This window comes from Caenorhabditis remanei, chromosome X, assembly GCF_010183535.1.
Source record: "Caenorhabditis remanei strain PX506 chromosome X, whole genome shotgun sequence".
Lineage (NCBI taxonomy): Eukaryota > Metazoa > Nematoda > Chromadorea > Rhabditida > Rhabditidae > Caenorhabditis > Caenorhabditis remanei.
In genome coordinates, this window is record NC_071333.1 from 16614770 (window position 1) to 17175037 (window position 560268).

Below are 560268 nucleotides of genomic sequence, written 5' to 3' on the forward strand. Positions count from 1 at the left end.
TACACTGCTGTTTTCGGTTTTTAACACTCTAGGCACACTTCTCTTTTTCGGTTTTTGTCGCTCTAGGTACACTGCTATTTTTCAATTCTTATTACTTTAGGTACACTGCTATTTTCGCTTTTTCTCATTTTAGGTAGTCTGCTATTTTCAGGTCTTCTCATTTTAGGTAGTGTACTATTTTTGGTTTTTCTCATTTTAGGTAGTCTGCTATTTTCGGTTTTTCTCATTTTAGGTAGTCTGCTATTTTCGGTTTTTTTCATTTTAGGTAGTCTGCTATTTTCGGTTTTTCTCATTTTAGGTAGTCTGCTATTTTCGGTTTTTCTCATTTTAGGTAGTGTACTATTTTTGGTTTTTTTTCAATTTAGGAAGTCTGTATTTTTGGTTTTTCTCATTTTAGGTAGTCTGCTATTTTCAGGTCTTCTCATTTTAGGTAGTCTGCTATTTTCGGTTTTTCTCATTTTAGGTAGTCTGCTATTTTCGGTTTTTCTCATTTTAGGTAGTCTGCTATTTTCGGTTTTTCTCATTTTAGGTAGTCTGCTATTTTCGGTTTTTCTCATTTTAGGTAGTGTACTATTTTTGGTTTTTCTCATTTTAGGTAGTGTACTATTTTTGGTTTTTTTTCAATTTAGGAAGTCTGTATTTTTGGTTTTTCTCATTTTAGGTAGTCTGCTATTTTCGGTTTTTCTCATTTCAGGTAGTCTGCTATTTTCGGTTTTTCTCATTTTAGGTAGTCTGCTATTTTCGGTTTTTCTTCGAAAAATCCATCCCTGTCCGATTGCGTTCACGCAAACTACAACGTCATCTGAATTTGCATTTTTGTCTGCGTCTCTGCAGTTGGACATGCAAGGATTTACGAAACCGCATATGGGCAGGGGTAGGGAAAATCGATTTTTCTTCCAATCTTACATGGGGAAAGGTTTTGTTTCCAAAAACCGAGAATAACAGACTACCTGAAATGAGAAAAACCAAAAATAGCAGACTACCCAAAATGAAAAAACCGAAAATAACAGACTACCTGAAATGAGAAAAACCGAAAATAGCAGACTACCTAAATTGAAAAAAACCGAAAATAGCCGACTACCTAAATTGAAAAAAACCGAAAATAGCAGACTACCTGAAATGAGAAAATCCGAAAATAGCAGACTACCTGAAATGAGAAAAACCGAAAATAGCAGACTACCTAAAATGAGAAAAACCGAAAATAGCAGACTACCTAAAATGAGAAAAACCGAAAATAGCAGACTACCTGAAATGAGAAAAACCGAAAATAGCAGACTACCTAAAATGAGAAAAACCAAAAATAGCAGACTACCTGAAATGAGAAAAACCGAAAATAGCAGACTACCTGAAATGAGAAAATCCGAAAATAGCAGACTACCTGAAATGAGAAAAACCAAAAATAGCAGACTACCTGAAATGAAAAAAACCGAAAATAGCAAACTACCTAAAATGCGCTAACCAAGAACGTTAAAAGAAGAAGTAATTCATGTGAAAAGTCGTATTTCGCAAAAATCATTTACTATTTCATAAAAACTCATATGATTCAAGAATACACGTATTTTCCTTGGGATAATCGGGATAGTTTAAATGACTAGACAGATATGAGACAAGAATAAGAGGAGTTTGACAAAGAATGAGATGATTGACTGGAAATAGAGATTATCTTCAAAAAACACGGAATGGCAAGATTGTGAGATCAAAAATAATTTGAAAATAAGTAAAAAAATAAGTAACTAAATAGAAATGTGATACACAAACTGAAAGTGAAAGAATGGGATTCTGGCAGTGTAAGTAATAGATATGTCGTTTAACGGCAAGCTTCATGGGCGGCGTTGTTGGGCGTACGAATGTCGAAAATGAGTGGCGGAAGATAGTTCTTGAGGAATTTTCTGAAAATGAGAAAATTTTGGTGAAGATATGCACGTTTTTTGTGGCTTTCCCTTCAGAGAAGACCGAACAAGGGACGTCTTTGGATACGGGGCTTTCAAAAAATCTCCACATTTGGTTATAGGAATTTTGACTACGGCAAGTCCATTTCTTCCATCAAAACCGGCTAAATGTCTCTGAAAGCCAAGTTCTCAAACTTTTCGAATGATGAAGCTTTTTCATATGGAATTACAGATCGGTATATAGTCATTTTTCCAACGTACAAGCACAGGTAAACCACCAGGAAACATATATGGACACGCGCGGTGGCGTATATGCGACCGAATTGGAATTCCATGTGATAAAAGCTTAACTACGTGAAATGTTTGAAAGTTCATAGCTCGACTCAAAGAGACATTTGGCCGGTTCTGACTGCCAAAATGGACTCCCTGCAGTTGAAAGTTCCTATAAATTTATAAATCATTTGTAATCCGCGTCTCCTAAGACGTTGCAGTATGAACTAGGGAGTTGTGTTTTTACTCACTTGCACACACGGCATCTCGCTGTGAACACATCTCGGAACTTTCCAAACAAGGAAACAAATTGCAGAAGTGAGGTAGATGTCCAGCGACTTGCGTGTTGTCCAAAACAGTTCAAAAGATGGATGTTCGCTTGTCGGGTGAGACGACGATAGACTTCGTAGCAAGATGGTGTGAATGGATTGAGCTGGAATAGAAAAATTGGCGTATTGAGATAATATTTATAGTTACTGGCTACTGTAGAAATGTGTCCTAACTGATTTGATATTAAGAATCTGAAGTTTATCTTTTTATCAAGATTCAAACTTTATTAAATAACTTTCTTCAAAAATTCGCATCGGGTTGGTTAATAGCTCAAATGGTAGGTGTAGGGACCTGTCATCAGACAAAATCAAAACAAATTTTGCAGAAAATCCACAGAGGCCCTTGGAAACTGCTGTCGACCTGGCCCAGACACTTTTGACCGGCTCGGTGGCCTCCATGGGTTTCCTACATTATTTTTTATTTTTTATTTTGTCTCATGACAGGTCCAACCTATCATTTGAGGATTACAAATATGCAACCAATGCATTTATGTTTTTCATAGTTGTCGGGTTTTATGTTCTCATACGCTAAAAGCTGATGTGCTCCGCTACTGTATATTCTTACCATTGGAACTCCATAGTTGTTAACCCAGTCCCAGCCCTCATTGGGTGCAACCATGTTGATGTATTCAACAATGCCATAACGCTCAATCACTAGGAACTTGATTGTGATTACAACATCGCTGTCGGTGATCACTTTTCCACCGCCACAACCGAAGAGGAACTGAAAAAAGTTTAGATTTTACTTATTTAAACAAACATATTACTGTTTTTTTGTGTTTCTTCAAATTACTGTTACTTGTATTACTATTTTACTTGTCTTCTCAACAAAATAGCAGCAACGCAACCGCGCCGCACCCAACAGCACACGCTTGTGTCGATTTACGGGGCGTTTGTCATTTGACAGGAATTACCTCAATAATAAGACTCGATGAAGTGCGGAACAGAGTTTTCGGATAAATTCCAAGTGACTTGATCACAATCTCCTTTTTCATGTTGTTATAGGCAGTCTCGAAAGCCATGTGACCGTTTACGGCATGAAAATGGAAACGTGGCTCTGGAAGAGGGAAGAGATCCGGATACCGGTTGTCCTTACGACCACCAGGAACGCGAAGCAGTTCCGATAAGAAAAAGAAGATTTGCTGAAATAATAAAGATTCATAGAATTTTAAAAAAGTCACAAGACAACTGACATAATTTCCTTCATTCCAGTTCCCCGAGTCAATCATCTTCTCAATCAGACCAAAAATGTCAGTGTGATACATTGTATGCTCTTGAGTGTACAAAAGGCGCATCACGTTGAGATTATCAGTTGGTGGAAGGACTTGCGGAAGTCGGCGAGCAATGTGATCGAGTTTACTGGAAAAAAAAACAACATTGAAATTTCTTGTAAAAACTAAACGCCGCAAAACATACTCATAGAGTAACATCACTTCTTGCATCATGACTCCGAAATCTTTGTAGAGTTGAGCAGCATGTTTGAATTCGTGGGTATCTTCATTGCCCAGATATAAATCTGTGATATGATCCTGTTTTATGCGCAGCTTCCGGACCAAGAAGAGACCTGAAACAAGAATTGACAATTTACTTGTATAAAAATCTAAGAAACTCACAATTATTGCATCTTTTGATAACTTCCTGAAAAATGGTTTCCATGGAAACCGGCGGTGTTATTCTCCCGGTTATGGCTGCGGTAGCTGTGGTACCAGTAGACGTCGTTGTAGTAGTTGTAGCAGTGCCCGTAGTTGCCGTACCAGTTGTCGTAGTTGCCGTCGTGTCAGTAGTCGTTGTACTTGTAGTATCGGTTGAAGTCGTTCCTGGATCTCCGGCCTGGCCGGCAGTTGGATTGGCACCTGGATCAGCCGCTGGATTTGCACCAGGTTCAGCACCGGGATCCGCGGCCGGGGCGTCGCCTGCAGGAGGAACATTTGATGCCGACGATGCTGCTCGAGGTTCATCCGTCGGCGCAGATCTTGGATTGACTGACGATGGGGCGGGTTGACTTGACACGGATGATGGTTCGCCTTGCTGACTCTGACTCCCAGGCGGTTGTTGGGGAACTGTGTAGGAGGCGCTACTTGGTGATACCATCGGTTGAGATGACGAAGTCGCCATTGTCGTGACGGGTTCCGTATTATGAGGGGCACCCGGAAAATGACCTGTAGATGACATCTGCAAACCCGGAAAGATTTTGATTTGGTTAGAAAAAGATAGAAGTGAAGTTGGGGAAAATAGTGGAATTAGTTAGATAGCGATGGTAAATGAATAAACATTATGACAGAAAATAAGAAAAATACCAAAATAAATTTACAGAATAAATAATTCATTTACTATTCTCTACACCAAAGAAACCGCGTTTTTCTCTGTATTTCTTAGTGAAAATATAAAACAAATCGGGGTGACAGGGCATATACTCACAACAATAGAGATGACATAGAAGGTAGCATTGCCTACACCTTTGGAAAAAAACAAAAGTCGTTTTAACATTGAAAAAGAACAACCCATTGACAATAGTTAGCAGTGGAAGGAAAGTTAGTCTAATAAATATAAACAAATTTTAAATAAACCCATCCCAGTAGTAGTTATGGTCCAGAGGAAATATTGAGAAATAAAGATGAAACGGGATAATAAGAAAAAGTGACACAATCACAAGGATGGAAAGGGAAAAGGGGATAAATCTAACAGGATTAATCATCAACAGGTCTAGGAGCAGACTGTTGTATTGTTGGGTTGGCTTGGCCACTGAACGGGTCGACAGAATCCGCATCGTCATCCACTGGCGCAGGCATGAATCCAAAACTTGCAGTTGGAGGAGCTTGTGGCATCATTCCAGCTAGAGCTTGGGAAGCGTTCGATGGAGAGTTGCCGAGACCAACTTTGGCGTAGCGAGATACTAAAATCAATAGTTTTATTTATACTATTTTTTTGCTAGATAACAGAGTTGCATAGAAGTAAACTCATAAGTCAGAACGAAGTGAGTTTTATTTTGATAATATAAAACGATCGCAAAAAGATGATGTATCGATCGTATTACTTTAGTTCGGGAATAAAAAATTGCAACATTTTCCTTATCTGGTATCGGTGGACTTGTAAAAGTCTTTGTTTCCGACTTCCGATGTCTGGGTTCAAAATTTACTTTCTTTTTCAGGTCTATTAATACCGGATAAAAAAATGGCAAGATTTTTTCTGTTCGTTCAAAATTTTTTTGATATTTCCTTTGGAATCCGAGATATAACGCTACGAACAGGCACCGCCATGTGTGCCTTTATTACACATTTTACGGTATACCATCAATACAGCTAATTTACTTTGAATTATGACCTCTATTTTCATACTGTCACAATGAAACTCAATTCAGTCCAAATTCCGAGCAACTCTGCTAGGAAATTTGCTTACCTCCTCTAGCAGCTCTCAATCCACCTCCAGTAGGCGGTGCTGGTGCGGAACTAGCGGTTGGCGGTGGTGGTGCCACTGGCTCTGGTTCAACTCCTGCTCCAATGTACTTCTTTTGTGACTCATCCCACACAATTGTTGGATTCTTGTCCTCTGGTAGATTCATTGGGTTCTGACCGGGCAACGCTTTCTGAACTTTTGTCTGGATAGTTTTTAACCATCCTTGACTCTGATTCTTGTTGTCGGAATTCAGCTGGTTTTGGACCTGGTTTTCATGTTGTTGTAGCGGTTGCTGCTGCTGCTGCTGGTCAGAGTACTGTTGATATTGCTGAGGTGGCGGTGGAGCCTGTGCGGCTAGTGGTGGTGATGCAGCCGGTTGCTCAGCAAGCTGCGGAGCAGAGGCTTGTGGTGATGAGGCCATCGTCAATGGTCCATCATTAAAGTCCGGTGGCGTCGTGAAACCATCATCCGGGTACTGGAACTGCTCTTGAGGAGTTGAGTGGTATGAGAAGGGTGACTCATATTGTTGAGCATGTTGTTCTTGATGAACAGAACCAGTTGGAGTAGCCGGTGCATGTCTAACATCCTCATGGAAGTGGTTTTGCTGATGTTGTTGTGCAATCTCTGGAGGAGTCTGGTGCTCAAAAGTTTGATGTTCAGAAGGAATCGGAGCAGTGAACGCTGAAGGAATTGGAGTTGGAGCAAGTTCCGGTGCAGTTGGTACAAGCGGTGTTGGTTGTAATCTGAAACTAACATACTAAATTTTGAAAATTTAGTGATAAAACTAACGGTTCCGCGTCATACACCGTCTCCGGATGTTGTTCATATCCATAACTCTGGAATCCATCCGTATTTTCTTGTTTTGTTGTGGCAATAGTTGTAGTTGTTGGAGATGCTCGCCCGTATCCAGCTTGCGCTATTGCTCTCAAACTTTCAATCCATTGTGTCTCTTCTGGATTGACATCTGCTCTGTGATGAAGAGAATCAGCCAAATCACACAATTCCAACAAATCATCCTGACAGAAAAGTGTAATGTGGACCCAGATAGCACGAGCGACTTCTGTGCAGTACCTAAAATGCATATTCACGGTTTTTTCTTCTAAATAGTTTCAAACACTTACCGATAGGCATCTGTGGTGAATCCATGATTAGCCAAAAGTTTTGCGTACTTGATACGCGCGGTTTGGTACTCCACAGACGTCGCCAACAGAGATTCTCGATCAGGCTTCAGTCGGAGAGCGTAGTCGAAAATCTCAGTCGCATGCAAATCAGTAAGCAAGAATCCATACTGACACTTTGGATTAGCCTCATTATCCGGAATATCCGAATTGACCAGCGAGATGTAGCGTCGATAGTCCTCCTCTCCTTCTCTGCAACATAAATAGTAATGAAGATATGTATTATTAAAAAATGAAACATACGGTGTTGGTACTGGTGTGAATGGATTCTCCTTCTCCCCACCGAGCACTCCACAAACAAGGAAACAGAAGTCAGCAGCACTGTGATAGTCTCTCTTTGCCAAAGCTCGTCCGAGTTGGTGAATAGTACTCAAGGCGGTGCCACGTTGGTCGAGGTTAGCCAGAATGATAGCAGCATGTGTTCTCCAGCTCAAATGATCGTCAAGAGGAGGGTTCGTCAAAACAGGAGGCACCTCTCCTTTAGCCACGGACACCAGCGTCGTGACCGGGTTGTTCATCGATCTGGTCTGCAAGAAGCGGCTCTCAATCTGCTCAATTTTCCGCTCGTCATTCGGGAAAAGACGTCGAGTCAAAACGAGGGCATCGGCAAACAATCCATTTCTCATTGCACTCTCCACTGCTTCGTCAATATGACCTCCAAGAAGGAATTGAGTAAATTGGTTGAGTGCAGGTGTAATGTTGGACATTTGTGGTGGTGCCTCAATATTGACGGGTTGACTTGCGACCTTGGCGAGTATCTCGGCAATGTCCGGACCAGTGATGTTCTGAAACATTGCAACTAGCTATTAAGAATAAGCAAGGTATAATAAACTCACTCCTTGCTGCTTAACCATTGTCTCCAAGAGCTGCCAGACCAACAGTGACTCCACAACATCATTCGCTTCTGGATTTTCCATTGCGACCGCTGACCGTTTAATATTCTCAATTTGCTTGGTAATGTACAATCGGACAGTGTGAGAAGCAGATTGATGTGGGATGAGTGGTCCCTTGAATGACATTGCTGCATCCTTGATTTGAAGAGTTGGAATGTCTCTCAATACTGATTTGATATCATCGAATACGACAGCAGATATAGATTGGTCAGGTTGGATGGAGATGATTTGTCCTCCGTGAGAGATATTGAGGAAGCTGTGTGGACATGAGAACTTGAGTGGTCCATTGTTGTAAACATCACAAGCGTTGAGTGACTCTGCGTATACACTGTTGTTCTCACTTTGTCTGAAACAAAAATACATATTAGTTTTATATCATTATGCACCTCTTCACGAACAATAACATGTGGTATTTTATATATTTTATGACAATTCTATTGAACATCACAAGTTATTGTTCGGGATAGTACCAAAACCCAATTCAACAGGAAGATACAAAATAGGCAAACCCCGCTAGACATTAGGAAAAACAATACTTTGGTTCCGATAGGATAGTCGTAACAAAAAAGCCCAATAGGTTGAAATAAACACAACAGATGTAATAAAGTAATAACCCAGTAAATTTGGAATAACCTTGTGAGCATAATACTTTTTGGTGGCTCGCCAGAAGAATGGTACGGTGGATAATTGATGTTAACACTGAATTGTTTTTTTGGTATAAATATGTAAATATATTTATTTTAACACTTTTGCGATACCCTTACTTACCCATCAATACTGTTCTCATCACTGAAAAGAGTGGCTTTCATGTTTTGGTAGGCTAGCTCCTTCTCTTTTCGTCTTGCTTCGTATTGTTCTTGCATTGTTCGACAAATCTGGAATTAATAAAAGTTTATACTTTTTAAATGCAAACAAAAAAAAGTTCTAACCTGGAACAAAGCAGCATCCTCCGATTGTCCATCACACTTATACCTGAAGAACTCTCGATTGAATCGATTGTGGAACGTCTCCACATTTGGGTAAGGTTGTTTGAACACCACTGTATAAAACATGAAAGCAGCCTTCTGGATAGAGTTAAGATTCGCAAAACCAGCGGGGATGCCAGTTTTCTCTTTAATGCGATACCAGAGATCCATGTTGACATGCACCACTCCACAATAGTAGAGAGTCTTTCCCTCGTCATCACCTCCCTGTGATGGATGGTAACTGTGTTCAGACGGTGCCTGTCGGTGATGCATGTTGTATCCTTGGATCTCATAGTCGCTTTCTCCTTCATCCTCATCACTTTCCGATATACTTGAAGCCTCTTGTGGTTCTTGCCCATAAACTGCTCCCGGATATTGTTCAGCTCCATATGGTCTCCTTGGGTCGTACTGTCCAGCCATTGCACTATGACGGCCATGACGGAACAGAGGGTTCTGCTGCTGAGCGTATCCTCGTTGGTCGTAAGGGTTTATCTGGCTGTGGTTCACTGATGCATATCCAGGAGCATGACGTGATGATGGTCGACCACTTGGATCCAAACGACTCACTCGACTCCTTCGCCCTCCATTTTGCTCCGAGTAGATGTTATCATTGAAGCTATGGCTATGATGAAGAGGGACAGACGCTCTTCCATCATTCCTTGCTCCAAGTGACTCTCGTCGAATAGCAGGATGTTGGCGAGATAACCCCGCAGCAGCAAGCAATGGGTTCGCCAGTTTGGACGATGGGCGGAAATCTGAGTGATTTTGGTTGGCTCTCATGAAATTGAGTCGATCCACAATCGCATGATACGTCTTTTTGTATTCCCGGTAGCTGGCCCTCGCTTCTCCTCTCACAAATTCTGGACGTCCGGAAGCCATCGTACTGTCAGAGTTGTTACCCGACTCCTCCTCCTTCTCAACGATGTGATTTTGCGGCTCGTGCTTGTTGAACATGTCTGGATAGTTTCGGCGTTCCGACTTCTCCGTGTTTTTCTTCGAGCGACTTTTCTCTGTACCAATTGTCCCTTGAGAAGACACTGATGAACGTCTGAAAAACAAATTATTGGGAAAAATGAATTTCCGCTTATAACGATAATGTCTTACTTCTCTGGTCTCATGTCTTTCGGTGTGCTTGTTGCAATCGCTTCCAAAGGACTACTAGAAGAGTTTATCACAACAGATGTGCTTTGATTCGGATGACCAGCTTCAGGTGTTTCTTGTCGGTCATCAGAAAGAGAAATCGACATATTGACTATTGTTGGAGTCGCTTGATTCTGAAATAGAATTTTTTGTTTCAAATTTCTCAGAGAGTTTTAAATCTCACCTCTGACACAGAAACTCTTGGTGTCTTTTCTTCAATATCAACTTCAATAGACACTGGATGCTCCACAATCTCTACCGGCTCTACCGAACTTCTCTCCGATGGCTCCGTATCCTGTGTGGCCCATGAACCTCCAAGAGATGACGACTCGCGTGACTCTTCTGGTTTTTCGGGGGCTACTTGAGACGCCTTTTGACGTTTGTTCTGGAAAATTTGGAAACTTTTTTAAAGAATAAGTCTTATAAAAACTGAGATAACTACAGGTTACTGAAACTACAAGCTGGATAGAGGACAGCGAAAAAAGCATGCCTTTTGTTAAGTTTACAGAAAACATACACTATTACAAACAATATCAATTTGGTTATTCTTACCTCATCCTCTACACGTTGAATCTCCATGTCAGCCTTCTCCCAGTCGTCTTCAGAAGACGTCGGTGTCACTTTAGGTTTGGCGTCTTCAATGACAATTGGTGCGGCGACAGTGAGATGTTCCTCCTAAAATAAATCAACATGCACGTGAAACAGTAATACGGGAAAGGCATGCAAAAAAGGAAATGGTTGGAAAACAAAAACGGACTATCCTAATGAAAATGAAAAAGCTTGAGGCAAGAACAAAGTTGAGAATTAACAGACTCAGACCAATTAAAACTCACTTTCTTTGGAACCACAGGTGTTGTAGTGGGAGGAGCCAACACCGGAGGCTTCGGGGTAGGAGCCGCCTGTTTTTGGGTGACCGGCGCCACCTGGACTGCAGGTGCCATCGGTTTTGTCTGTGGCTCTGGGGTCACTTCCTTCGATGCAGGCGCCGATCCGAGTTGTGTCACAGGTGGTGGTGGATAGTAGGCTGGTGCAGCTGTCTCTTCTGGCTTTGAGTTCACATATTGTTGGTACATCGGTTGAGATTGTTGCTGGGGTTGTTGTTGGTAGTACTGTTGATGTGATTCTACAGGTTGGAACGATGGTGCCAAAACAGGTGGAGCTGGAGTAAAGTTGGGAGCCTGTTGAGCCTGTGGTTGCACTTGTTGCACCTGTTGAGCCGGTGGCAAGAGTGGTGTATGTTCAATCACAGTTTGTTGTGCCTGAAGATTTATGTTTGGAAAATAACAGTCAGCTGAATAAAGAAACACTCACTTTTTTTGGTTTTTGCGGTTGGTGCTGAGTTTGTTGGGTTTGAGCTTGTTGGGATGGTGGCGGCTGATGTTGAGACTGTTGTTGTGCCATCCATTGTTGTTGTTGGTAATTCTGCTCGGCAGACTGCTGGTGTTGTGAGTTTACTGGAAAATTACAGTTCTTCAAACAAAGTCAAACATAAATTTTTTGACTTCCGAAAACACATGACAAAATTTTCAACTAGCAACGATCAAATTTGTGTTTCTAAGAAGTTACTTGCTGCACTTATTATTAATATGTAAAAATTAACTCTAGAAGTTGCAATTTGCTGTCTATAAACTGTTATATGCAAGAAACTTCAGTTTAATGTTCTTGTTTGAAAATAAAAAGGAGTTTCTTAAAATCGATAGTGGAAATATGTATCATATTTAATTAGCTACGTTTTGATCATACGTTTGCTTTAGAAATGTTAAATGTTATGCAACTCACCATTATACTGTTGCTGCTGTGCAGAATGGTTAGTATGGGGTTGTTGCGGTTGTGATGGTGCTGACTGATAATAATAATTGGTTTGTTGCTGATGTTGCGGTTGTTGTTGTTGGACCGAAGGATTCCACTGATGTTGTGGTGCCGGTGCTCCGCCGAGGTTTATAAAATCCCATTGTCCCTGTTGTTGTGCAGGTTGACCGGTGTCCTGTTGCTGGAGTCCCTTTTCCCAGTAGAAACTCATCGGACCCAACTGAAAATTCTCATCTTTTATTGTTTACTTTCCCATTATTTTTTGAAAATCAACGATTAAATACGCGGAAGTGTTAATAAATCGTGTTATTATCATTCAATTAACCATTTTACAAGCCAACGACACAGAAAAATCGATAAAAACACTCATAAACTAAACAATTCAAAAGTTTTAATTGAAAAATCAAGCAAAATGAGTGGAAAATCAATTATTTTCTCGTATTGAGGGCATCGCCGGTGACCCCGGCGGATGAACAACGTGTAGTGTCTCTTGTGTGAGAGCGGAGGCCTCCTCTCCCGGCGGGTCTCGCAACGACCACCCGTTAAATTGTGTGCGCCTTTAAAGAGTGCGTGCGGCGAGTGTCTGTGTGTGTCGATTTACACAGGGTGAATGTCTTCCGATTTATTTGTTTTCGACCGTTTTTATTCGGATTTTTATGTATTATGAAGAGAAAACGAGTGTGGGAAAAACAAAATATAGCACGAGAAACAATTATTAACCGTTTATTAGACCATTTTCTCTACAATATCCAACTAGTTGATTGATTTGAGAACATGTGACACTGGGATAATACAAACGAATCAGGAAACAATTATTTTTGGCGAAACTTTCAATGTCGGAAATACCAAATCCTTTGCTGACATTGACAGTCTCCGAGCATATCCTATGTAGTTCTGCAGGAGTATAAGAAGTTCCTGTGTCAGCATCGAAAATCGGCTGGAAACATAGAAAATGTTTATCTTTATGCTAGACTGACTCCTTTACCGCTAGATTTATCACATTCGTTGTTGTTTCCATGGTTTCCTCCTCTATTCTGTTTTCTTCTATCACTATCGGACGTGGTGTGGTAGTTATCAGCCCTGAAAACGTGACATTAGTATTTCGCAACATTTGGAAACGTCGAATAGACCAGAATTTCTAGATAATTCTTGCACTCACTCGTTTTGAACACACGGCGAAGATGCATTTTCTTCGGTTTTCGTTTTGGCTTTCGTTTTGTTTTCTTCTTTTTTGGAATGATAGGTTTGACGCTCTCCGGTATAATTGTGGCCTGGAATAATTAGTTTGGTAGGAGTTTTTTAGATAGTGATCGGAATTTTTGTTTTTTTTAATATGAATTTCGTCATGTGGATACTTTTTTATACAAATAGTCATAGTAAAAAGCACAAAAACTTTCCGTCGTTTTTTCGCTCACAAACCTTCTATTCTCTATTTTCTATTTTCCACTCACCGTGTTTTCAATATTAACAGTTCTGAATGCGCTAGCTGACCGTTCAAATTCTGGCGCGATATTTGAAATTTCTAACGTCCTGAACGCTGGAATATCTTCTTCTGCAATCTGAACCGGTGACACTTTCTCCGCTTCGTAATTGTACTTTTGATTGTAATCAGCGTCTACCTAAATTCTTCTGATATGTTTTTTGTAATAACTAAGTTGAAACTTACATATTGATATTGATAAGGTTTCAAGCCAATCGAAATTTTTAATAAACCCTGAAATTTTGACTTCATTTTAAGAAAACTAATAAGAAATATTTCCCTACCTGAGCCAGTTGATAATGAATCACTAATAACAGAACAGAAGCGTGTGATAGTTTGTTCGTCATGTCTTCATACTGATATGTTCCTTTCGGCTAGCTAAACAATCGGGAGTTTAGTAACAAATGAATTTGAGGAGAAAAGCGAAAACGTCTCAGAAATGGAAATGAGTGAAATCAAAAGCAAACGAAGACGGGGAACGATGCGCTGAGACACAAGTAATGGCCGATCCGAACAGATAGTCTTAAGGATATCCGACATTTTCATCTATGGCGCGAATGAGACAAAATGGGCCTTATCTCATCTGTAGGTCAACTTATTAGTGACGCGAGACAGAAGCGCGGCGCGCAATGATACATATACTTGATGATTCGATTATGGCTTTTTCGAGAGGGAGAAAAGTTGTAACTTTTCTATTGTTCCATGCATACTTAGGGAAATATCCGATTGTTTTTCACTTCCGATTCCTTCTCGATCTTATCTATTCATTCTTCTTTTTGAATCCTCGTTGAATCGCTTCCTCATTTGTTTTGCCCATTTACATAATAACACTTGATATGCTTTTTTATAGGAACAACAAAAGAATGGATTACGGAAGTATCCTTGAGGAGCGGACAAGTCCCGTTGTGTTGATGGTAAGAAAAGGGGAAGAAGATGATAGAAAAGTATCGGCTAACATGAGAGATTGAACACGGAAATGATCAAAAATCTAAATGAGTAACGGTATAAGACATAAGACTAGGAACCCGGGAAAGAAGGGGAATGGTGCTTTTTTATTGAAGTAGTGCAAGCCTATTTCAAATTAAAAAAAACGATAAATTCATACAAAATTTCAGAACGCTCGTGAGCAGTACATGCGTCAATGCGCCCGTGGAGACCCAAGTGCCGCATCGACATTTGCCTTTGCCCACGCCATGATTGGATCCAAAAACAAACTGGACGTCAAAGAAGGAATCGTGTGTCTCGAGAGTGAGTACAACAAATTAGACTCATTCACCTGTGAGAAGCGCCTATCCCCTTTTCTAAACTAGCCATCTCTCATTTGTGTGGTGAAGCGGCGGGGGGATGGAAAAAACGAAAGAAAAGCAAAGTGGCGAATTGGGGATGAATTCGAATGCTAATTTTCTTTTTATAAAAAGCGTAACGTAGAACTGGTGTGATCTCGAGAAAAAGAAAAGGAGGTGTTTTGCTTTGCCGTGTCTACCTGTTTTGGATGAATAGAAAGTGCAAGGAGAACAAGAATACATCAGGCAAAAATGTCTCCTGTGGTGATATATTTGACCCATTTAGAAAGTGACAGATGGTGTCATTCCATGGGATTAAAGAAAAAGAAAACTTCTGAGAGTACACGATAACAGAGCGGTTGACGCTAGCTGGAATATGATATGATTATTTTTGCATAATCATATCATAATTGCGATCAGATAGAAAGGAAAAAAACTAGTTTCTCGCCAACGCAATGGCTATCAAAATGTTTTGGTTGATAAGAAAACCAGATGACTAGGAAAACGAGATTTTCGATGACCATGTAACATGCCGAATGTAAAAAAAACGTTTGTTTCTTCTCCAGAGCTTCTCCGTGACGACGATGACAGAACCAGCAAACGACACTACGTGTACTACTTGGCTGTTGCTCATGCTCGACTGAAACACTATGATATCTCTTTGGGATATATCGATGTGCTGCTGGAAGCGGAGGAAGGTAACGACCAAGCAAAAAGATTGAAAGAGGATATCAAATCGGCGATGACTCATGGTAAGTCGTAACATCTGTAGTGACTGATGACTTGGTTGGGAAATTCCGAGCCGGGCCGGGTCGACTGAAAAATTTTCTTCAGCTAGCCGCCCCCAACAGTTAAAAAAAAGCAAAAATTGTTAATTTTGAATCCGGGTCAATCCGGGAAAGTTTTTTGTCAGTCCGGCCCGTCCCGGGATTTCCCAATCCTGCTGGAAATACTTTCAAGTCCATAAATGATTTTTTTCCAGACGGACTTATTGGAGCAGCGATCGTCGGCGGAGGAGCTCTCGCGTTGGCTGGCCTCGTCGCCATTTTTTCCTTGAGCAGAAAATAATTATAGATTTGAGAGAGCTAGTCTCATTCCATCTCCCTTTGCAATGTAAATTTCACTGTATCTCTGATGCAGATTCGGGTCTCAAAATTCTATTTTTATTATACTTCCCCAGATTCGATGCTTTGTAAAAAAATGAATTGATTTATTGACGTTTGATTTGGTCCCACAAAACACGGAATATACACAAGCTGAGAATCGATAACCGAATCTAGGTAGACACAATAGGAAAGAGTTCTAAAAGCAATAGTGAACAGATAGGTATGAGATTATTAATAAATAATATCACAAGAGGCGGAAGCAAGCTTTTGTCATGGGAATTAAACGAAAAATGGAAATAAATACAGTTTGGTCGTTTGATTATACAGACGCCTGCGTCTAGAAGGTTGACTCGTAGCTTTTCATCATCACCGGGAAGCTTGGACTACGATTGACACGTTGCTTTTTGGGTAGAGCGGTTAGTTTAGCGTGGATATCGGTTAACGAAGGTCTTTCATGCGGGGCAGTATGGAAGCAGGCCACCAGAAGCTCCTGGAATATAAAAATTAAGTTTTTTTTTCACAATCGTTGAATTTTCGCGAGATACCTTCAACTCTGGTGTGCACTTAACATTTGGAAGGACTGGACGGACTCCTTGACTTTTAGCGAACAATGTTTGGTGAGGTGTTTCATGACAAAATGCTAACATTCCTGTTAACATCTCAAACCAAACGCACCTGAAAATGATAATGATGTTTCCAGTTTATAAATGTGGTTTCATACCCAAAAGCATAAACATCGGAACTCTCTGTGAATGGGAAGTCCTCACATTCGTATTCATCATATTCCGTCTTTATAGCCATCGCCAACTCCGGTGCAAGATAATTGGTCCAGAACCTTGAGGTGTAATATCCTAGTTTTCTGAAAATTGGGAAAAAAAAGGTTATTCCATATTTTCACCCTTTTCTTGACTAACCCTCTCGGATACGCCAGCCGTTTCATGGAAAGAATGCCAAAGTCCGTGATGACCACCTTATTCTTGCTCTCAAGCAGAATATTTTTGCTTCGTAGATCCTTGTGAAGAATCTTCTTTGTGTGTAGATACGATACTGCCTGACAAATTTGCTGCGCAATTTTTCGCGTTGTCGCCATGTCCAACTTTTCTCTGACGACATGTAGAAGGGTGTAAAGAGACTGACTGCCACGGGATAGAGACATCACCATTCCGTATTTGCCGTCATTCATGAAGTAACCGAGAAACAGAGCGATGTTGTCATGACGAGTGTTCTGGAATATTTTTCTGTTTTGAGATAATAGACCTAAGAATGTACACGCCCCCTCCCCTAACAAGATCAGAACTTCTCTTCGTGATCTCTTCCAGACCACTGGATTATTTTTTAGAATTGTAGTGTTAAGGGTTCATAGCTACGAATTACTGTAATATCTCTTGTCTCCAATCCAAAATTCAGAAGACTGCTAGACACCATCACCATTGGTCCATGTTTACCTTATAGGCGGAAACTTCCAACTTGAACTCCTCGGCTCTCTTTGAGTGATCCGAAATATGATCCATGTTGTACACCTTGACAGCTACGTCACCATAATGGAAACCACGCAGCACTTTTCCAAACCGACCACGTCCAATTATTGGGGCTTGTTTATCGAACTCGATGGTTTCGAGTTGGATGGTGACCTCGTTCCAGCTCGCCTGAAAATATAATATTTCGATATGAAATCAGATAAACTTTTACTGCAATTTCTGTCTTAATGACCATCGTTCATTAGTACAGGCGAATGTTTTTGTTGCTGAATCAAGGGGAGCCGCCGTGTAGTTTTTTTTGCTGTGCTCCTTCCAAACAGCTTGTGGCACAAATGAGAAAAGCGAAAGGCTGGTGGCTTCGCGACGGAGGCGGGCGGCCCCGAGCGGTGAGCTCATAAATTTTGCGTGTTTTATGATGTGCCTTTCTATTCGGCCTGTCCGCGCTGCTTCTACATCTCCATTTCCATTCTCCACTTTTCTTATTCTTCGTTTTCTTCCATTTTTGGAAGTATCTCATTTACATTCTCGCGCTCGTTACCCTATTCTTAGGAACTTACCTCCTTAGTATTGCTAACTGATATCATTTTCAGAAACTGCTAGGGAATATTGAAATAAAAAATCAAAAGAGCTTGATGTGGGAACGCACAACACTCTCAATGAGTGAGACTAGTGTAAAAGAGCAGCGAGGGCACGAGAAAAAATTTTGTATTGTGGGCGGGCCCGGTGTGGTCTCAGGCGCGGGTCTCGGCGCCGTGGTATCAACGAGGGAGCAGCAATTTATCACATTGGTTTTGATAGGGATGATTTTCTAGGCGCCCCCTGTTCTTTTCTTACCTGAGCGTTTGGCCCTCTGATCGTACTCATATTCCACGCGTGACGCTCCCAAGTGAATCCGCCGTCCGCTCTCTTGTTAAACTTGTCAACCGCTTCCTGACTCGGCCCACCTTGATCTGCTTCCACGTCGTGATGACTCTCCACTGAATCCTCCTGATTCCCCACTATCGTACCTTCACTCTCAATATTGCCGCCCGACAAGCTAGCCAATTTATTATGATTCTCCGTCTCCTGTTGAATCTCGGTCGTTGACGGATGATCTCCCTCACTTATCACGAGGATAGGTAGTCTGTTGTGAACGGAGTAGTTCTCTGTGTCCGGGAAGAGAAACTTTCTTTCCGAGCGGTATGGGGCGGTGAGGGAGCTGACGTTTCCTGAAATTTCTATACTTTAGATACCGCTTTTTGATTTTTTGATAGTTCAGAGTTTGAGTTGTAATGCCAAACACAAATTTTAAGTTGTCTCTTGCACTAACATAAGTTTTTTTTGCACCTTTGACCATACATAATTATAATGTTAGTGCATACAACTCAATTTTTCTAACTACATGCTTCATTCTAACAAATTTTTCAATTTACTTATTCTAAATCTTACCGTTTATTCCTAGTGGCAGTGCAGGTGTCGATGGAGCCGAGCTGTTTGTAGAAGAAGAAGAATCAATTGCGGTGTCCGGAAATTGAAAGGCGGGCTCATTCATGGACCGAGAGGCCGGCACAGATTGAGGGTCTTTCCACATGCCCTGAAAAAAACGGATTACACCATCTGAGGAGTCAATTTCCCTTCTACTAACCCCATTATTTTCTTGGATAAGCTTGTCGAAAAGGAAACGCAAATGGTCGGGCGTCAAGCCGCACGAGTCGCCGACACGTCCTTTGCATTGGGTGTGCACTTTCCATCTGCAAATTTATTCTTTGTGGTGAGTATTTATTGATTTCAAAATTATCAAAAGTAAATTTTAAAAAAAGATTTTTGAATTCATTTTGAATCATAATTAAAATCACTTACTTGCAAGACCGGCACTTTTCCCATGCGTTGAGAATTCCAAAACCGAGAGGCCTCTGGCAGAAATGACAAACACCGTCTCCACTCCACCGGAGTTTAGTTGAGCGGTGCCATTTGTGTGGTATATTATGTATCGACCTAGATGCCGTTTTTGGTGATTTTGGTGCCGTGGCTGAAAAATGTTGTGTAATTAGTGAAAGGTTAGCATTTGCAACTTTTGGTTGGTGGAGAAATTTCGTTTTTAGAACCCATAAACTGAAATTTTAGCTGGCAGAAACAGAGTTTTAACATCTAGTCACTAAAGTTAACTATGTTTGACCCCGAATTAAACATGGCTTACATACTTATGAAGTCGAACGCCACAGACTTTCAAAATTGTAATTCTCAAAGTGAAATGCTATGTTTGATAACAATTTTTCGTTTCTGAACAATTTTATGTGTCAACAGTACTAATAATGGTAAAGCTAAAGTTTTTTGAGCACATTTCAAAATTCAGCTAATATTGATCGCTGAAATGAAATTTCTTGGGTCTGTCAACTGATTTTCACTTTTTATCCAGAACAATTTAATTCTGTGATACCATTCACAAGAACTCCAAAACTGTTCTCTGTTTTTTGTAAACTGCACTTTACGTCACATGAACTCTCGACTCAGTTTTTTCGTCTAGTTTCCAAAAACACTTAGCAAGTCAGAATTCCTAATTGTCCACTTGAGACATCGTCTTGTTTTGTTGAGTTTTACCAACACACTTACCAAAACCCATACTAGACGATTGGATCATTTTGACACCAGTCACTGATAGTGATGGAACGTTGAATTGGTGGCTTGGTGTGACTATCGCAGGTGTGGATGGTCCCGGTGGTGCGTCGTCAGTCGATGTACTGCTGTATAGGTCTGGAATGAGGAAATTTGATTTTTATGAACAATAGAGACTAGAAATTGTTTTTTCGTTTTTAAACTAATTAGTTTCAAATAGTCATGTCATGATTACCGGTTATTAACAGTTATTATTCCACCGTAGCAAGGTTTGGACGGTTAGAAGGGAACGAACCCAATCTGCCGCACTATTTGAATGAGCGTCAAATAGACTCAAAACTCAATTCCAAAACCCATCGTTTCAATTTAAAAAATTTTTTTGTTTGTATCTAACCTTGCCCTCAGTTAACTCTTTGAATTCTCACTAACCGTTCCAGTGATTCTGCAAGATCACAGTAGATTGCAACAATTTACGTTTGGTCTCCACATCAAGGCGACCACGATCCGCAAGCGATCGTAACTGAAATTCATTCATCATATGACTCCATTTCGAAAGTTATACAGAAAATAGATCTAGACAACAGGCGCTTCATAAAAAAGTAACAAAAACGTGAAAAACTGAGAAAGAAAAAATGACGACAGATAGATAGACACAATGTGCGTGAAAACAAGTCGTGGAAAAGTAACAGGTGTTGATGGAACACGAATGACGTTCCGGAGAAGACAAAACAATGCAATAGGCATGAAAAAGGCGAGTGAATGAGAAATGAATTGAATATTTCTCTATATTTCCTCGAAAACAGAAAGTTCTGTCTTCTTTTCATTTTGAGTAACATTTATTGCAAAAAAAAAGAAAAACTGATGAGAGAAAAATGATGAATGAGAGGATTCGAAAACTTCATAACTTGCATTTTTCATACACACTCGAAAATGAGGACATGAAAAGAAAGAAAAGAAGGAAAGTGTTTTCTCAAGGTCTCGTATTTCTATTTTACGTTCTTGGATATCTTCTAGTATGGCAGTTTCCAATTTAGCTGAAGCGACTGACTTCCTGAGCCCCGAATCTTTTTTAGTTCCACATCAGTATACAAATAATTGAACAGCTGTTGAGCACCACGATTGTAGCCACATTTGAATCAGTTTTGCAAATCAGCTGATGAATTATTCGATGTGTACATGAATAATGTATGTTAATCGTGTTTGGGTTGTATGGAGGTTTTCATTTGAAATTTATGGAAACAATTTCAAAACAAAAAAGCACGCATCATTATTTTGTGAATATAAATGTTAATATTTTAAACAATGAGAGATATACATTAAAAAATCTTATTGTCAGATGTTAAATATGGATAAAATCTAAAGAAAACTCTATAAAACGATGTAAAAAGAAGAAAAATAGTGAGGGAAACGCTCTACTTACGAAATGCATCGCTGATAATTACATTACGTTTCGGAAGATTATTTTTTATTTTTCTATTTCCCTTAGAGAATACAAATAAGAGCTACAAATGACCAAGAAATAAATTTCATGAACAAAACTAATTTGCTAATCCTTTTTTGTTCTCATTCTAAAAATTGCTGAAAAAACAAGTTGGAGCAAAAAAAAATTCAGGAAAAAGAGCCGCAGTTCTATGGCCTCTAGAGACAGAGAGAGAGAGAAGAGTCGTAAAGAAAAAAAGAGAAAGTGGAAAGTAGAAGGTGGAAAGATAGAAAAAAGAGAGACAGGAAAAAAGAGACAGGCAAGAAGAGGGAAAGAGCGTGAAAGCGCCCTCCCAAACACCCAAACCGATGGGAAACGTAGGGAAGATAGCAACAAAAAAAAAGAAGATGATAAAACTTGTGAACCCTAATCAGCAGGAGGAGGAAAAGTGTGAGGAGGAGATAGAGCAGTGTGTAAGTGTTTGTAAGTGTCTATTGGTGTAAAATCAGAAAAAATGTTGTGATGTGTAAGAAGAGCAAAAAATGAAGAAGAAGAAAGTGAAAATGAAAGAGAGCAAAGAAAAAGATAGAAAATCATCAAACCTCTTGATTTGTGATGCTGAACAAAGCGTTGAAATCAGTGATTGAGCAAATTTCCAAGTGCCGAATGTTCTGAGCGCTGAGGCCAACAAATGAGAACCAAATCGCATTGATCTCACGTTTCTCGCGATCAATCAAACCCACTTTTGTCATTTGATAGACGGCGGAGAAGATTTTGCGCTGCAATGAAAAAGCTATTGAAAAACAGATGTTTGGGATTTCGATTCGCGATATGAGTCCCCAAAAAATTGAGGATTGCACATGTGCTGAGATTCTTTTTTTTCTTTTTGAATATCTTGATTTTTTGATCAGAATTGAATTTCTCAAAACAAATCTCTCTAATTATTATTACATGACTAACATGAAATTTTTTAAATAAAATTAGATATAAACACAAACCTCAATATTTTTCGATTCCTCATCATAACTAGCAGTCAACAACCTGTTGATAGTGGTAAGCTTCAGGACATCTAAAAATTGCTATTCTGATTTGGAAATAATTTCAGATTACCAACCTTTCAGATCTTGGACAGCCTTGGCTTTTACATCCGGAGCTACTGTATTCACGGAACCATTACTGTAGGTGGTTCGTGTCACAGTTTTACTACGCATGTTTGCCAAAATTGGATTGAAGTTGAGTTGCAGTTGGCTTATTCCTGCTTCGAAGATGGTTTTTTTTCCTAGAATAATACTTTGAAAACTTTGAAAAAAGTGAACATGAATAAAAACGGTTTGAAAAATAATTTCAGGTACGGAAAGTACGAATGGTGTTTACATGAAGTTTGGTTTCGAAAAGAGTTTTTCTCTTCCGAGTTATCGACTAGTTCTTAGTGAACTGTCTTGCTCTATGTTTACCTTTGAGACCAAAGTATACTTAATTTATTAAATATCGTTCAGACATTTGCAAAATTAATATTCGGATTATTGTGTAATCAGGGATTAGATTATTCTGAACAACGAAGACTTCGATTTTCAGATTTCCTTCAAGTCTCTTAGTATACAGGTGTCCTCAGTGTTCTCAAGCCCATTAATTCTCTAATCTCAGTCCATTTGCGTGAAAAAGTATGTAGTAACCTTCTGAAGATGTCGAAATCGTCCGGAAAGTAAATTAAAAGCTTTTGGCGGCTTTTTGCCATCGAAATCGTGAAGGTTGCGTAAAGAACAATTATGGGACAGGTTATGTACATTACTCAATTTAGTGGCGACGAGAAGAAAAAGGAGATGGTATCCCCCAACAATTTCTTTTCCGGTGGTTATGTTATACTCATTACATCTCGTCCGACGATTTCTTTTTCAATCTTTTCTTTTCACTTTTTTTTCATTGAACTTTTTATAATACTGTATGTTTTGATGGGCAGAGACTCATTTTTATCAAAAGTTTAATCAGTAATACTAAGAGTTGCTACTGTGAGAATGGCTCTACTAGTTATATATTTTCTGCCAAGTTAAGCTTGAATGAAGTTTCAAAATGATCCAAATCCGGAATATACTACAGTAATATACATTTTCTGATATAACTTCTAAAATTTGAAAATGATATCCAGGTTCTCTATGATTTTTCTTGGGTAATAATAGAAAACTGTGCAAAATAGAAAAGAAAGAAGAAGAAAAGTGCGAAGAGTTGGCGAGACGAAGAGTGACAGAACGATCGCGTGCAAACAAACAAACTGTATGAGCGATGTGAGGCGAAAGAAAAAGAACGGTGTGGATTGACAGTAGGAATGGTAGGAAGCGACACAAGAATGTCGGGAAGACGGTGCAGAGATAGTGAGCGCGTGGAAGAGAGTCAGACTGTATGTATTAGATAGGGGTGCAACCATGGTCCACTATGAAAAGAGCGCAACAGGTGTCTAAATTGTTGCGTAACCAACTCAGGTTCAGGTCAAGATGAGAAGGGGGGGGGGACTAGGTTGATGGACGACCTATTGCTTTTTTAGTTCCTGGTGGCACTAAGTGAAGCTCATTTTCACCCATTAGTACACAGTGTAATCCTGACTTGCTTTTCAAAAGTTGACTTGGGTAAAGCATTCTTCATTTTCAAATAGTTGATAAAGTACCAACGATCATTTTAGCTTCTTAGGCAAACCAAATTTCAAAACCACAATGAAACAAAAAGCAGAATATGAAAAATCAGTGTCATTTTTTCCATTTGTCTCCAGTTTCAGAAATCCATGTCATTTTTGCCGGAAACGCGAAGGGGTGTCGCCGACACAAGTGTATTGTGTGCATGTATTTCACATGTGTACATGAAAGGAATATTTGAAAATGGAAAATAGATTGAAATGGAATGGGAATTCGACATTGAATCCCGGTATCATAATCCGTGTTATAGTGCAGTTGAACTTTTTTGCTGGAATCTTAGAATCAAGTTCTGAAGATCCACTTGCTAGAAAATGAGAAATAAGTTTCTATAAAAACTAAACCTTGGAATGTTGACCACCTGAGTTCAGAATGGGAAATTATCGTGAAAGCTGATACCATGACTAAATAATTCATTCACGTTCAGCTGTTTTTTGAGATTACGGTAGAAAGAAAAAAAAAATGAAAAATGGAAAATGTTTTCTTCCTGCGTACCAGCTAGCACCCACAGCACTGAAATGACTTGTCAGCTCAGATTTTGCGTGATATGGATTTAGTCTCTTATTCCAGAAATATCTGATATCATACATACTACCAAAGACATGTCAGTTACGAAAAAAACATTTGTCCAATGTAAGAAAAATAGAGATGCTTCAAATGGAGAATTCGTCCCTAAATGCGTCTCGAATTCAAAGAAGCCCTTCTAGTCCAGATTTAGATCAGAACATGTAATAATCTTAGTGAAACCATGGATTGTCAGGTGCATTTCATTCTCGACACTACCAAATCCCCCTCTTGTATGTTTTCGCTGTTCACTCACACATCCCAGCAAATTCCAAATTCGTTCATGACATCAAGAAGTGATCATCCTCTACGGATTCGGTTCACAAATTCTCAAATCTTTTCATGTTCTGACCCTAATAACACTTGTTGCGACCTCAGCGAGCCTACCTACAAAACTACTGAAAGCCGATTACACCGGATTTGTAAAATGTAAAAGTCAACATCTTGAAGGTCAACATCTTCAACCTCCCCGCCTCCCCCCTTCCCACCTATTCTCATTTCCTTAAGTCGAGGGCGAGACGTTTCTAAGCCCTTTTCCTTCTGTGACTACTGCTTACCGTCTGTCGTCGTAAACGCTCTCGGAGGGAAACGACAGTAGTGTCTTCTCCCCTTCTATGTCCTCCTTCTCTTTTTATTCTCGGGTGTGAGAGGTGGCTCGCCTAACCTATATTACTGTAATTATACCTCCCTCCCACCCTCTCCATTTTGCATTCCTCTCCTCTCTTTCTCTTGCTTCCTGTACACGTTCATTTCTTTCTTACCTTTCCTTTTTTATTTAGAAAGCAACTCAAAAGAAACAATAGGTGGAGAAGGCATAAGTCAAGAGCATGTTGTTCTTCTGGATATTACTATGGGTAAGTGATTGAGTAGGTGTCAGTGTATTGTGTTAAATGGCTAAGTACGACTGTTAAGATTCTCAATAATGCTTCAGAACTGTTCATTAAAAATAAGAAAAACGAGGTGGCTGTTAAGTATTGAAACTCGTGCTTATTCTTCTTTGACAAAAATCTAGGTGTTAATAAAAGAAATTGAAGCTCTTTGCTGAATAAGTACAACACCATCACCAGCTTTTGACAAAAAAGTTTGAAGCTTGACTCCGTGGTCGCACGCCAGATTTTTTCTGCCTAAAATTATTTGATCGTCCCACCATTGGTCTAAATCGCTCATGGATCGTTTTCTGAACATCATTCAGCTTTCAAATTAAATTTTTTGAAATCGATGACCTCTCTGATATCAGAAAATATTGTTTTAAAGCAGAAAATAGAAAACCATGATTATCAACTCAAAAGTAAGCAATAACCAGAAAAAAATTCATAAAACATGTATTAGACACGTCGAATTCAGTTTAGGAATGTGAAATTCTTTTTTGTGACATTTTTCTCAATGCTGGAGGTTACAATTGTAACCTTTGTGGGTCAGTGATCATGCATTTATCTGTTTTTTCATTATGTAACATTGGGAGCAAAATCTCAGCTGTCACCAAACAAAATTTCTAGTATCAGAAATTTGTGTTTCTGAAGATAAAAACCTACAAATGTGAAAACTACCAGCGGCGCCGAACTTTTTTCCTTGTCACATCTGGACGCCTGGCACGCGACCACGGAATCAAACTTTGAACTTTTTCATTTCAAAAGCTAGTCATAATGTTGTACTGATTTTTAAAATTTTCTTTTATGAACAACTAGATTTTTTTCGGAAAAATAGGAGACACGAGTCTCAATTCTTAAAATCCACTCTATATACATTGGTGTTCTCTAATTTTTCCTGATGCCCTGAACTTACATTAGAAATCACGCAGGATTTCATGTTTTTGATACGGAAAAATATGAAGATAAACCTTATTATCAGCTCTCTATACTTTTGAACGGTTTTAGCATCATTATCAATCTTCTTAAGGTCTTGATTCTTAAGTTTTAGTTACGATCAACAAAATATAGAGATCAGAGAACAGATTTCGGAATCTTAACTAGCAAAACCAAATATCGAAAGTGCTGTGATAGTTTTTAACACATTTTTACAATAAAATAAAACAACTTCAAATGTTTTAGTTATGTTGCTAACAAAAAAAGTAAACAACAAGAAAACAAACAGAATACCTAATGAGGCTGGTAACAAAATAGATGAGAAAAAGTGTCGCTAGCAAAAATTGAAATAAAAAGGAGAAAAAAGATGGATTATATTAGGAATTTATACTGAGAGAAGAACAATTGATAGAGATGAACAAAACCACATAAAGTGAGATGAAAAGCGTGTGGAGGATATACTGAAAACGAAAATGAAAGTTCTTTTATACATGAGCTTTTTTCTCTGTTTTCCTTAGATCCACAACCGCAGGGCATTAGAAAATGAGATGAAATAAATTAAATGAATGAAATATAAAGAAAAAAATAAAAATGTTTCATAATGAGATTTTACATTTTCAATTTACAGCTCATCGACCCGATTCGAGGAGAAGCTTTGATTACTGGTTGGTTATTTTTTATTCTCACAAGAAGTGAAAAAGGAGCTTATCATATTTTTCTATTATAGAGAAAAAAGTAACTTGTACTTCCTCCAACATCGAAGTCGCGCTCACGTTTGCCAAAAGTTTCTCTGGCGGAGTCTTGACAGAAAACCCAAGAAAATATGAACAATGCAGGTAAGTCTTGCATGAACAAATTGCGTGGCTAACACAGTGAGTAACTCTTTCAGTCAGGAAAATGCATTTTATTTCCAGGTGGAAAGGTAACGGATCTAATTCGCTGTCAATCAACATTCCATTGTTCAACTCCACAAAATGCGCGGTCGTGGCTAATGAGGTATGTGAAAAGTAATGAGAGGCAAAAAATGAGTGGAAAATGGAAAAAGCAAGTGTTTTAGTCGGTCCAAAAGGTCAGGTTTTGAAAGTCAAACAATTCTATTACTGGGTTAGAGAGACAGGAAATTGATAATTTCCGCGAAAATGTCCTGAAAACTGGGGAACGGAGTGTGTAGTTTAGAGCCCCAAATCACTAATACCGTATACATACTTAGCAAATACTTTTTGTTATCTTATAAAATCAGAAATACTATTTGTTATGGCAAAATCTTGTTTTCCCAAGTGGCCAGGTGTTTTTGAGAACTGTTCTCTGCTAGAATTAATATTTGTTGGACATTCACTGAAAACACTACCGTACTACTTAAGCAAAATAGTTCATGTCTTGATGGAGCCAAACAAGAAAATTGAAAGAGAAGTGGTATGGGTAGAAACCGCCACTAAATCTATGTATTCGTCAGAATTTTCAATAGTTTCTGCTAGAATGAAGAAGAAGAATTGGTTTTGGTTCGCTTTTCTCGGTTGAGGGGAAGAGGCAAAGGCAGGCTTTCCGATTTTTCGAGTTCTTTTTTTGGTAGAACCTCTCGGTTGCCACTTCCTCGTTTTCATTTCGAATGACGAGTTGGAACTAGGCCATTTGATGAATTGCTTGAAGAGAACAAAAAAGAAGGAGTATCATAGTCAGTTTGCAGAGTCTCAGATTCTAGGATCAAGGCAGGAGGCGGAGAAGAAGTCCTACATGAAATCGTAGTTTTGCCGCCCGCTGCACTCGAATGCTTTAGTATAGCGAGGAGATACAACATCTTGAAGATAAAAAAGTTAAAAAATAGAAACTGAAGAATAAAAGCAGTAAGAAAAAAAATGATGAGAAGTGGGGAAGATGGGCTGAAGGGTGACGAAGGAAAGGGAGCAGAAAAAAGAATGTGCATCATTCATATTGCAATATGTGTATGCATATGCCCCCCTTCTCTTTTTTTTCTTCGCTTGTAGTAATTAGGTTACCCCCATCTTTCTCATTAACAGGGGTGTAGGCCTTTAAAATAAGTGAACTCCAGGTTTTTTAAAATACCAAAATACCAAAGAGTAATTCCTTCACGTACTATCTCGAAAATTTCGTTTTAAACGAAACATATGGAATGGATAAACGCGGTGAATGTGATTTTTCAGTTTTTATTTTTTTCATCGCAATAGATATCTGGTCACGCATTTTCCGCCCGGATGGGATTTCAGCGTTAATAACCAACGTTGAACTATCAGACTGGAAGGAAATTGAATATTTCAGCAACTTTCCATATGACCTGGCAAAATTCAAAATTCTATAGAGCATCATTATGATCTCTAGTCATTTTGCAAACGAATTTTGGTTTTCAATACAAAAGTTTCCAGACAAGTGGCACCTACAGTATCAAGCTACTGGTTAGTCCTGTCGATGGGTTGATTGTGGATGGCTTCAGTGCGATTAACGTGAAATGTATCTATGCTACACAAGACATAACGTTGACATTACCACCTATATTTAATGGAACAAATGCGCTACAGGTGAGATTTAACTTATTTGTGAAAAAGTCATGAAAATGCTACAGATCACCGCAATGAACGACGACAACAGTGTGGTAACTGGAAGTGGAGGCTCACCTGCTCTCACAATGCAAATTCTGGAAGGACACGGGATCGGTGGCTCACCAGTGGTCAAAGCCGCTGTCGGCCAACGGATTACACTGGATATAGCGCTTCAGAACACAGGTGAGGAGCATCTCTCTTTTCCTCTCTCTCTTTTTTGGCTCTTCCGTGACGTTTTGGAATCTTTATCCCCGTGGTGTGCACCTCTCCGTTTTTCATGGTGTATTCACATGTTGGAAACCTATCATCTCTTTCGTTTTTGTTGAGAAAAAGAAAAAAAAAATAGAGAATAGGAATTAGATTATCTCAAAACTATAATTAGAAATGCTTGGTCACATTTAGAACTATTGCTTTTGAGTGGAGGACAGAAATATTCTAGCAAAACACTTATTAAGTTGGTATAAATAATGTTTAGCAGAGTCACGAACTTCAGTAATACCCATTATTATTCCAGCCATATACGACTTCTATGTCCATTCTTGTTACGCTCATGACGGAAGTAACTCGCCAGATGCGTCCATCAACATCATCGATTCAAATGGGTAATAAAACCGACACAAAACCCATTCAAAAGTTGCATTATATTTGAATTTTGAAGATGCGGAGTGCGCCTATCAAGGGCGATCGACGTGCCGGCAATGAGTGCGCAACCTACACCGAATGGCCCAAAACACGTCTATTTGCATATGTAAGCAAGAAAAAAAACACGAAGGAATAGAAAATCAGAAACAGAAAAAAGGAATAGAAAAAATAGAGGGACTTTACCCAAGCACATGTCAATTTTGTTTTAAGGTACGGATTTCAATTCACCTCCAACAATTTCGTGCATTTCGAATGTCAAGTCAAACCATGCATCAAGTCGTGTCATAGAGAGGTTCGCTTTTCTGGGAATTTTTTTCCTTTTTTGAAGAAAAAGGATACAGAGTCCAAAAAAGGACAAGAGGGTATCAATCAAGGAATGTTTAAAATGTCCCCAGAGTGATGCAGAACATTTGAGTCATTGACTCAAAAAAAGGAACAATAGACACAAAAGTTTTCTTCAACAAAACTTTTTTCAGAAATGATTGTTGTAGCTGAAAACTAAGAATTTGATTTTGACTTTAAAGAAATGTTGGGGTATCGTAAATGAAATGAAAATCTGACGCCTGAGCCTAGATAAAATCCGAAATCCGCCCTAAATCTATACGAAACGTCATTTCATTTTAATTTGGCAAGCTTTTTGCAGAAACTGATGCAATGCGTGGTAGCATTATTGAGATGGATATATGTATGCCTTATTGAATCCAGTCCTGCTAACATAAGAATAAGAAAAAAAATTGCAAGAAGAGTGAGAGTCCGTAGAAGTGTAAAAGTAATGTAAGACTGATTCAAAATTCATGTAGTTTATCATAGCGTGTCACTTTTCTTCTTTGTGAATAAAACCAAAAACTTACATTAAGAAAGCCAACCTTGACTGAATAACCTGAAAACTTCAGTGAAAAGTGAATTCCGTGCCAACAACGGTTGAAGACAGCTGAAAAAGAAGACAAACTGAAAAAGAGAATTCACCTGCGTTGACGCATTCACCATTATTACCCATAAACCCTTCCGGGAAATGAGGGGAACAACTTGACGGGGGTACTGTATATAATGGGTTAGGTTTATTTCTTGGAGGAAATTTATGGTCGAGCGAGTGGAACCGGAATATTTGCTGGAAAAGGAGAATAGTAATGTTGTGGTGTGTGTATGAGTGCAAATGACGTGGCGGAGAAGTTTGACTAATGTTTCATGAAACTTATTTTATTTTATCATGAAATATTGCAACATGGTTACTTGAAACCAGAATTGTTATTTTTTGCCCGGCCTGGTCGGCTTTAAGAAAAGGTATCTATTTTTTAACCAAACTTTTTGAATTTTACATCTAAAAATTCAATTTATTGATGCATAAGCTTTTATTGAATTTTGTAGTATAGTAAAATATCTGCCATTTTCGGAAAAGCATCCAAAACATTTAGTTTAAAAAATTTTCTAATTTCAAACCCCGGGTCGACGGCCTGGCCCGTGACAAGTTCTCTTGAAACATTTTGTTGCTTCTTTGTAGTCCAACTGATCCCCCTAACTCTATTTTTATTTCAGCAGTGCATTCGAGAACCGGACACCAAGATCCCAGTGATCCCAGCTCACCGTCGGCGTCGTCACGAAGATAACTCAACTGATGTCGCCACGCTCCGTCTCGAGACAGTGCTCGAGATCTCACCCCAATCAACTCTCTCAGCTGCTGCCCTTGGTCAGTCCGAACTTATGACACCATGTGTCGTTTAGTGAATTCTCGCACGAGACAGCGAAAAGATAGAGAAAGGTCCGATGGTGTCTCATCGAACACATGATAGGTGCAAGCGGACCTTTCAAAATAGAACTGAGACAAGAAAGATCACCGCTTTGATTTTTTAGTATCGTCCGAGGACTACACCCGACCTGCAAACTGCTATTCCCAACCGGCGCTCATTGCCACCTGCACTTTCGTTTTCCTGACAACTGCCCTTTTGGTTTCGATGGTTCACGTGGTTTATCGGAGATGGACAAAGTCCCGCAAAGCGAGTGGTATAAATGACAACGATAGTGTGGACACATCCAGCATTTCTTGATTTCTTGACTCTGCTTACTATTTTTTTAATACATTTAATTTTTTATATTACTTTCTCTAAATGATCTTCATTTTCGTTGTGTTCTTGATTCGAAGTACATGTGTTTGTGGTCATTTCACTTCACTCTCATTCCACTTATTATATTTCCTTCCTGCCGAACCCTATACAATAAATTGGTCAGTATTTTTAAATTTTTATTGTAACAAACAAAAAACTAATTCTTCTAAGAAAAACCAGATGGTAGATCAGTAGATCACATGGAATCTAGCTTTTGTATTCTATTTTTGACTTTCTCATCTCAACAAACCGATATTTTAGTTCAGAGCAGTCAGTTCAGTCAACATGTTGATCCTATTCATTCTTGTATTTTGTCGACTTCTCACAAATAGCGTCTTGTCTTCCTTATCCCCATATTCTTCCTCAGATCCCTTCATTTGTTTTGCGGAATAAATGTTGTTTTCAAGAAACAAACAAACAAACAACTTCAATTTTATTGACTATGATTCTACCTCCTATCTTCTATTCCTATTCCTGTTTCTGTTTCCGTAGGGGGGGCTCTTCACTACCAAATTGGGATTTGAAGACTCGGGGAGTTAGGTGAGATCCCTCCGTGGCTCATCTCTCATCTCTCTTCCTTATCCTGCACTATATCCATCAACTTTGACCCTCACCGAGTGTCTCGCGGCTGTTCGAGGCGCCGGCGGCTGGCCGCACGAGTCAAAACCAGCTGATCGGTGAGGGAGGGGACAAAAAAAAATCAAGAACTTTTTGTCTCGCTCATTTGTTCTCTAACCGTTCGCCCGGTTTCTTTTCACTAAGAATCTAAATCTCTTCAGGATGAGAGAGTGTCGTTTGACCACCAATTTTCTCCAATGGTTCGGCCCCTTTAGTCGCATGATCAATTGAGCTCTCTCCTTCAGTCACTCTTCAGTTTTCTCCTCAACCGTTTCACAGATTAGTGTCTTAGTCTAAACCTTTGGTATCTGGTGTCTGATATTAATGTCTTTTTTTTGTTACAGATATGATGGAAAGCCACGACGACTTCGATAGTCAGAGCCAACTTCAGGTATGTTTAGAGGGCATAGCAATCTAGATTAAATAAATTCACCAAGGAAACTTTTTTGGATTATCTTTTAATAGCATAATCTTTTTGTACTAGTCTTTCCATATGTACACAGTTTTGAACTCGAACTCCAATCGTTCACCTCTCTCCCTTCAAATTCCAAAACACAACCACTCAAACTTTATGACTCAACTCAACTAGATTTCAAAATGTTCCCCTTTTTTCCAACCAGTTGTTCTCAAAAATCACACAAAATGTTTTCAGAGAGCGCTCGCCGACAAAATCACAAATTATGCGCCGATCGAGGAAATCCGCTACGTCCTTATGCGTGGAGCACAGGTTTTTGTTTTGTTTATTTGTCTCGTTTTGTTTTTCTTTTCTCTGCGATCAACTAATCATTGGCGCCTCGGAGCCTAGAACGTACTATTCTTGTTTTTTTCCTTCTTGCCACCAGCACCACCTGGTGGTCAATAGAACAGCGGAATCAAAAACACATAACAAAACTAGTTTTAGAAGTACAAGTAGATTTAAAGAACAACGAAACCGTGGTGACGAGATTTGATCATACTCTGGTTTCAGGTTGATGGACAAGTCACCGCCGGGTTGACACCACTCCATTACGCTTGCTATATCAACTACCAGGCCGCAGCAAAACTTCTTTTGACCCTTGGAGCAAAGGTAAGTGATAATAACTACAACATATACACACAACATATATAGAAATGATAAACTTTCAATCGTCACTCCACTTCCAAATTTATCATTGACAAACAAAAAACCTGCAGTCATAAGTCAGATGGAGTGTTTAGAAAAAAAAAAGAAAACAGACTAGAAGTCACGGACAGGGCTAGTAATAGCAAGGGGGTGGAAGTGAGTAATTGAAAGGAGGCCACTATATAAATGTGAATTATAGGTGCAAGCTGTCGACAATATTGGTTGCTCTGCACTTCATCTTTGTGCCGAACACGGACATTACAGAATGATCAAGCTGCTTCTTCAGGTGAGTCACTATTGTTGAAATTTCTTTTTCTTGTTCATTGATATCTTTCATTATCTTTCATATTTTTCAGTACATGAAAGTCGTTGAACAGTACGAGACTCCAGAGTTTCGTGTTGGAGACAAATATCCACAACGAGAAAATATTGACGAGCCACTTCGACTTGCTATCAAGGTATGTAAGCCCAACCCTCTCTTGTCTCGAAAACTGTATTCGTATTCATTTTTTCTGATAAAATTTTTCTTTCTTTTGGTCGTTAGTCGAAGAATGTCAGTGATAACCGTGGTCAGTCTTTTTTCTGCAACTGGTACCTGTCACTAGTGTAATAAGAGAAATACAAAAATTGATAAGGATAGTAATATTCAGTCTTAACAACCCAACCACCTGATTGAAAATGTCTTCTTTTTTTGAACTAGCACAGGTATATTTGGTATTTGATCCCAACAGATCCCAACAAAATTGTCTTATCTGTCACTAAACTTATTTCCTGTTCTAGAATGGTCACTATGACTGCGCCCGTCTTCTCCTAACTAATGGAGCAAATCCAAATGCCATCTATTTTGACGGACCAGAAATCACTCAAGTGAGCCCATTGGACACCAACTTTTTGGAAATGCTTCTTGAGTTTGGTGCTGATCCAAACGTGTTTGATCGTAAGGGTATGACACCAATAATGAAGGCTTGTCGTATGAAGGATAAGGGAATCGAGGCGATTCGGATTTTGTTGAAGTATGGAGCAGATATCAACAAGTTGTCTCCAGAACGTCAAGATCATAGAAGTGCTCTTCACTTTGCACTTCTCTCTGGAAACCATGATTTGGTGAAATTTTTGATTGCAAATGGATGTAATGTGAATATGGATGAAAAGTATGAGAAACCATCTCCAATTGATATTGCTGTCTTGAAAGATGATCCAGTTCTTTTGAAAATTGTTCTGGACGCTGGAGCCAACCCAAATGCAGTCCATACTTACATTGGATCATGTCTTCATTTGGCATCTTGTTCGGGTAAGATACTTTGGTTTAAAAAACTCAATGAACTAAAATTTTTAGTTCTTCTCAACCAATACAAAATTGTTGAGCTTCTCTTGGAACACGGAGCTGACATGAACCTCCAGCACAAGTTCCCCGATGGTTCCCGCTTGAAAAGTCCATTTGTCGAGTACTTCCGCTCCAATGATAGCATCGACGCAAAAGTTGTGAAATTGTTCATCACCCACGGCGCCAAAGTTGTTATGAGAAACCCACTTCACGACTGTCGTGGACAACTCCGCAATGTTCTCAAACTAGCCGCTCTCCAAAACCAACCAGAAGTCTTGGAACTTCTGTTGGGACTTGGTGAGCAGTATGACAACAAGGCTATTGAAAGACTCCCCTTGCCATCGGAGCTGAAGACTCATATCAGTGAGAGAGCCAAGTGAGTGGTACTAATTTTTATATTAACCTAACATTAATTCTTCTAGAAATCCACACAGCCTCCAACATTTGTGCCGTCTTCAAATCCGGGACACCGTCCAGACGTCCGAATACAAGACCCTCCCAATCCCAGAGTTCTTGAAAGCCTATCTCTTGGGATTGATCCCATAGCCCAGACTTTCAAAAAATCTTTACGATTTTGAACTTGTATGTGTATATAATTCTGTAAATCTGTACATTTGTGTAGCATAATCCTTGTTATCTGTTTCTTCCCCCCCACACCCACCATCTTGTTGAAGTGTACAAAAATCCAAAGCATCATTGTTACCTCATTTTCTATTTGAAACCAAAACCATTTTTGAAAATTTCGAAAAACCTCCACCCGAAAATCCAAATTCTGTTCATTTCACTGTTAGCTACAAATTGCCCCACTTTCTGTCACATCACTTTAGAACAAACGGATAACGACATCTCACACTGATTTCAACAAACTGTTTCTGCTTTCTCGGTAATATTATTGTCATTTTTAATATAATTATAATATTTGGAAATTGTTAGTCATGTTTTTCACAAAACACCTATTCTTATTTGTATGTATATAATATTGGAATATTTATTTGGCAAAAATTACATTTTCACTACATAATATTTGGAAAAACTATAATACAATAAATTGTTATACCCAAACCTCTTTTCTCGTTTCAAAACTTTCGAAAAATCACGTACAAAGATTGAAGTACTAACAGACAATTGCGAAATAATAGTTTGTCAGTAGTCATCCATCGCGGATGGGGATCTTTATCCACTTGAAGAACGGAAAGCACGACCACGTCATATGTTGTGCTCCTTTAGTAAAAACATCACTGATTGAAGTCAACAATGACAGGTGATGAGTGATTTTTCTACTTTTCGTGTTGTTTTGGATGGTTTTTAATTTCCTAATCCTCTTACTGGTCTGGTATGAACCTAAATCTGGAAAATTACTTTATTTCTTTGAAAGTTGGACTGATGTATTTCAATTACAATGAGAGAACAGAAAAAAATGGATTTGAAAGAAGATAGGAAAGAACAACTGTTAAGTACCGCTCGAAGAAAGTGCACATAGAACAATCGTCGGATAAAGAAAAATGAAAGTGCATGGTGAAACAAAAGAGACAGAGAGAAGATACATATAGTACAAAGTTTTTTCAAGAAGACAAAAATATAAATGTTGGGGCAATACCTTATATTTTTACCCTACACAGCTAAGGTACGAGGTGATGATAATTGAAACTAGTTGTGGTCTTCGGTAGATTGCCATCAGTGCGTTAAATGCTGAAAGTGTGAGAATAAGGATTTCAAACTTGTAGTTTTTAGTCTCACGTTTAATTTTTCGAACGTGAAGATATCCGTTGTTGTAAAGTTCTTCTTGGGTCAATCTGGATGAGAGCAGCTTGTATAACTCCTGAAATTATTAATTAAGAAAAACGAAAAATTATTTTTTTTTAATCACCACAGCAGCTCTGAGATGGACGTGTCTTTCAAAAAGAACACCGAGCATTCGTCTGGCCTTTGCACTTCCGTAAATTTGGTTCCTCATGAAAACGTTGTTACAGAAAAACTTTGCAGTTGGAATGGTTTGTGGTTTGAAAGATTGAAGAAGGAACCCTTGAATCATTCGTGGATTACATCCTTGATAAACAATTCCTGTTGGCCTGTGTACATGTAGCTCCAGAATTTTTGAGTACTGTAACTATTTGATAGATCGAAGTGATTGTTTAAAGGCGTATTGTGGTCTGTTGTGATGTTTTTGTATTATAATATATGCATTTCGGCCAATTCGTTTTCATACTTCAAGAATTTTTTAATTTGGTGCACAACTCGCTAAAAGCGAGCGCCCGAAAGTTTTAAATTTTAACGGTATTTTCGATAATTTAATAATCATACCGACAAAAACCAGCTTCACCTAAGTAAAATTTCTGTAACTTTCTCACGAACCTTTTAGCAGATTGAGCACCGAACAAAAAAATTCTTGAAGTCTGAATATGAAATCACCGAAACCCATACATTATAATATGAACACATCACAACATACCACAACACGCCTTCAGTGAAACTCACAACTTTGAAAAAATATTGTTTCCTTTCCTTAACAATTACGTCTATAGGTTTGGCCCTTAAAAAATCCAAGACATAGAACATGAGATCTGGGAACTTTTCTGAGAGCTCCACTGTTTTGAGGCTGATGGGACAGAGACCAACATGAGTTGAAGGCGCAGATGATAATGGTGTGAGCTCGCGTTCTTTCTTGGTATACAAAAATCTGTTTTTTGGAATTCCTCGTATTCCTGGTGTCAAGTGAGAATGAAAATCAATGACCTCTTCTGTTGTCGAAGGTTTCTGAATAATTAGCTATTAAACTTGTCATTCAACAATGTCTTTCACTTTTTCAATTTTTTCGATTTTATTTTATACACTCACCTCTTTTCTTGGTTTCCTATGCTTTTTTCGTTGCCTAGGTGGCACAGGTACTGGAGCCCAAACTGAAATCTCAAAGTCTGCCACTAGAAAATTTTGAGGTTGGCAACCGGATTCGTTTCCATTTTCCTGATGAACCAGTTCATTTTCCGTTTTCCGACAATTTGATTCATTTGGAATATCATTTCCATTGCGACACTTTTGGTTTTCTTGTGGTGGGAAGGCTTGTAAAAACTCTACATGGTTTTTGTTAATAGTCATTGTCACTTATCTGAAACAAATTGGGATAGTCTGAGAAATGGAGTGCGGAAAAAAAACAAAGGTAAAAACAAAAAAGCGGTACAAACATTTCGTATTTGTATCAAAAAATGATGATTAGTAGAAAAACATTAAGAGCTATGAAATGAGGACGTATCTCAGCACGGAGTTCAAAAAAAATGAAGTCTTTAATTGGATTTCCATCAGTAGGCATGGATACACTCATAATTTCTGACTCATCTCTTTGATTTGTTTTTTTTTAATTTAAGTTCGTTTTTCTTTAGGAAAATATTAGTCCTCTTATAAGTACATCATAAACACATTTTATTTTTTATTTTTTAGATGTTTTAATTGACATATATGTATTAGTTCGGCACAATTTTACAACTGCGCTCCACCGAAATGCTTTTGAAAAATGTATTTTTTCTCCAAGTTTCTCAATTTTGCACACAATTTTTTTGCTAGCGGTAGAGCGCGGTTGTAAAATGCGTGCCGTGCTAGTAGTAACTAAAATATATTCAAATATATTCAAATACAATTTTACTCAAAAATAATTCAAACCTATAGTCAGAACCACAAAATAATAATAATGCATGAAACAGAGATTCTTCGTTGAAATTCCCAAGTGAACACTATTGCTTTCCCGTTGGTCACCATGGTGACACCGAACTTTATCATTTTGAGAGCATTACGAAAGGCTGTGGGAGAGGAAACTGGGTATTAAATCACTTTCAGTTTTTTTACTGTGTCAACCAAGTTTCTTTTCGATCTGGAAGAGAAAGCAATACCTACATCGTACGAATTTTTGAAAAAAGAGGGAATGTGAAACAGCGGGCGTACCCATTACAAAGACTTTGAGTTCAAAAAAAATTATAGAAACTAATGAAGTATGAATATAACTATTTTGATCATTTAGTGTCTAGGTTCCTTGTAGCCATCCCAATTTAGAAAACAAATTCATCAATTGAATGACTCCGAAAAAATAAGACCCAGAGCAAAAGGACAACTGAAGAAGAGTGGAAGAATAAAAAAGAACGTTTCAAGAGTGCGTGTAAGCGACGATGACAAACCAACGAAAGCTAATTTCTGTTAGTGTGCACCCTCGGCATTCGTTTTTTGACGGGTATCGGACAAATGAAGACAGAAATTTCGAGAATGACAGATCAGGAAAAAAAGGGTATAATCCAAGAAAGTGTGGAGCCTGGATGAAAATGAAAATGGAGAGAGCGGAAGAAGAGGCAATGACTAAATTTCTTAATTTTGCGGGAGATATATGAAGGGAACCCTTTCGGTATCCAGGGCAACATTTGGATTACGCTGAGAGATTTATTTCCAATTGTGGGTAGGAGAGCGGAAACAAAATATCTATCTATCTCTGAGAATTTTTGATGAAAGAACTGATAAACATCATAATTGTCAAAAATCGGGCCAAGCCGGGGCGAAATTTCTCTTGGCCCGGCCCGGTCGGCCGGATTCAAAAATGGGAACCCATTTTTACCAAATTTTATTTGAAATTTTTCGAAAAAAATAGAGTAAAAATGCTTAAATTATCATACATATTCACTTTTTTCAAACAATTTCAAAAAATTCCAAAAAAAAATTCAAAAACTCAAAATGTTTCAAAACGAGCCGAGCGGGCCGGGCCAAGATTTTTCCTGATTTCGGCCCGGCCCGGCCTGTGACAAGTCTGATGAACATAACATGAATGAAAAGAGAATAGGTTGTCTGAACTTTTTATTGTGACACGATGCTTTTCCGACAAACAGAATAATTATTATTCTCTGCAAAATTGTTCGAACTTGTATGATGTAGAGTAGACGCCTACACTCTAAGACTACCAATTTGGGATTTCTAAAAGTTCAGTCTTTGACATTTCCTATGCAAGGTTAGAAGAATGAAGAAAAATCTATGAAAAAAATGAGAAGAAAGAATGGAATTTGAAAAATAAGAGCTGATAATGGGAAGAATATGGTAAATGTAGTTTTTATCTTCTTTTCGATAGAATATTCAGAATATCGTAGGCAGCGCAGAACATTGTACTCTGAAAACGCGCGCTAGAAGCTTCTGTTACAATATTACAAAATGTTCGCTTCCAAGAAACTTCAGTTTAAATTTTAATAAAAAAAAGAGATACATTTGTAATAGAAGGGTAAAAAACGTTAAAGAAAAATTTGAGTCGATACGATTTCGTCAAAATGTTGTTATTCAAAATGACAAGACCTAAAATTCCACATTGAAGCTTTCAAGATTCACTACTCTCATTTTTAGTACAACCACTGAACAAAAATGTTGATTATACATAATACGAAGGAAACAGCGAATGAGTGCGAATGAAAGTAGACGGAAGTTCGAAGGAAAAAGAAGTGCATAACAAAGCTTCAGAAATGGGGAGAAGACGAGATAAAAGCTGGGTAAGATGAAGAAAAAGTGTTCGCTGGTTTGGTTTGACTGCATGGCAGTGCGGAGCATAAATTGGCTCGACGCACGTTTTCTTCTTTTGGGTTATGAGGATGGAGCTGAAAAAGTTTCAAATGTTAGAGAGCTTCAAGAATGTAATGTTGTTATTACTGTTTCAATTGACGTCTGGGTCTTTAAAAAAGTTTTAAAAAAACTTATTGTTGCTTCTCTTCTCCCTTTGGTTTTCTTTTCCCTGGTTATGTAAACTGTAAAGTGCACTCAACTTGATTGTTTTGGATTATAGCGGATCATGAAGATTTATCGAACTGCAGTAGAAATCATCCAAGTCTGATTTTTGGTTTTTTTTTCATATTCTATAGCTGTTAAAAAAAACAACCACATCTTTTTTGTTGCCAATTTCACAAGGGAAGTCTTGGGAGCGGCTTTCAAACTATCTACAAATTTGGTTAAAATTACTTTCGACTACGGGAAAGTCTATTTCTCCCACCAAAACCGGCAAAATATTTCAGCGAGCCGAGTTATGAACTATCAAACTTTTCATATGGTTATGCTTTTTCACACCGCAAATACGCCACCGAGCGGTTTCGTATTATATATGTTGCTCAGTGGTTCACCTGTACTCGTACGTTGGAAAGTGAGATTATTTTTGCGTGTTCTAATTTGTAGATATGGAATTCCATGTGAAAAAACATGACTATATGAAAAGTTTGAGAGCTCATAACTTGGTTCGCAGTGACATTTAGTCGGTTTTGATGACAGAAATGGTCTCCCCGTAGTCGAAAGTACCTATAATCAAATTTATAGATCGTTTGAAAACCGCGTCTCCAAAGATTTTCTTTGTCAGATCGGAGAACCTGTGGAACTTGAAAAGTACTTGGATCTGCAGAAAACTGTTACCATTCTGCAACAAACATAACAATTTATTGATGTGATAAATCGATGAAATATCAATATGTATGTCTTGCAAAGTTTTCACTTTGGAAACATTCCCTTCTGCCTCCTCCTTTCCTGGCAAAACAAACATCATGATAATTACAAGAATTACCTCTTCTCTCGACTCCCCATTTCCTTTACTTACACATCTTTCGTTCTCTATTAGCTTCTTTTCCTCTATTCCTATTCTTACATTTTTCTCTTACGTTTTTCGTCAATGCCATCACTTTCACCCACATGTTCTGTTGTGACATTACATATTACCGCGTGTGTCTTCTCGTCAAGATTCTTCGATGTAAAACCTATAAAGTTCCTTCTTTTTTCCTTCTCCTCTCATCTATTCTTTTGTTCTCGAAGGACACATCCATTCATTCCATCAATATGTGTATGTCTTCATCATTTTTTCTTTTCTTGTAGATACAAAATGTGGGAAAAAAGAATTGAAACATGGAAAGTCTAAAAAATGTATTCGATTTTCTTCAACATGTTCAAAAAACTTTCAAATCGAATGATGTGTTCCAAAATTCTTCTTTCATCTGCTCCGTTTGGTTCCATCATTTCTGAAGCATTGCTTTTGAATCTCTGAATCAAAGTTGATTTGATTTAGTGACTAGTCTGAAGCTGACAAAAAGTAGGAGAAGATGTGACGGCCGAAAACACTTGACAATTCCTATTTTCCGTGTTATCTACCGTTGATTTAGCGAATTTATCTGATGTATTTCTAAATCGCTAGATATAATCTGATAAGACCCGCCAGAAAAATTCGACTCACAATCTCTCCCCCACTGAATTTCAATCTGAAAAAAAAAACAAGGAAAAACATCTGGACATATCTTAGTAATCGAGTTTTCGAATTTCATCTAGATTCAAGATTTTAGTGTCTCCTGAAATTGTTCAAACATTTCTTAACGTATCTAATCATAAAGTCTGAAAAAGTTCATTCACACGTAAAAATTCTAGGTACTTCTGAGAAGAAGTCATCCGTGCATCACTAATAACGGTGACTTATTCATTTTTCCTTCTGTATTTTTTTGTTTTCATTTTCTTCTGATACAATAAGGTGTGTCTGTTATCAGTTTTTCGTCTGTTCCCTTTCTCTTCACCCGTTTTATTATTCATTACTCAAAACAGCCTCATTTCAGCACTTGTCTAACAATGCAGTGTCACCCAACCGAGTATGACATAGTCGAAGAGAAAATGAGGTATGTGAGAGGTGCATTTAGTTAAATAAAAGTGTGTCTATGTGATAAGAAATATGTAATTAAGAGGTCACAGTTTGATTTTTTTTAAATGTTGCATGAAACCCCGGTTCTATTCATTAATATTTCAACATTTGAGATGAAACTGAAAACTATGTAAGTGTTGGTTTTCAAATATTGAAAAGAAAATATATGTTTTGAATTTTGAACTTTTGTCATTTTCCGTTTGTGTTCTCTGCTTGGTCTCGTCGTGAGCTATTCCATATTTAATAGCGCTACTTTTTCGGACGCTTCCACGCACCATGTTCTTCTTTTTGCATATATAATAGTTTCTTTTGTTTTGAGAATTTATTTCCTATAATAATTACTGATAATAAAAACAACGATTTCTAAAATGTATTACATATGTTTATTGGAAAAGCTAGTGTTGATTTCGTTCCCACGAGGCATTCACCACATAAGCATTTCCTTTACACCCACATTCAGTTGTGTTTTTCATTTGGAGCAAAGCAACACGAGCTCTCATTTTCCTTTATTTTTTAGTTAGAATGTGAAATAATTGTTTATGTTATTTTAACTTCTGTTTTCTAAGTATCGCATGAAATGTGAGAATACACATTTGAAAAATTTATAATTAAATGGATATGAACTGAACTGCCACCATTATATAATTTGCATGGAATATGGCTTGTGAAAAATGTGTTATTGTTTAGTCCCTGTTTTCCGGAGATGGAAAAAATCAATCTCACACAGAAAAAAACATAGCGAGTGTTATAAAAAAATAGTGTTGCTCCGTGAGCAATAGAAAAGAAAAAAGAAGAGGAGAAAAAAAAAGAAAAACCGCAGCGTTTCACTTCTTTTCACTTCAAACGCCAATATCGCAACTACTAGTTATTCATCTCCTTTACTATTTCAATTCTTACTTCACCACACCACTCCATCCTTGCATTTCCTCGTTTTTCCTCCCTCTGTGCCGACGTCGTCAATTTCCACCAATTCTGCGTCTCCAACTGTCTCTCTCCATCACTTCTGTGTCGACGCGCACGTCCTGCTGCTGGCTATCCGCCGCAAAACCACCCTATCCGCAGCTGATTTCATTCTTCGTTTGCCCCATTTGTCCTCCCCCCCCTTATTCTCATCCTCCCACTTTTCTTCACACCCCTCATCACCTCTCATCCGACCCCCCAATTGCCCTTGGTGTTACCTGTACACACTTCTTTGGACAATATACTGGGAATGGAATCTATGTGAAATCCGACCCCCGAAAATGTGCACTTCTTCCTCGACGACTTCCCCATCACAGCCTAATGCACTTACGAGTATCAGGTATTGTTTTGTGCAACTTTTTTTGTTATCACTCCCCTCTTTGTTTGCTCGCCAAAGTCTCAACAATCATTAAGTTTTTTTTTTTCATTTTTTCAAAAATCCTCAGTTTTCCTTTCATTTTTAATACCAACACATCATTTTTTCTGTCTAAAGGCTTCTTTCATTCCAAACATTTCAGTTTGATTTTACTTTTCAAAAGCAATATATATTTATTAATATTCTTCAATATAAAAGAAAAAGGGGAACTGTATAGAAACGACATTTTCCATGAGTATTATATAAATATATTATTTTGTTTAGCTGTCTGCGTCATCAAACTCTCCCTCTATTCTCAATCTCTGTTTTCCGTTCAATAAATTGCCAGTCAACCAACAAACCAGCCCTCACACTCGGGTTTCCGGTTTTTTATTCACTTATTTTTTATTTACGCTGAGTTTCGAAACTTTTTGAAACAGTAGTTACTAGCCTTGACAGTTTAATTTTTTCTGAAAGCTTATTTACCCTGTCCCAAAGATCAAGATAAGCTCATCCAGTTTGCCAAAAAATGCTCCGTAAGGCTTCAAAACATGCTTGTTTCAAAAAACATCCCAATTTTGAATCATGTCTCACACTTGAGAATACCACTTTCGAGAAACTGGTTAGAGCGGTGGAGCAGAGTTGCATAGCTGATTCAAGATTTTCAGCATGACTCATGTTTGAAAACAAAACAAGGCACTTTTGTTCTGTTTTTCTGTTTCCGATTTCTCAACTAGATTTATTTCGAAATCTGAAAGAAACCGTACCTATTTTATTTGAACACGGGGTTTTTCGGTTTTTCTGATTTTTGTGCCGAGTAAACTACGTGATGGTCAATAAGACAACTTTTGAGAAGGAACTTTTAAAAGAATGCGTAGCACACAACTGTAGTTTATGTAGCATTTTCTCTTTTTCCAAATACCCCCTCAGAATCTCTCAATACTTTCTGTCCGTTGTGTTTGTGTACATTCGCGCAGCCAGCACAACAGCCGTAAGCAAAGACCATCAACTTTCCATCTCTTCATGTGCTCTTTTGTGCTCTCCGCCTTCTACTCCACATGTTCCTAGAGGCGGTGCTCTAGGACGTTGAGAAAATTTCATTCTGGACCTTCCCCCTGTCTGCAACTATCATCAAACTCAAAATTCTTGCTTTATCCAGCTTACTGTACTTTAAAATGACTATTCCAACAGACACTCAGAAATGTTGGAAACCTCATAATCTGTAAGAGTTTATATAAATAAAGCACAGATAGAAAACATCCTTGTTTTTTCTTCTCAAAAACAATTTCTTATTTTTCAGGTTACAACTAAGTCACCTAAAAGAAGGACGACTCTCGGAAACCACTACCGTCAAAATGTTATCCCTGTTGAAGGTAAATTTCAATAATTGGTAAGATGATATTCTCAATATCAACATAATTACAGGCCTTGGCCAACATCCACGTTCTCCTCGGCATCATCATGATAGTGCTCAGTGGGCTGGCGGATTATGCGAGCACACGGATAAACACAATTCGGTTGCATGGTCTCGAGGAGATTTGCTCATTCTACTTTGTTCTTGTGGGGTCAGTCGGTTCAAAAATTTGTTGTTCAATAATCCTTCATGAGGAAAAGAGGAAATCCTTGATTTCAAATTCGGGAAAGTTGTTTGAGGGAAAGAGAGATAGAAAAGTGCAAGAGAGACGCAGACATCTCCAGTCCGTGACTTAAACCGTGATTTGTGAAATACATACATTTGAAAATAAAAGAAAGCTTCAAATCATGGTTTTCTTCTCTGTTTGATGCAATTACGATGTGTCATAAAAATTTGTAAAAGTGAGACAGCAAACAAAAACTAAAAATATTTCTTCCAGGTTGGTCGGTATCTGTGGAAGTGCTTCGTACCGTCGGGGACTTGTCATCACGTACCTGGTGATGTGCATTCATTCCATTTTCATTTTCGTTCCGGCTATCATCACAGTCTCCAGTTTTGACATTCATTTCTATCAGGTACTTTTTTCAAATCATGCTTTTTTTGCTATGTACGCCTGAACAAATATTTTTCCGGTACGTGTAGCATATCTTTTCAGCATGAATGTTGGGGAGAGTGCGACTGGCATTTGCTTGCCACGTCACTTCCGACGAACAGCAGGTGTCAAATCATGTGCGGGGATCATGTCGATGACGCCATGCGCAGGTAAGCTAGTTTTTTGTCATTTGAAGGATCTGACTCATTAAAATGGAACAATCTTCTAAAAATCGGTTTTCAGGAGAATGACCCGTCTTGGAACAGATTATCGTCTTGACGCCGGCCTCATTGCTGCCGCAATTCTCGAATTTCTTCTTTCAATTGTCACTTGTGTGGTTGCTTCAAGGACACTCTTCTCTCCACTGAAGGTTACCAGTCAATATATTCATTTCTCATCCTTATAATGTTTTTAAGGAGTTGGGAGACCAGGGAACGCCTGCCGAATTGACTGTGGAGATGCAACCATTGAATCAATCTGAGGAGAACACCGATTCATTGCCAAATGGATCAACGAATTGAAAATAAGAGGATCAAAGATAGAAATTCAAGTTCAAAAACGCATAATATCCATTCTGTACGTAGTACTTCTAATTTCCCGGTAGAATGCTATCCAATTCATGTACGTAACTTCAATTATTCAGCATTTCATGAAAGAAGAAATAACAGATTCTCAAATTGTACGGTCTGAATATCTGAATAACAATTTAGTAGTAACTGTTATTCTTTTTAATCAAAACCCCCCGATTTACTGGTTCCCATTGTCTCAATCGTTTCAATTTTAATAATTTCTGCGTTGTAGTTAATAAATGCTGCCGTTCTTTTCATTCAAGATTAATTTTATTGATCCATAATCTCAAATCATCATAATAAATTTCTATATTCAAAAGTTATCCAGGGTACGCAGTAGCCAAGCAAGTTCCAGAACCATCTCCGCATGCTTGAGTGTAAGAAGTGACCATAATTGGGAAGTTGGTTACCTTGAAGTGACAGTTTCCTCCGTTTCCATGGGCAAGTGCACAAACAGTGAGAATGGAGAAGTCGAATGCTGCAAACAGATAGGGTACATTAGGCTACACATAGTTTGATCTTCTTGAGTAGTTTGTTTACTCTATTTTAACAAACCTGGTGAAGTTCCGGTAAAGAATCCTCCTGTTGGCTTGGTGGCTCCATTCCAATGATATTGGAAGGTTCCGATGAGGTTCTGAAATGAGAATTAGGTGATACTTTCAGTACTTTTGAGAAATGAGAAACTTACATCATCATGAGAATAATATCCATCGTAAACCATCTTATCTCCCTTCTGCTCTTTGTAATATCTGACCCAGTCGTGTTGTCCATCCACTTCACTACCCTTGATCTCTCCTGAGAATACGTGCTCCCATCCTATAATGAAAGTAGACTTTGTAGTCAAACAGTAGTTTTTAGTTTGCCAACACTTGTCAACATAAATTGTCACACTATTTTCTGAACTGTTGTTTGTTGTTTGAACATACCTGAGCTACCAAGTGGACCCTTGCATCGTGAGTATGTTCCGAACCACAGAGGCCACAAAACCTTAGTCTTGAAGTTGTCCAAAGAGCTTGTTTCCTTGTAATTAATAGATTGAAGGTAAGCAAATGCAGATGCAAACATTGGTGTAGCCGTGAAAGTGTTGAAAACTTGTTGAAGGTATTGCTTTCTGAATCCACCCATCGCGGGTTCAGCTTTGCAGACATCAGCAGTGAAAAGGTTGTTGTCATAGGTAGTAATAAGATCGGCGTATTGTCTCTTTGTGAACAAAGACTCATCGACAGTGGTGAACAAGCTGAAACTCCTTAGATAATAATAAACACTAATGGTTAGGCCTACTTGGCTTGCTTGGTTCCAGTCTTTCCACTAATTTTTTCTCCCCAGTTCATGGTGACTTGAGCGGCACTTGGTCTGTCTTGGTCCTCACTCCACATCTTATCAACGAGGGTTTGAAGGGCAGCATCAGTGGTTCCTCCGTTATGTTTGGTGGTGGCAGATCCAGCGTGCTTGGTAGTAGCCTTGGTGCTCTCTCCGAATGACACAACGACCTTGTCAAGCTGAAATGAGGATAATTAACAATTTCATAGAAATAGTCTCATTAAGAAATTCACTTACAACAGTGACTCCATTAACTGACAGTGTGGCGGCTTGAATATCAATATTTTCTCCTTGAATAACAACAGTTGGTTGAGTGTTGGTCAATGCCGCAACAGTGTAAGCAGCGAATTCAAAAGTTGGAGAGCTGTTAAGAAGGAATGAGGTTTCAACGTCTTCATCAGCGCCGGCAACGAATTGAAGATCGATGGCAATGCCCTGAAAAAGTAAATTGCAAAAGTAAATTGAATCAATGGTGTAATCCATGTGCCTCTCTATGTTATCAGTGACTTCCAACACCTCTTCTGTTATCAATTATCACGTTTCAATACCAATAAAGTGTTAGTTTTTACGTGGTGCTCATATTGTTGCGATTTCTATGCAGTCTCTGACCATCGAAGACCCCGAGGATTCGGAAACTGAGGCCTCAGTTTCTGATAAAATTCGCAGAAGATCTACTATCAATTTAGGAAACCAACGACAACGGTGATAATTTCACGATTTCAATTTATTGAAATTAATTATATAATTTGCTTTTAGGAATGTCCGCCGAATCCGGTTGAAAGTATATAATTTCCTTGAAAAACCATTGAACGCGGCGTCAGCACCATATCATTTTTGTAAGCAAATTTTTACGTCACTAACTCAGAAATCAATGTTTTTTCAGTAATATTTGGATTAGTGATTGCTAACATTATCCTCGGAGCTGCAACCAATGAAAATGACGGTCTTGTTTCAAGAATACACTTTTTCCTCGAAATATTCATGATTGTGTTTTTCATTTTCGAATTCGTTGTGAGATTATGGTCCGTTAGAGCAGATGCAAAGTACCGGACTAAATATGGCAAGTTTCTAGAATCACTGAGTTTTCTCCAATCACTAAAACTAATTCATTTTCACAGGTCGTATATACTATTTATTCCACACCGTAACTCTTATCGATATTCTCATCATCCCCGCCACCATTCTTCTCCTAGTTTTCAAGGGACATGACGTCGACGGTTCCACTCTGGATACATTGCGTTTTATCCAGGTTAGTCTTTCTCAGAAAACCACACTTTTCGAAGGCAATATCACACTCTTAGATTTTACGACTTTTCCATGTGGACCGCCAAATGGCTACATGGAAATTGCTCAGGAAAATGATTATACTTGGAAAGTAAGTCCAACACCCCTTTCCCAAGCTTGTTTCTACGAACACGTTTAGATGGCAGCTCATGGCAACGTATTATATAACTCTTGTTGTTGGATTGAGCCTAGCCACTATCGTCTATTCCACTGAAGCAATGGCTCAAGGAATTGAGGACAACGGCTATAGTCTGAAGGTTCCTGAGGGAGTTAGTAAGTTGATTATTTATCAGGATACTGTAATCTATGAACATGGTTCCAGACGCCACATTCCCTTCAATGGCTCACTCCTGGTGGTTCACTGCAGTTACTGTCCTTACCGTTGGCTATGGAGATATCTCACCAGTTGGTGCTCTCACCAAATTTTTGGTCTGCGTCTTGGGATTCATTGCGTTCTGCACATTTCAAGCAGCTAATACTCAGATCTCTGTTGGTATGCTATTTTTTTGCTGATGTTCTTATTCTATGTAGTAAGACAATCTGATCTTGTTGACGTAGTTTTCTTTCCAGATATAGTTTTTATTTGGAAAAATATAATAAGCTACTTTCCAGGTCTGACGCTTATGATGGAGGAAGAGAACAAGAACCAACAAACGAATCGGTTGAGAAATCTAGCTGCCTCTACTATCCAATGTTGGTGGAGGTATCATCTCGCCACTAACTGGAAACCGCCACGTCGTTATGCTTACTTCGTTCATGTTTGCTACAAACTATATGTTACCGAAGAACGAATTAACCAAAACCGAGTGCTCGCGAACAAGTTGAGAGAAAAGTTGGAGAAGTTAGTCTTGAAAATACTGAGAAACTCTTTCACGTGTTATAATTTATAGACGGCGCCCTATCAAGAAAAAATCCATCACGCATCAGAACTCCGTCACGGCTGAATTATTGAAGTTCGGGTTGAAGGGGATGGCAAGACCGATGTTGGAGAAACAGGACAGTTTTGATAAAGTTGAACGAAAACACTCTCTGAGGAGAACTGTGAGACAATTTTCCTGGTGAAATAGTTGAAATCAATTTTTAAAATTTTTATAGCGAAGTGAAGATCGTCGTTCCAGTCTTCCAGATGCCCTTGCCGTTGTTGACCCAGCCATAGTAGGTTGTTCCCAAGTGTCACCAATGAGCAGAATTATTTCAGCGTAAACGAGTTTTGTTTGCCGAGGCACGTAACAGTTCAGTGGAGACCTCCATGTCCTCTTCTTGTGACGTTTCCGAATTAGAGACGCAATTTGAAATCAAGAACTTTCTCGAGCAGAATGTAGACGAGCTCAGCTCCAAAGGTATGCGTGAGGGGCGGCGCTTGCACGCTTCCAAAGCTGAGCCGAGGCAGGTGCTTTCTCTTATTTTTCTCATTTCCAGAAGTCGATATCAGTTTGCTTATCAAATATCGCCCACTTCTCCGTTTCTACTACTTTGTGATGTTCCGTTTTGTTATGAGCAAGTTTCATGTGAGCTTTTTATTATATTTTTTGTATACCAGCGTTTATTTCTTTCACTTCGGTTAAATGTCAAAACTCTATTTCAGAACCAAAGAATCGCTGGACAACTCCTGATGATTGAAGCGGAAATCGCCGAGCGCGAGAATCAGCGCAATCAAAAGATGAAGGAGTTGGAGGCTTCTATCCTAGAGCTCACCGGAAAACCAACGGTCTCACCGTTTGATGACTCCGGAGAGAAGCTTTCAATCATCCAACGCATGGAGTTCTGCGAGCGAAGAATGGAAGAGTTGGAACGTAAGACCGATGCAATCAACGAAATCACTATCAAGTGTTTGAACTTGATGTTAATCGAGTGAGTTTCTTATTCCAATGAAGTGAGAAAGTTATAACTATTCACTCTACAGGCAGGAAATCATCAAAGCAAAAAAAGACGAGTCAACTCTCCCACCAAAGCCACCAAGCGCTGCCAACAAGCGTCCGAAGTCCGCGGGTCCAAGACGGCAAGTCACCATCGTCGATCAGTACGACACATTGGATGATTGCGAAACGACCAGTTTGGACAGAGTCTAACTACTCCACGTCATCATTATCACCACGTGCTTATACTTGCTCTCTTGTCACTGATTTCTTATCTTCTTTTTTCTAATCTAGGAGGCTACACCTAATTTTTTGTTCTACTACCCGACTATCCTGTTTCTATTTTTATGGTTTTCTCTCTTTCTTCTGTCCTTTTGTGTGCCTGACAAAGCACATTTCTCTTTCTCTATTTTCTTCTCTCTCTGTCCTAAAATCAACTTCTATTTCTCAATGTCAGTAAAAGCGAGACAGGAATCAAACTGAAATAAAGCACTTACGTTAAGCTTGGTGAACCAGCCGTGGTAGTCAAAAGTCTTGGAGTTCTCTTGGATGTAGAACCCGAACCAGTTGGCAAAACGATTCATAACAGTTCCAGAAGCCTCTCCGACAAAAACTGACTTAAATCCGTTGCTTCCAAGAACACTGTTTCTAGCATATGGCGTAAACCACAAGTTTTTCAGTTGGGTACGGAAAGCAGTCGCGTCATTTGTAGAAACTCCTTGAGCTTGGAGGAATGTCCATGCGGCTTTGACGGCATCCGAGTTTATGTAGTTTGTAAGGAAACTGTCAACTGCATCAAGATAGCCGCTGTTGCTAGTTGGGATTGGTTGGTCACAATCGAATTGGAAGAATGGCTAAAAAAAATACTAGGTTACAGAAATATTTTAGGTGAGGTGCTTACCAATAAATCAGCAATCACAATGTATGTAGCAGATCCATAGACAGATGCATCAACAGATGTGAATAGTGGGTCCTTGGCATTGTCATGATCTGGATTCTTCTTGGAAGCCATGTTTTGGTAGCTCAATGTAACCATGGAGTCAGTTCGGACATCAGTTGCTGCCAAGTTGGTAAGGAAGGTATTTACAGCGGCGAGATCTACATTTTGGACAGGCTTGGCTGGAAAGACACGGATTTATCACATCAATTAACTTGATTAGGACTTACTGTATACAAGTGCGACAGCTGCCAAGATGAGGGCACAATTCCTGAGGATCATCATTTGGAATTGTTGGTTTTACTCCCTGAAATGAATAAAATATGTTAAAGTTAACGGAAAAAAATTTCATGCAAAAATTGGAAATTGTGAAGATTGAATGAAATCAAAAACGAATTTCTTATCTCAAACTCCGTCTTGCTTTTATCTTGTTCTGGCTCGACCCAGTTCTTCGTCTTCTTCAGTACCTGCTTGATGACGACAAAGGGGCGGCTACTGGTGATGTTAACGCACATGTCCTGGACAAAACGTGACTATTTCCGAAGTGCTGATAATGGAGGCAATTCAGCAGCGCGGCGCTCTTTTTTTTCGTCTCAAAGTACAACCGTTTTCCATGAAATTGAATTTAGAAAACTGAAAATTGGAGGTCGTGTTAATGATCTGCAAACAGTGGCGAGACAAGCACAGTTGCCATATTAGTGACGATACTTTGTGCATTTATCATTGCGGAGCAACGGTACCAATTCTCCTGGGCGTTCTGTTTATGGTGTTTTGCTCCTTTAAGTTTTTTCAGGTCGATTTGTATGTACAGAATAAAAAATAGTTAACAACATACATCAAATGCTCTTGCGTGTGTTACTATTCGAAGAATGTTTGAACTAGGGTTTGTTATCGGCAGAACAGTTTTACGATGTGATAACAATCTACGGAAATGCAACACTTCTAGAACATACTTTAGTTATAATGGCCGATTATCATTATTTGTGAAGAAAAAAATGGATAGAAGTGGAGAATATTTGTTGTCAGGTTACTGTAATCTTTAGAATTCCTTCAATTAATTATAATGTATGATTTCCTCTGAACATTTTTACAGTAACCAAAAAACTGTATTATAACGGCATGCTGTTATATTTTTCAACTGCCTCCCACAAAATTTTTTATGGTTTCAGATACTAAAGGTAGAAGGAAACTTTTTAGACGTTCTATTTGTTGAACTAGAAGTTCCTAATCACTCGGCTTCTAATAAGAACCAAGAAAAATCACTGGGATCATCATATTCATGAATTTTGAGAATAGATACCGTTATAATACTTGTGCCGTTTTGTTACGAGTGCCATTATAATACAGTTTTTACGGCATTGTTACAAATAAAAACATGTTTTGTGTCATTGAAGTATGAACACAACTGTTTCACGTAAGCAGAGTTCAGCGTCCGAATCAAACTGGCAAGATCATCGACCGTCTGTTTTACTGATAACCCAAACTACCTCCGTTTTTATTTCCGGTTTCATTGAGTTGAATATCAGGAAGGCGTTGTGAAATGGATCCAAACTGAAATTGGCAGTGCATGCACAAAAAAATTCATTCAACTCATTGCAGCGATTGGTTGGATTTTGATTTTGAATGGTTAGAGTGAACATTCACAGGAGTAATCGAAAATTGTATAGCATTTTAGTAATTCCCGCACAGATTGTAAAAATTGTGACAGTTGATACAAAACATGTGCAACGTTCTTTTTTAATCATTATTATCATAGTTTAAACCTTCACAAGTTTTCTCCCAGATGTTGCTCATAAGTGTGACTAATAGTTCATGTGAAGCGAGAAGTGTAAAAAAGAAGATCTGAAGCCAGTGCAGATGTTTTATGACTCTTTAGAGCGTCATGTGTAACACAGATTGAGTCTCATCTAACGTTTCATTGTGGGTACTCATATTTCGAAATTTCGTCTTAACTTTTCAATTTCCTCAACTTTCAGTTGATGCTTTTTTTTGTTTTTGTGTTATTTAGCTTTCTTTTGCTACTTCTAGTTTTGTGTGAAAGACTTTTTAAATTTTTAGTATTAAAATAGATCTATACCTATAATCCTTACGTCTGTCGACACTAAATGATAAGAAATTTCTGACGTCTTGAGCTTTATTGAACATTTGATACCAATCACTGATAGTGCGTAGATAGTACATTGTGCAATTCCATACTTCATGACCTGTAAAATACCAACTCCCCTCAAATAGATCAAACCGGAAACCTGAACATGTAGGTAGATAAAGGAAGTCAAATTGCCCACAAAAAGTTTCCTTGTCACATGAGGTGGAAAGGAATTAAACTGTTTTGTCAAACTCGTTTTTATTTTCTATTCCGCGGAAGACAATTTTCAATGAGACGTGACTTTTGATTTGCCAACCGATTTACCTACCTGAATTGAGTTGCGGTGAAGAATTTGGAAGAAAAGTAAAGAGAAGGAAATGGGAGATGGCATTAGATGGGTTTGGCGATAAGGATGATGATAAATGATGATATTTCAATCATCGATTCAAATGAGTATTTGCACTGGTGAATGATTCCATGTTTTAAAAAGAAAAAAGATATCGAAAAGGAAATAAAAGAAAGTGGAGCCACATATGGTATGGAAAACGTTTCGAATAGTTTTTAGTATTTGTATTTGGTTTAAACTTCGATAACTCAAGAAATGGAACGGTGCGGAGAAAATTTTTGTAATTTTTGGAGTTATAAATTCAAATCGATTTATATTTGGTTAGAAGACGTTTTATTAATTCATATCTATGCGACACGTGTTGCATACAATTCAGAACATAGTCATGATCAAATTATATTTTTTTTATTTCGACAATAAATTACAATAACTTAAATATCCCAAAAACTAGAATCCAATTTCAATGCAACAGGCCCATTGATGACAATATGAAATTCGTTAGGAACTGAAACAAAGTATGGAGATTTTAACGTGTCCTATAGTAATACATGTAATAGAATTCAATGTCACCATCTCTGCTTAGAACTTAGTCATGTCATTTTTTGCAACTGTCCCTAGATTAAATGCAATAAATCATTTCCAATACACAGAAGAGAACTCTTGAAAACGCAATTGGAGTGGTATTTCTTCAGTTGAAAAAACCTAAAATTCCTTCAGCGAGGTTTCTGAAAATTATAACCCAATAATATGCAGTATCTTCTCAAAACAGTAGTTACAGCTCTACTGGTCTACTCTACTGGTCTAAAATTTTATGAATGACGTTCTACCTAGAAACATGTCAAAAATTAACGTTTTCTGTATTTCCGTGCGGATTGAGAAGTTGCCCGCAATTTTTGAAAATAGTCGAACTTCCTATTTACGCTGAAGTTTTGGTCGATAGTTGAAAGCATAGTCGAAAGTTCTACTTTTCTGCAAAAAAATTGTATAATTTTCGAAAACAATAAAAGTTTGAAATTTTTGTACTGAGACCCGGCGCGGCCCGTTGCAAGTCTTTCTGATAGAATGCCTTCCATTAAAACATTTTGAATGCAATACATTTCTCAATAGAGAATATTTCATCGATCGTTGCAAACCCTATATAACTGGTAAAAGTAACCTTTTTTTTCCTTTTCTCACCAACATCTTACATGTTTCGAAATGTTTTTTCTTCCTTATAGTACCAGTAACTTGAAATTTTCAACTAATTCGCTATACCCATTCCACATTTAGTGAAAAGTAAACACTATACATTTCAAACCAAACTCCGAGTTCATGAACTGCCCTAAATTGCTGGCAAATAGAAATTTTTCTTAATATCCTGAGTCATTTCCTGTGGGCACGCAACCTGCCATTATAAGTATTATCATAACCCCGCAACAGTGTCAGTTAGAATGAAACTCACCAGGCATATGTAGTCAGTGACATTTCTACTACTCCCTATTTTTTCCATTTTTCACATGACATGTGTTGTTTACCCTGGCCAGCTGAGACAAAAAAAAAGAAATACTAAGATTGTTTCATTTTGCGTTGTTTCATACCGTACTTTTGTTTCTAAATGTAGCAAAAGCGTCATATTCAGAACATACAAGGTTTGTATGTGTCGTGACTAATGTTCAAGGTGGAATTGGACATTGTCGGCCGGTATACAAAGGAGTTTTTGTTCAAATTTTTGTTGTCTAATGGCTAAATATCTGTTGATTCACCTGCAATTACGCTCTCTCGATTTTTCTCCAATTTTCGTCTGATTGAAAGTTTAAGTTTCAACATTTGTCACTTTTGATAACCTCCCCCACGTCTCTACATCTTCATTCTCACTTTTCATTCTATCTTTCATCTTTTTTCATCGTTTTTGTTTTCAGATATAAAATTCTGATAAACATATTTCAGATGCCAATCATCACCACAACTACCCGTACCACGCGCACCTATCACACCACCTCCAATGGATCTCCAGCGTAAGTGTCAACAATTGCGAAACAGTGTAGAGAAAAGGGTCTTGACGACCAACATGTTTCGACGGATGACAAGGGCGAGCGCTTATTTTGAAAAACCAGTTGAAATTCATGGGTGGGGTAGAGTAGACGTGAGTATGAAGAGAAAAGAGACGGGTGCCGTTTTCTTTTTTGATGGGAGAGAAGAGAAAGGGCCATCTGCGCTTAGGGTCACATGTGATGCAATAAAACCTCAAACATCATAGTGGTTAGTATCTGTGAGTCAGCACCACACCAAGATTTGAAAATGAATGCAATGAGGGAAATGAAACGAACGACACGAACTGACCCTATGGTACTTGTAGGTACTTGGATGGACATGAATTTACATGGGTACTTGAAAAAGTTAAAGTAAACATTGTTTTATTTTCTGTGTTTTTTAAGAAGTGTCACGTCATCTGTTTTTTGTTAGTATTGTTATATTTGAAAATCCAAAAGATTCGTTCTGACCACTAACAGTCTACCAGATTTCAATTTCAAATTTGTCACTTCATTTCTATATCCATTTTTCTGAGTTGTAAGCCAGACATGATGAATATCTCGTCACCAACAGGACGAGGATCTGAAAGAATGAGATTTCACATTATCTTGAGTTAGTTTATTCGAAAGAGAAGATAGCGAACAATAAAGAACAACAGAGCAAAAAACATAGCAATAAAAAACAAACAGTGATCATTGGTTGCTTAGAGAAAAAGCGGTCTTTTGTACAAATAAACAATATTCCTGACAATTTGAACTCTAAAAATCGGCTTGTTTGCGTAGAAATGCATGGTATATAATGAAGACTGAACTAGTAGTGATTTGAAAGACAAGGAATGCTCTCTTGGAATTGGGTACGTCAAAGTACCCAAAATTTTTTCAAATTTTGGAATAAAAACTGCCAGTTTTCTTTTCTAGCTACTTCAATAATCCCGAATTTGTTAGGCTGGGATGTACAAGTACTCTTTTTTTTTGATTTTCGATTTATGAAATTTTGTAGTGAGAAATTGGTTTTAAAAAAGTTCTGACCTGTTTCATATCCATAAGGACTTCCAGAAATATTTCACATTAAGCATTCGTAGACTTCTCACATTAATTTCAAACAATCCATACCATCCGCATTCCACATGCGATTCACCGAACACGGATTACTTTTTTCTGCAAATGCAACATCTGTTTCAAACTATTTCCAAATAACTGGTTGTCACGGATGAATGTTCTGTTTTTAATACTTTCCATCTTTTCAATCCTTTCAATATGACACAATATTTATTGCCCCCACCCCGTATTGAAATCTACCGTATATTTTTCATACCAAACAACAATTGATGCCAATGGATGAATACACCTCGAATTCGCATGATTTTTTGGGAATAGTTAGGCTCAATCATCTCAAAAGTACATTTTATGAATGTCGCTTTTCCGAGTGCTGCTCCTATTGGCCCAGCAATTATCTTCTAGACGGGGCACCCTAAAAACCCTTCTCAAAAACCACATACGCTTTTGGATGTTTTTTTTTCCTCCCAGTATTTTGTCGTTTCTCTTCAAAACATGGATTTTATTGTCCTTTTCTTTCCCTTTTCGCAGTCGAAATGAGGGGTCATTAAGTCGTCACGTTGATTCTGGAAAACGAGGAAAACCTTGAACATTTCTCATTGTAATGTTGTTTTTCTTCCATTTCAAAAACGAGGAGAATCGGAATCAAACTGAGTGGGGCCATGTGTTTCTGTTTCCGTTGCTCTCACCCGGGTTTTCTGTCGATTTGCTCCTCGAAATCTGATTCTCTTCGTCTCCCACCCCATTTTCTCTGATTTCGAACCTCAGAATTTATTGCTCTTTCTTCCATCTGATCGTTTATTTTGTTCCATCCGATCCCTTCAAATTTACGGATTGCGAAAGTGTTGAGAGTGTGACTCACAACAGGATAGAGAGAGAGGGAGACTTTGAAAAAACAAGTAAAGAGGCGGGATCCCGAGCGCCTCGGTGCGACAACAACAACAACACATCACAACGGCCCGAAGGTCGTTATATTTGGGAGGGAGGAGGGAGTGGGCGGGAAGTCAAGCCTCCCGGCCAAAAAGACTCAAAAACCGCAGCCGTTTCATTTCAGAAACAGTCGGGTCTTCCAAACCGGCGGTCTTCCTTTACTCCTCTCTTTTTCTTTCAGAGTAGTAAACTCTTAGCTGGTCTAGCTCCTTATCGTTTAGTGTCTAGTCTCCCTACAAGTATTCTCTAATAGTTTTAACTATTCTTGTACTACAGGTCTACACTTTTCTAGTAAGCGCCTTCGCATACCCAGTCACTGGTCTAGATCACATCCAATTCCCATTCCGGCTCATTTGATCTTTTTGTTTTCTTCTTTCTTCCGATAGCGCATCGAAAAAAGAAACGAAAAAAGAATAAGACCTCAAAGACCACAGTAATTTGGTTATTGTGAGACATCTAAGCTCTCTGACCCTTTGCCGACCAGTCGCATTCTCTTAATAGTATGCATATCTAAACAACAACAACATGAGGAGGAAGAAGACGACAATTTCAAAATAACACGCCAATCATCCGCCTCCCAGGCCCCGGCATGACTTGGGGCGGGGTGAGGGCACCGAAGACCAATTGTTTACTACGTCCTTTTTCTCAATATCTTGGGAGGATATCTTTATCTCGGGTCGTGTGGCCCCCCATGACTTGTCATTTCATTTTGTTGGCATCTGGCATAGGACATTTATTTTCTTCTCTTCTTGCCTGACTCTTGATCTTCTTACTCAACTAAACAAGAACTTCTTTCAGAATGGGCGAGATTTCATTGAACACGCGCTACCTTTCAACCAACCGTGGAGTCATCAAGATCCTCCAGATCATTGTCGGGTTCATCATCTGCTCCCTTCTCTGTTCCCAATGGTGAGTTGAAACTTCAGATGACAGGAACCTTCTATGAAACGATATATTCTTATTCCAGGTACGGAGGACGCTCTTGCTTCGGAGAAGGACGTCTTGGATTCTCGTCCGGACTTAACTTCGTCTGCGTTGTTGTCAACATCGTGCTCTTTGTCTTGAACTTCCTCAACATCAGAGCCTGGGGATTGGTAAGTTAACACTACCACCTATCGGAGCTAGACTCCGAACTTTCAATATTTCAGGAGAGAATCTACACCGTCATCTGCACCGTTCTCTTCCTCATCGCCTCAATCCTCATCGTCTGGTTCCTCATCGAAGTCAACTCTTCCCGTGGATGGCTCATCGCCAGTGCGGCTCTCATCATCGTTCAATTCTTCTTGTTCTTGTGGGATCTCAAGATTCTCCAAGGAGAATCCCCGAACTAGATCACTCACCATTTCCTGCCACCGGATTATGCTTTTCTACTGTATCTACCCCTTGAACATTCACATATTTTAATCATTCGCATTCATCTTGCATAATTGCCGAATTCAATATTCAACATTTCCCCTTTCTCGAACTTTTTGTCCATATTCAATGTCTATGACAGTATCATTTGTAATTTTTTGTAATGTTCGTTCGACCAAATAAATTCTGTAAAAAATGTACTCCAAGGTTCCAATGATCGGGGAAGGACAGAAGGAAAAAATAAATAACAAAAACAGTATTGTAGAATAGATTGTGTAAAAGACCAACAATCATCACCTATTCTGTTTTTCCATTCCGCCATTGCAGAAGTCACGTGGATTGCGAGTAGACAAACAACCCGTCTTTTCTCTTCTCTACTGACAACTGCCGACGTTGAAATAGTGGACGAAAAGAAGAGAGGTCATATATTGATTTCCTTCAGCCGCAAGAATTGTCTCGTGTTGTGAAAACGGCCTCGTGTTAGCCTCTCCGTTTCCGACACACTATCTCGCTGGTCCTCTTCACTTTCTTTTCCTCTCTTTCAAACTTGCCACTTACACGGACGGCAAGGAAAAACGTATTATTTTGTTTCACGCTATACATTTCGGATCATAAAATGGAAGGCCCATCAGGATGGAACGTAATGCCCGTCGAGGTTCTCGAAGATATTTTCAAGCATCTTCCAGCCAAAAATAAAGGACGTTGCTCACAAGTAAGTTATTATTTACTCAAATCGCTTTAAATATTGCTGCCTGGAAAAAAATGGTAATCAGAGATTCGCATTCCAATTTTATTTCTTAGGTGTGCCGCCAATGGAACGAAGGATTCAAATCCGATTTCTCTTGGCGTACATTCACCTTCAAAGACGGCGTTTTCGTTCGCCGCAAGTTCACCCAACACTCCGGTTGGCAATATCACATTGATCATTGGCGATTGAAGTAAGCGAGCGATCTCTGATGTTTTTTTCTTTGCGGTATTTCAGAAAGCTACTGTAAACAGTAACATGCGAGTGTTTTGTTGTTTCTTTCTCAAATGATATTTGCTGTTTGATGCTTAGACAGAAGTGTCAAATGAAGAAAATATAATAGTATTTCACATGTAGACAATGATATCAGAAAAATAGTTATTAAGGGACCGGAAATAGGAATTGTAGTGAAACAAAAACATTTCCAGAAATCTCATAACCAACAAGACCAAGGCTTGGAGAGTATTGAACGTGGAGCCAGTCAACAACATCTTCAACCTCTATGAATTCTTCAGAGTGTTGGCCAACTACTCCGAGCACTATGAGAAGTAGGGCACATCACAAAACTATACATTCATAGTTGTGATTTCAGATTCAGCGCAACGGAGAGACCAATCGGAAAAATCCACACGTTCAACTTCAAGTGGCACCTCCACGTTGACCAAAATGAGACTGGTGGTTTGATTGAGGATAAAGATGTCGGTACCGGCGGTCAAATTCTCGGAAGTCTCAACAACGTCCTGAAATACCTCCATGGACTCAAGTCGCTGAATTTGGTTGATCTTCAGCTCACTCATCAAGAAGCGGATGAATTCTTGGCGACTGTTAGTTACGATATTCTTAGATGTGGTCTAGCACTGCTAGACTCTAGCAGAGAGTAGTGTGATCCCAGGAACTCGGAGCATTGGCTGTGAAACATGTAGTGCAGTTCCATCACCTCCCGGGAATCACAACTCTACTAGGCTTCCGTAACAACATTAACTGGACAACTAGAAATCTTGCGTTTTATACTAGACTGTTTAAAAAAAAACTTCTCAACTTCAAATCTATGCCAAGCTTCTCTGGGATCACACTCTCCGGGATTTTCTTGTCATTCAGTGTTTTTATTTCATTTTTCATTATGCTGTTTTTCCAGCTATTGGAAAAGTTCCATGAGAAGTTGACCTACTTGAGTCTGCTAAACGTTACACTCTTTCCAAAGCCAATCCTTCAAGTTGGATGTTTTCTAAAGCTCCGTAAGCTGTTGGTGTCGCCGCAGATGTTGTGCACCGACACGCTTTCAGCGATCGCTTGCCTCGAGCATCTGGAGAATCTCTCCATTGTTCAGGTAACTCGCAACCATTTCTTGTCACCTCCCCCCTTGACCTGTACAACTGGCTACTGATTCCTTTGTGTTTCAGGATGAAAAGAGTAGCCAGTCGACGGATATAAGCCGGAATGCGTGGAACATGTTTGTCAAGCAGAACATGGATCGAACACGTGTCTGGCTTATCCTACGAGGTTGGCGGTTTTGCAACAAAAATATATTATTTGCGGGATCAAGGGGCTTGCAAATCAACTGTCTTGCTTGTTGTTTGGTATTTGGAAGTTTGAGCGTTTTCTATAGTTAATCTCAGTATTTTGGTCTTTGTTTGAAAGACAAAAAACAGACAGCATGAAAAAAACGAATTCAGGTTGTTTAGATTCGAATCTGTAGTAAAATTACTAATAAAAATAATTAGAACAATTGTCAATAATCCTGTTTTGAAGGAAAACCGAAAACATCGCTGATTATCCAGCCAGGTGCCCCAGTATACGGTATCAGAATGGAAAATAGTGCCGGACAGCTTACAATGGAGCTTGCTGAGCAGGTAGATTACAAAAACGGAATCCCAGAAATGTTTAATTAAATTTTCTTATCAGATTGCTAACTACTACTCCGGATCATTGCACCACTTCATACAGAGCGGTCTTGAGAGAATGAAACGAGGAAAGAAAATGGAGGAGAGAGTGGATTCAGCGCTTATTGAGATTGTCAGCAGGTAACGGATACTGCGGGGTGTCGAGGATGATCTCAAATACATTCAAAAAATTCTGGTCCCTCTAAGAAAACGTTTTGAAATGGAAGCATAACTTATCTTCTGTAGACAGACACCGTGGGTGGATCAGTTAAATTGAGCAACTAGGGGGATGACATGTTGATCCGTTCTTCGAAAACTTTTTGTTTATGGTTTTTATATTTGGCTTGTCTGATTTCACTCCTGAAGCAAATATCATGCAAATATCCAAAATCCGTGACTGACTCGCATATCAATTTATAAACAATCCGACTTATTCCTTACGCGTAGACATGTTACGTCTTCAATGGATTGAGAGTGAAACATGAAGATATAACGTTTGTCCTGAACGATCGCTCAATGATTTTTTATTCCAGATGTCCACTCCTAGAGAGAGTCGCCTGCCGTGAAAGACTGTCGTATGGTACTGCAGTCATACTGTCAGTGTATGCAGAAAGGAACGGATTCAAGGTGTATCTACGAAAAAACGCCTTGTTGAAAAGAGTGAGAGCTAAGAAGTGAATTACTTTTCTATAATCGTCTTTATTTTAGATTTGCTGGTGTCGCTTCGACATGGAGACTCATGGAATCCTGTTCAACTGGCTGAGAGAAATGTGCCGCACCGAGGAGCTTGTCACCGAGAGTTTGCAGTACAGTACCAACCAACCAATGGTGGTTTATGACGACAGATCGTATAAAGCTCTCAACTTGTGAATGCAGTTGTAATTATCAAATTATCAAGTATAAACGTCACAAATAGTTGTATATTCTTGAAAATTACTGTCATAGCTTTTCCCCTGAAATCCATGTATTTAAAACGTTCCAGTAACCAATGCATTCTTTGACTTCCTCTTTTATTTGTGCCTTTTCTTCTATTTCTTTCTGCCAAATGTAGATTTTTTAAAAACAACGTTTGGATATGTATATAAAGTAGTGTAGAAAACTACTTGAGGATTTTTTTGTTGTAAATATTCTTGATTTAAATTCCCTTTGGATTGTAATACAAAAATATAAAAGTGTTGTAAAAAACTTACTTAGTTTCAAAGATCTTGATTTCAGGCTTTTTCTGTGACGGCAGAAAAGCATCCTTTCAACTGAATTTCACCTGTTTAAACCTTTCTTTATGGAGTGCATTGGCACCAAGGAGCAATCAGAATCAATTATGCTGATATTGTGGGCATAGGTTGTGAGTTTATTATGTGACGACACTCTATAGGTTCCGGTGTTCATATTACTAAAATAGTGAGACAGGTGATTAAGATGTGAGCCACCGTGTGTTTAGATATAGTAATGTCTAAAAAGAATACAAAACAATATTATTTACACCCAACTAGTCTAATCAGGCACAAAAAAAGATAACTTAAAAATTTGAGGAACTAAATATTGAGTCACTGGTAATATATGATTCAGTTCCTTCATCAACTACAAACTTTCGCTACGTTTATTTTAGTAAGAGAGGGGATCTTAGAGATTGAGTAAGATCCTCTTGAGATAATAAGATTTGAGGGAAATTTATTATTGTGAGTATCTAGTTTGACTAGAGTGAAGAAAAATGGAAGAAAGTTGATTTTTTTTGGTCACCCGTCAAGATTTTTTATGACAGGTTCCCTGAATGGATGAGTTCAACTATGCTGTGCTTGACGATCTCAAAAGTGCTTTCCATACAAGATTATTGGTTTTAAGAGACCTACGTGCTTCTTCAATAAGACCCAAATCCACAAAAACGTAATAGTTTCTATGATGTACTTCCTCATAAAGAGCATTTCCCAAAACTTGCTTGCTCTATGCTCGTCCAACGGTATCAATAAGTGAATACGGCGCAAATCAGATCCTGGTTGTATTTTCGATCTCTCAGAGTCCAGTTATAATGAAATTGCAAAACAACTTGCTGCAACGCCTACTCTTTTTTAATCTGGTATTATGGAATTTAACCTGAATACTATGAATAATGTTATTTTTGTTGGTTATAGAAGACGGGTATTGAATTTGCGTATTCAGGGAATTATTGAACTTCAACACATCAGAGGATCAATTTCTGCAAAATTAACAATGCGGATGATTATTATTGTTGTCGTTAAGACATCCCCACAATTCAAAATCATTCGTAAATCATCAAACAATAGTAGTTCTGTTGGTTTTTGCTCTTCTTCAACAATTGGCTCTTCGAGTAGACTAATTGCTCTTGCATCCAAAAACAATGGAAAATTGTGGAAAAAAGAACGAAAAACTATTGGAAATGAAGAAAGAAAGTGACATAATTGTGAAAAACAGCTATACAACTTCCGATAGTTGAAAAGAGTCAGTGGGTGAATTGCTTTATAGAAACAAAGTGGGGAACGGAAGAAGAAAAAAATCGAAAACAAATAGTCAAAAAGGTTCCTGGCATTCTTAGTTTCCCACGGTACTACGTTTCATGTATTTTTCATTTTGAAATCATTATTACATCTTTCAAAATATGTTCAAAATACCCTACATCAAATTTAGGAAGTTTGACCTATTGAATATTTTACTGCTTTCCACGGATGAGTGAATTCATTTTATTTGATGTGCAAAGTGGACCTTTCAGACGTTATTTTCTAGAATTCCGCAAAAGTTGAAGTTCCTTATTGACTCAACTCATTTGCCCCTGCAGATTCACTTTTATCACATTTTTCCAACTTGACACTTTTTGGTTTCTTTTTTTTCCAATTTTAAATCTTTTGTGATTTGATTCTGGAATCTTCTTTAAGAAAATGATTCACTGAGCATTCGATGTCATACCGATAGATCACAAAAAAGTCACTAGCAAAAATCCTCCTCTCAGGCTTGTCTTTGGAAATCCAGATCAGCCGAAGCCTCGCCCCCTTCTGCCAGGATGTCTATATAGGGCGGTGCTTTCCCCCAGACCCTTCATTCTTTTTCGGCCCGCGACTCTCGCCGCTCCACGTGTTCAGTCTCCTTCGAGCTGAGTGCACGCCCATTTCTTGAGCTCTACCCCTTTTGCAATTAGTGGTTGTCACTTTCATTGCAAACGCTTCATACAGTTCAGAATGTCGTTCCAATTGTTGCTCGTTTTGGCGATATTCGTCGTTCCGGCTACTTCCAATATTCTCATGCCTCATAGTTTCTTCGCAACAAGGTCTGAGGCCATGTTGGAGAACCCAGCCAACTACCAGAACCTGGAAGAAAACATTGATAACGTCAATGAGATGACATCATCTAGATTCAGTTCTGGACCCAATGGAAATGTCGTGAACAACAATGGAAACAACAATCACTTGCAAACGTAAGTTATATCTTTCCATGAATAATTAATGTTGGGTTCAGTTCTTGAGTTTTCAATAACATGTTTCCCTAAATGATGATATTTCCAGTGAACACGCCCGCAACTGCTTTTTCACCCCCGTCCAATGCATGTTGCCGATGACCGACTCCCACAAAGATGTCCAGTCATTGCACGGTGTCTATTCCCCAACCGCCAACCACGTCCGCCGAAGCGTCGATACCATGCTAACATCTCCATGGGGCTACACGGATCTTATCAAACGCGGAGGCGACAACCGGTTCTATCAATGGCTCAGCAGATTCTAACTTGAAAATTGTTATTGAATCACCGGACCAGTCTTCAATAAACCTGTTATCGAGCTTACTGTTCCTGTTACGAATGAGTTGTGAGCACCAATAAACAGTTGAACTTGTTATTTGTTGTTTTCCCGAAAACTTAATATACTGTTGGCACGCAAACGTCCCTTTCTTTTCTACAATCAAAAAATGTATAGCTTTCTGGAATCATTCTGGAAACACTTCGTATCTTCCCCGAAATGCAAAACATATTACGTCCCCCAGATTGTGGGAATGTATACCAAGTATTTCGAAAATAGCTCAATCCCCCTACGCTTTTCTCGAAATTTTTCGAGGGATTTGGGGGATTAATCCAAAAATTTCGAGAAAAGCGTAGGGGGATTGAGCTATTTTCGAAATACTTGGTATACATTCCCACAATCTGGGGGACGTAATATGTTTTGCATTTCGGGGAAGATACGAAGTGTTTCCAGAATGATTCCAGAAAGCTATACATTTTTTGATTGTAGAAAAGAAAGGGACGTTTGCGTGCCAACAGTATATTAAGTTTTCGGGAAAACAACAAATAACAAGTTCAACTGTTTATTGGTGGTTGACTCAGAAACAAAAAAGTTCGAGTAGCCTCCGGCGAGATGAAAATAGAACTAGTGAATGAAACTGTGGTCATGAATTCAAAACAACCATTCCGAAATAACAAAACTGCTCAAAATGCACCGAGTACTTCCTTTTTTTACGTCCTTCAAACCGAAAAGAGCTGGGTGATTCAGAACTGGACACATGCCTTCATTTTGTATTCTTCAACTACCAACTACGCATACCAAGAAGTGGATGTTAGAAATAATTGAATTTTGTTATCGAGAAATTTCTTCAGTTGAAGTGCTGGTGGTGCCACATTTTGAACTTATGGTAGATCTCTTCATTCCCCATGGTTCAAAATACAAGAGGTTTCTAAAAATGCTTCGGACAAGACTGCGTCATCTAGCAGCCTTCAGATTCAAATAACTCCTTGTATGATGTCACGTCAATTTCAGCAAAATACGAGGATGACCCAAGAAAAAGCGATTTTCAAAGATTATTGAGAACTTGGTGGTCTCCACGAGAATAAGCCGTCTGAACTTCGGATCAAGCTAGGAAACTATTACATCACCATGTTCAGTAGAAGTTTGGTAGTTGTAGTTTTTTCAGAGGCAGTGAATGGCACAGCTTATGTCACTGCATAGGACACTGTTGAGAAATTTTTAAAATTTTCACTGGTAATGAATTTCTGACAACTAGGATCACAGATCTTATCTCAATTTAAATTTGCAGTCCGAAATTGTAATACTGTCCTTGGCGTTCCACTAAAAAGACACTACCCATTCAAAATGACGTTGATAATTAACTATGTCTGTTTCCACGGATAAAATTTGTTTGGCTCAGATTTTCGAACGGGGTTTCCAGTTTTTAAAAAATTTATATATCCGCGTTTTAGTAAATTCTGTTTCAACAAATCCAGCCAAATCCATTTCACATACTTTCCCGTAAAGTTATTTTTTTCATCCATGCTTGTAGTACTCAGCTTTTTCTCACTGATTTTTTTTGCTTATTTACAGATTATACCACATTACTACAATTTTCATGTGTTGTTGTCTAAGCCCCGCTTGTAAGCCAGCTGGATGGGATAAAAACTAAAAAGTTAGAAATGACGACTATTATTTTTTGTTTTCTCGAAAAGAAAACAATATCCTTGCAAATAATGTCTGTGTTTTTGATTTTCATCTGTATTTTCATAGAAAAGCATTGTGAAAAGTCGGCGTGTGCGTAAGGAACAGATGATCGGACTGTCTGGAAATTATTGTTGTGATTTCCGGAACTATTTTTTTGCTATTCCATTCAAAAATTGAAAAACCCTGATTTTCAAAGCCAAAACCAAATTCTATCCAAAATTAGCGTGGGCTACCCAATTTTTTGTTTTCCTTCCCTGTTGTAAATACAAATTTCACAGTTGTGGAGCAATTAGTAACACGTGTTGTTTATTGTAGACAACAAATCATAATCCCAAATTTCTGGCCAAGTACAAATGCATTATTCTGTCTGTGAGACCTCTTATTCATCGGTTCAATTGAAAACTAGTCATTTCAAAGTCACGTCATTTTCAACGATGACTATTAAATTATAGAAAAAGTCGAAACCTCACGAAGAACACATTTATAACGAAGCAGAATTCAGTTTAATTTGTTATTGATGAGATGGTAGCTGCAACTGGGCAAAAAGAAGCAGTAAACGAAAAAAGACTTCCAGCGAAATAAGGCGATTGTATTAAATTCTTTGAATGTAGAATACTTTGTGTTCTTGCAAACCTATACTTTCATGGGATAATACTCGCGGGCGTTTCCCACGAATATGAGATGTAAAAAAACTTTTTTCGGAATCAGAATCGGAATAACATGTACTCAGAATACGTGACTTCTCTGGGAACAAGGAAGTGGGATGGGAGCAAAAATCTGGAAAAGCGGGGGATATGATTGGAGAGTGTCAATGAACAGATCTATATTTTAGTTGATTATTCATTTGTCATCGTTGCTGTTAGATAAACCTTCTCAACATATAAAAAGCACGAATAGCATTCTCTACTTATCCACGATCAGGCTGAGAGCATGGGGTGTCTATGTATCACCAGACTGCATCAAACTTCTTGACATCCTTTCCATATGACAATCATTATCGGAATCTGCATGCTGACCAACGACTGACATGTGTAGGAGGTGATTACTGGGTTACGGTAGTTTCAGGTGAACATCGTTCTACTCAACTTTGTCGGAATAGTTGAACAAATTTGTAAAAATCAAATTTATCAAATTTCGGCGCCGCTCGAAAAGTCCGGACCGAACCGAGCTGAGAACTTGCTTGGCCAAGAAAATTTCCCGGTTTTTTGCCAACTTTTTTTGAATTTTTTAAATTTTTACATAACAAAATAACATTTCTTGCTGCATAAATAGATTTCGATTGACTTCTGAAGTATAGTCAAAGGTTAAGTTAAGTTGAAAATTTTTTTGAATTTAAAACCCCGGCCGGACATTCCGAATTTGTCCCGGCCCGTGACAAGTTTGGGAAAAACAACTAACATGTAAGCTAAACAACTTTTCATTGAATTAAGTGGTAGTGACCCGCACGGATTTTAGTGAAGATTTAGTGAAGCTGTAAAAAACGAATACCTGAAAACAAAACTTTTGTTTTTACAAACATAATCTTGTTTCTTGTTTGAAAACTTTTCCTTTAGATATTCATCCTGTAATAAAAAACAAGACAAGAAACATCAATAAAAACTTTTATTCAGATTCATAAATTTTACATATATACAAGAATAACAACCGTTTTAGTTATTTATAAACACCAGTAAATCATAATACAAGTAATCAAAATTAACGTCCTACTTCCTGGAGCCGAAAAAAGCAGGCTTGCTATTCGTGATTAGAAGTTTTGAGTAGATTTCATTGAGAGAGCGGTCTTCGAACACACGCAACATTGGTTGTAGTTTTGAACTTCTGGGGAAATTGCCAAGAAGACATTGGGCTGGTGAGAAAAAACAATTCCGTTCAAAGTTGTAGTCACTGAAAATGAAAATTCATTAGTATTTGATTTTCAAAAAAATCGAATGAAACTTACTGTCTGATTGGATGATGAACTCTGTGAGGATGCGGCAACCGTGCAGCTGAAGACAAGAAAATGATACTGAGCAACACAATTAATTGATTCATCATGAATATATTATTTTTATGTTCAATACACTCACACTTCCACTCTTTTATATGGGGGACCTGAATGGGGAGGAGCAAGAATATTCTCATTCAGAAATCTCTTCCCCATTGTGGTAATTTGTTTTCTGATGAGTCTTATCTGGAGATGATCCACGCCTTTCCGAATTTTCAAATTTTGCTTCTGATCAAATAATTTAACGATTTCACTGTCTGGTACAAAGATGAATGGTTGCAGATTTCGCATTTCGCCAAGTAAAAAAATTTGAAATCACATGGTGAAAAAGAACTAATCAATTAAAGAGCGAATACTATAAAAATGGTAAGTCCGTATCTGAACAGGAAAAGGGGATTTTAACATTACTTGATAAGTTTACGGATACTTTATTTTAGCCCTCAAGGGATATAGGGATTAGTCAAAATTTGTATCCGTTGGGATAACTGGGATTCTGAAAAAAAGTAGAATGTAGCGGTTCTGGGAAAAATGAGACACGAAGGATGAGTATCTTATTTTAGTACAAAAATATATGAAATGGGGCATTGAACATTTTAGGACTCTTGAAGGAAAACATTTCAACATTACCACCTACAGTAATCAAATTATTGCAACTAATAGTTTAACATAAATACATAACTAGGATTTTGGTATGCTCTGAAGCTCTCTACTTGTTTACCAACAGTTACCACTGGCCAGATGTTTTCGAAAAGTTATTTTTATTTGTGATTTCTGATGATAGTGAAAGTTGGATAAATAAATATTACCGACTGCCACGGAACATCTTACATTCAGCCGGACTTTCAAAATCATATCAACCAAACACCGCATTCAATGATGTTTATGTTTGTTTTCAAACCCGGGAAGCATGGCACAGACGTCTCAAGATTATTCAGTTGACAAGGAACGACTGCTTGCAAAAGAATTGAACCTTGAAAACAAACTCCAAAAGATGTTCCAAAATCACATCACACAAAATGAAAGTTCACTTGATCCAACTGATTCATTCTATTTTCAATCCGTTTAAACTCTGAAAATCTACTTCCAATATATCAAAAATAATCCTGTTGTGAAGTGCATCATTTTAATGATTGGAAATAGAGAACTGATGATGTTATCTTAGATGGCAACAAAAATGATTTTACTGTACCGGAGGCAAATGTTCAATCATCAACCCCCTCGTATTAGCAAAAGAAGTGAATCGTCATATGTTTGATAGCAATAAGAATAAATTCGAAAAGCGTGGTTTATCCCGGATAAAACGGAAAAGTAAATTCAGCATTGGGAAATCACAAAGTTTCTGAATGAACACTTTTGCTCCGCCTTCCAGAAAGGCATATATATAAAAGACCACATTGGACTTCTTGAACTATATATCAAAATGAATTTTCTGATCACTATCTTCATGTTGGTTACACTATCATCTGCTACACTGCTCATACACCCTCACCGGACTCATCCTATAACACAGTAAGTTACAATTTTTGAATTTTCACAAAATGACCAACCATTTCCTTTCAGTGACTACAAATTCGAACGCAACTGTTTCTTCTCTCCTGCTCAGTGTCTCCTCGGAAATTTTCCACAAAGTTCGAAATTGCAACCAATGTTGCGTGTGTTTGAAGACAAATCGTTGAGCAAAATATACTCCAGACTGCTGTTATCCAACAACAAGCCTTCTTTTTTTGGATACAAGAAATAGTAATAATTGTTTCGTTTTTATTGATCGGGTTTTGGTATTAATGCGAGGTCTTGTTTATTTCTACCACGTTTATCAAATTTCATTTCAAATAAAACTTTTGTAAATGTTAATCTTTGCGTTTGACAAAATGATAAGAGAATTTTTAAAAAACTGGGCCCATTGAGAAAATTTTGGTTGGTAGAGGAATAAAACCACCAAAGCTTAAAATGACACGATTAGAACAAGAATTAATTCCACAAGACGTTAACAGTAATATTCGCAATTACTGTTTTGTCCGGCTGACTTATTCCAGTATTCCAGTAATTTTGAAAGATCAGTATTCAGAATCAAGTTCTTTGGAACGTGAAATGCTCACCAGGATAGGGGAAAACTTCCACTGGAAACATTTATGTGGCTCTTACTAGAATTCGTCACCAACCAAGAATCAAACAACTGATTAAATCTCTAATAATAGTTTAGAGTAAGTGTCAAACATCAAGCTTACAGTAAGCCAGGGTATTTTAAATGTCTTGCGTATTGCTGAAAGTCACATAGCATGACTGGAAAATGGGGTCTAACATCACTGCTCATTCACCGCCTACCGCTTCTATTATTAGCCTAGTGTGAAAGAGGATTCCCCCGATTGACAGACATTAAAGTATGTCTCCTCGAATTGCAGATATTTCAGACAGATTATGGAAAATGAACTGTTGGTCTTGATAGTCTGAGAAATCAGATTATTATTTTTCACGAATGACGTCCCAAAAAGGTGAGTGCCGGACTACACGCTGTCACTTGCAGACGTTCTTAGTAATAACTTTACAGAGAGACTGGACCTTATTGGAACTGACACTAATAATAACTTTTCAGACTAAAATGGGTCTGGATACTTTTGAAATGCTTATTAACTGAAATAAGACACTAAAACCTAATAAAAACGCAAAATTTCTCCAAGCAGGCACACATGAGTTTGAAACCAAACCTGCAGACGCAATTTGTTTATAATTGGCTGGTATTACTGTATTCTAGAGGAGCACAAGGCCAACATAATGAATAAACTATTTTTTTTTATGTTGCATGACTCCTGAGCTTGATCCTGATCTTCAAAGGTATCCAAATAAATAGGCAGAAAATGCTAACTGCTTATTTGAGAATTCCTTTAATTATATGTTTTCCGTTTTGTTAGACAAGAAATTTTTCGAGATAGATACTGGATCCAGTCGATTTCTCTGAAATATAAAATCTGACTAACGTTGGCATTGTTTCATTAATTGAGACACATAGAAATGGGCACAAAGAGATCGAATAAATAAACACAGAGATCAAGAAAAACGGAAAAGAGATCGATATTAGTGATCATTCAAAATCTACAATTTATAGCATGAATCTCTTGTGGAACTTGTTGAATTGATGCTGTTGCACTGGCAGGAGGCACTGCACCGGTGACAAGTAGCAGTTGCGGAGTGGCCATGGCGATTGTGGTCTTTTCTCGAGAACTTGATTACCGCGAAGTGCCTGAGCGAACAGCGGTGTGTTGAACGAGTCCTTCTGCATGTTGCGATAGGTCTCAAAGTTCACTCCGGTGCGCGCCTGGATCGGCGACACCTCGAATTGTGGCTTGAAGCCAGAGCTACCGTAGCCGAGCTGTAACGTCTTGATGAGTTTTGTTCTATGGTTTACAGTTGGGACTATTAAAGTTTGGTTAGGTATTTCTAAGAAGTACTATGGGAAAATATAAAAATCACCTGCTCAAATTCAGCGAGATGACCGTTAGCAGCGATGAGAAGTCCGGAGACGACAACAAAGAAAACCAAGGTTGAGTTCATTTTTCGCTCTGAAATAATGAAATAATTACTTTGAAATGACACTGTAGAAGAACAACGAGCACGGAAGAGACCAAATAAAAAAAAAGCAGAATCCACAATGAATTAAAGGTGGTAGCGGTTAAAAACAGGTTATATATAAGAACAAACCCTGATTTTCTGAAAATCGAAAAAACAGGGTGATAATAAGCTCGTAATAACACGCTGTACCACTAATTTCTGTTATCTATCACAAAATTCAACGGAACTAGACCGCTGTCTGTAGTCCTGGTTGATCATTGTCTAGATGTCAAAACATTCAGACAGAAGAATATAGAAATCTAGGAATTGGAAAGCATATAGAAGAAATAACATTGGAATATCAGAAAATGTGTGGAAGATTGGATGGCTGATGAAGATGATGAAACGACGACCAACGGCGTCTCATTTTTTATGAAGCCTATGTATTCGTGGGTTGTTATGTTGTTTTTATGTGTCAATGGTGGTATAAGCTTTCAGATTACACACATTAAATATAAATCTTCCAAAAAATTTGAAATTAATCGTTTTCCAATTCTACAGTACCAAAAATATAGGTTTCCTGAGGAATATTAAACCTTTAAACAAAAAAAATTCATCATGCATGAAAATTCGCACAAGGATTAATAAGTAAGCTCAGATTTTTAAACTTTCTCAGAATCAATGTCATGAATAAGTGTATACCCTAAATCTCCAAAACAGAGCACATTTTGTTTTTGTAATATCTGCATATCATCAAAATATGGTGTATGAAAAAAAATATATAACCATGCGACTTCATCATCTGGCTACTGTTTTAAGATTCTTTTAAGAAAACCCAACCAAACATTGTGATGAATGAAATGAACTTGTTCAATCATCCACCTTTATAATTGGTTAACGTCTATGATATGTGACGTCAGTTAGGGTTTGTTCCCTATGGAACAGGTCGTCAACAAGTTTGTCACCTCACGTTACTACAATGACGCTGCTCCGTGAGTCAGATGGCACCACGGGGAGTTGTGGATATGTCTAGCCATAATAGAGAATTCATTCCCAATTCGAGTGTCCAGCCTGCTTAGGACATTGGCAGTAACCAGAAACAATTATATAGAATTTATCAATTCCCCGTTTGTTGCTGAACGAGGAAGTCAAAAAGGGGGAATAAATATGAAACGTATTGCTAGTAGCAAGAAAGGTCCGAGTTTAGAAATGTATGAGTTTTTAGGTTTTAGACTGACCACCAGCTCCTAGAGTAAAAATTTGAAAGAATGAGATTCTTGGCGGGCGCCTAGAGAAATCTCGAGAAATTTTAGTTGCTTAGCACTGACGTGTCTTAGTGGAAAACGTACATCGGAAAGTGGATCACTTGTAAAAATTTACGGTCGTGTACATGTACATATGTCATTTTATTACGATTCACGGCAAAGAGGCTCTTGTCTCAAGATTCGAATGACAAATTCGAAACATAAAGTGAAGAATAAGAATACTAAAAATAAAATAAAAATCACCGAATTTTTAGTAGCGGACGGGAAACTGAGACTGACGAGTGCTGGAAACCGAAAGTGAGGATAGATCACAATACCCGATGCTTATATCAGCAAGAACAGCATATGACTTGATTAACTAACCAAGCAGAAACATCATCAGCACCAAATAGTGACGCCCACAAATCCAACTGGATAGGTGTACTAATGAGCAAGCAGACCTTATTTCTGAGTCGTGCGTCGAAAGTTTGCCTGATTGGTTTTTGGGAGATGAACCATGCAAATTTTCTCATAATTTGAATGATGATATATGTGAAAATGGTTCAAAGTCTGAATAGACACAATCTCCTATAACAGTGTGACAAACAAACCTAGAAAACATTTCCTAGCATGACATCAAGTTTGAAAAACAGAAGTGTCGTAGAACACTGTCTACAACACTTGATGCTATTTGCAATTCATTGTCATTCAATATTTGAACCGAAATACGCATGCAACTTTTTTTTTGAGATATGTATCAAGATCAAACAGAATATCAATACATATTATATTTGTGCGATGCCTCCACCCTCTACTCGTGGCGGAAAAAAATAAGAAAAAAAAACTGATGAAAATGTTGTTAATGAGAAGAAGAACGATATCTTTCATACTATGATATGAACCCGTCTGGTACATGACGGGAGATCAAATCTAAAACTTACTCGTGGAATTTTGGAATTTCGTTGATCATCGCAACGAATAGTGCATCAGACTGGACTAGTGAGTGGGTGATGGTTATTTTGGTTTTATTTTGGTTGGTTGCTGACTGCACTGATACACAGGGAACATTGAACAGTTGGAAGGATTCTGGTCAAAAACTCAAAAAATCATGACGTTACTTGAGAAGAAAAGCCGTTCTCTTTTCAATTTTCAATTTTCGGTTCGAACTGGAAAACAAAGAATGTTTGTTCAGGTTTGGAACGCTGAGAAGAAGCGCTAATGAAAAAGTAACAATAGTGGTCCGGGGGAGACCCGGAAGAACACACGCTTGTTTTGACTTTTCTTTTTTATGGATATGATATTCTAGCTCAAGTGGAAATCACGTTTGTAGTTTCTAGAGCAATTATTTTTTACCTCTGTGACTTTTTATGACATTTCATATCATAAACTCCCAAAAACTCAGAACCTATAAAAATTAAGCGTGTGCCGTAAACGCCGTAAACGGCAATTCCAATTACCCCGTTTTCAGATTGCGAATAGGAAAAAGAAAAAAATTATGAAGTTTTAATGTGATAAAAAAGATCAGAAAACCAACATGAAGATAAACAGAAAATAACACCTGAACTCAATGTCAGTTCTAACGAAGCATGTCCATAAGTAAACAAAAACAGTAGGTATTCTGAATGAAAATTTTAGAAATGTGGGCGAAGGAACTTAAACACTCCTGTTTTTACATTTAAGATGTGAAGTGTGGTAGAAATTTATAGAAGACATATTCCGTTTGTATCCGACTAATTGAAAAATACTACTCTCCGTTCATTTCCAAGTTGTTTATAACACTCGATTCATTGCAATAATAATTAAATAATAATTGGCAACATTCATTCTTATCAAGTACAATCCCTCAAATTTGACAACATTTTGGAGACTATCATTGATAAAATGTTTCCGCTGAAAGATTTCCTAGATTACTATCACTTCTTATCAAACATACTCCAAGCTTTTTTGCAGTTGTACTTTTTGAATGACAGCTAAAAAAATTCGAATGTGTTCTTTGATACAATGAAAGGAAATTGTGATATGCGATCATTAGGGTATACCAGAAGATCAGCAACAAAATTTCACAAAAATTGTCTTTCAAAGTTCATTTTTTAACAATTTCTAGAAACTTCTGATCAATTGTTATCAAGCGAAGAAATTTGACTCCGCAAATCGTAAAACGATGCAACAATGTCTATGTCTTCTCTAAGGTCTCTTGACAGCGTGGTCTTTTCATTAGTATAAATAGGACTTCATATCAACACTCCTTCCCCATTCACAGTACACATGAAAAGGAAACACTTTCTTCATGACGGAAGCTTTGAATGGGGTAGGTATAATGAAATGTTTTAGTTAACAACGTGGAATATATTTTGATATTTTTGTGGTCAATGTGAAGTTTGTACAATTTGATTATTTCTCAAGTTGAACTTGGCTATGTCCTCAAGTTATAATGGATTCAACTGTTGTAAAAATAACAAAAAGCCGAAAGCGTCATGAAAAAAAGCTTTCGAAGCAAATATTGACTTTTCGATATTAGTTCACACGGTATAGTCACCACGTGGCAATACATTTGCTACTGTTTGCCACTGTTTGCCACACGACGCTTTTGAAATCATTCGTCCTTCCTATCTATTTAGTATATGGTTTGGAAAAGTTAGCTTTATAAACTATACATTTTCAGAATGACTACCACTAAAGCTAACCTCACCCAATTCGAGCAGGAACTTGTGGACAAAGCAGTGGGAGCAATGGAGAAGGCTTACTGGTAAATGAAACAAACCTCCGATTTCAGTAAAAACTATTTTTGTTTCAAGCAAGTACAGCGGCTTCAAAGTGGGAGCTGCGTTGGTGTGTGAAGACGGAGAAATAATTATTGGAGGTGGGTGAAGTAGAAGGAGCTCGAGTTTTGAGCTTTTGTAATCGTCTGGCTCATTAGTAGTAAAATTCAGAAAATTCAAAGTGCAACACACCATAAAGCTATCCGATTACGCACTATACACATTTTTAATCAATCTTATGATTTTCTTTCAGCGAACCATGAGAATGCGTCATATGGAGCAACGATTTGTGCAGAGCGAAGTGCAATGGTAACAGCCCTGACAAAGGGACACAGAAAATTCAAACTTCTGGCTGTTGGTGAGAAATACTGATATGAAATAGAAAAAGAAGAAAGTTACTGAACAAATTTCAGCCACGGAACTCGAGGCACCATGTTCACCATGTGGAATTTGCAGACAGTATTTGATTGAATACGGGGACTACAAGGTTAGTAAGAAATAAAACAGGGAATAGTAAGGGTACACAGCTTCATGACGTTTTCTAGAAATCCAAATGAGACAATTAAACAATTTAGATGATAGACTTCTATGAAATTCTTGGAAAAGCGTAAAGTGAAAATGAAAAGCATAATGAGTGTTTTCCTGCAAAAGTCTACTCAATTTCACTTTTCGTTCCGTTTATTTCCACGTGACTTGTTTTCAAAACCACCCACGACCATTTGGTGTCAAATGACAAATTTCTGGGTTTTTACCAATATTCTTTTCAGGTCATTCTTGGATCCTCGACTAGCGATCAAATAATCGAGACGACTACTTATGGACTCTTGCCTTATGCATTCACGCCAAAGTCTTTGGATGACCACGAAAAGGAGACGGAAGAGAGAAATCATCAAGAAGGAGAGAAGAAACACTAAAATCTGAATTTTGAATGGAATTTATGTTGAATATGTTACGTGAATGGTATTGGCGAGCCTGCTACAGCGGCGGGAGTCTACCTCACGGTAGGTCCGCTAGCTGTGATGTAAGAAATCATTAAACTCTTCATCAGTTTGGTTCATTTGTACAAAGTGGGTTTGTGCAGATGGGTCGAGTTCAGGGAACCCCAGGGTCTATGTGTTCATCACTACTATGCTGGTCAGTAGCTGCTTTGATGGTTTCGGACCCTGGGTATTTACCATCCCCCTCCCTTATATGAACAATGATTATTATCAGATCAGGATTCCTCCAACTATGTCATAGTCGTCGGGTGTTGGCACACCACTGACTATGACGGAGTTTCCCGCCAGGAGCCTCACGGCCTTCAACTTTCCCTTTCAGGTTTGCACCCTCCAGATCCAGTCGGCATCCAACCGGTCCGCGCGTGTGTTCTTCAGGCCAGAGCTCTATTTCAGATCTAGAGACAGAGACCATCCGAAACACAATGCCAGATCAGATTGCGGTGGTTGGGCATCCATACTTCCGGGTCGCTACCCAACTCCTCCCTACCGCCCAAACGGAGAGCACCGGAATGATACTCTCCCCCAATGAGGAGCCGGTTTAGCTGTTAGCTAATGCCGACTTTGATTTTTATGTTGGGGGCTTATCTGACGGTATTCACCGTGATACGCCTTGTCCAACGCTTCTTTGGAAGCCCTGATTCTGATTGCTTTTGCCGGATTGCCGGGAATCAGTTTGTTTTTTGGATCCTCGCCAAGTTTTGCCTTTTTTGGACTTTGATCTTCTCTTTTTCTCTTCCTCGGATTTCTTCTCACGCTCTCTTGTTTTAAAAGGCTGGAATCGATCTGAGACTTGAACATTTTCCATAGGTTCATCTCCGAATCTGATCTCCTGCTGGTCTTTTCTGCAGTATAGATCACTCACAATTCTGTAGCTATCTCCGAAGATATGCCTCCAGTAGATTTGTTTAGAAGACTCTAGAGCAATCATGGAGATGTCTGGGATCAGGTTTCTGATTTGCCCATCAGAGAGACCCAGCATTCTCAGAGAGTTTGAGGTGTCTGGCCAGTAGGTCCCAAGACTTCCAATCACTAGTGGAAGGATTACTGCTCTCTTTCCCAGTCTTGCGAAGTAATCAATAAAGTGACTGTACTTCTGCATCTTCCAATCCCACGCGGCTTCGATTGCTACAACACCATTCTCGTATGGTACCGTAACATCCGCCAGTAGGACTTCCGGACCATCTTTCTGTATCATGATGATATCTGGACGCTCTCTGGTTGGTCCGGGCTCCGTATCCACCATGATGTCATAGTGGTTGTTGTCTTTTCCGCCTCGTATCACCTCCTGCAGTATTCTGTTTAAGACACGATCATGCCTCTGGGTGATTCCAGATGAAAGGCTGTATGTGCAATGCTGGAGGATGTGAGCCTGAGACTCACATTCATAGCCGCACCATCTGCAATTTTTCGGCAGGTCTTTATTGTAGCTGTTGCCGTTGCAGATCAGCTGGCTCAGCCGTGCTGGGTGTACGAACTTTTGGCAAGAAATGCTGCAGTTCTTTCCATCATTGACAAATTTGTTTGATTGTGGGTGGTGTTGAAGCACCTGCACAACCTTGCTTTTGACCTTCTTGTTTTCCAAGAAGTTCTTGAGCATCGCCGATTTCACCAGATCTTTCAGCTTTGTTACCAGTTTCATACTGTCAGCTTTCGAGAATACTTTGATCTGTGAGTTTTCTGATGCTTGCACTTCTAAAGCAATTTCGCCATTTTCCGGAATGAATTGCATTGATTTCAGCGGGGCTCCAAGGTTGACACTGAGCGTTCGAATAGCTTCGTTCATTCGCGAGAAGAGGCTGTAACCTCCTTTCGTGATTGCTTTCTTGGTGTTCAGGTACTCGCACTGCTCTTGGAGCGTGGCTTTTTGGGTTTTCAGTCCCATCACCTTTGCCGTGATTCTACTCAACGCCTTTTTGTGGATGGACGAGATGTATTCGTCGTCTGACCACAGTTTGAACAGTGTGGACGCCAGGAACGATATGAGACACGTGAATCGGGGAGACAAAACTCCGAGTCCTCCATTCTTTACTGGAATTTGGACATATTCGAGTGGTGATCCTTTAATTGGGATGTTGTGATACATCTTCACACTTTTCATGACTGTGTTCTCAAACTCCTTTAACTCCGTCAGCTTTGGAGTGGCGTTTCTGTACATATGTTGCAGTCTCGGCAAGATGAATGCCTTCAGCACATCAAGTTTCTGGTTCGGCGCCAGGTCTGTGTCATGGACCATTTGGAGTTCCGCGGCAATCTGAGTCAGGGATTCTGATTCCGAGGCTCTACCACCGTTTCCGGTTTGGACTCCGAGATACTTGTAAGTATCCCCATCCGACATAGTCCGAATGGGCATTCCATGAATCTTGATTCTTGCATACTGATCAACACTTCCTTTTTTGATCGTCAGTGAAGCACACTTCTTTGGCTTAAATATCAGGGCAACACTACGACAGTCCTTGTCCAGCTGATTGAGCACATTTTGCATCTCATCCTGGTTGTTGGTAAGGATAGCAAGATCGTCAGCAAATGCAAGGCAACGTACGTCGTTTCCAACGCAGTTGTAACCTGTCTTCCTCGTCTGATGCCTTCGGATTATGCCTTCAAGACAGATGTTGAAGAGAGTTGGCGAGATGGGATCACCTTGCTTAACTCCAGCTTCAATCATGATGTTCTGAGTTTTCTGCTCCGCTGTCTTGACTCTCATTGACGATCCATTATACATGTCACTGATTATATTGATGACTGATTCAGGATACCCGAATGCGGCTAGTGATCTTCTGATCAACTCGTGGGGCACGCTTCCAAAAGCGTTCGTCAGGTCTAACCATGAACACGACAGGTTTCGGTTGAGAACTGTGGCTGTGTCTATGCACATCCGCAGAATTCCGATTGACTCATTGCATCCATCGATCGCCTGGAAGCCTCTTTGGCAATCACTGATGACTCCTTTCACTGAGGAGATTCTCCTGTTCCAGACTGAGGAGTAGAGTTTGTATACAGTAGCCATTAGAGAGATGGGTCTCCAATTCTCTGGCTTCTTTCTTTCCTCTTCAGTACAGTCTTTTGGTAGCAGAACAGTTTCTGCTTCTTTCCAGTGGCTCGGAATCTTCCCGTGCTGTCGACATTCATCGAACAAGAACGCCAAACGTTCACCTTCCGGATCGAACCATTTCAGATCACTGTACTTCACTCCATCAGTTCCGGGAGAGGTGTCTTTGATCTTTGCAAGAATCGCTTTCACTTCTCCTGACGAGATCGGACCTTCAATGCTTGGATCAACATTCGCCTTTTTGATTCCACTGCACACAGTATTTAATGCTTCTTCTGTTACTGGTTGTGCTTTCAGGGTTTGCCTGAAGTGGTTTTCCACGACGTTAATATCAATTTCACATCGTGCGGAGTGTTTCCCAATTATCACATTGAAGGTCTTTGCTCGGTTCTTTGCATACTGGAATCTGAGCGGCTCGTTAGATTCTTTTACAAATCGATCTTTTGGTTTCACCGCTTCTGTCCTTCTGCTTGTCTGCGTCGCCATCTCACCTTCATTCAGCAATGGTGGTGGGCATCTTGCAGTTATCTTATCTACCAGATACTTGTTTCCACTGTTTGCCTTGAAGATGGCGGCAGTGAGTGAGTCGGCAATCCAGGTCAGTGTCTGGATGTTGGAACCTTGCTCTTGGTACGATTTCATCTGTTTATCAAACCAAGTTCTCACTTGCTCAATGAGCTTTGCCGGTTCTCCTTTTGGCTGAGCTTTCTTTGTTGGCTCCCCTTTCGGCGGCTGAGCTTTCTTTGTCTCCTGTTTCTTTTTGCCATACTTTCCCTTCTTCTTTGACGTTTGCTTTTTCGTCACTTCTGGGCTAGCAATTTTCATTGCTGGCAGGCTTGGAGTCACTTTCGGTTCCGTATTGGGCTCTTTCGTTGGTGGGCTGTCACACGTCACCTCCATCTCCTCAGTTTCGCCCACAAGTGGGTGAAACTTCCCAGGTGAGACGACTTTGATCTCTGGACCAGTGAATTGTCTCTTGGCTTCTGGAGAGATGTTTGGCGATCGTTCAGTTACCACTCCCCTCTTTCTAGCCTTTTGTACCACTTTCCAGCCTTCATCTTGTTCTGGCTCGCGACTCTTCGGTGTCTCTTGTTGCTGTGGAACGGGATCCACTTCCATGTTTCCTACATCCATCATCGGTGTAGCTGGACGAGAGCACGTCGGACAGACGGCACACTGGCTGCTTCGACTTGTGGGTCGACTTTGGGCGAAACTTTTTCCCGGAGAGTTATAATATTTGATTTTTTCAGCAAATATCTCGTAGTTGGGTTTCAGTTCTTCAAGGAGATTTCTTCGGAAGTTTTTCACGTCTTCCTCTACTTCCTCCATTTCCCATTCGGTATCTTGGATGAAGGCTTCCGCCATTTTCATCACAAATACCCCACAGTTGTAGCTGTCTCTTTGTCTTGGCTGTTCATCCTGTTCCTTTGGGATAATCAGTCCAAGTTCGTTCACCAACTCTTCAATATAACTACTCATTCGCGATCCAGTCGGATCATAGAATGCAGCAATTCCATTCGAGATGGTCAAGAGCGTCCAGTGTTCGTCTGCACAGATCGGAAACACGACTCTTTTCTTTCCGTCTTCCAGATTCCTCTGAATAAGTGGGACTAGGTCCACTCTCGCGGGAAACTGGTAATTGAGTGGATCAATTATGTTCACAGAGTCACAGTTTTCCACTCTCATCTTCAAGAACGCCATCATGATATCTGTATCAATGTATGCATCCTTTCCCGTTTCATTTATCAAGCTCCACACGTTGATTCCTGGTTTTGGACGAGCCGCTTTGGGTTCTTCATCCTCACTCAACGTGATGATTTCCTGGATTTCTTGACAAACAGAGGAAGCTGAGGACTGGCTCGATCTCATTGAGCTTTTCGATGGTGAGTTGTTCCCTTTCGGATCGATAGTGAGCGCCTGATTTGCTTTTTCAGGGCTTTCCACATTTGGACTATCATTTGATTGGGAATGTTCCTGTTCGTCCTTATTGGACTTGGTCAGGAATTTCAACAACGCACCATTTTCAGTCTTCTTCTCCTCAACAACATTAGCTTTCGGTTTCCTTATGTCAACAAATGGGGCAGCATCGTTGAGCTCGTTAGCTATTTGCTGTCTTGTGGTGAGAGGTTCCACTTTCTGAACAACATCAGATTCATCATACTTGTAGTTGTGCACTTTTTGCAGGTGGGTCACAATCCACTTCGAGCCGCATTTTTTTTCCGGTTCGTACTCGTTGCACATACTACACTTGTAGATAAACTTGGCCTCAAGTTGGTGCTTCTCTTTCACGTGATCTTTCATGTGTTTGTGATGGGGGGCCCCTCTTAAGCGTTTTTGGGTGCACTCCCGACACAGCGGGCACAAGATGTTATTCTTGTTTGGAAGGTCGATCGCGAATGTGATCTTACCTTCTTCTCTGTGCGTAATCTCCAGCTCATCAGTCAGAGTATACACATTGCTGATTCGAGCCCCTCCTCTCGATGGTTTTGGAGGCGACCTTTTAGTCGTCTGTGGATTACTTCTCAGTTTTAGCAGGTTATATTTATACCCGCATACTGTCACCGTTTTGTCATCGGCCGGGTTAGTACTGGCTGCCTGAGCATATGTTCTGGCTACAGGTTTCCACGTCATTTCACATTGACTATTTGACATAGTATTTCTAGAATTATCACCGGTTTTGTTAGTCAGGTTCTCATTCACAGGTTTAGAATATTCATTTGTCATGATGTTGTTAATCAAATATTTTGTCTTTCTTTTTGACAGTTTGTTCTGATTTATTTTTCACAGTAATTTGATGTGTCAATGCGAAACTTTCGCCCAAGTATCAGGTCACCCGAGGTTGTTCGATGAGTTCTCCTTTGAGAGTTATTGATTCAGTGGGAGTTTCCTCCGCCACAAAAATCAATACCCTTTTCCACCAAATCCTTCTCTCCCGCGTGAACTAAATCAAATTTTGCCAGAAAATAAATTTTCCGACAAAAATCGATAATTTGAAAATCGCGGAAAATTTCGCGCGAAATTTGGTTCACTTTCTCGAAGATTCTCCGCTCGAATCTTCTGGAAAATTTCGAGAAAATGCGCGAAGAATTCGAAAATTCTCGCGCACTCCTCGCAAATTCCAGGAGGTCAAACAGAAAATCTGTCGAGGGGGGGGGAGGGGGGATTGGGGGCGGGGCTATCAAGAAATACAGTAGCCTCAGCTGACTGTTTTCAACTCTCACGAGAGATCTCACGAACTGGTCCTAGACAGCCGAAGTGTTTCTAGACCTTCCTCTTTCCACTCAGGAACTGGTCCTAGACAGCCGAAGTGTTTCTAGACCTCCTCTCTTCACACCTTTTTCTCTTTACTCTGGAAGTCCGCCAACAACTGTCCACTTCGTGGTCCAGAGTGACTATTCCTATATACGAAACAAAAGAAATTCGATAGGTCTCTGTCAGTTTGTGATTACACAAAAAGGATTCGAAATTTCTTCTTGTTTCGCAAGAGAAAACGTAATGACCTTTATTACACTCACTCAGAGTGTGTATCGTAGTTAATACGATAAAAGTCGGGTTTACCTCAAACTTGGGTAATTAAACCCCTACTAACTACAGTTATACCGGAATAAAGTTATAATAGAAGATGCTCATACTATAAAGCACCTGAACAAATCTCAAAAATAGGAATACTTTACTGGTATTAGTTTTGTTGGTAGATATTGGTCCGATATTTCGTCAACCACGTAGAAATATAATGAAACGTATATCATAAGCTTTGGTAAGTTACCTAAGGTATATTATGACTGTGTTAAAGTCTTAAAAAAACAATTTAAAATTTAAAAATGGTTTTTTCAGAAAATATAGCCTGCAAATCAAGACCATATAAAAGTACAAAGAATTGGAATTAGATAACAAGCTTAACAGTAGAATTACAAAAATCCTTCAGGGGAATGGGGAACAGCTTGACGAACCGTTTTTTCTGAACAAAATTATATTTTCTGTTCAACACAAAGCTGCGAGATTTTTAAAAACTAAACCTTTCTGGAAAAACCTAGTCGCGACTAATATGTATTCTAAGCCATAATATTTGTGTAAACATTTAACCTAAGAAAATTCTCGACCAACACACCATTTCCGCCGGAACTGTTAAATTTGCATTATTTTTCTATTTTTTCTCAGTGGTTTCTGGTGCCGTATGATTCAATCTCCGGATTCACCTTCTTCTTTTCACAAGGCATTTTCATATTTGAATATGCTGCCTGCACTTCAGTGCAAATTGACATTCAAGTAGATAGAAAACTTATAGAGAAGAAGGAACTTTTCGCATTTTTTATATCAAAAGTTATTTTTTTCGAATAGTCTATGCTATAAACTCCTGCACACTCGCGGATCAGTTCACAAGTTTCATCGTTTACACTTGTCGTTCCCAACGTGAAGGACAATTGAGAGAGGATACATGACGGGTCCATGTGACACATGATGATGATGATGGAACATTCCAGTGTTTCTGTTCTCTTTTCGACGTAGCGTTTGTACACAAAACGATTTGGTGTTTTGTTTTAATCGTTAGTTTAATTGCTGATAGATTTCCGATAGCTTCATCACACCACAATATTTTATTTAGAAAATCCGAAAAATTACTTCTCTGAAGCTCATACTCCATTTTTCAATTTTAAAAATGTTGAACAAAAATAATTTCGCAAATTTTTTTCTGATGGCCGTGAAAGTTTTGTGAGTTGTTTTTCTGAGCCCTTTCGCTTCTCTATTTTTTTCTTAGACGCCCAATAAAAGTATCATATTTCACGTGTGTTTGCCGTCAAATCGAAGTGTGTCTACGTCTGTTTTTTTTTCTTTTTTTCTTTCTTTTTATCCAGCGATAGGGAAACTTTAAATTTTTGATTGCTCTTGTGTGGTTTCTATGATTTTTTGTTAATCATTTTGAAGGTTCGCATGGTTTTTTATATCCCGGATATGTATATATTAAGTATTATTATACGTGTAGAACAGCAACCGATGCCAATATATCTGTGAAAAGCTTCACATGAAATCTCAGATCATCCATTCTCACATTTACTTTGAATATATATCTGTTTGTATCTACACTGATCCTTTTTCAAAAGAAAAGGGAATTCTAAGACCAACCATAATCCAGTCTATCCAACAAGGAACAATCTTTCCATCATCTAAGACGCAGATGTCTCAAGAAGCACCAAAAATGTGGGCAAAGAAAAACGACAGATGGGAACTGGGGCGGCACTAGAGAGAGAGTGAGATGACAGAAAAGTGTGCTCGCGCTTCTTGTGTATCACTTCTCTCTGAGTCATAGTCCCTCGGTTCCTGCTGAGCAAATGTGCTCCAATGATTGTGTGTGCGTTGTGGGTCCCTCAATGTTACTATTCAGGCAGAAGCAATTGAGGTCCTCACGCGCGAAACGCATTAGTTATATTTTATGTTATTCTCTTTGTCCTTCTTGTCTTTTTTTTAAATAACAAGTCTTGTTTTCAATGTTATATTTAATTCTGAAAATAATTCTGAAACTAGGTGTTATTCTGACTTTTTTGATTAATTTTCTGCTAATCAAATAATCAGCGATCCGATGAATTGCTCAAGAAATCCCAAGAAGAGGTTTTTCCAGTAAGATACAGTCTCTGGTCCTTAGCTAACCTTCAAACCTTTAAATAATCTACAATTTTGAGTTTTTAAAGCTAAATTGATATATTTGAACTTTGTTAAATGAAATTCTCAGAAAGTAAGCTACATTTGAAATATTCTTTAATTATTCATCGTATATTTTGGTCGAATGCAAAGCGTATCTTTAAAAATTCAATTATTTCAAAATCTGAAGTAAGAACTATGCAAATCGTGGTGAAAATTTAAAATACTTTTTTTACATATAATACTAATAACTTTTTAGACTCAATTTTTATATGGATGAGTGTGGAGGCGGGCCATAATTGCGGTCGGAGACAGACCCGCTCCGGATAAAATCTTCCCTAACTGGTTATAAATGTGCGAATAAACGGCTAAAAGTGTGAGGATGAGCGATGCGACAACAGAACACAAGTTAAGACAGTGACCCATTTATTTACGAAAGATTTAGATAATTTACAGATAGATATATTTAGAAAGCGTCCTTCAGGAAGTGCCGCGGGTCGAATAGTAGACGATAGAGCGGTCACAACCGCGGATCGCTTAAATTGGCCTAAAGGGCCCAAAAGAAGAGAGTTTTGGGTATTTCCTTAAGTCAGTACGCGCTTAATTGGCTAGAAATAGTCCTGGAAAATTATAAGGATCTATTTCGCCGTGGAAATCTCTCACTCTCACGCATTCTAACAAAAGATAGAAGTACGTGTCTCTCTCGTTGAACGAGATTGAATTGAGATGCGCGGTCGACCGCTACGCGGACACGCGTCGCGGCCGCCGGTAACGAGATAGTGTTGATGCGGAGGAGAGTTGGATTCAGTCGCTGAGCGACAGAGCGTGTTTACTGACAAATTGGAATTAAGGGCGGTAATTTGAATTATAATTATTTGAATATTCCTGATAACAGGTGATTAAAAAGAGATAAATAAAGTGAATTAGTGAACAGATTGGAACAATAATGAAATAAGAGATTAGTAAGGCGATGATGAGCCTAGTTTTGCGGGGAAAACCACGTGGGGCTCATCATTCAGCCTTTCAGTTGTCGACAAATTTGTCTTTAGTGAAATAGTTGACAACATTCCCGGGGGGAGGGTGCCAGCGGTCTCCTGACTGTCAGCGTGATGAACGTAATTGATGGGAAGCTCTTTGGCTTTTCGAGAAAGATAGGTTCTAACTCTGCCCGCTGGCAACTCCGAAAAATCATCATCCGCGGCTTCAGTCGGTAAGACTCTTTGTGGATCTTGAAAAGTATCCGCGGTTCCCAATCTCCTTTCAATGATATCAAAATCGTCATCTGTGTCACCTGACACTACATTATTCTCCAGATGATCGGTGTTTAGGTTCAGTGGTATGTTTATATTAATAGATTCATTTATTTTATGATCGGGGTTTGTCTTGTTTTCACATTCAGCAATGTTTGGCAAGTCTTTAGACGGGAATAGCTCTGGGGCGTATTTCATGTTTGGATCGAACAGAACCGCGGGTGCTGGTAACTCTCTTGGACTGAAGTCCTGCGTATCTTCTGTCTCTTCCTCTGTCGCAATATTAGGGCGGTTCAGTGGATTTAATTCAAGAGGAATCAACTGAGAGACTGCACGAGAGTATAATTTGCCTCTGCACTTTACAATCGCGGATCGAATCTGTCCGTCGCGTTTTGATCTTTCGACATGAACGATTAGTCCCAATGGCCATTTGTGCCTTTTTAGAAGTTTGGTAACAATAATCACCAATTGTCCAACCGCGGGTCGTAATAACGAAGAGCGTTTTTTGTTGTGCATGTTCTCTCTGAGATGGAGTAGGTATCCATTGGACCACGTCTCCCAAAGTCTGTCAGTGGCTGCTTCCATTTTGTCGATATGAGCTCGTACAGTAGCCTCTGTGCTCCGTGGGAGCGCATCGGACTTCTCTGAGTCTGCTGGAATTTCAGTCATGACGCCTGGGGCTATAAAGTCCATGGGTCGGAGAGCAATCATGTCACGTGGACTTCTTGAGTGTGGAATTAGTGGTCTATTGTTGACCATAGCTTGTGCACCTGATACAATGTATTGGAGATCGTAAAAGTCATAAGTTCGTATTCCGCACTCTTTTATTAGCTGGTGTTTGACAAGTTTCACTATTCTTTCGTAGATTCCCCCTTGCCATGGGGCAAGGGGTGTGATGTACTTGAAATCGATAACTTCAGAGGCTAGGAATGATACAAGTGAATGACTGTATACTGAATCTTCGATGTCTTTATTGATCATGGAACCGCCTAATTTGAATGTGGAAGCATTGTCTGAGAAAATGACTTTGGGTACACCAACTTCTCTGAAAATCATTTTCAGGGTGAGGATGTATCGTTGTGATGTTCCATCTGGAACAACTCTCAGTACTGCTCCACGTGTTATCAAGCAGGTGTAGACCAAGACATATGCCTTTTTATTGGTTTGACCATCGTCACCGCGGTACATGATTGGACCAAGGTAGTCTAAGCCGACTTTCGAGAATGGTTTGGACGGAGTGGTCCGGCATAGTGGGAGATCTTTGGTGTATGGATAATCGAATGGAAAGTTGTTAACTTTCTGGCATTTGACACAACCGCGGATCACGTTCTTTATAATGCCTCCCAATTTTGGGATCCAATATCTCGTTTTGATGGCTGAAGTTGTATAGACTTCTGGCATGTGGCCATTGATTTCATGTGTTTCGCGAGCGATGAGTTTCGCCAATGGATGCCGCGGGTGGATGAGAATTGGCTCACTGGCTTCCTGTGGAAGTACTGGAGATGTAATTCTTCTGTGTACCCGACGAACTCCATAAGTATCAGTGAAGTGCTCGATATCGGGCGGGAATGAGTAGTCTAGATAATCACAGTCTTTGTAGTGCTCGGTGATGATGAGCAGTCTAGCAACTTTCGCTTGATGTAGCGGACAGTCGGAATTTAAGAACTGAGTCATTATTGGACTTTCCCAAGACTTGTTTTTGATAACGCTGAATGTTTTTAGTATTAGTACAACAGTTTTTGTCAATTTTTGAAGAGAGTTTGTTGCTGTATATGGGATGAAAGATCCGGGTCTCGTCGTTTGGCTGTTTAGAATCATGACGGTGTCGTCTGTCTTCTGTTCAACCGCGGATCGCTGGACATTCTCGGTTGGTTTGGCTACTTTTTTCTCCATGAGTGGTCTCCTTTTCTTTTTGGTGTCCGGATCGATGATCTCGGAGTACACCAGTTCTCGGAACTCAGCTGGACAGGTAACTTTTCCTGCAATCATACATGGCCATGTTGATGGATCAGCTTTCAGGAAGCTTGGGCCTTCGAACCACATTTTACTGTTCTGTACTTCTCTGGTACTCATACCGCGGGTTGCGTAGTCAGCTGGGTTTTGCTTGGTGGGACAATGATGGATGGTAGTGGGAATTCCACACTCTTCCATCTTTTTCATATTGTCATTGATCGTCGTTTTCCGATTAGCCACCCATTGCCGGGGGTTATTTTCAGAAAGAACCCAGTAAATACTGCAGGAAGAGTCGGTGAACAGTTTGATAGAATTGATAGTGATTCTTAGCTCTGCAACGATGGCACACGCGAGATTTGAGGCTAGTTGGATTGCAAGTAGCTCGAGTTTTGGAATGGTCCAGCTCTCGTGTTTAGACGGGCGGATTTTGTTCTTACTGGTAAGCAGAGTTACAACCGGTGTTTCACCTTTCACGACAAAGCACGCATAGCAACATGCCGCATACATGTCCTGGGACGCATCGCTAAACATTAGCAAATGGACTTCAGAATAATTGTAATTTGGCGTGAGCTGTCTCGGGACTGTGAGTTCTCTGTCAATGAAGATGTTCCGCAGGGCTCTCCAATCTGGAAGTAGCTCCTTTGGGATGCGATCTTTCCAGTTGACACTCTTGCCATTTTCCCATATTCTTTGCATGAGCCTTTTGAATGGGACCATGATAGGTGACACAAGTCCAAGGGGATCAAAAGTCTCAGCAAGTTTGGAAGCAACATCTCTTTTTGTGGGATGGTCAATATCCAACGCAGCAATCTTTACTGTGAGAGTGTCTTCTGTAGAATTCCATTTGTAGCCTAACAGCTTGATAGTGGTGGCTTGCGCTTTTTCTGATTCTGGAAGTGCTTCCATGGTATCTGGATCATTTACGATGTATTCCCGCAGGTTCATATCCATTCTTTTGAAAATGAATTTTGTACCTTTGATCTTCGTAGCAATCTCAGATCTGTCGTTTGTACAGAATAAAGCATTGTCGACGTACAAGTTGTCTTTGATCTCCTCATTTAATTCATGGGGATTGATGTCTAGATTGTAGGTAATGTACGCCGCAAGCAAGAATGGGCTGCTGGACATTCCAAATGGGATTCGGCGGAATCTGTACACTTCGATATTTTCCGCGGATACTGGAGCTGAGATGTCTTTGAGCCATAGGAACATTGTGACATTTCTGAATTCAGGTTGCAGGCGCACCTGATGAAATGCTTTCTCGATGTCAGCAACAATGATGAACCGCGGGCATCTCATCCTTATCAGGATTCCGAAAATTGGGGTAATCATGTTGGTTCCGGCGTGGAGACAGTCGTTTAGCGAGAGTTCGCCTCTAGCATGACTAGATGCGTCGAGAACGATTCTCAGCTTTGTTGTGAGTGAGTCTTCTTTCACTACTCCTCGGTGGGGAATAGTGTATTTGGGACCCTCAGCTTTCAGCATTTCCGCGGTTACTTTCTCAATGAAGCCGGCGGATTCTTGACCAGTAATGATAGTATCATATTTTGAGAGTAGTTCTACGCCTTTTTTCAGAGTTACGACCAGGCTGACTAGTCTCTTGAAGCACACGTTGTAATTATCAGCTAGACGTGACTCGTTGCCATTGTATGGAAGGGCAACTTCTGGTTTGCCTTCTTCGTTGAATTTGACAGTATTGAAAAACTCCTGTAGGAGATCCAGTGTGGATTTTTTGAAGTTGTCAAGAACAGAAGGATTTTCAATGCCCAGGTTTTCCAACCTGTACATTTCGGCAATTTGGAGAGTCAGTTTTGTCATAGCATCTTCTGGTTCACAGCTACTCAACAGAGTGTTGGCTACATTCATGGCGATTTGGTATTGATCTGACAATGGCGGATCTACTGCTTTGTTCCATAGGGCTAGCTTTGGTATCGGATGAACGATGTTTCCGATTATAGTTCTTTCCAATGCTCTGCCAGATGGGAGTATATACTTGCAATAGTTGGGTTGTGCAGTGATGTACGACAGTATGTCGTTGCCAATGATCATGTGAATGTTGTGAACATTATAATCGCCACTATTGATAGCTGAACTCATGTCAATGTTCTGTCTTTGTAAGAACCTTGCATCTTCAAGAGATAGTATTGGTGCTCGATACTGAGTTTTTGGTAGCGTGGGTGATCCTACAATCATAATTGATAGATCGTGTTTGGATTCTTGTAACATAATTTGTAATGCGTAAATATTTGAGTTTGCGAATGTGGTGGATCCGAATCCTTGGACTGACAGTCTAGTTCGTTTCAAGACCGGTAGCTGGTAATTTTTAGCTGTTGATTCCAGAATGAGTGACAACGACGCGCCTGAGTCGATTAGACAGAGGAGAGGCTGTTCGTCTGGTGTTTCCAGGTAAAGGAAAGTGAGACGTGTTGTATCATTCGGAGCAAATGCCGAGTTGACATGATGGTCTGATCTTTTGAGAAACTGAGTGAATAGCTGTAAGGCCAATTTTTCTGGATCACCTTTTTCGGCGTAATTAGTTTTAACAAGATTTTTGAAATAGGATATTGTTTTGGGATTTGTAACGGATTGAACCGCGGATCGAGGGAAGCTACCTTCTGCAACCGCGGATTGAGAACTATGTTTTTGAGAGACAATATTAGTAGAACAAGGAACGGAAATAATAGAGCATGTGTTAGTGCTAGATGCTGTTGGCAAGTCAGCGTTTGACACAGAGTTCGGTACTTTTGACTCTGTGTCTGCCGAAATGCCTTTACTGCGATTTGTTGGTGTGTGGGGCACGAAAAAACGTGGCCACTTTTGGAGCGTCCTTTGGGTAGTTCTTCATGTCTCTATAGAACTCTTTCTTTGGGCAGCCACCGAGGTGGTGTAATCCGCTGCAATATCCACAACGGAAGGTGGTAGTGCAAGCTGTGATGTCATGTTTTCGAGTACAGATTGGGCACAACCCTTTCGCTTTGCACGTGTCTCTGAATGCTTTGCTTGAGAGGGTGCAGCGGATCTCGTGGTGATCTCCGCGGCAGACGTTGCATTTGGCTTCTTCCTTTTCGTGGAAGGGGAATGTGCGGTAAATGACTCTGGGATTGACACCTTTTTCTCCTGGAGCGTAAATACCCTCCAATTTAGCTTTTGTATTCGGGTCAGTGTATTCCGATTCGACTGCTTTTGGATCGTATGCCAGCTTGCGTGATCTACTTGAGTTATTTCCTTTGTGCTGAGCCGCGGATTTTTGTCTGCTCGGTGTAGCATTTGCAAAGTTGACCGTAGCGTATGATCCCGTCAGCTCATTTGCTGGGGGACTGCGTTGACTGACATACGTCTGTTCCATTGCCATCGTTTCAATATCTCGACTGATTCTGTCGAGAATTAGATCGTGGGTTAGAACTTCGCCCATCTTGACAGTGTATTTGGCTAGGCTTTTTTGCATGCTCTCTGGGAGCTTGCACGCAATCGCCCACATAGTCATGTGGTCATCCGCGGGTACTCCTCTGTCCTTTAGCTGTTGTAGGACGTTGGTAAGAGAGGCCGCGTCTAGCCGCATGGCTTCTGGGTCTGTTTGATGGAATGGTAAGCTTTGCAATTTTCTGAGCAGATTGTGTTTATTATTCACTTTTCCATAGACTTTATTCAGTGCTGTGAATGTCATCATGATGGCAACTGAGGGGTCTCTGGCGTGTGAAACGCATTTTGAAGCTGGACCGGTTATGTGGTTCATCAGCACTGCGTGTTTTGCTTCCGGGTTCAGATCCGTGTCCTCAAGGACGAATTTTGTGAACAATGTTTGGAAATGATCCAAGTCATTCGATCCATCGAACTTTTGCAGAAGTTTTAGTCTGACTTCCAGCTTCAGACCTCTGTTACGAGGTATCGGCGTCGGGCTGCGTGATCGGATTCGGTGGGTCGGCGCGTTACGAGGTGGTGTCGGTTGGATTGATTCGTCTTCCGAGTCTGAAGGATCACCACGTTCATATCTGCGCGCATAACTTGACTCCGAACGGGCTGGACTTCTGGCCCGAGATCTTCTGCTAGTTGTTCTGGATCTTAAAGACTCAGCTCTTTCATGTATTTGTGCACCGAGTCTCTGTTCCATATCTTGGACCATGTGGGTTGTTTGCTGTAGAATGTTTCTCTCTGTTGCTCTTTGGTTTTGGGCAATGTTTGAGAGGACATTCATTAGGTCGTTTAGAACAGGATTGCGGGTGCTGTGTAGTGATTCCGCGGTTCTCGGCTCAATGTTCTGTTGATAGATCTGATGTGCTGTGCGCAGGATCGGAGTCTCCTGTACATAATCCTCTTGAGGAACAATAATTGCAGCTGGATTGCTTTGGCTTTGAGCTGGGGACGGTACAACTCTGTTGTCAGTCACCGGTTCGAAAGACTCTACCACCGGATCAGCAATTGTTCTGACGGTTGGCGGCTCGAACGGTGGCAGCGGCGAGCTGGTGGTAATGACACCCGCGGATTCCTGGTTAGCATTCTCTTGTGCTTGTCTTGCCTCAACGTGTTGATTGAGCCGCGACATCCAGTTTTCCTCTTTTGCTTGAGCCTTCGCTAGTTCAGCTGCAAGAGATTCTCGGTATTGGAGATCTTGCATGTTGGCAGCATATCTTCTCTTTTCTTCTTCATATTGAGCACGAATGTGCTGAGCGTTCTCCTCTTTCAACCGGCGGTTTTCAGCTAATAGTCTTTGCTGAATTTCTCGTGTACGATCTGGAAACGCACTGTCGGAGTACATCATGGATAGTTCACGGTCTTGAGACGAGGTGATAGGATGTGAGCTGGAAGCGGACTCGTCTCTAGAGTCGAGAGAGTGAGGCAGCTCATCACCCAGATGGATTGTCTCTATGCTGTGATTTGCCTCGTAGATGTAGTTTTCCATTTCAGTAATCGCTTCACAAGATTGTGGATCTTGGGGCTGGTTAGGTGGTTGGAGGCTACTCATTGGTGTTCCAAAAGCCGTTAGGATTTGCTCCATTTCAGCGATTTGAGCGGTGAGTTGCTTATGTAACCCGTCTGCTCCGCTTGCTCGGAGTGCGTCCGTGACGTCGCGGAGAAGAGTTTCTCTTTCCGGTAGTTTTATGATCGCGGGCTTTTGGAACTGATCATAGATGAATGCGTCGAAACCCTCAATTCTCGCCACCACTGTCTTCATGTTGAGGACAAGGGCTGTGGCTGCTTGAATGGTCTCTTGGTTGATGTCATCAGGGTATTTGTTGGTAGGATCTCTGAGGAATTGAATCGCGGCTTCTGCATCTGTCTTCAGAGCTTTGGCTTTGGTCACAGTTCTCGTGATCGCTGATTTGGTCGGACCTACAATCGAAGTCATTACGGACTTCGGTTGCGATTTCGACCGGATTTTGCCGCGGATTTGCTCTCTTTCAACTGGAAGAGAGCGTTCTTTGCGACTCAAGGGAGATCTAGAAGTACGGCGGCTAAGACGGCTTAGCATCCTTGGAGATTTGTCAGAGACAAGGGAGTTCAGATAACTGTAAGAAGAAATAATGTTAACGAGAATGAGGGGTGTTAGCCTCGGTGGTGGAGCGACTTGAGATGATGGAAGTCGCGAGTTTTAACTTGACTTTTATATCATGAGTAGCTCTTAGATGGGCCTCCGCGGGTCCGTCTTCGGTCATGTTCCGTTCCTTCCCCACTTCGGCTTACAGGACTGCTTGCACCAAGTCGTGTGCCCACGACCCCACACTAATGGTGTGCCTGTGTGTGTGTCACAGTCTTGATTTCTTTGAGCACTCATGGTATGCGTGCTTTTCTTTGCCCGTAGACTCGCAGGACCTGACCTACACCTAATCGTGTGCCCACGACTTCACACTAGTGGTGTGCTGTGGGTGAAAGTCAGGGTCCATACGGCAGGCATCCCTAGCCGTTGGTCTATGTGATCGGGTTCAGAGGGTAGATGGATTTGTGCATCTGGGTTCAGCCGATAGATGAATTTGTGCATCTGTGGCTTTTCGACCAATAATTTGTGATTGGTCTGGGTTAGTTTTGTTGATTTTATACTCCTCAGTACCTTTTCCACGGGGGAAGAAGGGTGTTAGCTTCTTCCTGAGTTACATCTAATCATGTGTCCATGATTTCGAAACTGGAAATTTGTGTCACTCGTTCGCACAGAATGTAACTCAAACTGAATAGAGCAGTAATTTGTGACTGTTCCGGACCATTGCCCGCTAGATACGATCGCGGGGACGTGGTCGACAAGGACTTATAAGGGGAGCCCTATTTCTTGTCCCCTTTTCATGTCAACCACGCAGAGGTGGGTGACACTAGCGATGCTAGCTTGTCAGCATTGGTCTTTTGCGGTTAGAAACAGCAACTCATCAGCAGTGAGTCTGCGTCAGGTAGTTATGCGTTTTTCACGAGGTCTTTTCTTTTTAAGAAATCTTTATTTTGTTTTGTATGTATAGAGCATTAAGACGAACACAGTTTATATGAATTCAAATTTATTTTGAAATCAAAATTACACGAGTAGGTCAAGTAGGATATGTATGGTTATTTCCGCGGATACACTTGCAAAATTGGTTCTCTGGTGAACTTCATTTCTGCGTTCCCTTTCGTTCGACCACGGACCCATTGACGCGTAGGTCTCTGGGTTGAACATGTTATCAATATTGATTGTCGACGAACTGGCAGCTTGTGTACTCGAGCTCTGGAATAACTCATTTTTACGGTTTTTAGTTCTTATCAAGTTCTTACTGCCGACTCTGACGTAGCTGGAGCGATTTGTGAGCTGGGACACGGTTGGGACCCCGGATCCTCTGTCAGTGGACGAGGAGGTGGTCTTCTCATGTAGTTGGTTGAGGCTCTGTTCTTCGCTGCGCTGGCTTTCGCTTGATTCGTTGTTCCCGCGGGTACATACGGTGGCACTGAAGGTGGTGCTCTGAGTCCTGGCGGGTCTGCACGAAGAATCGGTGTCTCGACTAGTGGTTGTCCTCTGCGGATCGCTTGATTCGCATTTGGTACATCCGCGGGTCGATTATTAGCCGGGCGAGCTCGAGGCTCTGCTGGCAACACTGGATTCTGGCGTTGATGTCTGACGCCGGTCTGGTTCTCATGTGGAGCCGCGGGTAGTTCGAACTGAAAGAACGTATTGTTTTTCATATACGGTCAATTATTGATTGATTTTAGTATTTATCGGTTTTACTCATCGTTCTGGCGTGGGACTCTGTCTTGGTGGGCCGCGGATTTCTGGACGTCTGGCGCCTTCTTTGTTTTGTGACACGTGCGCCAATCGTCGATTGTGCTCGTTTTGTGCCATCTTAACAAAAGTGAAGGTTTATTATGAAACAGAGATCTCTGACGGTACTACTCTCGGAACGATGGGTTCGTGAGTGAGACTTACTAGCCGGATGGTTGAGTTTATGGTTTGGAAGGTTGCTCGTATAATTTTCGAGACTGATTCCAGTTTGTTTGTTTTAGATTTCTTATATACTGTGTAAATTTGGGGCAGTATGTTAGCGTGTCAAAAAGATACAATCGCTTTGCTCTCCGTTACACGTATATATTTATGAGTGTGAATTTTTGCATAACTATCTCTACCGCGGATTCGTCGCTGACGTTTTGCTATCAATCGGTATGGATTTGATACCAGAAAGCAATAAAAACGCCAACCTGTCGGCATTCTAGGCCGTATTATATCTCGCTATGGTGCGATATTTGGTGATCTTGTTCAAATTTCGGGGTACCAGCCCTAGATTTGTTTTGCAATTATTGCTACCAACTCGTTGTCTTCACGCTCTTTGCGTATCAGGTTAATTACTCCTAATACAGACAACTTTCTACTTCTTCAATCTGTAACTGCCACTTAAAGACTTCTTGTCTTTCGTCAGAGTCACGTGCATTGATTGTGAGTACAACTTGCTGGGTCTTTTGAGAGTTGGTGGCTCCCTGAGATACCATAGTGTCCTGGATACTATTCGGCTTCGTCTGACGACAGTGCCATAGTTTAGAGAATCTATGTATCAATTTCCATACTTCAACTATAGACTAGCTATAGCCTAACGTTTAGAATATAAATCAACTTGTTTTTGTCTCGGAGCCTCTGGAAATTGTCGTTCCTTCGCCATTTGTTGCGAAGTCGCGACGGTTATTCCATGTTTGATGCTCTTTAACTGTGAAAAATCAAAAGAGGGTTGTGTCTCGAAACTTCTGGCCATTATCACTTCTTCGCTATTTGTTGCGAAGTCGTGACGATGATTTTATGCCATTTTTTGAAGCTTCTCGACGTTTTTGTTTTATGATCCTACAGGAACAGTGATTTCCGCGGATCTCGTTGTTTGAAAATCTTCCAGAAACTGTGGTTTCTGTCTGATTTTGATGTATTTTTTATGTAGATGATGTTGTTTTCTACATAGTTTTGTTTGAGACGTTTGCTCGTACTCTGTCGATATGTCGTTGACATTATCGATTTTTCATGTGAGCGGTGTCTCTTTTGTTCCCGAGCATCAGAGGTTATGACTCTTCTGCTTCTGGGTTTTCTTGTAGAGCTTCCGGAGATTCCAAAATGGATTCTCTCTTGAGAGTCTCTGTGATGTATTTTCGTCGCGAATTGAATCGCTTTGACGATAGTTTTGTGCCGCGGATTTGCAGCATTTCAGCTATTATTTGCTGAATTATTGATTTATATCGTTGGTAGGCTATTCGGTCTAATTTATGACTCTGAATTAACTCTTAATGTACCAACGTTGTTTGAGGAGAGGTCAAACGTCATTCTCTCTCTCTCTAATTGTGAGCGATGATGTATCATCTGCTCTTTTTTCCGCGGATTTGCGGTTTTTAGATGCGCAAGATTGCGACTTTGTTTGAAAATTTTTATAAGGGTTTATCATCCCTGAAGTACCTCTGAGAGCTCTGTGGCTGCTCGGGTTACTTGTATGTGGTTTGTAGTCTCCGTGGCTAATTCTGGTGGTATTCAAAAGAACATCTCACTCTGCTACCCATCATCATCTCACGTCTTCCAACGTTCCGAGAGGTCTGAAATCAGATATGATAGAGTATTAAGACTCCGGAATAAGAAAAAATTGCAAGATAACACAGCAAATGATAATAGGTATTGATCTTTATGTATTCGGGCTATGCCCTCCGTGGATCAAATGCTATTAAAATTAGTCCCGTGAGGGGTACAGAGGTTAACAGTCTCCATGTGGAGATAACAAGAGGTAACAACAAAGGAAATAATGGTGGGAAGACAAAAACAAAATGTATTGATTAGTCGAGTGAGGGTGTGGATGCCGTCAAGTTGATCGTATAATACTAATGAACGTATTGACTTTGCTTGGCAGATGATGTCGCCCGTTTCGACTGTAAATCAATAATTTTTATCTTCTCTCAGGTTTTGTTTAATACCTTGAGCTTCTGTTTCTTCTGCGGCTTGCTAGCATCCGCGGATTCCTCTTCAGCCTTGTAGCCGCAGAATGCGGGGTGGTGACGAGCGAGACGGCTGTCTTCCACCTTGTTGACGCATCTGTGGCAGCTCGTGTGTTCGTTCGGGCATGCATCGTGGGTGCCGCGCTCTGAATCGGTGTTCTTGGCGAGACATCTCAGACAGATATTGAGCTTTTCAGCTCTTCTTGTCCTATCGATGGAGCCTACGAATGACTTGCACTTCTCCGTCGGATGTGTTGGCTTTTTGCAGAGGGCACAACCGCGCTGTAAATACAGAGGTTGACCTTTTGGTTCTTTGAATGTTTTATTATGACTCACTTTATTCTTGGGAGCTGCTTGTGGCATGTCCAGTCTTCCTGAAGCAACCTGATCGAGTTGCAGAACCGGCGGTTCGTTTTTACGTAGCACCGTTTCCTCCATTTGAGTTACCGCGGATTCCACATGTTGGATTGCTCGGCGATTCTCTTGGATATCGTGGGTGATGTCTTGGAGTCCCTTCAGCCATGCTTCTTGCAGGTTCGACTTCTGGTCCTTGGCGATTTGAGTCACCAGACGTTGAAGTGCCGCGGTTGCCGAGTTATTTGCTCGGATGAGGTCACTGTTCGTGCGGAGCAAGGCAAAGAGGTTGGCTGAGATTTGGTTGGAGTTCTTGATCCAATCTGGAGGGATACTCTGTGGAGCACCGTTCGCCGCGATTGACAACTCCATGTTTCCAATGGACTGATGCATGCCGCGGATTTCTGGAAGAATAGGCATGGGTATTCTTTGTTGTTTTACTGTTATTACCTTCGATGAGCAGTTCGTCTACCGTGATCCGTGGTTCCAAGGTGTAGTCCTCCGACTTGACGCTGTGTCTGTCTTCGGGATCTTCTGTCTCATCCGCGGATTCGTCCATCTTTCCTCTCTTCGGAGGGATTTCCGACGATTGATGGATCGTTGATCTGCTTCGAGATCTTCTCTTGTTCTGCGGTTCCAACGGGCCGCTGTAAGCTAGGTCCTCCGGAATAGGAGGAGTGTGTGGACCACTTTGAACCGCGGTGACCGTCTCTTCTCCATCTAAATCTAGCTGGAGTACCTTTTCCGGTGATTCCGACTGTAGTGAAGTCATCTGTAATAATCTGATTACCGAATGGTTGTGACTAGCACAGTTTCAGATATAATAATGACCGAAATACACGGATATTGGCTTATCGAAAGTGGATATTTAAGACCATTTCTTACTGATAAGAACTATAACAGAAGAACAACGGTGATTAACAGGTAACAACGGTTACATTTGGGGTGAACAGTAGAGGATGGGGTTTAACAGTAAAGAATTATGAAGTTTTCCGCGGATTGCGTACTAACTCTATTTCTTGAGTGATCCGCGGTCCGCGATTCCTTCCTCGTTCGTCGGCTCTGATGGTTTTGCCGCGAGTTTTTGCGCCAACACCTCTATTTTGAGCTCCAGTATCTCCAATTTGTCAGAGATGTTGAGGAACTCTTCGTGGATGTTTGTGCGGAAGTGGCGGTTCGACGGTCTTTTCCCTTGCTTCTCTTTCTGATCCGCGGATCTCACTAGCGCTTCGGTCAATCGATTGGTTGCGAGCTCGAGGCTGACGATCGATGGCTCCCATCTGTCGACTGAGTTCAGAAGTTGACGGAGTAGCTGAGGAATTTCGTCTTCCTCTGGATTCGTCTCGAAGGACCACTTGGCTTTTGAGCATCCGCGGGCCGACTCCTTCTGCCCGTCTCCTTCATCCGATGACTCGGATAGGATGGGATATCCACATATCTCGGGACGATGTTTGGCCGCGGGAATCATTCGCGGATTGTTGCCTTTGAGTTGGCGTTGGCAGAACTCGACGAGATCGGATGGTCTCGCTTCGCGGTTTGCTCCTGGAATAGAATACCTTTATTTTAGTTGCCTTTTATATGCTATTGTTCTAACCTTCGGCTCTTGGAGCTTCTCCCTGATCCGCGGATCCGCTGAGGGCTGCTGCCAATCGAGCACTTGACATGTCGAGGCCGAGGACTAGTTGGTCCCAGCGTTCCGAGCTCATTTGGAGTTGACGGATTATCTGTTCCGTTTGAGCCAAGGCTGAAAGTAACTGGTGTGTATGGGTATCTCATTGCTTTTTCTTACTTGGCAAGCTGGCGAAGAGTTCCTCGGGGTTCTGAGCTCCGCGGGTCGATTGACTCGTTTCTCCCTCATCGGAAGACGAGTTGGTGACTCGGGCTGATCGATTTTTCTTCATCCGCGGGTCTTCGAGCTGGAAATAGCAATATGTAGTAACGATATGGTTATTTTCTTGAGAATTTTTCCCATTTTAGTTGAGATTAGCATATTTATTGATTTTTTCAGTGTAAGTGTGCTCTACCAGTGTTGAATTTTCGAGATTTTTGACTTTTCCGCTGAAAAAGTGGGATAGATGGCCTATACTAGGGAGTACTGGCATATATCTCACTACATCTTTTGGATTTTGTCTTAAATCGATGAATTTTATCGATTTTTGGCTCGAAAAGCTCTTTTATGAGCAATTTTTACTGAAAATCATGTATTTTGGCTGGAAAACTACTGATTTTTCGCTGAAAAACTCATATATCCGCTTTTTCAGCTCCTGTGAGTATGATTCATAAAGAATTAGCACACTTGGAGTGTTATTATCCGTATTTCTGATAATTTTCAGACGAATTTAACGGATTTTCAGAGTTTTTGGCGAATTTTCTCGAAATTTCTCGAATTTTTCGTATAGTTTTGCGATATTTTCATGAAAAAATACTTACTGGATTGGTCGAAGTAGAACGTTCCGCGGGTCTCTTGCTTTTGTAGCTGTCAGACGACTGGATAGAGGCGTTTTCCAGTATATCGGTACGACTTGGTTTCGAGGACTTGTCCATTCTTGCTGAAATTAATTCAGAATAATATTAAATCGATATTATTTCAATGAAATATCACGAAAAGTTTACGACATGACGGAACTACACACAGAAATTTTAGGCCGAGCGCGAAAATACTTAATTTCGATTGCGCGTAGGCTCATGTGTCTCATGGTCCGCAATGACACGCGCATTGCGTACAATGACGCGCGCACTGCGTACCGTAGTCCGAACGAAAAATTAATTCGTTGTCGATTTACGGGGACTCAAGAATGAGTGATTTTGAGCATTCCCGAGGGGAAATTGCTCGTCCGCGGAAGGGAACTTGAATTATTCCAGACTGGGACTAATATTCTGAACTCTGACATGGAAATTCTTAGTATTCCCGGGGGGAATACGTATTTTCAGCGAATTTTTCATATCGGAACACTGTCACAGGCGCCACCTGATCGATTTATCGAGTTTTCAGCTCAATTTCAACCATTTTTCGCAGAATTCCACGGGGAAAACACGAGTTGAATGGAATTATTTACGAAATTATGCTGGCGACGGCTTCTGGAGATTGCATATTGCCTTCGTCACTGCTGTTCGCTTGTTTTTCAGCTCTTCGGCCATGATTCTTTCTCTGTGACATTAGTGTCCTCGAGATTTGAAGAAATTCCAGCCGCGGATGAAGTACGAGACAGCAAATAAACGGATTATAACGAATATAAGAGAGAATGACGAGAAATTTTCGCAATTTTAATAGATTTTTTCAGTTTTTGATGGATCAGAGTATTCTGAAGCTACTATCGCTACTCACTAGCCTGACATTTACCGAAAGGGAGGCCGACTCGGTTCTTTTTACAGTTAGCGCCGCTCTCATATCGATCATTGCTCATAGACGTAAAATAGTCTAAATTGAGCGATTCCCGGCCTGTTTCTTGGAGTTTTGCATCACAATGGACACAAAATACGACTACTCCGAAACAGCTCTGAGAAAAATATAAGAAAATCGATAAATTAAAGAGAGCGGCGGGTCACTGGCCAATCATTACAAGAATGAACGGTCGTTATGCACCATGTGGAGGCGGGCCATAATTGCGGTCGGAGACAGACCCGCTCCGGATAAAATCTTCCCTAACTGGTTATAAATGTGCGAATAAACGGCTAAAAGTGTGAGGATGAGCGATGCGACAACAGAACACAAGTTAAGACAGTGACCCATTTATTTACGAAAGATTTAGATAATTTACAGATAGATATATTTAGAAAGCGTCCTTCAGGAAGTGCCGCGGGTCGAATAGTAGACGATAGAGCGGTCACAACCGCGGATCGCTTAAATTGGCCTAAAGGGCCCAAAAGAAGAGAGTTTTGGGTATTTCCTTAAGTCAGTACGCGCTTAATTGGCTAGAAATAGTCCTGGAAAATTATAAGGATCTATTTCGCCGTGGAAATCTCTCACTCTCACGCATTCTAACAAAAGATAGAAGTACGTGTCTCTCTCGTTGAACGAGATTGAATTGAGATGCGCGGTCGACCGCTACGCGGACACGCGTCGCGGCCGCCGGTAACGAGATAGTGTTGATGCGGAGGAGAGTTGGATTCAGTCGCTGAGCGACAGAGCGTGTTTACTGACAAATTGGAATTAAGGGCGGTAATTTGAATTATAATTATTTGAATATTCCTGATAACAGGTGATTAAAAAGAGATAAATAAAGTGAATTAGTGAACAGATTGGAACAATAATGAAATAAGAGATTAGTAAGGCGATGATGAGCCTAGTTTTGCGGGGAAAACCACGTGGGGCTCATCATTCAGCCTTTCAGTTGTCGACAAATTTGTCTTTAGTGAAATAGTTGACAACAATGAGAACGAAATGTAGAATTTGCAACATGGAACAAAACAGTTTTCTGAACCTTTTAATTTCCTGACCGTATTCACTGACTATCTAAACGGTGCTATTAATATCACTCTAAATCCAATATGGCCCATTTATTCAAATCACTCCGATATTGAAGATAAGTCTCCGATCTATAATCAGAACGTGTTACTGGATAATACATGTGTTTTTTTGATATTTATCAAGTTAGAAGTGATTGACCACCAATCCAAACCACATGACAACGATTTTCCTCAACACCACCGCATAATCCATTTCTTTTCGTTTTTGTCTCCTTCCCTCCATATTCTTTTTTATTTCCCTCCATCTTAGTCTCAATCCATGTTTGATATCCATCGCGCTGCTTATAAATTGGTTGCCACTTGCGGAAAAGCGTTTGATTTTCATTTCGATCTGAATTTTATTGTATGCGACCCGCCACAGCTTTCTTTTTTGTCAGAAAGCAATTTTCAATTTTCTTAGAATTTCTTATTCGCCGTTTATTCTGATGTTGTTTTTTTCCTCTCTCCTCCTGCAAAAGTTTGGATAAGGTGGAAAATGGCAGACTTGACAAAATATTCCGAAATTCACGTAGTTTTTTGGATTCTCATGAACTTTCGCAGTTTTCAATAATCCTAGAAGATTTGCTTTTTCCAGGAAGTGAAGAAAGCCTAGATTTGAAAACCAGGAAAAAAATAAGTGAGCTGTAATCTTGAAGGAGTTTACACCTTACATATATTAGTTTAAACACTTCTATTTTTCTTCTTACCCTGATTACCACCCAGCCGTATATTCAATTAAACAAAATAAATTTTCAGGGTATGAGCTCAAGCAAATGCGGTCTCGATCCACTGGTAGAAGAGGAACCGAGCAGTGAGTTATCCCTTGTATTCATATTTTATTTGACTTAAAATACAAACAAAAAAAAAAGACATAAAACCAGAAAAAAAGGAAGATGAAAGAGAAAAGTGTCAATTCCAGCCGAATCGCAGCCAATTCACCACACGGCTACCTCTCCGGTCCAGCATCGTCGCAAAATATCAGAGGAGGTGTCGGCGACGCGACCGTGTCAAATCAGAGCCACGCCTTCAAAATCAACGGAAAGTTCGAGTGTTGCCAATGTGGGTTCGATTGTCGCGAATCATCGTCCGTCGCGGAAGTGTGGCTCACGTCTCAGTTTGACAAGTCTGCTCAGTTTTACGGGACATTCAACGTTCACGCGTGACAGGTTAGTTAGTATACACCAACATTATTTATTCTATGTTTTTTTCGGAGAAATAGTGTTTTTTTTTCTTGCTGAACTTTGTAAAAGTTGACTTAGATATCAGTTAGTGGTCATTGGTTTTTCAAAAGTTTACTTAATCGTTTCAAAAAGATTTTTTGGCCGAAAAAGTTTGGTTTTTTCTAATAATCCGACTTATATTAGCAAATGTTTGTCAGTGAAGGACATATGAGTTGTGCCAAAAAAATGAAATGGAGTACACAGACCCAAGTGCTCAGATTGTATGCTGATATACTCTAACACCTTATACAAAAATTTGTGGTTCAAATTACAAAAAAAATTGTTATTTTTCTAGTACTCTCTGATTATACGGATCTGAAAAGCAATAACATTATGCATGAAATGTATCCGGAACCACATAACCGTCTTGTAGTGGAAATCGAAGTTTTTTTTGAATTTGACTCATCTTAAAGTCAGATTCTGGGTAGTGATATGTTTACAATTTGTTTTCCATTAATTTTCAAATTTTTCTGAGAGTACCTTAGTCCATATATAAAAATGATGTTTTCAAAACCACAATTCTCAACCTTTTCAAAACACCTAATTGTTAGGTACCTAGTTTTGAATATTTAAAAAAATGACGAGTCCTAGAATTACATTTTACGATTTTTGCACGATTTTCGCTCCACCTCCTCGGAAGTGTAGTTTTTTTCCGTTTCAACAGTTGTCCACTAGCCAACTAAAAATGGCTTCATATTTTTTCTTTCATCTTTGATATATCAAATTTTTGAATAATAAGTCAATAATCATCCATGCTATTAGTACTAGCCAACTATTATAACAGGCATCCGCGTAAAAATTCGTTCGTGCCTGAATTAACTTAACTTTAGTAACTTATTTTAAAAATAACCGCTTGGCTAGCAACTACCACCTTATTTAGGCAGTTGAGCTATGAAAACCGTACATATAGACAGATTAGCTTTTATACCCTAATAACAATAACAATAAATATTTGGGATTTTTTTATGTACTGTAAACCAGTCTGTTATAAGCAGTCATTTCAATCACTAGCTAGCCAGATACTGATCCGTGATTTCGCTGGGAATATCACAATTTGATATGTAACAAGATCGGGAGTGAAATTGACCAATTTGTCCTCTTTCCCTCACAAATAACTACAACAGCGACAGTGTCGCCTTCTTCTTTTTGCCTGTGCTAAATATGCGAGGTCAGGCAGCCGTGTCCTAGCGGGTCGCATCTGGTGGCCAAACGAACCACCTCCGCCCGTCCGACGGTCTTACTCTTTACTCTCCCCTTAGTCCCCCCTCCAGTCCTACCACTATTATATTCGTTCCTCTCCCGTCCCGTTGATGCAAATCCGAACAGCGAGAAAGAGGAAAGAGAAACCACTCGGGTTTTTGTTGCTATGCCTGCGGTCTCTCTTATTGGTGTTCCCTCAAATAGGTTTCTTCCGATAACTAAGAACTTCCTCTATCTGTTTTAACATTTCTATTTGATTGATAGGTGAACGATAGGTTGAATTTCTTACTCGCCGATTTTTTTTTCTTCGATTTCTTGTTGAACCAGTTCAATTCGAGGAAATATGAAAGTATTGCCATTGCTAACTTTCCGTTACCCTATTATAGTTATCTCTTTTTTTCCATTTATTAACTATCTCTCTTGTATAAATCCTACAACTTATTCATTTTCACGTATCAGTGGTTAATACCCTTCGATAAATTAAAATTTTGTTTCAGAAGTTTAAATTTAAATAAAAATTTGTTTTCCGGGCCAACAAAGGTAAAAATGATTAACATTGTTTAGGTTACTCACCTGAATCATTCTTTTTTTTTCCAAAATAGACTCTATTGGCTTACTAGGAATGTTTCGAAACATCTCTTGGTCTGTCACAAGTTTCCTTTCCTAATTGACAAAAGTACTCCAAAAAATCAATAGGAAACAGTCGGGTAATGCATTGCAATCAAGTTCGCTTGCCACTGTTTGCGGACAATTGGCAGAAGTACGATAGTTCTGTGATTCCCTATTCGTAGCCGTAGCAATTAGCTATCGGACATATCTCTGTCATATCTTCACTAGAACATATGATGGAAACAGTTTCCGTTAGCGTCTTATGATACGATATAACATTTTTTCATTTCCTAAGTGTTAACAACATCACAAACCAATGTCTTACCAACTTATCCGTTTTTCTATCTCTCAAATGTTTCATTTTCCACACAAAAAAGCGTCGAGAAGTGTAAAACCTGTCTCGTAGTGAAAGTGAACCATGTTTGAATATCTTTTCTTGCTTAATATTGTCCGTTTTTTCTTCTCTTATCCATCGTCTCGTCTCGTGTCGTCATTATCATTCTTATCACCAACACCAAATTCGTCGATCTATCACTTTCTCAATTTTTTTTTGCAGTGCCTTTCTTTCGTTTTCGAGACCGCCTTTCTTATCCAATTTTCATTTTCTCCGGTCCTTTTTCTGACCGTTGTAACGACATGGTGCACTTTTTACTACTTCTCTACCACTACCACTCAGCTGATTGTTATTGGCACCAATTCCGACACTACTTTCTTTATTACTAGTTTCGACGTCGTCACCAACATTTGGGCCTTTTCATTTCATTTTTGAGAAGTTTTCCTTTTCTTCTCTTCATCTTATTTGAGGTCACTCCACTTTTTGATCAAATTAGAAGACTTCGGTGTACAGGGGCAAAGGTCTAGTTTTCTTAATTAGTTAGAATAATCAGATTAAGTCACAAATTAGATTTGTCAGAAAAAATTAGTTTGAAGCTTTTAAATGTTTGTTCTTTTAAAATTTAATTCAGATAACTTAAATTTATGAGAATTTGCTAATTTGTCCAAACAGGATAACGCCGACGTCACTTTCATTTGAAGATAAAAAGTGTCATTCTTCTTCAATATTGGTCCTCTTGCACAATTTCTATTTAATAAAAACTGCGCCCACACATCTGCGGTTCTTTTTCCCATTTTTTCCCAGTTAGCTTTCCAAACAAATTGGGATGGATTCGTTTGTTTTCGGTTTATCAGGAAAACAAATTATTATTTCCTTGATTCCCGGGACTTATTATTTGTCAGATAGGCTTGCTCTCACACCAGTGGATCAATATTTTGAGATTTTGAAATTAAAAAAAATTCTATGGGAAAGTTTAAACAAAAATAAAAGAAGGGGAAGAGAGGAATGGTTTCAAAACTGGTTTTTTATTTTAACATTGAAATTCATCGAAACGACAGTGTAATAGAGAGTGTCAAATATAAAATTATCAGACCTTTGATCTGAATATTTTTAGTCATGAGAGATCAGTGACTGTATACCCCTACGCTATGACCTACGCTAGGAAATATTACTTCTGAATGTTTGATGATATTTTCACCCCCAAAATAGTAAATTATACAATTGAAACTTCCGGAAAGTCTCTGCACCCCAAAAAAGGACATTTCGTTTGCAATAAAATACTATATCATTTTAAGACTTCTTAAGAACTACTTCACATCCAGGAAGCTTATGAAAGCTCATTCCGCCACCAGGACAACATCGTTTTTTCGACATATGTTCTCGCTATTATGTGGGGGTTAGACTAAGAGTGAACACCCTTGGCGAACAAATGTTACACTGCTCTTCCTCTCTTTTTTCTTCTCTTCCTCTTTTATTTTTTCATTCCTCAAGAGTTAGTGTGGTCGTGGTTCTGTGTTTATTTTAAAGCCTCTTTCCTCTCTTTTTTTTCACTTTTCAATGTTTTTATACTTTACTCAACCACAAATCCTAGTATTCTTAGTTTTTGGAAGGCACATGCTTGGTTTGACCTTTTCTCGTTACACGCGTTGTCAGTTTTAGCCAAAAAAAGTTCTCACATTCAGTTTTGCAGGGAACGAGTTGAGTCATGAAGTAAGCTCCATGAATAGATAGTTAGGCTAGAATAGAGCTGTGAGCCTTTAGCTTTTCCCTATTCAGGAACCTTTCTTTGTGCAATTTGTGAACTCCACAATTTCTTTTTCGAGACTTCCTTCCGTCAGCACTTTTCATGCACCATGCCCCATGCTCCCGTTATTATCTCTATTAGGAGCCGTGCCCTGGGCTCCTTTTTTTTGACCCTCTCACTATTTTTGAAGTTTTTTTCCTTTCCTTCTTGTCCTCTACGTCATTTTTCTTCGCCGCCACCACGGCAGCCGTCTTTTGTTGGTGGCAACCAGAACTAAAACTGCAGGACCCCCCCCCCTATTCACAGTGAATGATGAATATTTTGCATTTCGCTCATGAATTTTTAATTCCACTTTTTCCTAGCTACCGCCCCTTTTTTTCCTTTTTTATATTTCATGTGTTTCACCTGTCACCTAGAAATCTAAGGAAACTTTAGCTCTAATTTTTTTTGTCTCACTGGTTTTTTTATTTAAAAAGAGTTTTACCAAAAAGTACGTCAAAAAATATTCAATTTTTTTAAATAACCTTTTTAGCTAGACTCTACTTGCGGAATTTTCAGTTTTACTTTTTCTAAAATTGTTCATTAAACTTTTCAACCGCTCTTTTCTCCCTAAAAAGAAAAGTCCAAAATAAACTTAGGGACCTCCGCACTTTATGAATGAAGTTCATCTTCCTCTCCTCCCTTCCCTTTTTTATCCATATATGTGGAAAGTATATTTATCCACGAAAAAAAGAAATCGAATCTCACCTTTTCCAAAACCATCAACACAAGTTGGACAGTATGGCACTATGAGTCCTCTCACTATTTTTTTGCTGTCATTTCCGACCCTTTTCGTCTTTCTTTTTTGTCCTCTCCCCGGGGCAAACTGAGAGAAAAGAGTAGAGACATTCACATACACACCACACACTATTTGTTCTTTGGCGGTTTGTTCCTTCCTATTTGCAACCATCTCTTCCTCACTTAGTTCGTCCTTCTTACTCTTTCCTGCCAAACATTTGCAATAAGTAATATCGGGACGAAAAACTGAGTCCTGTGAACTCTTTTGCCTCTTTTCTCCCGGTTTTTTAGGACGTGTCTGTCTGAGACTGAGTCATGCAAACATACATAAAAAGAGAGCGAGTTGTTAGTGTGTCTAAAACGGTCTGTGGCAATATGCAAAGGAAAGAAACAGATAAGAATAACTAGGCAACTGGTTACTGTTCCATTCCATTGACACTCCCAAACTGTTTGCGTTTAGGTGCTCAGAAACGCATACCGTCTTGAGTTCTTTGGGAGTCTGATGGGTTTGGTTTAGAAATAATGGTTACTTTAGTGAAAATTGTGCGTCTTTTTAATTTTTTCCTAAATTTCAGCATTTTTCAGACTATTTCAATTTTGAAACTGTATATGACCCATGTATAACTTTTTCTCACAACATTTATCAAAATGAGGTCAACTTGACTAGCTACTGTAAATTTTGTTAATTTGACTGTGAGAAATTTTTAAAATCACTAATGTAATAGATTTTTGGAAAAAGTTTCGATGACAGTATCTCTTGCAAATAAGCTTGAGTTCAAAACTACTAGAATTATAGTTGCTAGACTAATAAACTAATTGTGAAATTCCTAAAAAAAGGTTATCAAAAAAGTTCTGGCTGACGGAAATTATACCCTTTTTCAAATGCTCCACTGATAGGAACTTTTGTCGCACTTACAAGCCACTTGGCTTATCATATAGGAAATTGTGAGGTTGGACTTTTGAACGTCCAAAAGTATTCAAAAAAAAACTGTGACTCTGATATGCCAAAATCATAAATTGGTTTTTTCAGATTTGTGGAAAGTTAAGAATTTTTATGATTGTCGAAAAAAACTTCCTTATGACATGCCCAACAATCCCATAAATTTAAAATTCGACATCGTTTCTCAAACAGTGTTCTTTTCCTTACTCACCTGTTTTTTTCAATGTCTATGTTTTGATTACTGCTGTCAAACAACGTATGTCTGTCTTTTCCTTCTTTTTTCCTATTTTTGTGTGTTAACTCCCTGTATGTTTTTTTCGATCTCTCCCACCTTGCAAACAAAACAAATCGACCCATCTCCCTTCTTTTTAATTGATATTCCTCAGTTTTTGAAATATGCAAGTACCTACCTGGTCTTTGATGGCTTTGAAACATAATTGAAATTTCTGTTTCTGTTTCACCTGACTTTCGTTTCGATAAGTACTGATAAGAGAGGTAGTAGTCACATAGAAGTGGCAATAATATATACTTTTCTCGTTTCTTGTCACCTTTTTTTCTTCTTTTTCTGAAAGGAAATTACTATTTCTATTTTCAATCAGTTACTAGATATAAGTACGGATTTTTTTTATTGTTTGCCTTCTAGAAATACACTGATCAAACTTTGAGGGTAGGCAGGGGCGCACGTGTTGATTGTTGGTTTAGTCTCCATTTTTGATCAAAAGGAGAACAACTTTTTCTGGGTAATTTGACGCGACAAAGTCAACTTTTGTCTCTTTTTCTTTTCTCTGTTGAGTACTGAAAACGTCTATAAGATTTGCGTAAGCATCAGGTTTCTGATATGGTTACGCAGAGATTCTTACTTGTTCTTTTTTTTTCAAATAATTGTTAGCGCTTTTCAATTTTAGATGACACGATTTATAATTTGAAATTTCAAAACAATTTTCTAATTTGTTCAAATAAGTATGAATGACTCATTATTATCCAGAACCTTCTCTGTTTCAAAATGAGAATCAGATTCAAGTTTAAATATCCACTTAACCAATAACCACTGTTCTGTTACAAAATTATTCATTCTCTCATCCCAACGCTCCACAACGTTTCACTAATTCATATTTTTGCAGATCTCGCTCGGGTTGGTCGTACAGCGACGAAAACGCTGGTCACGTCGCCATGACAAGCGTTTCCAGCAACGACGTCCGCAGTAACGTCTCCGGGTCTATATCGTCAAAGCGGTGAGTCATTTTTTGTAAACATATGGCTGTTTATGTTGGAAATCAAAAATGTCGATTTAGCAAGAAAAAAAACGTTTACGGTATTAATTTTCAATGATTTTGGTAAATTGATACAGAGAGGTTTTTGTTTCGAAAATAAACAGATAGTGGTATGTTGAGTGCTTCTAAACGTTTGGTCAACTGATGACTTTCATAATAATTATAGATTTCCCAACCTTTTTTTTTTCAATTTTTCAATTCATATTGAAATTCTGATAAGCAATGTATTACCAATATCAAACATTGTGACTGCTACTGCAGTGTTTCTTATAATTTCTAATTCCATAACAAAATGCTTTTGTTATACTGTAAATTTGTAACAAAAGACTGGAAAAAGAATTCGTCAAAAGAAAAAGAAAAAAGAGAAAAACCATTTTCTTCTCTCTTCTCCCATTTGCATGACATTATGTATGACACGGATAGTGTTCAATCCGATTTGATGGATGGTTTCCATTTTGTTTCATTCTATTTTTGTTCCGCCTCCCGTAACAAAATCAAAAGCTTATTTTGCCGAAAAATTACAAATTTTCTACATCCAATTTTCCAATTTTTTTCTCCTTTTCCATTTTTCGTGCAATTGTTTACTGGAACACATCTAACCCGTGATAGCTTGACTGATAAAACGTATTGATTAGTAGACGACTTGCCGGTCAACTATTTTTTATCGATAATGACAATATTGCAGTTATCGTGGTAGTGACACAGGATCCGGAATGGACAGTGAAGGCGGTGAAACGTGTGCTGAAATGCTGCTCTGCTCAAAAAATCAGGATGACGAGGAGCAGGTGGACGAAAAACAGCTGTCGCAATCGTTGCCAGAAACACCAAAAACGGAGTCAGAAGGAGGAGTGAAGAAGGTAAGCATGTTGTGTTGTATAGGTTGATAAACAAACAATTTCTAAGTTTGATGGGTCATACCGTTTGAATGTTAGTTGATTGTTGGATATCATTAACATATGTATACTAATACACCAAAGATGTAACCCATCCAAATGCTCATCGTCTTGTCAACCGGACCGAAACGGATAGACACGGGGCGTAACTCGCTAAAAACTCATTATTATGAGCTGAAAAGTAATCCAAAATGTAGATCTCAGCGAATTCTATTTCTGTGACCTATTACGTTCCAAATGGCAAATCGTTAATAGGCCGCGGGCCGACGTGGAAAGGGTTTTTTTGCCATTTTTGCGTTTTTGGCACTTTTTCCCGGCCCACGGCGTATTAACGACTAGCCATCCCGTTTCGCACCGGTTGACAAAAATGCAAAACGGAAGTTTATTGCGAAACATTTTTTCTTATAAGTGTTATTGCCTTAATAATACACTATTATCCTACTAACACCAGCACTTTCCAATTGTTCCATATTAGACTAGTTGAGTGAGTTGCAAACAATTATCGCTGTTATCTTATCAGACGTTCTGACCCTATTCCGACTTGAAATGTTTTATGACCATGACTTTTGGCATTTTGTGACTCTCTCGGAGCAAACATAACTGGTCATGAGTCTTGAAATAGGGGCCAATATTGTTTGTGCAACATCGTCTCGGAAAATAAATGAAATACATAAGAATTTGTTTCAGGGAAAAGGAAAAATGAAAGAGTGCCCCTTATGCGCTACAAAAATGCCAAGCAGCTCGTTCCCCAAGTTGCGAGGATGTCAGCATCGAAGTTGTAGGACGTGTTTGAGACATGTAAGAAATGAAGAAATGAACGGAATCTGGAAAATATTGATAAAACATATTTTCAGTATGTTGAGTTATCGATCACTGAGAATCGGGTTGAGGTACCATGCCCCGAGTGTTCATCATTCCTTCATCCTAATGATATCAAGTGAGTTTGACTTTAGTAGAACAGAAATTAATGGCTGATATTTACAGAATGCTCGTTGGCGACATCCCAAGTCTTATGGACAAGTACGAATCGTTTAGTCTCCGGCGTTACTTAATGACAGAAGCAGATGCACGATGGTGTCCGGCGCCAGATTGCGGGTGAGAGAATTATGGAGTGTTGAAAGAATCGACTTTTTTGAATCTAGTTAACACCCTATATGCTAATTTGTAAGATTCAAATCTTCAGATTCGTTTTCATCGCCACAAAGTGTGCCGCTTGTCCACAACTGAAATGTCAACGTCCGGAATGTGGAACATTGTTTTGCTACCATTGTAAACGGGAATGGCATTCAAACCAAACGTGTGATGAAGCTCGTCGGCCTGAGAAACGAAAAAGTAGAGGATTGGCGTTTGAAGAAATCATGAGAAATGGATTCCATCCCAGCGCTGACTCAACTCTCAAACGTGAGTTACAATTGGCTCGATTCAATTTTTTTTCAAATGGTTTTTTTTTCAATCAGCCCAGTATTTTTTGTCAATTTTTTTTTAGCTGGCGATGTAAAAGCCTGCCCACGCTGCAAGACATACATTGTGAAGATGGATGATGGATCGTGTAACCATATGGTGTGCACGATGTGCAATGCAGAGTTTTGTTGGCTTTGCCTTAAAGAGATTTCCGATCTCCACTACTTGAGCCCTACGGGATGCACGTTTTGGGGAAAGAAGCCGTGGACGAGAAAGAAGAAGTTGCTTTGGCAACTCGGTGAGTTACTTTTGTGTCTTCGGGGAAAAGTGACAATTAGGAAATACGTCGGCGGATATGTTACGAAAGCAAGTGGGTAGTTGTATCTGTCACAAAAATAGAATCTGGACAGGAAAACAAGGTATATCATAATTATGAAGATACCCATACAGAAAACAACTATCTTTGACGTAGACGTTGTCTAACCCCCTACAATTGAATGAAAAAAGAAGATCTCATGACGATCACCAAAACTTGCAAACCCATTTCCAAATGTCAAATTTACTATAGTCATTCTCACCAGTATGACGCACGAAGTATACTATCATTAAGACCCTAGTACGGTCACATTCAAATTTTAGTTCGAATTCGTCACAACCAACTTTTTTTACCCCTTGTACTGCAATAAAACTCAAAATGAGCTACAAATTGCCGCCCACTGACTTGTAGAAAGAATTAAATAAATCTTTCTTGAAATTTGACGATAAAATGGAATATCAAGAAAATTGAGTTTAATTGGGTGGGCTCAGTTCAAAATCGGGTTTCATGGAATTTTGCGAGTATTTAATATTTTAAAATATGGGGAACATGGAATTTCTTCAGAGTTTAAAGCAATCAAACTTCAGGAACTCTTATCGGTGCTCCAGTTGGAATTGCTTTAATTGCCGGTTTATCAATTCCTGGAATTGTATTTGGTGTCCCAGTGTTTGTTGGAAGAAAAGTGCATCAACGATTTAAGTACAAGGGAAAAGCGCAACGACGTCTTCTTACTGCAACATGTGTTGTCGGATCTCTAGTTGTTAGTCCGGTGATGGCAGTTATGGCTGTTGGTAAGTAATGAAATGCAAACTTTTCAAATTTATGAACATGTTTCTAGGTGTCGGAGTCCCAATCATGTTGGCGTATGTATACGGAGTGGTTCCCCTTTCACTTTGTAGAAATGGTGGATGTGGGCTATCGTCTTCCGATTCTTCACTTGCTCTAGCCGATATCGACGAAGAGCAATTGTACGGAACACCAGGAGGTGTGTAATTTATGTGTTTGGAAAAGAAGTCGCCCTCTTATTCGGGGCGCTCTGCGGTGTACCCTCGATTAAGAAAAAGCGCAAGATGACTAAATAAGACGTTCGATGTAGTAAGATGGACGAGAAAATTGTTCTTTTTGTGCATCTTACGCCACAATCATTCAATCTACCCGCAAAACCGCTAGCCAATTTCTTTTCAGCTAACGCTCCTGTCGATGTATCCCAATTCATGACGGATTCATCTAAGAGGGAGGAGATCGTGTCCATAGATCCATCAATTCTGAGCGCGGTTTCGATGCCCCATGAGTTACGGACACGACATTATGTGAATCTTGATTTGAGAGGACGACGGACAAGTTTGGAATCGGGTATGATGAATGGGAATTATTGAACCTAGGAATCAAAGAGCAATGCACAGGAGCACATTGGGTTTTGAAAATTTGCAAACATTTTGGATATTCTTTTACCCAAAATCCCATAAATCTACACAAAAAAAAAAGTGGGATATTCTAACATGTCAGAAGCACTCCATCACAAGGCGGCAAGATAAAAATTCAATTACCTTTTTTGCTCGTAACCATAATGAAAACATCACTGTAGATTAATGTGCACGTCCATTCGAGGCTCCCATTATTCATTTTGGAAGAAGACAGCGCTAAGAAAATATCTGTCAGCTGCTTGGGAGACCTACAGTATCCCTTTTATGTGCATCACATGTTTTTCAGGTGAAAGAGTCAACTACGAAGAGGCAAGCGTAAAAGCAATGGCCGGGTCACATCACTACGACGATAAGGTACGGTTTCTACAAAAACATGTTTTTAGAAATTGTTGTCTAATGCTGGGATGAGAAGTGAAGAAGTGTAATTCAGAACACAGTTAGCTATTGTAATTTCAGCAGGAACATCCGGTCTAATGATCAAAAAGAAAAAAACGAAACATTTAAGGCCGAAATCATTTTCTAAATTGCTCAGAAACTACTAATTATATAGAGCAATTAGTGCTAGCCTTAATCCTAATCAGCCAAACTGTTGGTATGGGTTGCTCACTTCCTACTTCTGTATTTTCTTGTTTCATATGTAGTGTGATATCGAAGCTTGACGTGTATTTTATCAATTCCCTTTAGTATGACCCATGGACTTGAACATTGATAACTAGATAACTAAAAACTCACAGCTATATATGGGTATAATAATTAGACATCCGATTGACGAATTCTGTTTTTCACTCCTACAAATGTCATTTGTCGAATGATAATTATGATAAATTTTCGGAGAAAAGTCTTCTGACTTGTTTTACTCATCAACTCCCCTGGTGGGTTGTCTATACGAATGTGTATTTTTGGCTCAAGCCAAAGCTCTAGACGGTGACAATTATGATAATAATTTCTGATTTCAGAGTGTACATACGTTGTGCTCAGGACACGAGGTAACATCATTGAATGATGAACAGTCGAGCACCAAAGCTCTAGCCGGATCGGTTATGGATACGAAGAGTATGAGTGAGAGTATGTACAGACACATGATACTGACGAGATACGCAGAGAAACAACAACAACAAGAGAACGAAGATGGTAGGTTGGGCCAGATTTATCCTTTTGGACTAAAAGAATTTGACTGAAAGGACGATTTCGGAATTGAAAAGATAAGACCATCTTAATGCTAACAAAAAAGTGCACATATTTTGCCAATATTGGAAAAAACGAGATAAAAATACTCTGACCGAGAAGGATCATATCGAAGAACTTGAAAATGAAATTTACCTGAAATTATAACAAAACATTTTGTGGCCAGGCTGGGAACACTATCGATATTTCCCTAGTAGAAAACACACATTTTTGTTGAGTCCAACCATCTAACCAACTCTATCAAATTAGCTGTAATTCTTCATCTCTGAATATTTTTCGCAATTTTTTCGAATTTGCTAGATTTTGAGGAAATTGAACCTAATTTGAGGAGCAATACGCATCTAATATTCTTTTCGAGCAGGCTATTTTTCAATCACTAGTTTGCTCAACTATTCGATGCGTCGTTTTGTCTCCAGAATCTGGAATCCAGAAACCCTTTCGTTCCAAAAATCTCTTATATTTCAGAAGAGCAAGGCGGAAGTGAAGATCAACCGTCGACGTCATCTGCTGCACCACCTGTAAAGGGGCCAAAGCCTTCCACTTCTTCCATTCATCGTGGGTGTTTGATTGGTATGTTTTTTCCTATACAAAATGTTTAAATTTCAAATTTATTCAAAAACTAGGTTTCTCTCCTCTCAAGTTTGGTACAGGGCATCTCCACAGTTTTTGTCTGTCTTCCTGCGCTTCTCAATTCGATCTTATGTGGGTGGAGTCTTCGGTGAGGGCCATTGGCTCCACGGCTCGTTTTGAATTGGGCGGAGTCAACGGCCGAAAGTATCGTGGCACTTCCCTTCCCTCCCATCCTCATTCTACACCGGCTGCCTTCGTCTGAGCAGGCTCTTTTGGCTTTCAGCTCCTCTTTACACTTTCTTCTTAGATTTTTCTGTACATTTCTTCCTATTTTGAATCTCATTTATTTGTAGTCGGTCAGACTATATAGGATTCTGACTAAGAATGAGTACAGATAAGCAAAGTATACATATCTAGTCAAACATCATCTTTCTATCTCATCTCTTATATTCTCACACATTATCTATTTCTTGTCGTTTTCTTTGGTTGGTACTGGGATGAGAATGCATAGAATCAGGGTCTCTTATCTGGGGTATCCGCATCGTCATCATAAATCAGGAACTCCATCTTTCATCATTGTCTTGTCGTTGTTCTTCTCGGATTCTCAATCTACCAACTTATTGTTCTCTGATCTCTGGATTCTTTTGCCCTCCCTATTGTTCATCAAATGGAACCATTTTTCGGGTTGTCATGACACTAATTAGCCACCATCACGAGGAGTCTGCTCCGTCGTGTAGCTCCTCCAACAAATAATGTGATTTTCTCCGTTTTGAATAATAACTCCGCTCCAGATAGTATCCTCACGAGATCTGTCTTGCCATGGTTACGATTCTCGGAATAATTGGGTGTCTCGGTGACGTCTTTGGTGGTGTGGCTCTATTCTCCAGACGATGACATGGAATCCGGACTGGCTTCTGTTTCTCTGAGTTCTGGAAGGATTGGAATGATGTAACTACGGTTCAGCCAAAGCATTTTTTCACCGAATCTCGGACCAAATCAGTCACACGTGTCAATTATGTAATCTGTCGTTTTCTGTCCAAGTGATCAACAACTGTTCTCCCTGTGGACGACACCCGCGGTTATCCAAATTGGCGGTTTTACTCATTATATTTCTTCCAAGTTCTTTGATGACTTGGATTTTTATCATCGCTGTGACCAAAATGCGAAACTTCATCGGAACTCCACAAAGAACTTCCAAAGAAAACTATTTGTAGAAATTCGAAACTCACTGAACGACGGTACAAATTTAAGAAGCCACCTGAAAACGGTGCAGACGAAAAAATTGAGAAATCTGTTTGCATCAACCAGAAGAAATAAATAGTTACGGTACTGCTACTAGCCCAACAATGATCAGACTGGTTTTAGAGCTCAATCTGCGATGATAGCTTTTATGAAGCGAGGTTTTCTGATTGTGGGTAACAAATCAGAAACTTTATTAAGTTGTGCTGCTCAAGTCGTTTGACCTGTATCTGACGACTTTGTTGGAATTTTCGATTTTGAAAAGAAACAAAGATGTCAATGGCTTTCTCTTTCTGAGAGCAGATGGATCACTCAGAAAAATTGGAAACTAGAACAGTATCCTCTTGAAGAAAGTTATCTTACGAAATACCGTCGATTACTCCAAAACTCTTAAAATTTAGCGGCTTTCCTTCTCAGATTACTGTTTATTTTAGAAACTTCTTTCAGAAAAACGAAATTTCGAAAAAAGAAACATTTCATTCCGGTTACGGATTCCGTATTCCGGGGAAATCAAAAAAATTGCATTCCGTACAACTACGAAAACTACTACAAGTAGTCATGGCAGTTCCAAGATGGGAATATTAAAATCGTTGCTCTTTTCCAAATACAAGTGAAGCATTTCGGGAGAACAACTATTTTAATTCTGAGATTCTCACTATTCCCTAATTTCCACGTATCAAAAAAAACTATCTGACGTCAGATATCAATCCCAGGAAAACTCATCCTAGTTGACCTTTCTGGACGCACACTAAGGCACACACACGTTTTTCTTGTGTCCGACCGGTTATAACAAACCTAATCAAAGTTCCACCGTCCTTTTCTTGGCGAATGTTTTTTAATGGGCGATCCTTATGGTTTTGTTCCGTCATTCTTTTTGTGGGTGGGACATTTTCATTAAATCTCATCAAAAACCTTTTGATGACTTTTTGTCTGAGACCTTTCTTAGGAAGAAACTTCCTACTTTTCATCTACCGCAGTCGCGCGACCAAACTTGAGATCAGGGGAGAAATCGAAACCAAAAAACTAAGAAAGAGTAAAAATTATATAAACAACCACCAGTTCATAACCGAACTAATTTAAAGAACGCGATGACGAAGGACTTCTTTTCACCGAAGAAGGTGCCGCCTTGCTGATCAACTCATCGCCTGCTATGCGTAGCTCGGGTAGTGTGAACATTGATCCAATCGATCTGTTCAAAATCCGAAGTTGGCTTGATAATATGAAACAAATGGTTGCAACAGACGCGCCTCAAGAAAAACCATATGAGTAAGTTGGAGAGATTGGAAAAATCTCCCGTTTTTGGAACGGAACTCAGAAAAGGCGTTTTGGTAAAGCTCTTCATTTGAAAATCGCTGTCATGTAAGCTGTGAAATCTACCCAATAAAAACTGGCGTGATGCTAACAGAAATCTAGTTTTGAAATTGCTAGTTCTACTTTCTCATGCCATTATACCCTAAAATATGGAGAGTGTGAGAATCTGTGGCTCGGTAAATAATGCCTTGATTTTTAATAGTTTTTGGCCAATTTTCACAACAGAAAGAAACTTTTGACGTTGAAATCAAGTTAAGATCCGTTTGTTCAAAAGACCAAAAGGGGATAGGCATTTTGATCAGAACTTCCAAATTGTTGTATTTTTTTAAACCAAAATTCACAAGATCTTTTGAAACAGCTACATATTTCACATCACTGAGTTATAGAGTTATAAATATATCTCAAATCGTTCACCTTTCAAAATGAAGAGGTGCGATCCTAATAAGACAGGAATAATCCTCTTGAATATAGATCTGACAAACGGTTCAAAAATAATATTGGCTAGCAAAGGGTCGTCAAATTTTTGAAGAATTGCTATTCAATATAATTTTCTAGGACGGTTTTTTGTGCTCTTTTAGTCATACTTACAAACCATGGAAAAATATAACAAAATGTGGATCACAGTGAGTTCTATGTCCGTGACCTACTATGGGCCGGATGGTTTTTCGTTATTGTGCCACAGGCCGGGCTAGAAGGGATTTTTTTGGCATTTTTTTCCGACCCGCCGCACATTAACAAGTAGTCATCCAGCCCGTAGAAGGTCACGGACATATAACTCGCCGAGATCTACATGTTAGTATATTTTCCAGCTCATAGTATTGAGTTTGACGCGAGTTAAGCGCCGGCCCGGTTTACAAGTATGCTTTAAATTCTATTTTCTGCGAAATTCTTTGTTTTTAAATTTAAATTGTTCAAAGTCCACTCTGAAAAATTAGAAATCATCCCTAGTTTTTGAAGCAAGTTTTTTATATATTCTACACTTTCTGAAAAATTATAAGTTACTCTTGACAGCGGTGATCAAAAGATCTGAGCTTTTCCAAAAACTCACACTCGACTTGAAAAATTAAAACATATTTCCATGTCACCAAACTTATAGACCATCCTCTCGTCCGGGTAGCAAACTCCGCCGTTCCGGTAGTGGAAAAAGTGTTCACACCATTGCCACAATCCCCCTCGGAGTTCCTGGCCAGAACCTCTCCAATTTGTCAATCCCTGAGATTGTTCAAATTGTGAACAGTGCGCCATCCGAATCGGACGCCACCATCACAGCTACAAGAAATAATACGGAAAATCTTCGAGGCGTTGTTGAAAACACTATAGATGACAATGTCTCTACAAGTTCTTCATCTGGAAGTCAGAAGAAAAAGAAAAGGCGCTTCGGAATCTTCAGTAACTGGTTCAACAAAAACAAATAATTATCGCAAGGTCCATCCTAAAATTCTCACTGTCATTTACTTCCGTCCCTGTTGTTTCATACCCTCAACTAGTCATTTTCATTTTCCCCATACATGCAATTTCCTTCTCCACATTTTTCTTCCATTCCACTTCTTCCATTGTCCAAAGAAAATAATTCCAATTGGTATTACCCGTACAGTCCCCCTCCCCCATTCATCCCATTACTAGCCACGACGTGTTCTTATGTTGTGATTGCCAAAAAGTGTTTCAAAGTCAATCTCGTCTCTCTTTACTGTCCATTTTTGTTTATCTATGTCAATTCATCTGTGAAACTAGTTCCGAAATTCAGCCAGAATCTAAGTCACCAATTTTTCATTGTTCCTGCACACTGCATCCTACTGTATCATTTTTCTTGTATAATGTATTCTTCTTGATATAAAATTTTAAATGTTTTGTTTTCTTTCTACAGGTGTTTCCTGTTTTTACGTAGGAAATGATTGCGAAGCTCAAGAAAGCGATCTCGGACAAGATCACTCGTGTGATCCGTCATTTGTTCGAGTGCGACTTGTCGCAACCTTGCGGTAAGTATTTACGTATCAAACATAGATACTGAAAAGTATAAAAACAGATATCGCCTCTTTTGATGATATTTTTTTGTTGTTTCAATTATACCGCAGAAAGTTTGATTTACCAAAAAAAAATAGCACGCTTGGTGGGTTGGGTTAGAATAGTTTTTCTAACCAATTCGTAATATTTTTAGCAAAACAGAACAAAAAAACAGATTTCTATGAGAAGTAGTTTCTGAAACTTGCTTGAAAACAGTTATGTGATCTGCAAGCACCTCACTGAACAAATTTCGATATTTTTGTGACTGTGTTCCTCCGATTTTCAAAACCTGCTGACTGTAGAAGTAATTTTTTTTTACAATTCTGCATATGAATATTATGACCAATCTTTGTGACGCTTTTTCCTCTAATCTACAATTCTGGCTAATCATATTCAGTTCGTAGGTGTTTTTAGCATTTTTAGCTTTCAGGAAGGTTAATCAGCTAATAAATCGCCGATCAGATACTTTCTATGTAACAGTATTATAGAATTCTTGGCTAAAACAAAAGAAGGTTTCAGAAATTTAGTGAAATTGAAATTGTAAGGGTAACAGAACAAAAGGGTTTAAAATCCATTATCTGAAAATGCCACGTTACAGAATGTCAAGTCCGTCCGGACGACTACTATGTCTCTGCCGACCCGGAGGCGAAGGCGGTCTATCGCCTTCATGACGATCCGGGAGTCATCCCACATTCCGTACTCATTTCGTGGATCGGCAAGGAGACAGCATATATCGAGTGGCGTGATGACGGAGAGAAGCTGTAAGCTGAATATCTGTTTTTCTCTATACGAATTTAATTTTAGCGACTGGAAACGAGCATTGTTCGATCTCCACGACATCTTCTTCGATTGCACCGAGTGGTTCCTTTACCAACGGTAAGTCATAGTCCATTCATTTAGTTGAAGATGTTCAGATTTGATTTAAAGGAAGAAAATGCTTGTCAAGATAAACTAATCAAGCTACATATTTCTCACAAATCTGAAACACGTAAATATTTCCATTTATTCTAGCTCGATCCATGCGTCCACCGTCATCTACCACCGCCGCCTTCGTGCTTCGTACGATCGCCCGATCAGCGCTGCATCACGCACCGTTATCCTTCGTCTCCGCAAAATCGCGGAGTTCGGGCGTCGTCTGTTTACCAGACGTGAGCGCCAACCACTCCAAGAGGCCATCATTCAGGAGTAACAACCACGAACACGTCTATCCCGGCTACCGAATCGACTACTCTTCTCGCTAATCGCCTCCCCTTCTCCCATGATCACCCTTCTTTACAGAAAAGTCCAAGAGATTGTAACACCTTTCTTTAGTCTACCCAAAATAACGTTACTGTATTTTTCCAACTCTATCGCCCACTTCATACCACAGAAATTACTTTCAAACCAAATAATAATGGATTGCTCCAATTAGTAAGCTCAAACGAATAGCACCAAACGTAACTTCGATTCTTTTCAGCTGAAAAGTACCATCCGTTTTTTCTCCAACTTTTCCTATCACCGTCCCTTTCTCCTGTTGTTTCTTTCCTGTCCAATTCATATTTTTTCTCCGATCACGGTCTTGCATTTATCCTCCTTCTTCCGAGGTATTTTGCCCCTTCCTAGCATTTTATCCTTTCCGAGTACTTTGTAAGCACCTCAGTTTTAAATTCCGTCAGATCAAATAGAAATTCTCATGCACATTGGTAACAGTCAGGCAGATAAGAGCAAAATTCAATGCAAGAGACGATGCACTTGTTTCTTGCAGATTTAGCCTCTCAGCTCTGTCTTCTGGATCCACGTCGCTCTTTTTCTTGGCGATTTGTCACTTTTCTACTATTGGTGTTCTTTCAAACAAAATTCGGTTCCTCTTTCTTCTTCCCTAACCTGTCCCTTCAAAACTTTCCTGAAAAGTCACTGCACCCTTTTGATCTCGTGTAGAACCATTTCTTCTTTTCCTTCTTTTCCCACCTGTTCTGTCTTATTGAGTCTGTCCTATTTATATTTTTCTGCTATCAATATTTTGACCACCACATCATTTTTTCACTCAAAAAAAGAAAAATTTTGGAAACCACACCTCCTTCGAAGGTTCTCAAACGTGTTTTCCAAAATTTTTCCAAGCGATCATCATTCTCATTTATTTTTCCCCCCGAAGCGCCCTTCTCAGAAAAAGCCCCACTCTTCCGTGTACAATCCAGTTTTCTTTCTAATCGGCTTATGACAAGATAAGAACTGTCGAGATACTTATTCTATAAGGAGAAAAAATCAAAATAAGATTTGTGGAGCTTTTGACAAAAGAAAACATGGCTGACCAATGCAAAAGTTCGAAACAAATTTTTAATGATTTTCACTCTATGAATTATCAAGACACTGTTCTATCTCTCAGAGCCTTTAGTAGAAACTGTCACGTATATATTTTGAATGTCTTGCATAAATATTTGAAAAAAAATCGCATTTTCATTGTCAGGTTCTTTCATCTCTGGCCACAGTATAATACATTTATTCACAAAGGTAAGTATTAGTAGGAGACGTGAGAAGAAAAAGAGATACAATGTACAATCGTGGGTAAGCATACAATTAGATTTCTGTGACTTCGTGGTCAGAGTTGATTTCTTCCTCCACAGCTAAATGGTTCACAATGGTCAGTGACTTTTTCTGACGGGGCTCTCGGTTTCCAGTCACCAGAATACTTCTGAGATTCGAGTCTGCGTGGGCGTACGGGCTCGAGCCTAAAATACCAGTCAAGTAATAATCTAGTGAAGCGAAAATTATTAGTTTCTTACTCGGATCAACGACCCAGTTTTTGGCCTCTTCTGGGATGGAGTCCATGCTCAGATACTCTTTATTAGCGACACCAAAACCACCGGAGCTCACCATAACGCTGAAAATCAAATCAAACCGGTGATACCTTCCATTTCAATCTAATTAGTCAAATCAAACCTGCTGCTTCTTCGGCTAATCACGAATCTTGCAATGGTTGGGAATCTCAACAACATATTCTGCATGCACTCGCAATGGAGGAAGAAAGCTCTAGTGTATTCTGTGCTCGCAATGCAGAAGACATAAAAATTGAGACAGTGGTTGAGTACTTCTAGAGTGTTTGAGCAATGACGGTAAACCTGCAAAAGTGGGTATTAGCTTTCAATTGTATTGATATTGAGTCTCAGACCTGGAACTTAAAATTATGCTCCATTGCTTCGTTTTGTAAAATCATCACGATGATTTGTGGAACATTTCCAAGTAAGAAAATGACGCAGATTACAATCATCAGCACAGTCAATCGGTTTTCGGTGAAACTTCTGACTAAATATGACTCCTCACGTCTGCAAATGGTTCGATAGATTAATACTTATCTTCAAACGAACCTAAGAACAGGCAAGACACTTGATTCAGAGTCGGCGACCAGTCCATTAGGGGAGCTATTTTGAGGAGGAGACCGCCGAACAAGTTTTCTCCTCCGATCCTAATAAAAAATAATAAAGTTATAAGTTATATCATGAACTTAACACAAACCTTGGTTTGCTTCAGTTTTCTTGTTATGATGAGATTGAAAATAGTCATAAGAAGTACTATTATGAATCTCAAACATTCTCTAGCTAGTTTATAATAGCTGTATATCGACCAATTAGGTTCCCTGAAAAACAAAAACTTTTATATTTGATAACTGTGACTTCTCAACTCACCCACAAAGAAGACTGATATTGTTAACCATGACGTACTCCCCATCTTCATTCTGTTTGAGCGTCCTTTGAAGCACCATCGGCAAATGAATGAGGAATGAAAGCCCTAACATCAGCGCAATTTTCTTGCGAGCTTGGGTCTTCGGGTTTGATGAAGACTTGTGATGTGGTCTAGTTATTAGGAGGAGACGTTCAATTGTCAAAAAGAAAGCACAGTAGAGTCCAGCGATAAGGAAAGTGTTGATAACTGGTGCCTCGATGTAAGTGGTATAAAACATGATGGGAGTGTTATGATCGAAGCGGATCAGTCCGAAATGTGTCAGTATCATAGTCAAAGCAATCTAAATTATTATTCAAGAAAAGTTGAATAGGGTTTGGAGTATCTTACCAAATCGAAATAAGCCAGTGCTCGGATATACATGAATGGTACAGTTTGCAAAGACGGATTTTGTAAAGTACGGATATTGAGAATATTTCCAACCACTCCAAGCACGCAGCATGTTACCTGTAGTTCCAATATCAATGGTGGGAAAATTTTAGTTTTAACACACCTGTATCAATATAAACCATTCTTTGACGTTTTTCAGTTCTTCTGCCAATATGATAGTTTCATTTACACTGACTTCTTTGCAAAACGCTTCCATGTTGAGAACTATTTGGAGCTGTAAATCAAAATTATAAGCAATCAAAAGCGATGTACCAAATAGCGGGAGACAATTTCATGATTCTTATTAGGATTTTACAAAAAATTGGAGAATGGCGTCATGATAGAGTTGAGCGAAGGAGGGCAAATATTTGAAATGTAAATTTTTTTGCTTTTCTTCTCTCCTCTAACCGAAAATGTGTCGGTCGAATTTCAAATTTGCCCTGCCGTCACAACACAGCTCAAATAGGCAAATACGCAATTGTTTGCCCTTCTTCAGAATATCACCAGAGGGCGAATTGAGGGAAAATGAATTATGAAGCTTCAGATTTTTAGTTTTGAAATCATGAGTTTCGGACTTCTAAGAAACTCTGAACCAATATAAGCCTCTCAGCCACCAAAAGCGGCGGGTTTAAAATAAGGGTAAGCTCTTTTGTGCCAGCAATGAGTGAAAAAATGAAATATGATAACTACCCCCCCATTTCTAGATGACTTACTGCTCTCAGAACGTGCATTCTTTTAGTACCTCCACCACTCGAATGGTATAGTCTCAAGTATCAAATAATAGCCAGACTTATATAGATATGCAACATTCACCAAAACCAGATATGAATAAAACCGTTCATGCAGAAGATAAATGAACTCTCGTGATAGGGCAAGACACCAAACAAAACTTATTTTAATGAGCTTGTCATATGATATTGGATATGCAACCTATAGTTTTATATAATATGAGAAATTTGAGTTCAGTTCTGAAAACAGAAGATAACAGGGTTAATATACGGAGCAGAAAAAGAAAAGCATGAAAAGAAAAAGATAACTTTTAGAATTTAACAAATAAAGACAATAAAGAATGTCATCCCAGCATGCCCGTTCAAAGTTACAAGTCAAAATCACAAAACTTCCGGACCACTTATATTGATGAATCACTTCGAAATGTGAACAAAATACCAACCGGAGAGAGTTTTGTGGAGAAGAAGTGCCATGACATTCTGTTTCGAAAGGAATCAAAACCATCTGGTGGCCGAGACACGACTTCGAGATGTAAACTTTTTTCTCGTCAAATGTCTCAGGCCGTACGGAATGGAATGAGAATCGCGTGGGTGGTGTCGAAGAATCTTCTCCGGAAATTGAATGTGTGGGTCGTGTGATGTCAAAACCACATTGATAGAAACCGAAACGGGGCGGGGTTTTAGTTTCGGACGAAACTTTGTTTACTGTTTTGGAGACGCACGCACACGGAGGTGGAATTAATGAGGTTTGATGGGAAGCGGAAACAAAATTTGATGAAAATTTGATGAAAATTTGATGAAAATTTCCGAAAACTAAAACTGAAACCGAAGCCGATTCGGATGACGGACCTAACCCTAAAACAGCATAATGAAGGAATGGAAGACGTCATCACGAGTACTTGTCATGCTTCTTCTCCTTCTTCGACGTCTCATCCTTCGATTTCGTTGTATTCTTTGTTGACATTGGTGAACGCACACCAACAGCCCACGACGTTTCTTCACATACTCTCGGTTTCTCTTTATTGGCAATCAAGAATTCGAATATTTCAATGATGGTGGCGAAGAATATGGGAGAGGAAACAAAAGAGAGTCGCGTGATGATTGTTGTCAGCCCAAAATACTCATTCCGTAATGAAACCAAGACAGATGTGAGGGTGGTACAAAGTACAACATGCACTCATAAATTCTAGTTTTCGCTTACCAGTGACTTCGGTTCTGGGAGAAACGGTTCCGATGAATTATCCGTCATATTTAGGAAATACAGAATGCTCCTCTCAGCTGATGAGAGAAACAATGAAAAAGAAGAGTCCAAAAAATGGTCGATTTTCTCAATTTCAGCTAATCTCACTTAGTTTCCTAGCGTATTGTTCCTCGACACTTCCTAATTATTGCCTATTTCGGGAAAAAACAGTGACTTTACAAGCAATTCTAAAATTCAATGCATACTGTAGCTAAACATGCAAATCACACACACACATAAAGAAACAACACTGACTAGACAACATTAACCAGCTGAAAAGTTTTCTTGTTATAATTCAATATATGGTAACAAATTCAATTAATATATCTAGTGTTCTAAACACAACGAAACATATGGAAAGTCACGAGCTATAAGGTGTGCGCCAGGTGCTTTTTGATAAAGACACGGTCTAATGAAAACACAAAAAAAAACGTATTATTTTTATGACATAGGACAAGATTTTTGAATGATCACGTAATCTGCTTCAGAACATTTAAGCGTACCTTCATTGAAATATTTAGCGAAAAAACAGAAACGGCGGAGAACGTTTTTTTGAAGAATATTCACTGGATTAGCAGAAGCGCTGCTCACCATGCCATATAATTTTTTTGTGTCCCAAAATTATAAACATTCCCTCTGTTTTCTGTTTTTTGTTTTAAATAAACTCACCCATGGGTGTATCCACTCCGAGATCTTTATACATGTACTGAACATAAACAAATTGCGGTTAACGGTCACCTGAAATACTACAACTTTGTAAAACAGAAAGCGTCAGACTAGAAACGCAAGATTAGCTATTCGAAACAATGAAGGTCACTAAAAAGGAGTGTGTTGCGTAAAATTTGTCGCAAGCTAACTATTAAATTTCACATCAGCATAGCATAGCGTTGCACCAAAACATTTCGCCCAATGCATTACCAGATTGGTACCAGAAACAACGTGAAAAAACGTCATTGGAGTTATTGGGTTAATGAGTCTTGAGACTCGTTGTAAATTGTGATGGGGACGCTTCATCGTCTTCTAATTTAATGATATGCACGAGCTCGGATTTCCAGTGTGGAGGATTGTGGAAGCGACCGACTACGCATCTATTGGAGAAACATGCATTTGAAATTAAGTGGGGCTTCTATAAGAGTGTACTTTCAGTGCGAAAGAGAGAGAGCCTCGCACTTTCTAATTCTGAAAAAATTCTTCTTCTTCTTGAAAGAGCTGAAATAATCTGAAAAATATTCTCATCACACCGTCACCTTTATTCAAAATAGATTCCTACAATCAAAACAGCTCGAAAACATTCACAGAAACAACAATACTAAAGGAAACGGGTGGAAAACTATAATTAGCAATAAGTGCATATAAAACAAAGCAAGGTGAGGCATCGGTTGAATCGGAGGCTAAGTAAGCAAGAGATTCTTCACATAGTGATGAATGACATAAGCTGGGTAAAACTGGGGAAGTAGTTCAACGGATGTAAAAGCTGAATAATACTGAGGGAAATGCACATAGGGATAAGTAAACGCGGATGTACCAGGATATCCCAGATACTGGGATATGAAAAACAGGGCAGGGAAGGGTTAGCTACTTAACAAAATGATAAACAGCAAATTAGAAAGAATTCTATTGAAATTATGGATGATTTGGGTATTGGTATATAAAAAGGGTGGGAAACATTGAACAGAAAAAAATTTGGCTAATATATCTGATATATTGATATACTATCAGAACTTCTGGTACAGAAGTAATTATAATTGTTAAAATTAGAGAAAATTAATTGGGGAAATTAGTTCTAATCATACTCTTCAGTCGCCTCCTGAGATTGATCGATATTGAGCAATATGCTCTCCATGAGCTCCAAAATGACTCTGTGGTTACTCTCATCTTCCGCCGCTTGTTGCTCGACAGTGGCCAATTGTGGATTGCTTAACAAATCATTCACGACACCTTGAACAAATCTCTCCTCGTCTACATCGTAAGGTTGTGGAGATGCCATGGAAGCGGCACCGAGCTCTGGCAACTCGGGAGATTGTAGTCTTCTTTGTTGATTTGTACGATTGATTGTACGACAGTCGGTCACCGAGTGAGAATCGACCACCAGTCTACTCTGCGACTGCATCAATTTTTTCATGACGTGATCCTTCTTCTCTTCAATCACTTGGTCGCGGTACATTTCGTACATTCGGAGATCGATACGCGAAATATCTCGTCCCACTGAAAACATTGAATTCCATTAAAATTTTAGTTATGTAACAACTTACGCATTCCATCATAGACCATTTGCTCGGGGAAGAGTTCCAACATGATAATCTCCATTGAACGCAAATATTCATCAGCGGCCTCCTGGAGGTCTGCATCTGGGATGACACGAGAGAACCTTTTGTCTTGGAGTCGAAGACCCATTGCCATGTTGGCTGCATACTTGAAGAATTGATCTACAGTCATGTCACGAATGTGTTGGGGCATTCTTGGAAGAATGTCACCCCGATTATCCGGAATTAAGAGAGCCGCGAGGACGTTTTGGACGTAGAGCGGGCGTTGAAGGAAGGGGAAACGAATGTAGACTTCGAAGCGAGTGTTGAAGACGACATTAGGGACAACAGAGCTTGGGCAAATGTAGGAGCGAATGATAAGAAGATAGTCATTTATCATTATTCTAATCCTCTCAGCTTCTTCGTCATTTTCTTGATTCTCCTTTGGCTCCTCTTGCTCTTCGGGCTCTCTTTCAATGCTTTGCTCAATCTTGATTGCCTCGATATAGTCCTCTGGCATCTTATTAAGCTCTTCTTCCGGAATAGTCTCAAGCGGTGGCATCTTTTCCGGATCATCCCATTTAATTATTGGGTGACGAGGATCCGAGACGGACAACGTGGTGGAAGAGATCTCCGGCTCATCGACATCAGCGATAGTGTCCAATGTGAACACATCGTCCTCTTCTTGATTGGAGTTTGGACGATACAAGTGAGAATCTTGAGGGATGTGAAGTGGAGAAAGTGGCGATAGTGGATTGTAGTGGCCAGATGATGTTGAAGGAAGAGTTGATTCAGTCTGCAAATGGGTTAGGTTATATTCTGATGATGTGAAAACATGGTAAATGTGAAAATATGGTAAATGTGAAAGACATCACTAACCAATCCATTCCGGCGGTGGGGATTTGCTTTGCGGATGCGAAGCGGTTGCAACGGGAAACGGAAGTTGTTATTCGATGAGCTTGGCCCCGCACCATAACTGTCGGATGTCGATGGTCCCTCGTCATAGCGGTTAGAAGGGCCCGCTCCATAGCTGTCAGATGGTCCAGATCTATAGTAGCTGCTTGATGATCCGGCGCCATAGCTGGTTGACGGCCCTTCTCCATAGTCTCTAGATGATCCTCCTCCATAACTGTTTGACGGACCGGAGCTCGTGGAAGGTCCTTCCCCATAGTCTCTAGACGATCCGGCACCGTAGCTGGTGGATGGACCCTCTCCGTAATCTCTGGATGAACCTTCCCCATAACGGTTTGACGGTCCTTCTCCATAGTCTCTTGATGATCCTTCTCCGAAACGGGTTGACGGTCCCTCTCCGTAATCTCTGGATGATCCTGCTCCGTTACTGCTAGAAGGTCCCTCACCGTACATATTTGAAGAGCCTTCACCAGAATTTCTTGATCTCTGATTGTTTCTGGAGAGCTGAAAACGTAATCGATGAGGATAGATGCTTCTGGATTGTATTAGTCTACCTCGTATTCTCTTTTTGACTCTTCCACAGCTCTTTGGAAGTCTAATTCCTCGTCTCGACAACTTTGAGCTTGTGAAAAGTCGAGTCGCCGACGAGAAGTTGGCCCATGCTCCAAATCATTGTCATTTTCATTGAGACGACGACGCTTTTTCTGAAAATTTAAGATATATTTGAGATTTCGATAACAGTAGGTTTACCCATGCCTCGTTGACAAGCGGTCCCATTTGTAGTGGTGCTTGGGTCCCAGAGCTACGACTTCCAGAGCTATTGTTGTTGTGTTCAGTTGGGAGCTCTCCAAAAAGTCTTGTCACATTTGGAACTCGAGCCAATGGCTCTCTCCTGTTGCTCAGATTTCCAGATCTGGTACCCGATAGTTCTTCAAGTGGAATCTGGATCGGGTTACTGACAACACGATACGAATCAGTTCTGGCACTCAATGGAGACGTCTCCGGTCCTTTTGGAGAACCCGGTGGAACTGGCGGTATTGGTTTGTGTAAAGGGAACGGGTGTCCGTTGAGAACCTCGCGATATCCGCTAATGTAATCCGAATCTTCGAATCCTTCAATACTGTATGGTGTTGGAACGAATTCTTCACTACGCTCGTCGATGCATTGATTGAAGAGGCGGTAACACTCGTCGTAGCCCTTTGTGTTGCGGGCGCGATTTTCTCCACCTGAACTTGTTCTCATTTTTTTAGAGGCTATCCGTCATAGAGCTCTTACCATCATCCATCATCAAAAACTTCTCATCGAGCGCTTGGATAGTTTGAGAAGATGTATCGCTAGAGGACCTTTGATTAGACCAGTTGGATCTGCGAGCGTGTTGAGCAAGTCGATCCTCCTCCTCTTGAAGTTTCAACGCAAAACGATAGTCAGCGTCTAATTCATCATATTGTGGAGATGGTGGTGGTGATGCAGATAGCGGTGGTGATGCAGTTGGAGTGTGCGGACCAACTCTGAACGGTATTCCTCCGACTGAAAATATGAAAATGTGATTTTCATCTCCATGTTTTAAAATTTTTAAACTCACTCTTGTGCGGTCTCTTCTTTTTCCGAGGAATAACGTTGCCATTCTCTGCCTCCTCCATTTGCTGATCCGGCATTGCAGCTCCTTCAATGGGATATTCTGATGGTTCTTCTTCAATAAAAGGTTCACTGACATTCTCTGGATTGTACTGAAGATTATCGTCGTCGTCGTCAATTTCCTCTTCATGGTAGTTAACCTCCGGGCCGTCATAGAATAAGTCAGCGCCGGCCGCACCTTCGATGATTGGAGACATTGGAACATAGTAATGTATTGGTGAGGAACCCTCAACAGCTTCAGCTTCTTCTCTCTGCTCAACCATATCACCGTTATCTTCGTCATTAACGTTTTCATCGACTTCATCTTGTTCAATTGGAGCATTTTCAAGATTCTCAGCTCCAACCTCTCCAGTTTCCGATGTTTCATCCTTCACCACTCCATTTTCCATCGGCATTTCTTCAACTGGCGATCCGACTGGAGATGAAGAGCCATTATTATCGATTTTCTCTCCGGATGCTTCCGTTTCGGCAATCATCGACTTGCCACTCTCTATCATCTTTCCGTTAACGTCTCCGCCAGAATCTCCTTCAGAAAGTTGCATTGGCGGCGAAAGGGGATTTCCGTTTTCCTCTGGCTCATCGACAACTTTAGCGGCGTTTTCATTCAACGAGTTCGCAACCACTTTCTTCAAGATCTCGCTGTCGGCTACTACCACGTGCTCATTCGCGTCGGTTGTTCCACCCTCCGGATTGTCCATTCTGGCGATAGATGATATCGGTGAGATCTTTGATAATTTTACCCTGAAATATGAAATTTTAATAGAATGTTTCGTAGATTCTATAAAGAAGCAATAAAAAGTAGTTAAAATCATTAGGCGCCAGCAAAAAGTCAGCACCTTTTCGAAATACAGTTTACCTAAAAAATTTTCTCCCGATTTTCTTGGATTTCGGCGATGAAAACAGTTTTTCAATAGGAAACTTTGATTGAAAATTAATTTTTTTTTATTTTTTAACTTTTTCCATTGAAATTCATGGGGGAAATCAGAAAATTCAAGAGAAACAAAGGAAAAACAACCAATTTGGGACGATGAGCGGCCGACAGAAATTATGTTAAAATCGTCGTGGCCGTTAAACATGAGGCGGCAGGAATAGCGGAGTGTCGTTGCATACACGTTTGAAAGAAAAGGAAAAGAAAGGGAGAGACGACGGGAAGGACGAAGACACATGAATAAGAAGAGAAGTGTAGAGGAGAGAGATGGGAAATTAATGAATATGTTGTATTTTGGAGAAAAAGAAGAAAAAAGAAAAAAAGAGATACGAAACCACACACACTAGTTGAGAAACGATTGATTGGGCGACATAGCAAAATCGTTTTTATAACAATTTACCTGTTACAGTGAAGTTATCGACAACAAAATTACCAAACTATAATATAAACCTGCTGAAAAAGACAGAAAAACCATTTTTACTGTATTTTTCTGCTTCAGAATGGCTGCCAGCTTATATTTATATCTAAAAAATTGATATTTCACAAAAAACTGCTTATTTTCCACAAAACAAAAAAAAAGACAAAAAACTAGGCTATCGTGAGAATCGAGACTGGATTTTGAGTATGTCTGTCTGCTGAATGATATTTTAAAAGACCAATATATCTTTTTTCGAATTCCATGCGTCGATAGAAAAAGGGTGCTTGACCTTTTTTCGCCGTGCGTTATCAACGTCGATAATCTTGATAAGGGATTCTTCATTCAATTTACAAGAGAGACACCTGGGTGGAATGACATTCGGAGTGTATTTCTCTTTTTCGCTAAGAAAACTGATGCAATGAGGCGATTAAAATGGAATAAAGCGGCAGTAGACAGTGTTCGACAGGATATACTTAAATTTCACGGAGAGAAAAAAGGGAAAAAGATTTCGGTATGTGGGAGAGATTCAAACGTGGCTTTTTTCCAACTCAATATGCTGTTTGAAAATCTAAGTTTTTATCAGACTTGTCGAAAATCGAGCCGCCCCGGAATCAAAAGTGAACACTCTTTTTTTATTAATTTTTTTAAACTTTTGAAAATTCAAAGTAAAAGTGCTCCAATTATCATACATATTAGCCTTTCGATTAAATTTTGAATTTTTCGTCGAAAACTATACTTTTTTCAAAAAATATCAAAAAACATCAAAATTGTTTCAAAAAAAGTTTCGAAACCGGCCGAACGAGCCGTGCTGGAAATCTTTTTGACTTCAACCCGGCCCGGCCCGTGACTAGTCTGGTTTTTATAAATACACTACTAGTACGTTTTGCATTTCCAAAATGCAGGAGAGGGTTGCTTAGTTATGTATCAGGGACTGGTGATATGTATGTAAGTGAAAAGGAGGATTAGCTGAGGATTGCACTTTTTCGTTCTCCTTTTCCCCATATATACTAATAAAAGGAATGAGAATGAAGTAGCTGTCGTATTATGAATGAAACCACCCGCATCTTTAGAATACACCCAATTAGGGATATGACACAAGGAAAGAAAGACGAGAGAAGCTAGTCATTATAGGAAATGGAACACCACTCCCAATACCACCTGCGTTCCCGCCTGAGCTAAATTTAGTGAGGATCGATATAATTCATCTGTCAGGTTGAGCAAGAAAGGAAATTGAAGAAGTGGTTTCGATTCTTTGATTAAAAAGGAGAGGAAACGCCCGAAAACAACGGCGAAGCGTGTGTAAGAAAGGATATGAAGTACAAAACCGAAGCAGTTGGTTTTCTGAGTGGGGGGATTGGAAGAAAGGCGGTAAATGTGGAGGGATGCGTTATTTTTGAGAAAGTGATAGAGCGACAGAAGAGTAGTTTCTTGGGAGTTTGACTTTGATAATGATAAATGGGTATTGATAACGAGGAAACGTACATATTATCAGTTTTCTGATATGCAATTAGAAAACTTCAATCAATAAGAGTGGTCACAATTGGTCAATCAAGCGGGAAGAAAAAAGCAAAAAATGAAATTGTCCCTGCGCCGGGAAATTGTATAGTCCCAGAATTGTCAATTTTTCCTGTCAACAGTTGAAAATAACAATTTTTGAAACTGGAGCGCGCTGTTACTAGAAATATTAAATATAAAGTCAATTTTTGTAGGTTTTGTTTTGTTTAGAACTGGATTTGGAACACCTTGGAACACCACACCCAATACCAATTTTTCAGTTCAAGCATTTTACAGCTATGTATGCATTTCTAACCGTCAAAAAGCGTCAAGGCGCGCCATAACGTCAAAACTCATGTAAATGGATGTGTGAGCTCTAGAAACGCGTCAGAAGCGCGCCAGGTAGTCATAATTGACAGAATGTATGCAACATTACGATAATTTGAAAATTCAGTAGCAACGATGAAAATGTGTCTAACTGCAAGAAACTGCTCATTTCCTGCAGCGTTCCAATAAGATTCTGGAAATATTATTGAGTCTGTATTGTGATTAGTCATATGTTTGCAGCAAAATATCTCATAAAAGCAATAACGGAAAAAAAACATTATTTGATGATGTTACGTTTTTTCCACTACAGCTTGAAACCGTTAATTTAAAAGTTGATAATCCTGTCTCTACTGTAATTGAATGATTCATTCTAAAAAACTTTCCAAAAATAACCCGACTTCCAAAAAAACAAAAAGAACATGCGACATGACGCACTTCTAGAGTGCACATGAGTACTGTGCTAATTGAATAACTCGCATTCCATACAGAATTAAATTCCTCTTTGTTCCATTTCTTCCCCATTTTCACACTTGTTATCCCCTGATCCTCTTCGGCAGCTTTTTCTATTGGTTTCCATTCTCCACAAAAAATACAAAGTCATTTTGCCATCACTTTCTTGCCCCGCATTTCGTCCCACCACAGGCACACATTCGTTTTGCACACTCTCACATAGACACACACACAGAGGAGCGCGCACATTTTGTGAAGCTGAGGCCCCCCTCTTCGAGCGGCGGTCAGGAGCGGTGTGCTCACGCGCCCGACGTGTGCACTCGGCTCGTTTCGCCCCGGAGCATCCGAGCCGTTGCCACTAGCCTCGGCCGTCCCCGCAGTCTTCGGAGCTCATTCGGCTCCTCGGGTGGCCAATACATCGATCGGCAACTCATTGCCACAAGGAGGAGCACGCGCGACCGGCAGAGCAGACCATGGAAGCAGCTTCTCGCCCCCAGTTCGCTGTGTTTTTTTTTGTCTGCCCGCCGGCTCCTTCTCTCCCCCATTTTCGGTGGGTGAGTCAACGAGAAGGCGGCGGCAGAGGAGGAGTAAGATAGGAGCCGAAGAGCCAAGAGCAAAGAAGATGGAGAAGGAAGAAGCTCCCCCGTCTGGTTCTACCGCCTTGTTTCTTCTGAAGAAAGAGAGACAAGTGTGCCCCGCCTCGAATCCGAATAATCATACGTTTAGGATGCTGGGGTTCTACGCACACTGTGGGCCCACTCGAAAGTTGTGCGAGGAGCACAGCGCCAAACACCTCCGGAGGGGGGCTCTTCCTCTTCCCGCCTACTCTACTACAAAAAACACATTGCACGACGAGACCCTCATTTTTCTCCATTCTTCGCCGTTTCTTCAGCTGCTTCCAGCAATCACGTGCTGGAAAAAATTGGGAGCTATGATGACAGTTCTAGCATTCAACACAGGCATTGTTATGTTATCAGTTGTTTTCTTCAGTTCTCTTCAGTTACCTTTCAATCAACTCCTTTGGTTCTCTTCACTATCGGTTATGGAATTATCTGTTCTGTCTCTTTCTTCTGGTTTACACTTTTCTACTCCATCACAATATTTTTTACTGCCAAACTTTCAGATTGAATGGATATTGTCCCAGATCTACCAGATGAAGAAAACGACGTCTCCCGACTCAATATAGGATTACGGTACTACTTGATTCGGAAGGTGATCAGAGTGGTAGTACCAAGACCGGATATCAATGCTGGCTACGATGCCAGAATGATAGAATTTGTTGCATATGTCAAGTACTTGGAGAAGAAGTCGTTTGAGAGAGCGCAAACAAGGGATGACTACTACGCACTTTTGGCGAGAATCATATTTAGAATGCAGAAGCAGCTGGCGACACGGCCAAAGGGACCAGCAGATGATCGTGAGTTGGAGGGTTTTTGAAAAAAAGAGAGATGGCTACAGTACTGGCTATAAAGAATGCGACAAATGCAGTTTTTAGCTGAAATTGGTCAACTTTAATTCACAAGTTCATTTTTATAATTGATGATTTTTTGTAGGTCTCAATCTTAAGAAGTTACAAGAAAGTCAATGTAAAAAACTCATATTTTAGCACTGAAGAAGGGCCGCAATTGCGGGAAATTACTTTGACGATTAATAACTTTTTAGGATGTGTCCAAACAAAAAAAAGTTGTTTACTATGAAAATTTAGCACTACTTGTGATCGTTACACTCTATAAACCATCGATATTGTGATTCGATCAGGGAGACCGTCTCACACTCACAAACTTGACTATTTTAAACTAAGAACTGAAAGAGTTGCAATCTTTATACCCTCTACTGTAGTTCCCACCAGTAGAAATACTGTATTTCAGCATATGGAGACATTCCTCTACCACATGAACTTGCCGACTTCATGGGACTATCTCAGGAAGAACTGGAAGAATTCGATGAGGAGCAGAACCCTCAAGGGCCTAACGCCAACGATGAAGCAGATTCCAAAGAAACGATAACTGGTCGTGTTCGACAAAGTGTTATTGATAGACTTGGTACGATGCTGTTCCCACCTCCGGATCCATTTGCATACTTTGATGGGCGTATGGATACGATAACTGAGAAGTTAGAAGAGATCGAAGAAGAAGCTTACAAACAGTGTGAGGATCGGGATGACTACTTCAACATTGCGTCTCTCAGAGCATACCGTCTTCAGAAGGAATATAAAAGGAGTGGAGAATCTTATGTAGACCGTGAGTTGGTGGAGAAGAAATTTTTAGCTCTGTAAATATGATTTAATTTCAGGTCTTGTAAGGTATCCGGTCATTTTCTTCCAAACCGAAACAGTCGACACCGGTGGCGATCTTCTTCCAGATCTCTAAACGTTAAAAAAAAAATATTCAATTGTACATACACCGTTTATAGTTCCTCTCGTAGTTTCTTGCTTAATTACGTTTTACTAGTTTTTTGCACTCTCTCTGCCTCCCAAACACCATTTCCTCCTCACCACTTCCATGTCTCCATTCCCCCTCCGATGATCCGTATCCCAGATGTAAACCAATTCATGTGAAACCAAAATTTTCAGTCAAAACTCTGAAATCACTCTGAATAAATGTTGATGATTATGAGAATCTGATTTCAGGTACGAAAGTTTCCACTGTAACTGAAATCCGTTCTTGAAAACATTACCACAGTATTCTCAGATATTGTCATAACCCTAAGTAAAATATCAGAAGCGCTTAATTACATATTTAACAGTTGACAGAGAAAATCATGCAAACCATACTCGTCAAGTCCCGGGTACTTGGCGCCAGATTTCAAAAATCAAATTTTTTCGATTTTTTTGAAAATGTGTGAATTTTTCTGGCGAAAAAGTAAATTTTCATAATATCATTCAGAATTAGTGAATAATCATCAAATATAATCACTTTTTTAAGAAAAATTGAAAAACTCTCAAAAAAAGTTGATTGGTTCATTTTTTGAAGCCGGACCTTCGGGCTTTTCCGTGTCGTACTTTGACAAGTATGGTCGTAACCGTAATTAATATATAAGAAGAACTTAATTCCATACATAATTTTATATTCTGAATTAAAAATAGGTGAATTTTGAAACGACAGTTTTCAATGGATTACCAGGTCAGACGGATTTCCGTTTTTAACCCAAAGCAGTTATTTCTATAGCTCATCAGCCAGTTAAAATTTAAAAAGGGGGAAGTTGCCCTTTCAACTGACTCATCCCATCGTTGTACCCTAGTTTCTCTTTTTCCTGCGTTTTATTTTGTAGGCTAGAAAAAGAACGCTTGGTTTTATGAAACGCAGATACTCTGTTCAATCGACAATTCTTCTTGGCGCCCTACTCTCATTCTTCTCTCCTAGGCTCCTGTGTGGTTAGGCGGCCGTTGAATTCTTATTTTTTCTGAATTCTAATATGTATATATATTTTTATTACTGATATTTTCATAGGAAGGGTATTATGAAGTACCTCGGTAAGTTTTGAGAAATCTTACATTCGTATTTTGCAAATTATATTTTTTCAGCCATATAAACCAATCAGTGTGAAGAGGTGGCATTATGGGGATGACGGGTTTGTAAATATGATAAGTGAGTTAATGGTTATCAAATTTTTTTGCAATTCCAATTATTTCAGGATCTCTTCAATTTGACAATCAGTGGTGTTTCTGAGTTGTTGGTGGTTTGGTTGTCGAGTATCTGACGGGTTTCTTATAAGTGAGTTTATTCATCTCTGCCAGCTTTTAGTAATCCCACTGATTTCAGAATCTCCAACTGTACCGAGGATGGAACGATCGGGTTTTCAATGAACGGGATTTCAACGGGGTTTAAATATGGTCAGTTGTTGACTTCCAAATTATTTTAAAACTTTTTGTGTATTTTAGGATCTCACTATCGGTGCGAGGATGCTGGAACAGGACCGGTGTACGACGGGTTTCCAATTTGTATGTTTCTTTGTGAATTACAAACGTGTTTTCCAATATTTCTATCATTTCAGGATCTCCCCAACTTCCCTACAAACCGGAATTCAATAAAAATGGAGTTTGACTTGAAAATAAAAGTTTTGGTATTTTAATAAAAGTGGAGTTTGAGTTCCAATATGAGATTTTGTAAATAAAAATGTTTTTTTCCTAAAACATGTCTTATTTGTTTTACGAAATCAAGAAGTTGAGGTAAAAGAATACTCGTCGAAGATTGGAGATTGAAGCTGGTCGGTTGACAATATTTATAACATAGAAGTGCAGGCAGCAGGGAAAAAACCGTAAAGAACCAAGTAAACTACAGCAACAGATAAATGAAAATTGAACAAAAAAGACGATTTTCAAGAAAAAATTGTACCACATAAACTAAAATAACTTATTTTGGTCAGACATGTTTCAGAACAACTTCTGAACAAGAACGACTACATATACGTTAGATCTGTATTGATATTGCTAGTCAGAACATTTTTTATTCACTAATTCTTAGATGTTTCGAAAAATCAATTTCTAATGAAATTTATAAAAGTGAAACTAATTTTTCCTAGAATTTTCAAAACGTATGTCAAAATCAATGAAATCTCAGTCTTGCACTATTTTTCACGCAACTTGAGGTTCAAATGATGTTCTTATCAGCTACTATTCCCTATCAAGTAGAACAACACACTCCTCCCCGTTTCCCTTCTGGAAAACGTATCCTCCTTCTCATGTCTGTGTTTTCTCCGACCGAATTCTGAAAAATGCCTCCTCATTGTCTGGATCTTGTTTTTTTCTTTGCCAACGTCAAAACACCATTTGCCTTCGTCTCCATCGTTCTTACTTTCCCATGTGACTGCTTACCCAAACAATGTGTCAGCAGTTCTTCGTCGCAATGGTTGGACAACGGAGGAGGCCAGTGAGTGTGAGGTCACAAAAAATTGGCAGAGTGCCAAGACAGCGAGGCAAACAGTCTGTTATATCACACCATACGCGCATAAGAATGGGTAATTAGGATCGTCTGTTAATCTTTGTAATCCATCAAGGCAGCTGACAACGATGAGAACGACGAAGGCTGCGAAGGAAGAGAGGGCTCTGGATAAGAAAGAAAAAACACAGTTATTTGAATATTACAATGATTTATTACTGGAAGCACTTGGAGGAAAAAACTGGAAAAGAAACAAAGAGGCAAAAGAATGACACGTAATAAAGAGCTCTCCTTTTCAAAAAAAGGAGAGTATGAACACATAACAGAGGGTTGGGTTAAAATGCAGTCAGGATCAATAGTGGGTTACAATAAAATGGAGAACGCTTAAAAAAACATGAGATCATTATTTAGTTGGGATGGTTGGTGCTGCTTTAGACGGCAACAGTAGCTGGGGCTACGGCAACCTTCTTAACTGCTTTCTTGGCCACTGGCTTGGAGATCTTCTTTGGTGACTTCACCTTCTTGACTTTGTCTCCAGTCTTCTTGGCGACGGACTTCTTAACGGCCTTCTTCTCTCCAGTAGCAGCCTTCTTGACAGCAGTCTTCTTGGCGGCAGTGGGCTTCTTGACAGCAGCGGCTTTCTTGGCAACCTTCTTCTCTCCAGTAGCAGCCTTCTTCACTCCGGTAGCAGCCTTCTTCTCACCAGTGGCGGCCTTCTTGGTGGTTGGCTTCTTAGCGACCTTCTTCTCTCCGGTAGCTGGCTTCTTAGCGACCTTCTTCTCTCCGGTAGCTGTTTTCTTAGCGACAGTCTTCTTGACGACAGTCTTCTTGGCAGCGGTCTTCTCTCCAACACGGAAACGTCCAGTGGCTCCAGTTCCAACGGTTTGAACGAGGGCCTTGCTGGCGACTCCCTTCTTGAGACTGTCACAGAGACGAGTATTGATCTGAAAGGAGGGATAATAAGTTATTGATATTCTAACTAAAATACTAACTGATACTAACTAAAGCTATTATACTAGATAAGCTAATTAGTTTTAATAACATACCTTAATGATGTTGTCTCCGAGATTGAAGTTTTGGGAGATGTACTTCAAGATAGCAATTTTGGAAGCTCCTTTGCGCTCCTTGATTTCAGTAATAGCAGCGACGACCATGTTGATGTATGGTGGATGGGTAGATGGAGCTCTGGCCTTAGCGACCTTAGTTGGCTTGTCAGCCTTTGGGGTCTTTGGGGCTTTTTTGGCTTTTGGGGACTTGGCTGGAACAGCAGCTGGGGTAGCTTCAACAGCGAGGGATGCGACGGCGGTGTCGGACATGATGATGATGATTTACACTTGGAAAGTGATGGTGGATGGTGTGTCGCCACCTTCTATATGAAGGACGCTCAACCCCCCTGTCGGGACACACTCTCCGCCCGCCGACTTCCCCCGAATACTGCACGCCTTGGTTGTAGGGTGGGTGGGACTTAGAGAGCTGTAACTTGCTGGAAATGTAATAAGAGAAATGCTTATTGAGATCACAGACGGTACACTATTTTGTCTACAACATATCCAAAACTTGAAAGATTTGGAATAAAAATGAGGAGTTTAGAGTTGTTCAAAGACAAACTAAAAAATTTATTTGAGATGAGCTCACTGGAAAGCTGATAACACTCCGAGTTATCAATGTATCCCAAACGAAAACACATATTCTTATAGATAAATATTTTCTCTACACGCTCATATATACTTCAAACAGTTCATATTCAGTTTTCATATCTAAAAAATCGGTTGAAAGTAGAAATTTACTTTAGTACTGACTTTGCTTCCGAATTCCAGAAAGATTCAAGCTGCATGGTATACCGAAAGTTACATATTCTTGAAGCCCAAATATTTTTCTATTCAAAAAACAAAACTTTGTGAAATTTGGTGCATTCTCCGAGGAGCTGCACCACTTTGTAATAGCGCGGTGGTGTCGTGCATTGAAGGTTGTTTTCGCTTTTTTGCGCTTGTCGACTAGTACTCCCACTAAGAATGATCGGAAATCAGTAGACATTTTTGATAGGGAACTTTTCTGATACAAGGGTTAATTTCTAAGGATATGATCCGAAGATTCTATGTATTAACAACTTCATAGCTGTTCCATGTTGTCATGCACGCGGTGACCGTTGTGGTAAGTATATGTACTCAAATGTTCCAAGTGTTTTTATTAAAATGATAAAATGTTTGATCTTAACTCATTTTGTTTCAGAATCTAGAGTTCGATACGTTGTTTTTGATAAAGTTATGCTAATTAGACGTTTGAATCTATAGTTTGGACCATATGTATGCATAAATTAGATCACACTAGCGTTGAAAAATGAATCATGACATTAATGTGAGGTTTACGTGTATTATACGGTAGAATTATCATTCCTACACTCATTGATGATAGTACCTGCTTATAGTTTTGATAATTTGGCATTGTTAGAACAAGTTGTACAGGAACTTCTCCACGCATAATTCCTTCTAGCCGAAAAAGTAGTGTAGCAAATCAATCGGTTACAAATTATATTGCTCAAGATATTCGGCCAATTTTTGAGACAGAATCCGATACATTTCTGATTTTTCGGTACTTTCTCACGTTTTCTTCACAGAACTGATAGTGTTTTTCTTTTATTCTCTAGCCGTGCTCAATTTCATTGCATATCACTTTGAATATCAATATTCTTCTTATTTCTATGAAAAGTAGCTTGCTCTTCTACCTTACGAAATGTGCATCCAAAGTGGTCTTCTAATTTCTACTATCCATTCGTGACCTATGTGTGTTTTTGTTTTTCTGGCAACGTGCCAAGTGCTGTCTGCACACCCTCTTTCTCCTTCTGCGTCTTACTTGATGAATGGATTACATTCTGATGAATAGAAAAGGGATCATGGAATTGAAATATGTTAATTGAAAACGAGGGCAAAGAGTGTCTGGGAAAAGTAAATTGATGGTGTACACTGGAATAGACATTTTCGGCTTCTATATATGAAAATTAAATTTTTTTGAAGTAATGTAGTATTGCTATAAATCTTCTCCCTTTCAGAATCTAAAAGTTCAAATGCTTATCTGTGTGTCAGATTTATATTCCTGCAATATGAAAATAATGCCTGCATTCTCAAGAAGGTACCAGGTCTTTTCCATTTACCTCTCTTTCTCTCTCATACGTACGTTTTGAGTTGGCAAGTGGGGTGTTCTAATGAGTCGTAAATCGAGAATAAATGAAGAGGGAAAACAGATAAAAAATTAATTGTGGGAAACCAGATAAAAAATTAATATTAATTTAGTGCTAACATTCATGTGTGTTATTGTCTTCGATTAACACAGAATGATCCCCGTGTTGGAAAACGTCTCTTGTTGAACTTTGTTTTGCAACACGAGTTTTGAGATGACCTTTTGAAATTCAAACTATTAAATTACCACTTTTCAAACGTGGTATACTTAATTTCTATTATACAAAGCGAAAAAAAAGCGGGCGCGGTTTCTTGGCAATGTGCCAAGTGTCGTCCGCTATCTGAATGACTCTCAACATACAGTGGCGGCCATAATCTTATTCCGCTTGTGTTTCTCGGTCATAACTTTTTTCAAATTGGTCGGATTGACCTGAAACTTTGGAAAAACATTAATTGTAGAGTATTTGTTGTATTTAATTAACATTCTTGGTGAAAAATTATGTTTCATAAATTTTAAATAAAATTTTCGGAAATCACGAAAATTCGAGAAATCGCTTATTTTTATTTCCATGACCGGTGTATCAACAACAGATTGTTTAATTAGTGTTTATAATAGTTTTCTGATAAAAAAAGTCTTGATGTTTTTTTTTTGACCACTGGACCAATACTCTTGACTTGTTACCTATATCTTTCCAGCTGTCAAAGTTTGGTAGTTATAATATATGGGGTTTTGAACTTCAAACTTCTCTAAAACTTGTATTTTTTGTAGAGAACTGTATCGAACTCTGTCAAACTATTGAGAAATGTGGAAAATTTTTTATATAACATTCTTATCTTGATAGGTCCCCTAAATTACACTACTGGCTATAATGAATGCGATACCTGCAGTTATTAGTTGAAAGTGGCCAACTTTGTGAGTGTGAGACGGCCTTCCTGATAATCTCACAATATTGATTGTTAATGGACTATACAGATCACAAATAGAGCTTTATTTTTGTAGTTGACAGTTTTTTTGTACGAACACATCCTAAGAAGTTACAGGCAATTAATTTAAAAATCTCAAAATTCTTTCCTTTCAACACTGAAAAAGGGCAATAATTGTTTCTTATCCGAAGATTCCAATTTATAGGTTTCCAAAGTTTTGAAATAGGATATATATTCAAAGTTAAACTTCTTGGAGCAGCGATAATTGGTAGGAATTGAGAAAAGTTGCTTTGCCAGGAACGGAATATTGAATGGTCACGTAGATTAGTTGTAATTAATACGCTCGGCTAATACCTTCGTTCCAGAATGACTAGTCCTATGTTATACTTGTCGATTCGGACGGTACATCCGGGCCTCCCTTTGAACATCTTCAAGAGTCGCATCTGATTGGCGGATACTCCGTTTGGGGAGTGATTTCCACAACCGGTGTTGAAAGTAAAACTCCCCACTCCCATCGTGTTATAAACGACTTCAGCATACATTGCTAACCCTTCTTCACTCATAAAATGCGGGTCGAAGTATTTCCAAGATTTGGGATATAAATTTTGATTCCAGTTGACGATTTTGTTATCGATGTCTTCTTTCAGCTGTTGTCTTTTGAAGTGATCCACTTCCTTATTTTTTCTTTCGTGCATCTTTTTGATTGTTTCATGAAACTTCTTCTTTTCCTCCTTGTGTTTCAAATTAAAGACAATCATTGGCCTCGATTTGAAATCCATTCTTAAAAAAGTATTATTTTTCTGAATAAAAATGAATCACAGGAAAAAGTAGAAGTACAACGAAAAAAGGGAAAAGTGTTCTCAGAGGATTACGGTAGTGGTTGAGTAACAGAAATTAGCCTTTGAACTCTTGTTTCAAGACGTTTCTGAAAAAGGGTGGGAGAGAGCGCAACTAAAAAATGAGTTCCAGAGTCACTAGAAACTCCTACCAAATCTAATAACTACATACGATGGACCTGTGGAAAAATATTACATTTTTCCTTTTTCAGTTGATAATTTTAGTACCATATGTAACTGTTTTTGGAACATGAAGAGTTATCAGTTTTAACTGTGCTCTATTCGAGTACTAATTTTTGTAGTTGACAACTTTTTTGTGACCATAACTTGCTAGGGAGTGTTCATACAAAAATTTGTCAACTACAAAAATGAAGCTACACCTTTGTTCCGTATGATCCAAAAAAGTAATTTTATAGAACAGTTAGTTCTTGTATGACACGCACCTTTGTGCCTGATTTAAGAGAAAAAAAGAATAAAAATTAACTGAGAATTTTCAGTTAGAACTTTTTGTAGATAGTGATTCAGGTCAAAACGGTTTACAAAATAAAAAACCAAGAGTCGAAACCGATGATGAATTAATAAGAGAGTTTCTGAAATTTCGAGCCGAAACAAAACAGACCAGTTTTAGAATGGGCAAGAGGAAGGAAAAAACTGAAAAAAACTGAAGAAAAACTGAAGAAAAACTGAAGAAAAACTGAAAAAAACTGGAAAAAAGTTGTGAATAAACTGTTCGCAGCACGGTTTAAATAGTGTATAATCCAATTTTAACAATTGCATTCTTCAAATTCAACAATTTGCAAAAGATATCGCGAAAATCTCAATTTTCAGATATCGCGAAAATCTCAATTCAATATTTCTGATATTTGTTTTAAATTGCATTAGTCATAGACCGTCTACAGCAATATCTTTCCAAATACAATTTGATGTATCTGAAATTATTTGTTTAATTGGTTTCTCTGCACTCTCTCTTCTTTCTTGGGTCTCTAGAAGTTTGCCCGATACGTGAGCTTCTTGGTGTTTTTTAATGTTTTTCGATGTTTTTGTTTTTGTTTTTTGGTATGTGTGTGTTTAGATATGTAATATTTTTCCTGAATTCATTTCATGAATTTTCATGAATTCATTTCATAAATTTAATAATTTTTTTTTCAGTACACCTTTTTATAAAAATTAACGTGAGCACTGTTTTTCGAAAAAAGAGGGGTGGAACGAATTGGACACCTTTATTTTATTACTTTTTTCGTTAATTTTTTCTTCACTTTTTAGGTTTCCCAAAATTTGTAAAACCCCTTTCGAACCTTCTTTTTTCCTTTCGCGTTTCTTTTGTACTGTTAATCTTATGATTCTCGGTTTTTGGTGCTGTTCGTAAGTGAAAATATGTTTTTTTCCCAAAATGAAAAGTTTGCGGTCAAGTTATGTTTTTTTTCTGATTACCAAGACAAAAAATGACAGTTTGGAACGAAAGAAAGTCTTATCGTTAAGAGACACTTCTGTGTACATAGTATGTTTCTCAACTGATAAGAATTCATTAGCTTTTAAAGTATTGCGAAATTTTTGGCTCTTTGGTAGAACGAAGCAGTCAATTTGTACGGTTCAGCATTTCAGTTAAAATTGGTGTCAAACCGTTTCGGCGCATAACTTTTCGCTCGTTTTCTCTAAATATGTAATATTTATTATTAACCAGCCTGGCTGCCGCGCCTTCGGCGCTTCATCCGGCTGGCCTCTTCTTATTTTCCTGTTCACCCCCTCACAAAAGCGTTCACGTGGCCGAGTGGTTAACGAGCACGCCTGTCGCTGAAAGGGCGAGGGTTCGACTTTTGCCCAGGGCGCGCTCTCCCCTTTATTTCTCAAAAATCTTGCGGACATCCTGAAAAACAGGCAGACAAATCCACAAACAGAGCCCACACGCGTTTCATATATAAGAATGAATAAGAAACAAACGAGACAATTTTTTCAGATCAAGAATGTGTTGTTGAAAAACCGTATACTTCAACACTGAACCAATCCCCACACTAAGTGTTTCTCAGAAATCCTGATTGTCATTTTTGAACGTTTAACTTCAAAACATGCTCCTCTGAGAATAAATCTTCCCAGTTGTCTTATATATGAACTCGGTCCCTTGTATTTTTCCTTAAACAAGTTTCCGCAACATCGAGTTGTTGCATTTTCTACGTCATCGCCCGCCGGTCAAAGCTCGCACCACCCTGTTAGGACACACACGGACTGCTCAACCGAGTCGAATAGGCCAAAGAGTATGACATGACAGGAAATAGCCCACGTTTCCGTATATAAACCAAACTTTATTAGATAGGAAGCACTACTCGCTCTCTTCAAGAAGGAAGTAGTGAGTAGAGAAGTTTGAAGAATAGATGATCAAAAAACAGCAGTTTCTAGATATGTTTAGAATCTATAATAGTAAAATTCTAAATTCTAATAATAACCAGATTCATATATAAACAATAAGTATTGTACATATAACCTATTCTCTGTAAGAGTCGAACATGGTCACAGTAGGTAGGGGCGTACGGCCTGTATTGATGTTACAGATTAAAAATTGCATGTGCATATACATTAGGCCATTAGTGACCCATACCATAGTTTTTGGGCCCGGGCTCTGAGTTACGGTAGTACGGTAGGTGCTCAAAGGTCAAAAAATTTATTTTTTTGTTTTTCATTTTTAAAAGCTGATTTTTTTCCAACAAAATATGCATAATTAGTATATACTTTTCCCAAATTATCAGACTTGAACAACTTTTTTTCACCGAGTTCACACCAAAATACCCAAAATTTTGAGACATTTTGACAGAAAATCGAAATTTTCGATCCTTATTCAAAAAAACCCCACGACAAAATTTTTGTTTTTCAAATAAGAATTCCAAATTCTTTGATTTAAAAATATATTCGTTCAAAACAACCTCTGAGCAGAAACCCAAAAGTGCGTCTGACTGAATGACAAAAAATTTTTTAGACGAAAATCAAAAATACTTTATTGATATCGTAAGATCGTGTTATACTGAACATTTTTTATACTAACACATTTTTACCAAACTGAGTCCATCTATGAGAAAATCATGTTCAAGATGAAAACAACGCAAAATTCCATTTTACACCACTCATCTAAAATATAAATTTTTTCAAGCTTTTTTTAAATTTTAAAATTTGTTTTAATTAAGTGTTTGTAACAATGTGTTAAACACGATAAAGATGAGTTTTACATGAGTTCCTGTCTCACTGTAACATGTGATGAAATTTCCACGTATCCCTATACGTTCGAGTTTTCTACTGAAACAACATATTGACGAAATCAAGCAAACAAACTTATTTTATTGCTGGTTACAGAACATAAATCAAAAAATAAGAAAATTAAGGAAAATAACTTTCCTTTTGATGCGCAGTGCGAAACGAGAAATTTTGCGTTGGTTTCATCTTGAACATGATTTTCTCATAGATGGACTTAGTTTGGTAAAAAAGTGTCAGTACAAAAAATGTTCAGTATAACACGATCTTAAGATATCAATAAATAATTTTTGATTTTCGTCTAAAAAATTTTTTTGTCATTCAGTCAGACGCACTTTTGGGTTTCTGCTCAGAGGTTGTTTTGAACGAATATATTTTTAAATCAAAGAATTTGGAATTCTTATTTGAAAAACAAAAGTTTTGTCGTGGGGTTTTTTTGAATAAGGATCGAAAATTTCGATTTTCTGTCAAAATGTCTCAAAATTTTGGGTTTTTTGGTGTGAACTCGGTGAAAAAAAGTTGTTCAAGTCTGATAATTTGGGAAAAGTATATACTAATTGTGCATATTTTGTTGGATAAAAATTAGCTTTTAAAAATGAAAAACAAAAAAATAAATTTTTTGACCTTTGAGCACCTACCGTACTACCGTAGCCCGGAGCCGGGGCCCAAAAATTATGGTATGAGTCACTGATGGCCTGGTATACATTTTGATACAAAAATAAATCCCTAGTACCCACGTTGCTCGAGTCTTACAGAGAATAGGTTATATCTACTTAATTTCTAGCAATATATTTCAGCATAACTGCAATTCAATTTCTAATATTTTCAATGGTGGTCACTGATGTTTCTCTCGAGGAAAATGTTGCCTTTGTCCTCCAAAGTGCGCCGACATCTATAACGTACATGCCTCCCGTCTCAACAGCCGCCATAGCTCAGTCGGTTAGAGCGTGGGTCTAATAAGCCCAAGGTCGCAGGTTCGACCCCTGCTGGCGGCAAATGTTTTGGTTTTTTTGAGGTGACGTCATCGAGATTCTCGATGACGTTCGAGAATTAGTACACTTTTGAGACGGAAATTATCTTTTGAAACGGAAATAATTGAACACCAGGAATTGGTATTTAGGTCGAATATTATGCTGAAGAATGATTTTAAAGAGTAATTAGTCGAATTTTGGTAGTTTTCAAAAGTTTCTGATGCGATTTGAAGTTCGAACAAAAGAAAATGAAGGTGTGAAATGATTGTAACATGATGAATCATTACTCATCTTACCTTTGAGTTACCAGATTCCTCAATCTTTCAGTGGATTTTGTTTCCCAAAAAAACAAAAAGGTTCTAGCAGCGAGTGGTTTCGATCCACCGACCTCTGGGTTATGGGCCCAGCACGCTTCCACTGCGCCACGCTGCTGACGTTGTGTGTATAACCGAAACGTGTACACATACGAGGCGACACACAGTTGGAGGTCGCAGAGAAAACCGCTAGCCAGGAGAATGTGCCTCTCTTTGTTTGGCCGTCCGAGTGCTGTCCTTCTTGGATGGCAATGTTTGGGCGTGTATTTCCAAAGAATTAATTTTGTTCTTAAATGAAGTTTCAAATGTTTGTATATAATAGAGGTTATTTTGACTGTTATCTAATCAAACTCATTCAACAAAACTTTGTGTTTTGTGCCGAAATAGTGTTGTTGCCAATTAGAGAATCTAACGAAGAGGTGGCTCTTCGAGAAAACTAAGATATCATGTTTTGATATCCTCCTTGAGATGAGCAGCCTAATTAGTGGCACCAACGCAAAATTGGAGACTTGAGAGAGAAACTTGAGACAAACTTGAGCACGCCAACGCATTTCCTTTCAGCATCTATTTTTTTCTAGTTCTTCTTTCTTGCCTGACTTTTCTTCTTACTGATTTTAACTTCTGATTTTACGTATTTCAGAAGAATATCCGCCATGAATAGCGCAACAAGCGAAGAGGACCGGAGAATTATTGCGAGAGGACTCCAAGACATCGAGAAGTTCAAAAAGATGTTAGCCTCATTCAAGGAAATTCATGAAGTTGGAACTCCGGAGTATGAAAAGATCAATCAGCAGAAAAGGAACTACACGTCCCTGCAAAATGGACCAAAAGTTCCTTCAATAGAAATTCATAACGATGATGGAGAACAAATGGATTACAACTCGCAAGAAGAACCCGAGACCAAACGTTTCAAGACGAATTCTGGCGGATCAACTTCTAATTAAGTGAGTACTAATGAGAGTGTTACCAATGAGGTGTGTTACCAATTATGCGTTTCAGAATGATATGTAATCGGATACTCGCACTTACAACTCAGAATGTGGTCAAATTGTGGTCGAATGTGGTCAAGTTGTGGTCAATTAGCAACTCAGCCAAAATATATTTTAAAATAGTCCCTGTTAACGCTATTAATATATTTATCTCTTCAATCTAATCATAATTGAATTGATGAATAATACCTCCCATCTGAGATCCTCGCTTCTTTTTTGTGGTTTTTTTCAGTAATTTGTTTTTTCACCATATTTTATGCTTTGATTCAGTTGTTGACCAGGAAAAAGTGGAATAAATGAATATAATAGAAACTAGATGTGATTTTTGGAAACATGATAAGATTGTCTGCATATATTTTTTGGGGTGTCCGAATTTCTTTTCTCAACATTTCCAATTCTGAACAGAATGACGATTCAACTCTCATTAATTCTCATTGAGAAGGAAAAAGAGAGAAAACGCCAGATTAGCCTTCTGGTATATACTCCTTTTCTTCGAAGGAAACCAGAGAGATGCGCCGGTTGCGGAATTGGGACACATCCCCCGTTTCGCATAAACATAGTAAACGGATTGTTGTTAGTTGCGCGTGGCCGGATGGTCTAGTGGTATGATTCTCGCTTAGGGTGCGAGAGGTCCCGGGATCGATCCCCGGTCCGGCCCACTTCCTTTTGCTGAAAATCACAGATCTCTATTTTTAGCTATTTGTAAATTTATTAATCATGACAAATGAGAAATGAGTCATAAAATATGTTTTCAGATGAAACATGAACATTATAACATTATGAAAACTCATTCATTCCTCTTCTTCTTGCTTGCCTATTCTGCAATACACAGAAAAAACCTAAATGGTATGTCAGGTACGTCGTCGAGAAATAGGAAACTTCAGGGTTTGTGTTCTAGGACATTGAATCATTAAGTGTGTCTCTAGGAGGTTCCATGAAGTGGATTAACTATTTGAATATAGCCCGTTTCACATCTAAGGAAGACGGTGGTGAAGAGATTAATCTTTTCATTAGCTCTAAAATGAATCAGAACATTGTGGTGTTACAAAGCCCGGAAAAGGTAAGAAGCTTGGATTTTAAATGGTAGATTTTTGAAAACCATTCTTAGAACTCAATTCGCGCTTGGTTTTACTTTGCCAAGGACGATGTACCCATTGCAAGCCAACATCATGTATTCGTGTCATCGGATAACAACGAAATAGAGAAAAACTATTTTCTAAAGGCTGTGCAGTGGTTGAAAGAGTTAGTTGCAACATATGGGCTAGAAGACATCGAGCTGCATGTCTATATGGTTAGATTTTGAGATCTGCTTTCATTATATTTGGAAATTACAGACAGAACCTCCAGGCCATTTTGAAATTAATCACAGTTTTTTGAAAATAACAGAAGTGAACCTGTATTCTGATAATGTGGATGTATTCCGCTGGCTTCTTCCCCAGTTACCACAGAGTTTACGTTACTTGTCGCTGAACCCCCTAACAATGTCTTGCAACCAAATTGTGATACCTTCTGATATATTGTCATCCCCTCAGGTTTTTTTCATCGTATGACTTTTGTAATCAATACGTCGTTGTTTCAGGTTACCAACTGCGAGAACTTGTTTTTTGCATGTCCAGTTAACTTTTCGAATTCTCAATTCTCAAGTTTGAACGCAGAGAGACTTTGTTTCGAAACAACAGATCTTGACGAAAGAAGTGTAAACAACTTTTTGAAAGTAATTTTACTCGAATTTTTCTTTTCACACAAACGTTTTCAGAAGTGGAGCAGTGGGTTGATTGGATATCCGTTTTCCGAGTTTACTATAAAATTGGGACGGCCTCCAAACTTCTGGCACGTTTGCCAAGGGTTGAAGACACAGTCCTGGGGGAATATCTTTGAAAAACTTGAGTAAGTTTTGAGAACTATCTGACAGAATCAAGTTTTTCAAACTTTTTTTCTCAGAAAAGAAGATCTAGAACAATTCATCTTCTGCTACGGCGATGGAATTTGCTATCAAGTCCTGTCGCAACATCTTCTCTATTCAAGTCTAACGGTTTTTCTATCGAGTGACAGCATTTCAGTTTTTCACACAGGGAAAGAGAAAGATAAAAAGCAGTTATATAGTTTTTTCGATTTCCCTATGAGTGCGTATTTTCTGAACAAAGCGAAGAACGTTCAAAGTTGAAGTGAACAGAATTGATTATTGCTTACATAATGTTTGCTTGATGTTGTTTTTCAGATTTTTGGGAAAACTGAGATACCGTAAATACTGTATTATAACGGCACCTGTAATAGAACGGCACCTGTATTATAACGGCACCCCATCTATACTCAGAACTCAATAATATGATTATACCAGTGTTTTTTACTGGTTCTGATTAGAAGCACCGTGTTTGGTCACTTCTAGATCTGCAAATAGAACGCCCAAAAAAGTTTTTTTCGTTTAATTTTAATGAGTTTCTGAAATCACAAAATTTTTCTCGGAGGCAGTTGAAAAATATAACGGCATGCCGTTATAATACAGTATTTACGGTATATGTGTATGCTGATGCTTCCAATGTTCCCTTTATAAAATTATATATGCTTGAAAAATGAAACTTGATCCGATTCACATCCCCCATTAAATATCTTGTTGATCTTTTCGAAACTTTCTACAAGAAACCAAACTATCGAAAGCGAGACGAGGAAGATCTCGTCGTTGATAAGGAAACCGAAGTTTCTTTGCGGCTTGGCGAAAGTAGGTCTGCAGGAAAGTGAAATCCGATAGGAGAGAAAAAGAGAGTGTCTCCTCTCCTCAATCTGACCCATTTTTTCGAAGGCTATCCTATCCACTCCGGAAAAAAGTGACACAGTTTTAATTTGTGGAATCGGACATTGTACCGGCTATCGAGACAGATTGGTGTAGTGATTGGGAAGATGAGGATTCGAAGAAAATTTTGAGATTGGTAGTCCGTCGTCAGTTATCATGAGTTGTCATATACCGGTGTTCCAAGGCATGATTCTTAGTACAACCTGAGCTCAACAGGAATCGACATAAACTAGTTGCGAAAAACTAATTTATAGGGTCAAAACTTTCCTGTTTCAAATATGAATGAGTATCTTTAATCCTGCTAACACAGGGTTGCAAGGCGTAAGGTCCGCTACAAAAAGTTTTAAATTTACCTTCCGAGTCGCGTTGCGTGCGCGTCGCGTTTGTCATTAAAAGCTAATAATTTACACATCACAATTTGATTTTTGCTGCTGCTCTCATGTTTCTACCGTTTTTGGGCCAGTTACTTCAGAAACCAATGTTTTTTATCCAGAATTTTTTAATGCATAATCATATATTGTTTTCCAAGACATTTGCAACACTTCATTTTTGTATTGTTACTTCACATGATAAGTCTTTTCTCAACGTTTGAAACACTTTCCAGCTTTCATCGCTGCAATGAAGTTTAGGAAAAAATCTGAAATGTTGTGTGCAGCCATTATGTGTCTGTGTCTCCGTGTGTTGGTATGCTTTCCAGATTGCCGGGCATCTTCATGATGAAACAGAGCATTCAATTTTTTTGCGGATTAACAGAGTTGTGTCGTGTGAAAGGATGGATTTAATGATATGTGGAGTATTCCAGAAAAACTTATTGAAACAATGATTAGCATAGTTTTTGTTTTACCAAGGCTATCAAAAAGACCGTTGGGCAATTATATATTGCCAGACATGAAAAATTAATTTTCACTTTTCCCGGCGGCATTGTATAATGGAAGGCTAGAATATTAGTCGATGTGCGAAAATTCAGCACATTTGGACTATCCGCATCCTCGGCAGCCATGAAGCCCGCTGGCTACGGCCGACCGCGCGCGGCCGCGCAACATCGTTGCGTTTTACTGAAACAGAGTCGTGCTCAGAAATCTTACTTAACATGTTTTATGCATGTCTGCTTAGAACAGCATGAGTATCTGAAATTGCATTTCCTTTCAAACTTACTAACCACTCTATATGGTATTCAAAAAAGAACCGTAATTCACTGGTTCCTAAGGATACTCGACTGCTACGTTTACTTCGAAAGCAGTCAGAGCATTCTCAGGGACCACCAAAGACGGTAACTGGGGAATACAGAAAGAAGTGGAAGAATGAAGACTGAATAACTGACTTAACAGATTTTTTGCCACTATTTATGGATTAGTCGGTAGAGGAGAGACGCTGGTCAGATCGGACAGTCAGCGGTGGGCGGAGTCTGAACACTCTTTTTTGTTCTAGAAATCGCGACGCAAGCTGGTACGACCTTCATGCGAAATAGAGAAATAGCGTTGCGACGGAGAGCGCGTTCGAAAAAATTTGAACGACAGGTGCAAGAGACACGCCATCGAACACGAATAGATGGAGAAAAGAGGGAAAAAGTGCAAACCTTGAGAGATTTTTTCGAATAAGACAAAGACAGAAGTGATCATTTGAATTCTTTGGTAAACGTCAATGAGAGGAGAAAGGAAAAGAGAAGAAATAGGACTGGGTCAAGGGAAACGATAAATTGGGGCTGAGAGTCCAGAAAATTTATCTACTGTGGTGGCACGACACACGCATGAAAAAATATGTACGGTGAAGAAGAAGAGGTTGTCAATCTTTTCCAAATTCAAAAAACTAGTCAGGAACTAAGGGGCTACAAAGAAAACTAAAGTTCGACTAAAACGGGTTTTTTTCGAATAGACGTTTGTTTCTTAACGGTTAACATTAACATCCAAGTTGATGAGTATGGTCTGTCACAGACAATTGATTTTGGTAATTGATACTGAAATACGGAATATCGGTTGGAATCTTTTCCAGCAACGTCAATCGAATTTCCGAAATAGTAGTTTTAGCAGTGAAACCACATCGCTATACAATTGTGAATAGTATAAACGGGGCTATTGTTTTTGCCACCATAGTTATGACTAATGAAAAGTTCTTGTATAACTTTACTAAGTGCATACGGTGACTCGACATGGTCAATTGTGTATTGAAATAGTTTTAGGAGAGATGACGAAATTGAACACAAAAAATTCAATTCTTGGGGAACAAAGTTTTAAAAAAGTCTTGTGATCGCATTTTAAATAGATTATTGGGTGTATAAACTAAAAATGGAAGACATGACAGAGATATTTTACAAGTGTAGCGTTAGGTAAAACGGCTACTCAAAAAGTGACAACTCTTGTCCTTCATATCTGAAAAAAGACGCCTAAAAGCAAGAAAAGTCTTATAAAACTGTGCAAAAATTGCCATCAGCAGTACTTGAACCTATGAGGGCTGAATGTATGTATTTCAAACAACGTCTGTCTTCCTGGCCATTCGGATATGGAATATGCTTGCCGCCACAGTAGTGAGATGTGATTCATGTGGCACACAGTTTTTATTGTATCCTCCAAACGAAAGTTTGTACCATATTCTGAATTTGACCAGATATTTTGTTCTAGGTTCGGTTTGCCTTTGCTTCCCCGAGTCATAGTGTCTAGTGTGCTCCACACACAATTTCGCAATCCCTGAATGCTTCACTCATAGAACTGATAGTGAGACCACACAAGGCAAGAAAAATTAAAAATGGCGAGTAAACACGAGTACTGATGACTGACAAATGAAATTCTGATAGAAATTCCTGCTGGCCATCAACAAAAATGATTTGCAGTCTGCAGGTTTCAAAGATACGCGGGCAGATCCCAATTGATTTCTAGTCAATTTCGTCAGTACTCGGTCATAACTGCATGCTGAGATTTTAAGAGACTTGCAACGAGCCGGGCTTGGCCAAAAATTCCGCTTTGGAAGTTCAGTGCTGAAAAAACGTTTTCGAAAATTTTCCGATTCTTTTGGAAAAAATTGCTTAAGACTGTTTAAATGGTTCTTGAGGGATGAACCTGAAAAAAAAAGAAAAACTTTCAGAATTTTTTTTGTAAAAAATTGTAGTCTCTTGGATTATCGTATAGAAATATAGATTTTTTACGAATATGTCAAAAATTTTCTAATCTGTGTTGCTATATTAATTTAATGAACATGTTTTAATTTAAAAAATTGAAAATTAAGAGAAAAAATTGTTTTATTATTTGCCACTACATCATTTGTTCTTCTGTTTGTCTATTTCCCCACTGCCAATGCACCTCTTATCAACAAAAAGAAGATCCTGTCTTCCATCGTCCTCGGTAGTATAGTGGTGAGTATCCGCGTCTGTCACATGCGAGACCCGGGTTCAATTCCCGGCCGGGGAGAACATTTTTTGTTTTTTTTTCTAGAACTTTTGTATCAAAAATCTTTGCACCCCTTCTAGAAATTTTTTCTTTTTTTTGAATCTGATAATCAGTGAAAAAAAGAGTCGAAAGTCAATCAGGCAAACATTTGAAATTTTCAAATCCAATTTCCGGGGTATTCAACTGAAACTGATAACAAGTGAGAAAAAATGAATCAAAAGTCGATCCCGTAAACATCGAAAAGCTTTAGATGCAATTTCCGGCACATTTCATTGAAACTGATAACAAGTGAGAGAAAATGAATCAAAAGTCAATCCGACAAACATCGAAACGCTTCAGATCCAATTTCCGGCACGTGAACTTTTCAAGTTTTTGGGATTTCGAATGTAATCGAATCATCTACAGTATGATGTCCAATCAAATTTGCAGGAAAATCGAATTTCCGATCTCTGCGTTGACGTTTTCCAGAGTATTCGCAACATTTTTGCCGAACCCTCTCCAAAAATATCGCACATCAAGAAAATCTTATCCATGAAAGCAATCAACAAGATTTTCCACCGTCATAGAAGATTTGCAGTGACATTCATCTGATTCCACATGACAATTGTTATCCAGTCATTACCATTGTGTTCAAGATAATACCATTGTGTATATTATATTCAAGAAATATAAAAGATATCACATGCCTCCGTGTTAATAAGGTTAATGCAACGCTTAATACCATTTTTTTTCTCCGCCCTTGGTCTTCAATCTACAGTAGGAAAAAAGCCGGGAGCAGTTCATAGCTCAGCGCTAATCTTCATAGAAAAACGCTTCAAAACGTCCAGACAGGAGTGTGAAACTGAATATGTACACCTGACATCATCGAAATTCGAACACAATGATATTTGAGAATATGGGAATTAGGATTGAGTCAAAAGCTGGACTTTGAGCGCAACATGTACCCATGATAAATTCAAGAAATTGAAACAATTAAAAAAATATAGTTCTCAATACTATCTCGATATCTTTTATGTGCCCTTCACCCCTTCATCAATTTTCACACAATTTCAAAAAGATTTTCAGGATGACGCACGATTATTTATCGAAAATGCACACCCATTGTTTACTGATATCATCTAATTTAAAAGCTGTAAACTTTTGTTTCAGAATGAAAACCTAATTAAAAACGTTGGCGCAAACGACTTTCCCATTTCAAATCTTTTCAATGAAAATTAATTAAATTCTATATTGGTAACTTTTGACTTTAGGTCTCGATATCTTGAAACCAAAACCAGAAACATTTTACGACACTGATTTCCATTTCCAGTAAACAATGAAAGGAAGGCCTACAAACAATTGAATGTATGCAAATGTTTAAAAATAGAACTACAGTATCCCTTGCCTAGAAATCCTGAATCCCCGTTCTCTGACGACTCAAAAGTGAACAATTTTTAGTAGTTCTTCAATTCGCAACATTCAAAGAAACACTCAAAGTACCTCATATGGTCTTATATGGTGTGACGCCTTATACTATTTAAAGTTACATAAACTTTCCTTATCAATATAATCGCCTAGGTGCAACTCAGCAGTTTCAGTTGAAACTTTGTACACGGAACATGCTACTCTGTAAAATATATTTAGTAAACAACATGAAACCAGCACTCATCGCTTATCAGAGAAACGTTAACAATGTCTTATCAGGTAATGACAAATAAAAACGAATATTCAGATTTTTGAGTTCTATATATATTATCAGGTAATGACAAATAAAAACGAATATTCAGATTTTTGAGTTCTATATATATTATCAGGTAATGACAAATAAAAACGAATCTTCAGATTTTTAAGTTCTATGAGATCCTAAATTTTATTTTACATTTGCCGTTGGCTGACCGCTCACTCAAAGTTTGACCTGGGGACGAGGTGTGAATCTCATTGCGACTACCGTGCTTTTATAACTTTTTATGGGTAAAGTACAGGAGACAGACGCCTTAAACCATATCCCCGGTCCGAAATTTGAGCGAGCGGTAAGCCACCGGCGAATGGGTAATAAGTTAAGATCATAAGCAGATGATTCTTACCAGCCAGTCGAAAATGACCTGTTTACAGTATACTTCAATTTCTGAAGACCGTCAAATTTTCTAGAAAACTCGTACGGCCGCATTCGGATACAATTCAGACTTTTCTATTATTTCTTCGTCTGGTTTTCATATCAAAATATCTTAAAAATGCTCCACATTTTTCATTTCCCACTACACTATTCCTGAAATTCTTTCTAGTTTTAAGCCTAGCCAGTATTTACAAATCCGTTGCGTAATGCTGACGTCTTCAGAACGAAGTACATTTCGTGTTCTAAAAACGTGAATATCACGGTTTTTCGTATGAAATTGTTCAGCGGAGCGTTCATTCGTTAAAATTATCAGTTCACCCAAGTGAGCAATTTTGTACGTGTGAGCTCTGACGGTTGATCATACGCTTTGGTTCATGATGACATCTTCTGGTTCCAATGGTATCAACTTGGGATACTGTATTAGCCCCGATTTTTGAAACTGGTTATAATAGTATCCTTTCTACATTCAACCTTTCAAAACAATTACACCATTGAGAGAAACTGACCTACGTCCATTCAATTTCCTGTATTTGGCATTTACGCAACTTTATCTGAAAATCAAAAACAACGGAAATTGAGAATTTCCTGAGCAACCCATGACAACATGAAATGTCCAAAGTATTCGAAAGTCTTTGGTTTTGAAACGTCACTAGTGTGTTCTAGAGAGCAAGTCGAATTAAAGTATTCAAAGGATTCACTCTATTTTAGATTTAGTTTATCTGCCCACATTATCCATTCTGATGTGGATGTGTTAGGATTTAAAATAGAGCTACTTAAGAGATTTCAGAGTGTAAGAAAACTTCTTGAACGTGTTCTCAATCAGAACTAAGAGGTTTAGAATAGATAAATTCTCTACGTTCTGATTCCAGATGAAATTTAATGTATTTGAGTGGGGATTGTTATTATTCAAACTGAAATATCTAATACTGACAGATCAACATGTGAATAAGACGGATCGAAGCAAAAATAGCAATCTGGAAGACTTATTTGAGATATATGAAGTTTGGTACACTTCCGTGTTAAGAATGTGAAGAACAATATTTGTACTTGCTGAGTAATGTGTTTCCGTTTGGAAAAAAAGTCCGGGAGTATTGGATATCAGAAAAAGTTAATAATGTTTGAGATTTGTTTTCCCGACCTTTAGTTGTTTTCACTGTAGGTATGGTTTCTTTTGGGTTTTCCATCTAATCTATGACAAGTTCGGATTACTGTAGCTGCTCATTATCATACTTGTCAAATGAGGGGCCTGGCCCCGGGCCCGGCGCGGTCCTGCCCGGCCCTTGACTCTTTGGAGACGCGACTTTCAAAGATCTATAAATTTGGTCATAGGTACTTTCGTCTACGGAGAGTCCGTTTCTGCTTTCAAAACCCGCTAAATGTCTCTGTGAGCTAAGATAAGCGCTCTCAAACTTTCCAAATGGTTAAGCTTTTTCACGTGGAATTCCAAATTTGCACCACTCGTACGACACGTGAGAACACCTTTACGTACACCATTTGCCGATTTGGAATTCTATGAGAAAAAACCTTATCATAACTCGGCTCACAAAGACAGTAATCCGGTTTTGACTGCAGAAATGGATTTCACGTAGTCGAAAGTACCTATGACCTAATTTATAAATCATTCGAAATCCGGGTCTCCAAAGATTTCCTTTGTTAGTGGCTTGCGGGTGTGTCACAAATTTCGGAAATATGATGATAATGAGCAGCTACCGTTATCCAAATTTGTGGTTCAGAAATCATGTTGTCAACCTGAAAGATACGTGATCTTCATCATTGTTTCACTGTTCCACATCACTGATATTCGAAATTCGCATATTATAGTTTTACTCATCTTCGATACATTTATTTTTGGACTCCTCAAGAAGCACCAAATATCAGTCTCCGCCCTATCCCTTGATTAGGCTAATCTGGAGAATCTTCAATCTCTCCTGAAAAACCATAATCTCTATAATCCCTTCATTCTATTCCTTCGCTCCTCCCATCTCTTCGCGCCTTGGCTCCAAGCCCCGCCTCTTCCATCTATAAAGGGGGAGGGCATTCAGTTGTTCAGTTGCCGAGTTCTCGTGAACTTCATTTCCTTTTTTTGCTCTCTCCCTCCCCTCCTCCTTTTTTTGACTTTTACCCGCCCTTCAAACTTTTCTTCTTCTTGTATTCAAAAAACAATTCCAGATGTTCAAACTTGCGATTCTATCGGTCGCCATTGTGTCCGTCGCAGCCCACCTCCCGGCTCTGAACACCGTTCAGGATGCCCGTCTCCAGGCCAATAGCTTGTTGAGATGCTGGGAGCCAATGGACGAGAAGAACCCATCGGCCGGATACGCCTTGAGTGAGCCGCTCTACACACTGTGCTCATACATGCCAGATCCAAAGGAGTACGAGAAGTTCTACGTGAACGGTGTCGACGAGTCTTCCGACGACTACACCAACATCTACAAAATGTTCACTGATGTCGCTGAGCGTCACGCAGTTCTCAACGTCTGCCTTCAAGAGGTAATATAATAAGAACAAGATCACAACTTTAGAAACAATACTGTAATTTCAGGGATTCCAATTCCACGCCGAAACCCACCCATCTCAAATCAGCTTGAGATGTCTCTGCAAGCGTGACGGATGCAATGTGCCAAAGCACCTTCTGACCTTCCTCGACTACAACAAGAAGATCATCCCCCAACATTAATTGTGCTCTCGCTCCCAAACTACCCTGTTGAAAAAGAATGGCTTGAGGCTTACCACGTACACTTTGATTCCAAATAATCTTTAACTTTGATCACTTTTACTTTGATGTTGTCAGAACCCCTCCCCTCCCGAGTACAACTGTCATTTTTCTTGTTTTCTATTATCTTTCTCTATCTTTCTTCGTAATTGGAAACAGTGAAATAAAGTTGACTCCTTGTTGAACAAAAAGTGTTTTTGTATGTGTTTGCTCTCAAACTTTCAGGAGGCTCGCGCCTTTGGCCCAAAAAGGCAACATAATTAGTTTAACTTCGAAGAACAACTAATTAGCGCCTAAGGAACTTGACGTCATGGGCGTCTAATGAGAAGCGTGCTAAAGAAATGACTTGGGGATGTGCAGAGCATTGTTCTTGTTCTTTGAGAACTTCGGGAAAATTTGATTATTTCTTGCGGGGTGCACACGAGAACTACAAAACAAAACAAAATAGAAAAAAAGAAAGTGGGCCGGACCGGGGATCGATCCCGGGACCTCTCGCACCCTAAGCGAGAATCATACCACTAGACCATCCGGCCACAAAAACAAATGATACCAGTGCCTTATATGTGAGAGGTAAACAACAAACAACCTGCAATACAAACAACATCATATCAGTTTCGATTACAGAGAGAACTGAAAGGATTATTAAAAATTTCATTTTTTGTCACCTGAACCAATTTGAAATGAATTGTTCAGATTTCGTATGGAAAAACACAGAAAACTAGAAAAGTGGCAATCATGCAATTAAAACCGTCATTTTTCATTATAATAAATTAGTACAACGTACTGATAACTACTGGAGCTGAGCCTAGATGATTGTGTCAATTAAACTCAATCATCAATGTTTCCAATCAACTTCTGGTCTTCAGAATATTGAGATTTTTTAATTTTTGAACATTGTATACTATAAATGTGTTATGTTGCTCCTTGTGAAGTTAGAACTTGACTTTCTTCTTCAATTCTGCTCCAAAGCTTTCTTCTTCAATTCTGTTCCAAATTTGCTCAATCTTTAATTGGCATCTTTCTTATTAGGTTTCGAACTTACTTGATGTCTAAATGTAAACTCTATTTCTTTTTCTTCCTACACAAGAAACTTTAATTTCTTCCTGTGGTCTAATCAATCATTTTATCCTTATCAATTCTACAATTCCTATACCTTTTCCTCGTTCCTTTTTGTTTCTTCTTCCTAGAAAATGGACAAAAGCACAGACAATAGCTCTCTCGATCTCGTGCACTCTTTTATCAAAACTCTCGGACTCTCCTTTTTTCGTTTATGCATAAACCTAGAGTATGTCTGATCCCTCTTTTTTCTGTCCTATTTTAATTATTATAGTCATTTTTCGTGTGATTTTTGAAACGTTTTTTATACCTACTGATTTGTCTTGAAATTGCCGATCAGCCTGTTAAGTTCTAGGAAATTTTAACGGTTCAAATCCTTTTTTCAAGTCGTTTAGTGATTCTTCCGCTAATTTCTTTTTCACCTCCTTGCCCTTCCTTTTTTTCGCTAGAGATGAGCGCAGACAGTGAAACAGTTTCTGCGTCTCGTCGGTCACTACACTTTTTTCTACCGTATTGCGGAGAAAGAGTGTGAACACTAGTACAAGAAAACCACACATCACGTATCATAACAGTTTTTTTTGTAGAGTGCTACATTTAAGTCCTTCCCAGAATGTTGGGTTTTTTGCTTCTTATCCCAATTTTCTCAGATATTTTAGGCTTTCGATGCTTGCAAAAAATCCAATAGTTGTATTTCAGAAAACTGGTAACTCGTTATGGACGCTGGGCCTAGAATTGAAGAAGTCTGTGCGGTGTGCCAGGATCAAAAGCTGCACCCAGTGACCATCAATTGCGGCCATGTTTTTTGCTACAAATGCATCAAATCCCTGATTCACACTGAACAGGACAGGGGAATCGTGCACCCCAAGTGCCCGACTTGTCGTCGTGATGTTAATGTGGATGTTCTTTGGGAGAAGCAGCAATACAACCTCAAGGCTCGTTTGCCAGATGGCTTCGGCCAAAACATAATAAGTGAGTTTTACTCCAAACACAGAGAAAATATCGAATAATAGAAGTTTTTACCTGTTACATGAGTCTGCATGAAACATTTTCACAAGAAGCGATGAAGTTACTAATGGGTTTTGTTTCAGATGGGCAAGTCATCATTCCCGGACCCCAGAATGTGGTGAACATCCCAGCCATCCGAAGTGAGTCATCAAGTTAGCTGTATATAATCTACAGTCTATCCTTTCTGAAGCGTCAACATGAGTTTTCTCAATTTCAGGAGCTCAGGCGGCTTATGTGGAAGTTCCCGATGAAATACTTGCTGCTGCCAACCGTACGTTTAGTTAAAAACTTTCCCTGAATTGAAAAAAAAATGTTTTTTTACAGAAGCATTAAGGGCCAACAACAACGCAACCATCTTCTGGCTCTACGCCGGTAGTAGAGGTGGATGGTGGCGGTACGACGAAAGAGATGAAAGGGAGATAGAGGTGGCTTTCCAAGAAAGAAGGGCTCGTTTGAATTTGGATTTTTGTGGGAAGACGTACGTTATCTCCCTCTCTACTATGATGCAATATGAGAGGGAGAATTCAAGGAAAGCGAGGATGATCAAAAGAGTGAACAAAACTGAATTTGATCAAATGGACGTGAAAGGAATCGCCGGACTCTTGAACCCGAAAGTCTGGACAGTCGAATAAGAAAACCCAGAAAACAGAAGTACGATGTTTCGAATAGGTAATCTGTTGTAAGAATTCTTGGATTCTCAGCACTTGAGTTACCAAGATTCTATCTTACTTCAGATATGTCTATTCAGATGCCTCTTGCTTTTCTTCTTCTGTTTTCTATCCACTCCACCTCTTCTTTATCTAACTATTCACTTAATCCCAACATCCCTTCTCATAAATTGTATCGTTGTGAGCAAACAAGAAGAAGGAGTATAAACTGATCTAACTCTCAAGCAAAACACAGAAACATGTGTACTAAGAATGAAATTCTAATCAATATGAGATTAATCCATGAAATATACACCTTCTGCTTGTTCTCTATTGCTGTCCGTCCCACTCACTTCTATATTTATCACTCAGAAATACAGAAATACCGCTGCCGTTGTTGTACTAGCGTCTAACCTCCATCTGTTCTTACACTCTTACACCCTCACAATTAGTTATCCACTGCCCATAAGTATCAATTGTACCTCCTCAAACAAGCTTTCACGTTCCCTTTATCTCTTTTCCTCTCCTCTTCGTTCGGGATAGCAACCAATATCTTGTCACAAAGCGTAAGCTCGTCGTTCGGGATTTCCTTACTACCAATTTTTGTGTAGTTCCAAACCAAAGCTCTCATTTCCCTCAACGTGTAATTTGTTTTGATCAAAGGTCAAATTCTGTCCCCCGTTTCTTTGACTGGTATCCTGTGAACACATTTTGTTTTGAACTCGCTCAGGCCGGCTTGATCCTTTCGTTGCCCTTAGCATAGTTGAGTTTTAAACAGATTTTCGAGATATTAGAAAATTGAAAAATTCGAATGCTCCCTTAGTTGTTTACCAATCGATAGGATGCAGAGAATTTAAATAATTTTCTTTTTCGAAAAGACTTAAAATTCAACTTCATGTGATGACGGTAGGAATCGAACAGGTTGCTTACTGTTTTTTCTACATTTAATCAGTCCCCCCTCCCTAATCTTTATTTCTTATAGAATTCTCCTCTCTCCTCTCCTAACACAAAATAGCCTTATCTTTGAACACTACATATTCATCTCTGTGTCTTCATTCTTATTCTGTGCTCGTATATATCACGATGCTTTGACTGTAATGTGTGTTATTGTGTTTTCTGATATGATTGCTATTCTGTTCTTGATATCATAAAGCTTTGGGTTCTAAATACAGATTTTCTTGTAAAACGAAAGAATGAGTCATGAAACTCTATACTTTCATTATGTGTGTGCAATCTTTGGTGAATGAGAAAATCGTTCGTTTTTGTTTCTTCTGTGCAGTGGATGGCCGAAAACACAGACCCACATTCTCTCCATTTCGTGTACTCTTTCAGTGACACTCTCGGACTCTCTCCTTTCTGCTTGTGCCTAAGCTTCGAAAATGTCTGAGCCCTCTTTTTTCTGGCCTATTTCAATTATTTTTACCATTTATCGTCTGATTTTTATCAAATGTTTGATGTCTACTGATTTGTCCTGAAATTGTTGATCAGCCTGTAAATTTTAAGGAAAATTTAACGGTTCAATCCTGTTTTTCAAGTCATTATTGCTTCATCCGCTAACTTCTTTTTCCTCTCCTTGCTCTTCCTTTTTTTCGCTAGAGATGAGCGCAGACAGCGAAACAAATTCTGCGTCTCGTTGGTCACTACACTATCACCTATTGTGTTGTGACGCCAGGGTGTGAACATTAGTTCAGAACGCCACATTTGACGAACAATCACGTACCAGCGAACTGTTTCTCTGTCGGGTGCCACATTTCATTCACTCTTCTAAATTTCTGCGTTTTTCGCGTTTTACCGCATTTTTTCAAATATTTTCGGTTTTGAATGCTCGCAAAAAATCCAGTATTTCAGGAAACTGGACACAAGTCGACTGGTTGCGAAGCCTTGAATTAGAGAAGTCTGCGTTTTGGATCAACAGGATCAAAAGCTTCACCCAGTGACCATCAATTGCAGCCACGTTTTTTGGGATAGCAACAGCTATTATGTCACAAAGCGTGAGCTTATTGCTCGGAATTTTCCTACTACGAAACTTTGAGTAGTTCTAAACCAAAGCTCTCCTATCCGCCTAACGTGTAATTTCACTTTTTGTCAATCAACTTGAAATCTTGCTAATTTTGTGCAAGATTCTCTTGAAATGCAAAAGAATGAGTAATGAAACTCTATATTTATATTAAGTGTGTGCGATCTTTGGTATATGCGAAAATCGGATATGGCTCTATTCAATCTCTAAAAATAGCAGGATTAGAAAGACTGGAGGTCAAGCGGACCTCTTCGCGGAACTAAATTGATGCAGGAAAGCAGTGGATTGGAATGACACATGCAGAAAAGAAGAATAATGAGAAGGCCAGAGATTAGTTGAGCTACTAGGTGTGGAGGTTATCTAAAATTCTAGGAAAAAAGGGACCCTGCTGAAAAAGAAACAATTACTGAGGGAGCTTTTTTAGGCATCAGTATTCAAAGTATGAGAAAACTATTTTTTATTTATTTATTATTTAAAATACGTACGTGAGAGTACGTGGAAACTTTTGCAGACGAAATTAGGTGAATGGGGACGCAAACCAAGTCTTGGTTCAAAGAAGTGCGTTTAATTTCAGCTCAAAAAAGACAACTGTGGATAGCACACTCCGTCGAGCCTCAGCTAATAAGTTTTGTAGAATTAAGCAGGTTTTAATTTCAAAAACAGACCAAAAAATATTTCCTTGAAGAAAATCATGAGGCTGAACATAGTTCGTACCCGTTCTCACTGATGCTTGTTTTGATGTCTTTCCAAAAAAGTAGAGTTCGAGAAGACGAGTTGGGACGTTCCGGATGATCATAAAACCATTCTTACAACGGCTCGGCCCGGCTAGAAAATTGAACTAAATTTCGGAACGCAAATTTTAAATTTTTTAAATTTTGTTCCAAAACCGTCGAATTTTTACTATACTTCTGCATTCAGTCAAAAGCTAGTTATGCATCAAAAATTTTAATTTTTAATGAAAAAAATCGAAAAAATTCAAAAATATTGGTGCACAAATAGGTATCTTTTTTGAAGTCAGGCCTTCGGGCCGAGCCGAAAAATTGCAAGTGTGCATAAAACAGTTATAAATGAACCAATATTTTCGTAATTTCGGAAATCGCGTCCCCAGCTATATCTTCGAGCTCTGTGAAAGTTAGAATACTCTCCGATGAAAATTGACTGTTTTCCAAAATGATCGGAAAAAAGTGGAGCGCCCCGTTTCGAGCGCTACAAAAAATATCACATTTTCCAGTGGTAGTTCAACTTTGTCGAGCCGGAAATCCACAGCTCGATATAAGTATAAGGTTATAAAGGAACTGTCTATCTCGTTAATCGTCATTTCGTTTTGAAGAGTCATTCGGTCAGCTCAACGGCTGGCATGCAACATATCTCGGACAAATTTTTGTCGTTATACATTAGGAGGGACCACACTTCTCGTAAACAAATAAATCCCACATGACCTGGTCCTCCATCCTTCTTTCTAGTCGTTCCTCAGGGAACAGGAGTGTTTCTAATGTGCCTTCTCACACAGTTACGGCATGAAATTGACCAACCTGATGATTGAGTGAGTAACTCCCGAAGCATAGTAAGAAAGTGTTTAGTAGGACTGTTAAAAATCAAAATCTCTAGAAAATCACTAAAAATTGCAACATATAAACATCCTGTACATCGGCATTAAACTCTTCTCGTAAACAAATCTGCAATAAAAATGTGGTCTTCCTTTTTTAGCCTCTGCGACCGTCCTCCACTCAGATTTTCTTACATTTTCTTCAGAAGTTCAGTTGGAGAAAATCAGATGAAATATGGTATCTGAGCTTTTTATAGCAGACTTCCGGCAGAGTAGTGACCAACCCTGGTAGTGAGCAACTGGAAAGCTTCAAAATGTTGTGTATCCCTAAAAGTTATGATGTTCAGATTAATACGTTTTACGATTTCATACGGTAGAAACTGTTTCCAGGCACTTGCGACCATAAACTCGATACCCAATGATTTGTCTATGATATCTATTATCACATGTGGCCTAGGTCTTCGATAAAAATCCATAAGGATTGTTTAGGTAGCAATTACAATAGTTCTCCAGCAAACCCCCTGTACGTCATTGCTGTTATACACTAGATACGTCCACTCTCCCCATAAACATCGTACTCAACACTCCGGCCCTTCTTCTCGCATCGTTTTCTTCAGCGGGTGGGGAGAATCCATACCTGCGTAAGCAATACCGTATCCAATACTCAGGCTATTCTACTCACTTCCCACTCGGTTTTCTCACAAAAACCTAATGACACCAAAACGGTTTTTTGCTTGCTCATTCATAAATGCTATATTTCGCAAGATAGTCTGCGACTGTTTTCTGACAATCAATCAAACAACAAATGCTCGCTTCATCGTGATTGTGAATTACGTGATTGTATATTAATATTTACTATTTTTTGATAAAAATTGATAAGGAATGTTCAGATGGCAGCGGAAATAGACCTTTTACAAACGCCTTGCAATAATTTTACATGAGACATGTCCTCTCTACCAGTAAATGTTGTACTCAACAATCCCTCACATCAGTTTATTTCGCATTCTCAAACGGGAGAATCGACTCCTGCGTAAACAACAGCGTAATTTCTCACCCTGTTCTTTCGGTGCAAGGAAGGCATTCGCCTGCGCATCTTATTGCATTCCTCTCTATTTTCTTGCTAACTGTGTGCGATTTTCTTGTAAAAAATAAGAAAACAGTAGACTGTGACTGGACAAACGGGTCATTTTGGGACATAACTAGATGACAAAACAATACACAGTAGTTCATCCGCCAGTGCAATACACAGTAGTTCATCCGCCAATAATTCCTTCTCCCTCCGAGAACGCCGTCTCCGTCCGTCGTCCTATATTGATTTTTTCAAATATTCCCTACTGTGCTAAAATATTATTGTCTGAGCCATTGTGCATTGTATATATATATATATATATATATATCGACGGGTTACTTGATTACATTGTGAAATGTTACCAAATGATGTTCCTGAGTCGGATCCTGAAGGGGAATTGTCATCACCACTGGCTAAAAAGACGCGAGGAGGACAAAAAAGAAAGTTCGGTGCGGGAACCGCAAAGTCTAACCAATCAATTCCCGCTAGGCTCAAGTCTCTTGAATCTACAGTCATCACGCTGAAACTGCTCATTGAAGACCAACGAAAGACCATCGCCGATCAAGCAAAAATCATTGAGGAGATCAGAGGTGTGACAAAACTCACTGGAATTGACTGTACGGACGAGTTTCCGCCGCTCACCAATTCGCTCACACGGAAAGCCTCTCCTAAGTCATGTGCACTGTACAATGAAGTTGCCAAGAGAAATCCGAAAGTCGTGGAAGTATCGAACCGTCTGGATCTAGTCACTGATATCATTGCATTTAACAAGAAAAGCTGTACTGCAGTCATCGAGAACTTGCCGGATAGCAAGGAGGAAAGTCAAACAGTTCAAGATAAGTCTTTTATTTCCAAATTTGCTTTAGATTGTGCTCTCCCCATTCCCATTGAAATTTTTCGTGTTAAGTGCAAAAACGAGTCCAGTGTCTCTAGACCCACCAAGGTCCGCTTCGGTAGCCAAGTGGAAAGAGACGATTTCTTAAAAGGGTTTTACGGAAGTTGGGTGAACTATTCAGGTCGAAAAGTGGGTCCCCGTCCAGTTAGAGCGCGGCGCGATATGACCAGGGAAGAACTTAACGTCCTATTCGCCATTCGGAAGGAAGTCTACGATGCCAACGCAAAAGCTGGACTTATCAAGTTCGTCGTTCACGATTTAAAAATCGTGGAACTCAAGACCCCGCGTCCTCTTCCTCAAGCCAAGCCTTTGCCCCCAGCCTCTTCAACTACTTCTCCAGCAGCTACGGCTTCCCATGCTTAGGGACGCGGCCGCCACTCATCGTTATCTTTCCCTGAATCTCAATCACTTGATCCCTCATATCACCCAACCTCATCACACTCATTCTCTTGTCCAGCTTCATACTGTCAGGCGGCCTCTATCTCTCCTGCACACTTCTCGTCACCGTCTAATTCTCACTCTCCCTGCCCGCAATCTCTCATTTATTCTTCATCGCATTCTTCTCACAATACTGCCAAGACCCATATCCCTATCCCTAGTAAATCATCCAGACTCTCCTGTGTCCTTTCAAACATCCGATCCATCGCCACCATTGAAAGAATAGCTTTTCTTCAAAACCTTATGGAAAATAAGGGTATTCACCTAGCATTTCTCACAGAAACCTTCCTATCCCCTGCCATCCCCGAATCCATTTGCAACTCTATCAATTTTTCGTGCCTCCGGTCTGATCGGTCTTCGTCTCATCCAAAAACCAGAGGCGGCGGATGTGCTCTTCTCTATCGTAGTTTCGTAAAATTGGTTAAAATAGATCTTGACGAGAAGAATTATATCACCCATTTCTGTGACATCCTTGTTGTTGACCACACAGAATCCAACGTCCGTTTCATCCTAGTGTACCGTCCGCCAGATACCTCAAATATTCAGACACACAACCTAGTCGATCAACTTAACACGCTCATGGTTTGCCCTAAGAAGTCTTATGTATTGCTAGGAGACTTCAATCTCCCGGGAATCCAATGGGCGCACCACTCTCGTATCGACAATACAGGTCTAACAGATATGACTGAATCACACAATATGGTTCAGTTAGTTAAATCAGCAACTAGAATCTCTCAACGTGGCACGGAAAACATCTTAGATCTTATTTTCTCGAGTAATCCCAAAGCTTGCTTCAATATTAAAGTTGGCGAGCCCTTGTTGATGTCGGACCACAACTCCGTTCTCTTCTCAACCAATCTCACCAAAGAAGCAAGTTCCCGTCGCAAAGTCAAACAATTGCTGAACTACCGTAAATGCGACGTTGATTCACTGAATTCCTATCTCGCTAGTTTCAATTGGGCAAAGCAGTTTTCCTTTTTTGCAACTCTCGATTCAAAGCTCTCCCACTTCTTAAATATCTTCAATGAGAGTATAGATATGTTTACCCCTCTTATGAAAATAAACTCTAGATCTGCGGTACTAAGTCGGCAGTATACCTACAAACTCTTAAAGCGTCGGAATAAAACCTTAAATCCCACCAAGCTCAAATCAAAGGTCAAATTACGTTTGAAGAACATACGAAAAAGGATAAGAAAATCTGAAAACGAAATAATTGGATCAGCTAATCCTAGAAGACTCTTTGGCTTCTTTAAAAGAAGGCTCACGTCTTCTTCCTCCATTACAAAGCTTCTTGTTAACGGTAGCCTGATCACCAAGCCTTCGGATATTGCTGACCAATTCATCAAAACGTTTGCAGAGAGTTTCACAATTCCGTCCTCACCGCATCCTGCCCTCCCTCATCCAAAGCCTAAAAACATATTTGTGGACGTCTCCCCCCTTAGTGTGTTCCTTGCCATTTCTAAATTACAGCCCAAAATAGGATACTCAACTGATAGGATCAACTTTTATATTATTAAGAAATGCGCAAATTCAATCTCCGTCCCACTTTCGCTTATTTTCACCGAATCACTGTCTGCCAGGAGGTTTCCCGATTGCTGGAAAACTGCAACGGTCATTCCGCTGCACAAGAAGGGCAGCATTCTAGATCCTTCTAACTTCAGACCCATCTCTCTTACACATCCTCTAGCCAGATTATTTGAGAGATTAATCCTGAAACCAATTAAATCAGAACTCGCTGCTCAGCTGTCCAAAAAACAATACGGATTCCTATCCAACAGATCATGCCCACTGGCCCTCATCGATGCTACTTCCCAGTACCACTTAACCCTATCGAAACCTAAAGCATACATGGACGTAATTCTAATCGATTTCCGCAAGGCCTTTGATTCGGTTCCTCACGATTTGCTTCTGTTCAAATTGATGAACTTTGGACTCGACTCGGCTCTTTGCGAGTGGTTCAAATCGTTTCTGTCCAACCGTGAATCCAAAATCAAAATCGATGACTACGTATCAGAGAATAGTTTTAATAACGTCTCAGGTGTTTTGCAGGGTACTGTTACGGGTCCATTTCTGTTCTTGGTATATATCAATGACCTGATCCAGTCCCTTCCTTCAGATGTTTATTCCATTGCCTTTGCTGACGATCTCAAGATCTACAGTGAAAACCCCGCCAGTCTCCAAAAAACGCTCAACGTTATTTCTGACTGGTGCGATAAGTGGAAATTGCAACTAGCTGAAAACAAAACTGTAGTCTTGCATCTTGGTGTATGCAATCCACACACAGACTACTTTATTGGTAACGCTAAACTAGCGTCTGCCAATATTGCCAGAGATCTGGGTCTTCTTGTCGATTGTGGTTTGAAATTTGATGCCCACATTGCAAAAATAGTCAATAATGCCAAATTCAAATGTAGAAGAATCTTGAATAGCTTCCGATCAAACAATCCGAAGTTCTACTTCAAGCTGTTCAATTCATACATCCGTCCTACACTCGAGTACGCTTGCGAACTATTCCACCCTTCAAACTCTCTCAATACAATCCAACTAGAATCTCCCCTCCGTTTCTTTTCTCGTAAAGTCTTCCACAGATGTAATATATCTTTCCAACCTACCTCTTCTAATTCTCACCTCTCCCCTTATGAGCGGCGCTTAACAATCTCTTCCCAAATGTCCATGTACCATAGACGCATCATTTTAATTCTAAAAACCTACTTTAAAATTGTAACCCACCAGTGCCATTTCCCAAATCTTGCCTTATATGTAAAACCCGCGCTTTCCCCCCGGTTCCCTTATAGAATAGTACTTTGCGGTACAAAAAACAATTCATTCCTCCACAAACACTTTTCGACCTGGGATAAAATCGTACCCTTCTTCCCCAAAACCGTAGCTGAACAAACTTTCGCGTCTCGACTCCGCCAACTGCCATTACAAACAATCTTTCCTAAAATTTGATCACTGGACTCTTTGCGGGTCCTATAGGTCATCTTACATATTTATTCACCCCTTTCCTGTTGCATATCATATTATTTTTAACTTTTGCCCGGTTCTTTTTTGATTTCATCTCGCACAACAGAAATTGAATAAATTATTATTATTAGTGTTCAATTGGTTGATTTTTTATTCATTCTTTTAGTCAGTTCTTCAGTCACTTTCCAGATTTCCAATAAGCTGCTTTTGTTTTTTGACTGAGATATGAACCCGACGGAGCTCTCTTTCCCCTTTTATCGTGAAATATTCAACGAGAAGCAACAGCAGACCTTCTAGAAACCATCTGCATGGTTCCATCATAATACATTAGAAAACAGTAAACAAATCTGTATTCGCTGTCCCGACTCTCTTGCTCTCTTCTCAGTCATCACTCTCTAAATCGATGCATTTGCATCTACATCTTACTCAGATTGCTTTCATTCACATCCTTTCTTTTCGGAACAAGTGATGAAACCGACAGGGGTCTTGAAAGCTACGAAAAGATTTCACGGCATTTCAATTCTTTTGATAACATTGAGATACCAGAACATCAAAAAACAGGCTTTCCAGAAACGATATTCTGTCTTCATAGATTGGTTTCTTCCGTAATCGAATCCGTATCCTCCTGTGGTCCGACTATCATTATCTGTTTCCGCATTCCGTGTTTCTTTATCTGGCCACATTATCCAACATTCTGATACGAGCAACTCTCATAACCCCCGTTCTGTTTCAATCAATCTAACATTGCCTTCTTCCTCTCTCCCCGTCTTTATGCATAAACTATCTTATCCATCTCCTAATGCCCACCATTGTGAGTGATACATAGCAACACTCAAACGAACACACTCACAAACACTCACAAACACCTCCAGCGGCATTTTTCTTCTCCTCCAGATGGCTCTCTTCTTCCTTTCAACACAACTTCTCGCCCTTTCAAGTCTTTTACTCTTCCACTCTCCACTCGCAACACTTTTTTGGAGCTTTTCTTCTTCTTCTTCCTCTTTTCAGATGTTCTTCTTTTCGGGAAGTCAACATTGTGAGTGATACATAACAACATTCAAACGAACACACTCACACACTCACAAACACCTCCGGTGGTAGATAGATGGCTCTTTTCTTTTCTTCTTCTCCATTTGGCTTCTTTCTTCTCCACATCAAATTTCGCCATTTCGATTCTTGTACTCTTCCACTCTTCTCCCTCAACACTCTTTTTGGGAGCTCTTCTTCTTCTTCTTCTTCTTCTTCTTCTTCTTCCTCTTCTCAGATGTTCTTCTTGTCGAGAGGCCTCTTGTTGTCCATTCGCACTTGATTTGTTTTGCACCCTCTCTCTCCCTCTCGTGTGTCTCTTTTTCTCTTTTCCTCTTCAGGCGTAATACTTCCCTCGTATTATGACGCTCCCCTTTTTGTCTTCTCCCCATGTTTCTGCGTCTCCTTTTTTTTTGGGCCTTCCTCTCGCTTTCTTTTACGCATAGATTCGAAGCAGACGGTTAGAGAATATCTGCGTCTCTCAACTCTCATTTCTTTTTGATATGTAGATGATGTGTATTATTGAGATACGTATGCCAATTACCTACTTATTTTTGTTTTTTACCTCTTGACACTTTTGAATTATCTTCCAATCTTTATTTTACTGTGTTAAACGTTTAAAACGCGCTTGAAGAAGTATACCAATTTTCATTATTTTTGTTTCAGAGCCATCTCAAACATGGCATCGACATCTGATGCCAGACCACCGAGCAATGCCACACCACTTGATGAGGAATGCGCAATCTGCTTTGGGGAGATAATCCTCAGATGCACGCTTGCTTGCAAACATCAGTTTTGCTTTGACTGCTCCAAGACATGGTTGCTTCAAGCTGGAAATTGTCCAGTGTGCCGCGGTGAGGCTGATGTGAATATTCTCAATGAGCCACAGCAGCTCAACTTGAAAATGGGTCTCCCAAAAGGCAGAAAAAGAGCTCACGGTAAGATTGAATGTCCTAGGAGAATCATTGTACCTTCTTTTGCTTTCAGACGCTCAATCTGGGGAGGAAGATGACATGGAAGATGTCAAGCCAAATGTGGAGGAGCTCAAGGGTTCGTAAATACCAAATTAATCCGGTTTCAATCTCATTTCTACCTTTTTACAGCTGCAATGGCCAAAAAAAAGTTTGTGTCTACCACCAATGCTAAAATTTTCTGGCTCTACGAGACAAAGACTGGGGGAGCATGGTGGAGATTCAGTCTCCTTAATGAGGAACCAATGGAGGAAGCATTCAAAGCGAATCTTGGCACACTCGACATGGAAATTCTTGGAAGAATGTACACCATCAACTTCACTGAAATGACTCAACGTCAAAAGCAGTATCCGGATATCGTCAGAAACATCAAGAGAGTCGACGAAGAGGAATACGACCAATTGAAAATCATTGGAATCGGGGGCTGCGTGCAAAAGGATGATAAAGTAAATCCATGGAATGTCGACTAAGTCGTAGGAGATGGACGAAATGAGCAATCAACTGGAAATCTTCCACATTTCGAACATTCTTCTCAAAATTCTCACGTTTTCCAGTTACTGCTTCCTCGTTTTTCCTATGCTTGTCTATTCTCCATCACTTTTCTATGAATACCCCCCAGCATCCCACCAATATCACCCTCTCACTGGCTAAATTTTTATTATCCTTCCAATTCTATATTGTATTTCTTTAATATCGAAATTTTGTTACTGTAATCCTTCTTATATCTTGTATTTCAAAAAAATACCCTATATCATGATTTCAGAGGCGTAGTATCTAAATTTGTATTTCATGTATGCAGTGTATAGATTGTTAACCTCCCTCCTTCCTATTATTCCTGCATTTAATTATTTGGAGTAGGCTCGTTACTCTCCACCTAACGCTCCAAGCGTATACTTGTATACTTGTATACTTCCCCCCTGTCTTCCCAATCTGTTGTACCATCTCGAGTTCTCTCCCTCATCTTTTGCGATGTGTCTTACAGTTTTAACTTCTCGATGGAATATTTTCTTCCTTGTGATGACATTCCAAGCATCTTCTTACCGAGTCCACCGACTCCCATTCCTGATCTGTGTGTTTTCTTACAGCGCCCACAATTCATGACTCTTACCTGTATGGTTACCATTTCCCGACGTGGAATCACTCACATGATCACTTGCCTTCCCCATTTCATATTTCCATTTAACAATCATTTACTCCTCTATCTAATCAACCCTCTCTATTGCATCAATGCCCCCAGAATCAAAATTTTGCTTTATCGAATTTATGCTTTGTGATTCATTCAATTGGGACTGATAAATTCATTGAGAGAGAAACAAATCAATATGCCGAAATCATGAAGGATGTTGGAAGATGTTGGGAAATGAAAAAAGTTGGAAGAAATATTTTGGTGGAGCACAGAATCATCTCACTCTGGTGATTTCTAGTGACCAACGGGAAAAAAAGCCTAACCTTGAGAAGCGAGAGCCGATTTCAACGTAGCAACGATCGATAATGATAGAGACTGTACTCTTGTTTAGCTGAAAATCATCTGACATTGCTTTTGAAGCTTGAGGAATTGGAAACAATCGCCGATGATGAATCGATAAAGAGGGGAAGAATTTTTCATTGGAATCTTTGGAAAAATTCCGTTCAGAAATGTGTAAAAATCAGTGTTAATTGTGATATAAACTTTGGAATGCGTAAGAAAAAGTTTCACCGTTTTTGCAGTTTTTTTTTTTAATTCTTACATGTTTTGCAAGAGGTATGTTATGTTTGCATGCGAAACTCCTGAAAATAAGTACATTGAAGCTAAAAGACATTCCCATTTGTTTCAGATTGGTTTTCAGCACTGACTTTTACCTAGGACGACTGGATAATTTGAATTTCTGTATTTAAAAAAAAACATACTTGTGAAGGCCCGGATATTTGGCGCCGAAATTCAAAATTCAATTTTTTTTTTGATTTTTTTGAATTCTCTCCGTGAAAAGTCAAATTTTCGACTATGATTCAGAATAAGAAGAAATTTTGAATAACCACTAATAATGTTCACATTTTCAATGAAAAATTGGAAACATGTCAAAAAAAATTTTGAAAAAATTGGTTGTTTTTTTTGAAGCCGAGGATTTGGGCCGGGCTGGGTCTTCGAATTTATTACTTGCGCCGTCTCTTCAGGCCTTTATAAGCTTGTTCCGGATAGTCCGTGCCTTGACACGTATAGAAAATAGTTCTTTTTAGGCAACATGTATGCCTTTTATTCAAGGTTCTAAAAAAAATTTTTTTTTGAACTAGTAAAGTTTGAGAAAAAAGTTCAATTTCATTATTCAGAAACATCAAAATAACGGATGAGAGTTTCTCACAAAAGAAATAATAGAGAAAAAAAGTATAAAACATGACCCAAACAAAAAAATATCGCAAACCGCTCTCAAAAACTAATATTTTTGCTGGCTGATATTTCTAAAATGCTCGAATTGACACCAACTTGTCATTTGCCAATCGAAGATGCCTTTGAAGAAAAAGAAGATGTAGAGATTAGATAAGTCAATTAGTATAATGCTTGAATGAACGTTACTAATTCAATTTCTCTGTCAGGAATAACACCGAGTTATGAAGTTTTCGAATAAAAGTTGTTCCATGGAGTTCAGTTACATATTATGGTCTTGGCCTGATATACGCCAACTCGGACATCGTGATATTTCTCCTCGAAAATGACTTTATTCGACACAACTGGGAAAAGGTTATGTCGGCGTCGAGCAATTATTTTTGTTTTTCTAGAAAAAAGTGATTCATAATCATTGACAACCGATGAAAAAAAGCTTAAAAATAGAGAAAAAATCTATAAATTTCAAAGTTTCCTCCAAAATCTTACTCTACCACTCGTTTCCAGCTGTGTCGATTGACGTCATTCTTGTGGCGAAATATCACGATGGCCATTTTGACGTATTTTAGGGCTAAACAGTTTTTCTTCTGATTGTTATGATAACAGACACCGTATCATACAAATTCAGACTTGAAAAAAGCTAAATAATAAAAACAAAAAAGATTCGCAGTCTGCAGGATTCGAACCTACGCGGGCAGAGCCCAATTGATTTCGAGTCAATCTCCTTAACCACTCGGACAAGACTGCATGGTTGGAGAGTGTACGAAATTGTCAACAAGAAGTAGTGCGGCGGAGGGGGAGGGGGAAAAAGAAAGGAGTGGCGGAGGAGGGAAGTTTGATCCGCATGTGTACGCCTAGTAGAATGGAGAGAAGAGAAGCAGTCTTGTCCGAGTGGTTAAGGAGATTGACTAGAAATCAATTGGGCTCTGCCCGCGTAGGTTCGAATCCTGCAGACTGCGATGACCTTTTTTGTTTTTATTGAAGTTCAGAAATTTCAGAATTGAGAACAGACATTGGAATTGAACCCTACATTTTGCTTTTGTGAGTACATGACTCATCAATACTCAGCAAGACAATTTTTGTTCAAAACCAGCAGTTGAAATGAAAAGGAAAATAAGTACGTGGAAATAGAATCGTAAAACAAATGAATACTAAAACAATTTGTGATTCCAGAAGGGAAGAGTGTGTTTCAAATGTCATGTTCAAAATTTCTTCTTGTTGAGCTGATTGATAGATGAAACTATGTGAAAACTATCATTCATTTTAACGATAATATGAAGCAGAGACAGATGTGCAGTTATGTCCGAGTGGTTAAGGAGATTGACTAGAAATCAATTGGGCTCTGCCCGCGTAGGTTCGAATCCTGCTGACTGCGAATATTTTTGCTTTGGTGAGAAATAGTGTAGATTATCTGGTATGCGTGTATAGGAATGTAAGTTTGATTTTCAATTCCGAGAACCATTAACTCAGAATTATCAAACTTGGTAAAAGTGAACTACTATTGATTTGTTCAACTATTGGTATTGTTTTTGTTGAAATAAATCTGTTCATTGTTTTATATTGAAAAAACAACAAAATCTCATGTACACTTTCAAAAATTGAGTTATGAAAGTTTTGCGACAATTATCCGGGCGTTGACAAGTATGATGCTCAAGATAATATAAGAACTTCCATAGGTAATCATTAATAAAACATTTAACGTGGTTCCAAGAACAGTCTGAACCAGATACATCCATCAATGTACAGTACTGGCCATAAAGAATGCGACACTTGCAGTTTTTAGTTGAAAATGGTCAACTTTTTGATTGTGACACGGCCTTCCTGATAGTCTCACAATATTGATTGTTTATGGACTCTACAGATCACAAGTAGAGCTTCATTTTTGCAATTGACAACTTGTTTGTACGGACACTCCCTAGAGTTATGGAGTCAGCTAAATAATGTTTCCTTTTAGCACTGAAAAACGGCAACAATTGCAAGAAATTTTTTTGAAGGTTGATAACTTCTTAAGATGTGCTCGTACAATAAAACTGTCAACTACAAAAATGAAGCTCTATTTGTGATATGTATCGACCATGAGCAATCAATCTTGTGAGACTAACAGGAAGGCCGTGTCACTGTCACAAAGTTGACAATTTTCCACTGAAAATTGCGCTTGCTTTATGGCCAGTACTGTAGATACTTCATTATTGTTCTTTTCAAATATTTTTCAGACACCGGTTGAAGTTCTCCCATTCTCAAATTCTGATAAACAAACAGAAAAGACTTCTGCCTCCTCGATTTCATTGTTTATCACTCACTGAAAACTCCGCTGCTCTATAATCATCACATTCCTTCCAAAAAACAGAGTATTATTTGCCATTATTCTTCGAGACATATACTCACTCATATATTCACTTTTCTTCTTTTTGAGATTGCCAGAAAAATGTACATTATATAAAAAAGGAGATCAGACTGAAATTTGTACTAGTGTCTGCCCGTTTAGTCAAAACGCACACGATGTCTCCCCTATTTTTTCTAGACATATTGTTTTGAAGAGCAGAACCGATTGATTTCCACTGGAGTTTATTAAAACTAATTACCTTGAAAAACATTACTCGTCACCTGACAACTTCTGGTTTTGTTCAATTATTCATGAAACTAATGCACTCATTTTCTTTTCAGCTCTTTTTCAGCAGATTTACATCCATTTTCACTTTCGGCGTTGAAAAAATCCATTCATACATTCTAGAAGTTTTTCGTTTTTCCTATGCTCATTTTTCCCTTTTCCCTTTTTTATTCTTCCAACGTGCATATTCCTCGCGCCCTCTTCACAGATTATTTTCTAGTAATCCCATTGAGAGCGCCCAGGGTGTCAGTGTTGAAGGAATATGTATCTCTTTGTTTTCATTTTCTTCTTATATCGTAGGCGCCCCTATCTTCTCTGCCAAGTGCGAAAAGAGGTTGACATGGTAACAAGCGCTGTGTTCTCCCCACGTAAGCATACACATCGTTGCACATTATAGGCAACGTGAAAAAAAAGACAAGAGGAGGAGTGATAGCTTTTTTTTGAAGGATTGTGTTTTGAAATGGAAAAAAACGTCACGGATTATCGGAGAATGTTTCTCAGGTCTTCCTTTCTCTGAAATTCTTTAACTAGAAGTGCATGTCTGAGAAGGTTTTTTGTTTCACATAACAGCTTTTAGTTTCTCTTTCTCACGACTCGTATGTAAAGAAAATCACACATGTAATTACACTTTTTGGCTAACATTACTCCCGTTACTTCATTTTTTTCTCTTTTGCTATCAAAATATCGTTTCAGCACTTATCTATGAGCTGATATCGAGTCATCATGGCAAATGTGATCCAGGGAAGTGAGGTAAGTATTTTATTATTATTTTCTTCAATAAGAGAAGACTTGCACATTTCAGCAGCAGGCACCTGAAGTCCAAGTTCAAATTGATGAGAATCCTGCTATTCAACATGTTGAAGAACACTTGCAAGGTGAAAAGAGAAAAAACCTGAAATATTGCTAAACATAATTTAGGGCAAGAGAAACAAGAGGATGAGCTGGGAGTGGCAAACATCCAAATTGAAGTACTCGTACAAGATTCGCAAAATGTTGACAATAACCAAGGTATTATATAAAAACTCTCATTTTTGTTATATTATTCACCTTTTTAGTGCAAGATAGACTTGAGCAGCGTGCTCCTAGAGGTGGAACACCACCGCATTTCGATATTGAACTACCGCTGGAATATGTGGTAAGTTTTGAATAAACTGTTACATTTACTTATAATATCAATTTCAGAATGGAATAATTCGTCCTATCCCGATAAGGCCACGCAATCATTATGCCGAAGCGCATGGGGAAATCAACTTTGGGGTCTTCCAGAATGCTCAAGATCTGCCGGCATCACCGCCACCAACACCGAAACCGCCGGACTATGTGGTAAGTTTTGAATAAATTGTTGCATATACTTATAATATCGATTTCATAATGGAATAATTCGTCCTATCCCGATTAGGCCACGCAATCATTATGCCGAAGCGCATGGGGAAATCAACTTCGAAACCTTGCAACATGTTCAAAATCTACCAGTATCACCGCCACCAGCACTGAACGGAGTTGGATCAATGTTTGTCGTTCCGCTGTTTCAATCTCATCCAGTTGGACAGTCATCCAATAATGTAACCTATAATTTCATTTTCCCCCGCGAAGTGATCGCACCGATGCCAATGCCCATGCCTTTCCCAGAACAAATTGAAGAACGTCCGTTTGAGGCAGGCCATCCAAATTGGTATGTAGGAATGGGAATTCCTGGTTGGGATGATATTCTTTTATACTCTCCACCACCCCCAGACCCATTCTAATTCTCCGCTCTCTTTCTCTTAATACGTTCATCATCATATTCTTATACCGCAGTTACCTAATTGACCTTCATCATCATCGGATGAGGGTGACATTTTTTGCCGCTGTCGTCAGACTTCCAGTGGAGCCCTAATCCTCCCGCATTTTTTTGCATAGCCGCATATTTATTTGTTTTCTCACCTCCCCCACCGTCACTGTCATACTGTATATTGTTTCTGTTGTAGTGGAAACCAATATAAGAAAATTATCTTATCCCAATTTGTCTCTAGGGAATCTTAATTTCCCACAATGTATTTTCAAACATAGATGCATCTGACAATAAAATATACACCGTTGTTGAGCACAACTGATGTCCTTGCTAATTTCTATTTCTGTTCAAATTGTTTATACCAAACCGTAATATAAAGCAAATGAGGCTGTAAAGTTTTTGTGGGGCTTTAATTACCTTATTCTAATCCACTCGATCTTAAACCCCGAAGAGGCCATGAGTTCAAAATATTATATTGCGCGTTCAGAAAGAGTAATAAAAAGTAGTGAGCTACCGAGACCATATGACTTCATTCTCAATTACTGTTGCATCAATTTATTGCTAGCACTCTCATCCTCAATCCATCCTGTTCTTCTCACGCAACATTACCTCGGTTCCGTGTCCAGGTGTCCATGACGTAACTGGCGAAATGATGTTTGACCCCATGGAGTGAATACTGTGACACACAGAAGAAGAAGAAGACCGTCCGCCAAATGCTCCGCCTCTCTTTGCCTCTCTAATCTGTGTATTTAGATACATCGTCATCTCTTCTGTGTCCTTCTTTCTTTTTCGTCTTTCATTTGTATCTTCTTAACGACAATATTGTTCTTTCTCACCTTGGATAAACATTTACCAATTAATAGTAACAATTTTTTTTTTGGCATTCAGATTAACTTCCAAGTGTAACGCATGGCTGATATGGATTGGTACAACAAAAAGCAGTGGAGAGGTTGTTTAACGGAAAAAGAAGATTCCGCGTTAGTCTGTAGAAAAATCACATGCGCTACATGAATTTGAAAAAAATAGCAGTAGAGATAGAAAACGCTTTCGAGATGCTGACTTGGAAGGTTCCTGATTTTGGCTGTTTTCTTTGAAAAATAATCAATTTTGAATGTTTTTTGGCTTCACGTCTTGTTTCATAATGCCAATTTTGTAAGTATTGTAGAGCAAACTAAGATCTTTATTTTGTAGTAGACAACTAATTCGTACGTGTTCTGTCAAAAAAGTTACAGTCCATCAATTCATACTGCGCCAAAATCTCACTAGCCTTAACTAAATTTTTTGCGATTCAAGGAAGAAAATGATTTTGCCGGTCTGTAACTTTTCAGAGATGGGTTGCACAAAACAGTTGTCTACTACAAAGTTGAAGCTGTAGATTTCATCTATATTCATGGTGACTGAAGTGAATAGAGCGTTCTGATTCGAACTTTTGTCCTGAAATGCATAATACAATGTTTTTAGTTACTGAATTCAGATTTTGAAAGCATTCAGACCTTGCCATGATGTATCAACATATATCGATTGTTCAGTTAAACTCGTTCAAATGTGTCTGTGATACCTAAGTAATCCGCAAATTTTTTACAGATGAAGCAATGAGAGAAACAAGTCTTGGAACCTTGGACTTTTTCAAGCAACCCGATAATGCAACTGATGGTGAAAAGAAACAGTAAGTAGTTTCTCTAGTCACAAATTTCTGTTCAATATCTTTTTTTTGCAGAAAACGTGCAAGGAAAAAACAGCTTAAAGAATGTAATAAGGATATCAAACAATTCAACGCTACTAAAAATCTAAAAGCTCCACTGGCGTATATGCGAGATGCGAAATCGAAAAAGTATAAAAAAGTTGAACAAAAATTAAACGTCATCGATTCTATTCACGATGATTTGATTAAAAAGAAGACGGAGAAAATTTTCCAAAAACTAACGAATGGCAAAAACACCGGCCACCGTTCATTGAAGTGGGATTCAGGCATCCAAAAGTTCAAGGAACAACCAACAGAAACGGAAATAAGTGAGCAAGTTGCTTTGATAAAACGTAAACACACCATGAGGCTGATTGAAGAAGGGAGAAGAGGAAATGGTTGGTTTTTTTCAAAATTCATTAAAAGTTTCAATGTTTTTTGACTAATCTTTCTCGACAAAAAAGCATCTATTCAAATAGTTCAAAGCCGTTTATAAAATACAAATAGTTTTTATTTTATTTTAGATAATGCTAGCCAGCTCCTTCGGAAACGTCCGTTGAACATTTCAATTTTCAAACTTAGCCAGTTCCATCGATTCACGGATTCGAAGTACCTCATTTCCAAACACCATGATGAGTATTTGAAAATGAAGAACGGGGAGAAAGTGTTCATCACAGGGCAAAAACGACCGCTGAGTACGGCCAAAAGTTAGTTGTAAAAGGGACTTCGATCAGTGAAGGATTAATTCTTCAGTTTTTTGGAATCGGAAAATGTTATTTTTATTCACACGATATAATTGATTGTTTGAAGGTCCAACCATTGTAACAACTGCAAAACGACAGAAAACCGGTGAACAATGTGAGCAAGCCGATCGTACTACTCGATATGTTGGTGTGCTCTCGTCCAACGATGAAAACAACTGTGTTAGTAAGGATAACTTACTTTCAACTGAATTCAACTGGCAGCACATGGTTAATAATGATCAAATCTTGGATTCAAGTGCAGAAGTCTCCGAGAACACTATTTTTATCAATGACACTATCGATGAGTTTGAAAATCATGGAGAGTTCAACCTACTGGAGTTTATTGACAGCTCTTATGAAAATGAGGATTCAACTTCAGCACAAGTCGGTAATCATGTACGTGACGCCAAGCCTTCTAAGGAAATCTATCAGCAGGAATTGGAGTTTCTCGAAAACCAATTCAAGTTCTAATTGAATCTATTTTTAGACTTTTTCGGCAGTTACATGCATGCTTTCCAACTACTCTGACTAACTAAAAAACTATGAAGTAGGAACTTTATAACTTTTTTAGATGTTGTTTTTATGATCATTTCAGTAAATTATAGGTAAATACATTTATTTTGTTTTTTTAATTGAGTAATACTTCCACCACGTCATTTTTCGATTTCCCGTAATTCCTTATAGATGTCATTACAATGACCCATGTTGGTTAATTTACTGAATATTGAATTATGATCTTTCCAAATAATTGTTTTTTGGGTTGTAAATTTGTTTTGTACGTTTTTCAGTTTTAAATGGATGTTTTTCTCGTTTTTGTTGTATATGTGTATTAAGCGTTTTATGTTATCAATGTTATATTATGATTTATAAAAACTCATTAAAAATTTCATTATGTAGTTTTTGTCTTAAAGTAAATTAAATCAAATGTTTCATCTTTGGCAGCATTCACAGGCTTTCAAGAAAACAATCTATCCTTTCCTGTGTAAATATCAGTAAAAACAACAGGAAAGTGTCATGAATATAGTCAGGCTGGCAGCGGATCATAAGATAAGAGCTATGTAATCAAAACACGGATGGCAGAGCAAGCCCTGCCAAAACATGGACGAAAACGAGAAAGAAAACCGTCTGACACGGAGGATTTGCCTGATGCGCGCACTTTTTTGTGAGAGAAGGGTTAGATAGCCATTGAATAGAAACAGGCCTGAATTTGCACAACACTCCCTCGCGCAAATTCCGTTCTTTTGCTGCTCAGCGAGACGCTTTTTGTTCGTCGAACGGTAGTCGCCTGTGCCTGTCCTCACCCGGTGGTCAAAAGTTGTCGCGGAGGCTATTCAATGCGCTTTTTATGAGATCTTCTTATTTTTCATGTATCTCTCGTATCAGAAAAGAAGGGACAGGCGTTTTTATGCAGTTTTATCAAGTTCTAGTTGTTGTTTGTTACTTTTCAATTAATATTGAAGCTGTTTTGGACAGAAATTGCACACACTTCACCGCTGAGGGCAAAGTGAGTTATTTTGAATTTAACTTCTAATTCCTTATAATTTTTATCTACAGTATGCCACAAATGCAGTGAACTGTGATAACATCTACAGTGATGACGCTTGCACTATGATATATGGTAGTAGTGTTGTTGTAGGAACAACTGTTGAAAGACCACTTCTATGTTTCATGGTAACTTCTCAAATCATGGTACTTACTAAATTTCAATTTTAGCTGAACGGAGAACGGAGTGAAGAAATGAAACGAATTTCTACTAGTACTTGCCCCAAGACGTGTGGATATTGCTGCCAAACTGAACCATTTGATTGCAATAATTCTCCATGTAAGAATAATAAAAACACAAACACAAAAAAAACCGTTTTTTTAGTCCCTCGAATAAACTGCGCTCTTGTGACTAGTAGAATGTGTAAGGATCCTCAATGGCGTGAAGTACTCACGGAAGACTGTCCAAATGTTTGCGGTTTCTGTTTGGAAGGTGCGTATTTTTTGTTGTTCTGCCTAGTACTTAGGAACTCGGAAAAAATGTGTATGAAAATAAAAAAAAATATAATTTTTAGGTGGATGTTTTGACAAGGCTGTGGATTGTACAACCGATATTTCTATTTGTATGAATGTGGGAATGCAGGACTTTGTTAAGGTATCTATTTCATTCACTGAGTAACTTTTGTTGTTGGTTTTTGTTTTTTCTTTCGAAATAATTGAACCAACCATTTTTAATTATCTAATAATTATGACCACCCGATAATCGGGGGATTAAAAGAGTAAAGTTCTAAAGATTAAACTGATGTCATTAAGAAAAATGAATCATCAAATGTTTAAAAAATCACTACATGTGTTTTAAGTTGCTGACCACTTAACCTTCTAAATATGCGAATATGTACACGCCTTAAAAGCAAAAATAAGTAACTTGCAGGAGTATTGTCGCAAAACCTGCGGATTCTGTCGACCGACCGCCACAACAACACCCGACCCAGATTTTCGCGGCACCAGTCCCAATTGTGTGGATCATAATACAAAGTATGACCGTTCCGTTCCTTTCTCCGCAAATCTCTAAATTATCCGTTTTCAGTTGTGCCAGTTGGTCGTACCGGGGATATTGTACCAGTCCGTTCTACAGTTATGAGACCAAATTTGCGAACTGTGCGGCGACGTGTTCACTATGCTGACATATACGCATATCTAATTTATTTATTTATTTTATTCTAAATTTGTGATCTCATATATATCGAACAAGTGGAAAAAAACGTAATGGCACCACCATGTCAGCATTTTGCATTTTACATTGTTTGCATAAATAATTAGTTCTGGCTGGTTTTGAAAGGGCAAAAAAAGATAAATCTTCTGCTTGGGGAAAACAGAGTCAGTCGTTGTTGTAATTACATGGGAAGAATAAGAAATGGAGGGGGAGGAAGACGAGATCGAGATAATTGTTCTCCAGACTCTTGTGCCCTTTTCTAGCTTGAATTAATGCGAATAGACAAAGAAGTGCATAGGCTAGGTGTTGTGTCAGAGAATTATTTATGATTCTTTCTTCCTCTTTTTCAGTGGTTTGCCGTTTTAACCAACTTTTTATGTTTTCACATCATTACATTATTCCAACTTTTGACCCCAAAACTCATGTTTTATTTTGGCAGAATTGTTTTATAGTTTAGTCAGTAGGATTCGGAAAGATACAATTGTGATGTTTAGCTATTTTTTAAAACTTTTGGCCCTGCCCGACCCGTTCCGGCTCATTTTTTGAAATGGTAAATTTTTCCGCATGAAAAATTGAAAAGTGAAAAAATCATGCATGTTTTTCAAAAAGCACTGTAAAACAGGCTTGACGGGCCCGGCCCAAGCCGAAGCTTTCCGAGACGACCCCCGTCATTTGACAAGTACTGTTTTTTTCTATAAGGCACACTACAAATTCACAAAAGAAAAAGATCATTCCACATCACTTTTCCCCCCAGTCATGTTTATTTCACAAAAACGCGGTGTCCAATAGAATAATCCCCAACTCAAACACAACATTTTCTCTTATCATTCTTACTACCTTCCCCTCCCCCTATTCTTAAATTTTCATTCTACCCTATTTTCCCTTTTTCTTATCAACTGAAATGCTATTACTTCAGTGCCACTCATCATCTTTTTGTTTTTCATCCCATTGTGGCGTTTAAATTTTATTTAAAATATGAAAATGAGAACGGAAATGGAATTGAAAATAAATGAGTAAAATGCCACCATGATGAATGGAGAAATATCTCCCCGTGGAAAATGGGAAGATTATACAATATTTAAAAATTAAAATTTTTGCAGCTTCAAGAACCCATTTATATTATTCAGTGCTCTCAACTCGTCCTATTCTCACTTTTTTAGTTTTTTAAATTAAATAGTATTACTGTAGTTTCACAACCACAGAATCTTATTATATGAATTCAAAGATTCACCGAATTCCATTCCGCCCTTCTTATCCTTTTCTGAGAGCCTCCCCCTTGTATAATCCACACAACCTTTTATTCTTCTCGCCTCCTCCCTCACACATTCTCACTCTTCCTCCTCATCCCAAAACTTTTCCATTATTGCTCTGAAAACAAGAGGGTCCACTTTTCCATGTCTCTAGTGCGCTTAGTTTTGTAGGTGCTTGTAAAAATTTATTGTTTCAAGAGCTTCTGACTTTTCGTATCTAGATTCGAAAAATGCACGTTTTTCTTATTTTTATATCCAAGTTTGTCATTTTTTGAACTCCTTTCTTGAATTCCTCAAATATCTTAAAGCTCGCTTAGCTGGTATCTATGTATACATAAAAAACAACAATAAAAAACCAAAAGTCACCATAAATCGTGACCCGTTTTTATGATTCCAATTCTAGGATTTCTTGAAGTGCCATGCAAAAACGCAACAATTTCTGTGAAATTGGTCCTTGGAGAATTTCAAAACTACTATTGCGACTCGACTTGTCAAGTGATTAATTCACGTGTTCTACTCTCCCTTACAAACATTTCTGGACCCCTTTCTCGTTTTTCTTTTCCTTATTCTACATGTCCTTGAGAACACGACGAACAAGTTATCCCAGATGTCGGATCCCATGGGAACAACGCTTATTTGCAAAAAAGATGCACATTATCTACTTTTTGCCCCCCCCCCCTCAAATGTTTGGAGTTTCACTATTTATCCTTATTCTACTGTTCCTTTTCCCTCTTTGACATTACTCTGTCATTTTTCGTTTTGTGTCCTCTTTTTGGTTTTTTTCCCTTTCTCTTTGTTTTTGTTTCTGGTCCGAAGTCTGTTCTTCCTCTCTTTTTGAAAAGCCGTGGGACCAAGACTGAGACAAAATAAAATTAAAGACAAGGAAGGAAAAAAGACGATTTGGAAGGTAGCGAATGGAGAAAAGGGGAATGGAAGTGTGTGGCATCCATTTCTAATTCACTTCAGTTTTTGGGAAGTCTTGAACCTCCTTCCCAAACACTTTGTTTCAAACATGACATTATACTTTTTATTTTTTCATTGCGTGGGGTAGAAACCAAGACACAGTTAGTATGATTCAAAGGTAAAAATGTATATAATAATTTTTTGAAAAGGGACCGGAACAAATAGTGACTCCAGACGGAACCTAACCAAGACGGAAGTTATGAAATACTTTCCATTCTTTATTTTTCAGAAATCTTGGATTATATGAACATCGTTCAGGTTTTCTTTATTGAAAAACATATTTCATTTTGTAGAAAGCTTCCGATACCATTTCACCATTTTTACTACCAGTACGACCATAAACGTTTTCTTTTCTTGCCGTTTTTCATAGCAGGTGCATAAGGTAACCCGGTCGTAAAACGTTCTTTTCGTAGATATAGAGCATAAATTTTGAATGACCCACTAAAGCTCATTTCATCGCCTCCAACCCGTTTACTCCACTTTTTCCAAGTCCCATTCTCGTTTCCGTTCTTTGTTTTGCCCTGTTTTTCAATGTTTACATTATAACTTCTCTCACTTCTTCGCAACACTTTTCCACTCCTGATCAAATACGTCTGTATATGCATTTTTATGTATGAATGTATGGAAGGACGGCTTATCAGTGATTGTTTTGCTTTTTGCTTTTCTGCTTTCTATTTTTCACTTCGACATATTGTAATTGAGGTGATTCATAGATGTGGTAAAATATCAGTTGGCAGATAGCAATGGCGGTGAAGAGCAAAAGGAAGGCATTTCACCTCAACGTTCTCATAATTCAAGCTGAATGTGAGCACCGAAAAAAAAACGGCTGAGATATGTATGCTTGGTGAGCCGGAGAATCCTGCCACTAGAATCCTGCAAAGACTCTCAGCTAACACACACGTCTGCACACGTTTCCTCGTTTCGAACGCCTTTTCGTTTATTTTTTTTCGTGCCCTCCGCTATCCACCTCTTTCTTATTCTTTTCTTTTTTCCATTTTGCTTTTTTTAGACAGTAGGTGATTCTTTTAGTTTTTCTGGTTTATGTCTGAAAAGACGCGTTGCTGTCCACTCCTTTTTAGTGACGTCCTATGAAATTTGAAATCGTTTTCAGAATTCATTGAACTATGCTCTCAAAAGCCCAAGAACCAGATTTCGAGAGGATCCTTGTTGTCCCACTTTGAAACTGGCGCCAAGTTTTTTATTATGAAATCATTGAACTTTATAAAACTTACCAACCCTTACATTAGTCTCACTCTCTTCTTGTTTTATTTTTTCTTCATTTTTCAAAAAAAAAACTTTTTCCAGACAACATCAAAACTGCACGTGAACAACTAACCCATTACTTTTATTTCATGCAATTATCATCTGATTGATGATCAGTCATATCAATGCTTCACTGGCAAGTTTTCGGATTCATCGCCTTCCTGGTTGGCGAGGTGTTCTCCAGATGCACCGGTGCTCACTGCGATAAATTTTCTTGCGTGTCAGGTATGTTTTTGAAAAACCAACACCGAAACAATAAAGGAGTACACGTTTTTGTGGTCATTGGTTCGAAATCACGGAAGTTTGAAGAACATGACGTAATTTTGAGTATTAGGTCCAGTTCAATGCATTAAGAATTTCCGTTCAAAAAGTTTTTCAAATCTAATTCCAAATGTTTAGATTTCTATGTGCACCGCCCACTGGAAGCTTTTCAACGACCTGGTCTAACGTTCAATTCTCTATGCTCCTGCGAACAGGACTGGAATTCAATGTTCTGTAATCAAACAGTAACTGATGTACGAGAAAATGTTGTTCCTCTCCCAACAGTTTGTGTTTGTCGAAAGTTTAATGACCATGGAGCCAAATGTGAGCAGTTTATGACGAGATGCTATCCAAGGAAAAACAATGAGTGGGTGAAATATTATTTTATGAAACAAAAAACCACAAATTTGAAATTTTTTTCAGATGCTCATGTTGTTTCAACCAACCAAGCCAATGGTGTAACCAAGTCAAATGTAAAAATCGCGAACCCGATTTCTCGTGAGAATTTCAATTTCTCTACCCTACTAAAATGTCAAATTGTTGCAGGAGCGCGAATACGACGTGCGTGTGTCATCACAACCCGGCGGATTATCCATATGACATATGCAAAAATTTGTTCCCAAGGGATAGTAATTTTGCGAATCGTCAAGCGATACTAGAGAATCGGGAGAGGTCACAAGGCACAGTTGAGGTGGGTGAAAAAAATAAACTCAAAATTTTAGAAATTTTAAAAGAACGAAATTTTATTTCAGTACGTAGAACTTCTCGGCAAAAAAGTGTCCACGTCGGTTGTCAGCTACATAATTGTGGGGTTATTGCTGTCAGTTTCAGTTCTGACTCTTGTAATGCTTGTCCTTGGTGGAAAACGGCTTCGACAAAAACGAGCAGAACGGCAACGCCAGATTCGGTTAGCCAGAGAAACGTTGATTCTCCAGAGGGCAGATGACGATAGATACTTACCGTCTGCTTGATTTTTATTAAAAGGAAAATCTTTAGAGGTCGCGGCTTTCAAATGATCTATAACTTTTGGTTATAGGTACTTTCGACTACATGGAGTCCATTTCTGCCATCAAAACCGGCTAAATATCCCTGCGAGCCAAATAATGAGCTCTCAAAGTTTTTAAATATTTTAGATTTTTTACATGGAGTTCCGAATCGGCAAATAGTATACGCAAAGATGTTCTCATTTTTCCAACGTACGGTCATAGTTGAACCACTAGGGAAAACAAATGAAACCGCGCGGTGTGTATGCTGTCGATTTGGAATTCTATGTGAAAAAGCTCAAGCATATGAAAAGTTCGAGAGCTCATAACTTGGCTCGCTGATACGTTTACTTGTTTTGATGGCAGAAATGGAGTCACCGTAGTCGAAAGTACCCATTACCAAATTTATAGATAGTTTGAACTCTGAGTCTCCAATGGCTTTTCTTGTAAGACCTAAACATTATGCCGTGTAGATTTATATTACTATCGTGCTCCCTGATTAACTTATGTTGTATGTATTATAATTCTATCAAACCTTGCTCATTTCACTTTTTTCCGCCTACTTCAATTTGGACCACTCTTAGATCTCTTCTTCACGTCGAATTTTATTTATTCCTACCCTATTCTAAATTATTCATGATTTCATCAAACATTAGATGACCCACGGGTACCTTTTTATTTCCCAGTTCCACGAATGTCAGTTTAAATGAAATTAATCAATGAACTTCTGAAAACCAAACAAACGAAAAGTTCCCATTTTATATTTTATTGCCAAAGATGGAAAAACACTAGAGTACATAAATAGCTCATGAAAACATAGGAAATGCTCATAAAAAACGATGACTTGAAAGCACATTTTCAACATTTAATGTGATCAGAGGAGTGTAGATGTACAGGAGAGTTAAAAAAACCAAACGTCGGCGGTCCCAGACTATATACAAAAATGTTTTTCTAGAAACTGATGACTGATCAATCTCTAGAAAAAGCATAGAATACCAAGAGCCCAGATGACTGACTATTCACTGAAAAATTGAAGTTGAATAACTAAATAAAGTTTTAACTTTTCAGTGAATAGAATAGGAAGGATTATAATAAGTTGAGGAGTACATACGGAGTAAAAATGGAAAATGGGAGGAGATGAATGATTTGGCGTATTAGGTCTTCCAGAGAGACACGACGTTCTTCATGGTGGAGCAGGCGGACGCGACAGTACTCTTCGCTTTCTCGTAGGTATCATTGATGGCGGTCATGATACCTGAAATAGTAATTATACATTCTGTAGATAAAAGAAGGTACTGTAACTGACATATGTAGTAGTGATGTATAACTTTATACACAAATGATGACTAGCAAAAAAAAATTCTGATCATACTCACCGTCATCCTCTTCCGCGTTAAGAGTCTCAAGAGCAACCTGTTCTGGCGTCTTGCGGTTTCCAGCAATACGACCAGCGATCTCTTGCTCACGAGCCTCCTCTTTCTTCTTCAAGTTGTACTGAAATCACACAATCATTTCACAGTCTAAATTTAATTAGCCTACCTTGTTACGGATTTGTTGGCGCATGCGCTCACGATCAGCCTCCATTCTCCGATGCTTGTCTTTGCGACGTTTCTCTTGCTCTTGACGAGCAGCGATAACCTTAAGGAAATCCATTTATGACGATAGAGAAATGTTAGAAGAATTTGAGAATTATATGTGGAAGTCAAATGTAATTTTTGGATGTTTATTGGGAAAAAAAGGGTACATTGTTGAAATTCTCATAAATTTTGCATAAACTGTCATATCAACTAACCTAAACAAATTCTAGCTACCAAAAAATTAATTTGGAAGACGTGTTGCCAGGAAAAGGAAACTAGATGTATTTCATCGCATCACGAATGACACTCAAATAGAACTCGAGACAAGACAACCAATTGTGCTGGTGGCCCTGTTTCTTTTTTTTTTCAAAAAATATCTTATTCATATCCAGTCAAGCCACAAAGACGAAAAGGGTCACGAACAAAAAAGTTTAGTGGTGTGGGCAGAAGGACTTTCTGTTGCTCTAACTGCCAAAGTTTTGAGCGTTTTTGAGTGGGTGTAATTTGAAGCGAAACGACACCGGTTGTGTGGGGGTCAAACCACAATTGTTTATGGAAGGAATGAATTCTCGGAGGGGGCGGAAATACTACCTGTTTAGTTTAGTCAATTCATCATGTTGTAAAGGTTTTCTGTTTTTGAGAAAAGAATATATACTAGAAAGATGTTAATTTCACCTTACATTAGAAAAACACATTTGAAGTAAATGTATCTCGTGTATAGCAACGTCTAAATCTGAAAATCCAGACAACTCAAAGCATTTTTTGATATTCGTTTTGACATGTCGGACAACACAGAATCTTCTTATAATCCGAGAAAGAAAAATGTGATTTATCTGACAGAAATTTTTCTGATGTGAGACTTGAAATAGATTTAACTTCTGATGTAAATCTCACGAGCGAAAAAAAATTCCAACGTAAAGATACACTAAAAATAGGAACAGAACCAAAAAAAGAAGCTGGAACAGGAAACGAAGAAGACCACATGATCTCACCCAGCTGACACGTATATTACCACATTTGTGCTTCTAACCAAATTATGTTTTCATTAGTTCTCACGAACTTTCTTCTTTCTCTCTTTCATCTTTTTTCTTAGTTAGTTCTTATATTTCAGAATTATTCATAGTTAGGGGCTATTCTTCCAATTTCAAAAAACTGCAGTCAGATTTTTCAAGAAAAAAGCACATCACGTTTTTTGGAGGCTTTTCGGGGAAGAGTTATGCAGATCAACCAACAATTTTTCATAACTCACATCAGGATCTTCCATCTCAGGCTCCACCGGCTCCCCAGTCAAACGATCGAAACCTGAAAAAATGATAGTGAGATAGAGAAAAGTGATGATAATCATATCATGTTATCAGTAAAAACTGAAATTATTTTATGTTAGTTTTTCTTTCAAAGAACACATGGTTGATTCGATTAAACGTTTTGATATTTGGTTTTCAAAGTAAGATAGTTGTCCTTTAAAGTCCGAGGATTTTAAACGTGTTAGTCAGCGAGATCCTAGTTATCTGACAAGTACACGACGGACCGGGTCGAAATTTTTCTTTAAATTTTACCATACGTAATTCCGATTCACTCGACTCGGTCCAAGGGGCTATTTTGCAGATTTTTCTTTCAGATTTTGTATCGTCGGGGCCAAAATCACCTATGATCATATTTATAGAAAAAGTTAAAACTTGTGAGATAACTTATCTTCATCAAAATGATCAAAAATGCTAGACTATGCTCAAAAAGAAAAAAAGAAAAAGATGCTGTTTGGTTCTCTCGTCCAATCTTTATAAAATGCCTGGATTTTCCTCTTTTTTTTAAAGTATATTCGGTTTTATCATAATACCTTAAGTTCAATTCGTCACACTTACCTAATCCAAGTTCATTAAACATATCCGAAACTAATTGTTATTTCAAAAGAGCAATGAATATAAAGTGATCGATCTTTTTCTATCAAAAACGTCAAGAATCAAATTCCAACAAAAACATACTAGAGAGTCTGCAACTTGGATGATTCGCATTAGATATTCATGCAACTTTGTCTACTTGTTTTTCGTTTTCATACTCTTATGATGCGAACCTTTTACAATACCAGATAACTGATTAGAACTGAAAGCAGATGCCAACTGAGACGCGGCAGAGGCCATTAATACTAAAAAAGAAGACGGAGGAACCCCGGGAACTATATGAATAAAGTAAGATTATCCGTGATAATCTTAAAGGATTCATGAGGGGTGTAGTCCTCGTAGTATTAGAAAAAAAGTGACTTCAATGTTAAAGTAGTCTCGCTTTGATTGATCACATTCACAAAAAACAAAATATAAAAAGATTTTCAAAATTATTTCAGAAAAATTAAAAACTCACTGTTTTCCGTGCTAAGCGTTTTCGAAATAAGCCAAAGCTTGGTAGTCATTGTAAACCGGAGAATATGGAGATTAAAAAATGGAGATTCCACTCCGACAACAAAAACAACAATAAATCAGTTGACGTGGTTTCCTCCTTTTTTCAATTTCAACAATTTCAACGTCTCAGGATCACGTTTATTTGTTAATTTGACCTCCGTTTTGTTTTGTTTGAATTGGATTGGACTGAGATGAGTGGGCACCCCGGGTCTACATGAAGGGCTCTCAGAATAAATGGACAAAGCAAAACAAGAAAAAAGAAAATGGGGGAATGACTTTTCTTTGGTGTCTTTGAAGGTTGATAAGTTTGATGTCCCGTTTTATGAATACGCATGCACCTACACCTTTGTTATCTTAAATAGTTTTATGGGTTTCTGAAGAATTCAGGTGATAGAGGGCAAATTTTTCGCAATAGAAGTGTTTACAAAAAAATTGAGTGTGATCTACTTGACAACTCACTTGGCACATCAATTTGGCTCATTCCAGGTAAATCAGGAAAAAACTTTGAAAATGAGGAAGGCGGTGAATTTTTCGAGTGATTTTATATATGCAGTTTTATGTAGTTAGGAAAAATAAATAAGTTCCCACGTTTTTAATGTCCTACAGTATCCCCAAATGTCATAGAACTATACGCTTTCAGTTTTGGGTGTGGGAAAATGACCTCTGCCTCACCTTCTTCAGATTCTACCGGCTTGGCACCAAGCGACAACGCTTTCGGTCTACTCAGCTTGAAAACACGACGCTTCATTATCTCCTCCGAAATATTATCTTCAGTCATTTTTCAGTGGATTAGGCTAGACCAGGAAGAGAAATATGAAAAGTGAATGAAATATTTTGTCTATTTTGTCTATTCAACGTGGTCTAAAAATGGAGGTCGCTATGGAAGGCACGAGACTGTGAAGACTTAATGGGTAGCAACCGGTGAAAATTTCGATATTCTACATAACAACATGGAAAAGAGAAGAATAGCTAAACACATGATGAATTCGAAGTCCAGACTAGAAAAAAATGTATATGTGTCCACAGGCCTTGTACAGGGTGGTCCATAATTACCGTTTTTGAATTGCGCAAGAAATAGATTGAAACTTACTAAGGAATGTCATGGAGTTAGTTTGTAGTAACAGGACGTGACCTATATCATTGGAAGGTGAGAAAACGATGATTCCAAATATATATTCAGTTATTGCCCCCCCCCCCTGGTATTCGAGAAAAACAAGGTTGTAGTTTAAAAAAATAGAAAATTATCATTTTTAACACTTGCAAATTGGAACAAAAAACTGTTTAAAAAAAATTTCGCGTCTCAGAATGGTAATCATTTGTGATTTTTCCAAACTTTGATTTGGTTTTTCTCGAATACCAGACCTCGAAGGCAAAATCTGAATATGTATTTGAAAGCAGCGTTTTTTCAGCTTTCCAATGATGTAGGTCACGTTTCATGATTTCAGACTGACTGCCTTCCCTAGTTAGAACTATTATTATTTCTACTATTTTTTTTGTAAACTCACGCCTCTCCGGTTGCGGGCAGAATTTTGGTGGCGGAATCTTCTTCTTTGAGCCAAACATGAGACGAGCCACTGTTTTCTTTCGGATACAGACAACCTGGAAACATAAATTTTTGAGATATCAAGTCTATTCTTAGAAAATAATTCGAAGTGAGTAGAGTTTTTATGGCAAAACCCATGAAATGGATTTAATCGGTACACTTAAAAGGAGATATTTCTACAGAACTCCGAATTGCTGGTACATAAAAAGTTTGAGGAATTTAATTTTATGCTTAAACTAAAAATTGTGTTCGAAATAATATCTTTTTCTTTTTGACAATAAAAACTGAAAAGTCGAGAAAACAGTGAAAATATTGAAAGCGGTTTGATACTTTCATGATAATAAAAGGCACGGATATAAAACGGAATCATCCTCGTTTTCTTTGTTTTTTGTAACATGAATTCACAATATATCTGTTTCTTATGGAAAAATAAAGAAAAAGCAAAAATTTAATAACTCTTGAGAACTGTGAGAAAATTAAATCTAGCGACGTCATTTCCCTAACGCTTAGCAAACAATAGACTCACAAAGTACCAAAAAATTTTGAAGAAGTTTCAAGGATCATATTAACCATTTATAGATAGCTTACCATTTCGTCAAACACGACAGAAGAAGATTCGTATGTAGAATTCGGGAAAAGTATAGTGGAATGCAATGTCAGACATGGCTGCTCTTGAAATGGTAACCAAGCGAAGGCACTTTACAAGTGACATACGCCTAGCAACATGTAGTGGAAACTTTCACATGTAGAAATTGTGCTAGACATTCTAAAATGTGTAACAGAAAGGAAAAAATGACAGAATGGAAAAAAGTTCTGAAATGAATGTGTTTGCGCAGATATTTGCAGACTTGCAAAATATCGGCCCTGCCCGACCGATAAAGACATTTGCCGGCTTGTACCGACCTGGTCGGCCTGAACTCAAATTAAAAATAATCAGAAATCGTATGTACACGTTTATCTATATTTAAAAGTATAGTCAAAAATTCGAATTTTCGCCAAAAAATCAAATGTTCAAATTTTTGTACTGTGATCAGGGCCGAATTCTCAAATCTGCCCGGCCGGGCCCATCCCGTTTAAAATCTGGATATCTGAAATGAGCTGAAAATGATCGAAATGACTGAATTCCGTTTTTACGAAATAACACATATAGTATGCACTACTCACACCGAAAGAATTTGTTCAATGTGTTTCCCTACATATTTTTTAAAACTTTTTGTTTTTTATAGTCATCCTGGGGAATATATGACTTTTTCATTATTATATATCCTTTTTGTCCAGGATTATTTGCTCTTTTCCCTCCACGCTTCCTTATTTCAGATGAGTGCACCAAGATTTGAAATGAGCCACAAGTGGTTTGAAAAGAAAGAAAGAGTGTCAAATTCTTCTAATGGATAACAAACAGTTAGTTGATGATGGGTGTGAAAATCCCTCCTTTTTCTCCACTCGCGATGACACTTCTCAAATATCAGAATCTTTTCCGGAAAACTTCAATTTGAATATACTAAATCCTGAATCCTTATTTTCCTGACTATGCAATCTACCCAAATTTCTTCTACTACTCCGCTGGTACCAAGTGAGGTTATTCTTCCTCCACAGCCACCTCAGAACATCCCGCCAGAGTTCAAAAATACACTGTCATCGCGGATCAATCTCTTCGAAGGCTTCGATCAGTCATTCTCTGAACTTCCTAATCCGTATCAACCGGTTATTCCTCTGATGGGTGCAAGTTCATACTACGGTATTTTTTCGTAATACAAAAGTTTCCAAATATATTTATATTCGGCAGGTTCCACCGGTCATAGTAATCATCGGTCTTATGAACACAGTCATGGACAGACAGGCAACAATGAAACAATCCATTTGAGATCACAACAACAGAAACGGAAACCAAGAGTACTATTCACACAGCATCAGGTTTTTTTTTCGTTTGATCATCACACATGCCCATAAATATTCATCAGTGTCCTTGAATTTTCTCATTTTCTCATTTTCTTAAGGTAAACGAATTGGAAGAACGATTCAAAAAGCAACGCTATGTCACGGCTAGTGAACGCGAAGAATTGGCTCAATGTCTTGGTCTGACGGCCACACAAGTATGCATGAATAGCGAATTCCAACTTAACATAATTTTTCGATTCTAGGTGAAAATATGGTTTCAAAATCGGCGATACAAATGTAAAAGATTGGCTCAAGACCGCACTTTACAATTGACTCAAATTCCGTTCAACCCCGTAAGTGTTTCATTCGTGACTAAAATTTATTTAATACTTCATGAGGTTTTGTAGATCATGTCTGATGAAGTGTAAAAAGCACATATATATATAAATATAATTTGACCACACACAGCTGATAAGAATATTTTAATTTCAGATGTTTGCCTCTGCGTTTCCGTTTGGTATCAACAGTTTTGGAAGTGTCCCTTCAACTACAGGATCATAACTCTACTCTAAGAAATTTGATATGTTTATACTTATTCACATCCAGAAAATCAATTTGTATACAAAACCGTCTATCAGTAGAATATGAATCCAATAAAAATTGCATTACTTCCTCTTCCTCTTGTACAAATTTTCTTGAAAGTTTTTCAAATTTTCATACAACCGGATGGTAAGGTTATTCGACTTGTGACTGTCTACCGGCCGTCGGATGCTAGTGTTTGCACCTGTCCAACTTCTTCTTGAAACACTTTTTTGACTTTAGAATGCGTTGAAGTACACTTGAACTTCTAGAACGTTTTTGTTCCGTTGATGGCGAATTAGCAGCGTTAACAAGGGCAACGAGGGAGAAAGTAAACTGAATATGGGGGTTGACCGTCATTAAATCTAACTTTGTTTTTTTTTGGTTGAAATTCGAAATAACGTGACTTGATTAACTGTTCTCTCCTCAAATCAGAAAACCGATTTGTAATGGAGGATTAACTTTAAATTTTCGAGTAGGTCAAAAGTTACTAGAGCGTTACATGTCAAGAGGAACAGTTGTTTGTAAGAGTGATTGCATATTTCCAAAAGTTCATATGTTCAAAGTTTTGTTAGAGATTGAAATTTATTGAATTCACTGTAGTTTCTAATATTCGAAAAAAGAAAATCGAAAGGTTGCTTCGTTTTCTATCTCTATATTTTTGCAATAATTGAAAACAATATTAAATTTTCGAATCATGAACTGTTCTTTCTTTCTTACATAGTTTTCTCTCACAACTTTTATTATTTTTCAATGTTTTATTATATTCGTCTTCAAAAAACAGACATATTGGTTTTTTGTATGTACATATAGCATACAAAAATTGGTCACTCTAACACAACTTGGTTTACGATTATTACCCATTCCCAAATCTATGTTTGTTTTTTTTGTCAACCGTCATGAAAAAAGGCGGGAACACAACAATAAAATCGTTATTCACAAAAGTAGAGACGGTTAAAAAGGCGTGCGTTTATTTTGGTCCTTATCGTCTGGCAAATGTTAACAAGCATTTAATGTCCTATAATCTAGGAAAAAGGCGGAATTATGGGAGTTGTTCTTTTTACATCCTTACTGTCATCACGTTTCCCAACCCACTTCTTATCTATTACATTTTCGGGAAAGTCTCCTCAGCCCCACCCAGATGACATATAGGTATAATGACTACGATTTTTTTTATCTGCTTTGTTTCATACTTGCTCCACCCAATTGTGTTTTTCTTGTATATCACATCATTCGTTTCTACATTTTTGATAACTTTTTTTTCAGAATTCCAAAATGCAAAATCTCCCATTTGGAGCGTTCGTAGTCTCCGGATGTGTGATAGTATACGTAATATTTTTGGGATTCGCCAGTTATTCACCAACTTTTGTTCCTGAAAATACTTATGGTGTCTACCAAGCAATCGTTGGTAAACTTCCAAAGATGTACCAGCAATCTGAGACTAAAGAAAACATTTCTGGTGATACTGATACTAGTACCGAGTTAGAACCGTGGGATAGGTGTGTACTCCCAAAATACGACGTTTGGGACGATCAAATTATACCGGTATGTGTTTTGTTGTTATTTATTGTTCACTGTTGTTGTTTTCCAGTATGTCAACCCGGATAGGAACCCAATTAAAGACTGTGACACATCTTTCAAACCATTCACGGTACTGAAAAATTCTTCTTGGAGCATAGTGAACAAAAACAAGAACCTTGAATGCAAAGCTAGGTAAGTGTATAAGTTGTATGTCATTCAACTGATTTGATTATTGTCAGATGTCATTCACGTAAAAGTGATAGAGCTAACAAAATTGGAAACTGGAGTTTCACACCTGGCCCTGTTGATTGTGAATTCCTGGAAGCTGTCTGTTCGGAAGACAAAAAAGAAGTTTACGGGTACCTGCATTCTCAAATCATCCCAAAGTGAGAAATTAGTCGTTGAACGTTTTTCATTAAATGTTCAAAGTTTTATGATGACGTTAAAAGGGATTAATAGTTTAGGCCGCCGATCGAAAAACCAAATATTAACACGACTGGTTTGATGCAATTTGACGTTTTTGTAATCCTGCTGGATTCATTATCGTATTCACAAGGGAAAAGGTAAGACACAGTGAAAGGTCATGACATTTCAAAGGGCAATGAGTTATAGACACACTTGAAGTATATAAGCATTGCAGATCACTTCCAAGAACACTATCATATTTCACTAATCACATGGATGGTGTCATATTTCCTTATATGAACAAAATCGGGGAGAATAGCAGACCTAACGGTGTTCCAATTTGGTTTGGTAAGAAATATCCGTTTTCGTATGACCTGAAATTCTGGGTTTAAGGAAAGTCATTGGAAAAAGTAGACCGAAGCTTATTTGATGAAAAATTGATACCACCTGATTGGTCGCACAAATACTTTTGTAACACTTTCAAGGACAATGAAACATCGCTTTTCAGTGAGTTCCATGATTATGGATACCGAGTTAGTTAGATTTTTCGTTTTTATATACTAAATTATAGCTATTTTAGACACTTTTGGCGGAAGATTGGGCGGAAGGCACAATGAATTGGCCTAATTGTGTTGGTTTTGATAAACCACCGATCGACCATTTTATGAGGTTGTAAAAGTGAAAAATTAACAAAAGACCAAATAATTGATAGATTACAGACCATTTCAAAATGCGTATGAAAGAAGAAATCAAGGAGCAGCTATTACACAAAAACACTTGAAAGGAGGGAAGTTGTGTAGGCAAACACATAATACGTTATTGGATTACATGGGCCAATTTACTGATGCCTACCCAGGTATTATATTGATAATATCTAAATCAATTCAATTTTTTCTTTATCAGACCAAAAGAAATTCGGATGGATGTGGGCAATTGACTTGGGTCATAACTCTGAAAATGGGTTCACACATGCAGACAAAGATTTTCATAATTATTTGATCAAGCATAGAAAACAGGTAATTCATTTTTTCTTCTTTTTTTTGTTGGTTTCTCATTGAATTGCATCCTTCCAGCTCGAAAACTCCTTCGTATTTATACTCGGTGACCATGGATTACGGTTCGGTGATGTCAGAAACACTTTTATTGGAGCACTCGATGTGAATAACCCGTTTACTGGAGTGTCGATCCCTAGAATCTTGAGAAGGACAACAGATATTTTGAGTATCATGTCAGAGAACGCGAAGAATATTCAGAGTCACTTTGATACGAGAGCAACCATTTTGGATATTATGAAGGTATGTGTCGTTTTATAAATATTGTGTAATACAGTACCGCTCAAAAGGTTGTCAAATTTGGCTGTTTTTAGTGGAAAATTACCAAATCTAAAAGTATTGTTCAGTGTCACCTAATTGTTCGACGATTTTTATTTTGTATGGGTTGGACAGAGCCGAAATAGCGCACATTTTTTGTAATTGACCATTTTCTGTAATACACTGTCTTGAAAGTTACAGGTTGTCAAAGTGAAAGCTACAAAATTTCGGTAATACTGAAAATAGTCGATTTCAGGTAGAAATAACTTTGATGGCCTGTAACTTTCATGGTAATGTTTCTACAAAAAATGGTCAACGACAAAAGTTATGTGCTATTTTTTCTCTGGTCAATCCATGCAAAAAAAATTTGTCAGACAATCAGGTGGCACCGAAATACACTGTCAAAGTTGGTCATTTTCCACTAAAAACGGTCAAAGTTGATAACCTTCAGAGCGGTACAGTAGACTTACTTCGGTTTCACTATACGTTTGTTACGCTCTTTGCTGAATATTCACCGTCATTATCTTTTGTTTAAATTGTATAGTAAGCTCTGAAGCGTCATCATTCTCATGTCGAATTGACACATTCTGATTGGAATGTTCAAAGGTTGATGAGTACCTAAAAATCTATTAAAAGATATGTTTTACAAATTTCTTCCTTTTCTTATCAGAAACAAATGGTATAAAAATTTATTGTAATGCAATTTTGAACATTTTCAGTATCAATCTGCTCGGAGTTTTGCTGAAACTGAACCTTATCAAATTCCTGGAGAAAAAGGACATTCTTACATCCGCAAACAACCGAGCACGCCAAGAAACTGTCGAACTATGCCAGTTCCATTGGAGTACTGTATTTGTCAGTTCAACAAAACTAAGATTGCAACGTGAGTTTTTCATAAAGCACGCTATTGTTTCCTGTTGTTTACTAGACAACACAACTTTATCTTATCAGAAACACCGCAAACGCCGAAGCGATAGGCAAGGCGTTAGCACTTGCGGTTAACGCTCAAATAGAAGATGGAAACTTTGCTGATAAATGTATCAAAATGGAATGGGAAAAGGTGTGTGAAAATAGGATTAAAATGCAACAATTTAATTTATGATTCCTTTTTTTTTCAGACAATATCATTATTAGAGTACGAGCACAAATTCCGCGGAGCCACTTTGTATAGGGTAACTGCAGAAATGAAAGAACCAAGCAAAGCACAATTCAGGGTAAGAGAATACAAGTCAAACTTTGAATGTGATAAGAACTCTATATTCTGCCAATTCATCGTACTCTATTTTTAGGCCAGCGTGAAAATTGTTGACGGGAATATCAAAGTATTAGGAATGGTAGAGAGGAGCAACAAGTACGGTAAAACAGCTGACTGCATTAAATCAGAGCATCATCGACCGTATTGTTATTGTAAAAATCAGAAGTATTAGGACAAACAATCAATATTTGTAAAGAAAATGACATTTCCAAGACAACAAGCCCACTGGTACAACTTTACTGAAAACATTTCAAAATTTTTCAAAATTGCTTATATTTGTTTTAAAATCCATGAATACAGGTTTATGTTTAAATAAAGATATGTTACAGCCGGCTTATACTGTTACAGTAATTGAATATAAAAACCTTTTGAAATGGATATTTGAATATGCCCAACAAAAGTTTCACAAAAAATTGATAGTTTCAGTTTTCTGATTCAAATTCTGATGAACTTTTTGTTTTCCAATCAAGGTTATACTAGTTTCTTCCACCGGAAATTAAAAAGTTCCCTTTAATATTAGAAAATAACACAGAAGACCAATAATACTCACACAGAGCGTCAGTTCATAACATGACAGTAAGTTTTCTACTTTGGGTCAATGTCTCTCACATTATCGCATTAGTTGGATTCTATTCATCCATGATTGCTGGATGCACTCTGATATTTCTTAATCTTTTTTTGTATCAACAGTTTTTGGTGCTTACAAATACCTCATTGTGATTTTCACAAGTCTTGGAATCATTTTTGCTTCATTAGAAGTGATTTTCTATCCGGTAAGGGAAAAAACATTACTTAGCTTAAGATAAGATGTTCCAGAATATGCACTCGTATAATTCAGCCACAATATATTTCACATTGAACAAACCGTTCAATTTAAGTAAAGAAATACTGACAATTTCCTTAGATTTGTGTTTTTCTCGATCATTTTTAATTTAATTTCTTCAAACGTTTACAGTTGTTTACACAGGATTCTATTCAGCTACAATCTGTCTTATTGCTATACAATTTCTCTACAGATACTGGGCGGTTTTCGAGTGAGAAAAGATCACCTCAAAAATATGATTAATTAATGTTAATTGCAGTGTGCATAAACTCCGATTCTTTCAAGGGTGCTATGTATTATTATGGGTTCTCTATGTTTTGTGTTTTGGAGCACTGTGGCCTGTCGGCGCTTATAACTTTGTGAGAACAGACAGCATCGCTAAAGATTATTTCCGACAAGAGATGTTATTGAGGTATAATGCAAACATGGAAACTTTACCTTCGCTTGCCATGGTAGCATTCAATCCAGTCAATGGGAAAATCAGATGGGGGAATTTGATGACGATTGTAAACATGTCATTTATAATGAGTATACAGTATGGAATAATGATATATTGCGGATGGTCGATGTATTCGAAAATGGAACTGAAACTTCAAAGTTTTTCAGTCTCCACTAAAATTCATCATAGGCAACTATTCAAAACACTGCTACTTTAGGTAATTCAATTACCGTAATTTACAAATCATCAAATATTTCAAATCGAATTTCAGATTGCAACACCAACAATATTTTTATTTGTGCCACTCTCGTTTATAATCTACCTCCCATTTTTTAACATGGAATTGAGTATAACTACTGGTGTTCTTCTGTCCGGGTTCAGCTTATATCCAGCGGTTGATTCCATTGTGGTGATGTACATAGTAGCTGAATACAGGCAACGACTGAAAAGTAGGAACTTATAAATGTTATAGTGGTAATAATCATACATTAGTTTTCACAGAAGTTTTTGTTGCGTTTTTCAAAAGAACTGGTTTATCTGGAGCAAATCGAGTGAACTATGAGACGACGACAACCAGGACTTCGTGATATACTATTAAAATTACTGGACAACAATGTTGACAGTTTCCTGGTACCGCATCAAGACCATTTTTTTATCCCATGAATTAATCGATTTTTTCCATCCCATGAAAAACGGATGAAAGTGAAGATTTTTTCCGTATCGCAACACGTTCAAGCTGGAAATTGATGCACGGTTTTGTTTCAAGTTTCCCTTTTCAAACACGTTTATTTAATGTACTGTCCGAATATGTTTTCTTCAAAAATTATCAGTAAAATAAATAGGATGAAATTCTAAGCCGAGACCAGTAATGCGAATGTTTTCTTGTAAAAAGAGGAATTTCGAGAAATCTTCTGCATTCATTAGACCTCTATTTGTCGAAGTAGCAGATCGATTTAGTGGAAGATCTCCAACTGTTTCCGGGGCAGCAGCAGGTGTATGAAGATATTCTTGTTGTAAACGATATAGATTTGGGAATTTCTCTCTGCTGGTTGATCGCTCCCAGTAGTCGGCCGGATTCGCTTCCGAGTCACTGGCTTCATTAAACCATATCTGAACCTCCTGGAAATAGGTTTATTTCAAATCATGAGAAAAATGAGAGTATTTACTAACCGCACGAATTATTTCATGTTGAGTACGCTTTGTTCCCTGTGGAGTTTCAGATCTTTTTTCTCTCATAAAACGGTGGAATGGATTATCTCGTAAGCGTCTCACACTGTCATTTGGCTGTGTTTCTTCTTGCAGTTTACCTTCCGCAGCGGACTTCATCAGTTTGTCAATTAGATGTTCTTTCCATTTTTCTTCAGCAAAATCACCCTGAAACAATGGAAATATAAATATTAGTGTTGATCAAGTACATACCTTGAAACGGACATCAAGGAGCATTCCCATTTGCAAAAATTCATTCTCATTATACACCTCCAACTCTTCAACCAAAATTTTAGTAAACACTGTGCAAAAATCTCTGAGCTTGTTGATGTTTTCAAATTCTCGAATAAGTACTTTGCACAAAGGTATGATTGCAGAACTAGTCATGCCGATTCTGCCATATTCAACAAAACGTGTTGCATCTTCTATCGGTTTTAAAACATCGAGAACATCTTGAGCTGTTGTCCAATCCTCTCGAGTGAATTTAGGCCAGTCTTCATATGTCGTCGTCGTTAGTGAGTCAACTTCTTGTTGAACCATCAGTATACCTTTGAATAAATCGTGACATTCATTCCAGCGGTGTCTCTGTATATTCATAAAAATTTATAACAAATACTTGCACCATATGAAACTCACCACGTAATTTTTAAAATAAGACATTGATAATTCAATGTTTCGATATTCTCTTTCGGCTTTTACAGATTTGTTGAAAATGCTTCTAAATTTCAGTAGTTTGTCCAAAGTTGACTGGAATGATTTCTCTGCTCCACTTTTCACAGCGAACTCCAATTTACGTGCAATACAATTAAAACTAGGTTTTCCGAATAGTCTTGCAGCACATTCTACATTCAAACTTCCGTCTTTCACGATAAAATCGATTTTTCTCTTGATTTTGTATTCCTTCACAAGTTCCTCAAGTTTTTCGTAAAGATACTCTCCAGTGTCATTTTTAGGCTTGATTTCCACAACACCGATCACACGAATCAATACGCCAGACTGCATTTTTAAACGAGCAATAATTCCCACGTATTGATAGTCATTGGAGGGGTCAATCCATCGGTCAAAACTAAGTGAAATAGAAGAGGCTTCCTCGAGTTCACCCACAATCTTCATCTTATACTCTTCATACAACGTTGGCAATTCATATTTTTTGAACTCATTCTCGTTCTTGTATTCGAGTTTGGGGAGAGCCACAGAGCAAAAATTTCTCCAAACTGGATTATCAACAAAACTAATCGGTAGTCCTGCCCCTGCGATCAACTGCATTATTGAGCGATAAATCTCAGTGTTTTTCGCGTAGTCTGGAGTATCGGCTTGAACATCATGTGGATTCCAAACGGGTTCTACAACTTGAATCAATTCTCTGGGCTTTTTCTCGACTGGTTGATAATTATCCGGCTCTGGCTCTCTTCCATTTATCTGCAATAGCAATTTATAAAATGTGAAACTGGAGTCCAAATCGTACTTCATGCCAAACGTTTACATGATGCTTCTTAAAGTGGTAATTATAGATAGTAGTGCAAGAATCCTTTTGTCGATTGAATACATGCTGGCATATGGCGCAGATGTTAGTTCCGTTGGGAAAATAGATGAGGTATTTTGTATATTTTCCCATTTTTCGATATGATGTTTTTCTGGGGACCGGAGATCTTTGTACTCTGAAAAATAAATACTTAACAGTCGTGGTTAGGTGAATTTCAAAAAACGATTGGAAAAACAACACGAAAAAGACGAATAAAGACAGAGAAAATCGATTTTCTGTCAAAGGCTAATGAAACAATTAGCAGGTGATAACTATGACAATTTTTCGGAAATTCATAAAGAACTGCCTCATAAAATTGTTTTACGAAAAAAAAATTGTCCATTCGTTATTAGATAGGGGCTTTTTATGTAATGTGTTATGGTGTTATGAAAAATGGTGTTATGCGAGAGAAAAACAACGACACTCCAGTCATGTCCCACTACGCCCGTTGTTTAGCGGCGTCTTGATTTTTTGAATCCTTTTTTCTGCAAATCCTAGGCTACATTCTGCAACTCTATATATCAAAATATGTTGAGAAAAAAATTAGCAATCTTTTGAGTCTACATTTACGTTTGAAAGATATCAGAATCTCGAGAATTTTGCGAGACAAAAAACGAGTGTGATTCCTAGGCCACGGCCTTGTGTCGATTTACGGCACCCGCATTCTTTATTGTGAACAAGCTAAATGGCTCGATTTTCTTGTGGTTTTCAGTTAAAAGTGATTGAAAAGGAGAAAGAAAAATAACACATCATGAAAAAAATAAAATTTTCAGATTATTCAGATGTTTCATTAAAAATGTTGTCAGCGAAATGAGAAAGTTGGGAAAAAAAAAGGAATCCGGATTTCTCCAGATAAACATATAAGTAAATCAAGAGACTGGACAGGTGTAGAGAAGTAATTTTAAAATACATTCAGGTGAATCCAGTAAATCAGAAAATTCTAATTGAACGAAATGGATGTCATGGAATTTTTCACGGTGACAATATGTCTGAATTGATCTGGTCCATGTGATATTAAATAACCTATGCTAAAGATGTCTGTACGTTAAGAAATGGCTTTGGACCACTGGTGCATAGCAATATTGAGTTCCAGCAATGCGGGGTTGTCTAAAGAAAGTCAATGCGCCCAGGAAATCATATTGCAGTACAAAACGAATTCCAGATTTATTCCGAAAATGCATTTTATCCATTAAAAAAATTACAATAGTATTTTTCTGGAACTCATGCAACAGCTAAACAGCTCGTACACACATATCAATAATTCTTGACTACTCTATGAGCTTTGACAATGTTCTGATTCAGTGAGATTTTGCCAGAACATTCCTCCACTGCCGGAAGCTCAACCAAAAACTACTTGTGGAGCAGCGTCAAGAGAAAACTGCGTGAAACCCTGACAATAGTATTGACGCTTCGAGAACAGTGAGTTGTTGAGGAATTTTTTTGAAAACGTGAATCATTTCAGGAGAATTACCCACGACATGATTTAAACGAGTGTTCAATAGATATCTGAGCAACTGAGAAGTTTTTAACAAAGTTTCGTGGTCGGCATTATTCTTTCAAATTGACATATTATTATTATGTTGAACTGTGGTGTGAACTTTCTGAAATGGACTCAATAAATCTAGAAACTTCTAAAATTTAAATCTTCTGGACGCTCAGATACTGCCTTAACAACAAAAACATGATGACATCAATGCAGATCGCGGCTGCGGAATATTGGAGGCTGCTTGTGAAGATGTTCCCAACTAATCAGCAACTTCCACGATGTTTAGACTCGCGTTTGATAAAATAAAACTGATTATTCTACTTTTCATAGTAACTGAACTAAAAATGAATTTTTATTCAAAAGTAACTGTTGACCAGAAAATAAATAAATTCTGACTATTTTTTTGCTAGTTTTTTATTGAAACCATGACATTGCTGATTAAGCAGCTGCGATTTGAAACAATGCGTTTGGAAGATAATGATTCCAATTAGTTGCATTTATATAATCATTGACAAACTGTTGAAAAAGCGTTTTTCACAATCACTCAACGTTGCGTCGGAGTCAGATGATGATGACGAATCTGGAGGACGTAATTTTCGATGGAGAATCCTACTGAGGTAAAGCAAAATTATACTGAAACTCAAGCTTGATCCATTTGCAGCTTTTGCAGTGTCACTTTGTACAATTTGCACCTGAAATAGGTTTCACAAAAGTTTTATGTCTCGAGCAAGCATCTGAATTGAGAAATTTTGTCTGAGATAAATAACTTAAAGTACGAAAAACGAGTTTTTCAAATTTCTCAGTTCTTCTTATCTCACAATTTATATTTGGAACATTGAAAATCGCTAGTATCTTTCTGATATCTTAGCTGTACACCACTGTAATATCATAACTCTTCGAATTCATTGTAGTCCGCTAAATTTAGAGCATGTTACATGTCGTCCCTTACATAGAAATATTTTGGCGACTACAGTCTACCGATCTTTGAAGTACGCCCACTCCATGAAGACAGTGATCCAATGATTTATTCCATATTTTTTAAAAGATGGAATAATTTCATAGACCCCTTAATTATCATATATGCTGAGCAAACATTTTGTTCGAGAAGCGCAAAATGTTCACAAGATCAAAACTGTAATATGCAAACAATCGAAAAATGAGGCCTAGTATTTTAGGTATTGACCGAAAGGTGGAAAATGGGACTAAATGTCTGTTTTTGTGTTTCTAACTGTTTGCAGTGCATACTTAAATGTGTAGAGTAGAACTGTTATCAAGATGACACCAGTGCATAATTTATGGCTTGGTTTAGTTCTTAGTTTTAGTTTCAGACAGATTAAGGGTCTGCAGAGAACTTTTTTGTAGAAAAAAGAACAACAGAACTCAATTTTACTTACTGTATTCTTCATGAAAATTTCAATTCCAGTAAATTGAAATAAGTAGAACAGCTAAAGACTGAAAACATTAATTAGCTCGCACGTTAGAATCACAACACCTGCCTATCAGTAAAACCTTATTTTTCAACGTTCACATACGCATAGCTTGTTTACTGAACTTTTCTCTTCTTATCAATTGAACAATAGTGTTTAGTGCTTCAAAATGGTTTCCGCCTCAGTTCCTTATTGAATTCAATTATGCTTATTTTAACTTTCTTAACGGCTTTAATTTTTGAAATTCATTTTCTAACGTTTACATTCGCATAGCTTTACTGATTTTCTGAACTTTTCTTGTCTTATCAAAAGAACAAAAGTGCTTTGGGCTTAAATATGATTTCGGCCTTATTTCATAAAGTTACGCCTATTTCAACTTTCTTAGCGGCTACAATTTTTCAAATACGAATATCATAGTTCTTTTTCTTTTCCACATTGTTGAGTATTTTCACTAATAATTGTTTTCAGTTTGCCGAATCTACCATGTTAGCTCGAATCAAAACAGGTCCATGGAGAGGAATTGTAGTCATAGGATGCTTTGTGACATACATGATGATTCTATGCTTTACAATTATGGCTCCAGGACTATCACCTCAAGATTATTTTGGAGTGTATCAACCGGTTTTTGGTAACATTCCTGATAATGTCGACCTCAGTTATTGGGATCAATGTGATCTACCGAATTTCGATGTGTACGACGATGAAATTATTACTGTGAGTTATTATAATCAGTCAAAAAATCAAAAAGAAATGATTTTAGATGATTGATCCAAATGCAAACCCTTCTTGGAACTGTAACAAAAATTTCAAACAGCTTACATATCTCAAAGGTGGAGCGTGGGGATTAGTTAATAAGCAACCAAACGTCACATGCAGAGCAAGGTTGGGTAGTCTTGTTTTATAAAAATAAATTTGTTTTCCAGGTGCCATTGGAGAAAATCAGACTATCAAAACATTATTGGAAACTGGAGTGAATCTCCTGGTCGTATGAATTGTGAAGTTGTAGAAGCCACGTGTGAACGGAATAAAACAAATTTTTATGGATATTTACACACTCAAATTCTACCCACGTATCTTTTTTTCGAATGTTTTTTAATTAAAACTCCAATAGCTTTCAGCCCGCCAAGACCTCCAAAAGTTGAAACTAAAAACTTGACACAATATGATGTTACAGTAATTCTCCTGGATTCCTTGTCCTATACTCAAGCTAGACGGTAACTTTATTCGATCAGTGCTTGAATTACCACCCGGTAATGTTTCAGGTCTCTACCACGCACAATATCATACATGTCGAATCACATGGATGCCGTCATATTTCCGTTTATCAACAAAGTTGGTGATAACAGCCGACCGAACGGAATGGCTCTGTGGTTTGGTTTGTGAAACAACTCTTAAAATTAAAAACATTTGTTTCTTAGGTAAGCTAATGGAAAAACTGGACCGGTCAATTTTTGAAGAGAAGACAGTGATGGGGGATTGGACAAATGAGTACATGTGTAATGTCTTCAAAGATAACGAAACGTCTATGTTTCAAGAATTCCAGAATTATGGATACAAGGTTAACTGATTCATAACCTATTCTGTTATTATTTAAAGTTTCAGACGTTTCTAGCAGAAGATTGGGCAAAAGGTACATTGAACTACCCAAACTGCAAAGGTTTTGATAAGCCTCCAATCGATCATTTCATGAGGTATTTGATAACACAAAGTTCGAAAGATTATCACTTTTCTGCAGACCGTTTCAAATTGCACTTGAAGGACGAAATACTGCGTTATGGGTTACAAAACAACATCTGAGTGCAAAAACAATGTGCCGGGAACACCATCACACGCTGTTGGAGTACTTGGGACAATTTTATGACGCTTACCCGGATCAAAAAAAGTTTAGCTGGCTTTGGCCGTCAGTGCTGGGGCATGACACAGAAAATGGGTTTTCTCATTCGGATAATGACTTTTATAATTTTTTGGTCCAGCATAGAAAACAGGTTAGTTTTTTTTTTACTTGTTTAGGTTTCAACTGAAACAATTTCAGCTGGAAAACTCATTCGTTTTATTCATGGGTGATCATGGACTCCGATTCGGAAGTTTTAGAAAGACAAGTGTTGGATCACTTGATGTGAATAACCCATTCCTAGCAATGTCTGTTCCAAAAGCATTGAGAAATACTACTAAACTTCTAGATTTTATGAAAGCGAATGCAATGAATTTGCAAACTCACTTTGACACAAGAGCAACTATTCTGGATATTTTAAAAGTATAGAATGATTTGAACTTACATATTCTAATATTTGATATTCCAGTACCAATCAGCCAGCAACTTCACTGACACAGAGGTTCACCAAATCCCTGGTGAGAAGGGAAACTCATTCTTCAGGAAACAACCAGACACACCCCGGAGCTGTAAAACTTTGCCGATTCCTTTACAATATTGTATTTGTCAATTTTCAAAAGTTAATGCTCTGACGTAAGTTGCTATTCGCTCGTGTAGTTTTATCACTATTTGTTTAGGAATTCGACAGTTGCAATTTCAATTGGAGAAAAAATTAGTGCTGATATAAATGAGCAGATAACAGAAGGTAACTTTACCGAAAAATGCATAAAGATGGAATTTGGAAAGGTAGGTCATCTACATATTTCAACAACTAACATGATGTTGCTGTTCCAGGTTGTCTCATTATTAGAGTACACTGAGAAAAACAACGAGTCGACTATATACACAGTGGAGATAGAAATGAGACCACCTAGCAATGCGAGGTACAAGGTAAGTGTCTCTGATATCACGAAACCAAGAATTCACAAAAGTTATTCAGACAAACGTCAAAATTCTAAGAACCGGTGAAATAAAAATTCTCGGAATGATAGAACGGAGTGACAGATATGGCAAAACAGCTGACTGCATCAAATCGGAACACCATCGGCCGTATTGTTACTGTAAAAATAATATAGTTCAGAAAAGAACTACAAAGAAAGCATAAATATTCATGTTATAGGTTTTTTTGAAAAATGGTTTTAGCGGGTTTTCATGGTCTATTTATTTATTTACTATATTTAATAACCTATATTTAATATTCTATTTAATAACTTGTTTCACTTTTTGTTGCAATGAAATGTTTTTTCTTATTGTAATTGCTCATTGACTTCTTGCCATCGGCCACACTGAACTAATGATGTTTCCATGTTGTTGTTTGTTCACCCATCGCTATATTGACGAATTTCTATTGTGATATTAAAGATTCTCCTCTTTTTAACATTTTATCTTCAAAAACCACTCTCTATCACGTTTTTCAGCTATGAAAATGTACAAAACAAGCAATATCCACAACATCTTGTGATGGATGTGTTCACATGGCCTAGAAAACCGCAAGGCGACGGCCGCGCACTTTTCTCTCCTTCTCCCGGTCCACGAGGTGGCGTGACATCGGTTTGCACTCTTCTCTTGCGCTTAACTTTTGTTTTCTCCCGCATTCTTTTTCACTTTGTCCGCGTTTCTTTTGACCCTTCCATTGATACCCGCTAATTTTCTTATAATTTTCAGGAATTTCTCTTCAAATCAATCTTCAAATGACTTCCAAATGGCTCGCTACATCATTCCGTCTGTGACCATATCGTAAAGGGATTTTTTGGTATAAATTCAAAATTTAACAATTGCAGAGCAATATATGGAGTGTACAAATCATATTGGCCGGACAAAAACGACAAAAAAAAGATTCTATCTGTGGAAGACGCTGTCAAGTTACTCAATGTCAATGCAAACACATCGGAGGCCCTCCGCTACATACAACACACAGAGAGTACGTACACGGACCGTCTAACCACCGATTATTGATTTTCGTGTGTTCTTGCAGGCAAAGAATTTTTGAAAACTTTGAATCCAGCAGCAGTCGCACTTCTAGCAAGATCTGGGTCAGAATTATGCATGAAAATTCCTATAAAATCGTGTGTGGACCAGAAGTTAGACGTTTCGGAAGCACTAAGCAAGGTAGTTTTTATTTTTAGCAAGGTTTTCTCGATTAGTAATGAATGCAAATTTTAGTTCAATCTTGGAGACAAGTGGAATAGCAGTATAGAATGGATAAACCGAGTTGCGTGTCCAGAAGAGGATCTTTCATGCTCAGATGAATGGCTTGTAAGGTTACCCAGTCAAATTGAACGGTTACGGAGGATGCTGCAGTTACTATTTTTGACAACAGAAGTGAGATTTTCTAAGAAATATTTTTAACGAAAAGATTGAACTACAAAAAGAACACAATTGCCCGCAGTAAAAACCGGTTTCTTCAGTTTTTGTACATATGGTTTCTAGAATGATTCAACTTCAAAAAAGAAATTATGACTATAGAAAAATGAAGCCGAATATTTTTCAAAAAATTCAACTTTTTCAGAAAACCTTCGACGTGTCTGCAATCGATGTGGATGTGATCCCTTTTCTGTTCAATGTCTATGCAGAATTCTATCGTTCCAACGTTGACATCGCCGTCCTTGCCATGAAAATCCTCTCGAATATTGTCGGCGCCGATGAAAAGTACGCAAAGTCAATGCTCGATTCGGAGTGGCTACCACTGATAAGCACGATGGTGATGAATGGGAAAAGTTTGATGGAACGACTGTTATCACATAAAGTGAGTGTTTTTTGATTTGGTGTTGTTATCAGAAAACCTTTGACTAGTCACGTCGACATAAAATATACAAAATATACTTTCAGGTATGCCAGAATGCGTTGAGCTCCTTGAAATCTATTGACTATCGATTACCATCAGATGTTTATGAGATGCATCTACCAGATGAAGAACCAGAGGTTTGTTTTCTAGAAATTGAGTTTTTTCGATTCAAAAAGTAACTTCTGACGTCATTTCCCTCTAATTATGAGTCAAGGGGACACGGACGCTCATCCATCAAAAACAGAGATATTACACTGTTAGTCTGCAGCCAAGTCACGTGCAAGTACATAGTGCTTGTGATGTTTGCCGAGCAAAAGTTGATCTTAGCTTTGTGATGTTGGTGACAACGTGAGCAAGCAGGCATGGCATATATTGATTCAGAAAAATATTGAAATGAAAAGACTACTTTTATTTCCAGTTCGACATCGTGCTGATTCATGGACTACGTGGAAGTGTTGCTTATACTTGGCGTCAGAAGGATTCAGATGAGAATCTGCTCTCAACGTGTTGGCCAAAGGACTGGCTTCCTCTGGATATCAAAAGACCCTTTCGAATAATTGGCCTGGAATATCCTTCATATATTTTCCATTTCACAGGAACTCAGCAGAGTTTGCAGGTAGTCGCTTCAAACTTATCGTAAATTTTTAATCTTTCTGTGTTTCAGAGTAGATCAGAACGTTTCAAAGAGCAACTTGAAATCGCTGGAATTGGAAAGCGACCCGTTTTGTTTATCTGTCACTCAATGGGTGGTCTGCTGGCTAAAAAACTTCTTGTCGACTCACCGAATCTTTTGAAAAATACAATTGGAGTACTGTTCATTGCAACTCCACACAAAGGAAGTCCTGTTGCAAACTGGGGATATTCAGTGTTTCAACCAACTGAAGATGTTGTGATGCTCAGTGAGAGTAATGCAACAAATAAGAAAGTAAAACATGAAAACGCGGGACTTGTCAATGAATTATTATGTTTCAGCTGAACGATGACTTCTCTGCAGTAAGTAAGGATATTCCAGTGATAGTGAGTATGGTGGAGACATTGGAGTCAAATATTATCGGTGAGTGTTTAGATAATAGATGCTAGAAATATGTAGATGCGAGATGCGTTTCTGGAGGTGTGCGGTCAGCGATACATTTTGGAGACAGTATTCTCACAGTACTCTAGAAATTTTGGTTTGATAAAAGAAATGGAAACCAATAAGCATAGCATGCTCTATCTAATGAAGGTTATGGAGTCAGTTTGGTGTTATGGGGCGTGACCAGTTTCGTTGGAAAGCTGAAAAACGCTGATGCCAAGTATATATTCAGTTTTTGTTCTCGAGACCTGGTATTCTAAAAAATCGAAGCTTTGTAACGATATAGATCACGTGCCACATCTCCAAACTCCATGACCTTTCCTAGTTAGACCTGACTTGCTTAAACATTTTGAGTGCGTTGAACTGTTCAGTGTTGATCATAAAATTTTGAGTAACTGACTGATGAAAATTCAACTTTAAAATCCAAAAAACCTGTCCTCCTCTCAAAACTCCTCATTTTCCAGCTAACGCCAAAAGCATCGTGGTGCCCAACAAGTCAGCTGTGTTCGAACAAGGCGCTGTTTATCATATCGCTGATGTCCACCTGAATTTGTGCAAACCAACACGTGACAGTGCTTCATACGGCGTCATCATCAATTTCCTGTTAGATTGTTTCCGAGAACACGACAAACATCCAAAAGCATAACTTGTAGATTTTATTTTCTAAAAATTGTACATACTGTGAAACCTTTCCGCTGTATATTACTTTATAAGTTGTGAACATTCGTTTTTTCTCACTTCTCCTCCTATCAAAGAGCCAACAAACTGAGTTTATTTTCTTACGGTTTTCCCTCCTTTTTCGATTCTATGTGTTCCATTAACCTATCATGTTTTAGGCAAGAATTTCTTCTTCATCTGATTTTTCTCCCCTGTTTCTTCCCTGCTATGTCATGTTTCCGCATAAATACCTGGTTTTACCCCTTTTCTCGCGTTTTAAGAAGGATTCCGCCGAACAAACAAACAAACAAACATTATTGAACCATATCATTCACAAAAATGAATGAATGCATCTTCTCTCCTATCTTTTCAATTTGAACCTTTACTTTTGTCCCTCCGAACAAAAAAAAAGAAAAAAAAATCGAATTCTTGTGATGTGACAGAAAACGAAAAAATAGAAGAGCGAGAAACAACGACATAAAACGGTTTAGATATGCGCGGCAATGGCAGTTGAAACACGTTTCAAACCGAAAGCTGAACATAGTCCAATAATGATTTGTAAAATAAATGCCACCCCCCACGAGACAGAAGTTAGTAGAGAAAATGTGTACAAAAATTTACCCCCTTGTCTTGTCTGCCCTTTCTTTTATGCCGTGTTGGATGAACAAAACGGAGGGCTATGAATTGGAAACAGAGGAAAGGAAACCGAATCAGAAATAGGCAAAAAGAGGCATAAACCGAAAAACGACCTCCCGATTTTTTCTTGCCCAATTTACTCCTTTCCTTCCGCATTGAGTACTACATTTGTACTACAAGAAGACAAAACGCTTCGTTTTTTTTGAATGACCGTCATCAAGTTCTTGTTCATTCTTTGTCTTCCATGTTGGTAGTCCTCCAAGAGGTAAACGAAGAAATCAAATATCAAGCAGTCTACCTCTGGTTTTTGAGAGGTTTTTTGGAATATCTGGAAAACGCTAATTAGTAATGTATTAATAGAGAGAAAAATCGTTAGTCCTAATGTAGAATGGCTGTTTGACGGTTTTCAAGAATTTTGAATAGAAAATGAGTAATAGAAAGTTAGAAACATATCTAGTAGCTAGCATGTTCTGTTTTTGGCTTTTCCAAATAACCCAACCACCGATTTTTCTACCCAAAACCTAATTTACTCGTCCCTTCTCGCTTATTTTTTTCCGAAGCCACTATAACTTGACCGATTTTTTTTCGCATAATCAATGCAGATGTTAACTGAGACTAGACGATGTTACCCTCGCTTCCCCTCACCCCACAAAACAAGCAAGAAAAGGCGGATATATCGGCGCGCTTGATCTTTTTCAATGTCAAACACATTTTTTGGCGTAAAAGAAGGGTGGTGACACTGACTGCCCCCCGGGTCCCCTCTCATCACACCCGCTTTTTTCACTTTTCTAGGTGCAGGTGACGACGAGAATAAATTTGTTTGAATGTTGTCGAATAGATAGATGTGTTTTGTGTCAATTTCAACGGATTAAGTAGAGATCGTGATACTTTCCTATTTTTTTACCCTGTTTTCAGGTTAGATGGTCTTTTTTCATCTAGCACAATTATATGTACATTGAAAGCTAATTCCATTTTTCTTCCTACGCACTTTTTCCCTAATCACTGATGACTATGCTAATTTTTATACATTTGTTTTTTCCATCAATGCATTCTATATCATTATCAATAAGTATACATGTATCATTTCGAAGAATATACATTTTCCTTTTGTTTTATTGTTCTGCTTGAGAACGAGGCGTCAACCCATCATGTCATCTTGAAAACCGTCCTGAAATTGAAAAACCGTCTATTGTCCACGCTCTCCCTTTTACGCCTTTATGAAAACTGTTCTCTTTCGGCATTTTTAGTTATTTTCATATTTTCAGTCTGCGGACGGGTGGAAATGAAAAAAAGAAATTTATGACTTGACACTTTGTTCGAAAGAGTTCCTTTCACCATTACGCCCAATGATATTGCATTGAAAAATGTATTGTCATATATTTCTTTCCATCATTTTTTCAAAAAAACTTTTCTCTGGGATGTGTTGTTGAACCTGAAACCGGCCAACCAGTTGTTCTGTCGATTTTCTCTTTTACCCCCTTTCACCGAAACTCAATTATTTGTGTTCTTTTTTGTTCGAACGGACATAGAAACAGAGACACAAAAAATTGACTGAAGAAACACGGGCACTTCAATTCGGTTTTTTTTCTCATTTATAAGTTTCTGGAACCTGACAGATTGATCGGTTGGGGCGAAAAAATGCCATGAATTTTTGAGAAAGTTTTCTTTGTCTTTATTGCTTTTTTCATATATTTTTTCAAAACCACGTCTCATTCTTTCTGAACTAAAAGATTTTTGAGTCAGCTAGCTAGTATCCTTCCGTTTCACTTTCTCCGTTCAATGATCCTACTACAAACGTACTCCTACCACTTTTTCCCCAACTTTGGTTTATACCATGAACCACTACCATGAAAGCGGTAATATCCATTCACCAGACTTGCCAATCGTTGCCCGCAACCACATTTGACAAGCCTCATTAGGTTCCTTCTCATATCTTAACATTCTTCCGTCTTCCTATTCGTTTTCAATTCTGTTCACTTTTAAGATGAAAAAATAAAGGAAAAAATGATAGGAAGAAGCTTATTGAAGCTTACAAAAGTATCTTTTGAGGATCAGGCGTGAAATTGTGGTGATTTGCGTTCTTCTTCTTCTCCTCCACTTCTTCTTCCGACGGTGATCACCGCATCTACATTCAACCGCCTAGAATCCTATCATGAGGATATTTTCTATACTATACTGATGATGTGTGAAAGTAGGAGGTGCTAGTGGAGTAGATTCAGAATCATCTTCAGATATGCGGAAGCTGTTGCATGGCTTTCGATGTAACAAAATTTTATTTCGGTTTAGGTCATGACTTTAGATCTTCATATCTTCTTCTTCTTATCTTATCTTCTCTTATCTGTAGATTGAGAAGTCAATTAACTTTTGTTAACGAACAGCTTGATTTTGTTAGATTAGCATCATTTTTTATTTGAACTTTACATTTAGAAGTTGATTTCACTAACTCGCTGCCGAAAGTTATTGAGTTACTATCTATAATAATTTCTGGATTTTAAAACTAGGAAATATCAAACACTTAAACTTTTTACAACGTTTTTACAACTAAATTCTATAGATGAGAAATCAAAATTCCTTTGTTAGTAGTCATGGTTCTTTTTTTCGTGTCACTCACTGATTTTATTTCTTCTGGAACCAAAATTTAAATCTGTCTTCTGGTGTTTGGTTTGATGGATGCCATTCCATTCTATGGTCAGGAACCACTTTACATTTCGGTTCGGTGATTCATCGATGTTAACCTCTTCTTTGGTTTTTCAAACAACTTCTATCAGAATTTCTTTGAATTCTTCTTCTTGGTAACCACATGATTGTATATCTAGGACGACGCCTATCACTTTTCTGACAATACACTAAGCACGTGTTCAATGTTTTTCGAAATTTCATTTTCATTTTCACTCCTCATTTTTCAAATTTTCCTTTTGTCATTTTTTCTCAACTGACCTCAACACAGCGATCCATTGGATGCGCGTGGCAGGGGAAAGTCACAAGTAAAGGGTAATTCAACAGTCAGACAAGAAAAAAACTTGATTTCGGTGTGCCCGCTCTCTTGTTTTTTAACTGTATCTAGCGGGGGCCGATGGGACGGTATTTTTGAGAAAACGAGAGGACACAAGACAGTCAAACAGAAAGTGATCCGAAATAAACAAAAATAGTGGGTGGGCCCTTCTAAATTGACTACTCTCATTCTGTCATTGTACACTTCTAAGTGACTGCCTGTTGTCTTCTGAAAACGCAACCGCAACACAACGAAAATCAACAAAAATGTATTACGACGAGCGCCATCAATACAACGGTGAACGCTACTATCCGAGGCAGGATCCGTTTGATTCTCCACCGAGAATTACCCATATTCATACTACTGTTCACCCATATGGTGGACCCACCAGAGGTATTGTCGTCTTAGGTTGTTTGCACTCTATTTAATTACTATTTAATTGACGTCCGATTTTTAGTATTTACAGTTATTAATATACTTGATCTTATTCTGTGTTTTCAGATATGGACATCGCTAAGACCTTTGACCATGAGCCTTTCAGGCACACGGACCCAAAGTACAAATGCCTATGCAATAAGATGCATGTGAAGGTAACATAACATGAAATACGAATTTTCCGAAACATGATTTTTCAGCAAGGATGCAAATGTATACTAGCATTTTTGATCATTGTAGCTATCATCGCTGCTCTTCTCTTGATCCTCAACTGGAAGTAAGCCATTCAACGTTTGACATTCAATCTCACAACTATATTATAGCATCGGAACCTGGACCACCCTTATCATCCACGCTATCCTCCTTCTCGGTATTATTGCTTGTGCATTCGCTTTGGTTCTTGCCATGAAAACTGAAAAAGAGAAACTATTGCTGCCAGTCGCTGGAATTGCTGTAAGTTGATCAAGTCTTATCAGAAGTGAAGTTAATTATCACCTAATATGATACAACCCGTCTTCTCTGGGCTACCCGCTGTGGTTGGTGACAGAAGGGAATGTTGGGGTTGTGTAAAAGGTGTGGTTGGTTCTCGAGACAATATTGTGATCATATGATAGACAAAAGGGAATGTAGGAATTGTTGTTTCAAATGAAAGGGAATGTTTTATTAGTTTTTTCCAGATTCTCGGAGCCATCATCTCAATTGTCTTCCTGGTCTTCACCATCTGGTCCCTTATCGATCCAAGTGGAGCTACTGGACAACTCGTGAACAACTTTGTTGTCAGCCAGAATGCTTCGCATACAGATGATCAAGGACTACACGAGAACCGTGAAGGTACTTGTGAAATTGTTTGTAAATATGTTTACACTATGGTTTTTTTTTCAGAAATCGAGACGATATCCGCCATCACTCTTGTTATTGCTTTGGCCGCACTGGCTGCCAGTCTATGGGTGGCATTTGTTGTTTACAAATACTACATGTACCTGAAGGACATGAAATTTGCGAGAGTTCCAAAAAATCAGGTGAATCATTGAATGGACTGAACATCTTGATCATTGGTCGACATTAAATTTAATTGCATCGGAATTTCGTGTTTTTTTCAGGTTCACATTGAAATCACCGACTTGAAGAAGGGAATCAACCAATAAACGATTACTGTACTTTTGTATTTTTTGTAATTTTCTCGACTTCTTTATGATACATAAATCAGAAAACATTTGAAAAGAAAATCCATGAAAAATTAGAAAATCATCTATCCTCTCTTTTATGCTTCTATTGTTTTATTTTGGAATCATCATGTCAATGCATTTTCTTTCTTTTTCTTTCCCCGTATATTTAATTCCAAAAATTGCCATTTGTTATACTTCTTTTGAAAAAATGAAAATTGTATATATCACATTATGTCAATTTATTATACAAGCTTTGAAAAATTAGACAGATTATCAGCTATGACAATTATTATATTAGAGCACCAATTGATTTTTACTCAACTTTGCGTTTCCAGGTTCACAAGTCATCATTCGTTATATCGGTGAACGCCTGGTTCCTCTGTGGAATGCCATCCTGAAAAATGAAAACTAGTTAGTCACTTATTTCGTAATAGTTAATTTGTTCCACTCACCGAAATGGTAGTTAACATCCGGTTGTAGTTATGGTAGTGTTCCATCACTCCCAAGGGATCCGCTTCTTCGACGGCGTTTTTCAAAACGATGATTGGTTTTTTAGGGTCCCTCTGAAAGATTTGAACAATGCAAAGTTTTTAGAAGAAGTTGTTACCAAAAAATAATCGCTTACCGGTAACTTATCACTTTTCTCCACGTAGTTCCCTTTAGATTGTTTCTCTTTCATAACCTGTTGTTCGATCGACATATTGTTATGTTCATATAAAATCTCTGATCCAATTGATTGTAGAAGAAGTGACATCAGAATACTCTGAAACATGAAAAAATCTGATTTGAATCCCTGGATGAGGTTTACCTGATTAGTGTCAAGAGTAATCCACTCGAATGTGTCTTTTGCCATGAGATACTCAAATTGGAAGGAGATCTTGTCCATAATCTGGGTTATCCTCCACACTCGAATTCTGGTTGCTCGGAACAAACTTGCTTTAGGGGCACCCTGTAATATCATGAAATTAAAACAAAAATATAAAAATAGAAAATACCGTTCCATCATTAGTTGTCAGAACTATTTGACGTCGTCCAAATTTGATTTCACAAGGTGTTCCAGGTGTTGGATAATCACAAGTGCAAGCTGACAGATGCTCATAGGAGTATGTTGGCAATAAGTGACATGTTCGTAAAAACTGAAACATAATAATTTATTAATTGGATTTTCCACGTTATGGCTAAATACCATTATTTTGTCTTTTCTCTGCATACAAGACTTCATTTTATACTCCAAATCTTCCTTGATAGGATCCATATGTCCGTTTTTAAAATCTTGGATAGCTTGTCGATAGATCATATCAACGAATACTCCGTCATCCAAAATCGATTCTTCAATCCGGGTATCCCAAATCAACTTTCTGAAATTAAAAATTTAGGTTCAATGTTTCGTGCTCTCTTTTTGCCAAAAAGTTTTTGGGCATACCTTATGCATAGAAAATTGTAATGCCCGTTTTCGTTGTATTTTTGATTAGCAGTACTCAATGAAACGAATGGCGCTTCGAAGTTGCGGAGGAATCGGGTTACTGTAATTAAATTAATTTTTTTTCTGAAAAAAACTAATTCGAACTTACGTAGTGGGTTAAAGTTATCTGGTGTGACTGAATAGCACGCAGCAGATGGGTCACGTCCTTTAGCCATGAATAATCCAAAGTGATAGATGAACTCGTCTTTGTTATTAAAACCAAGTTTTTCAGCAAGTATCTAAAATTTGGATGCTCTAAACCTGATACTATTAAGCGTGAACCTCACCCTCATGATTTCCAGAGTGCTATCCGACACTAAACATTTTATTGTGGTTTTCTCACCATTTCCTAGGTAGACATCTAATGACACATACTGGCTTGTAGCTCGGAACGAGTCCTGTAAAATAATTACGTTAGTTGATAAATAAGAAAAAAGAAGAAACTTACAATTTGAAATCCCAGCAACTTCTTTTCAATCAGGTAGTGTCTAGCGATTTCCGGGTATTGCACCACTGAAATTTTTTTCTTTATTTCAAAGTTGGAATCGTCTCTCTCAACGTTGAGAACTCACTAGCTTGGAAATACTTCGAAATCTTTTGCCTCCGTTCGTCAATTGCTTTTGGGTCAAGCTTAAATAATTTCTTGGCTGGAAACTCTGGTCCCTTGTATCTCTGTGAGAATTTTTGTTTAATGAGCTCCGCAAATTCATAGAGATGACTAAACCGGACGGATCCATGATACCACCCATTTATATGAATGTTGTAGGCCTGGAACCATGACTTGATATGAAATTTTTCGAGAATTAAAACATACTGTATATTTAGTGACACCATCTGAACGCTCCACTAGCTGTCTCGTATCCGGAACATCAATATGGATCATATCTGAGTATGTTGACTTATCCGTCGGATTGAACGCGTTTAATACTCGATGATCCTTGTGTTGTTCCTGAAAAAAAAAACATATATATTTTCTCACATAAAAAGATTTGTCCCTCTTCTAAAAAAATAGATATATACCCGTTCAAAAATCAATAACTAGGATGACGTCGAGTGATGAGTAGAGTAAGAAGAAAAGTGAGATGTTGGAAGACAGAATAATCATGGAATCAGAAGAAAAGAAAAACAAGAACCTGTTTTTCTCTACACACCGAGATAATACAATTTGCTAATATAAAAATGCAAATACGCTCCACGGTGAAGCTTTTCACTTGGAAAAATGAACGCATAGAAATTGAAGAAAACCTAATTCGTCTAGTTGTCACTTTCACTTTTTGTTATGTTTATGTTTCTATGTTTCCTATCATAAAATAACTTTAATCGGTTTTTCTTCACCATCTGATTAGAGTTTACTTGCTCGTGATGCATGATTTGGAAGAAAACAATAAAAAACTTCTGACTTGGAGATTAAGCATACATTTCAATCGGCTTATTCTCTACAAAAGTATTATCTTATATCATATCTTTGAATCTGATGAACAACAAACACACAGGAAAATCAGATGTTTTAAGAAAATCGACTAACAAGGAAATGAAAATAAAACCTAAGATAAATTCACAGATGTTGACCACTGGCCAAAGCAAATAATCGATGAACTGTCTCGAAAATATCGTAAATACCCAAGAGACATAGAGTGTCGGTATTGAGGAGATTGACGGGAAAAGGTGGAAGTTGGGGGAGAAAAGGAGTGCGCACAAGAGATGGAGGCAAGTGACCGGAATGGACGAGATCGTCTTTTAGTTTATGGTTTTTTCTTCTTGACAAAAATCTTATCTGTGATTGACCGATAATGCGTTTTTGCTTTGAGAGATAGAAGAACTGCTTTGGTTACTAGTTTTTATTTGGTTTGTTGACTGTAAGGTTACCAAAATATCAAAGAACTTTCGAAATTGCAAAATCGTGCAGATTTCAAAAAACCTGAGAAATCTTCTCGATAAAAATGTTACATCTTTGTTATTCGAATATATCGGAACTGGCAGGGCCAGATGTTTTTACATGTTCTATGACGCGGCTAAAAGCAATTTCTTAATATTTGTTTTGACTCAAAGCATGTCTTGTTTGAAAGGAAAAAATCAGAGAAAGTCAGAAAACATACAGAATTATTCAACTTCTTTGTCTAGACTTCTAGATTCAGTCTAGCGTATCACTTCGACAAATTACTCAAAACAGAAAATAGCACATCTTCAGCTACATTACACTACATAGTTTGTTGAAATAAGACACGCTTCTTCTTTTCTTTTTCGACTACTAACAAATTTGGAAAAAAAAACTTCACATGAATGATTCATTTGGAACAAGAAAAAAGAGACAATAGACTTCACAAGCAGAAGACACTTCTAATGGTTGTATCGAGACACATGCCGCCTTTTTATGTGTTTTCTTCTGTCTTTGGAACAAAAAAACTCTCTCGAAGAAAAATGTGGAGCAAGTACATAATCTCTTTTTCTTCAAAATCTCGAGAGGTCACTTAGTTTTGTGTTTTTTTGTCTATACAAAGCGTTTTCTACTTCTAAGTGCAATTTCCGAAAAGAAAGGAAATCTTGGGATTCAAAACTCATGTATATAGAAAAAAACAAAAAAGAATTGCATCGACCGGGAATCGAACCCGGGCCGCCCGCGTGGCAGGCGAGCATTCTACCACTGAACCACCGATGCTTGGGAGTAATGCCCCCCTGTTCCGATAGAGAAGAGAGGAAAATGGCGGCCGCCGCGAAAGAAATCAACACATATTACGCAGATATACTACGCAGATGTTCGAATTGAATGGAAAGAAAATAAAGATGAAACTTTTTTTCTTTTTCTGGGTGCGGGGGATAAAGATAAAAATATAAAACATTTTTCTTCCGCGTTTATTAATGATTATAGAAGAATGTTTATAAAAAATGAAGGGATAGATGATTTTTCATTTTGAAACAAAAATCAAAGTTTACTTTTCTATCAGAAACGTTGCCAAGGTGTTGTAATAGTCCATTCTCGTCAATACTAATGATTTGAATGATAGGAATCGACAGTTTTCATCGAAATTGGTTTTCCTTTTTGTCAAGAAAACAGAAAATGAAGGAAATGATACACTTATAAATAATGGGTTCCCCGTACACTGTGAACGATTGGTTTCTTTAAACTTACTGCTTCGTACTGATGGTCAATGATTGATGCGTTCCTCATCGACTGCTCAATTTCCAAATCTTCTTCCATCGAAGAAGTCGACGGCTTTTCTCCATAATTCCTGGCCATCGCGGAGCTTGAAACCATACCAGAACTCCTAATCTGAGAAACAAATACGGGCTTACTCCTTAATTTCATCGAAAACGGTTCAGAAATCGAGGTTAAGGTAACAGTGGTCCGTTTAGTAGAATCAATAATTGGGATAGAGTAGTAGAAGGCAAAAAAGAGAGAGAGAGATAGAGAGATGAAGACATGAGAAGGAAGGGACTCTCGGGAAAGGGGTACACACACTCCAAGACCGCAACACACACCGCTAAGACTTGGAATCTTGTCCGGCGGGAAACATATGTGAGATTGATGGACATGTTTTAATATGGCAGACTAATGTAGAGAATTTCCCCCTTTTCTAAAGTGTGGAACTATTTTTTATGGTTTTTTGGTGTCTTAAAAACTGATTGGTACAAAACAGAATTTTTTTAAACACCGCATATTCCATTTTGAAAATATGCTATTCTTCCCTTAAGATTTCGAAAAAAGTGAAATTTGAAAAGTGAAACTGTTTCACATCGTTAATGATGAAAATAATCAATTTATACAAAGCCACTTCAAAAAGACCAATTTTTCAATTCGAAAAATCTAGTATACGTCCAAAAAACCACAAAATAAGAATGTTTTTCAATTTCTAAGATGAAATTATAGATTAAAGTTGAAATATGTAATTATCAAGTTTTTTCAAAACAAACTTTAAGTTAGAATTCTATAAGTTTCCACAAAAAATACCGGTAATAACTAAAATTCGGTAACAAAACGACGCTGAACACCGGTCGGCGTTTCCGATGATTCCCGCAACGTTTTCCGATGACGATACATCTGTATTTTCATTTTCACACTTGCTTTCTTGTCAATCATCATGTCGAAACCGGTTGAATTTGAATAATCGGATCGGTCGGACTCTCTTTGATTCGTAGACTCGTGTTCAACACAGCATTGACTCAGAAACAAAGAGAACAAAAACAGAAACAAGTATTCATATAGAAAAGTCATTTACGAAGCTTTTCAACAAACAATTTCTAAAATGTTTGAAAATGTTTTGAGAATTTAATGGATAGAAAAGTAAAATTGTGACCAAAAGTACATTCTCACAGAACATGCACTAGTAAATCACTATGGCTGAATATGAATAGTGCAACTTGGTTGACAAAAAAATTAACAGATTTTATATTTAAGCTGATGATAAAAAACTCAAAACTCGAAAAACAAAATCAGAAAACAACTTATTAGTACTGCTCGTTGTCGAAACTTTTGTGGAAAATCCACTCGATTCCGACTCTCATGAACTGATATTATCTACAAAGGGTCATCGTACAAATAAGGCAAAAGAAGCCAAGGTCGCACGTGTGATCGGAAAAGACAATCGAAATGACAAGTCATTGGAAAGTGAACTTGGAGGAGATAGATCATATGGGGGCCCTACCCGTGAAGGAACAGAAAAGTTCAACCGGCTACCATTCTGCGCGATTGTATCGCAATTTGGCAGAAAGAAAATAGGCAACATAGTAAAAACTAACAGAAATAGAGAAAGAGAGCGATTGAGAAGGTGGTTGGAAAACAATGACTGGTAGACCTTCCTTTGTATGCCCGACTGCCTTTCTGCCTAGGACTGTCTCATAGTGTGTGCATTATATAATACTGTTGATTGACTCGTTTGTGAAATGAAAATAATGATAATGCTTGCATTTCGACTTTCTTTGTTTCATTTTCCATTTTCTTTTTTACTATTTGTCAATATTATAAATAACATAACCTGGTAGCTTTAGTAGATCACTACTGCATGTTGTTTGATTAATCAAACAAATAACTGATAAGAAAACGTAAACACCGATGCTCTTCTAATAATTTTGAATTTTTTGAAAATTTTTTGGTATTTTTTGTCCTTTTCCCTTAAATCACGATCTATGAAATTTCAAAATTAGTTTTACTTTTCTAACCCCTCCGCAATAACGAAATTTGAATAGATAATTCCTAATTTTCCATCTTTCTGATATGCTTTTTCGTATCTGATCATTCAACTTTATGTTTTCACAAATTAGTTACGCTAGAGTGCATCTGAATAATATACTAAAATCTACATCACCCAAACTTTCATCCATCAACGTTTAATAATTGATATTTTGATGTTTTGTACTGCGTTGATGATACATCGAAGATTTTGTTAATTGCAATAATTACACAATTTCTGTTCATCTCTTATTGTTAGCCTTTCGTTTTTTTTTTTTGAAACTTTAACATTCTCTGTGCTAACTATTTTTAGAAATGTTTTTCGCTAAAATAACTTTTATTTTTAGAGGATTCCATTCCATTTCCTGTGGTTTTTACTCTTCTATAAATAACTTTTCTCGATTTTTCCTAGTTTGATCTTTCGACTATCTCAAAAATTTTCATTTTCTTCATTTTCTCAGAACGATGCCATTTTGATTTTTTATCGTTCAATCTCTTCTTTTTGAGATATATTTATGACTTTTCACCGGAATACGAAATTGGCTACAACATGTGATCTCATAAATCTGGAATATGATTCTAGTACCAGTTTTACGACTTTCGGGAAGGAAATCTGAACCTTGTCATGAGTGTGGTCAGGAGATCAACCTATAAACTGAGAACTGTATTCAAGTCCGCGGAGTTTCTTTTTTAACGAAAAACAAGAGATTTAATTAACATAGGGATTTATTCAGATTTTCAGATGAGTTAAAAAAACCAGGAATGATTGATTTTGACGAGATTTAGGATGAGATGAAACGAGATGAGATCAGTTTGGATTTGCAAAGGCTGGTTTAGATCATACGATGATACTTTCCAATCTCCTCGTTGGTGCGGATGGTTGGGAGATCGCTGTAACAAAAATCATTATATATTTTTGATTTTCCTGTTCCCTCATTCCCCTTTCATTTCGATTAAACTCACATGTCAACAGGTGGATCGACTGCGGATCCGTTGAGCAGGGTATGCCCCTGAGCCTCTCTCTCGCGAGCCGAGTCGGAGATACGGTTCTCCTCCTCTTGTCTGGTGAGAAGCCATCCGGTGATGAGGATCAACGCAATGACGCAGAAGAGCCAGATGGCGGAGAAGGTGATGACTCCGGCGGTGGAGGAGAAGAACGCGTTGATCTGGTTGATTTGGTCCATGTTGAATGGTGGAGAGGAGGAGACGATTGGGGCAGCCATGGCTATTTAGTTGGAAAAGCACTGAAAAAATATTATAGGGGATGTTGAAGGAAGAATCAAATAAGAAATAAAGAGAATCTAATAAAAAATTGCAAAGGCTTTCTTTGGTCCTCTAGAGTGAAGTTTCATTTCGTTTCCTCATGAAAAGCCCATAATTCTTATTCCATAGGGCACATGTTCCTATGGAAACTGAGAGAATGATTTTGAAGTCTCCGCCCAATTAGCTCGCTGCATCCACCTCCCTCCAGGAAAAGAACTGAAAAAAAAACCTTCTTCGAGGAAAGAATAAAGTTGGAGATGCGGATTATGGGAAAATGGAGTCCTAAATGCTAAAGGATAATTGGTTTCGGTTACGACTTTTCTCTCCGCCATCAAAGGAATTTGCACAGATTTTATGGCTGGTTATTGAGAGTTCTTTATTTGTGTTGATTTTAGAAAAAAATCCACCAAAACACAAGAAAAAAGGAGGAAATGATAAAAATGACTTGGAGAACAATCAGACAATTTCGTAGAACGGAAAGAATCCAGCTCTGGGTTCAGGAGCAAAAATATGTACGAAATACATTTCTCCGATTATCTAACCTACGATCAAACAATATTTCAAAATTTTATGCAAGATTGTATCTTGATACGTTTCGTATAACTTGTGCTTTGATCCCTGGCAAAATTTATTTTTTCTCAAGATTGAACTGACCGGTTTTTAATATTTTACGTATTTCTGATAATAAGTGTCTGACAGTTATTGTCGGGTGAAATGAAGGGAAATGACAATCATGAAAATGCTCAAATTGTGGTGAAGATGGAGTACACGGAGTTTGAAGGAGTAGTATGCACGTTTCAGGTTGCACTGGGGAAATATTTCTGAAAAATAAACGGAACACTCATCAAAACGGTCTTGAAATGTCAAAATTCTTTAGTTAGATATATTTTTTGTTATGATCACCACCGCCATGTCGGTATCATCAGGTTATGGTGTTTTCCGAGAAGTAAGACTTCTCTTATTAACCGGCATACCAGCTTCTTTTTCTGTCTTTCATTTTTCATTCGTTTGTTAGACACTGTCACTGAAATGAAGACTGCCGATTTCATATGGGCTATTTTTCTTTACTATTTCAACGATTATAGACTCCAAACAGCGAGCGAAGACTTCCCATTATCTAGACAGTATATTCTTAATTTCCACTCGCTTCCTTGGTTTTTATGAGGCATCTCTTTTTCGCGGAGGTGATAATGCTGATAACCTGTCAAAACTCTATTCACGTGAACTTGACACAGTTTTGAGACTGGTCCATATCGGGAGGTTTTTTTTTGAAAAAACGAACGAAAAAAGACTGCAATTAAAAACGGGAACTACTGATAATGCAGGGTTTTAATGGCCAGTAGTTTTAATTTTTAAAGAAACGGTGAATTAATGGGAAATGATAATGAAAATTGATAAGGAGTAAGTTTATTCAGGGTGATTACAAGAAGAACATTCTTTCTTAAAAAATTCATTCTATTTTTTCAGATCGATTTAGGAGGTACAACATGAAATACTTTTTCAAACAGAGAAAGCATTTTTCCTGACTTAAAATCTCAACTCTGTGCTCTCTGTTTAGTAGTTCAAAGTTCATCTCGTACCGTACCACCTCAAAAGGTACAAAAGTCTAAGTTCAAGTACGACCAACCCTAAAAAAACTCGTAAGCAGACAAATGTCTTCTTATCAATGTACCATAAAGTCGTAACCGAGTCCAAATTCCAAAAACCCTAGATTTCCCCCTCTAAACACGTACGCATTCCGTGATTCTCAAATTGCCCATTTTTCACACCTTCAATGATAGTCGCTTATCATAGTGTTTGTCATAACAGGCATGCCAATATCACCATCTTTGATCTGACCGCCTCGCCGGGACTCGAACCATGTGTAAGTATCGGTTGAGAAAAAAAAAGGGTTAGAGAAGCGGAAAGGAGGCGTGGAAACTCGTAAAATCCGCGCTATAAGTTTATCAGTACGATCATATTAATATGGTGGTGAACGAATGGAAATGAACATTTTTCGAGAACCATCGAAATTCTTTTCTGATTTAATTCCTTTCATTGTGTAAACTTTACTTATATTTCAGAATCAGAGATGGTGAACGAACGACGGGATTACATCAGTGTCGTGGTCCTTTTTGTTGTTAATCTCATCAACAATATTGATAGATACACAATCGCAGGTAGAGAAAATTTAAGTGTAGATGTAATTCAAAACAATTGATTCAGGAGTGTTGCCTGATGTTCAAACATATTATAACATTGGTGACTCAATGGGCGGTATGATACAGACCGTATTTTTGATCTCGTTTATGATTGGATCCCCAATTTGTGGATATCTTGGTGACAGGTAAGTTTTGGAAGAGACATAGAATACCAACTTTTCTCGTTTTAGGTTCAACCGGAAATATGTGATGCTAGTGGGAATGGTGATCTGGCTCATTTGTGTTTGTGTTTCAACAATGATCCCAGGACATGTAAGTTAAAAGGAAATGTTGGAAATGATCATCTGAAATAAAAGGGATTATTTTCATGAAACTCAGTTTTTTCTGCTATAGTTTTACTGATTTGAAACTGCCAGGTCATTATTTTCCAGCTGCATCTGTTTCCTAATTAGTAATTATCCATTTTCACGAAAAATCCAAATTTTATTGGAAAATTTTTAAATTCAAAAACAACATTTCAGTTATTCTTTGATGAAACCGTTCAGTATCATGACCCTGAAACGTTACGTCGTGAAACATTTCCAAAAGTGGGAAGCTCTCAATGTTTGATCTTTTGAACAATTTTTATTGAGCTATTCCATGTCTTGATAAAGTTTTAGACGCTTTTAAAAATTTCCATGCCCTGTTCCCACACGTAGATCTCCAACAGATTACTTAGAATATTTGCTATCATTCTACCTAAAATCTGTCATGGCAAAATATTCAAAATGCTTAATCAGCGGCAGACCAAAATGTTCTAATTCCGATCTTCTTGGTCACGTCAACACAAACTTCCTTATTGGCGCTCTCTGCTCTCTTACCTGTAGTATTTCGCTGATAAAGAGGCTCCCCAATTTTCACACCTTTTTCTAACTTTATTGTCACCGGGGGTGTTTGATAAAAAATAGAATCAAAGGCTTGCCGACAGAAAGAGTTGAAGCTAGAAATAAAAAATAAGTGTACCTATGTTCAAAGAACATCGAGGACAAAATTCTTCTTTCAGCTTTTCCCGGTATTTCTTGTATTCCGATCTTTGGTTGGAATTGGGGAGGCAAGTTATGTGAACATCTGCCCGACGATGATTAGTGACATGTTCACTTCGGATAAACGGACTCGAGTGTACATGCTTTTTTACTTGGCTGTACCGGTTGGAAGGTTGGTCGAAAATTAATTGAACCAATTACCTGAACAATTTCCTGATTTTCCAGTGGTCTTGGTTACATCATCAGTTCTAACGTTGCCGAAGCCACCGGATCATGGCAATGGGGAGTACGAGTCACCGGAGCAGCAGGTGTCATTGCTCTTCTTGCTCTGATTTTTTTGGTTTATGAGCCGGAACGTGGTGCAGCAGATAAGCTAGAAGGAAAAACGGCTGTTAGGCAGACAACATCTTACTTGAAAGATTTGAAAATTTTGTTGAGATGGTTTGTAGAGAAACAGTATGAAAACTATAAATTGACAACTCAATAATTTCAGCCCAACATATGTTGTCACCACTGTGGCCTATACGGCCCTAATTTTTGTGAGTGGAACTCTAACATGGTGGATGCCAACTATTATCGAGTATTCTGCAGCTTGGACTAGAGGATATACAAGTATTAAAAAGCTCCCGGACGATTTTAAAACTCAGTGAGTAGCCCTAAAATCATAAAACTCAAGAAGCTAAACATTTCAAATTTCATCCAGAACTAACATCATATTCGGTCTTCTTACAACCGCTTGCGGTATTGTTGGAGTTTTAATCGGAAACTTGATTGCACAATGTTTCTTATATGGTTGGCTTGGTGCATGGAGTAAGACCAAACGTGCTCATTCGATTGGTGCTGGTTGTGGAGCTCTTCTTGCAACACCGTGTCTATTTGTGTTGTTCACTTGTGGTCATAGTAGTGAAATACTGACATGGGTGTTGGTTGGACTTTCTATTACTGGACTTTGTTTCAACTGGAGTTTGAATGTAGAAGTTTTTAATGTAGGTTTCAAAAAAACTTGGTTTATAATACTTATGGAAAATTTATGTTTCAGCAAGTTGTTGCACCTGAAAGAAGGAGTACTGCATTTTCATATGTGACAATGATCTCTCACATGTTTGGAGATGCATCTGGACCATATATTATTGGAGCGGTGAGTAAGCAGACAATCTATCTCTAATTCATTTGAACTTCAGATTTCCGATGATATCAAATCTAGCCATGTGGATTCTCCGGAATGGGATTATAAGTCTTTGGCTTATGCTTCCATGGTGGCTCCTTGTATGATGACCCTTTCTACGATACTTTATTTCACAGCTGCACTGCTTTTCCAACGAGATGCAGATAAGTTGGAGAGGGAAATGAGTGCGTTTTTGACACCTTTTCTGACTGATCTATTTCATAATCGTCTTCAACACTTCCGATAGTGCACTTTTCTTAATACTGTATTTTGTTTCAGAAAGCAAGGAAAATGATGATAAAGAAACGGTGTATTCAATCGACATCTGGGGTGAAGATACTCTCAACCAGACGTCGAAATTCTGATAACTCAAAATCTTCTAAAATATTACGATCTTTATTTTTTGTTTCTTCCTCTTATACTATACTTCCTGTCCCTCGTTCAAGTGTCATTCTGTTGTTTTTCGTTTAAATCTGCAACTTTGATGCATTCATCGCCGTATTTTCTTGTCTACTACACTTTTTCTGTATTCTTCAATTCATTCCGGTCATTTTGTCGGTTGCAATTAAACGATTATGTTTTGAAAATCTTCTAGGCACACATAGTGACACAAAAGTCAGGAGATTTCATCATTCTTCCATTTGTGTCCTCCACAAAGTTCGTTTTCATTCCTCTTTTTTTCTGATTTTTTTCTAGATTTGTTCCATTTTTTTTTCAAAATTTGTAGTTGTCATCTTGTCAATTTTTAAAAAAGAAAAGAGATATATACTGAAAAGCTGAACACTTAAATGAAGGCTGCCAAAGTCTCAAAAGTTTTAGAAAGCTTGAGTTCAAAATTATAGATATGTAAGAATGTTTTATGTATCAGCCTCTATTTTTCCAGGACAAGAATATTTCGAGTTTTCTTCTTTTCTTTTCTTTGAAAAGAAAACAGATGAAAAAATGGTAGCTGTGAAAAAATCTTTTTTTTTCATGAAAACTCTTGAAACACAGCACCGGCCAGAATTATATCCCGTGTTTTTTTTCAGTAAAAAAGGCCAGACTTTGAGAGTGATCATGGTAAAATTAGCTTTCCCTCATCATAACTTTTCAGGGATCGAATAGTGCGATTTTTGAGCGGTACATTTAAATTTGATGTAACTCTCTAGGAAGTGCCCGTACAGAAAAGTTGCCAACTGCAAAAACGAAGCTCTGTTTTTAATCTGTTCGATCCAAATTTTATTTGTAAGTAAAACTGCTTTACTATGACACACTCTCAAAATTGGAAATGTTCAACTAAAAAAAGCAAAATATGCGACAATTTGGGCTGGTACTGTAACTCGTGCCTCATTTCATAATAAATTTAGTCTTCTAAGTTTTCATCCAGAATGTTCTCCTGTAAACACCACCCTGTTTTTGTCATTTTTCAATTTAAACACTACTTACAATTAATCCGTAACCATCCTTTTTCACTTCTCTTTTTAAGGTCACATTTTAATCATAAACCTTCCCCCTCTGTGAAACCTCAAAAGAAATGAAAAATTGAAGGTTTCGCCTTTCCTCGTCATGCACCATCCCAAGGAAACGCTTCTTATCGATTCAACTAATCCTCCTTACTCCCACCTCATCAAGTACCGTTATGATAACCCAACACGTGAACAGTCTCCGCCGACCTCACTTTTTGCCGACAAGAAAAGAGTGATGAAAATCCTGGGTGGATTTTCAATTATTCTGGTTTTGGTTTTCTTGGTTGCCGGAAGTCATGGACAGGTGGGCAATTAAAAACATATGGTAAGAAAAATAAAACTTTGATTTTCAGTCTCGAGTATCGATAAGAGATTCGCTGGAAAATGAAAAAGTAAGTATTTCAGTTTTTTGCTTGATGTTTGAAAAGGAAACTGTAAATATTTTTTGTTTTCAGGATTATGCAACAGTAATTTCTCAGTCATCAACACCATTGGTAAGTTAACTCAATTTTTTTTAATATGAAAAGTTTTTTTGTTTTCAGACCTCCACGACGCTCAAAACCGTAAGTTGTTATTGACTAACTTTGAATCGAAAAAAAATTTGCTCGTTTTCTTCGAAACATGTTTTTCAAAATTTTCGGATTTTTGAAAAAGTAAAAACTGGTATATAGTTCAAATTATTTTATCAAAACACATAACCTTTGAACGCTACAATGTGAACTACATATCAATCGAATTAAAATTTTACTTAATCAGCAAAAGTGATGGAAATTGATGAAACTAAACATGTTTCATAACGGGTTTTGATTTAATGCAGTCAAGTCGGAGTCTTTCTTTGAGCTTGTTCAATTTTGTTATTGCAGGTTGGTAAAGGATGCGTGTTGAATGCTGCTGCATCCCCAGCAAATCGAAGGAAATTCAGTGGTAACATATCTGACGCTTGTTTAGGTATTGTTTTCTTTTCCATTATCATTACAATAGATAAAGTTAGAATTGTCATCAATGACATCATTTCCAGAAAACTTTCTGCATACTGAACTGCAATCATCTTTCGTTTCTCTAGTCATTTTCACTTTGTTGAAAAAGAGAAAAAGGAAAAAAGTCAATGATGACATTTTGTTTGGCGCGAAAATCTTACGATAATCCGATCAGGTGTGCAGTGCACTGCGTCGTCGAGAATTGTTCTTTTTGCCTCCTTTACTGATGTTAGATTCACTTACTGAAAACATTAATTTCCAGCAGGAGTAAAATCTAACGAATGTAAAACATGGAGGATGACAAATGCTATAATTCTGAAAAATAAGACAACTATGGAAGACAACTGCAGAAGCATTCAGAGATTCATAGACGGGGTGAGTGTATTTCCATTCTTGTTTGGAATATGTCATTGAGAGATTTCAGACCACATCTTCATGCAGTGCGAAAAGTCTCATACAGTATTTATATCCTGGCGGAGATTCTTTAAACGAATGCAATTTCATTTATCCCGTATGTCTAAAAAAACAGAAACCTCTAGTGTAACCAAACTGCTTCAGTTCAATTCGGTCGCATTAAAACGAGCCATCTCATACTTCAATCACTCTAAAACGTTAGTCCGCTTTAGTGATCAGGATAATCCGGGTGATGGAATGTTTAAACTTTTGGATCAAGTGGTAAGTAACACAAAAATGAAGTTAATTTATGGTTTGATTTCAGAGTAAATGCGTTAGTAAGAACCCTATAAAAAATGATGGCGCTATTCTGAATATTTTCACTGATTTAACTTATGGCGACCTCTGTGAAAGTAATCTTTTTATGACGTCATTCTTTGATCTACTGCTCAATTTTGTCGATTCACAGTATATTGTCAAGTTCTATTTTGTTGATCAGTATTTACAAGATCAGAAAAGTGAGTTGCCTCAAAAATGTAATAATTTGTTTTTTTCCGTTTCTAAACTATTTTTTCCAGATCACCTCGAAAATATATTAAGTGGGTGCAATTATATGAATCCAAGATCCTTCTGTGAAATTGTCGATAGAAGCAAAGAAGATGATCTTGATGAATTTGAGATATGCCTGGCGGACAACGCGTCAGATGATAAACCAAGTCAATTTGATTGGCGTAAGTTTGACCAATGTCAAAAATGTAATGTATTTCCTAAATTACAGAACTTCTCTTAATTATTGGAATCCCATGTGTCAGTCTGACAATTTGTTGTATTGCATTCTTCGTATGCTGCCTAAAATGTGCAAAACTAAAAATGGCTATGATGAGGATGAACGTTTTCTCAAACGATAATCACAACCCGCAAACCTTTGAACTTAGAAAGAAATGGCTTGGTAAACGGAAACAGTTTAAAGATATGGAGATGGGTAGTTGCAAAGATTTGTGGGTTTAAAATTTGGCGGTTCTCATTATTATAGGTCAAACTTTTAGGGACAAGCCAGCAGCATGGTCTCATTTTGCGTCCGCCAACAACTATATGGATATACAAGCACTTGCGGATGCCAATAAGTAAGTTTTTCTTCCAAGTTTATCAATTAATCAAAGTTATTTACAGAAAAGATATCTGGGAGATCGACACCAAAAACTTGCTGGTCCAAGAAGACCACCTACTTGGAAACGGTGCATTTGCAAACGTATTCAAGGGAATTGTGAAAGGAAAAATTCCTCTTCTTGTAGTCAATAATAGTCTGAATATGACAGTGGAGTCTGAAAACAACGGCCATTATGAAGCAGCTGTGAAAAAACTTCCAGCTCACGCAGATGAACAAAACCATCTGGATTTCTTCCATGAAATTGATTTTATGAAACGCCTTGGACACCATCCTCATGTTATTAGTATGCTCGGTTGTGTTTCAAATCCATATGAGCCTTTGATTATTGTGGAGTACTGCTCACGAGGAGATTTGCTGAAGTTTTTGAGAAGGCATAAGGAATATGTGCTCATGGTATGTCTGACTGCATTTGAATTCCAGATTTATTTATTTATTATGTTACAGAACAAAACTGATGACTGTCCAGTGGAAGCTGACATGTGTCTTCGCATCAAAGATTTGGTGTCTATCGCTTGGCAAGTGGCTGATGGAATGTCATATTTGGCGTCTAAAAACTTTATTCATCGAGACCTGGCAGCTCGTAACATTCTGCTCACAAAAAGTCTCACTGCCAAGGTATTCCACTTTTTCCAATAACTTTTTCACTATTCGGATGTTTCCAGATCAGTGACTTTGGACTATGCAGGTACATGGATTCAGCATTATACACTGCTAAAGGAGGGCGTCTTCCAATTAAATGGATGTCTGTTGAAGCATTGAAACTGTACGAATTCTCTGCAAAAAGTGACGTCTGGTCGTTCGGAGTATTACTTTTTGAGATTTTCTCAATGGGTGATGTACCGTATCCAACGGTACAACAGGTTGATATGCTGGAACATTTGCTAGCGGGAGGAAGATTGCCACAACCAATAAAGTGTCCAAATGAGATGTAAGATTTAAGGATGTCTTGATAAGTCATACTAATATTTTTTTGCAGATTCAACATTATGAGAAAATGCTGGGCTGAGAAACCAGAGGACCGGCCAGAATTCAATGAGATCCGCGGAGAGGTTACTGTAATGTTAAACTTGGATGACGAAAGTTATGGGTACCTGAGTGTGCAGTCAGAAGATGGAGGGCTCCCCAAATATACATCTCTTACGATGCAAGATTCGAAGGTACAGTTCGTAGATGAGGAAGATGAACTTTTTGAAACAGAAGAATGATAGAATCTATTTTTGAACTTTTTATGTCACAAATTTCCGGAATAGAATAAACGTGTCGATTTTCAACACTTTTGATGTAAACCAAAAGTATATAAAAAGCAAGAACAATGTAGTATAAGTTTTTTAATGTAACATAAAATATACGATGTTACGAAATAGTAATTCTGATTAGAGGTTAACATCGAGTGTAGAAAATTGAAAAATATTATATGAATAGTTTACAGGAAACAGTTCCATGCTCCAGTGCAGGTGGCTCCCAGGAATTGGATGAGGATGGTGACTATGATAGTGGATCAGATACACATTCTCAAAGTACATGTGCTCAATTGGACCGAGCTCTTGGTGAGCGATACGGTGAAGAGCAGGGACAAGAAATTAAACAAATTATTTGTGAAATTACTTCGAAATCTATAAAAAAGCCACGTCAGTCGTCGACTGGAACCAGAAATAGTAGTACGCATCGTTCATAATCATTTTTACTATTTTTCGTATTTTTTCCCTTCCCCAACCATCAATCTTACTGTAGTTCTACCGATCTCTTCCACCTTTCCCGTACACATTGTCACCCACCTTTGCATTGTTTTTATTCTTATTTTTACATATGTCACTCTATCGTACACAACAAGCTTACATACATTCCAACATGATGCGTCATTTTCCAACAACCCTGGGTTCTGGTCCAAATATGTTTCTTTTTTCTCTATTGAATAAAATAGTTGTGCAGTATACATATGATTCAGATGATTCATCCTATTGTACAAAACATGCAGACCGGAACAAAAAGCCGGAAATTCATTTTTGAGACATTCAAACATGTATTTGATACTTCTTTTTTTACTGCTGGTTTCTTATGGAGCCACGGAAACTACTAGGGTCCGAGCATCCGTCCATTGTGGGTTTCTCAAAAAAGAAGGTCTACCAATTGTTTCATTGATGGAGGAGGATTTCTCAAGTGGTAATGAATAGTTTATCTTTAGTGCAACAATATAATATATTCCAGTTCCAATTCTCAATTGGTTTGATTCTGACGACCTTTTGGATGAGACCACAGTGGATTATGGAGAGCACTTCACATTGGACGGCAGCGAGGTAGAGATGTTCAGTACGGAACCATATCTTCGTATACGACACAAATGCTTTGTAAGTGCCATCTTGAGACTATAGAACTCCCTTAGCTCACTTGGGCGCTGAGTGCCTGAGAAATTGAAAACAGATGGGTTCTGGTCCCTTAATGAATTTAATTGCAGACAATGGAAAGAGAGGACTTTGTAGATTTGGCAAATTTCGTTGAAGACCCCATGGGAATTATTCATGTCGGACATATTGTTTTAACTCATCAAGGATACAAAATTAATCCCATGCAACTTCAAGCTTAATAACTTTATATATGGCCCCTGGTATATGTTGCATTATGTTATGTTGTACATGATGTACTTTCTTATCTTGAATTTTCTTATCTAAAATGTATCTTCCATTGTCTCCAGCAAAACTTTGATGTGCACAATTAATATGAATCATACAACATAGAAAATTTGCTGAGTTTTTCTTCTAAGTTAAGCCAATGAGCATTACAAACATAATGATCGACAAGTGCTCATTCTCAAATATTTGTTACTTCACGGTCCGTTGCTCATAAGCCAAACTGATTGCATAGAAAGTTCGCCTCCTTGAACCGGAGGTCATTCTTATGTCGGTAATTCGTGAGTCACCTGACACGAGTCGCCGGAGGAAAAGAAGAGAGAAAAAGAAGAAAGATGGCAGTGTCCGATAATTTACAATGTATGTTTGTATGGAATCTGTGTGACCGGCGTACCGTCAACCCCGATGCCGCCTGATTTGTATCTATGCGCTATCGAAAGTCTCGATCAGTTTTCCTCTTCTTCCACACCGTTTTCATCGTTTGTTGATGTCTGAGGTATGACGTGGAACTGCAAAGATAACAGAGAGCGTTAGACATAGCAACCCTAAAAAGGGACAATTTCCTTAAGGACGTTTTGCAGGAACAGGATTTTGATTCACAGTCGGAAATGATGAAAAAACTTGGGATGAATGATTTGATCTGTCAGACAAGCTAGCTAACTATCTACCTATCTCTTTTTTTCAGATTACCCAACCTGATCAAAACACACTGAACCTTTCTGATATGTGATATATCAATCTCTCACCACAAAAGTTTTGGGCCAAACCACTCGAACTTTGATCAATTATCTATCCCTTCCAAACCGTTTTATGTACTCAGAGCTCCCTTAGTGTTCACTTTGTTATTTTTTCAATTAGCGGCTTCTATCTCTTTCTCTCTCTTAGTACTCGGCTCATCTGGTGTAGTGTTCCATTCATCCGAACCATTTCTATAGAAGCATGATGTGCATTTCCTTCATCCATCTGCTCCATTCTGCTATACGAGTCGCTTAGCCGGTCGGATATGCTTGGAACTAAGAGGACAAACGAGTAAGGAAGGAGGAGCCCTTCTGCTTACTGCCAAATCGACTCCACCATTTGTGAATTGAAAATGCATGCGGGAAAAGGAAAACGAAAAGGAAAACGAAAACGGGTTTTGGGACGAGAGTGGATTGCAAGTATATGTATATGCAAATGCGTTTTAGTTACTCACTTGTCTGAGCGGCTCGGAATTCATTACGGCTACTACAAACCTACCAATATCGCTTCAGACTGATTCTGGATTAGCGGAGTGTGTACGCCTTTCTATCATTCCCTGAAATAGATGTGGGCAGACGACCTTTTAAAAGGGTTTTAAAAATCCTAAAGGTTCTGTCTGATGCCATTTTGATGGTTTTGTAAATCTGGAAACCTTTTGGAAAGGTTCAGTTGTACTTATATGAAAGTACGAAGGTATTGCTATTTGGAAGGTATTTCGTAAGCCAAAAATAATTTCATCACAAGGGAACATTTTGCACTATCCGATGATTCATTGAAATGTTGTGGTGGTGTTCTCGACGCAATTCCATTACTCTTGCTTTGAGATTTTTAGGTATTCGGATGTTAGGATTTTCAGTTTTTCAGTTTTCAGATTTCCATCTTTACCCTCCTCCTGCTTCCCGCCATTCTATCTATTTTCATCTGAACAAATAAAATCGTTTTGTTTCAACTCATTCTCCAACACAACCCGAAACTCTTTATACATACCGGCAACACTTTTAATCGTGCTGCTTTCCATCGACACCCGCCTAACCGTCGCCGCCTGTTCTGTTTGCTTTTCCCTTGTGTCGCACTTTTCTTTTGGCCTATCGAAAAGAAAAGTGTGTGTGTGTCCCCTTCCCCCCGGTGTCTACTGCTCTTCTTCTCGTTTTCTCGGGTTTTTCCACCAACTAGTCCCCCTTCCCGTCCGTCGTTGTCCCCGCCGGTCCGTAGTACCCGTGGCTCATTGGAAGGGTGATGGTGGTGTGGTCGATGTTAGCTGTAAACACACGGAGGCTGTCCGTCCCTTCCTCTCCTTCTCTCCGCTTCGTTCGTTTGCAGTGTCTTTTCCCCGTTCGCGCTGCTTCTTGTCACCCCGCGTGTCCTGTCGAACGTCGCCTCGCCTTTTTTTCTGCCGCTCTCCACTCTTGGCGTACTATTTCCTTTCGTCTGTCGCCCTGTGAGTGTCAAAAAAGTTTGGCAAGTTGCCAAGTGTGCCCTCTTGGGAGGAATCAAAGAAGCCATGGTGGTAACAGTCGGTTCTCAGCGGAAGCATTACGGGTACCGTCAGGTTTGCTGTGAGGTACACCCGGAATGGATTCGCCAAGAACAGAAACTGAATTCCGTTCCAACTCACCTCAGATCATGATAAGAAGTACCAAACTGGTGTCAGGGGCTCAGCAGAAACAAATACGGGTATAGTTACTCTGTGAAGTATACCCCAAGTGTTTCTGCCGAGTCCCATGCGACGTTCCGAGTCTGGACTCTTTCACAATCATAGCACACGGAAGGAATGCTTTCAGCGGCGAACCCTGGCTTGGATTATGAAAATTACGGGTACAGACATGTACTCAGAACGCTGTTCACGTGATTTCATATCCCAGTCAGGGCTCGTCTCGCACTTCAACTTCCTGAGGAATAATTAGGAATATTTGGGTGAGGGATGATATGAAGGAGGGGGGAAGAGGGCAGTTGAAAAGGAACGGGGGGTCGAGGCGGGAGGGGAGGAAGCGGAGAAGACGACCGCTCGCTGGTGCGCTTGCGAGACCGAATGAGCAGCCACGCGCCCCGAGTGAAGAGAGACACACCACGACGGACGTTTCGTCGTCTCGCGCCCTCCGCCACTCACCGTTGACACTAACCGGGGCATCGATCTCTGCGTCACGTGAAGCGGCCCCGTCGTACTTTTCGGGGGCGGGGTTTCGCCCCGGGGCCCCCCGTTCGCCTTCTACACTCACTATGTTGAAAGCGCACGCCCATCCGACACTCACCGCACATTTGTGAGTAACCGGGGAGAGAGTATTGTGAAAGTGGAGAAGTCGAGGAAAAGTTGAGGAATAGTACTTGACGCGCCGGGGAACGGAGGGAAACTGAAGAATGCGTATGGATATGTGACAGTAACTTATTGGGAGTGACATGTCTGGGAGATGATATGATAAATGGAGAAGATAATTGGTGTTGATTGCTGATGGCACTAATTGATTGCAGCAGAAGAACTATCACAAGTCAGTATCACAAGTCAAGTCAGAAGGATCACAAGATTGGATTCAATGTTTGTGTTGTGATTGGACATTTTGGAGGCTTAATGATGAAACAGTCTAAGGGTTTCAGGATAAGTATTGGCTGAAAATGTGCCAAATTCTTACTGAATCCACAAATTATTTAGGTTCACAAACAGAATATGAGGTAAACCTGCTGCAGTGAAAGCATACTGTTTTTATACATCGGGATTTGCATGAAACTCAGACCCGCACCGGAAATTATCAAGCTTTGAGAGTTCCGCAATATCTCAGTGAGCCTGATTTCCGTATCTCTCAGTGTTTCATGTATTTTCTAAGTTTAAGTAAGCAAAAAGATAAAATTCTCACTTTTCCTCCTAACAGGATACATTGGAAAAATGAAACTTCCCTAATGAGGGAATTTGAGATTTTTTGCCAGAATGACCCTAAGATCTGATCTTCATTCTAATTCTTGATCTTCTGAAATGACCACTGAACTACAAAACATCTGAAGCTGGCTAAACAATTCAGTGTCATCGTTTTTTCAAACATATGGGAATGATTTTCACAGAAAAAGAGACACGTGCTGTACTTCATCATAAGAACCAGATGGTGTTACTATCCGAAATGTGTAATTGGTAATGTTATCAAAAGATCAAGACGAGAGCATATCTGGGTTCTTGAGAATTGGAGTTACAGTATTGGTCAAAAAGGTATAGACTTTGGCCGATTCCATTTGAAATTGTCCAAGTTTGAGAGTGTGTCATGGTAATTCTGATAGTAGAATTTCAATGTATGCGTCGAGCTTCATTTTCGTAGTTGACAACTTTTTGTATTGGCACTTCTTAGCAAGTTACATATCGACAAAGTGATTTCTCCCTCGAATCGGTCAAATTCAGTGGAAAATAATGCGATTTTAGGCTGTCGTCATGAAATGATCAAAACTGTTTAAGAGGCACTATCTGTAAGAGAGAATGTTTGTGTTGGGCCTTGGCACAGTTGCAAAAGCCCGTTGGAAAAGTTTTAATATGTACGATTCATTAGAAACCTACTGGGTGTGACATTCATACTTACCATGACACACTCTCAAAGTTTTACAATTTCAACGGCCAAAGTTCATTTTCTTTTTTCTGTCTGATATCTACTTTGGTGCCTCTACTAGTGTGACGGTTTCAGGAGAAAAAGCAAGCCTGAGAATCAACAAAAATTTATGGATTTTCAATTATTCCATTCAAAATTCAGCGGAATTCCAGAAACTTCTAAAAAGATTTGATTGTTCTTTTGCCGTATAAAAGTGTTTATAGTTTAGACAAAATATGCTCCTCATGTTGGCTTAATCTCAACATTTCCACAACATGAAGCTTTCTTTCATCACTTGCCGAAAGCTACCGTAGCTCGTTTGCATTTTCATATTTCGTATCCCATTCATTAATCTAATCCACCGCCCATTTCATATCTTCATACCGGTGTTCCGACCTGGCACCGCCGCCATCTGTCTTAGTGCTTGCAATCTCCAATTATCCAAGAGCGCCTGGATTACATATAATTGGAGTCCGTTTTGTGCTCGGATATTACGAATATGCCAAGCAGGTGTTCCGCATCTCATCCACCTAAAAGCATAAGGTCGTTGGGTTTGAAGACTTAATGGGTCTTTCGTTGTATTTCTCCCGTTCAAATAGATCATTCGACGAACATAGAGAGGGAGACGGAGGAAGTGAACACATTCCATATTTTCTATCTTTTATCTTTCGTCTCAGACGGAACAGAACAGACAGAGAACGGTCACATTTCTCTTTTCCCTTTCCGTTGACCGTATTTGACCTTATCTGACAAAAGTTTAGTCGTCTTTGGAAAAGGGTATGAGAAACGATAGACTTGATATCGCGAGGTGTCTTGTGCCGACTAACCGAAATGAACTTTCTGATTCAAATAACATTATAATTGGTGTGAGATTTGGTTATTTGGTTTCCAAAGGTTTATTCATGAAATCATAGTTAAAATTCAATTTCAAACAACATTTCAAACTCACGAATTCCTGTGATATTGTAGTAAACAATTTTGAATCCTAAAGGTTTTCACATCATTGTGTCATTTGGCATGACGTTAGTCATATTGAAAACTCTGGATATATTTCGCATAAAACATTCCGTCACACTTCAATCTAATCCGTCTAAAAAAATTTCAGCACACGTTCAAGCACGTGGTGGTATTAGTGTTGGTGAAAGGGGGTCGCACATTTACGAAAACATGTTTACTACTAACCCAAAAACACACGTTGAATGGAAAAATAACGTGGAAAAGGAGTGAAAAATAGGAATGAAGAGAGGAAAAGACAACAAAAATCGTATTGAGAGTTACCGGAGAAAAACAAAGAAGGGGCAAGGAAAACAAGGTGTTGGAAGATGGCAAGGGGGGCGAAGACAGACTGTAAACAATTAGAATCTAGACGAAGGTGTAATAACTGTTATTGCTTCAATGAAATTTGTTTATCATAACATCTTGGAAGGAAATGCCGAAAACAAAAACTTTGCTATACGATTGCTGGTGTGGAATTTGGAAATCAAGAATTATCATGATCGTTGAAAAAATTCCGGGGCTACTTTACCACAGAAAAGCTTATGTAAGGGATATTTGGAAAAACCGTTTGATTAAGACAGTGCAATGTAGGACAAAAAATGTCATCTATTAAAGAATTTGTATTTGTATACAGTGATTCAGTACAGCATCAGAAATTGCTTAAAAAATTGTAGGTGTATAGATAAGGAGTCCTCCGCTATACGATAACTTCTTGTAGTTTTAAGCTGTAAAAATGTATTTGTATACAGAGAATTAGTACAGCATCAAAAATTGTTCTAAAAAATCTAGATGTACAGAGATAAAGAGTCCTCAGCTATACGACTACTTTTTGTAGTTTTAAGCTGAAAAAATGTAGTTGTACATCAAACTGAAGCAAGCTATGGTATGTATAAATTTTCAACAGAAGAAGTGTACAAATCAGTGTTACAATCTATTTAATAACCACAGATTGCCGATCGATGAAGTTTTCGAAACGATTTTCGTCTTTTTTTTTCTTTATTGCTCCGTCAATAGGTTTCCCTTAACTTAAAAAGTATCTCCTGTGTCCCTGCACTTAAAAAAAGTATCTCTATTTGATTAAAGAATCAACTTTAAGAGTTTAGTGTCAAGAGACAGTATTATACATCTGCTGTTTTTTTTCTTCAAATCTCAAATGTTTGAAATTTTTCGGTCCTATGGTTCAGGTTAGCAAATAAATTCAAAAATACTAAAGGGACCATCCCAAAAACTTAATTCAAACCAAAACTGATTACAAAAATCTTCTCTAATTGTTAAATCCGGTATTGATGTAGTAATGGTTTCTGAAAACATTTATTAACGTTTCTTTAGGCGATATTTCTGTTTCCAACTGTTATTGTCTTGTTCAGGTAGGTCTTATTCTGGTATACAGCAATAAATATGAATCCCAAACATACAAACCATTTTTGAACATCAGAAAACACATTATCCGTAGTACTAAACTTTTCTGCGGTTTATGGATTACAGATCTACCAATCCAGCTTTGCAAACTAGGAATCGGGTTTCGCAAGAATCATTTGCAGTATACGTAAAAAATTGATGAGTTGTGTCTTTTGTATCTATTTTTTTTTCTTCTTTTGTCCCAATAAATATAAATGTTGTGATTTCAAAACGTGAAAAAACTGCGGAAACTGTTCTGAGCTTTCTGACTTTTAATTTTTCATACGTACAACTATCACTATAGTTAGTCGTTGTCCAAAAATGCTTCCGTGGCGAAACATCAAAAGATTATCCGGCACGCTATACTTTTTGACGCAAACATCTGAAACCACTAGTTTTTCTATTTAGGATTTTCAAAAGAAGACATAAAACAAGCGAGTTACTAAAAATGAAAATTTTGTCGATATGTAACTTGCTAAGGAGTGCCCGTACGAAAAAATTGTCAACTACAAAAATGGAGTTCTACTCTTGGTATGTTCAATCCATAAAACGTTATTTTGTAGGACAGTTAGTTTTACTATGACACACTCTCAAAATTAGGAATTTTCAACTGAAAAAGGCAAAATATGATATCTTTTCGGTCGGTACTGTGTTTATAGATTTTTGCACATAAATTGGAAAAATTGCTTCACTATTCAAAGACGTTCGATACGTTTATACCGTTCGTCAGTTGATCCATATATTTATAACAGTTTAGATAAAATATTCCCAGTTCTCTATAAAAGTTTATCCGGATTGCTGAGATATTTGAAGAAAAAAGTCCAATCCGATTTCACTTTCACGTGTTTTGCTTCTTGATGCCTTTTCCTCCAATCCCTGAAACTCATTATTTATTTGGAATCCACACTTTTCAAACATCATCCCTTTTCGAAATGAAGCCCTAACGAAACTAATAAGGGCGGTATGTAGCGCAAACTGAGAATTAAAAGTTTATTCCATTTCATGTCTTCTTCCATTCATTTTATGCTCTTTTTTGCTTTTGTGTTGTGCACATCCAACAAAAACGCTTCTCTACAAAAAACTTCTGTTTGTGACGCACTTTGGCAATGAATAATGTGTGGCGATCTCATTGAACATGTTCAACAGAAGCGATCATGCAACTGGCGAATGTTCTTTTTTTGCTTGTTTCTCTTTTCCAACCACTGTTTTTATTGAAAATTGAGCGTTTACTTGATTTAAGTCATGGTGTCAGCCATAGTAGAGTTTTAGACCAAGTGTAGTTGTTTTTTTAGGACTACAACTCTATTTTCTAAAAAACGACGACCTCCCAACACATCTCTTCCCCCGATTGTCAAGGGTCTTCTTTCAATGCTTTTTCGAAAAAAAAATGTGAAAAGAGCTCAGAACACTTTATCTTTGTCGGCATGTTCTTTTTTATTTGGAGAGACTAGTGCAACTCGAAAATGTACGTTTTTAGAATAGCAAAAAAAGAAGGATTGGTGGGTGCTAACTTTTGTTCCGGTTGTGTGTGGACTATGTTGCATGTTCTAACATTTTGAAAGTTGAGAAATTTGATTCTTTCCAGTAAGTTGGCATTCAGAACCAGCCGAATGCACTCATCCTAAAGTACATACATGATTCATCTCCAAATTTGGCCAATTTATTATAAGCTAGTTGTGGTCTCCGGTGAAAACAAAATCATTCTCCACTTTTTTGTTTGCAGATACAAAACAACGAAACTTTCTTTCAAAATATGCGTATTGTGAATCATGTGGAAAATTTTTGTTCCTTTTCATTTTTCCATTACCAGAAAACTTTAAGAATGCTTTTTGTCAATTTTTCTTTCCCTGGTGCTTTCATTTTTCTCCCACAGAACCTTAAATAAAGAATCAACTTTTCAATCAACCGTCATCTTGATTTTTTTCTCAAATTTTAATTTAAATTTAAAAAGAAAAAAAAAGATGGATAGGGCTAAGATACCGCTAAGATTTATGGGTCTCCATCTATTTCTCCATTCCTTTCGGGATTTTCTTTTTTCAATTTTAATTGGACACAACCTTCCTATCTGCATATTCATAGTATTTCTGACATTTCCAGATTTTGAGGAAGATTTTGGGGGCGGACACTTTAATTTCGTTTCTCTGCTGCACCATTTATCCATAAATTTGAATTCAAACCGAGTATTTTTCAATCTTCCCTTTTCACATTTTCTTGTCGAAACTGACGTATCTCTCTCAACCCACGGATTTCTAACACTATAAATACTGGGTTCATCTGAATCTTTATATTTTAAAGTCCCGTTCAAGAATGGCCATGAATCTCCAGGACCGTTATGACAACGAACTCAAGAGATGCTACTGTGTAAGTTCATTGAGACCACTTTTTTATTATTATTAGTAAATGTTTAAAATAGGAAACATGGTTGTCTGCGTGTTTAAGATAATCTGAAATCTGTCCTTTAATTCTTATGAAGCCAAAAATAAATTTGTTTGGCTTCCCTACGTCAATTTTTATTGGTTATTTTGCATCACGGATTAAAACAGTTATTTTCATCATCAAGTATTTACAGTATCTCAAAAAATGGAAAACTTAAATTTAAATTGGCTAAACAGAACAAAAAAATCACACTATTTTTGTAGGGACACTATTTGAAATGTATCAGGTTGTCAAAGTGAAAAGCTTCAACATTTCGCTAATATGCACTGACATTAGTCGATTTCAGGAAGAAACGGCTTTCACTACCTGTAACTTACATGGTAGTGTCCCAGCAGAAATTGATGAATTTTAAAAGTTATGTAATATTTTTGCGCTCTCCAACCAATACAAAATAATGTTTGTCGGGCAATCGGGCGGCACCGAAATGCATTGTGAAGGTTGGTCATTTTCCACTGAAAACAGTAAAACTTGATAACCTATTGAGCTGTACCAGTTACATTTCAGACTCGTCGCGACTGCAACTTCAGTTGCGAAGTCGCATCGCTTTGTGACAGTATTTCGGATGGTATTCTCAAGAAATCCTTCATAAAAGAAGTCGAGATTGCCTTCGTCGAGCAAGACACTATCTCGGGCGTCTTGCGTGGTGCTCATGGGGACTGGTGCGAAATGTTCAAGGATAATGTGAGTTTGAGCTTTTCATTTATAGGAATTCCCAATGTTTTACAATTTTTAGGCTAACGAAATGGACACTCATATGTGTTTCATCAAGAACAGTGTCTTCCGTGCTGCAGTAGTCATGCAGTTTATCTACAACTGCACCATGGGAGTCTACAAGAGCTGCAGAAGTATAATTCCTTTGGTTTCTTTTTAAAACCAAGCAACAGTTTTGTAGATCGCATGCTCCATCAATTTCTCATCGATCCACTTGGGCGTATCATTCCGGAAAACGGTGACTTTGTTCACCGCATCATTACTAATCCGAGATTCAACTTTGCAAGGCTGTTCCGCTCGTCTATCCGTATCTTGAACCACGAAATCAAACGTATCGAGTTCACCAGGGATTGTGTCCATGAATTCGTGCAGGTATGTTAATATCTAGGGTTTGCTTCCCTACAATGTTATAATTTTAGTTCTTGGACCTCCAACTACCACAAGTTGAGCTGACTAACCAAAATTTGATTCACAAGGTCACATCGGAAGGAAGAAAAGATCTTGAGAAGTGAGTCATCACATAATTCCTAAGAAATTTTGTATATGTCAGAACTCTCAAACAACACACCTTTTTGTGGAAAACCTACAAAGTTTGGCATGTCAAAAACCGCAACTTCCTTCTAACCACGGAGAGAATGATGGCTTGCAACTTGTGCAAGTTGATCCGCATGGTAACTTTAATAAGAAAAATAAAGCGTTCTAATCACCTTTTAATTAAGCGCGACATGCACGTATTGGCTCTCAACCACTGGAATGACTTCTCGGCGATTCCAGATCCACTCCACCCACGCAACTTTGAAAACTTGTTCAGTAAGCTTTGAGCCATCCTTTATCAGATATTATCATAAAACTCTTCTCCAGTGCTTATATAAGTTTTAATTCTCTTGCTTTAAAGTTCTTGTACTTTTCAATTGTTCAGTATATACTTCTTGTGTTTTCTGCTTTCGCACCAGTTTATAATATGCTTTTTTAAACTGTGAAGCCATCACAATCTTTCTGAACAGTACCAATGTTTTTTGATTCCGCATTCTCTAATCGTTTATACAAATACGTTGCTTGAATCATTTTTTTAACCCTAATGTTTTTTGTTTCCATTAACGTCTTGCTTTTCCCCTACCGTTTGATTGCTTCTGCTTCTTTAATAAATAAATACACTATATATTATGAAAAAATATTTTATAACATAAAAAATACCTAAAAAAGACTTAAAACTAAAACTTAACCCAAGTTCAAAAAATCCTGGAGATACTCTTCAGACTCTCAATTTTGGTGAGTTTTGGTATTCGTATGATACGTAGTTACCATCGTTAAACAGTAAAACTTTTTCATTTAAGAAACTGAAGCCCATTATAAAGTACTTGACAATGCTGTGCTATTCGCGCTAGTCTCTTTTCAACAGCATTTTGAAAAATCACCACAAGTTGAAGTTTTTTTTTATTTCAGACAGGCGACAGCTACGTCTCATTTCAGAAACATAACACGTTTTTACAAAAAAACGTTTAGAAAATATCAGTTCATGATTTTGACTCAAAATAAAGTTGATCCCACAGTCTTCTGCTGAAGAAAGATGTTGATAAATTTCACAGAAAAATATCCAGATGTTTCGAAGTTTTCTATACGGTCACTAGACACATTTTTGTTGAATGGTTGTTTAATCTTCTTCCATAAAATTTTGAAGGTTTCTTTGACGGATCTTAGTTATTTTAGAAGCTCCATAACATGTTCCCACCACAATGACTCTGTTGAAGTTTAATACTGTGAAGTCAGGAATCTGATATTGATAAACACTCTCACTTACTCCCAAGAATTCTTTTTTAGTCTCGAAAATTACGAAGCTATGAGGTTGAAGTTTTATAGATTGCGATTTGCTTTCGATTACTTGAAGTTAGTATCCAAACAGTGTTAAAATATTTGAGTGAAGAAAACAAAAGTTTTATTGCCTTGCGGCTTTTTCTTTTTTGTCTATTCTGAATCACCATGCCTAGGCTCACAGGCCCACTTATGCATCGCCTTCACCTGACCGTCTCTCGCAGACCAGCCAGGAACGCCCCCGAATACGGGAGAAAACAACGGCCGGTTATAAGGACACCTCTCGGCTAGCAGCCAACATCTCACGGGTTCCGCCATCCGCTATGTTAATACGTGAGAAAAGAGGGGGAGAGACTGTGCACTGTGAGGAGACGCAGCGTAACGTCTCGCAGTTTTTAGGATTTCCTTCATTTTTTGCGTTTTTTTTCTTAAAAGTGTGTTAACATTCAGAAATTTTTATTGGAAAATGATAGGTTTACATTTCTGATTGATCATGTCACAACTTTCAGCAAAAAAATTGTAAATATATTTAACGCCCAAAACACTTTTTTTTTCTGAATCCACACTATAAAATAAGATTTGTTTTCCAATTGTTTCAGACCTCGATTATATTCACAAAAGTTGTGGTTTTGTTTCATTTATTTATTTTTGCACAGTTGCTGACGAATTGAAGCATCATACAAAGATATTCAATAGTACTGTTTGCAATCTGATCAACTTATTTTTAACAGTTTAGATGAGATTCTAAATCAGTGAACCTTGATTAAGCTCAATGAAAATTACTTTAAATTAATTATTGAACCTAAAAGTCATAATTAACCATGTGTGAGTATTTTTCATAACTCCAGTGTCTTGTTCAAAAGTAATTTGTTATTACATACTTTTTTTAAATGAAACTATAAACAATTCTCTCAACTTCAAGCGAACTTGATCCCTTTAATTTTTTGTTTCCCACCATTCGATGATTTCTTCTTTTCCAATGAAAAAACAAATTTGAGAAAAATAAATTTATTTCATTTCATTCCGATAGTTTCAGATAGAACAAAATGAATACCGACATAGAAAAAGTTTGAAGGACACGTAAAGATGGTATAACGGTTGTATGTGGTGAAGGAGGGGGAAATCAAATTACTACACATTCTGAAGTTCAGAATTTTAAAAACTCGAAAAGATAGGAAGAGAAAAGAAAACAAAGCGCTCCCGTGCGAATCTGTTAGGAAAAAAAATGAGTAGAATAAGAATTTTTGGAAGGAATAGGAAAAGGGGAATGAACTATTTCGGGTATGAAATACTTTGGTACCTATCATTCCAAAAACAAAACATTTGACCCCGGCTAAAACGTATTTTGGTTCAAATTCAAAGAATTCGAATATCAATACACAATGGAATCACAATTTTTGATGGTTAACAAAGAAAACTGGGCTGGATGGTATAGAAAATGACAGTTTGTGATTGACCATAAAAAAATAGGAAAAATAAGAAAAAAGCAACTAAAAAAAAACCAAATTCGAGTATTCGTTTTCTGATGGGATTGATGGACACGTAAAATTTGCGGATGGGAAGGAGATTGGAAGCGGAAGCGTTTACTACAGTAAAAATAAGGAAAAAGCGGGTAGGCATAGAATGTATGGATCTATAAGTGTACATTTTCACAATTCGATATCAATTCTAGCATCATCAGCATGTCTGAGCGTACGCCTTGCATGAGAGCACTGCCGGTGATGGGTATCCTCCCCAGCTACCACTTTTCGATGATGGTACACGTATTGAGCGATCACTGTCGTTTGGATGATCCGGGTCGTCCAGCGATAGAGTTTGTGAGATTATTGGAAGAATTGGGCGAACCTGTAACGTATGATGTCTTCGGACGTTTTCACATTTTCTTTCTTCTTTTTTTTTTTACAAATTCTAGACTACAGGAAGACGAGGTAATAGACGATAATTAGGTATAATTAGAAAGAAGGTAGGGTGTGGCTAGGAAATTAGTGCGATCTTTGAACAGATGTTCTGTTTCATGAATACTGTACATTACTTTTGTCACTTTTGCGATACAACCATTTACTAGACACAAAACCAAAACAAACCTCTATCACACATTCATCAACTTGCTCCTGATCTTTAGGATCCAGCAAATTGAAAATCCTTCCCATCTCCGCAATATGGGCGAACACCATGGCACACTGGGGACTCAGTTGCAGGGCGCCGAGGACATCCCAATGTTTCAGATACATGTGACCCATACAATGGAATAAATGACGGAGCATTTTCTTGACCGCTGGTTCGAAGCTGTCGTTGAACTTGTTTCCTGGAGAAAATTCAAATTTTCGTTAATCAATAAAATTTTAAAAAACTTACCATATTTGGTGGGGAATATCTCTTCCTGTCGACTCATTGTCTCACATTGTGTTATAACACAGTCGATATACTGCATTGCTGGATACACTTGACGTTTTCCTCGTTCATCCTGATAGATCGCTTTGCTTGTACCGGGATAGCTCATGTGAGGACACGATTGTTGGGTGCACACCTCCGTCAATGTTCCGCACAATGCGTTGACATGCTCGAATAGTCCTAATACGTTGTGAGCGATCCATTCGCGCTTTTCGATTCCAACTGGTTGACTCGTGAACTTTGTGATAGTCTGCAATTCAAATGTCATTTGATTGCATTTTGGTGAGAACGCAATGTTTTTAGACAAAAATATTTGTAAACTTAAAAATGTAAAATTGGATTTTTTTAAAGACAGCATCGAAATTTTATCAGGGTAATTAAAAACAATGTTTGAATCATTTAAAACGATAGTTTTTGAAGGTTGATGTATAAAACCCCATAGGTCCGCAATTGTGCGTCAGTTATGATGCATTTGCACAGAAATGTACTTGAGGGGATTATTTGGAAAAAAGGTTAACAAAAACATCAAAATAAAGCTTTTTCAGCAAAAATCCCAAATTTAATGAATTAAAATTTTCAATTCCAGTTCCCACTACGTTTCTTTTGTTCAATTTTTGTGTTTTTCCACGACTGTTCGTGTTTCAATCGTGTTTTCAGTGTTTCAGACCAGTCAGAAAATTCTCCAATTCAACTCACATTTCCATCAATCGAATCACATACACACATCAAATCCGACGACTTCGCCTGTGGTCGGATTGCCAATGACGCTGATGCGACACGTTTGGACATTCGATCTGCAGCGTTTGCCACGGCCGTTCCGCCAGTTCCAGTTGTTGCGGTTCTCTCCTTACTTCGACGCGAACGGCTGAAAATTGATGGATTATTGATGTGAATTCAGGTCGGTTGATGTGTAATTATCCCCCTCTCTGTGTGTAATCCCTTTTTTGACCCCAAATCAGTACTCGTCATTTTCTGTAGATAGTTGTTGGTGCAACTGCTGTAATTTGTCGTCAATTTGAACACCACTGCTCTTCCGTCGCATAAAACTGCAACTACTGAACAACTGACGAAAATTGCCAAACACCGAACGCACTGATCGATCAGTAGCCGTCGTTAAGTCTGGCTCTTCTACCAGCTCCGACATTGGGCAAGACACTTTTCAAAAGGTCCCACGCACCCTTAGACACTCATTGGTTATATGGTCGGTTATTTGAAATACTGGAAATTGATGAATGAAATTTACTTTTCAACGGAAAAGACAAAAAAAGGGGATGGTAAATTGAATTTTCAAAGTGAGTGGGAGGAGGGATGTGTCAGAAACGTGAAGAAAAGATGGAAGTGAAGAAACGACGAAGTTGAGAAGAATAAGAAGACGTCTTAGAAAAAAGGAGAAGAAGAAGAAGGCAAAGTATGAGTAGGCGTGTCGGAACAGAATCACCTGCGGAAAACGAATTTCCGTTTTGGTCAGAATGAGAGTGGTGCGGAGCGCCGCAAAAAAAAAACAACTGAATGATTCTAACTTCTTCCACACTGCAAATTTTTGGCTCAAAGTGATGTGAGTGGCGAACTATTAGGCACTTGGTGGGCTCCTAGCAGCGTCGGAAATTGGTTTCGAAGTGCGCAAAGTGTGCTATTGAGAATGTCCAAAAAGGAGAGAGCACAAAAGTTATTTTGGAAAAAAATCAGGAATGCGGTGGGGTGTCCCAGAGTTAGTTCCATTTGAAGTTGTTGTCACTCCTAATAAGAAAGACCATAACAATATATTCTCTAGAAAAAGACAAACTGGAAAGTCCAATCCATTACTAAACCGCTTTAGTAAGAATACCACCTCAATAAGCACACAAACTCTCGTCATCACAAGCAAAATCAAAAGCGAGAAAGGAGAAAAAAAAAACTTTTTTCGAAGCGAATACACCTATCTGTTGACACACAGCCATCACATAACAACTCTCCTCCCATATAAACATTTCGCCACACTTGGGCCGTGGTGCTCCGCGTCATAAATGGAGAATGAACAGGAAAGTAAGTGATAATGATAGGTATTCAGTGGAAAAGTGCAATGGAAAGAAGAGGAGAATGACAAAAGGAAAATGAAAAGAAGAAGGAGAAGCAAAACGGAGGAAAAAAAAAACAAATCGGGGGGCCCGTCCGATGGATTTGTGTGTGTTTGGTGGGCTTTGTATGTGGTTGGGTGCCGCGGCGACCGGGCGTCCTTTTCTATGGACAGAATAGAAGAAAAACTGAGAATAAGCGTTCTTGAAACTTTTATGGTAAACATTTCGAAAAGTTTTGCAAGTTTCAAAACTTATGGTTTCGGGCAAGTCGTAAATTTTGGAAGGATACTGTAGGTTATTCTGGTTTTTCTGGTTGTTTGGCTTTTTTGGTTTTGCCTGTAAGTTTGACCGGAAAAATTTGTTAAGACATTTCTCAATGCCTGAAATTAACTTAAAGTCAGAAAAACAATAACCCTACTCAAATATATGACCCAAACAAGAAAGACGGCCGGTCATTTCGAAAATTTCTCAAAATGCTTGCAAAGTTCAGTCTTGCAAAGTGGAGGTTTCTTTTTCTTGCCCCCTCCGAAACAAACAGCGCAAACGTCAGCCCTCTGATCCCGCTCTCAAACAAATATAATCAATCGATAATCGGATTTAAGACAAAAGGAACCGAAAATGTTTCTCTTTTCACCTCACGGAAGGAATGATGATGAAAACAGAAAAGTAGGAAAAGAATAATACACTACCACTCTTCTTTTCTTCAGAGACTTCGGAGACAGGAGGACTAGGAAGAGAGAAATGAGGAAAACGGGGCGAGAAGATTGTCTCCTCTTCAAACAGGTGAGAGTGAAACTTGTCAATGCATACAATAGACAAATATGCACATGGTAGACCTATTTTGTCCGGTAGTTTTGACGTTTCAACTATTTTTTTCCTTCTTTTCACTTATGTCAACCATCCCTTCAAAACATTTCTGGTTGGTAAGTTCTCTGTTATTAGGTTTGACGGTGGAAACCGCCAAACTTAGATATACAGAACTTTTTTTTCGATTTTGACCTGTGCTTCAGGCCAAATCAATATCAATGAACACAACGTTTCTGTGTAAAAGAATAAAAGGCCGGAGAAGGAGCTGATATTGGATATCTTGTTCAAGATTTTTGTCTGCTTCTCAGCTCCCGGGCGGATAAAAAACATATGGAGACGGATATCGACAGAAAAATAGAGGAGCAGCAGGAAGAGAGATGGGCAGCCGTGTGAGTTTTTGATTGATCAACACCGCTGATTTTTGAAAGTTGTCCTCTTCTCTAATTTTTGCAGTTTTCTTTTGCTTAGCTCTTTTTTCTTCTATTTTGATTTACTATGGTGTTGTTGTACTAAACTAAGGCAATTTTGCAAACAATTTTTTTTCAAAGAAGGTTTTTTTACTCTTTTCTCAAAATAAATTAACTTATTTTTTTGAACTAAAACACTTACCATATTCGAACTATTCGGTAGATCCCTTCTTGAATCCCAGAAAATTGGCATAAAATCATTGCGACGGGGTCCGGTGCGACCGGGTGAGGGAAAGAAGGAGGAATGCCGCGCGGAGAACGCCAAAACACACCTTATTAGGTAGCAGAGTGCGGGGGAGCGCGTTTTCTTATATCCACCAGACCCTCCGCCACGTCACCCTTCACCACACGGTAAGACAAAATTGGTGGGAAGGGAAAATCTAATGACGTGTCATTCCCCCTATGTTGATGTTATCTTAAGTAGCCTTAAATGGAAAAATATTCTGATTCTGATTTTGATTCCACTAAGAAATGCTGAAACTTTTTGCTATAAATGTCCACATGATAGGAAATGTTGAAAAATATTGATCGAAAAGTGGAGAGTTTGTAAATGGAAAACGTTGCCAAAAAGTGAAAAAATGCCCTCTTCCCAAGCCAATAAAATACTATTTTGCAAGGATGATAATGGGCTAAATTTTATGTGCTGGTGTCGATGCATATTCAATTAGGAATCGATTTATGTGATCAGAGTTCAGTTTTCGTTTTCAGAGTTGATCGATACCATAACCAGAGACTGATAGGTTGGTAGATCACTATTAATAAATTTAGATTGAGACATTGTTAGTTAAGCTGGACCCTCTTGCCTTGCAAATCAGGATTTTGAAATTTCACAAAAAGTGGCACCTAACAAGGGAAGTATTTAGTGACACGGCTTTCAAACTATCTATAAATTCGGTCATAGGTACTTTTGACTACGAGGAATCCATTTCTACACTCGAAACCGGCGAAATGTCTCTGCGAGCCGAGGTATGAGCCTCAGACTTCCCTTGTGAGTAAACCGCTATGTATATAAGAGTAAAAATGAACAGGTGAAACTGGATAAGGTGACTCAATGAGATGGAGGCAACATTACAATACTGCCAGGTAGTACACTCGGAGCCAACCTGTGCCGCTCCCCAAGTCTCAAATGAAACAGTTCGGAATGTCCACCTTCTCCCAACCTCCATCGGCGCTCTTCAATTGCGCTTTCTTTTTTTCTCATCCCCTCTACAAATTTCAATCTATCTACAGCACTTCGATCGTTCCGGCAGCCGTGTAACGTCCAATTTTGGGTGTGCCGTTTTTGGCCCCGTCTCCCGTCCCGTCCCCATCGACAGATAATGTGCCATGTTTACATAGATGGGACATAGACAAGTTGATGATAAGCAAAGAAACGATGAATGAAAGACATAATGACTGTCTTAAGATATTAGTCATCGTCGCAACTATTATGGGAACAGAGGAGAGAAAAAAGAACTAAGAATATTGAATTTATAAAGCAGTGTAGCCACATCCCTTAACATAATGAGACTAAAAGTAATTTAATAATGACGAAGAAGGGGAAAATATGTGAAAAGAGAAATCTTCTCCAAAAATTCCGAGAGGATGCGGGTCCCAAATTTTCTCACACCTACGTTTAAAGATAAGACTCAAATTTCAAAAAAAAAATCACTTTTTCAAAAAAACAGAAAACCAGTTCACATTTTCAAGAAAGCAAAGACTACATTTCTATTCCTTTCATTCAAACCTTTTTGAAACCAACCCACGTGACAATATGAATTTCAAAACTGATGTTGGTGTCTAGATGTCTATCAGCTAAAGTTTATTATTCAAAAATGACATAGGGCGTACTGAAAGTCTAAGGAAATTTAAAAAACCATCGCCATGAAGAACAGAAGGAACAGAAGGAAGTAGAAATGATTTCATGAATACTGCTATCAATCAATTTGGTCGTTAACCTCTTTTCCCCTTCCATTTTTATCACTGCACTTTTCACCGCATTCGTTTACAAAATGAATTGATTAAATCATGAAGACCAAATTATGTGAACGAAATGAACTGAGATGGCGGAAAAGTAACTGTTGTTTGGTGGTATGTAGCAGGAAATGGGGGTCGGGAAGGGAGAGGGGTTAAAATCAGGTTTTCTACAAATGAGATAGTTATGACATTGAATGGAAGGTAAAGTTGAGAGCGGAGGGAAACAAAATTGAAAACAAGCGAGAGTGTTTCAAAAATATTGGAAAGGAAACTCATTGAAAATCGGAGAATTTTTCATTTCTGGGTTATTTTTCAATTTATTTGGAGTTATGAGAAATGGATAGACTAGAGATTGACTAGGGAAATTCAATTCTGTTTTTTGTCCAGACAAATATTTGAGTTATGTGCAATTGGTAACCCAATTTCAGTGGTTAATGTGAATGCACAATTTTCTGCTCGATTTCTGATAATGTGGCAGAAATAAATGTTTTATACCACGTTTTTCCATTTTTCTGGATTCCACATGTAGTTATCAACAAACATACGTTGCAAAGCTCAAAATATTAGAAATAAGTAGTTTTGCCGGACAGCATCCTGGCGCATCGTCTAGATCCACCGAAGCTCGTCGTGCCAAGTGAGACGATTGCTGTCGTCGTTCTCCTATCACCACTGACATTTTACTTTCTGAACGGTATTCAATTTTTAAAAGATTTTATCTTAGTAATTGAGAAACGATACAAGTTGAGAAGAAAATAATAGAAAAGAGATGAAAGAAGCTTGGTGCAATGTTTCATTTGTCAAAAAATAGGAAAAACTAGGAATCCGAGAGAGAAATGAAAAGAAAAAAAAAGATGGGAAGAAAAAAGCAATGAGTGACCATAGACCGGTTGATTGTGTGATTCAGTCAGGAGAATGGATTGCGGTCAGTGGAGGAAAAGTGCAAAACATATTTATTTGCATTCAGGCAGATCAACCCGCGTTGGCCTCATTATTTGCATGGTTTTTGAGATGGAGTTGATTTTTTATTTTATTTCAAAATAAGTGAGGCTTATTTGAGGTCAAAATGATTCGATGAAAGAGAAAGAGAGCATAAAATGATTCTTCAGCGTTCAGTAGATGCGTTGCTTCGCGCTAAGTATTATGTTTCTTGCATTGTTCGCGCAGACCAGCCGGGTGTATTGGGCTCGGAACCACAGGTATGCAATTGAAAGAAAAAGAACGAAAAGAGGGCCTACCTCCCCTTATTTGCTCAAGCCTCTCCAAACTATCCACTGCTACCGCTTTCTATCTTTCCCCGTCACTCACAACTAACTACAACAATTTTATTTGGTTTAAGGACACAAAATATTATGTTACCCCCACTATGTGTTATCGACACTTGTTCTTGGCGGAGTTTGTAGGTTCTGTAGGTTCTATTAGTTACTATTGGCTTGAAATACGGTTTTAGGCAGGCTTGCAAAATTTCGTCCCGGTGAAGAAGTTTGCCGGCACGGAGTCAAAAATGTGCACAATTTTAACAACATTTTTTAAAAAATTTTGAAATTTTTATCAAAAGAGTTTTATTGATAATTGAAAACATAGTAGAATATTCTTTTTTTTGGCAAAAAAAATCAACAAAAAATTCAAAAAATTCAAAACTTCCAGTTTTGGTACTGAGAACCGGCTCGTTCCGAGTCTGGTTTTATAAATTGAAAAAATCTAGTGAGTCACTTAAAAAACCTTTCCGAAAAACTGAAATACATTCAATTCTAATATTTCAAGTATCCGCTAGCTCCAAAAACAACGGAACAAGGTTTATGCTTCTCTATTTTTGTTTTTCTTATTCAGCATACTCACCAAAAAACATCGTGTTATGAAAACAACTAAATATGACGGATCTTATTAACCTAGCACTCTAACTGAACAGTTTTTTGATAACGTAACAACTTTGAGCACGGTTTTGAAACTGTGAAACTTTTTGAAGCTGTGACTTGTGAGCGTTGTGAATGAAAATATTCATATTTACAAGTTTCAGGAAGAAACCACGGAAAAAATATGCGATAAGTTAGTGCATTGTCTCAAAACTAGCGAATGACATCAAAACTGATAAAGACGACCCTACCCATCGTATATTTAGTCCTTTTGATTCCGGTAAATAAAGAAGAATGAGAAGAGTAAGAACAGGAAAACCGTGTGGTTGTATCAGGTGTGTGTCTAGTGTGAACAACACATGAAAAAGAAAAAAGTTAGAAAACTTCAATATTTGCTCTACGATTTCCTTACCTCCCACAGTTCGTATTCTTCTACACTTTTTTTGTGAAATAAACTACAAGTTTGCTCAATATTTTGTCATCTCATCACACTGTAGGCACACACAAAAATGCACATACTTACTGGGAGAATAGAGGGTGTCTAACAAAAGATCAGTCGGTACTGTTGAGGTTTGGATTTTGCGAACTTTGAAGTTTTGTTAGTCTGGCTCGGAATGTTGCGAGAAAAAGTGTACACGTAGTTTGTAGCAAACTTGTCACGGGCTGGGCCGGGCCGAATTCGGAATTGTTCTCGGGCCGGCTCTTGGTTTAAAAAGCAGAAACTGAAATTTTTAGAATCTTATACCGAAAATGTCTATATTTTTACTTTACCTTAGAATTTAATCAAGAAGTAGTTATGCATCAAGAAATTGAATTTTTAATGTAAAATTTCAAAAAACTTCAAAAAAAGTGGTAAGCGCCGGACCTGGCCGACGGGATGAGCCGGGTCGGGTCAAAATTTGACAAGCTTGGTTCGTAGTTCAAACCGTTTAAGTGACTTAATAGCGAAAAATTATTTCCAGGACAAGAAACTTGAGATCGAAACATCAATTTTCTTCAGCTTATCTAAAAACTGTTACGAATGATAAGCTTAACCTCATATGGAAGAAATTATAATCAAACGTCATCATATACGTGAAAAAAGTGAAGACGACGGAACTGATAAAATGAAAAAATTGTGGAAAGTGCCAAACTCGAACAATCAGAAATCATGTGAACCTGGAGTATCGTCAATGCTGATTATTTTGATTTTAATATAAAAATCTTAAATGAAAAAATAAGTAAAAAAAAAATCGGCAAGATTTTGTACCTAGTACGTTATTTTATAAGAAAGTTGATCGTTCTCAGACATCAGTTGTTGTTGTTGTTCCGGCACACACAAAAACACAATATACCTCTCAAAAGAAAACTAGCTGTTGGTTCTTTGAGTACATGACAACGTAACCAGATCCAAACGACAGATATCAAAGGAATGTGAATAAAAGTGAGAAGTAAGGGAGTGCGACTACTAACAAGCCATCCAAATTACCGAATAGGGGAGTGGGGATGAATAAGAACGATATGAATGAATAAACACTTTTTTGTTTGTTGCAAACAAGTTCTTCTTCTTTTACTATCCACACCAACATGTGGTGTTACTGACAATTTGCATAAATCTATTGGTGCGGCGAGGTGAAGGAAGAATAAGAAACAAATTCAAATTTCTTTTCTCACTTTGTTGCAGAAAGAATCGGTGAGAAGAAAATTTGAATAGAAGAATCACGTTGGCGCCATCTGTCTGAGGTACCGAGCGGTGTGGAATGAGAAGGTCGCCCCTCCTGCCTTTGAACAAAAAAACAAGATAAATAAGTGTGGCGGACCCAGTTGGAGATGAGATGGGCACGTTAGACAACAACTAAACTTCTCAGAAGACAGCAAGAAAAAAAAACTAAAAAACTATTTTGCGTGAAAAACAATAGGATCCCATACAAGACACGCGGTGGGAAAAAAGGGAATAAAAAGATGATGAGGATGATGAGGATACGCATAGTTATTGGAGAAGGATGAGAAACTGAGATAAGAGGAAAAGGCGCTTCTTTTTCTCCAAGAAATCGCCTTCGGCTAGTTTTTGCTTCCGCGTATCTCAGGAGACTGGCCGCGTCTTGGACGCTACTAGCGGTACAGGCCAAACCTATTCATCACCACTTTTTAATGGGCTATCGCAGTTTCGTGACGTAACGACAATGGGTACCTTTGGGGAAAAGGTGGCCTGGACGAAACGCCAGAAAAAATGAAAACTTTGTTTGAAAACTTGAAAAAAAGAGTCTTTAGTTAAGTTTTAGTAAAAAACAACTATTTGGTCTACAGTTCCACTACTAGTTAGTTGCTCAAAGATCCCAGGAGCACCACGTTTTGTTTTTCAAAAATATTTGTGGTATTGCCATAGACAAATAAAGTAAAACTGCCCAAAAAATTGTTCAAGATAAAATAATGCCTAAAATAAACCAAATAAGACAATAGATGAGTAAGGATTCATTTTCATTGATAACCGCCCATTTCATCACTGGCCAGCTTGAATCAAATGATGTGTTCTGTACTTAATGTCACATTTAGCCTCCAGATCACGTCATATTTTTTAGAACTTTTGAGTAGCCGACCCGACATCTACCAACACGTGCTCAAAAAGTTCATCTTAGTGTACACAGCTCATCCGCCAACGTATCTTATCCCATCACATTGAGTGGTGTTTCAAAATCTTCGAAATTTTCAAAACTTTCAAAATCAACTAGATATACGAAACACAAAGGTACACATTTTGAAGAATTTTTATGTTTACCAGCATTATTTGGCACTTTTCAAACCGACCACACAAGAGAAAATAGTTTGTAAGACTGTGAGAAAGAATTCCAGCGAACAATTCAAGGTTGAAAACTGAAAACTTTGAAGAAAGAAAGAATACTAATAAAATGAACCATTCAATTCAAATAAAATCTATTCTATGTATTGAAATAAGGAAAAATGGATGAGTCAACGGGAAGATACGAACGAATGTTTCATGGAATAGATGCATGACAACCGGAAATTGCAATTTATAGTTTTCGGAAAAATTGAGGAGAGGGGGCGAAATTGTGGAGAAATTAAAAGAGAGATATAGTGGACCGATGTTCCAATTGAGAAGTCCGGTTGGATAGCTGTGTCATAAATTTTATGTTTCAGAACAAATTGAGATTAATTATTCGAATAAGTTTTCAGTTCAAAATTTCTCTACCACTACGACTACTACGTACGTACTTCTCTATTTCTCGTTCTCTCTTTATTTTGATTATGATCATAAACGGTTTCGTTATCAGTTAATGCACGTTCAGTCATCTCCTCTTTTTCTTTTTATGTTATCTTATCACTTTCATCCGGAAGGTAACGGAAACCACTAGGAGATGTACACTTGTGAGAGACCAGAAAGTAATGAGAACCGGAAGAACTTTTAAAGAAAGAAAAAAGTTCTTATTGAAAAACAAAATGAATAATATAATACAACTGGTAATCTTGGTCAAGTAGTAGAAGAAAAGTCTTGAGAATGAAAATGAGAGAAAGAGAGACGGGATTCAGGTCAACTACTAACAATCCTAATTGTGCGACCCACTAGTTAATTTTCGGAAGAAATTGAAGGGGGTATTGTGGTGAAGATGGCCAAACAAAAGAACTCCCGGGGTATTATAAGAGTCTTATTTGGAAAAGTCGAAAAATAGTATTTTTTAAATACTAACACAAAAAAAGAGAAAGCGGATGATCCCACAAAACGAGGTTGGACCAATTCTGGTCCTTCAGTGAAGTGACCGAATTTCGGAGCACTCTAGAAAATTTAATGGATGAAAAAAGCGAAAAAAAATTCTAAATGAGATTGATGACTGAATTTTCAGAATGTTAGTGTTAGGAATGTCTAACCATAGGAAAATATTGGTTACAATTGTTACCTCAAACATTCCAACCAACAAACATAACATCACTTTTGAATTAAATGCAAGACAAAGGAAAACTCAAAGAAAGTGAATTGAATAAGTCGAATTCCATTGGAAAACAAAAAGTTACACTAAACGTAAGACCCACAGCTGAGAAAAAATGGGGCAGTCACATCTGCATGTGACAAACGTTGCGCCAAGTGCTCTTTTCTTCCTCTCTGCTCGTTTGAATTGTCATTTTGAAACAATGTGATTCCGAAAAGTTTTACGACAACCCAGTAGTCTAGTAGTCAATCAAAAAACAAGGATTTCTTGTTGCTACACAAGAGATTTTTACACTTTGGGAAAGAAATCTATATCGAAAATGCAACAATTAAATCCGTTATCCGCCGCGTAGTCTGGGTCATGACCAGTGACACATAACTAGTTTTTTATTAAAACAAAAAGAAAAACGAAAAATGACATGTCGGTGGTCAAAAAGCAACAATTAGCTAACGGTTGTCGGATATGTGACGTTGCGAAGATGCCAATCATTTTTCAAAGCGTTTTTGACTCATTCATGCGTGTTCTAAACTGAATTAAGCAGTCACACTCATCGACATACCGTATCTATATGATTTTCGATGTTTTAGAACACAATGATGAGGGAGGAATTCACACATTTTCTAAATAATCTATTGGTGTTGGTTGGTCTAAACAATTTTGATAACGAACAACAACAATAATAATAAAACGGGCGGAAGGAATACGAGATGAGGGAACAGGGTGGCCGCAACCTACAATAGAAATGCGTGACGAAGCGAATATAATAAAACGACGATTAAATTCGGTTAGAACTACGATTCGGACACATTCAACCTCCTCCTTTTACTTTTAGCGGGTAGATATTATCTAACTTTGATTTTAATCGCGGTCAAATATTTGAAACGGTTATTAGATCAGTTTTTGTATATAACCGGGAAAACATTAACAGGAAGGGAATTCCAGCAAGATAATAAACGGTTGGGAGCACTCAATTAGGAGTTGTTAGACAAAACAAAATTGACATTATTTTTATTATCACTCACTTTCTCAGAACACGAAAAACGAGAACGTAACTATATCTTGATAACTGACTAGAGGCTTATCGTAACTATTTATTGGTGGCAATCTCCCATTATTTTTCGATATTGCCCACTAATACCGGCATGATTCAAAAACCTGACCCAATAAAAGAAACGGTTGCAATCAAAAAGGCAATATAATAAACATAGTAATAAAAACGTAAGCGGTGAGCTTGTTTCATCCCTACCGCAACATTAAACACAACCTCCTCCTCCACCCGTCGAGAAGCAGTCGGCAAAGTGCCTTCATTATTGAAGAGGGGGGGTCACCTTCAAGATACAACGGACCACTGGTCATTACACCTAGAGAATGTCGGCAGTGTTCTACCTGAGAGAGACACAGAAAGTGGACGACGCGTGTTCGGATCAAGACAAAGCGACTTGTAGAGGTAGACGGATTGCGCAATGTGTTCTATCCGATCTATCCAACAAATCCGGATTTCTTATCGTTTCTGTTTAGATAGGAATCTTGAGGATGGCTTTGAGATTCTTTTTGTTTTAAAGAACACATCGGAAAATTGCTTTGTGTGAAATGAGAGTTTCAAAAATCACCTTTCTTGTCCTTTTCTCATTGCTGCTTGCTCGAAGCCTTGTTCTTGTTCCCATTCGTATTTATTTTCACATAAGATAAATTAATCCCTCATTCAATTCTCCCATTTGGTGTCACCAACAATATTAATGAGTGTTTGTACAGCGATCATGATACCTTGAAACCCATGGCCAAACCACCTGCTCTCCCTGATTTCCCTCCCAAGACACAAAAGAAAATGAAAAGAGAGCGTACCCGATGAACCAGCCGACCGTATCGCGGAAATAATCCGGCAGCCTATTCAGGATTCCCTTTTGGTGATTATGTGGATGAGAGGGCGTTTGAGCAGAAGCGGTTGATGTTGATACTCGACCAGGCTCCGATGCGGATTGTTGATGGTGTGGTCCGGATGGTGTTATTGGATCTGAACCTGAAAACATCATACTTGTCAAGGCACAGCATTGGAAAATTTTAAAAAGCCCGTCCAGCCCAAAGGTCCGGCTTCAAAAAAAGAACCAATTAAATAAAAACATTTTTTGAAATTTTTACAATTTTTCATCGAAAATGTAAACAATTTTGATGATTTTTCAAAATTTCTTAAATTTCTGAATAATTGCCAAAAACTTGACCTTTTTGCAAAAAAAATTTAAAAATTGAGTTTTGAAATTTGGCGCCAAATAGCCGGGGCTTTCGGGCTCAGGTTTCGACAAGTATGGAAAAGGTGAAGAATTTTCCAGAAGAAAAAAACAATATTTCGCAACTCACTGGAAAAATCTTCCGCGCTAATGTTGGTAGCTTTCTCGGTCGGATGTCCCATGTCATACAATCATTCTGGAATAAAATGTGGATTGTTCATAAAAAAAAGAAAATTGGCCTTCATAAAAAAGATATAAACGGAAATTGGCAGGAAATTATAAGTAAACGGCGAGCAAGAGGAAATTGAAAGGAGGAGAAGAGGTAAGAGTGTAACCTTCCCGACTATTTATTAAATAGTGTGAAAATGTGTTTTGATTGAAGTTTATCACGAGAGAGTTGAAATTTGAGAATTCGAGAGAAATATATCAAATTACTGGTTATTTTTGATACCAGATAACATAATTGTTTATGTTAGTTCATGGATGTGATACACTGGAAATATAAACGAAATTTTGCAAAAACTATTTTTGTTATTTCAAACAGATTAAATTCATAAGTAGGACTGCGAACTCGGTGCGCTATAATAATATTCAAATTATGCAAATCTGGTTATGAGGGTTATGAGAACCGGGTGGGAAATCATCGAAATCCCCACTCGAGAATTCATGATGGAGAAAAGCAGCAAATTCGAGATGCGCTGCTCCGCTCAATTAGAAAAAAGGAAAACTAAGGCTCAAAAACTTGAACATTGGTTCTAGGGCTGTTGGAATTGACTAATAAGGGACAGAAGGCAACGAGGACAATAGGAAGATGACAAGGAGGATTGACGACCAAATGGCATGCTCTTCTATTCCTTTTTTCGTTGTCTAATTCTGGTTGGGAACACTAATTATGTCGGAGGAGATTGGATTATAACAATTAGGGTAATGATTGGAGAGAAGTGGTGGAGACAAGGCGGCTCAAAAGATAGGTCTACAGTAATCAGTGAAATAGCTGTAAAACACGTATGAAGGTTGATGAAGGTTGCAAAATGCTCAATAGCTCAAAGCTGTGAAAAAGGATTCTATCCCATCTTATCGCTGATGCCAAGTTTCAAAAATCTCAAAAATTGGGGGGAAGAGACCATCGATTTCGAAAATGAAAAATGAAAAGAGTTAGACACAATGAGAACTCGAGATACAATGGGACCACGAAAGTTTGGTGAAGAGAGTGTTAGACAAAGTAATAGTCTAGCGTGAGAGACAGATTCTGCGGGAATGCGAAAATGGACGGAGGAGAAGACACCCCCTCCGCCACTGCTGCACATGGTGAGGAGGAAGAAGACGCGGCGACGGCAACACGACCACGACCAAACGAAGAAGTGGAGCATGCGGAGACAGAAAAGGAAGAAAAGTGTGGAAAGAGGGACTTGAGACTCTTTTGCTCCGCTCTCTCTCTCTTTTCTACCAACCATGGCAGTTGATGAATTCTAAATATGAAGAATGTGTGATGACAGGGAAAGAAAAATTGAAAAATTGAATGAATATGATTGAGAAGAAAATTAGTTAGACAATATGTAGGCGAGATGTCATGAAAGAAGAAAATATATTTTTTATTTTTGTCCAAAATGTCAAGAAGTCGCTATACATTTCATAGACTAGGGAAAAATAATTGCCTAGTAAAACCAAAACGGCTTCTACCAGACAGTAGTTACTCAATGACCGCATGTCGGTAGTGTCATTGACTTCCATTCCCCAAATACACACGAAGGCACATACACTCACTCACACAAGCACAAAACCCAAGTTTCGCCAATATTGACACGTTTCTTCTTCGTTTTATGTTTTTTTGTGCTCTAGTTTTCTCGTAGTTAGTACTTCTCACTGTAAAAGATAAAAAGACTAGTTAGGTCTAGAATGGAGCACATGATGGAATAGAAATGCATTTAGGAGATGTGATGGTCACGAGTTTTTGAAAAAGAGAAATTGAAAGATATAAGGGAAAGGAAAAGAAGAACAATGTTCCGGAGGAAAGCATAATATATGCAAATTCAGCATTTTATGGATGTTTAGTGTTGTTGACAACCCGAAAACGTATGTATTCGTCAACGTTTTGTTTCCACGTTCTAAATAGCAGAAAATTTCTGGAAAACGTTGGACCGAGCAGCTAAATTCAACAAAAAAAACGTACACTAGCGATGATGATGTATTATCGTCAAGGGAGACCAGAGATTTTTCTGCCTGTCTTCACACTAATGATGGATGGGTCTTGAGTGGCGTTGTGACGATGTGTGAAATAGGAGATGGAGGATTAGAGGATGAACAGGAAAAAAACGAACGAGAACGGAAAGCATATACGGTTGGGCATGAGGCAAGAGGCATCGTGAACAAACAGTAATGAACAGTAGGTTCAAGGTAATTTGGGTGATTTATTTATTGAAAGCGGTAAGATGGTTATTATGAAATAGAAATAATGAGAGTAAAATAGACTGGATGGAGTAAAACGTTGAGAAGATTTCAAATATCCTTAAAAAAGTTTAAAATTTTCATTTTTATTGGTGAGCCGAGTGGTCCAAGGCAAAGGTATCTGCACAAAGAGCGCACGTTTGATTTCGACCTGGCTGCTTTTTTTCTCTATACTCAAAAATTTGCGGACATTAAGACAAATGGACAGACTCCCTACGCGTTTTATAAATTAGAATGTTAAGGTTACTATAGATATGCAAATCGTCATTGACGTCTTTGTTATTTATTGAGGGATCATTATGGAAAAATCAATGCTGACAGTCTTGGACATAGTTGAAGTTCATAATATTTTATTTTCAATTTTTAAAATTTAGGGTCTAGTAAGGTTACTGTAGTTATGCAAAACTAAGATTTTTGTTTTTATCGAAAACAACCTAAATTTCAATTCAGTTCAAGTTAGTATTAATGAAGTAAAATGTTTCAACAAAATGAAAATACGTTTATAGCCATCTTCAAAGTTTGCGTAAATTGTTCTGCATGTATTATTCATAGTATTACCTACCGTCCTCAGCAATTCTTACAGAAAATATCTTATATATCAATACTAGTGAGGTCCGACTTAATTTTTCGAAAAACTAGACTCGAAAAAGACAATTTTCTGGCACACGAGCTTCAATTATGTCAAATTCAAAATATTGAGAGCACATAAATAATCGAGTTTACACAACACAACACAGTCACATAATGAAAAAATTCCACGACCAAACAATTTTCCTCTTCATTATTTCCACATTTTACCCCCATCAACCTGATGAAAGCCTCTGAACCAAGAAAACATCATTATTCGGACTTTGCGTGACCTAAACATTTTTCATTCTATGGTTTTTTGGCTTGAGGGCACATTCCTCTTCCTCTGACTAGGATTGAAAAGGCAAAGAAAGATTCTTTTGTCCCATTTCGCTCAATCACGCAAATTGCTCTTGAGAGATGGAAAAAAACTAAGATTTTTTTCTTTGAGAGGAAAAAAATGGGAGAGAATATAAAACGAACGTAATTCCGAAGTTTAATGGGAGTATTCCGAACAAAACCTAACCATTGCATTCAAACTGAATCGTAAATCAAGTCAGAAGAGAGAAAAACAAGAAAAAGAGGAAGTGAAAGTTGTAGAAGACACAATGCCCTTTGATTTCTGCCGAGAAATTATCTGAACACTCATAAACGGTGGGAAACGGGTGAATTGCAACAGAAGAATAGAGCAACAGTTGGTAAGGTCAGAAACAACTGCTGTCTAAGAAAAAAAGATCGGACAAGGACGTCTTCAGAATGAATTATGCTGTGATTTTTGTCCATTTCACAATTTGTGGTTGGTGGAGGAAAAGAAATGGCAGCCCATTAGGTAACAGTCTCTTTTCGATGATCATTGCCACTATTTTTCGGCGAAAATTAGATTAGTAATCGTAGAAGTTGAATACAACAAAACAACAACAGCATACATTCTGCAACAAAAATATTGTTGGAAAATTTATTTTTCCACATTTATTATATTGGTTAATTGGTGTTTGAAATCCTGTTGAAATCTCTACGGAAATTCTTGCAAGCACCATTTTCGACTTTTTTTCTCCAGTTGATCAAATAACACTTTGTTTTCCTAGCACTCCCTGTCGAAATTTCTCGTGCCTTTTGCAGCTATACTAACAAATAAAGTGGAGTCTATGATTATCTATCATTTAGATATAGTGATTTCACGCTGATTTTCCAAGTCGGGAGTGCTCGGTTGAAAACAACTTGATAAAAAACAAAGATTCTGTAAAATCAAATGGTTTGTCGAGGAAATAAATTTGAGAGAAATTTTACCGATTAGAAGTTTGTAGGAGTTGCAATTCGATTTAACATCGTTTCAACTATTTCACCTTGTAAACGTATCAGGTAACTTGAAAATGAAAAATAAATTCCTTTTTATTTTTGTCCCATTTGATATTGGCGAGCCTGCTACAGCGGCGGGAGTCTACCTCACGGTAGGTCCTCTAGCTGTCATGTAAGAAACCATTAAACTCTTCATCAGTTTGGTTCATTGGTACAAAGTGGGTTTGTGCAGATGGGTCGAGTTCAGGGAACCCCAGGGTCTATGTGTTCATCAGTAATATGTTGGTCAGTAGCTGTTTTGATGGTTTCGGACTCTGGGTATTTACCATCCCCTTCTCTTATATGAACAATGATTATTATCAGATCAGGATTCCTCCAACTATGTCATAGTCGTCGGGTGTAGGCTCACCACTGACTATGACGGAGTTTTCCACCAAGAGCCTCACGGCCTTCAACTTTCCCTTTCAGGTTTGCACCCTCCAGATCAAGTCGGCATCCAACCGGCCCGCGCGTGTGTTCTTCAGGCCAGAGCTCTATTTCAGATCTAGAGACAGAGACCATCCGAAACACATTGCCAGATCAGAATGCGGTGGTTGGGCATCCATACTTCCGGGTCGCTACCCAATCCTCCCTACACAAAACTTGGCAAATTTTGCCCCGGCCTGGTCGACCCGGATTCAAGAAGATGAAGAAAAGGTTCTGAATTTAAACACTTTTAAATCAAAACATTACAATTCTTGATGCATAACACGCTTGTGATTTAATTCTGAAGTATTGTCAAAAATTCCACATTTACGGAACTTGAAAAAATTTAATTTCGAATATCAGTTCAAAAAATGTTTAAACTTTGAACCAGAGCCTGCCAGAGAAAAAAATCCGATTTTGATCCGGCCCGTGACAAGCTTGATTCCCGATAGTTCTTCCATTGGCTTGAAATTGCCTGATTCCACTTTTATATTACTAAGAATGTTAGGAAACCTCGGTTAGAATGACAAATGTATAATTCGTATTACACCTCCCGGCATTTTCCAAATAAACCTTTTCCACCAATTTTTTTAATTGCGCCCTTCCAATAAAAGTTCTCATAGCTTTTCCTTTTCCAAGTGCGAATCTCATGATGGGAAAAAAAGTGATTTCATAATTTTTCAAATCAACCTGATTACTGCGTGGGAACACCGGCTATCCAGTTCAAAGTGATTGGACACAATATCCAAGCGTTTGATCTGAAAAAATGAATCAACTGAATTTGAGAACCAAATGTCATAAGTTGATTTGATTTGTGAAATTATCGCAGAACTAATCCAATTTTGTCATATCCCTGGTTGTGGAGGAGTTGTCATGTTGTCATGGTTGTCTGACAAACACAAACATGACATTTTGTCTGATATCATTTTTAGGTTTGTAAAACATCACCTAATTTTATGCTCCAACTGTTTAGGCTATTTTCAGAGCCAACTAATGTTTCTAGTTTGAAACTTTCCCACCTAAAAGATTTTTCTAGAATCTGGAATCCAAAAATAACAAATGTATCCCATCTTTTGGTGTGACTTCTAACAAAATTGTAATAATCTCACTTGTTATTGACTTGACACCCTGATACAAAGTTTTACATGTAGTATCTATTCATAGATATCCCTATTGTCCAAAACACAATTGATCATCTGATTGAAGTTATTCAGTTTCTAGAATATCTATTGTTGTCTTGTCCATAGAACGATTGGTGATGACATAAATGATTAATTTGAGCATGTGGAACTGTGCGTCATGCTGAATTCGTCCATAAAAATAATTCAATTTTTTCCTCTCCCGTCAAGCGGCGACATACATTTTTTTCTATTTTCCGCCTTAAGCATTCACAGACTTAATCTCATCAAGACGTGAAGACCCGTATCCGTGTACTCGTTTGATCCGTGGGAGAAATGAATGCTAATCTTCCCTTTTTTTCCTTCTGATTACTTCTGAACACAACACAAATGTCAATATTAAGCAGCGCTCGGACACAATGGGAAAATCTGCTCGGGATTAGTACGTTACTGATATTCTCATTAGGAATCCGCGCATGTCATCTAGTATGAGAGATCCAGATACGTGGTTTGTGGCCGGGCAACCTGATCCGTGGGAATTTTTTGTTATCTGCGTGGGAATTTACTCTGAAAGGTCTTGTTAACAGAATTTATTTGCTGGCTTGCTTGCTACCACTTGAAAATGAAAATGAAAATGAAAATGACAAATGAGAAACTTGGATGATTGGGAGTAGAATTGGGAGAAAAGAGAGAGAGAGAGAGACCAATAAATAATCAAGGTAGTCTTAGTAAAAGGAATACTGGAGTATTTGGGAAAAACACAGCATGAACTTCAGAATATTCAGAATAGGTATCAAGACGAGAGCAACAGTTATTTGTCATTAGAAGTAATTATCAAACAATTCGTATCGGTTGTTCGAACGCTTTCCCAATGATTGACCGGCCAAACTATCGAAATATCTCTTCTCCTCGGAAATGGCATCTGGTCTGAAGGATCTCTTGCCAATGGAATCGAGGAATGGGTTAACAGCTCGTTTGCCCATGGAATCCAAGAATGGATTTATGGCTCTTTTGGCTCTCTGAAATATGATATTATACCAAAACAAATATTCAAACACTTTATGGTAAACTTACGAATGAAACATGTGGAGCAGAGTAGACATAAACAACGGCGAGAACAAGAAGGACCAAGCAGGCGACGGTTTTGCTCATCTTTGATTGATGTCGTAGCAAAGTTACCACTGTAAAGAAAACGAAGAATGTAAGGAAAAATGAGTGAATGCGCGATTTATATAAAAAGGTATTGAGAGAGATATAAGAGAAAGAACAGAAAAAGTCTTAAGATTTTTGACTCCGCCCCTCGGAGTGCCAAGAGATATGGGATAACGTCTAATCCGGCAACTCTGTGCTGGTTTTATACTGAAGGAGGCCCTAGGACAAGTGCACCGCCCATCAGAGGTAATCTGAAATGGGGGCGGAGAAATGGACTAGATGGAAAGGGCAGAAGAACATGAAAAACGTGAAAAGAAGACATTGAGCTGGGGGATTGGATTAGTGTGAAGTGAAATAGAATCAGATGGAGACCTGTTAGGAAAAAAATGAGAAATGAATAGAAATCCTATTTGAAAAGTATTTCAGATGGATATATAAGACACATTATATTGATGATTTGATCAAAAATTGAAAATGTTTCCGGTGGAATGTATTAAAAAACTAATTTACTGGTTTAGGTGGTCAAGTGATTTTCTGAAAATGAGTTATTGAAGATCAAACTAAACAATTGTAGGCATGACTGACTTTTGAAGGTTGCAAGTTTGATGTGTCAAGTGCTATAATTTGTTTATAGAAAGGAAATGGAGACATTATAAGATTTACGTAGAATATTTGGAGGAGTGGTTCGTAAATTGTTTTTATTTTTTCCAAATATGCAATGATACTGTGCTCATTGCAAAACTTTGGTCTGCTTGAATCCCGAAGATCATATGAATATTTGAATCACGCGTATCTCTCTCATTTCTGAATAATAAATCTTTTGGAATTTCTCACGGGAGGTGCGCGAAAAAACATTCAAGATTTCTTTCCCACAGGTCCAGACTATGTGTAAACTTACAGCGTCCTTTACACTTCCTTTTTGATTGTCACAAAGATCCAGAGTTTTCCGTTTCGTAATGTCAGATTACTTAGTACATACACGTTTTGTAGTTATACGGCGAGTATCTTGTAGTAGTACTATAGCTACAACTGGTTTTACTATTTTGAAATTTGAGTTTTGAATTTTGGTGCTCAAACTGGAATAACAGAGATCTTTTGAAAATTAAAATTGAAAAACTGCAATTAGATGAAAAGTCAGTCTGCTCGATATTTACTTCTGACTTACCTTGAGACAACCATTATGACTAACTATCATTATCTCTCCCGAACTTATTCTCACGATCACAATAAGTCCACCCTGTCTCACTTTTAATAATCACATGGCAAATCAATCCCCATTTTATCAATACACCCCCACAGATTCCCGAAGACTTTTAATCCCCTCTGAACAACACTCTGAAAAGGAAAGAAGAAATAAATATCTAAAGAAACGTCCTGAAATGGAAGCAAATTTGGAAAGAAAAACTTCTTGAAGAGATCACAAATGAGAAGTGCAAGTTATGGATACATAGGTGAAACTCTTTTTCCATGATCAGAATATCTAATGTTGGTGGAAATTCTAGACGAAACAAAGGGGTGTTTGTGGAGAACATTCTGAATCAACACCACCAATTGGGGAGAGAAATAGGGAATAATTCAGTGTGAAACGTCTTTTTTTTGGGTGGAGAAGAGGATTCGTTTACATTTATTGTTTACATTCGCTTTTCGAAATTTGAAGAACATGAGTTGCAAAATTCTAACACACACAAAAAGTTGAAAAGAACTTTGGTCCGGGATGGAAAAGTTGAAAAAAAAAGTTCATAAAATTTTCATTGCGAAAATTTCAGATATGCACATTCATACTAGGTAAGAGGTCAAGAAAAAATGTAATGAAAAAAACACACCCAGTCAGTTTTTTAAGTTTTTTTAAAGATGGATCCAGAACAGCCGATGTCTACTTCCTGCAACAGAAAACGAAAGACGTACATTTGTACCTTATGGGGTCACCATGCTCATTAGCAAGGCTAATGGATCTTTTTTCGGTGTTTAACTGGAATTTCCGGGATGGCACGTCTGAATGAACATTTTGCTGGAGAAAAAAAGTTATGAAACTTTCTTTTGAAAAATATTGAACATTTTGAATTTGAAAAGTTTGAATGTTACTATTCACGGAGTTATTTTAAAAAATAAGACCGGTATTCGACACCATGCACCGTTGAGCTGCCGATTTAAAACAAACGACATGACCAGACAACCGGGATGTTCTGAAATTATTCTGAAATTTTTTAAACCCGTACCAAAAACGGACCCGCCCCTTTATTCTGTAATTACCTATAACATTTCCTAATAACTCCATGCTAATTTCCCATTGACCAACATCAGTGCTGTCAATAATACAGCTTTGGTGGTCAAAACAGAAAACATGGTCCTGGAATATTACGAATATGATAATTTTGTCATATGAATTTTGATGACGTTCGATATCGCCACTCAGTCTGTTTCCTTCTAAACAAGTGAGGGTGTAATCCGGGAAAAACATGTACGCATTTAACCCGATCAATGGCCATTTCAACACTTTGACATCTTTGCCCCCCTGACGTCAAGGATTATCATTTCTTATCTTTGTCAACATCTTTTTGGGACATTCTCAATCACGTAATCGACATATCTTGTTAACAAAAAGACTTTATTTGCATAAAGACTTTCAAAGGTGACGGCAGACTGCTCTTCTTGTTTGGCGCTTCCGAGAAAAGCCGCCAAAAAAAGAAGACGTGCCTCTGGGCAACATGGCATAGAAACATAAAGTTCTATGCATTATTTCAAAAGAGAGAGAGAGAGGATGAAAGATATAATAGAGATTATAATAAGATTAAGAGCAAACACTTCTAGAATATTAAGAGTAGGAAAGGTTAGTAGAAAATAGAATAGACATTTTGATGATTATTACGCAAATCCCAGTGCTAATCCTAAAGAGATTCCCAGAAAACATTTCTTTCAGCTCCCGCTTAACGACGAGCTCCACCTTTTGCCCAAGGCTTCCAGCCACTTGGAGCTTCTCCTCCGCCACCACCGCCACGGACAGCCTGAAAAATGATATCAGAGGGTTTTCAGGTTTTCCATAGTTTCAAAGTACAGTACCCCTCCAAGTCGTCCTCTTGCAGCTCTCATTCCAACATCGTCCCCTGGAGCACGTCCTCCATTGTCTTCTTGAGCTGGCGAAGCGCCCCCAAGATTGGCAAACGGATTACTGGAGCCTCCATTACTAGAAGACGGTGATTTGGCTGGAGCAGGTGGATTTCCCGCCGGAGTCGGAGATGGCATTTCGTTAAGACGTCTGAAAACTTTTTAGATGGCAGCTTGTTACCATAGTGATAGAACAACAATTAATCACATACTGATTTTTCAAGGTTGGGCGGTTTTCCGGTGCAGAATTCGGCGAGAGACCAGATCCATTGTTGTTGCCATTGTTTCCTGATCTGAAAAAAAGAAAAAAAGAATTTGCCACAATCTCCGTCAGAATTCAGAATACCTTCCTCCGGACGCCTTTGGCTCACGAGGTGGTGACGGAATACGGGCGCCGGTCTCTTCTTCAGACTCATCAGCAATTGGAGAGAATCTGCAAAAAATTAAAGAATTAAGAAACCGGCAAATGTCAGAATTGTTAAGCCTAAGCTCACGTCATTCTTTTCGGAGCAGCATCGTTTGGTTTCGCATTTGCCGGAATTGGTGGTGATCTTTAAGTGTTCGTTATTAGTACAAGGGTTTCTTTTTAGATATTTTTTAATCCAACCTTAATCCAGAAGGATCGAATTCGCCATTATCGGAAGACATGTTCGGCTTCTGTTGTTGTGGTGGAAGGGCAATGGAACTTTGGCCTGGCAACGGAATGTCATCATGGGATTTTGGCTCTGGCATCATTGGCTTTGGATTACGAGCGAAATTGAGAGGAACTATTGGAACGGGGTCTACAACGTCACCAAGTGGGGCAACTGAACGGGCTCCTGGGCTATCAGGAATGTCGATCGGGATCTCAGCAGCAATGTCCTCTTCAATACTGTTCATTGGGTCAGCGGTGGCAGGGATGAACATCTTCTTCGGTTTCTTCACAGCTTTCTTACGCTTCATCAATGGTGCTGTAGTAGGAACAGGCATGAATGTTGGCAGCTCGTTATCAAGAATATCAGTCATGGTTGCTACATCCTTGGTATGCGGTCTTTCAGGCATAACATGGATGATTTCCTTGGTGTGGAATCCGTAGACCGACTCGTGCTTCTCCGGTACGGTGATGTAAACTAAATATTCTCTTTTTATGCAATATCTCGTTTTAAATATCTACCTGGCTCCGGCTGTATAGCCGGTGGCGGGAGAACGACAGTTTCCGACTTTTCAACATCGTAGTCAACCTTCTGTGGCAACAAAACAGGAACCGGTGCGACGACAGTATTTCGATTGCTTAGAATTGGATCCCGAGGAATAAAAAAAATTATGTTTAGTTTAATTGCACAATTTTCCGTACTTGCAATCCGCGCCGACAGTTTTTGATTTAATAAACTCGTATCGGGTTAGTTAATAGTTCAAATGGTAGATAATTGATAAAACTTTTCTAAGTTTGGTTTGATTTTCTCTGATGACAGTTCCGAATACGTATCATTTGAGATATTAACCAACCCGATATACGATTTTTTTGAAGAAAGCTATTTAATAAAAACCCTCGCCCCGGATCTGCCTGGATTACAAGCTTGCAATTTTCTTATAATTTTCCCATCACCATAACTTACACTTTCTCTTTTCTCGCTGGTGTACAGAACATACAGGCATGCATACAACAATGGCAGATACAACAACACAAGAACAGAAGTAGTCCGATAGCCAGCAACGCCAACATGGCTCTCCAATCCACACACATTCCGAAAATCTTCCATTGATGTTTCAGACATCCCGTTTGTTGGGGACAGGAGCCAGCTGGAGCCGCAGTGGTGGTCGTTGTAGTTACATCACTACCAGTACATTTGCAAGTTGTAGAAGTCGAAGCCGATGTTGTCACCGATCCTCCGTTTCCATTTCCACTCCCTGCATCAGTCACGGTCGAAGTCAATTGTCCAACTTTTGTGGTAGAAAGAGATGCAATTCCACCTGCAGTGGACGATGACGAAGATAACTGCGTGGTTGGTGACGTTGATGAGAGGTTAGAGGTTGTAGAAGACATTGCAGTAGTTGTGGACAACAGAGTGGTCGTGGAAGAGCAGTTGGCCATTATGCTACAGTAGTCCTGTTTTTCCAATGCTGCAAATAAATTTTTGTTCTAGATATCGGAACAAGCTATTCTGTTCCTACGTCGGTCACAAAGAACATTCGATTCAATTCCACACTCGTCGAATACAATTCCGTTGGTTGACGGTTTGATGTAAGTACATGTTGCAGTTAGGTTTGATTGCTAAAATATGCATAGTTGTCAAGGTCAAGGCCCGGCTTCAAAAGATTCACAAATTTTCAGGAATTTCGGTGATTTTTCATCAAAATGTGAACATTTCTGATGATTTTTCATAATTTATTCTAATTCTGAAAGACAGTCGAACATTAGACTTTTCATTCAAACATTTTCAAAAAATTCGAAAAAATTTGATATTTCGAGTTTAGCGCCAAGTACCCGGGGATTGACGTGTATGAAAATATTCAAGATAATTTGTTTAACCAATTTCTCCTTACATTTGTAAAAATTCTTGTTGTATTGGAAATCACTTCCCAAAACCCATTGTTCTGGCACAAAGCTCCAGCAATCGAGACACCATCATTACTAGCCACAATTCCTGTCAGCACCGGCAAGCTTGATTCCTTCTGTGCATAACTGACAATCGTTCCATAGTTATCATCCATTGGGTGTCCAAGATGTCCTCCAACAGCAACACACGAATCATCACCCGCACTCCATGAACGTCCTTCCCTTGGTAAAACTAGCCAACAATGCTCCTGATCACTTCCATCGAGAGTTATTCCATCGCAGGGGCAGGTTGCCCCGACCACTGTAAATTTGATTTTTGATTTGATGAACAGCTGTTCTCCTATTGAAGAAAAACGGATTTTAGATGCAGTATAAAATCAAAGTATCCGGATACAAGATTGTCTAGACTATTTTTTTCTTTTGCAAAATTTCGATTAGGTTCTGTGGTCACATTTTTCCACCGGTTTCTGGAAACTCGGTTGGCAGCTTGCAATCAGCAAAAGTTTGAAGTGGCGCTAGATTAAATTGGTGTAAATTGGAAATGCTATGTTCTCCTCATATATTTCATAAAACTCGTACCTTATTCTACGACTGATATTTTTAAGACTAGATAATTTTATATTGATATCTGTTTTTTTTGCATATGCGATGTTCTTTTATTGCACTACAATTTATTTTTCTCACGCCCTCTTATCTCAATCAAAAATGCAAAAGCGCAACTTTAAAGATTAAAAAGAAAACCGGTTTTCGATTTTCACTACAAACTGACTCACACTTGATAACAGACTCAATCTCACAATTAAAAAATTTAAAAGAAATTAAATTTCGAATTTCGAGACTGTGTGAGAACTTCGATTCACACGGACGAAAAATCTTCACACACTTTTAGAAAACTTTTATTTCCGACTCGTTTCTTTATTATTCTTTTATCAAAACAGCTGACAGACCAAATCACAAATGAATTATTTCGAATTGGTCCGGTTTTCATTAAAGTTTTTTTTGGGAAAATTGAATTGGATTCAACCCAACCACCTTCACCCTCGCCACACCTGACTTTTTTTGCTCATTCTTTTTTCTTTCTCTCTCACTATGAATCTCGGGCGCATTTTTTGATTAAATACTACTGAGTGAGACGAAAACCGATTTCTCATTTTCAGGAGGCGGATTTCTGCTTCTCACTTCGTTTTCTATACATACGTTCCTTATTTTGAAATTATCCTTCCCCATTCTTTGAGATTTCGAAATATCTATCTTATCCCTGTATATCATTTCCATATTATATTCAAAACTAACACCAATTCTAAGCAGTGTCCAATACCTCGTGTCATATCTTATTCCTTCAAGTTATCACGATATCTTTTCTCTAATACTCTCCTAAACGCACACTATTTTCGATTGTCATACCCCATTATTCAGAAATTTTAGTTTTAATCACATTTCATATTATTTCTGAATTTTTCTGATCTATGTACCCGGAACTCCAAAAAGATTACGGTAGTCAGTTACAGGTGAAATTGGAAGATTTTCTTTTTATCACTACGCCTAATCACAATAAAGGATTATTTTCGATTCTTACTTTCAAATTTAGAACCACGAAAGTTAAAAAGAAGTGCCAGAATATTTAGTCTGGGAAAACTTCTGAGAAATGTATCCACTAGACGTTCCTCCATATTCTCACGGTGCACATTTCTATTTGTTTCTATGCTGTTGCTTTTTTCATGTTTCTAACCGAAAAAAAGACTGCGCTGGATAGACTTCTAAAACGCCACACGGCGCATCTCCATAGACACAAAGCAACGTCGCGTTAGTCACTTTTTGCGGCTACCGTAGCCCATCTTTTGATCTATGTAGTGTTCGAAAGCACTGAAAATTACAGAACAAAACTAGAAATCACTTTCCGGTGACCCACGTCATTAGTCAGACAAATTGTGTGCGTCCGCTTGGCAAAATCAAATTCTATTTTCTTGACGCTTTCTGAGCGCAGGCCCCGTAGGTATGTGTTCGGCTTGATAAGCAGATTTAGGCAGGTGTCTATTGGAAGAAGGGAATGAGTTTTTGGGGGGAGCTAAGACGACGTTGTATTGATTTCAGGAGGTTTTTCTTCAGGAATTACGAATTCTAACTCACAATTTTCGAGAAATTCTGAAATTTTCGATGGGGTGACTTTCTGGTTTGATAAAATAGCTCAATGGTGATGCGACAAAAGTAGATACTAAGAAACTCTATATTTCTCTGTTCAGAATATTCGGAACTGCATGATATCAAGTTTTTTTTTATTTCAAAACTTGCTTCTAATTTTTCAAACCGAAAAATGTAGTTCTACCAAGTAAACTACCCTTATGGTCTTTGATTCTCATTCGATTCCACTTGAACCTAAATTTTGTATCTCTCCAAACTTTATCAAAACATAACTCTCATACATAATGTACGCCACAACCATTTGGGACTCCGCCCATTTTTATCAGAGTTTCTCGTCTCGTTTTCACTCAAGTCTCCACATTTCAATTAACCGAAGTGTGCACAACACCTACCTGGATTTATTTACTGCTTTTATTCTCTCCAACTGCCAATATATTTTCCAAGTATTTTCAAAGAAAAGAAGGAAGTCTTGTACAATAAGGTCACGTGAGTCAGCGGATACGAAAAGTAAGATTAGTGCTTATGATAAACAAGATCTGAGAATCTGAATCTTGTGATTGGATACATTTTTTGATGGAAGGGAGATGTTCTATGACTTTACGGAAATCTCACGACTGATAGTCAGAGTATCTGACTGGGATGTAGCGATTCTGAGCCGTTTTTGAGTCAGAAGTCCTTCCATCCACCTATTATTTATCCGTCGTACCGCTTCAATCAGTGAGTTGTACTGTTTTGAGTTGCTATCTCACTTTTCCATTAGAATTTCTCTATCGCCGCATTTCATTTTAGTGCACCTGTTTTTATCTTACTCACACTCGCTTAGTCTTAACACCTTAACACATCTATTTCCATAAAACTGACCTTGAAAAACAGCCAAAAACAGGCAGAGCATCGAAATTCGCATCCTGTAGGCTAAATGTCAGTGTCGAATGAGGGAATTTGTGTGCCGGAGCGCGCGCGGTAGCTTAGTGTCACTTGGCGACGGTTGACGATTTTATGAGAATACATCCACGGGATCCTCCGGCACATGCATTGGAATATAGGCAAAAATACGAAAAAAAAACACATTCAAAACGTAGCGAAAAATTGCTATGGAGATCTTCTCTCCCGCTCGGCTACACAACGTTTCCTAACGAAGGAATGGATCGATCGTGGTGTAGGACACGTGTTATAACATAGAGTACTGTTTAATGAAATATGAAGAACGGCTTGACAGTGAGCACCGATGAGAGAGTAAACATTAAAAAAAGAAGGATTCACTCTAATTGCAGACTTGCAACGTTAAAAATTCGAATAATCTATCTTGAAAAATTTTACTCAGTGACTTTTAAGAGTTGCTTTTCAAGTATTCATAACTTATATGACCTGTTTTAGTAGTGATAACAAAATCTGAAGGCAGAAAATTAATAATGTGTACAACTCGAAAGAATTGAGTCTTTTGTCTCTCAATTTTGAACGCAATTTTTTTTTAGTTTTGGTAGAGCGTGGTTGTAAGACGCGTGTTGTGTTAATAATATTGTAACCATGAAAATTTGATTTCTGTTATCATAGTTATGTCTCGACTAACGATCCTCTTCTCGGTTCACAGGTTCCAAACAAGAGTTGATTTTTTGTCCCAACGTTTCAATGTTTCTGTTGGGAAACATTGAAACTTTTATTTGAGCTTACCAATCAAAACACGAATTGTCTGTGTCATGGAAAAAATTTGTTTATCGATCAGGACAGTGACAAGTCAGACTTTGTTTTGTCGTCATCTTGTTGCATAACCTGGCTTGTCTTTTAGAAGGTAAAGCTAATAATGTTTGAACTTTTTTTGGGCTAGCAGTGTCAATACCGCTAGAAGGTGGTTAGCAATCTTCCCCTAACGCACCCTGTCATTTGAAAGAAAATTTGAACCTGGATTTACTGAACAAGTTTGACATTTATTTGCTCATACTTTTGACAGTACCTTATAAACCTTTTAAACCTAGACAAACCCTTTTATTGTTTCTTTTTTACAGCCATCATAAAAAATTTAGATGTTGTGTTTTCATTTTGAAAACGCATCCGTAGTCAACACGACTATGATATATCTAATCTCCCAATATTTCGAAAACAAAAATTTGTCTGTAGCTGTAATCCCGTGAAATCGATCAGAACCTTCCTCCAATTTTTTATAGTTCCCTCATTTCTTTTTGTTCTCTCTCTGCTCTCTTCTCTCATTTGTAATTTATTGTTAATCTCCTTGTTTTCTCGGTTCTCCTGTTTTTGCTATATGTTAACAGTTAGAAAACCCAACCACTCGCCACTCTTTTCAGGTGTCTTGCCTCTCAATGCTCATTTAAAATGGGTGCCGGAGCAACTGGTTTACGGGGAGCTCGTCTCTCACCAGAGGTTATAATTGAAGACAAAATAACCTGATAAAACAAAAATAAAACGTTTTCAGGAGCGCGCAAATAGCTCTAAATCGCGGGCTATCGATCGAGCGTTGTCAAAGGATCACACCGATGACTTAAACCGCTTCAAAATATTGCTTCTGGGAACATCGGAGAGTGGAAAGAGTACTATTTTCAGACAAATGAGGTGAATCAATAAATCAAAAATGATTTTAAATCAGTTTTTGAAAATTGTATTTTTAGGGTTCTCCATTTGGATGGTTATGCTAAAGAGGATGCACTCGAATATCTGTCAATCATTCATTCGAATTGCATGGAAGCTCTGACCCAATTGGTTAATGCATGTAGTGATTTCGGAATACATCATGATATTACTGTCCAGGTATGATAACTATGACAACTAACAATTCAGAGTGTTCAAAACTTCTATGTCTTCAGGAAGACGTCAATCGCTTCGAAGACTTCAAAAGAAAGCTCCGTGATCCAGAAGGACTGGTTATCCCAGTAGTCATTGGGCGGTGCATGGACCGTGTTTGGCAAAGCTCAAGCCTCCAGATGTGCTATGAAACTCGTCGTTTCCGATTTGCTCTTCTGGACAGCGCTAAATAGTGAGATTATAGGTTATCAGGGACGAAACAGAAAGAAAAACTCAATTTCAGTTTCATGGACAACATTGTCCGCCTTACTGAAGACAACTATGTCCCAACTATTCAAGATATTGTTCACTGCCGTATTTCCACAACGGGAATCAACGAAATTGTCTTCAATCACAAGAAAATGGATTTCAAGTATGTGTTATAGCTATTAATAATGTACTTGCATTATGAAATTGGCAAAATTTCAGAATGGTGGACGTGGGAGGACAACGTAGTGAGCGCCGCAAGTGGATTCACTGTTTTGACAACGTCGACATGATTCTGTTTATTGTCTCAATGAGTGACTACGATCAGTTGGACCCGGAAGACCACAAATTCGTGAGTGCACATGACTTCGGTCAAAATTTCGTAATTTTTTTCTAGAACCGTATGAAACAAAGCTATGAAATCTTTAAAACTATCGTTCATTCCGATTTATTCCGTCATGCGTCTATCGTTCTTTTCCTCAACAAGTATGATGTATTTGTGGAGAAACTAAAAACCTCACCACTGCGAAGAAGTTTTAAAAACTATGAAGGTATACATTTTTTTGCTTCATTAAAACAATAATGCAATTATCAGGCGACAACTCCGAGGAGAGTGCTCGTGACTTCATCAAAAAGCTATTCCGCCGATGTATTACGGATCGTCACAAGTTTTTTGTTTTCGAAACAACCGCTACGGACACTGGCAACATTGACTTGGTAAAATTTAATATACGAATTTCCAAAATTTTGAACTTTTAATTTTTCAGGTGTTTGGATCGGCGGTTGCACACATCGTCAACGAAAACCTTCGTTCTGCCGGATTGCACGAGTGATCAATTTCTACCGATATTCGTTTCTTTGAAACCAGAATAACCTTTTTTCATGTTTGAGTAAAAACTCAGTTTTTTATTTGTGTATTTTCCGTTTAGATGGTCATTTTTTGTCTGTGAAGCTGATATTCTCCTACTTTTTTTATACTTCTGAATTCATGCAATGTATGAGTTCGTTTCTCTTCTAGTCACATCCTTGTTAGAATTTTTCCGGTATTTTTGATTGGTGAACATCACAATTATTTTGTCCCGCTTTTCCAAACATCCGTTAACTCCAACATCCGTTAACTCAACGTTTGTACTAAATAAATTGACACTTTCTCACTTCAAAAAACCCGGATGCAACTTGATTTATTATACATCTTGCGGGTTGAGCCAGAAGGGAAGATGCAATGGAAAAAATAGAGCTGGCGCAAAATTTCCGACGGGATGTTGAGGTGAAATTTAAAAGAAAGGTTGAATAGTACCAAAGCAGGAACTTTCAGAAAAGTATAATCATGTCTAGGTTTAAAATGTCCCAATTTACGGGAATTTCGGGTTATTGTAGTTTACGTGGTGGGACCCGGCTAGTAGCGAATATAAACATGATTATATTTTTTTGGAAGCTCTTGACGAGCTGAATTTGAACATTTTGTTTTTGGCAAAATTCGATTACATTTAAGAATTTCCAATTTTTGCCCGTCCTAGCCCGGTTTACTGCAGAAGCATTTTTGAAAAGTTTAGGATTAAAATCTAATAAGTCTTATAATGTTTTCCATACAAATTCCCCAAGATTCCAGATTTTCAATAGCGGCGGTCGAAGATATACAAATAAGCTACCGTACCTTTCATAATTAAATCTAGAAGGGTTTTATTTAATCTAGAAGGGCTCACTCATCCGCGATACAGGCTATACGATTTTTATTATTTCGTATTGTTAAACCAATTTAGTAAATCCTCTGGATATCCGCATATAAAGATTGCACATCTTCTATAGTGTTCTCTTTCCGCCGTTGTTATACCCATGTTATTGCGGATTTATGACCCGACCAATATATCGCTCAACTCGTATTTTTGGTTCGATTCCAGCCAGCAATTTTTATCTTTGAAGTATTCAAAGAATTCTATGACATCATGCTCCCAGCGCGCTCTTTATTTTTCTTCCCTTGAGGTCTTGGAGCCGAACGAAGAAAACGAAGAGTTCCGTACCCAACAATTTCATTTTGCACAGGGCTCACTGACGAAATAATTGGGCTTGCTTAGCTCGTCTTGTTCCGGAAAAAAGGACCGCTGAGGAAAAATAGGGAAAATACTTTCTTCTCCGGCGTCTTCCTCTCAAATTTTCATTTCACTCTTTTGTAAAGTGAAATTGCACGTTCTAGAGCTTTCGAGCATCCGCAAATCCGGATTCGACGTGCGGTAGAATCCTGATTTATTGTCGTAAAGTGTACGAAGTGTCAGTTTTTGAAAACTAATGGCGGTGAGTCGGTTTGATTGACAAAGCGGATACTGTAATAGGAAGCTTCACACCCACTTCCGTTTTGTTTTTCACTTTTTTATTTTACCTCCAACGAACGCTTCAGCTTTTCAAAGTGTGCAGTGTCTTCCGATTGTCAGAGTTTCGAAAGAATCAGGTTAGTTTGTGTTTTTCTGAATTGAATGTTTTCTAATACTACTGCATTGAAGTTTATATACAGGATATAATGAGACTATTCAATAGGAGATAGTGATTTCCACAAATTGCACGACAGTTTACAGATTACTATAATAAGATTAGTTTTATCAAATAAACTCTAGCACAGAGTTAGAAAGATGAAATAAAACTACCGTAAAAATTGTATTACACTCCTGTAACAGAACGGCTTGTTTCATAACGGATGTTTCTCCGTTTAGCTTTAATGAGTTTCTGAAACGACAGAATTCCTAGAAAAAATATAACGGCGTTTTTTATATAACAGTTTTTACGGTAGTTAGAAAAAAGAAGGAATACTTAATTCTAAATGTTTCATTGAAAATTACGGTGCCGATAATAGCAGTTAATAGCGAAATGATTGCTCTCATAAAGTTTCATTACTTAAATACCAGCAAGCGTCTGACTAACAAACAGGTTAATATACTTAGACTAGAATATTAATACTTTTGAAAATTTTTAATTTTTTGATGTTGTGTAGCTGTTGTTTTGTTGGTTTGTCATTTCTATAACAGAAGTGCAGTCTAAGTCAATTTTTACCGCATCTGGGGTTTTCGTACCAGATTTGGATTACCCGTTCAAACTTCATCGAATCTCTTTGAAAAATATCACCACTTAGTTTCAATCAATGTAAATTATGTATTTCTGCATTTTTAATATTCTGATGACCAGTTTTTCTCAAAATTCAAAATTCAGGTTTCAATTTTTCCATTCTCACTTCTGTTTCTATACCAATAGGTTAGTTATATGCAGCTACCTCAAACTTTTCCATTATATTTTTCATATTGATTTCTGTAATGAAACTCGTTCCCTCCAGTGGAATTCATGGTATTACCAAACTTTCTATTCAATGCTCTCCACTTGACCTTTCTCTGATCTACTCATGGAATTCTGGAATTCCTCAATTTATTCATATTCGTTCTATTCAATTCAGAGATCCCGAGAAATTGTGTTCTTCTCACTAAAAATTGGGTCCGGAAGAGTGGATAGGACGAAAAAGAGCGCTCGACGCAGTGAAGCGTTACAGAACTTTTCAAGTTGATGGAATGTTTCAATATGAGTGAACGAGGTGGTCCCAAAACTCTTCTCCTCATTCGTCCTTCTTCAACTCTTCTTCTTTTTTCACTGTGAGTCTCAAAAAGAATGTGAAAAGAGAGGCACACACACAAACTACCGCCTTTGACTGAGTGACAAGTCAAGAGTAGCCATCTCAGTAGTAGTGCTTTCCCCACCCATCCATCCACCGGACTCCTCCCTGTCCAGACGTTTTGTTTCCTCCCACTTTCGGCTCATTTTTGTCCTCCGTCTGTTGTTGGTAGCCGGTTGGTGAAAAAATGCATCCTCGGAATGCCTATTCCATGTAGACATTCCGAGCAGCCATTTATCAGAGGCCGTTAAAATGTGTTTCAATGCATACTCAAATAATGCTCTTTTTCGTTCCCCCCTCCCGTTTCGGACGGACTCGGTCACTTTTTGTTCCGCTTTTTGGTGGCAGCTAGTCCCGAAAACTTTTGAAGTCATTTCACTTCTCTATTCTTATTTCAATTTCAAATATTCCAAGTCCTACCCCAATTCTATTCAACTACAGTGGAATTTAGAAATCCTCCGGAATCCATGAATAATTCGGAATTCTTTTTCATGTTAAAGAAGGTGGGAGGACAAATATAGTACATTGTGAATTTCAAATTTTTTCTCCTACTCCTTTCTTTGCTGCTCCCGAATAGGAATTCCCGAATAGGAATTTGCCGATTCATCACTCCAACATCCATCTCCATCTCGCTCCGCTCCCCCCCCCCCGCCGCTCTTCCCTTCGTTTTTTCCAGTTTTTCGAGAATTCCCACATTTTTCGTCTGTTGAATCTTGATAATCTGACGTACTATGTCACAAAAGATCACATTTCAACTTCGAGCACACACAGGGGTGTCCCATGTCGTTTCTCATCTACCCTCTCTTCTTTCCACTTCGATTCCAAAGCTCAGAAGGAAGAAGGAAGAAGGACAAGTCAACTTTTTTTGCTTCTGTGTTCTGTGTATTAGGGAGATTACAGGGAAATAAATGGGTTTTTGATACTTTTGAGAATAGGATGAAATATTGTGAGAAAATACACATAGACTGGTCACATTTTGACCACTATTATCTTTTGGCTAATGTTAGTTTGGATGGTGTATCGTTTCTATTGTACTCACAGCATTTCTTTTCAATTAACTTGAAATCATCTATGTACAATTCTTCCTGTACATTGATTTTTCAGTATCCAATCAATGTTTAAAAACGAATAAACAGATAAATTGAACTTCTGTGCACTGATAAAGTAGTTAACTAATGTAGTTAAATCTCTAAAAATGAATTAAAAGTATTTTTGCCTTGCGGCTTTTTCTTTTTTTTGTCCAATGAATTGATGCATCGATGCCTAAGCTCACCTGGCCCACTTATGCATCGCCTTCACCTGACCGTCTCTCTAGCCAGGAAGGCCCCCAAATACGGGGGAAAACGACGGCCTTTATAAAGACACCCTTTGGCCAGCAGCCGACATCTCCCGGGTTCCGCCATCCACTATGCTAATACGTGGGAAAAGGGGGAGAGACTGTGCACAGTGAAGAGACGCAGCGTAATGTTTTGTAGTTCCGTGGATTACCTTCATCTTTTGCTTGTTTGTTTTAAGTGTATTAAGATCTAAACTATATTTATTGGAAAGTGAAAAGTTGAAAGTTCTGAAAAGCTAAGAAGAAGCTAGAACGGACATCTCTCTTAAAGTTTGAAAAACCATCACCATGTAGCATTTCTTTCAAACTTTTTTCGTTTTCCTTCCACAAAGTAGCTCGGCTCTATGTAGTCTTTGCCGCAAGAGAGCATCTCGTCAATTCGCCCCTTGGGGACACTTTTCGATAACTGAATCCTCTTCTTGTCTATTGTGGAGGACCGCGCAACACAACAAAACTGCGGGAAAAGTTGAAAGAATGTAAAGGAGATGCTTACAAAAAAACTGAATTAAAATATTTTTTGACTAATAAATTATACTGTCTATTTGCGAAAAAACCACAAAGTATTTTTCTCTGGAGTTTTGAGCTTTGGTTTAAACAGTTAAACGGCGAATGTTCCCAGTTCCGAGCAAAAAAAACCAGTCAAGCATAAGAATTTCGGTCAAGGAAAAAATGTTCTTTTTTGGAAAAAAACTTTAGAATTTTTGAAAACTCGAAAACTAGACGATGTGTTTGGGATTTTGTAACGTAAAATGTGAATATAAAATTTTCCGGCGTCAATTTCTCCATACTTCCTACTTTGGAACCGGTAACTGTTTTGTGATAACCTGACCCGGTCCAAATGCCCAGCTTCAAAAAATGAACAAATCATTCAATTTTTCATCGAAAGTGTTAACATTTCTGATGATTTTTCAGAATGTCTCCTAATTCTGAATGATAGTCGAAAACTTGACTTCTTAGCGAAAACAATTCGAACATTTTCAAAAATTTCAAAAAAAAATTTGAAATTTGAACTTTAGCGCCAAGTGCCCGGACATAAAGCCAGTGCCGGGCTTTTGGGTCGTGCGTTATGCCCAGATCTTGACAAGTATGATTATATCCGAACTGAATTACTATCAAAGACACATTTTCGAATTTTCGAAATCAGTACTATATGAAATGAATGTCAATTCACTAATTTTTAAATATCCTTTGTTTAATCACTCCAACTATTCTTTCTTCCATAACGAAAATGACTTTAGAACTTTACCGCTTTCTCTCATTCACCACAATGAAATCACATCAAAGCGGGACCCTTTTCCGTTGAATACGTCCTACCAATCAGTCACCGCAACTGCCTTCGTTCAAAATGCAAATTTTGTGGTGCGTCTGAGCCGGGCAAGACTGAGCTGCCACAGGGTCCTCACATCCCTTATTTTGCTTCTCAAGCGCTGTCGGAAGGCTTTCTGTCCTTATTTTGAACTCCTTTCGGCACCAGTCCATTCCGGCTTGTTGCACTTTTTTGCGGGGGTATGGACTCCCGGAAAAGGGAATTCCATTGTGGCTTTTTTGGCGGTTTCCTAACACTTTTCTTTTCAAATTTTGAATATCCTTATTTTGAATCTTGAGGGTGGGTAGTGACTAAGGATATCCCAAAAAGAGAACATTTGGTCATATTTTTTCTGCGAGCGGGTAACTTTTGACCTTAGGCAGTGAGCACTTCAAAAAATCAAGTGCTTACGTAATATTCTATTTTTTGTCTACATTTTTAGTCTACATCCCGACCACTTCCACTTACAAATTCCAAATTTTTTATTCCATGTTCTACGTAGTTATGCAAGTTTTATTTCAGTTTTTATTTCCATCTGTTTCTCTCTTCATTTCCATGTATAAAGTTTCTTTGAATATGTAGGGGACCATAACAATAAAAAAGAAGAAAGAAAGAGTCCCTCTTTTGTTTTTGAGGATATCACGGCTTTTTTCTCTTTATTTTCAAAATTGCGAGAAGGCCTTTGTGTGTATGTGTGAGAAGAGAGAAGAAAACGGAATAAAAAAACGCAGAGGAGCGTGAGCAAAGTGGTTAGTAAAGTGGTTATTTATCTCTCCGAGACTTTTTTTCGCGGTTTCTCCAAATACGGGGAGAACCTTCTTTTCCACACCCGTTTATTCATTTTATGACCGCTTTCAACTTTATTACGAAATTGCTTGCGGTAAGAAAGACGACTTGCTCCCTGAATCCCTGAACCGACCCGAGACTTGGAGCAGGGCACCACGAGGAAATCTCATAAATCACTGCTTTTATTGGAATAACTAACCTACTCCAGGACCTTCACTTTATTTCTTCTTCTACTCCTTCTTCATCATCTTCTTCACACCCTTTATCCAATCCACTTAACACTTTGGATGGGAGGGAAGAGAAGTTCCGCCAAACTGAGTGACGGCTCAGATAACGCGACAGCAGCAGGTGTTTCCTCTTCTCGTTTTTTATTTTGAGTTTAACTAACTAGTTCAGTAGTTTAGAGTAAAAAGAAGAGATAGAAAACAGAAGATCTAATGAAAACCACAGATTGATGAGTTATTGTGAAAACCTTAGCTCTTAATCTATTTGTTGATCTTCTTGTTTTTATCAGATAGTAGTTGTTGGAGAATTTTAAAAACTTACACATCGAGTCTAAGATTTTCACAAATCTGATTTGTTTCGTTACCTTTTTACCATCGTTTTTGAAAATTAGACAATATTAGATAATAATTAAGTACGAAATCATTAAATCCCGAAATATTCCAAAGCGCTAACAGACAGTGAATGAAACAGTACTACCTGATTATCTCAGAAATCATTAAATAACCTGAATTTTTTGAAAGTGATAATAGTCAATGGCCTGATTATCTTAATAAAAAATCATTTATCCAGAAAAAAGTTAATACCAAAATTTGCCATCAATTTATCATGAATGTTTTTGGGGTCAGTGTTTTTCAATTCAATTTCCTTTGGGAATCGGGTAATCATTAAATTATTTATGTTTCATGTCATAGACAATTTCAAGCTACTGTTTTTTACAGTATCTATTTTTACATAACTCTATTTAACCGACTTTATCTATCCAGACCAAATAGAGAAAGTCAGGGTTATCAACAAAAAGTCACTGTGATAACAGAAAGCTTGAATGATATTGATAACACCAGTATTATATCTTAAAATCTTTGGAAAATCTGGTTGAAAGCCGTTCTAACACGATCTCTCACAACTCAGAACGCCGTGAAACTGCATTTCACTCAATTTTCTCGAAAAATAATCCTGGTTCACAGTAAGTTATAATAATTTTTGAAATTCTCCATATATTCAGCTATCTGCAAAAACTGCTTGACGAGTTTTTACAGTACCCACATTTCTATAGAAATCCTCTTTTACAAAGCGCTCACTTTTATTTAGACCTGCACCAAAGTGCTTCGTACACACATACATCATATAGCATTCAAGGCATTCCTGATCGAGTTAAGTTATGTTACGCCAATCCGATTTTGTTCGACCTTTTTCCATATTCTATGTGCATATGCACATTGCGCACTCCATTAACGTCCGGCTCAGAAAACGAACGCTTTTTGTTCTACTCGTCCTTCTTCATTCTCTCCCACACCGTTTATTCTTTTAAGGAGAATGGAAGACGAGCAGTTCAAAACTTCCATTACCTTTTTCCCTTCCTTTTCCCATCCTTCACCCCATTTTCTAACTGATTTTCCTTTCTTATTTCTTTCCCTCCCTTTTTTTCTATTTCTAGTTTTTTTGCCTTCTCTTCCTTACCCCTTTTTCTACTTTTCTATACGATGAATCAAGTTTCTGCAAAGTAGTAAAGAGCCGAAGAAGAGAAGTTCAACGAAGTTTAGGCCCCTCATTTCAAATCAAGTTACGTGGTGGGAGCCGTCTTTTGTTGTGCTTTACTGCTGTGTTGAACCTTTTTTCTTTCTTTCTTGCTTCAGCATTTTTCTACAACAATCGTTTTGGACTTTCTTGATTCTTGAGCACTATTGAAAAAGGACATTTTTATTGCAGGGTCACACGTCTGGATTACGGTAGGAGGTGAGACACCGGGGGTTCGAATCAAAAAGCGACGGCTAGTTGAGGTTTAGCAGTGTACTGTACGTTTTTTAAAAATTTTCAGTTAAAAAAATATGAGAATTCAGTTTATATTTTCTGAAATTACACATATTCAACATTTCCATCAATGTTAGTAATCTGAAATGACTATTTTGGATGTGAAATTTTAATTTTTAAATTTTACTCTTTTTGAAGAAGATAGTGGCTCAAATTGTTCTGTTCTTACCAGGGAAGGTTTCCGAGTGACCGTGGAGTTATAGGACGCGGTCTAGGTCATTGAAAAGGTCAGGAAACGCTGATTCCAAATAAATATTCAGTTTTTGCCCTTGAGGCCTGGTATTCGAGAGTAACGAGGTCAAAGTTTGGACCACTGACAAGTCATTACCCTACCAACGTGTGGAAAATATGGAAAATGTGGAAAATATATTTGGAATCGACGTTTTCTGAACTTTCCAATGATATCGCCATGCCCTATAACTCACCGGTCACTCGAAGGCTTTCCCTAGTTAGCTTATCCCAGTTTCCTCAAACGACCGTACTATAATTTCCACATAAAACCGCATAACCTCCACTGCCGTCGCTTCATTCCTTCGAAAACAATTCTGCTGGAAATAAATCTGGAAGTATATCAAAATCCAAGCTCAAATAAGAAAAACGAACGGCTGCGGTTTCTTGGAGCAGTGTCTGGAGGAAGCGGAGGAAGACGGGAGGGAGCACAGGGGGCACGTTGTTGTTTATCCGGCATCTGGCGCATTCCGCACATTGTGCGCGATTATTTTCTCATTTTATAAACTACTCCTACGTCTTCGTCGTCTTCTCCCACATGCAGGCACTGCTTCCTTGAGACACCACAACACCACCAACTGATTTATAACATGTCTAGGTTTCAGTCTTACATCGTTTTTCCCACCATCCTGAAATTTTAATTTTTTTTGTTTAGCAGGTGGTTCTCAGTGCTTAGCGCACGTTTTTAAAATCAATGTTCAAAAAATTATTGGACTCTGAACCATGGCACAATACTAAATATCTGTTTCTTGTCTAATGCTGAATTTAAAAAATTGAAAAAATTGAATTAAAATGTTTTTAATCCGAGACCGTTTCGAAATTAAAATTCCTATATAACCCATAAATCTCCCACAATTTTTCAATTTCACTGTATCCTATCCCCATCCCCCCGAAATCCCAGAAAATGCCATCCTCACTCATCCCATCATATTGTTAGGTGGTACGGGGGGCTCCTCACTACTCTCCCAAATTAACGTATGCCCAGAGGGGTCTTCAAAGAGGGCGTGACGGGAGGAGAAAATATGCCCTTTTGGCCCCTTTTCCTTTTCTGTATCCGTTGATCTATTCGCCTCATAAATCTTTTTTCCTATTTATTTTTTTTAGCCGGAGAGCCGATGCATTGCGTTAGACTTAATTTAGAGTCAATGCGCTGAGATAGTATTCTATTTTCTCTTTCCTCCGTTTCTTTTAGGATGAGAACCAGAATTATTTTTTTCATCTCCTTCTTTCTTTGAGAATTCATTAATTTTTCATTCTTTTGAGATCTTCTTCCTTGGTGACAGTAGTTTTTTTGTTTTTGCGGTCCACCGAGGTTTAGCTTATGTTAGCCAGACACTCAACTAGTCGGAATGATATACAGAAAAATATTTAGACTTTTTTTCCGAATTAGCTCTATTTTTATTTGCTGCTCTCCACACATATATTTTTCTGAATTCTTTTTGTTTTATGACGATCCTGCCTAAAAATTTTTAATCTAAAATCCCTCCCATGAATTTCCTTCCCCGTTTTTTCTTCCTCCTGGCGCGCTTTGTTTTTATACAATTTTTCATTCATTCATTTTTTAGTTTTTTTTTCACCAGCTCGAAACTCATTAGTTATTCTATTATTCTTTTCTTCGCATTTTTTTCTCCGCGTTAAGTTTTGCATGGATTCTCGTGCATAAAACTTCAAAGCTTCAACGAACTACTGTGAAGTTCGCCTGTTTCGACGATTTGTGTGTTTTGATGTCAGTTGCGGTAGAGAGGGACCCCCAGAAGTTTATATAAATCTTCTTGCCACTACCACCACCCTCACTGCTTTTTCCTTCTCCTCCGGAATCTATTAGTTGTTAGACTCATAAAACACATGACGTGAATGAAATGGAAATGAGAAGAAATGAAAAATGGAAAATTTTTGAAATCGGAGAAAGTTGATGGCTAGAAGATGCGAAGAGTGAAAGAGGCGCAGAGTGTGGCACACTTGCTTTTTCGAATGAAATTCAACCGATTTTTCATCTTTCATAGTGACAGAACCTCCCTCACTTCGTCCCCTATCGTTTTCCGATCGCACGCCGTGCAGCAGGTGAGCAGCCTCTGTGTCCTCTCATCAGTGTAATATCCGTGAGAATTTTGCTTCAGAAGGTTTCTGGTTTCGTGCCAAGACAGTGTCGGCGTTATTGCTGTTGGGGCCTGCATCGAATATTTTTCGCTCAAGTCCGGACAGACTTTAGTTTTTCTTTATCCTGGCGTTTTTTTGAAAGGCTCGAGGCTTAGGCCCGGATAATTGGCACCGAAATTCAAAATTCAAAATTGTTTGAGTTTTCTTCTCGAAAAAGTCAAATTCTCCGCTGTGATTCAGAATTAGAAGAACTTTTGAAAAATCAAAGAAAATAAAGAAATTCTTGGAAAAAAATTGGTCCTGTTTTTGAAGCCGGGCCTTTCCGGGGCTTGTCGAGTCGTGCCCTGACAACTTTCGATATAATTTTAAGTTTTAAAGTTCCAAGAATGTGGTCTCCTTGAAAATCTAACATTTACAGGTTTTGTACTTTCCCTGCTCACTTTCTTTGCTTGACGATCATTTTCCCATAATTTCTTCCCAACTCCAAAAAAAATCCAAAAATGGGTAACGTACTCCCCAAAACCTACCAGTAGCAACAACTCACCAATCAAAAGATACTCAAGAGCCTAGGATAATGATACTTCCTGTTTTGGCACACATAACAAGCAGAGAAGGAGTCTCCACTCCGCTTACTCACCCAAGAGCAATGTCTCAGAACTTTCCCGTCCCGTCTTGTCTCGTATTACACCCTTCCTCCTTCTTCTTTTTTATTCATTTTCTCATTTTCCTTACAATTTGAGATGTGTAGTAGTAATTGGATTACGTTTTCGGTCAAGAGTCATTCTGTACTTTAACAGTTCTAGATTTTCTAGTCAGCTCCCTTTTCCCTTTTTCCTTCCAATTTGGAAAGCTTGAAATATTAAAAAAACAGAAAACCGGGATGCCGAAAAAAAAATGTAAAAAAAAAATGAAGGATGCGCAAAAAGTGTATGACAAGTGTGGCACGTCACTTTTGAGAAGAAAAAATGTTGAACAATTTTATTTTTTTTTGTCTTTTTTTTCTGCTCCTCCTTTACTTTTTTCTCCTTGAAGTCCTTTCACTGAAGTCCTTTGAAAACTCAAGACGACACGCATATTGGCTGTGGAATGATCTTCATTCCCAAAGGAGATATGCAACCTACATTGCATTTCTATAGGGCCAACAAGGGGGGACCCCCATAGCATGATGAATTGTTTTTCAAGGACCCGCAGTTGAGCCAATTGAGCAACTTCGAGAGCTCTCTTCCTACCGAATCAAAAATGTTTCTGATTTTCCGAACTTTTAGAGTAGCGGGTCCTAACAATTGCAATATTAACAATAGGTTTTCTGCAAAAAAATAAACGAGTCAACATTGACTATCTGCACATACAAAACCTATGAAAACCGACACCTCTTTTTTTATTCCTAGTTCTTCTCCACTTTTTTCTCCACTCTCCAAGGTGCCAAGTTATAAAAAGTACACACATCCACAAACATCCTTCATATCCCTCTCATCTGACGTAATTCTTTGTTATCTTGTTGCTGTGTTTTCTAATCTTTCACCGCCGGGCGTCGGGGGGCCGCCAATATCGGATCTGATGAGAATTGGCGCTTCGGTGGCTCCATCCGTTAAGAACAATAGGCGGAAGCAAAAAAAGAGGGAAAGGAGGGAGAGGGGGTCCCACTAATATTTTGATAGACACTCGTCAAAATGTTCGCTTTTTTAGCAGTTTCGATTTTTTTCCAAGTTTTCTTCAAAGTTTTGAATTGAAAACTCACACCAAGACTATTAATTTTGCTAAAACCATCAAAACCTTATGACCGTTTTCCATTTCACTAAGTGCTCTCAACTCCCAACAACTTTATTAGTTATAACACTAGTACAAGTGAAAAAGCTGACGCCATTCCGTTTGTGCTTCTGAACACAACAAAGCACATCTTAAAACGAGACCCGCCCTCCACTAAAACACCTATCAAAACCGCTGAAGTCAGTCCGATTCCCAGCTTCACTGCTTCTACTTATCTCTTACATACATACCACCACTTGAATCTTCCAGTTGATTCTAGTCATCACTGAATGTGAGCTAGCTAATTATTCAGCGGTCACACGATTTATTTTTCTTGGTAGAAGATAGCTGGAAACTCAGAAACTTTAGCTCTATTTTTTTTAGATAGGTTACCTGAAAAATTTTATTTTTTTTTCATGAAAGAGACATAATTTTTGAGAACTCCGAAATTGTCTTGACTGTTGGGGGAGATGGGGGAGACGTTTAGTTGGATACGAAATTAATTTAAAATTCAACGAAATTGAATAAAATATCAGAGAGGGACTCCCTCTCCATTTCTCTAATTTTTCAGCGGCTACCACTATTTTTCTGAAATTAAAACTTTATAATAGAGGTTTTTCTAGGAAAAAGATGCACTGGATTTAGAACATTTGTTATAGAGTTGGTTTTGTGATCAGATGTAGTTTGTGATCAGATGTCTTATAGCTTCTGAAAGCTACAAATTTTTGGATTTTGTAGGCAAAACGTATAGTTTTGATTTTGGTGGTCTACGAATCGCAATTTTCGTTACGGAGCTTAACGGATGACTCTATTAACGGAAGCGAAATATGAAAATTTTCGAAATTTCTGAGAAAAACGAAAAGCGTCGACTGGAATAATGGAAAACTGTCAAGATAACCATTTTTCTTGATTGAAAAACTGCTTTTCTTCATCCTCAACTCCCGCTACATCGATTTTGGCTCTTGAAGTCGTCCTCGTAGTCGCCGTCGACGGCGCCATCGTGGCATGGCCCGTCTCCTTTTTTTTTTCTTCAACGGCAAAGGAAAGCGGGGAGAAAAACTCGCAATAGCGCAGTGAGAAAAAAGAAAAAAAGCACAAGAAATCGAGAAACGAAGAGATAGGAAGAGAGAGTATGCAAAATTCCGCAACACGACACTTTAGAATCCTCCACGTCCAACCAGGTCCATTGGTCCCCCCCCCTCCTACTTTCAATCTAAACCAAAAACTTTTGTGTGTGTATGTGTGTGTGCTCCTTTATTCACTTCAAAAACTTTTTTCCGTCTTTTTTATTTCTTTTTTGTGGGTATGTGCGTTTGTTGCTTTAATATAATGTGTAACTTCCTCTTCCATTGTTAATGGTCCCCTCCAAGTTTTTTCCCAATTTTTATGCATTTTTCGGACCCTGAAAAGTTTTAACAAAAATTGAGTTAACATAAAGGCTTAGACCTTTCAAATTTTTCCGAATATTTTTATAGCAAACTTGATTAGACAAAAAACTAAATTCACATCTTGACAACAAAAAAACCATAAAAGTTTTTCAAAACCGTAACAATATGTAAGCATTAATATTTCTTGTCTATAGTGACCATCTTGGCCAAGCTAATATGAATACCAATAGATATGTAAAATAAGATTACTTCTATTTTTCTTCTGAAGGTAAATTGTTTTGGTGTGGTGGTCAAGGTTCAGACAAGAAAATTCTCTTTTTTCTCAAGGTTTTACTTTTTTCTAATTTTCTTAGGCACAACGATCTCTGACTGAGTGTAGAATGACTTAAGTTTCGTCTTGAACTTTTGCGAATTCCTGATGGTTTGTTTGCTTTTTCCAGTGTAGCCAGTTTTTAGTCAGAGAATATATAATTGGAAGCAAATCTAAAATTCTGAAGAAAAAAAGAAAAATCTGAAAAAACTTGTGAAAAATCGAAAAAGAAGAAAAAGATATTCATTCTTTATCTTTTTTCTTCCATTTCAATACACACCACTAACTATTCGGTCTTGTTTTATTCTTCATCTCATTCGGTTTTTTTGTCATTCTTCATTTCCATCCAGATGCTTTTGTGCAAAAGGACCATCACGTCATTCATGGACAACCACAAGAGAAAAGAAAAGGAAAAAAGAAAAACGGGGGAGAAGACAGAAGGAGAAGCAGTCCTGGGGATGCGAAATTCAGATGGAAAATGAGAGAAAAGGAAGGAAAAATAGTGTGCCAATGTGATGCTTCTTCTTTTTTCTTTTCTTACTCTGTGCGGTTTTTCGGGTATATATGTGAGTGTGTCTGTGTCTTCTATTTCTTTTTCTTTTTCCTCTTCTCTTTTCCACCCCACGTCCATGAAGCTCTAGGTTGCCCATCAAATTTCGTGGAAGAAAAGAAGTAGGAGGGGAGAAGAGGATGAGATAGAGAAAGAAATGTGAAGTAAGACAGAGCTCTTTTCGTATGCATTTTCGTGAAGCTTGCTATTTTTTGGAGACACTACTATTATTAGGTTCCATCTTTTTTCTAAATTCTATTTTTAGGTCATCTTCATGAATTTCATCTTGGGAATTCTTTTTCATTTTCTTAATTAACGTTTCTTTTTTCATTCATTCATTTTTTCGAAAAAAAACTTGGTTCAAAATACAAATTAAGTGCACTCCACCTGAACTTTTGCACTGCCCTCTTTTCTTAATTTGAACGTGAGATATTCTGTGAATAGCGTCCTAATTAGATTCTGGGATAGATGAAAAAAGAGGAAGAATCTTTTAGACATTTTCTCAGAAATTATTTTCTCATTTTCTTTTATTATTATCATTTTTCGAACACTTCCCCCTGATTTAGATTTAAATTCTAGTATTTTTCAACTCAACAGTCTTATTTTTTCCTTTCTGCAAATTCGAACCAATTTTTCACCCCATGTCCATCTGATGCACCATTGCATCCCTATCATTTTTTTACACACATCCCGACATTTTTTTTCTCGTCTAATGCATAATTAGAACGATCCGGTGGCTGCCATCTACAGACGCCGTGTTCCATTCGTTTCCATTTTTTTTTTCCATTTTCTCCTCCCCCCGTCTATTTTCCACCGCATCTTCGTACCCCCGGCTTATGTCCTAACAAGACATGTTTTCAGTATTTCTAGAACATCATCTAATCTCATATATTTTCCTGTTTTAGCCATCCATTCTCATTGTTTTTCTCTTCAGTATCCTCTTGAAATTATACGAACCCGAATGGATAATATTGTATTTTTTGCAGATCGGAAAAAGGCGCTACGAGCGCCGTTACGACATGACTTAGGATGAGTATGCTATTGTATTATTTCGCGAGTGCTGTCAAGTCAATACAGTTTCATGTGGACGATGACATCATTGACAAGCTCAATTACTACTACACGACAGCCATCATCACAGGTAACTTTTTGTTTGAAATGAAATGTCGAAGAAAAACTGAAAAAGATGAAAGGATACCGAAAGAAACAAATAAATCTTCATGAATTAGTACCCATTAACCACGGGCTCCGTTTTATTTTGTTACATTTTGATCGGCATTTGAAGATGTTTCTAATCTGCCATGTGTTTCTGTTTTTGATTCTAGTGAATTGTCATGATTTTCATTATTGTCTTACAAGACACTCGAAAGAAACATATGTGATGTATGTAACAAAAAACTGAAAATAAGAAAAATAAAAAGATTAATCATAATCAAAACTTCATTTCCAGTATTCGCCATCCTTGTCTCTGCCAAACAGTATGTCGGTGAGTAGTTTTGATATTTTCACAATTTCACACACAATGATTCTGAATACTATCTCATTTGATATTCTGCTACAAAAACCAATTTCTCGAGGCAATATTTCTAAGTTTCCCCAAAAACAGAGATTACAGGCTTCCCGATCCAATGCTGGGTACCTGCGACATTCACCGAGCCAATGGAACAGTATACAGAAAACTATTGCTGGGTACAGAACACCTACTTTCTCCCTCTACACGACTACATTCCACATAATTATGCAGAACGTGAAAATCGACAAATCGGGTATAATTTCTACTTGTTTTGTTCAGTTTTTTCATGTTTGAAATTGCAGGTATTATCAATGGGTTCCGTTTGTGTTAGCCCTCGAGGCTCTTCTTTTCTATGTGCCGACTATTGTGTGGAGGCTGCTCAGCTGGCAATCAGGTACATTTTAAATTATTTACAAGAAAGTTTCAAGTGGTCTACCCAAAAAGTTTAGATGATGAAACACGTGGGATAGAAAAACGTTGTGCGCGTCATTTTGTGAGAAGGCACATTATGTATTCAGTAGACAAAACTGACTGGTAAAACTCTGAAATGAAAAAAAATTAGCAGGGGATCATTTCGAATTTTAATTTTAATTTTAATACACCTTGTTTTGTTCTTTTCAATTTCATTCATTATTCTTGCTGGACTGTTCCGCAGAACATATTTTCTCATTTCATTTCGGTCAGAGCCGTCTATCCAGAAAATTACGAAATTCCGTTCTTACATAACAAAATGTTCGGAACAACGCAAAACACATGGCATCACAAAAAATATGTGACGTGAGGTTCGGAGCACCAGCCTACTACCAAAGACCAAGAAAAGAAAATTGTTGTTTTCAGGAGAGAGGGAGAAAAAAAATACTAGGGTTGGTTAAGAAAAAAGGAAAGCGTCAAGAACGGCGTGAAGAACAACAAAAATATCGCGGAAAGGGAATGCGCGGGACCCTCTCCCCCCGTCGTCTTCTTCCTTTCTCGCTGATATTTTTCGCCTCAAGCGCTCAACCATTTCAATTGCTTCGAAGCTTCTTTCTTTTTCACCTCGAGGGAGTATACATAAATTTTCTCCGTTTTTCAAGGAGCTCTCCTGCCTGTTGTTGTTGTTGTTTAAGACGGCGGAGAGAAAATTTGTGAGTGAGAACTCAGAAATAAAGATGGAAAATGGAAAAATTTGGAAATTGAGAAGAGAATGAATTTGAAATGTTAGGGGGGAAAGTCACAAAAAGACGAAAACCTAAATTTATAATTTCAGGAATCCATGTACAGTCCCTGGTCCAGATGGCTTGTGATTCCAGATTGCTGGATTTGGAATCCAGAAACCGGGCGTTGCAAACCATTGCAACAAATGTCGAAGAAGCGCTTCATGTGAAACATCAAGTGGTAAGCAATAATAACGATAACCAAAAATAAACGATTATTTTCCTGTAGATGTCTGGAAACCGTCTGAAACTGCTGAACCTTATCATCTGTACCCGATCCTCTGGCGCTGCGGTCACCTTCTTGTACATCTCCGTAAAAATCCTGTACACAGTGAACATTGTTGGCCAAATCTTCCTGCTGAACACATTCCTTGGCAACCGTAGTAAATGGTACGGCCTGCAAGTGCTCAACGACTTGATGAACGGAAGAGAATGGGAGGAATCTGGTCATTTCCCACGTGTCACGTTGTGCGATTTCGAAGTGAAAGTGCTTGGAAACGTACACCGCCATACGGTTCAATGTGTGCTCATGATCAACATGTTCAACGAGAAAATCTTTTTGTTCCTTTGGTTCTGGTACTTCCTTTTGGCAGGAGCCACTCTCTGCTCACTCTTCTACTGGATCTACATTTCCGTTGTTCCAAGCAGGTTGGTACATTACATTATTTGTGGCTATTATGTCATACAAGAGAGACAAATGGAATGGAAACCCATTTGTTACAATTAGCTTTTCAAATAATAAGAACTAAAGACTACTTCACATTGAACGGCTAATGTAATGTGTTTGTTATCTTTGCAGGCAGCTCAACTTTGTTGGAAAATATCTTACCGGAATCGAGGGATACAAAATGGTCGACTCGCAGTCATTGAGACGATTTGTGTTCCATTTCTTGCGACAGGTATGTCAAAACACTTTATTTTGAAATAATTTGCACTTAGAAACAATTTCCTTTCAAAACTTCCGCCATAACAAAAGTTCCAATACACTTTTATGCTATTTTCTTCATTTTGGGTTCCTAAATAATTACTTTCAGGACGGAGTGTTCCTTCTCAGAATGGTGGCCACACACGCCGGCGAACTTCCTTGTTATGAACTGGCGAAAACACTGTGGAACAACTACTGTGACAATAAGGAGGGAAAAATGCACGATGTGTGACATTCGCTCGAATAACTGTCCAAATGTCAACTCTGATCATGAAATCTCACTTGCTGAATGATAGAATTGTCACCAATGGTACACTTGCCCCGTTTCGTCACTTTTTATGTATTTTCTGACCCGGGAAAACACGTCACAAAGTACACGACGGGCTTGTTCACCCTGTTTTACGGAAACTATTCACTTATCTATTTTCCCTCACCTTACTTCTCTTGAAAACCAAAAATTAAACTATTTGGAGGGTTTCAGAAGAGTGCCAAATATATACTCAAAAGTTTTATAATTTTTCCAAATACATAATTATATATTTTTTCTAATTTTTTCCATTGAAAAAGTTGCTCAAAACTTCTATCGATCCCTTGTCATTTTTCCCCCCGAGCTTTATCCTTTCCCGTTTACAGTTTGTATTTCTATTTTTTTTTTGTCTTTGTCATTCTTCCACAATACACAAAACTATCAAAATTTTAATGACGCGGTTGTCTCTATGGAATTTTTATATTTTAATAATAACAATAATTGCATTACAATCAACTCCCGAATGTCTTTTGTATCTTTTACTCACTATTCCTCAAAACTCACCCCCACTTCTCCTTTCCTCTGTGGTTTCTTTCAAAATGGCATCATGTCTTTTCAATTCAGAAAAACATTTGAAAATCTTGTATTATAGTTTTTATAACATTCTCATCTTTTTCGGTCTATTGTAATTGAACTTCTACTGTCCTTCATTCATTCTTGTGTTTCCTCTCATCCACCTGCCAACGTCTTGTTTTCTGGGGCTGTCAGAAAACAGAACTCTCACCAAATTTGCCATATTTTATTGTGGATTTGCATTATTAATATTATTTGAAGATGAATAAGATAACGAATTTTTAATCAGCATCGCAAGTTAAATATTCTTAAAGAAATCATTCAACGTTTCTATTCCACCTTCGAGTTGGTGGTCCTCGGATACTGTAGGGATCCAAAAATCAAAGTATTCAGAAAACATCACAAGGTGGCAAAAAAGAAAATAAAGGACCCATTGAATCATTCATGTCCGTTTCCAAAGTAACATTTCTCAAACACCAACTGTCCTACGCAATTCTCATTCATTCACTCCGCCAGCGGTTCTCTTCCTCTTTTGCACGATGTCCAATAACACAAACAATAATTCTACCAATAATAACTCTACTGATACTAATTCTACTATTACAACTACCACAGCAGAACCAGCTAATACCACTGCAGAATATTTGCTCCAGAGATGCTATGAATCAGTTTTATCGAATGGTCAAAGTGATATTGTGAAAGTGAATTGGGATGTTCAAACGGTTTAAAAGTTTAAAATATACCTTTCAGTATTTGATGTATTTTTGTGGCGGATGGATAATAGCTTGGTGTATAATCACAATGTTGGTGAACATCTGTCATAAGTGAGTTAGTTTTTAGGGTTATTCAGGTCTTGTGAAAGTCTATTTTAATACAGTTTTTTGCATTTCTCGACATGGGTATGTTCAAAAACTGTCACAAAATTGAGAGAAATGTATGAAAATGAAGAAAAAATAAGTTTGAAAAACACTATTTTCACAGTTTGTATATATCAAAATACATTGTAATTTTTTAAGCAACTTTTTGTTCTAACCACCTAGTATTTCAGAAACAGTGGCCACCAAAGATATGTACATTTTTACGAAGAACTATCTATCATCCTCTTGGCAATATGCATGTGTATTCTTAACTTTGTGTTCAATCATAAATCAGTAAGACTTCACATTTTTCTTAACTCATCAATTTTTGCGATTTAGAAAGTCTGCAAGTTTGTTGCTATCTTCAATCACTTTTTTATGTGTTTGACTGCAGCGATTTTTTTCGCGGAAGCACTTTTCGCATCATCGTGAGTTTAAAAAATTGATATACATATAAATGAACGTTATCGCTTAAATGGTTATCAACATTGGCTGTTTTCAGTGGAAAATGTCTAAGTTTGATGATGTATTTCGGTGTGACCTGATTGTCCGATAAACTCAGTTTTGCATGGGCTGAACAGAGCAAAAATAGCACAATAACTTTGTAATTGACCATTCTCTTGTAGGGACGCTATCTTGAAATTTACAAGTTGTCAAAGTGAAAAACTCCGAAAATCCGCTAATATGCACTGAATTTAGTCGGTTCCAGAAAGAAATGGCTTTGACTACAAAAAATGGTCAACTACAAAAATTATGGGATATATAGGCTCTTTCCTTCCCATACAAAAAAACTTATTGGAGAATTATGTAACACCGAAAAACTCGGTCAAATTTGGTCATTTAACACTGAAAACAGCCAGAGTTGATAATCTTTTGAGCGATGCTGTATGTATTATATATATATCCGTCCCCATATTATTCAGAATGGTTCATGGAAAATCAGACAAAAATGGAAGTGTGCCTTGGATTCTCTACTACCTCTTCCCAATTGTGTTGGCTGTTGCTCCTACACTCGCCACATTTTTCACTCAGGAAAAATACTACGGAACAGCGTATCTACAGTAAGACTTATTATTATTATAATGAAAATCCTAACACCCGTTTTTTTCCAGCTGCTTCGCTGATTCTACCGTCGACATGTTTTGGGGATTTGTGATCCCAGTGTGGGTACTTTTAACAATAGCTGGACTGAAAGCTCAACTTGCTTGCATTGCCTGTGACAGACAGTTACCATCTCAAGACGTTGCTCAATGCTACTGGGCTAGACGATCCGTGAAATCTCTTGTGCTCATTTCGCAATATCTATTCAGCATTTGGCTCATGATATTGTTTGCAGCTGAGCATCAGGTACTATTGGTGGTTTTGGACCTCACATCGTCAGTATTTCAGAAAATATACGTCTTCATTTTGGTAACGCTCATGGTCATTTTGTTTGGACCAGCACTTTTTGTATGTCATACATATTGTCATTTGAATGTAAGCTTGCATGTATTTAGATCACTTCTTTTACATTTACAACTTCAGACATGCCAAAAATGGGCTGGAAATGGGTGTTTTGCAAGTCTTTATGCGATGTGCCCTCCGAAACCTGTGCCGACCGAGAAAGATGAAGATGATGAAGACAAACCGGAAGCAATACCAGAAAAAACTCCACTTGACGATCCAATGTCCGAGAAAAATGAAGCTCCTGAATCAGATAAACCAACGAACAATGACCGCCCACCAGGACTTTATAGTCTAACCAAAGCTCCTGGACCAAACGAACTAGTAAGATCAAAACTAAAATCAGTCGTAAAGAACCATTTCAGGGTCCCAACAAACACACGGAGTCACAAAAGTTCTACTCTTGGCTAACAGATACAAATGGATCTGGAAAAAGTGGTGATATATTGTTCCGACCATCTGTGGCATGAGATAATTTGTCTTTGTTAATGTGAAACTGCGAGATTTTTTTATTGCATTACAAAATGAAATAACATAATAAGAAAATAGAGTTTATAAAATAAATTACATAGAAACGGGGTGAGTGGAAGTCCATCAGCAGTTTTATTCTGAACCAGTGCAGCTCCGTTTTTGTAAAAATTGGAAATGAGTATTCGACCAATGCATGCTGCTCGAAATGTACAAAGAATCAAATGTCACCTTTTGAATTATTGAAATCGCAGTAAATTCCTTCAAAACACATGGAGAGAACGTCCGTAAGTAGCTAACAGAAGATAATTGAAGAACTGAAAGAAATGAACCATAAAAAGTGAAATCCACAGGCATTTCACTACAACTTGCACGTCAGATTTGATACTACACCAAAATTTCATTGTTTCAAGCGACTGGAAAATTGATAAATAACATGCTCTAACGGTCTAAGCGGATCAGCAATACTTCACATCGAAACTCAATAGAATTGAAAAAAAAACTTTATTACATTTACAAAAATAAAGCGAAATCAGAGAAAAAATCATAGACAGTCAAGAAAAAAGGCTCAAAATACATTTATTGGTCGTCTTGCTCGGTAGACTCGTCACTCTCATCATCATCAAACACAGAGCGGTATGGACGTGGAGCTGGATCAACTGGATGTCCGTCAGCAGTTTTAGCTTGAGCAAATCCAACACGATTCTGGTCGAAATCGAAGACGGTGTAGTATCTGAAAGTTCGAATATTGGTATTTTATTTAAATTATGCAAGTTTACCTTCCAATGAAGACATCTCCAAGAATCCAAAGCTCCCCAACACGTTCTGGAAGGTCGATTCCCATGAATCCAGACAAGCAGATGGTCTTTCCTCCTTGAGCAATCTTAAGCACGTAGTCCTCTCCCTTGAGACTGAATTCCTGTCCTCCGATAACAAATGAAACTGGTGGGAGGGTTGGAATCTTGTCGCAACTGATCATGTACTCTCCCTTGATAAGTGGCTCGGCTCCAATGAAGTTTTGAATAGCCTCGATTTGAGCTTTTGGTCCAGCAATGAGAGAAGTACCGGTGTCAGCGATAGCTTGACAACCGTTGGAGCATCCGAGCACTCCGGATCCAACAACTTTGTCCATCTTGAATTGCCAGTAACCCTTTCTGGTGACGGGAGTGTAGGTGATTGGCTCGACATATCTTCTTGGGTCAATTCCTCCGAAAGTGATTTCTCCTCCAAGATCAGAATCTGGGTTACGGTTGAGCCAGAAGGAGAAGACGTTGGATGGGACCTTCTTTTGTTCGAAGAGAGTGTTGAAGACTGGTTGGACTCCTGAAAAATCATAAATTTTCGTTTTTTTGTCTTTTCGTCATGTCGTCATGTGTAGTCCCAATAAACTTACCAAGAACTGCAATTTCTGGATAAGCCATTCCAAGGATTCCGTCAAACTTGGCAGCGACAAAAGTGATTCCTGGTTCGCTAGTAGCCTCAGCGAATGGCTGTTCCTCAGCACAGACTCCAGCCACACAGACACTATCCTTGGAAATGAATCCTTTCATGGATCCGGTTCCATATTGAATAGCCATCTTTCTTCCATCCTCTTTGTAGGTTGATGATGACTTGGAGTCGTAACGGTGATGGAGCACTGAAATTGAATTTTTGTGCGTTGGCTTCAATTATAAAACTGTCAAAAACAAGCATGTGTCAGTTAGTATCAGTTTGATTATCAACAATTTGATCATGTCGTAATCAGTGATGAAATACTTAAATACTTACTGCATGCAATATCGTAGAACGGGCATTTCTTGGATGGAACCCACAAGTTGGATGATCCGGTGTCAAAGATCACGGTGAAGTTTTGTCCTGGAGTTCCGATAGAGATTGTTCCGAAATATTGGGCCTGAAAAATAATTTTTGATTTTAAACAGCACAATCTTTGAGCTCTTACATCCATATAATTTCTCAATAGCTCATCAATTTCTCCAAGTGGCTTCACACTAGCATACTTGTCAAAGTGGTGATTTCCATGAGCCTTAAGGAACTTCTTTTGATATCCATGACGATGTTTGGCAAACGTCTCAAAGGTCCCGGCTTGTAGGAGAGTCTCGCGAAGAGTCGGCTGCTTCTTCAGTGAGACGCTGCAAAAAGGGAAGAACTGAACAACTGACGGGCCAGGAAAAGATGAAAAGAGCGATGGGGGCCCACAGGGTCACTTGTTTTTGCGCTTGTTGTTCGGATTTTTCTAGTGACTCCACGAAAAATGAGATGGGATAAGCAGGTGGGTCGTGTGACCGATGGACCCAGAAAGTGGCATGATGTGCGCTCAGGTTGTGTTTCTTGCACATTAAGAAGACAAAAAGCATGCCTAAAATCTATAAATAGCAGACTTACGAAATCTCGGCCCGGCCCGGGTCGGCCCGGGTCGGCATGTCGGCCCGGACTCAAACAAGCATAAAATTTTTTCACAAAACTTATCGAACATTTTTGACATTTTTTTCAAAAAAATCAAAAATTCTATGTACGCTTGAGTGTTTATCTATAGTTAAAAACATAGTCGAAAATTTAACTTTTTTGCAAAATAATGAGAAAAATTTTGAAAATACGAAATTTCAAATGTTTGCATTGAGACCCGGAGCCGACCGGGCTGATAAATAGGGCCGATGGTAAAAAGGATTTTTCCCAATTTAAGGTTGGGAACAGCTTTCCAATAGGTGATATGTCATTTTGAACACCACCTGGATAACATAACCGGAAAAGGATCCCCCCATCGTTTTTCCACTACTCACGTTCTCAACTTCTGTTGTTTCTTATGAATGTGAAGTCCTTGTACCAGGAGAAGAGCTCCAAGGAGCAGGAGAATACAGCGGTTCATCTTGTCGATGAAACTGACTGAATGCCTATCGGACCGATCCCAATCGTGCCTCTCTTTCTATCTCTCCTTCCATGACTCCTCCCCCTTTCGTTTTTGCCGACACAACACAGCAGCTGCAAGGTCAACTGTCGTCCAGATGTCATGCATAATTATCGTACTGAACTCAACATTCAAAAATGGCCTGACCATTGAGGGGTCGAAGTATTGTTTGTTGTCTTGTCCGTTGGTGGTGACTAGTCTGAATGATAAGGAAGTTGAAATTGTGAAATGTCGTGTTTATAGACAGTTGGATGTTTGAAAATTAAGGGAGATAACGCGATGAAGATAGATATTATCTGCGTGGTCAAGGCTACTCGTCAACGGCAATTGCGTCCTTTTGCTAGTTATTTGGGTAGTCAAGAACTTGTCAATCAAGTTGGGGGTAATTTGCGTAATTTGCGTAATTTACGTAACCACCGACTAAATTATATTTCAAATTTTTATCGGAGAACTGAAACAAACGTCAATGACCAAATGACGCGACGACTATAACTTTAATTATTGTTGTTGAAAGGAAACAACACACAAAAAGTTCCCAATTTTCAATCAAAGAACCAAACATCGGTGCTGATAACTTTTAGGATTGCTGTGGTCTTCGAAACAAATTGGATATTAAAAAAAGACAGCAGGTTACATGATCTCAATCGGTCACACATATTATCTTCAAAATATCCAGACCTGCAAAATATTGGCCCGGAGTCAAAAAATGTTTCGAAATTTTTGTCAAAAATAGTCAAAAATTCTATGTGCGCTTGAGTTTTTATCGATATTTATAAACATAATTGAAAATTCGACTTTATTCGCAAAAAAATCGAAAAAATTCAGAAAAATTCAAATTTTTGTGCTATTACCCGGGCCGACGCGGTCCGCCTGTTGCAAGGTTGAAAATATCTCTAATTTTTTTTCGCTTTTTCAAACTACGGCAAACTTTAAAAAACTTAGCGCGAAATCTGAGTTGAGGGGACATTTTACTTTCCGCTATCCAATTCTGAGAGATATTACGACTATACATTTCCGAAATCGGTATTCACTTTTTTAGACAGAATTAGACAGATATCAAAAGGCCAATACAAGTTTATTATGAAAAGGTTGAATGATGTATGTATCAGCATAAATTATTATCATACTTGTCGCTAGGCTCCTTGTGCGCTGACCACAAATTTCGCAATAGTTTGTAAAAAAAATAAGTTATTTCTGTTTTTTTTTTTAATTGAAAAAGTATATTTCGCTCAAAAAATCAATGATTAGCTCAACGAAAAGCCCCCAGCGACATGTATGACTATTATCACTTGAGTATTGATTAATATTTCTCGACAGTGAATGTCATTGTCGATGTGCCTTCTCCGCCATTCGCCAGAAGCTCCTCCATCTGCTCCTCATCTGATTTGATTCCATAAATCTTCCGAATCTCTTCTACATTTTTGCCACGAATCAACTCGGCCGCGACTGCACATCCCATATTCATCAACTCATCAATTCCAAGAGCGTGTGAGGCGTTGAGAAGTGCGAACAGCTCTCCTGACTCCATCTTGAAGAATTTTTTGTCCCATTTTGAGAAATGCTTGTATTTAATCTTGCGGGTTTTCGGGGCATCACATTGGTGGTGGTTAAGCCAATCGACACATTGTTTTACGAGTACGTGATGGAATGGAACAAGAATGGGATCCATTGTTTCACAATTTTCTTCCGTGATTCCTGCTTCCGCTAATTTGTCAACAATGAACTTTGAAGCTCGTAATGCAACTTTGCTAATGATAAATTCGTGACCATCTTCTGAGATCAACTTGAAACGTTTTGTTGTGGTCATCTTGTCTGAAATTATTATTTTTTGTTTTCAGAAGTTTATAAATCTGAAAAGTTGATAAAGAAGGTATCAGACGGGCTCAAACCGGATTTATCGCAAAAAAGCTTGATAGAATGAAAATTATCAAATTGACTTTATTGTTTAAAAAAAGATTATTAAAAGAATCACTTATTACGGAATGGGAGAAGAAATAGAAATCAATTCAAAAAAGTGAATGGTTCGGAAGAATGGGATTGGAATTAATGAGCACTGGTTCTAATTTACAAATCTACACGAATTTTTTTGGATAAATGCCTACTTTGGGAGAATGAAATGACTATTCGCAAGAAAATGTGACTAGTGATGTATGTAAGATATTATATCTCAAACACGTGTGCTCTCCTCTCCGATAGATAATCTATTCTAGAAAGAGAAGCGGTGTGTTTTTTTCAATAACAGATTATTACGTGTTATATATATGTGAGAAAAAGGATAATCTCAGTGGCATCACTCTTTTCGAAAAGAATGAAAAAAAGATTATTGAATTTTAGATTTGGATAGATTTTTTTTTTAGGGGCTTCAACAAAATGGCACGATGACATGAGATAATACTTCAGCACCTATGCAGCAGCGGCAGATCTTTCTTGTGGAACATCATTGAACAATCCGCCCATAATCTCCAATGGATTCTGTTGAACAACATGGCAGCACATGGAGAAGAGTCCTGGGACGTCGAAGTGTCTTGCAGCACGGAGAAGGTCGAACAGCAACGTGTGGCGGATCATGAAGAAGTTGGTGTCCCAGTCAGGCAATTCAGCTGGTAGCGGTTGTGATTCATCGAATGGCGCATCGAATTTGTGATGGTCACACCACTCGATGAGTTTTCTCAAAACGGTAGCAGGGAGCTCCAAAACGATTGGTGGCAGTTGATCGGAAGGGATACGGTCCAATCCAACTGTTGTGAAGAGTTCCTCCAAACGGCCAATCATTGCAACGGTACGGCGGTCCACCAGAAATATTTGTGGTTCAGAAGACCGAAGTTTGTAGAGCGCCACTGGTTGTTCGACTTGCATCTTAAAAAAAAAGAAAATTGTGAAGACAAGAAAATAATCGAAAAAGAGAATTAAAAGTAAAAGTCACGAGGGGAGAACAGATACGAACTGTGAAGAACGAGACAAGCGGAATGATACAAAAAAGTGGACTGATACTGATAAGTGTCCCGAATCAACCTTCTTTTTTTTGTACAACAGGCAGGACCTGATAAATGAAGATAGATTCGAAACAATTACATCAGTAAAGTTAAAGGAAATGATTAAAAGTTTTCGAAAATGCGGCGACGGTGCGAGAATCAATAATGTGCACGCGCATACACGTTTGCTTTCGACGCCTTCAACAAGAGAGGTTCCTAGGCCACCGACCACGGCCGCGGCGGAGAGGGAAGAAACATGTGGTCACGAGGTTTTCGCCGCTAGTTCGATGGGGAACAATCGATTTACTCAAACGTTTTTGGTGGAGAAAACGGTTTCTTGGAAGTATCAAAAAAGGAGAAGTCATTGGTTTTTTGGATTTTAAGTGCCTAGAAGAAAAGGTTTGAGTAATTACATGGTAACCAATTAAAAGAGATCATTATTCAATTTAAATTGGTTTCTATTTGTCGGAAAACCAGTTTTCAGCTATTCGTCGGTAACAATAGTCATTCTCTGTCAGAAATCGAACCTTCAAGACTACCTTCAATAAATAAGTGAACCGCGACGCAGCCGCCTCGCCTCCCACAGCTACATGCTGTTTCGCCGTTTGCTCTGGCGGAAAAGAGAAGAAGACGTTCGTAGGAAAAAGTGGCTGGCTTGCTGCACGAAGGCATTGAAAAAAGAGACGTTTATGAATCCGGCAGGTGTCGACCGTCTGGTAGTATTCTTTAGAACGACTGTTTCGTTGACACAGATTGATTTATTGAGATGAAACTTGATAAAACATGTGACTAAATGGAATGAAGAAGTGATGAAAAGTAAAAAGAAAATCGATTAATTTTTGGAGAAAAATATGAAATTGAAAATTTGGTACATATGTGGCTGAAAAAGGAAATGATTGGCAATTGTAAATGGAAAAAAAGACTATTACCTGTGAAAATGAATGGAAAGATGTATACATTTGGCTGTAAAAAGGTTCAAAAATTAAAATTTGAACGTTAGATTTACAATGGGTGCATTAGAAAAGAAAAAAAATACAAGTAAGATTTTTGTAGGTTTGTAGGGAAAAGGGATCGATCGTTTAGTATTTTACATAGTTCAAGTTCCGGAGGCACAGAAACGTGGTCAGCATTATTTTGAGCATTCTATCAGGCGGCTGGAATCGCTGGAATCATGTCAGCATCCTCCTCGTCGTCTTCTCTCAACTCGTCATCCACATTGAATACATCTTCTGGTTCACCAACGCGCAGCATCACTTTGACTTCATTCATACTTCTTCCAAGGGTGATTGACACCGCTCTGCAGGCGATGTCGAGGAGTCCTCGGATTTCCAAACGGTACGCCGCTTCAATCAGAAGGAACACAATTCCATTGTTGTCGTTGAGGAATTGCGCGTCCCAGACAGGAATGAGCCGGTAGTCTTGGTCGGCGTCGTCGTGACGATGATGATGGCACCATTCAATGATTTTCTCGAGGATAAAACTAGAGACAGTGGTTTGAAGGGGTTGTGCGGAATCCTTCATGAATGGGTAGACGACTGAGAAGCTCTTGGATTTTTGGATGAGCCAGTCTTGAATGACGAAGATTTGTCCATCAGAGGATCGAATCTTGAAGATTGGCTTCCGCTGGCCGACCACCATTGGTTACTGTGCCTATAACAATACATTTGAGAATAAAATGGTGTTAAGGAACAAATGAAGAATGTGAATATGAATATGGTAAGATAGATTTGGGGGATAGGAAAAACGAAAAACGATCTGTGAAGGAAACATTAGAGGCCAAATTTGAGAAGATGCGTCTAATTGGGTGAGGTTGGAGGGAAGTGACAATTATGCTGCCCCACAGACCATGCGCAAAAATCGATAAAAGCCACGTTATCGTCGTCTTTCTGCGCAACGCACTATGTATGCATAATTAGTCCACCTTTCCTCTATCTTCTACCTCTCGCCCATTCCGCTTTCTCTCCTATTCAATGTTGCCTGACCTTTATAAGACCAACCCAATTGTTTGCGTACTGTTAGAAGGGGATGAGGCAAGAAAACGTCTACGGGTTAGTGGGTCGCGTTGGATTATCAATCCGGAACGACGCGCATGGTGGAAGAAATGTTTGCACCTATACCTAATAGTAATATTAAAAAAAATTAATAGGTATTGTTGAATTAAATAAAAAGAAAAACTGTGTAGAATGGGAGTTGGTGAACAAAAACTGAACAAACATTACACTTATTAATAGGGAAAACTGTTGAACAGAAGTTTGAACAGAAGTTTGAACAACTGTTACTTTCGAATCCTTCTAGCACAGAATTTGTGTTCTCGAGGATGGTCATTCTCGACAATCTCGACAAAAAATAGGCAAACTCATAACGCATGCCTTTATTGTGCAAATACAATTGTGACCCAACCTAAAAGATATAACAAAGCAGAAGGTAGAAGAGGAAGATAATAATCCTATTGTCTCTCCTCTCTAGTACGCAGCAGCTGCCCAATCAAAGGTTTTATGCGTTTTTTGTGGGGAAAGACCCTCGATATATCTTCAAACATCAGACAGAAGAGTGTTCTTATATCGTTTCGAGTACGTGATGAAAAGAAGGGACATATGTTCAGAATTACGTCACTGTGTTGAGTATTCAGGTATAAAAGCAAAGAAAATAAAGTAAAAGGATATGAAAACAGTACTAAATGACTTTTCTAAAACAAAAACAAAACCAGTATAAAAATTCAATTATGAAATAATCTAAACGGTTTTTCACATCACGAACTTCCCACATCGTTTCAAGGTCAATGGATAGGACTTGTCGATCTCTTTGACATATCGTTCGTAAGCTCTGTAAATCACATACATCAGGTTCATCTGGTTCATTTTTGTATTCACTAGTAACACAATTACCACTCACCTCTTTCGGCCGTATTTTTTTGAATGAGAGATCACAGATTTTGAGTACATCGTGTCATCTAGTTTGATGCCTTCGTGTACATCAAAAACATGCGAAAGTAGATTGAATGTATAGTTTGCACGGCATAAACTGTATATCTGTAGAAAAGTATAAATAGTAGCTGTATGCAAAGTGAAGGAAACGAACCAGAGACTGCATCACCTTAATTCTCGCAGGAAAGTAGTCAGCGTTGTATAAATCATTCCGGTGTAGAATAACTTGTACCTCCCATAAGCTACTTCTGAAAAAAGGAAAAATTGTCTGAAACGAGATTTTGAAAAATAAACCAATCAAAATACTAACGTATAAGGAATTTCCCATGCCACTATTTTATCCGTGGACTCAGAAACATTGAACCAATGGGAAATGTTTGTGATTTTGTGTCCTTTGAAGAAGAATTTGTGATGAAATTGAAATACTCTGGAAATAAAACTATTTATCTGTTTGGGTGAAGAATACTAACTTTTTGTTTTTGATGGCAGCTTGTAATTGCTTGTGGTCAGTAGGAATAGTGGTTTCGTTGGTTTCGAAACGTCTGAAATTGGTATGCACTTCAGAAGTCGTGACGCTTTGATATCTTTGTGTATAGTAAAAAAACAAATATGCTCAATATACGATACCGGCCAAAAATATATCATATATTGTCATTTTCAGTTGCAAACGTCCATCTTTGTGTCATAGAAAAACTAACAGTTTTACTATGACAACCTCTCATAGTTGAACATGTGCAACTAAAAAAGGCAATATATAATATGTTTTTGGCCGGTACTATAGACACGCAAAAATGGCCATCTAATCTTTAAACTTGGACAAAATTTAACCGATTGATTAAAATGTTATATCAACTCTTTTAAACGCAAATTTAGAAGATTGAGACGTTAATTCTCGTGCGACCACATTTTCAGAAGCCGTAGTCCATCTTTCCCCAATTTTTCGGTACCCGGGTTCTCCTACACTTTTTTGTTACCTAATTGGTCCAATAAGGCACGAAACAACAGTATGTAACTCAAAACGCTGACGGCGTTGACAAGCTGTGAACACGAATTTTTTAAATTTACGTTTCGCAAAGAATTTCAAAAATTCATAACATACCTGACAACCAACAATTTTTTATTTTTTCCATCAATCATTTTATTTGCAATTGGCTTGACTTTTTTGGCAAAATTTTTACTCATCACCATATCTACATCCGCAATGAAATGTATATCAGATTTAGCTCCATGCCTCGCAACATTCCTCATCAGATTACTGGGATACAACTGAAACGAGCCAGCTACTTCTCTTCTGTACTTCTCCCCTGAAATAGATATGTTTCAGTTTTTGCATGCAATCAAACTAATTACACATACGGTTTACTAGAAATTCCTTGCATTCTCTATTTTTGGATGCAATTTTTATCAGTGGACAGTTGTCCTGGAAAGCAGAGAGGCGGAAGGCAAAATGTATCGTCACCTGGAATGAGAAGATTAATTAGATGATCAGTGAGCTACTAACTCTTATCATTGACGTCTTTTGAAAATCAAAATTAGAATTGACTTTTAAAGCATAAACTCAACAAAAACGATGAAATGACCAAAGTGTGTTTTGGCAATTAAAAAATTTATATGAGTGTATTGCTGTGGCCAGAACAAATCATAAACGCGGTTCCAAATATCCAAATCGAACATATCCTTTATTTTCTACTATTGAAAATATCTATTAGCAGATTCTCAACTTTCAAATACATTTTGTTGCAGATACAGTATCCCCAATTTTTACTATGTATTAATTTTTCGTTTAACCAAAACGTATCGTAGTGAAACGAATTTCGACAATTTTTACGATCAACAAAATTTTGCAAAGTGAATTTTGAGAAAAGTAAGTTGTCTTTTTAATATGGTAATGTCTACCTCGCTAGAAAATACTTTTACGACAAAAATTGCCAATCACAAAAATAAAGATCTCGACTGAATCTACAAACCCAACTGAGAACTGAGTTCATAAGACGATTACTGAAAACATGACACGTGCTAAAAATTTTTAATTAAAACAGAGTGTTGCAATCTTTGTTACTAGTGCTCAAATTAAAGTAGGCTATTATTGGAATTACCAGTGATTTGCAATTTTTGAATGCTATTTATGGTGAAAAGTACAGTAATACTAAATGTTCACACTTTCCGCCGTTGCTATAGTTTAGTGAATTTTCTACGTCACTCAGCTCATTTTCCCAACTCCCTACTATACAGGCGAACCGATTTTTTAAAAACCTACGGAGAATGCAGATTTTGTGTCAAACAAATATAGAAAAGAAGATTTTTATGGTCAATAAAATTTTGTAACCATTAAAGTGAAATTCGAAAAAAGTACATCACTTGACAGTTTTTATAGATATCAGTCACAAACCTTCTTTCTAAATTCTTCGTCACACCGATGCACTTCAGAGATGTACTCCAATGCTTGTCTTGAATGGAAATCAACAAATAATCCCAAAGATATAGGACCATCCCAATTCGATGGTTTTTTCTCTATCATTTTCATCATTTCTGGAGTTCCATGTATAGCCAGAGTGATTGGTTCGAGACCATCTTCTCGAAACCTGGAATTATAAATCTAATGAACATATGATTAGAAAGTGAACTAACGAATCTGTAGCAACCAAAAAGTTGTATGCAACACAATACTCATCATTATGTATTTCAGACTTTATGAGTCCCTCATTATTCGTTTCCTGGCTTTCTCGAAACTTCCGTGACCAACTGGAACCAGTCTAAATTTGAACATTGTCAAAAGGTTTTCAAATTTTATGAAACTTACTTGAGTAAAACAAAAAATGTACAAAAATAACCCGAAAATAACGAAATAGTGCCACAATTGAGAACGAGGTCGTACCATCTGCGAGACGCTTGATATGACTTTGAAAATACAAGCGGTCTTCTTGCTAAATGTGAGCTGTAATTCAAAATGTCTAAATTTGGATCAAATGATGATCATTGAGGTCATTTTGTTGCTCGGCGGGAATATTTGAACAGAATATTGATAAGTGTCTAAATGATAAGAAGCAGCATGCATAGCAATAAAAATACAAACATGGAGTAGTAATGACACACCCAGAATAGCAAAGCAAAACACAAAATGTTCTAGATATAGTTATGAAAATGGATGGGGTGAATATACGTTGATTTGAAACAACTATTGACAATTTTGTACTATATAACTATTGCTGCTCCAAAAAATAAATGATATACAACAGAACCAGGAAAAAAAAATTCTAATAAAAGTGAATGTTTATAAAATATGGTTATCACTTTTCGTTTTTCTGATCTTTGAAAAGCAAAGCAAACAGAAAATGCAGCATTTCCTTCAACAAGGAAATATATTTTCAGTGAGAAGGATGTCGTTCGGGAACCATATCGAAGACAAAAACAAAACCTTTCCCTTTCAAAATTGAGTTTTTTCGACTACTTTCATAACAGGTCGAATATCTTTAAAATAAAACAAACTTTGATAAGAATTATTTCAGGTTTTAACTTTTAACACTCTCAGGTTTAACAATAATGCACACCATCTTAGAAAAGACTTTTTAAAAGGCAAAAACTTGGTTTCGTTTCTGATGTTTGACAATTAGCACAGGGTTACGTGTTGAATATTCAATTGGTTAGCAACGTGTGACGTTACATCGTTTTTAAAACATATCTCAGAACTATGTGAAGGAAAAAGGAACTTGTAGATTTTTATTTGTTTTTTTCAGTTGATGGGGCAAAAGGAACGAAGGGCGTTGTATTACATTTCATGGAAATGGGAATCGGGACGAAGAACATGAAATTATCAGCAATGAATCATCGGAAAAGATATAAGAAATAATAATCGAAATTTGAAAATTATTTTGAAAAATGCTTATCGAGCAATAGTGATATGAAAAATGATTTAGTACAGTAACGATTTTTTGGCGATTCTTCCTCTAGAATATTTATATCGTAGGTAATGTTTAAATTTTATGGGAAAAGGAATTGGGACAAAAAATTGAAATTAAATGATCAGGACTGAATAATCAAAAATGACCATAAAATCAAATTTGGGATTTGACAATGATTAAAAATACAAATAATAGTGATATGAAAAACGATTCAGTAAAATTAAATCAAAATCGAGAGTCTTGATTGTTTTGGTTTACTTTATGTTTACAACTCGACGTTTCCTCGATAAATTTGTAACACACTAACACGTTGCATTGGTGTTTCAAAATTCCACCGATTCTCATAAGTTACGTTGTGGTATGCTGGCATTGGAAGTGTCTTTGTGCATTCTATGGAACATTGACATTTTGCTAATCCTCCAATCGGAATGACCATATGATGTGGTTTAGGAATTGGTGGGAACACATCGATATGGCTGGAAGGTTCCTCGATATGTTTGAACTGAAAATTAAGATTGCAAGATAAATGCGCTCAGAACTACACTAACCGTTCTAGCACGTGACCGTTTTGACCATGGAATCCGTTGGAATGTTAAAGCATACTGTTCTTTTATATTGCGGAGTAGTGCAACACTTTGGTCAGTATCTGGAAGCGATTGAAGCAGGGTTTGAACTATTGTAGAAACTGGTTGATGTGCAGTTGGAGCTAATGTAGGTTTTGGTGTGGTCACTGTTGGAGGTACGACTTGAGTTGTTTTATTTTTATCATCTTTCTTATGAACATTAAGCGGAACAATGGTTTTGAGCCCTGGAAAAACTAATTTTGTCAGATATTTTCCGATCGTTTTCTTTCTCCTTCTGCTTATAACCAAAACATCTTGAAACTGCAATGGTCATATTTTGAAAAAAAAATTATGTTTCCTTAGCTATTTATCCGATGTTCTCACCTTTCATAGTTCAAGTAGTTATCTCAGCTTATCTCAGCATTAGAATTCTGAGAATATTTAAGTCGAAAAGTCATAAAACGTGGGTTTTCGAAAATGTGAATTAGACAAATTAGCACTGGTAGGTTGTATTATAAACGACGAATTATATTACGTGAGCTCTTGTGATTTCGCGTGTGCTAGACGGAGAGTAAGCCTATAATTATCATCCTCCGTATAACGCATAGCATTTTGTTTTCCACCCGTTGCGTTGACAACGTCCCATTGGGATGTTGAGTATTTTGAATTTTATGAAGTGGTAAGAATCTCTTTTAAAACTTTTAAAATGTCATGTGCTAGAATGAAAACGGTTTAAAATCATCTTTTTTGGGTCTTGGCTCCTGGTTTAGTGGCCCGCCTCAAGCTTTCTGGACGACCTACATTACCGGTCAATATGTTATGGACTATAGCCGTTTTTCGGTTGAAAATGTCTGATATCGAAAGTGTGCCATGAAAATACTGACAAATAGAATATGCTGTAATTGTTCTGAAGAATTATATCTTACGGTATAAAATTGATTTGAAGTGTCATCTGTTTACTGAAATCCCAAACCTCTATTTTAGAAACGTTGAAATTATAGTTCTAGTTATCGGTTTAGTCAGAGTTATAGGCTATCGTTATACAGTACTGATCAAAAGTTATGAACTTTGGTCGTTTTCAGTTGTAATTGTCCAACTTTGAGAGTGCGTCATGGTAATACTGATTGTCCCATCAATCCGATTTTAAATGAACCATACAGATCAAAAGTAGATCTTCATTTTTGTAGTTGACAACTTTTTTTGTACGAGCACTCCCTAGAGCTGTCATTTTCAGAGGACAGCTCAAAAATTTTACTATTTTTCACTGAAATTGGTCGATTCGAGGTAGAAATTGCTTTGTCGATACGTAGTCGAGCGCCGGTACAATAAAGGTGTCTACTACAAAATTGAAGCACCACTTTTGATCTGTATGATTCATTGAAAACCTAATGGGTGTGACCGTCAGAAATACCATGACACACTCTCAAAGTTGGACATTTTCAACCGAAAACGGCCAAATTCCATTATTTTCGACCGGTACTGTATCACATAACCTATAACTAAACCTCTAACTTTCACGTTTCTTCGCAGTAATTACAGTAGTTATTTTTATTGTTTCTTGGTAACCATTCTTTTCTGTTTGCCAAGAAATAAATAGAAGTTTGGGAATTCACAAAGACGACACTTCGAATCAATTTTAAACCCCAACAACGAGGTCTTTGGAATTATTACAGCTCACCATCTAGGTAGATCCGGCTGATGGTTTTTTAGAATAACTTTTTTCCAAAACAATTGATTATTATCTTAAACCAGCCAGAAATGTACCCGCATGTGGTCTAAAGCGCCGATCGGTTTTCAAAGCGCGCCAGTTCGGTTTTGCTCAGTTTCTCTTCTCTTCCCGTTACCGTTGCGGACATCGCGTCAGACAAACAGCCAACGTCCAATTGTCTTTTTTATATAAGAATGAGAATAGGTATTCAAGTTGCCGTCAGCTTAACCCGGGACATCCGTGGATGTTCTGCAATTTTTGTTCAAATGTTTTCTGATGAAAGTTGCTTATAACAGATATCCCAAATACCTATAATATGAGCTATCCCATTTGATATCATTGTTTTTTGAAGGAACCTTCTCAATAATAACCATCGGAGCGCATTGACCCGGATTGCAAGTTTGTAGCTCATAGGAACAATTATCTTCTCAAATTTCCCTCACCAGAGTTCCCCTTCTGCATCAACATCTTCTTTGACTTCTCATTTTTCCCCGCATCCCTTTCTTTCATTCACTTGCCTTGATTCTGGCATTTTTATTCATGATGTTGTGGTGTTGTTGAATGTGAACAATATATAATAATTAATTAGCTCTATTTTGTTATTGGAGATTCCGCTCAAAAAAAAAAATATATATATATTCCTTTCAATGTATCTCGCTCCCACAAATTCCTCCTCGTGTCATTTTTCATCTCTTTCTTAATCACAATATATCTGCCTAATGCACTTTTGTGTCACGAGAAGTCTTTTACGTCAATACTCACAGATTTTTGCTCTCGGTTCTCATTTCGTTTCCTATTTCATGTCCAGTTGGCAAATTACTCTTTCCATGGGTTATACTTCGACATTTACCAATCAATTCTCTTTCCCATTTTTCTGTTTTATGAGTCGATTGGAGCGAATTGATGACGACCGCTCCCCCTCCCCCAATTTTCTTCTCTTCATTCATTCTTCCTTTTCTTTCCTTCTCGCATCTTTTTCTTTTTGCCCGGCTCAGATTTTCTGTCCTCTCTGGCATTATTGGACTTCTTCGCGACACGATTCCTATTTCTGCTTGGACATCAGAAAAGTTAGAGTTGATATGAAATTTTAATACAAACTTTTAGAAAGTCATAACATTCTCTCTTTTCATTCTCTTGATTGTTCGGTATTTGAATTGGCAAACGTCTCTTCTATGTTGTCGAGAGGCTCAGAATCAAAAGTTCTGTTTTTGTCGATTTACAGTTAGTTGATGTGTTTTTTTCGACTCTTCCACAATTATAAAATATTCCACCGATTCTCATAGGTTATGTTGCGATATTCTGGCTGTGGAAGTGTCTTTGTGCATTCTATAGAACATTCGCACTTTGCTAATCCTCCAGTTGGAATGACAATATCATCTGGTTTAGAAACTCATAGGAACACATTGAAATACCGGGAAAGTTCCTCGCAGTGTTCAAAGTAAAAATAAGGATTTCAAGATAAAAGCGTTAAGAACTATAATAACCGTTTAAGTACGTAATAGTTTTGACGGTGGAACCCATTGGAATGTATACGCCTGTTGCTCTTCTACATTTAGGAGCAGTGGTACAGTTTGAGCAGTTTCTGATAGCGGTTGAATCACAGTTGTAGATATATTTTTGCGAATGAATATTTAGTAAAATCATGGTTCTGAGTTCTGCAAATGCTAATCGCATTACATATTCTTGGATAGTCTTCATTCTCCTCCTGCTTGTAACCAAAACATATTAAAACTGCAATAGTTCTATTATGATCTTAGAATTTCTCTCAATGTTCTCACCTTCCAACATAAGAATCCTGTTTGTAATAATGTTGCAAGTTATAAAGTCATTAAACGTAGGAAGTTTGAAAGTCTGAAGTGAAGCCGAGAAATTAGACAAATTAGTATTGGTGTGATGTGTTATATGAGACGATTTATACTCCTAGGGCTCGTCGTATTCTCGTGGTTTCGCGTGGGCTTGACGGAGAGTAAGCCTATAATTATTATCCTTCGCAAAACGCATAGAATTTTGTTTTCAACCCGTTGCGTTGACAACGTCCCACTGGGATGTTGAGTATGTTGAATGTTTCCTATGGAGTGGTAAGCATCTCTAGAACTTTTTAAACGACATGTGCTCGAATGAAGAGCAATTTTCAAACAGTCTTTACAACCATTTGAGCTGTCTAGACACTCAACATCTAGCGATCGTTCACTTTTACTTAAATATGACATAACTAGCTTGAATTGGGCGTTCATCACATTCAAAGTTTATTTTGGTAAAGTCTCGAAAAGCGAAGATCTGTTTAACAGGTGCTTGTATTTTTTGCGACAAATGACATCATTGCAAATTACCAGTAGCCTGTACATGTGTTCCATATACGTTTAATGGTAGGCGGAGCTTAGACACAATCCACTATAACAGCCTCAATAGAACCCTCTTCTCATTCCTTACTAGTTGTTACAATATTTTATTTATTTCAAGTTTTGATCTAAATAATTATGTTGCTCCAAATGGAAAATAATCCATAAAAAGTGAAAAGATATTTCAAACGAACTGAATAAAATCTAGCTAAAATAATAGATATTCGGAGCTGTCACCAAGGAAAGTTTGAACAAAATCACGCTAAAACTGCCGTCGGCCCAACCCGAGACCTTTGCAAATTTTCTGTATCACTTGATTATGTTTTCTAATGGACCTATTCTCGACCTATTCACAAGGTAGCAAAAAAAGCAAAAAACTATTTTCTACTACTAGCAAAAAAAAGTTTTTGCTTTTTTTGCTACCTTGTGAATAGGTCCATAATAAAAGTTCCACACAGTACCGGCCAAAAAGATTTCATATTTTGTTTTTCAGTGGAAAATGCCCAACTTGAAGAGTGCGTCATGGGGAAACTAATTGTTGCACAAAATAACTTTTTATAGGATCGTTCAGATCAAAAGTGTATCTTCATTTTTGTAGTTGACTTCGTTTTTGTAAGGACGCTCCCTAAATAGATATTGTCAGTTTTAGATGAAAGCTCAAAAATTGCACTATTTTTCACTGAAATTGATCGATTCGAGAGAGAAATTGCTTTTTCGATAATTAACTCACTAGTCGAGTGCCGGTATAATAAAGTTGTCTACTACAAAATTGAAGCACCACTATTGATCTGTATAATTTGATCTGTGTGAACTTTACTGAGTGTGAAGGTCAGAATTGCCACGACACACTCTCAAAGTTGGTCAATTAGAACTGAAAACGGCCAAAGTCTATAACTTTCGACCGGTACTGCTCTATAACAGATAACTTCAACTAGACCTGTAACTAGACCTTTTACTATAACATTTCTGCATATTAATAACAAAAATTGTCTTTATTGTTTTTTGGTAACCATTCTTTTTTTCCAGTTTTTCACAACAACAGACGGACCGGAAGTATGTATCTCATAAAGGATGTGTGTGACTCATAAAAACAATTTGCAGTTTCTCAAATTTTCTCCGCCAGAGTTCCCCATGAACTTTTATTGCACGTCATCTTTGACTTCTCATTTTTCCCCGCATTCTTTTCTGGAAAATTTGAATGTTAGTGTGAGGTTGTAGACCTAAAAAAACCACACGCCCCCACATTCCACTCAAAATTTTCATATTCCTTCAAATGCACCTCGCTCCCACAAATCCCTCCTTCATCTTCTGCCATTTTTCCTTTCTCTCATGATCAAAATATATCTGTCTAATGCACTTTTGTGTCACGAGAAGTCTTTTACGTCAATACTCACACATTTTCACTCTTGGTTCTCATCTTATTTCTTATTTCATACCCATTTGACAAATTACTCTTTTCATGGCTCATACTTTGACATTTACCAATTCTCTTTTCCATTTTTTTGTTTTATGAGTCAATTGGAGCGAATTGGTGACGACCCGCCCACTTTTCTTCTATTTCTCCATTCTCCTTTTTCTTCCCTTTTCGCATCTTCTCTTTTTTGCCCGGTCCCTCTTCCTCTGTCCTCTCCGAGCACATTGGGCTACTTCGCGACCCCGTGCCTCTTTCTGCTTGAGCACCAACAACAGAAAAGTCAGAGTTGATCTCAAATTTTAATATAAACTTTTAGAAAGTCATAACATTCTCCCTTTCCATTCACTTTGTCGTTTGTTATTTGTGATGGCAAACGTCTCTTCCATGTGGTCGAGAGAGGGCACCGGGTTCTGCCGGCCACGGGGAGCGGTGCCGCTTTTGCAGTCTGTGTCTCTCGCTTCTAGTAACATTGGAAATCTAGGGGGCGCTTGAATGGTCTCTTCCATTTTTTTTCCGTTTTCAATCGAGAGGAAACCGTTCTTATCGTTGTCTTCGAATAGGCTCCTTGAAAGTTGATACGCCTCTTCTCAGTCAGAAGAAACATAAGGCAGCTGTGTCTAGTCAACCTCGATTAGCTACATGCATTCCCACTCCCCCCACTCTTGCCCAATACATCATAGCAGAAATCAATAGGGGGCGCTCTTCCCATCGAACATTTGTTCTGTTTCCTTGTCTCTGAACTCGTGATCTTTCCTTTTTTCGTGTCAATAATTTCTATATTACAGAACCCACGGAAATGAGTAATCCTCGAGCGTCGTCTAAGAAAATTGAGGTCGTCAAAGGTGACGACGCGATTAAGGGAGTAGTTTCGAAAGATGAGACTCACATCCAAGAGCTCGTTGCCAAGGGCGACGACAACAAGGATGCGTCCAAAGGAGTCGAGGAACAAAACCATGACCCTGACTTCAAGACACTTGATGAGTTCCTCAAGGACAAAATCAAAGAGGCAGTAGCGGTGTCAATTGACTTGAGAACGACAAGCCCGGCAGACCTTGCCAAAATGTCTGATCAGCAACGAGAAATTTTCTTTTCAAAAAAGATCTCTACGATTTTCGAAGTAACCACTGCTCACATCCACACATTTTGTAATACAGTTGCCAACGAAGGAATCGAGCATTTCGAGAAGGAAAGGGAAATCGAAAACAAGGAAAGCTACTCGTATTCCGAGTTATACACTCTTCAATACGTCGCCAGAAATAAGGCGCACACTTCGGCCAAAGCATTTGTTGGAGCGCTGATGGCTGAAAGACTGAAGCAAGCGGGTCCATCTGTTGACTTGGCGGGACCTACCCACACCGTTGTTCGCTTTTACGTAAGTTGAAATAGTCGAGATAAGACTAATCTTGTATTTTTTGTTTGCAGGCTTTGGCAAGACTCGAAGATCACTTCGATGCTCTCTGCAAGAAGGAAGACGAGGAGTACAAAAGCAAGAACGTCGATCCAAACGGAAGTCCGTTCGACGAAACGGAGGAGCAGAAACTGGAAAAAAAGGAAAAAGAGAAGAAGGGAGACCGGAGAAGGGTTTCGTATATGGTCAAAGTGTGGAATTCTCTGAAGGTTGAGAATGAACAAATGTTCCGTGAGATAAAGGCTGCTCAAAGGAGGAAAGCACAGTCGGAAGCGGATCGGGGATTTCTGGAGGCAAATATTGTTCTACTCAAAATTCGAGAACGAGCGCAGATGGAAAATGCGAGAAACCGTGAAATGAGTGCGAGACTGCAACAAGCGGTTAACGAGATGGTGAGTTAAATTCATGATGTTTTTCAGTATTTTATCTTAATTCATTTCAGAACGCAGCAAACCAAATCACTCATCAAGTCATCTATCCGCCACTTCCACCACCGGACGCTCTTCTCTATCCAATGGGTTCCACGACAAGATGCGTCTGCAAGCCAGGTTGTCAAGTCCAGTTACAAGAGCCGTCATATCACATTTTGACTCCGGATGACTTGGCATATTGGGGAATCACCGAGGAGAGGCAACAACAGCTCAAACGAGGAGCCCCACGTTCACCACCTAGAAAATAATTGAAGAAATTTATCGAGTGATGTGTAATCTTATCCACGAAATCTTATCCAGTCCAGTTTTTATCCAATCAGCCGTGTGCCCCCCTTCCCAAAACTTAACTTTGACCCTATATCTCCTGTATTTCGTTCCCTTTTATCACTGTGAGTTTATTGAGATCTCGCTGAAACACTTCTTCGCCATGTTGTGATGAATAACCCCGTCTCCACTAACTCAAATTCTCGCATATTTTTTCGCATATTCTCACCATGTTCACCGTTTCTATCTTCACAGTAATCACCACTTCACACCAGATAAAAAAGTTGTTGGAAATGTTTTTTCATTGATTAGTCTAAACATTGATGTATTGAAACTTTTTTAGCCCAGATTTTCAAGCATTTAGCTTGTTTTGTGCAGGAAGCGTGAAATAAAGTGCATCAAATTCACACGACTTCTAAGTTAGAAGAGGCGTACCGCTCGTACGTCTGAAACAGTCCACTACATCTTTTGCACAGTTTAGAGCAATTGATCTACTGTTGATTATATTTAACAAAATTATCACCGAGGGCCAAACGCCATGCGCCTTACTCTCAAGGTGAACAGTGCCGTGTGGTGTGCACACCCTTTCCTCGATTCGCCTCATTTTTCTCTGTCTGCGTGTCTTTTCTCTCGCCTTCCTTGTTTTTTCCAGAGTTCTTGTTGTTGTTTGATCCTTGAATTGGCAGAGTTAACTTATTTTTTGCAGTTATTTCTCTGAAAACGGGCCTTTGAAAGATTTTTGTCTCGCTTACCGATTCGTTGTAAAAATCTCCCCCTTCTTCCATTTATTATCATCATTCGCTTTTTTCAGGGTTTATTATCACAAAATCACCGATGCCAAAACAACTTCAAACTCAGAAACAAGAGGACGTCCCTAAGAAGGAGGAGAAGACAGCCAAGGAGGACGAGCAAACGATGATCGTCGACAATGATGCGTGGGTTAAAGACCTGAAAGCATTATTCAACACCGAGAAAGTTCTGACTGCAACTCAACAGAAAAGCTATCTTTTTGGCCCAATGCGCTTAAAAGGACAACTTATTTCGGAACGAATTAGTCTCGCAGTTTTCATCCGCACCAAGATTTTTGGAACAGGAGTGGAATCGTTCAAAGAGCATCGAGACTTCACGTTGGAGAACTCCTCATGCACAAACAGACATCTACCTTCTCGGAAAATAGCTTAAGAAGAGGCTCAAAGTTTGATTCTAAAACTCATCAACAGTGCCGTAAACACGTCACGATCATTCTTCGACAAGGGAGTTGTCAGTCTATTGGAGTCTAGTCTTAGCCAGAATGTAAGTTGAATTTTTGAAAATTAGGTTCATAGAATAATCTTGCAGCTTGCCGCCGAGTTCGAGCAGTTTTACAAAAACTTCTGCAAGCAAGAAGATAATGTAAAAATTGACGGTGGAGAAAATGTTGTGAAAATGGAGATTGCTTCTGGAGAAGACGGCATTTCGGGTGAATCAGCATCCAAAGCAAAGGCAGAAGATGAGACAGAGAAGGCTTCAGTAATGAGTGAGGAGCTGAAGCTGAAACTTGAACAGATGGTGAGTTTAACCAACTAGCTAATATTCGAAATTGATAAAATCAACTTATTTCAGTATGCGTCGCTTCCACCGCAGCACGAACTTGTCTATCCGCCTCCACCACCACCAGGATCACTCCGTATCCCAATCGGTAAATTTGCAAAGTGTCAGTGCAAAGAAGGTTGCGAATTCGAGTTGGCGGAGCCGGCCTACGGATTCCCAGCAGTGAAGAACTTATTGAGTTCTGGATGATTCTTACTGGAGACAATAAGGAGAATGGCAAAAAAATCTGTCTGGAGAAAAGGACGTTAAGCGACGTACCGAACACTTTGCGACATGTTTCTTCTTCTTAACCGATCCTTCCTTTTTCAATGTTCTCTCATTTGTTTCCTGGTCAAAATGTTTTTTTGTAACATATTAAGCTAACTCGCATTCATCTTTAATCCATATCTGCTTTCCATCCAAATTATTGTATTTTGAACCCATTTTATTCCTAGATCTCGTGCTTCCCAGATGCCTTCAACACTTTTTCCGCGTGGTTTACTTGATCTTAAGCGTTTTGATGTGCTGAGTCTCGCCGTTGTTGTTCTCAAAACTTTTTTTATCTGAAATTTTTTGCTACTTTTAAGTTTCTTAAAATAAAAATCGAATTTTACCCTTTCACCCTGGTATTGTGAATAAAATCATTTTGGTAAATTTTACTCGTTTATTTCTAATTTTGAGAATATCTTATAGGACATTTTGGAAAGCACAATAGGAGAAGTTAACATCAAATCTCACTCATCATTTAATTGGACATTGTCGTTCGGAGAAAGTCCTCCCATTTTTCTGTTCAATGTGTGGGAATCTGTTTTCAACGCTGTTTAGGTGTAGGCTCCTTGAAACTTGATACGCCTCTTCTCAATGAGCAAAAACAGAAAAGAGTGGTGTTTATTTAACCCTGATTAGCTAAATCGGCCATGCGTGCCCGCTCCCTAACTCGTGCCGTCAAAAATTTGTTCTTTTTTTGTCTCCGGAACAGTTAGCGCAGCAAGAAAACATGATAATAATTTCGATAACTTCTGAGTTGCAACGGGAAAGGTCGGCCGGGCCAAAATTAGAATTGAACGATGAGTTGTGGTTGAAGTTTCCGTGTCGTCTTTCTCAAACGTAGGAGTCAATTTCGGAATCCCCTTAACTGTTCTTCACGTCCTTGCAATTTTGCTGTGATTTAATGTTTTACCTGCTCTCCACCTGTCTCTTACTGTCATCTTAGCGACTCAGATGCCGTGAGGAACATGTGCCGAGCAGGGAATGGAAACTACCATGGTAATGCGTATGCTGATAAAATTATTCAGGTATACAGTACGCTGGTGGTTCGGAAGCATTATTGTGACGAAGTGGTTAGGTGGACCGGGTTTTAGAGTCCCGTAACCGCCTCAAACCCTGAGCTGTTGTAGCCATTTTTATTAGAGTGCAATGGCCGATGAATGATCGGAGTTGGCGATCGGGTTGACTGGTACTTGGCTTGTCCGCGAGCCTTCTCTTCTCACGCATGGCCAGAAAATCACCCCTTATACGGAAGGAAGAGATACTCCAAGGTAGGAAGCGAAGTGATCGTGTTGGCATTTGTTGTATCGTTGACTTGATGCTGATTGTCCGACGACGAGTTGGTGTTGTGGGAGACGACGGAAGAAGTCGCCCATCCATTGAGTCCGTTTTGAGGAACGACTGAAAAGCGGGCGCCGCTTTCCAAGTTGGTGCGGTGGTTTTTCCACTCATGGGAAAGTTCCAGAAGGTTGCGGCAAGATATTTGTTTCACACCAGATAAAAAAATTGGCGGAAACGTTTTTTACTGATTAAACTAAACTTTGATGTATTGAAGCTATTTTGTTCCAAATTTTCAAACATTTCGTTTGTTTTGTGCAGGAAGCGTGAAATGAAGTGCACCAAATTTACATGATTTTGGAGTTTGGTGAAGCGCACTGCTCGTACCTCTGATTTCAGGTCCCCTACACAAATGTTCTCAACAGCGCGAAAATTATAACAAACATATCTGCCAAGTTTAATAATTTATTCAAATGGCTCTCGTGTACATTTTTGATGGAATAACTTACTCATGTTACCCTCCAACTTTTACAAAAAGTTTGGTATACATGCTCTCTCGAATATTAATGTTATCTGCTTAAACCTATAATGAATTCAATTTTTTCTAAGCAAGAACAGCTCGTCCCGCCCCATGCAGCCACGTCAATTCTCATTTTAGCGCTGTATTCAGTTTTCGAACCCACCCTATTTTAAGAGAGAACATCTGGAATTTGTGACTTTTTCATTTCATACAGAAGCAAACCATTATTGTTTTTGTTTTCATAGGCAGTTTTCGTTTGGCCCACTGCACGCGAACGTGTTGCGCAAGTGCGCTCTGCCTCGCTTCGATGAACCGTTTGCCGTGCTATTTGAACCTCTGCGTATGGTCCTCTTCATTGATTGTTTTGCGAACCGAGGGCCCAACGGCACCCGTCCTCCTCTCACAGTGTACAGTGCAATGGGGAGTGCACACCCTTCATTCTTTTCGCCTCATGTTCTCTGTCTGCGTCTCTTTTCTCTCGTTTTCCTTGTTTTTCATGAGTTTTGGTTTTATCGTTAGTTTGGTAGTTTTTACTTATTTTTTGCAGTCATTTCTCCGAAAACGTTTTATTCATCTGGCTTTCCAATTGAAACGCTTGAAATTTGGTATCCGCTCTCTGATTAATCTGTAAATCATTCGTAATTTAAATGAAAGTAAGACTTTCAAAAGATTTGTGTCATGATTACCGATTCGTGAAAAACCTCCTCCCACTCTTATTTATTACCATTATTTGTTTTTTTCAGGGTTTACTAGCACAAAATCACCGATGCCAAAACAACTTCAACCTCAGAAACAAGAGAACGTCACTAAGAAGGAAGAGAAAACCGCCAAGAAGGACATGAACGTCCCCAAGAAATGCTGTCCAGCGGTTCCCCAGCATACGATGACCGTCGATGATTCGTGGATTGAAAACCTCAGAGCAGTGTTCAACACCGAAAAGGTTGTCACAACAACTGAACAGAAAGGTTTCCTTTTTGGGCCAAATCCTCATTTGGAAGGCATTAGTCTTGCTGTCTTCATGCGCACCAAGATCTTTGACACAGCAGTTGAATCATACATAACACAACGAGATGCTATGCTCAAGAACTCCTCATGCCCACGGAAAATTCAGTTTTCCCGGAAGATGGCATGTGAGGAGGCGAAAAAGTTTATTCAAAGAATGATTAACAGCGCCGTTAACACTTCCCGATCTTTCTTCAAGAAGGAAATTGTCAGTCTCCTGGAGACTCGTATTGGTCAGAATGTAAGTTGAATGTTTGAAATTTAATTAGATTCATATAGCAATCTTGCAGCTTGCCACCGAGTTCGAGGAGTATTTCATCAACTTGTGCAAGCAAGAAGATCGTGCCAGATACGGAGGAGTGGCGAATGTAAAAGAAGAGGTTCCCTCTGGAAAAAACGACATCTCGGATGGATCAGAATCCGAACCCAGCTCAGATGAGGAGGCGGAGAATGCGCCAAAAATGAGCGAAGAATTGAGGCTTAAAATTCAAAAAATGGTGAGTTAAGCCTAGTGTCAAATATTTAAAATTGTTAAAATCAACTTATTTCAGTATGCCTCCCTTCCTCCTCAACACGAGCTGGTATATCCGCCACTACTACCTCCTGGAACACTCCGTATTCCAATCGGTGGTTTTGCCAAGTGCCAATGTAAAGAAGGCTGCGAATTTGAGTTGCCGGAACCAGCCTACCGCATTCTGAGCAGAGAAGAACTTGCTGAGTTCTGGCTGATTATATCTGGAAAAGATACGGAGAATATCAAAAGTGCGAAATCTTTCGGGAGAAAAGGTCGCTGAGGAACGTATCAAACACTTTACGACATGTTTTTTTCTTCCTAACCAATCTTCCCTTTCTCGATGTTCTCTCATTTGTTTCCTGGCCAAAATTTTATTTTTTGTTACGTATGAAGCATATTCTCATTTATCTTTCATCCATATCTGCTTTCCATCCAAATTTTTGTATTTTGAACCCATGTTATTCCAAGATCTCGTGCTTTCCAGATGCCTTAAATACTTTTCCGCGTGTTTTACTTGCTATTAAGCGTTTTGATGTGCTGAGTCTCGCCGTTGTTGCCCTTAAAACTTTTTTGATCTGAAAATCTTTGCAACTTTAAAATAATCAAGTTTTGCCCATTTACCTTGGTATTGTGAATAAAATGATTTAGTTAAATATCACTCGTTTACTTCAAATTTTCAGACCATCTCAGAAGGAATAGGACATTCCAGACAGAACAATAAGAAAAGATTACATCAAATCTCACTCACCTTTTAATTGCGCATTGTAGAACGTTGACATTTTCCGTTCAGAGAAAGTCCTCCCCTTTTTCTGTGCCGCACTCACAAAAAAAGACACCCCGCCGCACACTCTATCCTCACACTCCCTCACTCCAGCAAATACTGCGAGTATCGATTGAAAGCGTCGCGAGTAGTGAAGAATGTCAAGGAGAAATCCGGTCAGAAATGCTCGTTCCACTTCAAGATATTCGGATTTGAACGAACCAAAATCGGAATTTGGACAAGTAGTGAGTTTTTTGAATTTTAATTGCTTTTTTGAATTTAAAACCTTTTTATTTCAGCCCGACTGCAATTTGTTCGTCGTCGAGAGAATTCTGAACAAAAGAACCACTCGTAATGGACCTGAGTTCCTTATTAAGTGGAAGGTTTGTTGAGAGAAACACTTGTTATTTTATTTCTATTATTCTTTTCAGGGGTTCCCGGAGACTGACAGCAGTTGGGAGCCTAGGAAGAACCTTCAATGTGACCGGATTATTGAAGAGTACGAGCGAATGGCTGCGAGGGTTACTGGCCGTCGCCCTCAGTCACCCACCTATGAAAGACCTTATGAGACACGGAGAGGATATGGCTTCATTCGTGGTGACACATCTCAACCATCGACTTCTGCCGCTTCTGCACCTTCTAAACAACCACATGTTGATTGGGTCGGCAAGTCGGTGGTTCATATTCTTGGAATGACGAAGGCTCCTGGAACCATGCACTTCCTGTGCAAAATGAACGACGGCTCGGTCACTCTTGTCCCAGATCATATTGTTCATGAACGGTGAGTAATTTTGTTTGGATAAGGTTATTACATGAAAATAGGTTACTGCTCACCAAAGCTGTGCGGAAAAAAGACGGTAGTAAGACGTTTGTTTCGACAGCATGAAGCTGACTGCGATAAGACAAAGTAAATTAGTTGTATTGAAGGTAAAACTTCCCATCGTGCATAAAAAATCGAACATTTTACTTATTTGGAACCAGTACACCTAAAAAGCAGCTGAATTTCGTAGCTGAAAGTCGGAAGTTGGAAGTGGAAACTTTTTCAGGTCCACTGGTACCAAAAGAGTAAAATGTTGGAATTATTATTTTTGAAGGGTAGTTATTCCTTCAATACAACTAATTTATTTTTTTCCTACTGCTGTCAGGTACACATTTTCTAATATACTTTACTTCTCACTTCCCTATTTACTGTTCTGCTGTTCAGATTGTTGGGGTTGAGCATCTGTAAATTTTCTAGCTGAAATTCATTCAAAGGAAACAAAGCATACTTTTCGTTACAGATTCCCTAACCAGTCGATCAAATTCTACGAATCAAGACTTGTTATCAGTAGTAAAACTTTTGCACCAATCAAATGATTGTACTGCCAGTCAGCAAATGCTACATCAACGTCATAAAATTCAAGTCACCAGTACAAAACACCACCATGAAGCTTTACATCTTTTCTCTATGTATTTTTTTAATTGTCAGTCTCTAACCTATGTTGTGATATTTATTAATTTTTTTAATAACAGCAAATTTTTCAAAACTTTAAATTCATTCTCAAAGAAAATCTTATGCAACAACGTTGCGGCAATTCTCTTATGTCGCGTACAAGCAACTGACCACCGCTTTCAAAACATTTCCTCTTCACATCACGTGGAAGCATGAGATACTAGTGACAGTTTGATAAATTGATACCCAAACGTCACTGATGACCACGTTGCCTCTCTTACAATGTTCATTGCCGACGCAACATTTTTTTTATGCGAAAAGAAGGATTTTTTGATCTCCTTTCTGTTTTTTCGTATTATATCGTTCTGTGTTATAATGCTGGATATTAGAAGAAAAAAGTCTGTTCAAACACTTTATTAAAGTACTCAATTCACTTAAACCACTGAATTCCAAGTGTCACTGTCATCGCTAGAAGAATGCTAACAGAAGTCGCATTGTCCGGTTTCTTGACCACTGGCAGAAATGAAACTTGATTGCCTGAAACATTTTGAACTATCAAATTTTGTTATCACCCTCGTTATAAGTTGCAAATGCGCGATGAAAGATGAAATAAACTCACTACACTGACACAAAATGCCGGTTGGTGTGAAGTTTGCGGGGTTAATGCGAACCAAGTTGAATCCCTAGAATTTTGGCAGTAAGAGGAAAAGTGAAACTTAATTTCATTTTTTCTAGTTAAAACTCACAACAAAAGCTCCTTGTACAACATCACATGGTTCAGTAGCATCCCCCATGCCAGCAGTTGTAGTTTTATTTTCCAACCGGGACCACCAATTCCATTTCGACGAACAACCCTCTCTTTCTAAACTAAGCAACATACTGTGATCTTGCTAAAAACAATTTTCTCGTTCTATTATGTTCAAAAGAACCGTTGTTACCATTCGAATTCCGTATTGAATATAGTAACCTAGCAGATCCACGTCGGAGATTACGGCCAGTTGACACGAAGTAGCTGAATTCAAAAAATCGTTTATCGTAACGCGAGATCTGGTGCTGATCTATTGGTCACATACGATTTTTAGGTGAGAATAGAATCTATTATTTTCTTGTAAGTAGACTCACGATGTATTTTACTGAACAGAAGTTCACATCTTTCTGGAATTGTGTAGTTCCCGGTTTCATCTTGGACCCCGGCGTATATTGAACACTGCTCGGCTGCGAAATATGTATGAACACCTTCCGTTTCGCTGAACTTCTTGCATACCTGGAATTGAACATTTGATTTTTGCCAGATTGGTTGCCTAGAAGTTTTTTATTTGATTTTGACTGATGTTTAGTTGTAATGTTTCAGAATTGAATAAGTAATACTGATCTTGATAATATCCGAATAAAAATACACTCTCAAAACTTTTTTCCTTCCAGTAGGCAGGTTTAATGAAAGATTTTTGATTTTAATTTCTTTATCGAGTTGATAAGTTTTAAAGATTCCAACTTACCTCACATAAAGTGTTATTTTCACCACAAGTAAAACCATGACAAAGGTCAATACATAGGAATAAAAGTTGAACAGACAAAAAGCTTGACAGCCGCATTTCAGTCTTCAAACTTTCGAATGTCAAATGGAAATGAAATCTTAGTCGAACTTTCGAAGCGAATATATAATTTACTTTCAGTGTTACTCGGGCAACCAAACTTTTTTGCCCATTTCTAGAGAAACTCAATTATTTCTCTCATGCTCTTAAAAGTTGGGGCGTGTAACCTCATGTGCATAGTAAATCTCACGGCTCTTTTTAGTTTGGTTGCAGTGCTCCTGAATCATAGTCGTGGGCGGATCCGGATATCTGCATCCGGCGGAAATGAATGATGGAAAAGTCTAATAGCAAAAGTTTGTAGGGCGAAAAAAGAGAATTTGAAAACGGGGGTATTTCAGGATATTGGAAATCAGATAACTTGTCAAAATTCACCCCGGGTTCAAGAAAATGAAAATGAACCTATTTTTGACAAAATTTTTTGAACTAAAAAAAACTAACATTTAAAAAAATTAAATTTCTAAATGAATTACTAGCTTTCGATTGAATTCGGAAAAATAGTCAGAATTTTGACTTTCGGAAAAAAATTTCAAAAAATTTCAAAAAAATTTCGAAAGTTCCTCAAAAAATTTCGAAAGTTCCTCAAAAATTTTGTTCACTTTTTTTTGACCCGGCATGGCCCTGCCCGCGGTAAGTTTGGAAATGACATGTTATTTTTGGATAAACATGTTTTATGGACTGAAACGCTGAGTTTACTGTAAGTAGCAAAACTTTCGGCCAATTGGGAAAAATGACTGCGAGTTTAAGCAATTGAGAAACTGTAGAGCTGAAATAGTAAGCAACCAATTTTTAAACTAAAATGTCCCATTAACCATTCAAATATAGTTGCATAAACACTCTTTTTTACTTTTGCTCAATTTTAGTACTTTTTGTTTTCAGTGGTCACAGTTTTGAAACCTCAGTATGTGAAAGTGCAGACATCGAACCCACTTTGCACCGCCTTACTAAAATTTACGTTGTGCTGTGAGTTGTGTTTTTCTGACTCGATTTTCAACAAGATTTAAAAAAAAACAGGAAATTTGTCTTCAACTGACAGGAATCGACAAAACTTCTGGCATCCATCCAACTTTCTCGACCACTGCAATTTACATCCGTAAACAACACGTGTCTGTCAAAGAGAAACAAAGTTCCAGTGTCCTCAATTTTATCTTCAACTACAACATTCTTCAGTGTTGACTTTTCATTCCCCTCCATTTCTCTTTTTCTCTCAGGACGTTTCATTCAAAGAATAGGCAGGCACGCTGGTTTTGTTGTAGTATTGCGTTTGTTTACAAAATCGCAAAAATGCGAATTGCGATAAAAGAGTGATGAGAAGGAATCAAATGAAACGAGGGTGAGGGAGGAGCGGTACGCAACATTGTAGGTATGGTGGTTAGTAAAAAAGATGATATTTTTTCATTTTTTTTCAAATATTTGTTCTATGTTGTTTTAGTAACAGTTTTCGGTCACTCTCGGAATAATGTCAGAGAACGATGGGAGAGGAGGAGAAGGACTGAAATGGAAAAGAGAAACAAGAATAGGATAAGCCCAAGATGTTTGGTGTCTTTTTTTGTAGGAACATATGGAGTTTCAAGTGTAGTCTTCACTTTTTTCCCCACTTTTTGGGAGGAAACACATTGACAGTTATGTTCCTTCAAGCCGGGAACTTCATGGTCTTAAAGTTCCATTTTTGCGTTTATGTTTTGAAAAATATAGTGTTTTTAATATGGAATTTTTTTAGGAGGAAAAAAAAGAGTTATGTTCCGTCAAGTCGGAAACTTTATGATCTTGAAGTTCTATTTTTTGAGTTTATGTTTTTGGAAAAAAAAACATTTTGCTATTATTCTACTAACTATATTTTCCAAGTTTATATAACATTTGCATCCAAAATTTCGAAGATGCGACTTTTTTTAACGCTTTGAAACTCAAAGCGTTTTCTCATGCGAAATAAAAATTTGTGTACACTCGTTGTCGCAATTCGACCTTCTCTCTCATTACACAGATTGCGTAGGACACATTTTAGAACGTTCGGGATCTAGTCGAGAGATACGAAGACCCTGCGGAGAACATGGTCATCTCCTCTCGACTAATACCAAATAAGAGGTCCGCTGGTCCTTTTCATCGCATCGTCTCCTTCTTCTCTTTCATTAACCTATTATCTTTTTTCCCCTTTTCTTGCCCTTCTTCTTCTTTTTCATCTTATTCTTTCTTTTCTGCCTACTCTTCAGTCTGGTTTGCGTGTCCTGTCAATAGCACGTGCAGTCTATTTTCTCTCTTTTCTATTCAGCCTACTGCACCGTTTTTAGTCTCGCGCCCTCTTGCTCTTCCTTACTATTTTTTTATACCCGAGGGGCACCTTTTGGTCGACCACCAACTGCTGTGGCGAGGGATTTGTTTCCCTGTGGGAATTCGGTTTACGTGATTTTCAATTAGAGGGTGTAATAAGAGCAGGATGATAATGAGAGAGTATGAAAATAAGATAATTGAATAATAGAGTAATACTGGATTATAATAATTTGAGGTTTCCCCCATCTGTCGTCCTTCTTGTTTATTGGGTTCAATTTGTGTTTGCTCTTTTTCTGACTACAATATTCCGATCCTTTGTACTTTGTTAGTCTGGTTTTTCTTTTGAATTTTGAGTTTCATGATCAAAACAAAACATCTTATTTTCAGTAAGGCCAATTGATGTTCACAGCGGAAGTCAACCCTTCTCATATTGAAATATTAAGCCATACAGGTATGTTTTACAGTGTCTTGATCCTTTTTGTACGGTTCTGTTTAATCCTATATAAAAAATGAAAAAAAAGTTGATTTCCAAATAACATATGACAGTTTTCAGAACAATGCGTCGTCTGTGGTGATGCCGCCGACGGATTCCATTACGGTGTTCGGTCATGTCGAGGCTGCAATGCGTTTTTTCGGAGAGCGGTCACTTTCAACATGTCCTTCACGTGTCGGAGGGGTGGACGGTGTCCTGTTGATAAAAGTGAGCGCTTTATACAAATATTGATATGTAAAATTGAAAAACAAATGAGAACGGAGTACAGTGCTACAAAAAATTCTACGGACTCAAATTTCACTAATTTTGAATGAAAGTTACCTTAAATATTGTGAAAAAAGGGAAACACTTTTAAAAAATTGCAAGTCATGATAAAAATAGTTGTGAATTGAATTTTATCACGTTTGGCAATTGGTGGCATTAAAAAAGTATTTGTATTTTCCTTGAAAACTACGTTTTGCATCATTCAACTTTTTTTTCCATATCAATCGCATATCTATGAAGAAAAATCTCTCACTTTTTTATTTTCCAAACAAAAATTATAAGAGAAACCTTCCAGATGCTCGGTGTGCCTGTCGTGCTTGTCGGTTAGCCAAGTGTTACGCAGTGGGAATGGATAAGAAGGCAGTGCAACCAAAACGAGAAGTGACCACTTCAATGAGTGGGTCGTTCGATACAAATGATACAGATTATGACCTCCGGTTAGGTGGAACTAGGGTAAGTGCCTCTAATTGAAGACATGATTCGAAAAAATTAGTATTTAGACGTCGCCGAATTATGAGCTTAGCGATATGACATCTCCTGGATCTGCGTTCACTCCTCTCAACATAAATCTGGCAGTGAGTTCATTGGACATTCAAGTAAAACCTGCATAAACTGCATATTTCCCCCCACTTATTTCAAAATACTACCCAGGGTTTGAGCTTGATATAGTATACCAAATAAAAATGTTTCATAGTTCTTATTACAGGACTTCACACCCGCGATACCTCCGTCACCTCCAAGTGATTGCTCATTAATCACAAGACAAGTATTTGATTTCTCTGAGCAGAAACGGAGGAGAAGAGCTATGCTGTGTGGATCATTGGAGGAAATTCTATCGGAACAAGACATGGTGTTACGATCCCCGGCGTCCTCTGAAGATTTCACAACTATATTCCAAGCACAAATGGTACTGATGTTTGAATGGGTGGAAAAGTTACCAGAGTTTCGAATGCTATGTGACCACAATGATAAGGTATGTGCAGTTCAGAACCAGTTGTAAGCAGTTTTAAGCAGAAATGGCATATTTCCAGACCAAACTACTACGAGCGTTCGCTTTGAAGTACATGTTGCTAGACAATGTTTACCACACATACGAGCTGGGGTACCGAGATAGGGTTGGTGTTTTTGACTTTGATTCCGTTCCCAGAAAACCTAATAAGAAAAACGTTTTTCAGTTAGTACTCGTCAACAATAACTTCATTGTACCCGGTAATCCAGTTAATTTCAAAGGTACTGATGTTGTGGATGAAACTTTAATCAGGGAAATGTAAGTTTTTTGAATAATAAGCCAACCTGAATGTTTCTGTTTTAGAATGTTTGGTAACCGAATGCTGTCATTAATAACCGAATTGGTACATCCGATAAGTAGCCAGAACATGACCTATGGAGAGATAATGACAATACGAAGAGTGATGTTCTGGAATCCTGGGAATGTGCAGTTGTCGGATATGGCAAGAGCACTAGCCGCAGAGGTACGTTATCGGCCAAAATTATGTCATATTTTGCCTTTCTCAGTTGAAAATGCTCAACTTTGAAAGTGTGTCATAGTAATACTAACTGTCTCAAAATAAACTTTTTATGGATCGTTATGGATCGTAGACCTCCATTGTTGTAGTAAGCGACTTTTTTGTACAGACATTTCTTAGCAAGTTTTATTTCGACAAAGTAATTTATTCCTCAAATCGACCTATTCCAGTGCAAAATAGTGCGATTTTTGAGCTGTCCACTCTAAAATTACTACAGCTCTCGAAGAAGTGCCCGTACAGAAAAGTTGATAACTACAAAAACGGAGCTTTACTTTCAATCTGTTTGATCCATAAAACATTTCCTTTGTGGGAGAAATTGTGTACCTATGACACTCTATAGTATACTACGTGGACATTTTCAATTGAAAAAAAGCAAAATATTATATATTTTTGACCTCCAGCTGCTCTCCTATTATCAATGACATGCATCTTATCAAAATGGATTTCAGGCTTGTAACGTAGCGATGAAGGAACTGCAGCAGTACTTGTCATCTGAAGGAGTCGACGATATAGATGCAAGGATACAATTTCTGCTTTTGCTAGTTCCAGCATTCACTGTGAGTTTTTTTTGGGCTTTTTTTTGGGACCTGGGTGTCGTTGAGTGGCTCTGAATTTGATTATGGAAACGAGTCCTTAGAGATTCAAAGCTTCTAATCCATTTCGGCGTTTTCTCCAAAATGTGAATAATTCAATGAGTCCGTCCGTTGTTTCTAATTCATTTTTCTTCCCCACCCATAAAACAAATCCGTTTTGCAGACGCATCACAAAACAATGTATGATATTGTACGGTTGATACCTTCGTTTGGAAAAATGAGCGATTGGAATAATTTCATGGACGATGTACTAAATGGAGTGTGATGTGGAAGCCACTATCATATATTTCATTCGTGTAAATATACATCGCTAGTAGTCAACTATTATTTCCTATTATCTCTTTTCTAATTTTTACACTGTATACCAAATCCTACACAAACCAGTCAAAAATGCTCAATCAATCTAAAATGGTGTCTTCAAATATGTAAAAATCCACCTGAACTATCCCACTACGGTATTGTTTTATCTCCCTTTACTTGTTATTCTTTCATGTTACCAAATTCAATATTGTTTCAACTCCAGTCAAAAGTCATCCCGGCCATATTCTCCGTTTTTCACATGTATATTTTCAGTTTTTCACTTTGATGGAAAAAATTAAACTTCTTATCATTTTTTGGTTTCTTTTTCTTCTGTTTTAATTCAGGGGGTAGAAAGTAGGATGTCAATCATGTACCAACCAAAAAAAAACTGTAAGAGAGAAAGAGACAGCTCTAAAAAACAGCGAGTGATAACATTAGTCGTGTCTTCAGAGGCAAATTGGTTCTCCTTTCATTTTTGATTTTGTGCGGTGATAATTTTTAATTCAACAGTTCGAAAAACCGTATTCTGCCTAGTTTCAGACAGATTAAATATTTGATTAGTGGTGTGTTTAATGAAATTTACCTCCTTGAACTTCTTGATATGATAAAAAGGGTAATTCTAGATGGTCATGCCACTTTTCGCGTTTGATAATTCATAATTCATTTCTCCCTTGCTATTCACCCACACCATGTTTGGGTGGACGGTTGTCTGCGTCTCTTTGCCCGACCTCCCTCTCTCCTCTTCCCGCACTGTTTGACCATTGCCAGTGGCGGGAAAAAGGGAGGTGCACCAAAAAAACAACAACAAGAGGACCATTCCTCCTCAAAACGTCTCATTTTTCTTGTCCGTCTTTAGGTCATCCTGGCCCGCCTGTTTCACTGAAATTTGTACCCTGACATTCTGATCCTTAAATTTTCAGAATATGGTTCTTCTTCGTAATCTCTGCCTTACGGCCCTCCTCGTCGCCTTTGCCACCGCTACCATCGACTGTTCGCTCGAGGATACGTGCTTTGGTGAGCCGTACGACTGTGATCCCAACACCGAGTGCACATCTCTCTTCCACTTCGACACCTACGGAAACTTGCATCTCTTCTTGCGAAACTTCACCGATCCGAAAGGATACGCCGCGTTCGCAGTGGCTCGTCACCCAGATGAGACCATCGAGTACTTCATTTGTCTTCCTCGCCAAAAACAACTGCTTCGTGCGATCGCTGAGCTTGGAGAGTTGGTTCTGGTTACTGAAAATGTAAGTAATAAGAATGAAACTGTGATACTCATCACCCAAAAAAAACCTACTTTCAGAACCTCTCTGGCGTCGTCGATTCTCTTGAGCCCAGCTACTTCCGATGCCTTTTCAACGCTATCGAGCTTCCGATAGCATTCGAACGCGAGCAATTCTTCTTTGTGTCCAAGGGAACGTACGACGAAGTGCTCATCATTCTCGACGGTGTCCAATTGTACAATTTGGATCGCTACAATGAATCTGACGAGGACATCGACGAGGAAGAGACTCATCCAGTCGTTCATCACATTGGTTCCCCAGCTGTGTCACACCGTGTCGTGGAAGATTCTCGTTCTCCACGTCATCCCCGTTCCAGAAGTTTCCGGCACCGCGAGGAGGAAAACTTCGAGGAAGAAGAAGATCGCTCAGAGGAAGACGATTTGTCGGAGGAAAGTATCGAAGAAGAGCACCGCCCTGTGAGTTTTAAAACATTGTGTCCGGAAGTCTGAACTTCATTTTTTTGTAGAGTCACTCAAAGAGCAAGCGCGCGACTTACGACCCCGAAGAGATCTACGAGAAGGAAGATTATGAGGTTCCAAAGAGAAAACACAACAAGAGAAGTCCTCGTCACAACCAAGATGAGTACGAGCTGAAGGTTGTTGAGGAAGAGGACATGGAAACCGACGACGATTTGTATGATAACGCCAAGAACACCGACAACAGTTATTTCCTCAGTTTCTGCAAAGTCATGGTGATCGGATTGATGTATGGCGTTTTCTACGAACAATAATTCGTTTTTTTTTCTGTTTTATAGTTTAGAACTCACCTATTCTCACATTCCATTCCTGTACTCAAGCTTATTTCCTACATTTTCATTGTGATATATTGTGTCACAAAGTATAGACGGGTTCCTGGTTTGGACCACTTTTATTTGTCTTCTATAAAATTGTTGCAAGGCTGTATTGTTGTCTCACTCTTTCTTGTCTGTCTTACTCTGTCTTGTCTGTATTACTAAGTTTCTCATTTGATAAAAAGAAATCAAAATTTTGATTAAAAAAAAAAGAAATCCGTCGAGCCGGATTCGAACCAGCGACCTAAGGATACCCACTGACTCTACAGTCCTCCGCTCTACCAACTGAGCTATCGACGGCACGCTTCTCCTCGTTTCATGCTACCACTTTGTCCGCGGCGACGCGGGAGGTTTTCATGGAGGAAAAAGGGAGCGAGAGAGTGAGAAAACGAAAGGTGGTCAGAAAAACTCCGAAGACACGCGTTTCTTTGAAAACGACTGGTGAAGAGTTACACATTTATACTTGTTTTGAGTATAGTAATATAAAGTATGTATTCCATATAAAATATGAAAAAAGATTGAAGTTATCATTGTTGCGGGATCAATTGGCATGTATATGGTTTCGACGTCAACACCACTCCCCATTCCGGCGACAAATCAATATTCGATGTTGCTACAAACTCGTATTTTTGGATCAAAGCACTGAATATCAAAAACAGTTCCATTCTTGCCAACCCCTCTCCAACACAGTTCCTTTTTCCGATACTGAATGGGATTGTCTTTTCCAGTACAGCCTAAAATTAGACCTTCCAATATATCACTGTTTGATTCAAACCTTATCAAACGTTTTTCCGTCCGACTGAAGGTATCTGTCGGGGTTGAAACTGTTGGCGTCTTTGAAAACCGGGTCATTTTTCATCACCGACCAGATTTGGGCGAAGACTAATGTTCCAGCTGGCACATGTTTGCCTCTGATTAATGTGTCCTCGACGCCTGAAATAAGAAATAAGAATTCAGTCTTTGTGTCTATTTGAATTATTATACATTGATGGGATCCTAGAAAGGGTAGCATATTGGAACATCTTTGAACTTCATGGATGACTGCTTGGGTGTATGGAAGGTTTGGTTTATCTGCCATTGTAGGTAACCGAGATGTTCCTACATTTTCCAGTATTTCTTTACGAACTTTGTCTTGGATTTCCGGATATTTCATCATATACGCTAAATGCCAACGAAGGGAATTGGAGGTGGTTTCCATACCAGCTAGCCAAAAGTCAAGAACTGATGCACAGAGGTTTGTAACACTGGAATTTAGTAATAGTTTTAAAAATATGATTAGTTACTCACTCAAGACCGGGATTACCAGTTTGGCTCATTTGCTGCATGTAAGCGTGGACGAAGTTCTCAGGTTCACTCACTCCGTCATATTTGTTCAACTGGTTCGCAACTTCCTCTTCAATGAATGTTTGGTACTGAAAATCGGAACACGAGTTTCTAACATTACCAAGTAACATACCGACGATATATTATTCTTGATGTTGTGATACCCATAATCTCCTATAATTGGCAAATGACGCATCCATGGGAACGCCGAAACCAACAGAGGCATTTTCCCTTGAAGATGTCTCAAATGCTTATCCACAACCCTCACAAAAGTCTTAAACTTTTCCGAGTCTTCATACTTATAATGAAAGCCGAATAGTGTTTCATTGATCACATTTCCTACGCAAAGTTGAATTGGCCAGAACATATCAACATTTTTCTTATCAGTGATATTTTCCACTTGAATTAGCATCTCTTGTACCGATCGGATTACTTGTTCTTCCATCAGATTTCTTCCCAACCCGAAATCACGGAGAATTTTGAGCGATGTCCTTCTTTGAAGTCTCCAATGGTCACCATCAGACGCCAGTATCCCAGTATGGTCATGAACGGGAAGAAGTGTCTCCGGGGAGCGATGAGCCCGATATGTGAAAGTGTCACCTATGAGAATAATAATTTGAATTTATCTATAAAATTGAATAAATCTTACCTAAGGTGACAAACGCTTCTTTGACATGCTCATAATCTACTAATACTATTGCGGGGAATGGAATCCATACAGTAAAACATGGCCCATAGACTTTTGCCATCTCGTCAAACCATAGTTGAACATGATCAGGAGGGAACTGGAAAAATAAAATTAAGAGAGGCAATTTTCAAAAAATCAATAACAAACCTGATGAATATTTCCGATGAATGGTAATGGAAATGGTCCCTTTGGATATTTACTTACCTTCCAATAGAAATGTGTTATATACAATAAAATGAAAACAACGAATGTAATGATGAAGACAGACATCAGAAGAATAAAACTGTCTCGATGAACTAAACAGGTTTCCTACCCGTCGGTTTTATAAGGCGTTTTCTGATTTGATAAAATTGCGTCATTGTTGACAAATTCGTTGACCTCGACCAACCTTTAGACACAATGTGGTTTATGAATAGGTGACTGTTTGAACTAGACTCTCGGGAACAAGGTAAGAATGATTTCTGTTTGAGAAAGAACAAAAAAAAACAAAAAACCAAAGGAGTGTGTGGGAAGTGTTTGGGCAAATAGAAATTTCAGTTTTGTTGAGATGAATTCTTTGTTCTTTTGTTCCAACTAGAAAACAGATTGGCAGATAACTGAACATAACTTATTATGCTGGTCTTTTGATTTGCATCACTTTGCTATCAGTGAAAGGAATAGATAGCCTTTGTAGTTTTCATGACTGTGATAAGTTTCACTCTATTTTCAATTATAAAAAACAAAAAAACCTGTTTATTTTATTTACAACATTAATAATAATAGACTTTTAAAAGTAGTTTAGAGTATTGGTCAATTATTCAGTTTGTGGGATGAGTTGGCACGTGTATGGCTTTGTAGTGAGCACAGCTCCCCACTCTGGGGCCAGATCAACACTAGCATTTGGTACAAACTCGTATTTTTGGATCAAAGCGCTGAAGATCAAGAAAAGTTCCATGCGAGCCAATCCTTCTCCAACACAATTTCTCTTTCCGATACTGAATGGGATTGTTTTTTCAAGGACTGCCTGAAACGAAATTATTTTTAGAATAGAATGCAACTAATTACCTTGTCCATAGTTTTTCCATCCTTTTGCAAGTATCTTTCCGGTTTGAACTTGTAGCTTTCCTCAAAAACAGAGTCATTCCTTAAAATAGACCAGATTTGAGCAAATACGTTGGTTCCAGAAGGTATATTCTGCCCTTTCACCACAATATCTTCAACACCTAAAGAAAAAACAACGTATGCTTCAAGAAAAACTAAAGCAACTGACTTTTGTGTGTTCCTAGCATTGGAACCATATTTGAATGTCTTTGAACTTCATGAATGACTGCTTGAGTGTACGGCATATTCGGCTTGTCAGACATTGAAGGTAGTCTCGAAGTTCCCACGACATCGAATATTTCTTTACGAACTTTGTCTTGGATTTCCGGATATTTCATCATATAAGCCAAATGCCAACGGAGAGAGTTGGATGTGGTTTCCATACCAGCTAGCCAGAAGTCGAGAACCGATGCACAGAGATTTGGCATACTGTAAACAATATCTCAATGTTACTATTCAACGTTAATCGACTCACTCAAGTCCTTGATTTCCTGATTGTTTCATTTGTTTCATGTAAGCATGAACAAAATTATCTGGCTCACTTTCCCCGTCGTATTCTTTGACTTGACTCGCAACTTCCTCATCAATGAATGTTTGGTACTAAAACACCTTTCTCGTATAAATTTTAAAAGCATTTGAGCTTACTTGTTCGATGTTTCTCTTGATACTATGATATCCGAGTTCTCCAATAATTGGAACATGACGAAGCCATGGGAAGGCAGCAATTAATAGTGGAATGCGTCCTTGAGCAGTCTTCAAGTGCCTGTCCACGACTTTTACAAACGTTTTGAATCTCTCTGCATCTTCATATTTGTAATGATATCCAAACAAACTCTCATTAATGACATTTCCAACACAAAGTTGAATTGGCCAAAACATATCGACATTCTTCTTGTCAGCAATACCTTCCAGCTGTGTTAGCATTTCATGCACAGATCTCATCACTTGTTCCTCCATCAAGTTTCTTCCCAATCCAAAATCTCGAAGAATCTTCAGCGATGTTCTTCTCTGAAGTCTCCAATTTTCTCCACTGGAAGCCAACACACCAGTATTTGGGTGTGGTTGCAAAAGTGTCTCAGGTGGACGGTTCGAACGTTGAATGAATGCTTCGCCTAGAAAATTGACTTGTTAAGCAACATATAACTTCATAGCTTAGAAACTTACCTTGTGTTACGAACGCATCTTTCAGATATTCATAATCCGTGATCACCACTGATGGAAGTGGAGTCCATAATGTGAAACATGGTCCATATTTTTTGGCCAAATCGTCGAAGTGGATATGGATGTTTTTATCGGGAAACTGAAAAGCGATATAAATGTTTTAAGGGTTTGAATTCCATTTAATCTAACCTGAAGCAGATTTCCCAAAACTGGAATAGGAAACGGTCCCTTCGGGTATTTTGTCACTTTCCAATAGAAATGAACAATATAAGACGTGATGAACACAAGAAAAGCAACAATCAAAACACTCATTTTGAGTAGAATATAAGTGACTGACCAATTCTCAAACAATCGTTTTATATAGAGAAGACTCAATAGATATAGTCTCATCAGTGGTCATGATGGTTACATTAACTACGAAAGGCCATCTATTTGTTCGACCGACCATCTGAGAAAAACCAGGTCTGTGGTTTATGATTCTATGTTTTGTGTTTAAACATGGGTTATCCGGCTTTCAACTAGAAAACATAACTTAATTTTGGCCTGGAACTCTGTACACTACTTCTCACGTCAGGCTGTGATTTGTGCGACATGAGATAATGACACTACGTTAACTACATTTTGTTTGGAAATATAAATGATCTGTAGAAAATATCAATTAGTAGTATCATTTTTTGTCAATTACTAAATATTTGGAGATGTTCGAAAAACCACTTCGATAATTTTCTGTTGACCAATTATTTCAAAGTTTTGTTTTAGATTAATTCTGAAAATAAATTTGTTGAGATAACTTTCCGTTAAATCATTTAGCAATTTTTCGAATTAGAGCCCGATCCAGTTTTAGTATTTCTTTTTCATCCAGTTCAATTAGTTTTTGTTCCAATAGTAATTATTTGAAAGAGACAATTTGATTTGAATCAATCACGGACTAATTTAAAATACCTGATTCACTGGTTTTAGGACGTTGTCTGCATTAGGATTGTTTTCCAAACTGTTCTAATTAACTTTCATGACGTTAGACCATACTTTTTTTGAATGTTCCGGTTTGAGATCAATCTTGTCATTTTATCACTTTTAAAACAATTCAAATGTGACGGATTATTAGACAAACTGAAGATTTCGACGTTGTTCTGATCCAATTTGATAACATCTAAATTGATGTGATCAAACTTCCTGATAATGATTGAATGAGTTTGAAAGTCAACTTCGTAATGCTAAAATACAACTTTATTAAAAAACCAGCCTGTCTTCCTCCGCCTTCGGCGGTTAAGCCGGCTGGCCTCTTCTCATTTACGTGGCCACCTCTTTTCAATTGTGCCCGCTTGGCCGAGTGGTCTAAAGCGGCGGTCGTGTCCAAAGCAGGCTAGTTCGGTTTTGCTCGCTGGCATAGTTTCTCTTCTCTTTCCAAAACAGTTGCGGACAGCGCCTCAGACAAACAGTCAACGCCCAATTGTCTTTTATATATAAGAATGATGTTCTAATTTATTCAAGCAGTTCATAAACATTTATTTATTTATATACAAACAGTGAACATTATCCAATAATTATGCAGCTTGTGGAACCAATTTACATCTGTACGGATTGGTAGTGAGCACTGCTCCCCAGACAGGAGTCAAATCAACTTTAGATGCTGGCACAAACTCATACTTCTGAATCAATGCACTGAAGATCAAGAAAAGTTCCATGCGAGCCAATCCTTCTCCAACACAATTACGTTTTCCGACACTGAATGGGATGGTGCGTTCCAAAACAGTCTGAATAACAAGTTTTATTTTCTGATTCACTTTTTATGTTTCCTACCTTGTTGAATGTCTTCCTGTCAGAAAGGAGATACCGGTCTGGATTGAACTTTTCTCCGTCTTCGAACACCTTGTCATTCTTCATAACTGACCAGATCTGTGCAATCAAGAATGATCCTGCTGGGACTTTCTTCCCTAGAACAGTCGTATCTTCAACATCTACAAATTGAAAAGTATGATAAATTGGCTAATTACAAGTTCACTTACTTAAATGAGAGCCCAAAATAGGAATCATGTTGGAGTGTCTCTGAACTTCATGGATAACCGCTTGCGTGTATGGCATATTCGGCTTGTCAGACATTGACGGTAGTCTTGATGTTCCCACAACATCAAATATTTCTTTCCGAACTTTGTCTTGGATCTCCGGATATTTCATCATGTATGCCAAATGCCAACGGAGGGAATTTGAAGTGGTTTCCATACCAGCTACCCAGAAATCGAGTACAGATGCGCACAAGTTTGTCATGCTGAAATGGATTTTTAAGGTTTGGTTTGGTATAATTAACACCAAACTTGTTACGGCCAAAATTAGAATTTTTCCCTTTTTAAAGTTTTTTTTTTGGAAAATGTCGAACTTTTGACGATACTGCAGTATTCAATCATATGCTAGTTATGTATCGAAAAACTGGATTCTTGAAATGTAGAATCTCTAGAAAATTCAAAAAATTTGATAAAAAATTAGGTTACTTTTCTTGAAACCGGGCCGGCCGGACCGCGCCGGGCCAAAACTTGACAAGTTTGCTTAACACTCACTCTAAATTTGGATTTCCAGCCTGCTTCATCTGTTTCATGTAAGCATGGACAAAGTTTTCAGGTTCAACTTCTTCATCGTATTCCTTGATCTGTGTTGTTACTTCTTCTTGTATGAATTTGTGATACTAAAAAACAAATATGAGGTACAAACAAAAACAAAACAATTCAACTAACAGTGTCAATATTTCTCTTTAAAAAATGATAACCCAGTTCACCAATAATTGGAAGATGTTTCATCCATGGAAATGCAGCAACCAGAAGCGGTGCACGGTTTCTCACATTCCTAAGATGAGTATCGACGATTCCCACAAAATTTTGAAACTTTTCAGAATCTTCATGTTTGTAGTGGTACCCAAATAAACTCTCGTTGATTACATTACCAACGCATAGTTGTATTGGCCAGAACATATCAACATTCTTCTTATCAGCAATACTTTCCAGCTGTGATAGCATCTCGTGAACGGATCTCATCACTTGTTCCTCCATCAAATTTCTTCCCAATCCGAAATCTCGAAGAATTTTCAACGAGGTCCGTCTTTGAATTCTCCAGTTATCCCCATCAGCTAACAAGACACCAGTATTGACATGAGGTTGCAATAGAGCCTCTGGCGGAAGATGTGATCGATATGTGAAAGTTTCACCTGAAAATAGTAATACATTTTCACTCAAAAACTTATTTTTCTATACTTTGTGTAACAAACGCTTCTTTCACATGCTCATAGTCAGTTACAACAACTGATGGTAGAGGTGTCCAGATAGTGAAGCATGGACCATAGGTTTTAGACAAATCATCAATGTACAGTTGGATGTTTTCAGCGGGAAACTCAAATAATTCATTGTATTATAAAACTGGATATAACAATAAGTTACCTGCAGTAAGTTCCCAACAAACGGCAATGGAAATGGTCCTTTCGGATATTTGCTAACTTTCCAATAAAAATGAACAATATACGCAGTGATGAAGACAAGAAATGAAACAATTAAAACACTCATTTTGACTGATGACTTGTAGTTGTTCTTTCAACCCCTTTTATACAATGGTTGTTCATTTGATAACATCGCGACAGGTAACATAGACCACGGCAACTACAAACTCCTTTTGTTAGTACTGCCGGTCGACTGTTACTAATGTCACTTACAGTTCAAGAAAAAAATAAGAAAGGATTAACATTTCATCAACTGAATAGTGTCTACCAAGAGTATTTATATCTTTAAAAAAGTTCATATCTTCAATAGGCCGCTCTCATTTCACATGTATACGGCTTGATAGTGAGGACTGCTCCAAAATTGTAACTCATGTCTACTGGCCCGTTTGCAACGAACTCGTATTTTTGAATCAATGCAGTGAAAATCAGAAACAGTTCCATACGAGCCAAGCCTTCTCCAACACAACTTCTTTTTCCGAGACTGAATGGAATAGTTTTTTCTAGCACAGCCTGGAAATTGTTATTTTAAAATAATAACTAATTCAAAGAACTCACTTTATCAAACGTTTTCCCATCAGCCAATAAATAACGGTCAGGGTTGAAACTCAATTGATTGGTGAAGGTGGTGTCATTTCTCATCACAGACCAAGTCTGAGCAAGAACATTTGTTCCTGCTGGTATTTTTTCGCCGAGAAGTTCTGTGTCGTGGACACCTGAAATGAAAAATTGAACAATTTTTATCAGGGTTTGAAAATTCCGGGACGGGCCGACTGAACAATTTTCCTTAGCCCGGCCCAGCCCTATCGGCCTGGTTCCTGAAGAAATTTGAAATTTTTTGTAAAATATTTTTGAATATTAATAAAAACACAACCGTACGAGAGAATTTTGACTATTTTCATGAAAAATTTTCAAAAAATTCGAAAAAATTGTGAAAAAATTGTGCACAGGCCTGAAATTTCCGGCCTGAAATTTCCCAACCCTCATTTTTATAGTCTAGAAACCAACAACAGTTACTTACTCTGGTGGGTTCCCAAAAACGGGACCATATTCGAATGTCTCTGCACCTCATGGATAACTGCTTGAGTGTATGGCATACTAGGCTTATCAGACATTGATGGTAGCCGAGAAGTTCCCACGATATCGAATATTTCCTTACGGACTTTATCTTGAATCTCTGGATACTTCATCATATAAGCGATATGCCACCGGAGAGCATTCGAAGTGGTTTCCATACCAGCCATCCAGAAGTCAAGAGCACATGCACACAAATTTTTCATGCTGAAATAGAAAACTTGTTTATTTTTCAATTAAGAAAAACTTACTCCAATCCCGGGTGCCCCGATTGTTTCATTTGTTGCAAATAAGCATGCACAAAATTGTCAGGCTCACTACCTCCGTCATATTTTTCGACTTGCTTTTCAACTTCTTCCTTAATGAAGGATTGGTACTGAAATTTGTTTCTTTATACTCTTAGTTTACTTTGTTGGTTTTACTAACCGTTATGATATTTCTCTTAATTCTATGATATCCAAGTTCTCCAATGATTGGCAAGTGTCGGAGCCATGGGAATGCAGAGACACAAAGTGAGCATTTCCCAAGAAGAATCCGTAGATGGTGGTCCACAACACCAACAAATTTTTTGAATCTATCGCAGTCATCGTATTTGTAGTGGAATCCGAATAAGAACTCATTGATGACATTCCCAACACAAAGTTGGATGGGCCAGAAGATTTCAGCCCTCTTCTTGTCAACACTCTTCTCAAGTTGCACCATCATTTCTTGTATAGATTTCACAATTTGCTCCTCCATTAGATTCCTTCCCATTCCGAAGTCTCTAAGAATTTTTAGTGATGTTCTTCTTTGAAGACGCCAATTATCTCCACTTGAGTTCAGAATTCCAGTATTTTCGTGTGGTTGCAAAAGTGACTCCGGTGGGCGATGCGCACGATATGTGTATGTTTCTCCTGGAAATATAGGGCAGTAGAAAAAAAGAACAAAAGATCAAAAAAAATCGGTGCCTCATGCTGGAATCGAACCAGCGACCTTCTGTTTACTAGACAGACGCTCTGCCACTGAGCCAATGAGGCGCGTGATATTTCATTGTGTTTCGCTATAGAAAAACCTACCTTGTGTTACAAATGCGTCTTTGATGTGGGCATAATCAGTTATTACAACACAAGGGAGAGGCGACCAAACTGTGTAACAGGGTCCGTAAATTTTTGAGAGATCATCGAACCAAACTTCAAGATTCCCATCGGGAATCTAAAATTTGTCAATAATAATTAAACATTTAAACGTGTAACCAAACCTGATGCAAATTCCCAATGACTGGAAGAGGAAATGGTCCTTTCGGATGCTGTCTGACTCTCCAATAGAAATACAAAACATATATAACAGTGATCACAATAAAAGCAATGATAAGAAGTGACATTGCAAGACGAACAGTTTTTTCAACTAGACTCTATCTTTCAACCAGATTTTTTTGTTTATATAGGTAACGACTTGTCTCATTGTGATCACAAACCACATCATGTTTTCAAAACCCACTGGAGTTTGTGTCATAATAACTATCGTTTTTTGAAGATTGATAGATCATTGTTTCTAAATAGTAATGCAAATGGCGTCGAGAATTTTCGAATAAGAAGTCATGCAATCTAATCAGAGAAGTTTCGAATAAGTTAGAAAAAATTGTTTTAGGACTTCTTCCCTAATGGACCTTTTTTTTTGTAATAACTAAACGGGAAAAACCAAAAAGAAATCCGTCGAGCCGGATTCGAACCAGCGACCTAAGGATACCCACTGACTCTACAGTCCTCCGCTCTACCAACTGAGCTATCGACGGCACGTTCATAGGTGCGACTAGTGTAAACATGAAAGTGGCGCGGCGGTGTGTTTGAAAGAGAAATATGAGCGCAGCGATGCGTGTGGTAAATTGGAAAAATTTATGGATGAAAGGATAGTTTCTAAAAAGAAAACCGAGAATTAGTATTACTATTACTATCTACAGTACCGTTAAAAAGATTATGAATTTTGGATGTTTTAAGTGAAAAATGACCAACTTTGACAGTGTATTTCGGTGTTTTTTCAATAAACATAATTTTGTACGGGCTCAACAGAGCGAAAATATCACATCATTTTTGTAGTTTACCATTTTTTTGTAGGGACACTATCTCGAAGGGAAAGCTCTAAAACTTCGCTAATTTTGCACTAAAATCTGTCGGTTTCAGGGAGAAATGTCCCTACAAAAAATGATCAACTAAAGAAATTATGTGATATTTTTGTTCTGTCCAACCCATACATCGAAATACACTGTCAAGTTGGACATTTTCCACTGAAAACAGTCAAAATGGATAACATTTTGAGAGGTACTATTGTTTTTTTGTTTTTTTTTTCTGATCTACATAGTAACGCTTCACAGTTAGCTAGTCGCGGACTGTAATGATGTGATCATTAACCTGAACCTGGACTTGCACTATATTTTAAAATGTTTGAAATTTCCATTTGAATGATCTCATTAGCAACTTCTTGGAAACCTATTCTTACTAAAACATCCATTCGTTTCCAACTGAATAAGCAGAATGATGATGTTAGAAAAACTGTGATTTGAACATTCTTCAAATATTATTCATAATTTTAAAACAATAATAAATTAACATTTCTACTAATAAATATAACTTATTTAGTGAAAGCATTACTGGTTCTTGTTGGCTCTGTCTCTTTTTTGATCCATCTTGTCAACTGTTTGCGAAAAGGTGTCACGAAGTAAACCGATACGAGGGGATCTATCATAGTAGGTAGGGCAGGTACCAGTGTCAAGAAAAACTCGAGGAAAAGGACTTCTTTCCCGGTTATCAAGCAATAGTAGTATAGTATGTAGATCGGCACGTAGAAAATGTATGGGAGTACACATTGAACTGATAGTCCCTTAAATGAGAGAACAGTTAAATGCGAAATCAGTTAGTTTACCATTATAAAACTTTTGTATAGTTGCTGTCGAGGAACAGACATATTTTCCATCTGATGATAAATTTGACGCAGTGTTCTTCTGGAACAGATTATTAAATAAAACTATAGGACAACTAAGTGATACTCACTTCCTGCAGTAATAGCTCAGCGCTGGTATGGTAATGATACAACCAGTGAAAATAAGTAGATTCAACGTGTTTGGTATTTTTGAAAAACTAAGAAAAGCAATAGCTATGTAATCACCACTGTTGTACAGAAACGTGTTTACGAGATGTAGTTGTTCTTGTGCCTCCCAAGTGAGTATTTGAGTTTTGATAATTATGACGACAAGAAAGTTTGATTGTAAGAACAGATATGTGTTAGGATAAAGTACCATTGATAAGAAAAATGGGCAATAGAACATCAGGTATGTCTTAATTATTTCAAACTTGCTCATCTGAACCCCTTTCACCATTCTGTACTTCAGAAAAAATGTTCCATAGATTGTAAGAGCACTTGCCATTGCACTCAACTGAAAAAACACCTTTTGATTAAATTATTTGACCTAGATACATGCCAAACTACCTGCTCAGTTTGGTAAAAACAATAACAAATCCACGGCTCAAAACGACGACATAGTCCATAACTCCACATTTCGATTGGCTTCCGGGTTGTAACAAACCTCACTTGAATGAAAGATGATGAAAATGCAAGAATAATTTGGAATACACATGTCATCCCAAGAATTATTCTTAACATGTGAATACTCTTTGGCGAGTGCTTGATAATTAAGAATAAGAGAAACACCTGCGCGGTTATAGTGACTACGAAGAAGATTGGGTAGAAAATTGAAAGAACAGTTCGATATCCGTCCGCCTGCATTTTGTTGAATGAGAGTAGTAATGAAAAGTAGTAATGAAACCAGATGTTAGGTTAGGTTACGAAAACAGCACATGTCATAATCAAGCGGAAAACTTATTAAGGTGGAAAGAGATGACTTTTTTTTGGTTTTTACAACTGATATGCTAATGAGCTAAAAAAAAGAAATAGAGGGTTTGAAATTTCCTTTTTATTTTTTACCAAGAAACTCATGAAATAAAATTGATAGTTGTATCTTATAATTGAATTATTATCTTCAGAGTGCTTTATTGAAACTAATTCGGTCTCTCTCTTCTCAAAATAGTTAAGTTAGATACAAAACAAAATCAATTATCATGAAATGAAATATGCGGCAATTTATCATTATGACATGACAGTAGAAACAGATTGGGGTCCGACGGAAGATCGCTTGTTGAGTCCACACCAGGTCAATATCTTCTTTCGGTATGGGACCACAAAGAACAGAGTGACAAACGGGTCAATGAGTGCTGGAGTAGTTGGCATCAAGTAGATGAAGTATTGTTGGAAGATGATCTCGGCTCCTGTAAATTAATTATTTAATTGTTAAATTGAAGTGAGATAGATTTCCTACCGGTAGTGACACAGAATACATAAAGAGCGAAGAGTGGGAAGTAGGTGAGAACAGGAAGGAATGATTGAAGAGTGAGTCCCTGAAAAAAAAGGAACGTATTACCAATCATGATACTACTGTAACTTACAGTAACAAATGAACGGTGCTGCGCCTTGTTATGGCTAGAGAAGCTATTCAGATGGTGGTTGAGATGCTTCAAAATCCGGCTGTAAGATAGCGAGACTTGCAATTTATACATTTTTATCTTTTAAAATTACTGTCTTATCCAAAAGCTAGCAAATGGATACACAAAAACCGATCCGACCATGATGAGGAAGTTCATGAAGCTAACAGTTTGCAATTTCATGGTACCAGCAGTAGAATAGAGAGATACGTCGATGTTTTTGAGAGAGTACATTTCTTGAATTTCCTTTGGTAAAGATACAGTAATGACCAGATAGATCTCGAGACCCTGAAAGACGCCAAAACTTTGATTAGTCAGGAAAAACTCCAAACTTACACCAGAGAAGGCAACAGGGATGTGGAAAAGCAAGAAAGTGATGATCATGGCAGCCTTGGTCATTCTGGTAAAGTTGAAGGTCATCAGCTTGAAATAGAGAGTAACGATAATTGACATGCCACTCATAAACAAAAAGAACTGGAAGGCCTGATGCATAGCATAGGTGTAAACAGCAGGGAAGAAACGGAAAGGTCCATAGCAGCGGACTTCAACCGGAACCTTGGAGGAGATCATACGGAACTGGCAGGATATGGTGATGAACAATAGAATGAGTTGACAGACTGAGGTGTGGCCAAGAATGTAACGGAAGACTCCCATCTTTGCTCCAGTTTGGAAGAGGATAAAATAGATAAGAATGCCTTGCATGGCAACAGTTCCAAAAAAGAACGCGGGACAGTAGATGTCCAAAAAAGTCCGGTAGAAACTCTCCACCGTCGCCAACATTATTCGTCTGAGAAAGTGAGCCCCGAAAACAGGCGGAGACTAGAATGATAGAAGAAAATTGGGCGGATAAGTTCAATTTTCTCCGGACTTGAATAAACCCATTAAAGTACTTATATTCTCGGAATAAGATTGTTTTACTCCGCAGAAAATTCTTGTAGTGGGACAGTTTTGCGGGTTTGCACGCGATCCTCGTGACTTTACTAGTGAGAACACATTACTTTTTGGACGAAAATATATTAATTTTCGCACAAACTTTGCTCTTGATTGAATGTGGACTACATGCAGAACACAAAAATTGATGATGGAAAGGAAGGGGGAAGATATGGTTGACTTGTTAGTTCGAGATGATCTTTTGGAAAATGAGGGTTGTTCCGTTCGACGAGCACGTAAAGCCAAGAAAAGGGGATAACGAGCACGAAAAACGAATAATGTTTGACTGGGAGACACATTTTGTGGCGTAGCACAAAAATAATAATAATAATGGGTGGTTTGACTGTTTTACTGGGTATCACTTGTCTTCGCTTGTTTCTAGAAATGCATACGACCCCTACGGCTTGTTTTTATTGAAACTGATCTAAGGAATTACTGCGATGTAATTTTCACAACTAAATCAAAAAGGCGCTGTTCAGATGAACGGTGGTTTTTGAAATGGGGCCAATTTTCAAAAAAAAATGTTGTTGAAAACGTCCATTTCCATATAGAAAATACAGCAAAAATAGCAAAATCATATCAGATGCAATAAAAAGAAAAAAAAACAATTTTTAATGTATACTAATCGAAACTCTGAGTAATTGGAACTCATTACTTTTTTCGTGCTTCCCGGTAAAAATTGTAAAAATTTCATCCTGGTCATTTGGACACCAACGTAACAGCACTGGATTTATCAAAATTCCTAACTTTGAACTCCTGTATTTACTAAAAAATTATACCCTACTTGCATGTCTTTCCCCGTTAATTTTTTTCGTACCGGTTGCCGCATGAGAGGCCTCTCTTTTGCCAAATCAAAAAAAATTAGAAACGTGTGCGACTTATATTGAAAATACATTGTTTTAAACATGCTTATTTTTCTGCTCTCACCGTATCTTCAAATTAAAAATTTGATATTTTTCATTTTTCTGATTTTCTCCTCTCTTGGTTTCTGGTTCTCTAGAGATTATCTTTTTTCTCAAAGCCGGAACGTTTTTCAACGGCGAGACTTGTTTTTCATTGACAGAGAAATCTTCTCACGCCTTCGTTGAAATTACGCCAATTATAAACTTTTTTGAAAGGTTAGTTGATTTCACTCAGAAAATTGCTCGTGGGAACAGATTTGATGATCGAGGGGGAGTCTAAAAACCCAAAGATGAATTTGTTGTCTGTCTTGTTTAGTGTTCAAAGATTGAGTGAGGGGTTGATAATCTTGACACGGTTCAGAGATGGGCTATGGAAAAACAACAAGGTTTGTTGAGGTTTTATTGTCACTATCAAAAAATGTAAAACAAAAATAAAAAAGATTTAGATCCAATCTCAAAAAGTTCCAAACAGCTTGATGAAGAGTCTTGGGAAAAAATTTATATTAAAATCCAGGATGAAGTTAAACCTGAAATGTAGGAGTATTTTGTATGGTTGATTGAATCAAAGGTTTTAGCTAACAAACCTTCAATTTTTCGAATTGAACCTCTTTGATCAGTAGTATTTTTTTATTTTTTCGTTCAACATCTAAAATAAACTTAGTTATAACTTGCTGTGTATGATTTAAACTTACTTTTCTTAACTTTGTGACATCTGTGAAATTGTGAATTTAAATTTAAATGATCTTTTTTTTTACTGTATAATTAAATACTTAAATAAAATATCAAATTTCGAAAATCAAGTAGCAGCCATCAAAAACGTTAAATATTTGAATCAAGAGAGTTAGAATTTTAGAAAAATAGTAATACATTTATGACCGAACCTCTCACAAGGTAGTCTAAAAATATGAAATGTACTGCCACACTTCGGCTTATATATTGTTTGTTTTTTTATTTGAAGGTGTCCCAACGAGATGAATCGAATTAATTAATATGCACATAAATATTCCGTCCTTGTTGATTATACATTCAGTCATTGTTAAACAGGAAAATAATTTCGTAGTTTTTCATCGCTTGCATTTCATGACATTAAAAGATTATTGTGACCCGTGCCTATCAACTGAAATAACGATTAATTGTCAATTAACAGTTGTTGCGACGGTTATTGGGCAGTTGAACCCCAAACCGACCGCAATGAGTGAGAGATAGTAAACTTAGAAAGCTAAACAACACAGGATTATACAAACGGTTTATTAAAGCACTCCCAATGGGAGAAACATTATAGTTGGAGGAATCTCTTCATGCATTGACGACGTTGGCTGGTCCATCTTGTGCCCTCGGTCTTGTTGGTCGCAGATGGCTTGTCGATGTGAGCAGTTTAGAAGGGACACCAGTAGGCGATGTGTAGACGAGTGACTTCCGATACTGATTGGTAGCGATTCGATAGCTTATGTTGACATTGAAACATGGCAAATGTCATCTTGATAGGAGTATTGAGTCCGTTCACATTTGAGAGTAACATTGAAGTTCACCGTTGTATATTTTATAAATTACGTGGAAATAATCTACGAGTTAGATTATACCAGTTGTGGCAATATAGCTGGGGCTATCATTGTCACGACAACAGTTTTGTCATCAACACAGATAGGATAGTTTTAGAAATCAAGTTATTATTTTAACATTACTTCACCTTCGTTTCTCCTGCAATGTCAACTGTGGTAGATCCTCTTATTGCTTTCTACTTCGTGACACCTTATAGAAAACAAGTCAAAATTTGGTTAAACATGGAGAGGAACGAAATGCCTCTTTGTCAGAGTCCGTATATTTTTATTGTTGTATTATTTGTTTTTGCTAGCTAATTAGGCATGTTGGGATTGTAGTTTGCAGCTCTTATATCAAGTGTGTTAAAAATGCAATTTTCAACTGAAGAATGTTGTCACCAACCATCGGAAACGATCTCAATTCCATATTGAACGCAATGACGCAAGTGCTTATAATTCCAATCTTTGAATGCCATCCATATAATTTTAAGTTGAATCGTATACCCATAGATCAATAAAAATCACGTCATGTTCAAACAGTCCATACATCCTATCCACTTTTCACATCTGAAGTCCCAGAAATCGAGACATTCAAATTAATCTTATATCATCCGTTTCCCAGTCTTCCAATGAGTAACCATATTAAGAATATCTCTGGGGAAGAGAAAAAGCTATGAGTGATATTTTTCATGATTGCCACTTCTGTCTGATAAGTCATAGCTACGCGACATTCATCTCTTTTTTTTTCGAAAATGTGTCATAACAGAAAACGAATACTATAATATGTACCGAATAGTTCTTTCTTTTCTAAATCCGATACTTTTTGTACTGGCATTGCTATTCCAGCCTCTTCTTATCTATACTATTATTCGTCATTCGCCTTCTAATCTGAAATCATTAAAAGCGGTTCTTCTGAATACTAGTTGTTTCCAACTCCTCCACGCTACAACTGCCTTTCTTACTCAATTCCGACAAGTTAGCAACCTTTCTCCTATTCAAATATGGAGTTATGGTACTATCCGACACTTGGAAGCCCATTATTGTTACATCGTTTATCATATTCTACAGGTAATAAGAAACACATGTAGTACTATAAATTTTTCAAGTTTTTGTTTATTGCAGACCAGTGCAATGGTGAGCAGTTTGTCCGCGTTTTTCACTATTTATATGAAGTACCACGCATCGCGATATGTTGTGTCGAATAACACGCCTATTAATATTGTAAAAATACTTTTAGGCAGTATAATTCTGGCTTCCGTGGTAAAGAAAATTAGAGAAAACCTGAGAAAAATAATTGAATGTTTCATTTTCAGACGTGTGAAGTTATACTGATCTTTATCCAGTCCCTTCCTGCGGAAATCCGCGAACAGTACAAACTCATAAATCAAAATACCACAGAGCATTCTCATATTGGTATAGTAGATTCATCGGTTGCGCCGAGTCTTATCAATATGGTTATTATCAATGGATTGGTTTTTATGCTTCCTGTTCTGGCATATTTTCTTAGAAGGTATGTAGTTACTTTATAATGTTGATTGAGTAAATGGATCTTACAGAAAAGTGATTGCAATCATTGCTCCTTCAATTGATGGGGTATCTGCTGCAAAGGGATCGCAGAGTAGAACTTTCTTAAATGTAACCAGACGTCATGAAACAGCAATTTCTAATATACTTTCAGGGTCTCACTATCCAAGTCCTCATGCCATTCCTTCTCTACGTGCCAGTGTTTTTCTGCCAACAGTTTACTTTTTTCACCAGTAAGCTCATTCAACTGTTTTGACATTAACCCTGATATGATTGTTCCAGAAATCGAGCTACTATTCCAACAATACTTCATCTTTGTCTGTCCCGCAATGCCAACTGTCGTAGATCCTCTTATTTCTCTCTACTTTGTGAAACCTTATAGAAAACAAATCAAAATTTGGTTAAACATGGAGAGGAAAGAAATTCCTATTAATCAGAGTCCTTCTGTCTTTATTGTTGTATGATCTGTTTTTGCCAGCTAATTGAAAATCGTAGTTTGTATCAGACCTCTTCCCAAGTGTGTCAAAAATAAATTTTCGAACTGAAGAATGTTGTCACCAAATATCAAATGAACCTAACAATTACAAGTAGAAATCAAAGACTGATGACGTCCGACGGAGCTTGAATTTATTTCTAGGACACAATTAGAACTTGATGCAAATTGTTAAAGTGATCATACGAATTTATGTTCAAAACAAATTTCATATAAAAATAACATGACTCTGGAGAGGATCGCATTTATAATATGTCGAAATAGTAAAAATCAGAACATTTGCGAATGAGGAGCCACCATCACCATCTGCTCCGTTTTTTCCATTCCAAGCCATGTTCTTATCTGTTTCCGATATGGAGTCACTGAATACATCGTGATGAACGAATCGCATAGTGTTGGTAGGATAGTAAATACCCCGATAAAATATTGTTCGAACAACATCTCGGATTCTGAAAAAAATGGTTCTAGAGATTTTGAATGTTCTCGTTTCACCTACTTGTCACTAGAATGACAAAAAGATAAATAAACATTGGAGTGTAGCAAATGAGAGGAAGAAAAGCTTGGAGCGTTAGTCCCTGAATGTCATATGAAATTATTTGAAACATAGCAACAATTTTTCCTCACATTAATGAAACTGCGACTCTGTGATTTTTTGAGTGAAGAATTTCTGTCTATATTTGAAGTGACAACGTTCAATATCTTCCTTCTTACAAAAAAACCAATTGGCGGAAGGATAAATACAGAGCAACACAGGATTACAAAGATAATGACACTGGAATAAGTTTTCAATGTGATATACCCAATGACTGAGTGGTCAGAAGAATCGATGTTGATTGTGCTGAACTTTTCTTGAATTTCAGCAGGTAACGCATTTGTTATGATGAGATATGCTTCTGCGCCCTGGAAGTACTTGTGTTTGTACGGAAACCTTTTGTAACTCTCACTGATAGAATAATAATAGGAGCAAATAGTAGGATGATAACAATGACCCGAAGAGTTTTGGCTTGTTTGAAGCTACTTGCAGCCTCATATTTCAAATATATTGTGAGAAATGTAATAACACTGCTGAATAGTGTGGCGGCCTGTAAGTATGCAACTTTATGTTATTTTAATTGACTAGAAAAGGATTCCGGGTCAAGTTGGAGGTACAGGTCGAGACATTTATCATTAGAACAAAAATTTTGCGATGATTTTTAATCTGTATTCTGTTTTTTGCAGACCGATCTTGTGAGAAACAATATTCGTGGTTTTGTGGCTTCTCGGCGCAAAAATGAGCATTTCAAAAATTCACAAAATTAACGTTATTTTTCAATTATTTTTGTTGTTTTATGAGAAGCCCAAAAACGAAATACAGATTTGAAATCAGCGCAAAATTTCCGTTCTAGTGATATATGTCTTGACTTGTAATTCCAACTCGACTCAGGATCCTTCCCTAGTTCGTTACCTGTGCAACATAATACATCGAGTAAGGAATAACTGCGTCAAAATGACGCATAGGTCCATAGCACCAAATTTCAATAGGTGTTAGATGAGAGACCTGACGGGTTTGAAGCAAACAACATAAGACAAGTGAAACAATTTGAGAAACACAATTACAGAACAATACTAGTTGTAAAGTCTTGAGGTATTTCGGAGAGTGCCGGAGAATGATATAAATCAGCAAGAGTTGGCTTGGGAACACTATAATAAAGAATATCGGGTAGAGCACTGACAGAATCGCTCGATACATCGAAGACATAACAAGAATGAGGGAAATCAGAAGAGAAAGATGTTTTTGCTTAACATCCGTTAGAAAATATTGTCACTATGCAATTAAGTGCGTTTTGATTTTTTGGTTATAAATGAACTAACTGATCAGAATGAGTTCCTATCTGTGTAAATATCGCAATTTTTTCTAGACACGTGATATAAGGAGCATTTCTTTAGGGACTGGGTATCAATTATATCAGTGATCGCACGAAGCAGAAGAACGTGTGGACGTAGAGTGAAAGGATGATGTATTCGAACGGAATGAGAAAATCTCTGATGTGAGAATTATCACTGAAGATAATTGATTAACGCAAACTATTTAATCTGAATGCTATTTATTAAGCATAGGAAAACAAAATAACGGATTAAAAAATAACGGAACAACAACAAAATTTTAAATTTGCGGAGGCATATTATTATTACTCAATTGAGAATTCACTACTGTCAGCAGCGATGTAACTTTGGTTTTAGTCATCCATGACTTCAATCGATTCCGATAGGGCGTAATAAAATAAAGAGTGATATATGGATCAAACAATGCTGGGAATGCAGGAAGGAGAAACATAAAATATTGCTGGAACAAAATTTCTTGACCTGAAAATAAGAAATGCCTGGATGGTTGAATTGTCACAGTCAATCACTCCTACGTGTGATGATGCAATAATAGTAGACACAAGATATCGGACAATAAAAAAAGAGTGGCAAAAATGTTTGCAAAGTGAGTCCCTGAAGTTTTGAAATTTAGGATAGTTGTGAAGTTTCCTAAATGACACTTGTGTACCTGCACAAATATTTTGTTTTGAGCATTTTTCGCAGCCGAGACGCGATCTGACGTATTACGGATATGTTTCAATATTTTCCTAAAAGTTAATGATATTACAATTGTTCCAAACACACAACGGCTCACGATCGAGAGGTGGAGCCAACAACAGGAAACAAGACCACTGATATTGACATGGTAATAGCATTAACTTGACTAGCTAACACATCAAAGCTGAGAATCCCAATTACTGCATGATCCGTATTGTTAGCATTTATCATTACATAGCGTTCCCGTATTTGTGATGGTAGTGCTTGAGTAGTAACAAGAATGATTTCCATGGTCTGAAATGGCATAATTTGTTTTTAATGTCAGGCAATTATTTTGGAGATCAAAAAAATAAGTTGACTCATAATTGCTAATCTTTCGACTCAAATATCTTGACTTACTATAGAGATGAAAAGAGGTGTCAGGATACCAGTAATTATTAAAACTCTTGTTGTCTGCTTTAACTTCACTACTCTTGCAGCTTCGTACTTCAAGAATAGGGTAATCACAACCGATATTCCACTCACAAATGTTGCAGTCTGAAAAAAGTAAATCGAGTATAATAAGTACAAAAATATTCCTGATTTCACTTACCTGCATTACATGATATAATGAATAACCTATATACGCTTCTAGATGTCGACCTATGCCATAGCTCCAAATTTCCATAGGAGTATAACTAGAGACTTGTCGGAACTGCATCACAAAGCATACTGTCACGTGGATCACTTGGAAGAAGCACGTGTTTATCAGTATTGCTTTCAATCTTTGTAGGTTTTTCGGAGTGTGGTATACAATCACGTAGATGACGAATGTCTGACTCATTAGTGATAATCCCAGAAAATTAGGATAAAACCACCAAAGAAAGGCACGATATTGCTCGCTAGTCGGCATCGTTCTGAAATTTGTCAATACTACAATAGAAAAATCGAAACTAGAAAAGAAACCTCCAAAAAATGAGCAGAGAAAAAAGAGCAATGGAAAATGACTGGTTAAGAGTTCGGTTGGCTCTCCTCTATTCTAATTACATACTTTCCTGGTAGTCTTGCTCAAAATCTGTCGTTTAAAGTTAAAATAGAAAAAAAGTGAATAGAAGAAAGCAGGAAGTGAAATCAAACTTCATACACTTTAGAGATGAAAATTATCTTTTTATTTATTTGGAAAATGAGAAAGTAATAACAGAAACAATAGAAAAGACGTCAAGTAACACTTTTTGAGTATTTGTTGTGTTTATTGACTTCAAAAAACCTAATTTCAAAAGAAAAATACAGCAACGAAACTGAGCTAATTCTCAATTAGATAAAACATCATCTAAGCACTAATTCTGTTAAGGAATTTGGGAAATTTGTGTTCTCTGACTCAAGAACACTCGGTTCAAAACATGAGTTCTCAATTTTTTGATTAATCGCTGTTATTGTCTGCTTGTTTTCTTCTGGAATTTTTTTTTCTTTTTCTGATTTTTTATTGAAATCGTGAACGTTTTAGTCTAGTTATCCAAAAAGGGTCAGGATAACCTGTCTAATAATTTTTTTTAACATTTCGGAGTTCCCTACCGCCCCTCAACCAGAATCTATTTTTATATTTTCATTCTACCAAACAAAAATTCTTCACAAAACTCTAATTATGACAAGTCGATAACTATTTTCATCTCAAATGCAGGATGATCTGTAGCGGAAGATGTACGAAACTGAGGGCACTCAGAAAGGGTTATTAGTCGTGTTGAAGGTATAACTACCCTTCGAGGACGAAAATTCCCAAAAATGTCACTTATCAGGTACCAGTGAACCTGAAAAATCACAACTTCCGACTTCCGTGTACAATATTCAGCTGTTTTTTTAGGTCTACTGGAACCAGATAAGTAAAATTTTGGGATCTTTTATGTTTGAAGGATAGTTATATCTTCAATACATTAACTTCTAATTAACTTTGTCTTACTTCTGCACAGATCTGGACCGTAGTAGAGGACCGAAGCTATGGGAATTATTGTCAGTTTGGAAAAAATCCTATTCGAAAAATTTACTTTTCCTCTTCATTTTGTTTTAAGAAAGTTAACTAATCTTGGTTTGGAACGTTTCAGAAGTCCAACCATTTCTGTTGGTTCCAAAAAACAATGAGCCAACGATGTCATAGAGAAATAAAGGTGAGTACAAAAAAAGTTCTCGAAAACAAGAATGTTTATCAAAACACGATTTTTCGGAAGAGTATGAAGAACGTGTAGTTATGGAGACGTACACACTTGAGAATATCAGCCAACCGCTGTAATTAGGAAGTCGACAATACTCTATTCTTGACATTTTGCAGAAAGAAAGAAAAATGAGAATTAGTAGACTTGTGACGTGATGACAGGCATAATTTTTGATGCCTTCTCTATTCTCATCCAGATTTTCAATCGTCGTCGGTATGGCGTCACGAAATATAACGTGACGAAAGGGTCGAAAAGCGCTGGTAATGAAGGGACAACTGTCATGAAGTATTGTTGGAACAGGATTTCGGCATCTGAAGTGAATAAAAAAAGATATTGAGAATGAACACAGGTACAAACATAAAGTCTGGAATATCTTTGGTAAATACTTACGCGTGAGAATGCAATAGAAATAAAGTGCAAATACGGGGACGTAGAAGATAAGTGGTAGGAACGCTTGGATAGTGAGTCCCTTAAATAAATTACTGAAAAATATAAACCGTAGAGCTAGTAAGCACCTTTACAAATACTTGGATAAGAGTTTTTCGTTGTTTGGAATGTTGGTTGAGCTGGGAGTTTATTCGAAGTAAGATTTTGCTGTAACGAATCTTTATAATTATTTTAAAGGTTTGAGCACCTCACTTTTTGTAAAAGAAACAAACAAACGGAGCAAGTACAACTGATCCTGATATGAGTGCAAAATTGATTATACTTGGTAATGTTTTCAAGCTCAACGCTCCAATTACTGAGAACTCCTCCACATTTGTGTTAAGAAGTTTGTAACATTGTCGGACATCATCTGGCAGGGACTGAGTAATTATCATAATGACTTCCATTATCTGAAAACGGGAATCATAATGTTATAACTGGTGCAAACTGTTCCATTAGTCAGAACCCCAGGGAAGAAAGTTGTCAACATGTTTTCTTATCATTACCATTGAGATAAATATCGGAATATGAAACGCCAGCACAATAACAATTATCCGACAACGAGGAAGTTCAATACATCGAACCACTTCATATTTGAAAAAGAATGTTATTAAAATAGACATGCCACTCATAAATGCCGAAGTCTGAAAGAAAAGGTTGAAAGATCGAAATTGAAAATAAATCTTGAATGATAGGTAGACTCACCTGTAGCATTTGGTACATGGAATATCCCACCCAAGCTTCCAAATACCGGCAAGGGCCATAGCTGCGTAATTCGATTGGAACGGACGTTGATATCATCCGGAACTGAGCAGCACATGTTACAAAAACCAAACGTATTTGAAAGAAACACGTGTTCCCCAGAAACACTTTCATCAATTGCAAGCTCTTTGGAGAATGATAGAATATTAGATACATTAGAATGATTTGAATCAATAAAGATGCCACAAAGAATACAGGATAAAAAATCTGAAGAAACCCTCTATAAACGTCCAACGTCATTCTGAAAATAACACAGGGGTCAGTAATAACTCAAATAATCAAGTACGTTGCAACCGACATGATTCAATCAAAGTAAAGACTTCTGGTTTCTTGGTAACTCGATTTGGATTCAACGAAATTTGAAGTTTACGAGAATTCACGTCGTTAGGCAGATGTTTTAAGTATCTGCGTTGTTCATTTAGACGTTTTTGAAAATGAGACAACCTCTAACACCATTAGCTGACCACATGAAATTATAGAGCACTAATTCGAAGAACAATTGGTTTACATTAGGAAGTTGAGTGATCAGATTGGCGAATTCCTGACAGACACTCAATATATTAATTCTGCTGGAGTTTAGAACGCATTTGAATAGTTTGTTGACCAGAATCAGGCTATAAAGGTGATCAACGTTTGACTTGTAGGTTTTTCATGAACAATAGCTGAAAAACTTAAGCATAATCAAAAAAAGAAGTTTTATTTACTTTAAAAACGTAACAAACTTTTTAACAATTAACCAAAATTTTTGGAAATTTAAAGCCAAGAAAATTACCAGTAGATCAAGAGATTAAACAAAACAAAAAAGACTTTTGGCTATGTTATGACAACAAATTTTTATATTACAGAATATTACAATTAGAAGCTACTTCTTCTGCATTTTTTTGTTGTACTTCTGGACAACATATTCTTCGTGAATCGAGAGGCGCGGCTCACTAACGTCGTCGAGAAGATCGAAGAGTGCGGAGCAGAGAGCGTCCATTTCCTTGTTGGCGCCTTTTTTGCAGCTTTCGTAGATTTTTTTCATCATTCTAACACGATCGTCTTGTTCGAATAGTGGGAGATTCTCGAGCGCTTGGAGTCGCATCGTCGAAACCGCAACAGCGATCGCACGAAGAGCTGAAAACAGAAAATAAGTATTTTGGTACGGATATAGTTTTGTAGTTCGCTTTTTAAATGAAGAAATTGGAAACTGAAACTCACTCTCAGATCCCCACTTGAAGTACATTCTAAACTTCTCGTGAACTTGAGCTCTAGCAAATTTCGAGTAGTAGTTATGGTTGTTGACGTTGAATGTAGCATTCTCCGTTGGAGTTTTGCATCTGAAAATATGAAAATTAGTAATAAGGCAACTCCAATTAATAATCTAATTAAAAACCTACCTAGTCTCTTGAGACGACGTCGACGATGCTGATGAGGAGTACGATCCAGCTGATTGGGTTTTGTATCTATCAACTGATTCAGGAATCGCGTACTCCATATTTTTCACGTCCGATTGAGAAGTTTTGAGACGAGAATTGATGAAGCTGCTTCCGGATACCTGTCTCGACGGTGTGCGCAAAATTGGAGTTTCCACGACGCCTGGGTTGAAACAGTCTTCTTCGTCGGTTTCTTCAACTTCTCTTTGTGGTCTTTTGATTGACAGAATAGTTCTCGGCTTGGGAAGTGGAGTCGTCATATTTGCAAAGACTGGACCGTCGCATACATCCTCGCCTTCATCAGAATTGTCTGCCTGCTCCGGCTCGTTCTCGGTGATGTTCAACGTCCCATTTTCGAATTTGTCTTTCAACCGAGTGACCTTTTTGAGGGTTGAAAGGGTTTCATCGTAAAACACCTTTTTCGCGGGTGCCGCCCGATTTGGTGTATACATGATCTCCTCGATGGATCGACGGTAGATGCCGGGGTTTCCATACGACGAATCATTGTGAAACGACATTTTGAAGATCTGGAAATTGAATAATTAGAGTAATTATCTAGGAAAGGAAGGCAGGTAATTAAGAAGGTGTAAAGCGGAGGGATAGGTGTAGAGGCAAAGAGAGAAGGAGGGTGGGTGGCCTACGATCGCGCACGCAGAATCAATAAAAGGGCCTACTGAAGGCGTTATGTGAGTTACGTTATGAGATATGTTATGAGATGGAGAGTGCGGGATAGAGGACAGTGTGAGCAGCATAGATCGGATGACCGAATCAATAGAATGGGCTGCTATTTTTGAAATTAGGACAGGGTAGTTTAACAGTTTGAAAAGAAAGAGGTAACAGTTCATATAAACATTCCAGAAGTGAAAATGGTACTGTTCACTCCACAATTGATGGAATGATATTCCCATCACGAGGGGTTCGATTTCTAAACTATATGCTAATTAAGCTATTGAGGTTTAGACACGGCTTAAAAAAGTTTCAGAACAGGGAGGAGAAGTGTTTAAAGATATTTAGTTGTACAATGAAAAGACTGGGCGCCAAAACTTAGTGAAGTTTGCTCTACATGCTATAAAATCTGTACTTGCAAGTTTTCGGCCCAGCCCGGCCCGTTGCAGGTTGGAAAAATCCCTATCCCCCATAGCTGCTCACAGAGCCGGATTACAGGAAATCATCCGGAAAATTAGTAAACGAGATCATAATCGATGGTCTCACGCACAATGAAGATTAACTCACCAGTAAAGAGGGCCAATGGATTAGAAAAATAGTAACAGATGGTAGCACCAAAACAATGAGACAATGCGAATAGAGTTGTGGGAGAATATTCGGTATACAACATACCGTCCTACGAGACGGGGTGACCTCTGCCCTATGCACAGACGGTGGATTACGTAACTGACTAGCCCGCGCGCACACACACACACACACACAGAAGAAAGAGCGTATCTCCATCTCTTTCTCTCTTCGCCTTCAGTTGCGGTGCGGACCAACCGGCCACCCATTGCAGTACACCTCATCACTTGTCATCATTCGTCTCCATTGAACGTCACTTTTTTCATTCTCTCGCTATCGTGTCCGTTTAAGTCGTATTTCTTATTAATGACCGCTTGTCACTTCTGATTTATTCGACTAATTTGCAGATATGGAGGAAAAGAAAGCGCCGGTTCAAAACCTACTAGACCAGCTTAGCAAAATCAATGAGATGCCGTTGGATTTCGATGCAGTGGCTAAATTGTGAGTTTTCTGAACTTTTTTGTGAAGATCAAGTAATGGAAAGTGTGTAGTTGCCAATTACATTACCTGTCACTCAAATCATCGAAATGATATGGCATGTGACTGAATGCCGCGCATACTTATCACTATCATTTATCACTGTATAGTTATCACCGTTACTAGAACATTGTAAAAATCACCACGAATGTATAAAAGGACCGGAAATAATCTAAATTTTTCAAAAAAAAAAGTTGACCCGGCATACCCTTTACCTTATGCATACATATAATTATGTTGTATAGTAGATTTACGAGAGCGATAAGAAATAATAGTACGCCCTGGGAAACAGGGTTAGAGATTAGTTAGCCGATAAGAGCAAGGCATATTAGCTCAACAGAGTTTTTACAACTGCGCTCCGCCGAAATTCCCATGAAAAAATGTATCTTTTTCTCTGAGTCTCTCAATTTCGCACACAATTTTCTTGGGTTTCGGTAGAGCGCGGTTGTAAGAAGCGTGCCGTACTATTAGTTAGTAGCTGATGACATCTTGATCCCTAATCTATTTGAAATCTGGAAATCTTGAAATCTGCAGAAAACAAAGCATCCGGACGAATCCATTGCACCAAAGCATCCAATCCGTGCTTGTTGAAAAAAAGCAGCAATTATTCCTCTCTCCTCAAATGATCAAAGAAGAATGCGTAGAAAACGAGGAGCGACTGGATAACATGCTCAGAGCAGAAGGAATAACTGATAATCATGATAATGTAAAGCATGAATTCGAATTAGGTGGAGACGATCAGGATGAGTATCGTCGAGAACTGGCGAATGTGAGGAAGAAGTTTGCAGAGAGCATGAAACTGTGTCAAGAGGTTACTTTTGGATGGATAAATGTGTTCAGATTATCAATACGATATTTTCAGAATCGAGCCAACTTCTGCGAAACGGTGAAGTATGTTCTGCATTCTCACGGCGAGTTCCGTCCAATCACCCACTCGGCAATCGAGAAAATGGCTCAAATTGTGTCAAACAAGTTTAGCAAAGTCTCCGAGCTGCTGAAACAGAGTACATGCGAGAGTGTGATCCAGCTTAGAAGACGATATTTCGATGCCAGACGGAAGCGAAGAAACTTCTCAAAATCGTCGACACAGATTCTCAACGACTATTTCGCCGCGCATATCAGCCACCCGTATCCTTCGGAAGAGGTCAAACAGGCGTTGGCTCTGCAGTGTAACATTAGTGTAGCACAGGTAAGCAAGGGTCTGGAGAATAGAACATCTTTTGTTTTGTGAGGCTCTGTTAAACATAAAAATCCGAGCGGGAGGACTCCAAAATCTTTTTTTCACAAGGGAAGTCTTTAGTGACGCGGCTTTCAAAATCAAAAAACTTAGGTACTTTGAACTACGGGAAGTTCATTTCTGTCATCAAAACGGGCTAAATGTCTCTGCGAGCCGAGTTGTGAGCTCTCGAAAAGCTTTTTCACGTGGAATTTCAAATCGGCCGCATCTAGGCCACCTCCATTTGTTTTTTCTAATGGTTCAGCTATGATCCCACCAAGGTTGTTAAAATGAGAACATTTTTGTGTATACTACTTGTCGATTCGGAATTCCATGTAAAAAGATTAACCATATGGAAAGTTTGAGAGCTCATAACTTAGCTTCCAGAGATATTTAGCCGGTTTTGACAGAAAGAATTTTCTCCCGGGAGTCGAAAGTACAGGTAACCAAATTTTTATAGATTGTTTGAAAGCCAGACTTCCGTTATCAGAAAATATGGGTGCATGCGCCGAATGACTGATTTCACCATTCGCTATAATTTTGACTTTCATTTTCATTTTCCAGGTGTCCAACTGGTTCGGAAACAAGAGAATCCGCTACAAGAAAACCATGTCAAAAAACGAAGAGGAACATCGGGAAATCGTAAGAAACACTGCTGGCCGACCATCTGCCAACCCATACAATTTTGGCTTCCCGGGAATGCCTAACCCGTACCAAATGATGATGCCAGGACAACCAATGGCAGTTGGAATGGCTCCATTCAACTTTCCAGTTTATAATCCGGAAATGGTAAGAGAAACAATCTTTCAATTTTAAATTGAATGTTTCAGATGGCGCAGTATCAACAATCTCTTCAAAACAACCGTCGAGACTCGTAACTCCATTCGAATTCTGCTCAATCAGTGATTATATCCGAAGAAAAATTGATTAAAAATTGAAAACGTGTACTTGTTACATTTTTCCTTCCAACGTGTGTCTGTCATAAGTCTCTTGAGCTTCAGTAATAAAAATAATGAAAAATTGTTTCTGACTTTATTACCAAAAAGGAATGATTATCTGAAATTCCAAGAACATGACATTTAAGATACATATCAAAAGAGGATTTAGAAAATGAGACGGTAATTTATATAACTTGATGGATAATCGATAAGATCTCAAAAAAAGAGAGAATTGCTATAAGCTGGATTGTTAGGGGAAGAACTATTAGTGAGCTAGTTTGAGAAAAAAAAACTTTCAAAGTGTGGGAAGTTGAGATAGGAATTAGAGATAAAGAATTATTATTCGAAACTTTAAATGTAAAATACGACACATAACATATTAACAAAGGATTTTGAAAATGAGAGAGTAATTTATAAGGAAGAATTTTGGTAGATAATTAATAAAATAATTGAATACTGAAAAAGATGGAGTTGCTGTCAACTAGATTTTTAGGGGTAGTACCATTACGTGGTCTAGTGCTAGTTGCTTGAAAATCTTACTTTTAAAACAAACGAATACAATTGAATAGTGCGAAGAATATAAGAGAAACAATCGGAACAGTTAGAAACATGAGATTATAGAATACTGGGATGTGAAATCATTCAATGTTCGGTTTTCCAACTTCTACGGTTTTTTCAGAACATCCCGCCAACTCTAATCCAAAACCAACACAACATTTGAGTTCTTGTTTAGTTTCAGCGAAATTCAGAACGAACATCTCACCACCAGGTTGAATAAAACTATATTTAATATCCATGATCTCTTTCCATTCAGCAGGAGTTGGTGGATCAACTACCCAGGTGACTCGTTTCTGCGGGTACTTGAGCCGACCAGGCAACTCTCCCTGATGTTCAGTCCAGTAACGATCCTCGCAATATTCAATCATCTCGTATGTGTAGCTTGGTGGATAGAATTGTGCGATCGGATGTTTTTGACCTTTCTTCTCCGAGTAGAAGTAGAACTGCTCCATGATTTCCAGAAGAAGAGGCGGATCATGTTGTACCGATCTCTCGACACAGCGACGGAAGAAAATGTCATCTACTTCCATGTTATCTATTCCCACTCTTGTCAAGATGAAGTGCTCATGAAACACCGTTTCGGATTCCCCCGATATCTCAATTCCCATAAGTGGCAGGAGCGTCAATGCAAACTTCATCATTCTGTGGGACGCTGAATCATCATCGTTATTGATTTTATAGGCTTTGAATGTAGGATCTAGCTGAAACCATACTGGGAGATGTTTCAAGTCAGACTTCACCCTTTTGTGGGACGCTGAATCCGCATTGTTGTCGATTTTACAGATTTCAAATGCAGGATCTAATTGAAAACCGTCTGGCGCTCCTTTCTTATACCACACTTGGTATTTGTAATTGCCTGCTCTGGGATGATACGACGGGTACGGAACCGATGTTTCAAGTCTTCTCTTCTTTGCCAACAATTCTTCTTGCTTTGCTATTTCATTCCTCATCGCCTGTTCTTGTTCTTTTCTCCACAATTCCGCGTCTTCACAGTCTCGTTTCCATTCCTCTTCTGTAAACTAAAGTTATGAAAGAAGCTTAATGAATCAAATTACCGTCTATTTCTGCTTTATAAGGTAGGTCGTCGTCACTGCATTCACTATCGCTCTCATCTTCCTCTTGCTCTGAAGCAATTCCTTGTCCTTTCGGTGCTCGCTGGTGACCATTAGAGACGGAAGGCGGCAAATCGAGAACAGGAGCAGAGACGGGAACTGGACCGGAAAGAATTTTATCTCCATATTTGAAACATCCATACTTGTATTCCACATTTTTGTCATACACAAAAGGAGGATTTTTAACTCTCCTGTTTGAAGGTACATCAAGATAAAATTGCACGTTTTGAGCCCATGACCATGATTCGAATTGTAACGGTGTTTTAGCGGGAGGAGATTCTTCCTGGGATAACATTTTTCAGAAAAATGTAAAAATTATCTTCTTCAGGTCTTACCTCACTCATGTTTCCTTTTTGAAGCTGGCAGAGTAGTCACAAGTTGCGCAGATGTGTGAAGATTCTGAAAACTGATTTGGATAAGAAGAACGAATGGTTTGTAAAATTAGTAGAGAATAAAAACAAGAGAAAAGCAAGGAGATGTATGTTATAAACAAATTTTTGAAAATTTGAAGAAATAGTTTGGTTTGAAGAATAAACAATAGCTTTTTGAAACAATTGAAAACTGTTATCTGACATTTGAATTTTTAGTATTTAACTATTATATGAGCTATAAAATAATAAAACAGTTTCTCTACCCCTGTCACGGTCTACCACTGTCATAAATGCCTGATGTAGTTCCTTATCAGAAAAAAATATTCAGAGCGGGGTCATAATACTGATAAGAAAAAGCAGAAAAAGGGTCTTAAAATGCGTTTTATGAGCATACGGTGGTTTGAGAGCGGTCAACAATGTATTTTGATTGGTCATCCGCTTTCGGGGGAAATTGAGGGGCAGAAAGAAGTAGTCACCTTGTGACAACTCTGAAGCTATGTAATGAATGAGAAAGAGAGTGTTTCTGTTGTCCTCGAATATTGTGAAATGATGACTAAAAGCTTGAATGTGGTACTGCGGAATTTGGAGGACTTTCACTCAAAAAGTTAAAAATATCCGCAGAAGATCAAAGCTCAAACGTGAAAATAGTGTTTTCAAGGTAATGACAGTCATAGCCTTGAAAATTGTGAAAGCATGACTGAAAGCCATATGTGCTATAAATAGACTTGGAGGACGCATACTCGGAAAGTTGAGAAATTGAATAGAGGAAAGTTGTTTATGAGATGATAGTGTTTCGAAATACAGAAGTTAAGGCCTTGAATTTTGAGACAGCATCAAAGAAAGCCTTGTATGTTCTAGACATCTTTCGAGGACGCATACTCAAAAAAGTTTTAATTAAAATAATCTCCTTAAAGATCAAAGCTCAGAAGTAAGATAGATGGGAAATGTGGGAAAGAGCAAACGTATTATAATCGTTTTCAACTCTGAACTGGGAGAAAGTGATATTCCCATTTTATTAGCTTCAGACAGGAATGCACTGATCATAGAAACACATATTTTTTCATAGTCGCTGATAAATTCTGATGTGTCAGTAAGACTTGCAGCTACCAGGTTTCAAAATGTGTTTACTAATAAAAGGCTCACAGCTTAACTTTTGATATTTGAGATTTCAAAGCTGAGGATAGATAATATAGGAGTAGGAAAACTGAAATGTCAAATGATCATGTAGACTGAAAAATCCTGATGGAAGAAGTTGACCACATCAGGAATTGTTCACAAAGAAAACAATGTAAAATTTTAGTCCGTCAATGATTCCCTTCATAGGTTTGGTCTAAGTCGAAGATAGTCATCGGCTAGTCAAATCATATGTGAAAAGGAGTAACATTTATGTATATTAGCAGACTTTCTAATTTGGATATCTCACAAGACCACAGAAGAAATTGGCATTGTTAGTATCCGGAATTGTTTATATAATGTCTTCGATGTGTACCACATGTCAATGCTCACTGAGACCTTTGACCCTGAGCCCTTTACATCCCCAAAAAATATATATCAAAAAAGTTTTTAAAAAACGAAGAACATCATAATACGATTGTCTTTCCCAGCATGCCAAAGTTGTGGGAAGACGACAAAGGTTCTAAAGCTGAACTCAAAAGAATAATCTTACTACAGTATACCATCAAGCGTTTTTCCAGATCGAATGAACTCACCACCGTAGACCACCGCTAATCTCCTCAACTCTGTCAAACGATGTCGGCAGGCAACTGCCACGAAAACGATAAAATTGTAAAATGAAGGCTCCGCGGAGGCGCCTGGCGCCACATAGGGGAGGCAGCACTCGGCCATCCCCTTCTTTTTAACTCTTTTGATTCTTCTCGTGTCTCTTCAGTTCTCCATTCTTTTCCACCACCGTGGGTCGTTTCTATCGCACGACACTCTCCACAAACGACGTAGTTTGAGTGATTAATTTAGGGACCTCACACAAAGAATACCCTCTCTCCAGAATGAAGATGGAGAAAAAAAAAGAGTGTCGAGCAACAACTCGCATTTCCAAGTGGACAAGGGGTGTGGATGTTAATACATTAAAAGCAGATGAAAACAAAAACGAAAGTCGAGCAAGAAAAAGCTAGGGAAGTCGATCGAGAAGCTTTTGAATTACAGACCCAATTCTCAAAACGAAGCTCAAAACATCTTTCTGACTTTTTTCTCAGTTTGGTTATATTTGAGAAATGAGAAAAAAGTCACAAAAAGAAAAAGTATAAAAATATGGAAAATGAGTAGGAGAGGGGACCAAATAATTAACTTCGTCTGAGCATTAACAAGTAAGTCTTGGGAATGTGACTTATTAGTTATTGAAGAGATTCTCTCAAGGCTTCTGTAAAACATCTGCTTAAGCTTGTACTTATCTGAGAAAAAAGTCCATATAATCTAATATTTTTCCCAATCTCATTCCCCCAATTTTTGGATTTGAACTTTTAGGTTCCACTCAATTCCAATATTGTTGCCTTTCCTGACAGGAAACCAATTTTTCACCATCCCTTTTCCATTCCACCTGGTTTTGTTTTCACTTCTTGTCCATTTTAGTTTCTCCTTTTTTTATCAGTTGTTACACTCCCCCACGTCACAGAACGCTGTTAGCTGACTACTCTGCGTACTTGCTTGTGGCGGTGTTTGCGGAATGTCGATTTACGAGACGACATGCAAATTATTTTTCTATTTCGCAGTTTTTCTCAGCTGTATGAAAGAAGTCTGATGTAATTTTCAACAAATTTGAAAAAAAAAGTTCAGTAATTTTCTGGAAATAATTTTCTGGAAATAATGTATCAGGAATTTAAGACAATTAAAAGGATAAATAATTTTTTTTGGAAAATGAAAAGAGGTATCAGAGTGAAACCAAGTTACTTTCCGAAACGAAAAAAGCATGACATACAGCAGCTGATGGAAAATCGGATTAGCGGATTAGCAAATTTGAATTTTACAGCTACTCTTCATGACAGAATTGACCGAAAAAATAATTGGAATTCAGAGGAAATTTTCAGTTTTTTTTCCAAACTTTCAGTGATAACCAATGATTCCATCAGTCTACAAGCATTGTCGCCGGAGTTCAAATTGGTTTCAGTACTGAATTGCTTTCAGTAAAATGCAGACACTCTATTCAAAAATTCATTTCAGGTTTTTTTTTTTGAAAAGAAACTTATTTTTGACTTTGGAGACAAATCCGAGACAAATGTCGTTACGTTCACAGCGTCCGGCACAGGTGAAGCAATTTTCTCCCGAAAACAAGTTTTTTCAGCAGTGATTTTTGAAAAAGGAGTTTTTGTGAAATTTTCAGCTATAATTTAAGTAAATTGACCATTAGAAGTGATTCTACAGTAAACTTAGTGATAAAAAGTATTTGAAAATTATTTTTGGATCATAAAATTCAAAAAAAGTTCCACCCGGGCCTGCCCTTGGCCCGTTTGTAAAAATACATTGGGATCAGATTGTCCTTGCATCAAATTTATCGGATGATAGTTTTTCAGTGTATGCTTGTCTTTGGCATTGTTATATATGCAAATCCGCCATGTAATTCAACATTCTCGCCGTGATTTATCGTTTATCATCGTCCCACTCTGAAAGTGTACTTGAGTGTCGGAAGTGATAGTTTTTTATATAGATTTTTGTTCCAGATCCGTTGTATCTAAAAAACAATATTGATTGGATCCTCTTGTCGTCTTATATGTAGTTGCACAAATCTAAACAAGAATAAAATCCTCCACAATCATCGTTGCATCTGCCAAATTCATAGAATTCTCTCTTTTTTATTTAAAGACTGTGCAATTTTCAGTGTAATTTTCATATAACTTTATTAAACGTATCCACGAGATAGCAAAAAAGGGCAAAACTATTTTTCTTTTTTTACTACTTCCAAAGGGAAAAATAGTTTTTTACCTTCCTAATTTTGCGTCCTCCAGAATCGGCCCATCAAATATTTCTTTATCTTTTTGTAATCCACTTCGGTTGTATCAGTGGCTCCTTGCCCTTCATATCGAATTAAAATAAATAAATAAATAACGTTTCAATAATTAAGTTTTTCCGTCCGATCAGTGTTCTATTTGAATGACCAACTAATTTACACTGAAAAAAGTTTCTAAAAAATTTTATCACTACATTTTCTACGAATTTATCAGGTAATCTTTCTAGAAATTTGATATAAAAAGCTTGAAATAAAAAAACAATTCCCATGCGTCCTCGTAAATCGACATTCTGCAAACACTAGTACGCAAAAGACCACAGACAAACGCGTCATCTAATAGGGTGCAGTTCACACAGAATAGAAGAGAGACAATGCAAAAAAGATGAATACAGCAAGGATTGAGTTTGAATAAACATCAGAGCCAATTTATATCAGAGTCGATTAGGGGTACCATTGTTACCAACTGGAAAACCGAAGAAGAGAGAAAACAAGACCGAAAAAGTGAAAAGATTATTTAAAAAAGCAGTTTCAAAAGATGGGAATGAAATAAACTTTTGTTTTGAACCCACTTGAACTTCCAGACAGTTAAAGTATGGTAGCCCGTTCAGTGTATGCAACCATGATATGAAATATACAGGATGAATAGAATATTTTAGGATTTTCTAGTCTTCAAAAGTTATTTTTCGAAATGACACGAACTAACAAACTTGAAAACACATTAAATGGATTTTTCATTCTTTATCTTTATTTTACACGCTTGTTTACTTGTGTTAATTGTGTCAATCAAAACTGAATATCATTCATTTTTCTACTGGTTTGTTTCTCGTTCTTCCGCTCGATTTCCCGGTCGACACCGGCGCAACGCCGCGGCAAAATGTGTTCATGAAGATAGGAAACGCGTGCCGTCGATAGCTCAGTTGGTAGAGCGGAGGACTGTAGAGTCAGTGGGTATCCTTAGGTCGCTGGTTCGAATCCGGCTCGACGGATTTCTTTTTGGTTTTCTATTGTGAGAAGGAACAACTAGTTAGTGTAGACTTCATTAATTTGTTTTCAAAAGGACCTTATACTATAAGCTTGCAGGCCATTTTTGAGATGTACATCAAGTCTCACAACCAGATATCTGACTCTGTCCGTCACCATCTCTGAACATGTTTTTTGTTGCTGTAACTTGTTATCCCTGTGGATACATTAAAGAAAAACACATTTGTTAACAAGTAATTCATTCCATCCAGAAAACCAACACAATGGAGGATATGAATATCAAGATCTTGAATTAGAAGTTAGCACGGCCACGTGGGCAGTTGAAGATTCCCATGCAGATCTCGGCACAGCAAGCCATGATCTCGACGCAAATGCAAACTGGGATGCAGTAGAATCGAGTTTCCTTCGGTGGTTCTGGCTCTTCTTGTTGGAATGTCTCGAATCTGTAATATGGAAATATGAAATGAGAAAATTAACTTTTTAGACATTTTTACACACAAAACTTCTGAAAACCGTATTACTTGAAAACAAAACCGGTTTCTTTTTCCATATTCCTTCAAAAGACGATTTGATTGGAAAACTTACGGAGATTGAGGTTGCGGTTGAGTAGTATGAACTTCTCCTGGAATCTGCTCGTAGCTCGACATTCTCTCACAAGCTGGTGGAAGGTGAAATAAATCCAAAAATGTGCACAGCTCGGGCAGAAGGGTCGTATTGTTTCCTGGCGACCGTTGCCATTTTCCATATAAAATCTGAGCAACGGGGACAAATGTAAATCTGGGAAAGTGGTTGAGAGCTCTTACAACACGACTTTTTTCCTGTTAGTAACACAAAAAGGAGAAAAGCTCGCATAAAACAAGTGTTGAATGTGGGAAAAAAACTTGGGAGAATGACGTGGGCGCCTGAAGCTACATCATGGGAGTTTTGATCTGGGAAATGGGGAAATTCAGGTGTGTTGAAAGTATCCGCATTCTCTTTAACATCCAATACCGTAAAAACTCAAATAGAAGTGCACCCGTTAGCGAGAGTTTGGAGCCCTATATCTCAACTTTATTTTTTAGTGAAAAAACTTTGATAGCAATCAAAGTTTTTTTCACTAAAAAATATTTAATAATTATTCAGCTATATTTTGTCAGTTGACAATTTTTTGATATCTCCTTCAAGAAAAAAGATATACCACATCAAGTAGACTTTTCTGGGGTCACCTCCGTTAGGGGTTTTGCGGTAACTAAATGATCCCACGCCTGGAATGGATTACCGCTGGTTTTCGTTGTCAGACCTGCTATATGTGTAGATGGGAACATGAGGATAGTCACCTATTTTCAATGTCAGATCGGTGGTTTCTAGATAGACGACTGAAAGTCAATTCTGAAGTTAGAAACACTTTTGGTACTTTTTGTGAAACTCATATCAGCTGGAAACTATAAATGCATTCCTTGAAATCGGAAAAAGAGGCGCACCTAGAGGTTTCTGTTTACAGCGGCATATGTTGGTTCGCAAAGAGAATGTCAAAAAGTTCCTAACCGACAAAACATAGCTGAATATTAATGGAATGTTTCTTCAGTTGTGAAACATTTCCAATTTTTAAAGACAGCCAAGATAGGATGCTTCAAACTCTTGCTCGTGGTGTGCCTCTATTAAAAGATTTACGATATGTTGTGTTGTTATAATCTGGAAAGAAAAAGTAAAAACACAACACCATTTTTACATAAAACAAATTTATATCAAATAAAATGGTGAGAAAAATTTAGAGAAAAAGATAAAAGAAATTGACATTTGGATTGGGCGCAGTTTTGGGGACGGTGGCGGTGAAGAAGATTATTGCTGTTTGTCGGCGCTCGGAGTCGATAACTGAAACAAAAATTGATTAACTAATACAGTTATAAAATTGTTTTAAAACTTACTTGTCCATCATAGTCTCTTTTTCGCGAAACTGGCGGATTTGTCGATGACCTTTCTGTCTCCATGGCAGCAAGATATGGGTGAAGAGCAAGGGCGAACATCTTGATAAGAAGGTAAACTCGAAGTTTCTCCGTGTCTTTTGCCTTTTTTCCTTTTTTGATGGACGCCAACGCCAAATCGGTGAGTTGCTTGTTTGAGAAACGGGGAGTTGGAGTTGGATGCATCTTAAAGTCATTTTTTGAATAAGAAGTCACAAAAATTAAATGAACACTTGAATCGTCGAACGAAACATAGGGGAAAACAAGTCATGAGTGGACATCACAAAATCGGACCATTGAATTAATACGTATGGTCGTAATACACGAAATCAAACAAAAACAAACTGCACGCGCAACGACACTCCGCACTAACGCGTCCCCTACCCGTGTACACTCCTTTCCCTTTACCGTATGTCCAGGAGCAGTTTTGCATCACCACTCATTCACAGCCATCTTCACATTGTTCGAATTGTTTTCATTTTACTCTAATTTGGCTCTTACTACTTCCCATTAGTTGTTTTGGAGGACATGTGTTTTGAGGCCGGCGGGTAAACGGTTGACGTTTCAGAATTTTAGTTAACAAAATATAATTTAAATAGTGTTATTTAGGTTTCAAATAATTTGAGCAAAATGCAGTCTCAACAAAGCGCGTTTGCATAGGTTCACCATGAAAAATCGTGCTTTTTCAGTTTGTTTCTTCTCTTATCTTTTGTTTTCCTGTATTTTGTCGTGATAATCAAAATGATCATCACACACTGAATCAGTACCGCTTCTACGACAAGTCGGCCATTGGATTTGACGAGGCCGGAGCTCTTGCTGATTTTACTCGAATTCCACAGGGTGCTACCATCTTGAGGGGAACATGTCGGTTCCTTCTCTGTCGTCACATCTGATGCCGACGAAGCCGCTCATGTTATTTTCCAGGTGAAGATCCTTATCCGTCCATTCTACTCCAACCAACCAATCCACGGAGTTCTCATTGTTTCTCGCATCCTTTCGGACCCATCACGCAACAAACAATGGCTCGGGGACGTCAAGTTTTGGCGGATCGTATTATCAGTATGAGAACCCAACTCAAGGACTTGCTCGCCAAGGAAGGTTCCACCCGCAACTGGGAGCATATCAGTATTCGAATTGGAATGTTCTGCTTTTTCGGCATCCGCCAACAACAAGTCGAGAGACTCATCAAGGAGCACTCTGTCTATTTGACCAAGGGCGGACGTATCTCTGTTGCTGGTATCTCTTCGAACAACGTCGCCTACCTGGCCCATGCTCTCCACCAAGTCACCAAGTAAATTGGCGCTGTATTCCTTCTTCCCATCTAACTTATTCTATCTGTCATAATAGAATGTTGATTACTTTGTATTTCTGGTTTTCTTATTCTCCGTGTTAAATGACACTACGGTTTATTGTATTTTTAGCTTCTGTTTATTCTGTTTATTTATTTTAATTCGATATGAAGGGCAAGGAGCCACTGATACAACCGAAGTGGATTCAAAAAGATAAATAAATATTTGATGGGCCGATTCTGGAGGACGCAAAATTAGGTGGTAAAAAACTATTTTTCCCTTTGGAAATAGTAAAAAAAAGAGAAAAATAGTTTTGCCCTTTTTTTGCTACCTCGTGAATAGGCCAAAAACAAGAGAGGGAGGGGGGAGACAAGTAGAAACATTAATAGTTGAGGGGAGAAAGAGTTAGATACTTAGACAAATCAACATGTTTCAAGTTAGTTTTAAACGAACGGGAGGAAGATTTAACCGGGAAAGAAGAAACGGGTAGAGAATTCCAACAGTTTAAAGTACGGTTGGACAAGAACTGGGAGCTGGATTTGTTACTATTTTTGATATTACAACGCAAATAAAATGGGTGTCTTCTTAGAGATTTAACAGATGGAATAAATGTAAATAAGGCATTTGCACAATAGATCTCTCTGCTGATAATTGATTTATATATAAATACCAAATCGAAAACTAATCTTCTGAGCTCCAGAGAGTCCAGTCCACATATATCCAGAGCGTTGAAATAGGATGTATATTCTATTCCAAATTTTTTGAAAATTCGATGAACAAATGACTTCTGAATAGATTCAATCTTCCGAATGTGAAGTTTGAGATAGGGCGAGAAAATGGTACATCCATACTCCAAGATAGGTCGAACATATATAATATAACATCTAATAAACACTTCCATAGTCGAATTCTTGAGAATATTGAAAAGCATATTCACTCTGAATTGAGATCTCCTTAGAATAATGTTGACATGATGTGTGAAAGAAAGGTCGTCCGAAAAGAATATTCCCAGATCTCGAATATGCCTTACAAAAGGGAGTTTCAAACCCGAAATATGGAAATCCGGGGAAGATTTGCTTTTAAGGTTGCGTGTCGAGTGTTTGAACGCAATAACTTCACATTTGTTTGGTGCGACTGTCATTTGCCACTGGGAGCACCAATCGGATATAATAGCTAAATCATTCTGCAATAAATTGGCATGCGGAGAGAAGAGTTTTAGATCATCCGCGAACATTAATATATTGGATTCCACGTTGTCACTAATATCGTTGATGTATAGGAGGAAGAGAAGAGGACCAAGGACAGAGCCTTGTGGCACTCCACTAATAACATCCATAGGTTTCGAGTAAATTCCATTTAGAGAAATTACCTGATTACGATTAGTCAGAAACGTGGATAACCAACGAAGAAGGTTTCCTTGAACACCATATCCTTCGAGTTTGGTCAATAATTTGTTGTGCGGTACTTAGTCAAACGCTTTACTGAAGTCTATATAGATGGCAAAGTTGGCTTTGTGCCTTTCCAGATCTTGTAATAGAGAGCCTTGATAATGAATAAGTTGAGATTCGCAACTTCGGTAAGCGCGAAAACCGTATTGACTCCCATTCAATAGGCCGTTGACATTCAGGTGTTGGACCAAAACTCTTCTAAGAATGGTTTCCATAGTTTTACAGACACTGGACGTAAGTGCAATTGGCCTGTAGTTGTTACAGTCTGATCTAAGACCTTTTTTGTGCAACGGTACAACAATGGCTTTTTTCCAGATATGAGGTATGTTGCCAGTTGACAGTGATTTGTTGTAAATTAGAGTGAGTGGGAACGCGATGGCGGTGGCAACTCTCTTCAGAAATATAGCAGGAATCTGGTCCGGAGTTCGATTATGTCTGGGCTTGAGCTTTGCCATCACGGCTTCCACTATATACGGTTCGAATTCGTAGCCATCGATAATAGAGTTGGACCTTGGTTTGAAGAATGGAACATTGCCATCATCATGCGTAAACACTTCCGAAAACCTGTCAGCAAACAGCTCCGCTTTGGTTATGTCATCACAGATAATTTCGCCATTGTTCTTGATGATACCGACCTCATGAAACGGTTTCATGTGGTCTTTCATAAATCTGAAGAAGGTTTTAGATGAACCAGTAGTAAGCTTTTTCTCGAGTTCCGATGTATCATAATCAGTGAGGGATTTTTTCAATAACGCACTAATGGCCTTGTAACGTTCAGTGTTACCCTCATTCCTCCATATGCTTGCCACTATTTTTTCAAAGAATGTGAGAATAAATAAGTTTGGTATAAAAAATTGATCATTGTAAATCCGGAAAAACGCTGGTTCCAAATATATATATTCAGTTTTTCCCTCGAGGCCTGGTATTCCAGAAAAACGAGGTCAAAGTTTTTTAACGAGAGTTTGGACCAATTTTCAAGATATAAACTTTTTAAAACAATAAAGACGAAAAACATTTTCCGAGTACTTCATCACTTTTCGAACATTAAATGATGGACAAATTTTTGAAATTTTTCGAAAAATTATTTGTTTAAAAAGTAGTTGTTTTTATTTGAAATTAATAGAACATTATTCGAATCTTGAAAAAGTGAGAAAGACCTGGTTAGAGAATCTTAAAAGTTTATTACAAAAAATGCAAATAAAATTTAGCGTGAATGAGGACCGAACCCACACCCTTCCTCACGCCACACCGTCTCACTACCACCAACACCACGCTGCCGATATTTTTAACACGTCGGTAAGGTAGTGGTCCAAACTTTGACCTCGTTTTTCTCGATTGCCAGGTCTCGAGGGCAAAAACTGAATATATATTTGGAATCAGCGTTTTCCCAGCTTTCCAAAAATATAGGTCACGAGAACACTATTCATAAGGAAGGACGGCGAGACGCAGAGAAACGAACAGTGTCAGTGAGGGACGTGGCCGAGTTTTGGAGGAATAGTATTTTGAGGCCGGCGGGAAAACGCTGGCCGTGCGAGTCGTTTTTCTATCATTCCCGTTTTTTGTCTTTATTAATTTTCTTTTTCTTCTCTTTCCCCCGTTTGTTTTTGCGCGACTTCTGATCGAATTGGTCGATTTTCTTCACACCAATCTTTATTTTATTTGTCCTCGAATATATTAATTTTTAGGTTAAATCGACCACTTTGCTGCCATGGACCATCGTTTTGGTCTGACGTTCGATCAATGTTGGGATTTGAGGGCTGCCTCATTGAGGAAAGAGGTAAATCCGGATGACCTATACCGAATCGTGCTTCAAAAACCACTGCTCCATAAGATTGGAATCTTCGAGGAGGGTGAGCGGAACGATCCGGAAGGATTTGACAATAGTGACGGAGAACTGAGTAGCGATGAGGATTTTGATGTGGAGCAAGATTTGAGGAATTCTCCAGCTGAGGATTTGGATTCTGATCGAGATGAAGACTCAGATGAGGACTCAGATGAGGACTCAGATGAGGACTCAGATGAGGACTCAGATGAAGACTCAGATGAGGACTCTAATGAGGACTCTAATGAGGACTCAGATGATAACGCGAATGAAAATGGCTCTCAGAATATGGATAACGAAGGACAAAAAATTGAAGCTGAGAATATATTGATTGGAGCTCAACATGATTCTGGAATGAGACAAGAAGAGAATCCACGTAACTATCTGAACATAGAGCAAGGATCTTCGGGAACTCCCAATGTCCAAAAGCACTCTATGAAAGGAATCCCACGTGATTCGGGTTTGGCGAGAAAACGAGAGATATCGCTTGTGAGTTGAATTTTGGTTTTATTTAGAGTCGAAACTGATGAGAAATTAGAGATTTATTGATATTATTACAGGAGCGTCGGCGACAAATTCAAAGTGACTCGGATGATGATGAAACATCAGTAAAGACTGTCGAAGAATTGTCATTTGATGATCCTACTGCAAGTAATACTGCTCAACAAGTCTCTGCAACTGAAAACATCGGTGTTTCGTTCGACAGTGCATCATCAATAAATACCACTGGAAATGCAATCTCGACACCAAATCAGCCAACTCATGAAGAAACTGGTCATGGACAAGACCGTCATCCTCGCAATATTCTGGCCACCGAGTCTGGATCATCTGGAAGCACCGGTGCCAACAAGCAATTAGATGAATCACCAGCGGAACGAAAAGCTCGCTTTGTCAAAATGCGCGAGGCTTATCTTGTGAGTTCAATTTTTCGTTTTATTTAGTGTTGAAACTAATGAGGAGTGAGGATATTATCGATATTATTACAGAAACGCCAACGACAATACGATAGTGATTCGGACGATGATGAGCCAACAGCCAAAATATCCAAGCAAGTCGTTGGATTGGATGATTCGACAGCTAGCAGTGATACTCAGAAAGCTACTCAAAACAACGAGATACCACAAGGATCGTCGCACAGTGCAATCGGTCGTGAAGACCAACAAGAGAATGGAAATAGTTTCGCTGAGCAAGAACTCAGTGAAATGGCTGACGTATGTGCAATTAAATATATATTTGTTACAATCTTATTGATTGAATGATTACAGGAGCCAGCAGGTTCGCCACAAACCAGCCAATCAAGTGACGACGGAAAAGACTTCGGAATAAAGTCGAAGAACAACGAGTGATTCGAAAGACTCAACTACTTTCGACAAGACTTCTCAAATTTTTTGAATTTTTACCATTTTTAATAATTTTACCATTTTAATAGTTCCCCATTTTTAATAGTACACAACGGGTTTTGTCCATAACGGTTTTTTCCCCGAATTTCTGAGAATGAAGTTTCAGATGTTTTGAATTTTTTGAATTTCTCTTCTTTACATATGTTGCGGTTTTTAGACAGACAAAAGCATTCAAAAGACGTTTAATTTTTCCAAAACGTTTTCTTATTCCCTGCATAACTAAAAATAAAAAGAATTCACTTTTCTCGTGGTATCTACTCGGAGCTTATCATTAAACCTACACAACCTATGTTTATTAATCACAATGGATTTGAAGTGAGCTCCACATTCATAAGGCTTGTTTTTTTCTTAAAATTTCAAAGAAAAATAATGCATGTGATATGAAACATTGAGTACGTGGATGAGCTGGTATCTTCCTAAAAAAAGGCGTCACATACCGATAGTTGAAATTTGGGTTTCAAGTGATTTCACTACATTTAGTTTCTTTCCATCTTCCGTATTTTACATGTTGTCATGAAAAATCGTTCATTTTCCTTTTTTTCCCTCTTACCGAAAAGGTTTTCTTGTTTTTTTTTTCAAAATAGCTTTTCTTCATAGTTAGTCATTTTAAACCATATAGCTTTTTTAGTTGATCATTTTTTAGTTGGACCCCTCTCTGGCTTACTGTAGCTCATAGAGACTCAGTGATGTTCGGTGTATTAGGCTGAGTCATAAGTTTCTTTCTTTTTTGAGATGATTTTTGACACGCGATTTCTCGAAAGCTAATAACTCACATAATGAGAAATATAATTGGTCAGTTCTTATAACTCATTGTGATTCTATCTGTGACTTGACGTCCGCCATCTGCTCAATCTCAGCCGTAGACAAGTCAAAACACTTGAGGAACCCTTTTTTGGTACAATTTTTCGAATTCATTTTTTTCCTATAAAATTTTGGCGAGAATGTGTGAGTCATTCGGAATTAAAACAAGCAAGAACAATTATGTATAAAAAACTAATAAAGATATTTGAACTAAACAACGATGGTTTAATGCGGGTCTTTAAAGAAAGGTGACCATAAGCCATTTAGAGAGGTGCGAGTATTTTCGATTTTTCTTTAACGCTAGATAAAAATATCAGTGGAAATGTTTATTATTGAATAGAGTAGACATTGATGTTTTTAAATTTACTTTGTTTCGGATATTCACACCATTTGTCTTTTTTCGCAAGAAGCCCGAAGTCAACATCATCAAATTCACGTGATTTTTGAGTTTGATGAAGCCTTCTGCTCGTACTTTTGAATCAATCCACTAGATCTTTTGCACAATTTTAGAGTAATGTATCTACTGTTGATTACTTGTAACAGAATATTTCAGACTTGTTCGTGATCGTTGAAAAGAGACCCAGACTTCACTCAGGTCTACTTCACTAATATTCTCAAAAATGTGAAAATCTTAACAATCACATCAACCAAGTTTTATCACTTATTGGAATGACTTTGTTATACAGTTTTTTGTTGCATTACTTGCTTATGTTACTGTCTAACTTTTACAAATAGTTTGGTATAAATGCTCTCTCCAATATTTTAGTAATCGACTTAAACCCAGGAGAACATTGTTTTCTCATACCTGTCAGTCGTCTGATCATAAATTCTTTATCTTGGAGAGTTTTATCCGAAACTAAATTGTTTTAACAAGACAAAGTCATTCTTCATAAATACCACTCGTTTCCTTATGAAAATTTCAGAATTTTGATATAAATCCGACTAGAATCAAAAATCTTTTCAAAATAGGAATTTGATTAGAGACAGAAAAAAACTGTCGTTTTCACGAGTGGACAGTCTGTGCACTAACTTGAAACATTTTTTGTTAGCCACTGAAAAGGTCATTATAATGCAAAAAAGTTTGGGTCGATAAACAATCATAGTACTTAGAAACTGGAAGTCAAAGTTCAACCCCAAAAAAAGAAAGAAACTTATGACTCAACCTAATAGTACAACAGTTCACGGAAGTCCCGCATCAAAAAACGACCAACTACAAAACTAAAGTACAAGGATAGATCTGTTCATACACAAAGTTTCGAGACGTTCGCTCAATTTCTGACCCTGTACCATCACCCCAAACTCTCTTGTCACTCAGATACTTGTACGATTCAAAACATATATTTTTTATGATTGAGAGACTAGTCAAATTTGTTTTTTAGTTTTCTTTTATAGTTTCGAATAAACTGTTCATACTTCTGTAAAATTATATATCAAAACTTTTCTCCAAGCGGATCAACGTAAAAATTGCATGTTTCCGTCTGAAAATTTGAGAAAATGTACGTGAAAAACTATTAAAATAGCCTTTCTTCTACAAATTCTCAATTTTTCTTGCCAAAAAGTTCTGAAACGCAGTGAAAACTGTCTCTTTTTCATTTAACTGTAGTTGCGGCAAGAGAGCAGACGAGAGAGGAAAAATAAACGCACGATTTCACCGACTTTTTTCAATTGCAGGAAGCCGTGCCACGTATTTTTTCCGTTCAGACAATTTTTCCGTAATTTCAATAATTCGGATTTCTTCTTCTACGTCTTGCCAGCAGCTGAAATTGTGAATCTTCGGTGCAAATTCACCTTTTCAACGCTTCTTTAAATTTCAGTGTGAATTTTTAGTCATTTTTCAAATTTCGATTTGTTTTTCTACAATATAAGTGAAACTGTTGCAGTTCGAAAGTTTTTTGTCTGTTGTAAACGTCACCAGTTGTGAGTATTCTCATAGTTTTCCTTGTCTGAAATCTTTTTAAAATTCTTTATTTTGGCGCGTTTTTCGGTTTCTGTACATTCAAAATTAACTGTTATAAAACAGGAAAAAGTAATTCTAGTTGATTTTGATTTTTTTCCCAAAAGAAACGCCTTTTATTATTTTTCAGTGCAGGAAAGACGCTTAGTCACCGCTCTCAGCGCCGTCCTTCGTGCCCATCGCCGTCCGCTGCGTCGCGACTTATACCGTTCGAGACGTCGCCCGTCTTGTTTCAACGGAGCGCGTTTTCACAAGGAGCCTCCCCATTACGCAGTCTTTTTGTAATGTTTGTCTTTTTTCTAATGTCGTAAATTATAGATCTATCACGATATAAATTTCGAAATGGATAATAGATCAAGGCTTGATTCTAGTGAGGGATACTAGCTAGCAATAACCTTGCGATAATTTTGAAATTGTATAATGATCAAGTGAGAGAGAAAGAGTCTGTGTATGAAACAATGAAAACATTTCCTTGATTTTCATACAAGCAAGCCAGAAGGGATAGTAGCTTTTGGAGGACACATACTCGTTTTTATTCAAACCGATTTCTTTTAACTTTAAACCAAACTGCTTTATGGCTTTGGGCCCGTTTTACTGAATATGAACTCGTTCTTCTTGTTTCTCTAAACTGAATAGGTTTGAGGTTTTTTACTGGAGATATGCTCTTATAAAATACCACCACTGAAATCACTCTGCAAAAATCACCCCATTCTTCCAAAAACAAGAGAGAAACGAGGAGACGATCAATATTATTGAAATACAATTTAAATGATCTTGTGATGACAAAAACTGAGAAAGAAAAAGAGTTGTCTGGGAGGTACGGTTGAGTAAACAGAGCGGCGGGCACCGTCACGTCACCTCTCGCCACTTTTTTTCGTTTCTTCCCTCCATTTCATCTACCAAAATGAGATATCACAAAAAAGAGGGAGACGACGAAACCAGGAGGTGATGAAAACCGCCATAAAACTGGGAGAACGGTGCTTTTATAAAAATTTGTCTACTTTGTTTCTCAAAATGTTTTTTTCTTTCCGGTATCGATTGAAATTCGAGGAATGCATATGTTGTTAAATATCATCATGCTATGTGGTATTTTCAACCAGTCACTATTTATTTTTCGGAGATTGAGAACATGAATTAATTTCTATAAAAAAATTGAATACGTCCATAAAAAACAGTTTTTAAATAAAGAAAAAAACTAGTCACTACGTCTAGTTTATTCCCATCTAAATTATTACATATGTTGCTTTGAAAAATCGTTTATTTCATGTCATTTTTATTTCCATTGTAACAAACTACTTTATCATATTTCGTCTTGTTATGTTCCTGTTTTTTAACACGGAAACTTAAAAAGTTATTATTTCTAATTTTTTTCAATCTGAATAAGCTTGATTCCATTTTTCTATCGAGCAGATTTATACAAAATTGTTTTACAGAAACAATTACTTCAAAAACTCCAAAATTTTGTGGACATCGACCTAGACGGAATGGAAAACTCTGTCCACGAGAGTAGCAGTGACGAATGTTTTAGGAAGAGAGATAGCGATGATTTCGAAACGGAATCTGACCTCGATGAGGAAGCAATGGCACAGAAAGCGGCTTGCAAAGCCAGATTTGCTGAATTTTACAAAGAATATAACGTGAGTTGAGTTTTTCGTATTATTCAGTGTTGATTATGATGAGGAATCAGAGATTTATTGACATTATTTAAGAAGCGACAACGACTACTTGATACTGATTCAGACGATGATGACAGTAGCAGCGACGAATGTTTTAGGAAGAGTGATGGCGATGATTTCGAAACGGAATCTGACCTCGATGAGGAAGCGATGGCACAAAAAGCTGCTTGCAAAGCTAGATTCAATAGAATGTACGCGGCATTTAGGGTGAGTTGCTTTTTTGCATTATTTAATGTCGAAACTGATGCAAAATTAGGGATTTATTGATATTATTTCAGAAGCATGTACGAGAAAACCAAAGTGATTCGGATGATGATAACTCATCGACCAAAATTTCCAAGCAAAAAGAATCAGAGGAAAAGGAGAATAGAAATGGAAATCAAAACAAGACGATTGTTGGACAGAAAATCGGTGCTGAGAATCAATTCGCTGTAGCTGACGATGTCGTTCCGGATGTTGACTCAGTTCATAACTCAACCGATACGGAGCAATCCAAGGTTTGTCCATACAACATCACTAATATATTTTAGAACATTCATTATTTCAGAATCAAAACGTCAATATCACAATCAGTGATCGTGTCCAGTCATCAGCGAATGCGATCGCCAATGCAAGTGGAGAAGATCAAGCTGAGAATCCGCACAACATCGACGAGTCGGAATCAGATGAACACATGAATAACAACAATGGCTATCAAAATATGGGAATCGTGGACCATCAAATGGTTGCTGACCACAGACTAGTTGAAGCTGAAGAGGTCGATTTTGCAGAAGCAGATGTTTTACATGTTGATTCAGCCTCGAAGCCAATCGATAATAAACAATCTGAGGTATGTCTATACGATTCACTAATACTTTCTGAAACATGTATGATTTCAGACTCAAAGCGTCAATATCAACAACAGGGATCGTGTCCAGTCATCAGCGAATGCGATCGCCAATGCAAGTGGAGAAGGTCAAGCTGAGAATCCGCACAACATCGACGAATCGGAATCAGATGAACACGTGAATAACAACAATAGCTATCAAAATATGGGAATCGTGGACCATCAAATGGTTGCTGACCACAGACTAGTTGAAGCTGAAGAGGTCGATTTTGCTGAAGCAGCTGTTTTACATGTTGATTTAGTCCTCATGCCAATTGATATTGAGCAATTTGAGGTATGTCTATAAGATTCACTATTACCTTCCAAAACATGTAATGTTTTAGACTCGAAGCGTCAGTATCAACAACAGTGATCGTGTGCAGTTATCAGTGACAGATACTGCCAATGAAAGTAGAGAAGATCAATCTCAAAATCCACGAAACTTCATGAATTTAGATCAGGGATCTTCTGGGACTACCAACATCCTGAAGCACAACGACACTAAAAAAACTGATCCAATTCCAAAGAAAACTATTATCAAAAAGTAAGTTTCCCACTCCTGGATTCAGACTCACTTCACATTAATGCTCCTCCTATTTTCAATTTCAGAAGAGTTTCGAAAAAGCCGTTCAAAGATGAGGATCACCCTTACCGGCCGCCTGGTGAAAAGATAGACGCTGTTCATCCAAAACTGAAATCCCCGAGACTAACTCGTTCTAGGGGAGACGCTGGCCTCTCCAAGGGATTGTCAAATGAGAAGAAACATAAAGTTTCAAATGCGGTCCAAGAGGCGATGAATCTGTTTTATAGACATCATACTTGATGTCCTTCATAATAGAATTCAGGCTTCACCAGAATGATCGACACCATACAAGCTATAATTGAACTTGATTTAAGAGGCGTTGTCTGAAAGAAGAGGATTCCTCTTGGCACAGTTGCAAAAAGTTGTTTCAATTCGAACTCTTTTCACAGCATATGTACCCCTATGGTAGTAATTTACAAAAAAATATGTCACCAGTCCCCTATGACGTCATCATAGAAAAATATGCCCAATAATAGACTTTTCAGCCAAAAATTCACAAAAATTTCAATTTTCTAGATAACATGGGGAAACTTTTGTAACATGTTAGGAGTGTTTTTGTCTACCTCTACACAAATTTCCAGCCCTCCAGACACTCCAGAAACCGTTCAATTAAATTTCATTTTCATGTTTTTTCAACTTTTCTCGAAAATTCCCTCTAGAAATCCTCAAATTTCTAATCGTATACGTATTCCCCGCAAAATGTTCTATTAGGTCCAATTAGAAACATTGAAAAGTAGGCGGACCATTTTGAGATATTTCGATTTTTTCAAAAATCACATAAGGGTCCCCCCTTATGAAAATTTTAATTTTGACAAAAAATTCAAAAAATAAATTCCTCCAAAAATGATCAGAATATTGATAAAACACTTGGAATAAGCCAATCCCAAAATATGAAATCTCAGAAATGTGTTTGAACGGATTCCGTTTTTTTTGTTCATCCAATTTTTTCCCATTTTTTGACGTTTTCATCAATAATTTGTACAGAAGTCCTCAAATGTTAAGGGATATCCTAATTCTTTGCAAATCGTTCTATTAGGTCCGATTGAAAACATCAAAAAGTAGGCGGACCATTTTGAGATATTTCGATTTATTTCAAAAATTACATAAGGGTCCCCCCTTATGAAAGAAAATTTATTTTTAAATGAAAAAAAAATTCAAACTATGAAAAAATGTTTTTAATATTTTATCTGCCTTTCCAACGTTTTTTCATTTAAAAAAATGTTGAATTATTTTTTCGAAATAAATTTTCTTTCATAAGGGGGGACCCTTATGTAATTTTTGAAATAAATCGAAATATCTCAAAATGGTCCGCCTACTTTTTGATGTTTTCAATCGGACCTAATAGAACGATTTGCAAAGAATTAGGATATCCCTTAACATTTGAGGACTTCTGTACAAATTATTGATGAAAACGTCAAAAAATGGGAAAAAATTGGATGAACAAAAAAAACGGAATCCGTTCAAACACATTTCTGAGATTTCATATTTTGGGATTGGCTTATTCCAAGTGTTTTATCAATATTCTGATCATTTTTGGAGGAATTTATTTTTTGAATTTTTTGTCAAAATTAAAATTTTCATAAGGGGGGACCCTTATGTGATTTTTGAAAAAATCGAAATATCTCAAAATGGTCCGCCTACTTTTCAATGTTTCTAATTGGACCTAATAGAACATTTTGCGGGGAATACGTATACGATTAGAAATTTGAGGATTTCTAGAGGGAATTTTCGAGAAAAGTTGAAAAAACATGAAAATGAAATTTAATTGAACGGTTTCTGGAGTGTCTGGAGGGCTGGAAATTTGTGTAGAGGTAGACAAAAACACTCCTAACATGTTACAAAAGTTTCCCGATGTTATCTAGAAAATTGAAATCTTTGTGAATTTTTGGCTGAAAAGTCTATTATTGGGCATATTTTTCTATGATGACGTCATAGGGGACTGGTGACATATTTTTTGTAAACCACTACCATAGGGGTACATATGCTGTAAAAAGAGTTTATATTGAAACAACTTTTTGCAACTGTGCCAAGGCCCAACACAAACATTCTCACTCTTACAGATAGTGCCTCTTAATCAAACTATTGAATTCCAAATATTCATTGATTGTTTTCAAGACATTCTTATCTCTGTTCACTTTATTACGCCACAATGAATTGTTTTAGAACTCAATTTCAGTTTTCCTCTTGAATCTGGATGTGATACCAATTACCGGAAATGCGCGTGACGCATATCAAAATGTCACGGAAGCTTAATCTTCATAGCGACCATTTTGCTTTATTACTGAGAAAATAAGCACGGAATTATAGTTTTGTACATGATTCATCAGACACTCATTTCCCGACTTGAATGTACAAAATGTTCTGCTATAAGTAAAGAAGGAAAAACTATCCACGTTTTTCAAATGAAGGGCCAGAGACAAGAATTGTTATCAGGGATTTGTTGACATTTGAGAACATTATCAGGGAACAGAATCCAGACCAAGACAGTTAATTTCGATGTTTCTCGTGATATTCCTCGAGAAGACTGAGAAGGTAATTGGATTGCACCAGACACGGTGTTCTTCTTGGTACATTGCACAAAGAGGCGGTACAGTAGCAATAGGTGGCGACTGTCAGTTTCTCGTACTGAAAAACGCTGCAGTTAATAACCAACCAATCTGAATGGAACCTATACACTCACGTTGATAAAAAAAATGATCCGTCATAAGCTTTTCCGTACGGGCACTTCCTTGAGAGTAATAGTGATTTTAAGAGGACAATCGCACTATTTTGAACTGAAAGGGGTCGATTTGAAAGAGAAAATACTTTGTCGAAATGTAACTTGCTAGTGAGCGTCCGAACAAAAAAGTTGCTAACTACAAAAATGGAATTTTGTTTTTAGTCTGCTTGATTCCATGAAAAGTTATATTGTGGGACAGTTAGTTTTACCATGACGCACTCTCTAAGTTGGCCACTTTTTGTCGTACAAAAAACTACAAACTACAAAAATAAAGTTATATTCTTGGTCTATTCGATCCCATGAAATGTTATTCCGTGGTACAGTTAGTGTTACCATGACACACTCTCAAAGTTGAGAATTTTCAACTGAGAAATGAAAAATATGGTATATTTTTTATAATGAAAATTTCCTAGCAAGTTAATAGGAAGTAAATGCAAATAGTATGGCGACGTAGTCTGCTCGTTGCTATTCCCGGAGGGCAGATGACGTTACGTGATCGTACCACCACGTAATCCTTTAATTATTGCAATAGAACCGGACCTCTTTGTTTCTGTGACATATGAAGTGCTGTAATAAAACTCGAACCATGACGTTAAGACCTAATGAATGTGAACTGTGGGAAAATATTGATTTGGCGGCGTTTATTCAAAATACAGTACTGATTACTACAGACACATTACAAAATAACAGAGATCATCACGTAGAAATTGATTTTTTATTCTGGGTAACTCGACGGAGGTGCTTCTCAGCTACTTCCTTGACAGTCTCTCCACATAAAACCACTCGAATTACGATATCTTCCAGAATTGCTGTCTGCTTCATTCCCAAATCCACGATTTTACGGCATGCCTAAAATGATATATGAATATGTGATAATAAAAGGGAAGACCTACATCAGAATGCGGAACGTCGGCACAGAGAGTGAGGATGTGCATACTTTCGAGAAGTTGCACAAGAGTTGGTTTCAGTTCCGCAAGCATCATTCTCTGAAAAATCATTATTTGAAAAGGAAACTGATGAAAGTCACTTACCGGATTCTTGAATAGCTTGTAGAGACATCTGGTCTTTCCTTTCAGATCCTCAATCTCTTGAACAGTTAGAACTCGTTCAACTTTTGATTCAGATGGCATCTTGTAATGCGCACACCACCGCTGCAGAGAATAAGGAATAATGAGAGGGAGAAAGACGAGTCACCTAGGCCATCCAATTGAGCAGTATTACCAACATGAGCTTTGGGAAAAATATGTAGTTTTGGGAAGGGACGGTTTATTTGTTTAAAGTAGTAATCCATAAGAATGAGATGTGTCTTCTTAACATCTTCTTATCAACACCTGCCCGTTCGGTTATTGAAGAAAATGGTATATGGGCAGATTACAAACAGTTTGTGTATTGAATTATTTTCAATTTTCCAAATTTGCCCTCATTTTTGCCACGATTCGTTATGATATGTTCAAAAACCCATGTCCTCTCTTCCACCTTACACTCTGAAATCTTTTCTTCTACATATGCTTGCTTAAAAATTTATGAAAATAAACCGAAGAACGCTGAGAACCGATTTTTATTGTTGAGAGCGAGGGGAAAAATAATAAAACGGCTAACTGTCATGAGAACCAAAATCGGGAACCGTGTAGGAAAAATATCGATCACATTTTATCCGAAAATAAGATATGAGTCTTGGTGTAGTTCACCCGCTTCATGCATATTTCTCTAGGGTCATTCCTTTGTTAGTAATAAGAACTATGATATCTGATGCATGTTTTAAGAATAACACATGAGGAATAAGAAAAGTAAGAAAGAATATTACCAAAAACCGTTAATTTTATCAAATTACTAATTATTCTTTTCTGATATTGTCCTGCTTCACACGAATCAGATTCCATCTTTGTTGGTTGATCGGCTCATCGACAATTGCTGAAACCGGCTTTCTGGCTACATGATTGTTTATTCGTGGGTGTTGTACCCTTTGGCGTTGTTGACCAACATTTTGGTAGTGGTTGGAGGCAGGATCAGCCAGTTTAGACTTTTTTGGAGGAGTACCATTGGAAATCTGAATTATCGTTGATTGATGTCTAGTGAAATAAGAATACCTACAGGTTCTTCCGCTACACTGTATTCCGGGAAACGTTCTCCAGGTCGTGCCCAAGTCGCATGATATATAACAGTCTGGTTTTGTTGCTCTGATTCTACGAACGACTTGCTTTTCTTCTTTGTTGTCTGTTGGAGCTGTAGAGCCAAGCTTCGCTTTGGTGAAGCCAGCGAACGGAGAAGCACTCATCTGCAATCATTATTATGTGAGCTCTTATTGAGGACGAAAGCAAATTCATCAGAAAAGTATTCACAAAAAAAAGAAAAAAAAGATAGCTTCGCACAGAGAGGGAAAACAGTTGATAGCACAATCATAAAATTCTTGGAGTAACGACGTTGGTTAACTGCTGGCGGAGGTGGAAGAAGAAGAAATAGAGAATGAAAAACATAAAGTGTATGCAAATCTATGTTTATATAGTTTTATTCTATGAGAAAGCCGCAGTTTTTGTGATAGGGTGCAGCATTGTGCTGCGAATTCATTACTTTTTCTAATGATGATAGTAACATCCTATGAAAGAAAAAGTTGCGAAAGCTGACAAAATCCACAAATAACAAAACCTCGTTGAGGTGCACTCGTCCTAAAATAATTAAACGGCTATTCGAAGGAAACTCGAAGTACTCGAAAAATCGAATGCGTGCTAAAAATTTAACGAAAAACTATTAAATATGGATAAAACGTGTCTTTATTATAAAACAAAACTGAAAAACGGGAAAATGTGTGCTATTATAGTGAAAATGAAAGACAAAAAGATCAGAGTGAAGAAATGGGGAGATCTTGAGGAAATGTATCCTTGAGTATATTTGACATAACGAGGTGATGAGCAGCCGGAACTACTTCAAGGCCTGTTATTGGCTTGCCCGGGTTTGGGAGTTGTCGAGGTCTGAAGGCACAGAGTTCATTGGTTTAACGACATGATCGTCGACGACGTCGTTTAGTCTTCGCTTAGCAACCTTTTTGGCAGGTCGGTTGTCCACCTGCAAGAAATTGTTGGTATATATTGGTTTACAAGAGATAAAAAATGCGTCAGAGGAATCAAACACTGGAAACACATAACTGAGAAAATCACCGACCTCTTCCTTGTTAGACCGTTTGTTCCGACGGACCTCAGAAGATCTCGCTTGCTTCGACGCATGCAACGACTGGACCAGCGTTTTCAGAAAATTGCGATGGAGCAAGTCCACGCGGAGATCCGTTGCCGGCTTCGACTCCTTTCCCTTCTTTACTGATATGGAGATCAGGCCACGAACTTCTTTGCTGGAGAAACCCATGAGAATGTTGGTGTTCATCTGAAATTTTTTCTAGTTTTGCGATGATGTTCAGAATAATTGACAAAAATAAAGTCTCAATAAGGTTTTTCAATAAAACTCAACAAAAAAGTGATTGCAAAAAACAAAAGCACAAGAAGAAAACGAGTGACAAAGATGCAAGAAAAAAATGGCAAATGAAGACAAAAAATAATCGATCTCTCTATTTGGCGGCCTAGGAGAAAGAGAACGGTAGGTCAAATTGAGACCCGGTAAAGGTCACGGTGTAGCATAGGGGGAAGAGAGTCCACACCACACACAATGTATTGAACAGTGTTTTTTTATCGCGGACCACTTGTCGCATATTCTGCCGCTTTGAAAATATTTATTCTTTTTATTTTTAAATCATAAAATTCTTTTTTTCAGGTATGATTCCGATCATCCCACTTGAGGCTGCTGTTACAATTGACAACAACAATAATAACGTTGACGAAATGTCCCAGGGTCCAAAACTATATATAACTACCAATCTCAATGGAGATGACACAATTTTTGAAGTTTTCCAGATGCAAAGCGACTCCAACGTAAGTTCAGTCCCGTATTTGCAATAAAACTCTTTTCTTAATTATTATATATTGGTAACTTTTTCAGTTCGCACTGGAGCGATCACTGGAACTCACATATGGAGGAATCGTTCGCACCTGCATTCTCTACGGAAACGAAATTTACAAGTTGGAAGACATTGATGTTCGCATGCTGAACGAATCGGAGTTCTTGCATGCCCTCCACCGAAATGTTCGACTTTTGATTTATGTTCCAACTGTAAGTCTTAGAATAAAAAACAAAATCATACGATAGAAATTATTTGAAAACATTTAACAACATTTAAAAAGTTTTGAAATATAAAGCTATCCAGGCCTAATAAAGTTTTTGAATCGGTTTGTGTTATATCGCTAGGTGGCAGGAGAGTGGAGTATAAATAACTATTTATTACATAAAAAATAACCGACAACTATTAGTTCTCTCGGCTTATATGGGCAGATCTTCTTGCCACCTATGACCTCAGGGTTAGACGATCACTAGGCTAGGCCATGCTAGTTCACGCCACAACACCTCCCTTTCTTCAACGAAAGTCCATTTGTCTACTGTCTTCTGAATCGTCATTCTTCCACGACAGCCGCTGCTCAGACTCCACAGCTTTTCCTTCTCCTGGACATCTGTCCCGATCGCTGTCCTTCTACGGTCCATCGACGACACACGATCTTCAGCGCGTCAAACACACCTCCACGGTGGTTTCCAGCACGATCTACACCTCATGGTGCATCCCACAGCATCGATGTCTTCCTCACGACATCATCCACTCTTCTTCACTCTGCTGCATCTCCGATCGGCTTCTAGGGGATCCTCTGATCTCGAGCCCATTGCTCTCCAACCCTTCGACGGCTTCCTCACAACGATGCCGACATCTCGTCCTACTGCATCGGGGTATCCAAATGTGCCTCCAACACTCTCCCTGTGCACCGACCAAATCCGATTTGGAGTATTCCAGCCTTCCTCGGTGGTCCCTTGATCCTGATCGCCAATGTTATATTGCTAGGTGGCAGGAGAGTGGAGTATAAATAACTATTTATTACATAAGGAATAACCGACAACTATTAGTTCTCTCGGCTTATATGGGTAGATCTTCTTGCCACGAATGACCTCAGGGTTAGACGATCACTAGGCTAGGCCATGCTAGTTCACGCCACAACAGTTTGGCATGTTAATCTTATATATTTATCATTTTCAGACGGACCCTACCTACCAAGACGCCGAGCGTTCCCTTCACCACTTCATTGAAATCTACGGAGAATAATAATGAGAGATTATGATAGTATTTTTTTCGGTTTTTTCTAATTTTTATGTAATTTTTGAGTAAATATTAATTGATTAGTTAAATTGTTGTTCCTTGTGTTATTTATACCAACGTTCTCACAAAAACAACAAAGTTATAGAAGCAGATCGGAATTAGCAAGTTTTGACAGCGTGGGTCATCTGGTAAAACCTAAAAGGAAATGTATACAGAACAAGAAATTAATTCTACATGATAAAAAGAGTGGGGAGCCCATTTAAAAAATATTTAGAAGAAAGGAAAAGAGGAAAAGGTCAGAACAAAATTTTTCACAATAATTCCATATAGGTAGTGACACTTCTGTGTTATGTCATCAGGACTTTCTCTCTGCAGTTGTGAGAAATTGGTGGAAAGTCCGTTAGTGCTGACAAGTCTTCATTTGTGGCGATGATTTGCAAATTTTTGGTGCTGAAACCTCATTAACCTGAAAAATCTGGGGGTTTTAAGTGCAAAATTCTCCAACATGTTCTGAAACAATACTCACGTCTTCTTTTGTCATTTTTTTTGTCGTTTGGGAGGAAGCGATTCAAGATGGGTCTTTTTTTTGGCATCAGCTTCTTTCCTTTTCTTGTCTGAATCTAAGACTTTCAGCATCTGCTTCATGACGTTTTTGTTCAGCAAGTGGACGCGAAGATCTTTGGTTGATTTAAAACTTTTACAAGTGTTGACAGTTTTGAACACCAATGAAGTGATATCCTTCCTGGATAAGCCCATCATGTGAGAGTTCTCAGTTTTGTTTAGCATTTGTGACTGAAATGTGATAAGATTTTTTGATGTGAAAAAAAAAATCAGCTGTCAGAATGCAGACATAAGTTTGGAAAATATGAGGAAAATCTATAATGTCAGATCACGAAATGCATTTTTTGGAAGTTATACCTTTTGCTGCAACATCGACATAAAATCTAGTAAAAGATAACAAAAAAGAAGAACTGGTGTTTCCAATAATAAAGAATGACATATCACCTTTCTCTTAAAACATCATTAGTAGTTTCAAAGTCCGTCATGTGAATTTAATACGGTAACGCATGATAGTCATTACAAATACGTCAGAAGATACTTCATATTGCTCAAAAAGAAACCACTCAAGTGAATTGAGTTGGATCCATTTTGAGCTGATGATATGTGAGTTAATAATGAGACGCTCGGTCGATAGTTAAAGTTATCGAATTCTGTAAACAGGCAACTGAGAACTGTAATCTTCGAGTATTTATGAGAGTTGTAGCATAGATAACATTATTTTGCTTTTGTCCTTTACATATACAAAAATTCTGCATTATGATTTGATTGGAACATCGTGTTTATAGAGATGGAATAACTTGTTCTACAGCGATCAGGATGGAAATTAGAAAGTTTGCTACCTGTTTGCTACCAACCCAACCACGTTGATATCAAGTGGCAAAACCATTTAGGGTTAGAACCAAAGGCATCTAGTCATGAGCCCAGTTTAGTCATTTGTCCGGATGGCATTCAAAAACAAGTTTTTCTTTTTCTCTGCCATTAAGATTTTTCTAGTCGCAAATTCATAAGTTTTCATGCCGTTTTCCAATTAATCCACGTTCATAGATTACTAATTATAAAAACTATAGGATTGGTACGTTCAATAATTAACCTGGAAACATTCGAGTGAAGTCTAGTTAGCTAAGCCTTAATAGTTGACTTTTTTGACCAACAAATCATCAATTTTATATTTTTTGCTCCAGACAACACCATTTCAACTGAGGATGGTGTTCAGATTTTGTGTGAGTCTTGTCAACGTACCTCTTCGAACGTTTCAACAAAATTCCGTTTACTATCCTTTCCTTTTTGTTGAGAAATTTTATGTCCAGAAAGTTTCAAAGTTGAGTTTCGGTATCTGGTCTAATCGTTTTTGTGTTATTTTTGCTATGTGCTCAGAGAAGATTCAGATGACAACGCTCTCCCTTTTGATATGTGAAATATCTTAAATTCTCTAAACCAAACCTTGAAAAATTATGAAATTTGGGTAAAAGTGATTTATTATTATAAAACTATGGGGGGATAAACCAATGATCGTATTATCACAAGGGAAGGAAAATACACTATTAAAAATAATTAACTTTAAAGCATAAACATCAAAAGGAAAATCAGTAGTGATCATATAATAAATCAATGGTTGTTCGGTAGTTTCTAGACTTCATTCCATGGACTACTTCTGACGTGGCTTCTGGCCGTCCGCGTTGCACGATGAAGTCTTCTCTTGTTTCGAAAGTTTGGCAAGTTTCGGGTGTGGCTCCTTGGCGGTCTGAAAAAAAATATTGATTTTGGTTTTATTAAGAAAATGAAAACTACTTAAATGCAACTGCATCACGTTCTTTATATCAGAAACTATTTCATACTTACATTTTTAGCAGCTCTTTTTTTGCGACTGGGGCGTGCCTTGGGTAGCGGATTGTTATTCAGCTTGGCGATAGCAGCCTTTTCTTCATCCAACGATCTTTGGGACATGGTTACGTTCCAGGCAAGGTTGCGGGTAAGAAGAAATAGCCGGAGATCGGTCGAGTGCTTGACGATTGCACACTTTCCGATGACGGTCGTCACGAGTTTGTCGAAAGTGTTGCGGGGAAGATCATATAGTGGGAATTGTGGCATACCTGAAAACTTTTTTGATTAAAATTATAACAAAAAGAGCAGAACGGAAAATTGCCCAAATCGGGACAAAAAAAACTGGTTTATAAGAAAATGAAGAAGAAAGAATGAGTGCGAAGTGTCGCATATTGGCGGTCCGAAGAGAGACGGTAGGTCAAATTGTGAGAAGGCGACAAGACATATGCGAGTCTGCACCGCAGTCGTTTCAATGTTGTTGTTTTCTTGGGTCATACCCTTGCTGCTCTCGCAGTTGTTCGACAGTAATTTTTCGTCGGGAACTCGACTGTTTTTCTTTTTTGTATAATTTGTCCACCATTTTTCGAGTGTGCCTGTTTTTCTGTGTGATTCAATTATAATACATTAATATTTCTCTCGGGGATTTTTAGGACGCCTTTCTTTCTTTTGTTGAGGAGTGGGATGTTTTTCATGTTGGGATAATTCAAAAATCGACAACTCAGTTTTCAGATCTATTCATTCCGACATTATACGGTATTTTTAGAAAGTGGTATAGAGACTTCCTGTTCATTCTTCACAGTTTGCTATAGTAGATAAAGGAATTCTCAATTTTTCTTTTCATCCAAGACATCTTTAGGTTTTCTCTGATTCTTACAAGTTTTGAAATAGAAATCAGACTTTTCTGAGATATATCTTGTACCGCATGAGTTTACCAACGGTTTAAACAACATTCCAATTATTTCATACTTGGAAATTATGGGAAAATTATCAACCATATGATTATATAGTTTATTTTTTCCTGAGAATAATGTGTTCAAAAAATATTTGCTCTGAGATTTGATTTCAGACTGTCTGGGAAAGTTTTAATAATTGGGTAATTATTTTCATTTTCTTAACTCTCAGAATTCATAAATCTATAGTTTTTTTTGATCAGTGAAGTCGTGTGTTTTATGAAAGTGTAATGAACAGTCCAGTCGGAAAGATTACAACTTTTTTGGTTTTCTTTACAAATGGAGGATCGTCTAGAGTGTGTGCAGGCATGGAATGAATCTTTCAATGTTGAAAAAAATCTGAAACATCTTATTGCAACCACCTGGATAAGATTAATCTCAATGGCATGCTCAATCACCCAAACATAATAAAGCGTTCCTTCCTTGCCAAAAATTTGTTTGTAGTGTCCAAATTGTTCATGACAAATAAAATAATCCGATGGAACATAGCAACCAAATGTCAGAAGATCTTGTACATTATGACAAGTGTAGTCGCTCAAATAGAAATTCATTATAACAGCTGAAACAAGTTTTGATTATCTATAATAGATGACATTTTTCAAAACGTAGTAACTAGTAGACCGTTTCTGTCTTGTGAATTTGATTTCAAGCGTTCAAAACCTATCAAATTTGTGTCATCCTATAAATTCTTTCACTTCTGAAACAAATCTCTTTCACTCGGCCAAACTGATGAATAATAACTACTGATAACACATCAAAGACCAGTTCAAAAATTCAGGTTCATGAGTTGTGCTCCAGACAACTTTTTTTTAATAGAAAAAGTTTGTCCAAGTGTTCAGTTTAGAATGTCAGACTTGCGAACGTCAATAATTTTTTTCGACACACACATACGAGGCAGGAATGAGTGGGCCGAAACGAGAACCGCCTATTCAGAAAAACGAAATGAAGGCGGAGCTCTCTGTCAGAAAACTATAAAAAGAAGCCGATGGATTCACATTCAGCAGTGGTCAATGATGAAGTTTTCTTCTCTTCTCCTCTTGGTTTTCCTGGTGTCCACTTTTGCGCACTGTGAATCATTGCTCTGCTATTCTGGATTTGAAGGAGCTATGGAGATCGAATCTGGCTTTGATTACTGTTACGACACCATCGACTTTGATTCTCGTGAAGTTGTCTACGACGGCCACAAAGGACATAATCATATATTTAATGAAACCCGACCAATAGAAATGGAAGACGGACCATGTTTCATTAACGTGAGTGTATAGGTTCCATTTGGTTAATGATTGTGGGGTTTTTCAGTACGAGAAACAGACCGTCGCTACTTACTGCTACTGTACCGACTCACTGTGCAACGTACCAAGAAGAACACGGCGTCTGGTACAATCGACTTATCTTCTCAGTCTTCTCGAGGAATATCATGCAAAACATCGTGGTTAACTGCCTTGATTTGGATTCTGTTCTCTGATTTTTTTTCTCAAATGTCAATAAATCCCTGTTAACAATTCTTGTCTTTGGCAATTATTCCAAAAAACAGAGAGAACACTTCCTTCTTCAATTATAGTAGAATATTTTGTATATTCAAATTGAGAAATGAGTGTCTAATGAATAACGAATGGTCAGATTTGTACAAAACTATAATTCCGTGCCTTTTTTGCTAAGAAGAATAAGCTTCCGTTATATTTTGATATGCGTCACGGATATCATATTTAGATTCAAGCGGAAAACTGAATTTGAGTGTAAAAAACTTTATTTAGATCTGATAAACTTAACAAAAAACAAACAATACATCAAAAATAATTAACGAAATTTAAAAACTTGCATTATTAATTCAAAGAAACAGGTACGAATCACAGTTTGTCGACTTGCTTCTTCTCAATCGGATAAATTTCCGATTTGACATCTTGAAGAATTCCTGCGTTTTCTTGTTTGACTTCTTGAAGAATTCCATCACTCTCTTTTTTGATCACTTGATCACCTCCTTTGTTTTCTTTCTTGACGACATTTTCCGGGTTCTCAGGTTCCATAATAACCTTTCTTTCAAACAACGATTCTACCTCCTTCATAGTTTTCGACTTTTTTTGTTTCTTCTCATTTGATAATCCTTTTGAGAGTTCCTTGTCTCCCCTCGAACGCGTTGGCCGCGGAGTCTCCATTTTTAAATGAATGGTATCCATCTTTTCTCCATGTGGCCGGTAATCATTATCTTCCTCATTGCGTGACTTTTTCGTTTTTCTGAAATTCAAAATAAGAGGCGGGTCATTGTGGTTAGATGATGGGAAGTGATTTTCAATTCAGGTGTGGGTAACTTACTTTCCGATAAACGCTCTCTTTGGAGTTGAAGACATTTTTGATTTTTGAAAGTGGGGAAGTGTTGTTTCTGAAAAACTTTATAAAATACATAGAGTTTGAAGAAATTAGATTAAACGAAAAAAGTTTAAAGTGCCGGCTGAAAAGATAACATAAAGGAGTAATGCGTATAAAACGTACCGGAGGTAACGAAAAATGAAAATGAACAAATCTATGGCACAAAAATGAAGGATGGTTCTCACAACCGTTCTCCCGGTAAACATGAGACATTGAAATTTAATGTGGTAGTATTCTATTAGTGCGAAAAACAGAAAAGGAATGGAGAGCGCAGAGTTTCGAAATAGAGACATGTGCCTATCATTTTCAATTATCCTTAACAATCCTAGGCAGAGAGGTGAAAAAAGTGAATATATGCGCTTTCGTGAGTTTATACCATTGTTTACTAGGTCTGAGCAGCTTTTCTGTAGAACAGTGGACAGTACCGGAAAAATATATCATACTTTGTCTTTTTAGTTGAAAATGTCTAACTTAGCGAGTGTGTCATAGCAAAACAATTTCCCACTGTGTTTATAGTGTATTTTAGTGTATTTTTTATGAATCAAACAGATTAAAAGCAGAGCTAGGTTTCAACTTTTCTGAACGGAAATTTCCTAGAGAGTTTTAGTACATTTAAATGAACAGTTCAAAAATCGCACTATTTTGCACTGAAATGAGTCAATTTCCGGGAGAATTTACTTTGCCGGTGTGTAACTTGTTAGGGAGCGTCTGTACAGAATAGTTTTCTACTGCAAAAATGAAGCTCTACTTTTGTTCTGTGTGGTTCATACATAACTTGCTTTGTAGGGAAATCGATTGGAATATTTCTAATTCTATGTAGAAACAATTAAATTCCACATAAAGCACCAGAAAGAAACACATATAGGCATAATTTGCGCAACATTTCGAGAGTATCTGAAATTGCAAAAAACTCAAGTCTTGCCTGTTTTTGCTTGCAGTTTTCTAGGCTATTCATTTTAAGACCCGTCGTTTTAGTGTAGAGCAGAGCAAAGCCAGATTCTACTATAAAAGTCCGCCTATCTGCATAAATAAGGGGAAAACCCGCACTATTTTCTACGGTATGCAGTGAAAAAAGATTCATTTCAAAAAAGATCCCAGTGGTCAAATGTTCCCTCATCTTCAAATAATTCACAATGGAGCGCAAAAGCATTATGACGTTTGATACGCAGTGCCTGGTTATACAACATGACTTTCTTTGTGGGACAATTAATTGGAATGTTTCTAACTCTATGTAGAAAAAAACTAAATTCCACATAAAACAACGAACAGAAACACATATTCATTATATGCATAGAAAAATGTGATTGGAGAGAAGTCTAACAGTAAGAGATAATTGAGAGAGTGTAAAGACACAGACAGAAACGATCATAGCACGAGGGTCTCCTTTTGAAAGTAGACGAGCTCGGAGGTGAGAAGAAGACTTGGAGAGAAACATTATACAGGGCGTCTGTTACCCACCCTAATAGACCTCGGATAATGCAACAGATAGAGGTAAAATGAGCAGCAACATGTGTAACCTCAGCTTATTGAGATAAACAAATGGAAAAACGATATAAACAGGGATGTATATTCGTACTGTGCAGATGATCCAATGATTTGAAAGAAAGAGCATGAGAGCCGGTGAATTTTGAAAGGGTCAGTTAAAACGGATTTCTTCAAAATACAGTACCGAGCAGAAAGATATAAAATTTAACTTTTTTCAGTTGAAAATGACAAAATTGGAGAGGGTGTTACAGTATTCCTGATTGTCCCAAAAAGTAAAGTATATATAAACCATTTCGAATAAACAAAAGAAAGCAAGAAGACGATCTATATTTTTGAAATAAAATTTGAATGATCTAGTGACAAAAACTGAGAAAGAAAAAGAGTCGATTGACTGGAATGTACGGTTGAGTAAACAGAGCGGCTGGCACCGTCACGTCACCTCTCGGCACTTTTTCGTTCCTTCCCAATAAAAGATAATTGAGAGAGTGTAGAGACACAGACAGAAACGATCATAGCACGAGGGTTTCTTTTTGAAAGTAGAAGAGCTTGGAGGTGAGAAAAAGATTTGGAGAGAAACATTATACAGGGCGTCTGTTACCCCTCAAAAATCGCATCAGTTCGCACTGAAATAGGCCGATTTGAGAGAGGAATTACTTTGTTCAATTGTAACTTGCTAGAGAACAGCCGTACTAAAAATGCCTGCATCTTTTCTTTTTCTGATAAATGTTTTCAAATTTGAGAGGATGTTACGGTATTGTACCACAAAATGAATTATTTCTAAATCAAATATATCAAAAATAGAGTTTCTTTGCTATAGCTAACAAATTAAATACAGTTAAATATATTTCTTCTCAAGATACACCGATTTCAGTGCGATTTTTGAGCTGTCTTTCTGAAATGATCATAGCTCACTAGATAGTGTCCGTACAAAAACGTTGTCAACTACAAAAATGATGGTCTGCTTATCCGCTTAACATGTTGAGAGAATACATTTATGGTAAAATTTCAGATGAATACCTTTCAGGTCAAAGAAATGTTTCGAATCTTCATGATGCTGCAAGAAAAAAAATTGATTTGTAGTCTTCGTTAATAGGAAGTAAATGCGAATGGTATTGCAACGTATCCTGCTCATTGCCATCCCGGGAGGACCATCTCAGGAGGACAGATGACATTACGTCATGGTACCGACCGCCACGTAATCCTCTAACTATTGCAATATAATTGCACTTCTTTGTTTCTGTGACATACGAAGTGCTGTAATAAAATTTGTACCGTGACGTTCAGACCTAATGAATACCAACTGTGGGAAAATATTGATTCGATGCGGTAAACTAAAAAATAGATTACACGAAACGTTTATACAGACACACGGTACTTATTACTACAGAAGAATTACGAAATTACATCATTAATTAGAAGTTGGGTTATTGTTCTGGGTAGCTCGACAAAGATGCCTCTCAGCTGCTTGTTTGACAGTCTTTCCAGACAAAACCACTCGAATCACGACATCTTCCAGAATTGCTATTTGCTTCATTCCCAATTCCACGATTTTTCGACATGCCTAAAATGATCAATGATTATGTGATTAGAAAAAGGTAACACCCACATCAGAATGCGGAACGTAGGCACAGAGAGAGAGGATGTGCATACTTTCGAGAAGTTTGACAACAGTTGGTTTCAGTTCCTCAAGCATCATTCTCTGAAAATCATTATTCAAAAAAGAAACTGATGAAAGTCACTTACCGGATTCTTGAATAGCTTGTAGAGACATCTGGTCTTTCCTTTAAGATCCTCAATCTCTTGAACAGTTATAACTCGTTTAACTTTCAATTGAGATGGCATCTTGGAATGCGCACACCACCGCTGCAGAGAATAAGAAATAATGAGAGGGAGAAAGACGAGTCACCTAGGCCATCCAATTGAGCAGTATTACCAACCTGAGCTTGGGGAAAAATATGTAGTCTGGGAAGGGACAGTTTATTTGTTTAGAAAAGGAATCTACAGGATGAGGTGTGTCTTCTTAGCAACACCTGGTACCAAAATAAAAGTATTCCAAAATTGAAGAATTAGGCATAATCATCATAGAGTTTGTGAAAGTTTTTAAAAATTGGTTGTAACGACAGTGCTTAGGTTCAAGAAGGATCGGTAGGCCATAATAAAAGTGAACATCTTGAAATCTGGCTAACAAATTGAAAGATAATTCAAAAATCCGTATTTTCTGTAAATTATGAAAAACTAAATGTTATCATCGTCCACCGTTGTTCAATATTAAGTTCTCTTGAAATGAGTTTTTCTTGGATTTTGATATCCATCATTTATCAAATGCATCCCAGAAGCTCAAATTGAACTCACAAGAGAACGTTACCTGATCACTCAATCAAACCCTGTTTTGAGTTCAATAGAACACATATCTCTATCATGAGAAACTTATTTTCTAATTAAATTGCCCTAACGGTGAAAAAAAGACGCTAATGCTCTACGGAATGGGCAGTTCTCATGCCATTTACAGCATAAAAAAGGGGTTCGAAATAGCCTCAAAACGACATACTTTGGAGTGGAGAGCCGTGATTTGGTTTCTACTTCGTTCAGTTTATTTTGAGTGTTAAAATGGGTTACTTGGAATAAAAATTGGGTTTTTTTAAAAGTTAAAGTAGAATATGATTGCTTGAAGTCGGTTTTCGAAAAATCCGATCGCTCAGTTTTGTCCGTTTTAGCGGTTTGCTAACAATAGAGATAGTCTGTTCATCTAGTAAAACATTATTTTTATGAAAAAACTTGCTGATTTCATTATTTCAATCCATGCATTCAGTTTTTGTGCAACTCAAAATAAGACTTTTCCATATTTCTTAATTTCATAATTAGTCAAAGTCTAATCACTAGCACTAATAAATATTTTCCTTGTCTTTTCAGAAAAATTGTTTATGTTATATCTCCTTCCACATCATGCATCCCGACAGTCTCCTCTCTCCGAATAAACTAGAATGACTCACTACTGACAAGACCATTGGCACCACGCGCAGGCACAACAAAAAATCATTTTTCTGGTTGTTTCTAAACGAAATTCTTTTTTATCGATTATCTCAAATTTTTTAAACCTGTTTTTCTTATTTTTTCACGCTTTGATACATCTTTTCTAATGAGTAGTAAAAATTGAAGACTCCATAACAGTAATACCTATCAATTCCTATTCTTTTGAGGTTAGAGTCTGAGATGACAGTATTAAATTTTATTTTTCTTTTTTTTGCCAACCTAACACTGACATTCTCATATTTTCGTTTTCAGATGGCTCATGCCTACGGTCTCACTTTCGATGAGTGCTCTGTCTTAGAGTTCCTTGCTGTGGCACAGAGAGATAAGTTCCAAAATAAAAGGAAAATTTACGAGACTGTTCTCAACAACACGGTTCTCGCTAAAGCAAGACATTGGCGTGCTGTGGAGATTGAGCTGTTTCGCGCGTTTGGCGAAATGAGCAGTTCTTCCGAAGACGAATTGGACAGTTCCAGTGATGATGATGGTACCAGTGGTGATGAGGACGACAACTCTGATTCTGATGATGAGGTGAACGATTCTGGAAATGAGTACGGGATGTTGGATGAGAACGTGGACTTGGAGGGTGACAAGAATTTGCAGGATAACAAGGATCGTGGAGCCCAGAACGCTGAGCATGGTCGTTACTTTGAAATTTCAAACGATATCGATGATTCATCTGTGAGTTGGGTTTTCAGTTTTATTGAACTGACTTAAATTTTTTTCTGATTTCTAACTTATATGATTTTAGAGACATCTTCTTTCATCGGAATCAGACAGTGAGTCCGACGACGAGCCATCATCAAAGCATTTCAAACCGTGTGTTGCTGTCAACTAATTTATCGCGGATGAAAAAACGAAAAAAAAATGCTTTTTACCCATGTCATATTTCCATCGATGTCTTGTCTAATTGTATTTCTTTTAATGTTTATATTGTTTTGCAAGTATAGTGTCCTTACTTTGTCGAACTCCCGTCCCTCCGGTCCATCAATCAAACTTTCTAACTTAATTAACCTATATAAATTATTTATTCTTTTGTACTCAATTCAAGGAGATTTCCTGGATTGAGGACGCAATAAATGGAGTCAATGTCTTAAAATTGAGTCCTGTTTGTTACATTGCTTATCTCACACATCTGCCGCTATTTTACACATTTTAGTTTAGTTTGGGAAGATTTATCCGGAGCAGGGGCAGTCTCCGACCGCACTTAGGCTCCCGTCATAACTCTGTATTTTGTGAATACATTTTTCACCAATAAAAAATAGATTTTTATCAAAATTTCACGTTGTGCTGTTTTAAAATATGTGTTGTCTCCAAAAGACATCCCGAAACCATGAGTCACCGTAAAATGGGCCATGGATGAAGTGTGCATGCGAAAATGTGTAGAAGAATGACACTTCAAAACGACAACTACGGATTTTTTAGTTTTGAGAATCAGTGAATATTTTTCTGACCGAAAAACGACACGGCTTTAGGTAAAAGAATAAATCAGAAAAAAGAGAAAAACGGAAAAATGGTTGCACAGTTGGCCCACCCCCTATGTGCCGCGTTTTTTCCTAATTTTGGTTTTTTGTTCATTTGTTTTACTTTCTTTTTCCATTATTCCAACGTTTCAAAATAGCGAAATTCGTCTTTTCCAGATGGATCTTTAATCCAAACTGCATTCTGGCGACTACATCTGGACTAAATTTTTTTTTTCCTATTTTGTATTCAGATCTTCTTGTCACGTGTGACCTCAGAATTAGACAATCATCAGGCTAGGTCCTGCTAGTTTTTCAACAGATTCAATCCCTACAAAATAAAATATTATAAATATTTAGATCAACGACAAAAACAACGCAGAGTGAACTGAACCATCCGGCAAAGTTGTCTGAACATAGTCAAACCTAAACATAGTCAAACCCAAGAGCGCCCATTTATCTACCACTGAATTTAATGAAAAAACGTAATTAGGTGCATCGTTTTGCCAATTTTCCCATATTTGTTTTCCCCTAGTGTTTTTTACTTTGATAAGGAATTTGTATCCTGATTCGCACATGTGGTACCAGTGATGTCCTAGCATTTTTATGTTGAATACTCGATGTTTGTATGTTTTTGCACAATTTTCGTTGAGGGATAGCTTTTTTGTAGATAAATGTTTGGTCTAAATTATATTACATTTAAACTCAAGACCTCCGCCAAAAAAAGTAAGTGGGCCGGACCGGGGATCGATCCCGGGACCTCTCGCACCCTAAGCGAGAATCATACCACTAGACCATCCGGCCACGCTCATCTACCAATAAACGGCCTTGTATGTTCATCCAAAAGGCCGAAACGTCACTATCCCGCTGATCGCCTCTTCATTTCATGACCTTCTTGAGAAAAACATGTACACAAACAAAAAAGAATCAGATCTCTTCTTTTTCGACAAGAAAAGCTATCTAATTACGCTTAGTCACGAAGAATCGTGTCAATTTACATGCCCCTCATTAGCAAAGTTTCTTCCAATTTCATAGTGATTTATTTACGCTTGTTATCTCATTAAAAGAACTTGACAGAAGAAACAAAAAAGAGAAATATGAGAATACACAAGTTGCGATCAGGATGATAGATACATATAAACTAGAGAATAAAGAGAATGAACAATAATTGAGATACCGCCCAACATTATACTAATTGAACTATATGAGGTTTGAGTAGATCAAGTCGAGATGTTGCAATGAGGTATGAATCACCCAAACCATTGGAACGAGGATTATGGAACGTTCTGATCATCTAGGCTCCGTCCTCGACATCTAGGCTCCCTGCTGAAACAAAAATTAATATTTTCATCCAACCTTAATATGGGTAGCTTGTTAACCAACCTTCACATTCCTCTCTTCTGCGGGAAATAATTTCCTTCATTGTCGCAACAAACTCCTTTCCTCTTTTGTTGATTTCGAGTTGAAATGGGCATCCCTCAACCGGTTCTCTTCTGTACAGATGGTGCCATATGTTGAATTCCGCAAGGTTTCTCGCAGCCGGTTCCAGGGCCCTCAACCAACTAGGTTGAAATTGCTCTTGAAAAAACTTGATACATTCGCGAACGTCCTCGTGTGACTTGACTTGATTGATTTTCTCCTGAAGGAGCGCATCTCTGTTTTTCACTTCCATCTTTCAAATCACCTGCAATCGAAAATATAAATGAAAATAGGTAAAAAGACAAAAAAAAAGAGCAACAAAAAAGGGTGAATGACGGGCGGCGCAGAGCGGGCGCACTTTGTGTCTCTCTTACTTTTCTTCAGTATCTTTACCGGTTGCTACGGAAACAAAAAGGAAAAGTTGTCAACAAAGTCGGATTGAGCCGACGAAGCGACGATGGGCATAAAAAACAACGAGAGTTGTGTCAACGAGAGTGTTGTGACGATGGTAAGCCGCTGGCTCGCATTTCAGAGGGCTGGGCGGAGCGTATTCTCTGCTTCTCATCTTCTCAAAAGAGCGAAGAATCCTTTTCACAAAAGTTCGCGTCTTTCCACAAAAGGCAAAAGCCACGAGCGATAAAGAAAGTTGTGCCATTTGTTGGAGATGATGTGTGAGCAAGCATAATCTAATGCAACTGTGATTTGCAATAAGAATTTTTGGAATTTCACAGGTATAAAATTAATTCAACTATAAAGGGAACAAATAAACTTATAACAAGATCCTGGAGCAAAAGTACCTATCTGAAGAGAAAGTGTTGAACTCGAAGCGTCGACAAATCGGGGAAAATCAATAATATGTCAACTAAGGTATTAGGTGGGAAGATAGAAACGATTCGGAGAGGATGTGAAGGTTGAAAGATTTGAGAAGTCGCTGATGATCAATCGGTGGCGGTGCTTGCTGTCGAGTAGACGAACTTCTGAAAAGAAATTGATGAATGGACTTAATAACTGTAGAATTTCCAATTTCATCAAGTCTCTTCTCAACTGACATATTGTCTTCAATCACATTGATACTATCATCAGAGGTGTCGCATTGACAGTTTTCGTTGCAAACCTGACTAATATTCCCCCAGTTTTTGAATTTGGAGAGGATGTCGTTGAGTGAGACCTTCTTTTTTGCACCGGTAGCGACTTTTGCACGAAATGTTTCATTGAAGACGACGGCCTGAAAATTAATAATAATGAAACAATGGGAGCGACAGACCAAAATAGGTTCAACTACCTTGTCATTATCAGAATACGTTTTTGCGACATTCGCTATGCGAACGGCGGCTTCCGAACGTATCGACAGGGCTTGTGGAAGCTTTCTGGCAACGGAATTCTCCCAATCCTGTGCGAATTGTGAAGCGTTTCGAATTGACTCTTCACTGCAACTGTCGAACAGAAAAGTCAAAAATAGCGTAATATGTTCGAACGAGTATGAAGACTCTTATATTATGATAACATCTGAAATTGACTTACGATGCTTGCAAAACCGAAGTACAACATGTTACACTTTCCAGAGATAGCATGAATAAACCCGCAGCCATCCATATAGTGCATGGTCGAGTTCTCAATACCCAATATTTTTCGATCGCCGACAAATATGACCGGTAGTTTATTGTTGACAAATCGACGCTATCTTCGAGTTCAGTCTGAAAATCAAAAATTCACGTACTAATCAACTGAAAAAAATATAGACTATTCTAGTCAGCATTAAACTTACAATGGATTTAGTAAAGATGTGGATAGGAATAAAGTTCCGGAGATCTTCCGGGTTTTCTCCACATACATAAATGGTGAGAAAGAGGTCTCCTTGAGAGCTTGGTGGGGACCGTGTAGACAAATCGGAACTGGACATTCTCTCCTGGAACTTTTTAAATTATAAAAGTGGAAGTTTTGAAAAATAGAAAAAAACACGGTTAACGCTAAAATCGATAACAAAAACATTGTGTTTTTCAGAACGTTGAAAAAAGGTTGAGTGTGATTTTATAACATTGATTTTAAAAAAGAAGTGAACTTAAGCGGTGGAATTTCAGATAAAATGAAAACAAAATTATTTCAGAAACATTGCAAGCGGGAAATTTTTAAAAGCTTACAAGAAAAAAAGAAGAAAAAATGGGAGGGTGTGCGCAAAACTACCCAACACGTTGAAAGGAACGCACAGTGCGCGAAACTGTCTTTTCACGGAAAATGTGTGTGACCCACTTTTTGGTCCTCTCCTAAACAAGAGGTCCGTGTTGTGTAAAGACAAACGGCTTTGGGTTGGGTTTGAGCAGTTCGAAATTTTCCCCTTTGGTTTTTTTCTTGCACTTATTGGTTTCAAAACATTACTTGAAATTATCAGCAAACGGGGCAGATATGAGAACAGTGCGACAGTTGATAGATAATTATATACATAAATTGTTGATTATTGAAACGGCTATTGTGTGCAGGAAGCATGACAGAAATCCAGAAAGAGTAAATAAGATATATCCAGTACAGATGTGAGCGTTTTCTGTAACATACGTTGGTTAAATATAAAACAAATTTGAAATTTTCATGAAAAATTTTTGGGTTATTCAGGTCATGTAAAAATTTATTTTAATATGTAGAGCAAAATGTGAAAAAGGGTGAGAAATGAAGAAAAATGAGGAAAAATTATCTTAAAAATATATTTTTCAGTGTTCGCAAATAGGTAAAATATGTATTAAATTACATTTTTAATTGACCAGTATAACCCCGTTAAGCAGATTAAAACTAATACTGTACAATTTGCTTAAAAACTGTACAGATTTTTACTGGAAATGGTTTTTAAATACAATTTATATTTTATCACTTTTTATGTATTCACCATACTTGCAAACCGGGCCGACGCGTAACTCGCTTTAAACTAAATATAAGTTTTGTGAGCTGAAAAATATACAAAAATGAATATCGTGGCGCGTAGTATGTCTATGACCTACTACCTGCCGGATGGCAATTTGTTAATATGTCGCGGGCCGGGAAAAAGCGCCAAAAATGCGAAAATGGCCAAAAAAAACCATTCGAGCCCGGCCCACGGCACATTAACAAACCCGTTTCGGCCCGGGTTGCAAGTATGGTATTCACTATCTCTGAAGAAAACTGAAGTGCAATTCTTTTAACTGGTGCCGAAGTGTTTCTGTTTCAGTTTTCACATTAGCTAAAACTCACGGCTTCTTCAAAATTACAATTAGGAATGCATCCACAAATCAGCTTCTATGTCGTCAATAGTAGCACGTTTTGTTGGGTCGACCTCTAAAATTGAGCAGAGAAGATCTGAAAGAAAATTCTGTTAATTGAAACTGAATACTGCTGCACCATGAAGTAGACAGTCGGGTTGATTGAGCGAGTTGTTCCACTTGTGTTCGTTTTTCCATTCCCGGTATGAACCATTAATACTGAAAAATTCAAGTATTATATAAATGATGAAGTATTTCAATTTAATCACCTGCATGCTACTTTCCAAGGATAACAACCTGTTATCATCCCGAAAAGAACAACTCCAGCAGCCCATATATCGACTGGCGGGCCTCGATACATTTGAAAGGATAGGAGCTCTGGTGCAACGTATCTGAGACTTCCAACTTTTTCGAAGAACCAAATCTCTTTCCCGCTGTCACGATATTCAGTAGCTTTCCCGAAGTCTGATATCTTCAAAACATCTGAAAGACTCAATTATAGAATATATGAAGTTTAACGTATGACCTTACTGTTAGCAGTGATCAAAAGGTTTTCGTGTTTAATATCTCTATGAGCAAGATTGTGCTCATGGATAAATTTGATTCCAGCCATCAGATGTTGGAAAAATCGACGAGAAGTTTCAGAGTCTAATTGAGAATTTCGCTTCACATGCTCGAACAAATCACCACCTGAAGCGAACTCCATTATCATTTCATATTGGTCTGCTGAGTGATAAACTGCAAAAAGCGCAATGATATGTTCATGAAATTCTTCTGATAGGAATCGGTGAATACGAAATTCTTTGAAAACTTCCGACCATCTCCAGCATCCTACAGTAATCAACTTAACAGCGTATTGTTTGGAACAATTTCTTGAATCGACCATCAGCACAACATCACCGTATCCTCCACTACCAAGTTTTCTCACTGTTTTGAGTCTGCTTTGAATAATTCGTGGTTCAGGTGCGGGTGTGGGTGGTTCGGAACCACCCATGACCCCGACCATACACCAGAACCATTTGAGAATAGCAGATAACATCACCTGAAAAAGTTGAGAAGCTAAGCAGAAAACCGAAAAAAAAACCAAAAAAAATAAGAAGAAATCGAAGAAAAATTAAACTCCAATTTGCAGCTTACGCTGTTCACGCCATCGTTGTCAGTGGAAACCGGTAACCATATAATTTACTCAGGGCTTGGCTTTTTGCTGACAACGGCAGCCATTTCTGATGAGGAATTGTCGTCTTTAACTCCGTCGGGAATTGCGACTGAGTAAAAAATCGGAAAAAGGGCGAGTAGAGAATGTACTTTTAAACTATTAGTGCAAGTTATGAAAGAAGAAAAATCTCAAAGTGCTCTCTTGTTTTTGTGTCTAAATAATCCGCAAACCTTGGGGAAAATTAGGTGTGATTATGTAACATATGTGCATTAGAAAGGTAATGAATCAATTTGGAAATAACCAGAACCATTGGAAATTCGAATAGTCGAGGGAGAAGTTACCTCTGGGGTCTATGAGTATTCCTAGAAGACAGGGTAATTGAATTACAGAAGACCTTTTTTGACATCTCCTATCAAATTGACATTTTAAGAGTTGCGTCACTTATAATTGTCTCAGAGTCTCCTGTTTAATATAAAAACCGCTATTTATTTCAAAATCTCCTGCTCAAGAATAGAGCCAAAACACCTAACAACATTTGGCATTAAAAAATCTTACAGCTCACAAGAAGCAGAATATTTTTTTTACATTCGGAATCAATGTCAGTGGACACAAAAGTACCAAAGGTCGATTTATTCAAACTCGCCGTAGTATAGACTGGGGAACAGGCGAAACATTGAATCGGTCCGTTAATTTCAGAATTCTGCAATTTGGTACTTGATATGTTGTCGCAATTTTGATATAAGTTTCCCACTGTATATCTTCACAAGTTGAAAGTTCAGCAAATTACTTTACTACGTTTCTTTATAAGTTTTGCGTTGTTCGTACTCAAAAAAAAACTTTTTCAAAGTATGTATGCCTATCAGTAATCCCCACTTCTGAACTTATCATTCTAGGTGACTCTTCCAGAAGCTTTTACAGCCAAATATGCATTTTTCGCTGATTTGAGGTAGATGATTTCTGCAAGTCCGTCCTCAACACAACGAATTCAATTGTTCAATTTCGTAGTCTTGAAATACCACACCTCCGAAATTCTGCAACCTGAGAGCACTCGAACCATCATTACTTCTTCCTTCGGTTGTTTATGTCTGCCACAAATGTTTACAATCTCACATTGATAAAATTTTTCCACATAGTCATGCTTCTGATTTTTTAAATGAGCTTAAATCATTTTTCATTTTATTGGTCAAAAATATATACATTTCTTTTACTGCTGTCAAGATTTATGTGTTTTCTTACTCTGAGTATGATGTGTACCCAGTATACTTCTGGCTCAACTTTTCTTAGTTCTGAAACCGATCCCTTTGGTTTTCTTCTCCACAACTGCGATATGATATTTCAAGTAAAAGCAACCCTGAATTAGTGTATTCTCTAAGTTTTTCAATGTTAGACATGTAGAGTCTGATAGAAAAAGTGGGCGACGAGAGCTCTTAGGAAATTTCCAAATTTCATATTAAAATGTGTCTGTTTCTTGTTGTTCTTTTTCTACGACTTAGAATGGGCTGCGTAGTGATGAGAGGTCGCTATAGTGACCTTCCCCGAGCACAACGTTTGTTCTTCGTTTTCCTGTCATTTATATGTTTTTGGAAGTTGCTCAAATTGTTTTTTTGCAGAGAAGAAATGAAAATCAACGCTCGTGCTGGTTCGGACAAGTTCACTATCGAAGTCCACGAGAACGACTTGGTCTCAACTCTCAAAGACAAGGTGAACATAACTTATTAGACAATTCCAAAAATATGTTCCAGATCGAAGCAGAGTTGAAGATAACCAAAAAACTGTTCCGTCTCGTCTACTCCGGTCGCCATTTGGAGGACGGAAAGCATCTCTCCGACTACAACATGAAGGATGGACATTACGTGGAAGTCCTCGGCCGTCTTCTTTCATGCACCGATTGCTCGGAGCACAACCACGGAAATATTGACCGTTAGCTCTTACCGTTGATATTTAAAAACTGAACTACTTGTATTTTCAGTGAAGTGAAAACATGGATCTATTTTCTTCAACTACTCCGTTCATGTTCGTTACTTAAAATCAATCCGTGATCATTTCTTCTTGTTATTTTTTCTTTCCTGATTTTTTTTGTGATTCTTTTATCGTATCTTCTCAATCCAATGAAATATAATACAAAATTCCAAAAATATCACTTTTGCGGCACATCCAAGAAAAAGGTGTTTGTACTTCAAACACAAACGCACCCTCTAATTTTTTCTTGAGATCAGAAAGCAGGAGAGGGGAATTCGTTCTCAGTAACTATGATTTCATAGAAAATTATCACATGATTTACAGACTAATTGCTAGTTAGAACGCCAAGCAATGCTGAAACTTGGAAGCAAGGAAAATTGATTAATATTGGTATTTAACATAACATTTAACAGTGCTGTCAAGTGAAAATACATTTATATGAATAAATATAATATATAAACATAAAATTGGTGGATGAACAATGATTATTCAACTTATTATTTGACATGAATTTATCAACTGTCTATCATATTTTGATGCGAAAGTTATTACTTTCTTCATATCCAAAATAGACCAAGAGCCGTCGAGATGAGAATGGGCGAGATGCTGAGTGAGGCACCAATTGACACTACTGCGATTGAAAGGGAGGCCGCCGGTGTCTCGACGTCTTGATGGTGGACTGACCGGCTCACATGCACGATTCATTTCAAGAAGATCTTAGAATTTGTAGAGTCGACTTCGGGCTTCTTTTCCGGAGATATCGGTGTGGAAAGGAATAGGAATTAAAATATGTTCACTTTGAGTTTAGGTTGGAGTCTGCGGAATCTTCTAGATAATATCTACTTAGGGCCTGCCAAAACATTTGACAACTAGTATGCCACGACTCAGCGAACAACTTTATAACAAAAAAACAACCAGATCTTTCAATTTCTAGCTTTTTCTTCTTTGTATGTATACTTTTTTTATAAAAATTAATAAATCTTCTTCTGTACTGAGCCTCTTCGCGGCGAAGAAGATCAACAGATGTCACACTTCTACAAACCCGGCGAGTTCGTCACGCCGGGAGTGAAACATCTGGCCAAGAAGTACAACGTCTCACGCAGGTCAGAGGTAGCGTCGAATACTCTCTGTGACCGGGCGGCTTTAGCATTGGTTTAGCAGACCATAGTAAAGTAATCAGAGACACCCAAACCGCTCAAAACAGCACCAAAACCTGCCTCAGTCCTCCGCACTCGGCCTCTGCAACTGTTACGGTAGATTCAGTAGCACGTCGAGAGAGGCGATCTAATCCCGGAGTTATGGATGTCTACCACTCAAAAAGGACAAAGTTAACCCGGCCAAAAACCAGAAAAACCGATCTAAGAATATGCACTTTTAACTGCAGGTCTGTCGCCACAGACAACAGACTTGCAGAACTACTCGAAGAGACAAATCGCATTAAATACGACATTATTGGTCTCTCAGAAACAAAAAGATCCGCAGAAGTGCATATGACAAATCGAGACGGAACCGGCGTAATACTTGGAAAACGTAACGACTCTTCTATATCTGGCGGAGTAGGATTTATCATTAATAAATCCCTTATGCCAAAAAATAAAAGAGATAAAGATAGTAAATCATCGTATCGGATATCTTACACTACAAGTGAACAAGAATCAGTACACTATCATACAAGGCTATGCACCCACCGCCGATTACGAAGAAGAAGACCACTCAAATTTCTATGAAAATCTAGAAGACGTGTACAAGTCATGCAAGAGCAGATATAAAATGGTCATAGGAGACTTTAATGCCAGAATCGGTGAAAGGAAAGGAAACGAAGTATTCATTGGCCCACACTCCATGGAAAACAGAAACGACAGTGGAGAGAGACTTGCCACGTTCTGCGAGGTCAATAGAGTATTCCACATGAATTCGCAGTTCATAAAGCCGACTCATCGACGATGGACCTACATCAGTCCCGACAAACAACACAGGCACGAGTTGGACCACATCCTTGCCAACGGAAAATACATCACCGACGTCTCAGTTGTTCCTTCATTCACAAACGGCAGCGATCACCGTATGCTTCGAGCAAATGTCCACATAAACGCAAAACAAGCCAAGTTCGAACAAGTGAAAAGAAGGAAGCCGCCTAGAAGAGTCCTAGACCCGACTGCAGCGTTACTCGCAACAGAAAATCTTGACTCTTGCGAAGATCAAGATATCGATAAAGAGTACGACACTCTTGTACATGTTCTAAAGAAAGCGCAAGACGCTGCAGTGACTATTCCAACCAATCACTCTAGAAATAGACTGAAGGACAGTACGCGACTGCTACTGTCGAAAAGGAGATTCACAGACAGATCAGACCCCAACTTCAAGACCCTGTCTAAAGAGTGCCGACAAGCGGTAAAGCGAGACCATGAAAACTTCGCGAAGGATAGACTTCTAAATGCAGCAAACCAGAGAAAGAGTCTGAGAAAGGTCGCAAGAGACATCAATGAATATCAATCATACATTCCATGTCTGTTATCAGGAGAGACAGGAGAAAAGCTCACTTCAAGAGAGAAAATGGAAATCGAAGTCAGACGCTTCTACTCAAACCTGTTTGCAACCAAACAGTCAAAAGCGACAACCATCATTCCTCAACAAACAAAAGCATTACCTCCATTCCTTCCAGAAGAAATCCAACACTCCCTGAACTCATTCCAAAACGGTAAAGCAGCGGGAGAAGACAAGCTATCAGCAGACTTCCTGAAAAGTTGTCACTCCTCCGTTCACAAACTTCTAGCGAACAAATTCTCACGGTACCTTCAAGAAGGAAAAGTTCCAACAAAGTGGAAATCGTCAAAAACAACTCTAATATTCAAAAAAGGAGACAAAGAAAATCTAGAAAATTATCGTCCGATCTGCCTGCTTCCTGTACTTTATAAAGTCTTCACGAAATGTATTCTGAATAGAATCCGGAAGTCACTGGAAGAAACACAACCGGTCGAACAAGCAGGATTTAGAAGATCCTTCTCGACGATTGACCACATCCATTCAGTGCAAAGACTGCTGGAAGTCGGTCGAGAATACCAAATACCAATCACAATGGTATTTATCGACTTCAAAAAGGCATTCGACACGATCGAACCCACTGCTTTATGGGAAAGCCTGAAGACTCAAGGGATAGACTCTGGATACATAAAACTCCTAAAAGAGTGTTACAACGATTGCTCCACCACAATCACACCTTTCTATAACCCAGTCAATATCCCCATTACCAGAGGTGTCAGACAAGGTGACCCCATTTCACCAAACCTTTTCTCTGCCTGTCTCGAATCGGCCTTCCGTCGAATGTCATGGCCACATCTAAAAGAAGACAAAGATGACTACGACAACTCCCCTGGTATCAGAATTAACGGCAGAAACCTAACACACCTACGATTCGCCGACGATATCATTCTCATCTCGAAAACTCCACAAATAGCGGAAAAAATGCTACAAGAGCTGGTAAACAGTTGTGAAACAGTCGGTCTAGAAATAAACGCGAGTAAAACAAAAGTGCTGAGGAACAAATTTGCGTCAAGTCACCAAATACATATCAGAAAAAACAACACCATGTCAGCAATTGAAGATGTTGAGGAATACGTATACTTGGGGAGACTGCTCAATACAAAAAACGATCTAGAGCCAGAAATTCACAGAAGACGACGATCGGCATGGGCTGCACTCAACAATATAAAAAACACAACAGATGCCCTGACGTGTCCGAAAATCCGAGCGCAACTTTTCGACTCCATTGTTCTCCCCGCACTGACATATGGATCAGAAACATGGACTCTCACTAAAGCTCTATCCGAAAGAGTAAGAATAACACATGCCGCACTGGAACGTAAACTCGTCGGAATTACCCTCACGGAACAACGAGAGAAAAACCTCCACCGAGAAGATATAAGGAAAATGTCCCAAGTGAAAGACCCTCTTGTCTTCATAACGAAACGAAAGTTAAGTTGGGCTGGCCACGTGATGAGAAGAAACGATAATCGGTGGACAACGTTACTTCAAGAATGGATACCCAGAAATGAGAAAAGGCCAGTAGGAAGACCACCAATGCGATGGGCCGACTCCCTGAAGAAAGAAATCTCAGTGCGACAAGGAACTCAATTGATCGAACCTTGGAGCACAATCGCCAAAGATCGGAAAAAATGGATAGCTGTGATCCGCGCCCACACCAACTGAGCGAAGAACGGATCGACTAAGTAACTAAGTAAGTAAGTAAAATGATCTCGAAATAGTCTGTACTTTTCAAGTTCAGTATGAAACTGGAAATCATTTGCTGACTCAACAAATTTTAATACTCAATTATTTATATTCACAAAAAAGTGAAACTCAATAAGCTTCAATATGACAATAGGAAAAAGGGTGGGTTGAGATGGGGGCACAAAAATTAAAAAAGATAAATGAATTTTTTGGATGTTTACGATTGCTAGATATCTAGCTACAATACTTAATATATTAAAAACAATAAGAATCTACAACAGAGAAGTTTGAACTGGTAGAACAGACTCAGATTGCGTTCATGTGCTGAATAGGAGCGGTCTCCAGATGTAGCTCCGTACAAAGCGACGATTCCAATGATGGAGTTCTCCTCCGACTTGTATGAGGCGTTCTTTGGGGGGAAGACAACAATCTTTCCACCGGAGATACACTTTCCGACGTAGTCATGGGCATCTCCTTCAAGAGTGATACTGACTCTTTTGGCCAAGAATTCTACAAACAATTGTCCAGCGTATCCCTTCAAGTTGTTGGTAATGGAACGAGATCCTTTCCGTCCCAACTCTCCATATTCGGGGTCTCGTATGAGATTCTGATACCGAAAGTGCGGTCCAGATTAGGGATCATCTCATTGTCGAAAATCTTGTGGTGTCCGTTCTCACTGAAGACTTCATCAATCTCTGTGAGCAATCTTGTCTCGAGAGCACCCAGTTCGATCACTTGCTTGACACTTCCTCCTCGGATGGAGGCATTTGGAAACATTTGTTGGGCGTAATTCAGGATAGATCCGAATTGCAACATAATGGCCTTTTTGTTGGCTGAATTGGAGGAAACGTATCGTGCATTCAAGAACGATGAGTGAGGCGGTGGACATTCGGAACTCATCAGATCCAAGAAGTGCGGCAATCAAGACATCACGACCAGTACGGATTCGACCATCAGCTTGAAGGACGACACGAGAACGAAGATTGTTCATTGTGAGAACTTGATGAGTTGCCTCAGGAATTCCCAACTTCCATTGCAATCGCACACTCCAGATCGAAGATGAGCTGAAATTAGAGAAATGAGATTATAGAAAAAGATTTGAGTCAAAAACTAAAAGGGCAGTAGAATCTTTTTCTTGGATCAAACTGTTTTCCTTCAGCTTCTCTGGAAATTTCGTTACAGATATTCACTTCCCACTTTTTTTTTCTTAACGTCACTTTTTGACAATGTTTTTTAACTTACCGGGTAGATACGACAGAAAACGTGATATCCTCCTGATTCTCTATGGATGAAGCGGCAATTTGTGAACAACGGGAGGTATTTTGGGGTTGGTTGGACAATGAAGATGATACTTGTGGGAGGTCACTTGGGTAGGAACAGAAATAATGCTGGATCTGATCGTAGGTTCTTCGGAGGTGGGAATATACTATGTCCCTCGACTATGAGACGGATGTCTTTACCCATGGAGCGACTGACGGTCTTGGTGAGCTCTGCCTGAAAAGGATAAATTGAAAATGTGAAAAGCTCCTGCTAATAAACTTACGAAATTCTTCTCAAAAACTAAAACCGGACTCATCGCTGTTATGGAGACTGCCGGGTGTTGGCCTTGAGGGTTGGTTTGAAGAATACCGAGGCGACTGGATGATGAGATTTGTGGAACTCTGGTTGGGTGGTCGTGGACATGGGTTGGAAAAGAGCAATTGTTATATCTAATCGTAGCATTGGAGGCGGGGGAAAGGGGTTCGGTTTGAAAAGAAGAGCCAGTTGATAATTATTGAGAAGAAGAGGCAGTTGATAATTAAGGATTAGCAAAACAATACATGTTGAATGAAGAAATGTAGAGTGAAGATGTCCGATTTGGATAGAGGGCGATTCTTATTTTCTGATGCGGCGATGTCCCTTTGCAGGTTTCCGCTTGTCTTCCTCCTCGAAGTCGAAGAGCTCGTCGCTTTTGATATTCTTCAGGTCTTGACTCGTATCTCCCAGTGGCTGCTCCCAACTGTCACCTCTCATCAAAGCATCCGAGGTCTTGTCGAGCCGGGCACGTGCTTCGACGCCAGATACGTCATCCTGGAAAATAATTGTTCGATTATGCCAACTATTTAATTGGTTGTGTTTAGAAATTTGTCAGAAAAATCTACAATAATTAACAATAATTTCCTATAGTATCACTTACTCGATAGATACAAAAGAGCACGTGGTAATCCCTAGCTTCTCTGTGAATGAAATGACTTTTTATGTGATATAACTTACCGGGTAGATACGACAGAGAACGTGATATCCTCCAACTTCTCTGTGAATGAAGCGGCAATTGTTGAACAACGGGATGTATTTATCATTATAATCCGTCGTAAGGGTTCGACCAACAATTATCAATCGACGGGCGGATCCCATGTAACGAGAGATCATTTTAGAAAGTTCATTCTAAAATATTTTCGATTGAATCTTTTTAATTTCATGAAAAGACTTACGAAGCTGGACGTGTAGACAAGAAGTGGCACCATGGAGGCAAAGGAGATAGCAGGGCTCCGGCCCTTTGAAATGGTGGGACCGATGAAGATCTTGGCAAGTGGGTCTTGTTCAAAGTTTCGGCATCTCTCAGTCCGGGGTGTCACGTGACTCAGCATACTATATGCGTAGGAGCGGTTAGATTCTACCGAGCGCGATGACATCTGGAAGAATAAGATTTTTTTCTGTGTGGAAAATTTGTCGAAAGGACGGAAAAAAGCAATAGTTGAGAAACAAAAGGGAACATTATGAGCGAGAAAGTAAATAATGGGCAAAAAATTGACCGTGCAAAAACGTGAAAAAAGGCTCCATACACGCACACGCACACGCACACGCACACGCACGCGCGTACGCGTCTGCAGGCGCGCATCATTGTTTTTCTCCTCTCCCAACAGGCAGGTCACTGTAGCGCACCCCGCAAACACTGTCCCCTCTTCCTCCTTCGACCTTTGTGCAGTCTCTCATCACTCTGCGTCTCCCCAGACGCATCCTCTCTCACTTTCTCATACGTGGCGATCGGTCTTTGACCCTGGATCGATAATTATTCTAATGCAAAACAAACACATCTGTTCAGTTGTTTGCTATTTCATTTTTCTACTTGCTCCTTTTCTCCAGTTTTATTTTGTTAAGAATCAGTTCTTGCCTATTATTTCTTCAATACATTTTTCCAATTTCCAGACATGTCGTCGTCCGCCTCCGAAGAACCTACAATCAGATCTAACATCCTCTCTGTTCCAACCCATGTAACTCCCCGGCCAGAGTTCCAGAAACATTTTTTTCCTGTCGCCACTCTTTTCATTGGCCCAACCAACCCCAAAGGCCATCACCCAGCAATCTCCTTGGCAGCGATGTGCCGAATTTTAATTTTCAAGATGAATTTCGTAAGTTTGTTGTCAGTAGACTTTCACATATTCAGTTGATACTTTTCAGAAAGAGCTCACCAAGGCTGTCAGTCGCTTCATGGGTAAAGAGCTCCCTCTAATCGTAATCGGACGTAGTACAGCAGTGGATTCCAATGATGAGTACATCCCGTTGTTCAACAATTGCCGCTTCATTCACAGAGAAGCTGGAGGATATCACGTTCTTTGTCGTATCTACCCGGTAAATTATATCACATAATATTAATGGCGATAGCAGGGATGTGTGGAACTGAACATTTCGGAAGTTGCGGAATTCGGAATTTTTTCGGAAAAGTTCCTCTAATTTCGAAAGTTTCGATCACAGTTCGGCACATCCCTTGTTGATAGCTAGAAGATTTTGCTGACGCCAACCTAAACTCACAACGAACCTATTCTAATTCGTATCCCCTTCCAGACCGACATCTCCGGAAAAGAGGCCCGAATTCGACTACACAAATTCGCCGATCGTCTTGAAACGCCACGTGTATTTGAGCCAGTCACTCCACCATCTGGACGTCGAGATTCCCGCGGCCTCTCCTTCAACTTGAATAGTGACAAACGACGGCTCCCTCTTGATTCGGACAATGAGGACGATGAGAACACTCCCGAGAATGCTCTCCGATTTGACTGATACATGATTTGTTCTCTATAAAATTTAATTGGTAGGCAAAACTCTTACTGATCTCTCTTGTTCATCACTTTCATATCCCGTGCCTCTTCCTCTGCGATTCTGTACCCAGTTTTTGCTTTCTAATAATTTTTTGAACCCCCACTTCTTACTCGAGTTTTTTATTGTTATGTTTAGTTTATTAAACTGATGCATCAAATCTTATCACCAACAATGAAAATCTGAGCTAAACCAACATGTTTTTCGGGCAAACTTTTTTTAAAAGGTTGATTCAGTAGTTTCCTCGTCGATTTTGATGTGGTGACTCGCGGAGAAAAGAACATTGACTGTACAATCTCGGAATGCTCAAAAAAACGTGAAAAACACCATACCCTCAACGGAATGTACTCATCATTGGATTTCACGACTGTTTTTCTTCTCATAACGATAAGATGGAGGTCTTTACCCATGAAGCGACTAACGGTCTTGGTGAGCTCTGCCTGGAAAGGATAAACTAAATATATGAAATGTTGGTTTTCATTTTCTGATAACTATCCCATTTTCTCAACAAGCAATTTCTAGGCTTTTTGGAATTGTATCAGTGATTTTTGCCCACTGTGTTGTGCATTGACACAAACTCTTTCTTCTAAATGTTAAATTTTCGACAACTTCAAAACGGGGCAGACCAAACCTGTTCATTTGATTCAAACAAAAATGTTATTTGGCGCTTTGCCTGAATCGAAAACTTCACAAAAATTCAATTCAATGAAATGAGTTCACAAATTTCTTGTAATATCTACTTAGGGCCTGCCAAAACATTCCCGTTGACAACTAGTATGCCACAAATCACCAAACAACTTGGTAACGAAAAAACAACCAGATCTTTCAATTTCTAGCATTTTCTTCATTGTGTGTGTGTAATTTTTTATATTGATTAATATATTCGGGATTCTTTACTTATCGCCCCCCACATCAGTAGAGTCCCCCACGTTGAAATTTACCTAGGAAGAGCCCCCCACCCAGTACAAAACAGGTGGGGGCTTTTTCCTCACGGCGGGGGGCTCTACTTCTATTTTGGTGTGAAACAATGACCCCCCACCAGTACAAAGTGGGGGACTTTTTTTATAAAAATTAATAAATTCTATTCAGAAAAATGATCTCGAAATAGTCTGTACTTTTCAAGTTCAGTATGAAACTGGAAATCATTTGCTGACTCAACAAATTTTAATACTCAATTATTTATATTCACAAAAAAAGTGAAACTCAATAAGTTTCATTATGACAATGGGACATAGGATGGGTTGGGTTGAGAGGGAGTAGATACAATAATTAGAAAAGTTAAATAATTTGACGGGTGTTTACGATTGCTAGATATCAAGCTACAACACTTGATAGATTAAAAACAATAAGAATTTACAACAGATAAGTTTGAACTAATAGAACAGACTCAGACAGCGTTCTTTTGCTGAATAGGAGCGGAGACAATTCCTCCTGGTCCACATAACGTCGTCTTTCCCATTAAATGCTCATCAACTTGGCGAGCAGCTTGTCGTCTTCATGGATAGCCCACACAACGACAGATTGTCCCCCGACGGCAGTCACCAGCAGCGAAGACCTAAAAATATAATATGAGAGTTGACACAATTGTGATTTAGTAACTACTTTGGCGATTTCCGAGTCGTACTTGTCTGTTGGTGTGAGGATGTTGGAACGTGGCTCCGTCTTCAAGTTGAGCTCTTCGAAGACAGTCTTCTCGGGTCCAACGAATTTCATGGCAAGAATGCAGAGATCACATTCAATGGTTCTGATGGTCTCGGTCTTTTCGACCAGCTTCAGCCTTTTCCAGATGTAGCTCCGTACAAAGCGGCGCTTCCAATGATGGAGTTTTCCTGCGACTTGTATGAGGCGTTTTCGGGGGAAGACAACAATCTTTCCACCGGAGATACACTTTCCGACGTAGTCACTGACTCGTTTGGCCAAGAATGCTCCCAACTATTGTCCAGCGTATCCCTTCAAGTTTATAGTGATGGAACGAAATCCTTCCCGTCCCAACTCTCCATATCTCTTTGAGATCTCCTTTGAGATTCTGATACCGAAAGTAGATTAGTGATAATCTCGTTGTCAAAGATCTTGTTGTGTCCGTTCTCACTGAAGACTTTATCGATCTCTGAAGGTCCGTGCGACCAACGGCTTCGTACAACTTCTTGAGACCAAGCTTGGAGAGTCTTCAAAAACCATGAACATGTAGTGGACAACGTGTTTTGGTTTTCCTTCGAACTTGACACGGAGAATAGGATCCTGTGTGACAACTCCGACTGGGCAAGTGTTGAAATGACACTTTCTCATCATCGTGCATCCAAGAACGATGAGTGGGGCGGTGGACATTCCGAACTCATCAGATGGAAGAAGTGCGGCAATCAAGACATTACGACCAGTACGGATTTGACCATCAGCTTGAAGGACGACACGAGAACGAAGATTGTTCATTGTGAGAACTTGATGAGTTGCCTCAGCAACTCCCAACTCCCATGGCAATCCGGTGTGTTTGATACCAGTCCAACTCGACGCACCAGTACCTCCGGCATGTCCAGAGACCGTGATATGGTCCGCATTTCCTTTGGCAACACCAGCAGCAATGATTCCAACTCCTGACATGCCACAGGGTAAGCAAACTTCAGATCGTAGATGAGCTGAAAAATAGAAAAATGAGGCTATAGGAAAAGATTTGAGACAAAAACAAAAAGGGCAGTAGTATCTTTCTCTTGAATGAACTGTTTTTCTTTCAGCTCTTCTGGAAATTTCGTTACAGATATTCACTTCCCACTTTATTTTTTGTTAACCTCACTTTTTGACAATGTAATTTAACTTACCGGGTAGATACGACAGAAAACGTGATATCCTCCAACTTCTCTGTGAATGAAGTTGTTGAAGCAACGGGATGTACTCATTATTGGAATCCACGGCCGTACTACGTCCCACAACGACTAGACGGAGGCCATAGCGACTGACGGCCTTGATGAGCTCTGCCTGAAAAAGATATACTGAATAAGTGAAAAGATCCAATAACTTACACAATTCTTGTTGAATCTATAATCGGAAACATCGCTGCCATGGAGACTGCCGGGTGTTTAGCCTTTGGGGTTGGTTGGACAATGAAGATAGAGGAGACTGGCTGATGAGACTTGTGGAAGGTCACATGGGTTGGAACAGAAATAATGTTGGATCTGATCGTAGGTTTTTCGGAGGTGGAAGATACGGCTATACTAGGTCACACAATAATTAGACGGTGGTTTTTACCCATGAAGCGACTGACGGTCTTGGTGAACGCTGCCTGAAAAGGATAAATTGAAAATGTGAAAAGCTCCTACTATTTAACTTACGAAATTCTTCTTAATAACTAAAACCGGACACATCGCTGCCATGGACACTGCCGCGTGTTGGCCTTGAAGGTTGATTTGAAGAATACAAAGCCCACTGGAAGATGAGATATGTAGAATTCTGGCTGGGTGGTTGTGGACATGGGTTGGAACAGAGCAATCGTTATATCTGATCGTATCATTGGAGACGAGGGGAGGGGTTCGATTTGAAAAGAAGAGCCAGTTGATAATTATTGAGAAGAAGAGGCAGTTGATAATTAAGGAATAACAAAACAATAAATGTTGAATGAAGAAATGTGGAGTGAAGATGTGTGATTTGGGGAGAAGGAGATTTCTAATTTCTGGAGCGACGGTGTCCCTTTGCAGGCTTCCGCTTGTCTTCCTCCTCGAAGTCGAAGAGCTCGTCGCTTTTGATATCTTTCAGGTTTTGACTCGTAGCTCCAAGTGGCTGCTCCCAACTTCCGCCTTTTTCCAACGCTTCCGAGCACTTATCGAGCCGGACTCGCGCCTCACACCCTGACACATCGTCCTGGAAAATAATGGTTCGATTATGCCAACTATGAATATTGTTGTGTTTTGAAATATGTCAGAGAAATCTACAATCATTAACAATAATTTCCTATAGTATCACTAACTCGATAGATACAAAAGAGCACGTGGTAATCCCTAACTTCTCTGTGAATGAAATGACTTTTTATGTGATATAACTTACCGGGTAGATACGACAGAGAACGTGATATCCTCCAACTTCTCTGTGAATGAAGCGGCAATTGTTGAACAACGGGATGTACCGATCATTATAATCCGTCGTAAGGGTTCGACCAACAATTACCAATCGACGGGCGGATCCCATGTAACGAGAGATCATCTTAGAGAGTTCATTCTAAAATATTTTCGATTGAATTTTTTTAATTTCCTGAAAAGACTTACGAAGCTGGACGTGTAGACAAGAAGTGGCACCATGGAGGCAAAGGAGATAGCAGGACTCCGGCCCTTTGAAATGGTGGGACCGATGAAGATCTTGGCAAGTGGGTCTTGTTCAAAGTTTCGGCATCTCTCAGTCCGGGGTGTCACGTGACTCAGCATACTATATGCGTAGGAGCGGTCAGATTCTACCGAGCGCGATGACATCTGGAAGAATAAGATTTCTTTTTCTGTGTTGAAAAATTTTCGACGGAAAAAGCAATAGTTGAGAATTTACGACGGAAAAAACCAATAGTTGAGACACAAAAGGGAACATTATGAGTGAGAAAGAAAAAAATGGGCGAAAAAAAATTGACCACGCAAAAACGTGAAAAAATGGCTCTATACACGCACACGCGTACGCGCGTACAGACGCGTACGCGTCTCACAACAGCCAGGTCACTGTAGCGCACCCCGCATACACTGTCCCCTCTTCCTCCTTTGACCTTTGTGCAGTCTCTCATCACTCTGCGTCTCCCCAGACGCATCCTCTCTCACTTTCTCATACGTGGCGATCGCTGTTTGACCCTGGATCGATAATTATTCTAATGCAAAACAAACACATCTGTTCAGTTGTTTGCTATTTCATTTTTCAACTTGCTCCTTTTCTCCAGTTTTATTTTGTTAAGAATCAGTTCTTGCCTATTACTTCTTTAATACATTTTTTCAATTTCCAGACATGTCGTCGACCGCCTCCGAAGAACCTTCAATCAGATCCAACATTCTCTCGGTCCCAACCCATCTGACCCCGCAGCCAGAGTTCCATAAACATCATTTTCCAGTCGCCACTATCTTCATTGGTCCAACTAACCCCAAAGGTCAACACCCGGCAATCTCTTTGGCAGCGATGTGCCGGATTTTAGTTTTCAAGAAGAATTTCGTAAGTTTATTATCAGGAATTTCTCACATATTCAGTTTATACTTTTCAGAAAGAGCTCACCAAGACCGTCAGTCGCTTCATGGGTAAAGACCTCCGTCTTATTGTTGTGGGATGTAAGACGGTCGTGGATTCCAATGATAAATACATCCCGTTGTTCAACAATTGCCGCTTCATTCACAGAGAAGTTGGAGGATATCACGTTCTCTGTCGTATCTTACCGGTATGTTGAATTACATATAATTAGAGTTGATACCAGGGATCTGCGGAATTTGGAACTCTTCCGAAATTTCGGAAATTTTGGCATTCCCAATTACCGTTCCGCACATCCCTTGTTGATAACTAGTAGATTCTGCTGACGCCAATCTACACTCACAATGAACCTTTTCTAATTTGTTTCCCCTTCCAGACCGACATCTCCGGAAAAGAGGCCCGAATCAGACTTGACAAATTCGTCGATGATCTTGAAACGCCAGAAGTACAGAAGCCAGCCACTCAACAACCATCAGGACGTAAAAACTCCCGCGGCAACTCCTTCAACCGCAAAAGTGGCAAACGGCGGTTCACCGTTGATTCGGACGATGAGAACACCCCCGAGAAAGTTCTCCGTTTCGACTGATACATGATAAATTCTCTATAAAGTACAATTTTTGTCAAAACTCATACTGATCTCTCCAGCTTATCGCTTTCATATCACGTGTCTCTTCCTCTGCGATATTGTACACAGTTTTTGTTTTTTTAAAGTCAATTTTTAAGCCCCCACTTCTTACTCGCGTCTTTTATTGTAATATTTATTTTAATAAATTCATGTGTCAAAGCCCACTACTCATCCACAATAAAAGTTTTAGCTAAATCAACATGTTTTTAGGACAAAGATTATTTAGAAAGTGGATTCGATGGTTTCCATGTCGATTTTAGTGTGGTGAGAGTTTTCCTTCGGAGAAAAAACTTAAAATGACAAAAGAACCTAAAGGGAAAACTCGATATTAGGAGTCTGGGCGCCTCAGACGTGTTTTCCAAAAATCAAAATTTTAGTTTGCTGGCGTTTTTTGATGCGGTTTCCAACAGAAGTTCTGAATTTCAGACATCTGGTGCGCCTGAAGTGCTAATTTGTCCAAAATTATGATGCTGATGCGCCTGGGACGTGTTTTAATTCTCTATAGAATACAATTTTCTGTCAAAACTCATACTGATCTCTCTTGTTTATCACTTTTATGTCCAGTGTCTCTTCCTCTGCGATTTTGTGTACAGTTTTTGCTTTTTATCAACTTTTTAAAACCCCACTTCTTACTCGTGTCTTTTATTCTTATGTTTATTTCATTGAATTCATGTAACAAAGCTTTCATGTAACAATCAAAAGGTTAAAAAAAAATAAATAGGGTGCAAACATTTTTTAGGTGGGTTCTATAGTTTCCTCGTCGACTTTAATGTAGTGACTCATGAAGAATGTTTTCCTTTCTTATCGTCCTTTGTATTTTTTTGAGAGTAGAAACCAAAAAACACATTCACCAAATTGTTTATCGCAACAAAGAGCAGCATGACAACAGCGTAGTATCTCTGATCCTCCTCGACAGTTTGCATATCTTCCTTCTATTGCATCAGATATCGCAACCAGACGCGTACCGCAAAGGCGGACCCGCTTAGACCACCGTTGTCTCCTCCCTCTTCTCCACATCGATAGAACGTTCCCGTAGCCCCTCTCAATTTGTTTCTTGTGGTCAGCACTCTCTTCGTCACTCTTTTATGCTAATTACCTCTTTTTCTTTTCTGGTTTTAGATTCTACTATTAGTTTAATTCAGATTAACAGTTTAAATCATGTGGCGAAAAATTACTTTCGGAGGAAAAACTCAAAATGACAAAAAACCTGAAGAAAAAACTCAAAATTAGGTGGGGCGCCTCAGACGTGTTTTTTAAATTCAAATGTTCAGTTTGTTGGCGTTTTTTTCGCTGTTTCCAACAGAATGTCTGAATTTGAGACGTCTGGTGCGCCTGAAACGCGCTTTTTCGCTAATTTGTCCAGAATTATGATGTTGGCGCGCTTGGGACGTGTTTTGAATTAGAAAACTACATTTTGAGCTAAACATCTCAAATTTGATCAATTTGTCATCAAATTTTCATTTAAAAAACCTAAACTTCTGTCAATTTTCCTTTGTTACCGTTAAAGTTTTCTTTTGCCATCGTTCCGCGTATTCCTTAGAAAGTAGAAACCAAAGAACAATTTCCACCAAATCGTCAGATAGCGCAACCAGACGCGTACCGCATAAACGGACCCGCTTAGGCTACCGTTGTCTCCTCCCCCTTCTGCACACCGAGAAAACGTTCCGGTAGGTCCTCTCATTGTGTTTCTTGTGGTCATCGTCGCTCTTTTATGCTAATTACCTCATTTTCATTCTTTTTTTTCAACTCTTAGATTCTACTATTAGCTTTACTCAGATTAACAGTTTTGATAATACAGAACGTGACTGTTTTCTTATATTATCTTATCAATTTGCTAATTAGTAGTGCGTTTATTGATTCAAGCAAATATACGGGGTCACTAAAATAGAAAGCGAGAAAGAGAGAGAGAAGACGTAGAAAATCGACAGAGCCTCCTCATTGTGTGTATTAAAAGAACATGCTAATAGTTTCTATGTCTCAACTTTTCGACATTTCTAAATGTTCTAATTTATAGAATCTACTACTATTTTCAGAAATGAAGATTGTCGTCCGTTCAAATTCCAGAATCGATTTCACCCTGTCGGTTGAGGACAATCAAACTGTGCTAGAACTCAAAGAAATGGTAAGAACCATAGTATCGAAAACCAAAAGGTACCAATTAATTTTCAGCTCGAAAAAAAAACTCGCATAAAAGTGGATGAAATGTTTCTCAGTCACAGAGGACGTTTACTGTACGACGAAGCAGAGTTGGGGACATGTAACTTCAAAGAGATGGATATGGTTATCATGAACATACGTCTTCTCTCCTGTAAAAAGTGCTCGTGTTAAGTTTAATGATCTCATTAACTCAGTGACTTATCTCGTAACGGGATCCCCATTTTTCCTCGTCGCTATTTGAATTTCGTTCGATCTTAGAAATTTTCGCTATATTGTCATCAAATTTGTAATGTTGTCATCATACCCCTTGATATTCACTAACTGTTTTTCAATTTGTCATGTCATACTTGTGTTTATTGACAACCTACTTATAATTAATATGTTTCTAATAAAACTTTCGCAAATGTTTCCAGGCCATTTTCATTTTTTTCCATTACAGATATCAAAATATTGAAATGTTTTATATTGGAAGACATCAATCCTGGAAGACGTACTACAAATGGAGATTCAGAAATGGTGTACACAGTCAACTGAAAATGTAAGCACTAATTCTTACTTCCGTTCCAAGTATCCAAATTAACGGAAGTGAAAATTATTCGACGTGCTTACGTTTTTATTTGACTGTGTACACTATTTTTAGATCTCCATTTTTGTAGTTGACAACTTTTTTTGCATGCATCTTACAAAAAAGCTTTCAATTACAAAAATGGATATTTAAAGATACTCTACACCGTCCGATAAAAACTCAAACACGTTGATCCCACAAAAAAAGAGTCAACTACAATAACTTTGAGAGTTTGTCATAATAAAACTAACTGTCCCTCAAAAAAACCTTTCAAAAGATCAAACAGATCAAGAATAGTACTCCGTTTTCGCAGTGCACAACTTTTCTGTACGAGCACTTTCTAGAGAGTTATAGTAATTTTAAGTCGACAGCTCAAAAATCGCATTATTTCGCACTGACATAGAATGATCGCGAATTGATATGCCTGGTTTTGGCGCATTACATTTTCAAACGAACACCCATCCAAAAACAAAATGTTTCTGAAAATATTGTGTTTTGTGCTATCATAGTTTTTAAGAAAATTGAATTTTTGAAAAAAAAAAAGATGAAAAACGTTTTCCGCGAACTTCGAACCTTGATAACATGCTTCAATTTAAATCAAAATGAAAGATCTAAAAAATGAAAGAAAGCTAAACTCTTCTTGTTTAGAAAACAATAACATAAAAATGCTACAAACTTTAATAATATGAAATTAGAAACGAAATAACATTTTTTCTCCAGAACGTAAAAACCGCATAAAAAATTCTAACTGTAGAAATTGATTGAAATTAGTGTCATAAATTTTTTAGATCTTCTATTTTGAGTTAGATTGAAGCAAGTTATCAAGGTTCGAAGTTCGCGGAAAACGTTTCTCATCTATTTTTCAAACATTCAATTTTCTCAAAAATTATGATAGCACAAAACACAATATTTTCAGAAACATTTTACTTTTGCATGGTTGTTCGTTTGAAAATATAATGCGCCAAAACCAGGCATCTCAATTCGCGATCATTTCATGTGAAATGGGTCGATTTGAGGGAGAAATCACTTTGTCTATATTCATCTTGCTAGGAAGTGTCCATCAAAAAAGTTGTAAACTGCAAAAATGGAGTTCTACTCTTGGTCTGTTCGATCCCATAAAAAGTTATTTTGTGGGACAATTAGTTTTACTATGACACACTCTCAAAATTGATCATTTTCAACTGAAAAAAGCAAAACTTAATATACTTTTGCTGTATATAAAAAGAATCCACCCGCAAAAAATTATTCCTTCCGTTTCAATTAGCCAAATTTTCGGTCGTGCATATTTGAAGTAAACTTTAAGCCGAACATGTTTTAGGCTTGGAGTCCACCACCAAAATCTTTCTCATTGTAATATGATACAACATCACTTTAAACTTTTGATGCACTTTTTAATCGTTTTAAATTTATCAAGACTAAATAAATGTTTTTTGATTTCTTTTCAGCTCTCTTTACTTTTCATATCAGTTGCAACGTGTTCTTCTTCCAATCGCATCTTGCATAATTTTCTCCGAAAAGGAAACAGAAGTTGAGACACAAAAGGGAATATTATAACTGTGCCATTTCGGAATTAACCATGGGCAAAAAAATTGGGCTCTATTGGCAAAGAATGGTCCCAACCGCAAAGAACGGTCCCAAAAAATAAAAGAACGGTCCCAAAGAATTACATGGTCCCTACCGCAAAGAATGGTCCCAAAATTTTGGGTGACACAAATTTCCGAATTACATGGTCCCAACCGCAAAGAATGGTCCCTCAAAATTGATACGGAAAACTTTTCACCATTCTCCTAGGCTTAGGTTTCTTGAAAATTGGGAAAAAATTGACAAATACGATTAATAACCGGTTTTGTCAATTTTTTCTCCAATTTCTAAAAAACCTAAGCCTAAGAGAATGGTGAAAAGTTTTTCGTATCAATTTTGAAGGACCATTCTTTGCGGTAGGGACCATGTAATTCGGAAATTTGGGTCACCCAAAATTTTGGGACCATTCTTTGCGGTTGGGACCATTCTTTGCGGTTGGGACCGTTCTTTGCGGTTGAGACCATTCTTTGCCAATAGAGCCAAAAATTGACCGCGCGCAACAACGTGAAAAAACACCATACACTCACAGACGTTTATTCATTGACTCTCAGATCGCCTTCTCAATCATTTTCTCATTTTGGAACATTATCTTCCATTTTATCTCGTATTTCTTTTTTCCAGACAGCAAGATCGCTCTAGCGCACCCCGCGCACACTGACCTTTGTGTAGTCTTTTGTCACTCTGCGTCTCCCCTGGCGCATCCTCTCTCACTTCCCAATACGTGGCGATCGCTCTTTGACAGTGAATCGATAATTATTCTAATGCGAGACAAACACATCCGGTTAGTTGTTTGCGATTTCTATTTTATTATATTTCTATTCTTTTGTTTATCTTTTCTCCTGTTTTATTTCGTTAACTATCAGTTCTTAACTCTTGCCTATTATTTTTGCAATGAATTTTTCCAATATCCAGACATGTCGTCAACCTCCGGAGAAACTACAATTAGATCCAACATTTTCTCTGTGCCAACCCATGTGACCGTCCAGCAAGAATACACCAGATGGAATTATCCAGTCGCCACTATCTTCATTGGTCCAACCAACCCCAAAGGCCAACACCCGGCAGTCTCCTCGGCAGCGATGTGCCAGATTTACGTTTTCAAGTGGACTTTCGTAAGTTTACCAGCAGGAGCTTTTCACACATTTAGTTTATCTTTTTCAGGCAGACCTCACCAAGACCGTCAGCCGCTTCATGGGCAAAGACCTCCGTCTAATCGTTGTGGGACGTACTACGGTCGTGGATTCCAATGATGAATACATCCCATTGTTCAACAATTGCCGGTTTATTCACAGAGAAGCGGGAGGATATCACATTCTCTGTCGTATCTACCCGGTAAGTAATATCACATATAATCAAAGTTGATAGCAGGGATGGGCGGAACTGAAATTTTCGAAAACATCGGAATTCGGAACTTTCCAAGGTTCTTTTCGGAAATTTCGGAAACATTTTTATTTCTCAAAATTGATTCCGGAAATCGGAAACATTCGCAATTTTCGATTTCCATTCCGCACATCCCTGTTGGAAAGCTATAAAATACTATTGACCTCACAAAGAGCCTATTCTAATTTTTATTCCTTTCCAGACCGATATCTCCGGAAAACAGGCCCGAATTCGACTCGACAAGTTTGCCGATGGTCTTGAAATGCCACGTGTATTTGAGCCAGTCACCCCATTATCTGGACGTTCAGACTCCTGCAGCCTCTCCAACAATCTGAATAACGGAAAACGGCGGCTCCCTTTGGATTCGGACGACGAGAACGCTGGCCCCTCCACGAAAGTTCTCCGTTTTGACTGAAATATGATATATTCTCTATTAAATAGAACTGTTTGACAAAGTAGATTTTGATCTCTCTCGCTCATCACTTACATGCCCCGTGTCCCTTTTTCTGTAATTTTGTGCCCAGTTTTCACTTTTTATTGAGCTTTATTCACCTACACACTTTACTCGCGTCTTGTATTGTTATGTTTATTTTATTGAATTCATGTAACAAAGCTCACCACTCATCCACAATAAAATTCTGTGCTAAATCAACATGTTTTTACGGCAAACAACTTTTAAAAGGTTGATTCGATAGTTTCCTCGTTGATTTGAGTGTTGTGGGAGTTTTCCTTTAATGGGAAAACTCTAAATTAGGAGTCTTGGGCGACTTAGACGAAATTCAAAATTTCAGTATGCTGGCGTTCTTGTGACGCGGTTTACGACAGAAGTTTTGAATTTGAAACGCGTTTTTTGCTAATTTGTAAAAAGCTATGATACTGGTACGGCTGGGACCCATTTCAAAGTGGAAAATTGGAAATTTACTATTTCTCGCGTCTGTGACGTGTTTTGTGTTAAAAAAAACACTCTGAATGTGAGCTGAAAATCTTCAAGTTGATAAAATTTTCATCGAATATTCATTGAAAAATATTATTTTTGCCAATTTTCCTTTGCCATTTTCAATATTTCCCTTTGTCATCGTCCTTTGTCTTCCGTGGACAGTAGAAACCAAAAAACACATTCACCAAATCGTTTATTTTAGCAAAGAGCAGGATGACTGCAGTGTAGTATCTCTGCCCCTCCTCTCGACGGTTCGCATATCTTCCTTCTATTGCATCAGATAGCGCAACCCGACGCGTACCGCATAGACGGACCCGCTTAGGCCACCGTTGTCTCCTCCCCCTTCAGCACACCGAGAAAACGTTCCCGTAGCCTTTCTCATTGTGTTTTTTGTGGTTAGCATTGTCACTCTTTCGTGCTAATTATCTCATTTTCTTTATCATTTTTCTACTCTTAGATTCTACTAGTAGTGTTATTTAGATTAACAGTTTTAATCATACAGGACGTGACAGTTTTCTTATATTATCTTATCAATTTGCTAATAAGTAATATGTTTATTGATCCAAACAAACATACTGGGTCACACAGATAGAGAGCGAGAGAGATAAAAGACGTAGAAAATCGTAAGAGCCTCCTCATTGTGTCTATTAGAAGAACATGCTAATCGCTTCTATTTCTTCACTTCCCGGCATTTCCAAATGTTCTAATTTATATTATTTACTATCGTTTTCAGAAATGCAGATTGTCGTCCGTCCAATTTCCGGAATCGATTTTACCCTGTCGGTGGAGGACAACCAAACTGTGCAAGAACTTAAGGAAAACGTAAGAACAAGAGTATATAAAACTGAAAAGAATCCATTAATTTTCAGATCAAAAACAAAACTGGCGTACCAGTAGATCAAATGCGTCTAATCCACAGAGGACGTCAACTGAGCAACGAAACAGAGTTGGGTACACGCAATTTCAAAGAGCTGGATATCGTTTTCATGCTTTTACGTCTTCTCTCCTGTAGTAAATGCCCGTGTTAAGTTTATCGATCTTATTAACACATTGACTCATCTCATAACGTGATTCTCATTTTTTCCTTTTTTTGAATTTTGATCTGTCTCCATAATTTTGATCTGTCTCCATAATTTTGATCTGTCTCCATAATTTTGCAATGTTGTCATTGAACTTATATTGTAGTTGTCATACTCATTGGGATTCACTAACCGTTTTCCAAATCCTCATACTATGTATAGCTGTTGACAACCCATTTAATATTATAATCTTTCTAATAAAATTTTTATTAACTTTTTCAGACCACTGCATTTAAAAGGATTAATGAAGCATGTTTGATAATCATAACATTTCAACAAAAATCGTGTATTGAATAGCAAGAAACTAAGAAAATAATAAAAAATGAGAACTTACAGAGCTGCTACTGAAAGACCAAAAGGTAGACAAATTTGGCTACTCCAATCTTAGAACTTTTTTTCAGTAGGGGACAATTTTTTTGAAAAATTCATCCCAGGAAATATATCAAAGTATCGAATTTTTTATGTTGGCAGATATACTTTTCATTTACAAAAATGGAGCTCTAAGAATGGATAACACATTTATAAAAAATATGGTCATTTTAAGTGGACAGCTCAAAAATCGCACTATTTTGGACTGAAATGGGTCGAATTGAGGAAGAAATTACTTTGTCCAGATAAAACTCCTTAAGGAGCGTTCATACAAAAAAGTTTTCACGTACAAAAATGGAGTTCTGTTCTTGGTCTGTTCGCTACCATGAAAAATTATTTTGTGGCATGTTTAACTTTACTATGACACACATTTTACTATGACACACTCTTCAAATTGGACATTTGCAACTGAAACTTTGAAATGTGATATATTTTCCGGAACTGTAACTAATGACATCAGCTCCATTAGTTTTTCTCTCTCATTCTTCTGACCTGTGAAAATTGGACATTGTAACAGGCGAGATGCGAGAAAAGTCTACTGGTTGTTTTGAAATGATATCAGCTCTAGAAACAAATGAAGTTTGAAAATCTTGATAAAACACTTTTGCATACAAGATATCATCATGCCACTGAACGATCTGGGAAAAAGGAACAGACAACTGATGATGAATTGTTTCAATAAGATGGTATCTGTTATGTTTGTTGGCTCTCTTTTTTCTTTGAGATCTAATTGTGAAACATCGAAGTTGTAATTATTGTTTTTGCTCTCAATATCTTTAATACTATTAACAACACGACATATGTCAGAAAACTTATTTTTTAATCATACAATATTTTAATCGATATATTGAAGAATTGGATTATTAATTTAATGAGAAATTAAAGGTGGAAGCAGGGTGGCAGAAAGTGACAAGAGAGACATAAGAGACAAGACACATAGTGTAAAAAATACTTCGGTACTGAAATGCTGATACTATTGAGAATTTCAAAATGTAACAGATCCCGTTCTGATAAAAAGCGATGAGAATATAGAAGAGAACACATACTGTAAGAAATTGAATGACAAAATCGAAGCAAGAGGCACTGGTGACTTAATGAGTAATCATTAAGAATTGAAAACCGATACACAGTTCCGAATTCCGGAAATATCCGGATAATGAGACATATTCACCAAAAACCAGGAAGATGGTGTGTAAGCGTATGACAGATAGTTTGGAAAAATTATGGGGACAAATAAATCAAATACGGAGAAAGAAACACATGAGAAATATAAAAACTCGAGAAAGGTCTTTGGGAGATGGGTTGGGAATGAATCGTAAATTTGAGAGAGGGTTGATGGATGGGTGTTTGATGAGATGTCACGAGAGAGGAGAGTTTGTTACTAACCGTATAGACTATTAAAAATGGCACCTGTTCAGAAGTTTCCTATTGGGAAGGAAAATCTTGCATGGCACGTGAATACTTAAAACATCCGTGAGAAGAATACTGGGAAGGTTTGATTCTGTGGGAGGGAACATATGAAAAAGCTAAACAAGATAGAAAACATGTTTGCAGTATGACAGTGATTTGGATGCATGGTGGGGGTAATTGATTTTGAGAAAAATGTTAACATAGCAAATTTGATAAGATGGCGTGCAGAAAAGTACATTTGAGCTCTTGGAGCACAAGTTTAGAAGTTTCCAAAGCGAAGTGGGCCAAAGTTTCCGGTGAGGATGTCATTAGAGACAAATAAATCGTAGCTGTCGGCAACCTGTGGTTGGTCATCAGAGCTAGAAGTTGAGATGCTCAATGGACGATTTCCCAACAGTCCGAGGTCTGAAAATAAGGGTACGAGATGATTTTTGTTAATTTCGTATTCAAATTCTGCAAAGAAAAAAACTTACTGCTAACTCCTGGAAGAATAGTTGGAAGTGCACGAGAGGATCCAATGACTCCCGCGTTTGCGCTTCTGGTGGAACTTGTGTCATTGACACTTGTACGTCCACAGGTGCATTCACAGGTACATCCTTCTGTTCCGAGTCTAGAGTCGTCCACCTGACTTGCAGTACTGATTTTCCCACTGTTTTGTCTCAACGACAACAAGTTTCCAAATTCAGATGATAGCTGATTGTCATTGTATAAATCAAAAGTACTTGGAGATCCGACACGAGATGGTTGACGAGTTTGAGCATTGCTCACACTGTTTACACTGTTCAACCATCCTCCCATACGAGATCCAGACCTCCAGAGATCATTTTGATGTGGTGAAGTTTGTCTGGAGCCATTGACGGGAGCTGGTGCCTGGTAACTACTACTGACTGGCATTGGAGCGGTGAATTGGTTGTTATAGTGATGCGGTCTATGTTGAACGGACGAGCTTTGGTTGAATGGCCGTCCAGTCATTCCATATGAGTCCCCCATTGGGACAGACATAGTTCGTTGAACTCCTCTTGGATGATGTGGTTGGAACAGTGGTTGATGGAGTTGTGGCTGTTGTTGCATTTGTTGTTCATACGGCATTGGAATCGGTGCAGCCAACATTGGGAAATTTTGCTCAATGAACTCACAGTAGTCAAAGTCGGGCAGATTTCTGCGAGCAGAAACATACGCACGACTAGGGAAGACTGCGAAGGCAAAATTCTGACTGATGAGAAGGTTCAGGAAGTTTTGACGATCATATCCGACGTGATCTTTGACGTTTTGAGGAATTTCTGGACTGGCGTAGAAGTCGTACAAACATTGAATCGAAGAGACTCCTCCGTGTCGTAATAGGAAAGAAGAGAGAAGGACCACACATTGGTAGACAGCTGGGTACTGAAAATTTATTAGTATGATATTCTGTTGATGAGTTAGTTAGTTACCTGTAGAGTAATAGTGTCATCATTTTGAAGACAGAAGACGTGGGTACGACGCTCCACAAATTGACGGCGTTTCATTGAAGAGCTCCCGACATATCGGTAGAGCTTGTCATCCCCGTAGTTTGACATTTGTGAGTGGAGGCTGCAAATTTTAACATTGATTTTCAAATTACTACCGGTTCTAGACAAAACTACAGTGCCGGTCAAGAACATAGGTTATTTTGCCTTTTTCAGTTGAAAATATATATCGGAGTGTGTCATAGTGAAATTAACTGACCCACAAAATAATTTTTAATGGGATCTAACAGATTAAGAGTGGTACTCCAATTTTGTAGTTGACAGCTTTTTTGTATGCACATATCATGAAGAGTTATAGTAATTTCAACTCAATAGCTCAAAAATCGCACTATTTTGCACTGAAATTGGTCCAATTGAGGGAGCAATTACTTTATCGAGAGGTAACTTGCTAGGGACCGTCCGTACAAACAAATTGTCAACTACAAAAATGGAGTTCTATTCTTGGTCTGTTTGATCCCATAAAAAGTTTTTTTGTGGGACAGTTAGTTTCACTATGACATACTCTCAAAGTTGGCTATTTTCAACTCAAAAAGGCAAAATATGATATATGTTTTGGTCGGTACTGTATATTCCTATCCCTATCTACAAACCATTTAAAAAAGGAGTCACACCTGCTCAACTGGATCTTGTGAATTCCGTTTCTTTGGAAGGTGCTGAGAAGAGCGTGGTAGGCAGTTTTCTCAAGTGCAGATGAATATGCGTCCTTTGCATTTGGTGGATTTGGGTTGGCCGCCTCCAAATCGACTTCCTTTGAGTTCTTGAAGACCTCAGTCGCTTCCTCTCCAAATAACGGACTGACTTGGTTGGCCGTGTATTGGTTTCCATCAGTGAGGATTGCATGGTATTTCAAAGTGAACCCGACACGAAGAACTTGAAGGAGATCATTTAGATTCTGTAAGTCAATTTTTGGGATTTAGAGTTATGCTGCTACAAACCTGATCGCAGAATTCCTTTGACTGGAACGAAATTACAGTTCCATCTGCAGTGGTGATGAGTCCAGCTTTCGATGATAGCCAAGTCAGAATTCCGTGTCCTTTGATGCTCTGCGGTTGCTCAGCAGGCTGTCCCATTAACGGTCCTCCAAAATAGGTTGGAATCACATTGTGATTATTTTGATAGCTGTTTGACACAAGTGATGAGTTGTTGCTGCTTCCAATGATGCCGTTTCCTTGGAAGTTGTTACCTCCGTAGTTGTTTCCAATGTGATTATTGACTTGTGTTGTATCTAAATATTCATAATAAGTCAGTCATTCCTCTCTATTGTTTTAAATATTCACATAGTCTTTAGTGCATGTGTGAATACACAATGGGTACTTAACACTTACGTGTTACGCAAACCATAACTAAGCCTATTGCGTCAACCTGACCAATTTTCTAATAATAAGGTTTTACTAAGGTACATTTCCCGTCTAGTCTCGGTCTCACACTCTAATCCAAATGTAGCAGTGGCTCATGAACGCGAGAACGTAAGAACAGCTGGTTATAGAAAATGAAAGTTTGCAAGTAGAAGAAGAAACCTTTAGGTCAATTTTGAAGCAAGGATGTGGAAACGTTTTACTGGCATGTGAAAGTTGTGACACGATACGTAGATGCAATCGAAAAAAGTTTGAACTATATTGGAACGGGTAGTTGATGCGGCACTAATGAAAACTACACACTGACCCTGTGCCCACCGAGGAAAGGTTAAACTATGTTTCAAACAAAATTAGTAATACATAGATCATAAAAGTTTGTATATTTGAGACCTATGACAGGTTTGCCTTGATTTCATGGTCCGCAGGCCTAGCGGAAATGCCAGTAATGGTAAAATTGACACTCTTAACGAAATATGAACCGACACCGAACCAGGTCACAATCGAGATTGGCTTGCATGATAAGTATGGGCGAGTTCTTTAGGCAAACTAACAAAAGGAAAAATGATGTTAATTGTGATTTCGATCCGAAAAATGTTTCACACTAAAAATAAAAATTTACCTGAAATTGGTGGGAAATCCTGAAGTGAGAAGACCCGACGTGATTGTGTGTCCATTACCGGGTTTTGCATATAATGATTGTTCAGCTCTCTTGCCATCACTGTCGTTTGATGTGTCTCCGGAAACGAATTCGATAGAATTCGACGGAGAACTACACTGAAATCCCAAAAATTCAGTTGGAGTAAAAAAAAGTCGGAGACGAGAGAAAAAAAAACAGTGAGGTTTCAAGAATGTCATTGAGAAAATTTGAAACTAATGGTGTAGAACTAGTTCCTGAAAGAACATCTCATGTCGGCAAGTAAATTGAATGGGGTTGAAAATGTCAAAACGAATAAGAGAATGTACTTCATGTTTCACTCTCACGGGCGTGAGTGTCGTAGGTATTGCTGAGAGAAAACGGACAAAAATTTGGTGGACCAATGATTATTCATCCATGGTTCGGTCGACTGGGAGAGACCAGTCTCTTTATCGAGTGACCACTCTGGAAAATGGGTGGTGGTCCTGGTGGTCCTACACAAATACAAAAACGCGGCGGGATTTCTGCTGTCCAGAGGGGGCAGTCGATGTGAAGCACTGAGACACAGCGAGGAGGCCACGAAGGAGAATACGAGAAACGCGAACGGTCCGGTCCGCCTTCGCGTCTCCTATTCTTTCTCCTCCCGGTTGACCCCTCAGGAACACACCCTCCGCGTTCTTCCCGGCGGGAGAACGAGCCAACAATTCCCTCGGCGTTCTGCCTCTTGGGGTATTCATCGAGACGCGAATAAGTGGGAGAGATAGATAGGACGATGAAATGGAACAAAAAAACAAAAAATGGGTGTACTTTTGAACATTCAGAGGAAAGTAAGCCTCTTAATTTTACTTGCAACGGGTCAAGCCGGGTATCAGTGCAAAAATTCGAAATTTTTAATTTTTAAAAGACTTTTTTTCCAAAAAAAGTCGAATTTTCGAAATATTTTTAACTTTTGATGAAAACTCAACCATACATAGGATTTTAGACTATTTTTGATAAAAATATCAAAAAAAAATTTCAAAATTTTTTTTGATTCCGGGCCGAAATTTGGTAGTTTGGGTAATACCCCCATACCTCCCGTTTCCCTTTTTATTAATCATGTCTTTTATGCAACTCCTAAAACCAATTAAATTTTTCGTGTCAGTGGTTTCCACCCTTCGATGAAATAAATAAATAAACCCCATGGTATTGAAATAAGTGGACAATTCGAGCTACGTCATTCAGTAGTATCTTTTTAAGGACCATAGAAACGGAGTAATCCTGCACGATTATAATTTTCTACTATAAGGACGACTTCCTTCCCTTCCCAACAGAAAGAATTTGTCAACTTCCATTTAGTACTCCTTTTCTCTTTTTCTCATGACCCGCCAAAACTCTCCTCCATAACTCATCTCGAGAATCCGAGCCCCTTCAAACAACAGACAAGCAGACACCTTTGTCAAACACTGCCGCGGTCACCTGGACAACTGACATCATCTGATTAAGAGGAGGGGATTGCGTTGGCTTTACTGTGCAAAGATGCAGAAAAGAAAAGAAAAGGGGGGTTCAAGGACAATATCCATCTTTTCTGTTTGCGATAAGACCTGGGGCTTAGTATTTTGAGGAGTGGACAGTGGACAACGAGGGATGAATAGAACAATGCCATTCAAATAAGGCTCTAGTGTGTCACGCTGAGTAGACGGTTTGTTAATGGGAAAATAAGAAGGTAAAGGGTTACATGAATTTGAATTCGAAATAACAAAAAATTGAAGATAATTCGAAAACTTCGGTTATGAAATTCTCAAAAACTCATACCAAGAAAACCTAAACTATAAGCAATCCGTGACTTTCCCATACCAACGGAACCAATTGCTTTTGTAAAACAATACAAAAGATAAGATATCTTGAAGATAACATATACGTAGAAGGCTCCGGTTGCCGAATTTTGGGAAGAAAAATGGTCGTCCACTAGAAGAATAAAAATGACAATGTTTGTTTAGCGGCAAGGAATGATTTTTTTTTCCCGGATAAAAAACGAAACAATTCTCCAAATGGTTAGTTACTTTTGCCGTCGCCGCGAAAATTGTTATATTTGGTATATGAATTGTTGTCTAAAAAGGAAAGAGGATTGCTAAGAAAGAAACAGATGATGACACCCAATTAAAGGGTTCTATCACTTAACACCTTATTCATCACCTTCCCGGATGAAGAGAATATGAACGGAATTATGTATCTTAGTGGTTATCCCGTTTTGAAATCAAAGTCGGAAGATATATATCTTCAAACTTGACTGAGCCATATTGTTTTCCTAAGCATACGGTAGAAGCAAAATATATAATCACACCTTGATACACCATCTGCTTGACCCAAAATAATTGCAATGTTGTTTGCCAGAAATAATTGATGCCTTGCTCATATATACGAGAGTCGTGGTCTAATGATGCAAGGCAACCTTTTCTGTGCAGAGGTAAGAGATTTTGTCTTGCCGATCGGTGATTCATCAAATAATTACTTTGTACTGTCTGGACCATTATGGGAATGTGAGTGATGATGGTGGCAGTGTAACAACAGATGGAAAGGGATTGTTGCCAAATACACTGCTGTTCAGAAAAAACATCATAACTCAGGAAAAGTTCGGAAAAAAACATTTCAAACGCTGTTTCTGTTTCCAAAATAGTCCAACTTTCTCCCATTCTTCGTCCTTACCACGCAAACTTTCCCAAATCAGAAAAATATCTTCTCTTGGTTTTTCCGCCGTTGTTTGAGAAGACAATATCATCTTCGTCTCTTTTAGTATTGGTACACATTCTACAAAAAAACGGACATCAAAGGTTTGCGGGGTGTGTCCTTATCTTTTCATCTTATCGTCTGATGAAGAACACAACGATTGGGCAAGAGACCTATGAATTATGACAAATAAAACAGAATCGGTTTTGCGCGGGGTGAAAGAAAGTGAGTGGAAGTTCGGGAATTTTAAAAAAAACTGAATGTGAGAAGTATGAACTTTCAAATGGTTGAAAAGTAACTTTCATTATTTGGTGGTAACAAATCGTCTAATATTCAGGATTTCGAGGTTTTAGTCGTACTTGTCAAAGCCCGGGCCAAGCCTTGTCAGAAAAAAAGACCCGGTTCGTAGGCCCGGGTGGAAGTCTCGGATGATTGGTGTCAAAATTCAAAATTCAGTTTATTTTCAAGTTTTTCGAATTTTGTTTTGCGAAAAAGTGAAATTTTCGACTATGATTTAAAAATGTGTTTTTTTTAAAATCCGGACCCGACCTTCAACAAGTTTTCTTGTCTCGGCCCGGTTCGGCATGGGATTCCGGGTCTTCTCGGGCCTTGTCGTTCCGGGCCGGGACTTGACAAGCATGATTTCAGCAAACTTGGAACGGAAAAATCTTCCAAAAACCGTTTTCTCGGTTTTCCACCAGAGGACCTCGTTGTGCGGAACACACCGCTTAATATTTTCTCATCTGTTGTTAATCCTGAGGATTATCACCATCTCTTACGTGTTTGTTCATATCAGGTAATACTTATGTACCATTTTGTTCTTTTGGATTCGAGATATTTCTCACCAAGAAGCAAACTAACATTTTTAGTCTTCCTTTAACTGATTACCGTCTCCTTATCACTTTTACCAAAACTTATCAAAACTGTGACTGAATTTTTGTTCGCGCGACGTTTCTATTTGATAAATTCCTTTTCTATCACCTTATCAACCGATTAGAAACAAAAGACACGCATACGGCAGTCATTTTTCTCTCGTCAATTTTCTTCTCTATCTCTCTCGAATGTACACTTTTTCTTGATGCTCCTCCTTCAAAAGTTTCAAAAAAGAAAACCTGTATTGCCTTTTTATCATCTCTAACCGTTCGAGAAGGTTCAAGTAATTTTGTCATTTTGTGTCAAACTGAAGATATTACTTTGGTTCTCATTGGATTCTCATTCTATTGGTGTGTCGCTTTCAGAATGAACAATTTCGCCCTAAATTTGGCAGCACTCCAGAACTTGCCAGAAGGTGACCCAATAGCCGCCAATAATATTATAAGAGCAACTGCGCAGGTATAAGTTTGAAGTTTTTCAGAGCATTTTTCAATACTATAGATTTGTAGGACACTCTGGACCAGGTGTACCAGCTTGGCATCACCAATGGTTTTTTAGCTGGTATGATGCCACCGCGAAACGAAAACGCCGACGTGAATCCTCTACAAGATACGGTACTAGATTTAGATTTTTAGTAGAAATAAAAAGAAAGAATTTTAGGTCAGATTATTGATCGACACTCTGAACCAACAAAATCAATTGTTCCGTCAAGAGATGACAGAGCACCGCAACAAAACGGTTGGTATGATACTGGAAGTTTTAGCCTTCATGTTTCAAGAACAAGAAGAGAATCGCGATGTAATTAAAGAAATCACGCAGTCTCTTATAAATAGAGATAGACCAAGACCGGAGGCTATTGTGATACCGGAGGCACTGCTAAGGAATGGTACCCATCGTGCTCCACTATGTAATTACCACACTAGGCAGCGCAATCTGAGAACTCCAACTACAGGAACCAGAAAAAGCGCTCGTTTGGCTCAGTGAGTTTTTACTAGAGTAATACAACAAATCTCAATACTTTTTTTTAGAAAAACTGGAGTTCCAACTATAGTGAGAACTGAAATTGCACCTAATCCAACGACTGGGAGAAAAGCTGTACCAAAGAAGAAATCAACTTCAAACCAGAGAAAATAAAGAGAACTGTAGATATATGTAATGAACATAACGACGCCCGTGAGAATTTAACTACGTGATGAGAGTTTTCATTCATTTTTCTGTAATTCTTCATATACAAAACGTTTTTCTCGGTATTCTTTTTTCTAATACTGGATCAGATTTTTAATATTTTTAAATGTTTCTTGATATCCAATTCATTATTCTAATAAACAAACTGTGTTAGATAGAAATGGAACAGGAAGAGACTAGGAATACAAAAACACGAAAAATACGTCTTGGAATATTCATTTGAACGTACAGTATCCAAAAGAGAGCAATTGAGAGCGGTTCACCCCTTCGGTAACAGTCTTTTATCATCGAACGCGGTTTTTTTCAAGGTTTTTTGTCAGTTTTTCAATTAAATTTTTTGTAGAAAAATTTTCTGAAGAGCCCTTCATTTGTATGATCCAAAAATCTACATATTTGATTTTATATTAAATAATTCGCATTGTGATCACATTGTCGATCTGTTATTTTTCGAAGAAGGATTGTGCAACAAAATTCTCAACTACAAAAATAAACTCTAGATTTGACTTTATGGGAACATCAGCAAGTCTGTGACACTTTTTCATAGTTCGTCACTTTTCCTGAAAACAATCAGAAGTTAACATCCTTTTGAATGGTAATGTGATTCTTAACATTTTCAAGCTTCAGTACCGGCCAAAGATATGGCATATTTTTTCTTTTTCACTTGCAAATGCTCAACTTTGACAGTATGACATACTGAAACTAACAGTCCCACAAAATAACTTTATGGATTCGAACAGATCGAGAATATAACCCCATTTTTGAAGTTGAGAACTTTTTTGTACGGACGCTTCCTAGAGAGGTTTGGTCGTTTCAAATGGACAGCTCAAAATCGCACCATTTTGGACTGAAATGTGTTGATTTGAGGGAGAAATTACTTTGTCGAGATGTGACTTACTAGAGAGCGGCAGTGCAAAAAGTTATCAGCTACAAAAATGGAGTTCTATTCTTGGCCTGTTCGATCCCATAAAAATGTATTTTGTGAGACAGTTAGCTTTATCATGACGCACTCTCAAAGTTGGAAGTTTACAACCGAAAAAAAGCAAAATATGATATATTTTGTGCCGGTACTGTGGTACCAGTCCACTGTTCTACAGAAAAGCTGTTCAGACCTAGTAAACCTAGTAGTGCTATAAACTCACGAAAGAGCAAATATTCACTTTAATTTCAACTCTCTGCCTAGGATTGTCAAGGATAATTGAGAATGGTAAACACATGTCTCTATTTCGAAACTCTGCGCTCTCCTTCCTTTTCTGTTTTTCGCACTAATAGAATACTATCACATTAAATTTCAATGTCTCATGTTTACCGGGAGAACGGTTGTGAGAACCACCCTTCATTTTTGTGCCATAGATTTGTTCATTTTCATTTTTCGTTGCGTCCGGTACATTTTATACGCATTACTCAACTCGTGTCAAATATTTCTATCGTTTCAATCAATTACCAATGTTTTCAGAACCTGACGAGTGATGAGTGTTACTTCAACAGGCCCTGGAACACCTACCACGCCTGATGACAGCTTATCGTCTGCAAATGTTTCGATTGAACTGTAATATTTTGATATTACGGTCAAATAGCTTTTGGCTATATACCACATTATAGGGTCACATTTTTGTAGTTGACAAATGTTTTGTGAAACAGATAGACGTTGTAGAAAGAAAACGGTTATTTCATTTTTTCATTGCTAAAGTGAAATCAGGATTTCCACAATTCCAAGAAATAATGTCAACATTTTCCCATCTTTTCTAATACTTCTGATTTCAGTAGTGAGATGTCCAAGGTGGAAGTTGTAGAGGAGCCAAGAAAACTGGCCGTCCGAGTAATCAAGCAGGTAAGTTGTTTCGAATGCTATCAAGCAAATGTCATATTTTTTGCAGAATCATCTTGAAATCCACTACTTCATCAAACCTAATACACCGATGAGACTTCTCAAGAGACAGTTTGCCAGAGAACTCGCAATGGACATCAACAAACTTTGGTGAGTTGTTTCATGTGACAGAATGACATTTTCAATCGGTACTTTTCAGTTTTCTGTTTGGCGAGCACTTTGTCGCCTTTAACGACACTGCTGAGAAAATGGGACTACGCAACCTCGATGTCATTCGGGTCTTCGAAATCGCTGTCGAGCAACCAGGTGTTTATGGAGTTGTGCAGAAGAGGAGAACCGCGGAATAAACATATTATTGTCTTGTTGTTTTTGAGACCAGTCTAGACAGTTTCCAATGAATTTGTTTCAATGTTTTAAACTTGTTTACTTAGTTTTGAATTGGAGTAAAAACATAGGGTACTGTAAAATTGAAATTTGGCAAACAGAAAGATAATTTTTTACTATTGAACCTTTTTCCAACCGTCAAAAGCTAAAAGTTTTGTTATTAAAAGGTGATAGTAGGTCCCCTTAGCGTCACCAGGCCCATAATCACCTTTTTTCTAAAACTGTGGTGGTATGGGCCAAGGTGACATCTTACGGTAGAACTTCGTTAGTTTTCATTAAAAGAAATGCGAAAATCAACTCGGCGTCTTCCAAAACTTGGTTTGGAAGGATATTTTGTTCCTTTGTTCAGCTCAACACTCAACTGGACTCTTTTTCATCTTTCAATAAGATTGGGCTATGACCCACAGTTCCAAATCAACAAATTTCATCATCTTTCTCATTTTCCTGGCTACTCGAACAACGACTTTAGGTTTGCATCGTCGGCGGATCTCAATCCGATAAATTTCATCGTATGGGAATATTTGAAGAACAAGATCTAAGGAATCACTTACAACATAGCTGTTGTTCTCAAAACCGTCCTTCAAAAGTTATGGGACAAAGTAGACGTCGACTACCTGCGGCGCACAAGCAATTTTTTTCAGTGGACGTCTGAAGGTCTGTATCAAAGCCAAAGTATACAATTTCGAATTGTTTCTGAAAACTGAATCTAATTCGAACATTCCAACTATTAATAACGTTTTTTTTTTATTCAAGCGTTTTCCCGCCGAGTATCCAAGAATTAAGAGCGTAGTGTACTTATTAGTCACCCTGTATTCCAAATAGCAAGTTTAATCAATTATTCGTTAACAAAAAAGTTTCGTTGTATTTGTGTGACCTTCGACGGCCCTCGTCCAGGCTCGTCGCCAGCAAGTGCAAAACCATTGAGAATTACGCAACGTAGCCATCGTCGGTCTACCTAGCAAGTGAAGACGCGGTTTTAAAACAATATATAAACAGGGTTATAGGCACTCTTGTCTGCGGGGTGTTCATTTCTGCCATCAAACCCGACTGAATGTCTTTGTAAGCCGAGTAATGAGCTCTCAAACTTTTAATACGGTTAAGCTTTTTCACACATAGAATTAGCTCGTATGTGTTCTCCACCGGCTCAACTGTTTTCGCACATTGGAAGAATATGAACATCTTTTCGTTTATCATTTGCCGGTTTGGAGTTCCATGTGGAAAAGCTGAGCCGGTTTAAACTGCAAAAAAGGACTCTCCGTTGTCCCAATAAGCAAACTCATACGTCGATCCAAAGCCACGCCTCAAAAGACTTCTCTTGTTAGGAGCTGTAACCAAACCTCCCGAATAAATTTTCTTATTCTCTCCGAATGCAAGCTTTCCAAGTTTTTGTTCAGATGTTTGTGTTTGACAAGTGTTGTCAATCGGGGATTTGTCTATTTTTTCACATGATTAACATATCAATAACGTCAGAATCCGCAATATGTATGAATCCGAATCATTTCGAAACGAGGTTGTGTGTTTGGTGAAAGCTAGATAGTTTTTTCTCTAAGATTTTGATCCCATCACAATCTCCATAGCGTTACCTTCAAGTCTCAACATTGCTATTACACCTAGTCATATACTAACCCCATTAAATCAAAAAGTTCAGCTTTATTAGCATACATAGACAAAAGGACTCTATCGTGCATTATCACTCAACATCATGAACACTCTTTCCCATTTTCTGGCTATTGTTAACATCCAATCAATATACCATCCCTGTCTATATTCTGTGGTTGACTACAACGCGACACGACAAAAAAGATGGAGACATCATGTGAACCTGCTCTCCTCCATCCCTCACATTCCCTTTTATCACCTTTCTTTCTTTCCTTTTTTTATGATTCGTTTTTTTCTCTAACTCACGCTATTTTAAATTCAATGTTTTTTCTGATTATCTCAATGATGATCCAAGACGACTAATTAGCATGAAATTTTTAGGATACGCTAGAAATATGCCTGACTTTTCAACACAAACCGAGGAATTCACTCCGTTCTCTGTCATTTCACTGGTAAGTGCGGATTTTGACCCTTCTTGAAAACCTGAGGCGTCATAGATGGAATTTGAAAATTGAACTGCCAAAACAAATCACTATTCAAAAACAGTACTACGTTTTTCAGGATGGTACTTCGCATGTTGCCATGTCAGGAAAAGCGGCCGCAACTGTGATCAGAATTAAAATCTCCTACTCCTCTCAAACTGGTAAACCTTTGAGAAACATGCGGTGAGAAACTACTCAAAACGTTTCAACTCTGCATGAATCACTTTCAGATTGTGCCTCCGAGGACGTTTGCTGGATGATGACGAAACACTTGGATTCTTTGGATATTAGCCCATACACAGTCTTTGTCGCAGTAATAAGGGATCCCAATGACAGCCAAGTTACTCGCCTCTAAGGAGTTAGAAAACGCTAATAGGGCAACTTTTGAGTTATAGTTTGTTTTTGATAGTAATAATATTTACTTGAAAAAATAAATGTTTATCACTGTTTTCATGAGAATTTCTACAAAACAAGAGTATCTCAGAATAGTTTCGACAGAGTTGGCAAATGAACCGGGTTTGCCGTCTTCTCTGGGACTAGCTACTCAAACGAACGACATATTTTCATCTTTATTTTTTCATGCTGAATCTTGTATTATTTTGTTAGTCTTTCTTTTGTTCACCCATTTTTCTAAATCATTTTGCTCATTCTCCTGAAAAAGCTCAATTTTTATTGTTGGGTCCTGTTTACCAAATGAGTTTATTCATTTTTCATCAGAAATCATTTCTTTTTTCAATAGAATGCAAATAGAATGGAGAAACGATACTCCGGTATCCCACCCGGAGGAAAAATTCCTAGGCCACAGCTATGTGTCGATTTACGAGGAGCTTTCTCTCTTTTATTTCTATTTGTTTCTTGTACGCATTAAAATTTTAAACCTTTGTCTATGAAATGAAGGTATAGATCTTTTTTTCAGACTACAGAAATATTTGAAACATTGAGTTGGCAATAAAATGCATGAAGCAAGATGGAGAAGGGCCGCAAGATTGATAAATAGATTCATCTCTGAAACGAAAGCACTTAAGTTTGAATTTCAGTTCTCAACGTTTACTAGCGTGTCATAGAAGTCAGCAACTTGAAATTCGAAGGAACTTGGACACAGTGACGGCACTTTTCACTGAACGCTGAAGATGAAAAACGTGCAATACTGATAATCGTTAATCTAGAATGCAATGATTGGCGTAACAGTTATGTGACTGTGAGAGAATGATGCGTTTTTGAACAGTTCCCATCAATGTGACCAGTGAATCGAGAAGAGGATGACCTTACATACTCTCCCAAACTACCGCCACCTGAATGACACGTTAGAGAGCAGATTTGAAACAACTCTACTCCAATCAAAAACGCCCGTGTAGTTCGAAACGAAATTATCAATATTTATCGCTGAATTAGCATAAAAAAGTAACTGTATTTGGGAAATTTGAAATAAATGTTTGTATTTCCAAATTTGACTCTATTACAGAGAAAAACCTGTGATTGTGAGCTCCATCGACAATACTGCAACTTCAATTCATGCAGTACAATGAAACACCGACCTGAATGTCGAGTAGGAAGACTGAAAAAAAGTGTGAAAACGGATTGTTGATGGGAATGCCGAAGTCAAACCGAACATTTTTTAATTCATTTTCAAACAAGGCCCCTGATATTACGAATACAACCGACATAATGCTTTTTTCAATAAATGACTTTTTAAAAGCAAAATGTTATGTTCATGTGTTAAGCTTGTGCATAAAGGTCAGTGAATTTCTTCAAAATTTCCAATTTTTGAGACATTCTCCGCGGATATCTTTTAAGCCTCCAATCGATGTGCCAAACTCGAGTGGCACATCAGATTGTGATGTGCCAATATCTACACAATTCAGGAAGTGATGTGCTGAGTTCCAGTAGCAAATTAGTGAGTGATGTGCCGTGTAAGGAAGAAACCTCTAGTTGGTGTGTTGAGCTCTGGTGGCACGTCAATCGACAACGCTCAACACACCCATTGATGGTTTCTCTCGTACACGGCACATCACGGACTGATGTGCCAAACGGACTCGACACACAAAAAAGAGACTAGGCTTGAAAACGGCATATGTTCATTAAGCAGCCCGAAAATTTTCCGAAAATGAGCTCGATTCACAAACATTTCCTAAAGTTGCAAGTCAGGCGTGTGCCTTTGCAAATCACTTTATCTTTTGTCAATTTTCACAAAACTTTGAATTCTGTCTCTTCTCCGAATTAAGCTGCCCAACTTTTTAGTTTTCCAGAGTCTCTTAACTGTTTTTTAGAGTTTATCACTCCTGATTTGAAAGTTTTAAAAGTTTTTTTACAGAAGGAAAAAAGAAATACAATTTATTTACAGAAGATAGAGAGAGAAATACAACTTATTTACAGAAGGAAGAGAAAAATACAACTTATTTACAGAAGGAAGAGAAAAATACAACTTATTTACAGAAGGATGAGAGTAACGAGCTCGTCTCCCGAGTTCTATCAAAAATAGTGATGCCCGAACAGGAACATTGCAAAACCATTACTGTTTCGCAAGGTGCCAACTCTTGTTCTTGCCATTCATCCCTTCAATCGTCACCTCCAGATCCAGCAAAGCTCTCATTCCCAATACGTTCGCACCTTTGAAGTGACTGTGAGATAGGTTGCATTCAATCACAGAATTTTCATCCTAAAATAAGAACTTTGAATCAGAAAAAGAATAATCATAAAAGAATAATCTCAAAATTGAAAGTGATAAAACTAAACCTGAATGGAAACAGGAATTGCCGATGGAATGGCGTCGGATCCGGTAAGTTTGGTGATCGTTTTTTCGTCTAAAAACGTACAGTTTGATCCAGAGTCCACCAAAAACCAGATTTTGATGGTTGGCGCATCAGGCTGCTTGGCCCGACGACAGTTGAGACATATTATCAGTCTATGATTTGGACCAAAAATGACGCCATCCACCGGGAAAGCTGGAGATGTGAACAAACTAGCACTCAAATTCTCAATTCCTGTATAGTCGCTGAGCTGAAAGCATAGGGATAGACATACTAATGAAAAAATACAAAAAACTGCTATAATAGTATTAATAATAACTCACATGCTGAAGACGAGTGTCGTTGATGTCGATCAGCATCATATCATGCTGCATCGCCGGCAGTGCTTCCAACAATTCGAACGAATCATCTTTGACGTCATCATTGCTGCCAGACGATGAGTTATTCTAAAAATTTCCTAGTTTTAAAAAGATTGCCCTTTTCATCTTTTGAATTCGAGTAAAGGCTGTCCGATTTCCGATATCTCTTTTTAAACCGACGCAGAATTTTAGGAAATTACGGAATATTATAGTATATGACTTTCTTTTTTTTTCATTTTGCGCCGATTCATGTGGAGATATCAGAAATCCAGAAAATCTTATCCAGAGTATGAACGATGCATAAAATTTGTTTCATGACAGTGATAAATACCAATCAAATGTTTTTCCAAATTGAGTTCTCATCAGGTTCCCAGTTCTTCTTATGTTAGTATTCCTCAATTTTAAATGTTTCTCCTGTTGTTTTTTTCTCAAAACAAAATCTACGTGAAGTCCAGTTGAACTTTCTGGCTTGTCACTTGTTGCTACTCATTTCACATCAGCATAATAAATGTCACATCGGTTTCTTTTCTTTTTCCTTGTTCACAAGCTGTCCTTGTTCAAACGAAATTTGTTTTCATGAAAAGAAAACCAAACCAAAACTATCCGTACTTTGCACGAATCAGTCAGTCCAGAACGCTTTCAACTTGAATAGCATTTGAGCAACCGAAACTAGCAGGCACCTCACAATTCTACGTAGAAAATTGAGTAGAGGACAGTCATTTCGTTTGGCAGCTGATTTAACAGCATTTTGGATAGCAGTCAAAGGGTTTCCGCGCTGATTCCAAGTGTTCTTAATTATTTTCCTGTATAAAAAGTGAAAACATACCTTTCTCATATTTTTGTTTCAGTTTTCATTAAAAAAATCAATAAGTTTTGTAAGTTCCAGTTTTACTACAAACGGTTCACTACAGCTTCACAGAAATTGTCTCGTAAATCCTCCTTGGGTACGGTTGACTGTCGTGCCGAGACCCATAGAACCATAAGAGGACGCGGTCGCAACGCGGTTGTGCTTGCTGGCTGGGAGGACATAAAAAGAGAGCGAGAGAGAGGAGTAGGAAAAGAAGAGGCAGATAGAATGAGGCACACTGCTGACCGGAGAGGGCACATATCTTCGGCATGAGAGATGCGGCCAATGATGGAAATGAGATACAGTAGAGAATAAGAGGTTAAGAAGAAAAAAGTGCAGAAAAATAGAACTACTGGAGAGAGAGTACAAAGACAGCGCACGAGAAGGCGAAAAGGAGAAAGACGCTCTTGGTGTGGTGGGTTTCAAGCAACGGCCGTGCGATGGTGCGACGTCGCGAAGGAAGAAGAATTGAATGAGTCATGAACCGTTCAAGCGTTGAAATAAAAAAATATGGCTGAAAGACAGAACGTAGATTTCATTTCAAAAATTCCTAAACTCATGAGAAGTTCGAGAATATGATTTTGAACGTTTTCCACTTCTCAAAACTTCTGGAATTATTGTTCTGGGTAACAGATACTAGAAACAGCAAAAAATATTGATGGATTTGAAATAGACACACTACAATTGGAACTTTCACAATTCGAAACACAGGATGCTAAGAGCAAATCGTTTCGGAACTGTGCTCTTTCTGAAAATGTTTTCTTTTTGAAGCTTGAATAGTAGCGACTATTCCTGAAACGTATGACAATTTAGATGCTTCCTGTCCATGACATTTTGAATACATTTTCTTGAGGTATTGATAGTACAGACTAGGTTTTTCGCTGCAACACCTCAGCATCAAAAATTGTATTAAACAGCCTTGCGTTTTGGTTGCGTTCGAAATTTGGATAAATCAATTTGATCATAGATGTTTTTCACAAATTTTCAGAAATATTTTATAGAGACGTAAGGATTCCACATGTTTCTAAATTTTCAAACTCAAAACCCAATTTTCCCAGAACGGGCCGATTTGAGATTTTTAACCGGTCCGGGCTTCAGTACAACAATTTGAAAATTTGAATTTTTCCGAATAATTTTCAGATTTTTCGCAAAAAAAATGGGAAGTATGTTTTCAAATATCTATAAAAACTCATGAGTACATAGGATTTCTGATTTCTTTTGATAAGGATTTCAAAAAATTTCGAAAAGTGTCGTGAAAAAAGTGTTCACATTTTTGAGGCCGAGCCGAGCCGGGCCGAGATTTTCCAAGTCTGAATTCTGCCCATGTGAAAAGTTGTACAAAAATGTAACTCTAAGATAAAAAGGGACCTCTTTCTCTATAGCGCAGTAGAGCGCAAAACACACTGGAGACGTGGCAGACCGAAGAAAAGAATAAAAAATGTTTTGTTGCTGCGATAGCGTAACAAACACAACAAATATTATAACATATAAGAGCGCCTCATTTTATGTCGGATACAAAGTAAACGCAATGTGCATAATTCATTTATTCGTAAAATTAAGTTGACTAATTTTCAGATAAGTTGGGATTTAAAAATTGAGGATGTGGAGACTTTTCTTGACAAATGTACCGGCTGTGCTGGATCCGAGTGTTGACTGGCAAAGCTTAGTTTTCTGAAAACCCGATCATAAAAAGATTTTGGAGAGACAAACGAACCGTGTAAGCATGTTTGGTGTAGTAGAAGTGCTGCATCTTCGGATCGGCGATTTCGGTGGGTGTGGACCAGTTCCACTTTCAACGTTGTCTTGAGCTTGAGGCAAGGATAAGCCCATTGCAGAAACCTTGCGTCCCAATTGACCATAACTTATCGATTGTCTGAAAATGTAGTTTTTAAGGTTTCTGACGCTTTCTTACGGTGACGGCATACCTGTTATGCTTTGACAGAGGAGATAATAGTTGAGAAGGTATACTAACAGATCCACGGGGTGCTGAGAACAAATCTCCTCCTCGCAGCTGTAATTTCAGATAATTAGTCGTATTTTTTATTCGTTATCACAAAAAATGATTTACCATGCGACTGTTCCTTCTGTCCAAATGGATATGAATAGAATTACCAGACATTTTGCGGTCGCCACCAGGGAATCGGGGTGCTTTCTGAAAATATTAAACTTATGAGTATCAAATAAAACCAAAACTTTTAATCTTACCGGATCTTCATCGTTCCCACCATTTTGAATGATAACAATACTTTGAGCCCTTTCTTTTTCTTCCTCTGCAACAGCATCCACAAATTGCTGCTGTCTCGTCGAGTTAACAGTTCCCCAAACAGATTTGAAAAGGTAAATAAATATTTCAAGAAGGGTGACCTGCAATGAATAAGTTAGATATGTAGCTATGTTGAACAGTGCTTACTGTACTCATTCCTAAGAACAATCCCATAGATCCTGCAATATTTGACAACAAATCGGCGGTTTGCAATTGTTTTTGTTGCTCGATTCTCTCATAAGCGACTCGAGAGAAATAAAGGCTCACGTGAGAAATGTCGGTTCTACAAAATAATATTTTGAGTTGAAAAATGAGAAAATGAGACAACTTACTGTACTTGGTGACTACTAAACCCTCTACTTCTTCCATCTAAGTCAGAGTAGCTGTTAGTGACATCGAATTCCAAAAGATTGCATTCACTGGGGCAGTCACATCCGTCCTCCCAGAGACCATGGGTACCTAAAATCAGTTGAAACCCTCATTTTTTAAACTTATATAAAAACTTACCCCGTAGTTTCTGGAAGCATTGTGAAATTTCATATGGGGTACACACCCTGCTGCTATACAAATCGCTGTGCCTAGCCGAGTACGCCAATGGAGAGCAACCACATTCTTCTTGAACTTTTCTCAATTTGCAATCTATTTCACAATGGTTTGCAGTGTACTATAACGATAAATTATTATTATTTGAATACAGGTAAAATAAATATTTTACTGTAAAATCTGTTGTCTCATTGTGCGACCATCCTTTGGAACACGAGCCCCAGTTAGCCTTGTCTAGCAGGGAAATCTTGAAATAATATTATAAATTTTCATGTTGGCTTTTACATTGTTACGTACGTTTTTCATTGCGATCGCTGCATGTAATTGGGAATTTGGTGATACCGCAAAACCATATGAGTTGATTCTGGGATACTTGTCAGATTCATGGACCATTATGACAAAACCTCGTTCAAACTCTACATCTAGCTGCTCATAATCTGAAATCAAAGTTAAAAACGTTTATAAAATGTTTCAAAATTTTCAAACCTTCATTAACATCATTGTTCCCATTTAACACAAACTCCCAACCGAAACCATTTCCACTGTACCACTGTCGGTATGCATTGTTCTTGTTAGAAAGTCTGCAATACTTTTTTTCTGATTTTTAATTCACTTCTACAACAACTAACCTGAAACATATTCCAGTTTCTGTCATTTCTGTTCTCACGTGCTCACAGCAGTTCTCCATTTTCTCTTTTCCAAAACTACACGACACAAATGTTTCTTGGCAAGTTTTACTGAAATCAAATGTGACTTTCAGAGAAATAACAATTATATTGATTACCTGACAGTTTTCAAAAAATCCTGAACATCGAAATTATTCCCGGTTGCGTTTTTATACTGTGACAGATAATTTTTGAATTTCTCATCTTGAATTTTATTTGCAGAGTACTGAGATTTCGTCTGTGATACGAACATAATTGATTTGAAGACAAAGAATAATGAGACACTTACGATTTCATTGAAGTATTTTAGAATATAATTCAAGTTTGAACTGGAAATGTGCATTTCTCTCACTTTAGACATATTCAATGGATTTAAGTTACAGATCGTAACTTCAGGGAACGAAAGACCTGAAATAATTATGATTATTTTATGACACATCGCAAATATTCTTGCCATTCATCGGAACAATAGTATTTGTTTGAAACAATGTCGGTTTCGAATTATATCCCAATAGTAAGTAGCCACTCTGAAAATATCAGATATTGGTGTCCTTACAATTAAAACACCTACGTGGATCATAAATAACGATAGACATGACAATACAACCACTACCCAGAAAATACGAGAAGGCCACGTATTTGAATTATATATCCGAACTAGTCCATGGTATGTTGTTAGTCCGGAGAACTCCTGAACTAACCAACTTTTCAAATTATTAAATTAGTAAGGAATATGAAAAGACAAAAACTCACTTTGGTTTCATAATCATAAAGTTGCAAATAAATTCGTTCGCTTTTATTCTCATTTTCCATTATTATCACAATCAAAAATCAAACGAAAAAAATCAATTTGCAAAATGCGTGACTCTGCCATTGTGTCTGCTCTCTACGCAATGAAGAGTTGTGACGATTCACTTATCAGATTATTGTCTTATCGTGAACTTGGACTGGCGGCTAGTAACACGTGTAATTGAGAGAATTTAATAATTGGTAGGTATTTTGCTGTTTTACTGCGCGATGCATTAAGTTGCAACAAATCTAACAATTATTCACCTTTTGAGTCTATATTACATTTTGTTATACTAGTACCTTTACTAAACCTGAAATCAACCATTGATTTCGAGAGAAGAGCTAATGCTTGACCTCGAAATTCTGAGCCAGCGAAACAGTAATATTTGGTAATATTTATGCAAAAACTGGGGGAGATGAGATTGAGGAGAAGAATGCATATCAAATCATATGAATAAATATGGCAAAAATTGAGAAAAAATATCTTGGAAAAAATGCGACTGGAATTTGAGATAATTGAAGAAATCACAATGATCACAATGATTGGATAAACAAAAGTCAAACGGGTAGCGAGGAAAGATATCAAAGAGTGAAATAAATAATGTGTGATTAAAATTAATGAATAGCGTTGAATTTTCAAATATACAATAGATATATAAATATAAAATTATGTAGTTTGAAAAAAAGTTGCAGTCCTGTCGGAATCAAGTGGAGTTGGTGGTGTTGTAGTCGTTGTTGATGTTGTAGTCGTCGATGAGGCTGAAAATGAAAGTAATATAATTTTTGGTTGAAGTTTAGCACTACATACACCCAATAGATAAATTCCATGCATTTCAGTACTCACCTTACATTTAATTATCATTTTCTTGGCTTTGACTTGCACTAACATCCTCTCCGGGTTGATCAACCATGACATCAGTATGCCTGTCAGCTACCATAGCCAGAATGAATTTCATCGTCTCGTTTACTTGAACATCCACAATTTCTTTGCCGGAATCCATAATTGGCTCTGGTGTTCGGTTCTGAGCGTTTTCTTTTCTATGTGACACCATACAATTTCCAGCTAGGTAATCTCCTTCTGCCCTTTTGAATCTCTTCGATTTGGCTAAAAGTTTCAAATGCTGTTTATCCAAATCATGTTTCTTCTCTTCAACTGGATATCCATAAAACTCTCTATGATCCATTACGCCAAAATACTTATGAACTCGATTTCGTGCCAGACTGGCTGCAATTTCCTCTCGCATGAGTTCTTCCGCAAAAAGACGATCAAGTTCCTCTTGGGTTTTCTTATCAATAGCTGCCTGTTTGTCGGCATCTTCTACAACCTGTCCGATGCCACCCATTCCTACTGATTCCATCACTTCATAGGAATTCGACGACTTAGATCCATTTTTAGAAGAATTTCGAATTGATTGTCTTACTTCTTCCGGATGTTCTATTGTCACAAGGATACTGTTGTTCTTGGAAACAAATTTTCTTTTCGGTGAATTCTTTGGGGTGCCGTTGAACAGAGAAATGTTTGAAGGATCTTCAGCTTTTCCAGTCACCACAGTTTTTTCACGGGCTGGTTCATCAGCCAGCAAGGAATACGCCATTGGATCATCTTCAAATTCATCATAATTGATTTTACATTTTCGATTAGCTGATTTCTCTTCCTCCAACTCCTTATTCTGCTTGGCTCGCTGAGCAAGCTGAAGTAATAAACCAGTTGCCGTAGGTGGCATAGCGTTTCTTCGAATTTTCGGAAAGCGGGCTTTACTTATTGGATCATCTGGAGTATTTGTTCCGCTTACATCATCATATTCACTACTGTCAGTAGCCGCCGCCTTACGTTTCCTTTTCCTTGATTTTTTTTTCAATGTCAGTTTTATGGCTGCTTGAGCGTTTTGTAACTGAACAATCGAATAAGTGGGTTCTCTGATTTCTGGTGCAATCCATTTCTCAATCTCTTCATTATCTTCATCGGTAATAATTGAATCTTCAGGATGTAGAACTTCTCCAACTTGGAACAGCATGGTTTCGAAGTTGCAGGATCCAACTTCATCAAACTTCTCTTTGGTTCCCATTGAACGGTAAGGACGTAAATTGTACTCATCGAGAAATGCGAGAATCTGCTTCAACAGTCCTTGAAAAAGATTAAATCCAGCTTTGTCTTCTTTATTCATCGGTGGTCCAGCCTTCAATTTTCTGATTTTCTCTCTCCAACACTCTCTAATAGTGTCCACGTCTCGAAATTGGTAGTTATAGTACTTGTCCAATACGAATCTCAGTTTTACAAGCGGTCGCACGGTGTGTCTCAATTGAAATATTGGAGGAGACGGAGACAAGAACGGCTCAGGAACAGGCGTTGGATCAAACTGCACTCCAAATTGAACGAGGTCATAATATTCCGTCTCGTACAACTCTTGACACTTGCGCATGGTCATCACCGCGGAAGTCCAGATATCATTAGCCAATCGAATTCTCTGTTGGAAATTGAAGAATGCAACTTGCAGCACATCGATATTCAGATCTTCAATCGCATTTTCTGCAGCTTGTAATGTTGCAACTGTGTGTTTATCGATATCTTTCGATAGGCGCCACATTTTCCGAATTGATTGGTTCACCCAATCAACGCTTAGACGCATTCTACGATCCGAATCAGCATCGTCCATTTCTTTGTCACTTACTCCACCTTCATAAATGTCCACTTCGTCTTTCTTTTGTAAATTTTCCAAGTCATTAGTCTTCAATAAGTTGATCACTTTGAGAAGTTGCGAGTAGGTCTCTTCTTCTGAATGAACCGTCGATCTTACATCTTCCATGAAGTTAGTTAGAAGTGCGTCACTGATATCGTAGGAAGTTGAATTTAAAAGTTCTTCATAGTTCTTCCTTTTGTCTGGTTCATCGCTCGCCTCGTTCTCCTTCATCAACTGTTTCAATTGTTTTTTCTTTTTGAAAATGCTGCTGAAATCCCGCTGGCGATTGAGTTGCGTTCGTAGTGTGAGATAGGTTTTGTAGCTATCTTTGATCGCTTCCAGAATTGATTCGGCTTGGTTCTGAAAATTCAAATGGATGTATTATATATTTTTTACTGTCCTATAAATTTTGTGAGCGTTTTTCTCAATTTTTTTTTGTCTTCACCCACCTTCAACAAAAATAAAAGCTCCATCAAGTATTTCTCTAGTTTATCAGCAAGTTATGGTTTGTCGAAATGAAAAGTTCCGAAATTTTACGAAAATGCACTGAAATTATAGTCGTTTTCAAGTAGAAATGGTATTAATTAGATGTAAATTTCATGGTAGGGACTCCAAAAAAACGATCAACTACAAAAATTATGTCCTGTTTTTGTTCTGTTCAGCTCATACAAAATTAAATCTATTGAACAACCATTTAACACCGAAAAACACTGGTCATTTTCTACTGGAAACAGTCAAAGTTGATAGCCTTTTGAGCGGTACTGTATGCGACCCTATTTATCCACCCACATAGCATTCTCAATAGTTTTTTTGTTAGTTACATCATTTGAACCTCATATTATGAAATGGGAAGCGTAAAATTCATGGATTTTGCAACTTTTCAGACTCAAACCAGGTGGGGAGACGTATTGTGAATATTTTGCGATGTCATTTTGTGCTCTGTTAAAGTTCAAGCTAGCTCATTAGTTTCAAAATAAAACTACGGAATCTAGTAAAAGTTTGATTTTCAATGAAACATTGCTAGCCTGTATTCTAAAACATTATGGGCGGTTAAAGTGTTATGTCCCATTAGCTCACCTTGTAGACACAAACTCGTCTCGCTGAGCATGTGAGGTCTGGCTCCTCATTTGGATCTGAGCAGTAGCACTCCATCTCCTCCTTAACGTCCTTTTCGAAGGCAATATTTGAAATCTTTCTCCAAATGTTAAATCCAAGTCTGAACTCGGCCCATTTTTTTGCCATTTTGTCAGTTGGCGCCTGCTGAAAGTTCAAAAATCCACATATTAACCAGGAAACTGTTATGATAGTTCTTACCGAATCCCCTGGTGCATGTGCCCGGGATGGGCAGTTTTTTGTGTGGTGAAGGAACTTGAGGGCCGATGCTTCATCTTTGCCACAGTAAAGGCAGTTGAAAAATTCAGCTAAAAATGTTATAATTATAAATATTGATCATGCACGTGATAATAAACTTACAGCTGTAATTGGACAAAAACTCAGCCGCGATTTCCATCTTTTCTTTGCCCATCTTTCCCGTGACTGTTTTTTGTATTACCTGAAAAACTGTAATGTACCGGAGAACATACAGTAGCGAGCATAAGTGAGCACCCCTTCATACTTTTATATGTAACTCTGTTGAATCATGTCCGTTTTGCATAAACTTTTTTTTGAAAGAAAGCCAAAGTATTCAGCAATAAGAAAATATGTTTTTTGAAAAATTTCCGTTACTGATTTTTTCGATAATCGATTTTTCCTGATCTTGATTTGAAAATTCAAAAAAAAACTTTTTATTTTTCTCTTGGAGATATTGAGTTTTTGGTTTAAAAATGTTGGAAAACACTCAAATAAACAAAGAATTGTGTTGAATTGGCTTCTCAACTCCTGAGTATCGTGCTAGAGCTCCAGAAGTCAAAAGTAATGCCCTCGGGGAAATCACTATAACTCATCAAAAAATGCTCCACATTTTTTGAAACATGTACCAAAATACGTGTTTTGAGTTTTTCTACAAACCAACATTAAAAAATTACAATTTTAGAAAAAATAATTTTTCAAATTTTTTTCACTCAAAAATTATTTTATTCCCATTTTTTCCCAATTTCCGTTATTTTTTGGCTATAACACAAGTAAGAAATACATACATGTGTTTTGTTATTTGTGATAATCCACTTTGCAAACAGTTTTTGAAAGGTATGTACGTTTTATAGCCAAAAAACAACGGAAATTGGGAAAAAATGGGAATAAAATAATTTTTGAGTGAAAAAAATTTGAAAAATTATTTTTTCTAAAATTGTAATTTTTTAATGTTGGTTTGTAGAAAAACTCAAAACACGTATTTTGGTACATGTTTCAAAAAATGTGGAGCATTTTTTGATGAGTTATAGTGATTTCCCCGAGGGCATTACTTTTGACTTCTGGAGCTCTAGCACGATACTCAGGAGTTGAGAAGCCAATTCAACACAATTCTTTGTTTATTTGAGTGTTTTCCAACATTTTTAAACCAAAAACTCAATATCTCCAAGAGAAAAATAAAAAGTTTTTTTTTGAATTTTCAAATCAAGATCAGGAAAAATCGATTATCGAAAAAATCAGTAACGGAAATTTTTCAAAAAACATATTTTCTTATTGCTGAATACTTTGGCTTTCTTTCAAAAAAAAGTTTATGCAAAACGGACATGATTCAACAGAGTTACATATAAAAGTATGAAGGGGTGCTCACTTATGCTCGCTACTGTAAGCGCAAACGAAAGAGAAAAAAAGGAGAGGTAGACAGATAGGAGAGCAGATCATAATAATGAAATTATTGGTAAAAAAGAGAGGGGAAGAGCGAAAAGGGGGAAGGTACGCCCAGCACGGCTCGTAAGCCGCGGTTGCCATAGAAATTACTCTCTTGCTTCGAAAATGTGCGAAATGAAGAGGAAGAGATTAAGATAGAGAGTGAAAGAAAGATTAAGAGAGCGCGCCGGTGGAGAGTTTTCACGTGTTTGATTTACGAAAGAGGAAAAAAGACGAAATTGTAGTGATATATGAATTTCATGGGGAAGGTATGAAAAGAAACGTATGAATTGAAATTTGAAAACAATTGAAGGATATCAAGGGTTCCGAAACGTTACAGAAGACGCATTTCCTGAATGAGCTTGATATTCCTGTTCGGATAAATGCTGAGAAGAGACTAATATGGTCATATTTCAGCAACGGAGCTGACCAATACGGAGATGCATTATACTCTCCTTAAGATATAGCTCCCCTTTCTGTCGTTTTCCTCAAACGGCACACATTAAGGATAATTGACAAAACGTTAGGTAACATGGGCTAGCTTATTAAACGTCCAATAAGACGATATTGCAAATGTATAAAATAGGAAACTCCTAGTTGTTTAGTCTTACCATGTTGGTAAATGGTTGTGTATATTCCAACAATCTGCAGCTCAAGCATAATATGATATCAAATAATATAACCTTATCAAATGATTTTAGATTTTCTTGTTTTGAAGTCCAGGGTTCACACCAGTGGTTCTGGCAGTAAGTAAAAAATGGTTATTTAAATCCCAAAATTCTGCCGTTTGAGCGTATAACCGATAACGCGCTGGTCGGCATTTCAGAAAAGAGCGTTGGAAAGGGGGAATGAACGCCCAGCACGGCTCGTAATCCGTGGTTGTCATAGAAATTACTCGCTTGTTTCGAAAATAAGCAAAATAAACGAACCTGGACTTACCTTTGCTCACGGTGGCGTGAGCAAAGGTAAGTCCAGGTTCTCGATAGCAGATGTCAAGTGGCATCTGTCATGTGGAAGCTGTGCGATTCATAAGGAAATAACATCGGCTGCTGCTGACGACTAGATGATCAAACCAGGATATGACTTCAGAAGAAGTGTAAAGGGAGGTGCTCTGCCGTGAACTGGGAACGCAAGAAAACGATTAAAAACGGTAGGGATGATTAAAGAAACAGAAGTTCAAGAATAAAAGCCTGCCAACAAATTTGAGCGGCAGTGGTTCAAGGTTGGCGGAAGTTATAAGGATATCATTTCAGAAGACGAAAAAACACAACAGACAGATTTAGTTTTGTTGAAGATTTGAAAAATGAAGTATTAACCTCACCTAACATAGAAAAGAGTGGTTTGAGTGTGCCCACGGTCTTGCAACGTTCCTTGAAAGATGGAATCGTATTGATTTGTAACTGTCCAGGCACAAAAACTAGTCTTCAGTCTACTGAATACGATAATAATCACAGTAAAATAATATTTTCCCAAGAGAATATTATTTAAAAATATAGGCTGGATAACTCATGAAGATGTAAATAATATGCAACTTCAAAAACAAAACTCAAACACATTTTCTGAGGTCACTCATTTGGTTGACGTTTGCTTTTTTTGAAAATGTGACTTCTTTGGATCACCGAAATTCGTGCTCTAAACTACTCCTACGCTCCAATGTACTATGTGAAATTATAGGTAACTTGTAAGACACATCCGTATCGTGAGCAAAAGTAAGCTGCTAAAATCATCTGATGAGGTTACTCATTTTGTCGATGTTTGCTTCCTTTCGTGAAAGTGACTTTTCCGGTTTACCGAGGTTTTCACTCTAAGCCACACCTACGCTCAAAGTGATATCATAGGTAACTACAAATTATAATCACTTTTTCCATTTAATCCTTTGAATAAAGTAAAAAGATTTGACGTTTTGTGAGGGATGTGCCAAGTAAAGGGAAAATTTTCAAACATTACCCAAACCGCGGTGACACATTCAGACAAAGGGGCAGGCTTGTGAAGTTGAAAGAAAAGAAAAGACCTCGGTGAGAAAACATCATAGAAAAACGGTAAGGAGAAAGGTTGGAGGGCAAGTACCGTGAATTTAAGGAATCATCTCAAAAAGGCATTATTGAAACAGTACAAGGCAATTTTTCGAAGAAAATCGAAAGTGTGATCAATACACAGCTTCAAAAACAAAACCTCAAATCGTCTGATGAGGTTACTCATTTCGTTGATGTTTGCTTCTTTTCGATAATGTGACTTCTCTAGTCAACCGAGATTCGTACTCTAAACCACTCCTACGCTCCAATCTACCGTGTGATATCATAGGTAACTACAAATTATGATCAACTTTGTTTTCACTTTATCATTTGTATGACGTAAAAGATTTTACTTTTGCGGGGGATTTGCCAAGTAGAGTGGAAATTTTCAAACCGAGGCCGCGGTGTAAGGGATTTCAGACAAGAGCGGGGCTTGTGAAATTGGAAGAGAAAAAGAGATTCCTGTGAAGTTAAGAAATCACCTCAAAGAAGGATTAGGAAAATATTTAATGTTTTAGGAAATTACATCCGCTAAAAAAGTTGGGCCAAGATTAGATGAGAAAATTGATGATCAGGTCAAATTAATGTGTAGTTTGGGCAAGGGACATTGTAAGCAGCATTAATCAATGGAGTTTTTATCGAGGAAATGTAGGTAACTCGGCAGAAACCTCCACATTGTTTCAATTGGTGATAAAGTTTTTAAGCTAACAGAAAAGTAAGTGATCAAATACTTTGCCCCACTTGTTCTCACGACCTCATTTACGGATGACAGAGCTTATTCGAAAATGGCTCGGATATGCTCTTTTTTCTTATTCCAATAAGTTGCAGCTACACATGAAATAAATTAGTTTAGTACATACATTCACAGAAAGCGAGATTGTATTAGGAATGTTCCTCCTTAGATATAAATTGAAGTTTTTACAGATTGTCACAACCACTGGTATTATCCCCGGAGAAAACCACAAACTTTCCAAAAAACTAATAATAGCTAGACAACGCATAAAATCATAGAGGTGTGAATAAAAAACAGCTTCAACAATAAAATCAAATATCAACTGATAATGTAACTACAAATTATGATAATCCATACTCCCACTTTTGCCCTGGTTTTGTCCTATGAATGACGTAAAAGGACATAACGTTTACGTGGGCTCACATGTACTAACTAGAGTGGAAATATTTTTGAGTTAAGAGATTTGAGTTTTGAATTTTGAATTTCAATGTGGAATCCATTTGAGTTGAAATCCTTGTCCTGAAAATCTGAATCTTCCCACAGTCTTTTCTCCGTCATTGGAGAGCATATTTACCTGTAATCCTTTGGCATTCAAACTCTCTGAAAATCTTTAAATATCACCCATCTCGTTCTCACTCTTCATTTCTCTCTTTAAAAAAAGTGCCACACTCTTCATTCTGGCAGTGTAAAGTATTTTTAAAAAAGTGCAAGCACTTATTTCCATTTTTTGTCTCATTGCTGAAGTTTAGAATTCTGAAAAAGCTAGAAAGTGTAAATAAAGAAAGATTTCATTAACGATTAATTGAAGAATAAATTAATAAAATCTGTTTTTAAAACTTGTGAATCCATTGGATGGGGAGAAAAACTAGAGTATAAATAAGGATAGAGAAACTCATTGAATGAACATAAGAATGGTGTTAAAAATAAATATATAGCAGGTGTGGCTAATTGTTAAAATAAGTACTGTTGTAATTAAAACTAAAAAACATCAAAAATAAGAACTGGATGGGAAAAATTACAAAAAGATTGGGGACTGGTTAAAAGTGAAAAAGTTGTCCATGCTACTCGGAATGTTACAGCCAGATCTATTACAGAGGCATCGAATTGAATATTGGGTTGAGGTCAAGTTGCCTCGAAACGTGAAGGCCTAAAATAACATAGTTTTTACAAAATGTGTAAAGTGTATAGTGTTACCTCGTGGATACAAACTGACAACATTGAGTATCCTGGTGTGGTTGTGGAGAGAAGACCAAGAACATGTGAATAATCATCTGACTCAAGGTCTACTCCATTCACATATCCTTGCTCGTAGTTTGCCGGTGACGGCATGTATGAACAGAGCTTGTATTCTTCTCCGCTCAGCTGAAATCCGCTTTCGAGGTTTCCTGAGACCTTTGACTCCCAGCATGCGATTTTTGAGTGATTCTCCTGCTCAACAATGCCTGATGGTGCAGGTTTCACGTCGATTGTAGCGAGAAGACAGATGACGATGGTGGTGAGAATGGCCATTGAGGAGGACATGTTGGCTGAACTGAAAAATAAATATGGAAACTAAGATCGGAACTGGAAACCTAATGTTTTGATAAATTGCAGTAGAAACAAATGAGCTTACTGACAGTTATTACAAACATAAACTTGAAATATGGCATAATGTTTTTTTTAAAAGTTTATCACTTTTATGGAATTGCTCATATTTTTTCACGTGGGAATGATCCAAAATTTAATGTTGGGATTTCTTAGATATTTGGGAAAATGATAGAAACTACCCCAACTACAACAACAAAAAAAGTTTTACGTGCCTCTTTTGAGGTCTCAGTGAATGAGACACTAAATCTCATTTTTTCGATTTTTCTAGTTAAGCCATTTCGAGATATCATAACTCGGTCAATTCAAGAACAATCTTTTCAAACTAGAGTGTAATCGCAAGATATAGACCAAGGCTACAGTGCGCGAAATATCTTTAGGACCCCCCTCAAATTTGGGGGTTCTGGAAAACCCAGAAGAGATATCAAAAATCTGTGAATGTCAATCGATTCCAAATCCAAAATAACCCTCGGACACAAATTTTTATGAACCTATCACTTTTCATACCGTCGTATCACCAAAAAGTCACTTTTTTGGCCGCGAAATATCTTTAGGACCACCTCGAAAATCGAATTTCCAGTTGATTTTTAGAAAAATTAATTAGATGGAAATAGTTTTGGGTAACACGAAATCACATTTTATTGTGTTTTTACATGTTTTAACATCAATTTCTGCTTGTTTTATCTTCAAAAACAACACTTCAATTTCACGCAAAATCACTTTTTGTGCATTTTTTTACTTTGATGTCTTATTTCTCTGAAATAGAAATGATTACTATTCTGAAACGTTATCGGTAATTTGACTCATTTATTTGTGAATCTATAGCAAAAAAGATTCCGGAAAAATACCGACTTTGAGCGGAGTTCCTTGCAATTGAATCCAAACAACTGTTTTTTCCACGTTTTCAGTAGTAAATGAAGTCATTTTGAATTGAAGACATGTAACTCCGCTCAAAGTCGGTATTTTTCCGGAATCTTTTTTGCAATAGATTCACAAATAAATGAGTCAAATTACCGATAACGTTTCAGAATAGTAATCATTTCTATTTCAGAGAAATAAGACATCAAAGTAAAAAAATGCACAAAAAGTGATTTTGTGTGTTTTTGAAATTTTGTTTTTGAAGATAAAACAAACAGAAATTGATGTTAAAACATGTAAAAACACAATGAAATGTGATTTTGTATTACCCAAAACTATTTCCACCTAAATAATTTTTCTGAAAATCAACTGAAAATTGGTTTTTTCAGGTGGTCCTAAAGATATTTCGCGGCCAAAAAAGTGACTTTTTGGTGATACGAGGGTATGAAAAGTGATAGGTTCATAAAAATTTGTGTCCGGGGGTTATTTTGGATTTGGAATCGATTGACATTCACAGATTTTTGATATCTCTTCTGGGTTTTCCAGAACCCCCAAATTTGAGGGGGGTCCTAAAGATATTTCGCGTACTGTATAATAGTGGTAACTGATTTAAGTTTCCAGCTGTGTCTATCCAATTGCTAGAAACAAGGATAAACTTTGTCTGTCATTCACAGGGAGCACGTAAGATTTTTGTTTTGTTTAGTTGGGGTAATTTCTATCATTTTTCAAAATATCTAAGAAATCACAGCGTTTTACATTGGGCTCCATGCGAGAAGGAATTCAAGTCATATAACTAGAATCTTCTGATGGAACTGAGTTTTAAGATAAATAAGAAAGTTTTATTTTCTAACTTTTCGTTTTGCATATCACAAGACTTCATCTGTGATTTCAAAAATGACGTTTTCAATCATTACAAAAGAAAAACATACTAATTAATTAAACTAACTTCCTGAGTGTGAGAGCGTTGATGCCGCCAATGGTACTCACTTGGTGTTTCGTGTGACGGACGCTTTGGTATGATCTGACAAAGGCCCACATTAGTTTTATTGTTGTTATCCAGATGGATATTACATACCGATAAGTTTGTGGAGATTCGATGAATAGTTGAGCAACCAGACGAATTGACTGTGATGAATCATTGCTATCTGCTTTTATAATGTTGCAGAGCCCGCACGATCTGTGGTACGAATTAGGCGGAGCCAGAGAAAAAAACATTTAGTTTGAGTAGGCGATGATCATTACAACAGCAAAGTTGAAAGTGTAACGACTAGTGGACTGAGTTCCAAAAGGTTTCGTGTAAGTCTGTGCCAGTGAAGAAGACACCTCGTGCCATCAACCGAACAATAACACATTTCGAAATAAGAAGAAAAAGATTGTGAAAAACGATAGGTGAGAGAGTTGATGAAGTGGACAACGCGTTTTTTGTTCATATTTTAGTGTAATGCTAGTAGGGGAAAAAGCGGCCAGTGGTGGTGAAAGAGCAAAAAGTATATTGAGACAAAATCGACATGCAGACAGAAAACCTAGGAAAAAAACCAAACATTTTATTATTTTTATAAACTTATTTATTAAAATTAAATATTATGACACAAAAACACGAGAAATTTAATGAAACGTTCAATTATTAAGGAAAAGGAATGATAAACATAGAAGATATGGTAAAGAAAGAATATGGTAAGAAGAAAAGATATGGTTTTAAAATAATTGAAAAAAATCAACACTTGGAACAAAAATCGACAGGAATTGGAGGCTTCTTGTAGTTATCAAAACAATAGCAGGCTGTGTTTTCCCATTGGTAGTTGAAAGTCAAATCTGTTCCCGCCTTGATGGACTTCTCCCCGGTCCAAATCTCCACAGCAGCAATTTAAAAATCACCCATTTGTTCGTAAACAATATCAGCAGGACAGTTAGGGTTGTATGATGAGTTGAAAATCCTGACGAACAAAAATTTAAAAGTATTTCACGAAAATAATTAAAACTTACGCTGTCTCATTTTGTACATTCGAGCTGTCGATAATGATGTCTTCCTCAAGTTTCCGTTTCTTTGGTCCTTCAATCTCGCCAAAATACACTTTTGATTAAAAAGTATAGAATTTCGTTTCTTTGTCCAAACTCATCTCTCCCAGCTTCATTTTACGTGCTTTCTCTTTGACAGTCGTGATTTCGCCGTAGTATGTTCTAAGGTACGTCTTTGGTGGGATGTCTTGAAGAGCAACTACTCCGTTTCCTTTTCTTCCACAGGGTCTGATCTCCATCAGCTTGTTAATTTCGGTTATTTTTGGAACTAGGTTAGGAACGTCTTGCTCGTTCTTCTGGAGCAACTCCTTGAAGGAATCGTGATGATAATAGTCGTTAATAATATTAGGTCTTGTTCTCGTGACAGTTGGCTAGAAATCGTGGAGTTGTTGAAGGAATGCACTGACAGCTGGGAGGTGATCTTCATTTCCACATAACGCTTTCTATGTAAGACTCGAGCAACGTGTGCCCTAGGGACAGATTTTAATATTAACATGTATTATGGGTCTCTAGCAACCCATATCCACAATATTGGCTCCCGGCTCGCAGGTACGGTAGTACGGTAGGTGTTCAAAGGTGCAAAAATGCAATTTTTCTGTTATGTCGTAGAAAGCTAAAATTTTTTTTTCTCTTGTTTCTAAAAAAACTTTGAGTGGTTCATTTAAAACAAAAAAATTCTCAGACATGTTATTTCAAAAACGGCACTTAGAAAAAAAAAATTTAATCCAAAAATACTAAAAAAAATTGATGATTTTTTCTTACAACTCGGAAAAATTTTTGAACCATGTTTCGAAACTTGGAAATACTTTTTTTTACACCTATAAAACATGGTAAAAATTTCAGTTTTCTTCGACAAACAGAAAAAATTTCATTATTGCACCTTTGAGCACTTACCGTACTACCGTACCTGCGAGCCGAGAGCCATTATTGTGTGTATGGGTTACTAGAGACCCATAATACATGTTTGTATAAAAATGCAAGCCCTTACTTCTTTACAGACTCTAGGCCCCTATGTGCTATGAAGATGCTCGAGTCTCACGGAGAGATAACAATCTCCAAGACTTGAAAACTTTTCTGTCTCCTCCTTTTTCTGCAGTACTACCTCCCTTCCCGTCTCCCTTTATTTGCTGAAGTGAGAACTACCACATCTGAAGAGACACCAAAGAAAGAAAGAAAAACAAAAGTTCAACATTTCGGAAGCTTCGATTTTTTATTCCTGTCGCAAACGTTTATCGTGAACTTAACTTTGAAATCTCACATTAAATCGTGTTATTTTTCAGTTTTTCAATTTTTCAAATTCAAAATGAAAACCCAATATTGTTACTATGAGTGGACAACATTATTGTGATGTAAATCTGGATTTTGACAGTGGTAAGTATACTGAAAGATATGTTCAAACTGATAAGAGTGTAATGATGATTTTTATTCTGAAAAAATCAGGGGTTTTGGTCAGCAACTAAAAAATAAAAACCAGTGATTATCTTGATGAGAAAAAAAATTAGAAAGTCAGTGCCCCACTATTTTCGAGTTGAACACTGTAGTTTCTATCTGCGTGATAAAACGTCATAAACATTGTGTAAAAATTCAATGTCTATTTTGAGCAGTTTCCAAAAGTAAACTTTTCATCTCAAAGTATCATTTTTAGTTTTGAGGTTTTATCGTCAAGAAAAAAATCTATAATTTTGAATTTGTTATTTAGGAAGAGGAGTGAAATCACATTTTGTTTATTCAATTTTTTATTTTCAAAAAAATTATCACAAATAAAAATATGATACCCGGAATTTAAGAACAATTAAATTACTGGTACGTTCTAATTAGAGAGGTTGGAACCATTCCAAGGGAGTCGGAGGATTTTTGCATTTGTCGCCGCAGTAGCAGATGAATTCTTTCCAACGGTAGTCGATTGTTAATTCCGTTCCTCTTTTAATTTCCGTTTTTGCAATGATTGTTACAGCGTGGAAACCGAAATCTCCCATGTCTATTATTTCTACATCCGCTACACAATTTGGGTTGCAAGAAGAGTTCAGAATTCTGTAAAAAAATTATTGATTTAGACAATTTCATATTTTGTTTAAAATTTAGCTTACGCTGTTTCATTTTGGTAACAACTACTGTCGATGATAACATCCTCTTTATAGTTGCATCGTTTCGCTCCGTTTACTACAGTGTAATCAATCTTTGCTTCGAAGCAGTATTGTTTTGCTTCTTTGTCCTTACTTATGATTGAGAGGCTCCTTCTTCGCTCCCGTTCGTCGATGGTGATCACTTCTCCGTAATAAGTACCAATTTCGTCCCCTGGTTTGATTGTTTTCTTGGCGACGACACCATATCCCTTTCGTCCGAAGTGCTTAATCTTCACCAACTTGTTCACTTCCGCAGGTTTCGGCTTGAAATCTGGTATTTCTTGCTTATTTCTTTTGAGAAATTTGACGAATGACTGGTGCAGGTCATAAGATTCGATAACTTTCTTTTGTGGTTTCTGAACAGCTGGCCAGTATTCATGGAGATTTTGGAGGAATTCGCTGACTGCTGGAAGGTCTTTGTGGTCCTTGTACAATTGTTTCCACGATTGGAAAACCGTATGACATATTTCTTGTGGAGGGGTGTAAAGGCAATTTCTTTGGACGGTGATCGGGCGGCGTTGTCGGTCCGATAAAACTGATACAACTCCTTCAGGCAGATTAGCTTCTGAATCCTTGCATGTCGTCACAACTTCAAGTACACCCTGATCCAGCAAAAACGTCTTCTCATTGGCACGAATTTGCACGTCGAAAATACAATCTCTGCATGTGGTGAGGCGGTCGTGGCTGCTGCTGGTAGTTTGATGGCATCGAAGGTGGAATGATTGGATACAACTTTTGCACTTCTGGAGTTTTCCACCACTTTTTCCGCACAATCCACAGAACTTCATATGATCTCCGGTATAATTAGTGGGTCGTTTAGCCAATTCAATCTTCGATCGTCCGAGCATTTTTGATCCAATCGGCCTACAATTTGTGTGAAACGCGCGGATCGTCTCTGTGTCATGTAGTAGTTCTCCGCAAGAGGCCGTCTGCTGGAATCCTTCTCCAAAGCAAATCTCACAGAAGTGATTCGGACACCACAATGCATTGTTATTTTGCTTCAGTGAGAGATACTGAGTGTTGAAGTTCATCATCGGCTTGGCAAACTGAAAAAAACAGTTCACTTTTTCCGATAAAATTTTCAAAACTTACAGTGGCGCAGCTCAAGTGCATTCGATGATTACAATGTGTTCCATTATCCTCGCTACCGTGTCCACATCTAATTAATACATCTTCAATCTTTGGTCGTTGTTTTTGATTTTCGAAGTCTTCACGATGCTTGCCTTCATCTTTACCGCAATAACAACAAATTTCATCAACTGGACGAGATGGGTGATCTGTACACACTGAAAAAGAGAAGATTAGTTATTGGTTTGAAAATAAGTTTTTTTGATAACAATAAGTTAATTGCAGAAAAAACTAAAACTAGTATTTCAAAATAGTTTCCCGATTATTGAATTAAACTTGAATAACTTACCGTTGTGATTCATTTCATAAGGCTTGGTATTTTGATATCGCTGGGAATTCTTCGAGGGGTTGACCACATTGTTTCGATCCATTTTGCCAGTGAATAAAGACAGAATAAGAGAAAGAATAAAATATTTGAGTGGAACTCAGAGAGAAACAAGGAACGACCTATCTTGACCGTGGAACCTGGCAGAATGAATAAGTAAGATGCTGGAATGAACAGGAGGACTTTTATAGCAAACGCTCCGCCCCCAGATTGTCAGCAATCGTTTCACCATCTTTGCTCCTGGGAAAATGATGACTGAACCGGACGCAGTATACGTATACTTATTGATAAATTGAATAAAATATCATCAAACTGATGCATATCTCTCTAGATATTAAATGAAATGTTTGTTTTCAATAAATATACGATTAAATGGGTATACGGTCTACGGATACCTGATGACAGTAATTGCACATATAGTCCCAAAACGGACTAATGAAAAGATGTGAGGATACTATCTTCTCTGATATGCAAAAATGAATCGAAAATGAATAAAAACAGCAATTTAGATGACGTCACTCTCCTGAATGCTTCACTATCATGGAAAAGCCCTTAATCAATAAGCTGTTTCGCATAGACTTGTATTGGTTTTCAAAGTTGAAATAATTCCGCTCTAGATAATTTTGTTCACAAACATTCTTCACTGCATTGTTTTCTTGGAATCATTTCATCTGGTCAGAAATTTCTCGAATCCCTTTTATCATTTATATCAGATCGGCGAGTTTAGATTTTCTTCTCTAGTAACCATCCATTCAGTAAGTGCATGTTCATCTTCGGCGAGCAGAAGGACAGGATGAGGCATTGGGCAGAAATCGTGCCGTGCCGTACTATTTACAGCGGGGGACAAATATCTGTTACTTCTCACTTGTGATCTCTTCCATGATGCACGAAACAGTTCATTGATCAAATTTTCCGCCTGTTGACGGAAATTATGTCTTTGGATAAATAGAATGATCAGAAGAAAGTGAAAAAGAGAGTAGAAAAATGAAAGGAATTGGGAGGACCAATATGATGTTATAGTCTTTTTGTGATAAGCGCTTTGCAAAAATGTCATAGTTTGGCACAGTACGTTTTGTTCTCTCAATTCCTTTCATTTTTTTCTTTCTTTTTCACTTTCTTCTAACCATGCTTTTTATCCAACGTTTCTTTTGGTTTCATACCTAATTGTTCAAATTTTTTAAAGAAAGGTTTACTAACCCGCCTCCATCAGATTGGGCTGATTCTGTCTTGAATTTCTGCTATTCTGGCAAATGACTAACAGCCTTGATAGAGTGTTGCCGGTTAGATTCAATTGTAAAAAGAGATGAATATTCAGCAGCGAAAAACTTAAGAAGGTTTAAGAGAACAGATGTTCGAATTACTCTAGATGAATTTTTCTTTTTGTAAACTACAATCCACATATATATTCGAGCAGAAGAGAGTCATTTGAACATTGGTATATAATATTATATTCTTATTGTGGTAAGTGCTCTCCAAGACTGTCTTAGTAGATTCCCTCATCAAAGTCATCTCTTCACCGATCTAATGACAACATGTGCGCTTCTGTTATAATTTACCGCGGGCAACAAATATCCGTTGTTTCTCAAACGTGACCATTTCTCCAATGCACGAAATCCTATATCACACCTTCCGCCTGTTGATGGAGACAATGTCTTGGTGAAGGAAACAAGACAGAGAGAGAGAGAGAGAGAATAGAGACTCATCCGAGTCTTTTCACCGCTCCAATATAAACATATGCGCTGATGGTATGAGGGACGTTGGTGTCCTCTACCACAATGCTCAAAAGAGTGTATCGATCACACTTTCCGCTTGCTGATCAGAGATACAAATTGAGATGGTAGTTTTTGTCTCAAATAGCCTTCAGAGTATTTAGGAAACGGACTTGACAAAATGTGTTTTTCATAACTTCTGATAAGGCTTGGGTCTATTCCAAATACACCGAACATGTCTATTTGATGCTCAAGTTTTTGAAATTTCAATGAGAGCCTTTCAGCCGCAGCGATATAAAATAACTCCGTTTGTCGCTGTTTTTTATAATTAACATTCAGTTTTCTTACTCTTCATACTTGCTTTTTTTGAAGTAGGGCATGGCAGCGAGCTAAAATCTGCACAAAATTATCATTTTTGAACCATTTGTAAAATTTTCCAACTTTCCTAAACAGTTAAGTGTCTCACTGACACGCGGAAGTTTTCAGAACTTCATCTTTTCGATAGCTGAAATAACCCCTTCTCCTTGTTATATAAGTGATTATTTCGAATTTTCCTCATCCGAATTTCCTATTTTCCCCATTGCTAATATGCAAAAATCTTGGTCTATGTTTCACTTGTGATATACCTAAGTACCTTGGATTTTCTTCTCTTCAATTACCCTCCAGTAATTCTTCTGTGTGCATATTCATCTTTGGAGAGCAGAAGGGAAGGATGAGGCGTTGAGGGAAAGGCGTGCCTTACCGCACTACGCACAGCAGGGGACGGATATCTGTCACTTCTCACTTCTGACCTCTACCACAATGTCTCATGTCTCCTCAACAGTTAATTTCTTTCATACTTCCAATAATTACAATTTGCAAATGTAACTTTCTACTGACTTGTTTCTCTCTAGCATTTATACCACTTTCTCTTATTTTAAAGTTTTAATTTAAAAAAAAAGTTTCTTTCAATAATTACTTTCAGCACAACAAAAATTACGAATTGCGACAAATCATGATCGATCCGGACCAAACGCTGGAAGATTCGGTCACATCTGGCTTAAACATTCCTAATGGAACTCCAACGAATCAAAACAGTAAGTCTGAATTCCTGGAAAACTGCAAAAAACACTAAGTTTCAGGAGGAGATTCGGTGATTCCTGGCTCGAATCTCCCTGATGGACCTCCAATGAATCAAAACAGTAAGTTTCGAATCCTGGAAAAACGAAAAACAATCAGCTAAGTTACAGGAGGAGACTCTACGATGAGCCATGAAAACGAAATCGATTATGAAATGATGGATATTGGTCAAACGAATGGAGAAGACGTAGTAGATCACCACATGGATGACGACCATATGGATGACATCGACAACGATCATTTTCCAGAGGATAATCAATCCGCATCCAACAATCATGAACCCCCGGTCGAGGAAGCTAAGAAAAAGAGTTAGTGAAAAAAATACGTATAGAGATAGCACTCATTCTTTCTATTTTCAGCAACTCGTAAACGGGTGAGCGGAAACGACAGTGCTACGCCAAACAAAAAAAGAAATACTGGAGGTCGTGCAAAAAAACCAAAAGGTTAGTGAAGTTGCATTCCATTTTCGACGGACGAGAAGTAGAACAGTATCGGCTCTTTTCTCATCAAAATTATATATACTATTGATAACATGACGGCTGAATAAGATTAAGCACAAAACCAGTGAGAGAGAGAGAAAGAGAAAAAGAAATCGATGGAAATTTTAATTCTGACAAGTTATCCTATTTTATCTTTTAGTGATCGAACAGATCAACTACATTTATTCAAAGAGCAAGAACATGTGTGAATGGTGAAATTATTTCAGGAACACTATACAATCTATATGTATTTTTTCAGGATCGGAGAGTGATGATGCAGCGGAAGGTGAAACACAAAACGAGAAAAACGAAACACCCGTGATCAAAACACAGTCTGGGAGAACTGGTTAGTAAAAAACTGAAATAAATTGAGTAGAGGTTGTAACTCCCAGAGGGTAACTAATTTGATTATGAGTTCAAAATTTTTAATAATTCACAAACTTCTTATTTATTGGTAATTTCAGTCACCAAACCACAATTGCTCACTATCAAAAATGATGAGAAGAGAAGAAGCGCAAAAAAACCAAATGCTGCAGCACCGGAAAGTGAGAAAGGTTAGTATTGATAATTGGAAATATATAGCCGAAATATGAAATTGCTTAGAAGTACCATAAATCAAAACACACAATTTAGATGATGTTGAAACGGCGCAAACCTGCAAAAAAGCAGCTCCGACTTCAGTTTCTGCCGAAAAAGTCAAACAAACCGAACTCATTGCTCAAAATAATAAAATGTGCGCTCACAATCACATGCAGCAATATTTGAATAAGTGCTCGAAGGACAGTCCGGGATACAAACGAGCGGAACAGATTCTCAAAAAATATAAGGTACGTTATAAATTCGAACTTCTCCTAAATAAATACGAAAAACTATTTTCAGGAAAGGCCACTCCCATTTTGCGAGATTCCAATAAGTGCCGTTCATCCTGATCGGCAAAACTATCGAAACGCTGGAGACTTCCTTCTAAAACTGGTGGCACCTGTTCCATCCGATTTCTCCAAAGCCAGCAATTTGAAAGGGAACGCACAAAAATGCCCAGAATTGTTGCAAACTGGGAAACTTTTTGTCGATTGTTGGAAAGATTCGGCGTGGAAGATCATTAAACTGGCTCAACAATATAAAAATACTGGGCAAAACAAGGTGTATGAGTCCCAGAACAAAGTCATGTTCCCCGAGCCATCTATACTCGGGGAAGCCAACGAAGACGACTTTTTTAAATTCCACGGCTATTCGAAGCCCACAACAGGAGATGAGCACGAAAAAAAGCGGCTTCCAGTAACGGTTATAAAGTCTACAAAAGACATTCAAGATGATGATTATGCCGCGTTCTTCTCGCACTGCAGCATTGCTGTTGTGGAAGACTTTGGAGCAGCTCGAGGAATTGATGATGAAAAATTCTCCCTGGAATCACTTTCAAAGTTGATCGATGGACAAACACAAGTCGAAGCTCTGATGACTATTCCCGAAAAAAGTGATTCCAACACTCGATCACTTTATAATGTTGGTGAAGGAGTTGCCAAAGACAGTGGCTGGGAGATTCAGAATATCAGGAGAACATTCAGCCTTGAAAAGCTCACGAAGTACTACAAAGACTGCGAAAGAATTTCATTGGAAGGTTAGTATTTTAGAAATTCAAAGTAAGCTTATCTGATCGTAGAAAATTGTACATTGTTTCGCATTCAACGGATAAGAGCAAACCTCATAATCACATTGAAAGTAAACTTCAAATGATGTGTTTTTTCAGCATGCGAGCGTCTGGTCGAAAAACCATACGATCACGAAGAAATTATTGAGGAGCTCATCAAAAATCATCTGGAAGCTCAAATTCCACCACCGGAGCAGTTTCCATCTGGTGCAATCGTGTCGTCTTTCCTTACCAATCTCGATCTGCCCGATGAGGTCCTCGAAATTCTCAAACCGGAATTGGACAAATTCCCAGATTGCTTCAATCCATCATCAATCAACAATATGCTAAAGCACGTTGAAGGGACGTTGAACGGAATCAAAACTCCTCAAATTTACGGAAAGATTTATGGAAGCAAAACACCTGGGCACTGTGAAAATGGAGGAGTTGCTTCCATCAACTACAATGCTGGGAAAGCTTCGGCCATTTGGTACGCAATGAACTTTGAGTTTATTGGTGAATTCCTCAAATTCATGGAAGACAAGGGACACGACTTCTACAACTCTGCAGTTATGCCAGATGAAGTTGAATTAGCAAAGAGAGGCATTATCGTGACAAAATTCGAACAAAAGCCAGGATCCCTTGTTTATGTTGGACCGGGCACATACCATTATGTGCACACTGCGGGGATCACCGTCAATGTTTCTTGGAATCTTATTCCGAAAACATTCACGCAGATGGCAGTTATGGCCTTATTCCACGATCACAACGCATTAAAAAACTACGAATCAGTGATTCCATTGGAACCAATGCTCTGGAATATGTTGGAGCAGAATGAGAAATTTGATAAACTGACATTGAGAGTTTTTCTAGCAATGCTTTGCAGGTACGTCAATTTTTCAGATGGAAAATCAATTTTCAGTTAAAATTGATTATCAAATAACTGTAATTTTGTTTTCAGATCGCTTTCACACTGCACAATGGAAATTGGTGCTGCTGAAAACAGAGGAATGAATATTGCATTTTTGGGCGCTGAAAAGTACAAAGATTCTTTTTTGGGAACATTGAGATGCTCAAAGAAGGATTGTAGAAAAAGAGCTCTTTTCAATCTTATCACCGTCGACAAGTCACGCAATATTCACTGCGTTAACTGCGCTAAAGCAACTGACAAAGTTTACGCTAAGTTCACTTTGACACAGTTGGCAGCTCGTTATGAAAAATTCAAAGAAGATAATGGATTAAATCATCCACTTGAATGATTTTGTTCGTTGTTACCAAAATGTCGTCATTCTTCATCGAATTTTTTCCAACTTACCTTTCTTGGCTGTCTCCTCAATTTTGAAGTTTTCTGTTGAGATCATCTCTCAAATTCCTTTGTTGTTGTGTAATGTTTCCATCATCTGATTTTTTTGTTGTTATAATGTTGTATTTTCAATTCTACAGTTATATTCCCAATCAAAAAAAGCTGACCCTCATATCATTGCATGCCGATTTTTGACAAGTTGATTTTACTCAAAATCAACTCACAGTATCTTATTCCATCTGTTCACCTTTCTCGTTATTTTACAAACTCCTTCTTCATGTTTTCTGCCTATGATCTTGAAAAACATTTAACCCTTCATAATTTCATCTCAAAACTCTCATAAGAACCTGCCCATTTTTAGCGTTCGATTTGTTCAATTTCAAAATATTTGTAATTCTTCACTACATTTTTTTTCGTCTTGATTTCGTACGCTAATTTTTTTTACTGAAAGAAATTAATAAACTTGTGTTAATCTAAAACTTTGGATGAATACAATTTTTTTCAGAATTTTCAAAAAATATCTGCACGAAGTGGGATTCGAACCCACGCACCCATACGAGTACCAGAACACCCAGTTGACCTCGTACTTGAGGTAAGCATTACGCTTGAGTCTGGCGCCTTAGACCACTCGGCCATCCGTGCTGCGAAAGAAACGGAGAGAGGGGCAGTACACATAACCACCCGATTGTTGACTTGTTCTTTTGCCGTTGTTTTATCTTTTGTTTCGTTGAGACAATACATTTTTTGTTAATTAAAAATTCTAGAACCCTATTTTCTATCCAAATTTGTTATTCAAATTAATTATCATTGATAACAATGACAATCCAGAATTACTAAAGTTTCGTAAATGTCTTTAAACATGAAATTCTCTATTCGCTTCATTTTTTCAAATTTTTGTCTCGAAAGTGCTTCTGACCTACTGTTCTTGATTTAACTAACTTATAGCTTAAATCAGATATTCTTTAATTGAGATAAGCGATTTTCTTCGATTTTGGTTTTTGTAATATGACATATCTCAACTACAACTATATCTTGGATTCAATAGTGATCTCAAACAAACCGAGCCAAATTTTATACTGAATGCTACGAATACGGAATTTTGTCAATGATGGTAATATTAGTTTGTGCCACAGCTCAACGGATAAAAAGAAGAGGTGGAGCATATACTTTGAATTGATATTGTTTGTTTTTTAGCGTGATAACTTGATTAATGAAATCACTGTAGTTCAACAATACCTTCTAATAAAAACATTAAAAGACAACAAAACGCAATGTTTGCTTTATTATTAACAGGTTTATTATCAATTCATATAAGCAAAAGCAAGCTAAACAAGCATAATCATATCATAATTTCAGCAATTATTTCAGCTTCCTGGACCAATTAAATCTTGGGAATCGGGTGCTTGTTGAATTCTAAGAAAGCAGCAAATTCTTTGGGAACATTGCAGCCGTCTCTTTTGCAAGCGCATCTCACGGCAACCGACGGTGGATACGGTATTGCTGCCCACTGGATGACCTGTAATTATGAAACATTCTAATTATAGTTTGTTATTCTTTCCAATTTTCACCTCTTGGAAGCAAATTGTAGCCAGTCCATATTTTTTATCGGTCATACCAAACACGCGGGTGAGCTCGTGAAGCTCCTTTTCTGGGAGCTCGTCTCCTGCACCGGCAGAGAAGATGGTTGGGAATTTTTCGGAGGGCATGTAGGTGCAGAATGGCCACTTTGGTTCACTAAGAAAATATCCTGACGAATGGTTGCCCACTTGGTTTAACTCCCAGCAACGGACGAGACCTTTCGATTGGTTGAAAACATCCTCGTTGGTAGTGAGAGAAGAAACAACACCGGCCAGAAAAACCAAAACAGAAAAATCAAAAATTGGTTTCGAGAACATTCCAAGCTAAAAATTAAACTTTTTTGAAACTTATATTTAGAAAAAAAGAGAATTGGAAGAAATAAAAATATTGAATGCAAATCATGGTCAGCAATGAATATCTTGCAACTCCTCGTGGCGGAGTCACAAAATTTTTTTTTTGTTGGTCCCAATTCATTGTTTACAATGTTTAAACTTCCGGCTCCGTGACTTGAAGAAATTTTCCCAAGATAATTGACATGTGCCAGATTTGAATACCAGATAAATTGAAGTTGTTCACGCAATAGTCAGAGTTATCAAAGATTATTCAATTTGAGTGAAAAATTTGACTGTATTCAGAGTTGAGTTGGTAAAAGTGGAAATCAATCAAGTTCAAGAAATTTGGGCAAAACCAGAACACCGTTTACAAAGATCTGAAAAAAATTTGATTAATTGCTATAGCGATTTGATGAAATTAAAAAATTAAATCATTCTAGCAACGTCCATTGGTATGTCTTAAGCTACCTACGTTAGTTTTGTCAACCTCCGTAATTCTGGCAAGGAAAGTCTTTGGAGTCGCGGATTACAAATGAAACAAGTGGAACCGCGCGGTAAAATTGAAACATCTTGCGTATATTATTTGCTGATTTGGAATTCCATCTAAAAAAGCATAACCATATGAAAAGTTTGAGAGCTTATAACTCGCCTCGCCGAGATATTTAGCCGATTTTGGTGGCAGACATGGACCCCTCGTAATTGAAAATACCTTTAACCAAACTTATAGATACAGGCAAACCGCTGATGATGAAACGCGGTTCAAACGAGGGCAAAGGACGAAATTAGGACCAAACGTGGCCCTAATTTCATCCTACCGGGGTCAGAGCAGTTTTGAGGATGAAACGCGGGTCAGATGCGGGCGTCCTCATTTTTCCGAGTTTCTGAAAAACGCCGAAGGTGAAACGAGGATCAAATGTGGATGAGTTGGCACTCATTCATTTTTAATTTTTATTTCATTTTCTACTATTTTCTCGTTTTTCGTGTAAGATTTTTCGCTTTTTCATTGAAAATAAATTCATTTCAGTCAACATTCAATAGAGGTCTACCAGTTGGACTAACCAGTTGGACTGATTGGATTCCTTTTTGCAAGTGTTAACGCAGCATTACAATAACTGTAAGTTCTCTTACGTAACACGAAAACTCCGAAATTTTTAATCAACGTTTTTGGTTATAATGAAATTTGAAACACAGACAATTTTAATAAAACATCCCGAATTCTAATGTACTTTCATTTTGAGCAGAAAAGATGTTTCAAAATTCCAAATTCTTTGCTCTACAAAGCTGAAGTAACCATCTTTTGTTTTTTGAAATTCTTTTCAATAATCTTGGCAATTGTATTGAAAAATGTTACGTTATGAGTATCACCAGGAATGATACATAACTATACACTCATTTTTCAGATGATCGTTAACATCTGGATCGTGCCCCGGAAGCAACCCAAGAAGCATCAAAAGCAAAACTGACGAATCTTCGAATTTTCCACAAATTTGATTAATTTTTCTATGTTTTTTTCTTAAGTGTGAATAAAATAAATATTGATGTACTTTTATACAATTGTTTGTTGCTTGATAACTATTCACAATTAGAAAGAACCAGAAAATTCTGATCCGGGGAATCCCTGCCCAAATTTTCCGCTGCCGACCGCCGAGGATGAAAATTGGTCCAAATTAGGACCAAATTTGATGTCTTTTTTGGTATCGTTTTTACACCGAGTGTTCATCCGCGTTTGGACCAAATTTCATCCTGAGCGGTTTGCCTGTGTAATTGGAAATCCGCGACTAGAAAGAAAGCCGCGGTTCCAAAGACTTCCCTTGGAAGAGCATCTCCCAAAACAACATCTTTGCCTTGTCCTTCATTCTTTGCACCTGTTTTTTTTGTTCTGATATTAAACAGTATAACACTTTATCAGTTAACAGACAACGATTTCTGATGTGATAATTGTTGTCTTTCCAAACAAGCTTTAGCAATGGTTTTTGGACCCATCACGCAAGGGTAATTATTGGAGTCAGAGCTGTAAACAAATTATTTTTCTCTCAGTTTTTGGTCAAAGTTTCACCAATTACTTGATGACACGAGCATGCTTCCTGTCTCACCAACTCTGCTCTTGGAAACTGGTAGAAGCAAGCTCCGCCTCTCAGATATTCATATGATCAGATGGTCATCCTTTAACGCCAGCATCTGCAATGCATTTTATTTCCTTTTTCTTTTTTTCCTAATTAAACAATTTTTTTTTAGAAAAACACACAATATCATTATTCAGGTCGATATGCTTTCCAAACCGATCATCGTCCTGTGTGTTTTTGCTGCGACTGCTTACTCTATCACCACTTATGAGGATGTTCTTGAGCAGTCAAAAAACTCGGTTCGTTGCTGGCAGCCGAAAGATGCCAAAAATCTGTCGGCTGGATATTCGATCAGCACAGAGAAGTTCCCATTCTGCTCCTACATTCCAACGGCTGATTTAATATCTTTCACGATTTCCGGAGCAGGAGAAGAGGTTGATGAAGGCGAGCGTCGCGAGCTTCTCCGCGCTTTTGGTATGGCCGGTGACCTATATGGTCTGACCGCGATTTGCTTCCAAGAGGTGAGATTTTTATCAAATAATGAATTTAATAAAAATAAATTATAATTACAGGTCATCCAAGTGCATCCTGCACCCAGTCCATCACATGTCGGCATGAGATGCGCTTGCAAAAGAGACGGTTGCAACGTACCTAAAGCCTTCAACGCCTTCTTGGCTTACAATGAGGTCGCCCTTCCAAAAATCTGATCGGTTCGACGAAACTGGAATAATTTCATTTTTATTCAGAAATAATGTTTTGCTCGCTTTACTTGCTTATATGAATTGATAATAAACCTGTTAATAATAAAAAACATTGTGTTTTGCTGTTGTTTTTTTTCAGAAAAGAAAAGTCTCATCCAGATGTTTTTTAAAGTGTAATTGCACGACTTGACCACATTAGACTCGTATACAGTAATCTTCAGAACTTTTTATCATGTTCTGCGTATAACTAATTTCACCCGGAAAGGCGATTAGGATATATTTGATTATAACAGCGAATAGAGAGACTCTCTCTCTCTCTCTTTAAAAACTAATAATAGCTCTGTTTTCATAATTGAACTCACCCAGTTGGTCACATTTTCTGCAACAATCTTTTTTGGGAAACCGGAACACGAAACATGCTCATGACAGAAAGCAATAAATAACTTTGACCAGCTCTGCGCAATTATTCTCGCTCTATCCCTTATCCAATTTTCTGTTAGATGACCAACTCCGAAATTAATTCGAAGATGTGAGATTCCAATTCATGATATAATGAAGTAGTCCACGCAATGTTTGGAAGTATAGAAAATTGGTTGTTTATAAAAGCGATGTGCGCAATTAATAATTACTGATTCAGACAAAGTGGATTTTAAAAGCAATAAGTATGAAAATTTCGTAATGACCCCACCAATGTCACTATGAATCTGACTGGAAACAAGAATTTTTGGAAATAAAATATATGGAAAAGTGAATATCGCTCACGTGAGCAAATTTCTAGAGTTATCCCCGTACAACCTGTAATAGAGAGACCTAGATTTGTCAGTAAATGCCATTTAGCACAAAAAAGAAGTATCAGAAAATCGCGAACTATCTACTTATATTTATTGATTTAAAAAAAAATCAAAACACTTTGTTACTTTAAAAGCGAGATGTGATGCCCCAAACTCTTCTTTGTGAGCATCCTCCCGTTAGAGGTTTACTGTAAACAGTAAACAGAAATCCTGATATAGCCCATGAGTAAGGCATATGAGCCTGACAATCATAGTGAACAGAGCTGTGCGGAATTCCTTCTTCCTTCTTCCTTCTTCCTTCTTCCGTTGAAATTGTTCGCCACTTCCGACTTCCGTGTTAAAAGTTCACAAAAATTTTGTAATTTTTGACGGAATTTCAGCGGAGTTTTGGTGATTTTTAATAGAATTTTGTATGCAAAACAACGCCAAAATTGGTTTTCACGGATGGCTAGAAAATTTTTTCCTCAAATTTGTCATTTTCAAAATTAACTTCCGACTTCGGGGTTCGGACCCAACTTCCTTCTTCCGGGCTTTTTTCACTTCCTTCTTCCTTCTTCCTTCTTCCTTTTTGAAAATTTTCGTTCCTTCTTCCTTTTTCCTTCTTCCTTTTTAAAAATGTTATTCCTTCTTCCTTCTTCCTTCTTCCTTTTTTGAAAATTTTACTTCCGCACAGCTCTGATAGTGAACCTTTTTATCGGTACCATAATTTTTTAGAATACTTTATGATGCGCAACGCTTCAACTCTTTTATTCTTCTCGAAATTCTTTCCACCACCACTTTCACAGTTCGGTTTTATAATCTTTCCCTCAATCATATCTTGCCATTATGATTCTTAATTTTTTTTATTTGTTCCCCCCACCCCTACCTGGTCTGTCGCCTCGTGAGAGGCTTGATCAGGTCTCCAGTGTGAAGTATTGATTATTTTTCTAGTCAATAAATTTTATTTAACTCACTTTTGATTTAAAGCTGATACCTTATAGACTCAAGAATCAAAATTGGAAATGTTGAGGTTAACATGACCAATTTTCTGAATATATAATGTTTTGTTATGGGCTCACTAGTCTGTTAACAGTTTTTAGAATGCTCATCTGCTTTTTAGTGTTAAAATTGTGTGACTAATTTTATTTCTACAATTTAAGTGTATGTGTTTTTTCCACTCTTTCAACAACCGCAACCTTTCTTCCAAACTCGGTGCAGGGATTGTTCACTCTTTTGTGATACTCATTAGTAGCCCCATAAAAATCTAAATTGGTGAAAAGTAATGTGTTTTTTTCCCATTAAAATTTTATGTTACTTTTCACGGGTCTCGTTTTTATACTCACCCCTATTTTTCTTTCCACTACACTCATCTCGGAAAAGAGTTCATTTGCGTTTCAATATATAAAAAAAGATTCAACGGTTCGAGGTTCATATAAGAAACTGAGATACAATACTATAACAAATTCACGAGAAGATAACAGAACCGGAATATAAAATCAATTAAATTGCACCCAAGTCGATTAGTATGGTCCGTACTTATACATGATGTACACCTCGACACGATTCGCCTCGATATGGTTTCCCCAGTCCCACATTGTGTCGAGAAGATATATGTCCATGAGAAGATTCAAATCCTCCTCGAAGCGGCGATTAGCATAGAGGTAGAATCTTTGAAGTTCGGCGGCTCCTGCAGAACTGTCATACGTCAATGCCTCCAGTTTGTCGGTGATGTAGTTCTTGACGGCCGTCTTCATTGCTGTAATTTTGCAATAAGGAAATTTTTGTGAATCCTGAGCATGAGTTATTACCTCCATAGTTAGCAGTTTCGCAGCTGTAGTGATCGAAGTAGAGGAGATAGTCTTTTTGGTAGTTTTTCCAGATCACTGAAGAACAGAAGTTAAAGACTAGAATCAAAGGATTTGGATCAGAAAACTAACCACGTTCAGATACGGTGAGATGGTGAAAATTTGGAAGCTCACGGTTGGTTGCCATCACTGAAAAAACGAAATATGAGAGAAAAAACGAAACAAAATTCAAGGCATTTATTGAGTATTAATTGTATCCTTTCAACCTAATCGCTTCTTTATTAATTATAAAACTGAATAGTTTTGACGTTTTCTATTGAAGCTATGCTCTAAGAAAATACCGTCACAAAAACTCCCTCCAAAATTCACCCCATTCCCAAGAAAAACAAAAAAGAAGCAAGAAGACGATCAATAGTTTTGAAATAAAATTTGAATGATCTTGTGATGACAAAAAACTGAGAAAGAAAAAAAGAGTCGACTGACTAGGAGGTACGGTTGAGTAAACAGAGCGGCGGGAACCGTCACGTCACCTCTCGGCACATTTTTGTTTCTTCCCTCCATTTCATCTACCGAAATGAGATATTATAGAAAAGAGGGAGACGATGAAAATGGGAGGTGATGAGAACCGCCATAAAACAGGGGGAACGGTGCTTTTATTCATCTTTCGAAAATTCATACTGTGGGAAAATTGACACAAGCTATGAAGAGGGACTAGAGAGGAGATTGAAAGACTGGAATATAAGAAAAACGTACCGTAACCCAAGAAAGTTATATTTTCTTGCTCCTGATGTTTTAAGCCCAGTCTGAATATAAACTAAATCTTTGATTAGCTCACACGGACATACATTCATTATTTTTTTGTTGTTCAAGAAAACAAAAAAAATTTCCAGTCCATCGCTTTCAGTAGTTGCACTTTTCCTTGGAGTTTTAATTTTTTGTCGTTCTTTAATGAACTTCAGGAACACAATAACTTTTTAAAAAACGGTTTATTGAGAATAGGAAAATTAAATAATACAACGATATGATGGTTTGCGAAAAAAAATCAAAACTTAGTAAAATTGGGGGATTGGATAACAAGAATTTTGGGTAAGATGAAATGGCTAATATCATTGGGAAGAGAACATTTTGGGGAGTCATTGAGAACTGAGCATCTTGAGGAAGTTTGAGAACAATTTGAAGGAAATTTGAAGAAAATAAAACCGTAAGGAAACACGTTGAAATTTTTGGAAAGGCAGAAATTGGAAAGATTTTTGAAAGAGAGTTGGGAATGAAGAATTCGGAAGAAATTTTGAGAGGTAAAATGTTAATTATCGGTTAGGTTTGGAAATTGAAACAATTGCAAATAGGACTACATGAATAGCACTGTATTAATGGGATATTTGGGGAAATAAAATGGAAGGTGGAGTGAGAAATGAACGCAAAAATTGCATTGAAGAACTGAATCAGATAAAAGATCTCGTTGGGATTATTGGAAAGGTAGAAGTTGGAGTTAATTATGAAGGGGAATATTTGAAATGTCATGCTGGCGTTCGTATTCACAAAAAAAAACAATTGAATCAATTGGAGGATAATGTGAGAGAGAAAGTGAAGGCAATGAGGAGAATTGTTGTTGTACAGGACATGGTTGGATTGGAAGTAAAGAATTTGAAAGAAATTTTGATGGGAAACATTTTAATTAACAGAAGCTCGGAAAATTAACAAACTTGGAAGATACAATTGGATTGAAAACAATGCATGAATAGGAATGGGAGTTTTAAGTGGGGAAAAAGAAGGTGGAGGATGAAATAAAGACGATAATCATACTGACTTTTGTTTTCACCGAAAAATATTTGAATCTATTGTACGATCTTGTGGGAGAGCAAGTGAGAGGAACGGGAAGATTTACAGACACACTAGACTTGGGAAGAATGCGTTGGGAATGAAAAATTTGGAAGACATTTTGAGAAGGAACATTTGAATTGGATGGAAAGCATTGCCTGGATAGCAATGGGAGATTTGACTGGAAAATGGAAGGTTGAGAGAGGAATGAGGACGAAAGTTGCATAGCAGATCGGAACCAGAAGTCTATTGGCAGTTGTCCACAATCTCCTCAAGCTCTTTTATCGTTTTTCTGTAGTAAACGTCAAAGGGATTCTTTCTGAAAAATTACAATGTGTCATGATAATGAGAAACGGGTTAAACTCACCGATACACACATTCGAGACATTTCTCTACTAATCCGACTTTTTCCTCCGTTTGAACGCAGAAGATGTTCTGCAGCTGGTAGCGTCTACATTTCTTTCCCCAGCAGCGATAGACTTCTTTAACCGTAAATTCGCTTTCGGAAATTGGTGAGGGAGATTTTTTCAGAACGTCTTCGCAATACTCCCATTCAAAGACTGCTCGTGCCAATGGCCTGAAAAAACTCAGTTCGCACTATAGAAATATAAACGAAAAACAAATTTACCTGATTAGCAGTCGCTTTGCAAGACTTTTAAGCTCCGGGTGTTTTTCCTGCTGGACGATTTCCAACAACACTTCGTATATCGGGAGCAATGTGCCATACTGGAGCTCCACATTGTTATCGTGGGAATATGCCACCGCGGCGAGTTGAACCGGTGACATCTCCGCCACGTTCCATGCGGCATTGACGCAATATCCATTGGCTTGCACCCAATGGTATGTGCCTACACCCACATAGATGAGATCACCGGCTTTCTGAACCAGCTTCTGGTATGGGATCCCTGCGTCGACTAGATCTTGTTCCGTCGGCCAATACTTTGTGTGGTAGGGGCTGATCCTTTTTTTATTCATCAGTTTTTCCAGTTTGGCAGCGTAAGCCATCGACACGCATATCCAGACGCATTCACCTGGTCCCATGTTCAGGTTCACCGATGCGACCAATTGATTCTCTTGATGGGCTGGAGTTCGCGATCCAGGCGATTTGACGTAGCATTGCACTTCGTTGACTCCCAAAATCTTATCCTTCACAAGTTTCATCATTCCCTCTTTTGGCCGCAAGAACTCGACAAGCTTGTTGATCTCCTGAAAATGTTTTAGTTGAAAATGGCAAATTTAAAAAAATGGTGTAAAAATGATAGAGAGTTTTAAGTTTTTGACATATGTTAGTCTAGTTTTTTCCATATAGACAAATTTCGAAAGAAGTAACGTTTTTATCTACCGTACAACCTATTATATATTAGCGGCGCACCCGCTAACAAGAGTTTGGAGCATACTATCTCAGCTTTTCGGTAATTTTTCTGGGAACCGAGATATACCGCTGCAAGCAGGCCCAGCTAGGTGCGCCCCCATTTCAGGTGTTACGATACCTAGGGAATGAAACTAAAATTGATTGATGTTTGTTTTGCATCATCAATATCACAGAATAGTTATTAAGTACATAAATGCTAACCTCGACCAATAAAGTCCTTCATTTGTTTTGTGTCTGAATATAATTTGAAAGTTGAAAATGACTAACCGCGATTTGCTCCGCACACTTGTCGGCATTATTCAAGTCGATGTTTGTGGCAAAGGGTGCAACTGGGAAGGTCACTTTTTTGCCATCATACTTGTACTGGGATTCGAGTTTCTCGGCAATGTAATTGTGGATCAATTGGTCTTTGTTGTCCGGATTATTGATAATTGCATCAACAGCTGAAAAATATAAAAGTGTCAACTAATTATTTGATAATTGTTTTAGATAAAGAAGATGGAAAATGTGAAACTTTCTTACCCTTGTCATCAATTTTCTTTTGCTCTTTGTATGATTCCAAAAATTCGGAGTACGTAATTTTTGGAATAATTTGCGATGACGACGTCTTCCATCCAAGACTCTTTCCATATTTCATCTCAACATTCTCCTTGGATGATTGTGGAGTTTGGAGGAGAACTTCCACTTTTTGATCTCCAGCAATCTTTTCCAGAGCCTCACATGAGAATTTGTCGAGATCCATTTTCAGTGCCTCAGGAATTCCGCGAATCAAACATGTTGATGACTCAAGGATTTCATTTTTGAGTGCCATCAGTTCTTGTTCCGATTTAATTTCGAAAAACGTCATGTCTGCTGCATATCCTTCTTCCTCTCCATATTTCACGTCGAATCCCTTGCTCTCGGCGAACTGTGTGTTGAATTCATTGTAGATGTCCTGCACAACTTTGACATCACTTTCGTAGACTTTGTTCTTGCGGGTTTTCTTCCACTCAGAAGCGAGTTCCACTACTTGTTCTCCAGAGGCATTCACGAGATCTTGGTCAATGAGAGGCGTCGTGAAAAGCGTTATTGGAGGGAATCTGGCATAATAGTTGTTTCTTTTCTTGTTTCTCCGTTTTTGACTGGGTTTTCTTGATGGCAATTCTTCGGTGTCTTCTTTCTCTCCCGATTCCTCCTTATCCTCCTCTTCTTCCAACTCGCGGAACGATTCCTCTCCTGGCTGCTCGCCGTCGTTCGGTTGCTTTTCGCGTCCCTCTTCTTCCACGTTTGGCACCTCCACATCTTCCTGGCGCCGCTTTGTACGTGCTTGAGTTAAACGCATCAAAATCTTTTTCATCTCCTGGTAATCTTGGTCAGCTTTGCCGATCAAGTTAGAGCAGCCAGACTCCTGAAAAAGTTTGAGATAAAACAACAATGAAAGACACTACATCTGACATAAGTAGGATGTTTCAACCAATATTTCAAATTAAAAAAAAAATAAATTTTTACCTCATATTCTTCGTACAAAGCAGAAATGATATTTTTCTGTTTTACTGTGACACGTTCTTTCCTCTCGACCGCGTCCTTAAGGCATTTGGCGTGATACCAAAGTAAGGCGTGTCGAGTTTCCAACACTTTTCCTCTCTTCGCGTCCGGCTGCCCCATTCTCCCACTGCTGCTTCTTTGTGAACGCTTTTTCGTATGTCCTCGGGGATCCAATCTTGCTGTCGGAGCAACACTGATGTAGCCCAACGGGCCAGAACCAGTTAAATAGGTGTCATTCTGTGGGTTTTGATCTCTCACTGAAAGCAAAACTATCAATTATGGAAGTCAATCACGTTTAAGATTTTTTGAGTCTTCCTGGAAACAAATAGTTTTTTTTAAAATTAGTATGTTTTTAATTTGACACACATCTAGATTATATAACGTCATTGTGCAAAACTTTGTTAGTCGAATGGTTAGCTGAAAGGAATCCATCAACCTTTTTAGACCTTCAGGTATTCCTTTTCTTCAGAAAAGATAATTTCGGCTGTTGATAACTAAAACTAATCAAAATTTATCAGTTCGCTTCGAGACCAGTTCGCCACTTTTGGAATGCGCGTTTAATTCAAATTGTGAAATGCGGGCCGGAGAAAATTTGACCCGGCCCGTTGCATGTCTGGTGTTTCAAAAAAGCTTACCTTCGGCAGCCGGGAGTGGATCTTGCTCTTGCACCTCTTCTTCCTCCACCGATGGAACTGGATCTAGCGATCCCACTATTGGATCCTGAGCCTGCGGGGATGAAACTTGGGCAAGGTCATTTTGTTGCTGTCCCGGGACTTTTTTCACTTTAAGAGGTCGTAAGCAATTCAACTCTCTATTAAGTTCGAAGGCAGCAATTTCGGAGGGATCATTGTTTCTTTCTTTTCTTATCTGACGTGAAATTTTCCGCTGGCTATTCTTGACTTGCGAACTGGCTTCTTGGGCTGGGACGTCCACCTCTTGAGAAATGGGCTCATCCAATGGAACGTCCAGTGCCTCCTGATTGAATTCCATTGCTTCGATTGGGCCCTCTTGTTGGGCATTACGCAAGGCGACTTCTCCAGCTGGGACGTCATCCAACTCTCCATCGTTTCCTTCGATTTGATATTCTTGCTGGTCAGGATTCAGTTTCCACTCATCAGGCAGAACTGGAGGCTCCTGGCCACGATTCGCAAGGTTTTGAAGAAATTCGGACATGGTATCTTCGGGATAACTATTTGTTCTTCTTCTCGATTGAAGTGGAACGTCCGCTTGGTTAATATTTCCTTCCGAGCCGCTTTGTTGAGCTGAAACTTCCGCCTTTTGAGAAATAGGCTCATCCAATGGAATGTCCAGTGCGTCTTGATTGAATTCCATTGCTTCGATTGGGTCCTCTTGTTGGGCATTACGCAAGGCGACTTTTCCAGCTGGGACGTCATCCAACTCTCCATCGTTTCCTTCGATTTGATATTCTTGCTGGTCAGGATTCAGTTTCCACTCATCTCTCAGAACTGGAGGCTCCTGGCCACGATTCGCAAGCGTTTGAAGAAATTCGAACATGGACTCTGAACCACCAGTCGAACTGATCTGATGGCTTGGGATGACATTCGAAGAACTCATTATTTTTGTTGTAGTGGTCGTTGAAATGATCTGAAAAAAAAAATTACTGTTTCGAGGATTTGAGGGTGTCGAAAACAATTGAGAAGAAAAAAATAGGTATCAATACAATAAGTTATGATTCAAACGCTGAAAACATATTTGCCAGTATTTCAAAGTTAAGATAGGATGTACAATAGGAAAAATTTTAGCTGGTTGAACACAACACAATCACTTCTTGCCAGTTTCTAGAATGGAGAAAGCTAATTTCCTTAGAAATAATCCGCTTGGGCGTTTTCACCTCTCGGAGTTGTGAGCTCTCAAATCTTTTTCAATGTTAATCAGTTTTATAATATGTTTCTCTCATTCTGGACGCTGCTAAGCAACCTCTTGCGATAAGGGATGGAGAAGTAAAACGTGGGTTCACAAATTTCCCTGGACGGAAGTTGAACAGAATCGGCTATCAGTTCAGAACTTATCAGTTTGAAACGAACAAACTTTGATCATTCCTTGTCAAAATAGTCTCACAATGGACTTCCCAACTATCACGTACCATCATGTACATTTAAATTGAAATGTGCTCCAAAAATTTCACTTTTTCCCACTTGACCAAAAGGTGGACGAGGGTAAGTGCAAAAAATAAAAGAAAGTGCAAAAGTTGAGGAAAAGTGTAGAAGGCAAGAAAAATGTAAATGACGAGAGGGAGGTTTAGTAGGCACTGATTTTTCAATGTTTGTTTGTTTTCCGAATAATTTCAATCAACTTATGGGTGCCATTGGGCACCGTGGATTGTGTTTCAAACCGAAATTATTTTTATTTCATGTTTCAAGAGATGAGAAATAGGAGTTATCAAATTAGATTTCATTCTGGGCTAAAAACACAGTAACTTAAAAATCTGAGATTTCGAAGAATAAACTTCTAGCTGAAACTTCTTTTTTATTTTGACTCAAGATAAAAGGCAGATAACACCTGATACAACCAAAGGGAATTAGATAAAAGGATAAGTATTTAAGGGAGAAAAGGGAAGGCTAGTAAGTAGAAATGTTGATGAGGAGATACTCAGAGAGGTTTAACCCTTCGACATCATTTTTAGGATAACAGGAGGAAGATTTAAGAAATTATGCACGGGGAGAGAATTCCAACATGCTAACAACCGGTTGGGTAAGTACTGGTAACCAAACTTGGTTTTATTAGATGAATGATGTATCAAAGACTAAAAGTTGAGAAAAGAGGTAAAATATTGTAGGGAGAGTAAAACTTTCTAGATACAACTATTTCATATATTAGGTTGGCAAGAAAGTTTTTGACCATAACTCAAGTCATACCTACTCAGACAGAAAACATGCCCGATAGCATACGTAGTGACTAAATTAGTACACAACAGTCTGCTGTTTTTTTGGGTTCGTTCCAGATATCCTCCTGCCAAAACTCCGATTGTTTCAAGCTAAAATAAACTTGGACCCATTTCTCGACTTGACTTCAAGTTTCGAATTCCTGTCCAGCTGTAGCACGCTGTATTACCCCGAATATATGATATTTTGTTAGAGGAAGGTTACAGCTGTAATTTGTGTAAGCAAGAAGTATTTTGCAAAAGTAGGTGAAAATGTACGTCGTCGATTTTGTAACATGCGGATGCGCAACATCATGGAGGCGGTGGATTTTTTGACCGCGTGAAACTGAGGACTTGCGTAGAACTTTAATTTTTTGCACAGTAAAAGAGCAGTAGTGTAAGATTATGGTTTTGCACTTGTCTAGAAGATTCCAGTTATATACGTTGTGTAGGGAGGGCATGACTTTCATTTGGAATCGTTCTCGTTTGACGATGTCTGCTGGCGTTCAATCAACGCCGAGTCACTTGACTTTTCTGTGATAATTACTGTACAAGACCATCGCCCTGTTAAAACTAAGAAACGGTTCAATCAACTAAAATTAGGAGGAGAAGAGAGGAATTGAAGTCGTAGGACTACCCTTCGCTAAAAGTTAAAATCGACTAAAATATGTCGAACACATGTCTCAATTTTTATTCTTGCCAACACGTTTCAAGAAGTTTTTAACTGTGGTAGTAAATCGTGTGGACTGTCATTGATAATTCACAAAAATACTTGGATGGATACTCTTCCTCTATAACTCACAGCATGTACAAATCCTGTTCATATAGTCTTTTAGTACGTGATACTTTGATCATTAAAAAATGACATTTCTCAACGTTGTGAACTAAATTACTTTTAGTGTGTCAATAGAAAATTTCACCCCTTGCTAAGTTCTCCTATCGGTTGAGCAATTATAGTAATTTTAGTATAACATGTAAAGCGAAATAGAAAATATTGCTGTAAGAATTTTTGGTCAAGAATGAAAATAGGCAGGGCTCTCCATAGAAGGGAAGCGTCGGAGGGAAATGCTGTATACTATCAGAATTCCAGAGAGTTTATCTAACATAGGCCATGCATAGTTGGTTTTGATTCTCGTCTTTTGTCTGACAGCATTCAAAACAAATCATGGTCAAAAACTTTCTTGCCAACCTAATAGATAGAATGTTTGTATTAAGCGACTGGCTACCTAATTTGCATTTGCTCGTCTATCCAACAAAATGAAATACCAGAGAACTGTCATCTATCTAAAATAAGGATACAAATTGAACAGAGTTCAAAATTTCCCTCCTCTTTCACCACCGCCTTGCACTTCTATTCAAAAAATATGGGAGGCGGAAAAAGGAAAGAGATAGGGCGCTGGCAGCAATAGAAAAGATGAGTACGTAATGCGTCCTTTCATGTAGAACAAGAACTTATTTCATTAATCAATTTGCTACTAAACAAAAAAATGACCCTATTACGGTCCAGCGCGTAATCTAACACGCATCAAAATCATAAATTATGGTGGTGGGTCCAACGTCTCCCGAAAATGAGGACATTTTTGAGAAAACTCGTTTTTGCTCGCTCCATCGGTCGAGATATACTTTTCAATTCGATTTCCAAACAAGCCAAGTAGTCAAGATTCACCTATCCAATTCCCACGGTTGATCTTTGTCACTAAAATTGCAATCTAGTCAAAACTAAAAGAAATTATTGTAGGGAATCTAGAACTTTTCATTCGGATGGAGACCAACACATTGTACTTTCAATCAAACGGATAAGAAGTGATGGGGGGGGGGGGGGGGGAGATAAGGCAAAAAACGGAGTGGGAAAAAGTGAATCGTCCTCTCGTGTTAAAAACATAATTAAGTGGGACACTCGCAATATCCAGATTTATCTTCAAACTAATAGCCCATTCGAAAATTTTTTTAGAATATTGTCAAGCAAAGCAAAATTTTTTTTAGAATATTGTCAAGCAAAAATGGAAGATAAGAAAGGAAACGGAGAAAAAACGAGGTAAAGAAAAAACTAAAAACCCCTCCTACTGTAACACTCAAAAGGTTGTCAACTTTGGCCATTTTCAGTTGAAATTGTTTACCTTTGAAAGTGTGTCATGGTAATACTGATTGTTCCATCAAGTACATGTTCAATGAAAATAGAAATCGAAAGCCTAACTTCATTTTTTTAGTTTAGAACTTTTTTGTACGGACACTATAAAGAGTTATGATCATTCTAGTAAGAAAAATCTGAAAATTTGTGGGAATGACTTCAGAGTGAGCTGGGCGTAGTGGAGATGGCAATAAGATAATTATAAGAGAGATGTGGCAGGAATCATTCCCATGTGTAGAATTAAATCACTATGCAGAAAAGGGTCATGTCACGCCGTGTTCATGAAAAAGATTGGAGCATTCCTTAAGCTAACCGAGAAACCAAATGAAAGCATCAAAACAAACGCTTCTTTCTCAATTACCATGGTCTTGCACTCTTCCTAAAACACGAGGGGAAAGAGGAAAGAGGCGAAGATAGAGCAGTGACAGAAATTAGGAAGATGGAGGGGGATTGATGATGCCTTTCTATGTTGAATTTGAGAAAAAATTAGAGTTTTCACAACTCGATAGAGAAAAGACTAATGCAAAAAAGTTCCAATATTAAGAGGTGAGACGCCGGATGTGATCAACTAGCACCCATGAAAATGTCATATTTGCTCCAACGTGATCCAAACTGATAAGGTCCTAGCACCTATCGAACTGACCAAGAATAGAACTCCATGTTTGTAGTTGACAACTTTTTTGTACGGACACTCCCTAGCAAGTTACATATCGTCAAAGTAATTTCTCCCTCAAATCGACCATTTTCAGTGTAAAATAGTGCGATTTTTGAGCTGTCGTCTTAAAATGACCATAACACTTTAGGCAGTGTACGTACAAAAAGTTGTCAACTACAAAACTGAAGCTCTATTTTTGATCTATACGATCCATTAAAAATGCACTTGGTGGGACAACCAGTATTACCATGACACACTCTCAAATTTGGGCCTTTTCAACTTAAAAAACCAAAACTTAATATACTTTCGAGCGGTACTGTAGCTTCAATTCTTGAGAAGTGAAGAGTAATAACATATCAAAATGTTGCACAGGCCTGCTATTATTTTTCACACGGACTGGGTGATCCGGAAGCACACCAGTATCTATGTACATAATATCACAAGCACAGATATTCTCACAGTAGCATATAGGAATGAATTGTCTACTTTACCTTGTAACATAAAAGAAGAAATGAAGTGATAACTTCAGACATAGAAAGAAACCGTAAAAAAGTGCAAGTGAGAAGAAAAGATTGGAAGGGGGTGTTAGTGTTACGCAACAAGTGTTCGAAAAGAAAGTCCAGACCTTTTTGACCTGCTTAACCGGGACACCAACACAAATAGTGCTATACACCAAGAGATAGCAGACAGTGGGGACAGTAAGGGTGGGTTGAGGATTGTATTACACAATGATGTCAAGATACATACAAAGACAAGAGATTAAAAGAAATTATACTTAAACCTCCACAAAAATACAGAAAAAAGTAGAAGCCGATAACAGATAGGAGAGTATTTATAATATCAAAAGTTAGAAGATGAGAACAAGGAAATTTCCATAATGCACGTAGGTAACGTATGTAGATAAAATGTTTTTAAAAAACAGAAGCCAGCGTGTAATAGAATTTGACGATTTTTGCAACATTATTCTGAGGACAACGTGTGATTTATGAATAAGAGCTTTTTTTGGTTTTTCAGCCTTAAAGGAGGACTGTATTCATATTTTTTAACGGGTTTAGTAGCATTTAGAGCGATTTTTTTGCATATAATCCATTGCTGAATGTTTCTACGAATTGTTTGAATTATCATAACCTGAAATTTAAAAAAAATTACGTCAGTCCTCCTTTAATACCGCTTCGCTTTTCTGCTGCCTCTCTTTCCGTCGCGCTCACTACATTTCCTTCGTGTGTGGTCATTTCCTTCGTGTGTGGCCAAGGCACGCATGGTCCTCGGTGCGACCGATTGGCACCTATTTCTCTTTTCGATACCAATGAAGAGAATGACAACTGTTGGGAACCGCCAGTTGCTTCGGGTATGAGTTAAGAGTCTTGAGGGAGGAAACTGTATTTGCGGAAAAGAAGTTATCATAGTCTGCTTTGATGATACCACTTGTTCGAAAACAAACTTTCATTTAACTTTTAGATTTTGGAGAAATATCACTCACCTCTCTTAGAACCCGTATTCACGAGTACATTGGATATCAGATATTCGAAAAAGTGGGCATGATCTAGGAACTTCTAGGAGTAGAATTAAAGTTTGAAGGGTTTCGTGGACACTTCTTTGTCTCGTTCGCAACAAGTTGTCAGTCAGATTGCACTAATCAAAAATTACTACCCGGGGGGGGGGGGGGGGGTTCAACACGCATATTGTTGAGTCGCCCTGTCCCTCTCGCGCCCTTGATCATTCTAAATTTTAGTGATTCAAAGCAAGAATGATTTTGATTGGAAAGCGAAGATGGGGAATCACGTTCCTGCAGATGGGTTCCCTGGTATCCTTCAACTCAAATTAGTGTCAATATATATTTACCAAATAATACCTTATATTCGCCCACTGAGATAGTTTTGAATTTCTGAGCAAAAAGATTAGAAGACACGACGATTTCCGCAGCAACTGATACTTTTTTGTGGAAGATGAAATTTGCTGCTGGGGTACACTTTTGAATTGGGTACATCTAGCATATAAAAAAGCGTAATGCGTTAACTATACTCAAATTTTTGGGGTTTGGTGGAATAGTAAGCAAGGAGTAACTGAAATTGTTTTCAGTCATACAGAATTCATCATAGACATGAACACAGAGGTTGCAGATCAGATTGGTTTGAGTGACTGAGCTAATCCATGGAGAACAGTTATCATAGGAAGCTCCTTTGTTGTCAGAGGCACAGTAGTTCAGGCAGGTTTTTCAAATCACAGTTCAGAAAAGATCCTCAAAAACTGAGAATGAATTCGCTTGTCCATCTGATTGTGTCACATCAACCTTTTGAACACGTTTCTGAGATAATGAGATACGCTCAAAATTTGAAAACTGAGGGAGAAACTGTAATGACTTTCCCGGAAACCTTCTAGACTGTTGAACTAATGAGATTGCAAAGATTCTGGTAAAACTATTCACAATGTCAATAATCTTTTCGATCAGGTTTTTTCTGGAGTACGGTAGTTGGATATAGTATTTTAATATTGTTTTCTGTTGAAATACGGGAAAAGACTTTGCTTTGAATGATTCATTTAACGGATGGAATATGATCTTATGGAATGTGATGAACATCACCACGTTCCGGATGGTAATTGTCACAAATGCCGTTGGTGCAGCGTGGAACGATGGTCTCCATATGCGAGTAGATACAATCGTTGTCGACCTTGCACTTTTGCCCCAGGGTACCAGCAAACTCACGTTTCATGCCCTCTTTGTCAACGGTTGCTCCAGCAGAACCAGCAAACTCAAGATAGGGTTTTTCATCGCAAAATCTTCCCATTGGACCACATCTGAATCCATCAGTGACTACGACGAAGGCTAGGAGAGCCAAGAGAATTATAGGGAAGAAGCGCATTCCAGAGAATTATCAGACGTATCGAATGATGTTTCCTTCTGAACAGAGGCTCATTTTATTTGGAACTCGCTGGGAATCCCTTTTTTCAACAAAGCCGCCAAAGAACCATTTCTCAGAGGAGAATGGGAACTATACGATTTTGGTCATCGGTTTTTCAAAGTATATGGAAACCTTGATATTTTAAATTATACAGATCGTGGATTACGGTATTTCTCAATATTTTGTTACTAGATGTTGATAACATGAATAATGCGGTGGTAAGTCCTCTTAAAGAAGAAGAATACATTAAAAAATCATATAAAATGGAAGAAATAAATAAAATATTTATTATCCCAAAAATGAATCATTGTCTTTACAAGTTATTGTAAAGAGTGTTGCATCCACTGACTTTGAATTCTTGAGTCTTGGCTGGAGTGGTGGCCAAACAGCATCTGAAGTTGTTTCCAGTCATACAGGATCCGTCATAGACAGCAGCACAGTTATGGACACAGAGGTTGTAGCAGGTCTGGTTGGTTTGAGTGGCGAAGCTGATCCATGGAGAACAGTTATCATAGGAAGCTCCTCCGTTGACAGAAGCACAGTAGTTCTGACAGATTGCCAAAGTGACGGCTCCGATTGAAGAAACGAGACAGAGAGAAAGAAGGGCACGGAAGAACTGAAAATATCAATTTTAGCAAAGCTGGAATTGGGGATGGGATAACTTACCATGATGATTTGACAGCTAGGTGCTGATGACTTACACCTCGTCCAGTAGCATATTTATGTGAACATCCACTCAGCAGGAGTTCATCATTATTAACTTGTTTGTACCAGATCTTTCTCACAGTTTGAAGCCTATTCATTTCTTGAATAGTTTCAAAATGTTGCGTAGGTTTGAGCTCGAACATATGCGGGAGATGAACTGAAATTGAATTTGGGTGTCTGGATGTAGAGAGTTCTCAACAAAAAAGATCTGGATCGAAATTCGGAATATAATAAATGCGTGGTACAGTATGAATTGACATCAATGAGCACCCCAGTAGTGAAATTTTGATTTCAGTTCATCTCCCGCAGATGTTCGAGCTCAAACCTACGCAACATTATGAAACTATTCGAGAAATGAATACGCTTCAAACTGTGAGAAAGATCTGGTACAAAAAAATTAATAATGAAGGATTCCTGCTGAGAGGATGTTCACATAAATATGCTACTGGACGAGGTGTAAATCATCAGCACTTAGCTGTCAAATCATCATGGTAAGTTATCCCATAATTGATCCCGATTCCAAATTAATTGTGTTTTTCAGTTCTTCCGTGCCCTTTTTTCTCTCTGTCTCGTTTCTTCTATTGGAGCCGTCACTTTGGCAATCTGTCAAAACTACTGTGCATCTGTCAACGGAGGAGCTTCCTATGATAACTGTTCTCCATGGATCAGCTTCGCCACTCAAACCAACCAGACCTGCTACAACCTCTGTGTCCATAACTGTGCTGCTGTCTATGACGGATCCTGTATGACTGGAAACAACTTCAGATGCTGTTTGGCTACCACTCCAGCCAAGACTCAAGAATTCAAAGTCAGCGGATGCAATACTCTTTACAATAACTTGTAAAGCAATTGAATTTGCTTGAGGAAAATAAAAACTTTCAATCATTTTTCGCATTTCATATGCATGGTTTCTCGTTTTTGTGCGGATCAAACACAGCATATTTCATGTTATAACATGTTAAATCAAAGCATTCAAAAACCCTGATCCACAATTCATATTATTTCAAATACCAAAATTCCCATATATCTCGAAAAACCAATGACCAAAATCGTATAGTTCCCATTCTCTCCTGAGAAACAGTTCTTTGGCGGCTTTGTAGAAAAGAGGGGTTCCCCGCGAGTTACAAATAAAAGGAGCCTCTGTTCAGAAGAAAACATCATTCGATACGTCTGATAATTCTCTGGAATGCGCTTCTTCCCTATTATTCTCTTGGCTCTCCTAGCCTTCGCCGTAGTCACCGATGGATTCAGTTGTGGTCCAATGTGAAGATTTTGCGATAAAAAACCCTATCTTGAGTTCGCTGGTTCTGCTGGAGCAACCGTCGGCAAAGAGGGCATGCGTCGAAAATGCGAGGTCAACGACGATTGTCGTCACCACAAGATGGAGCTCGAGATTCCTCGCTGCACCAACGGCTCCTGTAACAATTACACTCTAAAGCGTCATGGAATCTCGTAAAAACCGTTGCATCCGTGAAATGAAACATTCAAATCAGAGTCATTTTCTCAGAACTTTTTCAGTACCGTAGTTCCGAAACTTTGCAGTTAACTCATTATTAAAAACGTGTTTCATAATGAAATCTGTCAAAGGAGAAACGTTCCATATTGATTGAGGTGGATCTGACACGATCCGGTGGACAGACTACATTTTTGATTATTTTTCCTCGTGTCTCAAATTGTTCCACCTGACTCAAGAATTCAAAGCTAGTGGATGCAATACTCTTCACAATAACTTGTAAAGTAATTGAATTAATTTTATGAAAACCATCACTTTCTTTCCTTCTTTGCATTTCAAATGTTTGACAAAAGGCACAATCTCAGTTAACATTTATTATTATTCCGTTGTATTCCAATAGCGAGAAAACAGTACTTGCAAAAAACCATATTGTTTTTCGGTTTTCAACGCGTCCATCAATATTTATTGCATATTCAACAGATATTTTATTGCGCACGTGTCATCTATCGCAATAGTGTTGCGTTGGAATAATTGTTTCGGAACACTCTTTCTCGAATAACCTTATATGTGTCAATTTTGATTCAGAGCAACAGTATTGGTCTATAATTTTTTGGCCACACTCAACTATTCGAAGGTTGGGGCCGTGTTCGGTTGTTTTCTGCCTCTTCTCACTATCTAGAGTAATTATAGTTGAAAATTATTCAAAGTGATTATAGTCAATCAAATAAACTGCATCATATATAAAATTAATTAAAAAATATGTTCTCTCCCAAAACACTTTCCTAACAAGTCTTCAAAATAAGAATCCCTTTTTCCACTGCCACCCACTAGAAAAACCATCCAACTACTTCAGTCCAAAGTGTGTTTCTCTTCTTCTCTCGCTATTCTCTTTCTACTTGTACATTTTCTCTTCTTCTTCTCTCAACAGCCGCCATAGCTCAGTCGGTTAGAGCGTGGGTCTAATAAGCCCAAGGTCGCAGGTTCGACCCCTGCTGGCGGCAAATATTTTTGAAATTTTCCGAGTATTTTGTAATGTTATTGTTTTAAATGGTCCCCTAGCTCTTTTTATTGGAAAATTGTTATTTTCTACATAGTTTCGTTCTGTACTAAATATAGTGTTCAAAGTCCATTTTTCTTCATTTTCCACCATCCACTATCACAATTTTTTCCTTTAAGCCCTCGGCACAATTTGGCACAATGAATTAGTTCACCAGTCTCTTAAACTCTTAAACGAAAAATGCTTGCTATCAGTTTTTAATCGTTTTCGTAATGGCGGCAGTCTTGTAGCCAATTCATTCTTTCTTACATAAAAGGAGAAAAGACAATGTGTTCGTATACGTACATAGATACCTATCTTCTTTTCTTCTCTTCGAGAACCGGATTTATTTCCAAGCTATAAATAAATATGCCTGTATTTTGAGTTTATCTGATTTTCAAAGATTTTCGAAGCGCCTTCCAGGAATTTGAATAATACGAAAGCATGTTTTTATTTCTGCTATAAAGTTCTAACGATTTTGAAACTTTACACTATCTAAACCTACAAACTAAAGTGATGCAATAAGTATTTTGTAGACTATATACAAACTATAACGTCCAAAACTGGGAAAAAAACTCGTTTTTTTTCTTTTTTCGTGTCACAATGTGGGATGTTCTTTAATGTTATCAGTTGCCATTTCACTGCACTTTCATTTCCTTTTTGTTGGTGAGATGGCTTTCCGACTATCATTTTTTCACGAGTCGTTTCAATTTCTCAATTTTCCTCCGTCATCAATTGATAACTCTTTTGATATAAATCAAACAGAAGGGGATGACATTCTGAATGACATCCAATTGTTCTTCAAAGTCTCCACAAGTCTAATTAGTTCTCCTTTCACATCCATTTTCCTCCTCTCTTCTTTTTCTGTCCTTGGTGATGACACATATATTTCGGGGCATGCCCTTCCGTTAGCTTCTTCTCTGCGTCTCATACGACGAGCCATGCTATTTCGCTAGCTGTTTCGCTCTCTCCGCCATTTCGGTCACGTATCTCTCGTATACACATCTCTCACCACTCTTGTTGCGTGAGAAACATTCGCTTCTATTTCTATCTCTCATATTGCAGACATCATGTACAACGTTGTTTTTGTTCTCGGTCCACCAGGATCCGGAAAAGGAACTATCTGCTCGAAGATTGAACAGGTAACTGTTTATAAAATATATGAATATAATTTTAAAAGATAATTCAATTTAAAGTTTTCAACAAAAGGAAAGATGAATCACAAAAATCATTTTTCCGTATTTCAGAATCTTGGATATGTCCATCTCTCTGCCGGAGACTTGCTTCGAGCTGAACGTGAAAGAGCCGGGAGCCAATTTGGAGCTCTTATTGAGAACCATATCAAGAATGGATCCATCGTCCCAGTCGAGATCACGTGTTCCTTGTTGGAAAACGTAAGTACTATATCAGAATTTTCAAAAATCAAGGACTCGAAAAATTAGAAACAACCTTAATTCTATTCCAGGCAATGATTGCAAGCAAGGACGCCAACGGCTTCTTGATCGACGGATTCCCACGTAACGAGGATAACTTGGAGGGATGGAAAAAACAGATGGGAGGAAAGGTCAACGAGCAATTTGTGCTTTTCCTGTCCTGTCCAGTCGACGTCTGTATTGACCGTTGCCTTCACCGCGGTCAAGGAAGAACCGATGACAACGTGGAGTCGTTGAAGAAGCGTGTTGAGACCTACAACCAACAGACATTCCCAATCATCGAACTCTTCGAAAAGGTTGGAATGGTTCGCGAGGTCAACAGCGAGAGACCAGTCACTGAGGTAAGCACAATTTGGTATTATAATTTCACGGTCTGCTACTTGAGGGTTTTAAAGACGCATTTAATTTCTTGGGGATTTTGCGGAGTGGCCTAGTTGTTGAAAAAGATAAAATACCGTATTTTTGAGCTTTGCAGGTCTGAAAAGATCATGTTTTCCGCTTCGAGGCCGTTTCGCACCAAATAGATGCTCCTTTAACACAAATATTTGTTTTAGGTGTACGATGACGTCGTCAAGGTGTTCGCCACTGCCAACCAGAAATAGGCCGACAGAACTTGATCATTCCACACTACATATACTCCAATTTTTCAGTAATCTTAATTGTATAACAACTTCAATTATTCCGCTTATTCCGCTGACATCACGGTTCGGTTTTTCTATGAATACTTTGTAATTTGATGATTTTGCCTACAACTATAGATTAGACAAGATAAGCGACTATAGATCAAGACCGTCTTGATAAAAGTTCTTTGTTAGTGGTAACAATAGAGAACGTTGCTTTTTGAAGAGAATGCTATCATAATCTGTATTCATATTCAAATTCGGTCAACAATGGAACTTTTTGGAAAAGGAAGACCAGAAGACTATCGAGTACACAAAACCAAAAATTTAAAGATTGTGTTCAACACAGAAAGTAGGCTTTGGCAAATTCAGGATTAAATTGTCACATTTTAAAGATACTCTGCAACATATGAAGCCCAGATAACACAAGATGAAGATAATAGATTTATTTGACAAAAATGTTAGAAACCCCCAACCATTAAAATGAAATAAAATAAATTATACTGGATTTTTACGACATATTGTGCTCCTTAACGACCTCCTCGATGTAAGACTTGCACCTGGCGAATGACTCGCCGATTCTTGCGATATCAGGCTTTCCGTCAGTTTGAAGAACTGGGGAGTTGGCCCAGAAGCCGTTAGCAAAGATTGTCAAGGCAGCTCCAGGAATGTAGCAGTGTTTGTACTCCTCCTGAAATTGAATATTTTTTAAAAACTAACGACTATAGCTTACATCGATCTCTTCTCTTGTCCATGGCATCTTCACTCCTCTGGCATCTAACGCAGTGCTCAATTTGTCGAAGTAGTAGTCCAAAAGTGGCTTCGTCAGCTTTTGACGGTTCTCAACAGAAGTGCAAGTGGAGAGAACGTGATGCAAATCTTCCATTGGGCTACCACGATGAGTGATTTGCCAGTCTATGATCCCAGCGATGTTGTCCTCCTTGTCCCATAGGATTTGTGGAGCCCAGAGATCTCCATGTGTCATGACTGATGTGCGTTCTGAAAATTTCATTTATTGAAAGAAAAGTTGATGGAACAACAAAACCCACTCTCTTCAAGGTACTCATCTCCAATCGTCTGCAAGAACTTTGGATCCTTTTCAAACGTGTTACGAACGAATGTAGAGATCACTTCAAGCCCTGGTTGCTTAGCCAAGTTGTCAGCAATACCCTTAACCATCACACTAAACATATCAGCCATAGCAATCATCTGAATTATAAACCCATTTTAGATTAGTATGATATGGAGATGTCTACCGTAGGATCTCGCTTGACTTCCTTCCATTTCTCAGTAGTCAGTGAGAAGATGTGGAGCTTCACTAGTTCATCCACAATTTTGTAGAGCTGAAAACCATACAGAGTATTTACAATTTTGACTATATTACCTGCTCCTCATTGAATCCAGTGATGAGATCATACACTTTGCAGTCTTCAAACATCTCCATGACAATGACTGGAACTGGAGCCTCCTTCTCTCCAGCTTTGACAGCAGCATAGATCGTTGGGACTTTCAGAGGCTTGTCAGTTACTAAAAATATATAGTTTTAAGTCACCTTAGCTGGTAAACTCACATTTTGCAAAAACTTGGTAGTAGTCACATTCAGTGTTGTGCATGAACTGTTCTACCGCGGCAGCATCTTCGGAATTGGAAACTTCACCGCCAGCGTTCTCTATGACTCCACTCCCCTTAGCACTGCAGGCGATCTGAAATCATGCTTAATAAGAATTTTTCAATTTTTGATTGGATATCTCATTTGTGTACCACACAACTCAATCTTACACGCAGGTAAGATCTAAGATCTCGATTAATGTATTTGTTGTCTTTTCTTCACAAAAACAGAAAAAAAAGATAAGGTAGAAAAATCAATTGTTGTTGATTTTTTCACCAAACAGGAATTATTTTTTGTCAAAATTTACATTTGTCCCACTAACACTCAACACTCACTTTCAACACAACGTGCTTTGGCAAATTTGGATGATTCTCTTCTTGTTCTGCATTGAAATGAAGCTCCACTTTACGAATCATTGACATGTACCCCAACTCGGAGTTATCCAGAATTCCACTCTGTAGAATCAAGTATTTGATCTACATACTAATATAATCACTTACCGTTCCAATAGTCGGTTTCACTCCAATTTTCTTCTCGACGACATCAGCGAGCCATTCCTTAGTCAGTGGTACGTTTTCAATAATCAAGTCGGACATTGTTTCTAAAAATTTCAAAGGAAAGTTAAAAACCTTAAAATCTCGGGGAACCAGCTCAAAAGTACAAATATAAAATGTTAACAAACAGTCGATAATAACCAACACAACTAAAATGATAGAGTGTCTACTTATAACGTACATTTTATACAACACGACAGCGTCAGGTATTGGCCGGTAAGTTGATAAGATACGGCGAGCCAAACTGTGCTCGTGACCTGAACAATTGTAGTATGTGCTCTTCGGGAAAATGAGTATTGGGACGGAGGAATAATGTGGTTTTTGTACGGAATGTGCGGTACGAAACATGTATAGAGATATGATTTTCTCATGCCGGAAAGGAAAAGGGACAATAGACGTATAGAAATTGGAATACATGGCACACGCAATGCTGCTTTGCAGGAAGTGATTCAATTTTTCAGCAAAATTTGTTTTGTCTAAACTTTCAGAACATTTATCATCTTAAAACGTACCCACATTCATCAAAATTTTGGTTTTTGACATTTTCAGTCATGTTATTTTTTGTTGTGTTTTATCTTCTGCAGTTGTTTGGTGTAAGAACTGACCAAATGAAAATGATTTTTATATTCGTTTATTTTGTTTCTCATTTTATGTTCAACGCAATAGTTTCCTGTTCATTAGTTTCCTTTTTAGTTTTAGTTGTTTAGTTTTAGTTTTTTGTTGTTGTTTAGTTTTTTTAGTTTCCTGTTCATTTGTGACTTCTGACGGGAACTAAAATCTGGAAACATTTTATCAAAAGTTTAACTAAATACGTATTGAAAAAATTCTAGCTTAATTCTTTTCGTTGGTTTATGACTTGTGAGAAAGACAGTTTTTGTTCCCTGTGAAGCGCTGGCCACATGTAATTTCTTGATAAAACACAGTGTGTCAATCGTTTTGACAAGCTCAGTTTCCCACGTGAACCATGAGAGTTCAACGTCAGCAACGTTTGTGTTCTGACATCAAAGGAGGGGTGATCAGGAATACCATGTTTCTGAGATGATGGTTGTTCATATTTGTAAATTTTTATAAATATAACAGAGAACACACTCACAGTGCTAACAGTACTGCAAACCAGAACTATTCCAATCTGAAACAATGATAACACGTTTTATTGATAGCAGGAGTTCTATTGATTGAACTTTACGGATCATACTAGAGATGAGCCTGTCGAAAAATGAAATTTACACCATTTCAGATTATAACCAGACAAAAAAATCATAGTGATTTTCTACCCTTCATCTTAGAAATCACCAAGAGGGCGACTACAAAAAAGTAGTCCTCTAAAATATTTCCACTCTCATCAAGCCCTGATGTAAATTGCGCAGTGTCAAGGAAAATATATGTTGATTGTTTTATTTTTGAACAGTCCTGATTAGATAATTCATTTATTTATCTTGGCTTACTCGTTTCAATGCTTGTCAACAAAACAAGTTTTATCAAGGAACGGTTATTGGGGTAATAATATGTTTTCACGGTAATAATTAGTTTTCAAACCTCCTCGTATTGAGTATATTTATGTTTTATGTTTTCATGCCCATTGAAATTGGATGCGACATTTCAGATGTCCCGTTACTATGCACATCAACTCATCGTTCTATTATTCTGCGTTTTTTTTTTCACTAAAAAACCAATCCCTATCAAAAATGTTGCCTGTTGTGGTCATCTATAAATTTGGTTCCCCTCTCCGACAATTAAACTGGGGAAAAACAAGCAATTACAAACAAATTAACACTTTTAACCAGTTTTTGTTTATACAAAAATAGTGTAACCTCACTTAAGACTACACGTTAGATATTATCCGTTTATTTCGTATTCTGATTTTACTCAAATTGAGGGTTTACGAGTTCACTCGGAACTGGCTAGACATGTTTATGAGTGTATAGGAACTGTTAACTGTAGTCGCTTGTGTGTAGTCTGATCAAGAGGTCAGTCCGACTGATTAGGAGATTAGATATGTGATATTGACCCCTATACAACTTGAGAAGAAAAGAGACAACAATTGTTGCAAATACAACTACCAAAGAATATATAAGGTGGCTCTTATAACATATTTTCCAATTTGTTTCGAGTATTTAACTTTTGATTAACTTAATTTTTTATTTTAGGGTCTCAGCAAGTAAAACCAAGGAAATGGATATTGTGTCTTGTATATTGCTGTGTCTCATACTGTTAATTGTCGGGTTGGTTTTTTTTACTGGTTTTACTTTTTCATAAACCTGGGTTTCAGATACTTTGGCATACACCAGACCTATTGGTGGAGAAATGGAATTAAAGGACCACGTGGTCTACCGTTCATTGGAAGTTTCTATGAGGTAGCGGATGTTAACCATCCCCGCGGGTTCGTTCTTCACGAATGGACAAAAGTAAGATTCAAAAGATTATCTTACTTATTTTATGTACATATTTCACTCAGAAATTTCGTGAGGTGTACGGATACTATGAGGGAACTATTCCAGTTCTCGTTGTCAGTAACCTGGGTATGCTACAGGAACTTTTATCAAAAAAGTTCGATAATTTCTACGCCAGGAAACTCACCAACATGATTCATGGAGATATGGAGAGCACAGCAGAAGAACCACTTGTTAATCTTTTTGTTTCTCGTGGTTCACGATGGAAAAGACTGAGAGCTCTAGCGACAGAAGGGTTCACTTCGAAATCTTTGAGGCAGGTAAGGAGAATCAGCTATCAACGAACTTGCAACGGCTGGGTCACAGTACAAAATTTGAAATTTTGAATTTTTGAATTTTTTTTTGTAAAAAAGTCAAGTTTTGGACGATGTTTTCGAATATTGATAACGTCTGAAGCATACATAGGATTTTACCATTTTTGATAAAGATTTCAAATTTTTTCTTAATTTTTGGCTCCGGGCCAACATTTTGCAAATCTGCTATTAACCCATCAAGCTTGAAGTTATTTATTTATATCTTGAAACTGATACTTCTGTTTCTAGATGCACGACACCATGGAGGATAGTGCCATCAATATGGTGGATCTCATGTTGAAACATGAAGATGGAGCAGCATTCAATATTCATGAGTAACTAATTTTTAGATTAGATTTTTTTTAATTCTAATACAAATGAACACCGTTTGTAGGTACTTCCAGGAATTTACTTATGACGTCATCTCGCGGCTGGCTATGGGGCAACCCAATTCTGAACTTTTCAAAAATTCCGGAATAGCTATGACTAAATCGGTATGAATGAAGATTTTTTAATTCAGATAAAAATAAAATAAAACAATACACAATCATAACTTTTCAGGTCTTATTGAGAACCCATCGTGTTTTCCCTTGGTACCTGGCTGTCATGTTTCCGAAATGGCAGTACTGGATCAAAAAAGTGTTTTACAACCATGAAAATATCCGAGGTGGTGATGTTGGAAAACTTTTCATGTACTGTGCAAAAGCAGTGACCACGAGAATGAAGGAGAGGGTGAGTGGTTATGCAATTTTTTTTTTGAAATTTTGGGGTTTTTAGGCTGAAAATTCAAAATTAGGGATCGAGAATGCTGAACAGGATTTTATTGATATGCTTTTGAAAAAGTTAACCGAGAAAATTGAAGATACTGAGTATGGAACGTCTATTGAGAAAAAAGCTACTGTGGAAGATGTTGTTGGCTCTTGTTTTGTCTTCCTACTCGCAGGGTTTGACACCACCGCTAACTCATTGGGATACGCTGCATATCTACTAGCTCAGCATCCTGAAAAAATGAGGAAAGCTCAACAAGAAATCGATAATGTTGTTGGAACTGGGAACGTTTCTTATGACACAATGCCAAAATTAACATACTTGGAAGCTATAGTGAAGGAAACTTTAAGATTGTGTCCAGTTGGGTGGTTGTAAGTGAAAATATAGAAATAAACCAAATCCAGATCATCAAAATATCATTTATAGCGCTTGTTCACGAGAATGTGTCACCCCAACTACCCTTGGAAATGTGAAACTTGACAAGGGAGTCAGAATCGAAGCAGATGTTATGTCGATTCAAAGAAGCAAGAAGATTTGGGGAGATGACGCCGAAAAATTCGTTCCAGAGAGGTAAAATAGTGTTATTTTCCCAAAAACTTTACAATTTTCAGATGGATCGATAGCCCACCACCACCTCAAATGTCTTGGATTCCATTTGGTGCGGGACCACGTCAATGTGTTGGAATGAAGTTAGGAGTAGCTGAAGCGAAAACTGCTCTCGCTCACTTACTCCGCAGATATGACTTGCTAACTGGTCCTCAAACGGAGGTAACATATTTTTGGTTGATTTAAATAAAGTTTTATTTCAGAAAGAGCTGAAAATCATTGGCTGCACCACAACATCACCAGAAGCTGTCACATTGTATTTGAAATTGCGTTAATTGATGTTTTCCAAATTTTCTGCTTTTTTAATGTTGTTTTTTGTCTTATCTATGTACCTGTATCTGATTGAATCCATCTTGCTAAAAAATTGGATCTTATCTAGAAATAAAATATAAATCTAGCAGTTGTTCATTTCAAACAAAAAACTTATAGAATGTGATAAATTAACTAAGAAAAATAAATTTAAAGTTTGGAAAAATGTCCTTTTAAAATTGATAATTGTTCTCAAAAATTAATGAGTGTATGATCTTCGGTCTGTTTTTTGAAACCGAACCCATTATTTAGAAGTACGAAATGCAAAATCGAAAAAAGTTTAGTTCCTCCCAATTCTAAGATCAAACTTAGAAACTGCGAAGTCTTTTGATCGTTATGTACTTTCTGCAAAAACTTTTTTGCACTTTCACTCAAGGAACACCCAATTCCTATCATCACTCTACAATCTCATAAGAACGCCGCCAAGAGCGCGGCAAACCAAAAGAAATTTTGTGAACTTGTACTTTTCAAGTGCAAAATTAAGATAACATGATAATTTTTAAATATTTTTAGTCTGGTTCCATATCTCTCTCTCTTGTTTGTTTCCCAAATTGTGAAGCTTCTAGTGTTTTAATCATACAACTCCTATTTTACACACATCAATCAACTCTCGTAATATAAAAGTGTCAAAATTTAGGACAGCTCGTTCCGGGTTGCTACCATATTATCATTTTGCGTATCAAAGACTAACATCATAATTTGCAATTGACACACGTTGTTCTGCAGCTACCTCATTGTTCTTTTTCTTTTACAATTTTCCTTCCTATCCGTTTTCTAACGTGTAGGGCTGACTACAAACCGACCAGACTACGAAGTAGTGGGCGGTCCCGAGAGATAAGTTAAAAGAGAGATAGGATAGAGGATCGGTCACTTGCTATATAAATACCAACATGGAGACCACACAAGTCACTATTGCATTCTGTTTTGTCATGGGTATTCTCGTTTGTCTTGTGGCTGTTTTTGCTGTTCTTGTTGGGTAAGTCGTTGAAAACAATTTAATTACGCTACAAGGTACATTCGTCCTTTTAGATACTTTAAATGGATCCACACGTATTGGAAGAGAAGAGGTATTGATGGACCGGTGGGGATGCCGTTTCTCGGGTCTTTTTATGATCTATCGGATAAAGAAAAACCAAGAGGATTTCTAATTAACAAGTGGACCAAGGTATTGAGTTGGGTCTATATATATATATACACACATATTACTTTTGTTTCAGCAATTCGGAAAAGTGTTCGGCTACTACGAAGGAGCCAATCCAGTTCTTGTTGTGAGTGATGTCGATATGCTCCAGGAGCTTTTCATCAAGAAGTTTGACTGCTTCTACGCTCGGAAGACTACCAATTTGATCCATGGAAACTTGGAATGCTCCCAAGAAGAACCACGAATCAATTTGTTTTCTGCTCGGGGTGCCAGATGGAAGAGAATGAGAGCCTTGGCATCTCCAGCATTCTCAGTGAAAGCGCTGAAACAGGTATGACCACGTTCTGGTTCACTGAAATGAGGTTTATAACAGATTCACGACACTATGGAAAACAGTGTTCTTTGTATGGTTGATCATTTGGCCAAACACGAGAATGGCTCAGCTTTTAATATCCATGAGTGAGTTCACTTTTAGAATTTTATGTTCTAATTTGTTTCTTAACTCACAGGTTCTACCAGGAATTCACGTATGACGTCATTTCCCGTCTTGCCATGGGGCAACCATACTCCGAGCAGTTCAATAACAAAGGTGTCTCTATTGTGAAAAAGGTTTGTTTTGTTTTGAATTTAAAAAAAAGTATTATAATTATTATTTTAAGATTTTCCTTCGCAATAACCGAGTATTGCCGTGGTTCCTTGCAGTTTTGTTCCCCAGCCTTGAGAACACCACAAAAAATCTGTTCTTTAATCACGAATCAGTTAGAGGAGGCGATGTTGGACAACTTTTAAAATTCTGTGAGGTTGCAGTTCACGACAGGATTAAGGAAAGAGTGAGTTATCAACAAAAGAAATTTCAACTATTATATTAAAATTTGAAGGTTGAAAACAAAAAATTGGGCATTGACAACACCCAGAATGATTTTATCGACATGTTCCTCGATTACTACACTGGAGAAGAAATCGAAAACACACAATATGGAACGACAGTTGAGAAGAAAGTGACTTCTGAAGAAGTCATTGGATCGTGCTTCGTATTCCTGCTCGCTGGATTTGACACCACTGCCAATGCACTAGCATATGCATCGTATCTACTTGCCAAACACCCTGAAAAGATGAGAAAGGCTCAAGAAGAAATTGACATTGTCTGCACATCGGAGAACATTTCATACGATGAGGTCACCAAGTTGAAGTACCTGGACGCAGTTGTAAAAGAAGCTTTGAGATTGTACCCAGTCGCTTGGTTGTAAGTGTTTAATTATTACTTTTATTTTACTATATTATTAATTTTTTACAGTGCTTGCTCACGAGAATGCGTTGAAACCACCACACTTGGAGACTATTTAATTGAAAAGGGAGTCAAAGTTGAAGCAGATGTCACAGCACTGCATCGTTCGAAGGAAATTTGGGGAGAGGATGCAGATAGCTTCATTCCAGAAAGGTCAGTGCATTAAAAATTATAACCTCTCTACCATATGTTCCTATAATTCAGATGGTTTTCACCAACACCACGGCACAACATGTCTTGGATACCATTTGGTGCCGGACCCCGTCAATGTGTTGGGATGCGATTGGGTCTCGTTGAAGCAAAAACTGCACTTGCACATGTCCTCAGAAAATGGTCGATCGTTGCGGGACCAGAGACGGAAGAACAACTTCATGTTCAGGGATGCACAACTACATCGCCAGAAAAGGTTACTGTATATTTGGAAACTCGGTTTTAATGTTTTATTTCCCGTTTTCTGGTACTAAGTCAGCTTCTATGTACATAATTTCAACATTTGAATTGCAATCACTGCAAACAACAATCACATTTTGAATTGTCTTATTTGTTTGTTAAATAATATAAAAAGGAATGAATGACAATCAAATACATGTTATCTAGGAATTGCATTGGTTTTTGGACTGCTTGATAACTTGCAAGTGCACATGATCAAACATCTCATGCAAAATTATCAAACTATAACCATGATTGGTTTTTATTTGGCTCTCACAATTGGCAAATGCTCTAAACACTGATTTGGGAACATAATTAACATATGACACTTCTGTACAGATGTACTGTTGTAGATTTAGCTCAAAATAATACGGCTAATTTACACCTCAAAAAAAAGTAGTCTGCAAGCTTTTTCAATTTCAATAAGACCTCAGACTATGTATTGTTCGTACGAATACCAAATTGCAAAAAGAAAAAACCCAGCTGTGCCTGAGACAAATGTGCATCTGTAATTAAAAACTTGCTAGTAATTTCTTTTTCGAATATTAAATTTTGGATTCAGCAAATTAAAATACCCCACGGGGTTGCCGATCCGTTACAGTGAACTCGTAAGATTTTGTTCAAGTTGTCCTACTTGTTCAGAACTTCAGATTTTTGTAGTGTTGAAGCGTTTTTAAATGAAATGGATAATTTTTGAACCAATGCTATCCAGCAACACAACACTGCAGATCACAAGCCGAACTACCAAAGCGTTACTGTGCTAATGAGTTCAAAATAAATGTTTGTTATAACTAACTTAATATAACGGTAACTTTTTCAAAGATTCATGTAGTATAGTTAATCATCATGCACTTTTAAAAGAACTCCTCAAACTGTTTCTGGTCATAAACCGTTTCGCCTGCAAAAGTACAAAGTGAAGTTAGTAAAAGGAAGGTGATAACCGTATAAAAGTGATCGAGTGTTGCATCTAATAAACATTTGGCAACATTATGAGTATGTTTGTTGGTTTTGCTATTTCCATTTTTTTATTGGTAACCGGGTAAGGTTCGAAGCATTTCGAATATATCAATTTTGTTCATCCATTAGATATTACACATGGATTCATACTTATTGGAAACGTAGGGGGATTTCTGGTCCCCAAGGTTGGCCGTTTCTAGGATCATTCCATGATTTGGCAGATGTGAATAATCCAAGAGTATTTGTGATTCAAGAATGGGCGAAGGTATATGTTTTACTATTTGATAATCTGAACCATATTTTGTTTTAAGAAATTTGGAAAAGTGTTTGGCTTCTATGAAGGTGCAACGCCCGTGTTAGTAGTTGGTGATCCAGATATGCTCCAGGAGCTTTTCATCAAGAAATTCGAGAATTTCAATGCACGAAAAACTACTAATTATATTCACGGAGAGTTAGAAGATCCAAAAGAAGAACCGTTAGTGAATGTATTTTTTGCGTATGGCAACAGATGGAAAAAAATGAGAGCATTGAATAATCCTGCTCTTTCAGTAAAGTTTTTGAGAAAGGTAAGAATAAAAAAGGCAGTGTAAAGGCATGCTGGGCAAAATTTTAGGTTCATGACACTATGGAAAACAGTGTTATCTGTATGCTGGAGATTATGTCACAACATGAGGATGGGAAGCCGTTCAACATTCACGAGTAGTTATTTGTCAACTTACAATTATGACTGTCTCTTAAATTTCAGATATTTTCAAGAACTAACATTCGACGTTATTTGTAGAGTAGCGATGGGAAAAACATTCTCCGATCAATGGAATAACAAAGAAGTCAAGCTGGTGCAAACGGTATAGTCTAAAGTAATGTAGGTTAGTTGATGTTATATTTTACAGATATTTAATAAATCGCATCGTGTTCTTCCTTGGTATTTAGCTGTTCTTTTTCCACAATTTGAAAATACAGTGAAAAATGTATTCATATTACATGAAAATCTTCGTGGTGGTGATTCTTTGAAGCTTTGGATGTACTGTAGAGCCACAGTTGGGGATAAGTATGCAGACTGGGTAGGTGATAGTGTTCTAACAAAAGTTTATAGAAGTTTTGAAGATGGAAAACGTCAAACAAGGAGTAGACACTACGCCAAATGACTTTATCGATATGTTTTTAGACTATTATAAAGAGACTCTTGTCGATTGCGACAGAGCTCAGAAAATAGAGATTCTGAACTCAATCACTAGTTCCTGTTTTGCATTCATCATTGCTGGCTATGACACAACTGCAAATACATTGGCTTATGCATGTTACATGCTTATGAAAAACCCAGAAATTGTTAGCAAGGCACAACAAGAAATTGATGAAATTTGTACTTCTGAGAACATTTCTTATGATGATTTAAGCAAAATGAAATATGTGAATGCTATCATCAAAGAGACACTGCGACTTTTTCCAGTTGGTTGGTTGTAAGTTTGATGTGTTCTTTTAGTGACTAATAGACGCTTATTTTATTTTCAGTGGCTGCTCTAGACAATGTGTGACTGCAACAACTCTAGGAGACATTTATATCGATGCAGGTGTCAGAATAGAAGCAGACGTGAGTGCCCTTCATTTGAATAAGGAGATCTGGGGAGATAATGCAGAAGAGTTTGTTCCCGAAAGGTTGGTTCATATGACTCTTGACGAGAAAGTGTTCTTCCAAGCTTTAGATGGTTGGAATCTACACCTCGCCACGTCATGTCTTATATACCATTTGGTGCAGGACCCAGACAATGTGTTGGTATGCGCATGGGTCTGGCTGAAGCCAAACTTACCCTTGCTCATTTGCTCCGGAAATATACTATTTATTCTGGTCCCGAAACCGAAGAGAAGCTGACACTAATTGGTTGTGCAACTGTCTCTCCATTAAAAGTGACAGTTTATATCAAAAATCGAGTTTGATTGTTATAGTTATCTTTATTTATTTGTTTATGAATGAAATTGTTAGTTATGCATGATCTACACAGTAGGCGGATAAAAAATGAAAATTACACGGTTTGGTTTTTCAAAAAATCACAAATTATGACCAATCGTAGCACATGAAATAGTTCTCTGATAGCTCCTGATCATCGATTTCCACTCCTTTTGATGAATTCTCTTTGTACATTCTCACTTTCGGTTTAGCACGGATATTTCCCAATGCGCCACGGTTTTCAAGACGGATTCTGACAACCTGAAAGAAAGAAAAAAGTAATGGGCCATTGAATTTAGGAAATTTAAAAATAGACCGGACTCACACTTTGTTCAGTCCCCGATCTGATAGTGCCCTCAACAAAATGTGGAATCGGCTCTCCTGCATCATTCAAAGTAATCTCGATTCTATCAATAACTCCTTTTCTTATAGAAACACCATTTGGAATTGATTCCACTTTTGCTCCCATGAACCCTTCATCACCATTGTCAATTGTAACAACTTTTTTGGACTTTCCTTCAATCAACTTCTCAGTTCTGAACATTTTGAACATTCTGATTTGCCTCCTGTCTGTTAAAAACTTACATAGCTCCTCCTGCACCTCCTGACAACACAGCCTTGACTTTTGCAGCAATATCATCCCAACCAACATTCAAATAAGTTGTGATCTTCTGCTTGCTAGCTGGTAGCTTAGCCAAACCTTTGGCATCGAGCGCTTGTAAGTGTTCCTCAACTATCTTCTTGTCAGAAACGGATAGTTGTTTGGCTTGCATTTTTGGAACACTAGATGAAGGCATTGGTTTTGATTTCTTCGGTAGTTCATGTTCATCTGAAAATATAGTTATACATGGGATTGAAATTTTATAATACTAAAAACTTACGGATGTGTGCTTCCACGTGTTTATCTGCAAGCATGGCCTTGTGGATGTCTTTAATGGTTTCCAGATTGGCCTTGATTTTTGAATCTGAAATTTAAATTTCAGACTCAACTCATTCAGAATCGTAATTAGCACTTACTTCCAGACTGTCCTTCAGTTTTCTTCATATTCTCGTTAATGGTATTATCAAATTGTTGCTTGTCTTCTGCTGTTTTGAGACCATCTCGATAATCATTAATCTTTTCTTGAGTTGTCTGAAATTAAAAATAGCCGTATCATTTTATAATAGCATGCACTTCTCATTTCCCACGTACCTGTTGAATCAGTCTTTCGGCCGTCTGAAGGTTTACCGCTGCGTTAGTGAAGAACAACAAACTGGTGGAGAATTGGAAGAGCTCCAATGGAGTTGGTCGTTCTCCGTTTGCAACCTACAACCGCAAACATTACGTATATCATATTGACATAAAAGTATAATACCTTTTCGAAAATGTTGTATCCCGAAGCGGTCAATGCAATACCAGACACTGCAAAGTTTGCGAAAATCGCAGCGTTCACTGTGTATTCAATAGCCTGACTGACTTCAATTCCTTGAGTGGCCATCACCGTGAGGTACTGAAATAACCTGACTATTGATTACACAAATTTTTTTTTTAACTAACCGCAGATCCTCCAATAGCTCCAAAAGATGCGAGTGATGCAGCTACAGCTAACCAATCCACAAAGTTCTCACGACTTCGCAGTGGATTCACATTTTCGTTATGAGTTGCTCTGTCCACAATGTGATATCCAGATCTGGCCATTGTGTAGACACCTGTGCCAATTGCAGTATAGAGGAGAGTTGTAGCTGCAACTGGTGCGAGTGGTGTGAAGAGACCAATAACCGAGCCAATGGTGGCAGCGATTCCGATTCCCATGGCGCTCCGGTCACTGATCTGAAAGTCCGAAGCTATTGAAATCAGTTGAACTATTTAGGACACCTACCTTAGCAATTTTACTAGGGAGCTTGCTTCTGCGAGAAATATCATAACGCAAATTGAGAATACCACCCGGTTCCATCTGAAAATTTTATTTGAAAATAGATCTCCTTACAGAAAAAAACGTACCTCATAGAGACCATCATACGGATACAAAATGTTACATTCCGGAAGTTTGTTCTTACTCAAAAAGTCATCCCAATCATCGTAGGCCCTTCCAGTGGATTCCACATACATTGTTCTGGTGTCACTTATACGGAGACAAATTAGTGGAAGCTGAAATTATTGAAAACTTGACAGTAGGTACTAGAATAAACGCATACAATGTTTGAGTGAGATCCATCTGCGAAGAAACTGACGAAAACAAATTTTGTTTCCACAATGTTAGACTCTCCTTCTTTATACTTTTTCTGTCTTCGGTTGATGTCGAATAATTCATCACGAAGTTTTATTATATGTTCTTCTTGCTAAAAGTAACATCGTCATACTTATTTATCGAATGGTTAGCTTACCTCCTTAGTATATCCAAACTCTGGTATAAATTTCGAGTCAAACTTTTTCTTAGTCTTGGTATTGTTATTATTGGCCTCCCGGTTCGCCTCCTGTTCAATATTCTTCATCAGTTCCTCCAGTTGGTCTGGGTTCAAGCTGTTTCTCTCTTCTTGTGGAAGGTTTGTAGGGTATTGGTAAACGGCAAACCCAATTTTACGACCGAGGTTTTTCATTTGGTCCTAAATGAAAATAGGTGAATAGACTGAACAGGGAAGTCTTTGGAGACGCATATTTCAAACTATCTATAAATTAGGTTAGAGGTACTTTCGACCACGGGGACTCCATTTTTGCAGTCAAAACCGGCTAAATGTCTCTGCAAACCGAGTTATGAGTTCTCAAACTTTTCGAAAGGTCAACATTTTTTTACATGGACTTCCAAATCGGCCGCATATACACCTCCTTTTGTCTTTCCGAACGGTTTACTTGTGCTCGTATTTTACAGAAATGAGAAAATCTTTGCGTATACCATTTGCCGATTTAGAACTCCATGTGCAAAAGCTTCACCATTAAAACATTTTGAGGATTCATAACTCGGTTCGTAGAGACATTTAGCAGGTTTTGACCGCATTAATGTTTTTCACGTAGTCGAAAGTACCTAAGACCAAATTTGTTGCAAATTTGAAATCCGCGTCTCCAAAAACTTCCCTAGTAAGCAGAGAAGTTACGTACCTCATCATCCTTACAAATCTGAAACCAATCCAGTCTTGCTAACCCAATACCATAATACTTCTGTGTTACTATTGCTGCACCAATCTGATATTTCTTCTCTAGTTTCGGATTCGCCTGGACTGCCTCAAACAATTCTATCTCATCGGTTCCTTTCTTTTTAATGAAGCATGTCGCACAGATACCGTAGTCAGGGCAGATCTCTGGACACCTGAAAATCACAATGAAATGAGCGCCTCCCTTACTATATAGTATACACATACACGTAGCGTAATCCCGGAAAAACTTTGGAGCCACAACTTGCGCATGGGTTGTCATGTACCGGAAATGCAACTGAACGAAAAACATTTATTATGGTTTCTGGGAACTAGGGAACTCACGTTTTCCAAATGGAGACATGTCTAACCGGTAGGAATGATGCATATGTGGATGTTCTGCTGGAAGGTTTTGAGATTTTTTGGAATGAATACTTTCTTCAACAATTGTGTCGTTATAGCAGGATGCACAGATATGATGGTTGTCGCAGAGGTTGCACGTGAACATTGAACCTGGAATGGTTTAATTTTGTGAAATCAAAAAAATCGGTTCGCCCTACCAAGAATTACCAATCCACAATCTGCACAGTCTTCAAACTGACAATCCGAGTACTCCGGCCATCGGATCGGATTCGTGCCTTCCTGTTTCGGTTCCATTATTTCTTCGGACTGGAAATGGTTAGATTTCGAGGAAGTCAACACGAAGCGCGTTATTAAATCCATATTTTTTGAGTGAGAATGAATGGAAAAAAACCTTGGGAAAAATGAGAAATGTGTTTGGTAACCATGAGAACCTGGGAAAATATGAATGGGAAGAATATTCCAATGAAATATTCCAAAATACCGGAAAACGGAAAGGAATCTAGAAAAAAGTGGGAAAATAGAATAGGCGTGCGAAAAGCGAAAAAAGAGAGCAAACTTCCCAATACTTTTTTTGCTGGATTTTCAGAAAAACAGAGCGGAAAAAATGGTGAGGACGGTAGCTATGGTAAAAAAAAATTTTCAACAAAAAACCTGTTGAAAACAGATAGACCCGCTAAAATTTCATAAAACTAAATTAGTACTTCAGGTAAAAGGGCAAGTCGACCTGTTTGAAAAGTCAAAGAGAAAACACAGTCCTACTTTTCAATTGTGTGCTATGTTATTTGTTTGTCTCCCTTTCTTCTTTTCGTCCAGTTCTCAATTCGCTTCCCGCTGCATCTCCCACCCGATAACATTCTTTTTCTCTCAAAATCTCTTCATTTTAAGCGATATTTTAAGGCGGGTAAATGACAAAAAAGTGAGAAAAGAAGTGCGAGTGATTCCGATTTCACAACAACTTTTCAATTTTCTACACTTTTCTGTTCGGGAAAAAACCATTCAGAAAAGAAGTGACTCACCTGCATATTGGATTACGAAAGTAGTGAATAACTACCAGAAACTTTTATTTCTGAATAGGAAATTCCAATAAAAAATCACAGGATCTAGTTTTTCTAGTTATTTATGTTGGTTTCAACAGAACTGTAAACACCGATCACGAATGACGTCAATGACCTGTTGATATTGAAATGTATATATTTTTCTATCTGTCCACTAATCGGGATTCTGAAACAAAACATCACAGGTTATCAATACAAATACAGCAATTACACATAATAAGACATTGAAAAAGATACGTTAGGAACTTCTGCACTTTCACAAATCTGGCTTTTCATTTGTTTTCTCAGAAATTTTCAATTTAGAAAAGGAAATTGAAAGTGAAAACAAATTTCGACTAGAATAAGGGTTACTCTGTTTTTCAGTTTTCAAATATTTGCTCCTTTTTCCGAATTGCTGCTCATCAAAAATTTTGAATAGGAAAAAAAAAGTAACAAATGAAAACAAAACCTGGCAAGGTGTACATCACTTTTGCTCTTCCCGAATAGTGCCTAAAAACTTCTGGAATGTGTTTCTTGGGAGTGTAAGTTGTAAACATGTTTATTTTTTGTCATCTTTGAAGCTTCTAAGCATAACACTGAACTTCTTAAGAAATAAGCGCACTTGTGAGCATAGACGTTTATAGTTTAATATTTTTAAAGCTTTAATTGTTTCAGATTTGAGAATTTCATTATCCAGATTACTGTAGCTTACTTCCAGTTTTTCGATTTGTCGGTGTTGGTATTCATTTTCTCCTTACCTAGAAATCCAAATTCTTCAGTTCTTATTTTTAATTTTCGAAATAATTATTCCTGACACATCTACCAGTGTTTTTGAAAGAAATCTTATCTGTACACAGTCTAACAATACACACTCCAATGACCAACCGTTCTCCTACAGGTGATGGTCTTCTCATTACTGTCTGACTGCTCTCCTACTATCTCGCTCTTCTCCGCGGTACTCTTTCCAACCGTTTGTTGGCAAATTGCCAAAAAACCAAACGCGACGGCCCAGCTCGTTCGCTATGATATACAATGAGGCCTCACGAGACGCAGAAGACTAGACACTGCCTTAGAGAGCGCACCAACCCAAGGAGGGTGTCACATACACAACCTCCACATTGACGAGGACGACGGAGAGATGGCATTGGAGATAGAAGAGACGGAAAAGAAGCGAGGCCGCACTATACACTCACTGATTTTCGCGAAGAAGAGCGGAGTAGAAATGAGGAGAGAGGACAATGAAGAGATAGACGAGGTGGAAAAGATTTTTCCGTGGGTTAGAGAAAAGAGATGGAAATGAAGAGGTTTTATGATGTACGCCGGAGAGAACGCTGAAGGAGAATTGATATCTTGTGAGAAATAGTAGTGATCTGAAATCTGAAATCTGAAATCTGAAATCTGAAATCTGAAATCTGAAATCTGAAATCTGAAATCTGAAATCTGAAATCTGAAATCTGAAAACTTGAAAAAAGCAATGAGTCCTTGATGTCCACATCGAATTTGAAATACATGGTTGACAATCTGAATTTCCATAAAATGGACCATCTGGAGACGGAAGTGATTTCGATTAGAGTTCCAAACGTGTGTTTTTCACTACAAAAAAACAAAAAACATCATTTCTGAACATCAAAATGCACCTGTTTTCAGGTCCCCCTTTTTTCACCACCTGCAGTTTTTCCAATTTGAAAAGAATGTTGTTGATATAATCAACAAATGTTGGTGTGTTATATTGAAACAGAGAAAGCTCAGATGTGTGCAAGTGTACGCAGGAGACGTCTAACTCAAAAAAAATCGATTACGGTAATTGAAAAGGATTCTAGTATAGACGTTCAGAATGAGCATGTCAATTCAGTTTTATACATCTGGACCACATCATAAATCCTAATCAGAAATCGGTCTCAAGTTCATGATATTTGTAAAAACGAATTTTTGATTTTTTTTTCTGAAGTTTTCTATGAATTGAATCATAAGTTTGAATTCGATTGTCTGAATATTATAGTGTGGTTATTTCTAGTTTTTTTAATCTTAAAAAATGCGTTGTGTTTGAAATTGTACTGGAAGTACTGACTTTTAATATGGCTGCATTCTTGTTTAATAGGTAGAATTTTTTCAGTCGATTCTTGGCACAAATTTGAGCTGTTGAAACCAGAATATCATTTCGACTACTTTTTCCAATTTTCCTTTTGTATGACTGTTTTGAGAAACTTTTATCTGTAAGGTGACATACTCTGGATCCTGGATACAAATCATTGTGCACAACACGAAAATGAGTTGAAAATCAGAGATCTCTCATACTTTTCTACTCAAACGTTTTTTATATGAGCTTCATCATATTATTTTTGAGATATTTCTCATAGATTTTTCAGTTGTTATGCGCAGGCGTTCGTTTTACTTCAGCTTAAATTCTTCTAAATTCCTGATATCAGATAATCTAGCCGGAACTTTATCAGCTCCCTAGTACTCTTCCTGTTGAGTTGTCCCTCGTTTCCGGTTCAACCTCTATTTTGAAATCTTTCGATTTTTTCCTAATATAATCACTGGGTTGTCCTCATGGGAAATGAATCATTATAGCCGACATTTATGAAGTTCGAAGAGAAAGAGAAAGATAGACAGAGTGAGTTTGTTACTCGCACGACTCTGTTGTCGAGTGGGTTGCCTAAGAAACTTGCTCCGCCCTCGCTTCATTTCATGTCTTCCGTTTTCTAACTTCTCACTCACGACGCCACGGTGTTTTCAAATTCCTCCTTTTTCTTCCAGTCACAGATCAGAAAGTGCTCCAAGCATGAATCGGAAGTACGCCTCACTGGGGCTCCTACTTCTACTTGCGGCATTCTGGGGATCCTCTACAGGTTAGTTGGATATTCGGATTGTATAGGAACGATTTGACATTTAATCGGAATATTCCATAGTTGCACCATACATTGCATGTTTTCCAGAAAAAAATCTACTTATCATATCTTAGTTTCATTTAAGTGGTTCCAAATTGCTAGAATATGTTTTCCTCAGAGTTAATGTGTCAAAAACCTATTTTCAAAGTTCTCAAACTTTCAAAACTCGATTTTAGCCTTTAGAGATATGACTCTCGGATTCGACTACGATTCAAACGTTTAAGCTTCTTTATCATGCTGAACTTCATTAGTGTCTTTTCATTAGCGCCTTGTCTGAATTTGACGTACATAGTTTCAAATTCCCGCTATCTCATGTTGATTGAACAACCTTCACAAAAGATTTAAATTTTTTGAAAAAGTTTATCGTCTGGTCATTCTGTGATATAATGTCAAATTTTGCCCTTTCCGGTAATCATATTCTTTCTTCTTGTTTCTTATTTTTTAGACTCGAGCTCTTTCTGATTGAAAAGTGATGTGATTCTAGTAATCACGAGAAGAGATGTTGTTTTCAGAGGGAAGACAAAGTATAGTCTGGGATAGTCTAATGACGTCGAACGTCTCTGTAGCCCATAACCGAAAACATTAATACCCTAAAGATTTGATCTAACTTACTTAAGTAAACAAAGTTTTCATACAATGCCTTGAATTTTCTGGAGACCTTATAAATTTCAGACTTGTCAAAAATCGGGCCGGGCCGGGCCGAGATTTTTCTTGACCGGGCCGGGCCGAGCCGAAATTTCTCTTGGCCCGGCCCGGCCCGGTCGGCCCGGATTCAAAAATGGGTACCCATTTTTAACAATTTTTGTGTTGAAATTTTTCGAAAAAAAGAGTAAAAATGCTTAAATTATTATACATATTCACCTTTTGATTCAATTTTAATTGTTTATTCGAAAACTATACTTTTTCAAAAAAGTTCAAAAAAGTTCAAAAAATTTCCAAAAATTTCCAAAAAAAAGTTCAAAAACAAAAAAATTTTTGAAAAAATGTTTTAAAACGGGCCGAGCGGGCCGGGCCGGGCCGAGATTTTTCCTGATTTTGACCCGGCCCGGCCCGTGACAAGTCTGATAAATTTACTTTTTCTTACTTCATTTTTTTGTTGCTGAAAGATTGAAAAAAGGAAACCCACCCCCAGTTGCTCAGGGTGTGGGAAATTATCAACTCAGAAAGCAAGCCACGCTTCTCGCGCCCACGTGGGATATCACATGATGTGATTGAGTCAGAAAATAAAAAAAAAGGAAGGTGTTATATTATGATGGGTGATCTGAAAAATGCAGAGCAATTTCAGCTGGCAAAACCGCGAAGGAATGTGTATTCAACGGAACGTTCGTTGCATTGGAAGACAACTGCACACGAATCACCGGATCCTTGATGTTCACTGGTTCTGATGCCATCAATGTAACGGATACCTCTAAATTTTTTTCAACTGAAAGACTTTTTAGACCCTCTACTCCAAACTTGCCTACGTTGAAGAAATCAACGGTTGTGTCCAGGTCTCCGGAACATCTTACACTCGTCTCGATTTCTTCGCTCGCCTCCGAACCGTTGTTTGTACTAACTCAAGTATATCCATCCTGATTTATTATACATATGTAGATTAAAAAGTTTATTTCAGGTCTCTCGGTAGATTTTATGGTTGCCAACAACTCAGCTCTTGAGCGCCTTGCCATGCCGGTTCTCAGGTACAACAAGTGTTATTTACTACTTGAAAAAATGGGGAGTTCAGAGTAAGCCGTCTGGGACTCACGTTCAACCCGAAATTATGCATCACGTCTGAGGAAGGGGCAAGGTACACAAATGTGCAGAGGGGAGCGGCGGATAATTTCGCAATTTGCCAAGGGAGAGCAGGTAAAAAAAAAACTTTGCGCCTCTACACCTAATGAATTCTGTTTAGGAGTCTTGAAAGAGTGCAACTCAACTCAAAATGGAATGAACGCTGGACTCCCGGACGGATGTGAACTTATTGTTGGAAATTTGTACGTGGAGGGTACCAACAACCAGAATATCACCGACAAACTTCAATATGTCAAAGAAGTCTACGGAAGAGTTTACATTCGATCCACCAATTTGAACACTTTGGCGATTCCACTTCTGGAAAAAGTCTACGCATCGGAACCAATCGCATCAGCTAGTAAGTTTCAATTATCGTGTGTGGAGTTATTTAATTTGATTTGAAAACTTTTCAGCTCTCGAACCAACCATCCTTGTTGCAAGCAACACCAACTTCACAAAACTTCAAGTCCCCAAAATCAACTTCATGGCGAAAAACGAGCTGGCGTTCATGACTTCCGATATGTCGTATGTCATGGATCAAGATCTATGCAATCAGTTGTCCCCCTACGGAAATGTGATGTCAAATGGAACAGTCTGTGGTAGGTCATGTCGCCCTTAATCAGATGAATATCGCTTTCTGTTTTGCAGTTGCGAAACACACATCAGACCCGAAGCTGTGGTCGTCAATTATTGCCTCGCTTGCCATCTACCTCTCGGTCGTCGTTTCGTAAAGAAGAAAAACAAAATCATATTAAATGATTACGATAATAATGATATAAAGATTCATCTTACCCAAAACACACATTTCTTTCAATATTATGTTTTTTAAAAGGAAGTAGATTTTGAAATCTTTAAAAATTTACAGAATGGTTTGTTCCAAACTTGTCACGGGCCGGGGCAAAATGGGAATTTTACCTGCCCGGCCCAACAAGGAAATTCAAAGTTAAAAAAAATATTTTTTTTGAAATTTTTTCCAAAAATGTCAATTTTTGACTATTCTTCAGAATTTAATCAAAAGCTAGTTATGCATCAAAAATTGGTTTTTTTTTAAATGTTAAATCTTTTTTAAATTTAAAATCAAGCCTGGCCGGGCCGAAATTTGCCGAAATTTGGTTTGTTCGTGCGTCATTGCAAAAAGTAACGCAACAAAAATCGAAATCAATCTTATTAAGCATACGATTCAAAATTTGAAGCCACAACATAAAGGGACCGGTTCACTGATCTACATCTTCCTTGTTCAATTCGAATTCCCCTTCTTTTCTTCATTTTCTCCCACACAAGTCAGTCAATTGGAAATCCAGCTTTCCCCACTTTCCGAAATTTTTATATATTCTTATCTCCTTTCTCCCCCCCCCCCCCCCGTCTCCTTTTGACTTCACTGTTGTTTTTATACACGTCCTTTTCGTGTATAACCCTTTCTTTCATTGTTTTATTTCATTTCGTTCATTTTATTTCAATTTAAAATTGCATTTCCCGAAGTTTTTTTTTTCCCTTATCTTTATTGTCGTACGTTTTCTGCCCTAATTGACCTCTATTCGCTGAAACGGAACACTCATTCAAGCCGACGGTTCTGTTGATTAATAGGAGCTGACTTCAAAAGAAAAAAAGTGAAACTAGCAGGAAGCGACGAAACGATTGAATGGGTGGGGACAATGCAAAAATTTTGGCTTTTTTTGTCACTTTCCCTTCTGGCTTCTAGTTGTCTTACTGAAGTGTGACTATGAATGGAATAACAACATTTTTGTGATTCTAGCTGGAACTGTAACATTTCGTCTATTTTCTATTTTCAGTAGAATTTTCATTGCATGCGGGCTACTCATTTTTAAAGAAAAAAATTCTGACACCCATTTGTCCGGAATAACTCAATTTTATATAACAAGATTCGTAAAAGTCAGTTAAAAAAGATTAGGAACATTGATAAAACTTAATTGGCCGTAATTTTCAATTAATTTACGTTAGTATTCAAATGTGTTTTTGGAAGCCTTACTGGTTCTGATAATATTGCGAACTTTATATTTTTCAAAGTGTTTTTTATAAGGTAACTGGGACGCTGAATATCAATTTAATCCAAATTTTGCAGTTAACTTTCTAGATTAGCTACCTTTGACATTATCGGATAGCTAACTATAATGTTATGAATGTTTGATGATGTTTAATCTCTTTGATATACATTTCCCTTACTTTTCTTCAGACCTCATTGTGATAGAAAACCGAAAAACTACCGCCGATGAAAAAAAAATGTCTGGCAAATCGAACGCGGATATACGATCTTCTAATGTGCCATTGGGCAACCAACGACGCAACGCTTCCTCCTTCGCCAATTTTTTCACCGTCGTCACCACCGTCGTCATCTTGTTTCGACCGCCAAAACTTGTCCTTTGCCAAGTTTCGCTTCACAAGGCTGCAAGCGACGGCGCGCCTATTACCGGATATATTTCACGTTGGCCATTCTATCAAGGACACCTTTAGATGTTGTGGAGAGGAAGAGAGGGGGAAGGTCTTTCAATTTTAGAATGAAAAAGCGATTCTTATCACTTTTTGTAAGGTACGGACGCTTGCGGGGTGTTGCGCCACTCTTAAAAGAGGTACAGGTTGCTAGTCAGGATGTTTCATTGTGTTGCGATGTGTGGACACCTTAATGTTCATAATTATTTGCTTTGTCTGATGCTAAACAAGCTGAAAAGTCTAGTACTACTTACCAAGAACACACTCGAAGACGCTGAAGGTTCCAAGATGGCCACTTCTTCCATTTTCGCTTTTACCTCTTCATTCTCGCTTTGTCTTTCAAAACTTTCACTCCAATCATTTCACTATTACTTTACTTTGATAAATACCAGTTTTCTCTCCCATCTTTTTCTCAATTCCTTTTCTTCATTCTTTCACTACTATCTTAGTCTTTTTTCTTTTCATTTCTCATTACTACATCACACTCTTGCTTTTTGCAGTTCGCCACATGTAACGCATACTCCGTGTTGATTATTTTTTAAAGTTTTTTAAAGATTTATAGTTAAAATTCCAGATAATAAAAATGATGCGGCTGACGACATGTGTACTCCTCGCAGTATATGCTACATTCGGATCCGCGCAAGAGAATGGAGTTGACTTTGACAACCCGGGAGTATGTTTTTCGAAACTTTTCTCTCTAAAATGGTTTAGTTTTATAAAAATTATTCATTTCAGAACTGCGGAACTGAAGCGAGCAACTGGAAGCCGTGTATTGAGCGTAAGGTAGCTGATCAAGTTTTCGGAAGCTGCTGCTCCAGATTCGTGCCACCAGAGTGCCGCGGACTCTGCATCTACGAGACAAATGCCATTGAAGCCAGAGTTGTGGTATGTTTTGGTTTGTAAAGATTTTTTACAGGCATTTTCAGCGATTCAGGCGGCAAGGAAAATGTTGAAAAATGGGATAATTTGTTTAAATCAAAAAGTTTACTGGAAATGTGTTTGGTGAAAGAAAAACTGATATTTTCTTAACAGAGGAATGTGAATTTATGATTTCAAATTGGGATGTTTTTTTTTGAATATCAGTGCACGGTGAAGCCAGGGCTGCCAAGTCACCTGTGCTTTATTGGCAGGAATGGTACATTTTTTGCGTCACGGTGAATATTCGAACTTATATGCATACAATACCGGCTATATGGTTTCAAATGTTCACGGTGACGCAAAAATGTACCATTCATGTCAATAGAGCGGTGTTGCATTGGTAGGTAGCACTGGTCTCATCGTGTCAGTGCTCTGGAAAAATGGAGTTGAAACGCGAAAAACAAATTTCGAACCTGTGTTTTGCAATATGAATCAGTATAGTAGCGAAAATTTTGAAACACTCCCGACAAACTATTTTCATCATTTAAATTTTGTCTCAAACATCTATATTTCCAGCTGATGCACACCATCCAACCATCACGTTGCCGTCTCTACAAGTACTTGCCAGCTATCGTCCACTGCGCCGCTCAAACCCACGACAACAGTGAATGCTGCAGATCCAATGGAGTCGCGGAGCTCGGTGAGCAATGCGTACAAATGTGTCAACCACAAAGCAACCCAAGACGATTCTGGGGAGTCAAGTCACTCCGTAAGGATATGGTTGTCTGTCTTGCCCGTTGGGATCAAATCATGCAGTGTCATCAAGCGGGACTCAGAGCGAGAAAGGTTCCACGTGTCAACGCTTAAATTATTTCATTTTTAATGTTTCGAAAAATCTCAACTGCGAAGTCATTTACTCCCTAATTATTATTATATCATCTGTTACTCATTTCTCCGTTACTTCTACTCATCAAACTTTTTTTTGCTATGGATTCACTTATCAGTCCCATTTCCATTCTCCGTTTTGATCATATCATAAACGTATTCTTTAGTTTTTTTCATCATCTGTGTTGTAGACGTAGATGAAGAAAGAGGGAGTCTGACATTTTTGACTTTATTCAGTCCTTTAGATAACAAGTATAGATAGAACAGAAAAAAAAGCTGGACAACGGGAAATAAGACGGTTTGGTTATAAAAAAAACAAATGAAAAACAACATACAAACCGGGCCAAAACAAGCCGACACAAGCCGGTCAAAATTAATATTATGAGCTGAAAAATATACGAATATGTATATCTCGACAAGTTCTATGCCCGTGACCTACTACGGGCAGGATGGCTAACCGTTACTGTGGGAAAAGTGCCAAAAAATGCGAAAATGACCAAAAAAGCCATTCTAGCCCGGCCTGCGGTACATTAACAAATAACCATCCGGCCCGTAGTAGGTCACGGGCATAGAACTAGTCGAGATCTACATTTTGGTATATTTTTCAGCTCATAATATTCATTTTGACGCGAGTTACGAGCGGGCCCGTGTCGGCCCGTTTCGGCCCGGTTTGCAAGTATGAAAAACAATGTCGCAGAAAGACAAAAAGAAAACGGAACCAGTGAATTACCATACTTATCAAGACCCGAGAAATTAGCGCCTATTCACAATTCAAACTTTTTTTTTTTGAATATCTTTCGCGGAAAAGTAAGAATTTTTACCATCATTCAGAATTGGAAGAAATTCTGAAAACCCATCAAAAATGTTCACATTTTCGAAGAAAATTAGAAAAAAAAGTTAGTTCATTTTTTGAACCCAGGTCTGTGAATATTTTCTAAAGCCCGGGTCTTGATAAGTGGGAATATCACTGAAAGGCCAGGTACCCATACTTCTTTCGTTCCCTGATTCCCTCGTGCCACTTGCTCTCTATTCTAGTGACATTATAATACGTGCGTCGTAGACTGTAGAACTCCCAATTTTTCAATGAAGCCTGGAGACGTTCAATAGTGCGCATTTTGTTGAATGAACGACGTGCGTATGAAAAAAGTGAGCTTGTGTAGCTTTCTTCGTGCGCAGGAACCTCGGGCCCAGATTCTCGATGATTTTTGTAGAATTCGTTTTTCATCGCTTCTTCCTTCTCTATAATTGGTGAATACTTCCACCAGTGTTCATCTGTTGACTCTCCAGGGTAAATAAAAACCAATGCAAAGGTGTAATATGTGCCGGTGGAGAAAAAAAGAGTGGCACATGCTCCGTCGTGACGTCGAAAATCAATACCAACCGTCTCGAATGTTTGCATTGTGCAAGCCTTACAATAGTCGTTTTTGGTTCCCTCCCTATAATTGTTAAATTGAAACGTATGACGCTTAAAAGGAGATATAACTATGTTTTAAGTGTCGGATATTTTTATATGGTTCGACGCAGAATTCATGAAAAAATCGAAAACCATCTTGAAGAGGGATTCAAAAACCGGTTTAAAAGAGTTATCAGCAAAAGAGGGGCAAAAAAAAACCGAGTCTCTTGAAATTCTTGCAGTGTATGTGAAGATTTATTGCGATGAGAATTTTCTCATTTTCTCCACTAATTTTTTCTTTTACGTGCACCACCAGACTTTTTCCCGATAACTGCTTTTAGGCCGATTTTCGAATATACGTTCCAGAGGATTATCGATTGTTCCATGTATTCTAAGTCAAACCATGTAAGAAAATCCTACATTCAGAAAATAGTTCTATCACTCTCTACAAGAAACTCACGTTAGAATACAGCACTTCTCGTCGGAAGAGTAGTGAACCAGTCCTTTGAATAGAGATTTCACATTCCACTCATCCAGATTCTCGATCCAAAGCGACAATCTGTGCAGAGATGTTGAGGATGTACGGAGCCAGGCAACAATCAACTCGTTCATGTTGTCATGAGAAAACTCTCTCAATCCGATTCTTGCTTCGCTGGCTTGGCATTTGAGAATCTCATTTGGTCGCATGGTTTTTCTTGTTATATCGATTTTATCCAAATTTTCAATCTGGAATTAGTTTTAATCATTTAAAAAACCGAAATTTCGAATTATTACCTCATGAGCATTCAGATTTCGGTTGTAGTAAATATCATGAACAATGAGTTCTTCAGCAACAATGAAGTTTCTTAGAAACCAATCGCATTTTGGTCTATTTTTACATTTTTTGATCTTCTCGTCGTTTTTATCTGTGAGATCGCCAATGTGGAGGATTTTACACCCTCTGAGTATATCAATGTTTTCTGTTGTTTGGAAAAACGCGTCATTCGTGTTGAAAAGTCCAGAATCGATTGTTACTGTATGGATTGAACCCGGGCATATAACTCGAAGAGCTTCCACAAATTTCACAGTGTGCAACATAATGTTCTTTGGGGAGAGAATTCCAAACAGTGATTCAGTGTTGGTAGTGCTTGGAGTACCACTAGAGAACGAAGACGACGACCAGCTATTCAGCAGACTGTTTTCCATTATTTTCCATGAATGGTAATTGCTTGTGTTTTCGAATTCCAACTTCACTTCACTAATATCTTTGCAGAGACTAATACTGTATTGTTTTGGCTTTCGTTTTGCTGATCGTTCAGCAATCGGTACATTGTCAAATTTAGATTTTTTAGTCCTGAAAAGAAGTTGAAAAAAAAATCAACGATATGAATGAAAGATAAAGAATTTTCGGATGTATTCGGCAAGAAATGGTATCTAGCCTAAACAATGGTCATTTCCTTGAGGAATGACCCGTTTTTCAAAGAATGGATCTTTCAGGAATTGAGTGGTCCCTTCATCGAAAAATGGTCCTTTTACTAAAAATTATTTATTCAGTGGTCCTTTGCTAGAAAGTTATGTTTGTCATGTATTGGCCTGTTTTATCAATTTTTATAGTGTAATTTCTACAACCGATGGTAGTTTTGAACTTTATTTTGTGTTTGGAAAAGAAACGACCAATGTTCGGTTTACTTCTGTCCAGCGGCCAATCGGGTCGAAACTTGTGTTCAGAAACTGCCAAAAATATATTCTAATACTACGAACGATCTTTCAAATGAATTCGGTTTTACGATTCCCCGGCTTCGGACAAGCTTGACATGTTTTCCTGCTTCAAGTTTTAAAATATTAATCAAAAGAAGATAATACTCCGTTTATGACGTCCCTATCCTATCTTTGATAGTCTCACTTATCGTACAGTGTACACTTACATTTAAAAAATAAATTCAAACGACCCAATCTTTAGTATTAACAAACGCAAAGGCTCTGTATTTCGCCGATCCTACAGCAATCTCTACTGAACCGATTTTCTAAGCACTCTGATTAAAAGATCCGAAATTTTCCCCACTTGATGCCCGTCTTTTTCCGTTTTCAAAAATCTTGAAAATACGTCTTTTGATTTAAAAAAAACTGAATTTCAAGCCAAATTTGAATACAGAAAAGGGTAAGATGGTAGGCAAAACCAGTGAAACATCGGCTGCTCGCATACACCGCCTGTTTTAATCAATTAAAAAAAACAACTGACTCTGTTTTGTTGTGTGCATTTCTTAAATCCTACAGCGCTCCATGCTGAACCGATTTACTTTGAACTTGGACCAGAAAATCAGAAATTTTTGCTTCTTTTTTTAAATTCTCAGAACTACGATTTCTTAGAGAAACAGTGTCAAAAACTGTTGAAATTGACACGGAAAACGGCGGAGCCGGTTGGCAAAGCGTCGTCTCTTCCTTTCTCGCTCCGGCCTGGTCGGCGTTTCCCCGGGGAAGTGTGGTTCACGACGACGCGCCGACGCATCCGATATGACGAGTTAGGCATATCGTTGACTGCGATTAGTTGGTTGGAAACCATGTGACACCGTGAATGACTTTTTTGGTATCATAGGATTAAGCAAGGCTGTTGAAAATCGCGGCCGGCCGTGAAGGGCCGCGGCCGGCCGCGGCTTTTTTCTTAAAAACCTCAAAAAGCCGCGGCCGGCCGCGGCTTTCTAGCATATCAACTGAAAACACGACTAGATATGCTTTTGACTTATTGGTACAAATCTGACAACCAAGGTTTGACCCCACCTAGTGGCAAAACTTTTTTGTTTTTTGTTTTTGACTTTTTGGTACCAATCTGACAACCAGGGTTCGACCCCACCTCGTGGCAAAACATTTTTGTTTTTTGTTTTTGACTTTTTGGTACCAATCTGACAACCAGGGTTCGATCCCCACCCGTGCCAAAACTTTTTTGTTTTTTGTTTTTGACTTTTTGGTAACAATCTGATCACCAGGGTTCGACCCCCACCCGTGCCAAAACTTTTTTGTTTTTTGTTTTTGACTTTTTGGTAACAATCTGATCACTAGGGTTCGACCCCTCCGGTGTCAAACCTTTTTTCATCTCATTTCTTGCTTTTTTGTATCATTCTGAAACCATTTCAGATCAAAAAAACATTTTTAGATTACAAGTGTCTCTTTTCAGAACAGTCCTTCTCCGAAAAAGCCACTTTGGTCTTCAGATTTTTACCAAAAACCAAAAATGAAATAAAAAACAGCTTTGACACCAGTGGGGTCGAACCATGAATGTTAGATTGGAACCAAAATGTCAAAAACAAAAAACAAAAAAGTTTTGGCACGAGTGGGGATCGAACCCCGGTTGTTAGATTGGTACCAAAATGTCAAAAACAAAAAACAATAAAGTTTTGGCACGAGTGGGGATCGAACCCCGGTTGTCAGATTGGTACCAGAAAACAAAAAACCAGCAAAACTTTTTTTCGAAAACGACAAAGTTTTGCAACTTTGAAAAAAAAGCCGCGGCCGGCCGCGGCTTTTTCATTTTTTTCTTCTCGCGGCCGGCCGAGGCCGCGGCCCTACCTCGCCCGGCCGCGGCTGGCCGTGCGACAGCCTTGGGATTAAGAAAAATAGAGGATTTGAAACGTGCCGTCTGTTTCAGGACTAATTAGGATCCACTGTAATACCTACTGGGATGGTGTTAAGAAAAAGGTTTAGTGGCAGTTAGGCGATGTTTACCGACTGGTAGTGTAACAAATACAAAGCCTGTGCAAAGAACTACCAAATGGTTGATATTTAGTCAAATTATCATTTGATTTCCCAAAGGACCATTCAGCTCCCAAAAAACCATTCTTCGAGAAAAGGACCATTCTTTTCCAATAAACCCAACATGTCAGGCCAACTAAGGAATTACACACTCACACAACGTCACTCGGTATGAATTTCGCCACATCTGCTAAACGAAGGTCTGATGATGGAGCAACCGTGTTGCGACGCATCGCCTGAAAAAGTTTCATTAAAAACGGAAGATAACGAGAGGAGTAACGGAAGAAAAACGATTTTCGAAATGAAATGGTCAATATCATTCTCGATTGTTACTAGGCAACGTGAGTTAGACATCATCACCGACTAGTACGAGTGTGGCTTTAAATTTCACGTGAGATGTGGGTAGGTGTTATTTCTTCTTTCTCTCTCTTTCTAGAGAGTGTAATTAGTGCGTCTCACTCTGAAATTCCCAAAAGAGGAAGATTGACGCATCATATGTTATTTCGAAACTAGGAAAGAGCGAGCAATTTGGAAGTTTTCTCGGTTAACACATTTCGTCATGAGTGGAGGAAGCTGACTTAGAGAACTGGTCTCTTGATTCAACTATAAAACAACAAAAACAGGTCAGAAGTACTACTTGATCTGCCAAAAACGAGTCGACTACAACCAAACAAGATATTTTTCAGAGATTATCGGGGAAATGGTTGCCGTTTATCTTGCAATTCAGACATATTGATCAGAACTGGGTTAGACAAGCACATGAACGTGTTGACAACATCTTGGAAACCTTCTCAACACTTGAATTAAGGCTAATAAATGTTATCTAAAATGGTAACATGCATGAAAAGTTGAAAAGAAGTCACAAAAAATACAAATCTATTTGGTTTAATATATTAGGCTATTAGTGGAAGTAAATGAAGTAGTCATTAGGAGAAACGGACATTGAAGATTGCTGTCGTCATTTGTAAGGATCTGAAAAGCGCATCTTTTTAGAATGCTTTCCCGAAAATACAATTATTAATCAAATCAGTTAACTTTCAGGTTCAAAAACCCAACATTTTATTTTCAACAGATTTGCGCAGGTTATAATCGTCTATGAATGTCCTAATTCAACTATTGGTATGCAACTAGGCAGGATACAAACCAGGACTGTTAATAATTGTTTATAAAGTGTTTTTATGTAGAATTGTGAGGTTCTTAGTGCAAATGAGCTTTGGTTCAGTCTGAATAGGTGATCATTATTTCTGAGCATGGTGGAACCTGGTGTATAATGGTTTTTTTTCCCATTTTATTTCAAGTTTCATCCATTCTTGTTTTCTGGTTAGGAATTTATCAGTTTCCCTATATTTTCTTTGTCTTTTGTCGTTTTGTTAGGTTAAGCTTGCATTTATACTTTTACTAACTTCCCTAATTTGTGAATGTGTACAGAGCGGTAACTCCTGTACGGGAAATATCAAATTTAGTCTATGACGTTCAGAGCTACAGTACTCCTCTAGTCATTAAATCATTAACTCATTGTACATAATCTAATTTCCAATTAACATCTCAAAGTTCACCACATTAGAAATTCAAATATTACCATTCTCATCTCTTCTTTATTCTTTTGTCATTGATAGCCCTGATGCGACCGATAGCCAAAAGTAGGACGTTGAAGGGGTGCTCATAAAAAGTGTTGTTAGGTCTGTGTGTTCGTCATAAAGCAATTCCTTTTATCTTTCGAAATTTGCGAAAGGTTGAGACTGTGGAGAAAGAGATAATAAGATAATGAGGCTGAAAAAGTGAGTTCGAATTCAAAAAGTGAGGTGGTGGTGTGAACGTTTGAATCAAAAACAAGAGGACTGCTGGGCACATATTACGAGTATCTCGTTTTGAAAGCTTCAGAGCAGAACTACCTGTGTTAGAACCGGTACGAACCAGATTTGCAGTTTAGAACAGTTCTAATGTTTAGCAACCCTCAGAAATCAATTTTTGACACCGTTCTCAGACAGATCGTGAATACTGGCTAGGCTGAAGCAAGAGTCCGTGGATATGACTAGGTTTTTAATACATTCCAGTGCAGATACTGGGTTTGGAACTCCATAATTAGAGTGTCAGACAATACTGCTCGGAAGTCGTGCTGCAACTTTAGGTCGGAAGTTGAGGTGGATTCGGCTTTCGGTCGGATCTAGCTCAGGTTCTGTTCAAAAGTGGACCGATTTCAGACATTTAGCTGTGTCTAGGTCACCATTTGGCCGAAAAATGAAACAGTCTCGGTATGAAGTTGGACTTACATTTAGAGCACTTTTTACCCGCGAGATAAACCAATGGCGGCTTCAGATCGGATCTTGGTCACCTTCTGATCAGAAATTAAGAAAATGTTGGTTTAGCTCGGACATTGGTCGGATTTCGATCACAAGTTTCGCTCTGACTGTCCGCTGGCCTTAAGATGATTGGGCCTTGGTCGGATTTTAAGTGCGTCGCCTGTTTCTCAACTCGTGTTTTTTGTTTTCCAATCATTTTTCAAAGTTTTATTAAAGATTTCGTCCTACTAATGATCGGTTTTTGAATCAATTTTGTCTATTTTTCATCAAATCTCACATTATTATTCATACAGATCACGAAAATATCATGGAACTCAACGAATTTCGATAGTGGAAGTGCTCAAACTCAATGGAAAACTTATTGTAAGTGGATTTTTATCTCATGACCAAAAATCTTTAAGTTATTTCACGTTCTCTCTAAAAAAGTCAGCGATAGTTTTTTCCCGCCTGGAATGTATTGTCAGAAGGGAACATATGAAAGCAAAAAACATAATTAAGTTATGTATTTTACAGAAGTTCACTGACAAAGTATACATCTTTACACAAATTCGAGCGCACCAGGGATACATCGAAAAGTAATTGCACTTAGTTGTTTTTTTTTGTATTTTCGTGTCTAGTGGCATTTCAGACTAGTGTAGGATAGACTAGGACAGAAAATAGCTTCCATCTTCATAATCTATAAGGCGCATAGTTCGGCGGTTCATCCTTCCTCTTAATTTTCATGATTACTTTGAAGTTTCGTTAGAATCCTCAAGTGATACAAGATGTCTGAGAATTTAAAAAAAGTCTGGATTGTTAAAATGTTTTTGTATGATTCAAAATCAGCTAACAATCTTTAATTATGATGTTCCTCTCAAATCAAGCCTGACTAGATTCTGTTTCCTGATATTCGCAACTACACTATTTTAGCTTTCCATACCCTCAGAATGTATCTACATGCCTATTTACAGAAATAACAGTATCGTAAAAACTTCAAAGGAGACTCATGATAAGGATAGTCAGTGACCTTTACTTTATGACTTTAATATATTGCTTCCCACGATTGAATATTTGAATACCGTTTTTTGAAGGCGCCGCTCCATTCCAATCCTATCATCCATTATCACCATATTAAAGCAATAAATTATTGTTTGGTCAGAAACGCAGTTGCCGCTTTTTTGAATCTTTCTGTACTTTCAGTCTTGATTAAAAAAAGAAATTTGTCTGTTAATCTACAAATTGCTTGTAAGATATAATCAGAAGAGCTGACTTGGATGTCTTTCATTCCTTAGTGTTGCAAGACGCATAAAAATCCGACCATGCTTCAAATTCCTTTCTTTTATTTTAATTCTTCTTTTAAAACTTCATTTTATCTCTTGCTATAAGGGTTTACTGTATAGCAAGAAAACAAAGATTTTCTCGTTATGCGTTTGCTGACTTTCACTTATTACTGTGTTCTTTCTTTTGTGGGCTCATGAATATATTCACATACTTTCTTTTTCTAGGCTTCGCCCCATACATAATCGCACCCCTTTCTCCTAATTATCATATCAAAGCAATCACTCTTCTCTCCCAACAGATATCAATAGTGATTGCCATTCCTTTTCCGAATCACGAATCCAGATATTTCTAAATTTTTGATACTTTTGATCTTCGTCGTGCTTTCATGGGATTGATAATGCTCTGGCGCCTGCGCCTTAGTAAAGTAGGTTTTCTGGAAGAATCATATTGAGAAACCGAGTTCTTTTCTTGTGGGGGGGGCTAGTTAGATGCATTTGTAAATTTATTTCGAAAATGATGAGAAAAAGAAGGATGGATTACTTAACCATGTGGTTAGATCAGATGCGAAAAATATAATTCTCATAGGCCATTGCTCCCCAGTAGATTTATTCTTCTTTCCACAATGTTCCAGCAGTTTATTAGGCTTACTGTAAAAACTGGTATATTGATATAATTAAACTCACAAATCATCAATTAACTGGGATCTCAAAAGCCAGCTAATGGTTTCATTACAGTACATAACTGTCAGGGTTGAGCAGAATTTATTCTTTTGCTTTCGGATCGTGTCACATTGCAAAATCCGAATAATGCCGACAGTCTTAAAATACTAATTGATGTGAGCCATGTGTTTTTGTATTTCAGTTTCTTAATATTTGACCAGTACACGGAATTTAAGTGTGACTCTGCTTTTTCTAATGATGCTAATTATTCAAAAATAACTAAAAGTGCATCTTTTTAGTTGAGCTTGTTAGTTTTTTTTTCAATTCTGATCGCGTTGTCTTGTTTGTCACGTCACACCGTGTCACAGAAATGTAAACCTTTGTTTTCGATTCTCATTCATCAATCGTACTCATACCGAGCAAAACTCAATCAGGTTCTCTCAAAATTCAAAAAAAAACCATCTTGGCTCTCCAAGGCAGAATAATTAGACAGGGCCAATACATCTTTTGCTCTTTCGAATGCCCTCCCACGTTTGCTCCGACGAAAATGTGAATGGCTGCAAAAAAACAATAATTCAACTCATAAAGTCAATCTTTCTTTTCTTTTCTCTCTTTTTCCTTTTTTTCTTCATATCCATCCAATTTCCGTTTAGACGAATGCCATTTCGGACTACTGTAGGTTGGAATAGGGTAGAACATAGCTTCCTTCTTCATAATCCATACCCAACAATTTAACGTCAGCACTATAATTCTGTAGTCACATTCCTCCCTTTACTACCTCCTATAATTGTTTCACTCGCATTCCTTCCGATTAGAAGAAATCGAATGGTATTCTCTCTACTACGCAGAAGAATTACGGTAGGTTATTAGAAACTAGAACTGAAATAACTTAAGATTCGGGTGAGACTAGCTAAATCAAGTTTCTGCAAAATGGCGGTCAATTTGTATGTAAACTTATTACGCCTGCGTCTGATAATGACATTGCAATCAATCTAGACGCCTGTCTTTTTTTGGAAAAGGAATTGTTCACATCTTTTCTCCTCCTCTAAACTTCTCCCAACTCATTCATGTAGTTTAGCAATTCTTAGCTTTGTGCAAGATCCAAAGAGAAAAAAAAGCAAAGAAAAAACCTAGATTTGTCTCTTTTTCCCCATTTGCCGTTTGTCTTCTTGTTTTCGTGTATGTGTTCTTGTTCCTTCTTTTCTTCACTCTTTTTTTTCACTGCGTGACGCTTGACTCCCAAGAGCTCAACGCCAACTGTTTCAAAACGTTAACAGAAATCATATGACTTTAGAAATCATGCCGGTCATTGGCCTGTCTTCTCGGATTTCCAGGTTTTCGGAGTGAACATAAAATACCGTAGATGTGAACAGAAACTGGGACAGTACAAGTAAATACTTATTCAAGGGAAACTCAGGCGGCTACCAACAAAAAACTGTTCTTTATGACTAACTCCGACTAGTAAGGGCATTTTTTTGAATGTTCGGGAAAATATTCGAAAAAAAACGAACAAAGAGAATTTTTGACATACTTGTTCGAAACCCCCGGGTACTTGGCACTTTCAAATTTCAAATTTTTTCGATTTATTTACTTTTTTTGACTTTTTAAAGGCGTATTGTGGTCTGTTGTGATGTTTTCATATTTTAATGTATGAGTTTCGGCGAGTTCATTTTCATAGTTCAAGAATTTTTTAATTCGGTCCACAACCCGCTGAGAGCGAGCGCCGAAAAGTTTGGTCATTGAAAGGGTCGCGAAAAAATGGGGGCGGTATTTTCGATTATTTTTGTTGTATTTCTTCAATAATTTCGATAGAAAACGGCAAATATTGATAGAAAAACACTAAAAACTATCGAAAATAACGCCAGAAATAGCAGAATACTGAAAAAACCAACGGAAAGTTTGGCCAGCGAGAATTTTCTAGAAATTTCACTTCTGTAAAGTTGTTTTTTCAGTATTCTGCTATTTCTGGCGTTATTTTCGATAGTTTTTAGTGTTTTTCTATCAATATTTGTCGTTTTCTATCGAAATTATTGAAGAAATACAACAAAAATAATCGAAAATACCGTCAAAATTCACAAAATCAACTTTTTCGAAGTCGAATTTCTAGGCCACGGCCCCCATTTTTTCGCGACCCTTTCAATGACCAAACTTTTCGGCGCTCGCTCTCAGCGGGTTGTGGACCGAATTAAAAAATTATTGAACTATGAAAATGAACTCGCCGAAACTCATACATTAAAATATGAAAACATCACAACAGACCACAATACGCCTTTAAAGTCAAATTTTCGACTATCATTCAGAATTAGAAGAAATTCATTTTCGATTAAAAAGCGAAAAAAATTTGTATCCCAAAATAATCATTTTCATCGATCCTGTAGAACTTTTTGCATTTTCTCACAAACGCTATGGAAAGTGTCATCCGAATAAGTGAATTTCTCCAATATAATAATTATTAGAGTATTAACCTTAATTAACCTTTTTTAATCTGTCAATCGAATAAATCAAAAGAATAAGCGATATATCTTGTCGGTAATTTTGCTAGACGGCCTTGGTCAACATCTGGTCTTTTTCTCTCTGTCTTTCGAGAGTTTTTTGAAAACTTAAGTCCAAGTACAACCTGTTCAAATTTGTCCAGATGATACCGTTTCTCAATATGTTTATGTTTACTTCGAGAAAAATGCAATAATGTCACGCTGCGTATAAAAACTTGTAGATGTCAGATGACTATGAATGCATCTGATGCGAATATCATCTTGCCAAAGGGAACACACAATTTATACGACTGCTCATCATTTTCTGTCTGCGTCTCTTTGCTTTTCTGTACTCTCTCGTTCTATCCCCCCTCCCTGCTTTTCCAATACGAAATGGCACACGCGAAAAGGTTTTTCCACTACTCTCTTTTCCAACTGACCAAATGACATATGCAAATGCCGCCACTATTTTCTATTTTCTTTGACGTTTTCTCAGATTTTTAGTTTTTTTCCCGTACTTTTCTAGCTCTGTTTTGGTGGTAATGTCATTATCTCAGGTTTTCCTTTTCTCACAATTTTTTTCTAACTCTAGTCTTAAGGCCTGGTTAAAAAATGTATGCTTACAAAAAACTTATGAATATCGAATAAGTAGTTATATTCAACGTTCATTGTCAAATCCAGAAGCAGCAAAACTCTCGTATAGCTCGGCAGACATGTTCTCTTGCTATTATTTGCACTAGAGCTCACTATTAGGGATATGTTCAGTCGAAGAGACGGAGACAAATGCCGAGAGTTGTATTAGACCACTTTTCGCGTTATTTTTACTATAGAGATTTATAGTTTTCTTTTTTGAACAGTTTTAATGGGTGTTGAAAAATCTAGTAGTCAAAAATTGTCAAAATTAAAATAAATAGTAAAAATAGTTTAATTAATATATTTTTTTTAATTCAATGGTTTTTCATTCTGCATGAATTGAAGAAGTGGAATTTGCCCTCAAAACACAATTCACAACCTAATCGTCTTTTGTAGTCTCCTCAAAAACTGTTATCTACTGTATTATTACAACCTAATCTACTGTATTATTACAACCTGACCGTTGTGTGCAACACCATTTGGTTGACCCTTAATTTTTATTAGACAGATGAGTCAATGTGTACCAGGGACAGACACATGGGAAAGGACAAAATATTGCAAAATGTTTCTGACTTTCTGCGTCTTGGGCTCTTTTTTTGTTCTTTTACTGCCGTTTTGTGCGCCCCCTCGACCTTTTTGTCCGTACAACTTCTGCACGTTTCTTCTTTGTTTTCTTGAATTCTTTTCTTACGAAATATCGAAAAATGATCTTCGAAGGTTATGTTGTTTCTCTTTCGTCATTAGTTCTCCCAGGCGTCAATGCGACTTTCGTTTTGTTTCGAAAAACTTTTGGTTCCGAAAATAAAAGATGATAGGAAGTCGAATTGACACATGTACCTGATTTACACCGGGTTCACGTCACTACATTACACTTTTTCTCTCTCGTAAGATTGGATTTAGCCACGAAAGTTATTTTTTCGGTTCAGTAAACTTTTTCTGGTTTTCTGAAAAATTGGAAACACCAAGTTTTTGTTCATTCTTACATCTGTATCAATTTTCTGATTCATTTTCTGTTTCCTCTTCACTAGACACCGAATTTTCGAAACCTAAAAGTTCGAAAATTCAAGTACAGAACAAATTCAAAAAACTGGTTATAAACCGATAAAAAACAAATGTTGACTGATGTCAATCCAATCTTACTTATCATTTCGAAAACCAATAGGAAAACTTTTTTTCTCATAATCATTTCAAAAACTGGTTATAAACCAATAAAAAAGAACATTTACCGATTTTAATCCAATATTACTTTCGATGTCAAAAACCGATAGGACGACAGTATTTGAACTGACATACCCAAAAAAGTTTTATTGGAAATTGTTATTTTCCCTGCAAATTTTATCTTTCAAGAGAACCGTCTCTCCACAAAGTTATTGTTGCGGTTCAGTAAACTTTTCAGGTTTTCTGAAAAATTTAGGAAAACTAGAACTTTTAGTTTTTCCTGTAGTATCAATACTATGGTTAATTTTCTGGTTCAAACATTAAAAATTGATTATAAACAGATAAAAACCGAACGTTGACCGATGACAATCCAATTTCGCTTTTAATGCTATTAGGACGATTTCATGTAAACTAATATACTCAAAAAAAATTCCATTGAACATTTCCCTATAAAACGATGAGTCTGTCCCCCAGATTTCACTCATTTTTTGTGCCGGGTTTTGTCATTCAAGATAAACGTCTTGTTTTTCTTAATGTCACGTCACTTCCTCACCTTTCTCCGGTCACATGGAATGTATCTGGTTTCATTGAGTTGCACCAGAATTTGTCGTGTTTTTTCTTCTTGGAAAATGCAAAAGAAAAGTCTCAATTTTTTTCCAATTTAATTTTGATCAAAAGTTTAACACAACACAAGAACTTTTGTGATAAAAAAGTGAGGGTGATAAGAAAAAAGAACACCACTCCCTTACTGTTGACTTTATATCTTTTGTGTCTGTTAAATAAGTTTGAAAGTAAAAAAGGATTATATATATCTACCAGCCTATCTGCCCCGCCTTCGGCGGTTCAGTCGGCTGGCCTCTTATCATTTACGTGGCAACCCTTTCTCAAATGTGCCCGTATGGCCGAGTGGTCTAAAGCGGCGGCGCTGTCCAAAGCACGCCAGTTCGGTTTTGTCCGCTGGCTCAGTTTCTCTTCTCTTTCCAAAACCGCTGCGGACATCGCCTCAGACAAACAGACAACGCCCAATTGTCTTTTATATACAAGAATGATATTCCAGATCTGAAAACATCATAGTTATTTTTTCTTCTAAAAAACACAATAACGTCTAATACTAATCTTTCTGAAGGGGATGAAAAAACGGTGATACATCCATGATACGGCTTCTTTTTTTTTACTGCGGGACATCCCAATTACTTCTCACAGAGAGCTTAAATTCCTAGAAAGAAAGAGAAAACGACGGAAATTCGTGTTTATGTCTCAATTGCATCCGTTTTGAGGTGTACACTTGCTCACATACTTTTTTCTTCTATTTCATTTCCTTCCGGACCTTTTTTACTCCCCTTCATTTTTTTTCTTCTCCTCCAAATAGATTGGTAGTCAAGTTGGAGTTTCTCCACTTTTCGTCTATTTTTTGTACGAGAATGTACGAGTAATGCTAACTAATGTTGGTTTTCTCTCTGTTGGTTTTGTTTCAATGAGTTTTTTGAAAAAAAGTAAATTTACCCACGCTTTTCAAAATCGTTTCGGTTTTTTGTTCCGAGATTTTGTGTTTGTTTTAATTTGAGAAACTCTCTTTTGAACTCAAAACTCTCCTGCGTGTTCTATCATATGTTTGTCTCATTTGTGACGTGGTTTCATTTTTCGCTTCGTTTTTTCTTTCTTTTCCCAAGCAAGCATAGAATTAGAGAGGAAAGAACAAAACCGAATGGCTTGGCGGTGAAGAAAGCAAAAAAATGAAGGGAGGAGAAGACACATGGCTGTGCTGCTAGGAGAAGATGAAGGAGGGGTTGTGGGGGGGGGAGTGGGTGCCAAACTTGTTGTTTTCCGTGACTTTTGAAAAATTCACTCTTGACTTTTACTCATGTAAACTGCACCCAGAGGAGAAAATGCGGTGGCCAAAGTATAAGGTATTTATTGGTGCGGTTGGCACGCGAGGGGAAACCACCAAATGCGGATAAGTAGTTGTGGATCCAAGGATTTTGGCATAATGTTTTGCTATATTTCTTTTTGCCTGCCTGGTTCATAAGGTAGTACTAATATTCAATCAACATGAAAGCACCACATTGATCAGTTTTGCTACGCGCCCATATTTATGAGGTGTTTCCTTGAATAGTAGTTGTTCGAATTT

The 560268-nt window shown here is 38.0% G+C and overlaps 137 protein-coding genes across 137 annotated transcripts; 68 read left to right on the forward strand and 69 right to left on the reverse strand.

Moving 5' to 3' along the window:
* Positions 1–1807: 1807 nt before the first annotated feature.
* GCK72_025342 (uncharacterized protein) lies at positions 1808–4660 on the reverse strand (the record flags this gene model as incomplete). Its single annotated transcript, XM_003103709.2, has 7 exons — positions 1808–1889; positions 2411–2592; positions 3054–3212; positions 3403–3630; positions 3682–3847; positions 3905–4052; positions 4102–4660. The coding sequence occupies 7 exons, from the start codon at positions 4658–4660 to the stop codon at positions 1808–1810; spliced, it is 1524 nt and encodes a 507-aa protein (XP_003103757.2).
* Positions 4661–5175: 515 nt separating this feature from the next.
* Positions 5176–12077, reverse strand: GCK72_025343 (uncharacterized protein; the record flags this gene model as incomplete). The annotated part of the gene is made up of 15 exons (XM_053736300.1): positions 5176–5381; positions 5885–6624; positions 6671–6952; positions 7003–7251; positions 7303–7844; positions 7896–8298; positions 8586–8651; positions 8721–8827; positions 8882–9965; positions 10022–10191; positions 10242–10442; positions 10610–10732; positions 10891–11316; positions 11369–11511; positions 11837–12077. The coding sequence occupies 15 exons, from the start codon at positions 12075–12077 to the stop codon at positions 5176–5178; spliced, it is 4983 nt and encodes a 1660-aa protein (XP_053579866.1).
* A 2132-nt stretch (positions 12078–14209) lies between these two features.
* Positions 14210–15697, forward strand: GCK72_025344 (uncharacterized protein; the record flags this gene model as incomplete). The annotated part of the gene is made up of 4 exons (XM_003103586.2): positions 14210–14260; positions 14462–14594; positions 15196–15381; positions 15612–15697. 4 exons carry the CDS (start codon positions 14210–14212, stop codon positions 15695–15697), a joined length of 456 nt encoding a protein of 151 aa, XP_003103634.1.
* Positions 15698–16072: 375 nt separating this feature from the next.
* GCK72_025345 (uncharacterized protein) lies at positions 16073–22436 on the reverse strand (the record flags this gene model as incomplete). Its single annotated transcript, XM_003103616.2, has 14 exons — positions 16073–16225; positions 16281–16410; positions 16457–16594; positions 16650–16960; positions 17181–17381; positions 18048–18421; positions 18642–18786; positions 18838–18943; positions 19053–19221; positions 19803–19943; positions 20235–20325; positions 21828–22004; positions 22224–22294; positions 22340–22436. 14 exons carry the CDS (start codon positions 22434–22436, stop codon positions 16073–16075), a joined length of 2304 nt encoding a protein of 767 aa, XP_003103664.2.
* Positions 22437–27166: 4730 nt separating this feature from the next.
* On the forward strand, positions 27167–31505 carry GCK72_025346 (uncharacterized protein; the record flags this gene model as incomplete). Its single annotated transcript, XM_003103701.2, has 8 exons — positions 27167–27265; positions 28648–28800; positions 28845–29004; positions 29336–29423; positions 29480–29569; positions 29674–29755; positions 30997–31147; positions 31312–31505. The coding sequence occupies 8 exons, from the start codon at positions 27167–27169 to the stop codon at positions 31503–31505; spliced, it is 1017 nt and encodes a 338-aa protein (XP_003103749.2).
* A 1021-nt stretch (positions 31506–32526) lies between these two features.
* GCK72_025347 (uncharacterized protein) lies at positions 32527–35152 on the forward strand (the record flags this gene model as incomplete). The annotated part of the gene is made up of 8 exons (XM_053736301.1): positions 32527–32571; positions 32833–32907; positions 33148–33246; positions 33482–33568; positions 33639–33740; positions 34063–34573; positions 34619–34982; positions 35029–35152. The coding sequence occupies 8 exons, from the start codon at positions 32527–32529 to the stop codon at positions 35150–35152; spliced, it is 1407 nt and encodes a 468-aa protein (XP_053579867.1).
* Positions 35153–36212: 1060 nt separating this feature from the next.
* On the reverse strand, positions 36213–37699 carry GCK72_025348 (uncharacterized protein; the record flags this gene model as incomplete). The annotated part of the gene is made up of 3 exons (XM_053736302.1): positions 36213–36425; positions 36474–36707; positions 37442–37699. The coding sequence occupies 3 exons, from the start codon at positions 37697–37699 to the stop codon at positions 36213–36215; spliced, it is 705 nt and encodes a 234-aa protein (XP_053579868.1).
* Positions 37700–44762: 7063 nt separating this feature from the next.
* On the forward strand, positions 44763–46114 carry GCK72_025349 (uncharacterized protein; the record flags this gene model as incomplete). The annotated part of the gene is made up of 7 exons (XM_003103615.2): positions 44763–44809; positions 44888–44960; positions 45013–45152; positions 45441–45576; positions 45657–45763; positions 45837–45963; positions 46010–46114. The coding sequence occupies 7 exons, from the start codon at positions 44763–44765 to the stop codon at positions 46112–46114; spliced, it is 735 nt and encodes a 244-aa protein (XP_003103663.1).
* A 368-nt stretch (positions 46115–46482) lies between these two features.
* Positions 46483–47965, reverse strand: GCK72_025350 (uncharacterized protein; the record flags this gene model as incomplete). Its single annotated transcript, XM_003103618.2, has 6 exons — positions 46483–46640; positions 46718–46796; positions 46851–46978; positions 47089–47399; positions 47444–47661; positions 47720–47965. The coding sequence occupies 6 exons, from the start codon at positions 47963–47965 to the stop codon at positions 46483–46485; spliced, it is 1140 nt and encodes a 379-aa protein (XP_003103666.2).
* A 112-nt stretch (positions 47966–48077) lies between these two features.
* On the forward strand, positions 48078–50835 carry GCK72_025351 (uncharacterized protein; the record flags this gene model as incomplete). Its single annotated transcript, XM_003103708.2, has 13 exons — positions 48078–48184; positions 48239–48318; positions 48601–48731; positions 48784–48857; positions 48906–49039; positions 49089–49259; positions 49379–49607; positions 49657–49807; positions 49862–49921; positions 49965–50106; positions 50186–50274; positions 50352–50617; positions 50670–50835. 13 exons carry the CDS (start codon positions 48078–48080, stop codon positions 50833–50835), a joined length of 1800 nt encoding a protein of 599 aa, XP_003103756.2.
* Positions 50836–51062: 227 nt separating this feature from the next.
* Positions 51063–51844, reverse strand: GCK72_025352 (uncharacterized protein; the record flags this gene model as incomplete). The annotated part of the gene is made up of 3 exons (XM_003103677.2): positions 51063–51476; positions 51524–51741; positions 51790–51844. 3 exons carry the CDS (start codon positions 51842–51844, stop codon positions 51063–51065), a joined length of 687 nt encoding a protein of 228 aa, XP_003103725.2.
* A 6941-nt stretch (positions 51845–58785) lies between these two features.
* Positions 58786–59317, forward strand: GCK72_025353 (uncharacterized protein; the record flags this gene model as incomplete). Its single annotated transcript, XM_003103637.2, has 3 exons — positions 58786–58895; positions 58954–59080; positions 59135–59317. 3 exons carry the CDS (start codon positions 58786–58788, stop codon positions 59315–59317), a joined length of 420 nt encoding a protein of 139 aa, XP_003103685.2.
* A 638-nt stretch (positions 59318–59955) lies between these two features.
* GCK72_025354 (uncharacterized protein) lies at positions 59956–62834 on the forward strand (the record flags this gene model as incomplete). Its single annotated transcript, XM_003103550.2, has 10 exons — positions 59956–60051; positions 60141–60277; positions 60513–60632; positions 60677–60908; positions 61220–61411; positions 61485–61584; positions 61834–61934; positions 61987–62105; positions 62498–62624; positions 62673–62834. The coding sequence occupies 10 exons, from the start codon at positions 59956–59958 to the stop codon at positions 62832–62834; spliced, it is 1386 nt and encodes a 461-aa protein (XP_003103598.2).
* Positions 62835–65149: 2315 nt separating this feature from the next.
* GCK72_025355 (uncharacterized protein) lies at positions 65150–65690 on the forward strand (the record flags this gene model as incomplete). The annotated part of the gene is made up of 2 exons (XM_003103650.1): positions 65150–65385; positions 65474–65690. The coding sequence occupies 2 exons, from the start codon at positions 65150–65152 to the stop codon at positions 65688–65690; spliced, it is 453 nt and encodes a 150-aa protein (XP_003103698.1).
* A 6775-nt stretch (positions 65691–72465) lies between these two features.
* Positions 72466–72917, reverse strand: GCK72_025356 (uncharacterized protein; the record flags this gene model as incomplete). Its single annotated transcript, XM_003103689.2, has 2 exons — positions 72466–72735; positions 72837–72917. The coding sequence occupies 2 exons, from the start codon at positions 72915–72917 to the stop codon at positions 72466–72468; spliced, it is 351 nt and encodes a 116-aa protein (XP_003103737.2).
* A 3904-nt stretch (positions 72918–76821) lies between these two features.
* GCK72_025357 (uncharacterized protein) lies at positions 76822–77831 on the forward strand (the record flags this gene model as incomplete). The annotated part of the gene is made up of 5 exons (XM_003103660.2): positions 76822–76904; positions 76954–77018; positions 77171–77275; positions 77331–77404; positions 77685–77831. The coding sequence occupies 5 exons, from the start codon at positions 76822–76824 to the stop codon at positions 77829–77831; spliced, it is 474 nt and encodes a 157-aa protein (XP_003103708.2).
* Positions 77832–96288: 18457 nt separating this feature from the next.
* Positions 96289–97727, reverse strand: GCK72_025358 (uncharacterized protein; the record flags this gene model as incomplete). The annotated part of the gene is made up of 3 exons (XM_053736303.1): positions 96289–96477; positions 96525–96905; positions 97641–97727. 3 exons carry the CDS (start codon positions 97725–97727, stop codon positions 96289–96291), a joined length of 657 nt encoding a protein of 218 aa, XP_053579869.1.
* Positions 97728–99080: 1353 nt separating this feature from the next.
* GCK72_025359 (uncharacterized protein) lies at positions 99081–100320 on the reverse strand (the record flags this gene model as incomplete). Its single annotated transcript, XM_053736304.1, has 4 exons — positions 99081–99128; positions 99174–99476; positions 99531–99952; positions 99999–100320. The coding sequence occupies 4 exons, from the start codon at positions 100318–100320 to the stop codon at positions 99081–99083; spliced, it is 1095 nt and encodes a 364-aa protein (XP_053579870.1).
* Positions 100321–100560: 240 nt separating this feature from the next.
* Positions 100561–102092, reverse strand: GCK72_025360 (uncharacterized protein; the record flags this gene model as incomplete). Its single annotated transcript, XM_053736305.1, has 4 exons — positions 100561–101090; positions 101143–101292; positions 101338–101464; positions 101979–102092. The coding sequence occupies 4 exons, from the start codon at positions 102090–102092 to the stop codon at positions 100561–100563; spliced, it is 921 nt and encodes a 306-aa protein (XP_053579871.1).
* Positions 102093–104753: 2661 nt separating this feature from the next.
* On the forward strand, positions 104754–121843 carry GCK72_025361 (uncharacterized protein; the record flags this gene model as incomplete). Its single annotated transcript, XM_053736306.1, has 17 exons — positions 104754–104805; positions 104914–105160; positions 111940–112050; positions 112775–112946; positions 113670–113780; positions 113837–113919; positions 113967–114077; positions 114166–114383; positions 114469–114681; positions 115287–115490; positions 115538–115684; positions 115885–116052; positions 116410–116477; positions 117080–117254; positions 117774–117878; positions 120200–120383; positions 121525–121843. The coding sequence occupies 17 exons, from the start codon at positions 104754–104756 to the stop codon at positions 121841–121843; spliced, it is 2688 nt and encodes an 895-aa protein (XP_053579872.1).
* A 473-nt stretch (positions 121844–122316) lies between these two features.
* On the forward strand, positions 122317–123618 carry GCK72_025362 (uncharacterized protein; the record flags this gene model as incomplete). The annotated part of the gene is made up of 4 exons (XM_053736307.1): positions 122317–122404; positions 123028–123190; positions 123234–123305; positions 123441–123618. 4 exons carry the CDS (start codon positions 122317–122319, stop codon positions 123616–123618), a joined length of 501 nt encoding a protein of 166 aa, XP_053579873.1.
* Positions 123619–124982: 1364 nt separating this feature from the next.
* On the reverse strand, positions 124983–126729 carry GCK72_025363 (uncharacterized protein; the record flags this gene model as incomplete). Its single annotated transcript, XM_003103620.2, has 9 exons — positions 124983–125134; positions 125189–125286; positions 125346–125524; positions 125575–125728; positions 125771–125868; positions 125919–126039; positions 126089–126426; positions 126474–126590; positions 126637–126729. 9 exons carry the CDS (start codon positions 126727–126729, stop codon positions 124983–124985), a joined length of 1350 nt encoding a protein of 449 aa, XP_003103668.1.
* A 3534-nt stretch (positions 126730–130263) lies between these two features.
* GCK72_025364 (uncharacterized protein) lies at positions 130264–133968 on the reverse strand (the record flags this gene model as incomplete). The annotated part of the gene is made up of 7 exons (XM_053736308.1): positions 130264–130685; positions 130733–131519; positions 131603–132139; positions 132190–132339; positions 132386–132861; positions 132911–133162; positions 133218–133968. 7 exons carry the CDS (start codon positions 133966–133968, stop codon positions 130264–130266), a joined length of 3375 nt encoding a protein of 1124 aa, XP_053579874.1.
* Positions 133969–138015: 4047 nt separating this feature from the next.
* Positions 138016–139256, forward strand: GCK72_025365 (uncharacterized protein; the record flags this gene model as incomplete). Its single annotated transcript, XM_003103654.2, has 3 exons — positions 138016–138304; positions 138756–139127; positions 139180–139256. 3 exons carry the CDS (start codon positions 138016–138018, stop codon positions 139254–139256), a joined length of 738 nt encoding a protein of 245 aa, XP_003103702.1.
* A 2939-nt stretch (positions 139257–142195) lies between these two features.
* GCK72_025366 (uncharacterized protein) lies at positions 142196–143080 on the reverse strand (the record flags this gene model as incomplete). Its single annotated transcript, XM_003103674.2, has 2 exons — positions 142196–142708; positions 142811–143080. The coding sequence occupies 2 exons, from the start codon at positions 143078–143080 to the stop codon at positions 142196–142198; spliced, it is 783 nt and encodes a 260-aa protein (XP_003103722.1).
* On the forward strand, positions 142815–143141 carry GCK72_025367 (uncharacterized protein; the record flags this gene model as incomplete). The annotated part of the gene is made up of 1 exon (XM_053736309.1): positions 142815–143141. The coding sequence occupies one exon, from the start codon at positions 142815–142817 to the stop codon at positions 143139–143141; it is 327 nt and encodes a 108-aa protein (XP_053579875.1).
* Positions 143142–146208: 3067 nt separating this feature from the next.
* On the reverse strand, positions 146209–146640 carry GCK72_025368 (uncharacterized protein; the record flags this gene model as incomplete). Its single annotated transcript, XM_003103681.1, has 1 exon — positions 146209–146640. One exon carries the CDS (start codon positions 146638–146640, stop codon positions 146209–146211), a length of 432 nt encoding a protein of 143 aa, XP_003103729.1.
* A 5229-nt stretch (positions 146641–151869) lies between these two features.
* Positions 151870–152160, forward strand: GCK72_025369 (uncharacterized protein; the record flags this gene model as incomplete). The annotated part of the gene is made up of 1 exon (XM_003103640.1): positions 151870–152160. One exon carries the CDS (start codon positions 151870–151872, stop codon positions 152158–152160), a length of 291 nt encoding a protein of 96 aa, XP_003103688.1.
* Positions 152161–153139: 979 nt separating this feature from the next.
* GCK72_025370 (uncharacterized protein) lies at positions 153140–154096 on the forward strand (the record flags this gene model as incomplete). Its single annotated transcript, XM_053736310.1, has 5 exons — positions 153140–153265; positions 153314–153496; positions 153540–153737; positions 153785–153919; positions 153962–154096. The coding sequence occupies 5 exons, from the start codon at positions 153140–153142 to the stop codon at positions 154094–154096; spliced, it is 777 nt and encodes a 258-aa protein (XP_053579876.1).
* Positions 154097–162631: 8535 nt separating this feature from the next.
* Positions 162632–163139, forward strand: GCK72_025371 (uncharacterized protein; the record flags this gene model as incomplete). Its single annotated transcript, XM_003103622.2, has 2 exons — positions 162632–162952; positions 163005–163139. The coding sequence occupies 2 exons, from the start codon at positions 162632–162634 to the stop codon at positions 163137–163139; spliced, it is 456 nt and encodes a 151-aa protein (XP_003103670.1).
* Positions 163140–164944: 1805 nt separating this feature from the next.
* GCK72_025372 (uncharacterized protein) lies at positions 164945–165868 on the forward strand (the record flags this gene model as incomplete). The annotated part of the gene is made up of 4 exons (XM_003103587.2): positions 164945–165200; positions 165320–165376; positions 165454–165507; positions 165561–165868. 4 exons carry the CDS (start codon positions 164945–164947, stop codon positions 165866–165868), a joined length of 675 nt encoding a protein of 224 aa, XP_003103635.2.
* A 5002-nt stretch (positions 165869–170870) lies between these two features.
* Positions 170871–171773, forward strand: GCK72_025373 (uncharacterized protein; the record flags this gene model as incomplete). The annotated part of the gene is made up of 1 exon (XM_053736311.1): positions 170871–171773. The coding sequence occupies one exon, from the start codon at positions 170871–170873 to the stop codon at positions 171771–171773; it is 903 nt and encodes a 300-aa protein (XP_053579877.1).
* Positions 171774–176514: 4741 nt separating this feature from the next.
* On the reverse strand, positions 176515–177872 carry GCK72_025374 (uncharacterized protein; the record flags this gene model as incomplete). Its single annotated transcript, XM_053736312.1, has 2 exons — positions 176515–176671; positions 177793–177872. The coding sequence occupies 2 exons, from the start codon at positions 177870–177872 to the stop codon at positions 176515–176517; spliced, it is 237 nt and encodes a 78-aa protein (XP_053579878.1).
* GCK72_025375 (uncharacterized protein) lies at positions 176521–177282 on the forward strand (the record flags this gene model as incomplete). The annotated part of the gene is made up of 3 exons (XM_003103588.2): positions 176521–176779; positions 176829–176891; positions 176945–177282. 3 exons carry the CDS (start codon positions 176521–176523, stop codon positions 177280–177282), a joined length of 660 nt encoding a protein of 219 aa, XP_003103636.2.
* A 4627-nt stretch (positions 177873–182499) lies between the features above and the next one.
* On the forward strand, positions 182500–183521 carry GCK72_025376 (uncharacterized protein; the record flags this gene model as incomplete). The annotated part of the gene is made up of 6 exons (XM_053736313.1): positions 182500–182526; positions 182579–182651; positions 182695–182784; positions 182832–182911; positions 182959–183103; positions 183199–183521. The coding sequence occupies 6 exons, from the start codon at positions 182500–182502 to the stop codon at positions 183519–183521; spliced, it is 738 nt and encodes a 245-aa protein (XP_053579879.1).
* Positions 183522–185139: 1618 nt separating this feature from the next.
* On the forward strand, positions 185140–186442 carry GCK72_025377 (uncharacterized protein; the record flags this gene model as incomplete). Its single annotated transcript, XM_053736314.1, has 4 exons — positions 185140–185213; positions 185265–185557; positions 185753–185935; positions 186039–186442. 4 exons carry the CDS (start codon positions 185140–185142, stop codon positions 186440–186442), a joined length of 954 nt encoding a protein of 317 aa, XP_053579880.1.
* An 874-nt stretch (positions 186443–187316) lies between these two features.
* GCK72_025378 (uncharacterized protein) lies at positions 187317–188637 on the forward strand (the record flags this gene model as incomplete). The annotated part of the gene is made up of 7 exons (XM_003103682.2): positions 187317–187475; positions 187526–187642; positions 187685–187793; positions 187839–187946; positions 188029–188108; positions 188385–188488; positions 188541–188637. 7 exons carry the CDS (start codon positions 187317–187319, stop codon positions 188635–188637), a joined length of 774 nt encoding a protein of 257 aa, XP_003103730.2.
* A 3630-nt stretch (positions 188638–192267) lies between these two features.
* Positions 192268–193374, forward strand: GCK72_025379 (uncharacterized protein; the record flags this gene model as incomplete). The annotated part of the gene is made up of 5 exons (XM_003103592.2): positions 192268–192367; positions 192542–192770; positions 192827–192901; positions 192950–193094; positions 193156–193374. 5 exons carry the CDS (start codon positions 192268–192270, stop codon positions 193372–193374), a joined length of 768 nt encoding a protein of 255 aa, XP_003103640.2.
* A 1166-nt stretch (positions 193375–194540) lies between these two features.
* Positions 194541–197364, reverse strand: GCK72_025380 (uncharacterized protein; the record flags this gene model as incomplete). The annotated part of the gene is made up of 5 exons (XM_053736315.1): positions 194541–194641; positions 194763–194880; positions 194926–195024; positions 196213–196265; positions 197316–197364. 5 exons carry the CDS (start codon positions 197362–197364, stop codon positions 194541–194543), a joined length of 420 nt encoding a protein of 139 aa, XP_053579881.1.
* A 3062-nt stretch (positions 197365–200426) lies between these two features.
* Positions 200427–206016, forward strand: GCK72_025381 (uncharacterized protein; the record flags this gene model as incomplete). Its single annotated transcript, XM_053736316.1, has 17 exons — positions 200427–200634; positions 200683–200810; positions 200894–200989; positions 201038–201127; positions 202620–202898; positions 202945–203066; positions 203114–203260; positions 203515–203627; positions 203673–203812; positions 203860–203948; positions 203999–204135; positions 204183–204295; positions 204353–204574; positions 205309–205472; positions 205541–205649; positions 205708–205803; positions 205879–206016. 17 exons carry the CDS (start codon positions 200427–200429, stop codon positions 206014–206016), a joined length of 2391 nt encoding a protein of 796 aa, XP_053579882.1.
* Positions 206017–207922: 1906 nt separating this feature from the next.
* On the reverse strand, positions 207923–209927 carry GCK72_025382 (uncharacterized protein; the record flags this gene model as incomplete). Its single annotated transcript, XM_003103567.2, has 5 exons — positions 207923–208225; positions 208277–208480; positions 208526–208897; positions 208949–209731; positions 209778–209927. 5 exons carry the CDS (start codon positions 209925–209927, stop codon positions 207923–207925), a joined length of 1812 nt encoding a protein of 603 aa, XP_003103615.2.
* A 3303-nt stretch (positions 209928–213230) lies between these two features.
* GCK72_025383 (uncharacterized protein) lies at positions 213231–215722 on the forward strand (the record flags this gene model as incomplete). The annotated part of the gene is made up of 12 exons (XM_053736317.1): positions 213231–213461; positions 213508–213629; positions 213866–213961; positions 214010–214122; positions 214166–214305; positions 214350–214438; positions 214483–214732; positions 214780–215001; positions 215048–215211; positions 215256–215364; positions 215413–215508; positions 215558–215722. 12 exons carry the CDS (start codon positions 213231–213233, stop codon positions 215720–215722), a joined length of 1797 nt encoding a protein of 598 aa, XP_053579883.1.
* A 597-nt stretch (positions 215723–216319) lies between these two features.
* GCK72_025384 (uncharacterized protein) lies at positions 216320–219120 on the forward strand (the record flags this gene model as incomplete). Its single annotated transcript, XM_053736318.1, has 10 exons — positions 216320–216354; positions 216399–216538; positions 216593–216726; positions 216781–216873; positions 217127–217363; positions 217447–217539; positions 217821–218018; positions 218067–218327; positions 218375–218456; positions 218939–219120. The coding sequence occupies 10 exons, from the start codon at positions 216320–216322 to the stop codon at positions 219118–219120; spliced, it is 1455 nt and encodes a 484-aa protein (XP_053579884.1).
* Positions 219121–223025: 3905 nt separating this feature from the next.
* On the forward strand, positions 223026–224339 carry GCK72_025385 (uncharacterized protein; the record flags this gene model as incomplete). The annotated part of the gene is made up of 7 exons (XM_003103566.2): positions 223026–223152; positions 223261–223349; positions 223395–223471; positions 223518–223647; positions 223872–224025; positions 224077–224213; positions 224295–224339. The coding sequence occupies 7 exons, from the start codon at positions 223026–223028 to the stop codon at positions 224337–224339; spliced, it is 759 nt and encodes a 252-aa protein (XP_003103614.1).
* Positions 224340–224697: 358 nt separating this feature from the next.
* GCK72_025386 (uncharacterized protein) lies at positions 224698–229075 on the reverse strand (the record flags this gene model as incomplete). Its single annotated transcript, XM_003103638.2, has 13 exons — positions 224698–224754; positions 224813–224923; positions 224986–225123; positions 225169–225309; positions 225356–225496; positions 225547–225718; positions 225784–225883; positions 225932–226061; positions 226110–226220; positions 226271–226335; positions 226395–226590; positions 226637–226771; positions 228950–229075. The coding sequence occupies 13 exons, from the start codon at positions 229073–229075 to the stop codon at positions 224698–224700; spliced, it is 1623 nt and encodes a 540-aa protein (XP_003103686.2).
* Positions 229076–231819: 2744 nt separating this feature from the next.
* GCK72_025387 (uncharacterized protein) lies at positions 231820–232209 on the reverse strand (the record flags this gene model as incomplete). Its single annotated transcript, XM_003103572.2, has 2 exons — positions 231820–231877; positions 231950–232209. The coding sequence occupies 2 exons, from the start codon at positions 232207–232209 to the stop codon at positions 231820–231822; spliced, it is 318 nt and encodes a 105-aa protein (XP_003103620.1).
* Positions 231991–232257, forward strand: GCK72_025388 (uncharacterized protein; the record flags this gene model as incomplete). The annotated part of the gene is made up of 1 exon (XM_053736319.1): positions 231991–232257. One exon carries the CDS (start codon positions 231991–231993, stop codon positions 232255–232257), a length of 267 nt encoding a protein of 88 aa, XP_053579885.1.
* Positions 232258–234320: 2063 nt separating this feature from the next.
* GCK72_025389 (uncharacterized protein) lies at positions 234321–236942 on the forward strand (the record flags this gene model as incomplete). The annotated part of the gene is made up of 10 exons (XM_003103656.2): positions 234321–234408; positions 234455–234575; positions 234621–234702; positions 235433–235584; positions 235638–235853; positions 235906–236058; positions 236116–236398; positions 236452–236550; positions 236594–236762; positions 236857–236942. 10 exons carry the CDS (start codon positions 234321–234323, stop codon positions 236940–236942), a joined length of 1449 nt encoding a protein of 482 aa, XP_003103704.2.
* Positions 236943–238122: 1180 nt separating this feature from the next.
* Positions 238123–242235, forward strand: GCK72_025390 (uncharacterized protein; the record flags this gene model as incomplete). Its single annotated transcript, XM_053736320.1, has 17 exons — positions 238123–238326; positions 238376–238414; positions 238478–238516; positions 238565–238585; positions 238886–238970; positions 239262–239374; positions 239424–239510; positions 239558–239674; positions 239718–239910; positions 239971–240123; positions 240171–240390; positions 240439–240516; positions 240563–240953; positions 241005–241175; positions 241223–241488; positions 241537–241717; positions 241990–242235. The coding sequence occupies 17 exons, from the start codon at positions 238123–238125 to the stop codon at positions 242233–242235; spliced, it is 2604 nt and encodes an 867-aa protein (XP_053579886.1).
* Positions 242236–242698: 463 nt separating this feature from the next.
* GCK72_025391 (uncharacterized protein) lies at positions 242699–243141 on the forward strand (the record flags this gene model as incomplete). Its single annotated transcript, XM_003103562.2, has 3 exons — positions 242699–242720; positions 242766–242905; positions 243013–243141. 3 exons carry the CDS (start codon positions 242699–242701, stop codon positions 243139–243141), a joined length of 291 nt encoding a protein of 96 aa, XP_003103610.2.
* A 9039-nt stretch (positions 243142–252180) lies between these two features.
* Positions 252181–253841, forward strand: GCK72_025392 (uncharacterized protein; the record flags this gene model as incomplete). Its single annotated transcript, XM_003103599.2, has 7 exons — positions 252181–252234; positions 252814–252990; positions 253043–253154; positions 253202–253392; positions 253440–253528; positions 253571–253691; positions 253740–253841. The coding sequence occupies 7 exons, from the start codon at positions 252181–252183 to the stop codon at positions 253839–253841; spliced, it is 846 nt and encodes a 281-aa protein (XP_003103647.2).
* A 2665-nt stretch (positions 253842–256506) lies between these two features.
* On the reverse strand, positions 256507–258364 carry GCK72_025393 (uncharacterized protein; the record flags this gene model as incomplete). The annotated part of the gene is made up of 5 exons (XM_053736321.1): positions 256507–256674; positions 256914–257134; positions 257185–257470; positions 257917–258085; positions 258183–258364. The coding sequence occupies 5 exons, from the start codon at positions 258362–258364 to the stop codon at positions 256507–256509; spliced, it is 1026 nt and encodes a 341-aa protein (XP_053579887.1).
* An 11643-nt stretch (positions 258365–270007) lies between these two features.
* Positions 270008–270678, reverse strand: GCK72_025394 (uncharacterized protein; the record flags this gene model as incomplete). Its single annotated transcript, XM_053736322.1, has 2 exons — positions 270008–270291; positions 270627–270678. 2 exons carry the CDS (start codon positions 270676–270678, stop codon positions 270008–270010), a joined length of 336 nt encoding a protein of 111 aa, XP_053579888.1.
* A 6530-nt stretch (positions 270679–277208) lies between these two features.
* Positions 277209–277539, reverse strand: GCK72_025395 (uncharacterized protein; the record flags this gene model as incomplete). Its single annotated transcript, XM_003103670.2, has 2 exons — positions 277209–277406; positions 277462–277539. The coding sequence occupies 2 exons, from the start codon at positions 277537–277539 to the stop codon at positions 277209–277211; spliced, it is 276 nt and encodes a 91-aa protein (XP_003103718.2).
* Positions 277540–280463: 2924 nt separating this feature from the next.
* On the reverse strand, positions 280464–286220 carry GCK72_025396 (uncharacterized protein; the record flags this gene model as incomplete). Its single annotated transcript, XM_053736323.1, has 11 exons — positions 280464–280541; positions 280597–280792; positions 280854–280934; positions 280988–281074; positions 281136–281192; positions 281249–281750; positions 281795–281910; positions 282237–282741; positions 282793–282892; positions 283165–283478; positions 286178–286220. 11 exons carry the CDS (start codon positions 286218–286220, stop codon positions 280464–280466), a joined length of 2079 nt encoding a protein of 692 aa, XP_053579889.1.
* A 1421-nt stretch (positions 286221–287641) lies between these two features.
* Positions 287642–289146, forward strand: GCK72_025397 (uncharacterized protein; the record flags this gene model as incomplete). Its single annotated transcript, XM_003103690.2, has 9 exons — positions 287642–287689; positions 287742–287878; positions 287935–288073; positions 288130–288299; positions 288351–288479; positions 288536–288665; positions 288711–288864; positions 288909–289030; positions 289081–289146. 9 exons carry the CDS (start codon positions 287642–287644, stop codon positions 289144–289146), a joined length of 1095 nt encoding a protein of 364 aa, XP_003103738.1.
* A 15623-nt stretch (positions 289147–304769) lies between these two features.
* On the forward strand, positions 304770–307603 carry GCK72_025398 (uncharacterized protein; the record flags this gene model as incomplete). The annotated part of the gene is made up of 8 exons (XM_053736324.1): positions 304770–304881; positions 305191–305226; positions 305356–305506; positions 305556–305647; positions 306500–306627; positions 306676–307094; positions 307246–307345; positions 307481–307603. 8 exons carry the CDS (start codon positions 304770–304772, stop codon positions 307601–307603), a joined length of 1161 nt encoding a protein of 386 aa, XP_053579890.1.
* A 1127-nt stretch (positions 307604–308730) lies between these two features.
* On the forward strand, positions 308731–310902 carry GCK72_025399 (uncharacterized protein; the record flags this gene model as incomplete). The annotated part of the gene is made up of 8 exons (XM_053736325.1): positions 308731–308892; positions 308942–309015; positions 309240–309342; positions 309388–309476; positions 309972–310109; positions 310161–310395; positions 310438–310524; positions 310573–310902. 8 exons carry the CDS (start codon positions 308731–308733, stop codon positions 310900–310902), a joined length of 1218 nt encoding a protein of 405 aa, XP_053579891.1.
* A 636-nt stretch (positions 310903–311538) lies between these two features.
* On the reverse strand, positions 311539–313822 carry GCK72_025400 (uncharacterized protein; the record flags this gene model as incomplete). Its single annotated transcript, XM_053736326.1, has 6 exons — positions 311539–311692; positions 311739–312282; positions 312353–312595; positions 312727–312850; positions 312899–313088; positions 313737–313822. 6 exons carry the CDS (start codon positions 313820–313822, stop codon positions 311539–311541), a joined length of 1341 nt encoding a protein of 446 aa, XP_053579892.1.
* A 1339-nt stretch (positions 313823–315161) lies between these two features.
* On the reverse strand, positions 315162–315668 carry GCK72_025401 (uncharacterized protein; the record flags this gene model as incomplete). The annotated part of the gene is made up of 1 exon (XM_003103538.1): positions 315162–315668. One exon carries the CDS (start codon positions 315666–315668, stop codon positions 315162–315164), a length of 507 nt encoding a protein of 168 aa, XP_003103586.1.
* Positions 315669–316264: 596 nt separating this feature from the next.
* GCK72_025402 (uncharacterized protein) lies at positions 316265–316717 on the reverse strand (the record flags this gene model as incomplete). The annotated part of the gene is made up of 1 exon (XM_003103641.1): positions 316265–316717. The coding sequence occupies one exon, from the start codon at positions 316715–316717 to the stop codon at positions 316265–316267; it is 453 nt and encodes a 150-aa protein (XP_003103689.1).
* Positions 316718–317979: 1262 nt separating this feature from the next.
* GCK72_025403 (uncharacterized protein) lies at positions 317980–318471 on the reverse strand (the record flags this gene model as incomplete). The annotated part of the gene is made up of 1 exon (XM_003103564.2): positions 317980–318471. The coding sequence occupies one exon, from the start codon at positions 318469–318471 to the stop codon at positions 317980–317982; it is 492 nt and encodes a 163-aa protein (XP_003103612.2).
* Positions 318472–319577: 1106 nt separating this feature from the next.
* On the reverse strand, positions 319578–322635 carry GCK72_025404 (uncharacterized protein; the record flags this gene model as incomplete). The annotated part of the gene is made up of 10 exons (XM_003103661.2): positions 319578–319656; positions 319726–319862; positions 319912–320005; positions 320068–320184; positions 320228–320299; positions 320857–321061; positions 321114–321216; positions 322147–322339; positions 322386–322510; positions 322558–322635. 10 exons carry the CDS (start codon positions 322633–322635, stop codon positions 319578–319580), a joined length of 1203 nt encoding a protein of 400 aa, XP_003103709.2.
* Positions 322636–323921: 1286 nt separating this feature from the next.
* GCK72_025405 (uncharacterized protein) lies at positions 323922–324610 on the reverse strand (the record flags this gene model as incomplete). The annotated part of the gene is made up of 3 exons (XM_003103667.2): positions 323922–324158; positions 324205–324464; positions 324604–324610. The coding sequence occupies 3 exons, from the start codon at positions 324608–324610 to the stop codon at positions 323922–323924; spliced, it is 504 nt and encodes a 167-aa protein (XP_003103715.2).
* A 5866-nt stretch (positions 324611–330476) lies between these two features.
* Positions 330477–331767, forward strand: GCK72_025406 (uncharacterized protein; the record flags this gene model as incomplete). Its single annotated transcript, XM_003103698.2, has 3 exons — positions 330477–331052; positions 331103–331480; positions 331531–331767. The coding sequence occupies 3 exons, from the start codon at positions 330477–330479 to the stop codon at positions 331765–331767; spliced, it is 1191 nt and encodes a 396-aa protein (XP_003103746.2).
* An 850-nt stretch (positions 331768–332617) lies between these two features.
* Positions 332618–333562, forward strand: GCK72_025407 (uncharacterized protein; the record flags this gene model as incomplete). The annotated part of the gene is made up of 4 exons (XM_053736327.1): positions 332618–332910; positions 333004–333076; positions 333122–333331; positions 333386–333562. The coding sequence occupies 4 exons, from the start codon at positions 332618–332620 to the stop codon at positions 333560–333562; spliced, it is 753 nt and encodes a 250-aa protein (XP_053579893.1).
* Positions 333563–336183: 2621 nt separating this feature from the next.
* GCK72_025408 (uncharacterized protein) lies at positions 336184–337213 on the forward strand (the record flags this gene model as incomplete). The annotated part of the gene is made up of 3 exons (XM_003103687.2): positions 336184–336660; positions 336710–336916; positions 336971–337213. 3 exons carry the CDS (start codon positions 336184–336186, stop codon positions 337211–337213), a joined length of 927 nt encoding a protein of 308 aa, XP_003103735.2.
* Positions 337214–337851: 638 nt separating this feature from the next.
* Positions 337852–339049, forward strand: GCK72_025409 (uncharacterized protein; the record flags this gene model as incomplete). Its single annotated transcript, XM_003103553.2, has 4 exons — positions 337852–337938; positions 337993–338076; positions 338125–338474; positions 338974–339049. The coding sequence occupies 4 exons, from the start codon at positions 337852–337854 to the stop codon at positions 339047–339049; spliced, it is 597 nt and encodes a 198-aa protein (XP_003103601.2).
* Positions 339050–339555: 506 nt separating this feature from the next.
* Positions 339556–340717, reverse strand: GCK72_025410 (uncharacterized protein; the record flags this gene model as incomplete). The annotated part of the gene is made up of 6 exons (XM_003103613.2): positions 339556–339662; positions 339745–339808; positions 339872–340015; positions 340064–340137; positions 340248–340389; positions 340622–340717. The coding sequence occupies 6 exons, from the start codon at positions 340715–340717 to the stop codon at positions 339556–339558; spliced, it is 627 nt and encodes a 208-aa protein (XP_003103661.2).
* Positions 340718–343378: 2661 nt separating this feature from the next.
* On the forward strand, positions 343379–346120 carry GCK72_025411 (uncharacterized protein; the record flags this gene model as incomplete). Its single annotated transcript, XM_053736328.1, has 10 exons — positions 343379–343430; positions 343533–343679; positions 344032–344189; positions 344237–344311; positions 344443–344709; positions 344768–344851; positions 344912–345003; positions 345049–345208; positions 345712–345819; positions 346019–346120. The coding sequence occupies 10 exons, from the start codon at positions 343379–343381 to the stop codon at positions 346118–346120; spliced, it is 1245 nt and encodes a 414-aa protein (XP_053579894.1).
* Positions 346121–347063: 943 nt separating this feature from the next.
* On the reverse strand, positions 347064–347683 carry GCK72_025412 (uncharacterized protein; the record flags this gene model as incomplete). Its single annotated transcript, XM_053736329.1, has 2 exons — positions 347064–347387; positions 347453–347683. The coding sequence occupies 2 exons, from the start codon at positions 347681–347683 to the stop codon at positions 347064–347066; spliced, it is 555 nt and encodes a 184-aa protein (XP_053579895.1).
* Positions 347079–348168, forward strand: GCK72_025413 (uncharacterized protein; the record flags this gene model as incomplete). Its single annotated transcript, XM_003103532.2, has 3 exons — positions 347079–347402; positions 347459–347854; positions 347905–348168. 3 exons carry the CDS (start codon positions 347079–347081, stop codon positions 348166–348168), a joined length of 984 nt encoding a protein of 327 aa, XP_003103580.2.
* Positions 348169–348997: 829 nt separating this feature from the next.
* On the reverse strand, positions 348998–350509 carry GCK72_025414 (uncharacterized protein; the record flags this gene model as incomplete). Its single annotated transcript, XM_053736330.1, has 6 exons — positions 348998–349161; positions 349213–349472; positions 349516–349640; positions 349685–350151; positions 350201–350336; positions 350387–350509. 6 exons carry the CDS (start codon positions 350507–350509, stop codon positions 348998–349000), a joined length of 1275 nt encoding a protein of 424 aa, XP_053579896.1.
* Positions 350510–351032: 523 nt separating this feature from the next.
* Positions 351033–352792, reverse strand: GCK72_025415 (uncharacterized protein; the record flags this gene model as incomplete). The annotated part of the gene is made up of 7 exons (XM_053736331.1): positions 351033–351242; positions 351392–351441; positions 351489–351748; positions 351795–351919; positions 351965–352431; positions 352484–352619; positions 352670–352792. The coding sequence occupies 7 exons, from the start codon at positions 352790–352792 to the stop codon at positions 351033–351035; spliced, it is 1371 nt and encodes a 456-aa protein (XP_053579897.1).
* A 1232-nt stretch (positions 352793–354024) lies between these two features.
* Positions 354025–356025, reverse strand: GCK72_025416 (uncharacterized protein; the record flags this gene model as incomplete). The annotated part of the gene is made up of 7 exons (XM_053736332.1): positions 354025–354234; positions 354281–354438; positions 354487–354746; positions 355033–355157; positions 355207–355673; positions 355720–355855; positions 355903–356025. 7 exons carry the CDS (start codon positions 356023–356025, stop codon positions 354025–354027), a joined length of 1479 nt encoding a protein of 492 aa, XP_053579898.1.
* Positions 356026–356261: 236 nt separating this feature from the next.
* Positions 356262–358389, reverse strand: GCK72_025417 (uncharacterized protein; the record flags this gene model as incomplete). The annotated part of the gene is made up of 7 exons (XM_003103649.2): positions 356262–356468; positions 356514–356671; positions 356977–357236; positions 357281–357405; positions 357456–357922; positions 358085–358220; positions 358267–358389. The coding sequence occupies 7 exons, from the start codon at positions 358387–358389 to the stop codon at positions 356262–356264; spliced, it is 1476 nt and encodes a 491-aa protein (XP_003103697.2).
* Positions 358390–361145: 2756 nt separating this feature from the next.
* GCK72_025418 (uncharacterized protein) lies at positions 361146–362317 on the reverse strand (the record flags this gene model as incomplete). The annotated part of the gene is made up of 5 exons (XM_053736333.1): positions 361146–361324; positions 361375–361453; positions 361502–361580; positions 361632–361825; positions 361874–362317. 5 exons carry the CDS (start codon positions 362315–362317, stop codon positions 361146–361148), a joined length of 975 nt encoding a protein of 324 aa, XP_053579899.1.
* Positions 362318–365908: 3591 nt separating this feature from the next.
* Positions 365909–366895, forward strand: GCK72_025419 (uncharacterized protein; the record flags this gene model as incomplete). Its single annotated transcript, XM_053736334.1, has 5 exons — positions 365909–365975; positions 366306–366417; positions 366464–366542; positions 366586–366664; positions 366714–366895. 5 exons carry the CDS (start codon positions 365909–365911, stop codon positions 366893–366895), a joined length of 519 nt encoding a protein of 172 aa, XP_053579900.1.
* Positions 366896–367194: 299 nt separating this feature from the next.
* On the reverse strand, positions 367195–370375 carry GCK72_025420 (uncharacterized protein; the record flags this gene model as incomplete). The annotated part of the gene is made up of 8 exons (XM_053736335.1): positions 367195–367373; positions 367421–367499; positions 367549–367824; positions 367869–368006; positions 369455–369533; positions 369581–369777; positions 369883–370020; positions 370076–370375. The coding sequence occupies 8 exons, from the start codon at positions 370373–370375 to the stop codon at positions 367195–367197; spliced, it is 1386 nt and encodes a 461-aa protein (XP_053579901.1).
* A 1426-nt stretch (positions 370376–371801) lies between these two features.
* On the reverse strand, positions 371802–372893 carry GCK72_025421 (uncharacterized protein; the record flags this gene model as incomplete). Its single annotated transcript, XM_003103540.2, has 6 exons — positions 371802–371977; positions 372057–372135; positions 372182–372260; positions 372306–372502; positions 372599–372736; positions 372798–372893. The coding sequence occupies 6 exons, from the start codon at positions 372891–372893 to the stop codon at positions 371802–371804; spliced, it is 765 nt and encodes a 254-aa protein (XP_003103588.2).
* An 823-nt stretch (positions 372894–373716) lies between these two features.
* On the reverse strand, positions 373717–374787 carry GCK72_025422 (uncharacterized protein; the record flags this gene model as incomplete). The annotated part of the gene is made up of 3 exons (XM_003103688.2): positions 373717–373970; positions 374055–374173; positions 374234–374787. 3 exons carry the CDS (start codon positions 374785–374787, stop codon positions 373717–373719), a joined length of 927 nt encoding a protein of 308 aa, XP_003103736.2.
* A 1121-nt stretch (positions 374788–375908) lies between these two features.
* GCK72_025423 (uncharacterized protein) lies at positions 375909–378068 on the forward strand (the record flags this gene model as incomplete). Its single annotated transcript, XM_003103676.2, has 4 exons — positions 375909–376000; positions 376571–376847; positions 376899–377225; positions 377817–378068. The coding sequence occupies 4 exons, from the start codon at positions 375909–375911 to the stop codon at positions 378066–378068; spliced, it is 948 nt and encodes a 315-aa protein (XP_003103724.2).
* Positions 378069–378828: 760 nt separating this feature from the next.
* On the reverse strand, positions 378829–380155 carry GCK72_025424 (uncharacterized protein; the record flags this gene model as incomplete). Its single annotated transcript, XM_003103705.2, has 2 exons — positions 378829–379760; positions 379804–380155. 2 exons carry the CDS (start codon positions 380153–380155, stop codon positions 378829–378831), a joined length of 1284 nt encoding a protein of 427 aa, XP_003103753.2.
* Positions 380156–385459: 5304 nt separating this feature from the next.
* Positions 385460–385814, reverse strand: GCK72_025425 (uncharacterized protein; the record flags this gene model as incomplete). Its single annotated transcript, XM_003103617.2, has 2 exons — positions 385460–385610; positions 385753–385814. The coding sequence occupies 2 exons, from the start codon at positions 385812–385814 to the stop codon at positions 385460–385462; spliced, it is 213 nt and encodes a 70-aa protein (XP_003103665.2).
* A 1171-nt stretch (positions 385815–386985) lies between these two features.
* GCK72_025426 (uncharacterized protein) lies at positions 386986–387293 on the reverse strand (the record flags this gene model as incomplete). The annotated part of the gene is made up of 2 exons (XM_003103707.2): positions 386986–387018; positions 387072–387293. The coding sequence occupies 2 exons, from the start codon at positions 387291–387293 to the stop codon at positions 386986–386988; spliced, it is 255 nt and encodes an 84-aa protein (XP_003103755.2).
* An 833-nt stretch (positions 387294–388126) lies between these two features.
* On the forward strand, positions 388127–388402 carry GCK72_025427 (uncharacterized protein; the record flags this gene model as incomplete). Its single annotated transcript, XM_053736336.1, has 1 exon — positions 388127–388402. One exon carries the CDS (start codon positions 388127–388129, stop codon positions 388400–388402), a length of 276 nt encoding a protein of 91 aa, XP_053579902.1.
* A 3150-nt stretch (positions 388403–391552) lies between these two features.
* GCK72_025428 (uncharacterized protein) lies at positions 391553–393012 on the forward strand (the record flags this gene model as incomplete). Its single annotated transcript, XM_003103699.2, has 4 exons — positions 391553–392155; positions 392227–392580; positions 392653–392877; positions 392932–393012. The coding sequence occupies 4 exons, from the start codon at positions 391553–391555 to the stop codon at positions 393010–393012; spliced, it is 1263 nt and encodes a 420-aa protein (XP_003103747.2).
* A 4293-nt stretch (positions 393013–397305) lies between these two features.
* On the forward strand, positions 397306–399185 carry GCK72_025429 (uncharacterized protein; the record flags this gene model as incomplete). The annotated part of the gene is made up of 7 exons (XM_053736337.1): positions 397306–397458; positions 397531–397704; positions 397776–397994; positions 398045–398326; positions 398376–398657; positions 398707–398906; positions 398972–399185. The coding sequence occupies 7 exons, from the start codon at positions 397306–397308 to the stop codon at positions 399183–399185; spliced, it is 1524 nt and encodes a 507-aa protein (XP_053579903.1).
* A 3175-nt stretch (positions 399186–402360) lies between these two features.
* Positions 402361–402794, reverse strand: GCK72_025430 (uncharacterized protein; the record flags this gene model as incomplete). Its single annotated transcript, XM_053736338.1, has 3 exons — positions 402361–402513; positions 402558–402650; positions 402696–402794. The coding sequence occupies 3 exons, from the start codon at positions 402792–402794 to the stop codon at positions 402361–402363; spliced, it is 345 nt and encodes a 114-aa protein (XP_053579904.1).
* A 704-nt stretch (positions 402795–403498) lies between these two features.
* On the reverse strand, positions 403499–403939 carry GCK72_025431 (uncharacterized protein; the record flags this gene model as incomplete). The annotated part of the gene is made up of 1 exon (XM_053736339.1): positions 403499–403939. The coding sequence occupies one exon, from the start codon at positions 403937–403939 to the stop codon at positions 403499–403501; it is 441 nt and encodes a 146-aa protein (XP_053579905.1).
* Positions 403940–404595: 656 nt separating this feature from the next.
* GCK72_025432 (uncharacterized protein) lies at positions 404596–405701 on the reverse strand (the record flags this gene model as incomplete). Its single annotated transcript, XM_003103598.2, has 3 exons — positions 404596–404724; positions 404821–405036; positions 405675–405701. The coding sequence occupies 3 exons, from the start codon at positions 405699–405701 to the stop codon at positions 404596–404598; spliced, it is 372 nt and encodes a 123-aa protein (XP_003103646.2).
* Positions 405423–405852, forward strand: GCK72_025433 (uncharacterized protein; the record flags this gene model as incomplete). The annotated part of the gene is made up of 2 exons (XM_003103635.2): positions 405423–405578; positions 405646–405852. The coding sequence occupies 2 exons, from the start codon at positions 405423–405425 to the stop codon at positions 405850–405852; spliced, it is 363 nt and encodes a 120-aa protein (XP_003103683.2).
* Positions 405853–406309: 457 nt separating this feature from the next.
* GCK72_025434 (uncharacterized protein) lies at positions 406310–406564 on the forward strand (the record flags this gene model as incomplete). The annotated part of the gene is made up of 1 exon (XM_053736340.1): positions 406310–406564. The coding sequence occupies one exon, from the start codon at positions 406310–406312 to the stop codon at positions 406562–406564; it is 255 nt and encodes an 84-aa protein (XP_053579906.1).
* A 2485-nt stretch (positions 406565–409049) lies between these two features.
* GCK72_025435 (uncharacterized protein) lies at positions 409050–409492 on the reverse strand (the record flags this gene model as incomplete). Its single annotated transcript, XM_003103631.2, has 2 exons — positions 409050–409145; positions 409244–409492. The coding sequence occupies 2 exons, from the start codon at positions 409490–409492 to the stop codon at positions 409050–409052; spliced, it is 345 nt and encodes a 114-aa protein (XP_003103679.2).
* A 1693-nt stretch (positions 409493–411185) lies between these two features.
* On the forward strand, positions 411186–411612 carry GCK72_025436 (uncharacterized protein; the record flags this gene model as incomplete). The annotated part of the gene is made up of 2 exons (XM_003103603.2): positions 411186–411428; positions 411475–411612. 2 exons carry the CDS (start codon positions 411186–411188, stop codon positions 411610–411612), a joined length of 381 nt encoding a protein of 126 aa, XP_003103651.2.
* A 410-nt stretch (positions 411613–412022) lies between these two features.
* On the reverse strand, positions 412023–412520 carry GCK72_025437 (uncharacterized protein; the record flags this gene model as incomplete). Its single annotated transcript, XM_003103591.2, has 2 exons — positions 412023–412407; positions 412486–412520. 2 exons carry the CDS (start codon positions 412518–412520, stop codon positions 412023–412025), a joined length of 420 nt encoding a protein of 139 aa, XP_003103639.2.
* A 2912-nt stretch (positions 412521–415432) lies between these two features.
* On the reverse strand, positions 415433–415866 carry GCK72_025438 (uncharacterized protein; the record flags this gene model as incomplete). Its single annotated transcript, XM_003103703.2, has 3 exons — positions 415433–415585; positions 415631–415723; positions 415768–415866. The coding sequence occupies 3 exons, from the start codon at positions 415864–415866 to the stop codon at positions 415433–415435; spliced, it is 345 nt and encodes a 114-aa protein (XP_003103751.2).
* Positions 415867–417306: 1440 nt separating this feature from the next.
* On the forward strand, positions 417307–417889 carry GCK72_025439 (uncharacterized protein; the record flags this gene model as incomplete). Its single annotated transcript, XM_003103700.2, has 2 exons — positions 417307–417732; positions 417803–417889. 2 exons carry the CDS (start codon positions 417307–417309, stop codon positions 417887–417889), a joined length of 513 nt encoding a protein of 170 aa, XP_003103748.2.
* A 1916-nt stretch (positions 417890–419805) lies between these two features.
* GCK72_025440 (uncharacterized protein) lies at positions 419806–420183 on the reverse strand (the record flags this gene model as incomplete). The annotated part of the gene is made up of 2 exons (XM_003103662.1): positions 419806–419837; positions 419895–420183. The coding sequence occupies 2 exons, from the start codon at positions 420181–420183 to the stop codon at positions 419806–419808; spliced, it is 321 nt and encodes a 106-aa protein (XP_003103710.1).
* Positions 420184–420792: 609 nt separating this feature from the next.
* Positions 420793–421830, reverse strand: GCK72_025441 (uncharacterized protein; the record flags this gene model as incomplete). The annotated part of the gene is made up of 5 exons (XM_053736341.1): positions 420793–420907; positions 420980–421155; positions 421213–421357; positions 421452–421624; positions 421696–421830. The coding sequence occupies 5 exons, from the start codon at positions 421828–421830 to the stop codon at positions 420793–420795; spliced, it is 744 nt and encodes a 247-aa protein (XP_053579907.1).
* Positions 421831–423162: 1332 nt separating this feature from the next.
* Positions 423163–424190, reverse strand: GCK72_025442 (uncharacterized protein; the record flags this gene model as incomplete). Its single annotated transcript, XM_053736342.1, has 3 exons — positions 423163–423248; positions 423449–423634; positions 423683–424190. 3 exons carry the CDS (start codon positions 424188–424190, stop codon positions 423163–423165), a joined length of 780 nt encoding a protein of 259 aa, XP_053579908.1.
* A 1734-nt stretch (positions 424191–425924) lies between these two features.
* Positions 425925–426232, forward strand: GCK72_025443 (uncharacterized protein; the record flags this gene model as incomplete). Its single annotated transcript, XM_053736343.1, has 2 exons — positions 425925–426008; positions 426068–426232. The coding sequence occupies 2 exons, from the start codon at positions 425925–425927 to the stop codon at positions 426230–426232; spliced, it is 249 nt and encodes an 82-aa protein (XP_053579909.1).
* Positions 426233–430740: 4508 nt separating this feature from the next.
* GCK72_025444 (uncharacterized protein) lies at positions 430741–432069 on the reverse strand (the record flags this gene model as incomplete). Its single annotated transcript, XM_053736344.1, has 4 exons — positions 430741–431100; positions 431269–431557; positions 431860–431987; positions 432037–432069. 4 exons carry the CDS (start codon positions 432067–432069, stop codon positions 430741–430743), a joined length of 810 nt encoding a protein of 269 aa, XP_053579910.1.
* Positions 432070–432368: 299 nt separating this feature from the next.
* Positions 432369–434029, reverse strand: GCK72_025445 (uncharacterized protein; the record flags this gene model as incomplete). Its single annotated transcript, XM_003103552.2, has 4 exons — positions 432369–432563; positions 432747–432917; positions 432965–433165; positions 433943–434029. 4 exons carry the CDS (start codon positions 434027–434029, stop codon positions 432369–432371), a joined length of 654 nt encoding a protein of 217 aa, XP_003103600.2.
* Positions 433682–434531, forward strand: GCK72_025446 (uncharacterized protein; the record flags this gene model as incomplete). Its single annotated transcript, XM_003103534.2, has 3 exons — positions 433682–433882; positions 433932–434102; positions 434316–434531. The coding sequence occupies 3 exons, from the start codon at positions 433682–433684 to the stop codon at positions 434529–434531; spliced, it is 588 nt and encodes a 195-aa protein (XP_003103582.2).
* A 2133-nt stretch (positions 434532–436664) lies between these two features.
* GCK72_025447 (uncharacterized protein) lies at positions 436665–437929 on the reverse strand (the record flags this gene model as incomplete). Its single annotated transcript, XM_053736345.1, has 3 exons — positions 436665–437197; positions 437378–437534; positions 437888–437929. The coding sequence occupies 3 exons, from the start codon at positions 437927–437929 to the stop codon at positions 436665–436667; spliced, it is 732 nt and encodes a 243-aa protein (XP_053579911.1).
* Positions 437930–438218: 289 nt separating this feature from the next.
* Positions 438219–439015, reverse strand: GCK72_025448 (uncharacterized protein; the record flags this gene model as incomplete). The annotated part of the gene is made up of 3 exons (XM_003103607.2): positions 438219–438413; positions 438597–438767; positions 438815–439015. The coding sequence occupies 3 exons, from the start codon at positions 439013–439015 to the stop codon at positions 438219–438221; spliced, it is 567 nt and encodes a 188-aa protein (XP_003103655.2).
* A 511-nt stretch (positions 439016–439526) lies between these two features.
* Positions 439527–440343, forward strand: GCK72_025449 (uncharacterized protein; the record flags this gene model as incomplete). Its single annotated transcript, XM_003103600.2, has 3 exons — positions 439527–439727; positions 439777–439947; positions 440134–440343. 3 exons carry the CDS (start codon positions 439527–439529, stop codon positions 440341–440343), a joined length of 582 nt encoding a protein of 193 aa, XP_003103648.2.
* A 2074-nt stretch (positions 440344–442417) lies between these two features.
* GCK72_025450 (uncharacterized protein) lies at positions 442418–442710 on the forward strand (the record flags this gene model as incomplete). Its single annotated transcript, XM_003103675.1, has 2 exons — positions 442418–442504; positions 442552–442710. The coding sequence occupies 2 exons, from the start codon at positions 442418–442420 to the stop codon at positions 442708–442710; spliced, it is 246 nt and encodes an 81-aa protein (XP_003103723.1).
* A 2889-nt stretch (positions 442711–445599) lies between these two features.
* GCK72_025451 (uncharacterized protein) lies at positions 445600–446480 on the forward strand (the record flags this gene model as incomplete). Its single annotated transcript, XM_003103574.2, has 3 exons — positions 445600–445797; positions 445847–446017; positions 446268–446480. The coding sequence occupies 3 exons, from the start codon at positions 445600–445602 to the stop codon at positions 446478–446480; spliced, it is 582 nt and encodes a 193-aa protein (XP_003103622.2).
* Positions 446481–447737: 1257 nt separating this feature from the next.
* On the forward strand, positions 447738–448030 carry GCK72_025452 (uncharacterized protein; the record flags this gene model as incomplete). The annotated part of the gene is made up of 2 exons (XM_003103639.2): positions 447738–447824; positions 447872–448030. The coding sequence occupies 2 exons, from the start codon at positions 447738–447740 to the stop codon at positions 448028–448030; spliced, it is 246 nt and encodes an 81-aa protein (XP_003103687.1).
* A 2089-nt stretch (positions 448031–450119) lies between these two features.
* On the reverse strand, positions 450120–453394 carry GCK72_025453 (uncharacterized protein; the record flags this gene model as incomplete). The annotated part of the gene is made up of 6 exons (XM_003103543.2): positions 450120–450265; positions 450334–451243; positions 451291–451429; positions 451977–452257; positions 452301–452590; positions 453340–453394. 6 exons carry the CDS (start codon positions 453392–453394, stop codon positions 450120–450122), a joined length of 1821 nt encoding a protein of 606 aa, XP_003103591.2.
* A 3902-nt stretch (positions 453395–457296) lies between these two features.
* GCK72_025454 (uncharacterized protein) lies at positions 457297–458064 on the forward strand (the record flags this gene model as incomplete). The annotated part of the gene is made up of 4 exons (XM_003103648.2): positions 457297–457389; positions 457440–457544; positions 457591–457910; positions 457959–458064. The coding sequence occupies 4 exons, from the start codon at positions 457297–457299 to the stop codon at positions 458062–458064; spliced, it is 624 nt and encodes a 207-aa protein (XP_003103696.1).
* Positions 458065–459883: 1819 nt separating this feature from the next.
* GCK72_025455 (uncharacterized protein) lies at positions 459884–460287 on the forward strand (the record flags this gene model as incomplete). The annotated part of the gene is made up of 3 exons (XM_003103608.1): positions 459884–459943; positions 459990–460090; positions 460140–460287. The coding sequence occupies 3 exons, from the start codon at positions 459884–459886 to the stop codon at positions 460285–460287; spliced, it is 309 nt and encodes a 102-aa protein (XP_003103656.1).
* A 2031-nt stretch (positions 460288–462318) lies between these two features.
* GCK72_025456 (uncharacterized protein) lies at positions 462319–462696 on the forward strand (the record flags this gene model as incomplete). The annotated part of the gene is made up of 3 exons (XM_003103628.2): positions 462319–462375; positions 462485–462588; positions 462636–462696. The coding sequence occupies 3 exons, from the start codon at positions 462319–462321 to the stop codon at positions 462694–462696; spliced, it is 222 nt and encodes a 73-aa protein (XP_003103676.2).
* Positions 462697–464914: 2218 nt separating this feature from the next.
* Positions 464915–466540, reverse strand: GCK72_025457 (uncharacterized protein; the record flags this gene model as incomplete). Its single annotated transcript, XM_053736346.1, has 4 exons — positions 464915–465061; positions 465139–465402; positions 465476–465598; positions 466418–466540. 4 exons carry the CDS (start codon positions 466538–466540, stop codon positions 464915–464917), a joined length of 657 nt encoding a protein of 218 aa, XP_053579912.1.
* A 1389-nt stretch (positions 466541–467929) lies between these two features.
* Positions 467930–470425, reverse strand: GCK72_025458 (uncharacterized protein; the record flags this gene model as incomplete). The annotated part of the gene is made up of 15 exons (XM_053736347.1): positions 467930–468029; positions 468073–468231; positions 468284–468369; positions 468427–468510; positions 468564–468722; positions 468769–468904; positions 468954–469080; positions 469129–469285; positions 469337–469411; positions 469462–469601; positions 469651–469745; positions 469794–469901; positions 469949–470067; positions 470119–470237; positions 470401–470425. 15 exons carry the CDS (start codon positions 470423–470425, stop codon positions 467930–467932), a joined length of 1689 nt encoding a protein of 562 aa, XP_053579913.1.
* A 1044-nt stretch (positions 470426–471469) lies between these two features.
* Positions 471470–474821, reverse strand: GCK72_025459 (uncharacterized protein; the record flags this gene model as incomplete). Its single annotated transcript, XM_053736348.1, has 4 exons — positions 471470–473656; positions 474374–474556; positions 474611–474717; positions 474770–474821. 4 exons carry the CDS (start codon positions 474819–474821, stop codon positions 471470–471472), a joined length of 2529 nt encoding a protein of 842 aa, XP_053579914.1.
* Positions 474822–479825: 5004 nt separating this feature from the next.
* Positions 479826–480331, reverse strand: GCK72_025460 (uncharacterized protein; the record flags this gene model as incomplete). Its single annotated transcript, XM_003103590.2, has 2 exons — positions 479826–479957; positions 480005–480331. The coding sequence occupies 2 exons, from the start codon at positions 480329–480331 to the stop codon at positions 479826–479828; spliced, it is 459 nt and encodes a 152-aa protein (XP_003103638.2).
* Positions 480332–483330: 2999 nt separating this feature from the next.
* GCK72_025461 (uncharacterized protein) lies at positions 483331–484193 on the reverse strand (the record flags this gene model as incomplete). The annotated part of the gene is made up of 2 exons (XM_053736349.1): positions 483331–483639; positions 484176–484193. 2 exons carry the CDS (start codon positions 484191–484193, stop codon positions 483331–483333), a joined length of 327 nt encoding a protein of 108 aa, XP_053579915.1.
* Positions 484194–485082: 889 nt separating this feature from the next.
* GCK72_025462 (uncharacterized protein) lies at positions 485083–486890 on the reverse strand (the record flags this gene model as incomplete). The annotated part of the gene is made up of 4 exons (XM_003103626.2): positions 485083–485299; positions 485356–486437; positions 486484–486677; positions 486809–486890. The coding sequence occupies 4 exons, from the start codon at positions 486888–486890 to the stop codon at positions 485083–485085; spliced, it is 1575 nt and encodes a 524-aa protein (XP_003103674.2).
* A 2657-nt stretch (positions 486891–489547) lies between these two features.
* GCK72_025463 (uncharacterized protein) lies at positions 489548–493034 on the forward strand (the record flags this gene model as incomplete). Its single annotated transcript, XM_053736350.1, has 10 exons — positions 489548–489629; positions 489675–489734; positions 489783–489980; positions 490032–490115; positions 490411–490497; positions 490616–490705; positions 490785–490978; positions 491031–491766; positions 491896–492661; positions 492737–493034. The coding sequence occupies 10 exons, from the start codon at positions 489548–489550 to the stop codon at positions 493032–493034; spliced, it is 2595 nt and encodes an 864-aa protein (XP_053579916.1).
* A 1425-nt stretch (positions 493035–494459) lies between these two features.
* On the reverse strand, positions 494460–494973 carry GCK72_025464 (uncharacterized protein; the record flags this gene model as incomplete). The annotated part of the gene is made up of 2 exons (XM_053736351.1): positions 494460–494594; positions 494647–494973. The coding sequence occupies 2 exons, from the start codon at positions 494971–494973 to the stop codon at positions 494460–494462; spliced, it is 462 nt and encodes a 153-aa protein (XP_053579917.1).
* A 2281-nt stretch (positions 494974–497254) lies between these two features.
* On the forward strand, positions 497255–497758 carry GCK72_025465 (uncharacterized protein; the record flags this gene model as incomplete). Its single annotated transcript, XM_003103596.2, has 2 exons — positions 497255–497572; positions 497624–497758. The coding sequence occupies 2 exons, from the start codon at positions 497255–497257 to the stop codon at positions 497756–497758; spliced, it is 453 nt and encodes a 150-aa protein (XP_003103644.2).
* Positions 497759–500042: 2284 nt separating this feature from the next.
* GCK72_025466 (uncharacterized protein) lies at positions 500043–500514 on the reverse strand (the record flags this gene model as incomplete). Its single annotated transcript, XM_003103597.2, has 3 exons — positions 500043–500278; positions 500331–500405; positions 500460–500514. The coding sequence occupies 3 exons, from the start codon at positions 500512–500514 to the stop codon at positions 500043–500045; spliced, it is 366 nt and encodes a 121-aa protein (XP_003103645.2).
* A 1877-nt stretch (positions 500515–502391) lies between these two features.
* On the reverse strand, positions 502392–506616 carry GCK72_025467 (uncharacterized protein; the record flags this gene model as incomplete). Its single annotated transcript, XM_053736352.1, has 7 exons — positions 502392–502464; positions 502513–502722; positions 502774–503351; positions 503785–503960; positions 504040–504904; positions 505006–505298; positions 505677–506616. The coding sequence occupies 7 exons, from the start codon at positions 506614–506616 to the stop codon at positions 502392–502394; spliced, it is 3135 nt and encodes a 1044-aa protein (XP_053579918.1).
* A 6647-nt stretch (positions 506617–513263) lies between these two features.
* On the reverse strand, positions 513264–513566 carry GCK72_025468 (uncharacterized protein; the record flags this gene model as incomplete). The annotated part of the gene is made up of 1 exon (XM_053736353.1): positions 513264–513566. One exon carries the CDS (start codon positions 513564–513566, stop codon positions 513264–513266), a length of 303 nt encoding a protein of 100 aa, XP_053579919.1.
* Positions 513567–514619: 1053 nt separating this feature from the next.
* Positions 514620–515154, forward strand: GCK72_025469 (uncharacterized protein; the record flags this gene model as incomplete). Its single annotated transcript, XM_053736354.1, has 2 exons — positions 514620–514766; positions 514852–515154. The coding sequence occupies 2 exons, from the start codon at positions 514620–514622 to the stop codon at positions 515152–515154; spliced, it is 450 nt and encodes a 149-aa protein (XP_053579920.1).
* Positions 515155–517869: 2715 nt separating this feature from the next.
* On the forward strand, positions 517870–518834 carry GCK72_025470 (uncharacterized protein; the record flags this gene model as incomplete). Its single annotated transcript, XM_003103657.2, has 4 exons — positions 517870–517941; positions 518047–518193; positions 518265–518573; positions 518787–518834. The coding sequence occupies 4 exons, from the start codon at positions 517870–517872 to the stop codon at positions 518832–518834; spliced, it is 576 nt and encodes a 191-aa protein (XP_003103705.2).
* A 529-nt stretch (positions 518835–519363) lies between these two features.
* GCK72_025471 (uncharacterized protein) lies at positions 519364–521057 on the reverse strand (the record flags this gene model as incomplete). The annotated part of the gene is made up of 7 exons (XM_053736355.1): positions 519364–519543; positions 519586–519851; positions 519902–520061; positions 520237–520379; positions 520423–520555; positions 520797–520916; positions 520962–521057. The coding sequence occupies 7 exons, from the start codon at positions 521055–521057 to the stop codon at positions 519364–519366; spliced, it is 1098 nt and encodes a 365-aa protein (XP_053579921.1).
* A 2130-nt stretch (positions 521058–523187) lies between these two features.
* On the forward strand, positions 523188–525100 carry GCK72_025472 (uncharacterized protein; the record flags this gene model as incomplete). The annotated part of the gene is made up of 8 exons (XM_003103576.2): positions 523188–523237; positions 523285–523420; positions 523471–523725; positions 524008–524093; positions 524153–524252; positions 524320–524490; positions 524536–524897; positions 524953–525100. 8 exons carry the CDS (start codon positions 523188–523190, stop codon positions 525098–525100), a joined length of 1308 nt encoding a protein of 435 aa, XP_003103624.2.
* A 1231-nt stretch (positions 525101–526331) lies between these two features.
* GCK72_025473 (uncharacterized protein) lies at positions 526332–531185 on the forward strand (the record flags this gene model as incomplete). Its single annotated transcript, XM_003103559.2, has 16 exons — positions 526332–526417; positions 526471–526606; positions 526659–526913; positions 526956–527041; positions 527092–527191; positions 527242–527412; positions 527461–527825; positions 527877–528020; positions 528072–528273; positions 529565–529819; positions 529867–529952; positions 529999–530098; positions 530144–530314; positions 530358–530710; positions 530763–530906; positions 530954–531185. The coding sequence occupies 16 exons, from the start codon at positions 526332–526334 to the stop codon at positions 531183–531185; spliced, it is 2886 nt and encodes a 961-aa protein (XP_003103607.2).
* Positions 531186–531303: 118 nt separating this feature from the next.
* On the reverse strand, positions 531304–534957 carry GCK72_025474 (uncharacterized protein; the record flags this gene model as incomplete). The annotated part of the gene is made up of 16 exons (XM_003103673.2): positions 531304–531456; positions 531521–531731; positions 531781–532024; positions 532077–532160; positions 532213–532327; positions 532388–532501; positions 532551–532685; positions 532733–533005; positions 533055–533129; positions 533177–533323; positions 533371–533514; positions 533560–533778; positions 534269–534476; positions 534529–534598; positions 534646–534813; positions 534861–534957. The coding sequence occupies 16 exons, from the start codon at positions 534955–534957 to the stop codon at positions 531304–531306; spliced, it is 2457 nt and encodes an 818-aa protein (XP_003103721.2).
* A 4996-nt stretch (positions 534958–539953) lies between these two features.
* GCK72_025475 (uncharacterized protein) lies at positions 539954–541086 on the forward strand (the record flags this gene model as incomplete). Its single annotated transcript, XM_003103583.2, has 7 exons — positions 539954–539980; positions 540025–540145; positions 540198–540264; positions 540309–540430; positions 540477–540713; positions 540769–540954; positions 541004–541086. The coding sequence occupies 7 exons, from the start codon at positions 539954–539956 to the stop codon at positions 541084–541086; spliced, it is 843 nt and encodes a 280-aa protein (XP_003103631.2).
* A 1507-nt stretch (positions 541087–542593) lies between these two features.
* GCK72_025476 (uncharacterized protein) lies at positions 542594–542824 on the forward strand (the record flags this gene model as incomplete). Its single annotated transcript, XM_053736356.1, has 1 exon — positions 542594–542824. One exon carries the CDS (start codon positions 542594–542596, stop codon positions 542822–542824), a length of 231 nt encoding a protein of 76 aa, XP_053579922.1.
* A 559-nt stretch (positions 542825–543383) lies between these two features.
* Positions 543384–544525, forward strand: GCK72_025477 (uncharacterized protein; the record flags this gene model as incomplete). Its single annotated transcript, XM_003103554.2, has 3 exons — positions 543384–543473; positions 543536–543685; positions 544235–544525. 3 exons carry the CDS (start codon positions 543384–543386, stop codon positions 544523–544525), a joined length of 531 nt encoding a protein of 176 aa, XP_003103602.1.
* A 982-nt stretch (positions 544526–545507) lies between these two features.
* On the reverse strand, positions 545508–549892 carry GCK72_025478 (uncharacterized protein; the record flags this gene model as incomplete). The annotated part of the gene is made up of 4 exons (XM_003103633.2): positions 545508–545979; positions 546397–546662; positions 546711–547269; positions 549816–549892. 4 exons carry the CDS (start codon positions 549890–549892, stop codon positions 545508–545510), a joined length of 1374 nt encoding a protein of 457 aa, XP_003103681.2.
* Positions 549893–560268: the final 10376 nt, after the last annotated feature.